At 34.3% G+C, this 559,537-nt stretch overlaps 4 protein-coding genes and 1 long non-coding RNA gene across 40 annotated transcripts in view; 2 read left to right on the top strand and 3 right to left on the bottom strand.

Annotated features, from left to right (window-relative positions):
* Positions 1-1,798, bottom strand: part of LOC124367583 — a 6,487-nt gene extending 4,689 nt beyond the window's left edge. Inside the window, exon 1 of the long non-coding RNA XR_006922912.1 lies at positions 938-1,798. This is a non-coding gene — a long non-coding RNA (uncharacterized LOC124367583). The remainder of the gene's footprint in view (positions 1-937) is intronic.
* Positions 1,799-41,385: 39,587 nt separating this feature from the next.
* LOC124367590 (dystonin) lies at positions 41,386-430,914 on the top strand. Of its 35 annotated transcripts, none has more exons than XM_046824572.1 (93): positions 134,270-134,481; positions 135,782-135,965; positions 172,129-172,190; positions 215,009-215,065; positions 218,973-219,062; positions 232,163-232,240; positions 233,126-233,218; positions 270,129-270,292; positions 272,099-272,214; positions 275,239-275,342; positions 277,766-277,981; positions 279,639-279,769; positions 280,155-280,412; positions 281,125-281,332; positions 281,868-281,996; positions 284,798-285,037; positions 288,141-288,382; positions 289,992-290,220; positions 290,654-290,926; positions 291,593-291,767; positions 291,887-292,059; positions 292,434-292,573; positions 295,966-296,086; positions 296,193-296,410; positions 296,912-297,056; positions 298,200-298,283; positions 299,667-299,879; positions 304,370-304,476; positions 306,591-315,753; positions 322,912-323,058; positions 326,246-326,469; positions 329,088-329,286; positions 330,686-330,940; positions 331,544-331,660; positions 332,754-332,977; positions 335,673-335,873; positions 339,021-339,300; positions 339,863-340,069; positions 340,759-340,912; positions 342,361-342,495; positions 343,317-343,549; positions 344,786-344,955; positions 346,442-346,589; positions 347,036-347,341; positions 347,868-348,064; positions 349,355-349,487; positions 351,106-351,306; positions 353,652-353,937; positions 354,553-354,722; positions 355,452-355,673; positions 356,908-357,036; positions 357,314-357,547; positions 357,903-358,142; positions 358,400-358,570; positions 361,694-361,906; positions 362,111-362,224; positions 363,522-363,848; positions 365,314-365,496; positions 366,141-366,276; positions 366,619-366,791; positions 367,528-367,725; positions 371,201-371,464; positions 372,881-373,075; positions 373,552-373,792; positions 374,599-374,849; positions 375,563-375,736; positions 376,758-376,939; positions 378,937-379,213; positions 379,326-379,655; positions 379,996-380,220; positions 380,545-380,768; positions 382,894-382,992; positions 388,549-388,833; positions 389,424-389,583; positions 390,820-391,148; positions 391,315-391,477; positions 392,881-393,084; positions 393,754-393,845; positions 395,121-395,177; positions 396,335-396,379; positions 400,783-400,857; positions 402,504-402,675; positions 403,529-403,646; positions 403,980-404,209; positions 405,122-405,239; positions 413,072-413,211; positions 417,732-417,891; positions 419,863-419,964; positions 422,557-422,728; positions 423,945-424,004; positions 425,060-425,143; positions 429,410-429,460; positions 429,911-430,914. In XM_046824572.1, exons 2-93 carry the CDS (start codon positions 135,803-135,805, stop codon positions 430,071-430,073), a joined length of 25,161 nt encoding a protein of 8,386 aa, XP_046680528.1. In that variant the 5' UTR covers positions 134,270-134,481; positions 135,782-135,802; the 3' UTR covers positions 430,074-430,914. The 35 variants fall into 35 exon arrangements, with proteins under 35 accessions (XP_046680540.1, XP_046680635.1, XP_046680724.1 ...); XM_046824550.1 differs by lacking the exon at positions 413,072-413,211 and adding an exon at positions 410,867-411,015 and having other exon boundaries at positions 134,271-134,481; XM_046824564.1 differs by lacking the exon at positions 413,072-413,211 and adding an exon at positions 410,867-411,015 and having other exon boundaries at positions 134,271-134,481; positions 425,063-425,143.
* A 22,121-nt stretch (positions 430,915-453,035) lies between these two features.
* On the bottom strand, positions 453,036-508,007 carry LOC124367753 (serine/threonine-protein kinase Sgk2-like). The gene is made up of 10 exons (XM_046824843.1): positions 507,804-508,007; positions 494,865-494,983; positions 479,562-479,657; positions 472,963-473,099; positions 468,237-468,365; positions 467,847-468,120; positions 467,112-467,378; positions 466,830-467,003; positions 466,594-466,734; positions 453,036-454,290 (listed from the first exon to the last, which is right to left on the bottom strand). The coding sequence occupies exons 2-10, from the start codon at positions 494,958-494,960 to the stop codon at positions 454,102-454,104; spliced, it is 1,503 nt and encodes a 500-aa protein (XP_046680799.1). The 5' UTR covers positions 494,961-494,983; positions 507,804-508,007; the 3' UTR covers positions 453,036-454,101.
* Positions 508,008-510,473: 2,466 nt separating this feature from the next.
* LOC124367759 (intraflagellar transport protein 52 homolog) lies at positions 510,474-525,507 on the top strand. Of its 2 annotated transcripts, none has more exons than XM_046824854.1 (8): positions 510,474-510,782; positions 515,235-515,356; positions 515,468-515,685; positions 517,618-517,738; positions 518,607-518,767; positions 522,627-522,784; positions 524,466-524,711; positions 525,102-525,507. In XM_046824854.1, exons 1-8 carry the CDS (start codon positions 510,768-510,770, stop codon positions 525,420-525,422), a joined length of 1,362 nt encoding a protein of 453 aa, XP_046680810.1. In that variant the 5' UTR covers positions 510,474-510,767; the 3' UTR covers positions 525,423-525,507. The 2 variants fall into 2 exon arrangements, with proteins under 2 accessions (XP_046680810.1, XP_046680818.1); XM_046824862.1 differs by having other exon boundaries at positions 518,607-518,758.
* A 3,126-nt stretch (positions 525,508-528,633) lies between these two features.
* On the bottom strand, positions 528,634-549,937 carry LOC124367769 (dolichol-phosphate mannosyltransferase subunit 1). The gene is made up of 6 exons (XM_046824874.1): positions 548,926-549,937; positions 538,883-538,982; positions 535,157-535,267; positions 534,253-534,443; positions 530,330-530,444; positions 528,634-528,894 (listed from the first exon to the last, which is right to left on the bottom strand). The coding sequence occupies exons 1-6, from the start codon at positions 549,033-549,035 to the stop codon at positions 528,790-528,792; spliced, it is 732 nt and encodes a 243-aa protein (XP_046680830.1). The 5' UTR covers positions 549,036-549,937; the 3' UTR covers positions 528,634-528,789.
* Between the last annotated feature and the right edge of the window lie 9,600 nt (positions 549,938-559,537).

Here is a 559,537-nt window from a genome sequence, read left to right on the forward strand (position 1 = left end):
TAGTTTGTACAAATGTCATTTCAAAATTACAGTATAGTATAGAATGTTTTGAGTGTTCATTGAAACCATGTTTGTAAATAAACTTACATTTTATCAACACGAAACATGTCATTGCAAAGTTTCCCTATTAAGTTCCCATAGGATAAATTATCTATTGCTATTACCCACATTGTAACACCTGAGAAGGGATGGGTGAAATGTGCACTGATCCTACTCTCTAGAACATTTTGTGCGGTTTATTTTCAAAATTATGATAAAATGCATTTAAGGACAATTTTTCTAACTCTCTATTTTATATGTGCAGCAGAAGTAAACATTGTTTTTGACTTCTTATGGAATTCACAAACACAGTTTCAAGTTGATAATAGTTTCATGTTACAAAAGACAGAATTCTGTCTCTGCCATGCAATGTCATGAGTTTGTGTCATAAATTGTTAAATTTATTAATGGAATATGAAGCTGAGACAGAGCAGTGAATCAAAATGGATTTTTTACATATTTCTGGAAAGGAATGTAAGATATGGTATGGGAACAGAGGAACCAGTTGTGTGATCCACGTTCTCGAAGGTGGCTTAAGAAAAGAATGAAAAATAACTCCATAACTGTGTAAAAACTTTATATTTCTGATTGTTTAATCAAAGATGTTAATTGAAAACATTATATAGAAGTTAGAAAAACAACTGAATTCAACTTATCTTGATTTAATTATTTGCAGAATAACATCAGTTTTAATAGTCTAGGAACCTAGGGACTATTTGTATTGTATATATACACAATATGATTTATCTTGAAGTCAATAAAAAAAAATTCCTTAAGAAAGAAATTTTTCGTCAGCCCTGCTCATTTTGATGGAAGTTGAAATGGGAAGGTATCAAAAATATGGAATGATAATTTTTTCAAATTATACTATTATTAACTTGACACATTTAAAACTTACCATCAGACTAATAGATAAATGTTAAATCAGCACCAGCTAACCATACGCAGACTTGTAAATGGCGACTTGCAGTCCTGTTATCTAGTTGTATGAGAATAATATACTTTGAGTATTATTGATGTGTCTTATAATCAGTTTTAAGTGTATCAAGCTAGAAAAAATATAATCTGAGAAAAAAATTATCATTTCATTTTTTAACCTTTTTGATAACCCTCCCATTTCTACCTCCACCAAAATTAGCGTGACTGATGATTGATTACTTTCTTAAGTGCAAACTAAACAAATTTGGTGATGATCGTCGACTATAGATGTTTCTTTTCTCAATTGAAATACAATATTTTGGTGTAGGTTTCATCATTTTTTGGTTCTACTTTTTAGTTAGGAGTAAGTCACAAGAATTATAGCGGAATCAAACAAGAAAACACAAACAAGTAAACAGAGCAGTGTCTATGTATGCATTATTTTGTCTATCATCAAGAACAGTATGGCATATGTGTGAGATAATTAACAAGTTCATCTACTGAATAGGTACAGTCAGATTTGGAAAGTTTCACTCTACATGTTTGACCAGAAGTAGAATATAATACCGCTTCTTTACCTAAGTAGGCATCTTGGTCATATGTATGTCTGTATTTTCTTGATCGGGGTAACAAGGCAAACTCAACTACAGCCCGGAAATACAATTCATTTGAACTAAACATACTACTCGTAATACACACATATAATCTAAAAATAGCACAAGTTCAGGATAGCAAAATTTCATGTAGTTATGGGAAGAATGAGCATAGTCCTAGTTGACTGTCCCTTAATAAATTTATCTACACTTATAAAAACATTTTTAAGTATAACTTTGTGAATGATCATTATCACACCAGACTACAAGAACCCCTAAACTCGATTCTTGGTACTGAGTGTACAGGGAGTTGAAATTTTGTAAAAAATTCTCAGAATTATTTTTTTTATGGGGAGACAGAGCGACCTACTCTTAGATCCCAGTTTCCGATTTGTAGTGAATAGTTTTTATTTGTATCATGTTGAATTAAAATATGTACATTTCATAAACCAAAACTAATATTTTTAAATTAAGGATAGTTAAATTATAGATGTGAATAATCTGGTGTTTACTGCACAATATTCAGTGAAATGTATTAAATATGGACAAGAGATTTGGATTTTGATTGATGCTCCATCTTCTGTATGAGGTGAGTATCTAGGAAAACATCTTCCTTAGTAGTAAAGTGAGATTTTGACCCTAAAAATTTATGTCATTGGAGTTAGAAGACACATCCTTAATACACAGTCTCTACATGATCAAAGTGGCATTATTAAATATGTTCCATTATGTAGGTTGTAAAATATAATGGAGACAAAACGAAGAAATTCCAGCTCTTGAGAAAAGAAGAGATTTCTGAGGTGTCCCTAGAAGAAGAAATCTTCCCTATAATGGTTCATACACCTTTATAAGGAAAATTATGATCATAAGCGTATCTAGGATGACCAAAAGAAGGGAGCTACCACTACAAATTTTCCGACCTTCCTGTCAAGCTGGGATACGGGAGCACTCCCTTAGAATATGTTAATAATTTAAAAGGATTTATAATTTTTTTATTATGCTAATAATATTTAAAAGTTTAAGTTTCATAGTCGTCTGAAAGTGTAGTATTTATCCTTCTGCTAGTGCTAGCTTCTGTACTTTATAGTGCAATATATTGTCACATCACTGATGAAAGATGAAGAATCGACTCAACATTCATAAGATATCCCTTACACACTATGCAAACAATGTGAAGACCGCCGCATTATCTATGTTGCACAGATCAAGGAATGGCCCATACCAGAGACCAATAACTCTCTCTGTCTTAGCAATCATGGATTGATTTCCTGAGCAGCAGCATTCTTCACATAGCACATTTTGCAGCGTTCAGTGAAATATTCAAAGTGCTATTGTTGTTGTTGTCCATGAATAATATCTGAAAAGGTTCATAGAGAACGCAGTGACCCCTGTATATATCCATCATTCCCGCTTTGTTTACCGATAAATGTCGCACAACCTGAATGTTTCATGTGACAACAAATTTTAGCGTTAAATAACATATGTGCTCACAGACTATAGCATTATCAAAGACGATTGGCTTTAGAGGTGTTAGTGATATGGCAGTCATTACAATGTGGTTGGAGGTTGGTAGTTGAGGTCCATTTACTTTGTTGGTTGTCTTTTGCTTAGGAATTGATTAACTGACTTGTATATCATAGATATCCCACAGATCGGCTAAGGGCATCTGATCTTCGTTGAAGATTTGCCCTAAAGCTTCATTACCTCTAAATCCAGCATGACCTCGGATACAACACAAAGTGAGGTTGTTGAACCAACCCAACTTGTAGACTGCAATCTAATAATACTTGATGAACTCAAATGAGCTGGCTCTAAAGATCGCCTCTCTATCTATGAAAATGCAGATTTTTTTGTATTTGACCCCAATTCTCAGGTTCTTATAGAAATACTCCATGACTTTGGCCTGGGACGATACTCAGAACCCAAACAAAGTGCTCCCCCTGAATCCTCGCACCAGTTCTCTGTCTTCGATATGTCAATACCTAGGATTTATTCTATGTCACAGTAAGGAAGGGGAATTTGTGCTGAATTATTTCTTGTATTGAGGTCTCAAAATATATTGTACAGTAGGATAATAGTTACTAATAATATGGTAATTTCTTTACACGTTGTTATAAACATGTTTTGAATCTCATAATGATTTCAACAATGGATACTGGGGATTTTTTCGTACAGCTATCTGTATTTTGGGGTGATTAAAAATTTTTCTCTTCCATACAGCAAAATATGCAATCCATAAAATAACCAGATAACTATGTTCTCTTGAAGTCAAACACTGTTTAATCTTTATAAAACACATTGAAATCTCAATAATACATGTATTATAAATGCAAAAGTGACTTTGTTTATTTGTTTTGCTTTCACGAATACACCATTCAACCAATTGTACTGAAATTCTATATGGACATTCTTATGGTCCTTGGTATGAATATAGGGCCTATTCTTATTTCGAAAATCCTTCCAGGCTACGCCCCACTGGTCTCTAAAGCAGTTAAAAATCCCATCTTGGTCTCTAATGTTGTGAAATATTAATTGATAGAGCCTGTTACATGTAATCAACTGTTCTTTGTACACACTGTATTATGCCAGCATAACCATATGTTTCATTAATTTGACCACTATTTTAAATTTGTTTACATTTATGTGGTAAAAACAAAAGAAAAGAAACAACACTTCTTATTTCAACATCACAACAAGAAGGCAAACCAATGAATTTATTCTGGATTTTACATAATGCACTAATTTGTAAATGTATACATGTCAGGTATTGAGTTTGGTTTCCTTAAACATTGTCGGACGGCATATTTACAGTAGCTGAAGGAACAAAAAACGGAGGGACTGGGCATTATCATGAGTCAACAAACCATTTGCTCTGTGACTAGAATTCGAGGAAACAAGCGATCATAGTGAGTTCATATAGTAGATTTTGATTTTAACTGTTATAAGATACAAATATAGTAATTTTCCAAGGTTAAGTGCAAGAAGATAGGGAAATGCCTTCATATGAGTTGAGAAATGCTGTCTTTTATTTAGTTTTGGCAATGTTGACTTTATAGAACAAGTTTAAGTATTGAAAGTTATGAACTGTATGTTTTTGTTAAATAAAGTTGGACACTTTAATTAAATTGTAGATGTTATTAATCTTAATTGTACTAAATAGTTGGTGTAAGTTTTTACAAATAAAAACAAATGTTTTGTGTTTAATCATCATTGTTCAATTGATTCCCAGCTGTGCCAGTTCCTTGCCCCACCCTTGATACTATTAATGTGCAAATTTTAAAATTATACTGGCATTTATAATAAGACTAATATTTGAACTATTAAATAGGAGTGTTTTATCTATCAATATATAAAAGTGCTATCTGTTGTTTTATTGAGTACATTCACAGAATTTTTAGTTGTTTTAAGCTATACAAAGTGTATATTGTTTCTTTGTCTCACACATGACATGGTTTAGGAGTATTAATAATAACTTTAGTTCAGTTAGAAACAGCTCTCTGAAATTGTAATCAGTATTTTAATAACTATTAATGAATATAAAAGTACAATCTTTTCTGTATTTAAAAATAATACTGAATATATTGACTTTGGAATGCATAAAAGCATTTCCAACCGTCCCACCCAACAATGAAATTGCTCACCAAATTTAAATTTTTGTATGAATATAATTTTTCTTAAATTATTTTTTAAGTATTATTTAATTGTATAGTATTCAAAGAAGAGATGAAATACATCTGTCACTGCCTGAAGTATTATCAATGTGGCAAACAACATACACAGTAATAAATAGTAAATAAGTTACACAATAGTATTAAAATTATTTTTATTGAAAATAAACTTTAACATTACCATAGTACTAAAAGTTCACTAAAGCAATTTAGAACAGTAATATGAGTATTTCTGCCACACAGGCCTGATATAAATGCCAGGCCTATTATGGTCTTCTAGTCAAAGGTATTACTAAACCTTAGTATATTTATTTTTTAAACTAGCTAATAAAAATAGTAATTCATCACCTGACATGAATATAAATGTTAGAAATGTAAAATGTCTTGATATTCAAATATTTCAACAATGGATTTATTACCTTGAAAACAATAAAAGATGTACTGGTACTGTACTTAGATGATTTCAATTAATTAATTACACTTCATCAAACAGGTAATCTTCTGAAATCCTTACTGAATGTTAAAATCCTCATAAAATCAGAGATGCTTTTGAATAAATCTCTATCTTCGCACCCTATTCTGTATAGTTTCACCATGCCTGGAATAGGCTGCATATGCTCTCTGTAGTCTACCATGAAAGAAAATTAATTCTAAATATAGTGTTATTTAATTATTTCACGGTGGAAAAGAAATTAAGAATTCTTGACTTACACAAAGTCAGAACTATTACCATATGATCTGTTGTTACACATAACTATTTGGTACTGGCAGGTGTATCTAGCTATACTTGACTGTCCTTCAATACAGCAGCACATGTCTTGTGTTGTACTGAAAGTTGTTAACAGTATACAATAGCAAGAGAGGATCTTAATGAAACATGTTGTCTGCATCAGTTATATCTAACTAGCCCAACGGTATATCTGTATATATATCAAAAGAGAGATATATATATATATATATATATATATATATAAAATTATATATATTTATTTATTGTGTGCGTGTTTATTTCACTGAACTCCTCCTAAACGACTACACCGATTTTTACGAAATTTTGTGTGTGTGTTGAAGGGGATTCGAGAATGGTTTAGATTTACAACTCTGTTCAATTTAAATTTTTTATTTAATTAATGTTTTATTTATAAATTGTTGATTTTAGAATGTTCTACCTTCGATCCAGCAAACTGCGCTATGACACGTAACACAAAGTGAACTGATACTTGACAGCTGTGAATACTTTCAGATGAAGTTCATCAAAGAGGCAAAAACATTTGTTTACATTTAAAATTTAGAATACTATTATTGTAAAGTGCTAGATCAGCAGTGTAATGAAGATTGCATAGAAGTTATTGCCTAATTTTAAATTTAGATTGTACCATTGATCAATAAACTAATGCAATGAAAATACTATTAAACACTGTTATAAAAACCGCCTCATTGTACAGAGCCGTGAATGTTTGTACATAAGGTAATCAAATTTGGTTAGATCGAAGGTAAATGAAAAGAGCCAAAAAAGATGCTTTATGATCGAAATTGATTTTCGATGATACATTTTCTTGATCGGAGCACAAGGCAAACTCCACAACAATACTGGAAATATCTTAGACAGAAAATTAATTTTAACAGACCGAATTTGATTCTTTATAACCTAATTAGTTTATTGAGACTCATCCATATAAATTAATTGTACTGAATAACTTTATCACCACCTAGCAAAAACCACGAAAGATAGAGGCATGAAATATGGTGGTTCGCACCTTCAGAATGCGCCCAAGAGGCTCACGAAGGGCTGACTATCAATAAAATTATCTCAGGAATTTTTAGAATGTGACAGAAAAAGAATACATGAATACAGTGTACTGTTTTTCAACAGGAAATTGCGTGCGAAGCCGCGGGCAACTGCTAGTATATATATATATATATATATATTCACAGTCACAGGTCTATAAAATACCTTTGATAGATAGATGTAAAAAATCTTCATCACTCCATTAGGAAATATAAACATTTAAATCGGTTATTTTACCAAGTTTAGAGAAACAGCTAATTAGATATTTCACAAATAAAATTGTTCTTATCAGTGAAATTTCTACATTATTTTGCTCTACAATTTCAAATATTCTCAAAATTCTAAAGTCCATTGTACCTGTCTACTTGTTTCACTACAAATCGTGAATCACTTCCTATAGCTTTGCTGTTCTCCCTTTAGTCGAATTCACAATGGTTTGATATTTTTCCGTACCATAAAGCGCGCGAATGGCGCTACACCTGCAAACTTCATTATCGACATTGACTAGCGCTACTTGTAGCGGAATAGTGAACTACATCGTTTGACGTTTTCCTCAAATTATCGCTTTTATAGTCATATAAAACTAATAAATCTAACATTAATTTATCGAATCATATAATGCCTGCATTCCAAAATAATGTTGCTATGTATATTTAATGTTGAAGCATTTATTATTTTATATAATATCATTAACTTTTTAAATTAAGAATTTCCTTCTCAATGAGTTAAATAACTGAACAATATGCTATATACGATTACCACTAACGTTTCGTTAAGAATTTTTATTCTTGCTCTTTTAAGTTTCTCAAGAAAGAGTCGGCGCAAGCTGACTCAAATCATAGTATGATACCAAAGACCAAGTGAGGAGAGGAATGGAGATGATTTTTGTACTTTCGTATGAAATATTATTCCCATGCAGTGGTGTAATGTTAGGATCATCTGACTGATCCGACTCAGTCGTTGATCCGGTCATCAGTGCAGGGTTATTGAGACTTCCCGCTAGAGCGTGTTATACCGGTTGTCGTTTTGACCGAGTGAACGAAATACAAATGTATTAAATTACTAAAAATCAAACAAACACATTGCTCGTATGAAAATAGTTTTTTTAATAACATATTTTAGACATCTAACCGATTTAGTTCCCACCACTTTTCATAATACCCAAGCTCCCTTCTCTCTCCCGTCGAGTACTACAATACGGTTTTATTCTTAGTGAACGACTGAAAGAAATGAATGATTTTGAGGACCTATTGTAACCTAACGTTTATTATACATTAATGCGTACATTGATACATACATAACTTCTCTGTTTTGTCTAATAAGGTTTACTAAAAATATTGTTATTTCCCTAAAGAACTAACGGTAAAATTACAAAATATATGTGTATGTGCAATATATATATATATATATATATATATATATATATATATATATATATATACTCTTCGAAGTACTTTATAGTGTACACAAAAACAGAATCAAAAATTCAGTGCTCACGTTTAATTTTCGAGTTGACACAACCCTTCTTCAGAACACACTGAATTAAAACATATAAACAGAACTCAAACCAAAAACAAAAGACATAACCAAAATAAAATTTTAACAAATAAATACCATAAACAACAAGATCCCAATCAGCTGTATGTAGAATATTTGTAAATGTTTACATAGAACTAAAATTTTTTTGTCATAAAAAGGAAAAGAGAATCATCTTAGGTTCAACCCATCTGGTTGCCTTGATTTTAAAATTAATTGATGTGCGATTTCAACATTTCTTAAATTTATCAGATTGGTATTTTGGTTGGGGTTTGGCTCTAAATGGTAAATTCCTTTTAGGCTGAAGCAATTTTCTAATTTATTTTGATTGTGTTGAATCGCATGAGCAGATAATGGTCTCTCATAATTTTGATGAGCAACATCAAATCGATGATTGGTCATTCTCACTCTTAATGGAGTGATGGTTTTTCCAATATAGTCTTTGGGACAGAATTTACAGGTTAGTTGATAAATTATGTTTTTTGTAGTGCAATCAATGTTACCTTTAATAGGATATTCTTTTTCAGTTGTGCTACTTTTAAACGATTTAGAATTTATTAACATCTTACAAATGCCGCATCTTGGCTTGTTACAAGGATTGCACACATTACATTTGATGTTATTACTTTTTGTATTGCCTTCATACTTTAATTTCGGTCTAGAGAGAATGTTTTGTAAATTTGGAGGTTTTTTAAAATATATACAGGGTGTCCCAAAATTACAGGACCAAACCTCACCAAATTGTTCAGGAGGTCAAACTGAACGAAAAATGTTATATAATGTATAGTCCTATCTTGCTTCGTTTACCTTAGATCGGCCATTTTGTTTTTGACATACAATTAATTTTATTTTTAGTACGGGTTAACCGATTTTGTTGAAACTTGGCATACATATTATAAACATGAACATAAGTTGTAAAAAAAAATATTTTTTTTAATCTTATGTGTATTTTCAAAATGGCGGCCATTTAAAATATTAAAACTTAAATAACTTGAAAACCAACCGTTTTTTAATGACCGCCATTTTGAAAATACATATATTATGAAAAAATATATATTCGCCTTTTTACCAAACAAATTAAACCTATTTATTACTAGCTATACAATTATTCGCAACGAGTGGAGTTATCAAAAATACTTTATTCAGAATAAGTACCAGTTATGTTTAGGTTCCGAGGAGGAATGTGATTTTATAAAATCTTTTATATTTCACTTTTAGCTCGTTGTATCCTTAATAAATAACAATAAAAACATACATTAGGAAAATAATAGAACTATGTAACAAAATTCGATTGTATTCAATTCAATTGTAGCAGCAGAGACCTACAGGCCACTCCCAGACAAATTTGAATAACTATTTATTTACCCTTTTCCTTTTAAATGAGTTAATTTCGTAAATACAGATCTGCATGAATTAAAACTCACTATTTTAACAACGGTCAGTGTTACCCTGTGAGACTGTGGAGATGTTATATATGTATTGCAATAAATAAATACCGAATATATAACTATAGCGGCCACGTAATGTAAGTGGTACAATTGGCGACGATTAACAATACGTTTACGCTGATTACTACACTCCTGGATGGTCTCAAGCTTAAGATTTACCTCAAATTAATTCAAACTGCAAACATATTTCAAAGAAGTATAATTCCAATGACATCACATTAAAATTCTGTTTAATGTTCGTTTTTTACCTGGTTGACTAAATTTGTGTGCTTGTTGACGACATATATTTTTGAACACTTTTTTAATAAGTTCCGTCATAGAATGCCGTTAAGTGCAAAATAGATTGGGAATGATTGTGGATACACAAGGATATCTCGAGTTGAACACTATCGAGGCTAAATTTTGTATATTGCCCAAACAGCAAATTAAAACTCACTCCGATAAAAAGGTTTTTACTCTCTGATAAGCTGTTTACTGGAGTGAAATAAATGTATGGACTGTTTTCTATCGGAGATAAAACATTCCATTTGTTATTCATTGTTTGTTGATCATCATCTTTAATGATAAGATGTTTTGTAATATATTTGAAACCTAGGAAAAAATAAAACACAATGTATTGTTTGCTACTGTTTTTATATCCGCGCCATATATCTGGGTCATTATTATTTTACAGTCATGTGCAAGTAAGAAGGATTATAAAACAACACTAATTTCGAACAATATTTCTTACATGTAGGTTTTTAAGAAATTATTTGAATAATTGACGAATCAGTAGGAAAGGGAAGAGGGAAGAATGAATATGACACCGTCATCTCATCACGACCAAGGTCTTCTGTCATTGTTCTTTTTAGTAAATAGTGAGTCTTGATATTGAATCACAATGGTATAGAACTACGTTCTATCTGTTTTACATTTTTTGTGTGAAAATTATCTAGCTGAAGTTAGGAGAAGTATAATGTTAGGTGTCTCGACACACAGTTCACAGTAATTTATGCCAGTAAGCTAAGATCTGTTTTTTGGGAATGACGTTGGAGGGACGGATTTATTTAATAAGGCGAAATTTATTTAATACCAAACCTAACAACTATTTCAGTTTCATAACTGTTACAATATTAAGCCAATCGTTGAAAAAATAAACACTACTGAACCATTTATATGAACGTATACTTGACAAGTAATATATTACTTATTTGCATTTTTTTACGCTGCATTTAATTTCTAATATTTAAACTTATGATCTAGGAAGATCGTTGATTACTGTGTGTGCCTTGACAAATACAGATTTGAGGTTAGGAGCAAAGGAACAGTAAAGACACCGTTGTGGTATAAACAGCCGACTGTTAATAGATCGGCTCCGTGCTGTGGTTGAAAAATAACAGGACTCGGCTCGATGCTATATTTATTGTACGCAAATTTGGTTACAAATATTGGCAACTTTCTTCTAAATTCAAACTGATGTTTTGGATTTAACTCTCAATATTTTTCGGTAGACACGATGTCAGCTTGTAAGTGGGATATGATATAATTGTCAATCAGATGCTTCTTCATTGAACATCCATAGCTAGACGATTAGCAATAGTACAAGTTATGAAAAACTGCAACATACAGGGTGATTCATGAAGTTCTCCCCCCACTTCTACAGCACATTGTACTAGTAAAAATAATGAAAAAATGTTTTATAAACATAGGTCCGAAAACGCTTCGTTAGCGAGTTACAGCTAGCGAAAGATTTCGCCTGAATTCCCTGGGTAAAGAGTAAAATAAAGCCATACTGAACTTTTTGGAAAGGTTAATTAAGTAAGAAATATCGGTGGATTCTTATGTATTTTTACCTGATAAAGCTAATAAAATAGGTTTCAGAACTGTACCTGTAGTAGTTTTGGAGGGATTCAGGGTTTAAATGCAAAAAATTGGGGCACGAAACAATGTTTTTTTTTTAAGTTTGATGTACAATAACTTTGTTAAATTGGTAATAATAACATAAAATCAACACAAACATTAACTGTAGAGAATTTAATTCTGAGAAAATGGATATAATCAAAGTCTAAAATAAAACAGAAATAAGTACCAAAACATCGATTTTATTCGGTATAATACATTACTAGCTGTAAAGAAAATACCGTACGGTATTTAGTTAAAAATAAAACAAAAACAAAATGTTTGTTCCTTAATGATGAGATAAATTGAGAAAACAAGATTAACTGTTAAATAAATTTGTTTGTAAATAAAAATATCATGTTTTATTACGTTGTATTTTTTTTTAAATAAAAATTTACATCAAATTGTTCGAAAAATAAATGAAGCAAACATTTTCCCATTATTGTTTACTAATCATCGAAATGCAGTTTTTTGTTTTATTAATTTCTAAGTTGGTAACGCACGAATAACAGCTGGTCAACAATGGTATTTCTGTACTGTTACGTTAGAACTATGTAATAGTGGTGTTTTGCAAGCTACAGCAGGAGATCGGGTTCTGTGAATCGTGTTATTAAATGCAATTTTTCTGTGAGTTATAATTCGATTGTTTATTCAGCGAAAAAAATGCCTTACTTATTTACATCAGAGGAATACGCTGATATGGTTTTTATTTTGGGTTACTGTAATGGTAATGCTAGAGCTGCTGTAGAAGAATATGAACTACGTTACCCTAATAGGAGGATTCCAGATACCAAAACAATTTCAGGAACTTTTCGTACTCTTCGGGAAACAGGATCACTACCAAGTACTAGAACCAATTATGATCGAGCTGTCCAACTTGATGATGATATTGTTATTAATGCTGTTCATCGCAGTCCAGGTGTAAGTACACGACGTATTTCTAGGCGGATAGGAGTTTCGCAGTCAACGGTGTGGAGGTCACTTAATCGAAACAAATTTTATCCGTTTCATAAACAAAAGGTTTCAACATCTACAGCTAGGGGATGGTCCGCCGCTTCGCTTGGAGTTTTCCAACTTTTTGAATATTAATAATCAACTCTACAAGCGTATTTTGTTTACGGATGAGGCACAATTCACTCGGGATGGTGTCAATAACTTGCACAATGAACACTCATGGGCAGAAGAAAATCCACATGAGGTAGTGGAACAGAACTTTCAACACCGATTTAGCGTCAATGTCTGGTGTGGCCTTTTGCACAATCGGCTGATTGGACCTTTCATATTACCTGGACGCCTAAATGCTGAGTTCTATTTGCATTTCCTTCAAGAAGAGTTGTCGCAGCTGTTAGAGAATGTTCCTTTACATCTGAGACAAAATTTGTACTTCCAGCATGACGGAGCACCTCCCCACTTTTCACGTGCCGTTTCTGCTTACTTAAATCATCAATTTCCTGGACACTGAATTGGTCGTGGAGGGCCTCACCCTTGGCCACCAAGATCACCAGATCTATCTCCATTGGATTATTGCATCTGGGGATGGATGGATGAAAGACATTGTATACAAGACAAAAGTTGAATTCTCGTGATGAAATTAATTGCCCGTATTATGGATTCGGCTGTGCAGATACAGGGAAGCTCTGAAAAATTAAGAAACGCAACAAAAGCAATACACAAACGTGCTGTAAAATGTATTGATAATGATGGCCTCATTTTCGAACATCTATTATAAAAAGGTGCGTACGGTTGGCCCAACCTGATTAATTTTGCTTAAAAACTAGTAATGTATTATACTGAATAGAATCGATTTTTTGGTACTTATTTCTGTTTTATTTTAGACTTTGATTATATCAATTTTTCATAGAATTAAATTCTCTACAATTAATGTTTGTTGATTTTATGTATTTATTACCAATTTAACAAAGTTATTGTACATCAAACTTAAAAAAACATTGTTTCGTGCCCCAATTTTTGCATATTTAACCCTGAATCCCTCAAAAACTACTACAGGTACAGTTCTGAAACCTATTTTTATTAGCTTTATCAGGTAAAAATACATAAGAATCCCACGATATTTCTTACTTAATTAACCTTTCCAAAAGTTCAGTATGGTTTTATTTTACTCTTTACCCAGGAATTTCAGGCGAAATCTTTCGCTAGCTGTAACTCGCTAACGAAGCGTTTTCGGACCTATGTTTATAAAACATTTTTTCATTATTTTTACTAGTACAATGTGCTGTAGAAGTGGGGGGAGAACTTCATGAATCACCCTGTATAATATTTATAACTTCAACGCTCTCATTTCCACTCTAACCAAAACTAACACGACTGACAATCAATTCAATTCATAAAAAGAATTCCTCTTTTGATTTCATGAAGAAGTATATAGATCGTCCTAATCCAAAACAAACTGACATTAACCTTCAGGGCAAAGTTATTTATTAATTACATGTCATACGAAGCCAAACTAATGGTACTTCTAATTTTATTAAAAGTTTTATTTTGTAAATTTCCAAATAAAATTACACTTTTAATTTAATTGTTTAAAATCCCATTAATTAATTTTGTCAATTATTTCCTCACCGAAAATATTCGGATGAATCTGAGTTTTGGATTAGCGAACTCTACTATAATTAATCAAATTTTATATGGAACGGTGTATGTTATGGGACTAAGTGATGAGACGTTATGTTCTTTCTCAGGAGGACTTACTTGTTTATACCTGCCAAAAGAACCTAAACTGGGTAGGCTATACATTGAGTACAGAAAAGACTAATAGGTCACTTACATCTGGGAAACCAAGTCTATTGTGTACAAATTGTTGAGGTAAAGGGTTCGAGGATAATTTTATCAATAAATCTAGTTGAATGAGGAGGACGAGGCTTTTGGACTCCTTGGAGTTTAAAGTTTTTAAGCCTAAACGTGAGTGAAAGGTGGCCACTGCGCTTTGACTGGTACAGAGCGAAAGAGAGCCAACTGACAACATTCAGCATCAATAGTTATTTGTAACTGTCCACAACCGTCATCTATCCGTCATCTCACTTATACCTGTTACCTTCACGACGGCTCAAATTGAAGACACTTTGAAAAATGTTGTTATGGTCAGAATACTTCCAGTTTTAGCCTACATGACACATCAATGATACCTGACTGTTCGGGAAATATTTCAATAAACGTAGAAGTATTCGTGTTATATTACCAAAACAGTAACGTACGTGATTTTACGACAGAGTGAAATAAAAGGTGTGACGAGATTCTTTGCCGAAGAGTGACCATCTCAGATTTCGAGGGGACTAATCGCCATTGCATCACGGATGCCCGCAGTGCCGCGGTATCCGGTAGGTCGCTGAGGTCATGGCGGGTTGGGCATGCAGATCCAGATCTGAACCGCGCCCTAGCGGCCTGACCTGCAACTATTCCCAGCGGTGCGGTCACTGTTCAGCTGGCCGTGACGTCACGGATCGGACAAGTGTTGGAGGAAAGGTTAACAACTATTTTCTAGAAGCTTGAGACAACCAGTGCTTACGAAGAAGCCCAATTACATAACGAGTGTAAATGAAACATTTCTGTACTTTGTAGATAAAGCAGAGACTGTTAGGCCTACTAGCAGAGATCGACTGTTTCTTGGTGAAAGGTACTAATGAACAGCAGTCAAAATAGTTTTCTAGTTTACGTGGGATCTGAACTGGTTGTGGCTCTATTTCTGGTCCCCTCTCCACCCAAAAGTTGACCTCTACAAGACATGTTATTTTCGAAAGAAGAACGAAATCCGAATCTTTGCAAATAAGCTCTGTCTATGGAGCAGTAGCCCTTAAGTCACGCAACCCTTATTTACTAGTGGGTAATAACGCCCTACTTACAAGCTGTGATTCATCAACTGACACCATGGCGTACAGAGAATTTTTAATATGAGTCTATATGCATAGTGGAATGTTGTGTTGATTTTGATATGGCCCTATACATTTAAATTTTATCTTTACCGTATTTAAACTAGTTTTCTTTATTTTCATATAACGATTAAATATGTAATAAACTAAACAAAATCAAACAAGAATTAACAAAACTTGTCATTGTAGATCGGGAAGACAGTCGATGATTGTATGGCCAATTCGCCCATTAACATGTAAGTGCGTGGGGAGCTTTTAGATCGTCGAAGGTTCACATTCCTTCAGAAGCTACGGTCCTCTGGACAGAGATCCAGCCACATTCAATTACTTATTATTTTAGTTTTAGTAGCATTTAATTTATAGAAACGGAATTGAAAGATTGTTTTATTATCTTTACAACATCCATAGTATTTCAGTGAAAATTTTGTATTACTACCTTCAGTACATCTAATACTTTACCATATACGAAACATTGATAAAGAAAATTGTGTACACAAAGTCAGACATATGCCCTATCGCGAAAGATCTTAACAATTTACTATCGTATAAACGATGAAACCGTTTGACAAAATGAGTCCTCTGCGCTGCAAACCGGACTCTTATGAATACAAGTGGTCAAGGTGAGGTAGTTTAGACAGCTATGTAAATAAACACGTTCAGTCAGAAATCGGGGCGCCACGCGGCCCCTCGTACATTGTGATTTTTTTCTCGTACCAACACTGCCTGGTGGATATAGTATATTTTTAATTTGCTAAGAAATCACGGAGGCAATATACACTAAGAGTTTATTGAGGTGAATCGCGTGCACCGGTTGTAATCCGGAAATAACCGGTTTAAAACAATGCAGTCAGTCTTCTATGTTTTTCTTCCTCTTTGCTTTGTCACGCAAACTTCCATGTGAGCTGTCAGCGAAGCTGCGAAATTTACTCTTCATCCAAATCTCGCATGTCACATTTTAAATTTTTATTTAAATACAGTTTTGGATTGACATTTTGCAAGATCAAATAAATTGAAGACAATTCATATTTTCTATATATGTTTAAAGGAAAAATTTGTATCACTACCGTGAGGGTTTTAACAATCTGTTTTAAATATTCAAGTTGGTTTGAACAAAAGTTGATGTAAAACCATGCGTTTACTATTATTTATTGATTTTAGTGTTCTATTTAATTGAATAATCCGCTAGTTCTTGTAAGAATATTAGAAACCGTATGTAGGAGAAGGAATAATATCAGAAATTAAAAATAATTTACAAAACTATGTATTAATTTTTATTGATTTTATTGTTTTGTTTAAATGAAAACGTTGAAATGAATTGTTACGAGAGTATGGGAGAACGTTCAAGACAAGTGGGCCAACCCCCGATACAAAGGGATAATCGATAAAAACCGTTGTTGGCAGTCAGTGCGTCCGACTCCGTCCTCCTTATCTGAGCGGTGAATGGGCGATGTGACCCTTTGTCTACTAAGTTCTGGACTTCTCCACTTGAATGATCTGGAAGCGGGCCTTATAAGGAGCTGGAGCGACTCAGCGAGTGGAGTTGAGCCCCAAAAGTGAGCTTGTGAAGGGGCAGAACTAGTGATAATACTCGTGACAGCTGTATTTGTGTTAATAACTATTGATTGTGTCAGTGTATAGACTCTTCTGTAATTAATTACATAGTCAAATTAGTTAATAGTGGATTATGACAAAATAATTAGTGACAATTATTGAGTTTTGTAAACAAGTAGTTTATTTATGCCAGCTAAGATTTAAGTAGATATTGTATTTAGATTTATTTGCAAGAGTAATAAATATTTAATGGATTCAATATTCACCGAGTGTTTCATGTTAGCAAACCCGTAACAGTATCATAATAGGAGCTTTCGAGCACTTGCCATCACAAGTTGGAGTCGGACTAATCAATAGGCTCCCTGAGGGCATCAAACAACTAAATGAAACAAAAATATCAAAACACGACTAAAACATTTTCTAATGTCAAAAGCGCTTTACTCGACTGATGTTTATGATGGGCCGCTGGAATGATTTTTTTAAAATTAACAACAATCACGAAACCTCAATCAAGAATTGTATAGCATTCATTGTATGTATTTACCTTGACTAACATAATTTATCTGATGTAGTTATGTATTTTATATAGTTACATTGACGCATGCCATGGAATATTGTAATTGTTTCACACAATAAAGAATATTATTATTATATCTCATCAACCTAACATTGTACGAGGTATGGGATTGATTGAGATTGAGTACGTCACGGAATAGCGTCACTTCTTTTAGAGGGTGCTACAACAATGCACAGATTATTTGGATTTCCTGTTCCATTGACTACATCTTATCCATAAAGCATACTGATGACAGAGTAAATTTACTAAAAACATGATCAATCATTGTAAATGATGAATCTTTCATAGTTTCAGTAGCAGTAGTAGTATTAATCGTGTTTTGTATGTTATAACTACAGTAAAAAGGCCAATGGTTGGAAAATCATAGTTTTTGGAGAAAACTTTAGACAAGTATTACCCGTAACCTCACATTCAAAAAAATTTCAAATAATTGATTCGCGTATTCAAAGAAGTAAATTTTCGCCTGCTGTTCAGATACTACAACTTCCAGAATATTTGTGAGCAAGGGACGATGAAAAATAATGATATAAATAATTATTACGATTAGATAATGGACATCTAAGTACTGACTTAGGTAAATATATTATTAAGATTCCACAATAGTTTACATGTGATAACTCTATAATCAGTCATTTTTATGGAAAAGATTTTAAAAGTGAAAACATTAATGAAAATGCCATTAGCGACAAAGGCATACGCCTACTTAAGACGACTGTGAAATACACAACACTCAAGTTCTTAATATAATTTCTGGAGTAGAAAAATCTCATTTAAAAGTATAGACTCCATAATATCTGATGATGAAACGGAAAAGTTGAACATATAATTGTAATATTTAAACTTAATAACACACCATCTGGAATGCCACCACACAATTTGAAAATAGAAAATTTGAGTTATTATTATGTTAATCAGAATTTGTCTTCTGGAGTGGCAAATGGAGTAACACTAGTACTAGTATGTACTATGTAATGTAGTATGTAATGGAGTAATATAGGTACTAGAAGTAATATTCAATATAAAATTTGTTGCTTTTTACTTTCAATGGGGTGACACCACAAACTTCCGCACTGAGTAGCTACGTCACTGCACTGAAGTCATTTTATTTTTATATCATTCTACCCACAAATTTATATTGAATATTACTTCTAGTACCTATATTTTTTACTAAGTTAAAAATGCCTTTAATATAACTATATATAAAACTTTAATTAAAAAACAACTGGTTTTTGAGGCCAATAACTATTTTGACCTAATAGTGAACGCTATGAATAATTATTACTCTTGGAAATAACTACTCGCAAAAGCAAAGGCCAACAAGTATTTCTTCCTAGACTAACATCGATCAGACTAATTAACCATTGTGAGAACTAAATTTTCATTACGAGTGACCTTTGTAATGACGATAAATAAAGCTCAACACAAACCTTTGAACAATTGGTATCTATTTGGTACCCAATATTTAGGATTTTATTAGAACAGGAAAAATGAACATGATTCCAACAATAATACATATGTAAAGTTTAATGTAATTAAAACTGTATTTGTTTTTCAAATACTTTTATAAGGATAAAACGCAACAATGGCTGCTACGAGCCATTACTTTACTTCGTCCCATTGTGCTAGTGTGACAGAAATGTGAGGTAAATTTAGTTCTGGCGGCGATGTTGTAGAGAGCGTTACAACTAAATCTTTAGTGTTGTTATTTACTTAAATCTTCTAGAAGTGATCTCATTTTGTCGAATTACATTTAAAAGGTTGGGTTATTGTTATCAGAGTTTGCACAATATGACATATTTAATGGATTACTTTTCCAATATATGTTTAACCACTTCTTCTTTTGTTTGCAGCTTGATAGTGCGCAACCACGTCGTTTCAAGTGGCAATAGATTTTAACATCGGATGAAATATCTTTTCATAGACTGTTACATAAGCAAAGCTACCGCTATTAATTTTATTCTAGTTTGTGTAAGATTATATTTTTTTTTACTGTATGGCCTTCTCCATTTTGTATTTAATAGCGTTAAATAAGTTGTCGATATTGACAAAAATCACTGGCACGTATGCAGTCAATAATACAAACAATAAATTGAGATTTCAGGGTTTAGAAGGATTAACAATCAAATTTGGAACTAAAACACTGAATTTACCACGCTGTTTCTTGTTGTAATACATTTACCATTAGTTATTCCTGTATCCAGGAATAAATCTGTTATTTTGTTAAGTCAGAGGTGGAGCCAAGGTGGCTAATTTTGTCAAGGGTTACAAGAAACTTTCCTTCTATGTCATACTTTCCTTCCATGACATACTAACAACTTTTATCAGATCAACAATTTAATAATTTTAGTGTGCATTCAGGTTTATTACTATCTAGTATGAACATGAGGTGCTGCCTTATGTGTCTTTTTTGGGAGTAGAATGAACCTCTATTCCGTTGTTTGTTGGGAATAAAGCTCAAGAGATTCAATATCATTTTAATCTGTGATGGACAATATCGTTATAAATGTCCTTAAAAATTGAACATATTCTTACATTGCAGCACTTAAAAATATTAAATGAACTACACTATAGAATTGCGATATAACCAGAGTCTATAATATAATAAATAAATACTTTTACAAATAAATATAACCAATAAAATGATCAAGAAATGTGTTTCAGAATGGTTGTTAACTCACCTGACCATACTGTGAAGATTATAGCATCAGTGGATTTTGAAACCATAAACAACATGTATACTAACATAAATTGCACTACTCCCCTTTCAACATTTCCACATCTTGGTCTTCTACTTCAAGCAGTCTCCAACCAGTAAGATATGTTAAACTTAAAATTGTAAACACATTATTTTTATCTCAGTATATTTAATGGCAAGCATGCCAACTTTGAAGACCAATAATTTATATATTTTATTTCATAAATATTTAATTAGTGTGATTAATGAAGTGACTCATCGTGTTTTATTGTTGATTCTTATATAATACAATCTAATCTTTATACGATCTTGTACGAACACAAATCATTTTGGCGTAATCTATTATGTACTGAAATATGAATTATATTGTTTTAAGACACCTCCTGAGTGGATGTCCCCTCGGATAGTTTCCCAACATTATCATCACTACATGTGCTCTAAGGACAAGGGCAACCCATTATCACGGCCTTGACGGCCGGTTGAGGTCGAGTCAGCAGTCCGTGATTCCTGCAGGACTCATACGTATTTTCCCACATGTTCTTCCCCTAGTTGTATTCCTTTACCGGTTCCCGGGACAGCGTGCGAAAATACAGGGACGCGCAATGAAACAGAAGACTGAAATAACCTGAAGCCTATCCAAAATTGATACAGGAAGGAAAACATTCATCAAGGGGACTTACCATTAATTGTCTAAGCATTCTGTATGTTAGGAGTTTAAAACCCAATGAACCTTTACCCAAAACAAACCCAATTCAAATTATAATTTCTTATTAACAACACAAAAGAAAACCCCTAAATTGTTCGTTGGTGTATCATTTTCTCAGAGAGTGTTTACCAGAGGGTTGACGTGAAGGTTGTACGGCACTTTTATAGACTAACCGATTCTTGTTCTCAGGTCACGTTAACAAAACTATTGCTTCATGACCAAATTTGTAAACGCTATTCGAATTGTAACTTGCAACAATATCCCATGTGCCGAATATGTGACAAAATATCTTAAACATAAAAGTATTTTTTTATAACATAACGATATTTATTTGATTTGAGTGAAACCACAGTTGAGAAAAGATTGCTGTTATTTAAATTTATTCGCTTATGTAAAGTTACAATCAGCAGCACGTGCCTTTCGTATTAACAAATTTAAATCTATTTTTGATTCCATTTGTGTGTCATAATATTCATTTTTGTTTCAACTTTGACTATAATACACGGCAGGATCGTATAATAGCAGTACCCTTACAGATTCCGAAAAATCTTATGTATAACAATGTATTGCCTAAGCATTTAGCACCTCGGGCCATTTCTGATGATGAAATCCGATTTTTGCCTGTCTGTATGCACGATAACACTGTCAAGAGAGTTGACCTAAAGGGTTTATATTTTGGGTGAAACTCTACCTCTACTTAGGTATTGGAATGGAATACTGTGCAATTTAAAATTTTACGTAATTAACTCATGTGTGTACGTAGTACGAGATCTTAATCTTGAAAGATTTCACTCGATATTTTTTTCGCAATAAAAACGACATACCATTGTACGACATTGTATTCATTTTCACATATCTTGAATGCAAGTGAGTGGTTCAGAAAGTAAGAACCATTTCTTATGAAAAATGAATCATCACAGACTTTTTAAACAAAAATTTGCCATAGTATCGGCAGTATTCGACCTTACTTTCCGAATAATCATCTTATACTGAATGAAAATGATGTTATTATCAAGATTAGTAACATTTGGAATTTTTTAATGGTGATTACTGTGATATTTTGTAATGATTCGTATCTTTGCTGACACTTTACTCGTAAATACATACGTCTATCCACAGAAAAGATCGACACGTTTTTATCCTTTGTATGCAATTGAATTGCTGAAGATATGAAGATGACGTAAATAAATATTCACGAATAATATTCACTCTGTACAATGGAAATAACAAAGTTTTAAGTTGCCCACATTAAAAAACAAATAGTTTTTTATAAGCATAACACATACCACAGACATGGACCAAGTTGAATATAAACGACATAAAAATACAGATTCATTGAGTAACTTTTTATCTAAATTTAAATTTTGTTGCTCACTTCACAGGCAGAATGTGTCCGCAGTCGTGGGTGAACTCTTATAACCTATATCATTCGAAGCTCGGAGAATCAATTGATAGGAATTTCCGTTACCTGGCCTTGACCACCGCTGTCTCTGTCCGCCTGGCCTGCGCGTTCGCGGTACTTCACTTTCAGTTTCCAACCAAAGGTTTGGAATGATTAAATTAAACGAACGAGATTACAATCGTCCAGAAATCACGTCTCCAATTTAAATTATGTAAAAGTGTTATTGTAATATTCGAGGTGCAGCAGAAAAGCAACGAGGAGAGATCTGGCTCCCCTTTGGCGGCACGGCGTACCTATGGGGATGAGAGAGATTTAAACGTTTTACTTGCCTAATGCATTAGATATATTTATTTGATTTAAATTGAGATGTATTTCACACTCCGGGTGTGGCGTGCTGTACAATCAGATTAATATCTCCAAAAGTCATGTCTTAGTTACGCCACTGGGCTAAACTGTTGTTTTTTTTATCACAGATTATACCTTAAAGCAAAGGCTAAGAAAGCGTGCGCTGCGGCTGTTTCGGCAAGAAAGGAAAATGAGAAAATTACCATTTTACACTTTATTGCTGATTTTTAGTTTTTATTTATATAAAAATAAAGATATATATACAGGTGAGTATGAAATAAATGCAGAGACGCCTTAGACATTCACAACTGAGGAATCGAAACATCTAATTAGCATTTATGGATGCTTATCTTTGAAATCTAAGTTCCACATTAAGTCTGAATACTTTTGGATAATAGAAGATGGGTATCCAGTAATAACACTTGGAGCATTGATCGATTAGCCAATTTTCATGTAAGTGTAGATTTTCTACAGCTGCAACCAAACAAACCTAAATATCGAGTTGACCTCCATGCTGATAGTCATGCTTTTTTTTTTGTAAAAATGACATCATGGTATTTCATTAACTGACAAACAAATCAATAATCCTATCCCTCTCATTACGTCAAAAGTTTATCACTGTGTTTTTTATTAGTTGAAAACCAAATTAAGACATATTAATTACTTCGTAATAAATGTTGTCAAAGTTTATTCTATAAATTAATACTATAAATTAGTAACAACTCTATTCATACTTCAATATATTCATGGTATGCAATATATTCTCTCACATTGGGATTGGTTTTATATTGCTTCGGGTGAAGAGCGATTTGGGAATATTTGCCATAGAATAACCATATTGTGTCGGTAATTATCTGCTCTGCTCTTATAACCGAGATCTTCTGTACAATTCTCAACTTTGACATTTAACTTTGCACTGTAAACAGCGTGGCAAAATAAATTGTATTTTTGGAATGACATTGCCTTTTGTTTTTAACAGAGGGCCAGGTTTCCTAGGCCTGGTAGTTGCCTCTCAGCCATCCGGCTTATTGTGCACCCTCTCCCAGGTTTAAGCTGTATCAAATCCCAGGCCTTTACAAAACCATGAGATCTTCTGAACAATGCTTTCCTGTTCCAACCCCTCTTCCGTATGCATAAGAACACCTAGGATTCTTGAGCGTTTGCTCTGTAATGCCGGACATTCAAATATGAACGTGCTTGGCTGTTTCGTCAGCCTCGCCACATTTTCCTGCACCAGTGTTTCCTGAACTGGAATACCTATTCTGTTCAGGTGACTTCGGAATATCCAATGACCTGTAATAAAACCAGTCACCTTTCTGATCTCTCCGTTCTACTCATTCTAAGGGCATCTGCTGCAATGTTCCTTGATGGTCCCTTGAGCATCCGCTTTGCCTGTACATTCCCCTCAGTGTTTCTCCAATGTTGTAGGTGTTTGTTAGCCATCCAATTGGTAAACTGATCTACGTGCTAAGTTATATGAGACCCCACACGTTGGTTCAGGACCGGTAAGAAGGACGGTTGGCTCCCAAGTTAGCGCAACCGTCTGCCCCTTCATTTCCTGTGATTCCTCTATGTCCAGGCACCCAAGTTAGAATAACTTTATTGGTTTTCGCCAGCAATTTCAAGACCTTATGGCATTCCAGACTGCCTTCGAATTACAGTCATGGTTGGCCAAAGGCCTGCAGAGCAGCCCTGCTGTCCGAGTTAATGTAGATGTTTTTGCCTTTGTAGCCCCTTTTCACATTAACTCTTGCACATTCTGCAAGGGCTGTAACTTCAGCCTGAAAGACAGTTGCCAGTTTACCTAGGCTAAAGCTTAAGTTAACCCTCGGTCTGGCTCCCCAGACCCCTGCCCCAGTACCCTTCAGAGTCTTTGACCCGTCCGTGTACCAGGTTAGAGCCTTCTTCATGTAGTCAGGCTCACCTTTTGACCATGTCCTTCCTCTCAACAATGTTGACTTGAAATGGTTTTTCCCAGTCCGTAACCTTTGCCATTCTGTCAGACATCATTTCTAGAATATCCAGTTTGAGAATGTCAACGATCTTGGAGTGCTTACTAGCATGTGATAATGCCAGTTCCCCAATGCACTTCAGTCTGTAGGCAGCCATCCTAGCCTCTCCTATGACGAATATGTCTAGGGGTGGGAGATTTAGCACTACTTCCATAGCAGCGGTTGGTGTTCCTCTCATGGCACCCGTTGTCCCCAAGCATGCCAACCGCTGTACCTTTGACAGGTTTTTTGCGGCAGTCACCTGTTGGACTTTTGGCCACCATACCACTGAGCCATACACCATCATTGGCCTAATGACTCTGGTGTACATCCAGTGTGACATGTCGGGTCTAAGCCCCCATGTGCATCCTACTGCACGTCTCACCATCATCAAATGTAGTCTGAGATTGTCTGATTATGAATTCCTCAGATGACAAATTCCAGGTGAGTTTATCATCCAGTTTGACACCTAGATATTTGAACTCCCTGCTTAACTGTATCTGGCCCCCACATAGGACTGGCTGTGTGATTTCCAGTTTCCTTCTTCTTGTAAATGGTATCATGACGGTCTTCGAAGGATTTACTACAAGTCCTTCTTCGTCACACCATCGCTCCACAATGGCCAGTGCTCTCTGCATCATTTCCAGACACGTTTACCATATGCTTACATATGCTCATATGCTTATGAGTTATAACAACATCATCTGCATAGCCTTGAACATACATACCCTGTTCATTCAGAGTCCAGAGTAAGTCATCACAACTATGTTCCACAGGCTTGGTGATAATACACCTCCTTGTGGACATCCTCGCTGCGTTTTGACCTCTCTTGTGATTCCGCACAGAGATGCCTGTGCTCTTCTGCTCTTAAGCATGTTACTTATCCACCTAACAACAGTTTTCTCCGTACCCCTGGATGTAAGCTTAGACACTATAGAGTGAGTACTCGTATTATCAAAAGCTCCTTCTATGTCCAGGAACACTGCTAAAGCTATTTCCTTTTGTTCAATAGCTTGCTCAATCTTGCCAACCAGACAGTGTAGGGCTGTTTTCACAAGATTTACCTTTCTGATAGGCATGTTTGATTTGGATGTAAGGGAACGATTGATGAGGACTGTGTCCCTTAAATGCCTATCCAGAACCTTCTCCAAGGTCTTGACAAAGAAGGATGTTAGGCTTATTGGTCTATAAGCTTTTGCAACCTCATAGGAGGGTTTGCCTGGCTTCGGGATAAATATAACCCTAGAGGTCCTCCAAGATGAGGGTATGACTCCTGTCGCTAGACTAGTTCTAAACAGTCGTAGGAGCAGGGGTATCACCAAGTCCCCACTCTCCTGCAGTAAAGCGGGAAAAATGCCATCGGTACCTGGTGATTTGAACGGCTTAAAAGACTCAAGGCCCGTTTTATCCCTAAGTAGTTGATGACAGTCTTTGCACAGTTCCAGTCCACCTTAGACGAGCTATCTCTTAGGTTCTCGCCGCCATTCACTAACAACTGTTTCACTGGTTTGAAACGATCCTGGGAAGTGTGTATTCAGTAAACACTGAAGAGTCTCCTCAGGATCCTTGGTGTGAGTCCCATCTTCCCTAAGTATAGTACCCACCGCATTTGTGGGGCTTCGAGCTAGGACTTTTTGGAGTTTTGCGCAGTCAGGAGCCTTATCAATACTCTGACAGAATTCTCTCCACGAGTTTCTCTTAGCTCTTCTCACCTCTTTATTGTACTCTGTTTAGGGCAGCAGAGTACCTATCCCAGTTCCCTGCACGTTTGCATGTATTATATGCTCTGCGAAGGTTTTTCCTCAAGGTTTCCAGCCCCTGGTTCCACCAACATGCTTTTTTCCTTGAGTTTTTTCTCAATCACGGGGCAGGCTTTGTGGTACGATTCTATCATGGCGTTTTCAAAAGAGTTCGCCATGTCCTCGACCCCTTGCCCCTGATACCCATTTTCCCTTACTAGATTGTTTTTTAGCTCTGCATTGAAAGCTACCCAATCTGTTTTTCTTTGGGTTTCTATAGGTCTCCTTTATTTTATACGACCTCATGTCAAAGGAGATATACTTATGATCTGAAGCAGATGCTTCATCTAGCACACTCCAGTTTAAAAACTTTAGTTGCAATATAGTTGCTAGTCAGAGTTATATCTAGGACCTCTTCTCTTACCCCTGTACCTCTTCTTTGTACAAAAGTAGGTTTACGGCCTTGATTCATAATAACTAAGTTAGATTCTACTATGAAATTCAAGAGGCACTCACCCCGATTGTTGATGTTGCTGCTCCCCCAAGCGGTGTGGTGGGCATTCGCGTCACAACCGACAATCAGGTGCCTCCGCGTAAGGGTTCCGAACTCCACAGTCCGCCTCATCTCCGCAGTTGGCGGTGGTTCTGGAGAATCGTATGGGAGGTAAAATGGATGCAAACAGGATTCTGATGTTGCCATCACCCTGTCTGCAAGTGAACCTCTGTCACGGCTGTGTCCTCTAGAACACATTTGTGCCATTTTTAGTGATTTGATTTTGTTACTGACATATATACATGCTCTAGGGTTGTTACTCTGGCCAGAATCATATATCAAAATTACCTTTAGCGGTACTCATCCCCATCACACGGCTGCCAATGGTCCATGGTTCTTGGATCAGAACCACGCCTATGTCGTCCAGCCAGGATCTTCTGGCAGAGTGTTGCCGTAGCTGCTCTGCTGTGGTGTAAGTTTATCTGGAGCACCGCTGTCATCCACTATTGATCATTACCTCCCTGCAGCTTGAAGGTGATCCTGTCACTGCCCAAAAAAGGGCGCATCGCCAGAGTCTTCAGCTTCTTCAGGGAGTCTTCGTCCACATGAAGGACCAGGAATTCGCCGTTGGTACTAGATTTCCCTCCAACAGCAGTCCATTGATCCGTGTCAAGGTCATTCTGGTTTTTGAGGGCTTCGAACAGCTCCTTGCTTGCTGTCCACCTCGATGTCCTTAGGGATAAAAGTGGATACTTTAAACATCCTTACCAGGCTTTTAGCTGGGGCCCATTTTCAGCTGAACCCCTTCGAAAGGACTCAGCTCCTGGACCTGCTTCTCCAGCCACACCTTTGTTTCTGTGTTAACACAGCTGACCACTAACGCTCCACCTTCAACATGACAGCTGGACATCCTAACGTTTTTGCCCTTAAAGGCGCGCGTTTGCCCAGCACTTTCTTCAGGTTGTTGGCTTCTTCCGTCGATAGCTTCACTTCTGGTGTTCGAGCCGGACAATAGCCAGCTTCTCCACAGAGATCCTTTCGGCATATGTTTCGGGTGTCTTCTTAGTAACACCTCCATCATGCCCCCTTCCTTCTTTTTCTCCCCTCCCTTTGCTTGTTCTTCAGGTGTCAGCTGCGATCGCAGCCTCTTCACACCTGCATAGCTTGGGGTTTGTTGTTTTTTGGGCTGGTGCGGAATGAGTTTTTCCCTTGCTCTGAGGCCCCAACAACAACCAAGTTCCCTTTTGAGGAACCGGCTTCGTTGTTTGGTTTCATCAGAGCTCGGTTTTTCTCTTCCCACCTCTTCTGCCTTTCTTTCCGGGGGATTATCGGCTCACCTCTAGCGATAGCCTCTTCTACCCTCCGCTCTCGAGAGCCGCTTCTTTTTTGGCTCTTCCGGCCGAACTTCGCCTTCTGACAAGAGAAGTCTGTCTTCCTCCATTGGGGTCATCTCAGACACTCTTAGTTGTTCAATCGGTAGCTCTTCTGGTTGAGTTTCGCTTTACCTCTTGAGTTTCAGTTTTGGTTTTGTTTTGGTTTAGTTCATTCTCCATTCTGATCCCACGAGAACGGGTATTTGGGGTCCATCTTCCCAGTGACCCGATTAGGAAGATAAGGGTAATTACGACTGGGTGTCCCCTGGTTCCCAGAAGGCTCCGTTGTAAGACACTGAATATACCCCCAGTGCCACGAGACTCTCAGCACGGGTCGCATAACACCTTAGTCTGGGGTTGTTGGTAAAGTAAGGGTGGGACCATCAGGAAAGGAAGGGATAGGTAGCTACTCTCAATTTCAGGGCCAAACCAAGAGGGGGAAAAGGTTTTCTACCCTTGTCACTGGAATAGTGACAAGGGAAGGTGGCTTCCTCCCCTTGCCCTGCCACTCCCTTAGAAGTTGCAGCACAAGACGAGGATGGTACATCACCCACGATCCCATCTGGGACAGTGGCTGATGCCGATGAGGAGACATTGCCTTTGAAAAATAATACAACAAAATTTGAAATAGCGGTATTAAATAAAATGTATGTTAAGATTGTTGAATATGCTATATTTACATATAAAACAAACACTAAGATATTCGAGAACGGAAGTTTTCCAGAGGGGACAAAATATTTTGGAGGTTGAGAATCAGTTAAACTAATCTCACTCTGCAAACTGCTTAATTTTAAAACTAACAAGAATGCAAACAAAAGTTCATGATCATGATTTCTTTGCTTTTGATTGTTTGTTCTTTCATAATATATAAATAAAACCTAAATGTACTTTATTTCATCAGGGTTAGGCTAACGGTCTACAACGTTTTTTATGAAAAAGTGCTTGAAACCTCTTTCTTGAAAGCAAGGTTTCTTCGTGTCAATATATGTTTTCACCTTCAGTATAACTTTAATGTCGTCTGGAACATGGCTGAGCTATCTCATCCATCTGGACTGTTCTTGAGACTTGATAAACTTGTTCCACGAGATTAAAATGTATCCAGTATCATCTTAATCTCATCTTAGTATTACCGACATCATCCAAATGACCACAATAGAGGAGCTGAAGGCGATTCTTCTTCAAACCTTCTACTCTCATAAAATATAAATCTTCAAAATAAATGTTCTACTGGAACAAGTTCAAATCCCAATCCGACGTTCAAGCCTAGTACTACCATTGGCAAAACACCATTAGCACACCAGTAGCGAATTCTGCTGAATGGTACATTTCAGAAAAACTCCTTCCAATATTGTAGCGAAGTATGCTACAGGGATGGCCAATACATCCATAAAATAGTAGAAATACAACATAATTCTCCTTACTTCTCTGCCACTATTTGACTCGTCTTATTTTACTAGAAAACTTAACAAGCAAATCTTACAATACCGTACGACGGGTGCTAATTTGGTATGAACTCATTACATGTTCTTTTATATGAATCACCATGGCGTGACAGAACAATGCTGAAAGAGTGGATAACCAGGCACGCGGGGACTGGCTCTAACCAAAACAACATGCGGCAAAGCCTGCCAATAATGGTCGAGTTGTTTTTGTTGTGGCTAACGGGGAAAGGAAACAGCTGGGCGACTACGACGCTTTTGACCCCTTTCCCTACGACGGACAAATACAGTTGAATTGCACGCGGGTTCATATTCCTAAAGATGTCAATATTATGTACGAAAATGTTATTTACATATTTCGTTTATATGTATAACGACGTATGTTATTTAACCCCGCGTTAGTTACACTTTCCATACCGTTTTACAAATTTTGTTTAAGCTCCATTTTGGTAGACTGGCTTAAAGTGGTGTAAGCCTATATGAATATATCATAGTTCAGAGAATTACAAGAGTTTTAATGATTATAATGATGAAGGAAATAATTATGTTGGAACACTGCAGTTATCAACCTTTATCACAGAATATACATTTGCCGAGAATTAATTTATTCTTTGTGAAATTACCAAAACAATCGGTCTCTTCTTGTTTAAAAAAAAGTAATTTAAAATCGTTCACTAATTTGTTTAAAAAAGCAAAATTCAATAATACGGCCGAATACCTGGATTATCACACCACCTAAAATAATCTCTAAAAAATAATATTTACTCATTTTAATTTTGATGTACTTCAATCGTACAAAGTTTTGAAGTAATGATATTACATTTAATATTAAACTGTACATAATACAATTATGTATAACTTTGTTTGGATTTGAGTAGTGGTGAATTATATAAACGTTTTTTATAATTTGTATTGGCAAACTAAAACTACAGTTTTCTCGAATAATAAAAGGATCCGTTATTTAGTTTAGAAGCAACAATATTAATATAAGATATAAAAATAATACATCTTAGAAAAACGTACGAAACACAAAATAACCTATCTAATGGCCTAATAATAAATTCATAAAATGCTTTTTTCACCCATCGAGTTTGGGTGGTAAAGGTTATATTGAAAACATTGTAGTGCAGACTGACGACCCAGGAGCAGAGTGAACGTACCCTACCTAGCCCATGAGAATCAGAGTGAGTGTGGCCAAGAATCGTTAACAGAAAAGTACATTTAAGATAAAAAGATCCTAGTTACAGATTACATTGATAATCTTGTAGGACCCACAACGCAACCCATTCCATCGAACACACAACGTAGTCGAAAACGAGGAATAATAACTTATTGTTGGTAGATTGGTAGTTATGGTGTATAAAGCAATTCAATTTATGTATAGCGCAAAAATAGATGAAACCGTCATCCCTTCTCAAAAACCCATGAGCTCATCCCATCACCGCTTGGTCATCACCGTTTTGCTTGTCCTAGTCAGCTCACAACCAGTGCTGCCAACCTTCCCACACTCGCACAGGATGTTCCGTATTATCGTAAATTATTACCGGAATTTCCGTTCCTTGTATCAGGACCATAATAACGGGTGATATTAATTGACTATCGAGGGAAATAATTCAAATCGACTTCAGGTAACTTACGCCAAGATGTTGAAACTGTCTAAGATCGCAGTATTATCTTATGTAACTATTAATTTGTTATGCCAAAACATACAGTTATATTATTTTTATATGTTCTATACGAACGTATGTCCCATTCTAAATGAAATAATTAATGTATTCCTCCACAAAAATACGGTTATACAACAATCTACATTCTAGGAATATACAGTACACTGCCAATTCATCTAGTAGTGTGGTAACGCAATAATAGAAAAAATGTTTATTAGCTAGAGTTCAAACTCAACTGACTGCTTGTACATTATCCTCTCCACGAAATTACCAATCTCCCATCCTTCCCGTCCAATGTTGGGACTACAGATCCTTACATAACCTTTAAAACTATATAATTTTTATACTTTTAGACTCAGAACACCATAAAATACGAGTAAACTTGGTTTTATTCCTAATCACTTCATATCTTCTCTTTAACTAATTCAATTTGGTTGAGAGGTCACCGCCAATAACCACTCATAGAAACGATAAAATAGCTTTTTAAAAATTTACTATCTTAAAAATTGACTAGATAGAAACAAAATATTAAGGTGTCACAAGATGTTTTAAGCTATTTCGAATCTACATTTTTGTATAATCTAGGTGCCAAGAGCCAATTTTAATTATATAAACACAAAAGTTGATTTTCCTTGAAACCGATAGATACATTTTTCTTAAAAAATCGCCCATTAGCCGGTCTAGGTGTGATGGAGATGGACAAAGGAAGCAATGAAAAGGATTAAAAATATAAAATAATAATTTATTCTAAGGCCATATTTTTCTTAGATTAACACACTTAAAACCGATCGTGATAAACATAAATAAATGTTATACCACCATCAAATAACCGTATACAAACTCTGAAAGTGATGACTTTCAGTCTCTTTTTCTGACGTTGATATAATTATTATTTTTGCGTCAAAGAATAGTTATAGTTACCATGAGTAGAAAAGTTCTTTAGAAATTTTCAGAGGCTTATTATAGCTCAATAATATGTAAAATACCAGTACTTCTTCAAACTACACAGGAGTTTATATAAATATTTTATATTCAATCATGACAATTTGCTTATCCCGATGAAATGAAATGAATTTCGTTTATACATAATACTAGCTGCTAGCTGAAGAGCTCACCATGAGGCAGATGGCACGAGGCGTTCGCAGCGAGCAGCCTCGCACTGTCGATACCGGCCTTAAAACTACTGACATGAGGAATGTCCTACCAGTTCTACCATGTAAATATAAACCACCGTTTCCATCATCAATTGCCTTCATTAATGTATCATAAACTTCCTTTTGTTGGGGGTTCATCAGGGGCACATTTGTTTGAACTACTAAATCTAATTCCTGGTGATCATATTCACGTTCCCATTCCAATTCTCGATTAAATGCGTCATTCATTTAACGATTTAGCGCTGGCATTCCTAACCTGACTAATAAACTACCACACATGAGATAACTCATGTCTTCGATCAAGAGTAAGGCCCGATTATGTATCTCCTCATTCATTTCAAGATCGTAATTTATTGAACTGACACGAATTTGATGTAAAATATCTTCTGCCATATTATCCTTGTATTTGTGCCACAGGTTAGATGGGTTCGATGGAAAGCATGTCGAAATGATGATAGCAAATAATGTACGTATCTGACTTGGAGATGCAGAGATAACTGCTTTGAATTGTAAAAAATTAAAATTTGATTTGTATTATCTGGATAGTAAAGTATATGCTAACAGTGATTGCAGAAACAGTTGAAACAAAATTTGCTGTTTCTCTTAAGCTTACTCTATGCTTTAAAACTATAAATGTAAAGAAATTTAAAATGGTAATTAAATGATATAAACATATATTTCTTTTGTTGCATTATATATGTTTACAAAGAACAGCTGATTCAATTTGAACAGGCCCTTTCACTTAATAACATATGTTTGCTGTAATGCATTTCTTACGGGTATTTCCGTAACTTTTAGAGACCAGTGGGGCGGAATCCTGAATCGGGAACGGGATAAAAAGTATCCTATGTGTTTTTCCCAGTTCTTAGCTACCTCCCTACCAATTTTCAGCCAAATCGGATCAGCCGTTCTTGACTTATAAATAGTGTAACTAACACGACTTTCTTTTATATATATAGATTATCCGTAAATAGAAACACCTTTAAAATTGTGTTCATTCGAAACCCAATTGTTTTCCAATTATTAAAATGTATTATGTGTTTGGTTATCTTCATAGACATATTGATGTGATTGAAACTAACTTGCTTAGATACCAGTTAGTAAAACTGTAATTATCATATAATGTTGCATATTACGCAAAAATTGTTTATATAATGAATTATATGTGACTCTGATGGGTAATGATGACCTTCCAAGAAATTAGCCACCGAGCGCCGAGCGGATCAGCTCCAGCCGTCTCGTACAGTACTAGTTGTCAATCGATTTGTCGATACCAAACAATTTATTACTTTAAAAAATAGGATAATGTCGTCGAATGTCTGCTGATCATTAGCCAAACCAGGCGTAAAATGCCCGTGATTATACATAGAGTTAGCTGTTTTATCACTGGAAATGTCTGCAAAAACGTCCTGCGATGGCCATTTTGTCAGTTCAATGCGAACCCATGATGGCGTAAAGGATGACTTCATATAAGTAAATATAACCTAAAATTTGATTCTACGCTCAGTTACTCTAACTTTTTTCTTAGAGACCCCCGATCTGATTCTTTGAATTACTTTTTTTAGGATGTTACTTTTTTATCACTTAAACTTGATTATAGGTGAGAAAATGGGAAAATCAGAATTTCACAGGTTATAATAAGCGATGTATGTTGTGTTTTAAAACATAACGTAGTTAAAAGACTACACTATTCCGAACTGGGGGAGTCCAAGTCAAAAAAAAATTTTTCACTGTATTGCGTTTTACTGTTCTGTAGAATATACGCTTTAAAATGGTGTAACAACTTTTACGATAGCTTATCTAGAAGTATATTAAAAAATAAATTTTGCGTTGCATTCCCAAGACATTTTTAGCTTGCATCCTGAACAAGTACTCCTCTTGCGCTACACTCATACAGTTTGTTACTTTTATATATGTGCACAAACGTTTTCATCAAGCACTAAGGAGGATATATTTTTACTTTTCATGTTGGCTGACTTGTCTCTCTTTACTTCAGTGACAGATGGAAAATAAAGTAAATATTATTGTTGTGAAGTGTGGTTATGTACTGTGATTGTGAGTTATAAGGTGCTAAAGGTGTAGTAATACTCTTCTTACTAACAGTTATAGTTATTTATTCACTTGAAATGGGAAATAAACAAAAAGTAGGAAGCAGGAGGAGTAGTTTCAAGAAAAGGAAAGGTGTTGGATTGCCAAAAGCTCATGTAGGCCTAACAACAGAAAGTAGCCTACCAACACAGACTCAGCCAAGGCCTACTTATGTTACTGATAAACCATCCACTTCAAGAACATACCAGGTTGAAGGTAACTTTAGTTACTATGATAACAAGGAATAAGTTTTAAAATATGACATTATTGATCTAAACCCACTGTTCAAAACTGTCAATGACTTAGCTGAGAGTAAACCTTGTTACCGCAAGTCGAATTTTGAGAAAAAAAATACTAGAAGGTCTAGCAACAGAGCTGCATGTATTTTGTTCTAACTGTGATGAAGTAAACCAAACCTTTTAGAACTGTGCTAAATAGAGAAGGTTATAAATAACATGACTGAAAATTTCTATGACATAAACTTGAGGCTAGTGAATGGTTTACGTTCAATTGGCAAAGGCTACACCGCAGGTCAGATTATTTGTGGCGCATTGAATCTTCCTCCTGCACCCACTAAGTACTCAAAGTATGAGAATGTTTTATGTACTGCCACTGAAGCACTATGCAAGAACAGTATGAAAGCAGCTGTAGAGCAAGCAATTGAAAAAAATGATGGTGTTCGAGACTTATGTATAGCCGTTGACGGATCGTGGCAAAAAAGGGGTCACACATCTTTGAACGGCGTTTTGACACTAACTTTTGTTGATACAGGCAAGGTGCTAGACATTTCAGTCATGTCCAAATATTGTGTGTCCTGCGAGGGAAATAAATGAACATGTTGAATATTGTGGAGCAAACTATCATGGAAGTAGTGGAAGTATGGAAGTTGCCGGAGCAATTTAACTTTTTAGTAGGTCAGAGGCCCTGTACAATGCTCGATACTTGTTTTACCTTGCTGATGGGGACTCTAAGGCCTATGCATCTGTGAATCAAAAACATGTTTATGGTGAAAATGTAAACATAGAGAAGTTAGAATGCATAGGCCATGTTCAAAAGCGTATGGGCACGCGTTTTCTAAAAGTTCGATCAGACAAAACCGTTTTGAGTGATGGGAAAGGACTGACTGGGAAGAATACACTGACAACTGCAGCAGTACAGAAGCTCCAAACTTATTATGGACTTGCCATAAGAAGGAACACACATAGTGTACAAGCTATGCATCAGGGGGTTTGGGCCTTATACAGCCATGTCATGTCAACTAATGAACGTCCTGTACATATACTTTGCCCAGAAGGAGAAGATACCTGGTGCAAATATAATAAATCACTATTGGAGAAAAAAAAATATAATCACAGGGAACACTTTCACCTTCCAGAAGCTATCATGGAGAGGATAAGGCCAATTTTTAAGGACTTAGCCAAAACTAACCTGCTAGAAAAGTGTCTGAAGGGGAAAACGCAAAACCCCAACGAATCACTAAATAACGTTATTTGGTCTGTGGTTCCTAAAAGGGTGTTTATAAGTCTTCCTACTCTTAGATATGGTGTTTTTAGTGCCGTGTGTACATTCAATGATGGTTTCATAAGTAAAGTGCAAATAATGGAACAGCTAGGCCTAAGTCCGGGAATGAACCTAGTTCTAGCAATGACCAAGCTAGAGAAAATTCGACTTCGTAAAGCTAAGAAAGCAGCTCAAGATCTGGAAAAGAAGATCAGGAAGGCCAGAACATTAAAGAAGAGGAAGCTGGAAGACCTCTATGAGGAACAGGATGACCCAGACAACTCTGTTTACTGCCCGGGACATTATTAAAGGTAGGCTCGAATAAAGTTGATTTATTCTGTACGTTTCCGACAAGTAGTGTTTTTTTAAACTTTAGTGTAATTTTTCTCGGGCTAGGCTCATCTTACAGCATTGAAATTTTTACCTCATATGTCTCACACATTATTCTAAACACAGACACAAGGAATTTTGTTTATGTCAAGTATATGCTTGGAAAAAAAATAAATTGTTTTTTGTATATTTTTGATACGATTTTTTTAATCATTATTTTTACATTTTTTATTATTTTAAATAATTCTTATGCCTATGTCTAGATAATAGGTCAAAATAAATGTATATAAAGTTTCAGGGTTGTAGGTAGGGGGCCTACATTGTGAGCTGAGAAAAGTGGCATTTAGTTAACATTATCGAAGATAGGGACTCGGACTCCCCTTAAACGCTGATACTAAGAACAGTAAAAAACAGATATTGAGTGGAGTAAAATATATTGAAGTATACTAAGAAGTGGTATAGAAGTTATATAGGATGTAATTATTTACAACTGTTTATCATATCACAGATCTCTGTGTCATCTGAGCAAAGCCAACACAAGTCAAACGAGATTCTGAAATCGTTTTGCCTTTTTTCTCTTTCAATTGTTTAAAAATAGTAATCATACCGAAATGCTACGTGGAGTTGTACTTTAATTTATTATTTCACTTTCCTGGAATACACTAATCAAGAATTTGTATACGTCATTGATGGCTAGATAAAAAAACTATCTGCAGCAGAAAAATAGATCACAAAAACCTGAATACCCATTATTGACGTCAGCAGAGCGCCGACGACATCGTGTGTCCTGAGGGTACAAAATACATTATGCATGCTAATCGCTGAAGGATAACATAATCTTAGTTGGTAATGATAGATTTAGCAATTTCAACTGCTTGTCCTTCCAGTTACAAAATCGTAAATGGCGGGAATCAAGCCCAGATTTTAATGTATGATTATGGTGTTGCTATTCGGTAAATCTGAACACTGCTACTAAATTACTTGATTTTGAGGGCGATCATTTTTACGCCAGCACTGCATGTTAAGGTCATAGGTCATAGGCATGATTCTCGATAAAATGTTTTTATGAGACTTGCGACGTATAAATGCAGACGACAAATGCAAATCTCCTGCTTTAATTAATTAATAAATAGGCCAAGATTGTCTATCTGTTGGAGGGACGTAAAAAATATCGATGCTAATAACATACTCAAAACAATGAGGTTGTCGTACAGAAATATTTGCTACATCTCTGCTCTGAATATAATATGACGGTTAAAATAATTTTTAAAGCGTGTTACTTTATATATAAACGCAAAACACGCCTGTGTATTTTAGGATCAGTCTAGTGCATGTAATTCCGTAAACCATAACCAAAAATAAACTAAAGGTCATGGTTTACGAGGCATTGTTTGTGAATTATACAAAATCCTAATAAAATGAGATAGATAATATCGTTGATAATCAAATAAACCATATTGAATTAAGGATAAAATGTCAAATGTTTGTGAGCAGCTCATTATAGTCTGTTCTTGGACGAATTATGGTTAATGATATGTACATGGTAAAATGGATAAATGTATTGCTAATGAATTAAACCATTTTAAACTTGGAAATCAATCTTAACATTGGCTTTTTCAAAAATTTATATATATAAAAACATCACCAAATGCTGTAAAACGCATGCACTAAAATGGGAACAAGTGAAATTGGTAAAGTTATCATTATTATTATTATAATTGAACATATATTTGACACAATTGTCTTTTGTGTTTCGAAGTGTTCCATGAAACAGTGAAGTTCACAATGTCGCAAAATAGAAAGTAATTTACGCAGGCAAATTATTCACATATTGCAAATTGATAAAACGTGATGTAACTGTTATAGGCTATGAAGTTAATGAAATCTGCCATCAGTTTATGTTTATGGCATAGTAATTATAGTTTTTGTTTAACACATTGTTTACATTATTAGGCTATAGTCAACTGTTTTGTACAACAAGATGTTTCGTGTAGGCCTATACTTATAACAAATGGTAATGTGTAACATTGCGTACAAACAGAACATTGCAACCTGACAATTTTCAGTACACTATAGCATAATACCAGTGTTTTGCTACGGGATTAAAACATAAACTTGTTTCGCTTAGATTGTTAAGTGCCAACTACTACTGTTTACTGAATACTGTAATAAACGTGTCAGTCACTGCTATTTGTAGTTTATTATCTTGAAACTTCTACGTACTCTTCATTTTTTCAAACTCACTTTGCAGAATCACCATGAAAGTCAGTAGAACTTACTGGAGAGCAGGTCACATACAGCGCTCTGGTCGTGGGAGAAACTGGCTTTGTTCACTGTCATAGAAACACAAAGACGGACTTGGGAGTTTTAAATTGAAATTGATAATTAGAAGTAATCATGAGAACACGGGCTTGGTAAACTGTGTCCGCCTGTAGGAGGGATGAGGTTCCCTATCAATATTGAGATCCAGCAACAGTAATTCCCCTACAATTGACGTCCAGCTAAGCATGTCTTGGAGAGTGCTGTACAAAGCTTCAAATCCTCCCTTATGTGCCATAGTGCACTCGTTCCAGACATTCTGGATCATTCTGGAAGAACATGTTTGGGCTCGGTTGGATTGTTTTGCAATGTTGGACATTGAAGTATTAAGAATTCAGGTGCAACTAAATGCTGAATGCGCAGTTTTCCACCTTCCAACACACGCGGCTGCAATTCCAGATGATGAAACAGCGACTGCTACGATCTTTTCTGCTTAGGATTACGAAAAATAAATTAACTAAATATTAATAGTAATTTTCTCTAAAACTAATTGCGATAACTAATCAGTTTATCAGACTAAAATATACTCTTATATTTACGCCCAGATACACTTCTACCATTAGGTAACAGGAACCAGGTTCAGATGAGATCCATAAACCACATCGTTTCTATAGTTATAGAAGGAGGTTGTTCACCATCTCAAAAATACAAAAGCAGCATTGCTTTATATATTTAAATTTAAAATGTTCAATAAATTAAGAGAGGTAATCTTAGTAATGAGTATTGATATTGCAACTATGAGACTAAAACGTCGTATAAGAAAAAAGATCCTTCACCGTAAAAAAACCCTTTTATTACCTTTTTTTAAACCTTTATTAAATTGCACATCAACTTACTGTGCATCTTTTAGTCCAGTTTCATAGTCCAAGAGGCTATAGTTTTTGAGAAAATATAACCAGTCAGTCATTCGTATTTTGCTGTTATATATTGGTGAACCTCTCCGATTATATTCACCATAGCAGTTTTTTAAATTATTTTAAAATTAAAATACACGATTGAATACAACTGTATGGAAACCGATTATAACAAATAATATGAAAGAAAACAAACAGGAGTCAGCGAGCCCCTTCGCCAAATTGAGGTAGGCAACATGCAGAACATCCACTTTGTTTCTCATACATATTAAACTTTTAGAATCCTTTCTTAGTACGCATGTAGAGCCTATAAAGAATATTTGTGCCTAGTTTCATGGTCCAAGGCCGTATAGTTTTTAAGAAAATTTGATCAGTTAATCAATCGTATTTAGTTTATATTCTATTAAAAATTAATTTATTTAAATTCTACTTGAAAAATTATATGATATACTAATATTACGTTTAATACAAATATTATAGTAACTCTCAAATCTTTCGCATAAAAACGGGAACTTTCACATTTCAATTTAGTTTAATGTTTTAAAAGACAAGATGAATTTTCAAAACCAAATCGGAATAACCCTTTGGCTGTTTTACAATGATATATCGTTGTTGAGCAATAAATTGCCTGAAACGCATTTTTTACGAATGTACCAATTTGTAGAGAATTAAATTCTCCACACAACAAAAATATTTTCGTGTTTTATACTTGATTATGTACGTGACTTTATACGTGAGCGATGAAAAATTACTTCAAATTTATGTAAGTTACTATTTATTGTTTTTGGTATAGCTTGGGCATATTTTATCCAAATTACTTAAAAACTTCAGGATCTCTTCATAACTATAAGTTCACTTTTAAGATATTCTATTATCGATATAACAAAACTAAATTAAATATGTAATATAGCTTTAAATTTAAAATAAATAATACGAATATCTTTATTTATTTTTTTAATTATACTACGGTATTTATTTCGACAATACTTTTACGTACAAGCACTTTTTTCTTAAATGTAATTTTATGAGCTAAAACAAAACTAATTTCAAGCAAATATTAATCAGAGAACGGAGATGTTATTTCTACTGTAACAATGATGTAATATATTAAAAATTACATAAATTAACATTCAGGCTTATAGAACTAAATCGAGTTTATTAGAAATCGGTAGGATAGTCCACACAAATAAATTATTTATGTAACTATTATTCTATATCAATTTCCAGAACACGACCTTAACCAAAAACTGACCATATCTGATGCGAACCGGTAACAATCAAAATAGTTGGCAGCCATCGCCCTGCCGGCTTATTATTGTCACGTAGCGATCAGCTGTGATGTGCGGGTGCTGTTGCGTTGGCAGCACTGGTGTGACGTCACTCGCCGCCAGTGCCAGTGTTGTCGGCTGCTAGAGCTGCAGAGGCGGTGCGACGCAGTGCCGAATGGTCTATACTTGCCAGAATTCCGTTAGTCGCATCTTTTGCGCCCTTTACTCGCACCTTCTACCATATAATGTGATTTGTTTGTGACCTTATCTCATAAGAATCGTTAAGAGGGGCGTGGATGTAAAACAAAAGACCGCTCTGTGAAGAAGTGTTTTTTATCGATTCGAGGGTTGTTTTTGTGATAGAACATAACCTAAAACTGTAGTGTTTAGTTTGTGGGCTGTTATTGTGTGCTGCTTCAGTGTATTTTTCTTAACAATGTAATATTAAGTTAGTTATTATTTGCCAAGTGTTTAAGTAAAACGTTAAAGATTTACTTGTCATCTAAATTAGTGGACAAGCGAGCCGTTGACAGATAGGTATTCCCAGACGTCGTCATTGATCGTGGCGCCAGCGCTGCGGTGGCGGTCTCCGCAACTACCGGGTATTTCAGCGGATGCCGTGTAAACAGAGTAATCACCTGCCGTAGAAGTGGCGACGGAAGAAGTCGAGGCCGGAAGTTAGAGATTTTGGGGGCCAAAACAAACCTAGTTCAAGGTGCGCCGTCATTCCGCTCTTATCAGTGCGTCCCCCGCTTGATAACTGTGTGCTTTCAGATTAGAGCTAAATACTTTTGTGATAACATTTCTTCATACACTTGCCGGCTCAAGCGATGGGCCCCAGAGGAAAGCTCGTGCGGAGGTAGCGCAGTGACCGCGCTTGTGCCGTGGAAGTGAACGTTGAACGGTGTTTACCATGCAGAACTATGGATAGGACCTACAAGATGGATTTCGATTCTGATCAGAGCCTCAAGGAGTGGGCGAAGGACAAACCCCTGAGTATACTGCAGCTGGACCCGGCTGACAGAGCTGTTCTCAGGATAGCAGGTCTGTGAGTAATGTTACTTTGCAAAATGTTTTTACATACCAAGAGTTATTAGTTGAGAGTTAGTAGTTATTAGTGTTAAGAGTTATTTCGACCTAATGATAATGTTTCTAGTTGTAAATAAAAGTATGGTTGGTATGAGTAAACATGTAGTATAGTATAACTAATATTAGACTTGCTATTAATAATTTTGCAAATTACCTAATGAAGCCCTGTATTTTTTTAAATAAGCTATGTTGTGTTATCACTTTCAACAGTTTACACCGACAGAATCAATACCTATTTTATAGGACCCTCTTGCAAGTATCAGTAGAATAATTTTCATTGATCTGCTTTGGATGTTGTTGGAGGTTATAGTTTAAAATGAAGACTCCAAATAAATTATGAGCATCCAGTCGTAAATGAGTTCGAACCACTCTTATTGTATATGCGAAATATTGGTTACAAACTACAGAACATTCTAAAATCTCTATAATGCATTCCTTTTATTGTGAATAAACAGCACGGCGCAATAATTTTTTTATTTAATTTACAGTAAATGAAATACATTTTCTTGTGTATCTTTGACTCTACGATTACTAGGACGATGCTCTTAGACTTGGTTTTTCGACTATTTCGGAATTGACTGTTGTAAGAGAATATTCAAATATCCGGTGTAAACAGACGGAAACACAAGATTGTCGCCGACATTGCTGGCGAATGGCCAGCTGACTTAGCGAGTGTCGTTTGACGGAAATTATTTACGGCTCCAGCCGACGCGCTGCAGTCGCCGACGGAAGGTGCCGAGAGGAAGTATCGATGCGGATGTAGGGCTAGACGGTACGCGACCGACGCCAAGGGCTTGCTTACGCCAGCTGTGACCCTACGTTCAGCCAGCTGACAATCAATACATCAGCTGGTCCACTCGGTAGGGCACGTGGCGTCCCCAGGCACCCCACGGTCAGGGGGACAAAGGGCTTGTTTTTTGGCATGGCTGGATTATAAAAATTGAGTTCTCGACGAGTACAACATTTTTTCCACTAAAAATATGATTTTGTGCCATATTTTGCAAATTTCACTTCAAAGGACAAATTGAGGCAAGTTAAAAAAAAAATAAATTACTGTTCTTTTTATGGCATTTAAATTTAATTTAAAATTATATTGATTTTCTAAAATGCATTACTCTAAAAATAATGTCTATAGCGGATCGAAAGACCATGTGAAGACCACGCTTTTAACATCGTCATTTAAAATAAAATTCTTAAAACTCTGATTTTATCACACTGCTTTAAGATGGTTTTGAAAACTGATTTTATTTTGCTTTCTTTACCCAATTAGTGGAAAGGTGGAGAAACACTGTCAAGCTCTTATTATCTATCTTATAATCATGAGCGGCCATTTAAATCTTTATGTACCGTATAGAAAATATTTGTGTAAGTTTTGTATCGAATGACCTATAAAAAATCTCGAAACAACTTAAAGGTGATTGGATGCTTTTAAATTATTTAATTAACATTAAACATCTCCCTTATTCTGCGACCAAAAATATAAGTATAAATGTAATGAAGATGGAAACCAATAAAACTGGCTCACTTTTTGTTTTAATTAGCAACTTATTTTATATATCATAAAATAAACCTCAGATCCAATGTGCAACTTAAAATAAATTTAGTTTTGTTAAATAACTAATACCTGTGTCTTTATATGCTTTAACTATTACAGTAAATGCGCATAAAATCAGGGAAGTTTTAACTAGGCAACTTAAGTTTTGTAAATTATTCTTGTTTTGTCTTTTCCAAAAGAGTTGTGTGGGACGCATTAAAAATGAACGACTAACCCCAAACTTGTACATGTGAGATATTAGATGTATGATTATTTAAATCTAATTCAATGCCGTTTACAAATATGTGTATTTTTTGTGCGAGTCAAAATTTCCGAGTATTTAATATGATTTATAGTTATTTATTTTGTGTTATTGGGCTTTAACTGCTTTTTATTAATATTCCTCAGTTTACTCCTATGTTTACAGTATAACTCATGTTCTGTAATTTACATGAGTAATATTCTTCCTTGTCAGCGGACAGGGATAGTCTACGTGGTCATAGCTGACGTCGTATCGTTTTATACTTTGGCTGTAAAATAATAGGGTTTTAAACTTTATCTCAAATAAAACAGTAAAGCTAAAGGAAAATAATTGTTATAGGGAGCAACAATTTTTTACTTATTTATACTGGTAAAAAAAGATGCAAAAGAATTTTGAATATAAAGATGTCATAAATTGTTTCATTTTATCAAAAAATTGTAAACTTTTGGGCCTTGGATAAATTAATTTTTTTATTACTTTAGGGTTTTCTACATCTTATAAAGATAGCAATAACAATCAACGTTGGAATTATTCATCACGTAGTTAAAAGAATTAATGTATTAAGATACCTAGCAATTTTATAAAGAAGAATCCCCCATCATTCTGATAGTGACTATAACCAGACGGAGGGTTAAAAGTAAGCAGTGTCCATTTTTGGAAGAAGAATTATATTACAATTATTGTAATACAATCAAAGATGTTGTAGTGTAGGTAAACCATAATTTCGAAAAGATTATTATTAATTGGATTTTCAATTTAAAAGTAAATATGTTTACCTGTGATAGGCATTCCACGAATCTCTAAGTATCCTAATCTATTCTAAAGACTCCACTACATCCATAGGAATTTCAGATGTACTGTAATTGTTAACCAATTTACAAAAACGCCTACTATTTGTACAACTAGTAAGTTTTCATACTTTGCTAAAAAAATAAAGATCCCCGTAAACAAAATTTTATTTTTCTAATAAAGATTCATAGCAAATGAAAGGATGCACGTCTTAATGAAATTCTAGAACCTTAAATTATAAAATAATAATAAGAGCTTTTTGATTTTTGTGTGTGTAAATTTGTTTTTTCTCTATAAGCAAATTGTTGTTATAAATGACATACATTTAAAGTACATTAGGTGTTCACGTTGTAAACTTGTAGTAGTGGTAACGCCTCTCCCATTGCGTGTAGCTGGCTGATAACTGTATATGTCAAGGTCACACGGTATCACAGGTGATAGCAGGACAATATCAGAGTAATTATCCAGGTACACATGGTCCATGTTGTTCCAACTCCGCAGAAGTCTGTTCAACAATGAAAATAAGTTATTTTATAGCATTGTTTAGTTTTTTATATTGAAAGCACCACACCAGGAAACGCTATTTAAATTTTTTGCAGTGTGACAAGAGTTATAGAGTTGTGACCTCTCAAGTACATGTGTAGGCAGTTTATTGTTAAAAATCGATGTATACAATAAGTATAGAACAAGGATGGAACAACTTTATGGAGGGATTGCGTACGTTAGGGGGACTGAAACAATTTGTTTTCTACATATTGCATTCAGATTTTTGCACTTACAAAATTAGTTTTTGCAAATGTCAGATAGCCTTCCTCACTGTGACCCCGCATTTCACAGTAGATGATAACATTCCAAAATAGATGATAGCAAAATAACTCAAAATTGGAGACAACGATTGAAATTTCGAGTTTAGTATTTATCCATATTTAAAAATGGCCCCACACTCGTAAATGCCAGTTAATTCACACGGAAGATTCAAATGTTGCAATTTGATAACTTGTCGTGCAACATCTCAATTGATGTAGGCAGTGCTTGTGGAAAACGATATTTTTTAGTCCAGCTTATCGAAAATAATGACATTTCAATTAGTGGCTTCACGTTGTTCTTTGTGTCTTTATTTTCCTCATCAGGACGTTTATATTAAACGTGAAAGTATTTTTTTTATTACAATTTTGACTACTGCTCTAATCATTGCTTGGAGACTAACACTTTTATATTGTTAGATAACGAATTTATATTGTTAGTATTACAGATCCCTTTCATTTTGAGAGAGGATAGCAAATTTTTGGAACGGTTTACTGTAGGCTGCGGATAACGCGGTAATATATACGAGTACGAGAAACTGTTGCCAGTAACGATGATATTGCAGATCATGTCAGCACTCTTGATGAAGGAGGCACACACGCAAGGTCAATGAAGCCGCTGATTGGATGACAGCTAATATAAAGTTGGCTCATTGCTAGTATATTCGAGGTATATTTACAATAATAATGGGCGCACGATGACGTAACTGGTAATTGGGAGCTTTTACTTGATACTAGATATTCTTTGTATATACAAACGCAACTGTAGAACACAGAGTGTCGATTTGTACACGTTTCTTATCAGTTGAGACAATTTCGGTCGATAGTTGGAATGTTCTAGAAGAATAGTTTATTTCTATGCTTAGTCCTTATTATAGATTTGGATGATATATGAATTAAGGTTTATGGAATATTCCGGCCTTGGTTATATTGATAGTAAAACTATATAGTATCATAAACTTCCAATATCATACACCAAATTCATTTGTGTGAATGACCAAGAGCCTAGATGCCATCCAAGACATCGTATGTCGAGCTAAACAGGACGTCGATCCATTGTTTTCTAGTCCCAATCCATCATCTAAATCCAACTCCCAAAAAGTTGAAATATTGTCCACACATCGAACATGAATATAAATTTACTGCGACACCGAAAATGTAGAATAAATCATCCAATTGCCCTTTGGTATCATACATTCTCATTATCTGTTAATTGTGATACAGGTAATTGGTGAATTGTGTGCAGTTTGTTATAACTTACCTATATAAATGATTAATATAACCAGATTTTAGTGAAAGAATAATTGAAAGGAAGTTACAGGTGGGGAGAGGCAACTTAAGTCTACGTAAGATATCGGGCGCTTAGTCCGTATATCTTTAACACTCACCTTCTCTTGAAGATTATGGTCTATATAATCCTATGAATTAACAGGTAGCTGAAAATTATGCATTTAAGGCTAGGTTCCACCTGGTTTCCTCCCCCATGGGTTTACAAGCACCCTGCTACAGAAGCCGACCGGTAGCCAGGGTCTTATTGCCGACTGACACGGTTGTTTGACACTCCCATGTCACGAAAGGTCACACCGAGATGACGCGGGGTAGAGTGCGGGAGCGATATTCTGTTGTGTTCTGCGCTGTAACTGGTTGCCGGCTGTACCAGGGCCAGAACATCCCCCAGTGGTTTACAAGCACCCTGATACAGAAGCCGACCAGTAGCCAGGGCCTTATTGCCGACTGACACGGTTGTTTGACACTTCCATGTCGCGAAAGGTCACACCGAGATGACGCGGGGTAGAGTGCGGGAGCGTTATTCTGTTGTGTTCTGCGCTGTAACCGGTTGCCGGCTGTACCAGGGTCAATGACTCGGGCGGCGCGGCGGCCACGGCCAAGACCTGGACTGAGGCCGTCGAGCGCTGCACCGACAATTATAAGAGCAAGTACCCTTCTCTTCCCTAGACAGAGAACAGTATTTAGCAAATCTCTCAAGTAAGCATTCCCGAGTTTCACTATTAATATTAACAGTCTTGTAAAGAGTTAAATTTAGCCTATCGTCTAAAAATCAAATATTTTCCTTGCTCTTAGTCCCACGGTCAATGGAAACCCGTTTCTCGTTGCCACACTTTGGATGAATACACATCCAAATTTATCTTCTTCAGTCTAGGTAAAGTGTTATATAAATTTTTACCGCTTTATGTAACAAATGCAAACGCTACACAGTTTTGTTTTTGTCGCTCATACCCTTGATTATATACGAATGAAGGATTATATTTAATCAAGAGTCATACTTACTATACCGGTTTTGTATTTTTGTCAAAAACCCGAGTCTTAAATTATATATTTTTATCTCATCTCTTATACTCCAAAGGATGTTGTTATTCATTTTGACTTCCATCCCCTACAACATTGTAACTTACATTTTTTTATTCGCACAACTTACTATTGCATTTTTGGCAAAATAAAACTTGTTTTCTGCATTAATACCCAAAAGAGACGTTTATTTTTTATCTATGTATAAACACCATATGAATTGTTACACACAAGTAGTTGTGCATTTTATTCACACCTAAGTATATGCGAACGTGGCCGATACTCGTTTGTTTGGACTGTTTCAAAGATTACGCTCTGTTATCATTGGAATGTTCCCAGCGTGTGTCGTAACTGTATGTAGAACACTATGGAGATGATATGATGATGAGGGCCATTTACGACAAACAGTTCGTTGGCTTTGCAGTGCCAAACTGAAGCCAATGTCGTCGTAGATGAGGCACTAATACATTCCCTCCACGAGCGTCAAATATGGCATTAGCATGACAATGGAGGGGAGGCCCTTACTGCCGCTTGGGTATTAATGGCTCCACAGATGATAAAACGGGATGCATTTAGACATGACGTGTGCTACACGGTTTATGGCTGATCGGGTTTACCGGCTGTTGCAATTTTTCTGCTATGGAGTGCATGGAGATGTTGATGGTTTCGTGATATTAGTAGGCTACTTTAAAATAGTATAATTATTAAAGTTTTGCTTCCAAACGCGTTTTAGTGCATTTTTATATATTTGAACGATGATTTCAATAACATTGTGCGCTTTTTTCGTAATAACCAATAAAAATATTGATAAAAGCAAAAATAGTTTGGATGCATATGTATGTCTTTAGTATCCCATAACTCTTTGACCCAAGAGGATAAAAGTGTTTTGTTTTCGAGGCTAAAAACAAGATGGCCGCCAGTAAAGCTGTCTTTTAAGTTGTCTATAGTGATGGATATAATTTTCTCTAACTTATTTCTTGTTTTAGCAAGAAAAGCAACATTTAAGTTTAGCGAGCAGAGACTTTGCTCACAGAGGAAGCAGAATGGTAGTCTATGATCGCGAGTTAAGCATTTATTTACCGTTACTAAGATAGTGATATAAATTTGGATAACAATACAATTTAGGATTTTCTGGCATCCTAATAACCCGTCAAAATGTGGATGAGTTATCCTTCGTGCAAAAGGATACTTTTACAAGACAGCGTTAATATTTAGTTGACATTTCCAATAAGAAAATCCGTTATTAACGAGCCAAATGTTTGATGGTGTCGAACGTAAAAATAATTAGTACATCTCACTCAATATCCTCCCGTCACATCGTATATTTGTGTAGACAACACTATCACCTGTATAAATAGGCAGAAGAAGTGTAACTGTATTTGTAGCGTGTGGTATGACAGCGAGCGGACTGTGTGGGCGGTGCGTGAGTAGTCGCGTACTCACTCGGTCTCAGGTCTCCACTGTCTTCACCACGCTTCCAACATCCTCTCCACTATACAAATGTTGCTGTTGTCTTCATACATCACACCACTTGTATATTTCAATATTTCTGGCCGTTTCGAGAACGGATTATTTCTCCAAGTAGAGAATACATCTGAAATCGGACATGGCAATAGGTACACATCATGCATTCTTTGGATAATGATCCGCTTCCTAACACGAAGTCTACGATATTATTCATGGGTAGGTAAATAAATAGATGTGTTTATAGGTTTAGGTTGTATGTATTTGTCAATAAAGGATGTTGAGTGTTGTTTTGTTTTGTTTGGTTGACTGAAGGTAAAAAAACTGCAAATAAATAAACATGTTTAAATACATTTTTTTAAACATTGAAATAATAATTAACAGGTTTCTCTCCAAGAACGTTGTGGCGTTAAACCAATTGGGCACCAATAAGAAATTAAGTTATTTTTTACATATGGAGAGATTTTGAATTTTACTACAAAAATAACTATTTGAACATTTGCCACAAAAATCTTTGTAATCGTCCTATTTTCAAAATAGAATCTTCAAATAAAGAGTTCACTGTAAAGTTGATCTGAATACAAAAGTTGGACGGTACAACTTACTAATCTTTTGAAAGTAATAACTGAAAAATTTTACCAATATTTAAAACAAATTCTCGTGTTAGAAAACAAAAAATCTTTTAGGTCCCCTTTTAGAGTAAATTTGATGTTAAAACGTAAGCATGTATAGAATGTATTAATCTTTTGCAATCGAGATAAAATAGTAGACTCTTCGCAATCAATGATGAAGTAAAAATCATTTGTGAAATAATGTTTAGTTATTTATTATACAACATTTGCTCAAACAAAGAATTCGAAATGGAACATGAAATTCAAATATTGAAAAACAACAGCAGAAAACACTGATAGTGCTCTCTGCATCGTTGAAGAGTGCATAATCAATTTTAGATTCAAGTGTTGATTTCAATTTTAAATCTCTTGACTTTGATGTATGGCATATATATTACAAAGTTCATAAAAAACGATTGGAAATATTATATCTTACCGTTGAACTAAACGCACTACTCCCAACAATTTTGCAGCTGTGTATTTTAGCGAAAGGCGGGAGGAATACTGTACGATTTCCATTGTACTTACGACTGCACATAGGAAGGAAACTACTTGCAGTTTCCCGATAATTGCAAACATTTGAATGTAAGTGACGACAGTCTCTAATTGGTCAGCAATTACCCGACAGACTCTGTTAGCCGTGTTAATGGTCCACTCATCGGGTCTTAACAAGAACTATAGATAATGTGAGTATATATCCCCGTGTTCCATGTTCAAGAAAAACGTGTATTTAAATAATTCAAGAATTAAAGGCGTTGCTTATCCCACGTAATGTTGGGATTCCAATTAATGAATGGGGCATGTAGTAGCACACAATTCCATTAAATCGTTATTAATTAGACAAACCTAATTTACTTTATTTAAAAAAAGTGTATAGTAATAAGCAAAATAATGTAAAAAAACTATAAACGGTGCAACAGACACATAACCTTTTGAAATTTGCAAATCTTCTTATAAGCTGAAGTAGAACCGACATTAAAATTACGCAACAACAAGGTACTTACTAAAAAATTTTTTGACATAAATTATACACATTTTAGTGCACTATACAAATGCACATTTACTGCAATAATGCAATGAGTTTGTAAAACATTTCTTATACAAATAAAAACTGTTACCGACCTGCACATAACAAATGTTATCAGTTGCAATATCGCCACTATTTTCTTCATTCAGGGTAGCATTACCATGTGATGAATAATTTTTATTCTAATTCAGAAGTGCCTCCTTGTAGAATAAAAATTCAAAATTGTGGAAAACTACCTATGTTTGAAGCACATGCCAAAAATAAGATTTTCATTCGGCTAAACGTAACTTTTATATAAATAATTTTTTTACTGACCTCTTGTCATTTAATACTCTTGTAGAATCGTGTTTGATATAAAATTTATAGTTGTGTGTACAAGGGGCTTGATTAAAAGGAAATAAAGTAAATTGACACAAAATTGACTTTCATCTGGGTAAGTTTAGTTGTCTGATCAATAGTAAAAAAAATGCGCATTAAAATATTTAAAAATCCCTACAAACCTGTATAAGATCAACAATTTGAAATTGTGAATATGAATTTTCAAAATACCAAAGAGTAGTAGCCTCACATATTCACGTAAATTTTAATTTTTAAATTAGTAAGCTGGAATTTTTATTTGAATTTTTATTTCCTAGTACATCATAAGTATGAGGAGTCCGATTGTTTTATTCTCCTGGATATAAACATACAGTAGTTAACAACTGACCCTCAATTTATATATAAAAATAAAAGTATTTCTGTATTCAATGGTAGCCAGTTGATGACTTAGGGCAGGCAGTCAGGGTTGCGGTGGCCAACAGCGCACGGCTGTGAGAATGTAGTAGTAAAAGGTTTCAGGGGCCAAGTTTTTCTGCACAGAATATAGATGTGAAAGCTCTACTGTAAGATTCTTAATATAGAATACTACTAATAATTTAATATAATATTTTGTTTATGGTAGCATGTGTCATAAAAGCAAATAGAGAAATTTACAAAATTTTAATATACCTAAATTTGTTAAACTTGCTTTAGAATCAGGCGCTATGTATCTTAAACGCTTAAAATGTAGCCTATAGCTTTACTTCGTCGAACTTAGCAATCTGCAGTGCATATAACTGCACAATCTGCAGTGCATATAACTGCACAATCTGCAGTGCATAACTAATCTGCAGTGCACTGCACAATCTGCAGTGCATATAACTGCACAATCTGCAGTGCATATAACTGCACAATCTGCAGTGCATATAACTGCACAATCTGCAGTGCATATAACTGCACAATCTGCAATGTGCATATAACTGCACAATCTGCAGTGCATATAACTGCACAATCTGCAGTGCATATAACTGCACAATCTGCAGTGCTGCACAATCTGCAATGTGTTTAACTGCATCATTGAATTTGACTGAACCTGACCGAGACCTAAGGTCGCGACAGTTTATCGTGCGCTCTTTACCGGTCTAAGGTCACAACAACAGCTCTGTCTGTGTAAGTACAAATTTACGCAATTGGGCTCTTAAATTAGCTAATTACGTCAGATCATGTCTCATAAATAAAATTACTTTTAGTGTTGCCGTTGCGCGATAAAATGTTACTAATTAAACCCAATAATAACATCAGTTGAATGTTTAATTAAACCGATTATCAAAATTGTTCCGTTATTATTGTTTATTATGCAGATTTAAAAAATATGTTTAAAAGAGATAAAACGCAAAAACAAGAGAGCCCACAACGTTTATCAGGCAGGAACATGAATAATATAAGCAATTAATTGCAGACTTGTTACTGGTTCAAATCTCGCAACATATCTTATATCTTCATGGTCTACATCCTCGGAGCTGTGTAAATAACTGAATAATATTGTACTATACCTTGTCAATCAGTTCCAGAATTTCGTACATGTCCACTACATGTTTTTGTATTTTGTGTTATTTTAAATACATCACCACCTCATGATGTAACCATTGTTCTGAAGCATATAGTGGACATCAACGGTATTTTGAAACTGTTTGATAGGGTATACTATATGGGTATACCATTTACTTACCGTCTAATCTCGAGAAAATACGATCGAGAATGTATACCAGCGACACAACAGCACTAATTATATAGAGCCGCAACAGAAAATCCTGCAAATATTGATTTTATTTTAATTTGCCAAAGGTACAACTTAAAATACATTCAAGCATGAAAGAACATTAATCCTGTAAACAACCGTAATATTTATAATATTTTGTTTTCTAATTTGGCTATAAATATACGATGGGTTACTTACTAGGTTTACTATCACTTTGAAATGTTTTTCTCTATCTTTATCTTTAAATGCTCATATTGTTTCTGCACTCATTAGAATTGATGTGGTTCCAATTTTTAGTAGTTTCTAATAATTAGTAGGCGAACACAATTTGCATTTTATTGAAACACAAGCTAGTCGTTTCGAGAAATTGGTAGATAAACGTCCCTTAAGAAACTTATTTTCACACGAGCTAATTTTAAAGGTAATGAAAGTGTTTAATATACCATGTAATACATTTTTAGTAAGTCATACCTTTGTACCTTGGGCCACCTCAAACCTACCGCCAGATATCAGCGTCAGTCAACATCATAAATTAGACTGAAATTGGCGACTTTCGAATAATTCATTCTCTTTATCCTTTGGCTGTGGCTGAATATTATTTATATGTCTGACGGTAAACGAAGAGAATGAATAGAGAAATTGGAACTTTCAAACCATGTTTCGTCTCATTATCTCATGTGTCAAGCTAAAAAGTATTTGTATTTGCAACTCTTTCGCTAACCTCTCATTGCGATCTGCACAAATATTAGTGCGTTTGTCAATTTAGATCTTGATTAGAGGAATGTTTCATTTCAACTTCATGAAAATCCTTACACAATGCAAGTATCGCTAGATCGTAAATACTACTCATTGTTGCATTCGTTATACATCCATCTGATATACATACAAATTGTTAGGATCTTCCCAAAATAAATAAAAAAATATCCTCTGATAATTTAAGGATTTCACATTCTTTAAGACTTTAAAAACTCTTTTTGAATCCTATACTTTGTGCACGGAATTAAACAATTTATGTGTCTTAAATTTTGTTCGCATGTCTTCTTTTGAACGGCCTTGTTTACTTTCTGATAATTCTGTCAGAGGTGTAACACCCTTATTTATTGTCAGATAGATTTTATTTAGATCAAATCGTATTTAGTGTTTATTTTTAAATAAAGTTACATGCAGATGCTTCTAGTCTGGAATTTACGGCAACATTTGTGTGAGAAACGAAATCGAAGGCAAGGTAACATGTTTTGACGTAGATGAAGTAATTTTCCAATTCCCTACGCAAATTCAGTCATCCTGTCGCCCGCGCCTTGCCTTGTCGGTCGGACAGGATAGTCATGGAGATGTAATTGGCATCGTATTACAAGTAATAAAACAAGTATTACTTGTAAGTAGAGCCGAGGGTTAAAGGCGAGAGCAGGAAGGCAGCAAATTGCATTCAAGGCTAGGTGTATGGCAATTTGGTTATTTTTGTCCGTGACATACAGTACATGTAAGCCTACACTAGTAGCTGCTACGGTTTGTATTGTAACTTTATTGTATTACCCGCGGCTTCGCTCGAAATGTATATGTAATATTCCTTGTGTTTAATTGAATAGCTTCCACAATTTCAGTAACACGAAATATTTTAGAGAAACTCCAAAGTCAAAGTTCATACTTAGTGATGTAGTACGATATGTTCCTATGACGTTTAAAAATTGAATTAGTCATATATCATTCATCAGGTACCCGTTTTCAGTGTTAGAAGACCAGAGGTGAAGCAAAATTGTTAGTAAAAGTTTTACACTTTTAATTTAAGTTTATTATATTCCCAACGTAAAATAAGAGTTTGGTATTTTCCCCCGAGAATCAAAATAATATTAATAGTATAACTGTACACATATATAATAAATTAGCATTATAAATATATATTTGGTAATTCAAAACAGTATAGTTTTCTAAATTCTATACATAATAGATATTGTTATCTAAAATTCAAAACTAAAATCAACGTCAATAATACTTACATTATGAGAGTTGTCATCCATACGTAAATATGATAGATACATGATACAGTCAAGTACATATTCTTGCTTCCTAACCCATGTTCGCTCTATCATAGTATTCCCCCGATCCATTCTAGGAATCATATCAGTATTTGTATACCTAAGCTGAATCGTATACCTCATCAGTGAAAAACATGCGATGTCCCCTCGATTTTCTGTCCATTTGCATTTAGTAATCCATGTATTGCTTTTTGATTTCACTTGCAATAATCACTGCTAAACTGAACTCACTCTCACGAAACGAATGGTTTTTTGAATGATGCTAATCCCCAGTCCTTCCGTGTTTTGCTCCTTGTAGCTTCTGTAAATATGTTGTTCCATAATGTCTAAGGAAACCAAATCCAATACCTTTCCTGTAAAAATACATAATTTAGTTGATTAAGAGAATTTTAGAATAAGATAATTTGATCTGCCTTGTGGCCACGTCGTTGAAACAAGAATTATTGTTACTTTTTTATATTTCCACTCTATAACTGTAAAAAAAAATTTAAAATACTGGTTAAATTAATATTGCTGTCATAATACGAGTACAATGATTACATAGAACAGTTTATTACATTTAACAAGCTCTTTCAATTAATATACTTTAGAGAGCAAGATGGGATTTTAACTGTTTAGAGACCAGAGGGGGGTAGCCCGAAAAGATTTTCGAAATAAGAAAAGCCTACATTCACACCAGGGATCAATCGGTTGAATAGTTTGCTTGAAAAAAAACAAAGGCACTTTCGTATTTTTAACATTATTAGGATGTATTATTTATGCCAGCTGAGGGCATGCTTTATAATGGTAGCATTTTGATTTGAAATAACGCTTGTAACTTGTAGCCTTAATTAAATTTGTTGTAATACTCGTATAGTTAATTATTAAGTTTTGACTATACGTAATCCTCTCCCCACTTCTTCAGGTGTTCACAACAAAATAAAAAAATACAAATTTCTGAAACAAAACCATTTTTTCATTATCAAAACTCAAACAACTGTACGAAAACTACGTAGCTTATAGTACATGTATAATTCAACATTATAAATTTAGTAATATAAAAAATACTATGAGCTCATCATAATACTAAACTTATAATTGGACGAAAATAAATTTAATTTTAACTAGGCTGTTTTTAGTTGGGTATATAGATATGGCTATCAATGAAAAATGCAAATCTACTTGATAATTTCAATTTATATTCGGGAAACACGCCAATCAAGCTTAAGCTCCCCTGACGGTCGCTCTATCTGATCATTATAAGCGGCCAGCACTGGGCGATATCGCAGTGTGTTATGATAGGCGGACCATAAACGCTTCTTTAATTTACTTTAGTTTTTAGTATTTTACATTTTTTATCTATTCACTGTACAATTTTCATCTGTTATTTGACGTTTACTGTTCCATTTAAACAATATAATTGTCAAATAAGTGGTAAAACATATTATGTGTATTTTAACTTTCGTCCATTGTTTAAATGTATATTTTAAGCTCACTGCTTACTTAAGAATATTTTATAATCTTCGTAGCTTCTATATTGTATTTAGCCTATGTTAAGTGTAAAACGATTGGAGTAAAACACAAGATTAACAAAACTACAACAAATACATATTATTTCTGCACAAAATTACATTTTGTCTTTTTTATTAAGAATGTATAAGATCAAAGACATTTAATAGGGAGCTAGGATTTGTAACGTAGAATAGTGTTTTATTTTGAAAATAATTTTAAATAGACACTATATTTAATTATTTGTAATTTTACTGTGCCTACAACAAAAAATGAAAATGTTCCTGAATGTGTACTTCCTATCAAATTTCGTTTAGTTTAGAATCTTTCAGCCTATTTTCTTTAGTTTAAATATCCACAGCCACGAATCTTAATCACGATTCTCTATTATAACTTAGTTATGCAATAATTACTAAATGGCTTAAGTTATACCGTTGTAGTTTTGCATTGGTATTGACCATATAAATATTCTTTTGATTTAAACATTTAGGCCGTGGTAACAGTATAACAAAACCGATTTGAGAATGAAACGAGTTCAAGAACTATCTAACATCTTTAGCACGGTATCGTCCTGCACCGTCCTGGAGTCAGCGCAGTAGTAGGCTAGCTATACTCTCGCCGGAAAATCTTCGCCATAAAGTAATATATTATATTCCTCTGTGACCATGGTTCCTGACTGATTATAGACTGTTTACTACTACACTCTCTATAAGACAACTGACCACCACGTTAAAGACAGTTAGTCTACTCATAGCATAAGTGTGTGTTAAAACAACTGATTGATAATAATATATAATATGGCCATATACCTTTTTTTGTTATAAGAATTGTATACTTAACAAATTTGAAAAGAATTAATATATCCGTTCAATATACATCGACGTAGACATACTACTAGTAAGCGGCTCGACCATAAGAGCTGTGAGTACGCCTGCTAGAGCGCTTGGGTCTGCTCTTACCATTATATTGTGTAACATTAGCTGGCAGCTGGGCCATAAGAGCTGTGAGTGCGCCTGCTAGAGCGCTTGGGTCTGCTCTTACCATTATATTGTGTAACATTAGCAGGCAGCTGGGCCATAAGAGCTGTGAGTACGCCTGCTAGAGCGCTTGGGTCTGCTCTTACCATTATATTGTGTAACATTAGCAGGCAGCTGGGCCATAAGAGCTGTGAGTGCGCCTGCTAGAGCGCTTGGGTCTGCTCTTACCATTATATTGTGTAACATTAGCAGGCAGCTGGGCCATAAGAGCTGTGAGTACGCCTGCTAGAGCGCTTGGGTCTGCTCTCTTACCATTATATTGTGTAACATTAGCAGGCAGCTGGGCCATAAGAGCTGTGAGTGCGCCTGCTAGAGCGCTTGGGTCTGCTCTTACCATTATATTGTGTAACATTAGCAGGCAGCTGGGCCATAAGAGCTGTGAGTACGCCTGCTAGAGCGCTTGGGTCTGCTCTTACCATTATATTGTGTAACATTAGCAGGCAGCTGGGCCATAAGAGCTGTGAGTGCGCCTGCTAGAGCGCTTGGGTCTGCTCTTACCATTAATTATATTGTGTAACACTAGCAGGCAGCTGGACCATAAGAACAGTAATTTCAGCTGCTAGATCACTTGGTTCAGCTCTTATCTTTTATTATATTGTGTAATACTAGCAGACAGCTCTACCATAAAAACTGTGATTGCGCTTGCTAAAGCCCTTGGGTCAGCGCTTTCCTTTGATTATACTGTGTAACTAATATGATCAAAGCGCTTGCTCTCCGGTGAAAAAAATATACATCTCAGTTTGAACCTAACCTAGGTAAAATATATTGCGAACAATTATAATTTATTGATTTAAATGTGGATCTCATATTAAAAATCTTTTCTTATTAGAAAATTTGAATTATTATGCTATATTTAGGTCATTAAATTACAATTACATCATAATCACAAAAAAGGTTAAATTAATTAAGACATATACGAAACAAAATTAAATATTTAGGATTCCGTTGGCCAGTAGGACTTGAGGTTAACGCAGTCAATTCGATACCTCTACCGAGGTATTATGACGGCTGTGGCTGTCGGTGGAGGGAGCCATTATCAAGTTAGCAGTGCCTCCAGCTCGCTCGTCAGCTGTTAATTGAATCTGAATCGAAAACAGTTGGAGAGGAAAATATAATGAGAAGTACAGTAATTTGAAACAAGAGTTCCCCTCCAGTATAAGCGTGGGTCGGAATGAGTTTCTAACTCTGGTGTGTCTGTCGGATGTATGAGCCTGACAATTCATTCTTTCCATTTGTTTATTATAATTTGTTGTTTCACTTTGGGGTTAAATTGTCTCCACCAAATCTCGTTACTATGCTACTTTAACTGCTGTGTAAAGTACTATTAAATAGAAGTAATAAACCAAGAAAAGCAGCCATTTCTTTCTTATAACCGTTTTCCCTATGCCGTCTTGCAATGGGACAGTGTAGCGGGTACAACGGTTATCGCAAGATAACCAGATCAATTAACGTCAAGCGTGTCTGCTTCTTGGATGGGTGACCGTTGAGCGATCCTGTTCTTGAAAGCAGCCCGCTTGCCCGGCCATTGGTGGTGGTTCGAAAGTCACCCTTAAGCCGTTGGTCCCCTGGTTAAGTTTCACCTAGGACTTCTTTGCCTGGTAAAATAAGACATACTTTACTTTTCTTATTTTGTAGTATCGTGTTTGAAGTGTGTGCACGAAGAATCTCTTGAAATGTTCTCGATTAGAACGTTTGTAGTCTCATGGTTGTAGTCTATAGATTTTCCCTATGAAGTGTTATAGATTCATGTTTTTAGTCTGTGCGCGAAGTCTCTGTTGTAGAAAAGTTCCCAATTAAAACTTACTGTTACAGTCTCACGACTGTAGTCTGTGCGTGGAGTCACTCTTGTAGAGATGTTCCCCGTGACCAGAACTGTATCCCATTAGTCACAATTAATTCTCCATTAATTACCACCACAATTCCGCCCGTTACTGGCAAACCGCGGTTAACCATCTTAATTGTCTTGTTACTGTAATAATTAATAACTAGCCAGACTGGTGACTCAAAAAGTCTTGTATGATCCTTACAGGACGAGTTCGTAATCCTTTATTCAAGGGTAAAGAAGGAAATTATAATTTATCTAACGGTTTATTTCATATAACACTGAAGAATGTATCTTATGGTTTTGGTAAAATATATTACCATCCATCTACAAATCTAGTGTTTACATCTAAAGATACGTAGTGGGAGAGTCTGCTGATTGATAATCAATGTACAAATAAATACTTTTTATTATTGTTACTAAAACATCAATTATTATATTTAATTTAACCAGCGCTAAAAGATTGTAATTTGTTAACGATTAAATTTACGTAGTAGTCAGAAATTGTTACTTTTATAGCTTTAATATATAAAAGCCGAAAAAACACCCAGGACCACAATTTGTGCCCAAAAAATGTATATAAACATAAAATCCTGCAAGTTAAATTTATAATGCTGTATATAAATTCGGTAAAATGCATTGTATTGTTTTGTTTTAAACGTACTTGTAATCTTTCTAAGGTGTAGGAATATTGTTATAATAGAATAATATAAAAATGCTGAAAGTGTCTAAGTATCATATTTCAAGTCTTTTTGTTTTAATTATTATGATTTGCTACATACACAAATGTGCGTGTGCGCTCATGCACCCGTTTGCCAGGGTATGTTTATGTATATTTAAATTGAAAATAACACCTTACCTCATATTAAATATAATTAGGAATGAAATAATATATTGCTGAATTCTGGTTCTGATTTAAAAAAGTAGGTTTTATAATTTTTTTATTTGTTAGTGGGAATACGTATAAATTACCTTACAGTACTATCGTTTTGGTTATACCAAATTCACGAATCTAAATTAGGCATATTCGTGGGCAAAAAAAAACACTTAATCTACCAACATTTCCGTAAGTCGATGCACACACATTGAACTCCATACAGACATCAGACGAAAGGACTGCGGGCGGAACTAACCATTGTGATTGTTATTGTGGCAGCGGCGATTGTAATGATTGTGATCGTAGGCCGCTCCGCCTGCTTTTACTAACCATTACGTCTCCGTGATTGCCCGCCTGACGGTACTAACTCCGGTCCTTGTGGAGTTATCTGGTCGATTGATAAATGTGACTGCAGGATGTCGAACAATGTCGAATATTGCCCAACTCCTCGTGATTTCAATCTGCGCTGAGGAATAGAAATGTATCTAACAAAAGTCAGTTGGCCAATAGTCGAAGTGAAAGGTCAAAGCCCTCCGATCGCCTGATCCGCGGGGAAATATTGAGTTGCGGTGAGGGATGGAGGGTCGGTGAAATAATGGCCTTACTTTACAGTGACACTGATGGATTGATTCACTTCACCGCGAAGCTTACGTGAAATAAATAATTGGCAAATAGGCTTATTGGAACGATCCACTCTCGACTCTCTCAGCGGGGTGCTGTGTTTTAGTCGACACCACGTTTGATTTGTAGACTATTACGATATACTAGGCCTACTTATATTTATTTGGATATTCTAACGCGGTTTTGTGAGGTTATTATTTACAGGCCGTTTAAAATTGCTTCTGCAATGATAAACTTCTCCTCAATTAATAAAATTAAAATATGTCCTCGTTTCTGCGAATTGATTTATTGTACATATTTTGTGGAATGTAGCTTCCTGCATTATGGAAATAAAACAATAAGTTTCAGACCCGATTTGAATAATTTTAACGAGATTTCAAAAGGATAAAGAATTTATTTAGCTGAGATCCAATAACCACAATTTAGATTTTAGAATTAGAGTTCTTATAAATGGGTGTAGAAAACAAATTATGTAAGCGTCCCAATTTTAAGATCATATGACCTATCTAGTATTTCTTGAAATAGTAGATTATTTTTGGGTCGTCTTTACAGGAATGAAAGTGTTAATTTCACAGCAAATGTATAATTGTAAAATGTATTAATAGTAGCCTTGATCACTGTCTACATAGTTAAAGCTTGAGGACAATAAAGAGAAGGCTAGCACTGTTTACTACTGCCACGCGGGCCCCATGACATTGCAATGAAGCCCGACAGTTCACCCCACTTCCGCGCTCATCACCTCCCTCCTCCACCTGCTCAACTGGTAGGTATCCGCACGTAATCTAACACTGAGTAAATCCTCTGTTCAGATTTGGCCATTTTGTCTTTTCTTGTGCTAGCGGCATTGTTTTATATTTTTTAGGAACGATCCAAGCTTTTTCTACAAGATTTATTATGTTAAGACCACCATAGTTCTACACGTAACTAGGTTACAGACCATTGAAAGGTTTATTCATACTCAGTTTTTACTGTTCATTTTGTGTAAAATCAATTCAGAGAGTGTCACTAAAATGCGTTGTAAACTTTAAGACGTCGTTTCTTTAGACGAACTAAGAAAATCGGTCCTACAGGATCTGGATGTTTATAATCATTGTTTCTAAAGTGCTTCATTTTCTGTCTGTTTCTCCATTTGTTTTTCCCGAAACATTTATATCTTGAAACGTGTAAGGTATAGTGTTACAATTTTAGAAGAATACTATCTTACTATATATTAACTTATTGCTTAAAAAAAAGCTATGTCATTTTTTTAATTGTGGCGACGATGACTACATTGTTTATATACATGTATTGTAATAAGGTGCTTCTTAGAATGCAATAGCCTCCTTTATAAGCTGTTTAATATTCTAAATAAGAGTAGAAAAGCTACAGTATTTATCATATAATGCCAAGTCTACGCAGTACATTTTGTTTGGAACGGTACTACATTTCTGTAACTCTAACAGTTCAGCCATAGTATGGGGATTATAGTTTCGCAATTTTGGTAATAATAAAACGCGCAAAATTGAGTTAACGCATGAAACCTGAAGAAATAAGTTATGAATTAAAAGGAGATAGTAAGGGAGGGAGGAGGATGTAATCGGCACCTCCACTTGTGCGTTTGCTCTTGCGCGATCTAGTGGCTATCACTTTTTACATATGTACAGTACATTGGCCAGTTATTTCGAAATGCACTTTTATCGTAAGTTTCTCCCATTCATATAGTCTTGGTTAAATACAATGTATTTGATGTGGGAATTTGAGAGAAAAATGTTTGCAATAGCGTCAAAGTCAAAGGGGAAGCTGAATGGCCCCCTTCAGATGTGCAGCCTTCAAAGCTATCTCGTGCTAGTACACACTCATACACAGGGAGATACTTGTTCTTCATTTACCTTCCTGTACAGTGTGGCCTCTGAGCTTACCTCCATGAACAGATGTTTTATATTTTAGGGTACTGTAACTAATCGTAGGTCATGGATATCGGAGTCTATTTTTTTAAACATTTTATTCTCTAGACTCTAGGCCACGGAAGAAGATGAAAGTGAGGAAGACTTTTCTTATTTTCGTCTATTATGTTGGGATTGTTTAGCCATATTTGGCATGGGATAACTATCTTTTTTGACAAAAACACTTGGTCGGTTGTTTTGTTGGACTGCTAAATCTGTAAACTGCTGGGACTTGGTTTGACAGGCCCTTGGCACTTATGGATTTGTAGTATGAATTATACTATATGTGCTCTAATTAGTAGTTGAATTTTGCTCATTCATAGAACTAAGAAAATATCAACGTTCACCTGTGTAAAGGCCGATGCAGTCTCTAAGGATAACGGCACCTCGTCCGTTATTCTATGCTAATGCAGTCGCACCGGTCTGTTGCCATTATGTACTAACATTACCATCATCTCATTGTCTCCCCACCACTAAATACTACGTGCAGGTTGTTGAGCCTCGTCTCCTCCGAGGTGCTCGCTTCTTCACGGCTGTAACCGAACCGGTAGCAGGTTATGTGGCAGAAAGGTCACAATTATTTGTCTTGATCGTAGTGATCACACCGATACGTCTTCATTTGTGAAAGATGAGTTACGGACAGATTTTGTGATAGATTTGTTGGCTTGCTGCTTGAAGGTATATATCTTACACAGAACAAACCTTAATTAATTAAAATATTCCAAAAGGAACTACTCGTGTAATTCAAAGTAGAAATGAAAGATATGCACTTGTAGTGGAAATGTTTTAAGAGTATACAATGATTATGGACATTTTATAGCGTAAAGTGTTACAGCAATAGAAACACGACGTTTCGTTAACTAGTATCTGTACTCTTGTGTACACTTAATCATGTGTAAAGGACCTTATACAGTAAGGTTAAACACGCAAGAAAATAAAGAGCCTATAACACATGCCGAAAAACACACAAGCTTCACAATTGACTCAGGCTGCAGGCACAACAGGTTGCGTGTTAGAAATATATGCTTTACTGTGACTCAACACCGAAGCGAAAAGAACTCAAATGAAAATCCATTACGTAACACCGAAGTACCGCCGCGCCGCGCCGCGCCGCAACACACGATGTACGCATCACAAGAGGGCACGAGAGTCTAAATTACGTTATAAACAGTAATACTCGTTCTACAGTTATACAGCGTTATACTCGTCTCAAATCCGTAAATATATCAGAAACTTAACGTTAGTGTATCAATGCTAACGGTTGTTAAGAATACGATTAACTGTTAATACTAATGATTTATAATGTATATACAATATAGAGTTTCTTATGAGAACATCTGTACTGAGAGCATACGTATGCTTAACCTCGAGTTAGAAGTTTTCACCTGAAGAAGACAGCAGATAAACAGTTCTCGAAATCTTGAGTTTATTTTGTTATAAAGCTTATTAGTGACAAATGTACGTAATCCTACTATCCTGTTTAAACATTCCATCGTCAGTAATGATCTGTAATCCTACTACTAGTTTAAACATCCATCGTCAGTAATGATCTGTAATCCTACTACTAGTTTAAACATCCATCGTCAGTAATGATCTGTAATCCTACTATCCTGTTTAAACATTCCATCGTCAGTAATGATCTGTAATCCTACTACTAGTTTAAACATCCATCGTCAGTAATGATCTGTAATCCTACTATCCTGTTTAAACATTCCATCGTCAGTAATGATCTGTAATCCTACTACTAGTTTAAACATCCATCGTCAGTAATGATCTGTAATCCTACTACTAGTTTAAACATCCATCGTCAGTAATGATCTGTAATCCTACTACTAGTTTAAACATCCATCGTCAGTAATGATCTGTAATCCTACTACTAGTTTAAACATCCATCGTCAGTAATGATCTGTAATCCTACTACTAGTTTAAACATCCATCGTCAGTAATGATCTGTAATCCTACTACTAGTTTAAACATCCATCGTCAGTAATGATCTGTAATCCTACTACTAGTTTAAACATCCATCGTCAGTAATGATCTGTAATCCTACTACTAGTTTAAACATCCATCGTCAGTAATGATCTGTAATCCTACTACTAGTTTAAACATCCATCGTCAGTAATGATCTGTAATCCTACTACTAGTTTAAACATCCATCGTCAGTAATGATCTGTAATCCTACTACTAGTTTAAACATCCATCGTCAGTAATGATCTGTAATCCTACTACTAGTTTAAACATCCATCGTCAGTAATGATCTGTAATCCTACTACTAGTTTAAACATCCATCGTCAGTAATGATCTGTAATCCTACTACTAGTTTAAACATCCATCGTCAGTAATGATCTGTAATCCTACTACTAGTTTAAACATTCCATCGTCAGTAATGATCTGTAATCCTACTACTAGTTTAAACATCCATCGTCAGTAATGATCTGTAATCCTACTACTAGTTTAAACATCCATCGTCAGTAATGATCTGTAATCCTACTACTAGTTTAAACATCCATCGTCAGTAATGATCTGTAATCCTACTACTAGTTTAAACATCCATCGTCAGTAATGATCTGTAATCCTACTACTAGTTTAAACATCCATCGTCAGTAATGATCTGTAATCCTACTACTAGTTTAAACATCCATCGTCAGTAATGATCTGTAATCCTACTACTAGTTTAAACATCCATCGTCAGTAATGATCTGTAATCCTACTACTAGTTTAAACATCCATCGTCAGTAATGATCTGTAATCCTACTACTAGTTTAAACATCCATCGTCAGTAATGATCTGTAATCCTACTACTAGTTTAAACATCCATCGTCAGTAATGATCTGTAATCCTACTACTAGTTTAAACATCCATCGTCAGTAATAAACTGTAAACTAAAAATTATGTTTCGTTGATTATTCACCCATCCGGACGATCTTGAATGCAATATCTCTCTGAGACAATAGTTTATGATTTTGTAACCACTCGTATGTAATTTTCAATTGTTGACTCAAGTTAGTCTCAACCATGTTCAAAATTTGATTAATTTTAAACTCGGGGAATCGAGATGTGTTATTTGTGTATTCGTTTTATTTTTTCCGGTAGAGCTTCTTTGTGACGCCGTGAATCGTAAACCAGATGCTAAGTGCAAGAAACTCATAAAAAAAGTACGTCACGCTTCGTACTTTACTACTTATATTACTCTTGGCCTGGGAAGTGAGTTGATGAATATGAAAGGCTGACCTGGTTTTTTCTGCTTGTACGGTTTTATTCTTGTACTCTTTATGACTTTATTTATAGACTTAATTAATGTTAAATGAAATGTATGAGTGTTATACTATGATTAAATTTAGTTATTCAACCGGTTAAAACGAAGAATTTTCTTTTCGATATCAACAATACTTATCCTAATAATAACAAACTCCTGGATGGGAGATATAATTTAAATTGTTAAACGTAGTCAGTTACGCTTAAGTAAGAATAACTTTCACTTATCATAGATATGTTTCACAAGCGTAAAAAACTGTTATTTTTAATTATTTTTAACTGTTTTATTTTTATACAATTTAAATATCAAGTTGTTCTAAGATTTGTATTGGTTAAAAGTTCTCGACATTATTTATCCGATGTAGCAAAAAAACATTAAGTTTTTCTAGAGTTTGTTCTGAACAAGAATTTTAAACGAGGGTTATTTTAATTTATGCGCATCATAATTGTCTAGATTCATAACTGTTTCGCAATTATCCTTTTTTGTCCTTCAAATCGAACTGGAACAAAGTACAATACGCCTCACTGCTATTGGTTTACTGGCAGTTTAGAACGTTTCTATTGGTCTGCGCACGACCAATCGTAGCCTCCAACAATCGTTTGTTATATATCATCTCTGAAGTCCTTTATTGTTATCAAACAGTGATTTTCCAACTCATCCTTCGTGTTTATTGTTATTGTTGTTGTAAAACATCGCCAAGCCGGTGGGTCAAGGGAACCAAGATTATTGTTTTGGTTATTTTATGATTGTTTACGTTATGCCTGTTAGCCGTGAACAAAACGATAATGTTTTAGTGAGGTATAATGATTCAGGCGGCCTTTTCATTGTTCAATGAAATGGATATTTTCATTTAATTGTTTTAGAATTAATTGTTAATTTCATAATTGTTGTTTTCTAAGAAAATCATTGTAATAATTATTTCATACATATAGTACGAGGGTGTAACTATAACATTTTAGATGCGAATATTCTGTTCTTATAATAAAGATAATGTTATATTGTTTATTAATGTATTTTTCTAACTTACAATATTGCGGCGACATTGTTGGGTTTGAAGGTTTTTATGGTATACTGTAGTAATTGTTAATGACAGTTCTTGTGTATTTCAAATTAGTCAGTTACTACTTACTTTATTGCAGTAGGCTATCTCGCGTAATGTGGGCATGGACAGAGCCATTATGATTTAGCTCTTAACGATTAGTTCTGGGAACAATATACCTACCTTGCTTTCTAATTGGTTTAAGTATAATTGGTGTAGAGCGTAATTGCTAATAAAATTCATTCGCTTTATTTCCACTGTTATGCACGATCGTTGGGGGAATACCCAGGATACATTCTTTAACATTTCTCTAATTAACCCTGAAATTTTGCATTTTTCGTGAAACGTTAAAATTAGTATTACAATAGAAATTACGATAGTATTCTAATAGTATATACGATAAGTAGATTTTATCAAGAGAAAAACTTAAGTTTTACCTTTTTATATGTAAAACCACGCAATGTGACCTATTCAAAATTTTTTTTTACAAAATCGTAAGCGTATTATTTTTATAAAAGTAAGAATCATACAGAAATAAAGAATTAAATTTAAAAAAAATGCTATTCCTAAACTACTTTGATTTAAATAGCCTACTCATTGTTTCATAATAAGTGAACATTTTTTATGTAAAACTGTTTCTTTCCCACCCGAATTGTAAAACTAGTTAAATAAATTCTTCATCGTTGCCCAAATTGGATCCCTCTTCTGAGCATCGTAGCGCCACCTAAAGTCGCCGTAGGGGTTCGGTGTTGTCCATGATACTCATTTCGGAGCAAGGAGGTGATATGTGTTAGGATTACGGCTGGAGGGCCAGGTACTCATGCCTCGCATGCACGCATCCCAAACTCACGAGCTTAGAGGTTCAGGGCCGGAAGTTTGTGTGGTTGCCCCAGTCACGTCTTCAATCCACTCACAAAAACATTCTTTACGGTTTCTGTTTGTCTTTTGAGAGTGACGTATTTTTGTTTTATTCATAAATTAACACTTTATTTAAAGTAATTATTTCAATTTTCAAAAGAGATGGCTCCTTTGTTACGGCTCCGCAATCCACCCATCTCAACTCTCTCAACAAAGCTAAGAGGCAACTTTTATGTTTTGAAAGATTATAAAGTAGATATGCTCCAGATTAAAAAGTTTTTCTCCGAAATAAAGCCAAAACTGAATTGCTGGAATCATAATTAAATGGCAGGAACTGAAATATTCATAAACAAATCGCCCAGATATTAATATCACAATGTATTTATTAAAGATAGACTACATCCTTGGTCTCGTATTATTTTTAAATGTACGTCAAGAATCTGAAGGTGTGAATTCGAACCAGAAAAGTTATTCAAATATATTTTTTGCGATCCCAAACAAAACAAAATAAATCTAAACACAATTTAAAGGTAAAATCTCATCTAAAACTGCGAATTGGTGTATTTAGTTTTCCAGCCAAATTAATCTAAAAGTAATTGAAGTAATTAGGACTAAATCCCCTTCAGACTGCGATGTATAGAGGAGCGAAACTTGGCCAGAGGCGGAGAATACGCTTCTCTAAGAGTAGAACTTCACCCAGTTCTCAGAATCTAGCTCGTAAGAGGTCTGACGTGAACAACCATGGCGACGGAAGATGGTACGTCAAGGTTACTACACTCATTAAATTTATGTGTTTCGTATGTTGCATAATTAAACTGTTGAATGTACGTAAAGGGTATGTTTCCCTTATAAATTCACACGTTTATACTTATTGTATATAAGTATAAAATACGATTGTAGAAAAATTTCGGAAAACTAAATTTGAAAATCCATTCGGATCCCTTAAAAACTACAAGTGAGGTAGTCATCCAGACACACATCGGGTCTCGACTAACGGCCTATAACATAGTGTTGCCAGGCCCATAGAAACGCGGAGATATCATTTTTGTCAAATAAAGTAGGGCATACGTATTTAAGCAGCTCCCTATCTCGTGTTGGTGACAAGCTTATATACTAGCTCTCCGAATTTGAAAAATCAAGTAATCTCAAAATATCTTTACTTGCTTAAAAACTAGCAGAAGTCGCACTACTACTTTTACTCGGACAAGTTGCGTTGGTAATACCACTCCTCATACCTCAAGACTGGCTGTACTGATTATAATGATAGCTGATTTGTTGGATTCATCTCCTCTCCCCCCCCCCCCAAAAAAAAACTCTTAAAATACCGTAAAAGTTCACGGAAAAATCAGGTAAATAGAAAAAGAAAATAGTGTATACATATAACAAATAAAAACACCTGTGTCAAATGTTAGTTCCTTTCATTTCTTGCTTATAGCTAGAAGCCATAACAGGCACAATAATTTCGCCAATAAATTTAACCACTATTTTCAATTTGCTTACATTCATAGTCTTGAAAGCATAGAATAAGCTTGATAGTAACAACACTTCTTATTTCAGACTTTTCTGCAACAGCTGTAGAGCACAGAGTAAGGAAATATCCAAATAAGAGAACTAAGTGTATTAGTAAAAATAGCCATTTAACTGTGTATCTGAGAAAATTTAAGTACGGAGTGATGCTGTGTATGGGTTATACTGTAATGCAGATATCAAAGACAGTTACTATCTAACTGTTACTACATATTATTTTAAATACTATTATAAAACACATCTTAGTTGTCTTTTGACAGATTTAGGCTTCTCAGACCTGTCTATTTACGAGTATAAATTATATATTTTCTTTATTGGAACAAGGCAAAACAAACTATGGCACAAAAAATACTACGACCGGAAAAAAACTGAAACTGTCATACATATATACACTTTTGACGCATTTTTCAAGGCAAACTCAACATTGGCGTCGGGAATATAAATTCACTTGAACCAAAAGTGCTCACACTTGCGAAGACCACGAAATTGCGTGCGAAAAGCGGGTAACTGCTAGTATTTAGATACTGACGACAACCCATTTGTTATTGTATGTCTGCAGGATGTGAGTGAACTGTAAGGTAAGTTTGGATGAGTAAAAAATTAAAACAAATATTGATTTTGTTTGATAAATATATTGTATGGTTGTGGTTAAAGCAATATGGTCAAATTTATTACAAAATTTTGTATGGAATTTTATTGCTTTGAAACATTTTACATTAGAAATACTTAATGTTCTTAACATCACATTATTTGATTTACATTACTACATCAATGTTCATTATAAGGTCTCACAAATTTGTGTAAACAATTTTAAACAAATGTCAAAAACCTCTACATTTATCTTCTGAGCAGTACCATACTTATGCTTTATTGACTCACAATACTTTTATCACTTTCAATTTTTTTCCCTGCAATACACGTAAACCTAACAAAAAATAACACACGAGGCGTGATTGTCATTTGACGTGAATGAAATCGGCGACATTGGCCCGGAATGTTGTTGCATTTTGGGGATTTGCCAGCGGGAAAGTGATTATTTTAAGCTTGGCCCATCGCACTATGGCCTCCTAGATTAGTGCTTTGTCCGCCGGCCACATCAGCTGACAGACATTGTGGCAGTGACAATCAGCTGTTTCACCACCAGCTGTCCTCCCATTGTACTGTGTGACGTCATCGCAGGAAACTGGCTGATTGCTGTCGTACCGTGCAACTCGTGTTCTACTTTAACATAGACATTGCATTGGTCAATGTTTCTATGTTCTATGTTTCTATTGTTCTGTTCCTGAAACAGACAGTAATGGGAGAGTAAACGAGAGATCGAAATCAAACAGAACAGGTAAGGGCACATCATAAACAGTCTAGGCGTGGATGAGGTTGATACACTGACCTATTGAACCTCAATCCCTTAATCACTTGCTGTTCATTATTCAGGATTTCACAATTCTCTTAAATATCCCAAATGTCAAAGACGTTGCATAAATTATTAGTTAAAAAAATCTTGCTGTCAAGTGAACTGCATCCCTTTGTATTACAAGTAGTTGTACTGAAGAGATTAACTCTTAAAGCAGCTCAAGGAGACTTGAACTCAAGAGAATTTTGTCTTAAAGAGACTTTTAATCAAGGAAATATGACTTCGAAGATACTTGTCCTTAAGTAAAACATTCAAGAAATTTTCAGAGAATTTTGTCTTAAAGAGGAAAAATTCAAAGTTCAAATTAAGGGAATTCGACTTCGAAAAGACTTACATGTAAATGAAACATTCAAGAAACTTGTAACTCAAGAGAATTTTTTTTCAAGTACTGTGTACTTGCACTAGAAAGAGTTTTTCTCAAAGAGGCTATCACTTAAGGTACTTATGTCTAGAAATACTTGCATTCAAAATACTTCTTATTATAATCTTAATCTTTTGTTCATAATTTTTCTATTTTGTATCATTTTACACTCTGTCTTAGAGACTCGAACAAATTATGCCATAATTCATTGCAAAGTTGAAATATACCCTATTTCATAAAATTAAATTTTTTCAGTATTATTGCCAGAATGTATGCCCTACTAGTTCTTAATTGCTTGAAGACAGCAATCAGATTCTGCATTGACGTGTTCTTCTTTCGCTGTTAATCAATACTTTTTCAATGTATAATTAAAAATGTTTGTTTTTAAAACCTAAGTTTCGACATTTTCAATCATTCAGTCACACAACGTAGTCAACCACTGACTGTGTCACTAGTTCAAGTCCTCGGTCCTTGAGGAGCGACTCCGGTTTCGTCACAGTCAGGTCGGTTCGGATACCGCCGTTCCTTGTGACATATCGTTTACATACAGAAAACTTGTTTTGCCCTGATTCACTTTCACCGCTATTCTGCGTAATAGTAACACTCCTCCTTCCTTTCTTTTACAATTATACTACTGTTCATTTTATCAAAAGAGCTTCTTTAATTTGATTGAATAATACAGTGCTTTATTATAACTAAATACAAGTATATTAGATTTTCTCGGTACATGTAATTTACGCTTCGGATAAATTCAAGAAAAACAATATAATGCACAAATAATAAGTATACTATTATATTTACCAACCGCCAATAGACTTAAAGAAAAAAACAGTAAAAGTAATATTTTCTTTCTGTTTTGCTTATCAAACATAATAAAAAACATAACATACATACGGTATGTATGTATTATTACTTACAGGCCGAAACTATATTATAGAAATTTGTTCAGAAAAATTAGCACCAGAAATCATTCAAAACATAAGCACAGATATTAAATAAACAACGGTTATATAATATAAAAGACGTCCATAATTACCATATATAATAATAAATATACGTGAATATCACACTGTACAGAATAATAAATAACATGCAAACGACAGAGTAATAAATCATCTATACCAACAAATTACAACTCAATAAGACTCAAACAATGAAATTTATATTAATTAATAATTTTTATTAAAATTACAAACACCATTAACTAGATCAACTTTTTAATGAACATTTTGAATTATTAAACGGTTGTATCAGATCAAATTAATGATTATATCTGTTAATTATAACAGTGCCTTCAACAAAGAGTTTATTCTTTAGATAGTTTTAAATACATTTTTTAACGTAAGTTCAACTGCCTTTTGTTTCTCCAATGATTTTGTCAAATAAAGAAAAATGTAGTAGATAAAGTAATAAATGGTACTATAACCCCTAATATATTTCTATTTAAAACAATTACTATTTATTTATCCACTTTGTATTAGACATTCCCAGTTAGTCATCATACAGTACTTTTAATCAGAACAATAATTAGGTAGTTCAGAACCAATATTAAATCGTAGATATTTATTGTTTTTTTGTGTCAGTATAAATGTTGATACGTTTTCCACTGTGGAAATCATTTAGTTCTTACTCATAATCACATTCGCTTTACTAATAATTTACCCAAAGTCGCGTTTCAACAGTGTCTAGAGAGAAAACAGAAGATAAATTCAGTAGGAAAAGTCAGCATCGTAGACCTATCTATCGACGATAATGTTACCACAATAGAATCTGACTGAGAATGACGTCATTGTAAGTTTTATACGATGACGTCATAGTCTTGTTCTGGTCATGCCCTCGTTGTTAGCGGAGTGCTTTTACCTGTCTGCAGGTCTACTATCTCCGTCTTGTGTGTGGTCAACCAAGATTTCTTATCTTTGCTGGAATTCAATTCACTTCTTCTTTACTAGAGAAAGAACATATCCCTGGAATGTACACGTTAAATGGCAATACCATAACTTGTAATGTGAATATTACAGAAAATGGTAACATTTATTGAAAAATATTTTTCATCACGATGATATTCCAAACTGAGCGAACAGTATTATTTTTGAAAGGCCCACGACAGTGCCGATGAGATTTCAGAATTGTAGGATAATCTTATTACTCACATTAAGCTCTCTACTGGGCGTTGTTTAGAATTTAAAATAGAGACACACAAAACCTGAAGAACTACTTAAAAATTACATATTTTAAGTACGTGAAATATAATATTTAAAATGTTTTAACGAGAATGTACCACCATTAACACTAGACAAGACATGGACAAAAATATAATTAAAGATCAATATGTTTCATGGGCCAGCAAGCCTGATCTTAGCAACATATTAAAAGACATAGCGAGAGTTACAAAATGCCACTTCTAAAGAAGCTATTATTGTGCAAAAGTCACAATCTCCGCCTCAATACATTTAGGTCTCAAAGAATATATAAACATAAAAGTTTGTTCATATATTTAAGTAATATAACATTGTGTATAGGAACCGTTGTTGTATTTGGCACAATAGGAAAGTAAATGTATACCTTTTTTGGTAAATTTGGAATGCTTGACTGCTTTGGTTAATTTTTTTAACACATCCGCCAAACATTACAAGTCCTATGACAAATTTACGAGAAGACATATCGCGTACACCTATACGAAAGCGAATGAGAGGGCGAAAAGAAGATAGGGCAGGACTATCCTAATTAAAAAAAATTAATTCGTAATTTGTAAATATCATGAATAAAAAACTTCACCCTATTGGTAATTCTTTCGAATGAGTCAATGCAACAAGTTTTGTCTTTCTTCCGATTCTTTATTAGCTCCTTATGTTTACAGATTACACAGATTTGGGTGCAACAAAAATAATTGTTTTGTTAATAGACGTGGTACAATAGTCCTGGTAATAACTACACAAACACAATTTACACTTCGTATTAGCGTTTAATGTTTTCGTTCGACCATACACACGTACACAGAAGAGTTTCGTTTTATAGTTGACTTGTGTAAGTGTGTTGACTGTTACGAGCGAAAGATCTGACTCACTGCATGTTGATAGCAGGCTGTGATAGCAATGATGTATGATAGGTTTGGCAACACTGTATAATCTGTGCTGCGTCGGAATTGATTGACTATTGTTCATCAACAGCTCACAGTATCACCAGCTGACTGTCGGTGACAGTGGCACTCGCATGATGACGCGACTTTTCTCACCAAGGCACACAATGTCTTTTTTGTGATCTAGGGAAGGTCGCCAATGAAAAAGTCTTTAAATATTGACAACTATTGTTTCATACATAACCTTCTTGTCTGTGAATGTAATGTAGTCAACCTCCTTCATGTAGACCAATAATATGACTGTTAGATCTCCTTGGATTACAAATATTAATCAATATTTGTAATCTATTGATTAAAAATAGATTATGAAAAGGTGTTTACTCAACTGTTTGTCATCAGTATTCATGTCTTCTCATCTATCCTTTCACCATCTTCATCTTGTTATTCAACCCATGTATTCATATTGTGGAAGCCTATGAGTCATCAGTATCTCATTCTATTCCTTCTCGAGCTAACAAAACTCTCTTCATCTGAAAGTCGGTTCTTGCAATGAACATTTGAATTTTAATTGTTTACCTGTTTCCACCATGCTTCCTGTTAGAACTGCTTTATAACGGTGTGTTTTCCTCGGAGAGTGGAATTTGTATTCACCATACTTGTAGTGTGTAACGTTTTTCTTCAAATTTTCAAATTCGAAAGATGTTTATACATTATTTTGATTTATTTTTACTATGGGATATGTTTTCTATATTAGACAATAATAAGAGAAGAGCTAAATTTCTAAATAAATAAATATATTAACGAATTTTACATTATTCTAATTCCTGTAAAATTCGAAGTCCTTATTGAGAATCTTCTCGATAGTTAACTTTCCATATATTTCACTAATCACGGTTTCTGCGTGCTATTGTATCATTCCCCTCCCTTACAGGTTAAGTGTAAGAAAGGGCCATGGGCCCTAACTTTGCCTGTAAAAATAAAGAATTTTTCATTTCATTTCATTTCCCTCTTTGTCCATAGACATAACAAAAGTTTGTCTAATTCTTCTGCCTTACTGAAATTTATTTTAAAATCTCCTCCGTGATCGAGGATGGAACGATGCAGTAGGATCTATAACACGAGCGGTGGCTATGAAGATACCACAGATTGAGATGACGAAAGAGTGAGAGAAGTTTGTTTGAACTGAACAATCCACAGTCACGAAATCTCGTGAGGAGCAACGGAACTAATAACAATCGGTCGATAGTGTTTAGATGGCAATATCCGCCCATACTCGAGATTACACGGACTTCTGCATGCCACCCTTTACCTTGCTTTCTTCACATAACGGCTTCATCTGTAGGGCACTATGGATTGGATTTTCACTACCTTTAAATTATTTTTAAGGATTTTGGGTGTTTTTAAATCTATACTTTGATGTCTGACGCAATATAATTATTTTAATCAATTATTTACAGTAAAAAGGTTATGTTCATCCTCTCAACTAGGTATAAAATATGTCATTTGGTACCACGTATCTTTTTTTAACTCTCTGCTAATAATCTCATCACTACTGAAAATCATAATTCTGTACTTACATGCCAATATCTACATATTTATAATTTCCTTCTCCAATGGCAACGATTGTATGGTGAATTTGAAGGAAGTATGAGCATGATTATTGTCAACGATGAACTGAGGTTTAGCGTATTATTTCAAAGTTTAAATGCTAACTAATGGCCAATTACAGGCAGAGGTACCTGCGGTTTTGTATGTGGTCCGGATCAGATAGCCCATCAGTTTTGGTTATAATGGTAGACTATTCAGCTTCATAATGTCAATCTCCGTCTTCCAATACTCTTGACACTGAAGATTTTTAAACAGACGTCAAACGGTTATTATAGCGGTATCGTAATTGTTTTATACTAACACGGGAAACTGAATATCAGATATAGCCTGGAAAACTGGCGACGAGCTGTATGTAACTGAGTATTGGTATAACCAGGATGATTCATTGGCTACACACTGGAGGCTGCCTTAGTCTCGAATTGCACTAAAATTGCCTTTTCGTAAGCCATGATCACTTGGCGTTGAGTCTGGTCGTCTTAGGACTCAAATTATGAATCACTATCAGGCTATCAGGTGGAGTACACGATCACTTTCTTGCCTGATCGTCGTAGGACGCATAGTTTTTTTATAAATTTCAGTCTCACGATGGACTGCACAATTACTTTGGATTCTGGTCGTCTTTGGACGCGCATTTCTTAATCATTTTCAGTCTCAATTTCCCCTCCTGAGGCGAATCTGAACTAGGTTCATCGAGGAGTTTATATAACTTTGTTTAGAAACAAGAGCTGTGAGAGCTGTAAGGAGACAGGCACTCTCTTCAAGTATCCCACGTTTAGTCGTTGAATTAGTTTTGTGGGTACTATTCCTCTCATAGCCTCCCTAAGACCCAAGGGAAAAATTAAAATGTTTAAGCAAAAACCTGATGTTCTTTTAAAAGTACAAATATTTCTACTTCGGTAAGACCCAGGGATTTTTCCACATTTTTCAAGTTGAAACCTAATGTTCCTTTTAGAAGGACAGAGTTTTAGGGAATTTTTTTTTACCAAGAAGGAAATATTTGTATGTTAGATGTTGGCAACTCTGCTGACTTGTTGTTTTTTAGGTTGTCAGTCATCACATGTGTGTTCAGTTAGCTGGCTAGTTTAGCCATAAACATAACCTCCAGAAAGATGGCTTCACCAAGGAAGCGGAGGCTTTATTTTCAACATCATTGTAAGTATTAAAAAAAATATTGATTGTTAATATTTTCTCATTAGAAACTTGCAGTATAATATATATAGTTAGTATATAAAAGTTGAAACCCATTGAAAATCTACTGGAAAAGACTGGTTTTTATCATTAAAAAAGATGTGTCCTTATAAAAGTACATTGGGTTATAAACTCTTTTTATCTCAAAAGTGGATTGTCCTAATATAAGGGACACCAGGCTTAAGTGACTACACATGTTTCATATATATTGTGTTTCCTGTAATTGTTGACAACTTTTTAGGAAAATAGACAATTTTAATAAATTTACCTGTTTTACACATTTATTTAGTTAATTTAACTTCAAAAAAAGGATGAACATTTAGGCCTATGAAGTTTTCGCTCTTATTTAAAGTTACAAAAAACTGTTTTACAGCCATGGATAACATAATTTAATTGTTCCAGTAAACAATGCAGAAATTATGAAACACCATCAACCAGCTTGATGACTCGACATGGATGTTTCGGAGGATGATGACCAAGATACTAATTTGGTGAGGGACATCCAAAACCAACCAGTAATAGATCTATTGGATGGTTCGTAGGTGGTCAAAGACAGAGAAAAGTACATTACAGTGCCTCAGCCTCAAGTGATAAAGGCGTACAATACACATATGGGAGGTGTTGATATGTCAGAACCGTATGCTATCATAATGTTCTTCCAGACAACGGACAAGGAAGTGGACCACTAGAACAATAATGCACCTGTTTGATTTAGCCATATCCAATTCCTGGCTTTGCTACCGAGAAGACAAGATCAAGTCAAACATACCATTAAAAAAGTGGCACAACTAAGGAAGTACAAGATGGATTACGGAGAGTATTTAATTGAATCAAACTCTATTTCTTAGTGACAGTGAAGATTCAGAGTACCTCACAGATGAAGAGGTTACACTGGAAGAAATCCCAAGGAACTTCCAAGTGTGAGATTTAGGACACATGGGAACCACTTACCTGAAATTACGCCAGGAGTACAGCAGAGATGCAAAAACTCCAAATGTTCAAAGAAAACATCGGTAATGTGTACCAAATGTAAGGTCCATTTATGTTTAGTAGCACAAAAGGAACTGTTTTTTTTTTAACTTTCAACAATGTTAAGCCCTTTTTAACTTATAAACAACTAGTGTAGCTATGTGTTTTAAAAGAAAACATCAGAGACGTGTACAAGTGTAAGGTCCATTATTTTTAATAGCACAAAGAAACAGGAACCATATTTTAATTTAAAAAATATTAGGCCTTTTTGAAACTAAATTGAATTTTTAACTGTTTTGATTAAACTAAAATGAAATAAAGGTAAGTTTAAAAAAAATAACGTCTCTTGATTTCACTACCCTGTATTTTACCAATGAAAACCCGGTGTACTTTTTAAAAGGACTATAACAAAATTGTATAAATATATCAAATATACTGTTAAATTTTGTTTTTATAGTGTCTAAGTAGGTTATTGAATAAGAAAATTATTAAAAAAAACTTATTCCAAAGTTCAAAATTTCCCTGGGTTTTACTTGAGTACAAAAATGTTGTCCTTCTTGCAGGACATTGGGTCTTAGTGACTTAAAGGTGTACATTGAACTTGGGTTTTACTTAAGTACAAATTAATGTCCTTTTAAAAGTACGCCAGGCCTTAGGAGGATAGTATCATTTTCTTGTCTATCTCCTTAAGTGTGTCTGCCAAAATTAAAATATATCTAGTTTAGATTTTATGTGAAAGATAGAAAACCCGACTCGAATATTTTATACAATTTCAATCCATCATCTTAATCCAATTTCAAAGTAACTAAAACAAAAATTGTTGAAATATAAACATTTATTAGCTTTTGAAAATTTATTTTTATGGAAAGGGGAAGGAAAGATATTGCGTAACTTTAAATGTTGAACGTCATGCTAGAAACGTCGTGACGCTTATTTGCTGTTTCTCATAGCGTTGGCAAAACCCGCACAATACTATGTAGTACGATATCCAAACAAGCATTTTTTTTACAAAAGAACATAATTATCAAAACTTACATTGTTTTGAGTATTGGAATAATTGTAAAATATAAAGTCATCCTCAGTTTATATAATTACCTTCGAGAATTTAGACATTCATCTCAAGTGTGACGTAACCTGGCTACTCTGCCTGAATTGTTGTAACCTTCACCTTCGCCGTCACTCTACATTCTCCAGACTTCCTGCAATCTTGTTGTTAGTCGCTGGCCCATTGTCTCCAGTGGCGCCCCTCACGGATGTGGGAATTACGCCAATTATAAAGGCCGTTATATACTGTACGTAAAAAGGCGGGAGTTTCATTGGAAAATTCTAGCTTAGAGAAGATTACATCTGTTTCCAGGGTTATTTCTTTGATTTGCCGCTGTCATTTAAACTATCTTAAACACAGTGTTGATTGGCGGTTTCCGTTGGTTTCTGTGGTGTTAACGTTTTACAAATTTTAATAACACTATAAATTGATATACTAATTGTACTATTACACATGTGCACTGAGCCTACCTTAACTACAAAAAATATTGTAAATGGTAAGGGCCGCGTCTTGTTGAGATCCCCTGAGGAGGGGTAGCAGGCACTATTGGCGTGTCACCTTGGAAGAATTGAATTAAATTTCAGCATCTTCCTTAAAGGCAGGGGACAACACTCCTTCATGTCAAGGCTAGCAACAACCTCTATCATTATAGAAGCTCTACACACCCCAACTGTCATCTTCCGCAGTAGACTACACTTATCAATCCACCCTTCTACCTCAACATCTCGACATTCTCAGTTAGTTATGTGCCGCGCCTCTCCTGGACATCCCTAGGGCTGCTCAAATATAAAGTGACGCATCGGTTTTGCTGATACAGACTACAGGTTCAACTAGAAGGTATAAACCAGTCAGAAATGAACTTTTCTTCTAGAGAAAATATTTCTTTTTAAGTGTCATAATTTTTAACTTTTATGCATAATTTGTATACTTATAAAGTACGACAAAAACCAGCTATAGTGATCGGTAAATTGCGTACTACAAAGTGTCATCCATGAATGGACGAGGCAGATTCGCGGCGATGCACCGATTATAAATATGGAAAATATGAACTGCAATAAAAATATTATAAAAAAATGACGATAATTTGTTAGGTTACCTCTCTATTCTTTGTTACACAAAGTACGTCAAGAACGCGTTTTAGCGATCAGTAACTTGCATACTACCATAATTGTTTTAATTTGCTTGAGTTCATAAACACCTATGTTTTATGAATAATTCATATTTTTCTTTGTCACTTAAATATACGCTACAACCAACGATGGTTGTTATGAAGCTGCCAATCGATTAAGATTAATGCTGCAGTTAAATCTGGTATGGAGCGATTACAATCGACTGGCGTTCTGCGGACAGATTTTATGATGGCGCCAATTGACATCATTTTGTGCAGTCTGTTGGCGAAGATTCTGACAGTCGTACTTGTGTCCTTAGTTTACGTGTAAACCTAATGATGTCTAAAGGATTGCAAGAAAATTCTCCAAGCAAGTTGCTTGAACATATGTTGCGGGAATAACAACAAGAACTCCAAATGCTGGATAAATCTGGTTATGTATAGCTACTCATCTAACATATATGTGAATGATAAAAATAACAAATACATACGCCCTTCCTGTTAACCTTTTATAGTTAACCTTCCTGTATGTACAAAAACGCTCATAGTTTTCCTCATCGGTGTTATATTTTAATTGTCCGTGTGTAAAGCTGGTAACGGTAAAGGCCTCTTTAAAAGGAAAGCAATCGTAACAGTAGTGAGGCAAATTTTCTCAATTTCTGTCTACATAAGTCGCTAGCCATTTATGTGCGTACATCAGCCAAGAGTTGGTTTTAGGCCCTGTACAGAGCCAATAGAAGAAAATGTGAGTTTGGAATATGTCAGAGCCAAAGGGCGGGTTAAAAGTACAGCGGATTGGCGTGTTGCCCGGATACTGGCTGGCTGGGGACCTGCCGCATTGAAGGGATGCCCTACATGCCATATTCTCACATCTGGCCAACATTTCCCATTTTACTCTATTATTCAGTTTGATCTAAGAGTTCGCCTCATAGTTACTTCACCTAAATCTAGAGGATCTGGACTTCACCTAAATCTAGAGGACCTGGACGACACTGTGATCTGTCCAGCAGCGCGGCAGGTAGGCTTAACTTCGAATCGTTAAATTCTGTACATGGAAAATACAATATACTCGTATTAGACGTATTTAGTTAATTTAGACTCAGTATATTCTTTCTTGGTATTATAAACATGTTCAGTGATATGATATAAACCTATAGAAATAACGCAAAGCATACATTTCAATATGGCATTATCCATTTTGCTTGTATGTTGATATACCTTGCATGCGTTAAGTTTAAGAACTGTTATTACAGATCTCAATTCGGAGGTATTCTTAGAGATATGAGCATCACTCATAATATAAGATTAGGGAACGAAAAAACGCGAAAAAGGATGTTAGAATCAAACGCATAACAGTGGAAGAAACCTCTTAGTTTGCTCCAATCTATTTACCAACACCTCTGGGTTTTGATATGCATTTTTTTAATATCCAGTATTTTTAACATGAACGAATTTATACTACCCCCACCAACCCCCCACCGAAATATGAGTTTGGTTGGGCCTAACTTAATTCTTGGACTCATCACTGACATTTCCAGATCAAGTTATTTTGTTCTTTACAAAACACCATCGTAAAAAATAAGTTCGATATTCGCAGTTTGCCAGTAGTTTTTAATGTATTGTAAGCTCCAGGTTTCCTCTTAACCGGAAATAAACTCATTCATTTCCAACTACGGAATTGGTGCTACAGACCGCCTGAATTGCGTGCTATGTTTAGCCAAAGTGGAGTCAAGTTGGATTCGATTGTAGACACTTTTAGTTTCAATCGTTGCCACGAGATGTCGTGACTTTAGCTACCAGTTGTACTCAGTTGACCTAGTTTAGTTCCATTCATTCATTTGCACGTCTGTCTTAGTCTAAAGTTGGGGGTGGACTTCACAAGGTTAGCTGAATACAAGAAATAAAACTGTTTAATAAATTTCTACAGTAATGTTTAACACACGATCAGTGAAATTTTAATTTTCTAAAGGTTTTGTAGGCTTCAGGTTTGAGGTTCACGGATAGGAGAATTTGTATAGAAAAATGTAGTGTAACTGACTGGTTTTTTAATGTACGTGTAATTGTTCCTTGTATAGTCATACGTTTATCCAACAATGTATCTTAACTTTATCTTTTACTTCGGATTTGTTGGTAAGATGTTATCAGTAGCTTCTTCGATATCTCTTGATGTAGAGTTCTTATCATTTGTTACTAGGGCAGTACAGTCATATATGTTAGATGTTCTCTTACAGAATTGTTATCTCAGAACCTAAAAAACTTAGCCTCAGATTTTTTGTTTCTTACTGCATTATCTTTTTAAAATAGCTCTTCTTTTGATAAAAAAATTATTACCGAGCTAGTTGTGGTGATAAAAATATAAAAAAGCGAAGGCATTAAAGAGTTTTTTTCATGAAACAATATTTACTTCGTTTATTGCTTAAACTCTCGACAACTTAAATTCAATTGATTAAAAATATGATACTTATTAGTAAAATATAGCCGTCCTTTGGATCGGCCGTAGACCGATGAATTACCTTCACCGACAAGATGTCTCAACATCTCCGTCAACCAACTCAAATTCTTTGTTTGTGTCAGTTAGAGTTTTAGAATCAGATATGTTATGTTGGTCCCACTGCTGTTCCTCATCTCGCCTTGAACGCTTGGAGAGCTAGAATCACAAGAAGAGATCTGCATTGCTGACCCCTGTTACGGTTGGCGCGGTGCCAGGACTGGACACCCGCATACCGCCACTCACCTCCGCGCCTCTCGCCTGGCTCAGCTGTACTGTAGACTACACGACGATCGGCTGATATCCAGTCCACGGCCATAGAGATAAGGGTGCCAAGGTTCGTGACTGGATTTTTTATATAAAAGTCGGAATTCCTGATATGCAGATTTTACCATGGGAAAGAATTCTGTTAACCGAATAACAAACAAACAGTAGAGGAACACACTTTTGTATTATGTCCCCTCATTTTACTAATCATTGTATTCTTCAAGAGCACATAACGGAATCATCCAAATTGTCGTCCATGACCCATTTATAGTAGCTTAAGCCTGGAATTGGTATCTCAATATTTATTATCGAGAGCTCCCGGTGGCCCGTTGGTGCCCGATTATTATACTTGGTTCACTCTGGGAAATGCGTTTACAGTCAACATCATACCGCTATTTTATTTAGTTCGTAATATTGATAAGTATGTAGAAAGCCAGCCTTATAATTAATAGACGTCAAATTGTACATTATGCCCGCAGCCTCCAGTGCTGCTGGAGTCCGCGCTGATGACTGGCTGGTGGAGTAACTGTCAGCCCGTTCAACTGGGAGTATGTAATTTTTAGATATATTATTAAAAGGTTATTATAATTGGGGTTTGGTTCCAATATATATATATATATATATATATATATATATATATATATATATATATATATACTAAATGCTATGTAATAAATAAGCAGAACAATAAATTAATAACAAACTGAAAGATCACTTTTATTTTGACAAACAGTGGTGATACACGCTACTGTAATGGTTGCATTGCTTGATTGTTTAATTCTTTATGTTGAATACATTGTAAGTTAGTGAACGTCCTTACTTAATATGTAAGTAATTGTATTTTTATTACTCACTGTCTACTTGTTGAAACATCGCCAAACCACATTTTAGGTGTCTGGATAACAATTTAGGTTATAATATCCTAAAGCACCCTTCTCCCAGTTTTGTAAACACGTCACATAAACACTAACTACAAAACCGCGTGTGGTCTTGCACAAACAGGATGCTGGAACTCAACATTCAACATCCGCTCAGTGTTGCCACCTGTAAGAAAAACTATCACGGTCAATTACTCGTACCATGGGAGAAATTTGAATAGGCATTATCTGCCAACAGAAATATTTGATTCTTTTTTAGTTTTTTATATTTACCTAACCAAATTCAATTTCAAACATTTTGATATCGGATATCGAAGCCCTGATTAATGTATAATACATGTAATAATGTACTTTTAAATGCATTTATCTTCATTTTCCATCCCATTTTTCGAAAACATAATACGATTTTTTTCTATCTTTCGAGATTTTAAGATATAATTAACTATACGTGTCCAAACTCGTTTTATCGTTTCAATGTGGTTTTCGTTGATTAAAAAAATACTCAAACTAAAAATGAGACATCCTCTATAATTCTTCGAGTAACCCCCAAATTCGTTTCCCAACCGCTATACTGCGTGCTGGATGGTACGATTGCTCGATTTACAGCCGCAGTGAATGTGTTAATGTATCTGCTGACATCACGTGTATAACATGCCGTACTACGATTACGACCAAAACATCCCGTGAGTTATCGTTAATCGTAGAGCGTAGGCGTACAATGACTTGCCGGCTCAACAGTAGGCGTGGAAGGAAGGCATTAACCTTGCGATGGCACATTTAGGTAATCGTAGCCACGATCAAGGTGGCAGTGGCGGTGAGGTGTGGACGATTTGGCAACACCGCTTACAGGAAGTGTTATAATGAGTGTGTTACAATAGGGCACTTCCCACACTGTACGTCGTGTTAGTGTTACAGATCATATCTGACAGCAGCGGCAGGGCCGCGACGGTTGGATCTTTGTACATCAATAATAGTACGAAAGGCGGAGAGAGTAGCAAATAGATAAGCATCTAATCAGAGTACACTAGAAGACTCCGATTCAGCTCCCGCTTAAATGTGTGTGGTTTCGAACGATGATTCAATATTTAGTGTTTGAAGCTTCAATTTGTTATATTGTATCAAGGAGTTGAAGTTGTACTATGAATAATTTTTACCTGTTTATATAAAAATTTTGAATGCGTAAACACGCAATCTTTATAGAAGTATATAGGAGGCATTGAAATTTTTACGTAACATCATAACTTGTATAATATCCGTAAAATCTGTTATTTGCCATAAATACTTAAGTTTTATGCGATAAATATCGATAGTTTCAAGGTAATTAACTAATCTAGGCCTGCTTCCTTTACTTCTACAGCACCACTAATGAAGGAAAAGATCATTAAAAGCGCATGTCTAGAATACTCTTCTCAGTTATATCTTTCATCGCAATAAAAAACGTTTATAGAAAAAGCAATTCAAAAAAAGAAAGATTGATACAAAACTTTTTGTTATATCTGGACAGGTCTTTAATACAGGGAAATTGTCATTAAATGTTTTAGACATATTTAAATTAAGTACACCTATCCCTAAAACATATTTAATTTGTTTCATATGTAAATTTAAAACAAAAAATATATTTGACAGTACCGGTACTTTAGTGACACGTTTTTAATTTGGTTAAAGTATAGGTATTTCCAATGATCAGTTGAATAGATTTGATTATAAAACAGTGAATCTTTAGTAGCAAAGTAATGTAAAAACTTGCTGGATTTAAACCACAAACACAAAATGAACATTAAATGTTATCGTTTTCTCACGTCTATTCTGATGCGAACACTTAGAAATTATTAGAGTCAAGACCAACTCTAATAGTTCTGTTGTCTTTTCTACATTATGAATAAACGTGAGGATCACTATTGATGGAACCAACTGCGTGTTTGACAGCTTTACATTCTTTGATCGCCGCGTACATAGTGAATTGTCATAATGATACACTGGTGGTGATAATGAGGACAGTTCCGTTATTAGGCGATGGAGTTCTTACATCATTTATTTTTCTAGTAATAACAGTGAACGTTGATTGTCATTGAGAAAACTTCCATTCTTGTCGATCTCCTCGGAGTTTACTGACACAGCGTCTCTAATAGCCACCTGATTGAATCTAAAGTTAATCTATTAACAATCCTTGGGATTAGATCAGTCTTCAGGTTTATTTTAAGAACCACCCTTCACAGAAACCTTGTGAACAACCCCAAGAGGAAAATACACGCAGCCTATTGCTCAATGCGCTCGCCACGCAATGCAAGCAGGTATGTACAACAGAGTTGAATGCTTGCCAGAGGTTTTTATAGCCTGGGAATGCTATCAAACTGTGTACAAGCAGGTGATCGCAAAAACTGCGAATATCGCCTTTCGTTCTTATGGTCTATTTTGAATACTATTTTTAAATGTTTTGTCATTTATTTAACCTTGTTATAGGTCGTATTTAATTTGAACTCTCTCTCTCTCTCTCTCTCTCTCTCTATATATATATATATATATATATATATATATATTTATATATATATATATATATATATATATATATTTTTTTTCAATTATTAATGTTGAATTTTGCTTCAGGACACCTGCCTCTTAGTGCAGCGTCTAGAAGCTTGATGCTGTCATAAGCTTGACTCCTGGAACGAGCATATCATAAAAAAGGTGGCGACGAAGGAGCTCAAAATGAACTCTTTACATCATTTCGACACCAGAGACACCTAGGCTACAAAATGTAGTGTAATCTAGTTGAAGTTGTATTTTCATTGCCTCATCAGAAGTAGAATTCAGTGGACTACGATGTTTTTAGACGCGATCTCTAAACACAGTGAAGCATCCTTGTTTTCTACACTTAACGTCAGTATGGTGAAAAAGGTTCAAACTATGTAGAGAGTTCATTTTGAGCTCATCGTCACTGACCTATTTGAAACTCCAGGAGTCAAGTCAGTGACAGTGTCAGATTCCAGACGCTGCACTAAGAGAACCGTGGCTAAACTCAACATTCACAATTTGATAATGTTTTAGAATCTTGAGAGAATGAGTCTTTGAATCTCGACATAGGGCCTAAAAAGTACTCATCCGCTCAAAGGGTCTGCCTTTGAGGAGTGGGTGGAAAAACTTGAATGTAATCAAAAGTTAAGTTGTAAATTACTTAAAACATCATGATAATAAAAGTAAGAATTAATAAACTATGAAAAATAGCATCTATTTTAAAAATTTTAATATTAAAAAAGGTTTATAATTTTGTATGTTCAACCTTTCAGGGATTTACTATTTAATGTAACAAAAATCAGTCAAAATTAATATATTAATAATACTTTTTTATTTTTCAGGTATGAATTGAGAGCATCCGAAATGAATTTCCTTGTGAGTATTATTTTATATTATCACTGTATTCATGTTCTCGGTTAGAAATGGAAATAGTTGAACAACCGACGCGACGCGACAGTCTAAACTCATAACGTATTCAACCTGGAAACTGCGAGGCACGACCTTCGGTTTACAGCCGTAGCCAATGTAGTTTTGGATTCGCCACGGGCGAGCGAAGCGAACGCTATGGGATACACTTTCAGCCAATGAACTTGAATCATAATTTCTAATGGGTGTAATATTAAAACGTGGAAAACTGAACAATGTTATTATGAAATGAATTTTTTCGTAAATAGTGTTACAGGTTCTTAATCATAGTATTAGACCTGGCCGTTAGATCGCGTTATTGAAATTAGACTTCTTTAGTTTATTCTTTTCTGTGATAATAAGTGCTTAGTTTGTTTTTATTTCTTTCACAAAAATCCCCCTAGAATATGAATCTTCAAACAGCAAACGCCCAATAATTACAGTGTATTTATTTAGCGAGACAGGTACCTAGAACTCTGGCGCCGTTCGTGGTTCACCTTACATCTAGCTTGGATTACTTGTTTCATAACTTATTTCACAAATAATGTAAATTGTATTTTGGATTTAATTTACTTTTTGTTTCATACACTACTAACTAGTTACAGCAAGTAAAACATGGAAAGACTTAGTTCTGGCGTGAATCGCTATTAGTTGTCATCGTTTATTAATAATGAAAGCCTAGTCAAGAATTATAAACTGAAAAGCTGGATCTTTATAATTTGTGTGTTATAGACAAATAATAATAATTATTATTTATTTCTACAGGTACCAAAAGAGTAAAAGCATTCAATATTGTCTAGCAAAGAAATTACACTTGTTTAATTCTTTATTTATTCTTTTTTTTATACAAACCATAACATCCTTTATAAATAATTCACGTTTTCTTGAGTTTCTTATTTTTCATTTCATTTAATAAATTATTTCTTTAATATTAACTTTTTAAGCGTTGTATATAAGAAAAGAACTGGCGGAAAGAAGCAGTTTAAATTTCTTATACCTTAATTTCTGTAACCGTCTCTAAATTATATTCGTTAAAAGGTGCGTTTTTAAAAGTAGAAGTTGGAATATTTGGTTTCCAATAAAGCGAATATTTACTCTGTGTGGAGAAACTCTTAGTGTTTAACGCACTATGATGTTGGTGATACCCAGTTATATTTAAGGCTATCTTAAAGTGAAAATACTTCAAAGACCAACCAGTGTTTGTGTATATCATTCCACTGATTCAGTTGTTGGAGCCGTTCTATTTAAACTAGAATATAAACTGGTTTGAAGAAATAAGACACATGCCCCTGAACGTGGTGTAGACTCAAATCTGCGGTAAACCACAATCACGACTAGTACTCCGGTCCTCCTTGCACTTGCACTGTACTGGCAAGGTGAGGGATCTGTTGGACACGCGGATACTGTGGGACTGTCCTGTACCGGCAAGGTGAGGGATCTGTTGGACACGCGGATGCTCTGGGACTGTCCTGTACTGGATCTGTTGGACACGCGGATGCTCTGGGACTGTCCTGTACTGGATCTGTTGGCCACGCGAATGCTCTGGGTCTGTCCTGTACTGGCAAGGTGAGGGATCTGTTGGACACGCGGATGCTCTGGTACTGTCCTGTACTGGCAAGGTGAGGGATCTTTTGGAGACGCGAATGCTCTGAGACTGTCCTGTACTGGCAAGGTGAGGGATCTGTTGGACACGCGAATGCTCTGGGTCTGTCCTGTACTGGCAAGGTGAGGGATCTGTTGGAGACGACGCGATGCTCTGGTACTGTCCTGTACTGGCAAGGTGAGGGATCTGTTGGACACGCGAATGCTCTGGGTCTGTCCTGTACTGGATCTGTTGGACACGCGGATATTCTGGGACTGTCCAGTACCGGCAAGGTGAGAGATCTGTTGGACACGCGGATGCTCTGGGACTGTCCTGTACTGGCAAGGTGAGGGATCTGTTGGACACGCGAATGCTCTGGGTCTGTCCTGTACTGGCAAGGTGAGGGATCTGTTGGAGACGCGATGCTCTGGTACTGTCCTGTACTGGCAAGGTGAGGGATCTGTTGGAGATGCGAATGCTCTGGGTCTGTCCTGTACTGGCAAGGTGAGGGATCTGTTGGACACGCGAATCCTCTGGGTCTGTCCTGTACTGGCAAGGTGAGGGATCTGTTGGAGACGCGATGCTCTGGTACTGTCCTGTACTGGCAAGGTGAGGGATCTGTTGGAGACGCGATACTCTGGTACTGTCCTGTACTGGCAAGGTGAGGGATCTGTTGGGCACGCGGATGCTCTGGGAACGGCAGGACGTCGACCTCGTCATTAATAGCTCCACTTACAACATTAACCACTCCCTCGCTCATTCATAGTTTCGCTACTGTTTCACATTTCCTCGGAGAAGGATAACTAAGAACAAAACCCTCTCATATACTCTATTGAGTTCGGTATCATCTTTTCGATTTCATTTACATATTTCAACAATTCTCGTTGTAGACCAAAGTGAGATATGTTTCCTGTACGTGAATAAAACATTGAATAGTACTGAGCTCTGGAAAGTCAATACCGGTACTAAAGTTGTTGTGAAAGTAAATTCTATATTACGTAAATATCAGTGTTATTTATAGAGTTATTCATTAGACAAATTTCTAATATCAAGAGAATTGAGACCATCCTAATGGTCTATACCATATCCAATTTAAACTATACATGTTTCTGATAAATAAATATTGTATATTTTAGTATTTATATTTAGTGAAATGTGATTTTGATCTTTTCTTTAAAATGTATCCCATAACGACAATCAAAGTTGTTCCCTTTTAGGTATTATTTTAGAAATATTTCATATTTAGACAAAATATGATGTTTGGTTAAAAATAACTTTAGAAAAAAGTAATATGTTAACTTATACTTTGTTTACCGATAGTGAGAAAGTAAAAAAAGCACATAATGCCTTATAATTTGGTCGATTACACTTTTAAGAAAAACTTGAAAAAATGTAATAATAGTTCAGATTTTGATTTTTAGTGCTATCGCCGAGAAAGTTAATTATGTAATACTAATTGAGTATAAAAATAGGCTACTACTGTGGGAGTCGGCAGCAGAGAGCAGATCTCAAATTGACCTTGTGTGACGTAATTTCATGACGTCAGCTTAGTCTAGTTAATGTTTGTTTCTGACAATTCTTATTGATGACTTGTTTTGTCTCATTCATGCCTACACTTCTTTAGAAGTGCATATACAATTCCATATAATTGTTCGGTTCTTAGTGTTTGAAGCATAAAACATAAGTAACTCATAAAAAATCCCTGTGTGATTTAATGTTTGTCAAGAATTAAAATACAACTCTAACGTATTTATTTATGATTCTTGCTCTTGAATAAAAATTAAGTGTCGCGACTAAATTATTAACCTTTGATAGCCTCCTAGTATTTATCGAAACATCAGTCGAGGCCGCCGCTAGTTGTGTCAACAGCTGTTTTCTGTGACATGTAGGCGGCCATAATTAATTTAGCTAACTGGCTGAGGTTATGTTAGCCAGATGTCAACAACTGTGGAGTGTTGTAGGTTGTAACCACCAATTCGGTAATAGTTGTTCAGTAGCAGAACTTTCTCCTCATCTTATTAAAGTTCTTCTTTATAAAAATACAAGTATATAGTAAATAAACCAACGCATGTGATTACCGACAGAACTTAACGTCTACTCAGTATTTCTTTAAGGGATTATTTGCAACTGTGCTGTCCTTTGAGCTTTTGATCCCAAAATCAATAAATAGTGTTCTCACTTGGACTTGAAGTAGGGCCTGTCGGGCCCTTAGCAATGTTATTCGGCAACAAATGCCGCTTTAAAAGTGTTAAACTTGTGTGTCCATTTTCGAAACAAGTTCGTAGAATTTTTCCACTATTTACGATAAATTTTGGAGGTCACTGTAAAAACGATAAACAAGCAGCGCTCTTTGTTCCCTTTAAATGTGTAAAGGTAGTTTTACACTTTTTACATCAATCAGTTTACAATCTTATAAGAGTCCAAATAAAGTATAAAAATTCCTCCCTCCCCCACCAAAATCGTACGGGATTATAAAGACTTCCTTTAAATATTCACAGCAATTGCGTATGCAGACGTTTCACTTAGGTTATGAACAAGTACTCAGGTATAGCACTGTTGTAACGGTACTACTGGATGGTACTATGTATATTATGGTCATTGCGTCGGTTTTGGGACGCACAAAGATTTTTTTATTTTCTGTGATTGGTTTATGAAAGTCGATATTTTCCGGCTCTGACAGTAAATTTAGAAATAGAATAATTACTGTACATGAATTTGTCACGTGGAAGAATTTCTTACACTTTTAGTAAAATTGTACATTGTCCACAAATCTATTCTTTTTGGAGTTTACTATTATTAAACGTCTATTTTTATACTAACATATTCTATAATGCTGAACATAAAATTGTATTATTGAAATACACATTATAATATATTATCGTATTCTCTTAGTTAAATAGGTTCATTATAATAAATATATGCTACACACAAAAATTGTTCTCGATATAATCTAAAGTTGCACAATCCCGTGTGCTACGACAGTCTCCATGCCTGTGTTTTGCTTGGAAGCCGTCCAAATGGATAGAGTAAGAAATTTAAGATGGTACCTGTTTGATAGGTCAACTATTAGAATTGCAAATGGGTTTTATTTTTATAAAACTCGCCCAAGCTTGGCGAAATGCTGAATCCGATCAAGGTAACCGGCTTTATGTCCAGTTCTGGGCCTATATTTCGACAAAGTGGCCATTCCGCTGATCTGGCACGGTGCCAGCAGTACCACTAGAGTGTTTTGTGTCTTCCTCAAGGAAGTGGAAGCCATTACAGAGTTCTTCGACGACGGGACAACATGCCTTTATGTGCACTATTCGATCGTATATCAAATTGATCACCCGGGTTAAGGGTGTAATGGCTGTAGGCCTAGCCTGTGTGAAAGAAGAATGTTTTAATTTTCTAACTCCTATTGATTCTAACAGAATGAATCTTGTTTTCTGTCATGGTGGGAAAAGTCTATACTTATATACGATATAGGGAAATGCTACTTTTTGAAACACTCAACACCGACATATTTTGCTAGTTCTAAATGATTTACGTTCAACAGTTGTTGGCAAATTCTTTTATGATAACGTCAATAGGCAGCGTTAACCACCTTCATGCAGCCAAAATTGCGTAATGTTTCACAACATTAATGTAATTGAAGGTAAAAGCTTATATACAGTGTCAAACCTTGAATGGGCATATACATTCACTAGCCAAAGTATAGTTTTTAAACATCTTGCCAAGTTGTGACTTCAATAACTCAACGTTTTCTTGAGTTATCCATGTAAAAGACTGAATAGAGTTGGAACGACTGTAATTAAACGACCTTGAGATTTGTCAAGTAAGAACGCAGTTAAAACTGTTAGGAGATCACAATAATTAGATTTTTTATAAAAGTAACAACTTTTTAATTTGATTATTTTACATCCACTGGTTCACTGAAATACAAATGCGTTTGAGAGAAAAAGGAAATTGTAGAAAAGTAAAGTAAATTTGTTTTGAAATATTTTGTGAAGTTTCGTTTGTATAAATTCATCCATCCATGCAATGTTTAATAGTTTTCTTATATGATGGTTGGTGTATTCCTAACATTTCGTACAAAAATTTGGCCGATTAATGTATATTTACTAAGAGTTTTGGTTGTTTTTCCGTGTAATATACAACTTAGAAATTTATGGGGTAAATTCAGGCAGTCAAAGTTGTTTTATTATTGTGAAATAAGCTATGTATTTTATTGTAACAACTAACTTTTCAATCTGTTCTTACTGTCTTGTCTCACTAAAGAGGTCTATCAACTTTGAACAATTTGTTAAGAATACACAATACACAGATACAGTATTCTTGTACAGAATACACAAGCTATTACGATAAGAATACATTAAACTTATGTACAAGCGAATAATTTCGAAAATCTAAAGTTTGATTCAGTGCACTATCTAAATATTGATGTAGGCATGCGAATAGTATAGAGAAAAGCCATGTTTAAGAGGACAAAATGTAAGTTTTTTAATTTCAGTCATTGCCCTTTAAGATAATTTCTTTAGATCAAAACAAATACCTACATTTATTCTACGATATTTATAGGCATTTAAAGTACGAACTTTGAGCAATTTGATTTTTAATTGTTGTAAATCAAGAAAATGAATTTTTTACGTTTACAGTTTCATGTAAAACATTTTTCATATAAAAATTCCCTTAAATATGACTGGATGAGATACGACATCATGCATTCTTTGGTTATTTATTATCCATTATTGAGGTATTCAATATTTATAATTGCTAGCTAATTTGTATGTAAGTGGTAAGCTTTATTTTCAAATTGGTTCCTACGAGAATTGGCGTACAAATTTTGAAATGAGTTCCATTTGAAAACGATGAAAATGTTTTCTTTCAGTTATGGCGGTAAGTTAGAGAACAGTGAAGTAATATATCATGAGTTATGAATGTTGCACGGAAAACAAAAAAGGACGTAAAACAGTACAAGATGAGACCAATTCTTATTTATTTTAACTGACAAATCATCAATTAAAGTTTGATGAGTAAAATTTATAGACATCTTGTATATTTACATTAAAGATGTTTTTACACATTTAACTAAGTTATCTACGAAAACTGTTTGTTTCATTTTCGTTAGTTAGTATTTTAAGGGAGTCAAAATGAGTATCGCTATATTGAAATTTATATTTTAATTGTTACACCGGGCTACATTTATTTTTTCATAATTCCCGTAAGTTTATTTTGAGACATGTTTTTATAAACCTAGCAAAATGTTGTCTATATACTTGCTGGTATTCCAGAGTTGCAAAAATCCTGACCTTCCTCTATCATTTAGTGTACTAAATTCCCAATTTTAAGTACCTAATTTGTTTCAAAAGTAAGTCTTTAAGTAAACTTTGACTTAATGTCATGTTTTTTTTATTTATTTATTCCTTGACCAATACTAATAAAATGTTTTATAATAAACTCCATTAAACAAATACTTAACTAGAATTTGAGCAAAGGGACTTGCTACTTTATCTATAGGAAAAAAACTCGGGTCCACTTGTGGCCACAACGTTGGCAATAATCGTATTTTCTGTAGCCAACTGTTGCTCTTACTCTTTTGGCACAGGTACATTAACCTTGCCAACTTGAGTCACCTCAGTGTGTTGCCTTGCGTGTTACTGCCCTTGCCTCTCTATCCAACATTTCATCGCAACTATTACTCGTACAGACATTCTGTTTAACTCATATTATCCTTATCACTTTTCTACCACGCGACACGTGATAGGCAATGTCATCTGTACACTGTGAAGGTGGGTATTGAGGTGCAACCTTCGCTGTGCAGTGTGCACCTTAGTAAACTGAACGTCGACGAATAGTGTCTTGCCGCACGTTATTTTAAGTTCTTGACAGCACAGCGTGTATTGTGATCGATTCAAACTAATTCATCCAACTGTTTTAAATTTTCGGAGTTCCTTCCCACTATTAACCAGACTAAGGCATTATTTCAGTAACTGATGAGATGTGGATACACAACAATTCTCACACATTTATACTTTAAGATATTCAGTGTATTATAATCAAATATTATGAGCCAATGATGGAACCACGATGAGGACGAGAAGATAAAAATAAAGTGTTTGAAAATAAGAGAAATAAAATAGAATTGAATGAGATTAGGCAAAAGGAAGAACTAAACAAAAGTCAGAATGCGATAAAGATGGACGTGTAAAGGCAGATGTAAGCCATCAAAAGAATCGAAGTAGGAATGATTAAGGAATAGAAGGGGAAGTTGACTATAGGAAGATGAAGATAATTAAAAACAGGAAGAAGATAGTAAGGAAAGACGCTAGCCTAGCTAACGAACGTAATTAATGATGCAAATACTGCAGGAAAACATCGCTTCCTGGAATAATATTCCAAATAACTAACCATCCTGTAGTGGGATTAAATAAATACGCGACAAATGCTTGTCTGCCGTATTAAATTTTAACAAAACATATTCAAGCTGTAAATTGCGTGAAAGGTGAAAGACGGGAGGGAACTAAGCATGAAAAAGTGAGAAAAGAAACATTTTGATGATATGAAAAATCAAACAAATAGTGTTGATGATGTCAATTCGTAGCAGGATTTTGTGGAGTTCGGTCTCAGTCCTCAAATGAATCTCTAAAACGAGGGATACAATAGCATAGAATTGCACTCCACAGCAAAAGGTCTCATAACGACGAATTCCCCACAATCAAAAATCCTATAGTGGAGGGTACTATTTCTCGGCATATGCCATGTTGTAGTATTCTTTCTTGTATGTTTCGCTAAGATAATGTATTTATACCTTTCTGTAGCAGAATTCTACATTATACGCTGTTGCTCTTTACAGTAGGCCTTTTTGTATCTGTCTATCGCAGTTAGTACACTGTAGGAAAGAATATCGTAGCAGAGAATGCGATAACTATGCGCTTTCCTGTGCTATTTCTCGTCATGAGATCAGATTATGGAGCCGATTCTTTTATCTTATAAGAAACTAGTCTTTTTAAATAAATCAAAAGACGAGATTTAAATTAATGGGTGAGCTGTGTTGCATTCAGTTGCCCTTGTGTAGTGAGAATTTAATGAACGTAACGTTAAAGGCGTAATGAAAGAACCGCCAAAAGTCGTGTCGGCGAGACATTTTTAAGAAACTAAAGAAGGTGATTATATAAATGCTATCTGATATGGTTTTCTGGCCAAGTAATTAATTTATGAGCTAAAATGGTAGATGGTAAAATAGGTAATTTAAATTATACGGTTCTGATTATGGACTATATAGTAACTCCAGAAGAGATGGTTATGGAAAACTTTATTTGGAACCCGAGCCACTAAAGTATTGGTCTGATTCTATTCACTAAATGAAATTGCCGACCGAGAATAATGGAGTTAGTCAAAGTACTATGTATATTGTATACCTGTTAAAAATGGTCGACTTGCAACTTTTCATCACAATTGCCGCAATTGTCATCTCTCTTTGTACGGCGTATGTGTGTGGTCCGCACGTGTTTCGTCTGGCGCTCGTGCGAGAATCCGCGCAGTCACATCTCCACAATTGCTGCAATATTCTTTTTTGTAATTTTTTATTTGCATACGGATTAACCCCATGAATCATGGCAAATGTCTAACGTCAATCGTAAAGCTTTCTAAACTCGATGCGTTTGGATATACATGTCAAAATAATTTGAAATTATATATGTATAAAAATATAGTATAAATTCATAAAAAATTAATACAATTGTAATCAAATAACTTTAATAAACACCCAGTGTTATACAGCGTCCTGGAAAAGTACAGAACTATAGATGCACCGGATAATAACCACTGGTAAACGCTGAAGTGGTGTACGGCTACAGAAAACGTTCATTTTGCTTATTACTTTTTCTTTTATGCCTTGGATGGTCCAAACTTAAACTAAATCGTTTATTGTAATATTTCCGGAGTAAACCAAACAGATAGTTCTCTGTTGTGACAGTGATTGACTTTAACTGGTCAGCTGTAGTCTATTCCTGAGCGATAGAAACGGTCCTTATTTAATGTTACAAGTACTCGACGCTGAATCTGATAAAATGAGTGATCCACAATCAGCTGCGAGTGAGCACGTGGCCCAGCTGATCTCAGACGACTGATTTGCATCAGTGATCAGCTGATGTGAGGTGTGAGTGTGCTCGAGTGTAGGGCCAATAAACAAACAGCGAGAGTGGGCTCGGCAAGCGAGAGACGCACGACTCTGTGAAGATTCGACTCACGATATTCTCTAGAGATCAGTCAATAGGGTGCATGCATCTTCAGGCGAAGTGAAACAATAAATAATGCAATTTTATTACGACTTTTGAGTTTACTTTCTTGTTCATTTACTTATTGTTGTTGCAAGATATCGAATATGTTACGGGCGCAGTGAAATCTTACGTTATTACATACGGCAAGCTATATTTAAAAGAAGTATTGATGTCAGTTTTGTCTTGTTATAATTTTAGATACCAGTAATCGAACGGTAAACAATAAAAAAAAATGTTCAAAGAAATAATGCATGTCGTTGGCGTATCCTTGACATAGTGACGATGGAGGAGGGGGCATGATCTGATATTTCATGAGGGTGGATGGAATATATTCACCTTATTGTTTATAATATGTGTATTAATACATAGTAAAGAATGAGGGCCTACACTTCGATGAATGGTAAAACAGATTTTATGACAAAAACAAGTTTCTTCTATCATTTTTATAACTTTCTCCATTTAGTAAAGCGCATGAAGGATGCCACTATCCACAATATTGTGATGAATATTATGAAATAATATTTAGTTTTCTTATCCATATATTGCCAGTCCTCCAAATCGGTTCCAGATGTAATTGCCATTGTATTATTTTGTAAGATGCAATTGCAAGATGTATTAATCAAACAGTGATATTCCCTACTATATGAGTTATGACTATATGAGCTGTTAACAAAATATAACAGATTTTTACACAGCACTGTATAATTTTCTTTACTTTGAGAACTATCAAGTGTTAATGGATTGTAAAGATCGCTGGATGTGCCATTACAGCGTATCATATAGGTTACAACATGGCTGCTCCCTAGTGTGAATGGGGCGGTGATCTCACCGCCTGGACTGGACTTATTTGCATCAGTAACTGGCTACATAAATCCTGGAAGACGTGGACCTTCGACGCTATTATTTAGTCTAGAACACAAGAGCTATTTATACTTTCTGAGAGATTTGGTTCCGATCGGCTTATTTGTCTTGCCTTTGATTGTTCTGGTGTCTAGAGCTGATTATATAGGCCACTTCGTGTGTACCATTCGCGCTTTGACAGAGCCTACAAATGAAATCAGTTGATTAGATGATAACGATACGTTTTTATAAAAATAAGAGTGCATTGGAGAAGTAGCGGAAAAAAGTGGATAGTGGATTCAAAATGAATAGAAAATATAATATTGAAGTGTAGGCAACAAACGGGCGACCACATAAAGAAGCTGGCTACTTTGGTGGTCTCTGGACTATACTATACCCTGATTAGGTAGTTTGCCAAGAAACTGCTCCTTGGCTAGAAGTTGCTGAAGGAGAGAAGCCTTTAGTGAGCAATCTGAAGGGGGTAAGGGAGGAAGGATGTGCCTTGCTCGGGACCTGAAGTGAAATTTTGAGTTTCTAACGTAAGCAAAGTATCTCCTCCTAATGGAAAAGATCTTCTAATCACTTCGTATCTCTTTCCTTGAAGATTCCTCGAAAAAATGACAAGAATGGCTAAATCCTACTTCATACATTTTTTAAGAGTCTGCAATTGCTGAATCCATATAATCAAAATAACTAATAGCGTTTCTTGTGCTGTGTTAAAAATCATTTTACTTATTGAGCTTTCAAATTTAGTTTTCGGTTCGGCTTTTTTTCTAATACACATCTTTATCGATACTTAATTTTACGATACGACTACCACCTATCTGATACTGTCGCCAACGTCTTACCTGGATTTCTGCATTTACACTTAATGTATAAGTAAATGCTTATCTTTATTCGTAAATGCGCGACGCCAAATGACGTGTCTAGATGTCGGAAGACGTAACCGTATACCTAATTTTGGTGACATTTAAATTGATACATGATCTCTGGCTGCAGGCCGGAAATGTATTGCTCCGGAAGCAGGAGTTTACTCGATTAACGCACAGGTGGTCTTTGGAATCCGACATCCAAGTTACACACAGCTGTCATTATCTCTCATGTGGTATTGTTAGGCTACTCTATCTAAGACCAGCTACCAACTGTTTGAAGATGTCAAGTCAGACTTTCAACTAACTCTGAGTGGGTCATTACGTGGTGTTTTATTTTTCTTCGTGCATTTCGGGGGTAAATACTTCCACGAGTCCAACCAAATTCAGAATCCCTGGATTGAAATACCAGCGAAAAGTGGCAGATCTTGTTGTAGCATTATTTTCATGAAGATGATTCTCAGAGGTTGTCGTAAGGTGTTGCACAGTTATCAAGTGCGGCTTGGAACACAGGGACCAAATCCCAAGATTCTTATTGGCCAGATGGATCAGCAACCCATCTAGAGCTGTGGATGAAGTATCTTTAACGATTTGACAACTAAAGGCTGGCTCAAATGTATGACTGTTCAGTAACCTCCGTTCAGTGCTTCTCGACCAAGTACCGAGAAGATGCCTATCATCCAGAATCCTTGGATGCAAAGTAGATGATTCAGAATCAGGATTTGATCTGAGAGACAAACACTCCTCCCGGTGTAAGTCATGACTCACGACCGAGTGACAAGAATCCTGTTTGTAGCTCAAGGCAGTTAGTCATGTCCGGACCTAGAGGCTGATACAGTGATACTGATTTAGTTGCCGACAATGACCTAGTCAACACAAGACACAGTCGCGGTAGAGTTCGGTAACCTGAGAACTACGCCGTCGCCACGTCCGTCAGTAGACCGAGACCCGTGAGACTGAGCCGTCAAGGACTCGTGAGTCCTGATGAAGCCATGGTGGTCGTCACCCTCAGGTATTCTTCGCAATGCTAATCAGGAGTTCTCCGTGGGAATAATGGAAGGACGAAAGTTGGAAACTGGTTTGGAGCAATTTCAATACCAAAAAGCATAAATTTATAGAATAGTTATCAGATTTACTGATATGTAAACTTGTGTGCCTGTACTTATGTAAAGTTATGTGCCTGTCTTTATCGTGACTGTTTTACAAAATTCTGAACAATAATATTTTGTGGAAATAAATATGTACTGTACGCGAAATTAGTGAATCTTACGGGATATAATGGGGCTTTGAATACCCGAATAGTATTATGTAACCAAAGACAATAATTGTTATTAGGAGAATAAGTTGATCATGGTGTTTTATTTCACCCAGGAGATATTCTGGGCATATCAGAGAAGTTCTCGGAGAGGGAGGGTAAGGTTACCGGGGATTGAGAGAACAGAGGTTCTTTCCTAGAGGGAAATTGAGTTAGTTACAAAGATTAGTAGACTAGGCTCTTTAAATGTATTTTGCGTGGCGGGTGTTGTAGCCATAATCTTTTGTCTTCTCCCAAACATCGATATTGTCTTCTCCTGTACGTATATAAGCGAGTTCATTACGTATTGGCCTTGAACTGTTAATATCCTAAGACGTTTGAACATAGGGTTACGTTTACCGGATGTTTAACGAGGAATAAATCTTACTGGGGTTAAATTGCAACATTCTTTTTTTATTTGATCTGAGGTAAGAAGAAGCTTTGTGGGTTTATATGCTCCGCCCTTATCAGAGTTTAAGCAGAAGGTTAAGATCATAAAGCGATTTACGAGTAAATTACGAAAATGTTTGGTCTAACAATCTGAATATCGTAGAGTTAAAATGTTCACCAAGGAATACCAAACAACTACAGGTTAACTAAAATAAAACATCACTCTGTCCCTTTCTACTACTACCACTTGATTACTGCTCAGCCAAATGTCTTGGAGGTACGTACACCGTCGAATTCTATCTTGCCATTAAAGCTCGACTAAAACGGTGGAGTGACATTGGCCGTCATCGAACTCTGGCCGACGTAGAAATAAAGTCACATGCCAGATGTCATGACTATAGTTCTCTTGACATCATAAGGGCAGTAATGCTAACGCTAACGCTCAGCTAAATCTCTTGGAGGTACGCGCACGGTATTCAAAATCTGTCTTGCCTACGTGAGAATGATGTTACATGGCATATTACTAAATTTGCATGCCCTGAGGAGTCTGGCCGTTTGCGGCTTCAAAGTAGAAGGCGGTGGCCGCAGTACATTAACTATACATACTCAATTAAATCTATGTTCAAAATTAAATGTTTAACTATAGGTTTATAAAATTACACGCTTGACGCTTAAGGCAACAGTTTTAAGATATTCTTCATAGGTATACCAAGGCCGAATTCTTGTACCACTGATTAAGAATGAAAGTTAACGTCTTCAGAGACGACTTTGTTTTAATTTCCAAAACTCTTGCTACTTTTTTCTTATAGATATACTTAAAAAAGACAGAAAGAGTAATAAAATAATGTATTTTATTATATTTTTAATGTTATAGTAGAAAAATGAAGTGTGCCCTACTAGATATAAAGCCCAGATGCAATTATATATTTTTATAACTAAAGTACATTCGGCTAATTTTGAGGAACTATTACTTTACTATTCAATTTTTTAATGCGTATTTATCAATAAAATTAGGTTTTATAAGATACCATTAAAAAAATAGTAAAAAAATGCATCTGTCTGTAGAAAGCTACCAGCAATCAAGTCGATATCGATAGCAGCCACTTAAAACCGAGAAATTATGTTTCTGTAATAATTGAAAATTACGCTTATTTTAATGAAAATGGAAGCTTTAAATAAAGTAATACTTTAAGTTAAACATTTTTATAATACTTACAAATATTTAAAGACAATTAATAGTAAAATGTCCTCCTATGTATTAAAAGCACAGTTGGGCACGTTAAAACTGTGACCAGATATAGGTTTTGTTCCCAAATGGCCACGGATAATTAATTAAACGTAATCCTGTTTTATAATTTTATTATTTCTTATGTAAAACAGTTAAATGGACCAAAAATCAATTGTAACGCACAAGAAAACTCCCAGGCTTGTACTCATATAAAAAGAATGTACCGAACACATGTTCAAACTCGAAGAGTAACACACTTAAGGCACAACGAGGAGGCTATAGTTGACTGAAACGTAGTTCAGTAACAAACAGTGTTGACAACTTATAAGATGTTATTGGGCCCATCTGGGTGTTTATTTCAGATGTGGATCTAAATATATTATTTTAGGTAAATTTTAAATTTAATGTACCCACATTTGTTGTATTCCCTGAAGAGTTAAATACTAATCGATTCGCATCATATCCGAAAGAGGGTAATTCAATAACCGATGGAGATAAGAGGAACCCCACTAGGCCTATTTTGCCAGATCAGATCATTTGTTAAAACCTCTCGAACAGATTCGACCTACGACAAATGGTTCGGCCACTAGCGGGCTTGAATAAAGTACACTTTAATTAACTAACACTGTCGGTTTTATTTTTTCCTTTTATTGTTACAAATGTTAAATGTCTGGTTTATAGACTTTTCGTATTGGTTATACGGCAGAAAATATGGCCACCTACACGTTTTTAGCTAATCTAAAATTTGGTTATAATTTCACACCCTCTCAATCAATCGGAGAGTTACACACGTGCCTGTATAGTATATAGGATTAAGGACCTCACTTGTCGGTCGAGAATGCTAATTACATTATACCACAAAAACTTTACTTTTTCTCCAACACTTATTTTATATTTTGCTTTGTAAAACATTTCAGTTAATTAAGTTATATCAATTATAAAACTATATATACAGTGACAACATTACTAGTTAACTTTTAGTATGTGTCCAGCAGATTCCGATGAATTAAGTCAGAAAAAAATCAAAATTTAAATGACGTATCATTGACCCTATTTGTATTTTAAATGTTAAACCTAAATCCAAGCTAGTGAATTCTAAATGTCCACAAAAATTCAAAACTATCCAAAATGTATGTAACTTTAATTTTGTAACATAATAAATATGTATTAGTAATGTTAAAGCTCTATTTTTATATATTATAGGGCACTAAGTGTATGTGTACACGTATTTTTAAAAACCCCTTTGGCCACAATTAGCTGAAATTATGTTGGCTCGGAATGAACTGTATAGTAAATATACTACGATTTACTGTACAAGGATGCAGCATACAGTGGTCGCTAAAGGTTGGTCACCCTGGCAGTTGACGGGAACCAGCTGGCGCTGTTCAATCATGTGTTTAGAGCCACTTGTACCGGTCAGCTGTATCCTGCAGCCGCGACATTGCGCAGAGCCGTTTGACGTACTAGAGCACTGTCACAGTGATGTAATACGTCAAATATTGTTCGTTTAAAGTAGTGTACAACTTGGGCTATGCTTGAGTTTACATGTTTTGCCGATCTCCTTGTAGACCATTCTCCATTTCTTGTGAAGAGACAATAACTGCCTTAAAACTATTTCTTAAGTCCAGTATTCATTTACTAAGTTTAACTGTTACAATTTGAGCCATGAAAAGAATATTAAACCATCTAGAACAAGCACTACATTGTAAACGTTTCAAACTTAAACCAGCGTATTTTTTTTAAACAGTGAACCTTTCCTGGTTGGATTTGAGGCATTGTATTCTACTAATGTACTACTCGACCTATGCTCTAATTTAAGACTCCTTGCGCGCCACCCCCGCACTGATGTGACAAAAAATAGTAGTTACTTCAAAAAGTAGGTTTATAGGTGCAGTAAATGATATACCGATTGCTTTTCCTGTAATCGTTCGGGAATTATCAAGCCCGTACGGGACCTTTTTACATCCTGTATATTTAAAGGCTTTAAAACATCACTGATATACGAGTATTTTACTTTAATGTCAGTATCGGATTTAATACAAAATTGTGAATTGATAACACAGTGAACATTCTATTTTAACTTAGTATACAACTCTAGTGTAGCAATACAAGATGAAAAATATTACAGGAAAAAAGTTAGGATACGTTTTACGTAAATATATAGACTGGTAGTATGGAGTTAATACACAAACATTGATGTAATTATCGTAATTTTGTGTCTAAAATAAAATATATATCTATGAAAATTTAGGCCTTTCAAGCCTTATTTTTGTATACCTTCTGATTAAAAATAGCTCTCATATTTGTTCGGAACATCAAGATAAAATATTGAGAACGTCACTGAGTTAAGCTATTACAAACATTTTGTCCGGCGGGAGGACAGTTTGGTAACGCAGCACAGCTGTGATTGGATGAGGCCAAGTGGCGGCCATGTGGTGGAGCCACGCCCTCAACTGTGTTCTTTGCTGCACTCTACTATAGTCTTGAGCTGACCATCATAATCAACCTCTGTAGCTCTGGGAGGGAATTTATTATAATATCAACACTACTTCGGTTATAGTATACGATAATTGTACTCAACAGATCTGGTTTCACATCCTAGTAGAAGATCCTAAAGAATTGTATTAAATTTGGATTTGAATAAATTGAAACTCATAATTTGTTATTCAATAATATGAATACCAATTTTCGAATAAAAAATTAATATCAGTATCGTAATAAAAAGTTACAAATAGACGACCTTAAAACTCACTGACAAGGGGGAAACAGTGAAGTAGAATGTGTAGTTCGCAAAACGACTGTACGTTATGTACCTTTTATGTAAATTTAAAAATAAACGTTTTATTTAGAATGGCGCGTTGAATTGCTTGTGTTACAACTTCAACTATATTCTTTGTCGAAACAGTATCACATCTGAATGAAGGGTGATTTGTTTACTCGGTCTTACCTGTCTACTCGTTCAGTGAAGGCGCGGCAGAAACGTGACCGCCCCCGTCCAATCGTGAGTATCGTAGGTAAGATCGATAGTGGCCATCGAGATATCGAAAGGCGACCGGCTCTTGTGGAGTGGGCTGACCTTTGGATGAATGGAATGGACGCGGAACGGCGGAAATTGAACCGTTAATGACGCCCGTTCCGCCTTCTAAGCGCGATAATCCACGCTCAACTCCCAGGTTGCCAGTTAGTTGCCATTGCGACTACGACAGTAATGCTTGTGCAGTTCAATACATAAGCGATACAATTCTATTAATACGTAGCAGAACGAAAATAAAGTTAACCACAACCCTTTTAAAACACTTCTTTTTAAAAAACTTGAGTGAAAATGGTACATTTTGAGATTTTTAGCTGTGTTTACCTACTTATATGATGTTGTTTTAGACTATTTGTATTCAATTTTTACCGAATTCCCAAAATGAGGATGGGCTAATCTGTTTTTCATAGTGGCAACCCCTATCATATGGCCAATATTATGTAAAAAAAACAATGCTATATACTACAAATTCATGTTTAGTAAATAAAAATTATAGTTTTATAAACTGTTGAACTTCATATTTCGGATAAAATGTTCACTCTAAAACCATATTTATTTAGATTTTAATTGGATGCTATTAGAAAGCATCAATGTATAATTAACGTCAGTGCTAAATAATTAATTTCTGTTCGTGTTTATGCTATTTTAAACACGAAGTGTAGAACACCAAAAATTGAATTACTCTGCATTTTTAGATTTGTTAACGATTTTGACTCCGTTTTATTAATATTAGATCTAATATAGTGCAGCGGAATGCTGTTTCAGACAGAATACCGCATAAAACAAAATAGACCTACTTCATAAGAACTTTAAGTTGTGTAATAATATACATAATTTTCGTGTTATTGCACCAATTTTACGGTTAAGATGAAGAGAGTATAGTTATTTCTTGTTAAAACCAATTATATTTTACACTTTAGAGTCGTACAGAGACTATTTGTAAATTGTATCGGATTGTGTTTAATATAATATGTTATTAAGTTATATATATAAATGTTCTTTAAGTGAAGGATGAGTAGGCATTTGTTTGAGACGATTTAATTCTATTTTTTTAAAGAGATAATGTTATTAATGTAGTTACAATTATGTAACTATTTTTCTTACTTTATTGGTAATAAATGAATGAATAAACGTAAATAATTTCTACTGAAATTGCAGCAAATCAGATTCAGAAATAGAATTAACACAGTAACGTATTCTATATAAAATTACATCTAAACACAAGCTTGTGTTGACTCACAGAGGCTATCTACAGACTGTGAGAAACGCCACTATACTCGTCAGTTGAGTAGCCGAGTAGAGAAGTGCTCACGTCAATAAATAACCTGTACAGCCGCAGCAAACGCTCTCAGATCGATCTACGCTCCACAAGGTCATGACCTAGTTCACACAAAATATGTTCTCTGCAACTATTGTTAATAATTCTCGTCCTTTGTCGTCATCTGCTTTGTACTTTGATTAATATTGCATCCACCGGTTTTGTTCGGTTATGTGAGCACTTTACAAGCCCTATACGTAGTAGAGGTAGAATATATCGATGTCAGTAGTAAGGAGTAGGATGCCTTGATCCTTGAAAATTAGTTAACAGAGTTTTGGAAAATGAAAGTATGAAATTAGACAAAATGTTTGAAGATATGGCAAAAACTAGACTTTAGACTTAAGGAGGACGATGGTGGCTGATTTTGGAAAGTATCTAAGACTGAGCCGGAACTAAAGTAATCGGTTACAAAAGAGCCTACCCTGAGGTTAAATTTGGATAATCAGCTAGGGGTGTGTTGGATACTCAGGGATACGTAACGTACTCTTCGTTAACTTCTCGGATAGCATTGACCTTTGTAAAGATACCCAGATAACCTTTGGATGGTGAATGTATGGGATCGGGCCCCTCTCGGTAATCTGGGCTACTATTTCTGATACTAAATAGAAAACATTCGATATTATGTAAAAATTATAACTGCATGTCAGTCAATCTAAATTTTCGTATATTGTATATAATAAAACACACACATGGCTCGAGGAGGTATTAAGTGATATTACTTGACCAAGGGGGAGATAATTTATTGACCGTTCATTTAGGTGCACATCCAGGCATTGGAGCTGACAGTAAGTCACCGACAACACTGATACAGTTGAAGAATGACATCAGCGCGATCAGCTGTGTCGCAGTTGTTAAAACAGCTGATTGCGTCAGTCAGTTTTGGCGGGAGCGTATCATGTGGCTACCCAGCCCGGGTGTGATATCTGTGTTAATACCAAACAAACCAGTGATTGGGTCTCACTAAATGTTGTATTAGTTTTAGTAAACTCTTTATTAAGAGTTGAATTATAAAGTGACAGAATCTTCTTAGAAAAAGCTAGTAACAACCCGAATTTCAAATTAAATGTTTGAAAGTTTCGACACGTTACTACTAACCTTGCGTTCATAGCGCAAATAGAATCCAGGTTATGAAGTATGGTCCGAAATATCATATATTCATTTACATATACAGACAAACGTAAAATATTATACAGACAAATAATAACTTTACTCCTTGTTAACGTGAAAATGTTACGTCACATGAATACATTTAATATACGTCCTAAAACGTTTTTATTATGAGAATAATATATTAGAGAGCATAATTTATTGTATTTACAATTTAAAGGTACCAGATTTATAAGGAAGGTATTAGGAATTGTATGAGTTTCGTTAATCTAAAATTAAAAATAAATAAATAATTTAAATGTAATTCTATAAAATGCCATGGGATCTAAAAATATATTACCATACCTATAACCCATACATATGTGTATGTATCAAAAGCCAATGGCTATTATTATTAAATTTATTAATAATTATAATGGGAATCTAGGATGTCTTTATTTTTGTGTCGCATTTACAGTTAATCGAACTACGAACAATAATCAATATCAATATCCAAACTCACATAAACAAAGATTTTCACCTAAAACAAGATCTATTTTAGGGAAGTAAGCCTTGCAGAACATCCTAATAGTATAATGAAATAAAACACATTGGTATGTTTATACAATAATAATAATTTAAACATTCATGATGGTTGTGATCTGCTGCATACAACTGCAAATTATCTTACAAGTAAGTCGATGCTCTGTCGATATAAAAAGTAAAAAAAATGAAAACCTTGAAATAGCTACCTATTAAGTCTTTTGTTACAATTTTTGGAAAAAGTCCTTTCTATGTACTTAGACTAAATCTCCGGATGTAAGTTTGTCCCCATGTTCCAGTAAAGGCTGAGCCCCGCACGGCGCCGCGGCCTCCTTGATCCTGAGCGTCAAACCGTGACATCGCGTCAACTCGGTCGACGAACCGAAACCAATCTCGAATTAACAGACTGCGATTCTCTCACAAATATTGCACGAGAAGGTGATAACAGCCAAACTTCCGCTCTGAAATTGCAGTAAGAATTAGGTCGTTTCCTTTTTAGCCTCTAATCTTGGACACCTCCCTGTCAACAGGAAAAGTACATACTGTTACGTGTTATTGAGTTAATGTTTGAAAGCTAACATTGTAATTTTAGTGATTTAAATATCTTTGCTGTCCCTTATTTCAAGCAACTGTATGAAGAGGCTATGAGAGGATGGTCTAGTTTTGTATTTTTACTACAAAAAATCCACCGAGTACATACCTACTTTGCAGGTTAAAAGGTATTAATTATAGATAGTACGGGTTACCATAATACTAGTTTGGGCTTTTTTTAAATGTCCATAATTTCTCCCCTTAGAAACGATTCTAATTTAAAACTACCGGGGGTTTTCTCACAAAAATGTAAAACATGTTGTTAGTGGTAGCATAAATGATAGTTATTATGTAACATACATCTCTGACTAATTTTGAATTGGATAGTTCTGAAACAAATTATACAGTTTCAATATTTCATACTCCATTTTTATGTGTAAGCATAAAGTTATTAATCAGTGGTTGATTTGCCATTATCATTTTGATTGTATCAGTAATTTTTGAACTCTTAAAATGTTCAAAAATCACCAAACTCTCTGATTATCAACCGAAGAGGGCCGTACTGAGTTACTTAAGTCAACATCAATGTGCATTGTGCATGGGATAGCATGCTCACTGGTTAAGATACGAGATATAGGTGTCATTTAATAACAGTACATAAAGTAATGATGAAAAGGAAGCCTGTCAGTTTTGTATGGAATACGAACCACACATTTCCCAACGTTCCTCTATATCGGTAAATTTGAAACAATCCCACTTCAAAAACCAAATTCCATCTCTTTGCAAGTTTATGTCATCGAAAAGATACTGCATACGTCATGCGAAAAGCGTAACACGACTCCAGTACATCCTAACCTCATATCAACTCATATAAAAATCTTACTTTCATAAACAGACACGTGGTTATAGTTGACTCAATCTGGATTCAGTGCGGTTTAGGTAACCACAGACGACATACCTGATGTGACATTCTGGAGCTGTCTGTGGCTGTGAGGGTTCGATCGGTCTGTGGTAGACCACAATAGAACAGGGTAGATTGACTTGCGTACATAATTACAACTATCACAAGTAACAAGTGCCTTGTTTGACATTCTGGAGCTGTCTGTGGCTGTGAGGGTTCGATCGGTCTGTGGTAAACCACAATAGATCAAGGTAGATTGACTTGCGTACATAATTACAACTATCACAAGTGACAAGTGCCTTGTTTGACATTCTGCAGTTGTCTGTGGCTGTGAGGGTTCGATCGGTCTGTGGTAAACCACAATAGATCAAGATAGATTGACTTGCGTACATAATTACAACTATCACAAGTGACAAGTGCCTTGTTTGACATTCTGGAGCTGTCTGTGGCTGTGAGGGTTCGATCTGTCTGTGGTAGACTACAATAGATCAAGGTAGATTGACTTGCGTACATAATTACAACTATCACAAGTGACAAGTGCCTTGTTTGACATTCTGGAGCTGTCTGTGGGTGTGAGGGTTCGATCGGTCTGTGGTAAACCACAATAGATCAAGGTAGATTGACTTGCGTACATAATTACAACTATCACAAGTGACAAGTGCCTTGTTTGACATTCTGGAGCTGTCTGTGGCTGTGAGGGTTCGATCTGTCTGTGGTAGACTACAATAGATCACGGTAGATTGACTTGCGTACATAATTACAACTATCACAAGTGACAAGTGCCTTGTTTGACATTCTGGAGCTGTCTGTGGGTGTGAGGGTTCGATCTGTCTGTGGTAAACTACAATAGATCAAGATAGATTGACTTGCGTACATAATTACAACTATCACAAGTGACAAGTGCCTTGTTTGACATTCTGGAGCTGTCTGTGGCTGTGAGGGTTCGATCGGTCTGTGGTAAACCACAATAGATCAAGGTAGATTGACTTGCGTACATAATTACAACTATCACAAGTGACAAGTGCCTTGTTTGGTTTGAGGAGTGTTTTGTGAACTCAAAAGGTTTAAGTCTCTCCTCGCACTTGTGAAGTTGAGTCAGAATGTAGTAGAGAGCTGAGAGCCCTCGTGTCGAGAGAGGCCTTATCACAACAATCGACCTTGTGATAACAGAGCTTTCGCCTGCAAATGTTTGCTTTGTCTCTAGAAGTTATGTAGGTTATGGCGGAATCACGTACGCCGTCCTATATTCTTTGTTCATAATGAAATCGTGTCTGTGGCTCGCCAAATGGACATATGGCGGCAGAGAAAACAGTTTGCAAATATTTGTGTAGAGAAATATGTTTTATTGCATAATCGGTTTAAAAGTTAATAAATAAAAACCTATAACTATAAAACAATTTTGACTTCCTGTTTAGATGTGCATCCAAATTGAAAGTATAATATTACATTTGTGGCAAAAACGTTTGAAAGAATATCGCACGGAAGTAATTGTTATTTAGGAAATTGTACACATTGTCTTTAACTTAGTCTTCAGAATATTTGGTTATAACCTATGCGCGGTGGTTGGTAACACTGTAGAATGAGCAAGTCACTGTTGACAATAGACACGGCAATATAAAATGCCGGGCAGGGAAACATTCATTGCATGATTGATGGGACGTTCCACGGTTCGCAGTTCCCTCAGACGATTGCAGCGGTTCTGGTTCGTCGGCCCCACCTGCAGCTCTGTGATCTACACGGTCATACACACTAACGACATATTGTAGACAGTTGGTTTAACAGCGAAGTATGTCAGGCAAAGGAATGCTAATACGAATGGACCGGACGTTCCACTGCCTGCAATTCCTTCAAGATACTGAAGTGGTTCTGCTCCATTGATCCCGCTCTCAGGTGTACAGTTCGGAGTACACTTAGTGAATGGTCTCAACTAAATGTTGAAATATAGTACTAAGAATGACGGGGCATTCCAAAGTCTTGCATTTCCTTCGTGGCGTTGAGATTCTGCCCTTACCTGACGAGCACGTAATACCAAATAGAGAGAACACGCAGAGCGCTAGTGAAAGAGACCTCTCTAGGCAGGGCTATCCAACAATACTCGCCGCTGTGCTGAATACACGGCATTCTAGTGAACACCGTGTTCTCTTTCTGTATTGGCAGTAATTGTTATCAAAAACTTTTTGAAGTAGTGATTCGATGGGATTGTCAAATACGTTTTAGAAAGATATTTCATATTCAAATGGTACACTCAAAACACTCCTGGAATATTTGATGGTACTAGAAGTGGGCAGGATCATTCCAGTAGTGTAATTCGTTGAATTCCATAAATGCTATTAAGTCTTCGTTCGGAAAATGCCATTTCAAAATCATCCAAGATTCACTAAACTGTTCCAACTATCTTTATATAACTGTTTCACAAAGTGATTTATTTTAAACACATTTCTTCAGATTTGACAGAAGATTTAACTCAGCCGCTAGGATCCTATAAATAACAAAACTAGAGATCTAGTTAGTTATAATGGGGTTGCAAAAACCAGTTTGAAAACTTGTTATTGTTTGTTAGTATTGGCCTTGGTGAAACTCTTTCACGTTTTGTGGTCCTAGGTCGACAGAACACGAGGCGCCTCTCACAGAAAGACAAGTTGATGGGATTTTGTGGAACGCCAAGGCCTTGACATTTTCAGGAGGGAATTCTTATCTCAGTTGTTGGATGTTGTTAATTAATTAATGCAACACGCATCGGTAACTGCGGCGTCGCAGCCACACCCTGTGTGTGACTTTGACACTGAAAACGCGTTACGCTAACCTCAAAGATATAAGAATACCATAAATAATAGAAACTGTACAATTATTTTTTGTCAAAAAGAGAATTTTAATATATTTTAAAAAATCCACTGGCCTTTTTAATTCTCTAGCTTTTTTACATTTTACTGGGTGGTAAAACCTTTAGCACTTTAGTTAAAAATCAACTTTAAGATCAAAATTTGATGACCTACAGCTATAGTTTACATTACAGAAACAGTATAAATACACTAATTGTTATGTATATACATTTCATTAAATAAAACTCCAATTATTTTTCTGTTTTACCTCGCAAAAAGGTATGAGAAAGATTGGATGTTAACCCAAAATGTTGGTATTGGACAGCAATAGAGTTTTTCTCACATAACGTAGCTGTTGGGGGAAGAGTTATATCAATTCGAATGTTGAGTTTAGCTCTGTTACACCTTCCCCGTAGTGCAGCGTCTGAAATCTGACGCTGCCAAAGACTGATTTTCTGGAATCTGGAGTTAACGTCCTTCAAAGACATACATAACTCATTTGCACCGAACTACAAAATCGAGTTTAATGTACATAACTTGTTTATCTCTTCGGGTGGTCGTAGGATTCCAAATTCCAGGAGTGAAGTCTCTGACAGCGACAGTAGTATCTGTAGTCGCTGCTGTAAGCAGAAGGTAAAATGGAGCTAAACTCAACAGTCGGATTGAATCAACCCTTCCCACCGTAGGTACGTTATGTGAAACTAGTGATTGTTATAAAGTTTGTAAACAAATTACACACATAACACAGCTATGGCTGGAAAGGTTGATTTAAAGCGAGTGTTGAGTTAAGCTCTATTTCACCTTCCGGTTAGAGCAGCGTCTGAAATATTCGTATAATAACTCTACCCACCGTAGCCGCTTTATATGTGGAAGATTCAGTTGCTCCGCCGCCGTGCTTTGGAATCGTGTATAAAACATCGTAGTACACTCAATTTGTATCTGATGAGATAATTAAAATACTTCTTCATGTACATTACACCGGATAGCTGCTAGGTAACCAGACTTAGCTCGTTTGTAGCCTAGGTGTCTCTAATTTGAAAAAGATTGAACGAGCCTCCTTTTTACGGATCTCTTCAGACACATGTGGACTCCATGTTGCAGAAGTCAGTCTGTACCAGTCTCTTATTTTAGAACCTGAACTAAGCGGAAAGTGAATGGAGCTTAAGTTAGTATTCGCAAATTACTCACAGCTATTCACCAAATTCAGAATATTTGATTTTGCATTGTGATCCTATTTTGTGCTAGGTCATGTTATAATTCTCCTTGCATGATTCATTCTCGCAATCGAATCTGTATCAGATATTACTTAGAGCACACCTCTACCACAGCAGGTTACGAACAACACGAAATATTTACCTTTCTGGAACAGGTTAGCAGGTTTTTTCATGACTTACATGAAATAGGTTTTAGCAAAAGTAATTGAGCCGGTTGTCAGTGCAATGGAGAAAAGTGTAATGACTATGTAGCCTGCCGTCAAGTAGATTTTTCTTTACTAGTGTGTAAATGATGGTAACACTTTGATGTTGAAGTATGCCGTCACTTGGTAAAATAAGCCTTAATTTAATTGCTGCTCTTATAATTAGTTCTTAGCCTCTGAAGTAATTGTAGTTTTAACCTTGAATGAGATACGTGTTCTATATACAATGTTGGGTGTAACATTATACAATTATCATCCCGTCTGTGTATAGTCCGTTCTACAGCAGTTCTAAAACACTAATTTTTAATAGCTCAAAGTGTAAGGAAGTTCTATGCCCACGGAATGCATAGATGAACAACTACTTCGCGTTTCAAGAAGAATCAAAGTCTGCCTTTTCTTATTTAAATATTTCTTTCAAAGGTAAAACAATCTTTCAAACGGAAACTTTTCAAGAAATTTTATTCTGAAAAAAGAACAGTCAGAAAAAACAGAAAAAAGAACAGAAAAAATTATAAGAGAGTTTGAAAATTACCCTGCCTCTTTATACTGAAAACATGCATCTTTTTCAAGTCGAAATGCGATCAATCAGAAGGTTCACTCGCACGAGACTATAAGGGATAGAGACAACTACCGGACTGTGAAACACAGAACGATGGTCCACGAGCTCCTGTCTTCACAGGCAGGAGTTCAAATTGTCAACGTTTTGCCAGATTCGATTAAAGTGCTCCCTTGCCAAAGGCATTTAAAACGCGTCCAAAACAAGTTCTCCCTATTAATGTGCCCTATTAATTTGCGTTTTATACTACTGACCAGTTTATGACATTTGACTGGGAGTCCCATGAACACACAGACACGAGCTAAAGGTGGATAGAATTCTATTACTGAGTCCGAATGGCTTTGTATGTTTGGGTGTAACTTCGGTGTACCGTATAACCGATACAATCAATGCATGTTGTCTGACGCAATAAAAAACGTTATTATTATCTTTAACTTATGTACAGAAAAAATTCGGTCCATCTTTAAAAGAACTTCCAACAGTCACAAAATTATTTATTATACTTTTAATTTAGTATTAGACATACTTTTAATCCCATAGTTAATCCCATTTATTTAAAAGGTGCCATTTAGTTATGTTCATTTCATTATCTCTTACACTTATCGTGGTATGAAATTCACAATATGTTGCTTGAGATATATTTATTATTAAAAAGTTGATGTCAAATTCAACGAAAATGTATTGCACAATAATGTATCATCGAATCAATATAAGGTATGGTAGAATCTACTTTACCGACTCTTAGTCGGCCTTGTTGCCTTAGTTGGCAAGGTCGCCGACAGAGCGCAGCATCTGACGGTTTCACTGACATAACCTCAAATTTGCCTCACGTGCACGGACCACACACCCACATTAAAGATTTACTCAAGATACTGGCTGTCAGTCTGTGTGTTTTATAACAGAATTACCTAATTAATTATAAAACTTTAGAAAGTTTTCATTTCTATGCCCTTTTCTTCTTCACTGTTCTACTCTCGTTTTACCATCTTTGTAATCTCAAGTATAAGGTATTTCTCACTGGAAAAAAATTAACGTGAGATATACTGTACCTTTGTACAGTATGATGCTTTTGTCCGCCAAACCTTGGTCTTGGTTTGGTATTGGACAGTCTATTATACTGAAATCAGTTGTAACTTTTGTATATAATACATTAATATGAAAATTGTATTAAAAATTGGGGTTACACACATCCCTCTCTTACTGTATGTTATCTAAATCCTGTCGCATAAAATTGTTACTTTCAATATTGACCTAATTTATACTCGTATTTGGAACTAGTAGATCACAAAGTACATAAAAATTTATGCCTCGAATCTCCAAGAATCTAAATTTCTTCTCTCTTAACGGTTATTTAAATACATATAAGACTAGAACACAATTAAATATATATACTTCGTCAGTTAAAGAAGCGTAAACATTATTATCAAGGATTTTTGTACAATGCATGAAATGTTGTAGCCCACTTCAAAACTGTTTCCTTGATGTTACGTTTGTTTACATTTATTGCAGAATTGGTATTTTAGAATATACACATACACTTTTCACTTCCCAATGTTATAATTCCTAGAAAATATAAACAATATTTGCATTTAACATGAAATATATTATGAATCAATAAGTTATGTTTTACTTATAGAAATAAGTAATAGTTACCATCACCATTACTAGCAAATAACAGTAAGGAAAGAGAACTACTATACTCGATTTTTAAAAATACAAATACGATTGCTGATTAACCTCTGCTAGTGCTCCATGAGCCAGTAGATGTTGAGGCGCCCTATGGGGGGTCCTGTCACAGGTGTGCGTTTCCATGGAGATCCCATGCATATGCATAGGCTGTTTCTACTAAGCCAGTTTGTCTTCACACTTCTCATTATTCTACACTTGTTTTATCATCGCTAACGAACGCCATTGTTTTAAGTCGACTGTTTTTCTTTTGAATTTCAAAATCCACTGGACCTCGGTTTTATAATACCTGTTTTCATTATTAACGGTTTGGGGGGTGAAGTTGTTCGCGTCCGTAGCTTGCTACACGTGCTCCCTGGGTAACGCTAACGAACAGCAATTTTTGGTAGCTGGACCGTCACTCTGTGATCTCACAGTTATGGCAGCTATCGAAGACCAAACAAACGGTCCTTCTCAGGGCCAAACAAATACTGATTTTTTTAAATATTGGCTCTCTTTTAAATATATGTTATTTTAACGCCGAGGGTCTGAGCAGATCTAAATGTGAGTGCCTAAGCAAAATTATGATAAAGAACAACGTCGATGTCCTAGCACTCCTCCAGGAGACTCACATTGAGAATTCTAACACCTGTGCAAAAGGCAATATCCCTGGATATACACTTGTAGAAGCCATTGGCCACAGAAAATAACGGAGTGGCAACTTATGTTAGGCAGGGCATCGATGATGTGTCCCCGATTTACAAGAGCTGTGATGACGATTATTTTTGTACTGGTGGTGAAAAGTGTCAGAAACCAACTATAGTAAATGTCTACAAAACCACCTAATAGACAATGGTCTGACACAGTACTTCCCATATTTGGACACCCCGTCCTTTACATTGGGGACTTTAACAGTCATCACAGCCCTCGTGGGGATACTCATCGGATGACGACAATGGTACGAGTTTAACTAGTTGGGCTGAAAATAACAACTTAATATTAATACATGATGCCAAAGACGCCCACACTTTTTATTCAGCCCGCTGGCGTCGTGGTTATACTCCAGACCTATGTTTTTGCTCTTGTTGCCCGCTCTCTCTTAAGCCTTTTAGCAGTTGGGAGGAAGGTTCTTGGTGCCTTTCCTCATTCTCAGCATAGGCCTGTGCTTATTTCAGTCGGAATCAAGATTCCTCTTGTAAGATCCTTCCCTCGGCCTCGCTGGAATTTTAACAAAGCTGATTGGAAAGCCTTTACATCTAGACTTGATGATGGCATCAGGTTCATCCTCCCACGATAAGAAACTATGACCGGTTCACAAAGCTAGTCCTGGCTACTGCTAAACTGTGCATTCCACGAGGGATTTCGAAAGAGCTATGTGCCAGGTTGGAGTCAAGAGTGTGAGGACCTTTACAGTGAGTTCAATGACACCGGGAACACAGAAACAGCTGATCGGCTGCTACAATCTCTTGACAAAGCAAGAAGAGAAAAGTGGGTACACACAATGGAAAACCTTAACTTCACCCATAGTAGCCGTAAAGCTTGGTCCCCTCTTGAGAAAGCTCTCCACCGGCAAGCCTTCGACGAACAGTTCTTTGTCACATCCGAAACCCTGTGCAATAGCAAAGCGTATTGTTGCTTTGTCCAAGTCAGTTCGCCACCCATCTGACAAGCTGGTTAACTACAAGTTAAACGAATTTAAAAGCAGTCGGCAAGCTCCGTTGGAAATATCGAGAGCATTTGAACTTGATGAAATTGAAGTGGCCATCTCACCGCTCTGTCAGTTGGGAAGGCAGCCGGTATCGATAATGTCTTCCCAGAATTCCTAAAGTACTCAGGAATCAAAGTTAAATACTGGCTTCTTACAGTGTTCAACGAAATACTGGCTACAGGTAACCTGCCTGCAGCATTTAAAAAGATCTAAAATAATCGCAGTTTTGAAGCCCAACAAAGACCCAGAGCGTATTGGAGAGCTATAGGCCCATAGCCCTGTTGAGTGTGTGTTATAAGCTGCTGGAGGAGGTTGATCTATAATAGAATATTTCCCATTCTCAATGCCAGCATTCCTATAGATCAAGCTGGCTTTAGACCTGGTCGTAAACTGCTGTGACCAGGTGCTTGCGCTAACAACTTTTATTGAGAATGGTTTTTGAAAGGAGAGCAAAAACCTCTACAGCCTTTATAGACCTTACTTACCTGCAGCTTACGACTCTGTCTGAGAAAAGGCCTTTTAGTAAAGCTCTATAAATCTAATTCCTTGCCCTTTCCTTCTGCGGCTTCTTAATTCAATGATTAGCGACAGGCTTATATAAAAGTATGCCTTTGGCCGTGAGGAAAGTTCTTTCAGACAACTTAAAAACGGCCTTCCACAGGGCTCAGTACTTGCTACTTTGTTGTTCAACGTGTACTCTGCCGACATCCCAACAAACGTTATCCAGAAAGTTTATTTATGCGGATGATATTGCCTTAGCATACCAACATAATGACATAAAGAAAACAGAACAGGCACTCACTGATGATCTTTCAGTCCTCGCAGATTATTTTAGAGCCTGGAAGCTAAATCCAAATCCTAATAAAACTGAAGTATCATGTTTCCACCTAAATAACAGACTGGCGAACTACAAGTTAAATATAATTCTTGATGGCGTCAAATTGAAACATAATGAACATCCGCAGTATCTGGGAGTTACCTTAGACCGATCTCTCACTTTTAAAATTCACCTTCAAAAGACAGCAGCAAAGCTGGAAAAACAAGGGCTAATATAGTACAGCATCTTGCTGGATCAACTTGGGGAGCCAACGCTAAAGTACTGCGTACCACTTCTTTTGTCCCTTGTGTACTCCGCTGCTGAATATTGTGCTCCTGTGTGGCTTAATAGTGCACATGTGCGAGAGGTCGATGTCGTTCTTAATAGGGCCATGAGGACAATTACTGGAACTCTCATGGCAACGCAACACCTTGGCTCCCAGTGCTGAGCAATATAGCACCACCTGAGATTAGACGCAAAGAGGCTCTTCTGAGAGAGTTCAATAAGATCGTGTCCAATCCCGAATTGCCCGTTACGCGCGACCTTCCTCAGCAAGATAGCCGGCTCAAATCACGCAAGCCATCACTACGAACAGCATCCCAGTTGATAGAGGAGAACTTTACGCCTAATGCTAACTGGGCGTCATCCTGGGAATCATTCGATGGACGGAAACAAGTTCTTGATATCCGATCCTACGAAAGCAGCGGGTGGCTTGGAAAATTCCTCGAAAGGAATGGGTTTTATTGAATCGTTTTCGAACTGGGTTGGGAGAAGCAATCACTGGAAATTCAAGTGGGGTATTACTGACGACCAGACGTGTGATTGTGGCGCAAACTCTCAGACAATTGAGCACATTGTAAACGACTGCCCTTTGCGATTGTTTTCTGGTGGTCTGGCTGGTCTGAGTGGTTTAGAGGATGGGTCTCTAAACTGGCTCAGTAATTTGGATTTAGCTTTGTGACGGGAGATTTTTAAATATTATTTTTAATTTATGAACTCAAGAACTTTGTTCTTACGTACTTTTTAATAATTGTAATTTTTAATTTATTTATTTATGGATAGCTGCCTTTGTCCCCCATACGATATATAATATATATATATATATATATATATATATATATATATATATATATTATTAACGTTTATCAGTGAAGTAAAATCCGTCTACCTACCTACGAGTATTGATGTTTAAATAAAATTTATCTTTAAATGGAAATATATGAATGTGTAATTTCCATGTGTTTGAACATTTTACTACCCAGATAGGTACGTGTTATTTACGAACGTTTACGTGTGTGTTTTTTTTTTCAGAGACATATATTTGCAGTGTTATTTAATATTACAACAATCAGATTACACGGATCATACTTTTTATGAATTAGCATCTTACAACTTCAAACAAACTAGTCTCATTCAATGTTATATAGAACGCAGACACAATTAAATAAATAAATATCATGTCACAAATATTAGACCTAACACGATCATATGCAATGCCGTATTGTGTGCTGAAAGAGGCGGGACAACGACTAAACATCGGGTTGTTTTGTTGGCTATAAACCCAATTTTTATCAATACAAACAATCTTACTCACGATGAATTATAGAAGAAACTGTTTCTCCGATTCACATGTTCAAGTTAAGTTGTTATAAAATAAAGAGCAATGCAACTTTTGGAAAGTTTTAAGTTATGTAACTTTTAAATGAAAGTACTTATCCCATCAGACAACCTGTAAATGAAGCGGAATGTAAATAAAGTAATCGGTAACTTTTGATCTAAAGCATATTGTGTTGAAACTCTAGTTTTGGATAACAATTTCGGTAGAAATTTGTAAAAAGCTCCCCACCCTTTTGTGACTCCTTGTTACGTTATTATGTAGGATACATTTCTTATTTTTAAAACATGGCGATAAACGTCTCGATAATGTTTTACTTTGAATATACTGTAAAAGGTTGGGTTCAATTAAATCAGTCAACCTGTCAATTGATGATTAATTTACGCAAATAAACCACGATTTCCACATGTTTAGATAAGAGATAACATGCCAGAGATAACTTTAGATTATTCAAATCGCTGCGTATTTGTGTTTATCCATTGGTATTGCATGGTAAAATTCGAGATGGTTCTCTAATACAATAAACGTAGAGTGAGCGTAATAGTTCTTTCATGAATATTACAGACCTTGCAATTAGTGAAAGTCTACTAGTGAGCTTCAGGATGTATACAATAGCAGGATACTCTTTAGATTCTTTTTTAATTTAGGGTCCTTTTAAGGGCCAAAATAAGTTGGACATTTCAAAATTGCTGTTTATATAGATGCTGGATTTATACCAGGATGCTCATTGATAACATAAAATAATGATACCATGCGTATATTAAGGGCTAATGTTAAGACTCTGAACACGTCATGAAGAAATTTTGTTGAGAGAGAGGTTGAAAATTCAAAACACATGTATTTCTTTCAGAGAATATAGCACACATTACTCAAAACAATGGAAGTCAGTCTGAAAATTTAACCATGAACAAACGGATCAAAATAAAACATTTGCCCTATTTCAATAAAAACAAAAACATCGGCAAAGTCTTAAATATTAAAAATATGCAAATTATCCTACACAAATTCGTCAAGTTGGCCCATTAAACAAATCTATAATCAATTTGTAAAATCAACGATATTGGTATCGTTGTTACACGATTTTGTATTTTGGAACCCAAATTGATTGTAAACAGTTTTAATTGAATGAGTTCTTTCTTGAAGCTGAATTTGCCTTACGACGTTGAATCAGTCCAATTTTGTGGGCACCAGAGCCAAAAAAAAAGGAAAAGTCTCTCAATCATGTAGTATCGATAACATTAAAAATCGTAAAAGATACGTAAGTAGGCTATGATTTGTATAGATTTAAATTATACATTAATTGACAAAAAAGTAAAAATGTTACTCTAACTGATTAAAATGTAAAAATAAGTTAGACTTTCAAGAACAACGAAAATGCGTTTCGGTGTCACCGAGTACCTTGTTACCGGTGTTTGGAGAAGACCCGGATCTGGTGCACATGAGCGATAGGATGTCCACCATGAAATATGGGCAAGGCCGCAAACTTGTATTAAGTTTTATTCTAATCCTACTACTGTACTCTCTGTACTGTTAAATGTTACGTTAAAATTTCTATTTATCATATTTGTATAAATGTTTTGTAGGCATGTATTAAATTCGACTTTCTTTTCAGGTGAGCAAGCCATATTTTGCTATGTCTGGGATATTGTAAGTACAATAATATACTTTATATAATTTCTTGATGAGGATTGGGTAGAAAATAGTCGGATCTTAATTGAATATATCCTGTGTTAAAAAGTTAGGGGACACTAAACTAATAACTTAAAATAATAAGGACCATTACAAATGTAACAAATATACATTAGAAACGCTTGAATAATATATTCTTTTTGAAATATTGAAATCTGATTATCATTTTAAAATCATGAATTGAAAGTTGTCCTAATAATAAATATTCCAAATGTTCATACTGTAAGACAAACTTCTACCTTCAGTTGCACGTATATAACTTCCTTGTCATTTCTTACCTTTGTCAATATCCAGACATAAAAGATGACTACGAAATACGTAACCTTCGCCGATAACAGTACATTTATACAGACAAGGAATGTTCTCATTGCGGAAGGAAACAATGGTTTAGTTCAACCTATAAACTTGGAATATTTCTTAAAGGTTTTTATTACCGTATCTATTTATAATATATTAATGTAATATCATTATACTGTATTATATAACGGAATAAGGGTTTTACTTTTGTATTTCTCAATAAGTTTCAATAATAAGTTATATTAGAATTCTTTTAGTTTGTTGTATATAAGTTTTTGTACATGCAGTTCTAATGGCAATCAGAATTTCTGACAGTTTTAAGTATGCCCGGAGCCATTCCTTCATCACGGGGAGCAATAACCCGTTTCTTAAATGTGTTGCTAATACTTGACGAAATGGTATTTTGTGCAAACAGTTTGTGCCACTTATTTATCTATAGCAAAATTACCCTAGTTGTAAGTTGAAATAATGTACAGAACATTTGTACAAAAATGTAAGTGTGAACATCTGATTTTAACTTCCTTATGCTAGTTTACTCTAGAGCGGTGTATTATTAAAAAAAACATGTTCACACTTTCGAGGAGCAATTGAATACTGTACAACATTTGTAAATGATCTAATTTTATATGATGAATATTAATTTTATATTAATTGTCTTTAAAAACAATAAGTAATTTTCCTGAGAACAATATGACTCTAATTATAACAGAATAGAATTCTCCACAATCGGTTTTAAATTATTAATTTGTATTTGAATTTCAAAACTTCCTCCTTGGATAGTATTTAAAATATGTACAAAAGTTTAATCACAATGACAATTAACAAAATTATTATAATGACGGCCCCACAGTAGTTCTACTCCACAGCTGACTGAACTAGCGGAGAAGTGGGCCAAGGTAACAAGTTTGGGAGTGGGCCAAAGCTGCGCAATCATAGTTTTGAATATGCTATTTAATTAACATACGGATTTGTGTGTGGACGTTGCGTCCTGCGCTAACTGGTGGAGCTAACCTAACTTTGCGTCACGCAGGTACTGGACCTTGTCTCTGTCCCGGTCTCCTTGAATATTGATCGTCACAAATGTCCCATTGGAAGAATTTGTTTGGACAATTTTTTTTATAAAAGTATATGATATCTTAAAATCTGGCTGGAGGAAAATTGTTAGGATGCTTTGAGGCTAGGGTACAATTGGAATCAAGTTTTGTGTGTACCAAATTTCCGCTCTTAAACCCCGTGTATGATGGGGATATCTTTAACAAACATCCAAATCGCCCTCGAGTGATAAACAGGATGTGTCAGTAAACTAAATTTAGGATTTTTATAGACAAGCTCGGAATTCCCGTGTTTCGTGCTCCACAAAATATTGAAGAAAATTCTTGGTTACCAATAGCCTTTGAACAATATTGATGACACTATGAACCTCCATCCTTACTGCAAACAAAAAGAAAGTATATCTACTCTCCTGGTTGGAGACCTTGCTCGTCGTTTGGAGTTTTACAACACCCAGCGACAACCTCCTCGTGATAGCATTGTATCAGTCATGGTTTATGGTGTAAGATTATTCATCATCAGTAAGTAGATTGAGTCCTTTGATTTCCAAAAGCTATTAAAAGACCAGGCTTCTTTTTTTTAGAAGGATTTTGGACATTGCCAGAAGACATCGCCGCACTGAATGTACTTGGTAATCAAAACTATGGCGCCACAACACATTTAAAAAATATAGTTTCAATAGTTTTGTCGGGGAGGTCCGTTACACCTAGATCACCAGACCTGAACCTGTTACATTTTTAATTGTAGACAGGTATTAATGTAAATAATGTTTCCGAATTATTGATGATTTTATGTACTTAAACTACATTCTTGCAGTTGATGACAATTAATTAATATTTCCAATAAGTATTATTTGTAACGTTTTAAATTTTCAATTACACGTGTTTGATATACTTCATTTTGAACTGTCCTAAAGACAAGTCCATTTATTTTCAAATTGATTCATTTTATGTATATGGTGTTCACGACAAGTTGGTCAAAATTACGTTTTTTAGCTTTATCCTAAAATGTAACCTATACATTCGTAAACTAAGTTACTGTAGACGAAATATATAAATATATACCCGCGGATTCGCACGCACTTTTCTAATGTTTCCACGTGTGTACGCACTTCTGGTCCGAGTGGATTATGTTTCCGACACCAATGTTCAGTTTGCTTTGTTGCCAAGATCAGGATAATCTGTCAAAAGTGTGTATATTTATGGCCATTGTAATTTACTCCAGCCTTAGTATTTTTTTAGTCCATAGTTTATTTAGCCTTGTTCCGATCAAGAAAATATATAAACATACATCATAGGTCTGAGAACCCTAAATTCTGTCAAAAGACAACTAAGATGTATTTTATAATAGTCTTTTAATTTATAGTAAAAGTTAGATAGCAACTTTGTATAAAATAAGTATATAACAGATTTCTATTACAGATATCCATTTTCTACAAATATTTATGAATAAAACCATATATAATATGCAATGGTTATATTGGTTTTATACTTTTAAACAGTATGTTTATTAAGACTGCAGATGTACTCGTATACACACACAAAAGTAGCCTGCTAATACAGAGTAATCGACCTGCCAGTTCTAGGGTTGGGCTATAAGTCTTACTACGAAGTAACATATCGTTAATTATAATAGCGTAAATTATTTTTAATGGGTCTTTAATTCGCGTGCAATATCAAATGTTCTAAATACAAATTGTATAAAAAGTTTCAGTGACACTACTCGTATTTTAAAATATAATTTGATAACATTTGTATCATTCTGATACAAAACTTTAACTTTAATGTTAATGTCGGCAACGCAATGTATTGTTTTGGACTATTGTTTCTTTTTCTAATTTAGTCTTCTTTTAATAGATAAAGTTAGTTCAATGGTTTTGTGCCCAGTGAGTTTAGATAATAATTCTCAGAATACTCTGCCGTTAAACTTTACAAGCAGTTTGTACCGCCATTCTAGTTTTGTTGGCGGGCAACAGACTAATTACGCCCCAGTTTCTGACGCCATTAGGCTGAAGTTTGCTTACTACTGGCGGCGATAAGAACTTAGTTGGTTTAGTTTTCAGGCTCAGATCGCCTGGGAGTGTTGGTTACATCACGAGCTGGCGTGTCGGCGCCTTCAAACTGGTGGTTGCTCACGCAACGCACAGCCGTGTTGCAAATACTCATAGTAGGCGCTGATCTGCAGGCGTTCCGTCAGCTGTAAACATTAAATTTTATTCTAATTATAACGTGATAGTTTTCTTATCTAGGCTTACCTTTTGCTCTGTTTTTGTGGAAAAAAGTTTCAAAGTACAATCAGGATTACGGCTACAGTAATTTTCTTTCTAAAATCATCATAAATGTGTTAGATGATGTCAATGAAGCCAATCAGACAATAGACGACTGAGTGTCAGAGGAAAAACTATTTTTTACACTCATGGTCTAACATCTTGAATTTTAACTAAACCTGACATAATCATGGTATAGAATAGTGTTAACAGATGAAAATTCGTGAACTTTTTAGGGGGCTTCAGCCCAACAACGGATTCGACACGACTATCTTGCAAAACGTACCTACTATATTGATTGGAATCAAAGTTGGTATGAGCGTAAAACAGACGGTATTCTTTAGTCGGTCAGTTAAACCCTTGATTATGAAACCTCAGAACGTTCCATAATCAAGGGTTAAGCGCACGTCAGCCTTGTGGTCGGCGCGGCGTGGCAAGCTTCCCTTTCGCCCAACAGTGGGCATCATGGCCCGGAGAGCGACCATCTATGTGTACCATTTACAATACCGATACAGTTTCACCCCACATTTAAAGCCTTTAGATCATTCGTTCGACAGCTGTGCGTACAGGCAGACAGTTATCGGAATTGTTCCGAGATAGGTTCCGCTAAACGGCACGTCAATAACGAGTTATTCGTGAACGCCTTTCGAGACGATTCTGCAGCTATATGGAGCCTATTCATTGGTTTTCAACCAAAATCAATATGAACATTTTGTGAAACAAAAGGGAAATTACATGCCTTTGGAGGAAGCATCGGATCAATAGCGCAAACATACAATCTATAGTACAACAATATAATACTTTAAATTATGAATTAGTAACTCTTTGGCGCTTGTTATTTTACGTACAATTAGTTCAGCCTGATTTGATATTTTCAAATCTAAGTCGATCTCTAACTTGGATATGCGAAATTTAGGCATAGGCACAGTTTTTCATACGTTTTGTATTTTATTTTGGAAAACTATCCTATGTATTTAGATAGATATCAAAATACTTATACGTATTTATAGGAAAAGACGCTTTTGAGACCTTTTAGCCAACTTTCACTTTTGGGTAAAAAATAATTTACGTTAGTGTTTGATTCTCCACTGTTTTCAACGTACACGTATTGACAATGGTATCCAGCCAGTAATTGTATTGGCGCCAATAGTAGGAGCAGTACAGTACAGTAGGCTACTCAAGACACACTTTACTGTGCCGCGCGACTATTAATTAGGCACTATCTCCCGCGCTAACATGGCGGCTACACTCCAAGGCTGTTAGACCATTCTGCACTGTCAAGAGACAGTTGTGCCTTGTCCGGAGGAAATATCCTTTTAGGGCGTCCGTTGTTCTTTCGCTTGTATATCTATCGATTTCGCAGTGATTTACGGGTCTCGATGATTGAGATTCTTACAGAATACGTTACAAATTAACTATGCATATAGTAGCCTAAGTATGTAACAATTACAAAAGAGATTTTTCAACCCTTGCAGTGTTTCCTTATCTGGAATCCATGATACATACGTAATAATATTCAAAGAAGAGGCACTGGTAATTTTAATTAATTAGTTTTAATTATAATTCGCAATCATAACAAAATTGTAGACATTTTAGTGCCAAATATTTGTTCAAATTAAATCTTTATCATATTTATATACTCGGCCCATGTAGCTCTTTAAAATAATATGAATTCTCGTGAACTATGGGGACATTTCAGATATTCCTCCGCGTCTTCGTGGGACTAGTGCTTGAGGAGGGAAGAGCGTGACACAGGGGATTAAAATAGCAATCTTCTCATTCACATAGATAAGTTTAATTCACTTGAAGTAGTAATTATTAACTAATTAATTATTGTTTAAGGAAGTTACTTATGTCAGTAAACCGGACTGATTTACCTACACTGTCCAGACATTATATTTATAATTCTTTTATAAATCTCGGAGTCTGGTAAACCAATGTTTTTTAACTTAAGAGACTACTAACAGTCCAGTACAGTTCTTTTGATTTTGTATGTACCACATTTCAACAGTTTTTCCATATCATTTGTAATATACGAGTTATTATACTATACTATCATTACATATTATATAACTTTGTAACAAATACTAAATCTGTGTAAATGACAGTTTACATTCAAGTTGTAGTTGTTTCTTTCTTGAGGAGATGATACATCGCCGTCAGAGGTCGTGTTGTATCATGACGGATCGTGACCGCTCATCACCCATTTACAGTTTATCTACCGATTACAGTCGGTCAATCTCGCCATGGGCTGAGAGTGACGTCACGACACCCTCGGTGACGTCATGTCCCTAGCTCTATCTTTGTCTCAATGTCTCGCCACACCCCAGCACTCGCGTGCACCCGAGCCCCTCTCAATCATGACGAACGCCTGACCTATCTCGCGGAGATCTCCGGTCAAAGGTCAACTTCTCGGAGTTCTCGTGGTTGGCCGATTTGCTGTTTCTGAGATTCCTTCTAGATTTGGACGAGTGCGTATTTCACTCACCCCGTGCCGGGAATTCCGTGACAAATTGAAACTGGTTCCAACAAAGACTTGAAGGTATCGTGCATTTTAGCAAAAATGAAGTTTTCAGGAACCAAATCGTAGGCAAGCAAGGTTCGATAGATTACTCTGGTAAATTCCTTCTTTAATGTATTAGTGCTCGAAATATTATTTCCACACTTTTAATGGCCTAAGTAATTCGAAAAATGTTTAAAAGTGCTAGAAGTTCAAATACTCGTTGAATATCACTGAGGTTTAAGTAAAATTTATTCTCAGTATTATCCGCCGTAGAACCAGTTTTCTATTTAATCGATTGAAATAAGTTAAAGCTCCCAGTGCTGGAGGGAGCATGAACAATCACTAACCATATATAATATGTACTGAATTTCCCCACCTATGCTACAGGCGATGGCCAGATTCCTCAACCTATTCTAACAGGTCGACAGCTGAACTGAAACGCCGAATGTAATATAGGTAGGAAATTATCTATTACGTCAGGTATTACTAAAAGGTATTACAAATCAATTGTATCTATTACTACATGTATTTCTTTGTTCCATAGAATTAGATATTCATAGGGTGGATTCGAGAGGAAAACACTCCAAAAACATAAATCAGAATCCGCCACTGAGAAATATAATATTTATGCCCATTGGCAGATTTTTTCCTGCTTCTTCAAATCAATTGTTTTTGGCTTTGGTTGTTTTACTTCCAAATAGAACCTTTTCTTGTTGTATAATTCTACAAGTCTTATAATGTAACTTATGTAATATCCGCCATAGCCATATATCACTAATTAGGTAGTTAAAAGTACAGTATGTTAGATAAATATCACAATGTTACTTTTACACTGCCGTAATAGTGTTTATGAACTACATTAATTTTGAGTTGGACGGACCCACGGGTGGCGACGGTGATAGAAGTGTGAAGTTACAAACCTTCCTTATAAATACATTGCCTTTTCCGGCCTCTACCTTCACGCCTTTCTCTACACCATGCTGCATTCGTGCAATTCTTTGTATATCCAGGGGACATTGGTACATTTAATTGTCAGCTGCGACAATGGCGACTGTGTGGCGAGGCCGAGGAAGGAGGTGAGAGGTCTTAGGTTCTAACTTTATGTGAGGTCTGCGGACCACGATCTGATCGGGCTGGAAGGAAGATTTACTCACGAATCCTGCTGCAAGAATTAATCCTAATGTGGAAATGTGTAGTAGAATTAGCATGTTTGGTTACTTCATGAAAGAATTTAATTATAAACTTATGAATACTGATCGCGAGAGAAAAGAAGAGACCTGGATTCTGGTCTATCTGAAATTTGCAGGCGCTACTACTAGTATGTTGCCGCGCCTTGTTTCGTAATTCCATTATTGTTTCACTGTTCCATTGCTAAGATAAACAATTCGCAGGGTTGGCTGTGGGGCGAAGCGCCTGAAATTACCGCGCGGCAACACACTAGTACACAGCTGTGCGCCGGCACGGGCCAGGTCTCTTCTTTTCTCTCGCCACCAGTATAGTTTGGTTTTTGTTGCGAAAACAGAAGTGCGATTTTACATGGACGATGAGTTAGTTAACCATTCAAAACATAATTATTGTTTTGTGTATATTTGAAAATAGTTAATTTTCATCCTGTTAAATGTATTTCATGGTTAATTCATTGAGTAATTTCGTCTTTTAACATTAAGTAATACCATGAAGAGAAATTAAGTTTAGACTCTATAAAATTACCCAGGGAAATTTTTAGCATGGTGAGAAGAATACAGTTTGAAAATGAGAGATGGTTGGTATAAGTCAATGTCCATACTCTCGCGTAGTAGCGTAGAGCTAACTAATTATAAAGTTGACTGTGATACTTGTAGATGTAATTTCGTTTATTCACACAGTTTTAGTAAATACGGCTAATAAACTGTACTAAAAAGATAAGCTTACTCAGCATAATCATGTAGAAGCGTAACTTCCTCAACCAGGAGCTCGTACTTAGGTGTTCTGTGGTGCCTTTCCTTACAAACAGGACCAGGAGTGAGAACTTCCGGAACGATGACGATGCATGGACATGCATGTAGAGTTGCATTTATTTATATACAACGAAGTAATGAACGGCCGATTGGGGAGCTTCTTGTAAGACTTATTCTCAGTGACCAATTCCAAAATTAAAAGTTTTTTAAGTCAATCCTATTGGCTTCCCTAAAATACCATTATATCTCTCCACGTGTCAATTTCCAGTAATGTTGTATGCAATAATTCTATTTGAGGCTATTACAATTGAATTCAGGAATCCTTGTACGTCATGGGACATAAAAGATGCTCCCCCTTCTGAATAGAAGTATGCTGGTATCCCAAAAACATTGAAAAGCAGTTTTAAATTAGCTTTTGCATAAATAAACAACTTTTTAAAACATATGAAAAACTAAAATGGAATTCAGATCTGCTTGAGTACGGTTTAAGGAACTTACAAATAGTTCAAATTCATAATAAGAATATATTTTTCTATCAGCCTTGTTTTTGTCAAATAAAATATTATCGGATGTTTACATAAAGGAGGAAATAATTTTCGGGAGAAATGTATTTATTATTTTACAGTACATACGTTGATAATTAATTGCACAAATTGTTTTAAGATTGTAGATAATGGCACAGTGGTAATAATGGTTACACAATATTATCAGTCTTCATCTACTAACAAGTGTAGTATATAGTAAACAATAAGGTGTCGTTACACTGTTATGTATATCGTCAGGCAGCCAATTCTATCGACCTGCCGCGCCCTGTCTCCAGACCGGTCGGTGAATGGAGCCTGCGGTCTGTGGGCAGACCGGACTCCGCTCACAATGATGTCATATTTGACGTCATGTTTCGTTCTGCAGCCGCTCCCCCTTGCGGAATTACAATTATGTCGTTAATTACTAACATATGCCTTGCGTTTTTTATGAAGGAAGATTTTTACATGAATATCGAACAATCGCATTTCAGATTCGCTAATTAAGTAAAACATTAGATCACGCTAATACAATATATGTGTGTATGTATGTGTTTGTTAGAAAGATACAAGTCATTTCATTTAGCTTAGATTGAACAATGAAGAATTGTGCATTCCTTGTTATAGGCATCACTTGGCTGGTGATTTTCAGCTGAAATGTGAAGTTAACAATCTGTTTCATTTGTGTATAACGTACATTAATGTAAACAATTGTAAATAGGACGTAGTGTTTATTTCATAACATTTCTTGTCAGTTCCATTTACGCAACCCAACAAAAACACTGAGTTCTTGCTTACTACGAGTGTGGAGGTATACAGAACACTCAATAATTGTAGTTGAGGAAAAGAGAGTCTTTATTTATGGTACGTAATGATTTAAGTCAAATAAAGTAGCTCAATTGGACATAAATTTTAAAACAGCGGAGCGAAGACTCATCCAGTCCCATCTGAAATCCAGCATTTGTTTAATTTACTTATCGATTAAATTTACCTTTTATTTTAAATTACAATTACATTCAGTGGCTGATATAAAAATCCATAATTATTATGCGTTTGTTACCTTCTGCCATTCTCTTACAACAACCACCAACAGAGGATGTGGAGTGTGGCTTCTTTTCCTCCATTGGTGAATTTTATGTGTGTAGGTTTGTATGTATGTTAGTCTGCGTGTAAGTGGTACAATATACAATGATGATTGGTCTAGATCTCTTGAATTCTGTAGCTGTCTTCATCTGGGTTCCCAGGGAACAATCACATGTAAGGATCACATCAAGGTCACGATCAGCATCCCTTCTCTCGATGATCTCTCGCACAACCCTCTAGCAAGTACTGAACATTAAGTTACACTTCATCCTTCTGAAGGAGATAACAAGCTCTTCCCAGTGTAGATGATCTTGACGTTTCTCAAACAACAAGCCTACAGCAGCGCCCAGCCGTCGTCGTCCGCAAACAATTTTACTTCGTCGTAAGTATGACTTTGAAATATAACTGACCACATCTGGTGTAAAAACGTTAAATATGTATGGACTACAATGCCAGCTCTGTGGTACACAGGAAGATGGAAAAAAATTCTTGTGACAAAGGTGTTATATCTATCTAACGCAGCGTCTTCTGTCAATCAAGAAAATATACCCCACAACTCCATATCCTCCAGTTTTTCCAGGAGAACTGAATGGTCAACCTTTTCTAAAGCCTTTTAAAAGTCTGTGTAGATGTGTCTAACTGATTATTTTCTTAGGAAAATCACTTTGAAAATGGTTAAAAGAACCCTAACAGGCCTGTAATTCGTCACGTCTCAGGCCATCTGATTTAAATAGTGTTTCATTTCAAGTATGTGTTAGTTATTGATTTTCATAATGGGTTTGTTTTTAAATATAAAAAACTTTTTTTCTTCTAATATTCATAATTTAATGAAAATGAACAGATTTATTGAATTTCTAGGTACTAATAACTGGGCAGTAGGGGCGGCTTTTGTTTTGTATTTTTAGAGGAATGGCAATCCCTTACCTTCCTCTTCACAGGAGTGGTGTTGTGAGATGTCCCTTTTTGAAGTTGTGAATCAGATTATATGTTTTATGTGTTTTTCGATATAATTCAACAAAATATATACGTAGCTGTATACAAATTCCACATATAAAAACGTACGCATTAAAAAAAATGTTGGATCGGTGTGAATTTTACTTACAGATTGAGACTTATGTCAAAAATGAGTGATAAAATGAAGAATAAAGTTATGAAAAGTTTATTTTCTGGGCCTAGAGTTTTGCTTGATATCTTATTTTAAATACAAAACTTATTTTACGTTCATTAAACAGATTTTACTGTTTTAACTAAAAGCATACTTTAGATTTTGTTTCCAAATCATATTGTATAAAATTAACAAACAGTAACAACAGTACTGTTTAAAATGACTTTTATTAAAATGACAAATGTCGCAAAGTCTAAGACCCAAAATAACGGAGTATATTCATACCATCTTGTGTATTCTTTTTGGAGTTACATTAATATCGCCACTCATCAGTACAGCAACTTTGAGTTGGGTAGAATTAAGAAGCTGAGGTACAGTTTATACCAAAAAGTTCAATTTTTGTAAAAAGCAGTTAAAAACAATGGCAGCCAGTAATAGTGTTTATAAATATGTCACGATGTACCTAATTATCTTAAATAAAAGTCACATACGTCGTTTCGTGGATAGGTTAGACATGTAAATATTGTCAGCCGACAACATGAATATAAAAACCGACCATTTGGCTGAAAATGGCAATTTTCAGTCTCTTTATCTCGCTGTCTAAAATGAATGTAACTGTTATTTGCATTCCTGATGGTTGGTCTTGAGTGTATCAAACTTAAATTGATAATCTCATAAGAATGATCATTATTTGATTTTTTTAACTGTTTCGAGTCCCTCTCACTTCTATCATCCACCGAAACCAGCGTGGCTGACGATCGATTTCTATCGATGGGGAAACTCGTTTATCGATTTCACGGAAACCTAGGTTGTGTGCTTATACAATACAAATTGGCTCTCACGTCTCAGACTACCTGTAGTAGTATCAATTAGGAAGCGAGCTTAACCTACTTAAGGTGAAAATTATGTTATTAAAATGCAAAGGAATGGGCTTACTCCTGTGCCGCTCTTTACCAACAAGAAAGCTACGTATTGTAAAAACAAATATCTTTATTTAAACTAGTTAATAGTAAGGAAAACGTGGTACAAATTTATTTTATTTAACAACAAAGTTCCAACTTTTTTTTAAATTGTAGACATGTCTTCAATACAGAAGTTTAAATGTTGAATTGAAAAAGTGATATAAAATCAATGTTTACAACCAAGTACGTGACGTGACTTTTACGATCAAATTAGTCAAACGTGGAATTCAATAATAAACATCAATATGCAAAAAGACTTGGTGCCTAGTATAAAAATTATTCGTATTTTACTGTTTTCAGTAGACTAATACTACATGACCTTTATAACCACATTAAATAGCCTAGCTAGTTAACACGTTTAACACTATTTTATCATAATTATGTTTGTATGGTATTTAAAAGCTATTTTAGTTTTCTAGTAAGGAGCCTATTATAATTTTTTTTACATTTATCGTAAAAGATTTTCTAAATGTGTCTCCTTATTCCAATTTGCAATATTTTATATAATAACTATTAAGACTAACTGTATAATTATTTTGGTGTTGAGATATATATATATATATATATATATATATATATATATATATATATATATATATAAATTTATTTATACATAGTACAATATTTATATTATGATATCATGGGTTTTATGCGATACATATTTTACAGTAACTTAGAAATTATTTTATTTTAAGTAAAATATACTTTTTTAAATTGTTAAAATAATAGGTACATAATCAAAGGCACCGGTAACGTCCTCATGGTTGGAAGGTGCGTGTTGGTAATGTAGGAGGCGGTAGTGTCTGACGTCAATCCATGTCGTCACGTGTCTCGATCTAGCGGGCGCTGTCTGAACTAGTCGTAAAAAGTAAAAGAAAGTAGGAGAAGAATGCCGGTCGGTGGGTAGAGGGGGTACGAGCAGGAAAGTTGGGAGTGTTGTTATTGTACACACGTAGGCAGACGCGAATTTGTCGCTAAAATAACAGTCGTGGGTGTTTAAAAATGGGTTTACCAGTGACCGAATAGATGAAGAATAGTACTTGAAATGTAGTTTTTTAGTGTCGTGCGATTTTCGTGACTGTCATGACCTTTGTTGCAAAACCAACAGGTGCAATGTGAGTGCAGTGGTCCAGTGTTCAAAGTTTATTTTTGGAAACAGACATTAAAATATATTACAGAATCGTTATTTATGGATAAATGCTGTTAGATTGATAGAATTTTGGAATTATATACAATAGTTATAAACCATTGGGCCAATGAGTCATAATCAGAAACAGTTTTCAACTTTATAATAACATAACCTTAAAATCTATGTTTGCTTAGTACTAGTTCAGCTTACTCAAAATACTTGGGATGTTACATTTTTTTCAATTATGTACAGGTTATTTAAAATTTTTTTAAAAGTTATTTTAGGATGAATGTTATTGCCATAAGTCCTCCAGGAGTTATTATTATTGAATAATGCAATATAAACTTGTAGATGAATTCTAAAATCAAACTATAATGCTTACTAATGATAATCCCTAAACGTATATGTTAATCAATAAAACAGTCACAAAATTAAAAATAGCCATACATTAACAATTTTATTTTTTAGCCAAAGGGTATAGAGCCTACTAACACAATTTGCAGGTTGCTTTTGTTGTGGTAGAGCTATTGTCAGCCAGGTTCACCTTACATGGTTAGGAACAGGTTTAGTGGGATGCAGCTCGAATAAGGTAGGTTTGATACTGCCTAAGTAGAGAGGTGGATACACCTACTTGAGACAGAACCAGTTTCAGCCTACTGGCTAAAAGAATTGACAATTTCCCCCCAGTCGCCTACGACCCCCCTTTTGGTTACAATCCAGTGTCTGTTATAGGTCGCCCCCGTGGTTTTTATCATTTCTCAAACCTGGCTGGAGCTTATGGGTGGGGGTATACAAGGTCTTCCTCAATAGTCAAGTCTATTCCTTAGATCTTAGTGTTTGCTGGGATTCTGCCCTGTTAAGTTGTCAGTAAGTGCAAGAAAGGCAATCAACTTGACCACCGGTATAAACAGTGTTTACAGTGACATTATAACAGTGATTTATCAACCTATCAATAACTGTGACATTGCAACAATCGCTAATTAATTTTGTCTAACAATATTCCTTAATATTAATGTAGAGTTTTTTTGAACAGGTTTAATCTGTAATATAGTTTGAAATTAAATAGACAATTTGCTTCAAATGTTAACAATTACAATCTTAACACTGTATTAACAGATAGGCTAGTTAAAAAATATTTTTCAAATTCAAGTTGATAAGGTCAGCTGAAAGATTTTAGTTTCTGAAGTGTTCATTGGTCCGTTGGCCCAATTGGTTATTAACACGGTGCTGGAAAGTCAACTTCACCGTTTACTTAAAACCGGATTGTTTTTTTTTTATCAAAATAGGCAATCGAAAGTTAGGCCTCAATGACTACAACAATGTCAACACAAGCGTACTACAAAGATCGACTCGGGTTCGATCCGGCTGAGGCTCTAAATGATGGATCAACATTTGACAAATCGAAACAAGGCTATGAAGAAAACCTGAGCAAGTTCAAAGGTTTGTGGGAATTCTTTATCGAATCAATAGGTACGGTTATGTCCACTTTCTAAGCACGGTGTGTCAAGTGTGCTCATCGTTGCTAGAAGCGGCTGATCGTGCACTGTTCTTTAACACTCAAACCAATTCATCAATTGTATATAGTCTAAATTATGAATTCTTATAATATTTTTAACCTTCTTTTTTTCTTTGAATTTGCAGTAAATTTGTACACACTTTTTTGTGTTTATAAATCTGAAATTTCCAAAAAACCTTGTGTCTTATTAAGCTTATAAGCCATGTTAAAAAAATGTCTTAATAATTAAGTTTTGCATAAAGATTAAGTAGACAAATTATTTTAGAGGTTATTGAATTACCTGAGAGAATTGTTTTGAGTGAATTATTTGTTGGCTTTGGCTTTTACTTTTAACTTGCTTTTAGGATTAAGCTTATTACAGTGTTGTGGTTAAATACATAGTATAAAACTGATCATAAGTTTGATGTAGATTTCGTTATTGTTTTTAGGGTTATGAACAGTTTAAGTGAAAAGTCATCTCTTGTGGAAAAAATACCTGTTTTAAAAATGTAAATATATAGGTTTTCATTATCTTTAAGTCTCTATTTGTTCAATCGTTATCAATTTTACCTTATCAAAGTTGATATTAGCATAAAAATTGTTAAATTGAAGATATATGCTTAACTTATATTATAAACGTTTTTTAATTTTTATATAAAATAAAGTAATTAATTCAGAAAACGTGGTACAAAAACGACCATATAACATGAAATAATGGGTTTTTGTTGACATGGATAAGTAACCAATTATATCATATTAATGTTTATAATCAGTTACAATGAAGTATGAGGTGTTACAATATAGTGTCTTAAAACTTGCAAATGGAGGTAGTGATAAGCAATTAAAATAAACCTTACAACAATGAACTTTCTAGTTGATTATTCTGACTTGCTCCATATTTCTTATCAAAAGTTGATATTGGTATCTACAGTTGGTCTAGTTGGATTGTTTTATGTGTGTCTCTATGTGCAGTTGTTTTTATAACTTTATTTACAATTTGTTGTGTTAGTTTGTTTTACTACTTACATGTAAACATCTAGTGATAGAACTTGTATAAATAATTAGAATTTCCAATTCTTTTTGTGGATACTTTTGAAATTGTTATTTTAGGGCCAATTTGTAATATTTTTACATTAAGCAACAAAAGAGCTTAATATTATGTACAACTTTTTAATTAGTGGTATCACATTGTTTAATCAGTTACCAGTTACTAACCACATTAAATTATAGGTATTGATTTTAGTAATGAAAATAGGCATGTTCAAACTTATAGATAATTCTTAAATAATAGTTACAAATAAAGAATATTTCATTTTTATTACAATTGTTTTTAAAATTTATTTTTTTATTTTTAGTAAACATTTTATTTTCAAGAGAGAAGCTGAGCATATTTTCCGGTAAAATGTAAGCAGTGTACCTAATAGGTTTACGTGCAAATATGGTAGTTTACCATTGAGTGCTGCAATTCTCACCAGTAACGCATGGTATATTGGTTAGTGTTAACAAGTAATTTCCTTGCCTACAAGAAAACTAGATACTTATTAATCATTCCTAGTGAAATAGATAAAACTTGTACAAATTATATAAAGGTTACTCTATTCACGAATACATACTTGTTTATAGACGACAAAATACAGATCGGCAAACACAAGTCCATATTATATGTTTCTTTACTTTTGTTATATCAAATCCTTCATTGACAGAAGAGATTGGGACTAATAAGAGTTCAGATCCATTCTTTTACCTTGTCAGTAAAATCTCACCTTGTGCTGTGTAGATTCTCCCTTTATCCTTTGCTTTTTAGGTCTACATTCATGGGGTTTGATCCTATAGGTAATCTGGGGTTTTTGAAAATTGATACCTTTACTCTTAATGTAGGATATATCAGTTTACTCGTAGATAGATCATCCTGAATCATATCCTGGGAGTCTTGCTTACAATATATTGGCAAAGATATAGTTAAAAGGAATTATTATATATTATATTGTATAACATTTTTGATAGAATTACATGTGTTGAAATTTATATTTAGAAATTCATAACTGTTTTAATTATATAGACTAATAAATATAGCCTATGCAATAATCTTCAACAGAAAAGTTGAAACATTGTTGAAGTTTTTGTAAGTGTTAATTTTATTTCATATGTTTAATACATAACTACTGGAATCATTGGGCTACATTCCTAAGTTCTGTAAGTATTTGTGTATGTTGACTCATAAGCCTTCATGTTAATCAAACTAATGTTTATAACTGCTAACAAAAACCTTGATACTTATCAGATATTGTATTATAAGAAACTAACACCATCTACATATGTTGCTTATTGCAAAATGTATTCTCTAGATTGCTAGAGTACAGACTGGTGAATCAGTGAAATATAAATAACCAGTGATATACCATCTGAAAAGAAAGGTCACATACTACAGGTGTTATAGGCCTACAGTAGCAGTATGAGGTAGAATGTTCTAATAACAAATTTTTTACTCATGTCCCTCTTCATAGTATTTTAAATGCTACAAAGCAATTGCTGCCTAAAATGTCAGTTTCAGCTTTTCTTTACATGGAAATTCACAACTTTACTTTCTATCCATTTTTGGTTTTTAAATGAAAAATTTGATAGTTTGTAAACATCGAGAGGTTTTAATCCCAATCCCTCCCCCTGCCTACCTTGTTGGCTACTTGTTAGTGTGTTCTTCCCATAGTGTTTTAATAGTTCGCCAGGCGATGATTTTACTCATAAAAATGTATTCCAATGTCCAACAGATAATTATTTAAGAGTCACAAAGATAATAGTTTCTTTAGAATTTTTAATCAGTTTTGTTTAGAAGAATGTCCGTGTGAGACAGTTTAATTGAGCCTCTTGCACCAAAGACAATCCATAAACTGCCAGGCTTAGTAATTAATACCAGTCAAAAGAATTCACTAGTGTCGAATTGGCATTTTGTCTATGGCAGTACTAGAACAGCCCGAAGGAACATGCTGTAGACATTTGTTCCAATAAGATTTGTGTGTCTTGAAGTATTCAAGTTTTTCAATCGATTGTCATAACACTGTACAGTATTGTGGAGTGAGCTTGCTCGTTCATGCATAGTTAACAGTGTGACACGCTGTACGACGCATACCATTGGCCCTAATACACTGTGTACACTGCCTACACACAGATAACAGACAAGTACAGGTAATAATATGCTGAAACCTGCGTAGGCCTTGACAACATTTAGGACACACTTGAGCTAATATCCAGTATTGATAAACAGAATATGTCAGACACATATCAGCTATCTTTAGTTGTTTAAAAACTCAATGCCCAATCAGAATGCTTAGGTTTTAATGAATTAATGTTATAAGTTGACAAGCACTTGAATAGATTAACAGATTGACTGCATTGGACATACACTGATACTGTCCTGGCTGTCCTAAGTATGGTACTTGAGTCCTGTCGCACCGAAGGCGTTAACAGTAACTGTCATAATATATACAAATATTGAATGATACAAGGTGTCTGAAAAGTGAAGAAAGCAGTACTGTCACACATATGAAATCTAAATTAATAGTAATTTGATATTGAATAATATATATATATAGGAAGTGTTAAGTATAATCTTGAATATAGTGATATGAGTAAACGAATGACAATGAATATTAGTTAATAGTAATTAATAATGTTTCCTAAGCTTTGTTTATGAAAGTACAGATAGTTATCATTTTGTCCAATCTTTCATAATTACACAGAATTATTCTTAATACTGTATATACAAATATTAACGTATAATTTATAAAACCTGTATAAAGAGTGGAAAGCTGAGAAAAAGTATTAAAACTTTTCTAAATCTACACTATACACAATTATTAAACATTTATAATACATTTTTCCTAAAGGCATAGGATTTGATTTTTTAATTCAATAACCATTTTTATATTGGAACTGTGTAGAGTTGTAAAATAAATTAACTAATTAAAATTCGTTAAAATTGCTTGATTGTTTTATTCTTAATTTGAATCTCTTGATTGAATTTTACTATAATGGATTCAACAGGTAAATTAGATATGTATTCTATGGTCATTATTTGGGATGAATTAAAATGATAGTTTATAGAATTAAAAACATTGTATCGTTAAATTTAATGTATTTCTTAGAAGTGCTGTTCTTATCCTGAATGATGGGGCAAAATCCGTATTAGTTTTTGAAAATTTATGTAGTATTTTATGATTGTAAATAATGCAAAAGTTTATTCATCAGTTTCTTGAAGTTGTTAAAACTGTGTGTGTATTTTTATAACAGCATACAGGAGGAGTAGGTTTGGACATGTACAGTATCTGTACATAGTAGTATAAATTAAAGTCACCTTTTGTGTTGGTCTGTTTGTGCATCAATACTTTCTAAACTACTCAATGGATTTTGATATGGTGTACACTGTCGGCTTTGTTATGAACTAGGGTAGTTTCCTAGGTGTGAGACATCAATATTTTAATCATAGAAAGTAGATAAACATTTGTAAAATACAAAATTGATATTTTTGAGTGCTTTCAGGAAAGTTATTTTTACTACATGTAATTCAAAGGTAACTGACCCTAAACAGCTGTTGACATGTTCAGCTGAAGTTCACTAAAGTGGCAGAAACATTTGTTTTTATATTTAAGTTTTAGAAAACAATGAATAATTAAACATTGTTTGATCAGTAGTGTTATGCCGATTGCAAAGACAAAGTTACTATCTGATTTTTATTTTAGGTTGTATCAATGACGAATCAACCATCTAATAATGCATTAAAAATAATATTTAAACAGTGTTTTAAAACCTACCGTGATGGACAAAGTTGTGAATGTTTTGAATATAAAATTATCGAAACTGGTTATCTCCCTTAACAATTTTACTGTAGTTAAAGGATGGCACACTCTTTCCCTTATATTAGTGACGGAAGTAGATGAATTTTGACTAAGAAGTCTTTTTAAGCTTATGAACCTACAAATTCGTTTGGATGGGGTAAAAATCAATATTACTTAATATTCGCACCAGATTGGGTATAAAACTTTAAATCTAAATTGGATTTTAAAACCCACAAATGTGTTTTATTTTCTTAGTCAGTGCAACAACATATACTCAACTGTGGAACCATAAATCAATTAGAGTGGAAGTGAGTTTAATCAATCGTATCTGACCTGTTTGGACCACAGTAACTTTTTAGACACTATATATTTTCATATATTTTTTTTATAAAAAAGTAAATTATCACTATGACACTTAAAAATCTTTTTTAATGCCCGAAAGTACATTAAAAGAACCAACAGTAGATGCTTTTTACTCAACAAAGTTGGTTTTTGTTGGTATATATTTTCTTGATCGGGTCATAAGTCTAATTTAACTATGGCACTTGAAAACCTTAGATATAAAATTAAACTAAACAGATGGAAGTTGACACTTTTTGAGCAAATTAGGTTTTGAGACTTGTATGTATATATTTATTCATACAACAATACCTAAAATAGAACCAGTCAAATTGTATTTACATTCGAATCTATCAACCATAGATACTGAAATAATATGTACCTGATATGTCTACTTATGTTTAAAAAAATTATAGGATTCCATCATATTATTATCATAAATGCATTCACTAAGAAAGCTATTGCCTTCGATGTTGAAAATGGTGTTTGGAGCCGCGGGTAACTGCTAGTTACTTATATTCTTTTAAAATTGTATTTTAATCACAGGCTCCAGTAAAAACTAAGAGCCAGCAGTTGTCTAAAGTATCAAAGTTTAATGACCCTTTATCATTGTTTGAGGGCTTTATCTGAAGTGAAGACTTGACTATTGTTTGTTTCTCAGTTCACCTGTTTGACTTCCAATTTTGGCGTCCTAGATAGTCAAGGCGGGATAAGTGATATTGTGTGCAATGAAGGTTCTAAAGTGATGTCTACATTATTATAATATGAACATTTTGAATAAAACATATTCTTCTGATTGGTATCTTCAAATTAACTGAAGAAACTAGACATCGAATAAAGCTTTGCATTTTAAAAGTTATCTTCTCTCTGAACATAAGGCACTTTAGTAATTTAATACTCTATTATACTCTTTCCCTATCTACTACTTGTTATGCGTTATAAACACACCGAACCTGCACTGGTGGAAAGGGGCATTTCGATAGGTACGTTTCCGACCCCCGACCCAAGATCTATTTTTAGGTCGTTGAACACGTGATTTTAGGTCGGGAAAGTACCGATCGGGAATGCCCCTGGCCATGTACTGTCTACGACGGCGTCTTCTGGCATTTCTGGCGAAAATATATACTACTATATAACTATATTCAAGCTCAGATCACATGAGAGTACCTGTAAAGTTGACCTCCTTATAATACCAAAGTATCCTATTTAATTAATACACCAATGTAACCAAGTTGCTGCACATATCCTTATTTTAAAGGATTTTCTTTATTTTTCAGTTATATATATATATATATATATAATAAAAACGTATAAAAATATGGCCTGCATAAATCAACATATTCTTTCATTTCTAATTCTACACAAAGTTAATTTATTTTTATTAGGTCAGTCAGAAGAAAATAATCGGGAGTCGGTACGAGTATATAATATGTAAAGTTATATTAATTTAAAAATTAAAAAGTTATATTAATATTAAATGTAAAGTAAAATTTCAAAATGCCCTAGTAACATTTCCTTCGTTGCTATGAGTACAAGGATACTACTGATTAGACTTCTGAAAACGTTTCATGTTAGGGTTAAAAACTGTGAAAAAAATAAACGAACTTACATATTTGTCAAAAACGTATACGAGTATTCGGATTCGGCCCATCGAAGTTGTCGGTGTCATCCTTATCTTTACAAATGGACCAAAGCCCTCAAGGCCACGGAGTTTCAAACTGGTTTCTGCGTCCTTCTGCAAGGACTCTTGGCTGCTCCTCATTTCTAATTAGCTTCGGAACCATCAGCCTACGATTAATCGTCAACCCGTGCTACGCGCAAGCATGCGGACAACGTAGAAGGAGAGTCAAAGCCGCCGCCTCAGCGAATGGTGCCGCGCGAAAGCGAGAAATTTGATAAATATAGCGGATTGAAACTGTTATTTATGAATTATACTTTTAGCGTCCACCGGCACGGCGGAACCTGTTATTTGCGGCGAAACTTTACTCCGGACTGGAGCGGGACTGTTTGTTTAGTTGTGGTTTTATTGCAGTATTGAAAAGTCCATAACATTAACATCACTCACACAGTCTTCACACTAAATATTGTGTTTCCTGTAGTGTTTGTAGGAGTATCTAATTTATTTACAATACATTTGTTTTATTTATTAATTTTTAAATGTGTGATTTTACATCAATCATTCGTAACCAACTCTTTCGGTCTAAATATTACAGTAAAGAATGAAAAGGAGGTCTAAATATTTCTATACAGTAGCATCACGGTGGCTCGCTTTTGAACTAGCGTTTGACCACGCCGTAGGATTTAAGAGATTGCATTGTAATCAACAATCATGGAAGTTGTACAGCGTCTTGTAACAAGTCGCGTATCACAAGCCAATGGTAATTTCGTGATTGCAGTCACTTCAGGAATTTGTGACAGTGGCAGTTATTTAATATATCACCTTAATGCCTTGTAACAACATGACTGTATAAAAGTCTATTGCAGTAAAAATTATTGAAGGTACACAACGTACTTGATTAAGTTAGTTCCGTAAACCGTGACCATTAATACCCCACACCACTGTTTTCGGCCTGTAACACAATTCATAATAATTTTTAAAATTAAGATTAAAATTTTTGAGAACTTCTACTGAAACTTCTAATAAACTGTGTTGAATACACGTCGTCCAGTTTCGTAAGAGCGTAGTTGACCTCTAACAGTAGCGTTGAAGAAAAATGTGCGAAACAGGAACGGTTATTGTTTAAGGTTGGTGTGTGATAGGTTTGTTCTATTTTTTGTACTAATACATTGAAAGGTTTTACTCCCGTGGATTGATGCTGGTACCTATAATGACGTAGCAAGTTGCTTCTCTGTCGTAATTTGTAGCAGTAGTCACGCATTCTATACCGCCTACCAGTGCAATATCTAAAGTAAAAGATGATACAACAGAAGACTAGCACGCGAGCCGCCCTGTAATTTGTCGGTGGTTCCCTGACGCTCCACCCCACCCTCCTATTTCATGATCTCTCAAATTTGTATTGGGCGTCTTCGGCGAGAATTCCTCCTTTTAACTCGGTCTCTAAGTAATATTGAAAATTAAGTCCTGGAAATTTTCATGTTTGGTGTTTACGGTATTTCTTTTCATATGATTTCCTTCTTTATTTCAATATTTTTCTTGTCATTTGTAATACATTAAATACATTATTTTCTTCTATAAACGACACATGATTCTTAATTCTTAACATGAAGAAAGTTAGTTGTATCTGTTAATATAGACTATTGTTCAAAGTTAGGTTACGTATTTATTTAACTTGGTCACCACTCAATTAATATTAAAATAATTTAATTTTTAAGAAGATCTCGTACAAAAGCAGTAGAATGTGTTTAGTCTCTGTAGGACGGCGGCGGAGCACGGCGCCCCGTCTTCAGTGACCCGTGAGGCGAGGCGGCCGTGTATAATAACGTCCTTGTTGCGCACGCGTATTAATTTTGTCGAGGAATGTGCGCACAGTTCCTCCGGCAATTTGAGAGTCGCGCCGCGCCGCGCTCCAGTAGCGTCCAGCCATGTGTCCTGCCTGCTCTTCTCGTCATTATTTAAATCAGACATTATCTACGCATTAATTAGTATATTGATATAACATACATATTTCGTACATTTTTACTTTACAATCGAAAGAGTGCAAAAAATTTACCTTGGAAGGCATTCAGGAGATAAAAATTCATTCCAACTAGTTTTTACAGACAAAATAATATGATTTTAACACGATATTTAATTTAATTTAACGTGCTTTGTATTAAATTCTGTATATTATTAATTTTCTTAAATTTGAAAGACAAACAAATCCAGTTCGATTTTTTATTATATTATTAAATGTATTTTAAAATAAGTCAAGTAGGCCGTTCCATTTGAATCGAGATACTCAATTTACCTCAGCATTTTACGACTAGATTATGCTAACATTTGTCATACTCATAGCGAAAGGCCAAAATGCCAAATTTTTAAAACTTTATCTCAAGCTGTTTTCACTTTTTTTAAGATAGTATTGTTACTTAGTCAAAAGAGACTACTTGTGAAAAAACGAGTGTCAGAAATGATGTTTTAAAACTTTGTACCTATCCTCATGAAACAGTACATTAATATTCATGGTAAATTTTAGAAAATGTGTAAATACGTACTTTTGTAAACAATCAATAAATAATAATAGTTATGTATTTGACAAAAAATTCATAATAAATTTATTTTTATTATATATTTTTGGAAATAGCATAAACAGTTCTGCGAAATGACGCTCATATTACAAAACCTCCTAGAGCAATTTGGAAAACGCGTGTACATATATTTTTGTGATGTTTAGCAAATTTACATAGACGTATTTCGAAGACGCATTACTGTTGGGATGTCTCGGGGATGATTTTTGAAAATTCTGACTCTTGTAGTGACTTAATTTAAATCACTAAAGCAGCAGAGTTTTGAACCAAGCGTATGGTTTTAGCCATAAATTTGACCGCGCAGATTCGACCTCGACCACATTGGCAGGACGACACCACGAGGTCGGCGTTGGCCCAGGTCCGAGACCCAGTTCACGGGCCAACACAAACATCACTGCCACCTCAAGGATGTCGGCCACTTTGTTTATCACCGTGTTGCGTGTTTCGACGTGTACGGCCCTCAGGAGCGGACAGCAACAACAAACATCGTCGGTCTAATCCTCGCATGAGATTAGTGTCGATTGCTGTCAAAACTCAGATCTCGTATGTTGGCGAGGCTGTTGTTTTACGTCATGATTTATAACGTTTTTACTGGGCGGACATAAAGTATAACAGATTTGATTACACCTTACCGATTTAAGGCTAAAACTAATGTACAATACTATGGTTTCATACTCCATTTGGGCAAGTGCGCTGTCCTGTATACTGGTCCACAAGAATAAATGGAAGCTTTGTGTAGGCTACGCTCGGCGACGAGAGCTTCTCAGTCTCTGTCATAATGAAAACTCTTGGACTCGTGTTGAACAGTGGTCTTACTTTGACTGATCATGTTACTGACACATTTCAGAGAGCTCTAGGTAGGGACCTGTGCATGTTTAGAGAGACCTACTTTCGGAATCTGCAAGACTGCAGAACACGCATCCATTGTTACTGGCGGTATTTAAATACTGCTATCCTCCATACAACTTCTTTCTCTGCTTGTGTGTGCGTGTACATGTGACACAGAAAGAATCAATTTGACTGTGAAAGTACACAACAGTGCTGTCCGGTTTGTCTACGGCTTGAAACGATATGATCATGTTTCCCCTATAGGAAGCTGTGAGCAGGATAATGACGTTATCATTGATCCACAATGTCCTTGCTATTGGGGGATCACGGTACTTAGGAAAGAGGCTTCAGTGCCGGGGACCTCTCCTCTCGGATCGCTGAACTATCACCCGTCAGGACGGAAAAACTTTACTTTCATAACACGAGCGTTTGGTGTGGAATATTTGTTATCGACGGTTGCACTGTTGTAGTTTCATGCGGACAAATGTGGGAAATGCTTACACACTCGTATTATATGAATAACAACATTATTGAAATCACTTCAGTGCCGATTATTGTAGTCTTCAATAGTTTGGTCAGGAGTGAAATGTGCCTATAATATGTCATACATTAAGTAAAGTACAAACGATAAACTGTTAAAATCTGTGAGTATAACATTAAGACATTTCTCCTCCGAGACCAAACCAGGTTAAGTTGTTTCTGTATTATTATATATACTACCAGCACATTTATTATCAGTTTTGAGCGAACTAGTGTAGAGTACCTACAGTAGACCAGTACGGTAATCCTGCGGTACGTACGTAATACTCAGAGGCGGCCTTTGTCCAAATAGGGCTCTCCGTTATATCGCAGAATCATAGGAGCGTTAAGTGATTTAATAAACGGAGTGAGGCCGGGAACAATGTCCCGGGAACGATAAACGGCCGGTTATGAGGCTGTCATATAACGATGGGGTCGGCGATAGTGGTGTAATGACATGTCGGTCTCAGTGCGGAGATCCTATCTGGCTCTGCGCCTGGGTCGCCGGCTGTAGTTATAGCAGATCTTGTAGAATATAGTTTACCAGCTGCTATCAACCATAGGGTTTCGAGCTGTACCACTACAGTTAGGAGGGCTTTTGTAGACACGGAGAAAAACTTCAGCCGCAGTTTAGATATTTTCAAAATATACGCGTACCTAGCGAAGTTATGTTGAATTGATTAAATTTACAATGATGGTATAACGTTACTGTTCGATTCTCTATACTCACAATTGCCGATTTGCATAAATTTTCAATATTTATGTGCGGTATAGTATATTAAGTTATAATAAGCGTTTTTAGCTCCTAATAAATTATTAATAAACCTCTTTCCACAGATTTTCCAAGATTTGTATAGATATCGCACTATACCGGTTACCTAGAGATACAGTTTAATAGTTGTTCTAAATAAAAACACCGTGCCTTCTCCGTCAACTAGGCCATTTCGCACGAGCCGTTGCCGCAATAAAGCTTGTTTTTGCTCGGCCATAAAGGAAGACCTAATTCGGCAGCGACTCAGGCGACCAGTCGGCGCCAAAAGTGACAGGTGCTAATGACCGACCTCAAAATGGCATCTTGTGACTTTTTTAAAGACCCCGTCGTTGTAAAAAGACTAGCTGGAGTGCTACGGTGGCTCTGAAATCTGTTCTTTTTTGTGCAATGAATATACTTTTATGACGGATATTGTGTCATTTCTTCGTTACTCATAGGCTTGCCTCGTCTCGACTCCTTTCAAGTTGAAACGTGCAGTAAGAAACTCACTGCTATTTTATTAGTAGAATGTCGGTGTTGTTATAAAATATGTTTGCGGCCACATCGGTTACCATCTGCGCCAAACGTCTCTGATATCATCGAACCTCGCATTATACGCAAGCCAGTCGTGCACTTGCAGTTGTTACCGATGGTGGCTTGATTATTATATCATTCCTACATTCGCGATCTCGACACTCGAGGGGTTGGAGCGGACTTGGGTCGATTTCACAAAGTTTTTGAATAAAACAACTAACTTTTGAAATTCCTGTAGCTTTACGGCAGAAATCTCTATAGATATTCGTCTTTAGTTTGTTAAGTTAAGATTTTTTTGTTCCATAGAGCATACATCGAACCGGAGTCATTCGGTCGGGCAGCGGAAGTGGTTGTGTTGTATCGAGACCCAGAATATTGAGTGAGATAGTGTCCGACAAGTTGGAGCTCTCGCGCTGACTCGATACCTCAGTATGACACACTGAGAGATTCATATTGGCAACAGTGTGAGGGCCACGTACCAGTATTCCATATTCTCCTCTACAGAGTAAAAACATTTTACACCATCCAATGGTATAAACACGTTTTTAAACCGATTTGGACTATTTGATTCCCTGCACTCAACAAGCGTGTTGATTAACTTGTATCAAGCTTGTGACGACGAATGCTCGAGTTCATTCTTGTTGGTCTCGGTAGTAATGGATGCATCTATTTGTTTATTTGTCCAAATTGCCCACCCGCAATGGGGAATTGCGTTATAGACATAACATTTTTGATTAGTCTTTATTCCAAATCCCCTATAGGCATAATTGCACTATTGTATTGGATTTTATTATTTGTAATCCGACAGCCATCTTTTGAAGCTTAAAATTCATAAGTTTATTTTTGGCACAGCTGCATTAATCATATACTATATTTGCTTAAAATGATAGTGTTTATATCAGAAATTTTCGTTATTTTGTTTGAAGTAACGGGTCTATCCTAATGGTAAAATTGTCTATTGGATCTAACACTTGTGGTAGTATGTGATGCAACCCTTTCAGCGACGTAGCGGGCAGACTCGACTGCCTGCTGGTAGCTCTCATGCGGTGGTGGTTGACTCATACTTTCGCAAACAAACAGAGCATACATAACCGCTGGGAATGATGATGTATTTACAGCATCCAGCTGAGTCATGCTGTCCATTGGTTAGGTCAGGCTGGCAGCGCTGGTAGCACCGTTGTGCCTGGTGTCTTTCACAGACGCTTGTTGGAAAACCTCTGTTTACTATTTTATTTACTAAATATAAACAAAAATATCCGGCTATCTAAGAGCCTCGGTAAACGGACTGTAGGTCCACGTCATAAAACTGCCGGAAGCATTTCTTACCTACTTCTTAAGGGGTGGACAGTGGGTCCACGGTCCCGGCCTTGGACCCACTGTCCGACTCACGGGTTTCTTTTGACGAGGGGTTGACAAGGGATCGTCGTACTCACACTGCAGCACTTGAATGGATGTTTCGAGATCTAAACTCTATATCTGCTAAATAGTTTTCAGTACACTACATAAGACAGCTGCAAAAAGAATGAAACAAAATTATATACATAAAATAAAGTTAGGTTAGTTACGCCATTTCTAACGAATGTCTGTAACGATTATAGTGGTCTTTGCTTTATTGGATACGTCTTCGCTCCGACTAGGAGAACAACGATTAAAATATCGTAAGAATGCACAGAAAAATCAGGTAAAGATAACAAGACATAGACAATAGTATAAGAGCCTGTTAACTTTAGTCAATTGTTCTGTGTAAACATTGTTTTATAGTAGCACAATCATAAATTACCTTACATTTAGTCGTGAAAGCATAGAGTAAGCTTGATAATAACAACACTTCTTATTTCAAACTTTTTTGCGACCACTGTTGAGCACAAGTAAGACAAATATTTAGATAAATAAACTAAAAGTTTTATTAAAAGTCTAATTTTAACTGTACACTTTAGTAAATATTGAGTATGCATGATGAGTACTGTATGCAGACATCAAAGGAATGTTTTTTTTAATACTATATAACTTTTATATAGTTATAAAACGCATAGTTTATTTGACTTTTGACAGAAGTAGGCTTCTCAGAAGTTTGTCTGTACCTTATTCGAGAAAACAAAGCAATATAACTAGGGCTTTTTTATTAACTAAACAGCAAATTTTAAAACTTTTAACGGTTAACGGTTTATTTTAAAGGGGAATAAAACTAATAGGGTTTAAGAATAAATTTAAGAATTTGGAGCGTTCGAGGTCCTTATAACTGCTAGTAATTAAACATGTTATCTCCTGTCGTTCCGAGATCACTATTTGAAATAACGTTAATTTTTTTCGCAGCGAGATATAGCGAAGAATAGCAATTGGAAGTTTGAATGAAACTAGACAAATGTTTTAGCCGTTCATCGAATTCCTGTTTAAGTGATATTTACAACGTATCGTTAGCGGCATAAGGTCACTATTATGTAAGTTAGTATGTCTGTGTAGGCAGATGTTTTGTTTACTGTTTGGATTATATGCCAAGAACCACTATTTAAGGTAATAAAACATTTTTTCTTCGTATCTATTTAACTTAATTTGGTACAACTTTAAAAATGATATATTAGATATGAACTAAATGGTTATTTTAACTATTAACAATGTTAATAAAACAATAAACCATCCATTGCAATTAACGTGTACTACGAGTAACGTCTACTGGTATATACAGTATTATAAAAACGATGGTCCAATATAAGGAATAACTAATACAAACTTACTGTAGATGTTTTTGATTCATTAGGACAATGCCAAATTAATCAGATAGTAATATAATGCTATATGGAATTCTTTAAGATATAATCCCTATTAGTAATCCACTTCATATGTGATAGCTTGAGTAAACTGTTGTTAATATTTGCTGCTTTAGCAGTACGCTGTGCGAATGTAGTGGAAGCATCACTGACCAGAATAAAGAATCAGTGCAGGTAGAAAAACTAATGCACGGCCAGGTCAGTTTTGAAAAGTAGGACAGTTAGTCCGCAGGTGTCGGCGTGGACTAACTGTCCTACCCTGCAGAAAAGTGACGTCAGCCACCCTCGTCAAACTAGGCGTGGACCTACAGTCCTACAATCAAGAGCCTCGTGGCTTATAGCAGTGGTATGACCGGCGCTAACGTGTTTTCACGTCGGTGTATGCATTGTTTTTCTCTCATATTCATGGAATATATGAGAGAAAATACTTTCCTATAGTCTGTGTAGGAAATTATAGCAGTTTACACCCGAATAAGGCAGTACAACAAGAGCTGTCACCGTGCATTGATTAGCAACTTAAATGAAAACGCAAATTTCTTATTTGATCATTGATTTCTACCACTTGTGCCAACGTGATAATGCCAGACGTTTTAGTATTCAAATTTTGTTTTCATTTCCCCTGGTTCTTTTGCCTCTGGATTGGTTTTTGTTGGTTTTCCACGGATACTCACATAAACAACAAACAAAGCACTTTGATTACAATTTCTTATCTCGAATCTTTCACATAAAATTTTAAACACACGTGATTAATAGACGGAAACATTAAAAAGGAATCGTCAAAGAAAGGTCATTTTACATCCACGTGAATATAAGAAAACCTTAAGGCTGAAGGTTAGAGAGGTTAGCGCTTATAGATCACGCTTCGTGTCAACTCTTGGGAGATAGGGATTACTATAGTACGGACAAATACGGCCTGAGGATTACGCCAGGTCGACTGCATTCTATAAATTATACTTTATCGGTCGAGTGACACCTTGATATATTGCACTAGGCAGAGGTTATTGGATGACAGAGTCCTCATGGAATCTTTCCTCCTTGTTTGGCCACGATCTACGGCGTTTAACGGCGCGGTGACTAACGGTGGATGTGATCGATTCACTGCTGGTTATTTCAATACCAGGGTATTTCCCCATAACTTTCACGGTACACTCTGGGATATAATCATTTGTAATCCGACAGCCATCTTTTGAAGCCTAAAATCTAAAAAACGTTTATTTTTGGCACAGCTGCATCAACCAAAATCGCATACTAATACTCTAATCATATCTAATCTAATTAGTATCTCTAATCTAATTAGTATAATACTCTTTATTTAATAATCTAATACTCTGCCCAATACAGTTTAGCGCAATACATTGATTGGGGTAAATAAATTGAATAAAATCAGTATCTATAGATTATTGTTATAAATATACGCTTGCTATCATAGTTGACTCTCAGCGGTATAATAATCAAGAAGTTTAATACAACTTAAGGTGCATTAAAATAATCTATAGGGTGCCAGATAGAATTTCTACTAGTCAGCTCACCGCCTAGGTCAAACATAAGCGTATTTTTAATTTTCCACTTTAGGGTTGTTAATTTTTTTTTACATTTAAAAGAAAAAATGGACTGTAAGTAAGAATCGGAAATTATTATTTTTATCACTGATTTCCTAGCTGCCGTTAAATATGCCTCAGCTTAAGGAAATAACAATATAATACATGTATTGTATTTACTAACATTTTTGTGTTTCATGTAACACTTTTTTTGTCTAATGCGCATAAAGTAGGCCTAATATAGTACATTCCTTTCAAAAGGATGCACAAACATCATGCGGGGCATCGGTGAAGATCGTTGTAAGTTACAAAAAAATATCACCCCAAGGGCATTGCATCACTTGGCATTAATCGTTACCTCTGAAAGTGATTACAAGTGTTACAGATACGATGTTTTAGTCAACTTGAAATTGTAGTAAATAACGGCTGTGGCCACGAACATGCAGGTCAGCGGTTGTTTCTGGCTGAGTCGCAGTATACATTGCACTCCCACATGTCAATTACTGAACTACCCCCCCCCCTCCACTCACTTGTAAGCTACTGATATATCAGCTGACTGCTGCCAGTTACTGTCTGTATCTGCGTCAACTTTCACATTACACACAACTTGTTCCAAGTCGTTAACCGTCAAATATTCGTTTAGTCTGATGAACAGTTATTTCTGAAATCATCAAGGCAGGTTCTATGGCGATGCTCTATAGAAAGTTTGGCAGGTCTCATCACGACGAAGTGAGGCATTTTAACCCACTTATAAGTTAATTGAAGCCATTCAGATATAGTTAAAAAACATTTTACGGTATTATTCCGCAAACTTAACGAAATTGAACAACTGATTTTTCGTTATGGAGTGAAGGACGCAATAAAATTGAATATAATTTCAGTTTGAGGTGAATTTAATATCTCGAAAATTTTGAACGGCCTATTTTTATTGAGGACGGATTGTTTGGTTTTCAGGCCGGGGACTTATACAATACATTTTGTGTAGAAAATGCTTTTGAAATATGACAGTTGTTTCGACTTGCCATCGACCAGAGTTTTGTCGAGTGTGAACAACAGAGGATAATATCAGATCCAATTGCCTACACAGCCCCCAATCCTCGGAGGATTCTTCGTTTAGTTGACGACCAACAATTCGCAAAGTTCGTACAAAGATGCTGTATCAGGAAGTTCTCATCAAGGACTTGAATGGAATCCGAATGGAATGGAATGTAGAAATGGAGGATAATCAATGATTGAGTAGCGAGGTAGCATTCAGGTCACACTCGCCAGCGCGATGACTCACATGGCTACTATTTGTCATCAAATCGCGCTGCCGATTGCTGCAATTACCAGTCAATCGCATTCCTGGTATTCATCTGGTTATCGGGTGATAATTTATTGTCAGTTTTCGTTATCAATTACAGTAAACTCCACTCAGTACTGATTTATGAAGTAATGACAAATCAATTGTGTTGGAATCGATTTTTAACTTGTACTCTTTATTCAGTATGTCTTCTTGTTAAAAATTTTAAGCTTTTATTTTTCATCTTGAAACATGAATATCGCTTAAATATATGTCGTAAGACGCTACCTTTTCCGTCGTTATGTGATTTGTATAATACATTTACAATTAGAGTGAAATAATATCTTAAATCATTTACACTATTTCTCTGACTCAGTTCAAACTTTTGGCAAAAGGAAAAAATGTACTTTTTACAGAATTTCGTTTTAAACATCGTGCAGTCAAAGTCTACTTTATCTAAATGGTAATTTTACAAAGCATTTTATGTTTGTTCTGGTCCAGTTCTCCTATAAAATTGATGGGTCACCTTGAATATGTAAACTTTTGGCTACATATAATCGATTTGGAAATCAGTCATACAAACATTGAATTATAAAACTTCAAACTGTAGAACGCACACTTTCATGAATTGATCAATTTCAAACCCTTGTAGTTGAGTCGCAAGGCTAGGAATGAAATTAATTAATTCTTGAACGTATTTTAATGTAAGTTACTTCGGGATACCGAAGCTGTTCAACAAGACCAGTGTGAAAAACACGTGTATTTGTGCTACTTAGTTTGTGTTATATAAAATGCACAAACATTATCTAAGAAACAGTCATTCATCCTATTAAAATCGAAAATGTGGAGAACATACAAAAATGATGTCTTAGCGGAAAGTAGGAAGTTTTTAAAAAAAATGGTAAATATATTTACAAAGTGCTTGCTTACCGTTTTAATTACGTTTAATGTAGTGAGGTTGTCTGTTTTCTTTTCTTCACGCCTTAGTCATCGGTTTTAAGCCCGCAGTCGACAACCAGTACTAACAGACCGTGACGGAAAGAACCGAAGCGAGCCGAATGGAGCAACAGTGAGGTGTCCGTAATGAGTCAGGTGATCGTCAGCTGATTAATGACCGCCGTCCTGCCCAGCTGATTGTGATTGAGGTTATGTAAGGTGGCGGGTAGCAAAGAGCGCGCGGCATTATTGAGCAACACGACTACTTAAGGTGAAGTTAGGAGACATCAAGCTCGGACACACCCTGTGACCCAGTGAATCACCCCGACTGTTTCCTGTGTTTTTTGTAGACTTCACTGTAAATGCTGAAATGTTGTGTAATCATTGCACTAAATAGTGTTTCTACAGACGTTTAACGGGCATAACTCATATAATGGGATCCCATCAAGGATTCCTTCTCCAATAAGCATACATAATATCAGTCACTATAAACTCTTGACAGAAATAGCAGGATTTATTGCCTAATTTAAGAAAATGGCTTTATTGCGAAATCTTGAAATCTTGTTTTGGCTATAATTCACAATTCAATGGTAGGTTAATTCAAAGGACGAATTCTTTTGAAGTATAAACCTACATTTGGTGTATAAAAGGCAAAATTTTGAAGTGCTATTGTTTCGTCATTCGAAATTTTGAACGCTGAATGTCAACGTACGCTTTAGGTACAAGGCCGCACCCGGTGTTATGAAAGAAAAAGTCACGATTGCGTTTGATTCATGACAAGAAGTGATGGAAAGCGTACTAACATCATGCTTCCGTAGGAATTGAGACCCAACAGTGCAATCAATGGTTCTCTTCTGGGACCCCACACTATTTGATCGAAAAACACAAGGTTGGAAGTGTAATTAATGACCAACAGGAAATCCTTTAATTCTGATGGTTATTGAAATCTTTGAAATTGTCGCTCCTACTTAAATATAAACACAATTTCTTTTATGGCCTTGGAGTGACTAAGCAGTGAGGAAGTTACGGATTGGCGAAAGCTAGCGTAAGAAGATTGTCATAGCAAGCTGGCACCTCGACAGTGTTAGCAACCAGTTTCCCCAGGACTAGAATGTTACCAGTCTAATTCTGTTATGGAATAGCCTCTTTTACAATGCTGTACATTGTAACTTTTAGAGGAAAATATCAAGGCTTCAATTAAGATATGTATTACATATCCTAACTATGTAAATGATATGTTTTGTTATGACACTTATGTTAAAAATATCTTCGTGAAAGAAAATATATTAATCTAGTTAGGCCCCAGGGCTATAAAAACAATTTAAATCTTAAGAAAATCTCATATTTAAAGGTATGTAGGCATGTATGAAACTTATGATGTAGGTGGTGTATAATTAATAAATAAAACAAACAATAAAAAAACAGAACAGAGATCAATAAACTAACTGGTACCAATATTAATCTTGTGAAGATACTATCGAGAGTTAAAAAAGTCGAAGTAGTTCGGTTTTAAATTTTGGTCAGCCTCTTGTGTTTGTAATAATTTATTTAATGTTTAAAAAAATTGTATGATGTCAATAATAAACCTATACTTAGTGAAGACTCTGTTGACTAAAATTAATCGAGAAATGTCTGTGTAAAGGTGCAACTTCAGAGAAAGAAAGCGGAAATTGAAAGAAACCAACAGAAATGCCGCTAGCTCTTTCGGTCCTGTGCAATTATAAATTATCGAGAAAGTGGCTATGGTAGAAGCACAGTTCGCCACGCTCAGCGTTCCTCCGTCCTCTCCGTTTTCCTACGTGACGGCCCAGAGACAATTATTAATTCGGTGCTAACCGTAGTATTAATTTCATAGTTATAATCTTATTACAATTCCCTCGCGATTGAATTTTTTATCACGTGGAAGAATTGTGTCTACAGTTTGTGTTAAATTGTAATTTACATGTATTTCACCCTTTCATTTATCGTACTAGTTGGTTGGCTCTGCAATAGCGAATCTCCTCACGATATCTTGTCATGTTGCATGAAGCTTCATATATATATATATATATATATATATATATATATATATATATATATATATATATATATACATATACACACATCGTCATATAAATATACAAAACATCGAGTTTGATGAAGGTGCATGTCACTCCATGGAATTTGGCTTGAGCCTTAGTGAACATTTTTACATTGGTCTTATGGATAACCATGAATAAAATGAAAACATCAGAATAAATAAAATTGTAAACAAACTGATAACAATTATAATACGACATGTTAACATGTGACATATACTTACTGTATATATTTAACATTTTCGATCACGTACTCTAACCTTGTGATTACTGTGTTGCAATAGTAATCACACTCATACTCGGGAAACTGGAGTCTGTACTGATACTGGTCTCGAGAAAATGTTTTGGATTTTGACTTATGTTTTACCTCAATTTTCTTCTTCGCTTAAATTATTCTCGAGGAATATGTTAAAAACGTTTGCTTGGGAATTCATTCCGATCACGTTAACGAATATGAACTACGAGATGAAGTGGTGATGTTTTTGAATTATTAGTTTAACTGTAGTTTCTAATTATGATCAATCATTACGATTAGGTTGCATTTCCTCCTGGATAACGTAAAGTAAACTAGCCACTTAGAATGATCGTGTTTGTTTCTTCGGCATTCGACTAGAAAGTACCGGCGGGCGGATGTAGCTGAGTGGATCTATTAGCTGAGAGATTAGCGGCAGTACCTGAGATCGCGACAGCGACGATGGCGGTTTGTCGAGCGTGAAATGTATGCCGCGTGCCCGGCCAGGGTCCGTAGGCGGAGGCGCGGGACCGGGGAAAGTGTGGGCGGCTGGTCACCTCAGACCTAGCTCGCCTTTTCTCCAGGACCGTGCCCTGTGTTTCCGCGTCAGTTTTCGATTTATGACCGTTCAAATACTGCTATATACCATTATGCAGGCGAATGTATTAAAGTCTGCCGTACTTTGGCGATATAAACATTGTGGAATGACGTATATTAAACATTGGAGAACCATAAGAACGGTTGTTTAAGTCCGGGGGTTGGAGGGCAATATTATGATCATACGAGGAACATCTTTTGGTTTCAATACTTTCTAAATGTGTCATAGATGATAAGGCTATTTTTAAGATGTTATTATTAATTTATAGTGTAAAGCGTGGTGTTGTTTTCCCACTAATTTCATTAATTGCTTTCTCAACGAACACTGAGTTGGCCACATATAAATAATAAAGTACGAAAGAACTACGACTAGACCACAGGTCCAAGTTGGGACTAATCACTCATAGTGGTCTTTTCTCCTTGAGGTGTCAGCATTAGATGTCGGATATCCATCACAACCGACACAATCACCGCTTGATTCTCCCCACCGACCTTGGGGACCGTCGCGGTCGGGAGCAAGAGGCGGTGGCTGGTTGCGTCATCGTGGGGCAACGGGACTGTGGCAAAAACTGCAGGGATTTGGGACTCTAGGACTGCTCGAAGGTATGGGTGAACAGCTGGACTCGAGGGGTTTCGAGGGTGTTTTAGTAATATTTGACAAATTGGAAGAAAACCTCATTTGGCTTCTCTCTTGTCAGTAACAAATAAATGACCTCCACTTCAGGGTTCCATGAACTCTCCACAAGTAAAGATGTCCATATAAAACAGAGTATTGCCTACAATACATTACATAATACTGAAGTTGACTTGGTTCGACATTTACTTACCCGTCACGGTACTGCTGCTTATTTTTCCAATGTATCAGGGATGATGGAAATGGTGTAACCAGGAGACAAATTGCAGGTGTAGATAGTGTCTCCAGAAGCAGGACCCACGCTGCGTGTACAAGACTGGCGTGTCAGGACCTGCCATTGTCTGCTCGGAGTTGGCCTCTTCGCCTTACATTGGACACGAACCACTTGTGGGGTCCCGGCAGTGGGTCGCGCTAATGGATTTAATACCGGACTCGATTGTTTGTATTGTGGGTTCTAAGCTTAGAGTGAAGGGAGATGAAAATCTAATAGGTGATTCAGTTTCCATTTTCATTATCGCGTGCTGTGAGTGCATAGGCTATGTATATATTTCATTAATATAACATTTTTTAGTTTTTTTTTAACGTGTAATAAAGTAGACTCCCTGTCTCGTCATATCTCAATTCTGGTTTTGAATGGTGTGAAACCAAAAACTTGAAATTTTCTCGTAAGTTTTGAAGGTAGTATTTAAAAAGCCGAGAAAAATTGGATTTCTCTTTATAACTACTTAACTAAACTTCAACTAACGATGTAGTTTTTTCCTGTTACTTTGAAACTCTTTTGTCAATAGCATAAATATCCTTATCCTAATCGTCTGTTTTCCCACGACGCGGTAGTCGATGTGGATCGGATACCCTCGCGCGGTTCATCGCTCCGAGACGCGGCGACATGCATGCAATATGGATTGTCCATTACAGTGTCTCACAGTCTTCTTATGTAAGTAACTGTTACTTATGTAACAGTTCCTTTGTCCGAGAAACGGTTTCCTCACCGGTGACCGCCAGTGACTGGTGCCATTGTTGGCGATATTTCAGCTTCAATGGGATTGTCAGGAATGAGGTCTGGGAGCATCCCGCACTCAGAAGGAATGTGAGGTCTTAGGAGCTCGTTCTCGGAAAATTCAAATTAGGCACAGAGGAATTGTTCAATCGTTTGTATATCAAGGTAAGTAGTAGGTACACGATGAACGTTGTTATTAAGAAGAGGTCAGTTATTGGTTGCTGGCATTGTAAGGGTTGACAAATTACACTGTAGTAAGTGAGATTGGGTCATATAATAATCATAGTGTGCTTTAGCAAATGAGGTGTTGTTATGCAACATAGTGTACTATATTTGTTGGGAAGTTGTTAAACAATTATGGAATGGAGATACTCCAAGGCGCAGGTGACTGTCTAGTGTTTGACAAAGGTCACATGTACTTTTAAGTCTAGTTACAATAATTGTCTGAAGTCCAGAGGCATGATTGTCATATATCTATTACGATCTTACATTTTAATATGTTTTGTATATTCATATAAACCCTATTATTTTTATTCCACTTTTTTAATTTGGATTAAACCTTTTTGATTTTTAAGAGACCATCAGACCATAAGAGAAATCAACACATTTTATACTTATTTTTGGGTATTAATGTATATTTTTCACATCTATCTTTGTTGAGTTCTAAAGAGCTGTGTGGAACCTTACTAGTCCTATTGAGATTTTTGGATCTGATTCTCACCAAAAGATTCCCACTTGATATGGAATATCACATTAACTTATTTTCCGGTAACTTACTAGCTGAGTTTAGGCAGAGGGAGAATATCATTGTAATGTAAGAAATGTATATCGTAACATAGTAAGTTGGGTATATCTAATCCTGAAGATAATGTCGGATGCCGAGAACACGGGTGGGGAAAGTTCGCGAAGAGGAAGACAGACAGACGTATGTGGGACCGGGGGCGATCATTAACGTGACAGTCTACAGGCCAGTGCCGCGTTGATAGTGTGGTACACGAGTTAGCGTAGGTAGTAATGGCGACGATATCAAGTAACGTCACTACCTGGCAAGAAAGTAATTGGATCTAATGTGGCGTCAAATTGAAGCGCAGTTCCAAGCAATATTAAGCGCATATACTGTCGCATATGAACAAAACCCAATTGCCTCTTTATAAATCTTTGTAAACCCATAATGTGTTTGAAACGGTAGTCCGCAATGATGAACATTAATGTAAATGTAACCTTGATTTAGGCCTATATTTTATTTTAGGTTGACCAAATATTTAAAGTAAAAATTATTCGCTTTTATAGACTTTAAAAGTAAAGTTCTTAATGTTTTAAACATTACTTAGATAGAGCAGGTTATATGCAAGCCCACTTAGTACAAACATTAGTCAGATTAGTCGGACGAACTATCTCAAATTTGTCAAAATATATATCATATGTCCCTAAAGAATTTTTTCTGAAAATTTGACATTTTCTAAGTTTGACGAACAAAATATTTGATGTCAAAACATTTGTATTGGTATCAGGGCCGTAAGTACTGTTGGGAAGCTGCCGTATTAGGACATTTTTCTTTTGTTATTGAATGAAACAAGGCGACTTGGGAACTACTCAAAATCAGCGTGGCGCCGTCCTCTGTTCACGCCCCCACATAACGAGTAGGTCTATGATGTACCGTGTGTAACACCCACCTCACTAGCGAACTAGCATGTGGAGTGCTCCTAGTTACTAACCCCGCCGGGTAGACAAGGTGAATTGGGTTGGATTGTCTTTGATCAGCTTCACCGAGAAATCTGTTAACATTGAAGTACGTCTTTACGGTAATTTCGTCTTTATATACAACTTTTGATAACCAAACTGAGGGCTACTCACAATGTAATTAAGATGTAATTTGCTATTATTCTTGGTAGTTTATGCTGTCACAGCAAGAGTAGTACTGGAATTTAAGTTAATCTGACAGTTTTCAGTACGTGAAAATCATTACTACTCAATAATAGAATAGTCTTATTTCGAAATGTTACAGTTAGCGTACAATTATTCAGGGATACTAGTATCCCTAGTATAATAGTAGTAAGTAGACTATTAACTGTGTAGGTTATTCTGTTGATTTTAATCGCTGACTTTAGCAAATCCGACTCTCAATTCTCAGAATGTCCAGATATTCGTTGGAATTGTCAATGTTGTGTACAATAACTAATGGGCATATTGAGAAGTCAGAATGCCCAAGACAAACGTAATTCCTAAAACATCTCCAAATTATTTATTAACCAATCAATTGGTATTATATCTTCCAAAAGGTTCTGTAATTGTGAATTTTTTTACATATGCTTTGGGTTGGACATGAAAACTCCCCAGTTTTCGAGGTCCGTAGATGATCTGTAGCGTGCGATTCTGTGAAAGTTTGAGTTAAGCTATAGCTCAAAAATAGTATGCGTTCTGGTGGGAGAAAAAGTATTTTTCTTATTTCATTAAATTTTTAAAATTGCATACAACGCTGAAATTATGCGTTTTTTAACAAAATTACCTTCATTAAACATGATTTCATTTCTTACAGTTTGAGTGCAAAAGGGTTAGTACTGTATCTTTTTATTTTGTACCTATAACGTATTAGCGCTAAGCTATTACTTTCAGGAAGGGATAGTTGTATTACTTTAAAATTAGATTTCCTGGGTTTTGAGTCTAAAAGAGCTAATATATTTAAAATATTTTCGTAAATATATTTTTTGAAACTATCGGTAAATATTTACAAAAACACAACTTGTATTGTTTGTATTGCAACCTGGAGAGCGAGCCTATTATGTCAAAAAGTTTTACATAAAAATCTAGCACGTTAGTCTAAACTTTATTTAATTTTTCATAGTACATGCTTAACCAGTAATATTGCCGTAATAGAATAGTGGCAATCTAATAAACGCGTAAGCAATGGTTAAAAAATGAGGCCTGAGTTTTTAAAACGTCCTTTGTCGAACCGTAGCAAATGTGTTGAATCAATATACTAGAAACATGGAGAACTAAACCAAGGTGACCTAGTGAAGTGATTGGTCGCACAATATCCGAACTGAATCACTGCTGACGTAATGGTGTTATTTAAGTCCATTACGGGCCGAAAATAGCGGCGCTGACAGGACTCGAACTCGGCGCCTTCGGACAGATTAGGTGGCCTGTCCGTCAAACAATGGTTAATTTGGGGGCGGCGAACGGTTGCTGCTAATGTGCACTAACAGCTGGGCCCGCGGGGACAGCTTCATTGATAGGCTCGGGTGATAACGCGTATCTGTTTATTAGTACAGGTTGATTTCATGTTGTGACTCACTCTGCAGAGGATCGCACTCGTATCAGGCTACCCAACACATAAATGTCATCGCAGTATTGATAGGCTCGGGTGATAACGCGTATTTGTTTATTAGTACAGGTTGATTTCATGTTGTGACTCACTCTGCAGAGGATCGCACTCGTATCAGGCTACCCAACACATAAATGTCATCGCAGTATTGATAGGCTCGGGTGATAACGCGTATTTGTTTATTAGTACAGGTTGATTTTATGTTGTGACTCACTCTGCAGAGGATCGCACTCGTATCAGGCTACCCAACACATAAATGTCATCGCAGTATTGATAGGCTCGGGTGATAACGCGTATTTGTTTATTAGTACAGGTTGATTTCATGTTGTGACTCACTCTGCAGAGGATCGCACTCGTATCAGGCTACCCAACACATAAATGTCATCGCAGTATTGATAGGCTCGGGTGATAACGCGTATCTGTTTATTAGTACAGGTTGATTTCATGTTGTGACTCACTCTGCAGAGGATCGCACTCGTATCAGGCTACCCAACACATAAATGTCATCGCAGTATTGATAGGCTCGGGTGATAACGCGTATCTGTTTATTAGTACAGGTTGATTTCATGTTGTGACTCACTCTGCAGAGGATCGCACTCGTATCAGGCTACCCAACACATAAATGTCATCACAGTATTGATAGGCTCTGGTGATAACGCGTATCTGTTTATTAGTACAGGTTGATTTTATGTTGTGACTCACTCTGCAGAGGATCGCACTCGTATCAGGCTACCCAACACATAAATGTCATGGCCAATGTTAAACAGTATTGATATTAGCACAACGATAATGAATGGTTTACGCACCTCTTAGGGTCCATTCCACCTTCAAATCTGTGGGTTGATGGGCAAATATTGACAACACTATGAAGTAAGCACGAGTGTGTCAATATAGTGTACATCTACCTTAAGGTAGTGGGGGAGTTCCTTGCCAGTCTGTTCTTGTCGCTTTGTATGACATGCCGAGTGCCAGTGGCGATGATTCAAGATTACATGGAAGTGACTATATTCAGTTACACATTCAGCAGACTTTGTAGAATTTTGGAACCAAAGATCGGGTGAGTTGTGACCGCGTGTACCAGTATCTTAGGTCATACCGATTGCGTAGATTCAAATTTTGTATGGATGGATAATAATACCTTGTACTGAACCTTCTTTTCGCAATTGTCAAGTTCTCCATGCACATCTGTGGTTTGTGGGGGGTTTGTAATCTATGGTAAGAAAAGTGGGTTTGTATTGACGCAATTAGCAAATGTACCTTTTTTTAGATGAGGTTATTTTGAATTCTGGAAAATGAACTTATAGCTCTGAATTCTCAGTAGAATTGATGTAATATTTTGCGTGCAGGGTTGCCTTATTCTGAGAATTAGGGGAGTTGTTCCAAAATCGAATGAAGGGAATTTGGATTGGGGTGTTTTTATGGAAACAAATTATATTAATTCTGATGCTCCGTTTCCTAGTTGTACTGTGAACTAATTTGGAAAAAAGTTCAATAGAGTTTTCTTGTGAATTACATTATTGTGTGAGTATCTGAAATGAACGTATTGACATATAATTTATTTGCTTAGTTTGTCCAATAATATTAAAGTCAGCAGTTATGGAGGTTGTGCCATAAAAAAAGGAGCCAGTATACGTTATATGTATGGTGCATGTTGTTACGGTACGTATAAACATGGAATATACGCCACATCCAGAAGGTTAAAGAGCATAAATAACAACAATTAGTAAATGAAGTTTTATCAGATAGACGGGAACAGTAATGTCCCCTCGGTTTGACAGTAACATCTAGTAGTGTGTAGACTCTAGTATGTTCTATCATCACATCTAGTAGATAGTAACTCTAGGGGTGTGAGGTGTGATGCAAGAATGGCCCGTTACGTGAAGGATGTGAACCGCGTCTCGCTCCACACTCAGATTGCATTAGTACATCCTGCAATTGCAGTGCAATCATAGCCTGTCGCATGAGTTGGCGGCTGGCTGTGCGGATAGTCAACAGTACTCTCTTACAGATCATCTTGACAATCCTCTTAGTTAACTGTCGTACCCTTTTGCTTCAAATAAACGTTTACAAATTAACGTGTTAAGACAGATTTTACAAAATTAAATAATTATATTTTGTACAGGGGTAAGTTAAATGTAGTGCATTTTAAAATACAAAACATTGTTGAAAAACGTATTCCACGTCGTTTTACAAGGTTGAAAAAAAAAATAATTAGGCAAATTTGATTTCTTAAAGCGAGTCCGTATAACCGTACCAAGACCGTGACTGTTTCCAGTAAGCAGGTACATCGTGTGTTTCTGGTTGTGGAGCCCCCAGGAGTGTTCATGTCGCTGAAGCTGTCAATACCAGGATTGCCTTTTACAATCATAAATACACGTCGTGTATGCAGATCGCCACTGCTCAGACGAGCCTCGTGCACACGCTCCGATTATACGAGACTCCTGGAGCTGCGATAAGTCGCGAACGTGATAATTATCGTCTCCGTTAGATGATTTAGTGTCCCCTGGGGATACGTTTTCGCGCCGCACCTTTTCTCTCGTCGTCAGTCTCGCATAAAATGCAGATCGGTTTGATTTCCATTACTATGCCTATGAAGTGTAGTTGAATGCTTTATATAAGTTCTAATTAGAACAGTATACGTAACATTATATGTATAGATACTCCGCACCATTTGGTACGGTTAATCGTTAGTGTTGGCGATGGTATTGGTGTGTATAGATACTCCGCACCATTTGGTACGGTTAATCGTTAGTGTTGGCGATGGTATTGGTGTGTATAGATACTCCGCACCATTTGGTACGGTTAATCGTTAGTGTTGGCGATGGTATTGGTGTGTATAGATACTCCGCACCATTTGGTACGGTACGGTTAATCGTTAGTGTTGGCGATGATATTGGTGTGTATAGATACTCCGCACCATTTGGTACGGTTAATCGTTAGTGTTGGCGATGGTATTGGTGTGTGTTGTGTTTGCAATAACAACATTTAATTTTGTGCTCATATTAATTTGGAAAAGTTTTACAATACAATAATTAAAGTAAGATTAAGATGTATAAAATGGTATAATGTGTCAGCCTGATTATTATCTTTTTAATTTCGTATAGTTTTCTATCGTTAATACGCTATACGTTAATTATAAAGATAATATTAATGTTAGTTCATTTAATAATTATTATATGTGTTATTAACAACCACAATTATATCTAATTTTGAATTAATTCTCATTTCTTTGCCAAAAGAAATGTAAGTTCATTTTTTTTTAATCCATCGCCTTTTGACATTTAATTTTTCAATCAGTTGCAAAACCTATTATACTTTGTCCCTTCAAGGAACTTGATAATGTTTATGGGTGGTTATTATTTTCTGTTGTTTATGTACAAACACAAGCTCAAGGCCAACTACACGCCTCCACTCGGGGCAAATTAATTATTTTTTACACTCTTTGTTTGAATGTTAGTGTATGTAAATTAAAGGCGAGGTGTAGAAATAATTTACAAGTGCGGTCTACAGAACAGGACTAGGAGTGTTCATGTTTGTGTAGCCACTGAACTTCACCGTGACCTTTGATAACAAGGCGAGTCAAACCGCTACCCGTCAGGTTAACCTGCAATTTACCGGTGACGGCGGTAACGTAATTGCTAACGGCACAACCGGGAGGGCGACCACCGACCGACCACCCATAGGGAGACCTGACTGGAGAGGTTCCTGTCTGGACGTGCAATTTTTGTTAGGAATGTTCACTCATAAACATATAAGTGCTTGTACTTCCTGCTTGAACTGTCCTAGACTTCAACCCTCTTACAAGAGCGACCTGATTCCCAGGTTGATAAAAAAGCCGTTTCCTCTCTCAGGCAGAAATTAGGGAAGTTTAGCACATTGTTGTTGATAGTAACAAATAGATTTCGTATCGAAATTTGTATGTAATCTGTGGATGTTATTAAGTTACATAATAATTATAATCCGTCTCAATAGACAGGAAGTAGTAAAGGTGAAACTACATTGTAAATAAGCTGTTCCACTAAACACACCGATCTAAATTACAAAATCGGTCACGCTATCTTTTCGTTACATTCGTTCCTCAGGCCGCCATTAAAACCTAATGTTAGCTACTTTATTCCGCATTTTGTGAGAATGTCAGATACTCACAATAGTTATATAAGAATAACTTTAAGGATATCAGTTAATTTGTAAGTTTTCCGTATTATGTTTGTTTACCGCGGTGAAATATTCAAAAAGAACAATTATCAGAACAAAGAATCATCGGGATACAAGAATGAGATCAAAATCTCTTGATTTTCGATCACCCCGTAATATTGCCAAAAACGAAAATAAAAAATCGAAAGTTAAAGAGTTTGTGCCGTACCTCAATACTAATCACCACTTCTCATTAGACGTAGAGCTGAAGATGGACTACCACATTCCGGGTGGTGGATTTTACTTTATTGGGCTCCTAGAACCGAACACATTTTCCTAAAACTATTTGAGTTTTGTCAAAATTGTTCACCACAACGTGACAAGTACAATAAATGGGTAATTCAGATGATATATACTTTATTCAATTTGGACCATTTAAAGAGAAATCACTTGTTTAAATAATAAGTACAGTAACATTATTATTGCACATCAATGATATACTCAAACTATATAATTCACTACACATTAAAGTTTATTTCTGTGTTAAAAATCCCGAATAACGCCTCCAGGTCCAAAGTTCGGACCTAGTAGTACCGCCACTGCCTCTCATGCTTTGTATTATAGTTGCCAAGTCTCGTCACAATGCCACTTTCGCAGTACTGACAATTCGTTCATACGCATTGTATGTCTCACAGCTGACTTCATATTAGAGGAATAGAACGTGTCTTACGTAATGTTACTCCAGACAGACTTAACTGGTTTATCGATTTTTAATGCAAAGTAATTTTCCCTTGGCAAAGTAACACTATATATTATGTTATCTATAGTTAATTACTTCAGATGTCCTTCATTGTCAGTCAGACAATATTAGTGCGTCGATTTTCCTACCTGCTGTCTGAAAAACGTCCCAAGTCGATCATAAAATAGTGGATAATTACACATCGGTACAATTACTACGTTTGGCGACCGGCGAGACATTAATCAATTACAGTGTCAGGCGGTTGTCAGCAAGGAGTGGGACACCCGGCAGCGACACGGCGGGAGATGTAATCAGGCATAATCTCATTACACGTGTCAGACAAGCGAAGTGATGTGCTGCACCCAGGTGTCAACTGCGCGGCTTCTGTCTGCCTCGCTCACTTCTTTTTATGACAGCAAAGATAAAAGGATTAGCCAAGAAGAAATTGAGTTTGGCTGTGGTATCTAGTGGTTGGAATGGAGGAACTAGCTCTATATCGTAACATGAGCTATTCCAAATCCATTGTAACACAGGACGAAATGTTTAATACCCACGACTTCAGCAGCTACATTGATTGATAAAATATTTTCGTACGAGATCTTGCTGTCTTCGGCAGACGGTTAAGTAACCGTGCGTCTGGGGTCATGTCATCAGACCGAACCGTGCAACGGGCAGGTGAACCGGATGTACGGAAGCAGTAAGATCATCGGAGGAAATTCGACGGGCCATATAAGGCTAAGCGAGAGAACACGAAGCGTTGACGAGCGATTAAGGTCGAACGTGGGAGACTCGAGTGTAGTGTGCTCCACAACAAGGGCTCAATTAATAGATCTAGGCGGGTGTGGGTGGACGTGGGCGCTGGGTAACAACAGACAGACAGACGACTCTTGTTGACAAATATCCCCGGGGGTTTAGTGCCCCGTGGGGTTCGACGCTTCCCCCCCCCCCCCGTGTCTGTTGGGACATCCAGCATTATCGTCCGCTACTGCACACGGCACACATTGTCTCCCCCGAACAGCGCTAGCTCGTGGAGTAAACCCGTTGTAACTGCTCCATACTTTCACTTAACAAAGTGGAGTTGACCCCGCTGACTGTCAAATAAACAAATAGAGCCCGAGAGGATTGGAATTAGCTGATATTTTGGACATAGTTAAAACCCTGCAACACTTCTTCATAATGAACAGGCCTCGTGTCCTCTAATACTGGCACCATCGACCTTCAGCAGAACGGCCTGATGGGCCGAGATACTCTTCGGTCAATAATTGTAATCATTCAAACAGGCTTTGGATAGATATATGTTTCTGTTCGCGACATTCCTAAAGTCACACAAATGTACTAGCATACTTTCCCAGAAATGTTTATTTCGGATCTAACAGTAATAATGACGGGAATGCTTTAAAAAAAGTGATATTTTAATGATTAAGATATTGTAGTAGACTAGGCCTAATAAAGTGGCTTGAGAATTTTAACTATTAAATTTTAAAAGATTGGTAACAGAGGATTACTAACTAACGATTAAGATATTTTTTATTAATAATATTGTGACGATACTGTATTTAATGACTTTCAGTGATTTGTACTTGTGTTTTCTATTCATTACTCAAAGTTTTTCCTCATTACTGTCCATTGATGGAGATACCTGTTGGATAGATTGCTAGTATTTTCACTCTACGGAGATTTACGAGGTTCTCAGGCGGTGGAATGGGGGAACGTTTGGAAAACGTGTGTAAAGTCTTTTTTATTATACACATTTGGTCTCCAGCCTTCGCAAGTTGTGTTGGAATTAGTCAGAAATTAAACCGGAAGCAAAAATGAAAATTTTAACAAATTTTTACCATTATTTTCTAATTAATTTTTGAAGTATATTCGTGTATTTAATAAGAGTTTAAATATAGTTATTACAGAATTTTCACGACTTCGAATTTGGAAAGAATATATATAATGAATAAACATTTTACATTTTTTTTATAACAGAATACATTCCTTGTTCATAACAGATTTCTAATACTTATGTTATATAAATGTGATCCTTGTTATCGAATAAATAATAAGAATTCTTAGTCTTAATAAATTAAGCACGTTTTGGTCAAAGCAGTCAGATTAGAACCGGCAGTTGGTTGCTGATGCCGATCTATCAGAGTTTGTTTTTTCACCGTGTGTCGGGCCAGCAACACGAGTAGGAGTTGTCTGTTAAATATGCGGCAGGGCGAGTTTGTGTTATCCGGCCTTAATCGATCGATTATCGGACCCGAGTAAGTCGATCAGAGACCATCTGGACGCGAACCTGAGGCCCCTGGCAGTCGCTTCCGCAGTTAGTGGGAGCTGTACAAACTTGTCCGCTCCTTATTGATAATTGCGAATAATGTTCTAAACCACCAGGGGTTTACGACACATAGCTGTGTTTATTTTTAAACTCAAGCATATGTTAGTTCTGTCATATATTAGAACCCATTGACCCATCTGTGGCACGTTCCCCTATGAGAATTAACACCTAAAACCTCTAGTGGTGAATCCTCCACAATTTCAGGTCATAGATCGTCGTAACCTCGGCTAACCCTCATTATTTCCAATAATCAAATATTTCTGGATTATTAACTTATTTTAAGGTTAGTTATATCCTTTATAAATTGAAACCATAAACCTAATATTATAAACAGTGTGTTTAATCAAATTAATTTTTTTAACTATTTTATGAATGAAAATGTATTTGTGCCACTCAGTCAATGGGTCAACTTTCAAGTATGGCACAGCGGGCTATAAAGGAACAATTGCTAAATACTGAACAAATGCGATGTATGGAATGTATTATGGACTATTTGGAACAGTTTTGAAACAAATATAATTTAGTCTTCCCTTAGAAGGTGCAGTGTCACAGACCTTCTTGAGTGCAGTATAGAGTCGTTATGAAAGATAAGTCTAAACGGCGCGGCGGCGACATTCAACACCTGCAACGTGTAGCCTATAGAGTTCTGTATCAAAGTATAGAGGGACAACAAAACCAATAATACCTCCTCCAATGGTTTGTCGTGACAGTGTCGGGCATTGGCGGGTTTTCACGAAAGAAAGGTAAAGATGTAAGCAACGTTTACGCAAGGACAAATATTTAATAAAATGTCAGAAGTGCAACTTTCACTTGTGCATAATACTGCTGTGTTAGCTTTCATCAGTAGAGAGTCGTCAACTAAACCACTTATTGTGTAATATTTTATAATGGATCTAGCATTGCTAACTCAAGTACTGTACTTATTTGTATTTTCATGTAAATTTTAAATAAGATTTTAGCTGTAATTCACTCAGTTATTTTCGTTGTGGCATATATATATATATATGTATCACATACGAAAATTATGATTACTTTTTCATTGTGGTCCAGAGTGTCAAATGTGGCACAAGGCTATATTTTTTAAAAGTAATGGCCCGAAAGTTTTCTGAAATACACTAAGGTGCTCAGAATAATGTTGAGAAAATTAGAGAAAGAATGTAATTTAATCTGTGCCATAGTGGAGTCATTAATAGTTGAATAGAGAATATGATTATGACATCGTACAGTAGAATGGAGAGCGGTGTAGTGCGTCAGCTTAGATAGCGCTGTGTCTGTAACCGTATCAGTAACGTCGAACTTGTACTGTTTTATAAGCACCTCGCATAAGACAGTGGCCCATAAAACGGTCAGAGGGAGATCAAGCATTTACTTTTATTGAAATTTAATAAGATGTATTTACAGTAATGCATTTACAGTTAAATGTATAGTATGTATTTTACATTTTATATTCGGTGTTATCTACTGTTCACATTTCATTATACAATTGAAACAAGTCATTTAATAGCGTAGCACTACTTCTACCAACAACATTTCTAAATTATTTTATTACAAATATTACATTTTACTTGTAGTGTACACTATTTGTATATCATTTTAAGTTGTCTATACGTTTATTTCTTAAAAATTAATTATCTTGCATTTATTCTCATACGCAGTATTTCGAGATCCATATTCAACAAACTAGAAGCTTTACGGTTGTGCGTGGTGTGCGCATGTTGCGGTATTAGCGCTAGCGCGGCCATGTGTCCCGTCTGTGGCAGTGTAAGCGTCGGGACAATGGACTTTCTCCCGTTAATTTGTTCTCGCGCTGATCCCACTTTTACCAGCTCGCAGCCCGCACTCGTACAGTTCGTTACTAGTATTTAGCAAACATCCCACGTCATGTGGGTGGGGGTGCCCAAGTATTTACCCAGTTAGAATTTGAGAAAGTCAACATATATCTGCTTGAAGTTCGATGGTTGGACTCTGCTTCTCTTTAAATGCCGAATCGGGATTATGTTCCAAGTTCGAATAAACGACCTATCAATAAGAACGCGCTCGGACAGAGGAAGGAGAAATATTGATCATGTGTCAGATACAGAACACAGAGTTGCCAGTGACCATCATGATGCAGTGTGCGTCACTGTGGACACTGGTCAAGGGTAGTTCTTATCGGCAAACGAATGCTTTTTTTTGGGTGAAGTAATGTGTTAGGTGCGAAATTGGCCAATAGTATTACTGTTGGCGTGTCGGAGCTTACCTCCCTTACTGTATTATACATTTGCCCGTTTGGTTCTGTTTATGTTCTTAAACATTCATTACGAAACTCCTGCACAGGTTCGAGGAATTCCAGAGAGAGAGAAAAAATGTGTATTGTATTTTTGTTGTAATTCCCCCCCTTTTCATGGTTTACTTTAATGCTGTTTATCTTATTAAATTAATAAGAGGTATTTTGATGGTTTTTATGCAAAAAATTCCTTAAACACAATTCACACATATATGTCAGTTAATTTTCTTATTTTCCAACGGGTTATGTAAAATAAATGTCTGTCAATTTATTTTTTGTTTCTAACATATATTTGTCTTTCCAGATGAGCGAGATGCCATACAGAAGAAAACCTTCACCAAATGGGTCAACAAACACCTCAAAAAGGTAAACATTGTGATTCCATTCATGATTATCAGTCAAGTTTCGTCCATTGTTCAGTTTGTTTGCTGACCATTGTCTGACGGAACGCTTTCTACAGTTCTGATGTGACGTTTAGTAGTTTTCCATTCGCGTTGTGTTTAGACTATGTCTAGTTATGACTTCGTACCTCGGCCAGTCATTGTGCGAGTTATTGGAAGCAAAATTTAATATAATACTCGTTGTTTATGTTTTTGAACCTACCACGTACTCCGTCATAGGTTTATGTTGAGTAAATCATTCTTATTTAGTATCGCCTAATGCATATTTTGGCGGAGTTATTCATCTATAATTTTGTAATTAGCTATAAGTAAATGTAGAAGTCGGATTGTTAGTGCGTTGTCGCAGCACCCCACACGGCTACCCACCCCTCGGCCTCGATTGTCAATGTAATACTTGTGATTTGTGCACTGACACGGGCACGGGGACGGCCGCGATGTTTGGCGTGTGGGCCGACCGCGGGCAGCCGCTGGAGGTGTCGGTGTGGGCAGAGCCCTGACACACTTGGACACACCCGTCACCAGGGATACCGGTGCTGGAATCTTTAATCTCGTGTTCCTTCGTTTTGGATGCGGAACTTAGTGTAGATGAATGACGAGCAGCTGTACTGTTCATAACATATTTTCGGCCTATGCGTGGTTAAATACCTAAGAAGTGATAAACTTAATTACTTAATGTCAATGACATACATTGCAGGAAAGTCACCGGGATAACGGTTCTCGTTATGAAGTCGTGCAGAAATTTTACTATATTCAATTTGTATAATTTATTTACAATTAAAACCATGTTGCGTAAAATGAATGCTCATACGTATGGGTCAGTTAATAAAAATTTTAGTGTTACATGTTATTTATTATGATCTTAATACGTTTTCGTGCGTGCTAATTTCAATGAAATGGATCTAAAGAATGGTCTTTACAAAAGAACTGGGCACTTCTCCTATCTCCATTGCATGCGTGCGCCCAATATCGCAAGTAGATTAGCGTAGTTTAGTCAGATGATACTGAATGTTAAAGCGATAATGCTGCCCTTAAAAGGGATCTTATCCCGCGATAATTGGGCGTTGGCGGCTATCATACACGTAGCGTGGATAGGTGTAGTGTGCGATAAACAAGCGGTTTGTGCGTTATGGGCGGTAGGTGGCTAAATGTCGCTGGTAGCGAGTCAGAGGTCAGGGGTCTCGCAGACTACAGACACTCCAGTGGACTGGAATCGATTATCCGGTTGTCTTCTCTGTGTCACTTCATTAGCCACATTCTTAATGTTAAAGCATAATAGTCGTATACGACCTTCGTATGAAGTATCAGTCTTCGTGTTTCGAGACGTTTGCTTAAATGAAACACTCGGTGAATATTGAATCGACTAAATATTTCATAGTTTTAATATTTACAAACTAGGCTGCCTTAAAACACTAATTGTTTATAAAACTGTTATTGTTATAAATCGATATTTTCACAATACCACTATTAACTATATATTGTCTATCTAGTTACACACTAGTATATTTAACACTGACACAGTCAATAATGATCACTACAATTCCATCTTTCATGATCACGAGTATTACCACTAATTCTGTCACTTCACAAGTTCACTTCTGGAGCTCAACTCAACTTGTTGCGTCGCGTCGCGACAATTCCCTATAAGGTTATTGGTGCTTCCAGAATATTCCAGTTCCAGAGATGGGTCATAGTAGTGCCCAAAGAGCGCTCTCTCTCTCTAACGGCGTTATCACCTATTATCTGGTATTATTCTCGCACATTGTCGTAACAATGTATACTATCTTGATGGGAAACAAGTAGTTTTTGTTTATACAATGTATCTTAAACCTTTGCTGTGAATTTCTTCAATAAGGGGTCAGTGAATAATCTCTGAGATTTTGATATCGCATATATCAGGGAAGGAATTTTGAGATTTCCCAAAGTAAAGGCTTTTGTAAGCTATGGTAGCACGGTGTATTGTGGTATGGCACGTAGTTGCCTGGTCGAGTTGTTGCACACCAAAGTTGTTGGGTTTCTCAATCGTTGGATTATCTTGACTCCCAGTCCAATATATCATTTTGAGATAGCAACACTCTGTATAACTTGTGGCATACCTTTACACACATTGCGATAGTTTCATGTTTCGAGTTCCTTCTTTGACAACTTATAATATTCAGCTTACTAGGTCATGCGTTGCACGGTATGGAAGGCGGGTCGCACATTTAGCTATATCGGGCGATACGTGCCTTATCGCCTATCGCAGATCACAACAGCTGTCCGGTGCTAGCTGGCGGGGCAGGTACGTGCCTTCGTGCTGCCTGGCGATAGGCACAGCGCCGGTTTGTTAATACGTGACACGTAAACGTACAGAACTCGTTGAGTCGCAATAAAAAATATTCTATTTGTGTTTTTGTATATAACGTACAACCACATGGAACATACAAAAATGTCCTTCACTACTTTTCTCTGGATAAACTAATCCTGAAAAGTAAGAACCAAAACTGGGTGAATGAATTTGTGGGAGGGAGTGTAATATTTAGTTAATATATAATGTCATAGAAGTTAGGAAATACCGAAGTGTTATTATCTGGTTAGTGTAGGTAAATATGTTAACATAAGGCCCAAAAGACAAGTCAGTAATAATGGTTTTTTTTTTGTTTGGTTTTTTAATAAAAGAATTCATTATTTTTCTGTTTATAAACATAATACGACTGTAATTTCGAAAAATGTAACATCAAAAATAGAAGAAGATTACGGTTGGTTTGTGAGTTAATGATAATTATCAGACGAAGAAAACACCCTCGTTTAAAATTGACAAATCATTCATTATTTGGAACAATATTTGTAGACATTCTTCCGCGTTGCACTTCAACAGGTAGACGCGTATATCTAGAGGAGCGTATACTGCATGTTTTTACAACAGGAAAGTCCTAAATGTCCCCGCGAATGGATTTTTGGAGGAATTGTTTACCAACAACGTATCAAATATTGTATAACATTATAGTAATGCTTTAACAGTGATAAGTAAGAGTGCCAAAATAGGCCGAACAATGGGGCGACCTAATATTTACTTTGTCAGTTGACAGGTCCACCACAATGCAATGACCAATCAGTCAAAACAGACAATTCAAATAATGTAATTCGCGCAAATATACCTTTATTATACAAAGGAAAGTGCTACGGTGCATTTTGATGCGAAAGAGAATGGAGGTTATGATCCAGATTTAATGTTTATATCACGGTTACTGGACGAGATTAACACATATTAAGTCAAGTCCTCAGAGAAACTTACAGTAACGCTTTTGTGCACTCTCTCACTGTGTATGCAGCTCGCTTTCCCGATAGCCGGTCGCCTCATCATACGATTGTTAAACGTTATTTAGACTTATCGGTATTGAAATCTTGACGGAAGTTTGTAATGATAACATTAAATAATTACTCAGTTATAATGTAATTAGTCTTCTGTCAGCCGATGATGGCGTACACGACCGAAATTATCTCTTTTATTATCAGCGTGTATTTTTGTTTCCTTCATGGCTTATATTTGGAATATGTGTTAGAATATTACAAAAGTAACGATCACAATGTGTATCTTATAGCATCGTAATGACAGAACAAAAAAGAAAACAAATCAGAGTGTATTCCGTAACAGCCGGAAGTTGCGAAACGATGTTATATTTGGTCGCACGATCGTGGTTGGTCTAATTTGTTTTAATTGGAAGTACTCATCAAAACTCTTTAGTTTATCTCGTATATTATATGATTTTTAAGTAAACAACAATTGTTTGGATCCGTAAATTATACTACCAAAAATGAGGCAAACACAACTTGTGGAAAACACAATAAAGAAAATTGTGGAAAATCTCAGTCAAAGCCTTCTTAGATCATTTCTTCTGAAATGTTTTCATACAAGATTTCCACACTTAACCTATAAGCGTCTAATTAAAAGACGCTTATATTATATAAGCAAAGTTTGTCTTTTCCAACACGATCAATATAATATGTTATTATGCGTTAATGGCAATATGACGTATGGATAGAACAACTTCCTTATCCAAGACCTCAGAAAACCTTCATGCTTGACGCAATTACTGTTGCGTCATTAAAAACAATTCAGGAACATTTTTTTAAGTACACCGACTTTGCTTTGATGCCTTGAAAGGGATCGACTTTCATTCCGCAATAGCTGTTTTGATCGTAAACAGTATCTTGATATTTGTGGAGAAATCCAGGCATAAACGAGATCACTGTTTGATAGCCTTCGCCACAAATCAGGAATCATGACGGCGGTGATTAAAACGCGAGCCCTTGGAGCGAAGGACGGATATTCGCTCCCACAAGTAAATGAAGCAAATCAGCATACGATTACCGGCGCTAATCGGAGAGGTCGTCAGATGAGATTGTTCGCGTGAGTGGGCCAAAGAACTGTACCCAGGCTCCCGAGATGCCGTCAGATACGACCACACGGCCGGTGATTTATAATCTTCGATTTAACCGTGTTCTTGTTTGTCACCGAGTTTTACCGGTTCCCGTTTCTACAAGTGACTTAGTCGTCAGATGAGATTGTTCGCCTGAATGCACCAGAGAACCGTATGGGACTCAACTCACGAGATACCGTCAGATACAACCACACGCTCGGTTATTTATAATCCAGACAGATCTTCGATTTAGCCGTGTTCTTATTTGTCACCGTGGTTTACCGGTTTCTGCTATCACATGAGATTGTTCGCGTGAATGGACCAGAGAACAGTATGGGACTCAGCTCTGGAGATGCCGTCAGATACGACCACACGCTCGGTTATTTATAATCCTGACAGATCTTCGATTTAGCCGTGTTCTTATTTGTCACCGTGGTTTACCGGTTTCTGCCATCAGATGAGATTGTTCGCGTGAATGGACCAGAGAACCGTATGGGACTCAGCTCTGGGAATGCCGTAAGATACGACCACACGCGCGGTTATTTATAATCCAGACAGATCTTAGATTTAGCCGTGTTCTTATTTGTCACCGTGGTTTACCGGTTTCTACAATCAGATGAGATTGTTCGCGTGAATGGACCAGAGAACCGTATGGGACTCAGTTCTGGAGATGGCGTCAGATACGACCACACGTTCGGTTATTTATAATCCTGACAGATCTTCGATTTAGCCGTGTTCTTATTTGTCACCGTGGTTTACCGGTTTCTGCCATCAGATGAGATTGTTCGCGTGAATGAACCAGAGAACCATATGGGACTCAACTCTCGAGACACCGTCAGATACGACCACACGCTCGGTTATTTATAATCCAAACAGATATTCATTTAGTCGTGTTCTTATTATTGTCACTGTGGTTTACCGGTTTCTGCCATCAGATGAGATTGTTCGCGTGAATGGACCAGAGAACAGTATGGGACTCAGCTCTGGAGATGCCGTCAGATACGACCACACGTTCGGTTATTTATAATCCTGACAGATCTTCGATTTAGCCGTGTTCTTATTTGTCACCGTGGTTTACCGGTTTCTGCCATCAGATGAGATTGTTCGCGTGAATGGACCAGAGAACCGTATGGGACTCAGCTCTGGAGATGCCGTCAGATACGACCACACGCTCGGTTATTTATAATCCTGACAGATCTTCGATTTAGCCGTGTTCTTATTTGTCACCGTGGTTTACCGGTTTCTGCCATCAGATGAGATTGTTCGCGTGAATGGACCAGAGAACCATATGGGACTCAACTCTCGAGACACCGTCAGATACGACCACACGCTCGGTTATTTATAATCCAAACAGATATTCGATTTAGTCGTGTTCTTATTATTGTCACTGTGGTTTACCGGTTTCTGCCATCAGATGAGATTGTTCGCGTGAATGGACCAGAGAACAGTATGGGACTCAGCTCTGGAGATGCCGTCAGATACGACCACACGCTCGGTTATTTATAATCCAGACAGATCTTCGATTTAGCCGTGTTCTTATTTGTCACCGTGGTTTACCGGTTTCTGCCATCAGATGAGATTGTTCGCGTGAATGGACCAGAGAACCGTATGGGACTCAACTCTCGAGACACCGTCAGATACGACCACACGCTCGGTTATTTATAATCCAAACAGATATTCGATTTAGCCGTGTTCTTATTATTGTCATTGTGGTTTACCGGTTTCTGCCATCAGATGAGATTGTTCGCGTGAATGGACCAGAGAACCGTATGGGACTCAGCTCTGGAGATGCCGTCAGATACGACCACACGCTCGGTTATTTATAATCCAGACAGATATTCGATTTAGCCGTGTTCTTATTTGTCATCGTGGTTTACCGGTTTCTGTTCCTACAAGTGAGTTTGGTCCACGTTCCTTTGTTAGCGTTGTGGTTTTTAACTGACTATCTGTGAGGAATATTTTATGTTTTGTTATGTTCTTTAGTCTTCCCTATTCAGTTGTCGTTGTCTGGTTGGCCTCTTAAATTCTTGTCCTTTAACGTGCTCTCTATAGTTAAATTATTCCTTATTTACGATTTAGGGGAGCTCTAAATATTTGGTGTCTACCAAAGGTTGTACACTCTAGATGTGCCTTTGGTAGATCTAAAATACATCTGACTATAAGGTATAGAGTAAAAAATTTAAAAAATAACTTTAGGGCTCTCCCCACGGACTCCCAAAGTTCCTATGTTGTTATGAGAGTATTTTTGTTTATTGTAAAACAGTTTATTATTAAAACTCATATGTATCAACCGTTTGTTTTAAACATATGTATTTCTAAATTTACTTGCATGATTTTTACGGGAGTTAACGTAAATATTTATAAGTAAATATCGGTTGTATGATACGGTAATTGTTCGGCCACACATCTGCAGTGATACCGTCTTCTCTGCATTATGTAGATCGGAAACTAGATTTATTTTGAGCAGTCAGCCTCTCGGTGTTATGAGGCATGTCATGTAGCTGTACGCCTTAAAATGAGGGTGTGAAGTTTTGATGTTTCAATTATTGTTATTATGTTTTGTTTGATGGTCGCCTTATACTCGTATATCCTGAGTACAGAGTTCACCTTCTATTAATATTGATACCAGTAACAATCCAAACGTACTTAGTTACATAACTAAGGTTAGTGCTCGGATTATTAAACGGAATTCGCTAGTGTTGCCGATGTATGCAGTAAGTTTTAGTTTCTAAAATGGCCCTAAACTGCGTTAGAGTAAAATTATGTTTCCTATAAGTTTTAATTAAACTTTGATACCTACTGCTAACTTTTGTACCTACTATTGTACGGATATCACATTATCTTTATTAATGTGTCTATATCTCTGAGATAAGCCGCTGATTTATAGACATACAGTTTGAGCGAATCATATAGTCAGGATTACAGGAGTATAAATTTTAGTAGTAGGCGATGTTATAGTACGAAGCTTGGACCACCTCACAACGAACAATCGATGCTTCTCTATCTTTCTACGAGATGGACAGCTTTTAAGGAAAGTGAAAATGTATACAACCCGACTCAAATCGACAATTACATAATTATTTCGTTGCCAAGTCGTAAATTTAAGTCTACTTAAGGTCATGGAGGAAAATTTAATTCCTTAGAATCAAGGACTCCCCTTCTGTCGTAGTCACCAAGACTGAGAACAGCTGATCTGCGGACAGCGGCCGGCTCTGAATCATTTCCCGGTCTGTAAAAGGCAAGGCATTGTGTCCAGTTTGACGACTCGGGAGGAAGCCGTGGTCGACCGCCTTGCGGAGACCTTGCGACAACTTCCATACCCGCCATCCCCCGGCCGCTGGCCTACTTCTGGGCTCCCGTAGTGTGTTTGCGCGCTTTCTGGGAACCTGAGGAATCATGAAGGTATCATTGATCACCTCGATTCAAACGTTGAATCAGTTTTGTATTCACTTCATTTGCGATGATGGTGTGTACAGTTGAATGATGTTGACATAAAAACAATGTTGACTGGTTTCGCCAGTTTCTTTAATTAAGAATAGGTATCGAGCCTTGATAGTTCAACGTGCTAGTAATAAAAGATGATTCCACGGAGTTTTTAACAAAGCGGTTTACTAGAATAACGATTAGTAATAATAGATACGCTTGTTCATGAAATCGTTTAGTTCAGAGCAAATCCGACGTCAATTACCCGTGACCGAATTCAATTACTGAATTTCCACAACAGACTCCTTGAATATTTTTATTAAAATCTTTATAAATTTGTGTTTATGTAAATATTTCCCATGTGTGTTAGATTGGCCTTGTTCTCACAAGAATCAAGTTTACCCTTGCTTATTTAATTCTCTCTCTATATATAGAAATGTCCCATACAGAATTATGATGCTATAAGGATAGCAAGTGTACTCCAAAGCCACCCCGAGAGAGACATCGTTACAAATCGAGCGGAATGTTAATGGAACAAGTCGAAGCCCGGAGTTAAACCCTGTCTTACAGAAGTACACCGGTAATCCCCCAGTGCTTGCAACAGGTTCCGGCCGGCCGTCCAGGCAACTTGTCGTCCGGGGGCAATTACGTGTCCGGCTCCCGCCATCCGCCGAAACCGCGATTTCGATTAATCACCCCTTCTTCTGGCTCAATTTCTTCATTAATCCCAGTAGCAACGATTCGATAGGACTGGTTCCCGGCCGGAGTCCTTTTTCGGGTTTATTGATTGCTGTGTTTAATTTTCGCCAGTGTCGGTCGGTCCTTTACACGCTCTGAACGGCTGTTCGGAAACCGTTGATATTGTACCGCTCGTTAACCCTAGCGTAATTTGCTGCTCGGTGAAAGTCGATAAAATGTCCCCGTTAACTTTTCTATCAGTGGTCATTGAATTCGTTTATTTTGAAATTCTAAACGAATCAAGGGCTACGATATCTTATTCTAAAGATCCTAGGTGGCTTTTTCCCTAAGAAAAGAATGATATTATTTGAGCGTAGTAAACGGCTTTATGTACCACTAGTTCTAATAAATAAATAATTTATATTTCCATGATTTTTGACCTTTTGTTTGCGGTTCAGTCAATAGCTTTGTTTTATTTTGACGAATAATGAATATTATCCGTGTTAGGGAATGATTCTAATCTGGAATGAGTTTATTAAATTGTTTTTTGGACCTTAAAACAATTATTCATCCACTTCAGGGATTTAACACACACTTTTTGTACTAATATTTATTTCTAGATTTGTATAGCGTGGAATTATAACTTTATTACTATTGATCTTTAGAAATATAATGTAACAATTAATATTTATTTTCTTCAATAAACTATACTAAGCGCTTCTTCAGAGATATTGTCTTTAAAAATAATTTATTATGATTGCCCAAGGAAAAAGTTTCTGAATATATTTTTGTACAACTGAAGGTTATGTAGGCTAATCGATTATTAATTTAAGTATTTTTTTTAACCATGTAATCTTTTCAGAAACTCCCTTGGAGTCAGAAAAAATAAAACAAACGTGTTTCGATCGCTACACCAAGACTTCAAATTAGTAGTTGTTGGCAACTTTCCTTCCAAATCCCCGGAATTCTTAAGATCGTATACATATTTTACTTAATGTTTTCTATATTATTACTGAAGAAAATTACGTGTTTTAATTATTACACATGGAAATCACTAATTTTACATTTTAAAAATTGTATTACCGTCAGTACATTACATATCAAAGCAGCGACAATACCATTTCAACTTCAGCTACTTCTATATGGGCTTCTATTTCGAGTCTTCCCGTATTACTTATTTAATCTCTTCAAGTCCTTGGACGGTTGGCCGTTTTTCCCTTATTCAGGAGTTACCAATAGACTGTAGCTAACTTTTTTTAATTACTAAAGATGTATCGTACTGAAAACCGGTTAAATCACTTAAGTTCGGATCCCTTGAAATTTAATATCATATCTTGGGTTAAGAATACGTTTACTATCATTTGCGTACTGTTTAACCTAAATATTGTATTCATTACCCCCTCCATCGGTATTTTGGCACCGCAAATTGGAATCGCTAATCCTCATTCCTTTCTTATCTAAATGGCCTGCACTGTCCAAGATAAAGGACACAATTATTGGAAACGTCCAATTAACATAATGAACACGAGTAGTCGCGGAGGCTAATTATTGACACAAGGACTGGGCGGCCTGCAGACGTGCCCAAACTTGGAGCCGCTCTCGGAGACAGGACAACGCGATGGTGGGACCATCGTAATATTAGGTAGTCTTGGCACAGAATGTTTGAATTACGGGGAGCCGCACTCGGAGATAGGACAACGCGATGATGGGACCATCGTACAGGTAATATTAGGTAGACTTGGCCCAGAGTGTTTGAGTTACGGGGAGCCGCACTCGGAGACAGGACAACGCGATGGTGGGACCATCGTAATATTAGGTAGTCTTGTAATGTTAGGTAGTCTTGGCCCAGGCCCAGAGTGTTTGAGTTACGGGGAGCCGCACTCGGAGACAGGACAACGTGATGGTGGGACCATCGTAATATTAGGTAGTCTTGGCACAGAAAGTTTGAGTTACGGGGAGCCGCACTCAGAGACAGGACAACGCGATGGTGGGACCATCGTAATATTAGGTAGTCTTGGCACAGAATGTTTGAGTTACGGGAAGCCGCACTCGGAGACAGGACAACGCGATGGTGGGACCATCGTAATGTTAGGTAGTCTTGGCACAGAATGTTTGAGTTACGGGGAGCCGCACTCGGAGACAGGATAACGCGATGGTGGGACCATCGTAATATTAGGTAGTCTTGGCACAGAATGTTTGAGTTACGGGGAGCCGCACTCGGAGACAGGACAACGCGATGGTGGGACCATCGTAATGTTAGGTAGTCTTGGCACAGAATGTTTGAGTTACGGGGAGCCGCACTCGGAGACAGGACAACGCGATGGTGGGACCATCGTAATGTTAGGTAGTCTTGGCACAGAATGTTTGAGTTACGGGGAGCCGCACTCGGAGACAGGACAACGCGATGGTGGGACCATCGTAATGTTAGGTAGTCTTGGCACAGAATGTTTGAGTTACGGGGAGCCGCACTCGGAGACAGGACAACGCGATGGTGGGACCATCGTAATATTAGGTAGTCTTGGCACAGAATGTTTGAGTTAAGGGGAGCCACACTCGGAGACAGGACAACGCGATGGTGGGACCATCGTAATGTTAGGTAGTCTTGGCACAGAATGTTTGAGTTACGGGGAGCCGCACTCGGAGACAGGACAACGCGATGGTGGGACCATCGTAATGTTAGGTAGTCTTGGCACAGAATGTTTGAGTTACGGGGAGCCGCACTCGGATACAGGTCAACGTGATTCATAGTTGACTTGGACACCATTACAAAGTGCATATTATACAAGAGATTAGTTTGAACATTAATATTGAAAGGATAGCTATTCAAAATACCTTAGCCTCAAACCATTCTTGCCATCCCATCTCCAAATGTATGGTTCTTGCCACAGGTCAGTGCAAAAATACATAGAAACCCACCCAGTCCCAGTAATAATAATTGTAAGTATAACCTCTTGTAATTGAGTCGGACCAAAATATCGGCGGGTGTGCGACTCCGCAGCGTACGGATACGGTAGTGTCTGCCTTATCCGGACTCGTCAGCAATGGCCTGCTTGTCCGCCAAGGATGTGCGGCTCCTGAGTCACCGGTGGCTGGTGATTGACGGTAGTGCTTTACCGGTCTGCTGCCATCCTCCACTATCAGGGAGCAGTAGTGCGACATAACTTTCAGTGTAGAGGAGCTCTAAGTGGACTCCTAGTAATTGTACTAACAGTGAATGTATAATTAAACAAGTATGTGACTAGCGTATCTACCTGTATGTATGTATGTATAACGTGTTTACAGCAGCAAGTAACCCCCGTCGTCCTTTTAGTGTAAACCCATAGTCGATACGGTAATTGTTTTTGTTGGAAAATTTTTTATGTTTTTGTTCAAATATTATCGAAACTGAGATTTTCCTCAATTTATTTGATGAGTGAAGCCTTCCGTAGTTTTGTTCTGTTTTAAATATGTTCCCTAAATAGTTTACCCGCTCCTCATTGACATTAATAGTGAAGTTCGTGTTTGGAAATCCCGTTGGTAATTTAATTGAGATCTGTTTTTAAACTCGCGCCTAGAATTAAAATAATTCCACATATTCCATTTGTAATTTTTTAGATTCAAATAATGGTATAGCAATCATGACAAGCATTTGTAGCCGCTAGGCGCCATTTTGTTTTTAAAGTTATTAATAAAATGGCGCCTGTTTGAAAGTTTTAAATCGAATAAAACAAACCAGTACAGTTATAAGAAATTGTACAAGATACCACCCATTTTTGGATTTGTATAGCAATTAAACGGATTGAATTGAATGAAATCCGTCTAATAATCGAGCACAACCACTTCAGGGGTATACTCGCACAATCCTGGAGCAACGCACATTTTATCTGTAGAAATGTAAATGTTCATAAACATTCCAACGGTACTTACTTTTTGAACGAAATTCGTCAACGCATAAGCGAGCATGGCCACTTTAAAGTTACGATTGCAGAAGCCGGAATCAATCGACAGCTGATGTCTCTCATCTTTGATATGTTATTTTAAAATATATAGTTCTTTTTAAGATTCGATTGTTATTGAATTAAATCAAGCTGTTGCCGTGTATGCAAATTAATTTTAATGGATGAAAAAGTCTTTTGACAGATATTTAAACATATACTGTACGTGACATAAACAGTCAAATACAAAATACAAATACAAATTCGTTAATAGTAAGGGCTCTGTGGTAGCATGTTGACAATAATTTGAGATTTCCTTACAATCTATATTAATCTTGTTTGCAATAAACGGTTGATGATGTGGAAAGTACCGACCAAGAGAAATCAGTTCAGTAAGATGATCACTAAGTGACATGTGAAGCTGAACCTGTGGTTGTTCACCTGACCTAGTATACTATAAACTAAATGAATTTGTAATCACATTGGGTAATGGTAATCGACGATTGAAGCCATGTCGCGTCCGTCTGGTGCTCCAGATTTGATTAGCCTCGCTCTCCATATCGTGTCTCACTGCAGTGGTAACGATGGTATAGATAACATTGGTGGAAATATAGGGCCTTGTGGAATACCCGCACTGGTTGTGATGTCGGTTCTGTACGGTGCTTCATACATACTCTGATTGGGATTTTATACTCTTCACAAGGGCGAATCTGTAAACACATTTTACTGCTAAAAAATTATCAATTTGAACTATGCATTATGTGGAACAGCCATAAAACAAATATTTTCAATAACGAGAAAATGTAAAATAGCGTAGATTAAAGTGGTCTATGTGAAGAAAATCTGAAAAGTTCAACCGTAAAGAAGCAACTCTTCTCGAAGCATTTAGCAGTAGTTTGGTGATTTCAACTGCAATTACATAGTTTATTTCACTCAAATACAGGGGATGTACACAGTTTAAAATTTAAAAATATTTAGTAAGAATACTTGCACAATAGCAGTTCCAAATATCAAAGGTGGTATGTAGATAGATAGGGATGTATTTTGCTGTGTTTTAAGTAGTCACGTTTAACAACAATATGTATAGAATTTTACTTTTCGAAATACTTATCGTACGAGTATGGTTAGTAAAATATTAACAGTTAAGCACAAAAACATTGTGTTTTAGGTTTCGTTGTTAGTTGTGCATGCATATTACTAACGGAGACTATTCGGAAAATGCACCATCCATCTCGGTGAGAAATGTTCAGTGGCATTTCACTTATGTAACGTAGTACGCCTTAATTGAAGCATTATGTAAAAGAAAACGGTAATATACAAGATTAAGTGCATTAGAAACGATGTTGTTTCACAGTCTCGTTATTGCTGGCATTGATTAAGAACTTTGTTAGATAAAAAATATCGACATGAAATAGATAGATATACACTACTAGCGAGAATGCATCGGATACATTATTTATGTAGTCTAGCTCATGAATTATTGAGTTCGTTTCAACATAAGAAGCTGCTTGTTTACTGTTGACTTTATACAACACACGATTATAATGTGTTGTTTTGGAGAATTGATTGGTCTACACCGATAAAATCTTTTCAGCGCGAGTAGCATGTTGTAATTTAAATACTTTTGGAATTGTACTAAAACATAATTGGCTCTTACATTCAGAAATTCCTATTTCTAAAATTGGATTTTTCAGTTTTCGAAATCGAGTAAACGATGTTATCATTTCACTCGTAAGACGGAGTTGTATTTCTTATACGTGGTTAAGTGAAGAGTGATGTTGCCTCTTGACCTATGTTGAGTCTCGGCAGTAATCGAGTATCAGAGACGATATTTTCATTCCACTCGTAAGTCTTGGGGTTGTATTTCTTACACGTCGTTAAGTGAGGAGTGATGTTGCCTCTTGACCTATGTTGAGTCTCGGCAGTAATCGAGTATCAGATACGATGTTTTCATTCCACTCGTAAGTCTTGGGGTTGTATTTCTTACACGTGGTTAAGTGAAGAGTGATGTTGCCTCTTGACCTATGTTGAGTCTCGGCAGTAATCGAGTATCAGAGACGATGTTTTCATTCCACTCGTATTTCTTGGGGTTGTATTTCTTACACGTCGTTAAGTGAAGATGGTGTTTCCTCTTGACCTATGATGAGTCTCGGCAGTAATCGAGTATCAGAGACGATGTTTTCATTCCACTCGTGTCTTGGGGTTGTATTTCTTACACGTGGTTAAGTGAAGAGTGATGTTGCCTCTTGACCTATGAGTCTCGACATTAATCGAGTATCAGAACGATGTTTTCATTCCACTCATAAGTCTTGGGGTTGTATTTCTTATACGTGGTTAAGTGAAGTGGCAGTAATCGAGTATCAGAGACGATGGTTAAGTGACACGTGGCTAAGTGAAGAGTGATGCTGACTGTCGACCTATGTTGAGTCTCGGCAGTAAATCATCAAGGAATTCTCAGAACTCCGCACAGCCATGTCGGTTGTGAGCGTGCGCAGTTATATCACTTCTAAGAAATCTCCGTCCTAGGTTTGAATAATGCTCAGATATGAGAGAGCGTTGCGTTATTAGCCTACTCGTTCATTCATAGTATGTTGACAATCCCATTGCCTTCGAATAGTTTTTCAACAACTCAGAATGAATAAGAGCCATATACCGGATGAAACCAGTTACATTTAAAATTTGATCCCTTAGTTTGGAATTTTTGTTTACGTTAGTCTAGTAAAGATTGAGTAAGTACTCGACTAGTTTGGACGATTGGGCGAGTCGAGTTGTAGACGACCCAGCTAGGGGTTAATCGAATAGTATCGGCAGGAAGATACGATGTTTGTCCAATTAAGGGATTGATGACCCTTTTAATAGCACAATATGGGTTTGTTGGTAGATCTGATATGAGCCCCTTTGTACGAGTGATGTGCCATAACAAGAAAAACTTTGGAAAACTCTATCTAATGCTAGTGATTTGTCGAGAATGTCAGAATGTCTACTTGAAGTTCATTGGATGTTTCAAGTGAAACTCACAACACTACGACATAAGTATGTGCAAATAACGGTTGAAAAACGCGGTTCCGTTTGATCCTCAGAGGTATGTGAAAGTTTGAATTGGGGAGTGAGAATACACCGACTGCTTGTCATGTTGTTTAAAGGTGACGGCGTTAATTTGATTGAATTGGCTCTCTAGTGGTTCAATTAAATTGTCGACATCGGGTGGTAATTTATTGTTTGTGCACTTTGTTAGCAGTTCCGGGTACAGTTTCTAACTTAAAATGTAATCAGTTTGGGTTTTAACATTGAAATATTTGTTTGTTTTCATTTTTGAATAACTATGACGAACTTCTCATTCATTACGTTGATCATACGCCTCACTGCCATTGTTCTTGCCGACTTCCAGTTGTTTCTCTCAGCTGAATTTACAGCGTTCCCGGCATTTCAAAGATCCTTGCCCTATTTCGGTTTACTGCCATCCGCCATTGTTCCGTGGCATTCGCCATCTTTGGTTGCCCCTGTGGTCTGTATTTCGCCACAGAGTGTTATGGACTGAAACTGAGCCACTAGAGCGACCGATCTCAAGGTACATCGTAGTCTGCTATATAAGTTGTTATATAAAATTTAATATTTACCAAGCATGTCTTATGTCCCTCATACTTCTATGGCCAATGTTGTTTTAATCCGTGTCTGTAGGAAATGCAGTAAGCCTAGATTATTATTGCGACATTAAATCCTTGTAGGGATTGGTTGTTGCACCAGACACACGCAGTAGAATTGTTCCTATTCGCTTTCTATTGTCTTTATTGTCTTGTATGCTCTATTCGTATGCCGCGTCACTTGCATCTTGCTGAAATATTCGTGTCCAAGTTGGCGTATAAGGTATAACGTTGTTTTATGTAGTGGAGTTTTCAGCATAATGCAGTGGATACACTGCATCAGTGAATACCAACCAAAAGTTTATAAGGGGCCGACTCGCGGAAAAATAGACGTTTTGTTGGCCAATTTTCAGATTATATTAGGAATATTTAAAATATTTTCGCTTCCAAAATGTGATCTGATTTTGAGCCGATTCTTAGCTTTAAAAATGTATACGATTAGGATTATATGCACACGGAATGACAAGTGAGGAGGCTCCCGCCACGCACGTCCTTGTATGTGGAGCGGGTCTGTGTGGGCAGTCGGCGGCGGAGTGTAGGCAGGCTACGTCACTATGACGACATGAACGCATTCCAGGAATGTCCGCACATACCATCTGGGCCCGCCGATATTGTCGACATATAAGGGGAAATCGCTGCCGCTGCCCACGACAGATCCGCGATAGTCATCAATTTTCCGGGATTTCGTTACGAAAACGGTTATGTGCCAACTAAAACGTAGCTGGCTTTAAATGGTTCTGGGTTTGTGAAAACCATATAGGAAGTATCATCTATGACTGGTTTAGTGCACAGCGTTCGTATCTGTTTGATTCAATAACATTTGCCCTGTAGTATTACAAAAACATTATATGGCACCCAAGAAACTTTTTGTGTTCAGCAAATTTCCTTTACCTAAAAAACGATATAATTTTAAAATGTGAACTTTTTTATAAACTATGCAGATTGCAACATTAATGGTTAAAAGTTCAGTTGTTTTATAATTTCTTTCTGTAATTTTTATTTTCGATTTAGCCTTGAAATTTCAGTTTACAAATTTTACAACTTTACTTTAAATCTGGAAGTAAAGATTAGACTAAAAATAGTTGGTTTTTATATCTTAAACCATTTTTTTACTTTGCAGAATGAATTGTGATCCAATTCTTAAATTCGATTGTCCATTAGACGAAGTCTGGAGGTTGGAAGGCTGAGGAATTTGTTGAAAATGTAGTTGTACGTGATTGTCGTGATTCCCTTCTAATATTTATATTAAATCCTTTACTTTAACTTTTAGTATGAATATTATGATGGATGAAGTTTTGTCTAAATTCAGTTTAACATGATAGAGCTAGTTCCCGTGGAGATTAAGACATTGCATGCTTTATTATATTCGCGGTTGCATGTGATACTGTCGACGACACTCCCTGCTACAGGAAGTGTAGAACTTCCGTCAGCCATGAGTGGGAGGACCCAAGGTTGTGTTACGTTCTGCAGTATGTCGCTAACTCACACGTGTCCACCACACACTTGGTCGCCAGTCACACGTAGCCTACATTGTTTTTGTGTGGATTCCAGTGACAAAGTGATTGGAACTTCTATTGTTAAAAACAGTTATTACTAGTTTAAGTTTGTCAATTTAATAAGGTTCCCCTTTTCATAATTTCATAGTTTATGATTGTTTTCCTCACAATTCTTCACTTCTTTTCAATGGAGTTTTATTGTTATATTTTGGGTTGAATAATTACAAGAACAGCTGTTGACTGAACTTTAAGATAAATATACAATTTTAGTCATCCTTGCACATGTTTTCGTACGAGATTTCGTGATCGATGCACTAAATTTTTATAGCAACTACCATATAGTGATTTTTACGTTAGATAGATGCGTGCTAACTCTGATCCGATCCTTTAATATTCCAAGTCATTTATTTGCGATGTCATCTCAGTTGGTTTTCCCACAATTATTGACTATCTCGTGTTGCCCTTTATAGAGTTGGCAGTTAAAAGCTTTTAGTAGGTCGTTTCAGATGAGTTCAGCCGCAAGTTTGCTAAGTGGCGGTCAGGTGACAAATGGACAGATAGGGTCAGTCCTTAGAAGGTGAAATGCTGGAGAAGGCGCTAATGAAAGATTGTAGTCGTTAGCGTTAGTCTCCTTGATATGTCTGTCTGTCTGTCTCGCCGTACTGACCACTGACTGCCAGACCTATTGTTACCATCTTGGGAAGGGATCATAGATGTTAGTGTGGCGCTTACTGCGAGCGCTGACTAGAGTGACGTTGAAAGTTATTAATACCAATACCAAGGACAGGTGTTCCATTGTATTGCGATTCTCGTGTCCAATACCTTTTCAAGTTTAAAGGAAAGTATAAATAGTCACTCTAAATAGTGTACTCTGGATTAGATCGCCGCTTTCGTTCGTTTTAGGTGGAATTTAAGTCAAAGACAGTTTAGGTACTGGTACTAACACAGTGCTGGCATTCTTGTGTGTGAAGGATAAGATTTGGTTGTTAAGTCAGTCCTAATTGAAATTTAAAGTTGAAGATAAATTTATAACACCAAATTATAGTCAGATCCTTAAACAATATTATCCATCTATTGCGCTAGCGCGTTGAGAAAAAAATGCGATACGTGTTATCATTATAGTATATTTCAAACTTGGTTTCTTTCTACTCAGTAACTTTCATTAATGTCTGTACAATGAGCGTGCAAGTTTAATGACAATATTATAGTGAAAGTACGGGCGGATACCTTGGCCATATTCCAGTTTGATATGTAGACTTCTCCAGAATATGAGAGTGGGCAGCAGAACACAATGGAGCGAGATGAAGAGATCTGCCTCAGTTCAGTTCCTGGTGCCAAACGGTCAACTATTGTTAGACTGCCTTCAACTGAGGTCCGTTATTCGCTCTGGCACTGCGTCCACGCATTTATACTCATTGTGTTGCAATTCCGGTCATATGTCAGGTTATAGAAGTAGAGTAGACCGTTCTGTAGAACCATTAGATATATTGTCAAGACAGACGGTGATGGAAAGAAAAATATGGATTTTTCGAAGCAAGTGTCATTAATATTAACAATAACCTAACGAATAAGGAAACTCGACGGATTCCTCTATACGTTTCTGCTAGTAAATAAATAAAGTATCTGTCTTGACCGTTTCTGTAACTTGCAGTTTTCAAATATGGGTTTCACTAGTTTCCAGCGCTAGTATTCCAATGCATATCATCTTTAACCAACAAAAATCCTTGATCTCCAAATAGTCCGTTTAATATAATAGCAATTCCTTAAAAATTGTACTGATGATGCAAAGTATGGTTATCTTTAAAGCAATTGTAAGTTTTTCCTACTTGTTATTTATTAATTAAATTTATTGCATAAATTAACATACACACATCAATATTTTAGGGGGAAAGTAGTAGTACAAATTTAGTGCTTAACACGTTATATATTTAAGTTTATATTTCATGGTGGAGAATTTGAGTTGCAAGGGTTTAACTGATCCTCCGTATTGTGTATGGTTAACTGATCCACTTTATATTTCGAGCTTTGCAGTGCTACCTCATCTTTAGTAGACTAAGTGGGATGATTTCCATAACAGGAACTAAAATTACGGGCAAGATGACGTAGGCGAACTATCCAACACGCTAGTACAATCAAATACCTTTTCCCATGAAAACCATCATCAAGGTCATACCCAAGATTGACACTTAGCTTGAAATGAGGTATACGATTTCAAAAGAACTTTAGGGGTATCTGTAGAATATACGGGAGAGATTTTTCAAGAAAGGCCTCTAACGCGCGCCGTCTTGCATTGGTAAAAATGGTTTGAAGCCTATATACATATATAATTCTTTCAACATTCTAAACACTTCAAAGTTTTCATATTTTGTGGTAGAATTTTTCCACAGAGGTCAGTGATAAACGTCAGTTGCTTTGATGATCTTGGAGTAACTATTAAACAATTAGCACCTGAAATATTCTAGTGACGATGAAGGAGTATTTTGTCACTAATGGGTCTCACGGAATGGTCTATCTCTCTAGTAGAAACAGCAGAATGGCCATGTAAGGGATCGTCTGCGCTAAGGCATGGGAAGGTGAGTGGGCATCTCCAGTGTGACTCATCACCAAGTTCCAGCGGTGTTATCCCAAAAAGATGGTTGGTCGACGTGGTTTACTGTTTTGCTCCTCGTCTTTTTTTTATTGATTCCAAACCTGAAATGAATAGTTCAATTGTTTATGACGAACGTTTTCTGTTAACAGATGGTGGCTTAAAAATGTCATTGTTTTCGCCCATTACTCATCATGCTGTGTCTAATTGTGGGATTTTTATTGTTAACTTTATTATATTCCTTTAAAAAAACTCCTCAAAAACGTTTGTGTATTTTTCAAGCTATGAAGTATTCCAAATTTCGTACATTGAACTAAATTTCTATTCAGTGATAAGTGTCAACTGAATTATTATTATTAAGTATAAAGTTACCGAATGTCTACTTCACTTTAATAGACGTTCTAATGTTATTTTTGTGATAATTGTTTCACTGCAGACCGTGACTTGCCCCAGACAACAATTTGCACACGTAATCAAACATATATGGTTTTGAAGCGGAAAATCGGTAATTTACAGTGTACGTTATTAACAATTTCCAAGTATTATAAGTATTATCCCCTAACATTCCAGTTTTCAGGAGGAGTTTCAAGTGGAGTGAAAGTTTCGCAACACCGTGTCGCTTATTACATACAAGGAAGAAATAAAATGTTAACTACACGCCCAAAGTGATACTTTGGAAGTAAGTGTTTACCCTTCTCACCGATCCTGCAGATAACACCGGTACCGGCTCGGGCCTGTGTACAGATTATAGTCCGCGCCACTTGGCCTCCGGACACACACAAACTGTAGGTTGTAGGTACGAGTACGTACAGGGCCACCATCATAATTAATTACATACCTACACGACTACCGAAAATTGCCAGACTTCTTCCTGATCCTTATCACCCACTCAATGGCTCTCAAGATTTGGCGATATTCAAAATTCGATTGAACTTTTTCTTTTACTGTGTCTAACTGAAACTTGTTTTAATGTAATATTAGACTGTCGTTGTGTAGCCGACGTTAACTAAAAGAAGTACGATCAAACATGACGTAGATGGAAGACTATCAAATTTATGACTATCTGAAATGTATCGACTGATATCCTTATCTTGAGAAACAGTTGAACAGTGGGCGCTTCGAATGCATTTAATCCTGGTAGAATTTCGAACTTATAAAACTAAAACTAATAAAACCCAAATTCCTGTTTCTTTTTATTATCTTAGAGATTTTCTCTGCGTTAGTTAAGTGAAAAAATACTCATCCAGATGGTTCAGTATTACAGTAAACAACTGTGGTCATCCTGCTTTTAATTAAAATAACGATTAGATTTTGTTTATTTAAAATACATCTAAATCAGGACCAGGGGTTTCTCAATTGAATCAAACTTTCTGAAACTTTGTTGTTGAGATTTTATTTTAAACTTACAGTACAGTACAAGTATATGTAGATATTAATACAGCCTGCTGTAGTATGACGCATAAAATTGCAAGACTGGGTGGAGGCAAATGAACTGTTCTTTATTGCACTTTGGGCTGAAAATATATTGTTGAACTTTGCATGAGCATAGAAGATTAGTTTCTTGCGACAACACTAGTGTTGGCATTATTAATTGACATCTCTTAACATTATTAATAAACAATAAAGTTAAACTGCCAGGCTTGCAGTGATATGTCTTGTACTAGAGTAACTTTGTAAAAATTTTCGTTAGCCACGTCTATGAACATGTGGTAAAATATTTCAAGATGGCGGCCGTTTACATTTTTGTGTATGAGTGTTATCTGAGCTATGTGACACAGTAGAGACCAAAAATAAAATAATACCAGTGTGCTTGTACCCAAGAGAAAGTCACACTGGGAAGACAAGTGGCGCTTTTTAAAATAATATAATAAGAAATATTTCTGTTAACAAAAATTGCTTCCAATTGTAAGAAAAATTATTTTGTAACATAAGAATTAATTTTTATTTATAGTAACAATACAACTGTCTATGTTCGATAACTAATACTTCAAGGTGGGTGTCATTTGTAATTTCGAAAAGTAAATAATAATAACCAGCAACACCAGTGATCACGGTAATTGCTGCAGTTTGTAGTGCACACCATAGAAACAGATAGCATCTGATCAGTGACTGGAGATATGAAACAGTTTAACGATTTTATTTATAGCAGACAAATGTGTTCAGGACAAAATATTTACATTATTAAACTTTTGTGAATTTCTTCTAAAGTTTGAATATGACGGAATTTTATCTCAGCTTTTGAATGATTGACACTGTAAATATTTTTTTGTCAAACTCTACTTTATAAATCATAACTAATGTGAATTTAAAAGTGTAATTGCAAAAATGCAAGTTCCAGAAATGCATTTATTTCTTCAAATTGTGTGTGCGTAGAAAATGAATCAATATTTAGGTTATACTGTATTTTAAAGATCCGTTCTTGAGAGTTCTACTTAAGTCAACATACTAGTTGCTATTCCCCGAACACCGGAAATGCGTGAAGAGTGACTGCTCTGCGAAGTACCAGAAGTGACACACTGTGTACAGACCCGCTCTGTTGACGTACAGACATCTGGACAAACACTGTCAGACCTGTTATTATGATGACGTCATTACTTGTGTTGTGATGAAAGTGTGTCATATTTTTCCTTCGAATTATGATAGGCTCACGGCTACCCGTTAGTTGGCTAACAGGAAGTGGTTGTGATATATAAAACGGTTATAGCCCAAGGAAACGCGGTTAGTTGTTTTTAACTCGTTGCAGTGGTTTCGTTAATAATACTCGTATGTTCTTGGTATACGAATGAGATTAGTCAGTGTCCGAAACTCGATCGGATTAACCTAAGTTTATCCTCTTTCGTACTAGATCCACAATTGGAAAAGGCCTTACGGGATCTTGGCCTTCAACACCATACCGTTGTAGAATTTCACTCATTAAAAAATCATCACTCCTTCAACTTACACTGTTCGGTCACAGCTACAGTTTTATATAATTTCAAGTCTTTGTGCCCAACATCAACCAATCCTTTCTCAGCCTTTCCTCGGATCTCCTATTCGTCCTCTAAACATTTTACACCGCCGATGATATGTGTTGGAATACCAGTACCTACGATAATATTCGACGGCCTTGGTGTTTGTAAAATTTGTAGTTTTACTTGTACCGCACCCTTATTTGTATCGGGCCACAAATATTATATCAATATTTTCCATTGTCTCTTCATTCAGCGCAGTGGTCAAATATAGCTTTCACTGAGCATTACGGTAAGGTTGCAAAGTTGTCCCGAAATACCAGACAAAAGCTTTTCTTTGCTTGCTTTATTGCGTTGTGAATCGAAATATAATGTATGGCGTAATAGAATAACGTTTAAAATATGCCTTTCAGTGTATTTGCTACAATATAGATAGTAACAGGTGTCGCATTGTTGCTGAAGATGGCAAGTCTAATGTAACTATAAAGAGCAATTTGCACGATAGTGTAGCCGCAGCCGCGCAGATAGAGGCTATCATGTATTCAGGAAGGGCGTGGTGACCGGCTCTGTACGGCTGCTGCGTGTCCATTCCGTTTACACGCCAATCTTCATTGTGCTATCCCTGCCATTATATCGCCGTGATACGATCGCCTTTTAACTTAACATTCACTTGTTGGGGGTAGGGGTCACATTTGGTGTCTGTTGAGGAAACGTCGGGAACCTCACAGGTTTTATACCGGGAGGTCATGGCTACACATAACTTTGATATCGGCTAGTCTGAGATTTGAACAGTCAGACATTATAGACAGGAATGTTCCTATAATGGAAATATTTTAGAATTTCCACCCATTGAAGATTTAAGCTAAATCAAACAATCAAAATATTTCATTTACTTCTCTAGAAAATTTGTTTTGACATTGTGTATCATACAAGGGACCAGTTTCTAGTCAAGCAATGTTTAATGACTACAATTTTTAAATTTGCGTAAATTTATTATTTACAGCTCTCATGTATATAATCGCTTATAGTGCTTATCGTTAACAATTTTTTTATCGTGAAGATTTTGGATTTAAATTGGCATTTCAATCATTCTACGTTACAAATATTTGAAATAAGCAACTGTTTTTAGATTATTTCCATCTGATCGATTAAAATATATGGATATTTTATTCTTAAATGACTGGTTGATTTAAAAAACTGGATTAAAAATTACATAACATATTATAAAATGATTTATTTTAATAACACAGTTAATAAATAAGTAATACGAAATTTATGTCAATAATGTTAATGGTACATGAATAATTTTAATTGTGATATCTGTTAATATAATCGTATATTTTAATTTATTTTTAAATTGATGCGATGAGTTAGGTGTTTAGGTATCATGGTTTTCTTGGGTTTCATGAATTTTCCTTTTTAATAGTTCAATATATATTAATTTTTATGGTGTTTCACAAAATTTCATACTGGTTTTATCGATGCAGTTGTTTTATTTTTAAATCTTAAATCACAAATTGTAATAACCGAATACGAGTCCAGTGGGTACAACGGATTAAAATGATCAAAGCTCTAATGTCCAAGCGAACGAGATGTTTAGACCCTGTAGTGTTGTAGTGGTGTCTGTCTCTAAGTACAGACCTGGTACTGTGTACTTGAGATGTGGAATGCCTACGGAAGTGCTGGTGCAATTTACGTGGTGATAAGCCGAGCGGTGGTGATAACGTCAAGATAAGAAGGTGATAATTAATAGCCAGTGAGGGTCAGGCTCGCGGATGTGTCAACTGCTGCTAGCAGCACCTCGGATAGTTTAATGACTTGATTACTTTTAGTGGCGACTCATCTGTCTAACCTTGGTGGCGGATTGCTCACTTGGAATCTTTAACTAATTAAAACTTGTCACGTAGATGTTAATGTTTTCTCAAGCAGGATCTTTGGCTTTACAACTAACCCTTTTAATAATGCATACTTTTAATGATAAGTTAAAAAAATTACAAATAACCATTGTATCTAAATTCAAAATAATTGAACACAGAAGTTTTGACATTCTTTCTTTCTATACCTCATACAAGCATTGTCCATTGCCCAGTTGTCCATTCACCGTGTTCCCATCATGCATTACCTAACTTCTCACCTGTAGGGACGAGTTGTGTGCTTTAAACTTTGCTATACATGCTTCTAAATGACACCATTATCGTATGTGTCTCCGAGCCCGGTAGCCCTCTCTACATCTTGGTTCATAACAGTGTGAGCCTCTACCTGTTACGTGTCTCACTTTGTCGTAAAAAGTAATGTTTCCAAAGTACAAAGAAGGGATCCACAGAGTCTCCATTAGTTTTTATGAGGTAGGTAGGAAGTGATAAGGGAGTTTATAGTGTTCAGCCAAAATTAAAAACAAATAATAGATCAAACAAATTAAACGTGCTCTGCTGATCATTTCGTATTTTTAGCTTGGCAAGCTGCGACTGCGAATGCAGTAATCGGCAGATTCCAGACATAACACAAAGTGCGCATTTGTACAAATCTACGGGCTGTAAAACGGGTTGCCATTTGTATCGTTGATTACGAACGAACGTGAAGATATAATACGTTTAAAAACTCTTTAGATAGCTGAAGTATAGCGGGTTACAGTTTAGAACGTTCATATTCATCGAACATTTTAAAACTTTTTTATTTCCTATAGAAGGATATTTTACTCACTTCGGCCACACAATTATCATCTTTATATAGGGTATTACGTATTATACGATATAAAAAGTTAAGACGTTTTTATTTAAAACTTTGATTATAGGGTTGAATACTCGGGTGTAAACCTTTCAGCAAATAAGACACGCAACTGGACTTACGTTCATGTCCCAAGTTTCTGGTTTATAAGATGTTATCATTCGAAAAATATATGGAAAGGTTCTATCATGATGTTTTTAAATCTAGGTTCTCAACTCAGGTGACAGTACACGTTTCCAACCGCCCCACTGGTAATTTCTCTTTTTCCCATATAATTTAGACAGTCCGTGGCCACGTGTGGGATGTTATCTCGTGATAGTCCGGTTTGTTAACTACCCACTTCCACTGTACTTGCTCTCTACTGCTCTCCTTCACCCGACAATTTGTCTAATGAGACGGTTTCAGAAGTGAAATAGATTCCTGGTCGAGGACGCGGGTTTGATTGTTCGTCATTATGTGTCGTTATTTGGTTCATTAGCGAGTGTCCAGCCCTTACCAGCAGTTCCCTATGTTATAATCTCCAGGGCAATGGTGTAATGTTGATCACATGTAATGTTTATACTTCGTTGATAAATGGACTAAATGTGCAAATGCCGTGAAATACAAGATTCAGTGTGAGTATGTTTGGTACTGCAACTTTAAATTTTAGTTCTGCGCATATAACAGTATCAAAATACTGTATATCTAATTGAATATTCCAAATTTAATTAATTCTAAATTATAACTTACCTTGTTTATTGGCATTAACAATATTTTCACTGGATTATGTCTACCAAAATATGATATATCGAAGCTGCAATAATCACCGTACTATACACCGACTGAATAAGTGGTGCTGTATAGTACGTAGCTTGTGCATAAGTAAGGTAAATACAATATTTATTCGATGATAGTTAAGCTAATTTCTCTTTCATGACTTGTTGACGCTGCGCTTACTTCACTATAGGGAGATCTGTTTGCGTCTTTGTTAAGTTCTTTTTCATGCGTGGACAAATTGTTTGGTGTATTGCTTATTTTATCGGAGACCCTCTCGTGATAGATAGATTGTTTGGCGTATTGACTCCTATATATATATATATTCCATATTTTTCACTGTCATCGTCATAATTTATTTGTTGAATTTGCTTAAGTCACTATGTTAAAAATAAATGAATTAAATTTTCCGTTTTGTTAATAAACTATACGTGTTCAAATGTCATTAGAGTTAGGCAGTGTACCGGACCTGAGAGAGTAAGTCGAGGAACAAACTACATTAGATAGATAAACCTTGTAAGTAGCAGCGCTTGTATCTATAGAATGTTTAAATGTTAAAAGGTAAACCAGTTGGTGATCGGTTATTAGAAGATAACCCTTTACAGTAAGTCCATTACTTGTATAACTATACAATTAATTTGGAAAAATATTTACTTTAACTAGGATGCATATTTTGGCCGTTTTGGGATTATGTTTAGCAAACACTTAAATAGTTATATTTCAGGATATGTTTTATGAATTAACATATCCAGTGTAGACCCGACATATAGATGTGAAGAGTAACCACTACTGCGGGGTGTTGAGCAGCCAGCTTGGTCTGCAGAGATAGAAATCTCCCCTCTCCCCGGTCTATACCTATGACATGCTGCAGTGCGGATCTGTGATATGGGTTAATGAACCTCACGTAAAAAGTTTATGTAGTTTCACTTCGCTAATATAACATGATGCGCTTCTCTTGATAGAAAAAATGTAGCTGTTTGTGGATGAGATTCTAAACAAAGCACTCTTATATCCTTGCATTCTAAGTATTTATTGGGTGGTTGGGGAGGATTTCGAAGAATAGGCCAATAACATCAAACTTTATCTTTGGAACAAGCAAAACACTATTTTTTTTTTGTTTTTTGTTAATTAAAGTGCGTAATCTCATGGAACACTACTTTCAGAGGACCCATTGCGGTACTATTTTCTGAGTAAGCGTCGTTGTCAATTTTAAACAACCATTTTTATTTGGCGATCAAAATATATTTGGCATAACAAGGGAATTGTATAATAGGCTTTTCATATAAACCGTCTTAAGCTGAAGAATTATTTTTTACTTTTGGAAGTTTGTTCTATCAATAATGTAGAGCGGGGTTTTGAGAATATCACCAATGCACCAAGCAGGAATTGCTAGTAGTGTAGTAGTTTTGTCCAGAGGATGAACAATGACTACCAGTATTCAGTGTTTGGTCTACCGCTGACGAGTTGGTAGACAAACCCTGATGTTTGCTATATCTCGGTAAACAGTCGCCACCGACTCGTGCTATTGGAAGTTTGTTCTATCAATAATGTAGAGCGGGGTTTTGAGAATATCACCAATGCACCAAGCAGGAATTGCTAGTAGTGTAGTAGTTTTGTCCAGAGGATGAACAATGACTACCAGTATTCAGTGTTTGGTCTACCGCTGACGAGTTGGTAGACAAACCCTGATGTTTGCTATATCTCGGTAAACAGTCGCCACCGACTCGTGCTATTGGAAGTTTGTTCTATCAATAATGTAGAGCGGGGTTTTGAGAATATCACCAATGCACCAAGCAGGAATTGCTAGTAGTGTAGTAGTTTTGTCCAGAGGATGAACAATGACTACCAGTATTCAGTGTTTGGTCTACCGCTGACGAGTTGGTAGACAAACCCTGATGTTTGCTATATCTCGGTAAACAGTCGCCACCGACTCGTGCTATTGGAAGTTTGTTCTATCAATAATGTAGAGCGGGGTTTTGAGAATATCACCAATGCACCAAGCAGGAATTGCTAGTAGTGTAGTAGTTTTGTCCAGAGGATGAACAATGACTACCAGTATTCAGTGTTTGGTCTACCGCTGACGAGTTGGTAGACAAACCCTGATGTTTGCTATATCTCGGTAAACAGTCGCCACCGACTCGTGCTATTGGAAGTTTGTTCTATCTGTAGAGCGGGGTTTTGAGTATCACCAATCAGGAATTGCTAGTAGTGTAGTAGTTTTGTATGAACAATGACTACCAGTATTCAGTGTTTGGTCTACCGCTGACGAGTTGGTAGACAAATGATGTTTGCTATATCTCGGTAAACAGTCGCCACCGACTCGTGCTATTGAAGTTTGTTCTATCAATAATGTAGAGCGGGGTTTTGAGAATATCACCAATGCACCAAGCAGGAATTGCTAGTAGTGTAGTAGGTTTGTACCAGTATTCAGTGTTTGGTCTACCGCTGACGATAGACAAACCCTGATGTTTGCTATATCTCGGTAAACAGTCGCCACCGAGCTATTGGAATATCATGTAGAGCGGGGTTTTGAGAATATCACCAATAGCAGGAATTGCAGTAGTCCAGAGGATGAACAATGACTACCAGTATTCAGTGTTTGGTCTACCGCTGACGAGTTGGTAGACAAACCCTGATGTTTGCTATATCTCGGTAAACAGTCGCCACCGACTCGTGCTATTGGAAGGAGTTGGCGCTGCGCCAGTCGACCTTGAATTGTGTGTCCTTGAAAAACTTTAAATTTTCTCGAAGATTACTCAAACTTTATTTGCTAACTAATGTTTGCCTTGGAATTTGATGGATCGGGTTCCTTACAAACGTGTCACCTCGGTTGGCGTCTTTTGCAGATAGAATTTGCATATCGATAGAAGCATCAACAAGATTTACATATTTAAAATGTCTATTAGAAAAGCCACTAACGCCAGATCCCGTTCCTTGTCAATTACTTCGCCAAAATTGTTGTGGTGATAATTAAAAACATCGTTAATGGTTTAGCATAATAAACAATATATTTATGGGCAATCCGTTTCCTAAATATTATTCAATTTTAATTATGTTTTATTAATTATATTTTTCGTAAGGCTGCTCGCCGTAAAGGGAAATTAAGTACAGCTATCCAAAATGATGGGATTTATGACAACACCATTTTAGAACGTCATTGACTGTACAGTACTTCCCTGGAATCTTTTGTAAATTGTTTAAGCCTCATGCAGTAGAGTAGATCATATAACCATATAGTAACGATATTGTCCTCCCTATCGCACTGATCCACCACATCGGCCCACGGATCCCGTGTCGTGGGTGTGGACAGACAGACGTAGGGCGGTCTCCACAGTTAATCAGTCAAACCGCTCATTAAATCTAGCCCGCAACCCTGCGCTCTTCGACTAGCTGGCCAGGCGCCAGACCTTGAGCAGAATTATTGACTCCGCGGCTCGTTTGGACGCAAATGATAGTATATTTTCCTATTTGTTGACTAAGATAAGTGCTCTTGATGCTTTTATGAATAATAATTAAAAAATTGTAAAAGTATTGTCTAGTCTTACAATTTCAGTACCCACGACATCTCATAAGTTCATACAGGGTTTGAAAATCACATTGGTTTTATGGAATTCAAATTACGTACATTGTTATTTTTTGTGCCTTTGTCTGTGTATTATTTGATAAAAATATACTCTGGCTGTAGACTGCGTCAAACAACAGAAATATTATGATACAATATACATAAATAACTACACAGTCTTCAACAGTGTTGTTTTATTGAGTATATTCTGACAGTATTATAGCATAGTATATACTTTCAATTGATGAACACGAGGTTCATCAACTGAACTTTTTAATATGGATTTACAAATCATAACAATAGAGTGAGCACGGTAACGTTACCTGTACACAGAAGCACGGATCTGACAATCACCGCACGGTGAATCTGCTTCACCATCATCAGATCGTTGTGAAGTATCTTGCAAGTCTAAGGTGAAGAATCACTTTATTCGTGACCCGATTCCTTCTCGTCTGGTAGCAAACTCAGTGGAATCTGAACGCGGTTGATTACGAGTACTCTGCTGAACTCAGCATGACTGGCTGTACACCGACCTAAGGAGATTCGCAACCGGCCATTTATACTACTGGATTATACTCTCATGGTATTTGTGCGTAATTCACTTAATTTACACTACACCATCGTATATATACGTTGTGTAATTATTTAGAATTTTTGTTAGGAACTTGAGCAATTATTTTATTTTCTAAACATCTATATTTGATTGTTCTGCATTTGATTGTTTCTGATAAACTGTTATCGTACCCCACGTACTTAGTACCTCTAACCTTAATTGGTTCGGACCTGTGATATATTAGTCGTTCTACTCACTGTATTTCATTGCATTAAGTGCTGCTCGAAAAGTTTTGGGGTTTTGAAGATGTTAGTTCCAGTAATAGTGAATATTAATCGAATATTGGGATCTAATCTTGTTACATCCCAATACTTGTAACAAGAGCGTGATAGAGATGGATCGTTTCATCTAATTGACCTTTATCTAGAGTCTATGTCTCTATAGAGATTAATCTGGACATCTATGTCGTCTTATTATTTTGGTATTTTGAAAAACAAGCCAGACCTCATGCTTTCCGTAGTTCATAATGGTCACTTCTACCACGTTGCGAGTTTTTTTCAATGTTCAAACTATACAGCTTGAGGTTTGTCTGTGTCCCGTAACACTTGAGTTTGTGTTAGCTATGTTACCACGATCTCGGTGACGTGTGTTGCCACTCGCCTACCACTGCAAGAGCCGGGCCCGGCTTGTGGGCTGCAGACGCGGTCAGACACTCGCATAAACCAGCGCCGGCCTGCGCCTCTGCCCACCTTACACCTCCTACGCCTCTGGTTCGATAGTATTAATAATCATACGTTCACAGTGCCAGGATAAGAAATTAAACAAAACTCGATACTTACCGATCGTATATTTGTCGCATAATGTTCAGATAAACATTTTTGTTTTTGGGATGTGCATTATTACTTTACGTGTAAAATTAATCTACGCATGACATCTTAAAAGCCCAACAGTCAAATAAAAAAATATTTTTGAACGAATTATCGTAAAATATGATGATAAGGTATTGAATGCTTAACGTAGATGATAAATGCCCGGTCGCGACGGTATATCGAGGGCAATTATGCAGAGAGGACAGTACACGTTGTAACATAACTTGCATCATAAGCTATAATGTAATGGATGGCTTCGTTATTCCTCCTAGTGATTGTGTAATGAATTTTTGTGAAGGAAATTCAATTTAGACTCAACCAAGAAACCGATGTAGAAAATAGACAGCAACACGTCGTTCAACGAAGGGTCTAGCTTTCACAAAGCTACTCTCATAAACAACGAGAATTTGAAGAACATAAGTGGATTCATCCTGATCTCGTAGTTTACTTTCTCTATGTAGGTCGCATTTACAAAGGTGAAAGTCCGCAAAGGAAATGCGGCTGTGATAAGTGATCATCGGCTGCAATCGACTGCCCTTCAGAACGCGAAACTTATACTTTCCGCCAGCGATTTCCCTGTCTAAAAGCTCGTATAAAGTCGATAGGTTGAGACTATGAACATGATGTGTGCGCGACACTGATAGCCATTGCCTCGCGTTATGTCCCGCCGCTTTCTCGGTTATTTATCGTACGCAGCACCGCGCTTTAGAGACAATAGGCGGAAAAAACATGGTCGTCGGTCGTTATTGGTACTAATTGTCGCTGACGGTAGCCTGTTTCCCGCGAACAATCGGTCAGTGCCCGAGTGATCGACTGTCATTGCGCGTTATGATTTCTGCGCCAACACGAGAGGCAAGTCTTAGACTCTTATGTACAACTTTTTAACGGAATTTTTAAACAATTATCTTAAACGGCCGGGCAGATAGCTTAAACTTCTCAATTACGTATATAATAGCTCGTTGATAAAGGTTTATGTAGTCGTAACTTATAACACTGTTTATTTTATTAGTGTGAAAATGTAATCTGTAGGATGTGTATGTGACGTTATGGTAATAATGTGATGCCGCCTGAGCGAATCCTCGACCTCATTAGTCACGCGTGTTGTAGAATATTTTTAGTGTTGCTCAGCGATAGAGATATTATGTGTATCATCATTTTTGACCAGAGATGATTTTATGGGCATGCCGAGTTAAGGAGATGTGTTAATTGTTACAATAACAGAATAACGGGGTTTCGAAAATTGGTATCCGCAATCTTCTTCAGGTATCGAATCGTAAAACACAAGGTTTGTGAATGTCAGGAGAAGAACAAACGGCACGAAAACCTTATGTCGTTTGAATACATTTTGTGCATGCTTAACCTTATGCTGTACAATTTAACAACTGAAGAATGGAACAGATACCGGTATCTGTAATTGTAATATTGGTCTAAAAGTAGCAAAAGCAGCAATACTGCCAACACTGTACTACATCGCCCTAATCAGTCCGTAGTGTGCTTTCGATATTTACGTTTTGATTAATACTCATCCCTAGTCCCTGTACAAGGAACCTGTAAATAGTTAATTCGCGAAACACTGTCTGTGAACATAAATATATAATTCGTCTTCCAATCGTAACTCTGGTTGCATTTCGGTTGTTAAGTTACAGTCTGATAGGTGGTCCAGGAATATTGAAATTTCATTTTATGATCTCCTTACAAGACTAACTACACAAAAACAAAATTAAATTATTAATTAATAATTAATAATATATAATAAATAAATACATACATACATATATATATATATATATATATATATATATATATATATATATATACACGTTATATTTAATTATTATTAATTTTTAAATTATTTTTTGGCATTATTAAAATGTAATATTTTAATATATTTCAACTTATATAGTTATGTTTTGTGTGATACTTTAAATATATGTCGTTTTGTTTAATTATTTACACCAAGAATTAATTTTCTAGCAGTTAACATTGCCTGCCAATTGGATTGGTTTGGAAATATAGTAACTAACAAGCATTAATATATGTAAGTGACGTAATGAAAGTAAGTGGCTTTAGTCTTGTAACTAGGTCACGTGACCCTTGTATCGGGGACGATATCGTTTACTGTCGTGTACTCGCCAACACACACTCACAATGAACGGTTCTGGGTGGAGTCCAACAGCTGGTAACATTCGGTTGTCAATAAAGTCTGTACACTCGTATTTCCAGTACCAGGCAATACGGCGTTTCCAACGAAGATGGTTTTTTTGCAGCGCTTCAGTGGGGATAGCGAGAGAGAATTTCAGTTTGCGGCTGGTAGAAACTCTGTGTGCTATTAGGTGTTGCATTAAGGATTGAGAGTACGTTTTGTTTCATATTTGGTACCTGATCATACCATATATGATCATATACAATGTCAGAATCGTATAGATTTCGGTACTGTCGTTTCTGAAATGTACAGAACCTTCCCACCGGTGTGTAATGTTACAAGTATCTTTTCACTCTAAATCGAGCTTTGAATGATTTCTTTAAATTTCCCGACTTTTTCTACTTGTGCATTTATTTGATAATAAAAAGTGCATATCTGTAAGTGGGGAAATCAAATCACGGATCCACAGTTTGGATTGTTTCTGCACGAATCAGAGTAATATACAGGGTGTACATAAATCTGCACGGGTATAATATTTTCTGAACGATAACAGATAAATAAACAAGATTTGGTACATCAATACTACACCTAAAAATCTACTTCATTTGAAGGAACTATTCAGTTTTCTTGTAATATCATGGGGACGTCCCGCAAGGAGTCAGAAGGAAATCTTAAATAGCAGCATAGGTCAATATGGACATCATTTTAAAGGGCTTATCTAGCAGAGTTTAATGCCGCAAACCGCACTCAAAAAGATTGATCCAGTAAAAAATGGCGGCTGTTCAAAGATTTTACTTGGTTACATTTTATTAGTAGCCATAACCCCAGTAAAGGAAAACTGCAACCAAACGAATACTGCAGCTAACTACTACATTATGCTTGTCAGTTGTACAAAAGTGAATTATGACATTAGTTATCCTCAAGGGTTACAAATTTGGTCCTAATATATTGATAACGGGGAAAACCTGATAACAGTAACAATTAGAAATCTCTTATCTTTGGGTCGCAGTTAGGACTTTCCTATTAGCCAGTCTATTCATAGTAGGCTATTCTAGTTTTCTTGTTTTAGTAGTGCTGTCCATCCATTTTATCAGTGCGCTTTAGTACAAAAGAGTTTGTCGTATTGCTTGTAGTTCTTCAACTACACTATGTCGCTTGACGAACGTGAACGTATAGACGATCACACGAGGAAGCATGCCATTTATTTAATGACTACTTTCACGAGAGGCAGCCAATTTCTAGAACAACTGTAGGGAGAACTGTTCAACACTTTATGAACAGGAAGTGTTTCCGATCGTCATAGGTCGCTGAGATTTCTAATTGTTACTGTTATCAGGTTTTCCCCGTTATCAATATATTAGGACCAAATTTGTAACCCTTGAGGATAACTAATGTCATAATTCACTTCTGTACAACTGACAAGCATAATGTAGTAGTTAGCTGCAGTATTCGTTTGGTTGCAGTTTTCCTTTACTGGGGTTATGGCTACTAATAAAATGTAACCAAGTAAAATCTTTGAACAGCCGCCATTTTTTACTGGATCAATCTTTTTGAGTGCGGTTTGCGGCATTAAACTCTGCTAGATAAGCCCTTTAAAATGATGTCCATATTGACCTATGCTCCTATTTAAGATTTCCTTCTGACTCCTTGTGGGACGTCCCCATGATATTACAGAAAAACTGATAGTTCCTTCAAAAAGTAGATTTTTAGGTGTAGTATTGATGTACCAAATCTTGTTTATTTATCTGTTATCGTTTAGAAAATATTATACCCGTGCAGGACTTTATGTACACCCTGTATATTGCATGAATGGTTTCGGTCGTATACAGTCGATCCTTGTACAAGTGTACAGGATGATTGCAGTTACGTAAATTCTTTCGGGGTCGTAATCTCAGGGTATAAATAAGACATTGTCTTCCACCGGACATCGAAAATCAACCCATCATGACCTTTGGGATCAATATGGTTACAAATTTACCATATAAAAATTGCTTCTTTTTTTGCACTAATATAATGTACAATACATTTTATATCAGCGCCGTTTATTTACATAAATGTGATTCTTGCCATAGCACATTTGACATCTTAGCGGTTTTTGTCAGATTGAACGAGAACAACAATCATTGTTGTCATTTTTGGATTACGCGTGTTTACAACAAAAGAAAGTCTGATTCTAACGGCAAGAATTCGATATTGACAACTTTTATTTGGTTTGAAAAACTCTCTACCGGAGTCATTATTTCGAGAGCCTCCATTTTTACCCTTTTGGGTGAAGAAAGTCTTGCTTCGTTTTGGCAATACAGTATCCTTACACATCGAGTTAATAAATTTTCTATCGAAGAAGGCAACAGTATTCGCTTTAGATTTCGTGAGCAAATTATTTGCACTGTGATGATCTCAATGTAAGATTACACTTATATCTATCAGTAGTAATTGCTTCGTAGTTGTGGAATGTGGTTGACGATGTACCTCGTTTACAGTCATGAAAAACGTAGCATTTTTTTCAAATTTAAGAACGTCAGAGTTTCTGAGTGTAGTTTTTGTAACACTGAAAGAGAAATACGCCTATTGACGCATAACGCTTAAATGATGTTCATCTTTAAAAAAGTAATGTCCTAGTTAGTTAATTTGTACGTATTTGGCAAATAATTGAAAATGTTTTAATAAACTTTCGTGCAAATTTACCTTTAAATCAAGCAATAAATCTCAAGTGATATATTTTCGATTGAATGGGAGTGATAATTTAAACTAAGCATTTTTATAAAAAATTGCTAAAGACCATTTTTTGTGTTATCTGAATTGTGTTACCCATCATCAATAAATTTCATTATGGTATTTCTTATAGTATTAAATTCCATAAAATGTATCAATTGGAATGAAAACATGTTTCTATTTGGTTCGGAACCAAAAGGTTAAATCATTATTTACTCCACATTGATTAGGTACATTGAATAAAGGTCAAGTGTAGATTTAAATATTAACATTTTGTATTATAAAATCTGAGCTTTGCATTTTTGTATCGGGTAGACGATGCGATTGTATGATTCTTGATATGAGCTTTACACGCAGCAAATTCAAAAATTTGAAAAACTTGTAAGTGAATCTTAGTATTATTTTTATTATTTATTATTTATCCGAGTAGGCTATGTATATTCCCCAAGTTGCTTGCTTAAGCTAGGTCACAAGTAGCTGAGACGCTAAGACGAGCAAGTATGAGTAATAACTGTAGTATGGTTTGTAAAATCTAAATATGTTGCGAACCTTTGTAGTAGTAGCAATAAGTGAATTCACTTTATCTCACTAAAATGTTACTTTACGTAGCGTTTGCTCTCATTGTATAACTTCGACACATCATGGCAGTAATTCGGTTCGGCGTGTAATTTTGTATTTTACAAAAACATGGATACTCTGGAAATTGAACACCCATCTGGATTAATTATGATGAAACCAAAATGTCCTCGTGTTTTTTTTTTCAAATTTTATAACCTAATAACATTTACATTGGAGTGTGATGAGCACGTGAAAATAATAAACTGGTTAGAAGTAGTAAAGTTGTTAGGCATTGATCCAAGTCCCACCAACTGACCATTACTCTGTAATGTCTACTCCAGTAATGCATATATCCTTTATACTGATTCTATAAACAATTATAAAAGTGGTATAATTGTATGTTGATCTATTGATATACGTATTCATAAACCGTGTTCTGTATATGGTACTGTCGTGTACGAATCCGTTTCTGTTCTGATCAGAACTGGTAAATGTGTACTACTGTATAGAAGCATGGTATCAGTATGTTGAATGTGTTTGCCATACTCCCATTACTGTAGATAATGCACTTGGCTTGCCTTGCCAAACACACCTGTTTTGTCTAATACTTTACCTGCCAATAATTATTTGTTTCTTTTTTATTGCTTGCCTCCAAAGCATTGGAAGTACGTCAAGGTTAGTACCTCTTTTATTTGCAATCTTAACTTTGTTTTGAGCTGGAATTCGTTAAACTTACGAATGGTCTTACCTCATAATTTTTGTATTATTGTATTTTGGAGAGGAAATATTTTGATTTCCTTTCATTCGGCATTTTGCCCTGCATGCTCTGCTTTGATTAAGAAAAGGTATTAACTGTTCCTTGGTAAATGGATTTTGATACTGCATAATGTAAATTGTAATTTGCAATGATATGTAGTATATTATATTTTGGATGGATTTTAGATTTAAATCTATTATATTACATATTTTTTATTACGTATTTTACTTATTTTTTTTAATAGGATACTTATAAAGAAATTGATTTGCTTTTGATTTATTTTGTTTGTGTGCTTATACTTTGTCAAATAAACTCGCTTTAAAAACAAATTTTAAGTATAAGAAAAGAATGTGTTTGCTGAACTTTCAAGAGGTGTTCGTTCATTATTCCAGTATTATACGTGGATTAACAGTCGGTACAGCGGTATCATAGGACCGGACGTTACGTAACGAAGGAATTATCGCACAGGCGTACATAATAGTGATGGTCTTAAAATTTGCTGCTGTTCTCTGCAAAATTACAAATGTTACAGTATTTAAATCGGTACAAAGGTTTTTCTAATGGATTGTTAATTTGTTTTTACGAATATTACTATTGATTAGGACTTAATTTAATTTGAATTTTAAGTATTACGAGTTTGAGATTTTTAATTATTGATTTTATGCAATTTTGGAAATATGTATTTTGGTACCTGTATTATGAATTTCTCCTTGAAAATAGAATTATAAGATACAATATAATTGTTAGTTTTCTTGCTGAAACAATTTGTTCACATGAACATGTAACAGCAGAGATTTCTTCGCAAAAATAATTTCGGTGTAGTAAAACAATTCGTTAGCAGGTAATAAGTTTAGTGAGACACCTTTATCCAAGTAATGATCTTTTATCGAGATTCTCGGCACAGGTGTTTCAATCGGGAGTCGTCAAACATTTAATGGGCTTTTCAAGAAAACATGTTGAGGTCACACAGAGGCTAGTAGAGATGATGACCGGTTCCAGTACTACGTGTTTAGCATAAGCCAAGGTATATAGGCCCGGTTACATACTGGCGTGGCCTTCGGTTCTGTCAAAACAAATCTCATGCTTCACCGTGTCTTACGGAAATATTACTTATCTCAAGATTTCACAATTTTAACGTTCGTCTAGTCATTTCTGAGAAGGAGATTAGATCTTTTAGTGGTTACAGGTCATGGTGGTAAAGCAGTTACGAATATCTCGTTTAGGCCGAACTACTGAAACTATTTATAACATTGTAGTACGTGACTAGCAATAGGAGTGGCGGTAATTATTATTACTACGTAGAGTATGTTTCATTTATTACCTTAACTGGATTTCGAATTGTTTAATACAAATATTTACACGTGTGAGATTGAAAAATTGTTTTATAAGTTTGGTATTTGCACCCTGTAGGAGCAAGGTCACTGCTACTTTCCTGCATATAGTCTCGTTAAAATGTACTATATTCCTCTGATTGTTTTTGCTTGTTTATGCATTGTTTTATTTATTATACCTGAAAAAGGTAGCAATCTTGCTGATTCCAGTCCTAAGGGGTGAGGGGGGAGTGGTTAGCAGATCTACATAGAATTGGATAGGTAATGTTTAGTATTTCTAGAACATAATGCAATACGTAGGGGACAACAGCTAAGGCATAGATTGGGAGGAAATGAAAGCATTATTTAATCTGTGATATTTAACGATGTATTGGAGTCTCGCTGTACAATATTATTTTGGTATGTTTACAATGTGTACTTTAGTTTTGAGTCGATTCCAACCAAAATATTTATTTATAAATTACTGGTAGGTACTTTAATATAAACCTTTATTAAACATTTTAAGTTTATCGTGCAATGCTTAAGTCTAAATTGCTAAACACAGTTCGTTTAAACGCCATCAACATACTTATAAAAAACTTTCAACATTTTCTAAAGGAAAGGATACCCCAGAATAAAATGAATAATTCGAAATGAAATTCTAACTTCGTAAAATATAATAAAATTATAAAATAACTAAAAGGGTACTATCTTTGAAATATAACATAAAATAAAATCCTATTATATACGCAAAAATTCAAATATAAAAAATTATATACTGTAATATCTTTTAAATTGAAAATTAAAAAAAAATATCTTCAAACAAATAAACTTTTCACCGAAATTTCGTATCGTATCCTCAGTGGTGTTCGAACACTAACAGTTCTTAAAAATTCTAAATTCCAAATAATTAACAAGCACAATAAAACAATGAAATCAAATATCATTATGAATATTTCGTAGAAGTATGATTATTTCCCGCAGATTAAGCTTTTTCTTCAAATTCTCTAAGAAGTTGACGCTTCATACTCAACTTGTATTATGCTTATTTTTCATGTCAAGATTCAGTTCCACATCACACGATTCCTAAAGCTGGCATTTTCGTCAAGGCCTGTATTGTGTCTGGCCGCATATTGACGAAGCAGCTGTCGATATTGTAAAGGTACTAGTTTCATGCCGTCCTATAAATCCTCTCTCCACAGCTGTCTCCCACATACACCGCAATTATTCACAATTACCACCGATCTGACGGTGCTTATATGATCTACGGCTCAATCTACCCACAGAGTACAGTCCTGCGCCACCCCAGCATAAGGCAAGACGTGAGTAGTAATTCTTTCCTCTGACCTGTCGCAGAGGCTGGTGTTGTAATTGACCGTATCGTGTGGCCGGTAGTTGAAGCGGTTTCGTCATCGCTTCACCCTTGTTAGAGATTGGTTCCACGTCTCAATCTGTAATATATCGAGTAATAGGAGCAATTACAGATTGCTCTTTAACAAACACGTAATATATTTTGTCACTTAGCTTTTGTACGAAGCCATGTAGTTAATATAGCTGAAAAACGATTTAAAATTGCAGTTCTAAGTTTTCACCAAAAGGCAGATGAACCTCCAGTCCTTAGACTGTGTTGTAAACAACTTTTAAGATGAAACAAGCATTTCAAGCTCTGTAGTTGTTTGGTGAAATTCGTTTTAATTTTTACGAATTGTAGATTGATTTCTACTTGTGCTTTTATACTCAAAACGGATTTTGTTTGTACATGCAAGGAAGACGGAGAATCATCTGAAAACGAATGTTAGGCAACAAAAGGAAAGGAATGAATGGCCGAACCTAAACGGAAAACCAAATATAGAGAGGGAGTTGAGAGTAACTATGAAAGGAATATAGAAAAAGCATGACCGGCATATCGAATTCCTAGGACAGATGAGGAAAGATTAAGTACGAAAGTAGGTATTGAGAGTAAGACCTAAATAAAAAATGTTAAGAGTAGTGATCAAGTGATAAGTAGGTACTAAAATAGTTGTGGGCGTAGGTCTAAATGAAAATAGAGGGGCAACGGTAAAGTTGGCATGATCGTGTAGAACAAAACAGCGAGACAGAAAGATACAAAGACAATAAGTAACGTGAAAGCAAGATGAAATAAATCTACATGCAAATGAGTGGGTGAAGAGAATGCGCTAAAAACAATTTTGGAAACAAATAATTTGTACAATATTGAAGTTTTTTGTTGAGCAAGTCTCTTGTCACAGCAAATCGATGTGATCACTCAAAAGTGCAGTAAGGTCACTCACTGCCTGTGCTTCACTGTGCCTGTTGGTGTTGATTTATTCATCACAAGTACCAGGTAATTTGAAAAGCGTTAATATAACCTGATTGATATATCATCATGTAGATCTCAATGAGTTCCATCCATCATGACTCCAGCGTGCAAGTAGATGAGGTGAGGACGTGCCGAGCATGGGTCAGTCTCGACCTTGACATTTCGTTACACGCACACCTTCATCATCGCAGAGATTTACGGTTACCCGAGGTGTAAACCCTGATCCGGACACAGGGCACACTCGCAATAGACCATATGGCCCTCACGTAACCGTTCTATCTATTTTTGTTACGTAAAATGTAAAGGCCTACATGTAACTGATTCTTGATTTTCTGTCTGAATGTCTCTGTCCTGTAGAATCTCGATTACGTTTAGACAGATTAACTGACTGTCACGCTTCTTGGAATAAAGATTTCCTGTGAATAATCTGATCCCTGGAAGGTATGCAAGTGTGAATAGGCCGATCGTCAATGTATATGATGACATCATTTCGGAAATGGTCGTACATGCTTGATACTTAGTACATAGGCCCCTCTTTGTCCTCTATTATTTAGGGGTCAACTGGTAGAAGGCAGTCTGTATCTGTGCAATAACTGTTTCGTTACGTTTTGCCCGATGCTCCGTTGTATCGCTCTATTTTTAAGTGTAGATTTAGATCTGGCGCAAAATATATTTTCTGTGTTTCCCCATCATCGTCTCTTTATAGCATTATAAGCACCTTTTCTGATATTAATCCAGTACTTTCCATTTGTACAAATATTTACGCAGAACGGAATTCGGTGAACTCATATTTTAGTTGATCATAATAATCTCCTGACTGATTTAATTTCAGATTTAGTTTGAAATATCTGTTAATGGCAATTAACATGGTGGGTGGATTTGGTTTTAGAGCACACCATTGTAACTTTTTAAGCCTCTACCTTTAGACTATTTGATAGATTTATAAAATACCAAATCTTCGTTCCGTACAGTCCTTTTCGCTTTATAGAAGCGATTTGTTAACACGAAGTTTTGTTTCGTTGTAATTAAATGATGATTTACAATAACCTTCGACAAAATCTTACAATTGTTTTACTCAGTGTTATGTGACTTTAACTGTAGGAGGTTTGTCAATTGCCTAGAACTGAAACTATACAATGAACTGATGGGGATAATCTGCCTGTATTTAATGAGGAGGCTAAATTTCTAACTCTGCCGTGGACTTAAGGTAATATATCTGCTTAAAATGTAGGCTACAGGTAAAGGCTATTTTAGAAAATGGTGTACTCGCGTCATAAAATGACCTTGGTAATTTACTTTATTGTTGAATTGACGTATTTTTTACAACCAAGGCTACGCTTGTGGACACGCATGTGTGGCGTTATTCAGTTCTGTCGGTTGTGCTGTGTAAGTTGTGTATAACCTGTGACCCCTGGTATAACCTGTGGTGTGTTTCCAGACATACACGTGCCTGCACGTGTGTACGGAGAGTGGCAGCGGGTCTTGCCCCCATGTCGTAAGTCACACTCTCCCACCTCCTGTGTGTGTTTGTGTGTGCATGTAGTTGTGCCCTCACCAGACCTAGATGTTGCACTCTCCACTTTTCCGACCCCTAGTCATTAACAAGTGTTCTCAGACATGTGAATTGATTCAGAAAAGCTAAGGTTGTACGGTCAATTTGAAGGCAATACTTAATTTTATACAATTCCGTTCAATTGATCGTATTCTGCTGTCTGTTAATATAATGAATAATATATGTAATCGGGTTGTAAATGCAATTGTAAATGCAATCGCGTTGTGAAAACTAATTATAACATATTAGTAAACTAGCAATATTATCGGACATTACTTTCGATTTGTTTTTAACACTTAATCATTAGTTTTTTATTTTTAGGTAAGGAAGTACATAAATTGAGCTATTAACCGACAACTTTTTACTCTTGTACATCATTCGATAATATAGGACTGAGTTTAATATCTGGAACTTGAGCTGTTTGTTTAAGATTTTAGTACACTTCAAAATATGTAACAAACTGCAGTTCCGTAGGTGAGGGAAGCACCCATTCACAATAAGTGGCCATGAACCTCGTACAACTGTATTCATTTCATTAAATCAACGTAAATAGAATGACAAACATAACTTCATAGTTCCTCGCTATATTAACCCAAGGAAAGAGTAGCTACAAATTTATTGATTTGATTCAATTCAAGTCAAATCGATAGAAATTATAACTCATTTCGTAATATTTGCTGTTGTAATAACTCGATTACGGAGAGAGAACATCCGTATCGTCCATGTTAAATTAACCGTTATTAGGTACCATTAACAAATGTACAATCGGTTATTTGATTTTGGTGCATTCATTGTTTGTATCTTTGTAACTGCTGTGGAGAAAATGTTCTGTCTCTACTTTATCAAAAGTTTGATTTCAAAATCTTAAAAAATAATTTGTGTATATTTCTTTTTAGAATCTAGCTATATAACTTCATGTTATTGTTGATTCTCGTACTAGTTTCTTACATAACATAAATATTTTGAATTTGTTATTTTAAAGATAAATTTACTAAAATAGAACATTTGGTCAATTAAGACGTGGTAAATTTACTTTTTTTTAAATGGAAAAGTGAATTTAATTTACTGGTTACATTCAGGTTGAGTATTACTGTTCCTGGTTGAAATCTTCAGGAAGATTTTATTGAAAATATTTATTTACTACAAAGAATAACCACGTAAACCATACGTATCATTAAATTCAGGATACCAAAGAATGAATAACAATTATAAAATAACTAGCCAGCATATTTAATATTTGGCGTACCTGTCCCTTAGACACAACCGAATCACAACCAGTTCACATTAGTCCAGTCTGTTATCTTCTACAAACATTTGGATAGTTAACTAGGGTCGACTTCTCTGTTTAATTGATCCCTGATTAATTGTGTTTCAAAGCCTGTTATCATTGTATACGACCTTGTAACGACCCATCCTTTTGCTTTGCAGTACCAAACTCGGGAGATTAAAGTGGGTCTTCAATGTAAATCGTTGTACATTTATTTACAACATTATTATATAGTTCTCATTAGTAATTCTAATTTTCCTAATTAGTAACCATGAAACAAACATCTATTGTCATCTTTAACATAAAACATTAGATAGTGTAATTTTTCTCCCAAGCCCGGTTTTCTTGTGTTTTGTTTTTCAATATTGTGAAATTTAAAAAACTAAGGAGCTTTGAATTAGATGTGAGGAGTTTTCCAATTTTTTTGTATGATATAAGTAAATTTTTTGGGTCTTAATGAGTATGTAGACTTAAGCGGCAGGATATCGCGCATACTTACAGACACTAGCTGTACTTACAATAACATCGAGGTCTAATTTGTATGAAGGCATTTCTTTTGAAAGTTAACATTCTCTATGTAAGTCAATGATTATGAACGTGTACTGTTTGTAAACAAATCTTAAATTTTTAATCCAATCCGTATTTTGAGTTAACATTTTACGTGGCTAAACTTTTACTCCTTGAAAACTTTTATACCGCATACGAATTTCGAGGTGTTACTAATAGTAATATTTTGATTGTTAAGAAGTAGGAATAAAAAAAAAATAATTTAATTTAATGTGTACACGCTTTAAAAACTTAACATATACATGAAGTTTAGTTTTAGTTGTCTTTTCGAGCTGCATGTCTTGTTTGTGTGTTTTATGTGTAGTTGAAATCAGTAACTTATTTTGGCACTGGAGTTGTAGTTTTAGTTTTTGCACATCGTCTTATCAGTAGCCTGTTGAAGTGTTGCAATAACGATGCGACGTCACACTTATACGATATGTTATCACTAATTACTGTGACTCGATGTGTTGTAACACAGTTTTTGCTAAAACTTGTCAATATTGTTATCGTGTTTAGCACTTGATCGTTTAGTGATCTGATGTAATGGCTATTCTTAGCGTTGCACGGCGTTTCAAGTTCCGTGTGCCGTCTTGTCTGTCTTATGTATTCTTGGATTTATTTTGACTTTTTGACTTAAACTAATGTATATTATTTTATTTTGAATAAAGTAATGTATATTATTTTATTTTGAATAAACTAATTTATTATTGATGTAATTATTTGATGTTTAAGGAACATGGTTAAAACCAATTTTTTAAATTTCCAATTTTATTGGGGTTTTAATTTTGTTAAAATGGCCTTACAAGCAAAAGTCTGAAAACTTTAAATTAAACTTATAACTAAGAATATCAGTATGAAACAGTAAGCTATAAATTTATTGCCTAAAGGTGATTGATATCGATGTCAGAGTTTTGGAATATTTTGGCAAGTTTAATACTCTGTGGTGTGAGCACCAATTGTGTTTGTAGTGCACGAGAACACAATCTTAACTTTTCGTGAAACCAGTTGAGGACATTCTCCAGAAGGGAGCTGCTCTAACGTTGATGTCAGAGTTTTGGAATATTTTGGCAAGTTTAATACTCTGTGGTGTGAGCACCAATTGTGTTTGTAGTGCACGAGAACACAATCTTAACTTTTCGTGAAACCAGGTGAGGACATTCTCCAGAAGGGAGCTGCTCTAACGTTGATGTCAGAGTTTTGGAATATTTTGGCAAGTTTAATACTCTGTGGTGTGAGCACCAATTGTGTTTGTAGTGCACGAGAACACAATCTTAACTTTTCGTGAAACCAGGTGAGGACATTCTCCAGAAGGGAGCTGCTCTAACGTTGATGTCAGAGTTTTGGAATATTTTGGCAAGTTTAATACTCTGTGGTGTGAGCACCAATTGTGTTTGTAGTGCACGAGAACACAATCTTAACTTTTCGTGAAACCAGGTGAGGACATTCTCCAGAAGGGAGCTGCTCTAACGTTGATGGGAGTCATATCAGCGTCTGTCAACGAAGTTTAACAATTTAAATTCTACTTTTTCTTATTATTGTACGTCGGTAGCTGATGCGTAAATATGTAAAATTATTAACATAAACAATATATAACAAAATAGTATAAACATATAACAAATAATATAGATTGTTAAATTAGTTAAAGTATTTAACCTAGCAATTACTTAGGCTATAGTTGTGATTCTATTACTAATAGGTTCAACGTGTTTCGTGTTCTAAGGTCTTTAACTTGTTATGGAACACAAGCCATCTTGCTGTTTAAGAATCTTTAAAACAACTATGAGTTTTTCTGCTCACGAGCCGAATTTGATTGCCTGATCGTTGATACTGGAAAGAGTGGTTTAAAGTCCTCTTTTTGAATCAGCAGTATAGTTTCGAGTTGGTAGGAAACTACACTAGTTGTAATAACTGTAAATCGCCTTTTTCCTGAATTTAGACTAATGGACAACTATATCGTTTCATAAAAAAGGGTATAAACTTTTTAATCTTGATACGAATTTTAAGAAAGTTTGTAACGCTCTTCTCTGTCCGCAGGCGAACAGACATGTGGGGGATCTCTTCCTGGACCTGCAGGACGGCCTCAACCTCATCTCTCTACTGGAGGTTCTCTCCGGCGAACATCTGGTGAGTAATGGTCTTTCTTACAATTATAGTTGTTTCTCCGCCTCTTCTGTAGAAGATTTCCCCTAACAATCGGAACTCGATACATAGATTCCTCCTGGTTTAAGGAAGAAATCTATTGAGTTTTTGATCAAAGTTAAAATAAATGTTTTCTTTGGTCTTATGAGTCCCCAAGATAACAACGGGAAAATCGCAGTATTAACAAATTTGTATAATTGTATCAATCATCTGACAATGTTTCAGTAAGTTACGAACACGCGATGGATGTTAATCTATTGGGTCGGCATCGTGTCCTCTATTGTAAACACAATGCAGTGGCGGGTAGATCTTCAATCAACTACGAGATGGAATAGTATGTAATTCTTCATAGTTATTACACCAAGAACTGTGGGATTAGTCAAATATTTTCCAATTGAGTGAGTCTATAATTTACACATATTTACTTACTTAAAAAAAATAACATTGCCATCATAACATATTCTACTTAAATATGTGATCTGTAAAACTGTTAATTAATATCGTATATTTTTGCTGTTTTGCTCAATTCTTAAATAGTTGTGTCGTCTCTACAATGCAACTTTATATTAATTGTCATATGGAAGAAAACTAGAAGAAGCTTGAGGTAGCGGATTGCTCAGTTTAACGCACGTATCCCCTTCCCCCCTAGTATCTGTAACGTGACATCGGCTCAGGCGCTGCTTGTACAAGTGGCATTTAAATTATGGCCCAAACTCATTAGTTAATTGTAGGTGAAAGGTTGTTATAGTGTCGGTGATATTTCTTTGTTAGGTCGGCACTTTTGTGGCGGTGCTTTTGCCTGAAATATACAAAATTAACTAAACGGCAGTTCTTCTAACAGAATGTTTTGTCACATTTTCTTAGTAGGAAGTTAGTTAAGAGGCGGTAGTAATGCTCTTAATACCCCTGCTGTACAAGTTCGTGTGTGTTAAAAACAATATATTTTACTTTGTACATTTTAGATATATTGTACTCATTAGAAAAATTGTAATGTAGCATAAAAAAGCAGGAATTATAAGATGAAAATTTTATAATAATTTTTTTACACTATGTCATTTCGAACACAAAATTTTAACATTTGTTTGCTATTTATTTTAAAAGGTTTTAGTACATATATAAAATATTATAATTTTACCAAACTCTGTATATCATAAAAATAAAATTATATTGTATTAGTATTTCGTTGCAAAAAGATAAATAACAGCAAACTGTGGGTTTTTAATCACATGTTTGTTACAAATCGAAAAGTTTTAAGGTGTAGATAATACGATTCTAAACTAAATTTGTTACAATTGTGTGAGTATTCAGACAAATTCTACTACCTGTAATGCGGAATATAAATGATGGTGGATGTGAAGAAGGCTCATTATTTAGGTTATATGAAATAGCACTAGCACTTGCACTGTTGAATTATGGGCTGTCAGTATATACTTGGATGGTAATGCTACATAAAAATCGGATGAATGCGGAAACAACAGTGTGGACAAAGATGGACCTTGTGGTAGTCCGCAATCAGGAGGAGCCAGGTGGCGGCGGACATCAAACCCGAGTGGAGTTCCTGTGCTATTGCGTGCAGGCAGGCAAAACAAGGGTTTATGGCTTAATGTGGACATGCTGACTTGCGGCATCATTGCAGTCCGTGACTCAGTTTATGGGAACTCATAACGGTTTTAGGGCGTCTACGCGAGCAATCTACCCGGTACAGTACTTCAAGTACATTGGCATGTTTTCGCGTTTTGCGTTATTTAGCTGTCTTGCGTGGGCTCATATCAGCGAACACTTAAAGAATAATATAATTGGTTTCACGTTTTGGTTTATATACATTCGTGCACTTCCTGTTCGTTATGGTAGTAACGTCTATAATTCTGGCTCTGCTGTGCACGTTAAGAATGAAGCATTATTAGGATTACTGTCGTTTAAATTTGTTCATTAAACGATAAATATTTTGGGGTAAATCTAAATCTAATTTAAATTAAGAAGGATAGGCAAACCCCTTGTCATGACGAATGTACAATCTGTGCGCAGTGCGGTGTCACCTGATGGAGCGAATAATTAATACAACCGCGTTACCAAACCACCGTGACACGTTTGTTACCAAAGTTTTTCTCCCATACTTTGTCTACAATAATTGCTGTTTAAAGGTTAACTTCTCTCCCGACTGAAATGTTCGATTCGCCGCGAGATACCGTGCAGATCGGAGCCCGATATTCGGCTGTTTGTTATACATCTCCCCTTGCTGAATTGAGATCGCAATCAGTTAATCTGTAATTGAAGTGTTGGATGGCACACATATGGCATTACTTGACGCATTAGTTATTTTGTAGGCTGCTTTTGATTTTACTGAGGATTTGTGAAGACGCCGAATGACGTGGTTTATGAAAGAATTGCTGAACTATAATATAAGTAAACCAGACTGACATTATGACTTTGGAATGTGATCAATGCAAATCTTATACTTTCATATAATGCAGAAAGATGGTAAAATCCTGTGATCTACATTAGAGTAAGTAACTGTTTTGGCACCACAAGTCTCCCACTGCATCAGACCCGTATGCTTGTTGGTTCAGTTGTGACTACTATCGAGCACTGTTCACTCATAACTGTAAGCACACGTTTACATCTTCTTAGGTTTAATAATCCAGGGGCACGTGAGCAATATCACGGTTTTTCATGAGTTCTTCTGATTGATTATGAAAACATGCAAAACTCTTGTCTAGAGCATATCTAATTGACGCATATGGAATTCTAATGTTATTTGTAATTAAAAAAAACTTATGTAATGTAAACTGCTATTAAAAATGTAGAGGACTTTCACAGATTTCCGTGCTTAGGCTGTGATTTTTTTTAAAAATTGTTTCTTAGGGAACATGTAAGAAGACAAACGTATGTACAAAGTTTGATATTAATCCATTTTTTATTTTTAGAGATTTGTTAATGAATCAGTCAGTGGTATTAGGTTTTTATGTATATAGGTTTTTACATATTTTGTTAATAACTGGAAGAATTTAAATCTATAGAATAAGGGAATGTTTGAAATAGCTATGTAGAAATATGTGCATATTCTTCAGTCAATTAAAATTTCTTAGACTATGACCTGAGCAAAAAGTAAAATAGAATCTACTTATGTGATCTTTATATTCTGTGACACTTAAGTTTATAGAAATACAGAAATGTTTCTCACTTAATGCACCAAGTAGAATACAGATTTCATGATTATATCTTATCACCGGTTCCCTAAAGCGGCACTGAATCTAAGAAGTAAAATTATAGGCTAATCTGACCCATTACGGTAATGGACTGTAATTTGAAAGGATGACCTCTCATCAACAGCGAGTGAGTCAGTCACCTCTGAGGCTTCTGGTGAGTCAGTACAGACCCTGTGGACGGAAGCCTCGCAGATTGCGTGATGTCAGGATGACCGAGGGCTGATGTCATTTTACCGTATCTACTGTACGTTAATTAAAGTGAGGCTTCCTTCCATCCCTAAAAAGATGGTCAATAACGTGGAATGCTGTGAATACTAATGACAAGGAAAGTGGAAGTCTTATCTTGAACATGACACATTTTCGTGAACTACCTGGAAGTATAAGCTTTTCCTATTCTTTATTGTCTATAAATGGTAATGTGGCCTTCTTATGAAATCCAGTATTATCCTGTAAAGGTTTCCTTCATTAATTATTATGTTGGCCTGGAATTTTCCCGTAAGGCAAACAACACGTGAGGGGGGAGGGGTTGTAAAACTGGTCTTGTACTAGTTAAGTATTGAGTTCTCATGTCATAGTTTTCAACAAAACCCCATACACTCGAACAGCCAGGATCCTCATGAACATTCAGGTCTCATGTAGGAATTAGCTTCCGAAGTTATGAGCACTGACTGTCAGGAAGATAGTCGAAGTGGAAAAGTAAAAAGGAAAAATAAAGATGAAAAGACTAAAATGTCACGTTCTTTAGATACATTGCTTCAGTTGTGAGGAATCATAATTATTTGATGTTTTATTAATGACAACGAAACTTATCAGTAGGGCATTGTAGAAAGTTCCTTTTTTTAAAAGCCATCAGTGACCTGTTCTGGTTTGCAATTCATGAGTAATTAATAGAGAATTGTAAATTTTATCAGAGGTCAAGTTATAAATAATATTTAATATGTTAAACATGGATTTTTAAATGAAAGAATTAAAAATGAAGACCACTGGTTAAAAAAATGGTTTGTACATATGTTTAAGACTACACTAAATCAGTAATGTAAGAGTTTTTGACCCTACGATATTCTCGAAAACTGGTTTTAAAATTAATTTAAGATATTGAACGCTAAAAATAATCTGTCACAATGTAACACACTTGGCAAGGATGGATGGGGGGGGGGTAGGCTAAAACCAAAATGGTATCTGTTTACTAGGTTCTGACGTTTTAGTAAAAATAAACTTTTGTTTGTTCAACTTAATGTGAAGATAATATTACACATTAACAAATACATTATTATTCTGGCACAGTCTGAAGAAAAGTACATTTAAATGCATATCGTTATCTTGAAATATCAAATGGAAGATGTGTGAATACTGTTCACTGTACATTTGTACAAACCTTCTGCAATAACGGCCTTTAAAGACAAAAATACGGTCACCGTTCGGATTTTTGTAGTGATTTGAACTATTGACCTTTTTCAGGATGAATTTTGCCTGGTTTTGTTGTTATCAGTTGGGTAATTTGGTCATGAACATTCCTATTGTTATATGTAAAAAAAAACAGAAAAAATATATGCAAATAATGTATCAGAGCAAAAGTTGTAACTGGTCTGATAATCTAAAACCCTTCTCGGTCTTAACCAATATATTCCCAATATATTAGTACTTTGAATGTTATGACTATTTCCATTTGAACTTTTGAATGGCTGGCTACTTTCTTAATGTCTTTGATGTTTTAAACTCCTTACGGTACCGAGAATCACTTTACCTTTGTGTATTACATTTTACCTAGTATGTAATAGTCAAGATAAAAACTTAGCAAAATACGAGCAGCAAACATCTTGGAACTGTTTAACGAGGCTGGTGTTGATGGTCTCTGTTATAAATTATGATAGTCATCATATGTACTTGTATTGATGCTGGTTATTCTATATTCCGTCACAACGTTGTTTGGCCGTAAACTCGAAACTTGAAGAAATATTAAAACCGATAAATAACATTAACTGTCATTAATTAGTAAAATATTATAGAACGTTTTAAATATTGCTTCACAATGGCTTTATTGTGAAGACAAAATAGACTCTGCATATGGGGTACATATGCGGATTGTGTCAGTGGATAGAATTACAATGCTAATTATTTTACTTATACATGTAATCCCCAGTAACGTCTTCACTGTAATGATTGAATGTATAATCTCTGTCTCTTTTGTTTACTGCTGGGTGCCGAGCAAGAAGAACGTTCAATTACAAATCAATGCTAACATATTTATCCTTCTCATAGGCTGTTATATAAACAAAAAGAGAATGCCAAATAATAACATAAGACTATGTGTTTTACTTTGAAAGTCTATACCATCTTAACATCTGAATACATATCGAAATTGTATTAATTAATGTTTTAAATAGCTTAAAATAAACATAGTACTTTTGGTCTGTATTTTTGGTTGTTAAGATATGGTTGTTCATGAATGTGATGGACTATGTCTCAATCTGTTTGTAATGAGATTGACAAGCAAACTTATGATACTGGTACGATTCTGTTACCAGGCTCAGTCTGAGCTATGTAGAAACCTTGGAAGCTATAATTATGTACTTAACTCAACGTTTGTATATCACATAATCTCTGGCAGGGCTTGAGTTGGGGATGTCACGAGAGGTATTGCAATATGCAGAATTCTATTAAGGTTATATACAACCATTTTGGCAAAATGTATAAAAAAGGTTTGTTAAATAATTTTCTTGTTGATTTGACTTTTTTAAATAATTGTACAAACTAAAAACCATACATACCATTGATTTGTTTATTATTTAAAGCGATACCCTTCAGAATCTACTCCACTACACCAGCAAAGCATTTATTCTACTTCCATTTTCTCTCAAGCAAAGATGTTATTACTACTTCTTAGGTGCTTGTTATTAAAACGTGTGTGGACCATTAAAAATTAAATAAACACTTATTTGTGAGGCCGGTGAGCGTCATTCAGCTCTAGTTTAAATTTTAATTGATAAATAAAGAAATCTGCAGCTTCACGTTTATGGAAAGGCCATTAAAACATGTACAGTAAACATAAATCCATATGTTGGAATTTATGAAGCCGGTGAGTCTCTTTTAACTCTAGGTATTAAATTATTAATTAATACTGTAGAGAATTCTGCAGCCTCAAATCTGTGGGAACGACATTAAAACATTTACAGCCCATCTAATAGAGAGTGGAGCAGTGAATGTGGAGAAATTATCAACAACAAAAAACGACTGGACATGTCAGTTATTACCGGGAGTGATCTCGACTTTTTGCTGTGAAAGTTTAATAGTTCTGTGGACAGCTGTGGACTTAAGAAAAAGTTGATGATTTACATTTAATTATTTGTCAGCAATACATAAATAGTGCAAGCATATAACTTTTGTTTTACAAACGGTTGGTTTTGAGCTGGATAGCTGAGCAATGTTGGTTAGATGAATGAATGAATAATCTTTAGATTAGTCCAATCGCTCGACCATCACTTAGGTTCCTTCCTTTAATAGATCATTAAGTAGTTAGTGCTTTTGGGAAATACAGTGTGATGTTTAATAAAAGAATTACAGAAAGTGTATGTTCATTCCCAAAACGATTTAGTGTACTAAAGTGAACAAGATTATGCCTTATTATTTCCAAAATAAATTATTTTAGCCTACCGACTGTATCTTTATAGTTGTAAATACAAATAATGTATAATTTAATTTATAAAAGTTTACTTTATCTGCACAGGTGTTAGATTGTAGGAGGATTAAGTGGTCCATTGAATAAACTGTTAAGCACATCTACTAAGCTGTGACTTCGTAAATCGAATGTGTAGGGAATTCATTCTCTAACCGATAAATTGTGGGTTTTGATAACACTTAAGTTTGATGCCGTAGGAAATACTAAGTTAGGGTATCATAGAAAGTTGGTGTAGGTCAGTGATAAAATGATACACTGTGTGATCCGGTCCTTATATTCCACAGCTGAGCATCTAAAAGGATTATTATTAGTAAACAACTGCCCAGCCAGAAGTAGGGCAAGCTTAGGAATCCTCTCATTGGACTTAGTCTAGTAAACAAATGCCCAGCCATAATTAGGGTAAGAATCTGAGAAATCCCCTCTTTAAACTTATAATAAACAACTGCCCAGCCAGAATTGGGGTAAGAAGCTGAGAAATTTCCTCATTAAACTTTCTAGTAAACAACTGCCCAACCAGAATTGGTACAAGAAGCTGAGGAATCCCCTCATTAAACTTTCTAGAAAACAACTGCACAGCCAGAATTGGGGCAAGAAGTTGAGGAATCTTCTCATTGCACTTTCTAGTAAACAACTGCCCAACCAGAATTGATACAAGAAGCTGAGGAATCCTCTCATTGAACTTTCTAGTAAACAACTGCCAACCAGAATTGGGGCAAGAAGCTGAGAAATCCCCTCATTACACTTTCTAGTAAACAACTGCCCAGCCAAAATTGGGGCAAGAAGCTGAGAAATCCCCTCATTGCACTTATCCTAGAAGAGCATCTGTGCTCTCTTCCGAAGTGAGAGATTCAGGATTGGGACGGTTGTGTACTGTGACTGTTGCGGATAGTGATGTGCCGCTCCTGGACATCTATAGGGTTGTCCAGATGTAAGTAATATGGAGTTTTGCTGTGGCCAGTGTAGGTTGAACTAGAAGGCATACACCAGCCAAAATTGAATTCTCCTGAGGACGTCAAATTACAGATGATAGATTGTCAAAGGGTCATCTAGTACTACAATCTCATTCAGTGGTGAGTATTGATGTTTGTAACTCTATAGTTACATAGCTACTCTTCTATTTTTCTGCGGTTAGAGGTTTTCAAACCCTAGGACACATAAAACCAGACATCTACTTCAGTTTTCCTCGTGATAAATTAAAAAAAAAAAACGAAAAAAATTAAGAATACATCTGCTAAGAGGAATAAACGATTCTCACAGGTTCTGGCAATTTAAAGACTTTTGTTGTTAAGTAAGTGACAAGGCCAACAAGGGTTATCAAAGCTGAGAGAATGAAGGAAGGGGTCATCAGAGATGTCATGGGTCACTTCGATTAGTGTCATCAGTAGCTCTTAATTGACTCTGGATCCGTTTGTCACAGAAAGTATGGGTGGAAGAGCAATTAATTTTGTCCGATGGATGATTTAATAAGTCTGGCAGTTGGAACATGAGTTGGCGTTGATGGGTGATTCGATAAAGATGGGACAAGACATATTTATCATCTCTTCTCTTCTTACATCCTCTACTGTTTTAACATATAAAGCTTGTCAGTAATTTCAGGAAATGTTTAAGCTAAAATGTACTGTCAGATAGATTTTTGTAAACACTGGTGTTGATTAACAGAAAACCTGGTTAAAAGAATTTTCAGATTAACTGAATAGATGCAAAGCAAACAATCATTTGTTTGAGTTTCTTTTATATAAACAAATAACGACGATATTATAAAATGCAATAATTAATACTCCTTGATTTGCAGGCGCACTCATTTTAAAGGACAATTTTGTACGTTTATATTGTATTCATTGAATAATAACTTCTCGGCCTCATCTAATTCGGTTGAACGAGAATCTAATATATTTAAAAGCATGAGATCATACTTTGCAATTCTTTTGGAATCAGTTTGTTTTTTGACTTATTAATGAATTTTTATGCAATTCTTGTCTGTCAATTATTCACACAGGATGAGTTCATGAATGGGTTTTGTTCTTTAATAAGGTATTTTAGTCTCGTCATTTACTATTGAGTTGAGACAATTTTTACTCGTATTGTTACTTTTGTTAACTCATGTAAGTATACATGAATGGTACAGTTATAGCTATGCGAGTGGATAAAATAGATTGGTATGAAAACTAAATGTAGTAGATAAGACTGCAGCGGTTCCCATCCTGTATAACGCGTACCTCTAGGGGTACGGAAGAGGACGTGTGTGGACACGCAAAAAAATATCAGGCATGGCGAAAATATGCATTTTATAAATTATTGTATTGCGGTGTAATGAACAGCCGTGAGTTGTCAGCCGTCAAAGCATGCATGCATGACTCGTACTGAGCAAGCATGGACTGGATGCCTGAACAAAACTAACACCACTTATGATCTGTGGTTAATGATTGTTGGTGTGTATGTATTGTTTAATATTTGTCATAACAGTATTTACACCTTAAATGGGATAAATAGCTGAAAACTGGAATACTATAGAACCTCTGCAAGTAACTCAGAGTCTCATTTTGGCAAATTTGCAGTAACAAGCATAACTTCAGTACAAATTAACTGTCAAACTTTCAAATAGAGAGCCCCAATATAGGGAGGAAAGTCCTATGATATTTTGTTTTTTTACTTCCGGCTGTCCTGATAGGTGAAATTTGACTGACACGTGTGTGTATTATGCACTCAGCAGACTATCTGTACAGGAAGTATATTAAATTAAAAGTAGATACCGGTAGTGCTGGCCGAAAGTAGTCGTTTTTTAACTGAAGTAAACTTTTTAGATCAACACATTTATATAATTAATTGTTTGATTGGGACAAGGCAAACGCTACTAGTCACCCGAAATACATTGGGCCATAATATCAATGGCCGGAAGTAGAAGCTTTTTCAAGGAATAAGACTTTTCAGACCTACGCAAGTATATATTTTCTTGATTTGGGCAACAATACAAATGCTACTACGGCACCAGACCAGCAGTAGATTACAGCAACTTGAAGTAGGCGCCTTTTGACTGAATTAGACCTTTCAAACCCGCTGCGTGACATTACATTTATCGCATCTTGTATCTTGATCGGGACAATGCAAACATTGTTAGAGCAACGGAAGAATATTACAAGGGGCTAAAGTAGACAATGTTTTATTAAAGTAGGCTTCTTTATCAGACCCAGTATGTATGTCATTCTGGATCGTGGCAGCAATACAAACTCTACTAGGGAAATATTATGGATTCGAGCTAGAAATGGTTCTTCACGCACATAGAAACTGCTTCAGTCTTCGACTTCAGGGCCCCAAACCACAGGCTTGTTCTCAAGTAGTACGGGATATGAAACAGATTAGGAACCATTGGGTGAGACCATCCTACTGCCAGTTCTGGTCACACAGATCAACTTTAGTCCTCAAAGTACTTCCTGCAAGCTATTCGCTATTTATGTAATTTTGATAAAAGAAACTATATAAATGTATTATGCAATTAAACGGATCAATAGAATACATATCCTGTAGAAAGTAAAGGATATGTAGTCCCTGCTGCTGTGGGAACGCAGTAACGGACATAATTGAGGCGATAACTAATGATCATGTAGATAATCAGCAATAGCTGACCACCTGGTGGTGTTCATGGCCATGTTCGCCGCCGCTGAGCTGACTGACTACTCCTGTAATGTCATCGTAAATCCTCTTAATAATTGGTTGTCAATTGAAAGTGCTGGTTTCATCAGTTGGTATTTATAAATTGAGCGGCTCTATATTTCATTAGCTGCACTACCAACACAAATTGTATGGGAATGGTCAGTTTACTTTCTTACACTGTTTCCCATTAAAACTTTGTTATCTTGTAGTCTGAAGAAAAATATTATAAAAGGTGTAATGTAGCATCTTAATTTTATATTTCTGTTAATGTTAAAATAAAAAACTATACAAATACCTTTTTTGGGAATGAATTAAAAGTTAAACCTGTAACAAGTAGAAGCTTTTCAACATTAAAGAATAAAAGAGGTAAATTATATCTGTAAGCAATACTTATCGAGTTAATATTTTGTAGGAACAAATAAATATTAAAAGGATCTTAAGCTTTGTGTTAAGTAGTTTTTAAATGAATATATATATATATATATATATATATATATATATATATATATATATATGATTTAGTCTTTAATGTGTGCAAATATGCCAAAATGGATGAAAATTTGCTGTGAATAACTAGTTTAGCAACGGACAGAAAGTTTTAAATTTCGTAAAATATGAACAGAAACTTAAATGTATGCTATTACCTTTTCATAATTACAGTAATCCTCTTTAACATCAACAAAATGTATTTTAACTCACTAATAAAATTGTAATTTCTTGTATACAAAATTGAAGATATATATTACTGAGGCTTTTTTATTGATTTAAACTTGACTTGATTTGGAGATAGTACTTACACATGTCTTTGGTAAGTACAGTACTAATCATTAAAAATCTAAGAAGACAGCTATTCCTATTTGTGCAAGTTATTGTCTCAGTTTCTCATAATAAATATGAAGATTGAAACATTATTTAAAATCAGCTGTTCCAAGTAACTGTTATACTTCCTTATTATTATTTTTTTTTTTTTTTTTAAGGTTGATGGTAGCAATTCAGTGTTGAATAATGATTGTTAATCTCAGCTATTACACTGAAGAAAAACTGTTTTATAACTCTTAATTTTTTTATGCAAATAAGTTTTCCATATGGTTGATAGAATACATTGAGATACAATTTAGATGAATATTTACAAAAATAATTTATGTTTGTAACCAAATCAAATCCACTTGTTAAGAAACTTTTATGTTTATAACTTTATCAGATATGTTATTCCTCATAAACTAATAATATACGAGTATTATATAGGTTTGTGTAATGTTACCAAACAATATATTTTGAGATGTGTATTGAAGTTTTCCCCAGCCCATTAGAACACTTTGATGGAAGAATTAAATGGCAGTATAAAAAGATTGTGGGGAAAGTTAACAAAGGGGTATTGTCTGGAATAGCAAGCCTGGGAGAGGAGATTGAGGTTTACTGCCAGTAAGACCCAGTGGGGGTGAGGCCATAGAGAGTTGTCATGTTATTATAAGTGAGTGATATACAGCAGATGTCTGTACATCAGCTGTTAAAGGATGCGATTGATGCCATAATCTTACTTGAGATTTTTACCTGTCTATAAATTTAATAATGATTCATTCTGAACCCAGTAACACGAATGAGCAAGAAGTCAAGGGAAGTTGAAAGTGAAAGGCAATGAGAGTTGGTAGTACAACCAGCGTCCATTAAGATATGGTTAAATGTTTACTTTGTCTCATCAACCAGTGTCTGTTTGTGAGAATATTTATTTATTATTACGTTGTTTACACTTAAAACAAGAGTACCTTGATAAATACAAAAATATAATCCGTCAGAAATAGTATTAAAACAAAAAAACAACTACTTGATTAATGGGCTCTTACTATTATTATACAAGTAGATGAAATTACGAATATAAGGTTCTGACGACCATCCTGGTACAGCACTTGCCCTTGGTTAATTCGTTTTTCGTTTACCACCTCAGACTCCAACTCCACCTGAGAATGGTCCAAATTTGGAATTACATCTGACATTGCAAATGAGATACTCCTCAGACATTGGAACACTATTTTCATAACAGAACAGTACATAATAATGCATAATTTCACAAAACTGGTTATTTGTGACAGAATAATTCTAAATATGAAGCAATTAATGGACAAAAAGTACTGGCTCTTAGTGTAGTAAATGGCTTGTTTATTCATGTAATTAGACATCAGGGTTCCAGTTCCATTGTTGGAATTAAATAATAAAAGTAGGCTCTTGCTAAAGTTTAATGAATAAGAATAGGATCTGTCAATCTAGTCTCTTAATACTTCGGGCATTATATGTTAGTTTTGAAGAATTGAAAATGTAAAATAGACAAGAAACTGGAATAAATCAATAAGCTGACACTGAGCTTTCATGAATAAATTACTTTTTTATGGTATTCTCTCTACTTGTATGGATATTGTGTACACTAATACCACATGTAGGTATGAAAATTTCGGTATTGTGCCTACCTGCACCATTGTTTTCTGTTTATTTTTCTGGTGTAAAAAAATGAAATTTCAAATAAAATATGTTGAGTTTAACAAGTATCTGTTGTTTTGTTGCAGCCCAGAGAGAGAGGCAAGATGCGGTTCCACATGCTGCAGAATGTGCAAATGGCCCTGGACTTCCTCAGGTACAAGAAGGTGAGTTGCCAATACCTTTATTTATTATTTCATAAAAATTATGGCCTGGTAAGTTTTGAGATTCCAAAACAAATGTATGCACTAATTAAACAAGAAAGTTTGAGTCATTAATTATAGAGATTTTCTAAACAGTTAGTTTGTTTAATTTGTTGTTGGTCAGTTTATTAGCAATTCCAATAGATTTTGTTATAAGTTGATACCATGATGCTTGCAACTGTAAGTCTGCAATTTACCTATACTTACATATTCACCTATAATTTACCTCTATATTATTTAGTTTAAGATGAGAACTCATTGGAGCACATTGTAGCCAACTTCTTTACTGCATGATGTCATGAAGTAATTATTAATTTACTATATTTAAGTGTGGTGATATAGTGCATTTATCAATGGTAAATTGTGGTAGTTAAATATATACTTCAGGTAACATGTATAGAATGGTGAGGCCAAGCTGCACCTTTTCTGTGATAGATTTGTTATCTTATAAAACTGTTATTTTACACACTGAAATGTTTATTGATTGCTGTAGAAAGTTCTGAACATTTTATTTAGTGTGGCTTCACTCAGTATCTTATAAAATGAATAACACTCATTACTATGTAGTAAGAAATATAAAAACGCATGTTTATAATTAGTGATCATCATTTAGTTTAATTTGTTGTAAATACCTTCACGTAAACTGTGCAGTAATTTCCGTAAATAAGTTTTAGAGTAAGAAATGAAGTTAAGGAAACGTTTTAGAGAAGAGCAGGTCATAGAGATGTCAAGGGAATATTTATAGAAATACCTACCTAAATGAAACTTGCAATCTCAGTAATTTTGATTTTTTATAGTTGATGGTAATAATTTTGATGATATTGATAAAGAATGTGATGCCTGTTCCAGATCAAACTGGTCAACATCAGGGCGGAAGACATTGTTGACGGCAACCCTAAGCTGACCTTAGGCCTTATCTGGACCATCATTTTGCACTTCCAGGTCAGTCTTGCTTTTTTTTCTTTTATCACTTTTGCTCTGTTTGTCAGAAGAGTGAAGAAATTGAGCAACATTCCCATGTTAGCTTGTAATACCTTTTTATAGGGCAAATTGTGTATTATTCAGTGTAAATACAGTCCCGTATAAAATAGTATATTTTATATGATTTTCAATTATCAATCGTTACAGTTAGAAGTTTTAAGAAAATGTGAAATAATATTAGAGGGAAAAAAATTACTTTATAGTACTGGGCTTTATTTGTTTATTTATTTTGAAAATATTTAAGCACACAATATGTAGAAATAATAAATCATAAATACATGTTTCATGTAAGGATTCTTACTGATTTGGAATTTTTTATGTTTTATGTTTATAAGTTTTAATTAAATGCTCAAATCTCCGAAATATCAAAATTGTGTATTATTTAACACTAATTGCAACATTTAGATAATTGATAATTGTAACATTGATCATCAAGAATATAATACCAGGTTTTAAAATGTAAGGGGTAAACATTGTATTATTTTGGGTACTAAATTTTTAGATGATACAGTAAAGAAAATTCATTAATTAAAGAATAACATTTTTCTTGTTCAATTTAAGTCTAAAAGTGACAAGTATACTGTAGGTACGCATTTCAAACACAAGAGCAATTTATGGTATGTATTTTGTAATATTTTACACGGTTCAATAATGACTGACTCATATAGAAAATAAAATGTTTGATAATTTCACCAGGAATAACCAGTTTTGCATATGCTGAAACCAAAATGAGCACAAGTTATGCACAGGGCACTCCTTCTTTGAGGCCATTTCAATAAAACAGTCAGAAACATGTGCCCCCTCCCCACTCAGCCTGTCTCGAGAATGTATCTTATTTCAACTCATTAAGATTTTATCTGTTTCTAATTCACTGTAAATCTTATGTCAGATAAGGCTAATATACCTGCCTTGTAGCCCTGGCTGGCCAGATTGAGAGAGAGTTTTTACATTAGGTTTGTTTATGTGATCCGTTTTATTTCAACACCCTTCCTGACACAACAATCAGAGAATTTATTTTAATACTGTTCATGAAAAAAGACTAATAAGCATAATTTAAACATCAATCGCAATTATTTTGACTTCAATGAATTTTGTATTACATTATCTAAAAGTCAAAATTTTAACTCTGTCGGATAGTTAATTATGAAAGTGGAAATTAGTCTCTAAAATATCAGACAATAACCCCTTAAGCATACGTTCAAACTTAATCATGTAATTTATTTGGATGTAAGGTAGTTAAAAACATTTTTGTTAAAATATTCAAAATTCTTTCCAGTTTTCAAATGTTTGTAGGTATATTACTTGTTCTTAAATAAGAATACCCCACACTATTTAACCCATTTTTATTTCATATAAACAACTATTTTTGTTCATACTACTAAATATGACACACAAACATAACAGTTAAATATAGGAATTACAGTATTATTAGTTTAATTTGAAAGCATATGGTTGTTCTGTTACTCATCATCTTTTAAAGCTGTCTGTATTGCGTTACAATTAATCAATACATTCAAATCTTTATACATTTGTGTATGAAACCTTTACATTTGTGTATAAAACCGTGTGCTACATTTTTACTTTGTTTGTCTATTGAAGCCAGTTGATGGATTATGATACTCTTGGTTCATACCATAGTTACAGACTAGGAGTAAGCCTTTGACAATGTCACAAAAAGTAAATATGTACAATGTTTAAGCATTTAATGTATTATATTTTTTTAATCTCTCATATTTTATTATATTGTAATTTATTTCTCCTTAAGTATATATAGAGACACAGATTGTAAATATCATTTTCACGTTTTTTATTGGTTTGCTCTAACTGTCAATGCATATGAAAACTTAAAAGTTGCTATAACTGCTTCGTATTTAGTCTTTTCTAAATACAATTTCAAAAGCAGGTTAACAGTTGGTTCAAAAAGTCAATCAGTGCATTTAAAAAATTTCTCATAGTAGTCATGGGACTTATTGTTGTTCTGTCTTCAATCATCTTGTTGATCAATCAACATTTCTGTGTATTTAACTGCGGGACTACTTTTCGAATATCTTGTAGGAAAAAATATGTAAAATTAATATTATAGTATACTCTATTTCTGTGTCAGTGCTATAAATCAAAACACGTTCAGATATATGGAAATTCCAGTCTTTTATTAACAGTTTATTACTTTTTAATGAACCAGATATTTTGCAAGCGAGTTAAATTCTTTGCAGTATATATTATTCAATATGTTACACAACTGATAACAGGCAGTCAGGGTGATGTATCTAAATAGATTTGTGTTATGTAAAGGGTTGAATTTATTTTACTTCAAAAATTATAATTTTATTATCACAGTGATAAAAGTAAACATTGAGATAAGGGAGTTAAATAATTGATTTGTCACTTGCATGGCTCATACAATCTAGTTATTTTTCCCTAAAATTAAAGTTAAATTGATCTCTTTTGTAACTCATGTTTTCAGATTTTTTCTTTCCAGATATTAACTAATATCTTTGCCTGTTACTTTTTTATGCAAATCAATATTAATAATGTTTCATATAGAGAATACAATATATCACACATGTATGTATATGCATAAAGAATAAATTTGTGTAGATTTTTGGATAGTACATTAAAAAAATTTCTGAAGGTGTATGATACCACATAATAAATCTACTTCGTCTTCTATAACTTAATTTGAAAGTTAGAGGGAAAGAGAGCATTAAAAGTAACTATATTTAATTCCCCATTTTTGTTTCCTGTAGGGAGTACTGAGTATATTCAAAGGTGAATGGCTTATTGAGTTTAGCACTTCATAACTAAGTCTTTGGTAGTAAATCTAGTATTGTACAGAGCCTGCCAGTGTAAATGGTGAACAACGGTCTCTTAATGTACCAACCGTCTTGAGGACAAAGTATGTAGACTTGACATAAGCATCTCTATTGTTGACTTCTCAAGCTCTCATACAAACACTGCAAAGCCCTATTCACACTATAATTAACAATAGTTATTTTTCCTTTTAGGCTTGGATGGGAAATGTAGCATAACAAGTTTTTAAAGAAAGTACAGGTTTTTTTTTATTCAGCCTAAACCAATGTTCTCAGTACACTTAGCAGAATCTCCATAAGAGATTCTAAGACGATCCTTACATGCTGTCATAATCTGCAAACCATACGTGTGGCCCGTATCTGACAGTCATACTCGCACATACGGTCCAGCCAGGGTGGTGGTAATCTGTCTTGCAGCGGTTAGTAGCAGCGGTAGTTACAGCTCTGCGACGTAATGAGGTGGACTTGGGCTGTGGTGACGATCTGTCATCATTAGGTGATGATTGATGCCATCGGGCAGATGTTGGCAGCAGACCAGCGCCTGCGTGCTCACATCACTCGACAGGCAACAGTGGACATGTTGTGAGAGACGGGCTGTCCATCGACGGTGACAGAGACGTTGGCATTTCTTAGGAAGATTGGATCAAACAGTTTTCCAGCATATACAAAACAGTATTGTGTAAAGAAATTTAAAAATAAATCCATGAAATTTTCTATGAATATACTTTACACTGTGCAGTTGTGCTCCTTAGCGAATTTTGTTTAATTTTTAAAAAGGTCTGCAATGATTGGAGTATCTCATAATTTATAATCCAATCCATATGGAAATTTGTTCACTTAAAGTTCCTCTTTGACCAAATATTCATTAATATTTTTTTATATAATATAGCACCGTCTTTCAATCCACATAACATACTATCGTAGGTTATCTTTATTTATTGTTTATATTTTTCATACATTTAAAACTGATCAGCCTAATCATTTATCATTTCTTTATAGATGTTGAGTAAAGCAATATTTGTGACTAATAACAAAAAAACAGTAATTGTAAATTATGTAATACAATTATATATTTTAGCAAAGTAAAGCATTAAACTGAATATTACATAAACAAAATTTGTAAATTTTTCAATGCATCTTAAGAATTCTGCTTTTAATACAAGGAGATAAATTTGTTACTTTTGATTAGAATGAGCATTATTGAAACGTACAAAATATGCTTAACACTTTCACTGTGACCGGACTATGTACCAACTTACCTCAACTGGATTAGTAACAAGCTGTGTCCATCACATTGCTACAGATTCACCAAAACAGTGCAACATAGTTATATGAATATAATGCTTTAAAAACTTCAAATTCAGTGGTCCCAAAATTGAATTTTCTTTCAATCTTAAGTAAATAAACTTGACAAAAGTGCTCATGGTTTTGTTTTAATTTTTCTTTTACTTGCTATCATATGAGGTGTTCAAAGGCCAAACTGTCTAACTCCATACTTCAATAGTTTGCTAACAGAATGCCCTATTCACTTAGGTAACTGAGTATTTTACCAGTGTCAGAGGCCAAAGTGAGTAACTCCCTGGCTCCATGACAGCTGATGTTTATTGTTGAACTGACTTTTGTAAAAGGTTATGTAAGTGCAAATGTGTTTTATCTACAGTATACAGTGTTTGTGTGTGTAGTATTACTCATGTGTATTACCTTATTTCATCCAAAAAATAGCTCATTAGTGAAATTGACATTTGTGCTGACAACACGGACTCAGATCCAGACATTACACCACGTTCAGATGTAGGTGTAAGTTTCAAAAATACTTCATTCACGCAGAGGCCTGAATAGTAATAATAAATTAGGCTCTAATGAGGTTCACCAACTAAATGACAATGATGTTATAGGCGAGGAAAATAGTGACTCTCCTCTTTCAGATAATGAGGTTAGGTCTACTCTGAGTCCATTAAAGGTCATAAACGTAAATGAAACTGAGATATTTGGAAGAGGTTGCAGAATAATAAAAGGAGAATTTCTGATAAAAGCTATCAAATTAGATCAGAATACACAGTTGGTGCAAAAACCTTACATGACAAACAGTGCAAGAGTGTAAGAAAACTACAACGAAAAAAGAAAAAATATCTATGGACGAGAGGGAAACTTTTTTCAAGTCTTCTACAGTTTTAACTAATCACACCTAGAAAAATATTTATCTCAATGGTTGTATCAAATCAAGTGCTTTTATTAGACGTCAACCTACTGATCGGTCTAAATATTCAAGAATGTAGTTTTATTTTTTTCTTCGAGTCAAGAAGAATGATATTTGAGTTACAAACTGCAGGATGAACTTGAAAGTGATGACTGCATCACTTACTCAGACTAGAGTTGTTTAAAAACAAATGTTTATATTATATTTTATGCTTAGGATCAGTTTTTGTTCTGTTTCCCGAAACCAGGCTACCATGTTAGTTACTTCAATGTATACTGTTTAGTTTTTCATGCGAAAGAGTTTTGTTTTGTGTGCATTTGTTTAACAAAGTGACTTGTGTACAAACCAATTGGAATATTTTTTTAATACCTTTCAGTTAGCAATGTGAATAACACCATATAAATTTAATTTTTTATCTTACTTAAATTAATTGAATTTTTATTATACATGAATAAAGTGATGAAAACATGTCCTAAAGTATTAAAAAGATGAGTTTATTAAAAACATGCTTAACAATGACTACAGTTTTTCTATATTTCAATAACTTTCGGTATCTTTACTGAAAATTTTAGTTATTTAGAGTTAGTCAGATTGGCTTTGGAATGCCTCATTTATTAGTATAAAATATTTCAACTTTTTCTTACTTTTTCTATTAACTATGTATAGGCATGATTTACAAAATATAAATGTATACATTACTTATTGAAAGATTATTTTTACACGGTTTTAGAAACCAAGCTTAAGACCTTCTTTTGCTTATAAGTGAAATTGTGGTAAAAGTGTTCAGCATTAAATGAGGAAGACTGAGTTTTATAAATTTCTTGTAAATTTTTTGATATAAAAAAGTTTTGTCGCAGAATCAACCATGCTATGTAAGTGTGTAACTTTGTATAACTATATATAAAATTACACATTAAATACAAAACTCACTTAAATAAGCAAACACTATAAATGAGTCAGCTACTGGCGCAAACTGTGTGAATACCTGCACTCATTGACATATCTGTTTTTGTCATGACAATGAAAGAGTATACGTTATTTATGAAGACCACTGGATAATTTTTCAAACTGGTACTCGTAAACGTCTAAAATTCCTGTAGCTTATAGCATATTTAATAAGAGTGTCAAATATGATTTCTATGAATCTCGAACCATCCTTCTATTCATTGTATTACCATAAATAAAATATTACTAAAAGAAATGATTAGATTTTTCTTTAAATTGACAGTTAAATCAACTAATTATAATTTAACACTAATAACTTGTGTAATATTTTTACTGCTGCTTGAAAATGTACTAACAGTGAAAATTGTGAAGAACCAAATGCGTGCTTCACAATCAGCCAATTTGCGGTTAGTTAAAAATAAAACAAATGGAACATCTAAACAACACAGGTGAGGAATTGTCCCGAAGTTATGTTGAGACAGTGTATAGGCAGTATTTGCAGCGGAGGTGTATGCTAATGGAGCACGCAGTGTTACGCAGCCCATGTTTATGGTTGTCTTTGTGTCTGAACGACCACGACCACGGCTGTTATAACTTATGGGACCAGTTTCAGCTGGGATATTTCCTACCGCAACCGGTCACTTTCTGCTTGTTTTTTTCCCAAGGTCACAGCTTTGGTTTTTTACACAAACTAACAAATAATGTCTTGTCACACACTCCTGTTCTTACTTTTCCTATTGGTTCTTTCTGTTAAATATGACCTGATTAGTATTACATTTTCTGTATGTATTGAATTGGTATATTTAACAAGTCGAAAAATTTCTTTAAGAACCTCTTTCTTTTCAGACAGGTTTTATTTTAAGTAAGTGATAATCTAAAAAAATGAACATAATTTAGATTGTATTTTTGTATTATTAAAAATATTCACCTATGGAATAGATCTTAATTACAGTCTTATATTTATTCCTTCAAACTTTAACTACAAATTTCATATTATTTATAAGAATTTTATTTGAAGGAAATATTTGTAGCAACATTATAAATGAAGATATATATGACAATTATAATTAATTATATCATATAGATATAAAAGTACATATAGGAACATTAAAAATGCTTTTGTAACTATTAAGAAATTGAATTATTTCAAATTACATTCATTAAAACATTCTTAATGCCATCACCAGTATTACATCTGATGAGTATCTTCACGTAGTTATATATTGTAGTAAACATTTTATTATTACTGTTTTGCTTACAAAAATTGTGCATGTAAGAAAGGATACAAACAATTAATGTAAAATCCAATACAAGTTAGAAACAAGCAAGATGTAAAATTAGCTCTGTAATGTATGATCTCACTTAACAAAGTTGCAGAAACAGCTGCAGCAATACACAGAAACAAGGAATGAACATAAACATGAATGAACCAGATAGTTACAATATATGAGTCATGTACTTTGAATTAGCTGTTTGGTTATGCAAGACCTAATCAGGTGTATGTCAGTTCAGAGTTGTTTTTTAAAATCAAAAATTTAATTCAATTCAATTTAAAACCACTGTATTCATAATTTTATTAATAATATACTTTTATATTACATTTAACTAAATTATGTTGTTTCAGTACTAAGACGTTAAATATTTTAAGAACAAATTAAACTTAAAAGTTTTCAAGAGTATTTATTCTTAGAAATTACAAGCTATACATATAGACTCTCCTTAACCCTCAATGTATTTAATATTGCAATGTACAGATCGAACAGTAAGAAGTCATTAAATGAATATAGTCAAAATATATTAAATATTTAAAAATACAGTTTTTATTGGTTTTTATGCTAATTTACTAGTAAAAAAAATTCACTGAAGAAATAGGTCTCTAAAATGGTCTATTGGCTCTCCTAGCAAGTCTGTTCGTCTCTTGATTTTTTAACCTCGGGATAAATAACCTTCGTGTTGTTAGAGCCTCATGCACTGCAGCCTTAAGTCTTGTTGTACAGGTGCAGCTGCATGACAGACAAGTCGGATGGCATTAGGTAATGAGAAAGTAATATCTGACTCTACATTACTCTACCAGAGGTATGGATTACAACAGGTACAAAACAGGAAACCTACGCAATACCCCAAGATACTAATGTTGTAGGGTTATAAGAAGTCCTAATTTGCTTAATATTGGTTAAAATCAACATTTTATGTCCAAAATAAAACTTTACTTGTTCTAAAATAGTCATAATTTCTGTGGGACAGTTAGTATCAAAATCTCCAAAAGACATACCTTTCTCATTAAAAGCAACAAATTAACATATACATTAAAAAAGTAGCTCTCTGTAGATAATCACACCAATCATTAGAAAATACCACACAAGTGATTTCAAGAACAAAATTTTATCATTTTTTCCATTTAGAAATGGTAAAGGTACATCAGACTTTTAGAGTTTGTGTAATATTTAATAAACTACTTTAAATGCTTTACTTTACTTTTTTTATATTTTTTTGTTTGTGGCATCTACTTGATGTCAACAAGATGCCACAATGTCTCTGTTACATTACTTACATTTCACACCACCCTCTAGATAAGTTGTCTGGTAGTAGCTTATGGCTCTATCGCCAAAGTTTTCTTAACCGCTACAGACACTATCAAACATAAATACAGAACGAGTAAATACCAACCGAACACAACAGCACGTGAAACTGATAACCGATGAACAACTGTCGTCTCGTTTCAACTGATCAAATAATCCTTGAATGAATATCATTTTAAAACAACGAAAAATCATTTTATTTTGCGTATTTATAGCAAACACATAATAAATAATATTTTTTAAACTTTTAGTGTTCGCGACCGGTGTCACGAGTATCATAAAGGTTTATCTCTTCAAACTGCGTCTAACACAATATTTAAATGTATTTATTGGTTGAAGATGTCCACACCAAGGACGATGTATTTCCTGGTTTTAATTGTGTTAGCAGTTTTTCGATGCAGCTTAACAGGAAAGTTTTGATAACAGTCAGAACTGATATTGTTATCTTAAGTTAAAGTCGATAAGAGTCGCATTCTTTTACTCCTTGTATGAGCGACAACGTTTTAAATATACCCGTCTCTCAAAATTTATCTAATGCAAAATATCAACGTAAAAATATGATTTTCTCATTACATGAATTTATTTCGATTTTCCGAAATAAAACGTGGAAAATATTTATACAGTAATATAATAAATTAAGCAAATTAAAGGTTATTACAGGTTTGAAACCAGAGTAGTCAGGGCTGTGAAAAACTTTAGTCATGTATCAGGGATGTAATGTTTGGAACTAGAATGAATGTAACAATATCCACACGTCTGCAAAGTTACTCCATATTCCTTCAATGAATATAAACTCTCTGACAATATTTCCCAAGGTATAATCTTTTCTGAATAGAGAATAAAAATTGTTATTGTTTTAATGTTATACACATTTTTACTATACATTCAAACCATTGAATTATAATTTACTTCACTCATTTCATGGAATACAAATGGCTCTTTCAGGGTATGCAAAACGTTGGTGTAAAAAGATTGGAATTATGTAATGTTTTACTATTGTATTTTACATTTTACTCATAATTTAATTTCTTATTGTCGACAAGAGTTGATTGAATAAAAAGAATTTCTCTATCTCCAAAAATTCACTTTTAAATCCTTTTTAATTTATAATTTATATTTAAATATTTTTCGTGCATAAAAGACTAAAATAAGTTAAAATCGTGGAATTTTTATTTAGGTTTTATTTAACGTTCTAACAAGTATAATTTCTTTAATATGAATATCTTGACACATTTTGTACATATTCGTAATTATAAGCAATGTATTCATGGTTTTAGTAATGTCAGTAATATAGATTAGTTTATTTTTTGCTGCGACAATCGTGCTAGTTTTAGAACATCTATTTGCCTCAACATTTGATTCGCCTTCAAAACTGTTGATACTATACCTCTATTCATTCATGTCCAGTTTATGTATAATGTATTTGAAGGAGCAGTTTTTGTATTTACAATAATTTAAAAACAATCATCAGATATCTCAAAGTGATTTTTGGTGCCTGTACTTGAGCACTACTTAGACTACGTACAAATATAAATTATTATTTTCCCTGTTTCTTCCAGGGAGTGCCTTAGTCTAAACAGTGACTTTGTTAATTTCAAATCTTTTAGATTTGTTGTGGTTTGTGCACACATTATCGTTTGCTTATTATATTCTCACCTTGAAATGTATTTTGTTTGCTGCACCTTGCACTGCTGGTCTGTTCAGGAGGTAAGTCCCACAGAGGTACTGCTGCTGCTTGTATATATATATCTGTCTGTGTGGGTGTCGCATGTCTGTACCTCTGTCTGTAAGTTTCTGTGCAAGCGCAGCTGTGTATCCTGTGGAGGCTTACTAAAACATACAAAAATGTTACGGTATCGAAATTAAGGTTATAAATCATACATACGATTAAGTGGTAATATCAATATAATTGTATTTAAAATTGTTTAGGATTTCCTAAAATAATGGGTTTTAACGTTAATTTCAAAATACTGGCTAATATATTACGTCTATAATATACAATGTGCTTTTATAAATTACGAATACCCGAAGTAATAGAGTTTAGTATTAATCTTAAGTGTATTTATTGTTTTTAGTATTTTTATTGTTGTTTATAGTCTCCCCAAGAGTAAAGCATAGCAAAATTTGATACAGTTCTAATCTAATTTATCATCACAAGCTAACAGATTATCGGTCGCCGCTTGATGGCACTGTAGTATGTAAATAGCTATCTGCGGTAGAGAGCGTTGCGGAATGTAGTTCAGTCAACCGTTAACAGATAGCGTGCGATGCTCCTCTCTGTTGCTGCTGAAGATTTAAAATACCGAAGTATTAATGTTCATCAATTTTGATCGTACAAAATGTTCAAAAATTATACTTGAACACTGTGGTATTTTGTGAAGGGCGGTAGTTGCCCATAAAAGCGCTAAGGGTGCTTGTGCTGAGTTATTTTAAATAGTTATTATTATCACGGAACATCTTTGGATGTCGATATTCATATATTATGTTAAATTATTCTACAGTGGTATTTAAAAGACCATTTTTGCTTCTTCAATTTGAATATGTGTTGAAGCTTGCTTTAAAACTTTAAAACTGTAAACCACATGAAATGTGTATCTAAACCTGAGAAATGTATATCGCAACTCTTAAGTCAATTTTTGAATAAGTCATTATCACTATTATACGGTGGTGTGGCGCCCCGTTTAGAGTATCTAAAGAACTATTTAAAATCCTGAGTTTTAAAGTAATCTAATTTCGAAAATAATAACTTTAGGTCATCAGGGCCAGAACAGGCGTTTTGTTTATTAATCGGTACTTAATAAATTTTCTTGCTCATCTCACAAAATTCAAAATTATATTATATTAGTAGCTTCAAGCCGAAGTTTTTTTGTAACTTTTACTCGTATTTCAGTACGAAATATCTTTTAAGTTCGTAAATTAATCAAAATGTATTATTATAGTTGAACAAATCTATGTTTAAAATTTTAATAGTATTACTAAAATAAAAGTGCTTTCTTTATTTGCATTGTGGCAGTTGAATCTTCTCCAGATAGTATAAAGTGTGGTCTCTCAGGAATCTCTCCAAAAAATCTTACATGATTTTCTTGAAACTGTACTACTTTAACAAGTGTGTTTCAGTTACAGGAAAGTTATCATATTGAATTTAATGGCGCTTTTTATTTGGACTATTTAACGTTTCTGTGTTTTGTTACAAGCTATCATGTTTATGTTATTATTGCTTGCATAATTATTTTTGTAGACCGTAATGACACGACGAGGGATATGTTAATTACTTTTCTGTAATGAACTGTTTGTATTGTTTTGCTTTCTTTGTTATACATAAAATAAATGTTCAATTTATATAAATTTATGTCGTGTTTTGTGTGTAGTTGTGATAGTCGTCTGTGTGTTTTGTTGTTTGTTGTAGCACATTTATGTGAAAGCTTGTCATTGTTTCTACTTGTATGATATTTTTGTGTATGACCAAATGTCAGGCTGTAGTGGAGCCTTTTTAACTATTTTAGAACCTTACTGGCTAGAAGGCAGAGTGACGACGTCGCACACACAGTGGCGTATCAGGACTTGGACAAATGGGAGGGCTGTGACCAGTGAGGGAAGAATGACAGTTTAAGTTTGAAGGGATGGCCCTGTGTCCATATAGTACGCGCGTCCTTACTATTAATAATGAACACTACAAATTGTGTTCATAGTTTTTGTATTCATCTCTATCAATTTGGACGGCAAGAGCTAATCTGTATTAAATCAAAAGTTCGCAGATGCACATCCTGAAGAGGTTTGTTTCTTTTAAAAATACAAATTTAAGATGTGTTATGTTAGATCATTATGTCATGATTGGCGTCGTTCTGATGGTAGCACATATGTTCAATTCCGATATTGTAAACCACGTTTTTAGAAAACCATTTTTTTTATATATACCTCCTGATAAAGAACATTTTTTTATACCCACGACCGTTAAACATTCTCTTTAATGTGCATAGTTTTATTTACATTATTGTACAGTTTAGAAGAAAGTGTAATGTTTGCAGTAAGAGGCTAGCCGCTAGTTAGTTGTATGTCACTGCCAGGCTGGACGAGATGGCGAACACGGGTGTGTTGCCAAACTGTATAAACCCCAGTGAAAAACAAAGGGCATACGCACTGTAAAGGTTATAACATCTTTAGTGTATTCCGAGTTGACACTTCGGAGATCTCACATTAGCTCACCGGAAACCCTAGAGGATGTCGTGTTTCCGGTCTAGCCTTGCTCACCTCACGTCCGACTGTCTGTCCGTCACGGTCACACCTTGCGGTTGTCACACCTCGAGTGTGCACTCTTATCTGTCTGGGATACGAAGTTATAGTTGAGAACCACTGACATTGTGTGCCAACACACGTTTGTATCCGGCTGTGGATAGTGGACACTGAGGTCTTCCTATCTTAATTCAGTTGTTGAATTCTAAAGATTTCCTGGTTTTTGCCTCATGACGTACATCAGGTCAAATCTAATCTTATTAAATCACCCAAGTACATAAATTCAGAGAGTACCTCCCAAGTACAATAATGGATTCATAGAGCATTCCTTTACTACACACTACCTGTCGGCTAGTTCTAAGTACCTACAGAGAACTCGACTGTCAAACGTTGTTATATCAATCACATCATCTAAATACTTGGATTGAGAAAGCTGGCCACGTGTCCCGGTCAGTTTCCAGAACGTATTAATTAATTACAGCAATAGGAAATAATGTCGACCTTCATACCGACAAGTGTTCGCCATCTTGCCGTACGCTTCCCACATCGCTAATGCCGCATCGGACATAAATGGCACGTTCGGACCAGCGACCACGTGCTATTTTATCTTTGTATTCTCTTCGTCTTCAGTTTCCTGAAAGGTAAAAATATGGGCCACCTTGACGTTCCTGGCCTTATACAGCAGTAGCGGCTGAGTATGGGCGGAGGGGGGGGGGCGAGTCATTCCTGTGCCGCCATTACTATCTCATATCTCGTACTGACATGTACACATGTAAGATACACTGTTGTAGTACTACAGCACAATCTCAGCATATTGTGAGCTTTGGGGGAATTGGGTAGTTTTTACTAAAAAAAGAGAAATGTCATATGACTTGCTTGATATAACATAATGACAGTAAAAAGAAATATGACCGTAATATAAAATTGAGAATATAACAACATTCAAAGAACGATCGATATAGGAGCGTCAGACTTTCTACAGGACGATGTCTTCACAATTACAGTCGATCTGAGTGTCGCCCACCTTTCACCGCCTTATAACCTGTCATTGTTGTTCTTTGTTTTTGATGTCGCCTGTATTGTATAATCGTCTTAAGGCGTCGCTCTTCTCAGAAGTGTTTCGAATTGTCAGCTCTCACTGGATCGGACCAACTCGATGTGGGATGTGTTCTTTTCGGTGAACTCATCCAAGAGACAATAATTCATGATATTTTGACCTCTGGAATAATTTTATAAATGTAACGTGTCTGATGTAGTGCTGACGTAGTGACTGACGTGGGCTGTTGAATGTTGAAAGTCGACAACGGCCTGTGAACGATGCCGAATATGGTCTTCTCAACCTTGGCAGTGCATTAGCATTTTCAGCGGTAACAGTCCAGCAGAGAGTAGCACGCGTACCCCGCGCGTGCACCGAGATAAGCGACAAGGAGAGGTGTGGCGGAATGTGAGTGTCGCTCGCCCCACTCGGTCATTGTCATGCAGATGTCGCTGTAGACCCGAGCCGTGCCAACGTACAGGACTCACTGTTGCCAGAGTTTGGCTTGGCGATAGCATCGGAATCTTTTAAATATTCCGGAGCAACACCATCGAAACTTACATTTTTGTATAAACAAATATGTTGCGAGTATATTACATACAGTCTGGGCAGTACAACCTGTCGCATTCCCCAGTTCGGTCAAAGTAAAGGGGATAACCTGATAAGAAGCTAGTCGGTTGTTGGTACGGGAAACATGAGGCCGCGGCAAGTACCCATCACTGACACATCACTATAGTTTACTCATGTGATACTGTTGAATTATTTTAATATATGTGTAATTTAATTCAAGAGCTATTACATTCAGTAATGAATTAACTTAATCTTTGCGGGTTCCAAAATACTAATTAAAATTGTAGGAATTGCGAAAGAACTGTTACAAATGTTGATTGGTTCTTACGTAAGAACAATATGATGTGCGAACTTTGTGTTTTCGGAAACCACGCTATAGAGGAAAATACACTCAGAAACGGTGCAAATGGTTTCATAGTAAGAAATATACAATATTTATGTTGTGCACATGCCACATACATTTTATTCGTAATTCTTACGCAGTTTTTATCTGACACAATTATAGACAAAATATTTGACGTTTCACTTTTTCATCTGGTCATAGCGGGTCTGACATATGTTGAAAATTGTTTGTTTGTGTTATTTGTAAGAGGCTATAAATTGGATGGAATGTACCTAGTACGTAATATATTCAACAGTTCAGTTGGTAAACATGAGACACTGCATCTGCATTGTGTACAGACCTACAATGTTGACTATTATTAGCAACTCCTCACCTATCAAGAGGACGACCCAATCGGTTGATTGATTATCAGTCTTGAATTTCGACGAAGGTCAAGTGGACTACCTCTTTAACAACGGCCTTCATTAGACGAGACAGTGGTGTAAACAAAGTGAAGTTAGGAAGTTTTTGAAGATTGGGTAATGAGGACGCTATTTATTTTATGCACGAACGTTTACCAAAAATGGACCAAAATTAATTTTTTAATATGTCAACTAACATATTATATGTCACAAGTAGGTACTTCTAAAATGTGTGCATTGTCGGTCCTGGTCGTTTATAAGTCGTAAATATATAATAAAACATGCAGAACTCTGCGACTGTAAATAAAACTGAAACTGAGATAGCCTAGTTTATGTACTTTGTTTTTATGGGCTAAAACTCAAAATCGTTTCAATAAACCTTAAGTTGTGTTGACAGTTTCATGAAAAGTTTTCTTGGTCAATTTTCTTTTCAGCAAATTCTGATGCACACAATGCGAATAAATTCTGCAGAAAGTATTGGTCGGTACAGTCAGTGGCAGCAACAGGTAGTGTACGCGAGTGTACCTGCATGACCTTGACGATCACCTGGCCCCCACCTCTGCTGACACCGCCTCTATGATCGCCTCGCCAGTCCGCATACAGTCGGCCGTGGTAAAAGATGGCGCTCGCGCCCTGTCAGCTGATCGCCGATTCACATTCAGTGTTTTGACAGTCGTCCGGCAGTGTTGTGTGCGGGCTATCTGCATCTCGAGAACATTTTATTGGTTGCCCATCTGGATTAGAGATCTGCTTTATTGTTAGTATTTTGTTGTTCATTGGACACTTTGTTTGTTTTAAGTAATCGGCCGAAATTAAATCTCTCCCACAAAATACTAGGTTAGGGTTTGTTGTTTTGTCTCTCCGCGTTATCGGATGATGTCTTGGTCTTAATATACCTGTGAGTTTGGGATTGTTATTTACAGTTCACTGACTTAGGCAATGTGAACGCATTAGTTGTCAACGTTTAAGAGGGAGCATTTTAATACCTTGCCCTTTAACATTGATAGATAGTTAAAGGCACTTTATAATAAAACAATGCGAAACCGTTTATGTAGACATTTAGCATAATTTAGTTATTGAATACAAACATTAAATCGAAAATCGGCCGTATGCTATGTAGCTCGATAATCATTGGACTTTAAAACGCTGTCGTATGTTTCTAATTATAATTAATTACTTGTAAATCAACCTGAATTATGCAGTTTTATATTTAAGAATAGGAAAATAAGGAAATTAAACAACATTAATTTTTAATACTCCAACTTTTAAACACTTTAGTAATTACGATTTAGTATAAATAAATGTCAAAATCACTGTTTAGACTAAATTTGTAAAATGTAATTACCCATTATTTAGCGTTAGATTTGCATGCCAAGGTGATGTGAGTCAAGTGGAAGTGACTAAAGTAAACATTTACCAAGTTCAGATTAGAGCCGTGCTGTTAATTCCACTTTCTTTTTGGTCTTAGTTTGGAAATCTGCCATTGTCATCAGTTAATACTGTAAATGAGTCCTTAACGTACTTGATTACAAATATTTAACTACATTTGTTCAAAGAATAATTCTTTAGTCCTCAATGCATGTCAAATTTAGAAACGTATGTCAAGGTGCAGTAATCTCGGAACCGTTTCTAGGCTTTACATAATTTCTATTTCGCGAATGAATGTGTTGCTATCTCTCGTTCATATCTTAGTTTTCGATTTCAGTTTATTAGAATATGTTACATACTGCAATCAAAAATATTCTTTCAAGTGTTTATGTCATTGGATAATATCTATTTTAGGACAGTGCATTGCGCATTTGAATGGAAGCGAGTTAACGAACTAGCCTTTATTGATTTCAAAAATACAGCAAAGTTTAGGTTTGAAAGCTTGTTAGAATTGCCTGCTGACAAATTAAAAGCAAAGGAGCGAACAAGTAGATAAAGAATAATGAAATCCAAGATCGGTATGGTATTAAATAAATTGATTTTGACGAAAATACTGTATAAAATGCAACAAAGGTTTTTATTTATGACATTGGAGTCGGTTATTACCTAATAAGAATTGTGTGTAGTTTGTGTACCTGAAACAGTTTTCGTAGTTGTATAGTTGTTATATGGGCCATTAAGCAGAAATGAGATTAAGATCGAGGTCTCGTCTAATCCTACCGTAAATCAATAAAGCAATGCGAGCATATATAACGAAGCAAAAGAATTATTCGCGTATACTTTGCTCTAGAATAAGATTAAACGAGATTTTCTCTGTTGGGTCTACTTTGTGGTATAGGCCTCCCAGATAGATGAGACAATATAGATCGACCGGATAGGTGATCGATATGTAGAGCCAAATGTTACTGTTTGACTTTTATTTCTGCAGCGACTCAACTTGGGTTTAGATTCGCAGTAACTTTTTACATTTTATCGTATTATCTTCCAACATTAAAAATCAGATTTGAACTTGTGTTTTATCCGCAACACACATTCCTCCCATATCTCCGACAATGAAACTTTCGAATCTTTAAATAATTTATATTTTGGGTTTATATATTACATTTCCGCAATATCGACACTTGGAATTTAACGAAGAGCTTCAGCCCCACTACCTACCATCGAATGCCGTTTTCGCAATGGTCCTACTCCTCCTCTCCTATCCATTACCTCACCTCGCGTCACCGGCACAGATTCTCTGACTTGGCTCATTCACTATTCATTCCTATTTTTAGTCACAACCTGTCCGCAGAGGCCGTGACTTGACATATTTGTTTATCATTAGCTGCTTTATCTCGGAATTTATGGACAGGAAGGAGGGAAGTGCGGGCTTCCTAGTACGCTATCTTTCGTGTCTTTCAAGCGAAATGTTTTGGAATGTAGTTTGGCGTGGACAGGGCGAATAGTTCTATTGTATTTGTGGGTAGAGTCGAGCTGACTCCCAACTGACAAGCAGATCTCTGATCCAGGGATGAAGTGGTCTGGTGCGAAGTGAAGTGCGGAAGATGTCACTTTACAAGTTTGTGAAGACTTCGTCGTCGACCCGCGAGGGTAGGGGGTTGTCTCCGGGCCGCCTTTTCGTGGAGGGTCGTACCCAGGAGGATGGGGTCACCTCCGTGGAGGCGGTCTACACCAGGAGACACCTTACGTCCGACTACCAGGGACATGCGGAGGAGTCCCGCCACTCGGCCCGCAGGTACTCCTGGCAACATCCATATATAAAAATGTTTTGAGCTTGAAACTGCCAAGCGCACTTTTTTCAATATAATTTTCTAAAAAAATTAAATAATTAATGTATTGGTTTTGATCAAAGTAAATACCGACTGTCTTTTAAGGATTTGCCATTGTCTTTCGAAAAGTAATTATTTTAAACTAAATTTTTTAACTGTGGGGGATTAATTTCGTAACTAATGTCTAGATATATTTGGTTTGTATGGGTTTGAATCGTTGATACATTTACCTATACAAACCCAACATTAAAATTTAAACTTGGACTTACCCTTGTACAGTGATAGCGGTCATTTCTAGTTAAACAGTCAAACTACCATTTTTTATTAGATTTCGTTTTTGTTTATTTAACGTTTTAAAACTATTCAGAACGCATCATTTAAATTAACGGTTCGGAAAATTGGCAAATGACTGTATGAATTGCTGGTGATTGAGGGATGGATGTTGCCTGGATGTACCAAACGTTGTGACTGCAGGCCTGGCGGGGTGAAGAGTGTGACGACCAGAGTGGTGAGGAAGACGACAACTTTGACCCGCGGCGAGGAGCGCAGCGTCACCGAGAGTCTGATGAGGGAGGGCCGCCAGAGGATAGAGAGTGTGCCGCTGGAGCGGAGCTACGATCGCCGCGCCATACAGGCCAAACGGGCTAAGGTACAGTAGTAGAAACATGGCATATCACCCGCTCCCGCACCCAGTCTCGTCACGGTACTCTCAAGAAGACGTAACTAGGTGAAGGATCGCTGTTAGAAAGGCCTCTTGAACGGAACTTTCGGCGGAGCAGCAGAAGAGCTTGTTGGCACGGGTTACATGCCTGTTGCAAGCACTGGCTGAACCTTACTTATTTTCAGATCTCCAAAACTAATGCTACACAACATGTAATAATGTAATTTTATTATACAGGAAAAAATAAAATACTCCAACTTGGATGAAATATTTTTCTTGCAGTCTGAAATCTAGAGGAAATAAATATCATATTATCATATCACGTTTAAAAATGGCGGACGGTTTAGTTTTTAAAGCGTAATAACGTAAAAGCTTAATAAGATTATGAAAATTGATATATGACAATAAAAGTTGTCTAATCTAATTTCAAACATTTTCACACCTAAAACACATAGACTAATAAATAATGTAGATGTAAGCTTTTAACTGTGGTAATGGACGGAACAATGTCTGTTTACATATTTTCGGCAGCACTGCCCATTTAATATTACTATCGTTAAAAACAAATTCAACATTATTTACTGACCGATTTTATGATCTAGGTAGCAAAGTGTTTGCAATTAAATTTAGCGAAGTTAAATATTTTTTATTTTCATCATTTTATTTTTTTACGGTTTTTAGATTTAAAAACTTCATGAGCCCGCCATCTTGAAACGTGATATTATTACATAATATTAATATTTATCTTATTTCACACTACAAGAAACATAATTGTGCCAAATTTGAGCTTTGTAGACCTGTAAAATAAATAAGTAAATTATATTACACATGCAAACATACAGATGACAAATTAAGCATCTCTGACCCATATTTATATTGAGTTTTTGTTTGTCTTAACACGAACTACTAATTTCCAAAATATTTCTAGAGAGTTCGAAATATTTCTGTGTAATATGTTTTAAACCTGAAAATCTGTTACACCCCGTTTTGGAAATCACCAGTTTCTTTTCCTGGATCGCTGATCGAACAATGTTTTAAAATGATTTTTTATATTTTTTACGGTAAACAAGTAAATGTACGTAAAATACATCATGACAAACACCCAACATCTCTTGTTCTGTTTATAGGATATTTCGCAAACCTAGCTGCTGAGTAATAGATTTTGTTTCCTTGTTACTAGAAAATATAAGATATAACCAATATGTTTACATTCACTGACGTAATACTGAATATGGCTATATATTAATGTTCTTATGCAGCTTTTCAGTGTTGTATCAGAGCTTGTTGACATGAGCATAAAATATTACATCATTATATAAGAGGAACAAGATGGGCAACAACATTAGTGCCTTTATTGTCTCTGTAAACCTCCCGTCTTATCCTGCGTTTAGGTAATCCGTGCTGGGTTATAAATACACATTTGCAGTAGCTATCGACGGCATCGTTATTCTTTACCATTTCTGTGGTGTTAGAGGGAGCTAGAGAAGAGTTTGGCTGGTTCCAAATCCACTTTTTCTCGATTCTTGAGTTGCTAGAAATAGAACGGGCCATGAACATTCAGACAATAGCTGTGTTGACTTACATGTATAACAATCTCAAGGATCTATTTAGTTACTTAATTAAGTTTGGTAGCAATTGCTCAGTTTAGGATATTTTTCAACAATGTGTCTGAAGATTAATTGATGAAACTTCATGTTTCAGTATTAATTACATTGATACAAATATGAAAATGTGAGACTCGCCTTGGATGTTTTATGAAAAGTTGGCATTTTGCAATCCATCATTATTGTTTTACTCTTGAGGCTGTTTACTAACAATTTACTTATTAATGAGAACTATATTTAATCGGAAGATTTGAACACTCTGAATGCCATGTACTGTACTCTTTGAGTTGAATTGGTTAGTTTGGTTCCACTGGCTTTTCGATTTGTGGTTGGATTCTTCAATCTTTTTTACAGAAATCGTAATATTTAACAATAGTATTGGACATTTAATGTTTCATTTCCTGGAGAGTACACAACTACGGGAAAAAGTTCAAATTACTGTTGCAGTCTAATTGTGAAGGTCGGATTAAACGAAGATTGTGATCAGGTGTAATATTTTTGGGATGAAATAATGCTGCCCAATAATCATCAGTCTTTACGCTCAGTTATGTAGGACTTGGCAAGTTGGTCTAATTTTTGATAGCTGAGAGAAAGTCGGTCGTTCTTCAGACGCGATGGAGCATGAAGGCGGTGGTTCTGCCGCCAAAGATGACTCGGAAGCGCCAGGTCAGACGGGTCGCTCCAGTTGTCCCGGCCAGAGAAGAGAGCGGGGAGTGACAAACAATTTCGACACGGCTCGGTGACGGCAAATGTCAATCACGCAGGCCAAGCGCAGGCGCCGTGTTGCTTAACGGTTCCAAAGCCATATGGCGTGACCTGCGCAGGCGCCGCATCGTGCTCGCACATAGTCGGGGCGATACAGTTACAATAAAATGTCATTCAGAAGTAAAATATCTAAAAACGTCTGTTCCGAAAATTCTCAGGTATCCATCTTAGGAGAAACTGTTCCCACTAACTTATCAAATGTCCAACTATAATGCTTTAGACTTACATCTTTAACTCAAGTCATTGCTCGGTCGGACGTATTTTAAACTCATCGCTAGGAGAGGGCTATGTACGATTGGTGACCACTGGTCGTGGCCAGGAGAAACTGCGGAACGGACTCTGGCGACTGTAGACAGGAGGAACGACGACCTGACTTCAAATGACGTCGTTAAGGTTTCGCTCCTTTGTTAAATCCGGTGTTGCACTTTTTATTAACCTCCTTTAACAAGTGCTTTTTAGTTACTAGATCTGAGCCATATTAGGAGTTTTTTCTCAACCGCTACGTAACTCTAAATTAATTAGAAACAATTTATCAGATCTGTTGCAGTCTTCATTGTCATTATTGATTATTCTTCACAGTATGATTGTATTTCTTGTGGATCGAAACTTTTAAGTTTTCTTTAAAGTGTCATTTATCATATAGAGAGAGTATGGCAACGAAGATTTCAATTTATATTCCAGTTTAGTGAAGAAGTAATGTTCGATACAATGGATTCCATTTAATAAAGAATCTCTCACCGCATTTAGTGGTATTTAAAACGGTATTCGACCGGATGTCTCATTAGAAACTAATCAATGCCTTCCCTCTATTCTATTCAATAGCTTCCTTTGGTGCGTTAAATCTGTCATAGTCTAATTACAAACCGGTAATTTTCTCTCTCGAGGTTACTGATTTTGTACATATTTTTCACTCCATATTACATGAATTTTGTCTATTTACAGTTTAACTTTTTTGTTTTATTACATAAATATTCTGCGATGATCTCTTGACATAATTTCTAAAGTGAAATGTTGATTTAAAGCTTTAGAGTGCCCTTTGTATTTATTACCAATACATCACGATTAATGGATATGTTCAGAGTTATTAGGAAGAAATATACTATTTCTAATTTTTTTAGAGACAAGTATGTTATTCGAGATATTATTTTCTGTTTAGGTCAAAGCTTCAATAAGCAGATACATACGCGAGTTAGTTATAAATCTTAGATGATTCCACTTCAGCAAATTTCTGTGTTTGTCTGTGTACTCCCACGCCTCTGTAAACGCTGTCTTTAGTATGGATTGACTTGGAGGGCTGAAACCCCTCTCTATCTTCCTCTAACTACCTTTATATCGAAACTCTAAATAGTAAAACATCGGTCCTTTGGAAGTCGCTTCCAGGCGCTGGATGTTGTCTGCTGTGGTGCGACGCCTCCCGCGCTTGTAAATATTAAATATGTTAGCCGATTCAATCGTTCATCAATAGAGCTCAATAATTCTAAGACATCTCCACGATCAGGAAGGGCGCTGGATAAACGAACGGGTGAGGATAAACAGTGGCAGAGATTAGACCCGACTCCTGGAATCTTCTGTCACGACCCGTCTGAAGAGATCCAAACGAAGTCGGCGACGACGAAGCTAAAGACGAACGCTTCAAGTCGGAAATAAGTCTGTGACAGCGGCAGACTTCAGACGCTGCCCTGACCGGAAGGTGAAATGGAGCTGAATTCAACATCAGTATTGAATCAACCCTTCCAGCCATAGCATGTGATGTGTGGTGAAAGAGATGGTGCGATGTAGTCATTTACCGTAGGGATGCTTCGACAAACAAGTGATTTAAACTGTTGCAAAAAATATGTCGGTATAAAAAAGTTATTTTAAATTTATTTAAAAGTAGTTGTATTTTTCGTTTAGACTTGTGTTGTTTGCCGACATCAAAGCTTCCTCCGTTGTCCCTCAGATTTGTCTTCGTTATGAATGAGGCTTGTTTCAGTATGCATTCTTTATTGGGAGCATGATATTCGTTGTTCGAGGCTGCTTTTGACTCTTTATTAACGCGAGTGTTGTATAAAGTGTAGGTGTTTTTACAGAGGGAAAAATGCTTTACATTTTGGTTGCGTTATATGACTTGAATAAAGGATTAGAAGTGCGCAAAGGTTTTAGAGAGTATAAAAGGCTATTTTTCAGTTTTCTCTTGTTCTTTAGTCCAAACAATTTTGACATCAAAATTGTCTTCCTTAACGCTTGCTTCAGTAGTGGGGATAGTAAAGAGACAATGTGTTGATTGTGGTCCAAAACGAACTTTGACATTATTGTGTTACTTAATTTAAAAACAATCTTTCCAATAATCATTGAATAAAACGTGTTATTTCAGTTATGTGGATCTGACGATGTTTCTTTGAGTACGAAAGGCTTTGCAGAAATAAAATTCAATGAATTTTGGAGTGTCTGTTATAAAATTAAGTGATCTATTCCAGTAAGAAAACGCTGTTACAATGAATAATAGTGTTGTATTAGTTAGATACAATCAAGTTAGGTCAAGTTGATTCTTTGTTCCATGTTTTACGATATTTCTAGTAGTTTCCCGTTCACGAATCGTTCGTAATGAAATCGTGTTCGTGAGTTTGTGTAATTTATTATTTACGCTTTACGAAACACCTTCTTCTATGATAATTCCTTAAGAAGTGGCTGTTTGCGAGTTATCACCAGTATCAGACGTGTTTTGCTTTCTTAAAATTCTAAATTAATTTGATTTCGATTTTCTGATAGTCCATTTTACATCCGAGTCTAATAGTACGTGAAAGCCACTTATCTTCTTCTTTTCGGTCAGTTTTCTTTTATTATTTTCAGTCATAGTTATTTTATTGTCATATTCCTCGTATTATTTCTCATATCCTGATGTCATAGAACAGGAACTTTGTAATTCTTGCAAAGAATTATTAATATGAACTTTTCTCATATTCTTCCAAAAAGATAAAAAGGTTGTAAAAAATTCGTTGAGATCTTTTTAATTTAGGTATTCGCAAATGATTACACAACGTTTTACGTATATACGCTTTTAACTAGGTTTGCTGCGGCAGTTTTGTGGCGCGACAGTAGTTAGGCAAGTTATACTGATAACGTGACAGTTCCACTGCTATCAGCTGTAACTGTTTATCAGCCGGGATTGCTAACTTCTTAGCTAATTGTTCCAACACAAAGTGACTCGAACGTTCTTCGTATGTTTAACGGAGTTGAACTGGGATCAAAGCATGATTCTGTTAACGGTCGGATTAATGTAGATCTTCAGTACTTAGATATAGTGGATTAAATCTCCTCCACGAGTGCTCACTTACATAACGGTATAAATTATTAAAATATTGTCGAAACTCAAAAATGGTTCGGTTTTATGTTTAATATATGTAAAGACACAAAGTTTTTCAATTGATTTAAGAAGTAAAAAATATCTTCTCTTTTAAAATGACTCACTGCCGGAAATTAATTGAGTGTTAAAATAAATTATTTTTTTGATTCGGAGATTATTGTAGCATTTTTGCAAAAAGTGGTGATATAGTCATACATTTTTGTTTAATGTGGCACTACGGTAACACTGTTTGTTAAAAATTATTGAAATTGTTTTGTATTTAGCTTGGTCTTAGTGGTTATAAACGGTATCTAATAATAACACATCTAAGTTAGACCCGTCCATAGTGTTGTCTAATGCACGATTGTCAGTGATCTGAAGGACAGGTGGACTGTCGTGGGCAATCTGGATCGCGGTATAATTGATTGGCCTAGATGTGTACAAACAAACAGGTGTAAGTACGAGTAGGCGAGTACAGGCGTGACACGTGGGCCGCAAGGACTGGCGTGGGGCCGTCCTCTCGTGGGCCCACAGTGCCAGATGGTGCCCAAGTGTAGGAATAATGCGAAACGTTAGAATATTCTGTTTAAAATACAGTACAGGCCTGAGAAGATCCAGGACTGATGTGGTGTGCAATTCAATTTTGGAAATGTCAAGGAAGTACGTTTTTGTTGAGAAGTGGATTTTTGGATATAAGAGGTATGGCTGGAAACAAATTCTTGTTACCTGAATTGACTGCTGCTCGTATTTATAAAGTTTTTTCTTTTTTGTTTTTATAATAAACTACGTATTTTCTTGAACTTAATCTTTAGATTTCAAAACCATAGTAGAATTGATCTATAATAATTCTTGTGCTCTGAGATAAAAATAAAACCATTTTAAGTGTGTTTTTGCTTTAAATTTTTTTTTTTAGTTTTCTTTTCTTCTTTCGTTTTCTTGATTTTTTTTAATAATCCGAAAATGCTGATTTACCTTCTTTAGTTTTTCCAAGCATCTAAAATAAAATATTTATAAAAATGGACTGGCAACATTCTGAAGGAAAAGAATACAACAATGTGAACAAATCAAGTAATTATCCAGTATTTTTGTATAATTAACACTGAACTGGTGTATATACGTTGTTAAATGATATACAGATTGTCTCTGGAGAAACCAAGATTTGAGAGTAAAATAGGCGACTAGTTTAGTCACAGCGTCTGCGGTGAAGACAGAAGGCAAATGAACACATTCTCTACACAGCCTTCTGCTTCACTGATACTTATACTCACGATGTAATGTTATTGGCAATTTGTGGAGATTTCAGAAAATACTTCCATGTATTTGTGAAGGTTTATATTGTTTTGGATTGATGAGATAACGTTTTATGATATGTTATTTGGAGATAATATATCATAACACCTCATTGACCGTTAGAATTACAGTATTTAAAGATTCTACACATAGAGCTCGGTCTCAATCCAAGAATTTGAGTCAGTTTTGCAGCTAGATATCACTAAAGTGTAAAGTTGTGCAGGGCGGAGAGCGTGTAAGAGTCACGAGTGAATAAGAACTAGGAATGGTTTACCAGTAAATCCGGCTCGGTTCGTTTGGGTTTGGGAGTTGATAGTGCAGCTTAAATTGATAAACTACTGGCATATTTAACCCATATAAATACCCATTCACGATCCTGGAACTATTTTATTGAGTTCCCTGCCTGATGCCTCAATTATGGAGCTGTGAGCACATATGATTTAAGTTTATACTGAATTTGTGTATCAACGAATAGCATTGTATTTCTAATCTGGATTCGAACAAATAACTGCAAATTCATGAATATTTAGTTTTCCAACATTCGTTCATCAGACGCTGCAATAATAGACGTTTTTCGTGACAAAGTGTAGTTAAAATGTTCAAATTATCGAGAGACAAGAAAGTAACAAGAAGAATGTGTCGAATCTGGATTCCGTTGGTTAGTGTATCCATCGACGTCGAAAACCACAAGGTGTTTACAGTGAAGTCTGTCTGTCGTCCCTATCACAAACAATATTCACGGTCTCGCCGCACTTCAGTTCGGCTAAATCGGATCCGGCGGTGACCAGGAGGTAATGACGGCAATTTCGCGGCCGCTGCCGTCGTTTCCGCGAGGAGAGATGGTCGGTGACGGTGTAACGGGCTCCCGACGTTGCCACATCTCCGGCCTCCGGTCTTCGCGGTCCAGTAGGCGGCCGGGGAAAGCGAGAAGCCGAGGGTGGCTCGAGTGTCCGCCGTCTGCCGGCAGTCAAGAGGTTTGCATCACAGAATTCTATGGGTAAGGATCCTCCAGTACTGAAGTGGTCGGAGTTTAGGGTCAGTGGACGCCTAAGGATGTTATATATCCTTATGGAAGTTCATCAAGGCCTTGCGTCACTGCAATAGGTACTTGTCGGAAATCTGCTCTCACTTTGTGCAGCGCGGGTAGATTGTACTGCAAAACATTTGACTCCATCGGAATATAATGGTTTGACATTCTTAAAGACATGTTTGTATTTTTGTGATTAATAGAATAGATTTCAATTATGCCAAGCTGATTTTCCTCTCTTAATTTACTCAGTTCACAGCATTGAACGCTTCCAGTAAAATAATTAAATTCAAAACAATTTTACAATAAAAAGAGTCGAGTAATGTCAGTTTGGTAACAACTGTTGCTTTATCGATTGAATTTGAATAATACATGTAAGTCAGATTTTCAAAATTAAATTTAAAGACCCGATTTTAGGCTCTACGAATTCTTTATATAGTAGAAGTATTGTTAAGTATTGTTCAAACCGAGAGAGTATGCTCATCGTCTGATGCTCCTCTGGAAGAAAGTAGGTATAATGAAGATGGCCTCCTAATAACGGTTTGAATGCGATACACGGGAGGTGAAACTAAATTCATTCCATCTGAATTTTCATGAGGACCATTATGTGTACTTCTAATGATGAATGCGTACAACGAAAGTTTGAGCAGTCAACTATGGATGGTTAATTTCTTACAATGGTTTTATCAAGCATCGTGAATCCTCATATATCATTGAAACAATGTTAGACCAGAGTATGATTGATGCATACTCTACGTACACATGATTGGGAATATCTAATGATTGGTGATGCAAAGAAAGAGCATATGGCGACGAGTGTTTTCAGTTATCGAGGGTGTTTTCCCGTCTGAGCTGAGAAATCCATTCAGATTAAATTATTATCTTGGCTCACAAAGAATGACTATTTTCTGCGTCCTTGCCAGACAATAATTGGGTCATTCTACAATTAGATGTTACGGGATGTATTAAATCGCACTGCCGATAATGGAGGGACATGTAACAAGGGAATCGAGGCACAGGTTTTTGCTCTAAAACAATGTATTAGGAGACATGGCGCTCATAAGAAGGTTTTGGCTAATACATACAATCGATGCAGTTATTAAACACTTATTCACATGGTTTAGCTCCAGCAGACTTCATGCTGTCTCCCACACTAAAGGTTAAGAGGTGTGTACAAAGTTGAGAAGAACGTTACGTCAATTTTGAACAGCGCTCTTTGAGAGGACAGTGCCTTGAATTGTTAATAGAACATCGTTATGAGTGCACAGCACTAGTAACAATATAACTATAGTAGGTAACTAAATGAATTTATTCTTTCTTTTTCTGTTATTTTAGTTTTGGAATAATTCTGGAACTTTCCGTATTCACTATTTACACCTGTTTACAACCGTACACTTATTAAAATAAATTGGTTTTTTTATTGTTCACAGTTTTTTGCCATCAATTAAACATACATGTGGTATCCAGGGATTGGAATGGAAATATAAAATCAAATTCTTGGTTAGTGAAACAAGGTAGAAGTACGCCATACCGCTTGTAGCGTAACAAACTTTGCTTAAGTTGCAAAATTTCAAGTCTATAGCTTATTTTGTTCTCTAGATAACCTGCGAATAGACAGGTAGGTAGGCATCATATAGAAAAGACATTTATCCACCCCCCCCTCCCCCCACAGAATCAGAAGAGGTATTGTGTCAGCCTACTTAGTGATCAATGAATGACGCTCAGCCAAATTCGATGGTTAGGTTCACATTAATGCAAAATTTAACTCGGCTTGTTTACTAATTATTTTTAGGCCTATTTTCTCGTTGGCGTCACAGTCACTCATAGAGCAAAAACTATTACCTAACGCCCAGTCAACGCTCATGGAGGGACATGCACACTTGTACTTGTGTCATGAAAGTTTGTAGGTCAGTTTTTTTTTTTTTGAGATATCGTGTGGCCAGATATAAATTCAATTTTCCAGCCCCCCGATTGAGGCTTTGCTAACGCTTAGCCGACTAACAACTCATTGTGGTTATTGAGAACGTAAAACGTTTTCCTTGAATTCCAAGATTTATAGCACGGCATTTGCGAAATACTCTGGAATGACGTCAGGTGGAAGACAACGGGATGACGTCAGGTGGAAGACAACGGGATGACGTCAGGTGGAAGACAAGCTGGATGACATCATGTGGGATACGACGAGTGAAATGGTCCTTGACGGGCCCAGAAGTTAAGTGGTGTCAGTCTTACCGTCTCGATGCGATAAACAATGCGTACATGAGAGTGCTACATGTACAACACCGTGCAGTTGAGGGGCATTGTCATGTCATGGGTTCAAAGCAAGGAACGGGTCGGCATAGAAAGTGGTACAGTCAGCGGCCTTAGTTGGGCATGGCTTGACGTCACCGGTACAGTCGCTGACAGTCGAAAGTGGTTGTGAGTTTTTTGGCCGTTGCCTTCGTGGCTTTTGGTTTTTGAGTTTCACAAAATCAAGTCGATGAATTCTGGATGAACTGTTGAAAAAATGTGTTAATTTTTGCAACGTAACGTGTTTATTAAAAAACACAAATTCCGTTAAAACAATTTAAAGGATAAATTTATACATACACTCCATTGAGTTCTTCATGTTTTGGGTGCTTTTAATATACTCGAATATACATGGAAATCAACCAAGGTGACTCAATCGGCAAGTGGCTCTACTGTCTCACGATAAATCACCTGAGTGCGGAGCGGCGCGGCGCGGCGGCGGCGGCGGGAGTAAACGTATGTTTCAGGTGGTAATGAGTATGTGGTAACAAAGAGAGGATGTGAAGCGAGGTCTCGTGTACCATGGGAGTGGCAACTGGCAACCCACCACGTTAACGAGGCATACAGCACGACCTCTCACGTTTGTACTTGTCTCAGGCTCAATATAGGCTACCTGTAGCTGAACAAGTTCGATATATCATTTGGTTAGCAGAATATATGGATTAGTCCGAGAACAACGGAAGAATTTCGACATATTGGGAAAATACATTTTATTTCCGTATCTATTCAATCAGCAGCATTAAGCGGCAACTCAATATTATTAGAAGTTTAAGTATAGGGTCTTCCGCAATACATCCTGGAGATAATCGATCGGGCACTTGTGGGTGTTCCCGTCAATTAAGTGCAAAGCCCGTAGTCGTCATCTTATTGCACTTTTGTACATTATTTACTCAATAACGTAAACTGGTAAGCCGAAGTCCACACCTGTGATCGATATTCGCCAACCAAAGTTTATGTTGTTTCCGAAAATCTGCGTTTGTTCAATTTTGTTGCGCTGAAAGGAAACCCTAAAATGGAATTATAATGTCTACTAAATTGTCTTGCTTGATCTGAATTTTAATTCATTATTATGCCATTGATCGACGTCTGAAAAAATGTAAATAAGCAAAGAGCCAACGTGGATTAACATAAGATGACCGAGGATTACTTCAAGATGACAAGTTTAATCCTTTCTTCAATTTAATGTACAGTTGTTGTCGCATGGCAAATGTCCTCCACACCCAAGCCCCCACACGTGCATACGTCACGGAGTGGGCCTCCGATATGCAGTCACCCCACTCACAGTTACACGCGTGGGCTACCAGGTTCCTTGACTTATCCTGGAGGTTGTGTGACGTCACAGCCAGCGCCAAGAACGTGATCGAACTGTGAACAAACACTTCCAGCGGTTAGCGGGTGGGTGCCAAGAGTGTATCTCGCTTGCATAATGGGTTGTTCGTTTGGAGGTATACCATTTTCGGATGCAAACATTTAGAGTAAAGGAAGATAGCAACAATCACAATGTGCCGTAATAGCAATAATCACATTGTATGCTCTTACTTTGTTTTATGTCTAATCCGTTTATATGTGAGATGATTGAGGATAGATGAAATTATCTTCTATATTAAAAAAAAGTCTTATTTTACCAGACGAAGTTAGGGCTAAGAAGCCCTCTCTAACACTTAACCTGGGGACCAACGGCTCAAAGGTGACTTCCGAACCACCACCAATGGCCGGGCAGGCGGGCCGCTTGCAAGGACACGATCGCTCAGCGGTCACCTATCCAAGCAGTCACCTATATTTACTCATGTTGCTCAAAATATTTATGGACTGGTGATCGATATGTATTCAATTTTGGCTGTAGAAGTACTTTGAGATATCACAGTGTCGTTGATTTTTAAAGTTTGCAAACATATTTTTTTAAATGGAGATGATGATTTTGAAATTGCCAAAGATTTTAATAACGTAGTCCAGAAATGTTTGAAAAATATGAATTCTCAAAGGAATATTATATTGCCGGTTTAACTTTATAAGTAATCCGGTGTACCAAGACTTGATATAGTAGTACACGAGAGCAAAATTATTAGGCCGAACTTCCCATTGAGAATTTTTGTGTGCGGATTGAACCGCTGAAGGTGTTCAGCAAGTCGTGGGATGGTGGTGTTTGACAGCTGGGCGGACGGTACAGGCCCACGCCGCGTCACACCTCTTCCCATGTACGGGCAGTTCTGGTGGTCTTGACCCACTGGTGCTTCCCTTCCGCTCCCCGTCACTGTCACCCATCAAGTCCGCGACAGTATCGTACATTTCAGGATAGACTTTTACGTCTAGTAAAATTCTCCAGGACTGCTACCGTAGCATAGCCTGTAAAGGTACCTGTATTACTTGTCTGAATGTTAAGCACGAAGACGCTATGGTTTCTTTTATCACGTTAATTTCACATGATGTCGTTCATTTCAAAAAATTTTATTTCTAAATGATGTGTTGGTTGATTTAAGCGTATGCCTTCTACTTTACATACCCAGGAAAGGCGGTTGGGATATTAGGCGACCCATGGAACAGCGCGGATGCCAATAGGCTGTTCACAGTACACTGGAGCGATGATTTTTACCGTGGATACCTATACGTCATTATGTATAAACTTAATTATTTTATGTACATTTTTTCTTAATTTTTGAAATTAATTTATGCCTATTGTTACATGTTGTATTTTTGTTATTTCTTTCATGTAACACTTGTACATTGTCCCAATAGATTTGTATTTTAGACTTCTTTTAATAATATTATGTCGGGTGGAAATCGATGCAATAAGTAGAGAAAACCAATACAATTGTGTTTATAAAACATAGTGGTTTATTATAGGCGTCAATGACACAAATCACAGATTTGTATTGACATTTCGAGAATATGCACGTGGACGAAGGATATCATGTTCTTGCAACTTCTCTGGACGATACAAGTACGAGTAACGTTGCCAAATTTTCTTGTAAGCAGTGCTTGTTTCTTATGTTCGTAATTTTATTCCTTAAAACTTCTGCGATGAAAGTGCTTTACATAACAAGAATTGTATACTCTTAACAAACGGGGTCTTAGAAAAAAATTGTGCTTTTTTCTTGGCTTAACTGGGTACTAAAAAACACCGAGACAGTTGCTGTTGAGAGCAATTATCGCGTCATCGCGTCAGTCCTGCGCCGTGAATCTGGGACTGAGCCGGTATTTTAATAGCCACCTTCCGTTACCGCCATTACAGAGTCCCACAATAGCTGTAACCGTCGCGGCTGTTCAGTTTGCGCGAATATTGTGCTTTAGGCCATTAAGTGTCAAAGTGTATGTTACAACATCTGCTGACCCTCGAAACACAACATCGTGCCTAGCGACACAACATTTCGTTCTGGTTCTCCAGTCTTCTCCCTTGATCAGAATTATAAAGTAGAGAGGTTACTGTCTGTGAACTGACAGAAAGGTCTGAGAAATATGAAACTTGATACATAGGTTCCTCTTGGTGCAAGGAAGAACGAATTATATGAATTTTGGGATCATAAAGTCAAAGATCCGTCTATCTCTCTTTGTCCGTCTGTGTGAGAATATTTTCCTTAGCTACGTTCTCTCGGGTTCTTCGATACACTGTTGTAAAAGTTAAGTAATACCTTATTTTAACAGGCGAAGATAGCGCTAAGAAGCCATCTCTAACACAACCTGGGGACCAACGGCTTAAAGGTGACCTGCGAACCACCACCAATGATGTTGTATCTGTTTATTAAAACCGTCATTTTGATTTTGAGGAGACACAATAAATATCGAACTTGTCATAGATTCGGTAAATTGGGAAATTGTGTTTCTATATCTTGCTGAGGTTTACATAATACGGTGTACTTAATACCGGTTTACGGAATACATAATCCATCTTATGGAATTTTAATATTTAAAAAAGTGTGAATCATTTTATTACATCACAGAAAGATATAAAATAATATTTGTATATGTTTTGCTATAATTCTCAGTTAACGACGAGATTGGCTCATGTTTCAAGTTTTTGTGAGAACTCTGTGATCTTACTTATTTAAAGAAGTTGTGAAATTATCACAACTTCTGCTCGGTATCATGCAGCTTTTCTCCGGAAGAATTTCAATGCAGCATTTTAAATAAGCATATATTTCCTCGTTCTTCCTGTGACTGTTGATTTCTCTGATAGTCCGGGTACGGTACCCAGGAAGGTAGGAGGCGTTGGGCAATTTTGGCGGTTGGTCCTAGAGTCGCTGCCTTATATGTCATCTGATGAGGCAATAGTTGACTTAAGCCGGCCACATGGTTGTCCACCTTGGGTCTCGTGTTCGGATCCGCGTCTCGCCGCCGTGACTGCCATACAGTACGTCACAGCTTGACGTGTCAAGGGTGCGTCACTTTTAGTCGACACATATATGATTAGGTATAGCATTTATTTTGTCTATATCTGCATTTGGCTCTTGTACTTTAGATGTAACATGTCAGTCAGAGCAGCCTCAGTAACAGCGTAGATGTCACAGTTTTGTGCCATTAGAACTAAAAAATACTTAATCTTGTTTAAAAACTTGGCGCGAATAAGGTAAATTCTAATAAACCATAAGTGTATTTTATTCACCACCAGCACTTTACAACCCCGAGTTGGCTGTTAATGAACAGTCAAATCTTGTATTGTAACGCAGAAGAATTGTCACTCCAAGGATGTTAACTGTGCACCTTGAGTCGGCCTCCGTGGGAGACTTTACGACCAGTCAAGGGCTTGGCGGCAGGATGCGCATCCGGCAATGGGTTGACCACAGTTTATGACTGTCGTGCACGCACTGTCACTAATATTACTGACGACTTTTAATGACTTCATTGTAGCGGTTGAGCAACTGCTGCAAGAATGCCTCGATAAGTGAGCTATTCAGTAGCAAATTTATGAGAAACTCTCTCTGTAGCATTCTGTGACGGCAGTCTATGGCAGAGAGGTCACAGGCCACCGGCACGCCATCAGTTCCGAAGCGTGCTCGAGTCACAGACCCTAGTTCCGCCCCGCCTCTGTCCTTTCCTGTGTTCCCGGCGGTTTGTTTTAAACACCAGATCTCGCCAACGTGGACTATCACTTTCATGACTTTCTTTGATCACTTCGTTTTTAAAGAATGACTAGAACCTGAATATACTTACATATAAGAACATAATTTGCTATGTGCAATAAACATATATTCAGAGTTGGATTATTTTATTGGTGTGTTTAATTCAACAACGTTACCAAGTCGTTCCGTGAAATAAACTTTGGTGGGTGTATTGTAGTATTGGTTAATAGTTGATTATTTGTCTGATCTCCAGGATGTATGCCTAGGTATCTGAAATTCGCTGAAGTAAGAGACCAGAATTCACGATTAGAAAAGGCTAAATATATATCGTCATTATTCATATAGGAAGACGCAGCAATAGTGTTCGATTAAAATCCTCCATCGCTTATATTCAGTATTTACAGAACCAAACCACATCAGTGGATGTTGCCACAACAAGTTGCTGTCCGGTGTCCACGGTAGCGCAGAAGTGAGGTTATGTTGTCTTGTGCTAGGCCTACACTACACCGCGACATCTTGTGTTGCTCACCGTAGTCCCGTCACGCTCAGTCGCCCATCCCTTCCGCAATATTCACATCCCAACCTACCAACCAAGCTCCGATTGCACACTCGATCGTCTTGTGAACTTCTCTTGTGTTCAATATTACCGTGGAATTCGCATAATCTCTTCTTTTCCTATTCTTAATGGTATTTACAGACATGTGTTTGTGTTTTTCCATTGTTGGTCACTGATATGGAATACTTATACAAAAATATAACACAGTTTTAACACATTCCAGTCTATTCTATTACTTTGACAAGTTACCCCAAAATCCAGATACTTTATCAAACATATATGCGTTATGTTCCACATCTTTTTCATGGCGTACCGCTACACGGCTATGGATTATTTTCATTTTATTTTTTTAACGCTCTAATGGTTTTTATTAACCGTTTAGAGACACAAGAGAAGTAGATCTTCAGCAAGCGTGGAGTTTCAAAATTTGAGAGCGATCCATGTTACTGTACTCGTAAATTAAATTTCAAGGACACACCATCTGCAATTAAAATAATTTGTATTCATGGCAAAAATAGCCTGAAACTGAATATGACCTTCAGTTTGAGACGTGGGGTTTTTCAATCCTGGAAGTAGCCAAATATTAGTACCTTAAATTTGTAATGCATTTCTCCAGTGGCAAATGACTAGTACTAACTAACTAGCTTTTTAGATGATGTTACCAACTAGCAAAGTGTCTGTCGTAACAGGTTTGGCAACTGCCACTTCCAGGGTTAATGGTTCGTTTCGCTCATATAATAATTATTTCAGTACTTGGTGTTTTTAGTTAAACCCAACGGTAACGCCTTTATCTGATCCTGATGTTTGACCTGTCTCAAACGAACCTTCACAATTAGTTCTGGCTTCTGCACCCGCTCTTGTATTCCTGCCTGTTGCTTGCATGCTACTCCCGTACATGTCTCATACCCAGACTTCTGCACTACACAATCAGTTACTTGAGATACACAGAGTTGATTGAAATTAACACTGATAAAAACTATGATGATAAGTGAAGAAATAAAAAAAAATTAGATAGTGTTTTTGCATGTAACTGATCTGAAAATTTATCATTTAGGCCCTTATGTTCTGATTTCTGGAGTAACTTAAAAATTTGCTGAAGGGGTGAATTCTGGAATTCTAATTAATGCAATTCAGATTTGTTAGGATTTTATTTATTTATTCATATCAGTGACTAACTTTTACTGGTGTATATTACACATTTTGATGAATCTCTATACAAAATTACATAACAAACACAACTGAGATATTAACATAGAAAACAATGATACATTTGTAGGGTATTATTCATTGTAATGTAAAGGAAGAAGCTAGGGGAATTTTGCACTTAAACCCAAGACGTGTTTATGAAGTTTCAAGAGTGACAGGACATTGAGGGTATAAAGGGAAATGATTTAGAACTGCCTGATGCCGAAATCCCTTGGAATAGTCATTATAGAGGAGGAGCTGCTCTCGGCCTAAGCATTCATTTGCTACGTGAAAAAGACTATAGTATGACTACTCTAGCCTCTTCCAAACTAAGTGTAAAAGGGAGGTGTGACTCTATCAGGGTTAGGTATCCTAATAATGTCTTTAACTTGGAGGGAAATTCACTCACACTCCTGGTAGGTGAAGTAGAACTCACAGTGATGTCTGGAATCAACACTGACATTTCACTGATGGTATGGAATCTTAACTAGTCGTTGTTCCAGTACTATCTAGTAGTGAAAAGATATAGCATATAAATTAAATACCTATATTTACTGCACAATTTTTGTCATCATTATGCTTGTTGCACTTGAAGGGAACTCTTGTCTGACTTAGTCCTTGCACCGAATTAGTGAATAAAAATAAAAAAGTTGATGAAGAAGATCGCCCAAGAATATATTACAAAATATGATCTTGCAGTAAAAGCTTTTTGCAAATAGTTGGGCTAATAGTTAGTTATCTATCAACATCTAATATTTTTGTTTTTGTTATATTGATTGTTAAGGTGACCATAATGTTTTATTGTTGCAGATCTCGGACATAGTGGTAGGCCAGGAGCCAAACGTCTCAGCGAAGGAAGTGTTGCTGCGCTGGGCTCGTCGCTCCACCGCCAAGTATCCAGGTGTCCGTGTCAACGACTTCACCAGCTCCTGGCGTGATGGTCTAGCCTTCAACGCGTTGATACACAGGAATAGGTATGTAAACACATTAAAGAGATATTTTAAGAGAAGATACTAAAAATATATGGTGAAGCATTAAGAGAGGGTAGAGAGTATATAGAAACATATTTTACTGTGTTAGAAACAGAGATTATTAAATTGATATTGAGACCGATATTTGGATGTCTTATGTATAATAGGAACAGAATGCTGTGTGCTGTGCTCGGTACAATTTACCTACTGTACCTACTTGATCATTATGTACTGATGGTATGGAGTCTTAACTAATCGTTGTTACAGTACTATCTAGTAGGGAAGGCATATAACACAGATTAAGTTCATGTCTACTGATTAATATCCATACCATCTGTACCTACTGACAGGCCATGACCTGGACGACCTGAAGAACCTTTGCAATCTGTTGAAGGTGAATGTGAATTGCCAGTTTATTTATTAGCAGGATTTGGCACATATACTGATGAGAGAAAATTTCTCGGTTGTTTGGAAATGATACTGTCTGACACTCTATCATTAAAGTTGCATCTTTTTGCAACTCTTTTTAAATGAAGATCGTTATTGGTTTAATGTCTGATTTGGAGATAAACCTTGTATTTATTAATTTAATGGAAGTAAAATAGTAAAGCTACTGATTTCTTTTTTACGTTTGTACATTAAAATGTTCCATTTTACCTTCCGCTTAGTGCAGCATCTGAAATCTAACACTGCTGCAGAATAGACTCCTAGTGCTGGAGTCCGTATCCATCTAAGAAAAATTGGCAACAAAAATGTTTATGCTAAAAAATTATGGAACTCAATCGTTGACATATTGAAACTTTGATAACATTTTAAAAAGTTAAAAATCTTCATCCTTACACATCTTGAAACATGATAATATAATATTAATTTTTCTCTTCAGTTGAGATTGCAAGAAAAATAACTGTGCCAAATTTGAGTTTTTTTATCTTTACTACTTTCTGAACTGAGTTTAAAAAAACCACACACATAAAGACAGACGGCAAGCTAAGAATTTTTGACCCATGTTTGTATTACATTTTTTATTTGTCTTAACACAAAGAACAAATTCCAAAAATATTTCCGGAGAGTTCGTAAAACGCTCTTTAAATGGTAACTTATAAGTGACTCGCTAAGTTTCTTAACACTTGCCATTTATCTTATATGGAACATTTTCATAGGTGTTTTGAGGTTGAATTTTGGTATAGTTTGAGGTTATGGGTGTGTTGAAGTTGATTTATTTTGTCATCTTGGTGTTCTCACAAACACCCTTGGCTGAAATAGACCCAGTTTATCCTTAGATTGAGATACATTTAGAAACTGAATCTTAACAGCTTAACATTGGAATCCCATGGTTCAGATATCACATCCTATAGTTTAACTAGTGAAGCACTCACAGTGATTATATGGTAGTGTTTGTGACTACTATTTGATCTAAACAGGATCTGTCCAGAATACAAGCTGTTTTCGGGTGTACTGTACCTGTTCACATAACTACTACTGTATTTATTTTTATCTTAAAAAAGTTCTATCAGTGTTTGGTTATCGAAACTTCTTTATATTTTACAATTTAGATGATGTTTTATCATCCATCATAACTGGGAGGCCAGTTGTTTTGGAGATTTGAGTTATGGGTTTACACCACAGTCTTTACAGTTTACTGAATGAATGCATGCTGTTTCTGGTAATCCTTGTATTTCCACTTGGCTAAGCAATCCGAGAGAAGCTGGAGAGAGCTTTCACTCTGCCGACAATTATATATTACTGTATGTATATGTTAGAAGTTTTCAAATAACAAGTAGAGTTTGATTTGTTCTATGTTATGTGCAGACCGGACCTGATAGACTGGCGTAGTGTGCGTACAATCACAATCCGAGAGAGGCTGGAGAGAGCTTTCTATGTGGCCGAGCGTGAATATGGCGTCACCCGGCTCCTCGACCCTGAGGGTAAGTCCCGTACTTAACTCTTCAATCTTGTTAAGCATTTTCTTTGATAACGTTTCAGAGTGACTTTCATCTCAAAGAGCAAAGATCAGCTGTTTGCCTGTATAGAGGTCTATTAGTGAAGAAATCCTTAAGCAATAATTTGAAAGAATAAACTAAACTATATAAAACCTAACTTAAAAAATCACCTTCAACTTGTTCAAGTGTCTTTACTTGCAAATAAAAACATTTGTGAAAAGGCTTTTGGATTTCAAATGATTTTTATCCAGTATTTAACCCTTTAAGGAGTGCGTGTAAACTCTACATAATGAGTAAGGACGTCATATGATGTTTAACCTCTGTATTTTTGTATTATCTATTACTGATTGCCTTTAAGTAGATTTGTCTGTAAAGTGGTTCCATCTATCGTCAACATACTTAACTTCCATGTTTGTGCTCGCATTCACTAGTTATCTGATTTTACCACCAGATCGCAGTAGCCACCTGGTAGAAGCCACTGACTCAAGGTCGCACTCAGCTCAGCACTCTTTGTGCTAAAGAGGATAAAATCAATTGGTACACCTACTGCAACAAGAACCACATACCATGCTCTGTTTGAGACCCACATTCGTTATGGTATAGTACTGTGGGGTGGATCATCTGCAGGGAATCTCCAGCGAGTGTTGGTTTTTACAGAAGCGTGCAATACGAATCATGGCTGATCTAGACTTTCGAGATAGCTGCTAAGAGGCTTTCAAGACCTTGGGAATTCCTACAGTGATAACTCTGTACATTACTGAAGTGATTCTACACGCCTACACACAACGTCCCGAGAGGAATGGTGACATCCATGATTACAACACAAGGCGGGCCAATGACTTCAGTCTTCCCTTACATCACTCAGCTCTTTTTGCCAAGAAGCCGTCTTATGCTGGAGCGAAGCGTTATAATATGCTTCCGAAGAACTTCAAAACCAGCACTCCGCAGGTTCTGAAGAAAAGACTTATTAAGTGGCTTGTTGGAAGGTCAATATAATTATAGTGTTGAAGAGTTCAAGAATATAACCAATGTAACTATGTAAATTATATGTGTATTTTGTAATTGTTATTTTGGTAAAACTTTTATCATGTTTTAAAGAAATAGCTACCTAAACTGTGTCAGTTAAACATGTTAATTGTTAATGTAGTTAGCAACTTTTATCTACAATTAATTGACTATATGTCTTATCATATTTGACGCCATTTCTGTTCTTAATGAATACGAAAATAAAGCAATTGTCTATTGTCTATTGTCTATTTATTAAGCTTTCAAATGTAAATAAACATTTTTTTATAGATTTTAATTTTTACTCCTTTTGGTAATTTTTTGGATTTCATCCATTATTCATTTTAGACTATCAAAAGAAGAAGTCATGTGACGTCCATACTCCTTAAAGGGTTAACAATCTGTAATAAGACGGCTTTTAATTTAACCTCATAAGAACTATATGAAACTTTAAATACTCTTATGCTTTTATTTTTAGTGGTAAAATTAATTATAGGAGATATCTGATTTTAAAGGTATGATTAACACACATTCAAATGCGTTTTAGTATACTGTTTTTATGATTGCATAATTATTTGGAAATTCTTTTTGTGAATAACAAATAAAAATTTCAAAAATCTAATAACTACTAATACTATTACAAAAAATAATATCATAAAAGTTTTAAGTTTAAGATTGTTCTTTTGGATATTATGTTTAATATGACTTTATTAAATGGTCTCAGGTTGAAAACACACTGTAAGTTTACACTAATATACTGACAAATATCTCAAGGTTGAAATAGTTTTGAACTTACATTGAAATTCAGCTTTTGAATTTTACATTAAAATTATTTTAGGAAAAATGTTATTTATATTCCAAAAATGGAGGGATGCAACTAGCAAAGATTAATCAAAATATTTTGATCTTTGGATGTGGTTAGCCACTACCATCTGTCAACACACCTTTTGAAAAATTATCTTTACAAAGTTGTTAAAAGCATAATAGATGAAGTGTACAAACTATATCAGAATGAAAATAACTGACAATAATGTTTTGTTGTTAATAAGTATAGGTACTTTAAAAATAACCTCCAGTAATCACATAACATGAATGGAAACATTGTAAGATGTACAATGTGTTATTTTGTTTAAGAGCTGGATATACTAGCGGTCATACTTATTTTAGCTCAACAAGTACATTGTTAAACTTTAAAACACTTTTACACCCATTAATTTTGGTTATAGATGTCTCATTTGATAAAAAAAACTGGATTAGATTGATACTGAAAGAGCTACTCTATGTACATGTCTATAGACCTTTCTATTCTACAGACCTTTCTACAGACCTTTCTATTCTCTCGAGGAATTCCTACAAGGAACATTCCAGAACTGACCCAGCCACCTCAGAATAAAAGGCCATTGTAATTGTTTAAAACGTTGACACCATTTGTAATCTTGATGATTATAAATAAAGATAATTCTGATTCTGATTCTGATATGTAGAGAAATATCAATTTTAATTTTTTACGTACCGTATATTCTATTTGTAAATACTTTTTTCTTACTGTGAATTAATTAATATTATTATTTAAATAGTAATACACAAATAATCTAAATGAAACATTTAATATTTTTAATTCTGCAAAAAAGTGTAACAATGTTTTATATATGTAATCACTTCATACTTAATTGCTTTCGTGTGAAATTTCAAGATTTACTATATACCATGTACTATATATGTGAATGATCTGTTAGATATTGAAGGTATCAAATGTGACATTGACAAATGCAAAACGGTAAATCGTAATACTGTTTTGAGGACATCTGGTTAAGAGTTAATATACCTCATTCTACTTTCTCTATTACCACACTCAAGAGGTACAATATAGCAAAACTCAGAAGGTAAGGCATGATTGTTTTGAATATTAATTAATGAAGGGTTAAGAGAGGACCGTCAGCACATCACACTCACTCATTCTGTTTATGCAAGCCCTGCTGACATGTTTGTGGTTATTTGTTACAGATGTGGATACTCATGAGATCGATGAGAAGTCCATCATCACCTACATCTCATCACTGTACGATGTATTCCCTGAACCCCCGGCACTACACCCCCTCTACGACTCGGTGAGAACGAGCTGATATGAACATAATCTTTCTTTTTATTTTTCTTATAATGAATAAAGCAGGGCTTAGACATTCTTAACAAATGAATGCTGCTTAGTTTTCTCTGTTGTTATTCTCTTTTTACACATTTTTACAATTATAGTAGTGATAAACCCAGTTTTTGTTAGTTAAATTGTAAATACTATATATTAAAGATTATCCATAAGACAACGATTTAGTTTTATTCTCATAGAAAATTTTTTTTTTTCAAAACCATACTTGGAGTTAATGGTAGTTTTCTACTCTTCTCATAACTTTGTGGCTGGAATTACTATACAACTACTTTATAAGTTACTCAATACCTATTTGGGATAGTTTAGTTCATTGGTAACACATGGATATCATATTGTTTTTAGTAAATTATAGACAGGTATTTGGCTTTCCGATCACATTTAGTTTGCTTTTGCTTTTGTTTATATTGTGATCTTATGAGTGTGACAAAATAATACCAAATACAAAATAGGTGATAGTAAAAAGTAAGGGCTATGTGGTATAATGGTCAGCATTCTCGTCCGGCATGTGAGAGATCCGGGTTAGTGTCCCAGTAGTGCAAGTATTTATTGTTCATCAATCTTTCTTGAAATTATATAGGTTTGTATTTACCTCTACGAGGGCTATTCAGGAAGTAAGGAACATTTTGGAATAAAAAACTAAGTACAAGAAAAACGTGTTATTATATACATGTGAAAGGGGGATTAAAATACTACTTTTCTACATAATCACCATACAAATTCAGGCTCAGTACGCTCCTCAATGGTGTCGTGATCTTATGCTAACCAGGTCTTCAGTTTTCGGAAACAAGTGAAAAACACTTAAAGCAAGATCAGGACTGTAAGAAGGATGAGGAAAAACCTTATCAGTTGAACGAGTTCAAGAGTTCTTGCGTACAGTTTGCCGTGTGAGATTGGGCATTGTCATGCAAAAAGCAAAATTTGGATGACAATTTCCTTAGTGCTTGTTTTGGACAGCTTTCCTAAGGCTTTGCAATGTTTGTGAGTACTGTTCAGAGTTTATTGTTACACCACGCTTAAGAAAATCAATAAGAAGAACATCTCACCTGTCCCAGAACACTGTTGCCATGATCTTCCTTGCCGACAAAGTTTGTAGACATTTCCTTAGTATTTTAGGAGAACTTGTGTGAAAACACTTCATGGCCTATAGTTTTGTCTCACAACTCACATATTTCACCCAGGTTTCCCCTCCTTTCTTGATTATATACAGTAGTGCATCACTATGACGGTGGTAGACTTCCAAAATGTCAAAAGCTGCCCCCATTCTTTGTTTTTTATGGTGATCTGTAAGCATTTTTGGCACCAATCTTGCTCAAAATTTGTGGTAGCCTAGCTTCTGTGAAACTTGTTGGAAACATAGAGAAAGCTCAGTTATTGTGAAACAGCGGTTTTCACGAATCTTTTTACTAACTTCAGCAATCAGACCGTTAGTCACAATGCACGGACGTCCACTCTGCTCTTGGTCATGAACGTTTTTTTCTGCAATTTTTAAACTAAATTAACCATTTCCTGACATAACTTTCAGTCATTACGGTGTTCCCATACACTTCACCATCCCCGATGAATTTCTATTGGTTTTAAGTTTCTTCCAAACCAAAAACTAATCACAGACCGCACTTCACAACTGGCGAGATATTCAGTTGCAGCACACGTTTCAAATTTGACCGTCAGACTGTGCGGAGATGTTCCCATTGTCCCAACTGGACGCTGACTGAGGTGTTGAGTATGAGCACAACTTATGCATGATTGGCATGCTCCTGGTGGTGTCAGGTGGAAATGTTCCTTATTTTCTTAATAGCCCTCATATTATATGATTCACATACCCGACAAAATACTTAATGCTTACTATATCAATCTCAGCAACTTTAGTGTACAAAAACTGAAGATAGCAACCATACCAACTGAATTGGATTGAAACATCTGAGTAGAAACGGTTACTTATTATAAATAACTGATTGAGTCATTGAGTCTCACAGGGCAGAAACTGTCTTTAGACCTCTGTCTAAACATAGAAATTTACGTCACTGAGTGTCTGTTATCAGAAACTTTAAAATTATACCTGAATCAAGTTTATTCAAAGAATTATGTAATATATGAAAATAAATAGTGACGGAAAGGCAAATTAATGGCTATCGGTTGATTTTCATGATAGGGGTTTTAAGAGAAGAAACTTAATAACTGATCTCTGAAAATTTCTAAATTCAGTTGCTAGCAAAACTACTTGATGTGTGTCTTAATAGTGTAATAAATAACTGTATGACTTTTATTTAGATATATAGTATTGAGTGTTTTTTAATCTAACATTGTAGTAATTGGCACAAACGTTTATTTTACAATTTTAAAAAAGTTAACTTTATTACATGTTTTTTGCAGGAGTCCCAAACGAAAACGAACGAGTACCGAGAGCTGGCGACCATGCTGCAGACATGGATTAGAGAGAAGTCTGCGGTGATGTCCGACCGCAGTTTCCCTTCCACACTCATAGAAATGAAGAAGCTGGCAGCGGAAAGTGCCCGGTTTCGCACCGACGAAGTGCCAGCACGCCAGCGAGACAAGACACGTCTGCAACAACTCTTCCGTGACCTCCAGGTAATGTGTGTTAAAACCGTATGCTAAAACTGCATTTTATATATATAAATTCATTAAATTTGTATAAGTGCCAATTGCCTAATTTAATTAAAATTAAATTATATATAAACAGGATGATGTACACTGTTCAGTTCCTGGATGATACGTGTACATTTTTAGGTTGGTTATAATAATAGTATGCTAATCATTTATTTATGACTGTCATTTAATGTATGTTTTGAACTTGGGAATAAAGCAACAATTTTGTTAAACACTATATTCACAAGATTAATACATCACATTTGTTGCCTAAAACAAGTTTGTATGAGGTCAGTCTTCCTTATATTATGAAGCCTTTCATTGTCTACCCTTTAATACCTTCTGATTTATGTTTCTAATGTAGTATATATTACAGGAATTAATTGCAACGATTTTACAACTAAATTCTGAAATCATAATCATGAGAACAATCAATTTATTTAGAAACTCATTCACAGTATACACAACAGTATTCCACAATGATACAATTTGTCTAGGAGAATGGTTGTCTATCTACATTCAAAGCATTTATTGTTAAAGGTTAAATAACCACAATTGCAACCCTTAGTGGGCAACATTAGAACTGGAATGACTTCACACAGCTACATTTTGTGGTAACACTCCAGATACTCAAAGTCAATTTTATTTCAAGTTTTAATCTTATAAGGGATTTTACAGTAAAAAGTAAGATACCTGTAAGATCTGAACAAAGTTTAGTAAAATACCTGAACAGTAAAAGTATGTTTACAGATAGTTATCATTTACAAATAGTTTGAAACATTTTGGTTATTACAGTAAAATTAGAAGTAATATGTCAAATTTTAAAATAAAACTATACAAATACAAGAGTTATGGGGTAAGATGTACGTTAATGTACCAACTACACAAGTATGAGTGGAAGTACAACAGTTACACAAATGGAATTTATTAATTACATAAAGTAAACATGACAGTCAACCATGGAAATAACAGGACTAATCTTGTTCAGGCAAGACAATAATGAGCAGCCAACTGTTCTCAACAGACTTAAGTTTGAATCGTCTGATTATATCCTAATTAATAATTAATAAATATCTGTCTACTGATGTGTTTAAATCTTTCCAATATCATGCATGTTGTTTGTCATTGTATTTAGTGTACTAAGGGTTTATGTACAAATATGTTATGGGATGCCGATCCTTAGTTATTCTCAACGTGATTTTAAATACCAGGCATGATATGATTCTTGGGACTGTAAAATGAAAGATTCTCAAAAAAAAAATTAGATTCAATTTAAGTTTTTACCATATAGTTAATGTGTTTTAATAAACAGTTTTATGTATTTCATTCCATCTATAGCTTTTGTGTTTTATTAAAAATTTAATAAACATATTGTGAATTACTTTAAATAATAGAACTCAATAGTTGTTCAGTTTACAAATTAATATGTAACAAAAAACTGAACAGGCAAATGTAAAAATGAAATGAATATTATTTTTTCAAGGAAGCAGAATTTAAAAAGTAAATGGTCAACTAATAAAATTATAAATAATTAATGAGTCTACCAGTTTATTGCTCTTTTGATGTTCATTTAGGAATAGTTTTAATAACCTTGATAAAAATGTTGGAAATTCTATATAAATCTTATTTGTGATTACAGAAATACTTTGAAGCGGTAGGAGAGGTTGATCTGGACCCGGAACTCCATGTGGATGTAATTGACCGCAACTGGAACCGACTTATGTTGGCGCACCAGGAGCGAGATCAGGCCATACAAGACGAAATCAAAAGGTAATTCTAGAATTGGCTCAGTTGTCTGTCACTTTAGATTCTCTGATGATATAATGAAACACATTTTCATTTGAATTGAAATTAAAAGTAAATCAAATATACACATCATATACATATACATTTATCACATCATATACGTTTAACTCTAAAAGGTCTGGTAGAATTAGCAATGAACTCAATATCACGTGGTTTGACCTAACAACAAGATTAAATCTATATAAACATGACACAAATCACTGCAACAATAATTCTAACTGTTTTTTTAGCAGTATATCAACATGGTTATTTAATTTATAGATTTTGAATGGGATACTGGATAAAGCTATAGGGTCAGATACTTTATAAACCTAATAGAGTCTTTCACTGACTGGGTGTGATATGACAGGCTAGAGAGATTGCAAAGGTTGGCAGAGAAGGTGCATCGGGAGATGAAGCGATGTGACTCCAGACTTGAAGACCTGGAAGGGAGGATACTAGAGGAGGCGAGGCGACTGGATAGGTTACATCCACTGGACGCCAAGCACAACGTTGATGTACTGGAGCAAGAGCTGAGGGCTGTTGAGGAGAGCATCCAGAGCATGTTTACTGATGTGACAACACTGCGGGAAGGCCGCTATCCCCAGGCCTCCGACCTGCACAAGAGGTCAGTGAACAAGATGATTACAAAATGACTAACAACAAGACAACATTCAAGCCTATTCTTTTAATGGGCTCTTGCTATATCGTGATTTGGATTGTTTATATTGATAGAACCCAAAATTATTGACTAAAAATCATTGCAGCCAGCATAGAATCTCCCAATAAATCTCAAAAAGAGTTATTTGATTATTATATTAAGAAGAAGGTAATTTATTAACAAGTTGTTAATGAGAATTATTTTAATATAGCAATTTAAACTTTTGTTATATAGTTCTATTTCTATATTCTGTCTATTTCAGACAATGATTATTTTTTTAATGTGAAACTGTTACTTTGTTACATTTTTTTTATGTCTTGAAGACAGAATGATTTGAAAACCAAATGGTGTAGAATTATTAATCCACACAAAATAGATGACAATACAACTAATAAAGACTCTAATGTTAATGTTATGCTGGTGTATAAACATCTTTTATTTCTTTGAAATGTAGATAAACTAGTTTGTGTTGACATTGTGATTAATCACGCTTTTACTCACGCCCAACTCAATACACCTGAGGTTATTAAAGTAACTTTTTACTTTACTTTCACCTGACCATGGACAAGAGTGAATGTTTTAGGGATTTGTTGTTTTAGGGATTTGTAGGAATTGGAGCAGTTATCAGATCCCTGAAGTCTGAAGGATTCTGCTATTGATACAAGATATGTTGACACAGGGTACAGAAGTTACATCAGCGTTGGGTGTCATTGCGCTCACTGCTGCACTCGAAGCTGATCACTCCACTGTCCACACTCAGTTTCCCTGTGGTGGAGGAACGCACCGTGACCAGACAGACGCACACTGTCATGGAGACTCGACTTGTCGACACAAACACACATTTCCGAGCACTGCAGGATGCCATTGAGTGGTGCCGCACAAAACTGGTATGTAGAACAGGGGCACTCCATGTAATATCTACAAAGATTCTCTTCTTTGTTCTTCAATAAATTCTGAAAAATGTACAGATGTACATTACATTTTTTCAACTCTCTGAACTCTATTTTTAGATAATTAGCTTTCTACAAGTTACTTATATACTGTTCTATATTAAACTTTCTCCATCATACTGTAGTATTGTTAAAAAACAATTAAGATTTGATTTCAGTTGAATTAGCTATTTTAAAAGACCCCTTTGAATCAAAAATTAGTTTTCTGAAAGTGTTCATTGGGGTTTTCTTAAAAATATATGTGTATGTGGTTTTTTTACTTTTCAACAATTTTTAATGTAAAGTACTCATGACTCCGGCTTTTTCCTGGAAATGTTATTTGCCGTTGAATTTTTCAATAGTAATGGACAAAATAATTTTTATTTACAAATTAATATAGTGTAATCTTTTACCAGAGTTGTACTTAATTTGTAACAAAAAGAGTTGGTATATTATGTTTTGATATAAAATTGTAAGTTGATTGTTGTAATAGAAACAAATCCAGGAGGCAGAGTATGGATCGGATCTCAACTCTGTACAGACAGAACTAGAAGTACACCAGCGCGAGCATAAGCTCATAGAACAGTTCCACTCCAAGGTGGAGCATTGCATCAGTGCAAAGGTGAGACTGTCAGTCTGGCAGGTGTCATTATTATGAAGGTGATATTAAACTTTGTTGATGGCATTTTGTGTATTTATAAAAGGAAATTAAATTTTTTATTTTCTAAATTCTAATTGAATTTAAAAAAAAAATACTCATCAAACTTAACCCTTTTAACCCCGGCCATTAAATCAAGTGATGTGCCAGAAATCCCAAGCCATTTTCAGACAAAATGTAAGGGTTTTGTAAAAAATTCATAACTCAGTTATTTTTTAAGATATTTAGGTAACTCTTTTTTTGTTTTACTTCTTTATACATGTAGCTTACAAAAATATACAAATAAAATTATTATTTTGAAAGTAATTTCTTTTACATACATATACATATATAAAAAATAAATAAAAATGAAAACATTTCAAGTTTGATCATGGAAACCATATAGATAAAAAAATATTTGACACAAAAATACCCATTTACCTTATGATATATTTAATCCTGAATACGGAAACAAAAATTATAGGCCTACCTTATATACAAGTGTAGTAACATCAATTTTTGTAAAGCCGTGTAAATTTTTCTTTTTGCCATTTCTGGGCAAGGCAATGTAACAAGACCTTTGAAATTCACAGTACTTAAAATAAACATAAAACCAAAGTTATTTCTGACAAAATAACTAAAACTGTTCATAATCTAAATTTTAAAAAAGTTTTAAAACAATATTTACATCACTACAAAATTCTTCCTCTAGGAGTAGGTCTCATTGCAACAGTAGGCCTACCAGATGATGTTCCTGGTTGAGCAACGTCCTCATCTGATGAATTTTCAAAGGGTTCAAAAGTTGGGTCTTCAACTATATCATCTAAATAAGTTACAGATAATTCACTATCACTTTCCTCTACTAATTCACCTTCTGATTCAGAAGAAATGTTTTCAAGATATCCATCACTCAAATCGTCGTCACTAATCACATCCACACCATTTGCAACTAGGTTACTAATTAGTGTATTTTCACTTACGGGAGACTTTGAACGATGTCTTTTACTCATTTTGAAATCAAACAAATAATAAACTAAACTTTAACTGCCTTACTTTACACTGCTTTAACCTAAAACTGTGAAGAAAACGGAATATTCACAACCACATGATATACAGCTGTCTGCAACAAGCGTGAGCAGTCAGTCGAGACGAACTGCAATTGCTCAGTCACAGACTGACAAAATACGAAGTCAAACCATTACAAACTAATATATTTCGATGCAAAATATCTTTGTGCACAAGTCTGTAAAATTTCAAAGCATTTGGTGAAATAGGTGGCCAGTAAAGTAATAAAAAGTGCACGTCCGCACTATACGGACGTCGGGAGTTGACGCCATTTTTACGACGTCCGTATAGTACGGACGTCGGGGTTAAAAGGGTTAAAGATATAATTTGACTTTAACAAAGAAACATACATAGATATAAAGGTTGAGGGTTAAAAAATCTGTACAAATGGGTATTATAGCTAGTGAAGTATTGTTACTTAACGCTTGATACCCCTTTAGCAGATTAATTATTAAGTTGGGAATCTTCTTCAGATGCACAGTAACTCTATTTAGCACTCTAAGTAAATAAATCTCTAAGATCTGATATCTATAATGTATGTATTTTTCAATGTGTTTTTTCCAATTTTTATAAGAGAGTAAGTGTTTTCCAATGAATAGTGATTTGACAAACAAATTTTTAGCCTGTAAGAGCGAGGCATACAATTCACGAATTCCTGTATGAAGTTTTTGTATGAAAATCACAAATGAATCATTACATTAAATAAAATTAATTTGAAATTTCTCGATGCTTTTGTCAGATAACAATAAAAGATTTTGATTTTTGAATCTTAAACTTCATGTAACAAACCTAGAAATATTAGTGATTGTAAAGGTTTAGATTAGTAAAAGATGTAATTTGTTGAATTATCAAGCCCTCATTGATGTGCCAATTTGCTATTGTGCAGTTGTAGAGTGTAGTAATATAAGTTAGTTTTGTTGTAGATGTTGAAGCCCTGTATTGGTTCTGCTAATTGTTACAGTTAAGATTGTAACATTGTAGAATTAGGTTATGTCCAACGTTGTACACCAATTTATAACTGTGACGTGTTTAGGTTAGTAAAAGATGTAATTTGTTGAATTATCAAGCCCTCATTGATGTGCCAATTTGCTATTGTGCAGTTGTAGAGTGTAGTAATATAAGTTAGTTTTGTTGTAGATGTTGAAGCCCTGTATTGGTTCTGCTAATTGTTACAGTTAAGATTGTAACATTGTAGAATTAGGTTATGTCCAACGTTGTACACCAATTTATAACTGTGACGTGTTTAGGTTAGTAAAAGATGTAATTTGTTGAATTATCAAGCCCTCATTGATGTGCCAATTTGCTATTGTGCAGTTGTAGAGTGTAGTAATATAAGTTAGTTTTGTTGTAGATGTTGAAGCCCTGTATTGGTTCTGCTAATTGTTACAGTTAAGATTGTAACATTGTAGAATTAGGTTATGTCCAACATTGTACACCAATTTATAACTGTGACGTGTTTAGGTTAGGTTACTTTCCACGTTATTGAGTGAATTTGTGACAGTGTTAATTTATAGTTTGTTGTGAAACAATATTGAAGCTTGATGTATTGGTGTAAAACATTCATAAGGCTCCATATTGGTAGATGCCTATGTATTGGTGTTTTACTCAGTATAGATGTAAATGTTGAAGTTTATGTACTTAAGTTTTTTAAAATAATACTTAGACAAGATTCCAGAATAATGTCTTCTCAGATCCTCATTGTACACTTGGTGTTCTAACAGAACAACTTCCACGGAGACGAGCTGGCGTTGTACACGCAGCACCTCAACGCATTGCAGAAGCTGTACGCAGAGCTGTTGACCACAAGCAACAAGCGGCTATCAGACCTGGAAACGTTGCTAGACTTCATTCAGTCTGCCACCAACCAGCTGGTGTGGCTCAACGAGCGTGAGGAGACTGAGGTCACCCGCGACTGGAGTGACAAGGAACTCAATGTGCCGGCACTAGAACAGTATTACGAGGTGAGCTAACAACTATGTAATATTAAATTCTGTTTATACCTAAAACTGTGTACCAAAACTGTATAAGTCAGCATCATATCAAGTTGACAAGTGAACATATCCTTTATAAAGATATTTACAAAAGTAACTAAATGTCTTCATAAAACAAAATTTTACATTGTTGATGATGTAGAGAGAAAATAAATACCATTAATTATTACTACACAAAATTTTGTATATATAAAAAACACATTTACTACTATTTAACTCTGTATATCCGTTGATTTGGACTGCCCACTTAATCTTATTTGTTTTAGTACGTGAATTGTTTGTTTGAAGTTTGTTTTTGACAATGGAAGAATTGTACATTTTGTATCATGATTTTTTTGTATCATTGAACGATGGAAATTGTTTGGAAAAATCATGTTTTCTTCACAGTACGTAAATAATAGAGTATCAACATGATTCATATACCATTGGAAGGGTATAGAGTTGCTGAACACAGCATTGTTTTTTTTATTGTTCTGTGACAGCGGAGTAATTTTAGAATGACCTTGATGTCTTCATCTTTTTCAGAGTAATTAGTATATATTAAATATGGATAAAATTTGTAACCTTTAGATTATTATAAAATTTTACAAAAATACTTAAAATTTAAAGTAATGAATGTAATATTATATGATCTTATGGTATATTTCTTACAGTTTACTTACATGAAACTTTGATAGGCACCATTTTGTTCCAAGTATAGTAAAAAAACATGTATTTTTATGTTCTTGTAATATTTTTGTCTGTTTTCCAAGCATACTTTTGGATCGGGATATGAGGTTAGTTGTGATACACTTGTAGTTTGTTTAATTATTCTTTACTTACTTTAACTCCTCCACAAAGAAAACTCCTAAAAATCCTTTAAAATTCTAATGTAAAAGTAGCCCACTGGTATATAACTCAATCATGGTTTCCAATTTTGACTCAGGAATAAGACAGAAATGTTGTACTTGAATTATATCTGTTGAATTTACATACCTATTAATATTTCAGTAATAATTTGTAAGTGTCCAAAACAAACTCTAATATATATTAAATATATTACAGAAACATATAGCTTCTAAACTTACTGTAGTAGGTAATGAAAAAAGTTACACAAGTCTAAAGTTTCATGTAAATCTTTTATGATATGTGATTATCATTCATAGTATGAAACATTCTTCTTACATGTTAATTGTTAAACCTTCAGTGTAAGGTGTCTTAATAGCAGGTTGTTATGAGAGAGTCTAAGCTACACCAGACCCTATTATATAAAGAAGAACAAAATTTCATTAAAAATTTTAGGTTTGGTTTTCTTTCATCACTATATTTATTATTATTATTTCAGTTGCATTTTTAAATTAAATATAATTAAAATTTAATTAGTAGTTTTATTTTGTAATCTATAAACTCAATTTTGATACTCATCCTTAGCCTTGATTATAACCCTTAAAAGAGCTGCACTAGGTTATGTCCGTAACAGTGAAATTGCAATAAACGAGTTATACAGGAATATCTATATTGTCTTATTTTGGTTTATTGTGTACATTACTTTTGGAAAGCAAATTGGATTGCGTGTCGTGTGAAAAATAAATCAATAAGCCAGTGCTATTCTTTTGATATTTCTTCTGACAATACGTGGCGCAAGTATATGTGTGAGATATCCATACATAATAATTTTAAAAATGTTTGTCTGCTTGTTATTTTTCCTTCCAAGAAACAGAAAATAAGCTTATCGTTGTCAAAAACAGAATTATTTTTTTAAATCTTCCAATGCACGTTAATTGAAACCAGGCCTTATTTTCTTCAGTGCTTATGGGTTAATGTTTATGACACTTTTTAAGTTGGAATATATCTGTAACAAACTTGGATTCGAGTTTAGGGCAGAATTTAAATCACTGCTAATTTCAGATTCACTTATTTAAAGTAATGATTGACAAAAAATGTTGGGACTTTTTGGGACTGAGATGTCATGAGTAGAAAAAGGAATCCAACTCCTACTATGAACTAGAAAAAGTTATTTATTTTTGTTCTCCAAAAGCAAAGTGGTGTCCATTAATCTATTTTGGATTTATAACGGCATTTCTCAATAACAAATAGTTTAAACCTTTTATTACCATTGTCCTGTTTACTGGATGTTCTAAAAACTATGCCTAAAATGCCAATGCCCAATTAACTGGACATCACAAAAGAAGTCTATAAAAATTTTAAAGTAATAATAGTTTAGAAAGTTTAAGAAACATTTTTAATTTGTAAATAATGATTTTACATTAAAACCATTACAGTGAATATGTATAAGATTGTATTATAATAATCAGAAAGTAGTGAAGTTTGTTATTTCATCAGTGCTAAGTTAGTGGTCAAAGTTTTGAACCTTTTGTAAGTAGGACTGCTTTAAAATCTTGATAACTAAATTTATCATGTACAGTTTATTTTTATTTGTTGTACTGTTGTCTTTATTTTATCTTTAACTTTGTTTTGTGTAAAATCATGAGAAGATTGTAAGGTTTTAACAATTATGTTGGTTTTTAAATTTAATAAGATTAAATCACCTTAAATAATAGAAGGTCTAGATAAAAAAACAAAATACTTTTTTACGTTAGTAAGTTTTTGTTCAACACTACAAAATATTTATAAACATTTCACTGTGAAATTTCAACAGAGTATTTATAACTTAATAGTCTTTACAGTAAAGCTAATGAATAGAGCACATATAGTTTTTAATCACCATAATGTCTGAATGGAAAACTAGCATCTTTATCATATAAGTAAAATGTTTGTAATAAACAATTATAGTTATATGGAGTAAGGCTATTTTTAGTATTTCATTCAAATAGACTTTTTATCTTATTAGTTTTTAAAATCATTAATTTTTGGGAACTAATTATAGAAATAAAAATTATTTACCAACACATTGCAAAATAGAAACCCTCTGGCACTGGCAGGTGCATACTTGTAATAAATGATTAGCACTTGAAGAAGACAGATAAAAAAATTCCTGTGGCACTAAAAGGGTTATAAAGGTTTTATATTAAAAAATGTGAATTTCTTATTTTCTGATAGTTTTAATCAGAGTTGAACTTGGGATTTGTTACAGTCGCTAATGAGTGAGCTAGAAAAGCGAGAGATCCAGCTGAGTGCAGTGCAGGATCGTGGAGAAGCCTTGCTGCTGCAACACCATCCTGCGGCCAAGTGTATCGAGGCGTACATGTCAGCACTGCAGACTCAGTGGGCGTGGCTGCTGCAGCTCACATTGTGCCTTGAGAAACATCTGAAGCACACAGCATACTACCAGCAGTTCTACCGAGACGTCAAGGAGACGGAGAGTTGGATCAACAAGTGAGTAGCTCAGCAATGTGGAATATGCTCAGCATCATGTAGCATGCTTTTTTACCTCGAGTGATTCATTATCATGCTCTGAGTGGCTCAGTAACGTGAAATATGCTCAGCATCATGTAACATGCTGTTTTACCTCTTGAGTGATTCATTATCATGCTCTGAGTGGCTCAGTAACGTAAAATATGCTCAGCATCATGTAACATGCTGTTTTACCTCTTGAGTGATTCATTATCATGCTCTGAGTGGCTCAGTAACATGAAATATGCTCAGCATCATGTAACATGCTGTTTTACCTCTTGAGTGATTCATTATCATGCTCTGAGTGGCTCAGTAACATGAAATATGCTCAGCATCATGTAACATGCTGTTTTACCTCTTGAGTGATTCATTATCATGCTCTGAGTGGCTCAGTAACGTGAAATATGCTCAGCATCATGTAACATGCTGTTTTACCTCTTGAGTGATTCATCATCATGCTCTGAGTGGCACAGTAACACGGAATATGCTCAGCATCATGTAACATGCTGTTTTACCTCTTGAGTGATACATCATCATGCTCTGAGTGGCACAGTAACACGGAATATGCTCAGCATCATGTAACATGCTGTTTTACCTCCTGAGTGATTCATTATCATGCTCTGAGTGGCACAGTAACACGGAATATGCTGTGTATCACTTGGTGGCTCAATATCATCCAGTATGCTGTGATCTGTGTAACTCAGTGGTGCCGATTGTGCTATTTATCTGTGATTGACTCAGTATCATCTAGTATGTTCTTTTACCTCTTGAGTGACTCAGATATCATTTAGTATCTCTGAGTGAGTCAGTAGTATAGAGTATGCTGCTAATCTTGTTAAATGTAAAGTGGGTTCTTAAAACTTAAATTTGTAGAACATAATAATGTCAGACAGGTTTATTGACAGGAAACCAGGACCTATCTGTTTGTTTTAATAACTAATCAATTACTTTCACATACAAATTTTGCTGAAATGTTTTGAATGACTGAGTTCATTAAGTATAGACATTTTTCATTAATTTGTTAATCTGTTAATAGTTGTATGATCTGTGTTATAAAACATGAATGTCCATGTTCTCTTCAATACATTTTTTAATAATACATACATATATACACCTAATAAATAAATTCCTAGAGCTTACATGATTGTCTAATTTTAATCAGAATGTTCAGTTTTATATCTTGCTGTTAAAATAATAAATATTGTTACATTGGTCTTATGGGTAACCATGATAGCAATGAGAAAATACTAGAATAAATAAATCTAAACAAACTTGATACACCCATAAGAGATTCAAACATTTGACATATTAATACATGTAGCCTAACTATCCCAACACATCCAATATCATTTTATAGTGACTTTGTCGTATAGTAGAATATTATTATTTAAACACTGATATGAAATCTAATGAATAAAGTTACTTTGTGACATCTATGTAATAAATTTTAGTATTATACCAGATATACAGCATCTATCCTTGAACAAAATATAAAATGTCATCCTTTTATGTTATACTTTGTGAGTATTCTAAAGATTAAGATGGCTGGGTAGATTAAGCCACATACTCTAAAAGGCTGTTGTGGTTGCAGGAGAGATGAGCTGTTGAACTCAGTGTACAGCAACTCAGAGTTTACGTTGGATGAGGGTGAGCGACTGCTGAAAGGCATGCAAGAGCTGCGGGAGGAGCTGAACACATACGGCGAGGTGATAGCTACATTAGCTGAGCGTGCACAGAATGTGGTACCACTCAAGCAGCGCAGGGCTCCAGTTGCTAGGCCCCTCCCCGTCCTGGCCGTCTGTGCATACAAACAAGACAATGTGAGTATATTAGAGCAACGCCCACTACTTTCTTATAAATGTTATAATTCTCCTCCCTCTCCGCCCCCACAATTTTTTATCTCTTCAATTTTGGGAAGGCATTATTTCATAAATAAAAATCAAAGTAAAGTTTTGCAAGTTTTATTTGTCCACAGTTCTTACAATTATTATGTTTCTCAGAGTTATTTGAGTATTGTTTCAGTAACTATGGGTTCCTTTTGTGCTCCTCTATATTGCATATCGATATTTAACTTAATAGACAGATATCGTCTTTTAATTTCATATATATAAATTTCTTTTGTCCGAGTTCCTTATTCTCTTATGTGTACAGACTCTGTTTATGAAAGAAAATGTGTCATAAGATTTGTGTTAAGGAATAATCATGTGTTGTGTAAAAACTCTTGGAAGGATAACAGTTATTTTCTCTGGACAGATTGTTATTGAGAAGGGAGAGCAGTGGGTGCTGCATGATAACTCCGGACGAGTCAAATGGCGTGTCTCGAATGGCAGTAACAGTTCCGACTGCAATGTCCCTGGTGCTGTATTCCTCATCCCTCCACCTGACAAGGAGGCGCTGGATGCTGTAGAGCGACTCAAGCGGCAGTTTGAGCGTAGTCTCGCACTCTGGCAACGCAAGCAACTCCGCATGCGGCAGAACATGATTTTTGCCACCATTAAAGTTGTCAAGAGCTGGGATCTCGCACAGGTAAATGTTTAATAGGATTAATGAAAAATATTTGTCCTTATTTTATAAAATTGTTATTTTATCATATTACTCAATATTGTGTGATTAGCAAACTACTATATTCCTCACATTACAGTAGGAATATTATCTTTCTAAAAATATATAAAATTATGTAATATGAATTAGATTATTGTTAAAATTTAATTTGCTCTACAGTGTACCAGTCAAATTTTAATTAAAAATGTAAAACAGAGCGATAGAAATTATCTAAAAGAAGAGATTTACAGACTTAAATAACAATATTGCACTTTCACAGGTGTAATTTAAGAATAAAACCAATTTTTACATATCAAAATATTTATATATTTTACCACAGGTGTATTCAATACAAAATATAGGTAATTTAGCTTAATTTTTAAGCTTAAAAAAAATAATAATCTCTTAGTAAAATTCTCAATAAATTGTTTTAAATAAAGTTTTAATTACAATTTATTGTGTTGTATAATTTTTTTTCTTGAGCATTTTTTATGCTTTTTAATTATAAATAAAAATCTAATTTTCCCACCATTATTACTTTGATTTACTTATTTTTACATGTTACGTTTTAAGTGAATTCTTTTAGATTTTAACATGTTTACAAAATAAAGAAAAATGATTTGTCAGTTAATAAGAAACGTTATTCTTTAGTTCCTAGCCATGGGGGCAGACCAGCGCAATGCAATACGTAAGGCTCTCAATGAGGACGCTGGCAAGTTGCTTGCAGAAGGAGATCCAGCCGATCCACAACTGCGTAGACTCAAGCGCGAAATGGATGAAGTCAACCGACTCTTTGATGAGTTTGAGCGCAGGGCTCGTGCTGAAGGTAACAACTAACTTTCATTTCTATACTGTATTTTAATTTAGAAGTTTACAAAGTTTAATACTATTGGTCACCACAGTATAATAAAATCTCAAATCATTTTCATGGTTTTTCATCAACAGAGGAGGGAAAGAACGCCATGCGCCTGTTGACTGAGCAGCTGTCAAACCTACAGGCGAAGCTGGATGAGGCAGAGCACACGCTCAACCTGCGCCTGACTGCACCTGTGCCACGTGACCTTGACTCTCTGGAGCATCTGGTCATACAACACAAAGATTTTGAGACCAACCTCAAGGTAACTCAGCTTGAGATAAAATTTTGTCTTTGATGAAGATTTTCATTCACAGCCTACTGTAAGATACAAGTTATTGTTGATATTGACAATGAACAAACAATAAATAAATTAAATATGTCTGTAAATTTATTCACTGATTCACAAATTATTTTCACTAAATTCTAAAAGTTACAAAGAATTGGTAAATAACCATCCAGGCCCAATAAAATAAAACATGTTTAATAGTTTGATGAAAAGTGGTAGCGAACATAAGAGGACTTAACTCTATTAATAGTCATAGCCTGCTAAAGATTGAAGAGTTCTTCTGATCACATCTTTTAAAGGTCAGTAGGTTCATAACATTCTGTATCTATAATGATGGTATGATGTTACAGAGCCTGACCAGTGAGGTTGAAGCTGTCCAGTCCACATTCCGCTCGGTCACCCGTAAGACACCGCAGATGCAGGCCAAAGTAGACAAGGTTCTGGCACAGTGGAATTCCCTCTGGAACTCCTCTCATCTCTACATAGAGAGGTATTCCACTCTGGCTGTTTCTTTTCCTTCAATATTAATTTCTTTTACATTACCATTAATTGTCGGTTTCTAGATGTGAGTATTTTTGTTTAACCTGAGCTGTGTCAAAATGTTTGTAAAAAATCGCAAACTTTTATAAGCTTAGTTTAGTTTCTAAGGTTTCAGGCTTAAGAAAACATGAAAACCAAACAAAACGGAATGAAATTAATTATATGGGATATTTTTTTAGATCAGTCTAGGAAAGAAATGGAAATTAAAACAATAGCTTGGATGAAATAATAATATCCATGACATCACAAAAGTATTTATTGTGAAAAGGTAGAAAGGTACAAGGAATTGAGAATTTCGCATTAAATACTGAGTTTTTTTTACTAACTTACAAAACTTGATACCAGCATCATGTCATGGGCTAAGTGGGTATTGGTACCTCATGGTAACAATATGTAACATTTTATAAAAAGAATATTAAACCACGAAATCAACGAAAAACTACAATTGACATTACTAACCAATTTGATTTGATAGAAAATGATCTCAAATGCTATTTTGAGAGTTGATGAGGGTAACTAATACATAACATGATATGACAGAAAATTGGTGTAGGGGAAGGAAATTTGGGAAATATGTACAGAGTATGTTGATCCTATAAGGGCAGATTTCTAGGGTGTGTAATGAAGGTAAAAATACAGGGCTGTGCTCTAATTATTCTTTCAATTATACACTCATTAGTGTTGATGCAAATGTTAAGAATCAAAACTCATTTAGTTGGAAATTCAAAACATTATGTATTTATACAGAGAATTTTCCTAAAAAGCATCATTGGAGTTTCCCATTTGATTAATTTACAAGACAGAAAATACATTGTGCGTTATCTAAAAACATAGAAACTCAATTTTTTCAATATTACATGTAACGGCTTTAAAAAAAACTATGGTTTATATTAAAACTAGTTAAAATTAAATTATATCCTTCAGGAAGATTGGGGGTTTCTTGCATGTTCTGGAAACCAATGAAATTGTACAGCTGTTTCAGAATTTGTTTATTACAACACGTTAATAAATGGTGTCTCTATCAAAATTATATGGTTAGAAAAATTGTTAAAAAATGTTTATGGAATACTAAAGGCATCTTAGTATCAAGGAAAAAATTGAAAATGTACCACAAACAAGCAAAACTGTATAATGATCAAAGTCTAAACATGGTTTAACAATCTTACAAATGAATATAACGTAAATTAATTAGAGTAGCAAAAGCATACAGAGCAAATAAAGACTGCTTTAGTGACAATCTTTCAAAAACAGCTTGGAATATAATAAATAATGAGAACATTTTTTTAAAATTCTTTGTCTATTCAACCTACAGTTGATGTAACTGAAATTAATGAGCTTTTATGTGTAGCAAATGCTTTAAATAATTGTTTTGTTACCATCATGGAGAAAAACTCATCCAATTATAATGTGAATGTGACAAATAAATACAAGTCCAGTTTCATCAAAGTTACTAATACCAGTGACTATCAGAATTATTGTTATCAACTATTTAAAGCTTGAGTTAAAAAATAATCAACAGATATTAATGGGATTTTAATGTGGCTGGTTAAAGAATGCTCAAGACATATTATTGAACCCTTGACTAAATTGCTAAATGTTTCCATTCAAACAGGAGTTTTCTCTGGATCCCTAAAATACTCAAAAGTTACCCCAATATTCAAAAAGGGACATCCAATGGAAGCTACAAACTATCGCCCTGTTTCCGTATTTGGCAAAATTTTTTTATAATCCATTTTTGGGATATCTAGAAAAATAAAAAATTTTATTAAGGCTTTAATTTTGGTTTAGGCAAGGAAAGTCAACAATTGATGTATCACTCTTAATGGAGTTAATGGTGAAAGGATTAGAAAGACACCAAAATACAATTGGCATTATCCTAGATCTATCGAAAGTGTTTGATTCTGTAAATCATCAGACCCTTTCAATTATTCTTCAAAGCTATGGTATACTTGAAGTGCCACATAGAAAACCAATACGATGAATATCTAACCACAGAGATGCCTAACCAATAGAATTTAACAAGTAACACTGATAGAAAGTTAACACTTTCAATTAAATTAGAATTTATTGTTTCTTGGCACAATATTATTTCTATTGTATGTAAATTATTGCAATTCATCCTTTACATTTGCAAATTTAATTCTATATAAAGATGATATAACTCTTTTCTTTAGTGAAAAATCATGAATGATTTAGAACTGGAAACTCTTATAGACTTAATTTCACGTGCATAAATTTTCTTTGATATTGATTTTAAAATTAATATAGCAAAGAATAAAGTCATAAAATTATTTAGTTCCCATGTTCCTGTTGAGGACACCTACTTTAATGGTGTGATTGATCAAACTATAATTGAGGATTACATCAATAATGTTTGTTCGAAAGTCTCTCCTGGATTAAATGCATTAAGAAATCTAAGAAAATATTGACTGCAACTGTGTTAAAATTGGCCTATTATGATCTTATATATCCTCGCTTATCATACAGTGTTGCTATTTGAGAATGTTGTAATGTAAATCAGTTTCAGAGACTTTTTGTCTTACAAAACAAGTCCATACAAACAATTACAAAACTACACTTTAAAAAGTCATGTAAATCTGCTTTTAAATAATTAAAAATTCTGACCTTGTCTTGTCTATATTAGATTCAATATTGAGTTCAAAATTTAAATGTAAATCATTTGAGGGGATTACCACGATCACAGCACACAATATGATCAAATCTCTAGACCTCTGCAACACAGACTCAATTTATTTATACATTTTCTGTTATAAGCAGGTACAAGGCTTTACAAACTCAGCTTTTACAACAAATTTCTAGAATGTATTAATTTAGAAAGCAATGAAAATCATTCAAAAGAAACCTGAAAAATTATTTGTTATCCAGAGCATTCTACACAGCTCATGGAACATAAAGTAGTATAAATAACTAAATTTAAGATTACAATTTTATGGATATTATTCAAATTTTTATCTAAAATCATTTGGATACTTCCAAGGCTATACTCAATTATACTAAATTTTATTTATTTTTTAATATTAAGATATTTATAGAAAACACATCATGTAAATTTTAAAATTGTTTGTATGCAGTTTTAACATTGATGGCACAACTTAATGTTGTTATATAAATAAAATATTTTTATGTGTTGAAAATTATGTAATCTCTAGAGAACTGTTTCTCAAAAGTTGTGTGTTTAAAACAAAAATTTTTTGTTGAATAGAAGTCATATTTTGACTTCCAGTAGATCTTTCATGTGTACTGAAACTGGTGCTTATTACCGTAATAGAATAAAATGGTACGGTTCTTTTTTTTTTGTAAACTTTGTTTTTTCCCTAACAGGTTAAAATGTGTGGAGATAGTTCTAACTGGCCTAGAGGATTGCAACAATGTCTTGTCAGAATTTGAACTGAAATTGGCTGCTTTTCAAGAGATGCCATCCGAACTTGACAATTTGAAGACTGTAAGTAGCTCTGTATGCACATAATATATTTTATTGCAAAGTATGGATCATACTCATATGGACAACGTATGTGTGTTAATTACTTATAAGACAACTCACCTGGCAGGTACACGAACAGCTGGTTTCGCTGCAGAAAGAGGTGAGCGCCACACAGCCAGCCATTGATCAGCTGATAGACGACTCGCACAATTGTCGCCGGCTGGTGGAGAAGTCACGTGCACATACACACCGCGGTGGTGCACACATTGACTTGGACCGTGTGGATACAGACGTTACACGCATCACCCAGCGATGGAACAACATCTGCTCCCAGCTTCTTGATAGGTCAGTAGATGAACCTTTCCTGTACAAAAATTGGCAAACCAACAAGAAAAAAGTTTTGTTCAAAAGGAATCTTTTATTTATATTATCAGGTCTATCAGACAAATTATCTTCAGTACTAAAATAATTTAATAAGATTAAACAAAATTAAACCGTCAAAACTTTTTCTGAATATTAATTACCATAATAATTATAATTAATTATTAGTGGTGTTTAATTATTATAAAATAATTAATAATAATTTAATATGGAAAATCGGGACATTTTGTTTTTTATGAACTGAACTAATTGACCACTGAACTATAGACCACCACACATATCAGAAATCTCTGATAGTTTTAAGATAACCTCAACGTACCAGTTGTCTCTGATGATTTCAGTGCTAGGACTATATATGACCTAAAAACTTTTGCTGAATACAGTTTACTTCCTGAAAACATGATAAGTTTATAGTCCATAGTATTTCAACATTAATGTTCTTAATTACTGATGTTTATTGAACAGGATGCGAAACTGTGAGGCCGCCTTCAACCTGTTGTCAAAATTCAAAAACTCATACCAATCCGAGGTGACGATCGTGGATGAGAGCTACGAGAAACTAAACAGCATCCCACCAGTGCAGGTGAAGGAGACCGTCGACCTAACCAAGGTAAGAGCCACAGGGAGGTAAGAAACCGACATTGCTGCGTAATGGTCACCGTCAAACATACTCGCACAGTAGCATGTGTAACGTAACACAATGTTAACGTAACAGTGTAAAGAAAACATGTGGCCGGACATTTAACATTAACATCGGCCACAGTAGGATTGTTGTTGCATTTCCAGCATTTATCATAATGAAATTATGTTAACCTTCCAGTAAGGTGGCAGGTCGTAGATTTGGTGGAAGAATCAAATCAGTGAATCATTTGTGCATTTGATTCAAAGCAAAATCATTGCATTTTCTATTTTCATATCATTACTTATTATGTACAAAAAATTGTATTTGTAATTTTATATATATATATATTTAAATTTAATCTTCAATACTAAAATAATTTATTAACATAAAAAAATCAAGTCAATAAATTCTTTCCTGAATATTGTGACCAACAATTAAAATACGATAGAACTCAGGTGTTCTGTTATTGAATTAAACTAATTGGTCCACTGAACTAGATAACTCCAAAATACGACAACCCCCATGTATATATATATATATATATATATATATATATATATATATATATATATACATTGGTATGAGTACAAAATAATATTATAAAGTTGTAAAATCAAGTATTGGTAATTATTATTTAAAAGAAAAGGTTTTACGTTTTGCTTATCTCATGAATGAACAACACAGATGAATAAAAGAATTTTAGTTTAACAAAAATAAAGTACACTCCACATCATAAATAAAAGAAGTAATTTTTAAAATACAACATTTTAATGCATTTTGTATACTTGGCTAATACAAAACTTTGCTCTATACAGTATTGTAACATTATTAGGCATGTTGAATGTAAAAATAATCAACACAATATACATGTAATACAAGTAATATTTCCAATTTCACTGTTGTAAACTCTGTGACGAATCACATATCACACCTCATACATTCATTTGTGTTTTGATCTCAATATTGAAAAGCCTTATTGAGTACATGTTTTTGTAATAGAAAATTGTCATGAGTGTAATATGGTGAAGGATATATTTGAGAGGTTACAAGTGAGGTGTGAGGTGACGACTCAAAGAGTTTTGCCACTGGGCACTAACACTAACCTAACCTAACATAACCCTGGTTACATAGACGCTGTACACCTCCGTGCTGGAACGGGCGCAGCCGATGGAACAAGTCAACCTAGATGGTGGCCGGTTCATACGAGAGGCTAAGGTGAGTGTACTGTACATATTTTGGGGACTTTATACGTGTGTCTGGGTCTTGGCCAACTTGACTTTCATGTTCTGAGAATGTTTTCTTGGGTCTTCTTTTAAAACACTTACAAGAGCGATGGTACTGATTGAGGAACAGAAAATCAAAACGTAATTATTTTTTTATAAATATGATCAGTTGTCATTACAAAAATAACTATTTCAAATTTACAAGGTAATTCTGATTATCTATTGATTTGTTCTACAACATAATGACTATAAAAAAAGAAATATATTAAGATTAAAGATTAGATTAAGATTAAAATATTATCAAAAAGGTTAGGTTTAAAACATTTTGGATGTGGTAATAATGGTGTGGTGACATATTAAATGTAAAACTAAATTACATTTTCCGGTTTCCAATAGTTATTACTTTATAAATGTGTAAATTGTTCAGATGAGTATGGGATTATAAAAATTATATAAATACTTCAACTGTAAAAGGGATTTTTATAATTGCCAGACTTCTTTCAAAATAATATGAAAATATAAATATACTAAAGATTTGGTTGGCACTTTTAATATATAGAGATTTCAAGATAATTTGTTATGTTATCAAAGTTAATTTTCTATGTATTTATAGAAGATTTTAGTACACTGGGAAAGAATCACCTGTAGTGAATGAAATATTGGTTTTGCATAAAAATGAATATTTTGTGTACTTTTTTAGTGTAATGTGTTGGCCAAACTCAGTCATCAACACAACTTTTAATTTGTTATTTGGGTGTTCCTGCCTGTAAATAAAGGCTGGGAGTGTTATTTATGGGTTTTTGTTGTAGATTAAAGGTTTTGAAATAAATGTTTGTCGTAGGTTATTTGTTATTTACCTATGTTATTTGATTTATGGTGTTGGGGTAGTTTTTGTTCTGGGATTTCACAGACAATCGTTCGTTCACACCATTTTTCTTCTAGTACTCTATTGTGTATTGTATGTGGAAATAATCGTACTCAAAATTTACCATCAAATGAGATAAAAGAGCAATAATTATTAATATTCAAAATTGAATTTTTATTGTCATATTTAGAAATTCTTTCTCTTTGAAACTTTTGACTACAATAATTCCCACATACACCTATTGGAGGTATAATATTCATAGGAATAGATTTTGTTGAAGCACTGATATGGATAAAATTTCACAACAGAAACGATATAACATCAATGTATTGGCACGACGTGTATATACCCTGTGTTGTTGGGGTGGGCCTGGTGTGCTCGCCGATACGCCAGGACACGTAACAATGTAACAGTGCAAACTGCTTGGATACGATAACGTAACGTAACTTAACGTATGGAGAAGGTTTAGTGCCTAACCATAACCTAACCTTAACACCCCCCCTCCCCAAGATCTACGATGCGGGGCTGGCTCGCTACGCCGAGTGGTTGACAGAGGAGGTGCACCCGAGCCTGGACGCTGGTTCACGGAAACATGCACGGCGAGAGAGCGGGGCAGAGCTGGTGGTGCGTGAGCTCGACGTGCTCAACCACAGATACGACAAGCTGCTGGAGATTCTGTACGAGCGGCTACAGAGACTCGCACGGACCGACCCACAGTTACAAGTGAGTTGTGGCTACATACTCTCAATTATCTCCGTCTATTATAATTCAATGTGTTTTTCTCAGAGCGTTACAGTACTCACTTATGTTTCGTCTGAGGGGCTAAATTTCATCGCAATTACTAAAAATAATCAAAGATTTCACCATTCTAATAAATATTAAAATCATAAAAAATAAATATTAAAGTCAGTCGTAGGTGGTTAGTAGACGAGTGAAGACGTATTGTGACCTGTATTCCGTAGTTTAGTTTTAATGATTAGTGTTTGGTATAGTTTTGTATTAAGTGCATGTCTTTAGAGTTAGTGAAGTTGACAAACAACATGTAGGTTGTGATTCCTGACTTAGGCGTGCCACAACGCTTTAGTAAGATTTGTTTATTTTAACCTAGTTTGTAATTATGTATTAGGTTAGTTCTTTACCTGAAGAAGAGATCAGATTGCAGATCTCGAAACGTAGTGTTACTGTTTTCTTGTTTCACTGAACGGTGACAAATGTCCGGAAAAATCCTGTTTCCTTCACAATCCTTCCATCGTCAAAAATAACCTTCAAATAAAGAATTAAAATCATATTCCTTTTTTTAAGGATTTATTGGGTTTTCATATGCATCAAGTTTTTTGAAATCCTAGAAACATTGTTTTACTTGTATATGGTATCACTAAATTCTCAGCCGACATCATACTAAAATAACAGCTGATAAAGTTTTGATAATAAGCATAGAAAACTTTTCCCCACAAATTCGTTTTACAGCTTGTCAATTTCATGAATTAGCTTGCAGACTCAACATTTAAATCAACTCTTTCCCTACAATAAAATTTATTTTTATATGACTTAAGAACCTAGTTAGAGTTTATATTGATAAGTAAATTATATTTATAATTTCACACAATTTTAGATATTGTGTGCATTGAAATACCATAAGATATCTTATGATAATTTGGGGATTACCATAAGAGCTACAAAAGACAGTACAAAGTGAAAGATGGCAGCATTGCTGCTCATCAATGTAAGACAGTGAAAAGTAAGAGGTTGCGACATTGGTGTTCATCAATTATAGTAGTGCAAAGTTATAGAGATGGCATCGTTGGTGTTCATAATCGTAATTTTTAGTGCTATTGTTTTTAGTATCTCTTGAAGCAATAGTTTTTTTTTAGTTTGGGTAAGTCTAAAACAAATTCAATCATGCAGTCAAAATCTTGATGGATTCTGAGAACAAAGTACACCTGTTTTAATGAAATTCAAAGAATTGTTATCATCTGTGAACAAATGAAAGACTGATCAAACACTGATTATGTACTCAAGTTTTCAAAGAACAAGGAAGAAAGTGTGAATCAAAAAAGACAAAGTTTGTTTTTTCACCCAAGAATGATGGAATGATTGTTTAAGAATTTAAAGTAATAATGACTGAATAATTGGTTGTTAGAAAAAAAATGTTAACCACTGGCCACCAAAATGTTCTGCTACAAAACACACAGCTCACTCTGGTGTTATAGCCACAAAACTTTCTTTACCAGATTTGGCTCTTCTAAATTTTCTACCTGTTGCCAATATAGAGAAATGGGTTCCTGGTAATAGATTTTGTTCAAATAACACAATTGTGAAAACAAATTGTGATTTTGTGGAATTGTTCCATTCCTATTAATTTTGGGAGAGTAAAAATATTTGTCTATGTTTCAGAAAAAATGTGAAAGTGTAGGAGAAAACTACATTGAAAAATACAGTTTATTATAAAAAATGTAATGTTTTCTGGAATTAATTTTTAAATATCCCTATACATATACGCATCATGTTTTCAAAGTATGCAAAGTAAAGAAAGACCTGTGATGACTCATATGATACTCTTGCCAAGAGGTACCCTAACAAAGGTCACATACTATAGACTACTCATGAATCTGTAAATGTATGAAGAAAATATTTCTTATATCTTTGACATCTAATTTAATTTTACTCATATGTTTAAATAAATAAAACATAACCAAATTAATACAATATTACAATACCTTAATATGATCTTTATTTTGAAGAATCCATCAAAATAAACATATCCATCTAAATAAACCATTTTTATCTCAATCTCTGACAGCTATAAAACTACAAATCATGTAATTATTTTGTGCATTAAAGAATTTTATTGCACTCTCCAAAAACTTAATTTTGATTTGTTTTTTAATAGCCCTGAAAACAGCCAATACAAAAACTCTTTATGTCTCAAGAACTTGACTGGCTCTTTATAATACAAACAATGATGATGTGCTTAATATAAGACTACTTTTAGTTTACCTAAAAGTATGCTGGCACTGAAATTTTCACATTTTCAATTGTTTCTAAATTGAACTTATCTAAAATTTAGTGAATGTTTGTAATAAAGGTGATGAAATCAAGTGTAGCATTGATATCCAAAGAATCAATGCGTTAGGGTTAAGTAACTGACAGCAGTCAGGTTCAGAACTGGCCAGAACTTTTGTGACAGACTGTACCTGTGACATGGGCAGGGACTGTATTTGTGGGCCGAGGTGTGTGGATGTGGGAGGCAGATCACCTTCTGGCCCCTACCTTACTTACAAGACATGGCTCATTCATTCCTCTGCCTACCTAATTGGTGGCCTGTCCTTGTTATTTAAATTGTTGCTCATAGTTTCAGTTTGTTTTCTACTTTTAGTTCACTTACAATGGAGAGGTCAAATATTAAAAACATTAAAGTTTTGTTTTTGAATTATACTTTTATATATTTATGTAATTAATTAATTTATGTATTAGTTTCAGAATTTTTCACTGAAAGCAAAGAGTGGTTTTATTTATATTTTATGTTATAGGCAATTTTAAAACTCCGTAAAAATTGATACACTAATGTTTATTCTGTTCAATTAGATGTGAAGTTCAAAATAGTATGGTGCGAATTTGAAAAAAATATAATGCATTTGAATCACCCAATACATTTTTACTATCTAGAAAATGAACTTCCATTGATAAAAATGTAGGAATCAATATAATGATAATATGTACCAAAGATCAAAAGACTAAAAAAAGTATGATTCACAGGAGGACAGTCGTTTTTGTAACTGACTGTACACCTCTGCCCACTTCTCCCTTCCTCCTCACTTAGGTGTCATTCCTAGTCTGCAAGTCTCTGACTCTGTTTTGTTTCACTCTAGTGACAATAAGTTTTGTTTGATATAATTAGACTTTACGTGGTTGTTATTAGTTTTAATATTGTTAGTTAAAAATATGTAGTAATAATTGTGCTTTTCCACATTTTATATATTCACATCATTCACCAGTAATATTATTCTTGCTGTAGGTGTCTTCAGTTTTTGTTAAAGGACATCAGTAATTTGCTATATATTTTGCTAAGTACATACTAATAAACTATAATAACGTTATTAGCCATGGAAATTTTTAAACCACTACTGACACTACAAAGGTTTTAAAAAAAGCCCATAGAAAATAGGAAATTTAAAACTGCTTATTTGGATTTTATTTATTATATTTACATATTCTAATAAATATAATCTAAAATTGAACTATGATATATTTAACAATATTGTACAGACAGATCTGTATAGTTGAGGCTCTAATTTATTATGACTATTATGTAATAGAGGAATTAAAAAAAGTAATGTTTTTCCGGAAAACTAAAATTAAAAACATCAAAATATACCAATGCAAAAGCCTATATGTTAATTGTATAAAATAATTTGTATATCGTTTATTCATATACTGGGAACTGATAAATAATAAATCAATATTTTATTACACTTTTTATTGTGTATAATATTGAAGCAATACTCTGTGACAGTAAGAAAGGTTGTTAGTGTTCTAAACAAAGGTACAATAATCTAATCCATGTTGTCTTTGATAAGAATAATCAGTTATTCAGATAATATGAAGTACATCAGCAAAATTGCATTTCAATATTCTTTTGAGATGGTTACCAATAATTCAGTTTTTAGTCTAATTTAATAATAAGTTATATTTTTGCGTGCTGCACATATTTGTATCCGAGATGTTGTAATAAAGTTATGATAAGCATGAAATGAAAAATCAACACTCCTAACCTTCGATTTGGTCGAGAAAGGTTAATTATTTGCCTCACTTACGACATTTAACCCATGTGGAGATAATGTCAGGACGTTTTTGTTTGTTTCTGAAATAGATACAGAAATTATGTCATTCTGTTATAAAAACTGTGCAATATTCATGCCACTGAACTGCTAGAAAGACAGAGGAAGGTCATATTTTCCTATTGATAACATTATGTTATCGTTGCATTCAGTAGCAGAGGATTTATTGGAATTATAAACTCAAGTATGTCTTGATGTTCTTATAGAAACTTAAGTAGCATAGAAACTAAAGTAGCAAGTCTCCTAACAACGGTACATGCAAGTCCAGATTAAAGAAATAATTAACAATTGAGGCTCAAAAGTGGACTAATTTGTCGTTGTCTGTAATTGTCAAAGTGTCTAATTGGTTTCCAATTGTGTAATTGTGTCATGTAGGCGGAGCTCGAGAGGATGAAGCCGCAAGCCATCAAAACGTTCAGGACAGAGTTTAGTATCTACGAACACTCCACCACAGAACAGACACACTACTCTTCCACAACCAGGTTAGTATTCTGTTCACCGAACATTTGCAGCAACATGGATTATTTTGATGAAAATTAGAGTTTGTGAAAGTATGTATTAAATTCACCACAAATACTTTTTTTGTATGCAATAATGAGTTTAATTAATTGTTAGTTGAGCAAGAAAGTTAAAACATTTTCCATTAATCATAACTATTTTGTAATGAATACTCAATATTGTTTAATAATCACTATAAACCAATTTCTTGTGTCATTGACAAATTCATAATTATTAATTGTATATATTAGTATTTTTTTATTTGTAGGCTTGTAATTTAAGTTACACACTTTCATATTATTGCATGTACTATCATTTGATTGTAGTGCACCAATAATTTTATTATTGAGTAATTGAATGGAAAACAAGTTATAAGTGACAATTACAATTTACATTTATAATCATACACAAAAAATAGGATATCCATTTTTTTATCTTTCATTTGTTTAAAATAGATGTAAAAACAGTTATACAGGATTTTTGCCACTATCCTTTGTGGAAGACATTGAAATTATTTTTCAAGGAAAACATCTCAAGGATTATAAGTATTGTATAAATATTTTAAAATTCAAGCTCATATTTGGCTACAAACTGACTATAGATTATATAACTAGATTTCATATGAATATAGACTGGTTCAGAACTTGTGTTGTATATTATAGGGGATTGTTACCATGATTATAGTAAACTGATTTTTATTACAGTCATTTTTTTAAGTTTTTAGTATTCTGTCTGTATGTGTTTTTATATTTATTTTAAAACGCATACATAAACAAATTTTGAGAGGTTGTTAACATTGATAATGTATTCAAACACAAGCACTTTACAGGAGTAATTTCCTTTAGAGAATTGGATTAGATATCCAACAACACATAATTCAAGTAAATCAATTTAACAATAATCTAAATATTGTTAACAAATTTGGAAAAGGTTGGTTGTTTCCTTCAATCTATATACATATGTACGTATGTATGTATATAACAGTTTCCGTTCGTCTTGTCTCAAAGTAATTATTAAATAGTGTGTGTGTGTGCTTTTTTTTTTCATTATAACAAATGTACAGTGAACCTTGCATTTCTTTTAATATTTAACAATTGTAGATAACACATTCCTTCACCACAATTCTTAATTATTAAATAAAAATATTATCTAAATACAGTATTGCATTTATGGTTATAATTCTTCCAGGTGCTAGGATGGTTTTTGTGATAAATTCAAATATTTGTGGCAGTAAACCCTTTAATAAGTATGATATGTCAGTTTTAAAGTAAGTTGATTTAAATTTGTTAATGTATACTTTGTTTAATAGGACATTACAAGAATATTAAAATTATTGGTATATATATATATATATATATATATATATATATATATATACCAATATATATATATATATATATATTATTCTCGCTTGTTTAAGGCTTGTTGCCTTTCTGAAATTAATAAATTCATTGAAACTTTTGCAAAGCTATATAATCTATTTCATTTCATCAAAATGTTGAGTTATTTGATAACAAGTTGCCAGTCTCTTAAATGTCAGAGAAAGTAAAAGAAAACTAGAAAAATACATTTAATAAAACCATTAGTATTTTTCTGTCACAGTTTAAATATTGAAGAGTTTATACAGCATGAAATCCCAATGCTAAAATAATTAATGATGTTAATAAATTCAGTATTTCTTCACACTCAGTCATACAACAATTCATTACATCAGTACTGCAAATAGCAGGAGCAGTAGTGTGTCAAATGGACGCCAGATAACAATACCTGTTGATATCTTATCAGTCACATTACTTTGCTTGCAGCAAACCACTCCACTTCATTGTGGGTTTTGTGCACGGTTATCTCCTTTGGCTTTATAGGTTGTGTGTCTTGAGTCTCCTGTGTTCATGTAAATTTTAAAAATAGTTACCACTTTTGACAAATTTTTTTATCTGTGATATTATTGGCTGTGTTTATTAATCTGTTTTTTATTGAGTAGTACTTAAACAAAGTTGATCATATATATATATATAAAAATGTACAACCGTGCCAGAACAACTTTAAATTTGGTTTATCCAGTATATTGCTGTTATTGCCAATGGAATTCTGTTGACAGGTACACATCAGATGTTGTGGACTCAGCACAACGAAACTCCAGTGAAAAAATAACAAAATCAGTTGCGAGTGTAAAAGTAACACAACAGGCCAACAGCCGTGAAGAATCTCCAGCCAAAATCTTCCCTGACCCTGTAGCGACTGAAACTTCAGTCAAAATAGGCAACAAAGTGTTCACAAATGGGGAATCTAGTCCGGCAAAATATAGTACAATGCAATTCTCGGAGATCCGATCATTAAAGCGAATAAACCGGGTAGAAGAGGGAATAGGAACGGACAATGTTGACATCATAGAAGCTCCGGGAATCCTTCATCCTCAAACTCGGGAAGTGTTGACGGTCGGGGATGCAATTAGGTTAAGAGTGTTAGATGTGCGGACTGGTAGAATAAATATGGTTGTAAACTCTAAGAACGTGTCTGTTACCATTGAAGAAGCTGTGGAACATGGTCTAGTCAATCCTGCATTAGCGGATCGGTTGTTAGGACCTTGTGGCATTGTTGAGGATGAGTCAAAGCCCCAGTTGTCTCTTCTGGAGGCAATCCAGAAGGAGCTACTGGATGCAGAGAGAGGGCCAGCAGAGAGAGCAAAGGTAAGATCACCAGAAGATAGGGGAGTTAGCATTGCTGAGGCTGTTCAGGGCCATGAAATAGATCCGGAAACGGGTCAGTATATTCTCAAAGATGGTAAAAAAATAAGTCTCAAGGAAGCATTCCGATTGGGTTTATTACGAAAAGATACTAAGCCTAATAAAAGAAAAGGGGTAGCATTGGCAGATGCAATTGTACAAGGAATTGTAGATGAAAGGACAGGACAGATTGTGGATCGATACACGGGAGAAAAGTACCCAGTGGAGATAGCAATACAAAAAGGATTGATCGATCCTGAGTTTAGAGAAGTGGTTGAAGTGGTAAGTGATAACAAAGTTACAGTGGAAGAAGCCTTACAATCAGGATTGTTAAAAGAAGGCAAGTACATGCATAGTTTATCCCAAGAGAAGCTACCTTTGCGGGAAGCGAGAAGACGTCAACTAATTATCAAACCAATGACTTTAAAAGACTGTGTTGATTTAGACGTTTTTGAAGATGGTTATGTAAAAACACCTACACACCGAGCCAAAGTTTCCATTCTTGAAGGCATATCTCGAGGAGTATTAGATTCTGATACAGCAAAATCAGTTACTGATACAAGAACTGAAGAACTGTTAACACTGTCAGATGCCTTATCAGAGGGTATCATTCTACCTGAGGGAAAATTTGTAGATAAGATAACAAATGAAGTTTTAACCATTCCAGAAGCTGTAGATAAGGGTTTTATTACCTCTGTTTCCATTAAATCTATTTTTGATATAGATGGCTTTAAGGATCAAAGTACTGGAGAGTTTTTAAGTTTAAACTTAGCTTTAGCAAAAAGCATTGTTAAAAATGGAGAATATGTGATAGATATTAAGTCTGGGAAAACTATTCCACTCAATGAGGCTGTGAAATTAGGTTTAGTCCGTCCAGAAGTTTTAGAGATGTTACAAAGAAAAATAGGGATCAAATCTGGTGGAAAAGAACTATCAGTTATAGAAGCAGTGTCTAAAAGCTATTTAGATCCAAGAACAGGGATGGTTTTAGAAAAGAAAACTAAAAAAGGCGTACCCTTGGATGAGGCAGTGAAGAAAAAGTTAATTTCACCAGAAGGGGCTGCATTACTTAATAGTTTATTAAATATTACTTTAACAACACAAACTGTTACCAAAACGATTAAACGATACTCAACTAGTGTGACTGTTGCAGAGTCATCAAAATTAATAACATTTGGAGAAGCTATAAGAAAAGGTTTAATAGATGAAAATACCCAAATGTTCAAAGATGAAAACACTGGAAGATTGTTGCCTGTAGAAGATGCTGTCAAAGAAGGGCTTTTAGGATTCCAAACAGATTTGGGAAGTCCAAGTAGTAGTTCCTCCTCAAGAGATGAATCACCAACCAAAGGATCTCCTACCAAGAAAAAATCACCTATCAAAGAAAGTGTAAAGAGAGCATTAGATTCACTTTCAAGATCAGGCTCAACATCACCAACCAAAAAGACATTATCAGGTAGTTCACCTGAGAAATCTGCTAAGATGTCAGAAGATTTTATAGTAGCTGAAAAATTGAAGACTGAAAGGCAAGTTTTTGAACTTCCACCTGATGGATGGTATCTTGGTGAGGCAATTGACCAGCGATTATTTGACCCAATTACAGGACTATTCATAATTCCTGGGACAGACAGATTAGTATCCTTTGAGGAATGTATTAATCTTGAAATTATCAATCCCAAGTCAGCTGTAGTTGTTGACCCAAATAAATCAAGAAGTGTGTCTTTACCTAAGAGTCTAGAAAAGAAAATACTTGATCCTACTGGCCATTATTACACATCAGATGGAAAAAAAATTACAATGAAAGAAGCAATAACCAAAAAACGGGTAATTCTTGAAGCCAGGATGGAAATTGACTCCACATCACCGAGACTAATTCAAGTTACAAAAGTAAGTGGAAAACCAGATAGAGTTGAAGTTTCTGAAATAGGTGCTGATAGAACTACATTTAAGGAAATTAAACCAAATGAAAATGAATCTAGTTTGGAACCTCTACAAGTCTCTCCAGGAGTAATATTTGACCCTGCAACTGCTTTGGTAATATTCACAGATAATGGTAAGTCAGATAATTTGTTAGAAGCAGTTAAAGAAGGTAAAATTGAATCAAGGAAAGTTAAAGTGAAAGATCCTAATACAGGCAATGAAATTAATATAAACGAAGCCATTAGAAAAGGCATTATTGACAAAAATACAGGAGATTACAAAGACAAATCCGGACGAAAAATAAGTTTTGCAGATGCTGCTAAATTTGGTGTTGTTGCAGTACTAGGTGCTCCTCTTGTAGCAGTTAGTAAAGCTGCTAAAATGATACAAAAGACTATGGTACTTGACCCAAAAACAGGTGAGGAAATTCCAATTGAAGTTGCTTTTGAAAGAGGATTAGTTGATAAAGATACCTTGGAAAAATACGAGCAGGCAATGGATGTGGATGATGAAAGTCAACTTAATTCACCAGTACCAGTAAAACCTGAATCAATGTCAGATTTATTTGTGAAAATGGAAAAACAAACTGATAAAGTTATGGGTGTAACACCAGAGCAGCAACCAAAATTCAAAACTTTAGACGCTTCATTTATATCCTTGGAAGATGACACAAGACCATCAGAGGGTGAACTCACAAGAGCCAGAGTCACAACAGAACCTAAATATAAAGTGTCAATAGGCCGTGCACGATCTTTGTCTCAAAGCCCTGACAGGGAAGCTAAACCAGTTGTTCTGCAGAAAATGAGGAAGAAAGTAGTAAAACCAAAGGATGCAGTCGATGTTGGAATAATTGATAAGGAAACTGCTGAAATTTTAGAAAAACCTGAAAGTTATCAGACAAAAAGTGGGGAGAAATTAAGTCTTTCAGAAGCCATTAATTTAAAGACATTGGATGGGAATACTGGAGCCATCAGAGACCCTCAAAGTGGTGAATTATTGACTATAAAAGAAGCACTAGAGAGAGGTATTCTAGATTCTGCAGGTTCATCGGGAAAACTTCTAATTCCCATTGCAAGAAGTCTCTCAGTCCCAGCAGCTTTAGACCAAGGACTGTATGAGAATGGTAAGATTGTCCATCCAGAAACTGGTGCTCACTTATCCCTAAAAGAAGCAATCATGTGTGAAATTGTAAACCCTACATCAAAATTGACAGATCCGAACACTGGAAGGAAAGTAACTTTGGAACAAGCTATTGCCAAGGGAAGTGTAGATGAAGACAGATCAAAAGTAAAAACAAGAAGAGGATCACTTGATTTATTGACAGCTGTCGAAGGTGGAGTATTTGATAAAAATGATGATAGGAAAGGACTTGATCAGTTACCCCCTGCAGGTATGACATTCCCAGTTGCTTTAAAAAGAGGACTAATAGACCCTGAGTCACAGGAAGTAGTTCACCCTGTAACTGGTGAAAGGAAACCAGTACAAGTAGCAATCCAAGAAAATTTCATTATGGCACTGCCATGTCCAATCTCACCTGATTCTATGGAAGTAACTGAAGCCTTAAATTCAAAACTGATTGACAGTGAGAAAGGAATTTTTATTCATCCAAAGACTGGTGAAGAAATACCAATATCAGATGCTGTTGAAATGGGTCTTTTGGTCCTGAAACCTCCTACAGAGGATTTTGGAGGATCTATTACATCAGTTACAGAAACTGTTAAAAGTTACCAAACTATTACGACAAAAACTATAGCATTAAAACCGGGACATGTTTTAATTGGGCCAGATGAAGTCAAAAACATAAATACTGGAGAAGTATTATCTCTAGCTGAAGCAAGAAGAAAAGATATTGTTAGAGATGAATCTGAATCTAATGAAAAAATTACTACAGCTGATCCAAAAATAAGTGTCATTCATACTGAAAAAGATAGTTTAGTCAACGTAAAGCAAGAAGCCTGTGAAGACCCTGATTTTAGGCAAATTATACCTCTAAAAGGAATTAAACAGTCTAGTATTTTAGATCCAAGTGATTCTGAAAATTATGCTGAAATGCACAAACATCAAGTAGCTTTGGAAGAGGCCTTCAGTGAAATTTATGATGAAAAGTCAAAGCAATTCAAGAATCCAAATTCACCCAATAAACTTTTGACATTTAAAGAAGCCTTAGATGCAAAAATAATTGATCCAGACTTAATTATTGTTGATGTAAATACAGGAGAACCTATAACTACGAGAGAAGCTGTAGAGCGAGGAATTATTGACTCTAAAACTGGTTCTTTTAAGGACAAAAAGTCTGGTGGAAGTGTTAACGTCAAAGAGGCTGCCAAAATGGGCTTGTTGGCAATTGTGGGAGCTCCGATTCTTGCAGGAAAAGCTGTAGTAGATGCTGTAAATAGTTTAAAGAAAAGTAAGTCACCTGAAAGGAAAACATCTATAGACATTCCAGCTACTGAAGTAACAATCAGAGCAGCAAAAGTACCTTCTCCACTTAAAGAAATGCCTTCAAAACCTATACCTTTAAAAGATGCTATTCATTGTGGTAAAATACAACCTGATCAAACTTTTGTTACTGTAAATATAGCTGGAGAGCCAAAACGCATTTTACTCAAGGATGCCATGGATAGAAATCTAATAGCATTAAACAACCCAATTGAAGTTTTAGGGAGCACTGAAATATCTGTTGTAAATGAGAAAACAAAATACAAAGTTAATGTTACTAAACATCTCAGTCCTAAAGAGCTAGCTCTGAGAGGTGCTTATGACTTAAAGAATGAAGAATTCATAGACCCAAAAACAGGAGAAGCTGTTGATTTTGGTGAGTTAGTCAGTGACACAAGTGTATTTGATCCAGAGTCCATTACAATTAAAAATTTGCAATCAGGAGAGAAAATTCCACTTAAATTGGCTTTGTCAATGCAAATAATTGATCCTGAGACTGGTAGCATGGTGGACCCTTCCACTGGCAAAGTAGTTCCTTTCTTTGAGGCTCTCAAACTTGGATGGATTGTTCAAAGTGGTGTAACAACAAAGAAATCTGCCAAGAAACTTGAACCAGGTATTTCTCTTACTGATGCAGTCCAAAGTGGTATTTTCAACCCATTAACAGGAGAAATCAAAGATCCCAAAACAAATGAAGTTCTTAGCTTAGCTGAAGCTATTGTAGAGGGCATTGTTGATTCAGATTTAGTCATGATTCGAAATCCTGCTAATAATGATCTTTTGCCACTTGCTGAAGCTGTTGAGTGTGGAATAATTGATCTTAATCGAGGAGTTGTCATCAACCCTGAGACTAAAAAAGAAACAAGTCTGCAGACTGCTTTCAGTGAAGGTTTTGTATTGTCTGGGTTTAGAAAACCAATTTCCTTGGAGCCAGTTGTGAAAAAAGGTTGGTTTACACCAAGTGGTAAAATATTGGATCCTTTAACAAAACGTGAAATAGACATTTCTGAATCAATAAAAAGAGGTATTGTGGATCCATTCATTACTGAATGTAAGGATACAAAATCAAACAGTTTTATGACATTAGATGATGCTCTTTCTAAACAGCTTGTCAATCCAGAGAAAGGAAATTTAAAGGACACTGTTACAGGATCTCTTGTACCCTTAGATTCTGCAGTTGAACAAGGACTGGTACGTACAAATAATATATCACTTCCTCTCATAGATGCAATTGTGCAGGAGTATTATTCACCTAAAAATGGAAAGTTCCTGAATCCTGGTATTGGGGAAGAGCAATCTTTGAGAGAAGCAAAAAATTGCAAATTTGTGGATTTAACATCTGTTTTGATTAAAGATGCTCATAATGATAAAGTTGTTACTGTTTCTGAAGCTGAACGTACAGAGTTATTAGATATTGATAAGGGTGTCTTGAAATATCCAGTACAAATGACGTTGGATATTGCATACCAAAAAGGATATATCCTAACAACTCAAAAACCATTGTCATTACAAGAAGCCCTTGCCCAAGGCTGTTATGACCCAAAAACAGGTTTGATGGTAATGAGAGATGAAGACAAATTAACTCTTGATGAAGCAATGAACGTTGGAGAGGTAAATAGAAATGCATTAACAGTCAAAGACCCGAGATCTGGTGATATAATTACATTATCTGATGCGATAAAAATTGGTGTAGTTGATCCTAAAGCTGGAACAGCTACAGATCCAACTAATGGCGCTGAAATGCATTTCTATGATGCCTTAGATAGAGGCTTGATTGTGCCAGCAAAACGAAAATTTTCTCTTCCAGAAGCTGTATTTAAAGGATTTTACGATCCGGTATCTGGGAAGTTTACAAGTCCAGAAACTAAAGAAAAACTCCAAACAGATCGAGCAATCAGGAGAGGTATTATAGATCCTGTCTCCACAATGGTAAAAATTGATGGGAAGGTTATGACTTTTGAACATGCTGTTGAAGATGGTATTGTTGATGCTAAAGCTGGCACCATTAAATTTGAAAATCAAAAATTAGATTTTCAAGAAGCTTTTGAACAAGGATTGCTCATTGAAGTTCGTCGACCGATGTCATTAAATGAAGCAATATTGAAAGGAATTTACGATGAGAGAAGTGGTCTATTTGTAGACCCAGGAACAGGTGATAAGTTAACTTTACAGCAGGCTATTCAGTCTTGTTTGATCGATCCTGACTCTGTACATGTAAAGGACACTCGCAGTGGTTTCTTAAAGAAACTCAACTTATCCGAAGCAATTAAACATGGATTCATTGATGGAACAACTGGTAAAGTGAAAGACTTTATCAAAGGAGAAGCAGAAATTTCAGTCATTGATGCATTTGAATCTGGTTTAATTGTGGACAGTAAAGCAGCAGTATCTATTCAGAGAGCAATTCACCAAGGTTTATATGATGATCAATCCGGAAAGTTTACAGATCCAAATACAGGTAGAAAAATAACTCTTCACGAAGCAATCAGGAGATTTATCATTAATCCTCTCCTACCTTGTTATTGGGACAGAAAGTCAGAGAGGTTGCTTTCATTGGTGGAAACTTGTCGAGATGGCATCATTGATAGAAGAACTGGAATGTTTAAGGAGCCTGGAGCGAACTGTACTGTGTCACTTTCTGAAGCAATGGAACTGGGGTTAATTGTAGATATTGAAAGTGCAGGCTTTGGGCTATATGAAGCAATTGTAATGGGTCTCTATGAAGAGGGTAAATTTGTCCACCCTTGTACGGGTAGGAAACTCACATTGTGTGATGCTGTGAAGGAAGAGTTGGTCAACCCTGTTAAGTCCATAGTCAAAAACTCAAAGACTGGACGATATCTAAAACTTCCTGAAGCTGTTGAGGCAACATTAATAGATGATGTTGTTGGAGCCTATCAGGTTCCTGACACTAAGAAGATACTAACTCTTCAAGAAGCCAAAAACAGAGGACTGATTGTTACAGCTAAAAGACCTCTAAGTATAGAGGAAGCAATCAAATGTGGACTTTTTAGAACTGATAGTGGGAAGTTTGCTGATCCTGAGAGTGGAGAATTCCATGATTTGCTTCAAGCAATTATTAAAGGTTTGATAAATGCGGAAACAACAGCTATCAAAGACCCAGTTACAGGACAACTGAAAAGTATAAACTCGTCTATAGAAGATGGAACTATTGACATCTCCAAAGGTAGAGTTCTAGATCCCAAAACTAAACGTTCTTATTCAATTGACACAGCATTGCAGAAGGGAATACTTGTAACAGTTGAGAAACCATTAACATTCCAACAAGCAGTTAGAAGAGGTTCAATTGATTTCTTGAAGGAAACTATTAAAGATCCAAGAACGATGCGTGAATGCACCTTAGAAGAAGCAATCAAGTATGAGCTTATCGACCCAGACTCTGCTGTTGTAAAAAATCCAAAAACTGGACATTTCTTGACATTAAATAAGGCAATTACTGATGGAATCATCGATATGAACAGACGAGCTGCTCTTGATTCTCAAACAGGAAAGGTGAAGAGCTTATGTATTACGTTTGAACAAGGAACAGTCGTCTTCCTAAGAGAACCGTTGTCTTTTGACATCGCTGTAGAACAAGGGCATCTAGATACAACTACTGGTAAATTCACTGATCCACAATCTAAAGAAATTCTCACACTGAAGGAAGCAATCACATTAGGACTAATTGATCCAGATTCTGTCCTAGTCAAAGATATGGCAAAGAAAAAACTACTAAAACTTCCAGAGGCTTTCAGGAAAGGAGTTATGGATTCTGACAAAGGTAACGTCCTCGACACTGCTACTTCTAAGTTACACTCTCTGCCAAATGCGATTGAAAGTGGTTTAGTAACAACTCATGGGCTCTCTCTGATAGAAGGGCTAGATTTTGGTCTTTACAACCCTACAACAGGCAGCTTCACTGATCCATTTTGTACGAGTGGGGGGGTTATGGAGCGAAGGCGACTTAACCTCACAGAAGCTATAAAGGCTGGCCTAATAGACCCCTCTACCAGCGTTATTAAGGATCCGGCAACAGGCAACATCGCCACAGTACAAGATGCCATCTCAAGCGAAGCCATAGATCCTACTGCTGGACGCATGCTGGAGACTACCTCAGGAAAGGCCATTGACCTCCTGAAAGCAAAGGAGAGGGGTTATATCATTCCAGCTGAGGCCCGGGTAAGTGGACTACTGTCTCTCTGTCACGTGCTTGTTTTAGTTGTAGGTACAAACTGGTTGCTTTTAAATAATTGGCAGTGAGACAAGGAAAACTGGCTTATTAGTTGTTTTATCTTATAATCTTAACAGTTCTAATTTAAATCTTGCAACCTTAGAATTCATAGAATAAATTCTCGAATAAAAATTCAATGCAAATTTATTTAAAATCTTATTTTATCTTATTATATTGTATCATTACAACATATATAAAATCTAACTATTATATTTAAACTGTTTACTGTTAAATTGGTACTGATTTTCCGAGTATTTTGACCTAATTTAACAATAAAATTTGGTTTTTGTAGAATGTGACTTAAATAATGTTTTTAAATGCAAAAATTAAAATTTCCTTATAATTTTAATTTTTTTAAATTGATATGGTATGTAGATGATCAAAAAAGGTTATTTAAAAACAACCAAGTACTAGCAGATGGATATGAAGTGCACCGCCAAGGTTGAAAATCTTGAGATATAATCTGTCAAGAGGGGTTGGAAGCAGAGGCTTTGTCATGTCTAGCGTTTAGCGAACTATCGCTTCTGGTAGTAGAACAGCGGGCATGCTATGCATTGTTCTGCTTTAGCTACGAAGGATGTTAGACTTAGTATCTAGATTTAGTTTATAGAGAGCTTACTTGTAACTTGTGTTCTCTGTTTCATTCAGGGAATCCATTCAGTCTCAACTGTTTGTTGGTGGTTTTAATGAAACAGCCAAAATAAAATTTTCCTCATTAAACAAAATTATTGTTGACAAGATAATTAATGAAAATTTCTCAGACACCAGTGCAATGACGATTTTCTAATGTTAAAAATAATCTGTGAAGTGAATGACCAATAACGAAGCAATATTTTATGTGAAATATATTAAATAATAATATTAAAGTAGAATTGTGTTAATGTATTTAACCCTTTTATGACCAGCTGTCATTATAATATTGCTGGTAAGGTAGAACGGTGTTAAGGACCAACTGACAATATCACTTCGAGACATCCTTTTTTTGCTCCGTACCGGGTGTCTGCATATTTGGTTAAGTATTTTTGAGTTTTTCACTAGATACAGTTTTGGCGAACATATCACTGAACTGAATGATAATTAATTTTACCATTGCTAACAACTATACAAATGCTATTTTGTCTTTGGTTACATTGAGTAATCTATAAATGGATGTCAAACAATGATAGTAATTATGATGGCACTGATGAAGTTTACATACATAGTTTAAATTTTGTACACTTTTGTACATAGTGTAAACAGTAGTATAGGGCATTTTTATAAGAGTCATTTATTCCATTATTCCATCTTAGACTTTTAAAATATAAATATAAATAAAAGATCATTTTGTTTTTGTTTACTCCATATTGTGATTTTCTGCATGATTGTGTTATATGTTTTCATGTTTGTCAGTAAAAAACTTAGATTTTTTCATTTTTTTAAATTTAATATATTTTTACGAAACAATATAAAGAACAGTAAAAATAATTCAGGCGGTAAAAGAATGACCTACACTACCTTCAAACTAGTTTTTTTTTATAATAAAAAAACAACATTTAAGTCCTTTGCGTGTAGGTTTTATGCTGTAAATAAATTCAGATGTTTTTAATAGATTAACATTTTTTTATTTGAAGACAATTCATATCTTTAATTGGTTTATGCAGGTTTTTGAGGACAGTAATTTTTGGCACTGGTCGCAAAAGGGTTAAGTAATAAAATAATAGCAAATTATTGTCTTAAGGCGTATTTTACCTTGCCTTTTCCTCTATTAAATTAGAAAAAAGTCATATCTCATTTGTAAGGGAGTTGCTTTTAATATTTGTCAAATTCTTAAGTTATTTGATCGATTTACAAAGTGTTTTGGAACCATCAGATTTGGAAATTAGTTACATGCAAATGTCAAGAAAATTAATTGTTTGGCTAATATCAAAAATAATAGTTGAAGGCGTTTGACAGACTGGTCAAAATAATCAATCGACTATTTTCTTTATTTTTACAATTGCATCCACAGTTTAAATGAATTAAATTTACATAGAAATCAGTAACATTGTTAATTAAACTGCCAACTTTGATGGCCATCTAATTATTTGAGTTGAATGTTTTTTAAATTTTACATATAAATTATTATTTTCTAGTTAAAATTTGTTAAAGATAGACCAACATTAGTGCTGTTTACGTACAATAACAATAAAACAATAAGATATTGGATATTCTGGTACAAATGTGTAAGAAACTTTCTAATTGAAATATATTCAGATCATAATTTAAATTTGTTGTTAACATTGAGTTTAGCTCTATTTCAACCTATCCCACCTTAGCTACATTAAATTTGTTGTTTTGAATTATCACTAGTGTTTTATTAGTGCTCTACAACAACCATTTAGTATAATTTTTAAATTCATTGCTGAGCCTTAAATTTGTTTATATTTCGATACGCTTATAAGTTCTCAGAGCTGTTCCATATATTTAAGCAGAAATTCACTTACGGGAAATTACACTAGCTATAGAACATTGCTGATAAAAGCACTAAACAAGTCATATGCCATTATTTTTGTTATTACCACCAAAATTTGCAGGTTATTTCTGATACAGATCTTTGTTTATTTGTCAGGAATTGAGATTTCTGTAAAGCACAATGCCTCCATAAAATTCTGTGATTTGCTTGAGAAATTATCATCTGAGGTCCTTAAGATGCTAAAGAAAGTATACAGATGTAATGAAAAACAACACAATTGTACAAATGGCAAAAGCACATACACGAAGGTCGCACAAATGTAGAATGTGACCTTCACAGTAGCTGCCCCTGTACTTCTACCACAGTTGGTAACATTGATCGTGTTCGAGTGAACTGCGCGTAGACCAAATAATAATTACTATAAATATTGCTGGGAGTGTGTACAGTGTTCTTCATAATGATTGAAATATTCATCATTTTTGTTCATCTATGGTTCTGAAAATTTGCTTGAACAATAATAAATAGAGCAATTATGTTTATGTATTTGGTTAACATATTTGATAATGGTAACAGCTTCTTTTTGAATAAAATTTCGATAGGTGAAGAAACGTGGAGCTTTCTTTTGACCTTCTAAAAAAACATGAGTCCTCTGAAAAACTAAAAACTAAACAAAACTCTGATGAATAATCGTAACTGTGTCAGAAACTCTGAGGTTTCACCAGCAATGTTTCCAACTGCAGTGAGACGAAGATTCCCCTTCAATTAAACCTTTCTTTAAATATAGATACAATTTTTAGAATATTTTCCTCTGCCACATGTGTACCAGTTATGTTTGCTTTTAACTTGTTCAATTACGGTTTGTTTCAATTAATAGATTGTTAATGTATTGGTCGGTCAGATGTGATTTGTATGTTTGTGCAAGCATTAAATGTGTTTCTATCATCTTTACCCTATATGTTTGTTTGTGATAAAATTTTCAAAATTTAATTTGTCTTGCTATGATGGTCTTAGGTAGACATTCTAAATTGGGTGCGAGTTAATGTACGTTATTAATCATTTACATTTGTCAGTACAGTTTTATATTGTGCAGGCTCTTCTGATTTTTCTGTTTGATAAAATCCTTACAGGGAACTGATAGGCAAAAAAAAATAACAGTTACATAAGGGTATTTTAATAACTGTTATTGAGTAGATTTGAGATGTGTATTCGGGTTAGCATATGTTATTGTGTAAAAGTTATTTATCGTTGGAATATATTTGTCTTTTGTATATGGTACTTAGTTGTTCTATTAGAGGTGTAAGAAGTATTAATTAAATTTCAGTCATGAAAATAATGAGAATTAAAAATATATTTATGAGATTATAACAGTATAAAATTTCAAAAAAAGTCAATCTACATAAGTTTTGGTGGACTACCACACTTCATGACTTAGCTCCTAAGATGTCTTTTATTGCTAGCCAATTTAATAAAATTATTAAGTTTATTAGCTACCCTGGATTGCCCTATTATATAGCATAACGTTAATAAAATGGTCTGACTTCTCCAATCCCATTCCCTTAAACTGCTGATAGTTGTTTAACAATAATTAACAGTTAGTAAGTCAGCTAATGCCTCTCTTATGTATGTTTTTAAACACAATTTTAATAGGATAATCGGTTAGGTTGATATATTGTGTCTTTTTTGCATTATCAGCAACATAAAAAGATGACAATTCGGCAGCCTCTCCCAAGTTGACAAACATCTTCCATGGCTCTTACAGCCCTTATCATCTGAGATCACACATCTAATAGCTGACTCAGAGAAAACAAGATATGATTCTCCAAAGTTACTTTAAAACTTAATGATTGATTTGTGGTATCAAAATATTATATTTGATTGTCTTTTGTATAATGTTGCAGTTAATGTTGTGTATAATCCATGAAAAATCTGTCCTAATTCCGTATGTTGGTTCTAAATTAAAAATATGTATCAGTATATTACAAAGAAAGTTGTTCTAGTACATTTTTAATGTTGAATTTGTAATAACTAATTAGATTAATTTTTATAAAAAAGAATTTAAAAGTAGAGAAACATCAATATCAAAATTAAGTATTAGGAACCAAGAAATCAGGAATTGTAGTTTTGTTAATGCCAGAATCAAGATCAATGAGGCCATCTATTTTTCCAATTGTATGTAACCATCGAAATATAATTCGCTAAATTTTATTGGAATACCTTACATTTAAAAAATGATTCTAGTTGTTAGGACAGCTTCAGCAACTATATTGTGGAGTGGGTGAGGACAAGCTGACAGTTTGACCTATTATGCTATAAAAATTAAAACGTTAATTAAAGTGTTTACTCACCTGAGACATTTCAGCTGTCATTGACTTTTCTGTACCCTTCCCTACCCCTCTACTGTTGTAGTCTCTAGTGCTTTTGTCAGTCTTGCTGTTTGTCTACATTTATTGTTTCTGCTTTCTGTTCCAGTGTTTGTTGTTTTTCTTGTTTTTGTTGTTATGTTTTGGTGTGTTCCAGGATGGGTTTGTTTGTTGGGGTTTTGTTTACATTTGCCCCACTCACATAACTAAACTAGCTCTTGCTGCCTAACCACTCGCTCGGTACAATCGGTTACGGTCCGTCTCGACCAGGGCCTGGCTTCGCTTGGATCCAAGGAACCATAACAGCAATGCTAACTCCTCATTACTAACTTTGTTTTATTTCTTCTTTACTCTCTTCTTTTTGTTTAATTTTTGAATGCCCTTCTGTTTTATTTTCTCATTATTAACCTGTTTATTTCTAATTTTTCACTTATCTTGATTTTATTTTTGGACAAAGGTATGTCATATTTTTACTATTTTTATTACTTTAATCTACTAATTTATCATTAATTTTTAATCATCACTCTGTTAATTTTATTTCTCACTTTATACCATGATTTTTTTAAATTATCATCACAAACTCATTTTCTTCACCTCACTAGTTTTTTTTAACATATTTCATTATTTGTCATCTAAAATAAAATCATTTAAAATGTAACAATTAAGAGAAATAAAATTAATGGAAAAGTTATAAATGTAAAAGAAATTGTTCAATGTTTTACTTTATAAATCTGTTACTAGCCACAATTAAAGCTAAATTCTAAATAAAAATACGTTGCCATTAGTTTAATTTTTATTTCTTTAAACATTTTGAAATTATTCAATTCAAAAAAATCCTTTTAGTATTATTTTATGGAGAGTTTCAATTCTTTACACTTGAATATTTTGATGTTATATACTTACTAGAAAAATAGTTAAGGGAGTATTACTGTATCTTCAACATACTAATTTTAAAATTATTAAATGCTGAGCTTAGCTGCATTACGAATTCGGATTGTATCAGCCCGCAATATCCTGTATATTTTTTCAGAGTAATAATTGGAAACTATCTTTAACATGATTTATTGCAATGCTTTTGTCTTGTTTTTCTGTTTGGCATGCTGAGAGAGCACGTGTGATCACAGTTTTTGTTTGTTTTGTTTTTTGTGCACGGTTTAAATTTAATTTTGTTTTGCATTTTTCTGGTTGTTATTGTGGTGGGCCTAATATTACAATTGTGATAGTAAGACTATTGAACAATCATGATTTTAAAGTTGGAGATGGTTTTTGTAGTGTTACAGCAAGCGAGGCCAAACATTAATTTATTAAATACTTTAATAGAGAAAAGCAAAATGCAACAATGAAAGTGTTATTAGTTATAATTAGATAATTTTATGATTTGTAAAGTCATGATTGGTGAGTTAAAATTTTAAATGTGTATGATTTATTTTGTTGCTTCTCAATTTTGTTGTTGGCAAAGTGATATTTTACTATAATTCTTGAACTGTATAGCCTAATCTGTAGACTTGCAGCTATAACATTAGTAATTTGTATGTTTTGAATTTTGATGTGTTTAGTTAAGTCTTATAAATTTGGTTTGTTCAAATAAGATTTTGTTCATTTGAATACAGAATTGTATTGATGTGACTAAATGTTTGTTTGCGACCTTTTATTGTGTCAGTAGGCTGGATACTTCTTCAATTTAATAGAAAGCTGTTCTTTTTAAAGAAACAACTTATTCATGTAAAATTATGAGTTAAGGTAGTTTGTGTTTGGTCCAGGACGTAATAAAAGTACTTTGTGCTTTTTTAAAGTTTTGTTTTATTAATTATTTTGTTTGCTTTACTTTGTTCCAACTTGTAATCCTTATTCATAGAAGTTCCTATGTAATGCATGCTAGGACAGCTCAGTTAGTAAATACTAAATTTTTAATTAAAGTGTCTTAAATGTCAATGTAATGTTATAATTTTTATTTATCACTTATGGAATACTAAATATGAAATTTAGTGAAATAGTAAAATATATTTATATTATAAATTCTTATAAAAAATAAGAAATGTTTTCAAATATATTGGTTTTTAAATTTTCTTGCTAAAAAAATCTGTAAAATTTTAACCTTAACCTAAAAATAGTGTTTAAAAATACACAATGCTTTTCTTAAAAAATAAAATGGTATGAAATTGATTAAGTGTTTAATAAAATTAGGAATTGTTAGTTATATAAATGTTTTGTTCTCTTTTACATTGTTGTGGTCCTTTTACAAATCAGTGGCTTTTAATTAGTAACATAATGTTATAAAGTGATGGTAATTGTTGTTTGTGTGCGTGCATGTGCAGCAAGCAATGGAGGAGAAGTACCGATTGTGTGATGATACACTATCGCAGCTACTGGCTTGGGTTGCGGAGGTGGAGGATCGTCTGGCGAGCCAGGATGTCGCACAAGAGGACATTGACCAGCTGCGCAACCAGATCAACATACTCAAGGTTTGTGTTATGGACATCATGGGACACAACAGTGTCAGGGTTGTAGAAATATTTATTTTTAATATAACAATATATAACAGTGTGATCTGAATGTTATCAGAAAATAACTTGAGATGTTTGTAACTGTGAATTGGATTATATGAAATAAATTAATAGATAGATTATTGTCAGTACTATAGTTAATTATAAGTGGTTAATATTAATAGAGTATTAAAAGAAATAGTAGGACAACTCAGAAAATAAATTTCAATTACAAAAGCACAATTTGAAATGTAAATTATTATATTTTGGATTGAACTCAAAATTCAATATTGTTATTTATTATAAAAATATATTCTTTTTAGATTAAACTTGCACTGAAAACACTTTAATATAAAATCAATAAACAACTTAGATATAAAGATCCTGCGATCATATAATAATTAAATGCCAAGGTGTTATTTTCTGTATTCTTATTTACACTAAATTTCGAAGTATATTTTCTCTAACTAAAAACTTCAAATTTCTTTCAATAATAGGGTTTATTGATCTGCTATACCTTTCTTATTACTCTTAGTAACTCTTTTTTTATGATAAGATTTTCCCCTTCAAATATTAATTATAATATTAACATCCAGAGAAGAACACAATATTTCCTACTATTTAACAAACTAATTTCTGAATTATTCGGACAGGACACTGCGAATGGTTAGTGAAATATCTATGACTAATGTTTGTCTCCTATGTTATCAATTTACAGTGCTTTATAGTCTGAACTGTGTTGATTCTCAGGTATTTAAAAAAAAATCAAATAATAGGTCCTCTGAAAAATGAGGTCCGATTTCTTATAAAAAATAAATAACAGATTTTTCATAAAATACTTATTTTATTTCATTCCTGTTATCTTTTTTATTTTTCAACATAGCTTCCATTTGTGTTTAAACATTTGTCATAACGTTCGATGAGCTTTTGAATGCCGGTGGCGCAACCCTACTCAAAAGCACAACCCATTTTTTTCATTTTTCCTCAGTAAGCAGACTGGGAACCCAATGTGAGCAAAATCTATGAAATTTCAAATGTTCAGAGACAATTTTGTACAATGTATGAAAAATCAATACCAATGATGAAGTAGTAAATCGCCGATCCTCACAATTCTATTCATCAATTACATTGACCAAATTTTCCCTTATTACTGATGGTCTACCAGATCGCAGTTCATCATAGACATTTTCCCATACATTTTTGAAAGCTGTCACTCATCGCATTAGGGCTGTACACTTCTATTTATCAACTACATTGACCAAATCTTCCATGATTACTGACAGCCAACCAGATTGTGGTTCATCATAGACATTTTCCTGTCTGTTTTTGACATTTTCACCCACTTCCGCACTTTGTTGTCATTAATCGCATTAGGGCTGTACACTTCACTTATCTGTCCATAAATATCTGCTGCTGGAATGTTCCTTGCTGTAAAAAACCTGATAACTGATCGTATTTCACACTCGTCATGGTTGATCAATTGTTTTGAATATCTTAAATTCGCACAGTAAACAGTACTCTACAATGATTTCAGTACAAATGGTGTCATTTTGTTCGCAAGGCATGTTAGGAGTCCGCGCACATGCGCATTGTACTGCCACTCAAATAGTTACCGTGAAACAGACCTTACTTTCAGGTAACCCTCGTAGATATACCACTTGTCACTGATTGGAATCTTAGCTATGTCAGAGTAAAAATGCCAACCTTTGGAGTGAATTTATATACAGTTATCAGTTTGTGTGTATCTCTTAAAACCCTTTACAGACCATAAAAAATGCGGCATGAAAAAAAAAGTTTTTATTCTTGTAAAAACATATTGCAGTTATGTAATTAAACTATTTATTTGTATTTAAAATAATTAGTACACCTAGTTTATTATATATGGCATGGGACAAATGTGTCCCTCCGGACGGTAACGGAACTTGACAAAGATGCTGCAATGGCATATATTTGTCCCAAGCGGACTGTAGTCAAACCTAGTAAATTGAGTAGTTCACTATATTTCTGTAATTTTACAAGTCTTTGTAGGTTTATTTAGGTGATTGAAGTAAATATTATTTAATAAAAAGTTGTTTTATTTACAAAATTATGAAATTACAAAACTTACTCATCAATATACATGTTTGAAAACGTGTCAGTTTATTATAAAAAATAACAATAGAACATTGTTCTTATGTTGATTAGTGAAACTTTTCAAAGCAGATTCTTTCATTGGTAAAGCATAAATGAACCTGACATATTACAAATATACAGTTTGTTCGGTTTTCTACTTTATTCTTGGCACATTCAACACATCGAGGTCTGATATTTGTCTTTTTCATTATATGTTCTGGCTTCAATGAGGGTCTAATTTTAGATTTCCTTGACAATGGAGTATTGGGAAGTGAACGCATTCTATTTGTGTTGTCACCAATTAGACCTCGTGCTATCATTTGTCGGTACTCAAGAGATGTAACAGCTTTTGAGCTCTCAAATTTCATTTTGTTTTATGTAAAATAAACGTTGACTAACAGAATCCATCTCACAAACTTCAATTCAATACCCTAACTAACTAGTAAAAAGAATAAAATGGCATAACCTCAAAATCTAATTTGCCAAACTGAAGGAAACTGTAGTCAGCTGTTCTCAATAAGGCTAGCCAACCTAATTCCCTCGCAGTCCATAGGGACATATGTGTCCCAACGAAAAAAAGTGTAATTATGAGCAAATAAAAAATAATATTATCAGATTTTCTTCCTAAATATATTGGTCATGTTGTATTATGATAATACATCAAGCAATTCATCAAAATTTGCATTAAGAATGTTTGTGCAAAAATAATAAAACTAAGAAACACATTTATAATTATATTGCATAATTAGATATTTTTAATCAAACAAAGGAGACTTTGCTTTACAGTGGGAATATTTTTTTAAATGCATTTCTAAGCTTTTTGAATCGATAATAATTAATATTTATGAATATTAACTTGACTGGCATATAGAAAAAAAATTATTTATTCTGGGGACACATGTGTCCCTTGGTCCTTAAAGGGTTAAATCATTTATTGCTTACTGATATTGTAATCCACTGCAAATCAAAGGAATTGATATACTGATCACTTTTACCTCCCTCCTATCTAATCCAAAAGTAAAGTTTTTATTTTTTGTAATGGAACTTTGTGTAGCTGGTGAAGGAGGAGCTGGAGTCGCAGGTACGGCCGGTGGCCAACTGTTTGGACCAAGTCCGTGTGGTGGTGACGACCGGTGGTGAGTACCTGTCACGTGATGAGGTGCTCAGTCTGGAGAAGAATGGGAAGGCACTGCGCTTACGCTATGATCGAGCCAATGACCGCACCGACAAGCTGATGCGTCGACTCACCGCTGCCAAAGACGAGCTCAATAAGTTCAAGTTAGTAAATTGAAAATTGTCTCCGATATTTATAAAGTTTTTGAACTCTTCCATCTTGAGTGTTAAAAAAAAATTTTCGTGTTGAATTTTCTGTTACGCATAATTTATTTACTTCTACGTACCAAGAGGTTAGAGTTAAGTTCTTAAGTTTTGCCTGTACTTAACCCTTTGAGTGCCACAGCGTCGCTAATTTTGACGGTACAAAAAGTGCATAAAGTGCCAGCGTCGCCAATTTTGACAGTTTCGTATTTCGATAATATTTTATATAGTACAAGATTATTTTGGCCAAATAATCAGACGGCTGTATTCAATAGGTTCCAAACTATCAATAAATACGAGTTTTATGTTGTTTCTCTACTATTTTATCTGTGAAACTTATGTTGTTTGGGTACTTATCAAGAAGCTACTATTTTTAGACGAGTTTTCCTTATCGGGGACAAAATAAATTACAGTATTAAAAACAACTGACTTTATTTAACCTATTTTGGAATTTACAAGTTATTACGACAATCAATTAAATCAAAAACTGTAAGAACAACGTTTCATTATTCGAAAATGTTAGGCCATTTGTGTGTCTATTTGGAGAGGATTTGGAGATAGGAAGTATGACTCATTGAGTATTTTTCGATTCATTATGGAAGAAGGAACTATAATGAAGTTTATTTTGATCTCTGATAAGGAAAACTCGTCCAAAAATAGTGGGCTGTGATAAGTACATGTAAGATGATTTTGTCTTCCAGTCACGCGACGTAGCAGACGAGTGCCGAGTGCCGTGTTGCGTAACGGCCTTTCTTGTTGTTTATGTGCCGATAACCAAGCATTTGAGTAAATACAAAATAAAATAGTAACATACAGTATTTTACTGTATTTCTTTACAAAAGTAATGTATGATTTGGGTTGTGTTCAAGCGAAAAAGTGAATTTTCAGTGTAAATATTATTAGGGTTATTATTTAGTAAATGTTATTCTTAAACTTTTATGTAAATATGTTAGCAAGTATTTGTTTCTAAATTTACTAATTATATTTGTTTGTGTTGTATTAATGTTTTATTAGATTTATTGGGAAAACTACATCATTACTAAGTAATTTTTAAACTCTGACAAATGAAGTACAGTTTATAAAATGTTGGTACCGGGCAGCATTTTGTTAATACATATAATGCCATGTTTTTAAAATTCTAGAATAAGATATTACACATGGGTTTTATTTAGAATCATATGGCCTTTATCATGGTATAAAGAAAAAAAATCTTAAAAATAAAGTATACACACAAATTAGGTCAAAGCTTAACTTTTTATACAAAAGTAAAAATCTTTTTTTATAAATACTGAAATTTTTATATTTTTATAGATCAAATTTTATTTGTAACGATATGTATCATATTCTGCATTTAATAAGAAAAAAAAACAACAACAACAAAATGATGGAAATCTGTTTGGTAGTTATTTTACAACAGCTTTTTTCCCAAAAGCTTACAAATATGCGAAAAACAGCGTGGCACTTTATGCATATGCCTTCGGAAAATACCCGTGGCACTCAAAGGGTTAATAAAAATGGTACATACTATTGGGCTACTACCCTGTAATTATTGTACAGTAATAATGCACAAATTACATGCGTGTGTTTGTGTGCATGAATGGGCGTGCATGCTCACACACATTTTATGATCAAAACAAATCAAACTTATGCACTTCTTAAAAATAGAAAGAAACTAAAATTAAGCAAAATATAGGTATATTATATTTTCCTTTTTCCAACATACAGATATGTCCAAACACAACTTTATTTTTTTTAGTGCCACTTATTTGACATATAAGTGAGTTTTCAAAACATCAAAGAAACTGAAAAATATAAATATAGAAATGGCCTTAATGAATTGCCTCCATAGCATAACTCATATAAAAAAACCATTGACAAAAACTTGCCACCTTGGTATTTAAAGGCTAAAATTATATTATATCCAAATTGTAGAGCAAAAATGAAACAGGGAATTTCATTGCTTGTTATGCTTGAACATTGTTGGTTTATTAATTTTTAATCTCTTTTGGTTATTTTGATGTAAAGATATTACAAATTTTATTCAAATAAATGTTTGCCGTGTGGACAGAAAAATCTAAATCTAAATTGTTTATATTAATGTGATAATATTTATGATTTTACTTCACATTACGTAATGTAAGGTAATGACAAAAGCTTCTTCTAATCTACTGCTTTTGTAGTACTTTAGGTTTTGAATATGATTATGTATAATCATGGAGATGAAGTTCTTAATAGCTGGATTATATAAAATATTTTATTAAAAATATTCCTGAACATAAAATATCTTGTGAATTAATTATTGTGATTCTGTGTGAGTTCAACTTGTAAAGTAACATGTATGTTAAAAAATACTTCATTTGATATTAACTTGTAATTTATGTTATATTGTTACTTGTAAGAATATCTTACATTATTCATAGTTATAAACAGTTATAATGGAATAAATAACAATAAATTTGTTATTAGATGATAAAAGTTTGTATTTAAATTGGAAAATTTGTACTTGTATCATTAGTTTTGATACGTTGAATTTAATTGGTTTGTTTGGTGGTTAATATTGGCTCCTGATTGTGATGTAGGTCTGAGCTAACCACCTTCACGGCATGGCTGGACAAGGCTCGCCACTCTCTGGAGGACAGAGAACGCTCGTTTACTCAGCTCAACAAGATGGATGTGTCCAGCGAGTCTACAAGGGAGTTTGTGTCAGATGTCATTGCGCACCAGGCTGACCTACGTTTCATCACCATGGCGGCACAGAAGTTTTTTGATGAATCCAAGGTACAATTAGTTACCTATACCTTCATAAAAATTATGTAAATATTTATTTGTGGAGTCGCCTGATGAGAAAACCTTCGGTTTCGAAAGGCCTCGCCCAAAAAATAAATACATTGGAAATTTTATGTATTCTTTACATTTAGTAATATTTACAGTTATAGTTCCTCATTATATGCAAAATTGACAGACCATAAGTCAAAGCTTAGTCTCAATCCAGCCCACTCTAGTTATATTGTAATTCTTTAATCAGTGAAGATATACTTCTGGTACATTCTAAAGGGTCAAGGTCCATTATGTGTACCCAAATCTTAAATTTGTATATATGCCTATTTAATCTTTAAACAATTTTATACAGTATTGGTTCAGATCAATCGTAACAACTTTATCATTGTTCTCTGCTTTTTGCTGCAATCATACAACTACTTTTGGAACTGCTAATATAATATCTATTAACAGTGTCGTCTTCATTCATTAAATGTTATAAATGTTTTTGTGTCCAGGGATGCTATCTTTGAGTAATATATTTACATTTCATCAATCTATAGATAGTGATTTGGACGTTTTTATTGCAATTTCTTTCTTGTGTTACTATTTTATAGAATTATTTGAACTACCTGTAATTCTGCAACTACTGTGTTACTGACATCATATTGCTATGTTGTTTTCACAGTTTTGTCTTCAGTTATGTTCCTTAAATTAGATTCAAGTTACCTTATAAGATTAATAATTTTTCAATTGCCACCATACTATAGAGAATTTAGTTAGTTATATGTAACAGTTTTGTTCTAAATAAGTTATTACAATAGTAAGAACACCGAATCGATTCAACCTGTTGGAGCTAATAGTGTATCATGAATTCAACCAGGCTCTCCTGGTTAATGACTACTAACTATCAGTTTTACAGTGTTATTAATGAAATTATCCTAATAAAATGTCTTATTGCTTTCAAGATAATGGACATACAACTAATCAACCAGACTTGGAATAAAATTTATATGTGATAGCTTTCTCTCAGGTATATGTAATTAGATCTTCTCTAGAATTTTATTCTGTTGTGTGATATGCACTATCTAATGAGATATTTTGCATTCATCACCACGAATGGCTGGAGGTGTTAGTTTTAGACCTTTCAGAAACTAGAATTACTTTCTAATGTTATTAAATTAGTCTTAAAGACTGTTTTTCTTAGTTAATATTGTACTTTTAGATCGTTATTTGTCTATAGAAAACAAAATTAAGATTGGGGGTATTAAAAGAATTTGACCTTCTAGGATAAATGTGTAAATGAATACCTTTAAAAACAATGAACAATTAGAAATCTAAAATTAACATGTATGTGCAAAATACAGTTTTGCTGTTAAAACTTTGTTAATTGTATAACAATTTGTACTGTGGATTGCAGGAATACCTGACATGCCTGAACGAGTTCCGTACCTCACTGCCAGCACGGCTACCACACGTCGAGCCTGTGTCTCCACAGGACTCTGCTGTACGGAACACAGTGCAGGTGATAACACAGCAGTACCGAGATCTGCTCGGTCGAGCCAATGCGCTCAGCGACCGGTTGAGTGGTGTGGGAGGGCGCCAGCGTGAGTACCGTGACGCTCTGGACAAGGCAAGAGCCTGGCTGCGTGACGCCGAGCCCCGGGCCAACAAGGTATATCTCTAGTCATTGGGAGCCATATTCTTTTACTTTGTAATACTTACATGGAAGTACTGTAGCAACAGACTATTTCAATGGAAACATGTGAATATTATTGTGTAGCCGTGATAATACATGGTACACAAGAAGAATATATATATATATATATATATATATATATATATATATGAAAACCTATCTTATTAGCAATATAGTTAAGTATTATTATGGCATAACTATGAAAAAACGTACGTGACTAAGATTATAACTTTATAATAAAAGCTGAAAAATAGGTTGCCATATCACTCCTGTGACATAAAATAGGTCTTAGAATAAAATGCTTACTGTTTTTCCTCTGCTAGCGATATCTTCGTACGTTTACTAAAAGTCAATTAATGTAGTAATTTTTTATATTCTTTAATATACATTTTTTTGCACATAATCCTTTAAAATCAGTGACAGGTCTAAACGCAATCATTTTGTTATGTTCTTTCCAAATGTTTTAAAATATTTTGAAGAGTTATATTTATTTAATTTTATAACTGTCCCAAACCTTGTGTCTGCAATAACTTCTCTCCTCCACCTCCACAATAGTATACTTGAGACTGACTGTCGCAGGTGCTGTCGGAGCCAGTGGCTGCAGACCCTCAGACGCTGGAGGACCAGCTAAGCAGAGCCAAGACTCTCAACAACGAGTTTGTCGCTCAGGGTAGGCTCATTGACAATGCCAAACAGGTGAGTGCTCTCAGTCAGACTATGTTAAGTAAGTGACATAAGTAAGCAATGAAATTATCATAATATTAATGAAAAATACTACTTTCAAAGGAATTAAAGGTAAACATAAAGAAGTTTTGTTGATATTAGAGTTATTTGTAGTGCAAAAATTGTTTTGTTCTAATAAATTATTTTTTAATTTCTCAAAGAATAATTTATTTTTAACTGCAGATAATTATTTGCCACCGGTACTTAATATTTTACATATTGTTCAATTTATAGTTTAATTTGTATTTATTTTATCTTATCTCTTTACTTAAATTGTACAATTCTACCAATCAAGTAATAACCAATACAAATGTATAATGCTTTGATCGTAGAATTGTTTAAGAAAACCGTATATATATATATATATATATATATATATTTCCAAGAACACTGCTAGGGTGCTGTATGACTGGCAGTGGCAGTGCAACTCTCCCGTACAATGTGCCCAATAGTTTTCAACTAAAAGTACTGATAAAAGGATGGAATAAGAGGGAAACCTTAAATGCTGAATTTTGTGGCACTAAAATTACATTTTTATCTGTGAAACATAAAATTGATGTCATCAGGAAAACTTTATATGTGGGAGATGTTATAATGGGGGTTCAAACATACTTATTACAGTATTAAAACTGTGTGTTTAGTGTTTATTCTAAATTAAAGTGTATTTATATTATATTCATATACTAATTGACATTCAGTTCTCTGTTTTAATTATTAAATTAATAAAATTCCTAAGGCACAGTCAGAAAAATATCAATCTAAAGTGAGGCATTTTGATTTCCTAAATATCCTAAAAATGGAGTTAAATATTACAATCAACCAGGTTACTTGAAAGCTCTTATTGCTCTGATTGGGAGGCAATTTAGTTTAACCGTACAACTTACCCCTTTGTAATATAATGAGGTCTTAACCTAAATTAGTTGATAAACAAATAATGACTATAAACTGTTTCTGTGTCATCACACGGATCTTCTCTACCCTCTGCAACTGCTGAATGTTGTCTCATGTCATATTGTAGCAATATTTCTTTTTGGTTTCTTTCACCGGTTTCACTCTCTACTTGTAGGCCGTGGAGTCACTGGTACGCTCAGTGGAGGGCCAGGTATCACCCGGAGAGTTGGCTTCACTACAGGAACCTGTAAGAGAATTGGAGGCCAAGTACCGACAGCTCAGTGACAGCCTTGCAGAGAAGTGCCAGTTGCTGGAGACAGCTCTGGTGCAGAGTCAGGGAGTCCAGGACGCCTTGGACGGCCTCCTTGCTTGGCTGAACTCTGCGGAGAATACACTCAAGTAAGTAATTGGCGAAGTACCGACAGCTCAGTGACAATTTGGCAGAGAAGTGTAAGTTTCTGGAGACAGCACTGGTGCAGAATCAAGGAGTCCAGAACGCTTTGGATGGCCTGCTTGATTGGCTCAACTCTGCGGAGAATACACTCAAGTAAGTAATTGGTGAAGTACCAACAGCTCAGTGACAATTTGGAAGAGAAGTGTAAGTTTCTGGAGACAGCACTGATGCAGAGTCAGGGAGTCCAGGACGCTTGGGGTGGCCTGCTTGCTTGGGTCAACTCTGCGGAGAATACACTCAAGTAAGTAATAGGCCAAGTATTGACAGCTCAGTGAAAGCCTGGCAGAGAAGTGCCAGTTGCTGGAGACAGCTCTGGTGCAGAGTCAGGGAGTCCAGGACGCCTTGGACGGCCTGGTTGCTTGGCTGAACTCTGCGGAGAATACACTCAAGTAAGTAATTGGCGAAGTACCGACAGCTCAGTGACAATTTGGAAGAGAAGTGTAAGTTTCTGGAGACAGCACTGGTGCAGAATCAAGGAGTCCAGGACGCTTTGGATGGCCTGCTTGCTTGGCTCAACTCTGCAGAGAATACACTCAAGTAAGTAATTGGTGAAGTACCAACAGCTCAGTGACAATTTGGAAGAGAAGTGTAAGTTTCTGGAGACAGCACTGATGCAGAGTCAGGGAGTCCAGGACGCTTGGGGCGGCCTGCTTGCTTGGGTCAACTCTGCGGAGAATACACTCAAGTAAGTAATAGGCCAAGTATTGACAGCTCAGTGAAAGCCTGGCAGAGAAGTGCCAGTTGCTGGAGACAGCTCTGGTGCAGAGTCAGGGAGTCCAGGGCGCCTTGGACGGCCTGGTTGCTTGGCTGAACTCTGCGGAGAATACACTCAAGTAAGTAATTGGCGAAGTACCGACAGCTCAGTGACAATTTGGAAGAGAAGTGTAAGTTTCTTGAGACAGCACTGATGCAGAGTCAGGTAGTCCAAGACGCCTTGGACGGCCTGTTTGCTTGGCTCAACTCTGTGGAGAATAGTGAGAAATGATCAAATGTTTTGTAACTTCTAGCTTTATATTTTTCATATGTAAGCTTGATCACTTTCCCCCTCCACTTTAAGGAGAAGGGAGAGAGGGTCATAGAGGAATAAGAGAGGTGGGGACTTTGTTTCCCTTTCCAAGTGGTTTTATTTTTAAAAGAACATACTTACTTACTGCCGGGGCGTAACAAATCTCAGTCGATTCTTTGCCTTGTCTATGAGCCTCTTCCACGCCACCCTGTCTTCCGCCAGATCCACAGACCCTCCACACCGGGTCACATCTTCGACCACTTGATCGCACCATCTTATCTTTGGCCTACCCAAAGGGCGCCTTCCTGCCGGTACCGCCTGGTAGACCTCTTTTAACCTTGTGCCCTCCTGTCTCCGATGTACATGTCCTAGCCAGCTAATTCTCTTTGCCTTCACCAAAGCCACAATATCAGGATCTTGGTATACACTGCGTAATTCTCTATTTTTTCTTATTCACCACACCCCTTCATCACATATTGGTCCAAATATTTTTCGGAGAACTTTATTCTCAAAAACAATCAACCGCCCCTCATTTTTCTTCGTTAATGTCCATGTTTCACTTCCATACATTAGGACTGGTTGAATGATTGTTTTATAAATTCTTATTTTGGAGCATTGTGACAACAATCTTGACGTAAAGAGTTTTGTACACGCCCCAAGACACCTATTTGCATTAGCTAATTTGCTTTGTATCTCTATATCCTCCACGTTTTTGCTGTTTATTGTTACACCCAAATATTTAAAACTTTCTACACAGCCAATCGAGTAGTTGTCAATGCTTAAGTTTGTTCTCACATTTCCAGCATGTCTTCCAAAATGAATAATTTTAGTTTTATCTTCATTTAGCTCTAAGCCTACTGTTTGACATTCTTTAATAAAACTTTTTGTTAGTGTGGAGAGGTCATCCAAACTTTCTGACAAGATCACTACATCATCCGCAAATGCCATTACGTTCAGGTCCACTCCTAATTTAACCCCTCTTTGTAGTCTTTTAACTTTTTGTAATGCCTCTTCCACAGCCAGGTTGAAGAGAGTGGGAGAAATCCCATCTCCCTGTCTTACTCCAGTGTTGATAAGGAAGTTTTCCGACATTTCTCCATCTATTCTTATTTTGGCCTTTGAGTCACTTATACACATTTTTGACAGTCTTATCAGTTTTTGCGGGATTCCATGTTTTTCCATCTTCTTGAATAGAGCATTCCTATCTATGCTGTCATAAGCTTTCTTGAAGTCTATAAAAGAACTACCAAGGTAAAATTATGACACATGTGCTGTTGTGTGCTGTATACTTTTTACTAGGTAAGGTCTACATTTTAAATATTGTATACTACTACTGAATGTTCTTATTTAAATCTTCAATATACTTGAAACTGTTATTTTTCATAGTTAACTCCTCTTAAGTACATTTATATCAAATGTTCCTCCTACCGTAAAATCATATAAACATATTGCCATTATAAAGTGATTTTCAGATGAAGGACTTTTTATATAGATGAAGGGAAAGTGGTTTTTTTTAAATATTCTTCGCAATTAGAAAAAATACAGAGAAGATTTTAGACATAAGCTGTTAATGAATAAATTAAATTGTCTTAACTGATAATGCTGCCTGAGATAATAATATTGTGGTGTTGTAGGGATATGACTCGGCCAGTGAGTCTACAGAAGGAACGTTTGGAGGACAGGTTGAGAGAGCACAGAGTGCTACAGTCGGACATAGACAGTCACCAGCCAAGCGTGGAAAGCGTGAGTCGAACTGCTCAGGATCTTATTAACACTGCTAGCAACCCCAGGCTCGCAAAGAAGATTGAGACCAAGACCAGAGATGTTGTGACAAGGTAAACACAAAATTACAATTGATTCCAAACAATGGTTTTTTGTTTGGTCTACCTGAAAATATTTAATTGTTTGATCTTGTATGTTCAAACGAACAATTCAAATCGTGTGATGGAATCAGCTAGGATTCAGATGTTGTTAATCAATTTAGCGGGTGTATGTTGTATTTTTCATTTTCATTTAAATTTTGGTTTTTTATTTAATTATACATACAAAAAAAGTGGCCACAACTTCTATAAACTTAAGCGAGCGTTTGAATCGTTCTCCTCGTTTTGAATTGTTCTTATTTTCTGTACTATTAATGTAAAACACAGACTTTACTTTATTTAATATAAAATTTAACTTCACAAAACACATTTATTCATTATTTTTATTAAATAAATTTAATTTAATCTTTAATCAAGTTACATTTATCATCAAACTGAAATGTATTTCAATTCCACTTTTCAAGCTCTAGATAAATTGTTGCGGGATGTGTCTCTGGCTTTGGAGGATAAGGCCTTTGCTCAAGCCACTATGTGTGACTTGAGCAGGGCTTTTGATTGTGTAAACCATAATGATCTTATAAGGAAGTTGGCATATTACGGTTTTGGTCAAATGCCGATTTTATTTTTTGAGTCTTACCTTAATAACAGAAAACAAAAAGTTTGCATTGAGGAAAGCTGGTCTCATGAAGTAATCGTGAAGTACGGAGTCCCGCAAGGATCCATACTTGGACCTTTGCTGTTTTTAATTTGTATAAATGATCTGCCTGCTTCAATTACAGCTTCAACCATCCTTTATGCAGACGACACTACATTTTTAAATATTAGCAAAGATTTAAGTGAACTTAGTTTAATTTCAAAAAATTCTATTTCAGATGCTTCAAATTGGTTCACGAGCAATGGTTTCTTATTGAATGAATCAAAAACGCACAATATTATTTTCAGTACGAGGACAGTTGACAGTCGTAACTTAAACATTAGTCTCTCAGACAATGTAAAATTCCTCGGAGTATACATTGATAGAAACATGAACTGGGACTCTCATATTACGTATATTTCTTCTAAATTGTCAAGAGTAGTTTACCTCCTTAGGCGACTAACCTTTTCTGTTAGCACCGACTATGTCAAAACCGCCTACTTTGCATTTTTTCAATCAATACTTAGATATGGGCTGGTTGCATGGGGCAATGGTAGTAAGATCAATGACATACTGATCCTCCAAAAAAAGGCCATAAGAATTATATCCAAATCATCTAGCATAGAACACTGTAAACCGCTATTTAGATTACTAAACATTCAAACTGTCATAAACCTGTATCTATTTGATTTAATTCAATATATTTTCCAAAATCCAAATTTAATAAAGCCCATTGGTGATACCCATTCACACAATACAAGATGCAAGAATTTATCAAAAATAAAATTTAATAGATTAAGTAAAACTTTAAAGAGTCATCAGGTACTTTCCCTGAAGGTATATAACCATCTGTCACATTTAATCCCAAAGTTTGACAAAACACTTTTCTTAAAGAAATATTATTTATGGCTTTTGGAGAACCCATTCTACTCTGTAGAGGAATTTTTCTCCAATAAGTCTGTTTTGTTTTAATAAGATTATGTTATGTTTTCAATACAGATACATCGATGTAACTACAGTGGTACCATTGTTATTTACTGTATAGTTCTTTGCATTGCCAAATAATGTAAATTATTATTAAATTACATTAAGTACATTAATGCTGATATTGTTGATGTAACTGTGTTGAAACTTTTAACTTTTAACTATCTATGTTGGACTTGGCTACCAGAATATGCTGTATTTATGACTTTGTCAATGATCATGAGATTTATACGACAATAAAGTGATTTTGATTTTGATTTGATTTTGATTTAAATTGTGGTAATATTTAATGATAGTTATTTAATTCATTTCTAAAAATGTATATTTGATAATAATAATTGATTGATTGATCCACTTCAACTTGTGTCAATTTTGAAAAATCACTTTTTAGACCAAATCTTTGTTATATTTTTTAATTTGAACAAATATTGTGATTCAGTCAAAGGCCCAATTCACTAAGAAAGATAATTGAAGAACTGAAATTTTGTGGTACCTCTCAGTTGTATATTAAGTGTTCAAGTTCAAGTTAAAAACTCCTTATTCAAGTCAACATTTCAATACATAAATCTCACAGATCCCAATGCGCCTCACAGGGTGCGTGCGGGAAAAGTAGTTGTCAGTTAACATGTTACAAGTTTTGAAACATTTTGCAATCGTCCATTTTTATCTTCCACCACCATTAATTTTTCACCCAATAGAAAAAAGAGAAAATTCAATTTCAGAAACATTACACAATTTTCAGGTTAATCATTATATAAAAATTGTGAGCATAAAGCATCATTTGACAACAATAAATAATAAACTATTGTTTGCCATGGTAAGTAATAACAATTTTTATAAACTAAGTAAACTATGTACTAGGATGATCTATAGCGGTAAATTAACTATGAAAAATGCCAATAAAAGTAAAAGTTACGGTAACTATAATATAATACAGTATGTTATATAATAATAACAAGTTAATCATTTAATAAAATTTGAAGCAGAAAAGGCATATAACAATAAAATGAACTATAAATAATTAACAATAAAATAACAATAACATTTAAATAATAATAATAATTTCATTAATTCTATAAACTATGAAGTAGAAAAGGCGTATAACAAGAAATAAACTATGAAGAGTTAACAATAAAATAATATAGCTACAGCAATGTAACAAATTAACATTATAAATTAAAAACAGTACAAATAAAAATAAACTAAAACATAAGTGTGACACTGTAGTCAATGAAAATGGTGTATGGCTACATTCTAAGTTCCTTGAAGAATTGGAATCATATCCATAATGTAAATGAAAATTGGACATCAAAACTCATCTAAGAAAATTCTGTACCTAGTTGTTAGTAAAAGAAGAATTAGGCTCAAATGTTAAATTGATTAAAGAATATTTGACTGATTAGTAAAAATGTGCTTAACTTATTTAAAATTTATTTCATCTCATACTCGTCGTAATTTGACTTTGGTGACTAAAAGCATAAATGAAATATAATTATTCGGCATATATGCTAAAATATTTGATTAATTCTCTTACTTGATCCTAGATACGAGAAGCTCCAGGACAAGTGTCACCGCCTGGGAGAGAGCTTGTCAGAGGTGCATCATGCACTCTGTTCATTCAGTGGAGAGGCTGCTGAGCTGGAGCGGTGGTTGGGCGAGGCTAGTGAGGCCCTGAGTGAGGCTACCACAGTTGCACGTGTCGACGAACTGTGTAAACAGCGTGACTCGCGTAAGGACCGACTCGAAACGACACTACGTGATGGACGGACACTCATCAGTAAGAAGGACGTAACAGACACTGGCAATGTCCGGGATAGAGTGAAGGTTCGTGATATGATTGTTACAAAATACTCCTAAAGTTTTTATGTATAATCTATCTATTTGTATAATAACAGTAAGTTGATATTCAAAATAAGTTTTGGCTGGCTTTGTTACCTGCTATACTAGTATTTGAACTTGTTCTGTTTAGAAAAGGGAACAAAAAGGGCAATCTGTTTTGCTTCTTAAATATATTAAATAAATTACTGTTATTTTGTGAAGGAAAATAATAATACTGCCAGAATAGCTATTGGATAGTAGAAACTTCTGTAGGTACTATACATGTTTTCACAAGTTTTGTACAATTTAAGGAATGTTTTCGCTATTTGTTATAAGAAGGCATCCATCTTTATAAGGATTAGGCTCTACATCTTGTTTAATTTCTTTCAGAGGACTAATTTAAATTGAAGATCTAACAATTACCAATATGTTTATGTGAAAGTAAATTTTGAAGTCCCTATGAAAATCTCACTTATCCATAATTTTAATAATTTATATGAATGAACACCAAGTTTATGTGACTGGATTTGTGAATATCATATAGGAAAATTGTACTGTGGTTTTTTAGGGTTTGGAGACACAATGGAGGGAGCTGAACCTGCTGTTGGAGGACCGACAACGCTTGGGAAAGGCTCGCACAGAACAGCTGATGGCCTATGAGAAGCTGAGAGACCAGGTTTTGGCTTGGCTACAGAACATCGAGACCCGGGTGTCACGGTTGGAACCAGTATCTGTGGAGATGGACACTATCAAGAAGCAGATTGACGAGCTCAAGGTATATATTCTTCCGTTGCTTTGTAGACCTGGTTGTGGGTCTAATTTTGTGCTAAATATATTGTGAACAGATAAAAAGTGCATGATCAAAGCACAGACAGGATTTGAACCTGCACTATCTCTAACTCAGATTCACAGTCCAACGTCTTAGACTGCTCGGTCTTCGGCAATCTCAAGTTGTTAGGAAATAAATTTAGATTGAAGTACAGACCATTGAGGAACACTAATTAAATAATTATCAAATCATTTGAGATTAGTTAAAAAGATACTTATTACAGTATAAAGTAGCATTAATTACAGTTACAAGTATAGAAAATAAAAAGACTTGGTTAGTTTTAAAATTAAATGTTTACTTTATCTGTTCATAAAAGAGAAAATGTTTTATCTATTATAATATAGTCATAGTAATTTGTAAGTTATGCTTTGTTAATCTACTTGTACAATTAGTATTTCTAAACTACAGTCTTACAGTCTTTTTTTTCTGCAGATGAATAATCAATGATTTGTAATGATAAAAAGTGTATGAAAAATAATTTATTTAATTTTAATTGAGTATATTCTTTTAAGTACATCACAAGTTTTCTTGTGAGAACTAAATGATTTACACTGTTAGTACAAAATCCTAAGAAAGGTTACTTGCAAGAAAGTTGCAAATGACAACACATACGTGATGGCCGTTGAATGTTTCAGCCCATTGTGAAGGAACACAGAGACTATGGAATGACTATAGACAAGGTGATGGACCTGGGAAATGCATACGATGCACTGGTTCGGCCTGAGTCGCCCACACGGCGCAGGAGTTCGGTTAGTCCAGTGAAACGAACCTCTGTTACAGCCAGTCCTTGTGAGTATGTCCTAACTGGGCAAATAATTTATTTACAACTTTTGTATCGTACCAAATGTTAACAACAAAACCTGGAAATAATTGTTTAAAATTTATTTTATACTTATTCATTTTTTTAGTTAAAAGGGCTATTTTTTCAAAAAGATTGTGGTATTTTTCACATTTATCTGTATTATATTTATTTAGGCTCCTTTCTTCTCTTAGAATAAGTTACATGGTTAAATAGTTTAACAGTAAAATTGTATTTGTAATATTTGCTACAGTTTTGGCAGTAATCACAAAATATTATTATTACAAAGTCCACATTCAGCCGTTTTGTTTTTATCAAATGAACTTGTTTTTATCAATCTATAATCTTATTGATTCACCTCATTTCACAATTACTTACAAAAAGTACACCACACCATGTGTCGAGTAACAGGCTTCACTGAAGTTGCAAGTAAACTTTTGAGTCTAGCTAGTTTCATTATGGGGAGATATCCTGCGAACAGACGGGTCATACAGAAAAGAAATTGTACATCCCCTAGGCAGACAAAATAGAAATTATGCCAGCCTACTAAATTAGACTTCAATAATGCTCAGCCAAACCTCATGGATGATAGAAACGCTCCATCATAGAACTCATTCTTGTCTATGTAGAAATATAATTTCATGTAACATTGAAAGTCTGCAGATGAAATCTTCCCGAGATGTCTTGCAATTATTTAGGCTAAATGTGATACTGTGTCACAAGTTAGATGTCATATGATTGTACTCAGTTTCTTTACACTTTTATTTATTCTGTACTTTTCTTGTTACAATCCTGGTTACTTATGAAACTAATGTAAAAATAATTGTTGACGCTCAGCCAAATACCATGAAATATTATGTACCATCATCATCAATCTCGATGTTGCCTATGTAGAAATAAAGCTTTATGCAAAATTTCAAGTCTACAGGTCAGTTTGTTCTTAAGATATTCTGATATTGTTCAGACAGATAGACATGAAATTTTCCTGTCCCTCGAGTGATAAACTTTGCTAACGCTCAGCCAATAAAGTCAATTTTTTCTAAATTTAATTATATTTTATTACCAATTTAACATTAAGAATGTTTTCTCACTATCATAATCATTATTACATAATAAAAAGTAATATATTATTACATAATAAACAGTAGTGTATTTTAACATTAATTTATTACATAAAAAATTCAATGATGTGTAGATAGTATAGATATGTATAGAGAGATGTGTGTAATAACTTAAATGTAGGTAAAAAATGTGTACCATTTGTTACTATAGACTTCATGCTGAATTTTGCCTTGGCTTGATATCATGGATTTCATTAAATTAAAGTTGTGTCACAGCATGTAGTATGATAAGGAAAATAGTTTGGAATCTGAAATCAAAGAAGATAATGTGCAGCTTGATGTGTCAGGTTTATACTAATTGGATTGTATTGTCGTAGTGAGGAGGACATCTCAGGATGGCTCCCCGTCCCCCACCAAAGTGTCAGCATTCGGCCTCCAGTCTCCTGTTTCTCCTGGAGGCTCAAGTGGCTTCGGCAGTCGCAGATCCTCCCAGGACGGATTCCATCTTGACGGTAATATCACTTTCTTCTGGACTTGTATCCTCTCCTCTCTCGCTCCCCAGTTGATTGAACTTTCTGTAACAATCAGTAATTGTTTCAGGTAGATACCTCTCCTAGGCCTAACCTTGACTCATCGCTCCTCCTATATTTCCTAAGGTCTATAGGTATCACATTATCCTAACCTGTATAATATTCCCTTTTTGTCAACTTATTATAGCATTGTGTCATATATTATGTATTTAAATAGATTTCAATGAAAGGCATGTAGTATATCTTTTTGACTACCTAATTTTAATGATAGTATTAGATGTATTCACAATTTTTTAGTTGCATACATTTTATTTACTATAGTATTTAAAGCTTTTAGTTAATTTATTTTTTTAGTTAAAAGTAAGCTCTGTATTCTATTTAAGAAATGTTCACTAATAATTACTAGAATGAACTACCACTTGTTTATTTTGTTCGAGTTATCCCGCTTATCTATTAAAAATGCAGAAGATAGTACAAATATATCAACATGTAATGTTATGTTAGTGACACTTTTTTGTGCCATTTTAAAAATACTTTTAACATGTTATTAAATCATAAACTATTAATTGTTAAATATTAAATTTTTTAATGTTTCTATTCAATCATGAGTACATTCACTAGACTTGTTATACTATACTTTTTTAATCTTGTACAGATGGTTTTTAATATTTGAATTAAATAGAAAGGATTATTTAATACAGATTTTCCAGTTAAAGATTTGTCACAGCATTCTTGTAACATTTTTTTACTCTTCACTTCCTTACCTCTTGGCTTATCATAACCTCACAAATGTTACTTTGCAGAGGCGACAGGAGTGCAGCAAGAGCTGACAGAAATCAACAACCGTTACACACTAGTGGGCACAAGACTTGCTGATCGACAGACTGAATTGGAGACTGTCAGAGAGGAGCTAAGAAGACACCTGGAGCACCTCCGTACACTGGGACAGTTCCTGGACAAGGTGCAGAGGAGTCTGCCCAAGGAGAGTGTACCTAACAGCAAGGAAGATGCTGACAAAACTGGCAAATTAATCAAGGTACTGTTTAAAGTCATAGTCATTGCATACTTCAATTATAAAGCAGTTGGGTTCTGTCAGTGCTGATGTGAAATGACAGCTAGTCGTATACAAATTCTTAGTATTACTACTATCACCAGGACCAATGATAAGAGTAATAGTCAAGGAGATAATTTGATATCTAAAGGTAGAAAATCTATTGTAATTCAAGTCCATGGCACCAATTATAAAGCAGTTAGGTTCTGTCAGTGCTGATGTGAAATGACAGCTAGTCGTATACAAATTCTTAGTATTACTACTATCACCAGGACCAATGATAAGAGTAATAGTCAAGGAGATAATTTGATATCTAAAGGTAGAAAATCTATTGTAATTCAAGTCCATGGCACCAATTATAAAGCAGTTGGGTTCTGTCAGTGCTGATGTGAAATGACAGCTAGTCGTATACAAATTCTTAGTATTACTACTATCACCAGGACCAATGATAAGAGTAATAGTCAAGGAGATAATTTGATATCTAAAGGTAGAAAATCTATTGTAATTCAAGTCCATGGCACCAATTATAAAGCAGTAAATGTATTGTCTCTGTGTTGGAAAAAATTTTGATTGTCAATAAAGAACAGCAAAGTAAACATTAGGTTTCTTTTCAAAGTAGGAAAATCTGCTCGTATTTTTATATTTACAATTTGTGAAAAAGTGTCACACATTATACACGTTTTTAGCCAAACACAACATCCCCGTCTTAGACCTTTTAAAGAAATGAGATTATACCAAAAAAAGTGAAGAAAGCATGAACAAGCTCACGGAAAATGATCTGCATCATTATTACTTACTATGGAAAATGTGCATAGAGCGATGTAGGGACAAAGGAGGGGAGTATGTTGAAGGGGATAACGTAAAATTGTAAATATTTGGAAGTAAAATGTGTTCAGTGTTAGTTCAGTATTTAGCCACACCTCATATACTATAACATTGAAACAAGTATGTTCAAATCAATAAAAGAATAGTATGAGTCATTCATCTGTATGGTAAAGCAGATAGTACAGCTAATCATCATTTCACTACCAATGAAACATCTTAAAATCTTGTAGTTAAGGTTTTAAATGAGTTTGAAAATTAATTAAAATGGTAAGAGGTCTGAAATAATTAATAACTTGAGCAACTGGTTACTCATACTTGCCTTCTTGTTAAAACAGGCTCCTTGTAATAAAAGCTTGCTTTGTATGTGTTGACAAAAGCTGTTGGTAACATTTTCAGAGTATTCTGGAGGATATGTACGAGAAGCAGTCACTCCTGGACAGCACAAAGAGTGGAGTCGGTGACTTGTTGAGGCGCAAGCCCTCTGCTGCTGGTGCAGACAATCTCCATGATGAGTTGACTGACATCACGTCACGGTGGAAGAGTCTCAATGACATCTGCAAGAACAGGTACCCTGTTTACTACAGCATAAACATTTTTCAATATAAAATCTGTTATAGTGTCTGTTCTGAGAAAAAGACTATTTTTATTATAACAATGTAAACAAATAGGTAAATATTTCTTTGCGATAAACCCAAATATCAACACAAGAGTTTGGATAGAAATATCATATTTGTCTCTAATTGAGTCTTCTGGATTTTTCTAAAAATTTAAAATACTTTATACCCACAGATTTTCATTAATTTTGGAAGAAAAAGGAACTATATTTGACTAATTGTGAATTAGAAAATTAGTATTTAGCATGGGTGTGTAAATTCACATAGTAAAACTAACAGTCATCCATTATCTAAATATTCCAGTCTACACCTAGGTCTTAAACTGTTGACTAAAGAGGGCTCTCCATAGTGGTAACAAAATATCTTTTGATTTTAATTGTGTTAGCAATGTTTAAAAATGGTGTAAGATCTAGAAACTAAAGCAACTAAAGCCTAATAACTAAGACCATATAGTCAGGTGTTAACTTTCTCTCATACAAAAAAATCAGATCTTTCTTTACATATAGAATAGACAAACATCATATGAACATAGATAGTGTTTCTTTCTTAAAACTAAGTAGATTCAGCTGGAAAAAGTAGTAGAAGAACTATTATGTTGATACTGCCTCTTGTATTGATGAAGCGAATAATTACATTTACATTTTACTAATGTGCAAATTGTTCATCATCGGGAATCTTTATCAAGCCAAGGGCAAGAAGGAGATATAAAAAAAAAACTAAAAATCAATGAAAGTGAATAGACAGACTTTTAGTTGTCGAATAGGATTGAAATACGAAGGCTGTTTTATTTTCAACCTCCGATCTCACGTTTTAACAGCCAGGCAAGTGGCAGGTCTGAGGTGTGCGCAGTACTTGATGGCACAACTTCCCCACTCCAACTTTTGTCACTGCGGAGTTGAAGTAGCCAGTTTGTGCTGAGTTGGAGTTGCATAAAAATGACCGCCTCTATTGATTCTCGCGCCAAATTTTAATTGAAGAATGTTATTCCATAAACACAGCATTTGCTCCGATGAATTTCTGTTGCACTATTCCCTTCTGCTTGCTGGAAACAAATATACCCGCTGATAAAATAAAGGAGCTCTAAGCTTTCAGAATTACACAGCAACTTTGAAAGTGAATTCAAAATAATTCTAAACTATCAAATAAAATTTAGTCAAAACTATATTGACATAACCAAGTAGTAGTTATACTGAAGTAATGTATTTTAAAGTATATACAACTTAATCTTTGGTGATTTATTGCCTGTTGTGCAACAACAACATTATCTCTTAATGTGTATTTTCATCTTGTTGAAATTGAAAGAATAGTTATTTTTTATATAGTTTGTTAGGTCACGTCACCTGACAAGTTTTTTTATTGGTATTTACCTAAAAAATAATGTGTTTTGAGTCTTGTAAGTAAGAGAAAGATTGTCTTGAGTAACACATTTTGTGTGTAGGATCCAACTGATGGAGGACGTTAAGGACTTCCATGACACTCATGACAGTCTGTCCAACTGGCTGGCTGCCAAGGAGCGGATGATGACCGTGCTGGGACCAATCTCCAGTGACTCCCGCATGGTGCAGAGTCAAGTTCAGCAAGTGCAGGTTATTTTTTTCTCCTCTTCTATTTTAACTTCCAGTGGCAATTTTGTTTATATTTCTTTAGAAGATTCACATAGTAATTGGGTTATTTTTGTTCAAAATTTGTCTTATGCATAAATAGAATTAATATTCCACAAAGATTACTGACATCTTAAGAACATTTTGATTTTAATTGCTAAATTTTCTAATAAATCCTATTTTTTCTCATTTTCATCACCTATAGCCTGTGCCTCCAAAAATCAGCTTTATTATCTGTAAAAAGTTTAAACATTGAAGTTCTTTATTATTGAATCTGTTACAAAATGGGTTAATAATTTAGTAAATAGATCATTTATTTTAATTACATAGCATAGTGAGGCTTTGAATAAATATAATATAATTTAAAAAGTAATTTCACAAATTATGATGTTATTTTAATCTGCCTGATTACATGAAAACATTGTGTAAAGGTGATGCGAGAGGAGTTCCGTACACAGCAGCCACAACTGACACATCTAACCACAGTGGGAGAGAGTGTGTTGGTACGCGTGTCGAGTCCAGATGTCAAGGGCAAGCTGTCACGTGTAACAGCACAGTGGGCAGACTTGCTGGGGCGGCTAGATGAACGTTTGACAAGCCTGGGTGCAGCGGCCGACACCAGCCGAGAGTTTGATGCAGGACTGGCACGTCTACGTGACACACTGCAGGGCATCTCGGACCAGTTGGATGACATCCCATTGGACAGAGAGCCGGAGGAACAACTACGCAAAGTCCAGGTCAGTTGAGAAGGTGTAAAGAAAAACAATTAACTCAGCAACAAAAGACAAAGGAAAAGAGTGGTCAAAGTATTGCACTGTTTAGAGATTCAGTTTTCAGGTTTACATACTTAGTACAAAGAACTAGTAATAAATTATAAAATACTGTGGCCTAATTTTGTGAGTCCTGTTTTCACTTTTATAACGTTTTAGTTGCATACACATTTGAAAACTTAAATTGATATTTACGTACCCAAAATCATTTTCAGTGTATTCTTGGAATAAGTTCTCATTTTCTAACTTCCATTAATCATCTTTCAAATAATAAAAATTATTCATTCATTATCATAATATAATAATTATTTATGTTATTGTGTCTCAAAGTTATTTTTAGTCAGGTTTTAAAATTTAGTACTTAAACAAGTAATAAAATATTAAAAATAAAAATATTATTTCAACTTTATTATTTTTAATTAAACAGAGCTTCTGTAGAAGTTTTAGTAAAACTTGTATGAAATATGCGTGTTAAGTGTTTCTGGTGTGGCAGATGCTGGAACGCCAACTGGAGGGAGTGAGGCCATTGTTGGCTGATGCAGAGAGTGCTGGAGCCCAACTGTGTGATGTGCTGTCCGACCCTGCTTCACGTGCAGAGATACAAGCCAAGTTGGCTGCGGTCAACCGCCAGTACAACACATTACAGAAGAAACTGGACCTGCGTAAGGCTGAAATCGAGGGATCACTAAGGTAACAGTTAAGAGTGATATGTTAGTGGAATTTCTATTGTGTGGGATGATTCAGGGTTCCTTCCAAGATTTAGAAGCTCAATCCCTTTTTAACCACATAACTTTTAAGCCAGATCTGTAACTCATTGAAATCCAGATTCAAAATTAAGTTCTTGAAAGGTATTTCTCAAATTATTACAAAAATATATGGAACTCTGAGGAGAACAAGAAACACATTTTCTTTAATTTAGAAACATTTATTTAAACTCGGTTAACTTATAATTTTAATATCATATTTATTAAATTTATTTATAATTAATTAATATTTATTTATTATTAATTAAAATGATAGTAATGTTAAAAATTTCTATATATAAAAACGTTGAGAATTGAAAAATGTTAACTATATTTTATTGAATAAATAAGAGAGACTCTGATGGTAGAAATCTGCTTTACAGAATTCTAAATACAATTTATCTTTGTGCAAAATAAACTATATTATTCTATACACCATTAATTTATTGATAATTTTTAAACAATTATAAATATTAATTAATGTACTTTAAAAAATACAGTTCAGTACTTACTTATAAGTGAGTAATATAAGTATAAGTATTTAATAAATATAAGTATTTTAGTACTGTATTAAAATAATATTTATAAATGCAAACACATGTTTATTGTAGTTTTAACTATCTTTTGTTTCATTGTTATTTAATTTACCTTTATTAACAGAAATCTCACTAAAATGTGTATCTCATTTTTAAGTTTCTTTTTTATAAAATATAATGAACAGCTTTACAGTATGATTAGCATTGTTCATAGGTTTGTTACTAAATTGATTAATGTTCTCAATGTAAATTCAAAACAAAACAATTTTTTAATAATGAAAACCATACAAAATGTATGATTAGGCTTTTTGCATGAATTATGAAAAACTGTTCAACAACTAATAACATTTTAGCCACATCTATAAATAAACGATATGACAGTTCATGTAAACTACATAACTCATTTAGAAAACTCTAAATGATCTGAAGTAAGTTGTTGCAGAGAAATGACCATTTGTGAAAGGCTGATAAAATATAGTTTTATCATTGTAAGTTTTTCAGTTCACACCATGTAAGTTGAAACATTGTTAACACAAATCTTGACATAGTTTGGTCTTGCTTTGGAAAGCCATCTTCAGTTAAGAAATTATTAAACCGGATCAACACTGTAAACAGGAAGACTTAGATGATAGTGATGACACTGGCCGCGTAAGCTTGAGAGGTTTGTGTGCTAAATCTGATTAGTAACTGATGTTGTGTAGAGACGGAAGGCAGTTTGAGGCAAGCTGTGCCAAGACGCTGGGCTGGCTCTCAGAAGAACTAGGCTCTCTCAGCGAGCGACTGCTTGTATCAGCTGACCGAGATATCCTACAACAGCAAGTTGAACAACATGAGGTAAACAAATTATTCTCTAAGTAACATCATATTATAATTTGTGATGTTTATGAATAGCATTAATTTTCTTGAGATAAATAATGGAAGGTGTATTAATTTGTTTTACGTTTCTTTTAGACATTTTGATTGCATATAGGACTAAACTTAACCAGTGAGGTGTAGATTCTATATTCTTTATTATATTTGTTATTCAATTTAAATCTAGTACAGTGATACTTTTTAAAGATCACCAAATTAAATCTCCAAATCGCCTAACTTTTTATATATTACATCATTTTAAGTATTTATACAACTCTGAAATCTGAAAGAATCATTGATTTCAGTAGTGTATTTTGTCTGGGTATATTGGCAACGTTCACGTGTCAACAATGTAATAAAAATCAAGTATTGCAGAAAACATGCTAATCTTCAAAAGTAATAATCACGTAAAATAGATGTATATTATAAGTACATTGTAGAATGTGTTTATTAGTGGCGCACTAGTGTGTTTTTATCTCTAAATTTTAACATCATGAAAAATACCTGTGATTAGTGGGCCGTTGTAAATCTAGGTTATCTATGCCAGTACTGTGTCATGATTGTTTTTATTACCTAAAAAATTAATATGGTCTAGCTGGTATTTGCCTTATATAATGTATTATGTTCTAAATTTATATATAAGTTAAACAGTTAAATTAGTTTAAAAGTTAAGTTAAACTTTTTGTGAATTTCTGAAAACATTTTAACCATGATAAAATGTTAGCCCTTTCTACAGCCTATCTTAATCTAGTAGCCAAAGCAAATTAGTTTATAGTGAATATTCTGTTTTGCGACATATCTTAAAAAATAAGGCATAATTTTCTTGTCCACTAACAGGTAAGCATCACCTGGGAAATATTGTAGCCAACATTCATTGAGCATGCACATAATAGTGGATCTTTTCAAATATATATGTAAACTAAATATAACGTACAAAATGTTGAAACTGTTCTCAAAAATCTATTTGATTAAACTTAAAATAAACAATGTAACTTTTAATAGTAATGTTAACCCAAAATTAAAATTGGATTAAAACAAAACTGAGAAAAAACCCCAGTTGTGTACCAAATAAATTAACAAAATTTGTTTCACCTCTGTAGGGCTCATGCAGACAGTTCAAGACCCTCATTTCTTGTGACGAAGTGTTGGACAGTCACTTAAAATAAACCATCTATTGGTCTAGAAATGCCGTAGCATCAGTATGAGTCATGATGTGTTCTGGTTCTTATTAGAATCATTTTCACTGTCCTTTATCTACATCGAAGAACAAGTTGCAAATAAAATTCCTATACTGGTTATCGCACAAGTGGTATTGTCAGTCTAAAGCCAATTATTTTACATTTTCCAAATTATTCAAATTACAATTATCAACCTCTCTTTTGTAATGTATTAACAAAAATAAATTACACTGGGAAACAGTTTATTCTTCAAATTATTGGACTTTTTCCACCCTGTAAAACCGATCCGTATAGCCCGAAGATCTGTATAAGGTTGTACTCTAAATCAATTAATTTTTTATTGCTTAAACCAAACATAGTGTTGTTATGTTCTTATGGAGTTTTAAAACCATTGTTATATCACTAACAATACTATGTTTCAGCCGGTGTACAAGGAAGTCCTCCACAAGGAACATGAGGTAATCATGCTACTCAACAAAGGGCGGGAGTTGCTTGGGCGTAGCAGTGGTGGACAACGCAGTGATACACGCAACCTGCAGCGTGATATAGACAAGATACACCAGCAGTGGGAGAAGCTGCGGAAGGATGTGGTAGACCGCCAGACACGACTACAGACCTGCATGGTGAGTACTACTGCCTCACATTGAATAACACAAAGCTTATTAATTGTAAGAGAGGTGACCACCTGAGAGACATTAATTATCAGGTTGAGAGTATTGCCTTCTAACACTTAATACATGTGGGTCTTATATCGTCTGCTTACAGCAATGGTAGAGGAATAAGTTTGTGAAACAATACTACATCTTAGATGTCCAGAGTGATTTAAATCTTTAGTGATTTCGATAACCTTCTTATACTGAATATTTTAATCTTTTTTCCATTACCTTTTCTGCTAATTATTTGTGTTGGTGGCAAAGTAATAGTAATAAAACACATATTAGGACTTTGTTCATACATCAAAGGGTTTGTTACAATCATTGCTTCCATTCTGTTTTCAATATCCATCTAGAGAATTCGGTTGTTGGCTAACTCTTGAAATTAAATTATTTCTGTAGTTAGAGATGGTTCTCCTGGAACTCTTCCATAACTGGAAATTGTTATGATCTTCATAACAATTTTCCCTGAAAAGATTCATATCTTAATTTTCTTTAAAAGAGAGAATAATACTGTGTTTAGTCTCATTGTATCTATACTTATGGACCATGGATATGTGCTTAAGTATTAAGAGAAGAGTTGATTCTGTGTAAGGTTATCAAACCATAACTGGTAAAGTCCACAATTCGTTTTTACGGAATTTTCAAATGTTAAAAACAGTGCTTAATCTGCAAAACTATCACAATATTTAATTTTTATTTGAACTTTAAACCTACATCATTGTTTATTATAAGGATAAGCAGTTCAGTAACATTTTTATGGGTAATAAAGCATTTTGAGCAATAAGGATATAGCAATAACATTTTTATTGTTAATGGAACACATCACCAGTTTCTCAGTTTATTCTACGCCTTGTTACGTGTTACTCCTTGTCCGTTTAATTCAACTTGATAATTTACAAAATGGACCTAGATGATGATAGATTAATGGATGATGTTTGGATTCATTACGACTCGGATGGTTACATCAGTGATAGTGTTTTGTACTATAAGTACTCCGCTCAGAAAATGGTATGTTTCCAAAGTGATTGTTAGTATTGTAAATCAATATAAAACATTAAGTTTCAAAACAAAATTAATATTATCAGATGATTTTTAGTAATTTATTTAGATAACTTATTCTTTGGTGTTTCACTTACATCATTTTAAAGTATCAATACTCAAATATAAATTAAATGAATAATTAGAATGCTGGAAAGCTGGAAAATGTTGAAATAAGAAACTTTACTTATATTTATAAGACAAGTGTTTTAACTTGTTTGTGACTGTCTATTAATGATCATGCATAGCTTTGTTTAAACAGGTCATATAATGTTATTTATAACCTGTGACTGATTAAAGGAATTTATAAAGGAAAACTGTTTTGAAGTCATAGCTAAGATACACAATAGTGGTGGGAGGTTCCATGAAGATGAGTTATAAATGTATGATGTCATCATCATCATCATCATCGTCAGACGTTTCCGTTCTCACGGGTCGTCGTACACAGCCTCCTCCACTTTAGTCTATCCTTCCAGGTCTCCTCTTCATCCACCTGTATTTTCTGTAGTCCCCTTCTCTCTATGTCTTTCCACACTTGGTCCTCCCATCTTCCTCTCGGTCTTCCTCTTGGTCTTCTTCCTCCTTCCTCCTTCTCCAGTGCTATTCTAGGCATTCTATTATCTCCCATCCTCTTCACATGCCCCATCCACTGTATTCTTCTTCCTTCCATTGTCTCTTGCAGTGAAACTACCTTCAATCTTTCTCTGGTTATTTCGTTCCTTATTCTATCTCTTCTTGTACTCTTCTCTATCCCTCTTAAAAATCTCATTTCTGCAGCTTGCAATCTGCTTAAATCATTTTTAGTCCACGTCCACGTCTCTGCTCCATATAATAAAATTGGTTGGAAATAAGATTTATACATCAATACTTTTGATTCTTTCCCAATGTTCCAACTCCACACAATCTTCTTCACCAAATGTATGATGTAACATATATAAATATTTATAGATATGATTGAAACGTTTTGTTTTACTAAACAAACTGTAATCAATGCTTGAATGTCCAAAGAGTTTTATTAAGTGTGTGTTGACTAAACAAAACAAAATGATTCATTTAATACACACCTGTATTCATGTGGCCTTTTCATTACATTGCAGATTTAGTATTTGAAGCGTAGAAGAGTTTGTTAAAATAACATCTAATACACTTATAAGGTTTTTAAACTTGCAAAGTGCAGTATCAACATGTTCAAGGGGAAATAATAATGAAAGAGTACTAGAATAACTGAGATTAAAGTTGCTAATTAAAATAACAGGAAGAATTTGTGTCCTCAGGAACACTGCCGTAAATACTACCGAGCACTGGAGGCCTTCATCCCGTGGCTGGCACAGGCAGAGAACCGTGTCGACTCACTGCGGCCTGACAGCTTCAAGCGACGTGATGTTGAGAAGCAGCTGCGTGAGCTATCTGCATTCCGTAATGAGGTCTGGAAGAAGTCTGGGGAGTTTGAAAATCTGCGTACGTTGGGAGAAGCGTTCCTTGGAGCGTGTGATGTTGACAAGGAGATCGTCAAACAGGAGCTGGCTGCCGTTAAGGCACGTTGGGACAAGCTCAATAATGGTAAGTGAGGGTTTAACGTTTTTGGGTTGGTGATTAGAACTAGATTCTTATATAGTATGTTTCTTACATACACCATACCTGGTATCGTGGATAATTTTCTTTTTTGAGAGTACCCTAGTCTCTTTCTTCCAAAACTGGAGTCTATTTTATTTTTTCTCAATGCAATTTTTAAGAAAATTCAAAAGTATTACAATAAGTTCTCAAATTTACTTAATGTTCATTGAAAAGGGTTTTATACTTCACTCTTTTATAGTCGCATAGGTAGTTTGTTTAAACATATTTCATCAATGCATTCAACTTTTTGTCTGAAGTCAGGAGTAAAACCTTAGTTTTCTAAAAATTAGTTTTCTTTAAATTTGCCTCCTCACTTTTATTTACATCTATATTTCATCTCCTTTGGTCAAATCTATAATCTGTACAACAATTTGTTTCACATTGATTATGTACCCAGTACGTTTTTCTTTTATTCAAATCTAAAATTGAATTTTTTTTAGTTTAGATTTCTGACTTAAAGTTTATTTGTTTCTTGAAAATATTTTACATTTATATACCATATTGTAGAAATTTTTCATAAATCATTGGTCTTGTACAATGACACTAAATCTTGTGTCACAGAACTGCTGGAACGTACTCAGTGGCTCGAGGAGACTTCTCGTCGTCTGCTGGACTTGTCAGAGCAGCTCAGAGACTTGGCACACTCAGTACAACGGTGTGAGGATAAGCTGGCCTCCCATGATGCTCTGGGAGGAGCGGCTCGTGATCCCAAGATGCTGGACAGACTCAAGGTAAACTAAGCGGTGTGCTGGTCATGTTCTGGCTTTAAAGCAAATGCGCTCTCATTTAAAAAAATTTTATAAACTCAAAATTGACATTTGTTCTTTAATCACTTTTGTTGTTTGGTTCTGATTTAAACAGTTTGTATATGCAATTTAAGTTTTATTTATAATGTCAAATTAAACAAATTATGATTAAGTTTTACCTGCAATCACCTAAATGAAATCATGTTGCAACATGTTAGTTTTCATTTATTAAAGTGCAACATCTGGCCTGGACAACTACAATAGACAGTAATCAGAACATACTACTAACTCCAACTGCATATGACAGTTAAAACAATTATGTAGTGTGATGTGCATTATTATTCCTGTTGCAATTATACTTCCTTTCTTCTTATGAACATTGTTAACAACAAATTTATATCAGAAACATTTTAGTTTAATGTTTTTGGTTTAGAATACAAATTTAGACAGCTGAGCATTTGTATTTCAAAGCTGAAGGAGTTAAAATTCTAAGAAAAAAGTTAATATCGGAGTATAAGAAGAATTATGAGAAGGTGCATTGGATAAACTGCGAATCAGATGGGAAGATTAACTAGTTAAATCTGAGAGGAGATCTTTGCCTCGATAAAAAATAAAAGCGAGAAGGAATGTTAGCAAAGACAAAGTCCAGGTGGTTACTCGAGTTTATTAGTAAATAAGTAATGGTGCAATACTGAGCAAGATATGCTTTTGCAGGGTCTAAGAGAGGAGACAATAGGTCTGCGGAAGCCTCTGGGAACAGTACGACAGACCGCCAATGATCTTGCAGGAGAAGCAGCAGAGGCGGGAGTGTCTGGTGGGGCCCAACTTCAGGATGAGGTAGAGGGCCTGGCAGAGAGGTTAGATGAACTGCAAGCCCGCCTGGACGATAGATGCTCACAGTTACAGTCGGCCGCCACAGCACTCACACAGTTCAACGTGAGTATATACCATGTTACTGAACATGCCAAAGTGGATCGAAAGTTTATGTCTGGTCAATGTTCTGAGAAAGTTTAGGTTGTTATAAAAAGAGATGTCTATATTGTCCTGTATAGAAGTTAAAAATATATTACAATTGCAATTTTGTAACCAAAATATACTACACTCTCCATTAATCATTGGTTTGATGGCTAGAGGCACCTAATTGCACAATACTTAACCATATTATATCTGAGAGCAGCCAAGAATTGACGGTCTGGATCCAGTCAATAGTGGCACAGTGTGTCATCAAAGTTGCCATATCACTGTGCGTCTTGGTTTTGGATTGAAAAATCCACCAAACTTCTTTCATAAATCCTTTATTCAGTCCAACATGACAAATGATGAACTTCTTATTTTTCCGTTTGAAACAAACTATTTTACAATTACTATAAAATAAGAAAAATTTTTAATATGTATCGTAGTTGAATTATAAACAAAGCTAAAGGGCAGTAACAAGAACCGAGTTCTTGCGTCATCGTTTATAACATATTTTAACATTTAATAAAAATGTAATTTCTTTATTACTTAGTAATTGATGTCACCTGATAAGATTGTTACACATTTTGTACTCCCAATGCATACTAACATAAAAGTCAGTATAAAATATAAATTTCTGATAGCCTACAGTATACACTATATACTGAATCCTAAGAAATGTTGGCATATGTCAAATTTATACTTTTCTTTTACATATTTATTAAAACAAGTAAGAACAAAAAGTTATAAATAATTGGAAAAAACCAAATAATTATTTAGGTTTTTTAAGTAAGGTCCGTTTGAACATAAGTACACAACAAAAGGTTATTTCTAAAAAGTACGTTTATGTACAGAAAATACATACTTCACTCTATTTTTCGACATAGTTGCCAAGTTTGTTCAAACACTTATCATACCTCTCAACCACATTTAAAATCGTCTATTCATAAAAACTTGCCATCTGCTCTGATAACCAAAAGTTCACTGCCGTTATCACGTCATCATCATCATCATTGTAACTAAGGTGTTGTTTAACAAGGAGTAACAGATGGTAATCGCTGTGGTTGCTTCCTTGTATAAATAAATCTGCCTTAGGTATTTGAAATTTGAGAAGTAACCAATGTGATCTGAGACTTTTTATATTGAGCACTAACCCAATCTTGCTCCTCACACATTAATTCAAGGATACAAATAACAATTCATGTTCTTCCTATAGGACCAGGTTAAGGCGCTCAGCCTGGACCTGACAAGTCTGGAGGAGGAACTTGATACCATGAAGCCACCTGCAAGAGATATCAAGACTGTCCGAGTACAGATCGATGATGTCAACAAACTTGTGAACAAGGTATGCCTCTAAGACTTTTATAGACATTGGTTAATATTCCAGTCACATTTTTGAAGAGTTGATTTTTAGGGATTGACATGTCTATCTCATAAAGGGTCTATCTTGATCACCATCTATAATTTTAGTTTTTCGAACAAATAAATTTGTCACTAATTACATTTTATCAGTAATTTTGTTAGTTCATTGTGTTTAATTTCTCTAAACAAGTTCTCATTCAATAGGTTGTTAGGAAAAAAGATAATAACAATCAATGTTTACATAAGTCATGTGGTTTTAGATCGCACATGTCAGTGATGAGGTGGCCAACGCAGTGTCAGCGGGTGAGCGGTTAGTAGACAGTGGACTGGCTCCAGATGCGCAGGCCACACGCGAACAGACTGACAGCCTTGGCAGACAGTTGCAGCGGCTGGATGAGCGAGCACGTACACGCGAGACTGAACTTGACACTGTCCTCAACAGACTACACCAGTTCCAGCAGCGCCAAGCTGATGTGCTGGAAGATATACAGCAGGTAAACCTTTTTTGATTACTCAACTCAAGTAATTCTTTATTCATTCATTTTCTCTGTTTTTGTTGGCTTATCCTGTTGTAACCATAAGTGTTTTCATTAATGATAATAAACTGGCTGAATTTATTATTAATATATATTTTTATTAATGTGACACAATTTTTCAGAATTGGCCTATATTCTTAATTATAAATAACTGGAATTTAGAATCAAATTTAGGATTAAGACCGCAATATTTGGTATTTAGCCCAATCCTAGTATTATCTATTAGTTTAATATAATGAAGCTGAAAAATGATCATACATTTGCAAGTAAGACATTTAAAGTAAGTATGCTAAGTAAGGTGTGGATGTTACAGGCCAGTGAGGAGGTGAGACGTCTCAAGTCTGTTGGCTCAGAGGTGGATGTAATCAAGACACAGCAGGAAGAGTTTGCGTCGTTCCGGCGCCAGGTGGTGGAGCCAATCGCCAAGGCAGTGGATGAAGTCAACCGTCTAGGCTCAGGGCTGATACAATCGGCAGCAGGAGGCGTCAACACCTCCGCACTGGAGAAGGACCTTGAGAAAGTCAACGACAAATGGAATACCCTCAAGGATAAGGTAATGAATACAAATAATTAATTTGGCAAAGTTATAAAAAAATCAGATGTAGATATTGACTGACTGGTGCTCCTTTAATGAGTTATGTACCATATAATTGCCATAGTATGAATGATGATGACTTTGCAGGATATAGCTTATGAATTGAATTAATTTATTAGATGGTGGCCAACCATTAGACAATATTAAGTTTTAGTTTGGTAGCATGGTAACACAAGGGTAGTATGTTGGTACTAAGTACAAGTGTTGACTTACAGCTGAATGAGAGAGACCGCAAGCTGGATGTAGGACTTCTACAATCTGGCAAGTTCCAGGAGGCACTGGATGGCCTGGCCAAGTGGCTCACGGACACTGAGGAGATGGTGGCCAACCAGAAGCCCCCATCAGCTGACTACAAGGTTGTCAAAGCGCAGTTGCAAGAACAGAAGGTATGATACACAGCATATTTTTATTTTCTTCTCTTAATTTAAATTTCTTAATAAATTGATTCCTAAGTAGTTGTCTTGCTAGTTGCTAAAAAGTTGTTTTTACCAAATTAGATGGGAGAAAATACTGATTCGTAGTGATGGGCTTACCTGTTACTTTTCCATAACAGGTCTACCTGTTACTTCCACTTAAGAGACCTGTTCTTTCTTAACAGGTCTTATCTGTTATTTTGGCTAATAGGTCTAATCTGTTATTTTTACTAACCGGTCCGGGCCTGACCCTGAACTGAACTGTCCCTTACCTGTTATTTCAGTTCTGTACATATTACATAAATTGAGTATTCCAAGACAGAGAGATACAAGTACAATACTGTTCAATCCTATAAATTAACAAACTAATCACTCTGGACTTTTAGCTAATTGGTTAATATTTATGAATTTCAGCTATGTTAATAAATAATACACATGATTCAATGATTCAATAAATCCTTTTATTTAACCATGTCACACACACAAATGAGATGATTAACTGAGATTGTTAATTTTAAATATAATTACAAAAGTATTTATTAGTTTTTACAAAAAATGGTACCTAATTTCTCAATACTTACATTAATAAATGATAAAAATATATTTTAAATTTGCAAAATAGTTAAACATAAATAATTAATAATAATAACTAATTGCTACTCATCAATACTGTAAAGACACAATAGAAGAAATGGTGAAGAATACATAAATAATAATAAATCAATAAAAATGAATAATAATAACTAATTGGTATGGTACATATACTAACGAAAAATATTTTAAAGTTATAAAATATGAAACGGTGGACAATAAATATATAATAATAAATCAATAAAAATGAATAATAATAACTAATTGGTACATATACTAACAACAAATATTTTAAAGGTATAAAAATGGGTGGACAATAAATTAATAAAAATGAATAATAATAACAAAAACTTTAAATGTTGGGGACCAATTTTTAACGATTTTGGAAATGAGTTCTTCCTCATCATAATCATAAGAAGATTTATTTCTCATTTCCATCAAGTCATCTGGTTTATTATGGAGGAATGAGGAATAAATGAAACTCAACTCAAACCGGTCCTAGTCCTGAACAATGGAAATGGAATGGATCAATACTAGAGAAATAGAATGAAACAGAAGAAACTAGAAAGAAAGAAGAACAGCCTACCCAACTAGTGCTGCAGTCTGGTGGCCAGATAGAAAACTGGGACCTGTTATTGAGACCTGCTTTGCTGGCTGGCATATGCGTGGGTAACAGATAACGGCCCGGACTCCCGGTCGGTAGGTCTGTTCTATTCTGTTCCGTTCCGAGTCCCACCAGTCACAGTTCTCGGGACCTATTAAGACCTGTTAAGAGAAACTGATCGATAACAGGTCTACCTGTTACTTTATTTATCTGTTAAAAAATAACAGATCCGTTATTTTGGACCCATCACTAGATTAGTGAGTAAAAATAATTAAAAGTACTTGTAATAAATAGTCAAATATGATAAAATTTTTAAACGTTGAGTCCTAAAACCGCAACATTTTTAATAAACTTAAATTACTCTTTTTCTAGTCCTGTGAGGCATGGGTATGTCTCAATGTACTTAGCAGTAATTAGTTAAATGTTTAAGTTAATGAAATTATTTGTGAATGTTACATATACCTTACGAAATTTCTTTTTATCTTACTACATTATTTGCCTGCATGTAAACACGTTTTTAAATGCATAAATTGTAAAGGAAAATGTGTGTGTTTGTTTGGATAAAAATGTTTGTTAAAAATAGAAATAACCACATTATGCTATGTTTAGAAACGTTTTTGTAACAAAAATATTCACAAGTGTTTTAAGATATTACAGAAAAATTAATTAAAGAAAATATATTAAGTGTTTTTTTACAATCATCATAAAGTAATGAAATACATACTCTATTTCCTTAAACCTTTCAGGGCCACGACCAAATATGAGATGTTGCAAAACTTTTTCACATCTCATTTCCCTTTTTGACTAGTCAAAAGTGCCAGGCTAAAATTGGTAGTCTCTTAGGTTAAAATTTATAATTTTTCATAAAAATTATAGAATGACCTAAAAGTTGCACCAAATTACTCGTATAGATAATATACTATCAACAAAAAAATATATAGATGTAGTTTTAAGTAATTTAAAATTTAAAAAATAATGTTTTAATAGATTACATTAAAAAATTTTATTTTTTTTTTGCAAATAACTAAGAAAGGAAAAATAATTTTAATGTGGGAAGCTATTTTATTATATTGTAAATTTAGAAAGGAACAACCATACAAAATGTTGTGTTATTTCTCTCATAAATAAATTTTTTATGACACATTTTGTATAAATACACATAATTGTACTTCGCAACATTTTATAAGTGTTAAAGCAACTGACTCTTACATTGCAAGAAACTTAAAATAAATATTCACGTTATGGATGTACCGGTAAACAGATGATTGTAGGATCTATAAACAGTTTCAATACAGTTAAAAAACACTATTTACCAAGAAATATTTACACAATTTTATTTGAAATTTATTTACACTTTTTCTATTTACAAATGTGCTATTTACAATTATTTAACTCCCGTGAGATCGCAAATTGCCAGTCATTGTAACTACTACAAACAATAGCTAAGCACGTAACAACTAACACTATTAATATTTACAACCACAAAATAAAATAATGAAGAAGAATCCAGCATACAATAATACGATTACACTAAAGCATAAAGAATTAACAACAAAAGATCGAGTCAGCTAATAATGTCATGTGACAGTTACGTAATAAAAATTCATAGACCTCCAAAATAAAAATGATATTCATATTAATTATCTACAAATATTCCAGGGGATAAAAAAACATAAAACTTTAATCATTTGATGTTGTATTTATTTAAGGAAACAACGAATATCGAGGAGATTATATATTGCCGCCTGGCGCTTTTCACATATGTCACCGACGGAAATAGTTTGCCGCCTGGCACTTTTCAGACGCGATATATGGCGGCAATATATTGCCGCCTGGCCCGGAAGGGGTTAAGAAATTTGTGTAGAAATGAATAATTAAAATTGGCATATATTTGTGTGCAGTTCCTCAAGAAGATGCTGTTGGACCGGCAAAACTCGATGTCGTCGTTGTTTGCGATGGGCAGTGAGGTTGCAGCCGGAGCTGACCCGACTGAGCGAAAGGCGATTGAGCGCCAACTCAAGGACTTGATGACTCGGTTTGACAACTTAACCGAGGGCGCTGAGCAGCGGTTCGAGGCTCTGTCACAGGCCATGACCGTCGCAAAACAGTTCCAGGTTTGTCATATTCTTCTTTTATTTATTTATAGTAACAATTTAGAAAAATGTTTTATTGTAGGTTGTTGTAGAATAATGCTTTAACATAAAAAATTACAACATTAAAATAAAATATTTAGTTAATTTTATAAACTTCTTTAGAGCCTGAACGAGATATCTTCTTGAGGAGTTACTGTACACTAAATACATTTATTATTTCTCCAGGACAAACTGGTTCCAGTGGTAGAGTGGCTGGAAAAGACAGAAAAGAAGGTGAAGGACATGGAACTGGTGCCTACTGATGAAGAAAAGATTCAGCAGAGGATACGAGAACACGATGTAAGTTCTTTGTCTTCTGTAATACTCTTGATTAGGGTCAGACAGTGAACCAGAAAATATTTTGGATGAAGTAAACATTGGAAAATTTACCATTATGGATATTATTTCATGCTTTTGGTCTTATTTGTAAATAAAGGATCTGAAAGCATGTAAGTAAATCTTAACCCTTACCACGTGTATTACGGGAAATCTCGTGCGGTGAAAATGACTTTTCACACGTATTACGGTAAATCTCGCAATCAAAATTTTTGTTTTTGTCGTGAACTATAGTTTGTAAAACTGCCAATAGAATGGGGTAGAATGTTGACCGAACCTCATACAACGACTGCGCTCCACTCATTGTTCTTGGCCACCCGTTACCGTTCCGAAACTGGTTGTCATAGCAACTTAACGCCTTTCTGACTTGCAGACTGGCTCGTCTTACGGGATTTTCCGCGTAGTGAGGGTGACCAGTGCTGTTCACGAGACCTGCGCGTAAGCTTGTTCCTGTGTTGAGTTGCGTGTTTTACGTTATTTCTGAAAATCTTTTACAGTTATATTACTTCAACAATTATGATTTCAATTTGAAACACTTCATGCTTCGAATTGTTTCTTTCACAAAAATATTTTTGAAATTGGCAAAATCCACATTTTGTTTTGTTATACATTTTAAAATGCAAAAGTCTTTAAAAATTCCGTTTTTATGTTTTTTCTTCCTATAATAACTTCAGAAGTATTAAATCAAATAGAACTTTAAACAAATTAAAAATTTATTTGTAATGCTAATAGCACGATAGGGGAAAATATAGGAATTTGTATTCAGTGCTCTAAGGGTTAATAGTTGTTCATTATTATTAATGTTGAAAGAAAAAAATTGAAAGTCTCTATTGTTTGGTACATAATAACATTTTCTTTGGAATTATTTGTGTAGACAAACAATGCTGCTTCACATGCACTAACCCCTTGAATAAAAGTTTTAAAATGTTTTAAATTAAATTCATATTCTTTATTTGTATTGATTTTTGGTTTTCCTCTCATTTTTTGTCAAATATTTTTGTTATTTTTTGGCATATTAAATATATTTGTTATAAAATATATTTTATATTCGGTTATAAATGATTTTAGTCACCCAAATGTTTTGATTTATAAAAAAATGATTAAAGAAATACAGGAACCCTCATTGCCTGGAATTGATGATGTCATTGGCGGGGCAAGTCTAGATTTTGTTATAGTAAATTTCTCATTTGTTAAGTAAACTTTTAATAAGAGTTAATTTAAATGAGAAATTTTGTTATATATTCACTATGACATGTTGCAGACTCTACATAAGGATATCCTACGCAAGAAGCCTGAATTGACAGATCTGACTGAGGTGGCCTCCACACTAATGGCACTGGTGGGCGAGGATGAGGCCACTGGTGTGGCGGACCGTGTACAGGATACTGCTGAACGCTATGCAGCACTGGTGGAACAGAGCGATGCACTGGCCCAGCTGCTGCAGGCATCACGCGCTGGCCTGCGGCACCTGGTCCTGACCTACCAGCACTTGCAGGCGTGGATGGAGTCCATGGACCAGCGTCTCGCCAAGTATCGAGTATTGGCAGTGCACACGGACAAACTGTTGCAGCAAATGGAGGATCTGGCGGTTAGTCTTGTATCATTATACCCTCTCATATTGTTTACTTGGCATAAAAACAATTGTACATTTAATCTAATTATAGAACCTTTAAATTAAATATCATTTCCTTGGATTAAAATTTTTTGCAATATTTAAATATTAATTAAGGTATTATGCATCCTTTATAATGATTTACTATACTACGTCATATCAGGATAACACAAAAGACTAAGATTGTATAAATAAAAAATAAATAAATAATCTTAAAAAAAAATTTTTTTAATTAGTTTTTGAATGAGTTGTCATTTGTATTATATTAGAATATACAGTTGAAATGGACGTAATACATACACACAATTTAAACAAAAATAGCTAAGTCTTCCCTTTGAGTCTTCGCAAACGTATTATTGGCATTTTTTTGTTGTGGAAAATAATAATTTAATAATATTATATATATATATATATATATATTATATATATATATATATATATTTATATTATATATTATATTATATTATATATATATTTATTTATTTATTATATATATATATATATATATATATATATATATTATATATATATATATATATATATATATATATATATATATATGAATTATTATAATGAATTATTCACAGTTTGTGTGTAAAACTTATTTAACTACATTAATTAGAATACATCTTAAAAAATTTGTAAAAATAGAAATACTTGTAAATTATATTTTCTTAAACATGTATATTTTTGGTTAATAATTTATTTCTGAGATTAGAATGCAACTTAATGTGTGTATATATATCCATCCACTCTTTGGACTCTTGGTAAAGTAGTTATCAAAGTAAATTTCAACAAACAGGGGCTCTCGAGATTTGGGACTCATTTCTCAGTCACAATAAATCCTTCATTAATAATGTTCAATGGAATCAAGTGCTTTTGAATTAGTTATTGATATTAAATGAAAGTTATTGCTTAAAACTAATCAATTCTTTGCAATTTGACTGTATACAAGGTATAATGATTACTAACTTGTTCACCCAGTTCATTGTTTAGGTTGAATATTTATTATAAATTGTAAAAAATCATTATTATTATGCATTCATTTATTAATAATACAATGCATCACATCAGTAACGAATTGAATAAGTCCACATCCTTCTGTTCTTTTTATAAACATTTCTTCCACTGTAAGAACATTAAAAGAAGTCTGTTTTGTTTATATTTATAATATATATATTTATTTCAACTCTTATTACTGTAAGATTTTCTTGTAAAAGTTATCATATATTTTTTAGCTTTTACTGTCATTGGAAAATAAAATTTACTAACCCATTTGTGTGAATTAATTTGATCAATTTTAGATAGCAATATTCATGGTTTATGTTGTTCACAACTTAAAATCACTCCTCTTAAAAAAAGATATAAAAAGCGTACCCCGCCCCAATCCCCTCCCATCTCCCAAGACCTGATAATACTACAGCCACTGGTCTTCCCCCAGGACCTGACCGAGGAAGTAGCCAACCACCAGGGAGATGTAGACAGCACTGTGGACTCTGGCCTAGAGCTGATGAAACACATTTCCAGCGATGAGGCCATCCAACTCAAGGACAAGCTGGACTCCCTGCAGAGGCGTTACAATGATCTCACCTCCCGTGGCTCTGACCTGCTCAAACATGCTCAGGTACTGGCTTCCTCATTTTTCTTTTCACTGCTGGAAAATACTAAGTATCTTCCTCAAATCCATCTTCTGATCTTATCTTCTCCATCCACTTTTCTCACAAATCTTCTGACTTCAGCTGTCTTAGAAGTACAGTTGATATGTCTTTTGTTGATATTAATCATTCTTAGGTGTTGTAGCATTCTAACAAACTTCAAAGCTAAATTCCAGGTGCTGCTTAAAATGTTCAGGCAACTGGGACAAGAGCGTAGACATGTGTAGACAAATGTTATTGTTAAGTGTTTATTACCAACTTAAACAACTTTATATATACACATTTGTACTCTTTTGAAATTACAAACTTTAAAGGATTATGTTTAATAGTACATTTTATTTTTTGAGATAGAGGAAGTTAGCAGATATCAATTTTAAATTCATTTAAAAATCTTGTTAAAAACATCACGAATCAACAGAAAATGGAATAAATTAGCCCAGGTCAGAGATGCAATATAGAATTTTAATTTTAAACGCACATAGATCCTGTTCGAACTTCAGCTGATGTCTGACCCACCTCTAGGTTTGTCTAAAGACATTGTAACATTTGGGTGGAATATTCTTTGACAAAAAGCATCTATTTTCCTAACTGTAGCTGTTGTTGATGTGTACAGGAGGCACTGCCACTTGTCCAGCAGTTCCACAACTCTCACAACCGCCTGGTAGACTGGATGTTGGGAGCAGAGACACAGCTTCAATGTGCAGAACCCAGAGAGGATGACATACAGCGACTTGAGCAGGACATACAAGGTAAAGTTTACCAATCAACCACTGTTTAGGCGCCATTAATATGTTGCTAATTAATGCTTTGTTATAATTGAATTTTTCTCAAACAAATTCGTATGTCTCGTGTCAGATAATTGTAATTCTATGAGTCCTAAGATTTACTTTCAGCTGAGTTACAACTTATCAGTTAACAGCTGTTTTGGTACAGGCATTGTACCTTGGCTACTTTATTGCTTCAAGACTTAAGACAGGTGTTTTTAAATAAATGTCTCATTTCAATCGATCCTAAAAACACAGGATGTGTAAAGGTTGAAACCTTATTTCATACACAAATTGAGTTTGACTATTGGGTGATTGATGTTTTAGAGTTCCGGCCAGTCTTGGAGAGCATCAACCTGATTGGTCCACAGTTGTGCCAGATATCTCCTGGAGAAGGGGCCTCCACTATAGAGGGCCTGGTGACCAGGGACAACCGGAGGTTTGACGCCATTGCAGAACAGATACAACGAAAGGCTGAACGCATACATCTGTCCAAACAAGTGAGATACTGTTGAGCAATAGATGGATTCAAGGAATTAGACTTTGAACTGTATATTACAAGAGAGCAATTACTGATGCTCTTGTCTCCTTCTCAATTCAGTATTTTAAAATTAACTATATGAAAGTGTATTTTCAAAATTAAACGGCTTAAGTAACTAAACAGTAACTATTACAAGTTCATAATGATAGTGCTGTATACTGTGTTATAAAATTGTATCCTAATATTTAGTTTTGAATTTTGATCTTAAAGTAAAAACAGCAATACAACAAAAAACTATTATGGCTTGGCACTATTATTTTTGGTGTTTTATTTTATTAAATAGTGATCCTAGTAAATATTAGTCTACTTATCCTCTTCAAGTTTTTAATATCAATTATATCTTATTTTAAAACTAGTGTTTACTTATTTAAAATTTGCCTGCCTATTTTTCTGTACAAAATTCACCAGGCTATGTTTAAATAATTACAATTAACATATTTAATATCACAGTTTACAGTAGCAATTATAATACTTTGTACATTAACTATATTAATTACGAACCTTATTTTAAATTCAATATTTAAGTTTATTAAAATAGATATTTTTAACATAAGGCTAAAGTTTTTGTTCCTAGGATATTATTAAATTTCATTATAATACAAGATGGGTTTGTGGGTGGAAACGATAAGATAAAACAACTCAACAGTAGTAAACAAGTTTTGTGCACATTACCAAGAGTATCTTCAATGTTACAGAGATCACTGGAAGTAATTGGGGACATAGACGAGTTGCTGGATTGGTTCCGTGAGGTAGAGGCACAGCTGCGTGAAGCTGAACCTCCCAGTGCAGAGCCAGATGTTATCCGCGTGCAGCTCAAGGAACACAAGGCACTCAATGATGACATTGGCGGCCAGAAGTCCCGAGTGCGCGATGTCATCTCTACGGCCAAGAAGGTATAGTCAGTCATGCAGAAAGTGTGTTCTTTTCCTATTGGGAATTAAATTAGTACTAATCTGTCTAAAGAAACTAGAAATGCAGATCTTTGTCTTTATACCAGTAGACCTTTGTTGATTGCAAGGGGTTATTTGATTTGCTATAAATTATATAGTTTTTAACTAAACCTATTTTACATTTTTTTAACTTATAATCTCATACACAAAGGAACATAAAAATTATTTGCGTAAAAGTAAAACTTTTAAGTTCCCTAGTTCATTCCAAAATTCTTTTGTCACTAATCTAAATAGTAAAAAGATAAGAACCTTTATTTGTGAATTGGAACACTGAGACAATACAAAGTAAAAATTAATTCTGTGCAATGCATATCTATAACTTCATTGTCAAATAAAGAACTATTCATAATTCTCACTTTTCATTTTATCTGCTGTATAGTCAAGGTCATAGCGATTAAATGAATTTAAAAAATCTCTTCTTCTTCAAAACTACAATAAATTGCAAAGTAGACTAAACAAACTACTTAATTTCCAAAATTTCCTTTAACTTGTATAGATTTGAGGGACAGTGATGATACACCCTTAAGCAGCTGTTGTGATATATATATATATATATATATATATATATATATATATATATTTTTTTTATAATAACAATGACTCCTCAAATGAACACAAAAAATATTAACAATTTACATTGCATGACTGTTGAAATGAAAACGTTCACTGAACACTTTAAAGATACATCAAGTTGGGAACCACCACCATTAAGTCCAGACCACCCTATCGACTAATTTTTGAACGTCATTTTATCTAACATTGCTAACCCAAATTTTTATGATGATTTACCAACGTCAACAAATCTCTCTAAAGAAGAATCTAAAGCCATTTCATCACTGAAAAATAACAAAAATATTGTAATTTTGCCTGCTGACAAAGGTGATTAATCATGAACATTTCAGACTATATTAGAGAAGCCAACCGTCAATTAGAACATGAAGACACTTATCAGTTATTAAAATCTGATATGACAAACCACTTCAATAAAGAAATAACAAAATATTTAAAAGAAAATTCTATTAAAGAGGGATTGCCAAAAGAGCTAATTGATATTTTAATAAACATAAATTCTCAAACACCCGTTTTCTACCTGTTACCGAAAGTACACAAAACAAAGACATCACCTGGTCGTCCCATAGTCGCCTCAATATCATCTCCCACAGAAAGAATATCAGGGTTTGTAGATGTACACCTACAGGAGTTTGTCAAAAATGTACCATCCTACTTGAAAAACACTGATCATTTTATTGAAAGATTAAAAGAAATACCCCAACTTATTGCAACAAATGTGACGTTAGTTACGATTGATGTAACTTCCTTATATACTAATATTGACCACAATAAAGGTATGGAAGCTGTGAAACACTTTCTAAATAAAAGACCTGGAAATTCAAAACCAAGCACTAACTTCATCATTGCTCTCATAAATTTTATATTATCTTCCAATTGTTTTCGATTTCAAAACAAATTTTATTTACAAAAGAAAGGAACAGCCATGGGTACCCGAATGGCCCCATCATACGCAAATCTTTTTATGGCAAAATTTGAACAAGATTTTCTACATTCTCAAACATTTAAACCTTTATTCTGGACTAGATACATAGATGACATTTTTATGTTATTGGACAGAGAGTAATGAAAAACTTTTAGATTTCTTAAACGCATTGAACTCCTTCGATAACAATTTAAAACTTACTTGGAAAATTTCAACAGAGTCAGTTACATTTCTGGATATTGACGTTTACATCAAGAAAGGTTACTTGAAACACAAAATTAATGTAAAACCTACTAACACTTTTCAATATCTACACTACAACAGTTGTCACCCTGTATATGTAAAAAGATCAATTCCCAAAAGCTTGGTTACATGAGCAACCAAATTATGCAGTGAGAGTGCAGATCTTAAAAATTACTTTAGTAACATATATTATGCTTTTTTTAAACGAGGATATCCTGAGAAGCTATTGAATGAAAAGCTACAGCTCAATGAAAGTAACCTTAATAATAATTATGTCAAAAAGAAATATTATGATGAGCCTAAATTAATAACACAATATCATCCTGGTCTCTACAAAATTAACAACATTTTTAAAGTAGCTTACAAAATTCTTCAAAATTCTCCACTGACAGACTCATTTCTAAAAAGTATTCCACGTATTGTTTTTAAAAGACCTCCTATCTTAAAGGACATTATATCGAAACCAAAGTTACCAACTGATTCTGACGTGGAAACTAAATTTAAAGAAGCACATCCATGTAATAAATCAAGATGCATGGTGTGCAATCAAATACAAGAGTCATCAAAATTCGAAAGTAGTTCAACTAAAAAAGTATACAAAATTATTGGCAATTTGACATGTGATACAAAAAATTTAGTACATCAAATTCAGTGTAAACAATGTCCTAAAGACTACATTGGCTCTACAACAAATAATTTATGAATAAGAATAACAGGTCACCGTTATGATTTTAAGCGTAATGATGAATCAAAACCATTAATCATTCATAGTAAAATACACAAAGAATCTTTGGAAAATTTATATACAGTAAAACCAATAGGATCAATAAAAAATAATTCAAATACATCAAAATTAAGAAATTTAGAACAAGCATGTCAAATTGTCACAAAATTTAAATTTCCCTATGGATTAAATCTTCGATAAATTTAAATCATCTGAAAACTCATCACATCTTTACACCCACAGTTTGAACATATGTGTATCATTTCAAGAATATTATGCTTATTAATTTATTTATCTGTTTACATGTATGTTTTTAATTATTTTATGTGTTTCGTTATGTTGTTTTGACCTGAAGAAGCGTAATGCGAAATATAGTTAATTAATATTAATATGTTGGCCTTTTTCTACATATATATATAATTTTTATATGTAATTTTTACATGTAAAAGAGGAAGGACTCCTCTTTTTGATTCTCACAATTTCGAAATGGAAATGTCCTTTCGTACGATAGTACTTCAATCTAAAATTTTTACAAATATGGTTACATGTTGTTGATTATACAGTATATTTGAAAGATGCAGCTGGCATTGTCATTTTGCTTAAAAATGTTAAGCACATAGTTAAAAACATAGTAAAAACCAAAGTTAAACTTTTACTAGCTCTGAATGGAAGGATAATTAAGTAGGAAAGTTTTTCCTTTTTTTTCCTTATACAAGAATTTTAGGATTATCAACAGTAGAAGTTAAAAAAATGCCACTTAAATATAATCTTTAAAATTGTGCTATATCCTTGCTTAGCATGCGTTTCAGATGAATCTAAATTTTCTCTAAAGAAAATTACTTCTCAACTTAACTGACAATAGCTATAAATTTTAAAAATTAAAAGGTGAGTTTATGGGAATAGTGAGCTGATGACTACTTTGTACCTCCTGATAATGTAGACTAACACTGTTGTAGGTGCTAAGAGAGTCGGCTCAACATGAGGACACCGGTACCATCCGGGAAAAAATGGAAGACCTCAGAGAGAACATGGAAGCAGTGTCTACACTGAGCAGGGACCGCCTGGAAGTGCTGGAGCAGGCACTGGCCTTGGCAGAACACTTCTTCGAGTCCCACGCTGACCTCAGCACCTGGCTGGATGAAATGGAACGACACGTCAGTATGTTGGCCATGCCTGCACTGCGGCCTGATCTCATTGCTCAACAACAAGATAAGAATGAGGTACGCATACTCAACTCTACTCAGGAAATTGAAATTTTTTATAATTTTCTTCTAATAACACGAACATGTTTTGAGTCTTGTATTCCTTTTGTTACTTTGTGAACCTTTGCAAAGAATTAATTATTAAAATATAATTTCACATTATTTATTGGTGGTAATAAAATTTTCAGATATTTGTCATGTAAGGCCAAAAATGTTCAAAATTCTTAAAAATGTTTTTATTTTTCAATAAATTTAAATTTATAATATTAGCAAAACTAATTATATTAATTTAAAATATTTAATTATCATATCGGTTGTTGAAAAAGAAATTAAATAAAAATCCCTTTAATAAAGAGGTGGAGTTAGGGCTGTCAAGCCCTCTCTACCACTCAATCTCATATCATATGTAGTAAATTAACAATACTTGAATACATACACATGTAAACTTTTAACATACTTAACTTTATAACAAAATGTAAACAAAATTGCTTTATTCGCATACAATAACTTATGAACTTAATTGGATTCTTAACGATGGATAAAGAAAAAGATTAAGAATGTAAAAGAGAAAATATAAAGAACAATTAACATGTTCAACCGTTCCAACACACTGTCTGACCTCACACACACCACAAGCACCACCACCCGACACCCCCATAGTTCACCCAGTAGCAAGTCCTTGACCTTCGTTCCGAAGCACGCACTACCCTCAATACTTCTAATATGATCAGGAAGAGTGTTACAAATATTTTTGTAACATATTATTATAACATGGTCTGTCCATTGCAGACTTGTATTCATAGTCAATCCTAGATTCTTACTTTATTTTGATAATTTAGTTCACTACTGTTAAGTTTTAGTTTCTGTGCGGTATCAAGGTCAATATGGTTAATCAGTCTCGAGTTACCAATACCTATAATCATTGCATTGTTTTATATTTTACTGTTCTTGAATATTACACTTATCATTTGAAACTAATTACAAAAGACAGTTTTTTTAGATTTAATTCATTCTCTTTTGTCTGTTTGAACACTTATCCCATTGGCCTACTAGTTTTCACTGCACAATCAGTCCAATTAATTTGGTCCAAAATGGAGATCATTGTTTGGAATTCTATTACTCTAGATGTGCTTTTTAGAATTTCTTGGGAACTTGGGAATTTTAGCCATCCTAAACAACATTTTTTATTAAAAGAATATAAATAACTTATAGTGTTAGTGTTAATCTATTTTGATGTTATGTCAATTACAAAGAAAAAATGTAGTATTTTACTAAAATATTGTTTTAAGTATTTTACTAGTACATAGTGCTAGTGGAGTAATGGTCTTGTCAGAATAGTCTAGTGGGCTAACACTCATCTTTAATCCTGTATATAGTGATTTAAGATAGAATTTGAGTATATACGATGATGTTATATCTGTGACCAATGTCCAGCTGCTGGTACAATCCATCACGGAACACAAGCCACTTGTGGATAAGCTGACTAAGACTGGGGAGGCTCTGATTCGTCTAACAAATGAAGAGGATGGTGCCAAGGTACAGGAGGTGTTGGACTCAGACAATGCGCGATATGCAGCCCTGCGCTCTGAGCTACGCCAGAGACAACAAGCACTTGAGAAAGCCCTACAGGTCAGTGGCCTCATACCTACTGAATTTACTGGACAGTAACACTAATTTTGGTATGGGATAAATTACATTAGTATCACCTTTATTACTTGTTATTGTTTATAGAAACTATTTATATCTAGTTTAATAAATAAAAAAAAACAAGTTCAAAACTATGTGATTGTTTTCTTAAATGATTAAAAATAATTAATAAACCACTTTTTTCTTATCAGTTACAAATTAACATTATTCTAAAATTAATTAAAATTTTTGGAAAACCTTACAAATTACAAACAGTTTTTAGTAACACGTCTTTTTAGTAATTAAAAATTAGTGTATTGCATTAGAAAGTACTACTGTGTTGTCAAAAAAGGCTTTTTCACCCATTTGATTCAGCAAATAAAAAAAATCAATAACAAACAATTTGTGTTACTTTGGAAGTGTGATAATCAGCCTCCCAACACCATGAGATATCTGACTGTTTATGGAATTGTTGTCAGGAGTCTAGTCAGTTCTCGGACAAGCTAGAGGGTATGCTACGCGCACTGGCCAACACTGCTGACCAGGTGTCAGGTTCAGAGCCGGTGTCTGCACACCCTCCACGTATACGGGATCAGATGGAGGAGAACAATGCTATGATCGAGGACCTGGATAAACGGGAGGAGGCATTCCAAGCTGTGCGCCGTGCAGCCAACGATGTCATCAACAAAGCGCCTAATGCTGCTGACCCTGCTGTCAAAGGTAGGATAGTGATTGCAGTCATAGAAATCAGACAGTGTAGTTACTATATATAAATGACAAGAATGTACTGAAAATGTTTCTCATTTTGGTGTTTATCCATTGCTTTGAAATAGTGTGTACATTATTTGGTATAATTAACTACAATTTAGTAATCGGCCGATTCCAAAATTTTTTTATTACAATTCTGGTTTATATGTTTTATGAAATAAGAATTTAGCATGATTCTAAAAAGAAATGCATCACCACTTTTATTAGGATGAGCCGATACAAAAATTTGATTCTGATATTGATAACGATTCCTATATAAATAGTAACTATTACTAATATACCTAAATGGTATTAGGAAGAGTAGGCTTACATTTACCACACTGAGATTGGAAGATATTCCTTTTCTTTGGCATAGAGACATAAAAAAGAAAGTGCTTTATGAAGAAGAAGAGGAATATCATACCAATGTCGAAAAGGTAACCCTGCTCTTCCTATCCTATGTAAATGCTCATGTTAAAACCTTGCTCATTGCCATTTTCAGTAAGTAATAATAACTAAGAATATACTACATTAATTTTTTTTTAACAATAGCGTTTATAATAAAAATGATTAGGGATCTGCTACCTGTTTGTGCTTGTCTCAAATTGTCCCATATTATTTTTACCAGCTCATTCTAGGTTTCTCTGCAAATTGCACATTAGACTTACTTCCTTAAAATAATTTTGTTCACTCACTTTTAGTGTTAAAATTCCTTACAGTAAAGAAGTACAAAAATAATATACTTTAGAAAGTGATAATCAATCTGGTTGTTTGGCTAGATATTAAACGCAAGCTGGAGCGCCTCAACAGTCTGTGGGGAGAGGTGCAGAAGGCAACCCAGGACAGATCCCGTAGCCTAGAGGAAGCTCTGGCCATTGCAGAAAGATTCTGGGAGGAGTTGCAGGGAGTGATGGCTACCCTGCGGGACTTGCAGGAATCCCTAGCCACCCAGGAGCCTCCGGCAGTCCGGCCTGAGGAGATACAGCAACAACAGGAGGTCCTACAGGAGATTCGGGCTGAGATAGACCAGGTCAGCTTACCACAATTTTATTTCCATAACTTATCACACATCGATAAAACTAAACACCCTCCCTCTCTAAATTTTTTTCTTAGAATTTTCTTGAAGAAATTAGAATTTTACAATATTATTTTAGAATATTAACAAATTTAACATAAAAAATTAGTAAACTATTTTAATATTGCTGTGTTTAAAATATGTTTACAATTTTAAGAAAGAAGAAATGGCAGTTTTTAAGTTTATTTAATAATTAACAATGAAAATTTTATTTAAAAAAATAACAGTTGCTTAACGGTTTGTTTTGTAAGTGAAGGAATATGTTAAATACAAGCAGTTACCTGCACCTTTGCACACAGTTTCATTTTGAAAAACAGACACCATGAGCATATTCCTTTTACATGGCATTCCAAAAAATCCTTATATATGTGATAATCACTGAAAGATATCCAATATCTTACTTCTTATGAACACATATGTTAATCAAGGACCCTAAGATTTTCCATGTAAAATTTCAGTACAATCAGTTCAGTAGTTTTTACTAATTGGGTAACACAAACGTAAAGACACACCATTAGATTTGTATACAATAGTATAGATTAAAATATAAAATTTATCTTAATTAAATATAATATTTACTTATGAATTTTACTTCATTATACATTTTAAAGTTTCATGAAGATTGTTCAGACATTGAACCAAATTGAAACTTAATGACTGTTGCACAGACTAAGCCGGAAGTGGAGCAATGCCGTGCGACCGGTCAGAGCTTGATGAAGATCTGTGGAGAACCAGATAAGCCAGAAGTAAAGAAACATATGGAAGATCTGGACTCAGCATGGGACAACGTCACAGCACTCTTTGCCAAAAGGGAAGAAAACCTCATACACGCTATGGAGAAGGTGCGGTTCTCATTCTCTAATTTTTTTCTAATTAATCTTGTAGACAATTTTATTTTGATAATGTCATTTTTTCCTATAATTAATGTTATTTTCATTATATATTCTTGCTTAAAACATGATCTATGTCATAAGTACACCCTTTGCGATTGGCATTAAATTTATATGATTATCCTCTCAGATCGGCTGGCCACAACAGTGGCCATGGCTGTTCTCTGCCTCAGATTAGTCAGCTGATTTATGATTGATTTATGAATCCTGTCCCACTGCTCTGCGGGCTACATCTAGTAGCCCTTGCTGTTTTGCCGTTTAGCTCATCAGACTACTAAGTGTGGCCTACTTTATTACACAGTTATAAAATTTAATCCTTATCCAGTTATGGTTAGAAAGTGCTGCCATTTATCGGCCAAATAAGTAACCAAATTAATATTTCTCTATTTACAGCACATACCACAGTAAACATCGTTCAGATTTAATTATTATCCCAGTGTCAGTGTCACTGCAGCTTCTATAGTGTATCCTATCAATGCATTAAAATATACTAGTGCATTGGGTAGAGACGAAGTTCAAAATATGGAAACGAGTTTGTACCCTTTTGATGCTAGAGCAAGTGCCGAGTGGTGACACAAAACACAGCTGGCCACTACAAGTGGCCTAGCGAGCTGAGGGGACAACAACCTGAGACTCTATCCAAACTGTGTGGCCACATTAGTGGCCCCCGATTACAAGGGGTTAATTGTTGTGCTTGGAAAAAGTTTCTCTGAAAAATAGTTGCTCATATAATATAAAACAAAAAATTTTGAATTAGTTTATTAAAAAAGGTAGTAATAAAAAAAAATTAAAATTGTAAAATGGTTTGAGATAAGACATACCTGCAAGTTCTGATTGTCTTCACCTTCTAAAATTAATGTGTGCTGCTCCTTGAGCAGACAGGGTATAAATTATAGACTGTTCTAGAAAACTTGCATGAACAATTAATGTGGTGTATAGATATTAAGTATTGACTCGTCTATTTTTCATTCAGGCCATGGAATTCCATGAGACACTTCAGGATTTGTTGGAGTTCCTGGAGCGTGCTGAGGATAAGTTTGCAGGCCTGGGACCCCTTGGCTCAGACATAGAGGCTGTGAAGCGACAGATTGCTCAACTCAAGTCATTCAAGGCAGAGGTTGATCCACACATGGTTAAAGTGGAGGCCTTGAACAGGTACAATCACATTAGTTTTGTTAAACATTAGTTTTTATAATATTTGACATTTTGAGAAAAACACAATGATTAAGAGTCACTACCACTCACATAAATTGTATTATAATTTTTATATAAAAATAAAAGATTGTCATGAATAATATGTCAATTGTTAGATATGACAGCTATTGTAAAATTTTTGAATAGACAAAAATTGCTTCAGAAATTTTATAACTGGAAGGTTAGTTGACTTTTTTTTAGTTAACATTTCTTATTTGTACCAGTGAAAACTTTATAATTATATGGACATATATGGTAGAATTATTAAAAGTGTTATAATTCAATGTTAAAGCACACTTTTTACTTCTAATTTGTTAATTTTTCTTGCAACTTTTTGGATCATAGGCAGTTATGGTGGTAAGTCTTTCATTCAATGTAATTTGTTCTTAAATATTGCATATTTACAGTTAAATGTACATTTCTGTAAATTATTTTCAAGAAGGTATGAGAGCCATGTAGTATTTCTGTGAATGTGTAGATAAAAGGAAAGTATTTAGTTGTTTAAATTTTATATAAATCTTTTATTTGTTTGACGATTCAAGTAATGGCAAACGCTATCACAAATCTCAATAAACTTGATCTTTATAAGAGTAGGGACAAAGTGCAATGATTGCAATATTGGCATGTTATAAGTAATTTTGTCATTGCAAAATAAAACCGTCTTATTTAGTCCAGTTCTGTGTATGGTTCAGTACTCAGGTGGTAATTCTGTAGTGCTGTTTGGTTTTCAGTATTTTTAAAAGTAGCTAGAAGTACAATTTGTTGTTTGATAGATTATTTTATATGGTTACAATACAGGTTGTGATGTTGATGTCTGTAGTGTTCAACAGGAAAGTTTTCTGTTTTTTAAGAAATCAACCCTGAAAATTAGGTATAGATCGATTGCGATATTTGATTCCTTGATTCTTAGTGATATCAAGCAATCAACAGTTCTTGATATCCGCGGTTCTTGTCACTGAATTCTGATACCAATATTTTCCAAGTACTTGATTGGAAAATAATAAATAAAATCAAAACAGAAGTGCTCACAATACGCTTGGAAGGTCATGATTTCTCAATATCATGACTAGTGATGTACCGAAGCTCAACCTCAAAGCCAAATGGGTGTATTCATGAACAACAGCTGTTAAGCAGTGCACAAGTTACAGATCGCTAATTTGTTAGTGTTGTATTTTCTGTGTGAAAAAATATAACCAACTGTGGCGTAGATTGATAACCAAATTAACAAATTACCTTAATTTTATAATATTATTTTGTTAACAATATTTATAATTTATATTTATTTTCATTCTTTGCCGTGATTCTGCTGTGTTTAGTTCAAATTGGGAATACAAAAATTACTGGTTGCTAAAACATGTTGCTGTATTTTGTAAAAACATGTAGATAGATAACCAAATTAACAAACTATCATAATTTTTTAAATAATATTTTGCTTGCATTTCCTATGTTTCTATCTATGTTCAAGTATTATTGCGTGTTTGTTGTGTCTATATGCTGATGTGCACTTCTCATCGGTAAAAATTAGCAATCGTTTATCGGTAAACAATTGGTAATTTTTTAATCTTTTAATTTGTGTTGTTTTATAAATATATATCTTGTATTTATACAGTTATTACTACTCAGAATTAAGAATCGAGACCAAAATTTGGTATTGGTATAGGAATTTTATTTCTTTGTATCCATTCCTATTAAAAATGGAAATATGTGATTTTTAGAATCAGATTATATTCTGATATCTTAGTAACAAATAACAATTAATTTTGCCATCCACTTTGAAATCTGTTACAATATAACAGAATTTATGTATATTTTGAACACCTAGAATATCAAATAATTCAACTCACCAGAATTAATACAAGATTTGAAGAGTAAAATTCTTTTTGTTACATTTAGTTTGTCTTCTTGCCTATCTGTCCATTATTACAGAACAAATGATTGTTGAATGTGTGTTGGTGCAGGCAAGCTCAGGAGCTGACAGAGCGCACATCGGCAGAGCAGGCGGCTGCGCTGAAAGAACCACTGTCAGCTGTAAACCAACGCTGGGATGAACTACTGCGCGGTGTTGTGGAGCGTCAGAGACAATTAGAGAATGCACTGTTGCGCCTGGGACAGTTCCAGCACGCATTGGCCGAGCTCATGACCTGGATAGACGCCACAGATCGCACATTAGAGCGTGACCTCAAGCCTGTCGCAGGTGACCCACAGCTGCTCGAAGTGGAGCTGGCAAAACTCAAAGTAAGGAACATGCCTTTGTCAAATTCTTTTATCTCCTATCTGTTAATTTTACTGTTTTCTTTTTCTTTTGCAAGTAATATTGAATATTAAAAAAAACCTACGCTGTGTGCAGGTGCTGGTGAATGATATTCAGGCACACCAGTCAAGTGTTGACACACTGAATGATGCTGGGCGACAGCTGATTGAATCCGGGAGGGGTAGTGACGAGGCATCAAGCACACAGGAACGTCTGGCCACACTGAACAGACGCTGGCGAGAACTATTGCAGAAGGCAGCTGATCGTCAGACCGAACTGGAGGAAGCGCTGCGAGATGCCCACCGCTTCGCTGCCGAAATACAGGACCTGCTATCTTGGCTGGGAGAAGTGGATGGTATAATTGCCGCCAGTAAACCAGTTGGAGGGCTGCCAGAGACTGCTAGTGAGCAGCTTGAACGGTTCATGGTCAGTTCACAGACTATAAGTAGATAAGGCTTGTATGATTTGTTCGTATATTAGAAGTTGTTGAGTCATTTGTCCAAGTCATTTAGAATTCTAATTTGATCTAATTCTAACATCTATATTTGAATTTATAAAACTTTATTGGGTGTTCTTAAATTTTTTAATTTAATGTGAATGTAATTTTCTCCAGAATTTTCTTTATTTAGTCAGATGTTTATCAGAGTGATCAAAATAGACTAAGAAAAAATATAAAATACATGTACCAAGTGTCCAATTCCAGAATGACGAAATCAATACAAAACTTGTAGGACGGTGAAGTAATGTTTTTATTTGTTGCTTATAGGAAGTGTACAATGAACTGGAGGAGAACAGGCCAAAGGTAGAGACAGTGCTGGCCCAAGGTCAGGAGTACCTGAAAAAGTCACCACCTGGGGCTGCTGGTAATTTGCAGACCAATCTTCGCACGCTCAAACAGCGCTGGGATAATGTCACAGCCCGTGCTAACGACAAGAAGATCAAACTGGAGATTGCTCTCAAGGAGGCGACAGAGTTCCACGATGCTTTACAGGTTTATAGATCTTTTTAATTTTCTTTGTAACAAGTTTGAGTATAGAATATTGTTATTATAAAACAATTATTGTTACCTCAAAAGTTAGAAAAAGTTTATTAAAATTTAAATCTTTATTAAAATTTTAAACATTTATTCAATATTTTTGTGTGTTTTTTAATTGCAGATATTAAATATTTGTTGTGTCTGAATACAAACTTAATTTGTAAAGAACCTGAATCAGTGGTGCCAAATATTGAAAGGAAATTTTTGGGAGAGATTGAAACAACACTTGGGAGTTGGTTTGTGAAGAGATTAGAGATAACTAACTGGAAACATTTACAGGCATTCGTAGACTGGCTGACCAATGCTGAGAAGACTTTGTCAGGGCTGAAGCCAGTATCCAGGGTGTTAGAAACTATCCTGGGACAAATAGAAGATCACAAGTCATTCCAGAAGGATGTAGGTGTACACAGGGAGACCATGCTGCACCTGGACAAGAAGGGAACCCATCTCAAATACTTCAGCCAGAAACAAGACGTTATCCTCATTAAGAATCTCCTCATCAGGTAAGTTCGTAAACCTTATTAACCCATTGAAGTCAGTCTTGAAAATTCTTTTCTACTTCATCTTGATCTGTCAGTTGGCTACCAATATTTTTTGATTGGTTTTAATTGGATACACTTTTTGAAACAGGAACACTACAGACACTTGTCATTGTTAAGTTTTATAAAAACAATTTATACCACCTGCAGAAAGTTAAAAGTGTATAGAAGTTGGAGAGACTGCTTGCATAATTAAGAAGGAGCTGTTAAGAAAACCAGTGTGATTGTTATTTGTCTTTGCTTGGAGAATGTGCAAACCATGTTACATTACTAATTAACAAAGCTGTCTTTAAAAACATAATATTTGAAACTCATAGTTACAGGTAATAAAATATAAGAGTAGAAAATTGTTGTAGATTTTTGAAATTAACGAATGTAATTAGTAAAAAATAATTGTGTTTTCTTGACTTTTTAACTCTTTGACTTGTAACCATACATGTTACTCGAGAACATGACTTGTACCACCAGCAGTGACCCTGATTGCTGCGATGTCACTAAATAATAATATCTGTATTGTTTGAAGAGTTATATATGTCCAACTGAACGCATATGCTATCTAGAGGAGAGTGGTAGAAACACTCAACATAGTTTCCCTTGTGCTTCAGAGAGTGCAGTGGTATATCCTTTCAATTTATTTTTAGTTTTAATTTCTTGCCACTTCATTGTGGCTTGTTTACAATAATTGTTACTGCATTCTATTATGTAGTATACTCATTAGAGCGTAGTTGATGGACATGATATTTATAGATTGCAAGTGTTGTTTAGGAGATAAAAATTTTTTACAATTTAGGGTTGTGTAGAATGGCAGAAGAAAAATGCTTATTGAATTTTTAGCTGAAGTTTTATAAACAAAGAAAGTGATGATAATTTTACTAATGATGAAAGATTATTTTCTATTTCTTGAAAGAAGATATAATAAACAAATATCGTTTCAATATGGCAGCCATTCAAACAAGAAAAATATACAACTCACCATTAACGTAGAGAAAAACAGTGTTCTGGTATGTTTAAAACATTTTATTACTATACATTTTTGGTATCTTGAATGGTTTTTGAAATATGGATTACATGTTTATCACGTACAAATTAAAAAAAAATTGATGATAAAAATGCTGAAACAAGTTTAAACTTGGTATAAATAATTCATAACTCTGCTAACATAACTTCATAACATTTCCTAAACTTTATGACATAAAATATTGTTGTATCTTGTCTGGTGTTTGAGATATTAAGTACATGTAAATCCCAAGAGAATAAATTAATAATATTTCAGCTGTCACAAAATTTACATATTATGATATTTACGTATGATGTAGTTACATTTTTCATTTCCCATAAAAATTATATAGTTACCGAATAATTCTGTTAATAATTTATTTACCAAAACTTTGTTAAAATTTGATATTTCATAAAAAAGGGGACTTTTTATATGAATATGTATTATATAACTTTAAAAAACAATTGCAGACAGGAAAATATAACAATTTATGCAATATTAAGGATAGGCAACAACACTCAAAGGAATTAAGTATAAATAAATTTGAATTATTAAAATATTAATTCATCTATTGTATAATTGTAATTGGGAAACGGTAAAGTAGTTTGAAACTATGTGTCTGGTGTTACATACCAGATATATGGTAAATTATTATTCTTAACTCTTAAATTTCACCTAAGTAAGTAAGAAGTAAATACTTTATTATATAAGAATGTTGCATTTGCTAATTGTATTTCTCCTTTATTATGGTTTTCATAATAGAATTAAATTGTTTTAATAATTTCTTTTCCTTGAAATGTAATAAATTCTTAGTTTTAACAATATTATAATTACATTATATTTAATAGTGATTGTAAAAAAATGATAAAGTTTACATTGATATTGAAGTAAGATCTATCATTCTCTACCCAAATGTGACCAATTCACTGCAATAGGATGGTCGACTGATAACACGATAGACGCTGATGATTTAGTGCACAACTGCTGTTATCTACCTGATAGTGCTACAGTTTCCTCTTGGCATTAGTGGGACATGTTGTTCTTGTTGTTTGTACTGTTAATATACCTGGGCTTGGCCCTGTGTGTGCGTAGTGTGCAACATCGGTGGGAGCGGGTGGTGAGCAAGAGTGCGGAGCGGACCAGAGCACTCGACCATGGCTACAAGGAAGCCAAGGAGTTCCACGACTCCTGGTAGGTACACATCGAAACAGAAAGTTACCACTACTTACTACACTCAATTAGTTATGTTTCCCTGGGTTCGTGTGACCATTTTAAATCGCCTCAGTCTTATTATTTTCCCTTGCATAATAAAAAAAATTGCTTTACTATGAGCACCAACATTAAATTCCTTAACACTTTGAATAGCCAAACAATATTTATCTCAATTATTTCACTATCTTATATAAAGTGTTAAAGTCTTCTGAAAGATCTCAAGTTTTGCTATAAAATAACTCTTGAGCTGTAAATACATGTCAACAGACGGATAAATAGTGCGAGAAATTCGCAATTGCCATGTACCTAATAGCCCTTTGAACTTGGAGAAAAATTTGGAACTATTAAACTTATTGTTTTGAATTGATGAACAGCTATTGATCAGTCACTTTTTGTGTGCAAATGGTTAATATCAGTCTAAATATTTACATAAGTTATAAATATGAAATAAATACTTAAGGAGAAACCTATTTAGCTTGGGAAATTTTAACAGGAGTTAAATTTGTCTAAAAGATTAAGAATTATTATTATTATGTTACAGTAATTAATTAAATGAAAATAATATCTGACTAAAATAAAATCTTAAACAACTCCCTTCCTTCTTTTACTTCATTTATTTATTTTTTTTATTTATTTATTTATTACAAACTGTGTACATTATCATAGAGAAAAAAGTACATGAGTCATATTAATATGTGTCTTCCTCTTTGAAGTTGGGCTTGTTGTCCCGTCCCCGTCATGGTGCGTAGATCTCATTGTCTTGTAGGGGTTCTCTTCTCCAGTTCTCAAATTCTTCTATGGAGTAGAAGGGTCTTTCTAGGAGCCATTTGACTAGCAAGTTCCGCATCTCCTTGGTACAGTTAGTGTTTTTTATTTTTTCGGGCAGGATGTTCAAGAATTTGGTCCCTTTATAAGTTGGCTGCCTTTCAAAGAGTGCCAATCTGTGTTGTGGTAGGGTATAGTGGCTGGCTGTTCTTGTGTTGTGAGTGTGCACATTGTAACCTCTTTCAAGTTCTTGCTTGATGGCATACATTACTGTTTCTATTATGTATAAGAGAAATGACAGTTAGTATTTTATTTTGCTTGAAAGCTCTGCGACAGTGGTCTCTTGGATTGAGTCCAGGCCAGTATACGGACTGCTTTTCTTTTGTAGAATTAAGACTCTTTGCATGTTTGATTTTGAGGGGTGGCACCCCATACTGCTATCCCATATCTTAAGTGTGCTTCGAGAAGTGCGAAGTAGGCTGTCCTGACTGTGTCATCACCACTTATTTGTTTCAACCTTCTTAGTACGTATAGAGCTGAGCTCAGCTTCCCACATAGCTCGTTTACGTGAGGTGTCCATGATAATTTGTTGTCAATGGTTTATACCTAGGTACTTAGCCTCTTCAGCCCTCAAGAGTTCTGGCAGTGGGACTACTTCATCTTTTCTTCGTCCAAAGATAATCTGTTGGCTTTTCTTCCTGTTGAGGACAAGGTCATTTTGTTGACAGTATTTTTCTGTTTTTGTTAAATACATCACAAGACTCAGCCTCCAGAACGGTCAGGTTCACAGTTTCTGTTCAAGAGCACAGTGTCATCTGCATACATCAGTGTTTTATAGAGTTTCGTCTAAGAAGGAAGGGAAGTCACTGACAAATAGAATATACAGGATAGGTCCTAAGACCGATCCTTGCGGGACTCCTCTTTGTACGCTTTGGTGGTTTGAAATTATTGTTTGGGTTGTCCCATTACAGGTTGTTCTGATTGCTACAGCTTGGGTTCTGTGTTTTAGGTAGCTTGCAAACCACGTCAGTGATGTTCCCTTTATTCCCAGTTGTTGTAATTTTCTGATTAGCATTTCATGGCTTATGCTGTCAAAAGCTTTACTAAAGTCAAGAAACACTGCTGTTGCTGTGTCCCCAGCTTCTATTGCTTGTATCAGATATTCAACCAGGTTTATTGTGGCAGTAGTTGTTGAGCGGCCTTTTATGAAACCATGTTGATCCTCTGGTAGTAGGCTGTTTCTGATGAGGTGGTCAGCAATCTGACTAGCACAATTTTTTCAATTACCTTGGAAAAAGTTGAGAGCAGCGATATTGGTCTATAGTTTTCTTCTTTTGTTTTTACTTCCCTGTTTGTGTTTTAGGGTATATTTTAGCTTGTTTTAGTTTTGTGGGAAAAATGCCTTGAGAGAGAGATTTGTTTATTATATGTTACTAGTGGCTTTGTCATTTCCAGTTCACACATTTTTAATATTTTTGAGGATATGTCATCCAGACCAGCAGAGTTCTTTGACTTTAATGATTTGATGATTTTTTCTTACTTCTGACGGATTTGTTGGCCAGAGTACTAAGTTCTCAGGTGTGATCTGGGGGTCTAGTAGTACCTCAGTGCTTCTGTGGTTGTTTGACTGAGAGGTCAGTGTTTTTGTTTGCCATATTACAAAAAAAGTGTTTAGTTGGTTTGTAATAGCTTCAGAATCTGTTATTATATTACCGTTTATTTCCATATTTAGAAAAGTTCTGCTGTTTTGGTCCTGTTGTTCTTCTCTTGATTTATTGATTTCCAGATAGCTTTTGCCTTGTTGTCAGAGTTCCTGATGAAGTTGTCAGTTTGATGCTTCCTAGATTGTTTTAATGTGCAGGTCATAGTCTCTTTTCTTAACGGCTGCGTCAGTTTTTAGTTCAGCTCCAACCTGTTCTTAGGTATGCTTCTTGTGCTTTAATGAATCTTTTCTTTCTTTATTTTTAATTCAGGGTCCACTGGTATACAGGTTCTATTCTGGTTCTTTTTTCTAGTCTTGATGTATGGGCACGCTCTGTTCAGGTTGTAGGTAATTGTTTCAATAAAGTTGTCATAAGCTGCATCTGCATTGTCCCACAGTAGAACATCCTCCCAGTTTTCTCTCCCAATCAGGTTTTTAAAAAGTCTTAGGTTTCTGTCATTCAGGTGTCTTTGTAGAGTAATCGTTCTTACATTTTTCTTGTCTTGTGATATTTAAGGTACAAAGTTGTCCTGTGTGGTCAGAGATTATGTGCATGAAGAACTTCTGCCTTGAGGTTGTCATTCGGTATATTTTGAGCAGACCATGTCTATAGATGTAGCACTGTGGGGAGTTATTCTTGTTGGTGGAAGAGCAGTCCTTGTTATGTTGTACTCTGCTAGTAGTTCATCGAGTTTCTGTTGCTTTGTGTTGAGTGTTTAAACAGTCTACATTGATATCACCCATAACAACCACAGTGCTATTCCATTCAGGAATTGTATTCAGGACATTTCCAAATTATTTCTGTTGCAATTTCAAAAACTGTTCTCTGGTCTGTATATTCCAATAATATATAGTAGTCCTTCTGCAAGATAGTTATTTTAATAGCAGCTAGTTCACATACTAGTTCAAGGCTGTAGTGTGAGACTTCTAAAACATGTTGCTTCCTTTTCAAGCTTCTCGTTTACGTATATAGCAACACCTCCTTTAATATGGTTTTGTCTACAGTAGTTTGAAGTTAATGTGTAGCCTTGAAGCTTGGTGTTTTCCAAATTGCCTTTCATTAGGCCATGCTCTGTAATAATGACTACATCTGGGGTGATTTCTGTAATAAGTTCATTTAGGATATCTATTTTATTTGAGAGCCGGTCTGCGTTTTGATGAAATATTGTTAGTTTTTTTTTTGTGGGATTTGAGAGTTACTGCGCCCCGATGAGTGTTTCTGTTAAGTGGTTTGTTGGTGTTCCTGAGTTTTCTCTAAAAAATTATTTTCAGTGGTGTGTGAGGCTTTCCATTGAGGTGTATAAAAAATGTTATGTTTTTATTGTAGAAATCCTGTATACTCTGATCTTCTGGACGTTTCATTGCAGTTATCGGAGGTTTTCCTTGTCTTAACTGGTTCGTTAGTTGTTTTATCTGGCTGGCATCTCTCTACTAGAAAATGGTGGTTTCTTTGAGGATTCAGTGGAAGTGTGGTTGTGTTTAGTGCTTTCGAGCAGTTAGGTTGCACTTCGTTGGTAGTGTTTGCTTGGAGTTCTACATATTCCAGGATATGAGGGAGGCATTTTCTTTCTTCCATTGTTCTGTATTGGTTTGTGTGAAGTTTTTCCAGCCAGATGGTGTCCATCTCGTCGATAGGGTACAGTAGTGTTAGAAACTGTAGTCGTAGTGCGTTGGTGACATTTGGCTACTTGAAGGGAAACGCTGTACATGCTATTTTTATATACAGATTTTTTACACTCTCCTTTGGTTGTTTTTAACGGATTCATTTTTTATAATTTATTATGCATCCTTGTGTTTTTTTCATTTGTGGAGATGTTATTTGTTAGCTGTTGTTGGGGTAGACAATCAATTAGCGATTTAAGAGAGAGTTCCATATTTTCTTGTTTTATTTTTATTTCAGTCAGCATTTTTATTAATGGGGAATCTCTGTTATATTCATTTTCTTCTATGGGAACCGTTTGTGTTTCCATGTTCTTGCAGTGTTTGTGGTCTCGTGGTTTGTCTGTTAGTAGGTTCTGTTTTATGCATTTAATTTCGTTGCGAAGGGTTTTAGTATCTAGTTCAAGTTTCTTTATTATGCTTTCTTTATCATTATCGTATTGTTCAAAGTTACTTACAAGTTTCATTTCTGTATTGTTTTTCTTTATTTAATTGCTTTTCTGCTTCGCTTAGCCGTTCAACTAGGGTATTGTTTGTGCTTATTAAGATTTGTTTTTCATTTTAATAACTCTTCCATTTGTTCTTCCAGACATGTTAAGTCCTGTTTTTCAGAGTTCTTTATCTTAAGAGCAAGATTTGAGTTAGTGAGAGTTAGTTTGTTTATTTTCTCTCTTAGTGCATTGTTTTCCATGAGGAGTGTGTTTCCCACTTCAGCAGCCAGTGTGAGGGAGGTTTCAAGGTCTAAGTCCTCCGTGTTGTAGTTTATTAGTTTTGAGTTAATATCCTCCAATAGTAGTAATAGTAGGAGTTTGAGGTGTATTTTCCCCATCAATTGTAGGTATCTGAGTATAATCATCAATTTTTTCTGTGCCTTGTATGTTATTGGCAGCAGCCTGAACATTGCCAAGACTCAATCTCGTTTTTTGGAGAGATTTTTTAGCTTTTTATCTGTCCAGTTTAAACATTTTGAGTGGTACCATTTGTTGCAGCCTCCTGTACACAGTATTCCCCTGTGTCTGACTCCGATTGTGCAAAATACCACATGGATATTTAGACATTTTAGTCAGTAAAATAATTAATTGTTAATATAATTTCTGTGGTCAAGGTATTTGAGTTAGCAAGTAATTGTAGTATGTTACTGGTAGTGGTTAAAAATGGTAGTCAGTGAGAGATTTTTTAAGTTTTAGTTAAATGTAAAAGAAAAAATATTCCATTGCAATAGCTCTAGGGAGTATATAGAACATATACTCTTACATATACTTCTTTGATTGGTCCTGCAATTATTTATTATTAATATTCCTGACATGTTTAACTACTCCTCCTTGGTCTTTATAATAGGAAATACCCTTATTTGGTCACTTTGTGGTAAATGATTTTATTTTTTTATTTACATTAATTGTCTGCCACAGGTCCACGCTAATGAACTGGCTAAACGATACAGAGAAGTCACTAGATGAATTGGAGGCTGAAGCATCAAGTATCGGCAACGATCCAGAGAGAATCAAGCAGCGGTTGGCCAAGCACCGGGAGTTCCAGCGCGCACTGAGTGGCAAGCAAGCATCATACGATGCAACTATGCGTGCGGGCAAGACACTAAAGGAGCGAGCACCCAAAACAGATGAACCTGCACTGCGCCAGATGATGAATGACCTCAAGGAGAAGTGGAACACCGTCTGCACTAAATCTGTAGATAGGTGAGTCTGGTGTTCAGTTAGTTCTGCAGACTATACTAACGAATTGTTGTACTATTGTGATAGATTTGAGATCACACAGCAGTATGCTTATCATTGTAACTCCTTAGACATTTATTATGGTAAATTTTAATTAATTATTTTAGTTAATTAATGGTGTAATTATGATTAATTCTTTGTTTTAATATATTTTATCAGTTTAGTTATTTATTATTATCATGTAGTATTATTTTAGAGTGAAAAATGGAATGTTATTACAGACAATCATGTACAAGCAAAATGTTCTCAAATCAAATTATTATTGCAGGATATTACAAATAAACTGATAAACCAAAATTTTCATAATTTTGGGGACTGAATTTGAAAGAATATTTTACCGTATGAAGTTTTTGTTTCTTTCTTTATTTAAGTTTAAGTTCCTTAATATTAATGTGTCATGGCTTATATATATTGAACAATTAAAACAAATTCAATTCTGTTATTTAATATAAACAGTTGTTATTTAAAACCAAAGTGAATAGGTTTTAATAAGTTGGTGATTAGTGTCTTGATTGAACTATGAGTGGAGTAAATGAAAAAATATGCCTGTCCAGACAACGTAAACTGGAGGAGGCTCTGCTGTTCTGTGGCCAGTTCAAGGATGCTCTGGAGGCTCTGGTCGACTGGCTCAAGAAGAAAGAGAAGGAACTGGCAGAGGACTCACCTGTCCACGGAGACCTGGATACGGTCATGGCTCTTGTCGAACAACATAAGGTAACAGTCTTGTTAATGCTATCCATAATAACGTAACAACTTGGGAACCTGAATAGAATTTGAAAAGAAAAGTATTACCCTCTTTATATTTTCAATTATTTTACCTATTACCAGTACTATTAATATTATTTATTAAGTTCTCTTAATTTTTGGTTAGAAATCTGTGTCGTAATTCATTAAATTGTAGACGGTTTTTGCAAGCAGTGCAAATAATACACACTATGGGAGAACCTGTGTTTAAATCATTGTTAGAAATTCCACAGTTCTAAATACTTTTAACTAGGAATGGGTCAATTCCTTTACTAAATATCTCAGTTCTTAGTGATATCAAGGTATGAAAGATTCTTAGTTCACAGCTCTTTTAACACAATTTCAATAACAAAATTTTCAAATTAGTTTATTACAAGACAATGAATAAAATCAACAGAAGTGCTTACATTACTCCTGGAAAGTTAAGATTTCACAATATCCCAACTAGAGATATATTGAAGCTGAATCTCAAATCCACCAAATCTTAAATAAGTCTATTTGTGGATATCAGTTAGTTGACAACACAAATTACTGATCACTAAAACGTGTTGCTGTAATTTCTTTATGTAAAAACAAATTAACGAATGACTAGTTTTAATAATAATAATATGCTTACAGTTTGTATTTTCTGTCTGTTGTTTCTATATGCGTATGTCTGCCTCTCAAAGATAAAGAAACCTTTGCTAAGTTTTGTTCATCTGGTAATTTTTATAAATGTCTTCTAAAAGAAAATATATATATATATATATATTTATTTATAGAAGTGCGTGCGTGCGTGCATGCGTGCGTGTGCTTATATTTTAAATGTTTTATCATGGCTAAGAGTTGTATAAAATGTTTGGTTGGCTGTGCCTACTGGCCACATTTACTTTCTTGGTAACAGAACAAAACCAATTTGCTTATTATATTCTTAGTAACTATTTATAATTAAAGTGGGCAAAAAGCCAGGTTTTAACATGTGAATTTAGATATGATAAGAAGAGCAGACTTAGCTTTACCAGACTGGAAGAACATTCTTCTTGATAAAGTGTGTTCTTTTTAATGTCTCTTTATAAAGCATTTGAAGTATATTATCGCCAATTATTTGAAGTTTTTAAGTGTCCATTCCCATCATGTCGAGAGTATTTAGATTCTATTGTACATATATTATGTGGTACAAGATTTATTTTCATGACCACTGAGTGATCTCTTCTGTTCTGATGGTAGGCCTTGGAAGAGGATCTGTCTGGGCGTGCAGCGCAGATGGAGTCTGTCCGTAATACAGGCCAAGGTTTGATGGAGAAGGCAAACACAGCGGATGCAGCAACCATACGCAGCCAGCTGAGTGAGCTGAACGCTCTGTGGTCGCGCACGAACAAGTTAGCCGAGCGCAAGAGTTCGCGCTTGGAGGAAGCACTGCGTTCAGCTGAGAAGCTACACAAGTCGGTCCATATGTTGCTGGAGTGGCTCAGTGATGCTGAAATGAGGCTGAGATTTGTCAATTCTCTGCCTGAGGACGACCAGGAAACCAGGAACTACCTTGCTGAACATGCCAAGTTAGTGCACCTCATTTCTATCATTTAAGTCAGAAATTGAATCAGAACATATTGTGAAATCTTGAGGATTTGGAAGCCTGTAAAGATCTGATCTGACCATGCCTAGTCATACTCCAACTACAAGGAAGTTTTTGGTATTTTAATGGACTTTGATGTCTTGTTGTAGATTCATGAAGGAAATGAATGAAAAGGAACGAGAGAAGGATGCGACGATCACATTAGCACATCAAGTACTAGCCAAGGCACACCCGGACGGTGCCACTGTCATCAAACACTGGATCACAATCATCCAAGCACGGTGGGACGAGGTGTCCACATGGGCCCGACAGGTCAGTTGTCTCTGCATTCCTGTTGTCGTAGGAATGGGAGCTTCTCAGACTTTTTTTAAGAGCTGATAGATATACATAAAAGTGATACATTTCCATTGTTTCATACTAAACTAAAATTTCACACCATTGCAGACCTCTATTATGTGTGTAATATATTCTAAGACACATTATTTTCATTATTCTAGGTAATCATTAGGAAAAATAATCAACTTTATATTTATCAAGTTTTTATCATATCATAAAAAAGTGCAACATGTATATAAAGTATTGGCAAATTAATTTAATTCATTGGAAATTAATACTTTAAGTTGTGAACAGTTCTCAGGAAAAGTCTGACAAAACACCCACTCAAATGTATAGTTATCCTGTGGTGTTGTATGAGGGATGTTGTTGTTGTATGGGGATTGTTATGGTGGGGGTTGTCAATCCACTTAGTGTTGTAGGTCCATCACGATACTGATGACTATCGACAAGGGCTGTAAGTGGTGGGAGAGAGGTACAGTTTGATTTACATTTGCTAATTCTGGCTTTCTGGAGCAGTTAAACTACCGGAAGCTCAGTGGCAGAAGCTTGCTTTGTTTATAATGGAAAGGCCAACAGTTCTCTGGGATTTGTTGCTTTCTTGCCAGTGGTTTCGGTTCTCTATTAATCTGTGGTTTAGGGTCATTTTATTAATCTAACTTTATAAATGTTATTTGTATGAGCCAAATAATTATCTATCTTAAGTTTTGGAAGTTAATTTTCAGAAAAAAAACATTTTCAATAATCTTGTGTAAGATGTTATTAATCCCTACTAAAGCTCTACATTTTAGATAAACTATTCATAAAAATGAATAAAACTGTTATTAATTCATATCAAAATAATATATAATAACCATAATAATATAATTGAAAACGATAGAAACTTAGTCTTCAGCTAAACATTTAGAAATAATTATAATGTTTCCATAATTTTATTTTGTATTCTTATTTGTCATAATTAATTAAATATGACTAATTTCATTTGTGTAAAAATGTGATTGATTTTTATTATGAACTATTAACTTTTTGAAGACTTGGTAATCTAATGTAGGATAATAAAGTACAAAAGAATTACATATGTATTGTTTATATGCAATAATAAATTTTTTGTGTTTATAAACTATTTATTAAAATGTTTGTGTTTTTCTATGTGTTACTAATCTGTAAGTTTCTGTATCTAGAAATGATAGTTTGCGTAATTTTGTGGGGTAATAATATTTATAATTTGGAAGTATGCTTTTAAATTAATAGGTTTTTACATTTTCAGAGACAGTAAAATATTTCTTTTTTAGATACAGTAGTGTTGTCATTTGTTCACCTTTTAATTGTTTGCAGTCTGTATGTGTCAGAGTGTGGCTAAATAGTGGATATTGTGGTTTCAGCGTGAGCAGAAGCTTCAGGAGCACCTCCAGTCACTCCAGGACCTTGACAGCCTGTTGGAAGAACTCCTGGCATGGCTGGCCGGCTTGGAGAGTACGTTGACAGCTCTGGAGGCAGAGCCACTGCCTGACGATATTCCCACATTGCAGCAGCTCATCGCAGACCACAAGGAGTTCATGGAGAACACAGCACAACGGCAATCTGAGGTACAATATACAACACAGCCACAAAAATATATTGTTATTAGAGAAAGTATTTTTTTACTGGCATATAAAATATTTATTATAATGACTGGTTGAGTCAACTGGTACATTCTGTTACAAGTAAAGAGTTATTATTATCCGAGTAATGCCTAATATTTATAGATAAAAATATGTGATGGCCAATAATTAAACATTCTACCAGTGTTAGTTGATTTTGTGGTGTTGACCAATATTGTATGATTTCACCTGACACTTAAGGTCCCAGTTGGTAGTCTTATGATTAGGTGAAATCTATAAGTGAACCATATAAATTGATTAGGCTGATCTCATTTTGCAATGCTTCTTTCATGGCATTACAATCACCAGAACAATGTTACATCATAAAATAGAATAGATGTTTTATGTTGTAAAACTTATGGAGAATTGATATAATCTAAAGTTATGTGATTGAATGAATCTATACACCATAAATCCAATCAATCATATGCAATCTATAATGCACTTGAAGAGTGCAACAATTTTTGTTCTATCATACGATATGAGTACTGCCATTCCAAGTCTGAGCATCAATCTAGCCTCAGTGTCAAGCAAGGAATGTCTTTGTCAAGTCAACACTGCTTCATTCACTACTTTAGACAAGTTACAAACATTCTATTGTCTGTTCTGCAATAGGTTGACAGTGTGTGCAAGAGCAAGCAGCCACCTGCCCTGACGAAGCAGGAAAGTGCACGCAAGATGTCAGGCAAGAAGATGTCAACAGCTTCGTAAGTTGTTTATCCCTTTGGTGTCAGTCATTACTCAGTCAATGTGAGCTTCTGTGTGAACACGTGTTTGTGTACCTTAACAAACATCACAGCAGCTTTTATTGCACTTTAATTTCATAATGCCTTATAAAGCCTAGAAGTTAGTTGAGTATTAAATGGTATTCTATCCCTTATTTTGTATCAGATGTGTTGTACCTTTGTGTATACATTCACACAAATTTCAAATAGATGCATTGTTCTGTACATGTTTCATTGCATTACAATTTTTCTGAAAACCAAAGTCTTTTTTAAAAAGCTCTTTGATAGATTTTGAAAACATGTTAATCCTTGTTTACATGTTAGTTTTGGTTATTCTATGATTTATGTATAATTTATGTTGGGTTTTAAATCGGTGTTTTGAAATAGAATAATAGAAGGAAATCCTCGGTGATATGGGTTTTCTTTTAATGTATTAACTATAACATACTGGGACAGTTCATTCCAATTTAAATTAGAAATTTCAGTAGTTAATTGATTTTATTTTACGTTATAAAGAACGTAAAATGAAAACACGTGTTGTGTAATATGTAAAACATATTAATTGTTTTTTTTTTCCAGTCCTTTCTTTTAAATTCAAAATTGTATTTATTATTATGATGATTCTTGGTAATTTTCAGCATTACTGGATCTCTTCATACAAACTCATCTTCAACTATTTCTTTATCCTCTTTACTAATTCTCTAACCATTCCTTTCCTTTACTCTCCATTCCTGCCCTTCATTCTATTCTCTTGTATCTTTTATCTATGCTCCCCCATCCTCATCATGTGTTTTACAAACCAACTTGGTCATTTCCTTTAGACCCTTTCCTTTTAGTAACTTGATCATTTATTTACATTTTTCCTGTCAATCCAGTGGTGCTCCCCAGAAACCCTATGTTGCATGCTCCATTTGTAACATCACTAAGTATCCACTAAATGCTACAATATGGTACTAAGTATCGTTTTTACACCATTTTTGTACACTAAATCCCTCACTATACTTCCCACTGCCATCATGAGCCGTGCTGGTTGTCATACTTCTTGTCAATCCTACCAATCCCTTGTGAGAAATAGTAATTGCATTTGAAAGTGCATTCGCATATTATATCTTTACCTCCTCATCCTCAAATTTAATTAAGATTCAGTTGTTATACAATTAGAAAACAACAGATGGAGTAAACTGTCCCTTGTACACGTAACCTCACATTGTCTGTTGTCTGCACGCTTAAAACTATCCTGGCACTGTCTGTTTGTAGCCGGGAGGATATTCGTGGCAGCTCGCAGGATCTTCAAGAGGTCGCACGCAGACAAAGGTGTGTTTCTGTTTGCACATCCTGCATGGCTCCTACATTAATTTAATTTAATTTTCCAACCATTTTTGTCCTTTATGGTCTGTTCACTTGTGTTCATGTAATACTGGAGTGGTCTTGTATCAGTTCATTCATTTGTATTTTTTGTGTTAGTAGAATTGATTTTACAATAGTGGTAAACATATTTTAAATTTAAATCAGATTTTTAGCAATTTCATGAAGTTAAAGAAACAGGTTTCTCAAAAAAGAGTTTATAAAAATATTTTGATGTGTTTATATTACTTAATCTTGTTTTAAACTATTAGAGTTTAACTATAAACCATAGACCATAGATATTAAAAAACAAATATGTATCAGTTTATCAAATTCATTTATTCAAAGTTCGTAGCACAGACATTTATATAAAAAACATTATAGAGTATAGTAGACATATTTTAAATTTAAATAATATTTTTAGTAATTTTATTAAGATAAACAGATTTCTCAAAAATTAGTTCATAAAGATATAATTATAATAATAATTGATTATAATTAATCGTGTTTTAAACTATAAGGGTTTAACTATAGACCATAGAGATTTTAAAATAAATTTATGTAACAGTTTTATCAAATTCTTTTATTAAAAATTCTTGGCATTGACATTCATATAAAAAGCATTATATAGTAAGATAAAAAAATGATACTATCTAAAAAGTTTAATCATCGTGTATCATTCCATGGTTACCAGTTAGTGTGCATTGATTAATTTAAAGTAATCTAGTAAACCTGTTGGTATATTGGCTATGATGGTTCTTAAGAATTATGTTGAAAAGGATGCAAAACATTTATAGTATTATTTTTATTTATGTAGTTCCAAGAATTTTACTTCAAAATCTAAACCATAACATAACCCTACAGTTATTGGTAAAATCTTAATGAAATAAGCAAATCAAAATAAATTTTCATTTGGAGTAAGTAATGTAATTTATTTTATTAAAAATACATATGATAAATAATTGCTAATAATGTATTTGTATTTGAGATGTTGATTTGTGCAAGTTGCCCAATGAATTTTATTACCTCATGTCATGTACTCTCATTGTGTATCTCTAGTTTCTCTCTGCATGTGTTTGTGTGTGTGTCCGTCTGTTCGTGACCATGTGACCTTGTTTTGTTATTAGCCTGAAGGCGTCACGAGATAACCTTACCCAGGACCGCCGTGGAAGGTACTTGACTTCATCTTCTGTAGATTAAAGTCTTGTTTTAAACTCTTAGTGTGTTTTAAATGTGACTAACAAAGAAATCTTAGTGAGCCTATATAGAACTAACAATGGGGTTCAGTAATAATACAATTTAAGAATATCCACCGAGAGATTTATTAGAGAGCATTTATTTATTTTAGGAAAACAAATTATTGTTGCTTTTCCAAAAGCTTAAAAAGAAAACAAAAAAATTACTGTTATTTCTAACAGTTTCTAGGAAAGTATTCATAGGTTTCTCAGATAATATATGCAGTTTTCTGTGAAATTGTATGATTTATGTAAATATTTCTTAATATCATTTGCACTTCTTTTATAGTAAAAGCAACTTGAATCCGTTTTAAAAACAAATCACATGCTTGGACCTGTACTGTGGAGAAACTTTGTATGACCTTTTAAAAAATATTACTCATGTGTCTGAGAATCGTTTATTTTCAAACAAATTTAACAAAGCGTACTAACTTTTTTCAACTTTTGGTGCTGGAGAAACAAATGGCTGAAGAGCTAACTCTACTAGACAATGTTTGCTACTAATTTGTGTTTAATGTCAAGCAAACTAACAATTTAATGGAGAAAACATATTACCTGAAACAACTAATAAAAACTCTGACCAAAAGAAGATGATGTTGTCTGTAACTTAACAAGCTTTAAATAACTTTAATTACTAAAGTTAACTTGTCTTTTAACAGCTAAATATGTTACATACTTAAATAGTTATCATTTACTTCTGAAGTCATTAGTTAGTTATTTTATTAAAGTAGTTAACCCATTAGTTTGCAACATGTTTTCAAGTAACTTTTAACATGCGATTAACTTTGAAGCTATTAAATTTATTATACATATAATTGTATATATGTTGTGCTAATAAAGTTGTTAAATTATTATTATTATTATTATCTCTAATGTTATTAGTTACCAATTCAATTTGTAATTAATTAGTTTGTAACTATTTTGTTTTAAGCATAATTTAAAAAAGCCATCTTCTTTTGATCTAGTATAATATTTTTCTGTTTTTCATAGATTGCTTTACTTAAAACATTTTCTAATAAAAGGTTTAATCATTTTGGGGTCAAATAATTTTGAACTGTCAGCACATAAAGTAGGTAAATGTTTGAATTTATAATGTATACACAGTTTGTACTATTGGAAATTGATGAATTGAAGTAAATAGTAATAATTAACTCGTGCTGATGGTTTAATTTAGTTGAGTGTAGCTTGATATGTTTTGCTATTATTATTTTTTGAATTAATATTTTCTGCTGTAGTCACTTGTTTTAAACTTCTAAGAAATTTATCATTTCAAGTTTTAAAATGTTCAAATATTAAAATTACAATTTATTAAAGAACAATATTTTGAAATTAAAAACCAATAATGATAAAAAAAAATAAAATAAAATAAAAAAATTAATTAAAAAAAAATAAAAAAAATAAAAAATGCAGAGCAGGAGATTACAGCAGAGCAGTGCTGCAGTACTGGCCAAACACTGAGATTGACATTAAATGATGGTTACTAGAACAGCTGGCTATACTGTTGATTTTTCTCTTTTAAAAATATCAAAGCTGGAAATATTTTATTCCTTTATTTTTTGTTGTAGAGTTGGTAAGATATGCGTTGTTTGGTAAACTTGCTGGGTTTCCTGATAGTCAAGTAAAGTGCACGGCAGGGTTAATTTTGGTTCATCAGTTTTAATATAATTTGCATTTTTTGGCTGAATTTGACTCAAATTTATTTATGACTATTGAGAAATTTACGTTATACATGTTTTTTAATTTATTTTAAAATTCAAGAAAGGGTGGTTTCAAACATATTTTTTTCTCACATTACAATAACTAGTGTCCAACACAAAATTACGAATTGTCTAAGCATTTTAACACAAAATAATGACCAAACAGAGTGATAGTACAAAACGTAATTGTAGCCCACAAGATGGTACTAGTTACTAATGGTAGTTATCATTAGTAATAAAGCAAATATAGAGAAATGCTTGCTAGGTAGCAGGGATAATAATAATAATATAGTTACAATTTCATAAAGCGACAAGATTTATTCGGACATTTGCCATTCATTGTTTAGTTATAAAAAATCAGTACCATCTAATCAGGTGTTACTGATTTCTTTTATCACTGAATGGTGGCAAATACCCGAAAAAATCAATTTGCCTTCATAAGGCAACTAGGGACCATGCTGGCTGCCAGTAAAACAACATAAGGATTATGTATATACAGCAGTTATCCCATTACGGGTAGCGAGAAACCTCAGCGTTTGACACCCAGCAGTGAGAAATGGTGTGAGCAACAGACAGTCCACTGCACATGTTTACTCGTGACTTTTTTTTACTAATTGCTATTCTAAAATATTTTTATACATTTATTAGATATGTAAATCTGAATTAATAGGAAACCAAAATATTTTACTCTCATTTATTTGAAGCTCGGAAGTGAAAAAAAAAACACACACAACCAACCTCCTTTTACAAACAAAACTAATGTAACAGAAAATCTGAACTCATTCTACCAGATGTTTATTGTATTACTGTGAAAAAATCACCAAACCTAGTAGTATAGGAGCTAGCAATGTTTTCGAGAGAGAATTTCAGGTCAGCTGAAATTTTGATATGCTGTCTTCCTTGCTCTTTCGGTTGGAGTCCGGGATATCTGGCTGGCGGTAGTGGTTGCGTTTATTAATGCGCATCTTACCTTCGCAGGTAAAAATCCAGCGCTTCGGCAAATGGACAACATGGCGTCAGTCTAAAATCACATGTTTGTGTTGTGTTTGTGTTATTTGTGATATTTATTTATTAATTTTGCTACAATCGCCAGTGGTAAAACGAAATGTGTTTCTGTAAAGGACATAAACATAAAATCATTCTTTTCGTGATTGATAAACTGAAGAAGTGCCAGGAAGTTTTGAATATACGTTTAAAATATAAATTAAAGTACTAGCGCTGCCGTCGCTTTCTGTCTCTCTTGCACTCCAAACTATCTCTCTCCAACCACAAGTATCATACCGCAATACTGTTCATTAAGTTTTTATTTATATTTAATATTTAACAATCGAATTAACGTCTGGCAAATTAATTTTAGATTATTTTATGTTTAAATAACATAATATAAAAATTACAGACATTCAAAAATACTTTGAATTTTTTATTTAATGAAAATAAAATTTCGAGTATGGCACATAATTAACAACAATAAAAATGTCTGGCAATACAAAATTAATGTCTGGTAGATCTATCTAAAGGGAAAAAATTTTAAATTACGCATAAAAAAATTCTTTAAAACTCGAGGATATAAACCTGTGAAGGTAAGATGCGCATTAATAAACGCAACCACTACCGCCAGCCAGATAGCCCGGACTCCAACCGAAAGAGCAAGGAAGACAGCATATCAAAATTTCAGCTGACCTGAAATTCTTGTTTTAGAAACGTTGCTAGCTCCCGTACTATAGCTGGGAGCATCCATACACATTCTTGTGGAAGTGTTAAGAAATACAATGGTTATTGCTAAATGCAGAACTTTTGGCATTTGGTCTACCAAGTGTTAGGACACACTTGCTGTGCTTTTAGCCCACAATGGGTTAAGAGATTAAATATATTATATATAATATACATTCAATTCCTTTCAGGTTTTCTTGATATTGTTATTTGATGTCTAACAACAAAAATCTCAGCAGTTAATTTGTTTAAACGTTTGATGCAAATGAATCACTTCTTTACAATTATACATCTTCCAATACTCTAAAACCAAAAATATGGGAGTAATATAGTTTGGGTTTAATTTTGTTAATATGGAACTACAACTAACTCTTAATAGATATTTGAAAATACCAATCATGTTAAAAATGTGATATTAAAATGTGTTCTAAGAAGTGTAATATAAAATATGATTAAAATGTGAAATTTTACAATTTATTCCAGCATTTTAAATATTTTAACTTTTACTAGTATACTTTATAATACCAATATAATTTCATCATGTATTGTTGACCATTCACTTTTGCGTCCAAATAAACTGTCCAAAAACTTGATTTGATTTAAATTGTCAACAATGAAGCGTGTGGAATAAACATCTGAACATTAATGAAGAATTTCAACTTTCATTTATTTTTACCTAATTCTTTGTACCAATTCTTTACAGTTACAAGTCTATTAGTTGATATTAATCTTGTCATAGTGACAAGCATTGATCAGTCAATTAAATTAAATCGTTTGTATAGATTACTCGAATAACTTTCATTTAAATGTTTCATATTCTGAGTATCGGTTCTGAGTAATGAAGTCTCAGTGTTTGTACCAGTGCCAGCAGTAGTCTAGTACTAGCCAGAGTGTAGAGTGGGCGTAGTGGCATGCTTGTGTTTGTTTGTTCAGTCGAGCCAGCGTCGTCAAGGACAGGATGCCCGACAATGTGCCACATATCGGGCCCCGGTTCCCACCCAAGGGCAGGTGGGTCAACTCTCTTCTCACATCTCTATTTAGTGTGCAAGTGCTTTGATTCCGACATCACCAAAATTCTGTTTAGTAGATAAAAACCAACAATAATTGAGCTATTTGAAACAAGAAATCTAAATCAGGCAGAAATAATTCTCATTGAAGTTTTATGTCATATATTTATTAATAGTGTGAACTTTTTAAACATTTCAACACTTTGGCACCAAATGTAGTGACAATTTTATGATTCGATCAACATAAACCTCACATCTTCAACGCTTGATTGAAGGTTCTATGATGAGACCTTCACAGTTAGTCTATAAGCCCCAAGATTAGAAAAATTCTAGAAACTTATCAACACATATGAATGTAAAGTAGACAGTAAAATATAATTTAAACCCAGATTAGAAATTTGTCTATTTGCGAAGAGTAAAACTAGGTAAAGTGTCAAAATTAAGAGGGCAAACAAAATAACATAAAATTATTATTGTCTTATAAATTCTGCTTTTTCTTGTAGTGATGTTAAAATTTAAATGATGGTAGAGGACAAAACTACTACCACTATTGTATATATATATAACCAATGGTTAGTCCTTTTGTGTACATTGAAAATTTAACATTTGGTTTGTAGATTTTAAATTTTACTATAATTTCAGTGTAACCCTACAAGTTTAAGTGATTTAAACTTTTACAAATTGTCTGTTAATCCTAAATTAATATGATTGCAGAGAAATCCTGGAACTTGGGCTTCAATTTTTTTTCAAATTGTTTGTTAAACCTTAATCAATCAATGTTTGGTTGTTTGTTTGAATCGATGCACTTGGTTTAGTTGTGCCTAGCTCTTTTACACTTTGCTTGTCTTTTTAATGTTAGAGAGACTTGGGTATTAGCACTTCTGTAATCTTCTTTTCTCATTTAGTAGGCTGAATTTGAGTAATTCAGCACTAGTCAGCTGTTTATTTCTTTTGTAGTTGATATTCTTTGTGTTATTTTAGTTTTAGTATTTTTGGGCTTCAAAACATTTATATTTTACATTTTTAGCTTTAAATTTTAATCAGTATCTAATCTGTTATTTACGGTTTGTTTTTTTTAACAAATTTAATGAGTAAACATTTATTCGATTTGTGCTAAACTGTAATGAATTATTCATACAGATTTGTTCTGTTCTCAGGTTCTAAACTGATAATATCAAAAGAGGTATAATGGTAAAATAAAAAAATAATTCATACTGAATTTGGAATTTTATGTATTGTATTAATAAATTTTATAACTTGTCATGACTGACAATATTATCAGTTCATTATTTATTATTTTCTTATTTCAGAACAATTTCTTAAAAGTATCTTTTACATCAGCTACCTCAATAAATTATAATGTGTCAACATTTATAGAAAAAACATTGCTAGTTTTTCAAATGCATATGCTTAAAAATTAATAATTGTATGATAATTTTCGAAATTATCATACAATTATTCAAAAATAATTGTTAAAATAAATAAATTTTAATCTTTAAGTTTATGTTAATTTAGTAAAATGTGATGTTGAGAATTGATTTCTGAGACTAGAAGGTAGTTTTGTTTTTCAATAAAACAAGGGTCAATTGTGAAGTGAGAGAAACTGTAGCTGTGTAGTGCAGAGGAGTCATGTTGTCATGGTTGCAGCAAGGGGGCTGAGCCCGTGTTCCGTAACCCACGCTGCCGTTTGCTGTGGGACCGCTGGAGACACGTGTGGCTGATGGCATGGGAGCGCCAGCGCAGGCTCCAGGAGCGTCTCCAGTACCTGGAGGAGCTGGAAAAGGTCAAGAACTTCTCGTGGGACCAGTGGCGCAAGAGGGTCAGTTTCTATAAGAATTAACAAAAGTTCTTTGTTTAAAGTTTGTTTTAAGATGGAAGGATTGTGAAGGAAAAAGGATTTTACTGAAAACTTGCCATTTTCAGTTATACAAGAAATCAGTAACAGCTGATGTGTTAATGTTAATTACTATTGTGTTAATGATTTTTATTTGTATCTCTGAACGTTTGCAGATCTCCAAAAATATTCTGTTACCCAAAACATTTTCATTTTCTTCCTGATTATTTACTTGAAGAGTAATGGAATTTTAAGATGCTGAGAGCTTCTTCCCACACACTCTTATGAAATGTACCCACATTGAATCCCTACAAATGTTTTGCACTGATTCACCTTTATCTAAGCACTGTAAAATATTAAGTCTATCTTGCATATTCACTGTTGTTTGTTTACGCTTATTACTCATTTTCAAAAATCTGTTTTCCTGCAGACACTTAACACGAAACATATTAGAAACGCATCAAACAAAATACAACCTCAACTGAACTGATTTTATACGTTTTGTCCGGAAATGCAATAAAAAAAATCAAGTCCTTTTGATTTCTGCCGTGTGTGAATGTCCTGTGGGTGGTTTATTATTTCAATGAATTTGAAAACCAGAGGGAGTCTACTGTATATTATATTTTCTTTAATTTCATTCTTGTTATTTTTTAGATTGTATAATTTTACTGTGCAAAGCAGTGAAAAATTCTAATGTATTTAACATTTACAAAGGGAAATTAAACTAAAATTATTATTTGGGTAAATTTCCACAAATATATTTTGCCCAACAAGGTTGCAGCACTGAAAGTGTTTTTTTTCTGGCAGATACAACTAACCTTAACAATCTGTATTGCAGTTCCTCAAGTTCATGAACCACAAGAAATCTCGCCTGACAGATCTCTTCCGCAAGATGGACAAGAACAATGATGGTCTCATTCCAAGAGAGGATTTCATAGATGGCATCATCAAAACAAGTAAGTCATTGTATTTGGAAAATAGAATTTCGTGACTGATCGATCCAATTGCATTGAATGTGTAATGCATCCTTTCCAATTATCTGGGACATATTTTTATATCAGTTCCCTATAATTTTGAGATACAACTGCATATTTTATTTGTTTACTCTGAAAATTATTTTGGTCATATCTGGAAGATCAGTAATTTTGTCGCTGTTGTAGAATGTATAATTAGAATGAAATTTTGCATATTTATTTAACTTGTCTTTTTCATAAAATCTTTCACTGTTTCTTCCTAATTCTACACTATCAAAAATTTATTTTTTTGATGTCATTGCCTTTTTTGTGCAGGATTCGACACAAGCAAGATGGAGATGAACGCAGTGGCTGATATGTTTGACCACAACAGCGAGGGCTTCATTGACTGGAAGGAGTTTATTGCAGCACTAAGGCCCGACTGGGAAGAGAAGAAACCAGTGACAGAGGCAGAGAAAATCCACGATGAAGTCAAGCGACTCGTCATGCTCTGTACTTGCAGACAGAAATTCAGAGTGTTCCAAGTCGGTGAAGGGAAATACAGGGTAAGTATTTTCTGTTTATCATATCCATTTTGGTTCTTTGTGTACGTCTCTGTTGTCTCAATATTTTGTATTTTATAAGTATGCTTTTATTGTTCGGATTGTTATTCTCATACTTAATACTTCAAGCTAATTTTCCTGATTGTGGTGAAAAGTAAACAACATTTATTCAATAATAAATTGTGGTGAAAAGTAAACAACATTTATTCAATAATAAATTTAAAAATAAAATAGCAATGAAGTAGTTTATCACCTTTCAATAGTCAGGTTGACTTTGGTTTTACAGGTTCACCACAATTCCATTTGTTCAATTACGTACTAAAACACACAACGCCTCACTACACTTATCACTCCACTAAATTCTGAATTTCAGATTTCAGATTTCATTATAGCAGTGGTGTACAGGGTCTTTTTTATTTTCATTTTTGTTATTTCTAGATAATTTTATTGTGCAATATAACAGAAGATTCTGCAATATAACAGAAGATTCTACTGTATATAACATTAATTAAATACTAAAATACTGAAAATGTGTATGATAATAAATGTGATAACAAAGCAGAGCCATGTATTAGGGTTATTGGAGACAATTAGTTTTGACCATTATATTTTGATGCAGATGGAATGTCTGTACCCTAATAGTGAGATGGTCACAACAGTATGTGTTGTGGCTGATTACACATCAGTCAGTCAAAACATTTAGACCATTAAATAAATGGTTGGAGCCTTGGTACCTTAGTTTCTCTGGTCATTAAGTAATAGTATTAAATGAATTTTCACACTGAGCATAATAAACGTAATGTAAGACACCTAAAATGTTTTTTTTATGTTATTAACGTGAAAAAATTAAGATTTCTATAATCTAATTATTGTACAGGAAGACATAATTAATCTATATAATCTGGCCTGTTACAGTTCGGTGATAGCCAGAAGTTGCGTTTGGTCCGAATTCTTCGTTCTACTGTGATGGTGAGGGTCGGAGGCGGATGGGTGGCCCTTGACGAGTTCCTCATCAAGAACGACCCGTGTCGAGGTAACGGCAGCACCTGTATAGTTCGTGGTCAGGAACAAATAAAGTTGGAATCAATATTTTGCCTCTCGGGATTCATCACTGTCTTAATATTGTTAATTCTAGAGCAGAAGAGGTGGGGGCCTAAGCGTAATACAAGAAATCTACAGGAAAATCATATCAAAGAACACACTTAATTAGTGGGTCTGTAACCCACGCATCATTTGTATTAGCCTGGAGCTTATTTTTTAATTATCTGGACAAGTTCTGAATTATCATTACACAAATTTTCTTCGTCTGCTCTTACTTTGTACAGTTACAAGTACATTTTTAACTATAAATAAACTTAAAATAGCTAAATTGTAATTTTACTATATCTTTAGAATTATTTGTTCATATATTATTCCAGTTTTGATTTCTTAATTTTTAATTCTTTTATTTAACATCAAAACTTTTCATTTTTAATTGTTAACATTTTTTTATGTTGAGAACATGCAGTTTCCTGTTGTTTGTATATTTTATATTCATAGTGATTGGAATAATGAAAAGTTTAAACAACCATGTTCTAAATAAATTCTCAAATTTAATTTCAAATATTGAATTTAACCAACAAATTAGAGTCACAAGATGACAAGATCTGCCTTAATTTAAAATAGTGTTGAATGTATCTTAATCTGAACTAAAAATTTGATTCCAACTTAGGTTAGGTTAGATTATCACGGGTCTATTAATGCACTTAGAGTGGCAAGCTTCTTTGGGCCGGATTAGAGACACCTCACGGGTAGTTCACTCTCGTAGACTTACTTTAATTCATAAAATAAATATGTATAATGTAAGTTTTTAAATTACTATTGATTGTTTTCAAAACACATTTTAATTCTGTAAAGACAGTTTATTTTATAATTTAAGCCACAAAGCAATATTGAGACAGCTTACTTTAATGTGTAATATTTTAAACAATTAACATTGGAACGATCATCTACTAATTCGTTAGTTAATAATGTTCACGGCCAAAACTGATTTGAAGTCTAATGAAAAACAAAGCTTCAGTAATAAGTAATATTTGTTTCTGGTGCATGAATTAATTATTTCAGATTAATTTTATTATTGAGATATTCATTTAATAAATGGGGATTTCACTCTATAATAACACTGTAATTTCTAATATACTCATGTTTATTACTGAAATCACACTTTCCTTATAGAATAAGTATTTTTGCACTGTATTTAATGGTCAAGCCAATGTAAATTTGTTTTAAGTCTTGCTTTATCTAAATTCAAAGTATATTTTTAGTTGAAATAAACTATAAAAAGACTATAAAGTAAAATTTAAAGTTTAGAATATAGTGGAATAACCTAGAAGAATTGCACAAATATTTATTTATATTTGTATCAAAATTGTGAACACAATAATGAAATAACAGATGCCTAATAACAATAATAATAACACTAGCGCAAATAAAGGAACTGTGTTTCTGTCTAAATACAACTGGAATATTGTTTTAGAAAGAAATTACTATTAATAATTTATTGGCTTGGCCTATTATATTTAACAGGATAATATTGCAGACTTGGACTTGCTTGACTTGGGGCTTCCTACAGACTCCTGCGACCCAGAGGTCATCTCTGTGTGTGACTAACCGTAGGCTAGGTTAGGTTAGGTGCTACAGCTCAACTGTGCCTTATTAGTAACTTGGTTACTAAAATATGAATTATGAGAATCTCACCTTTTTAGTTAGGATAGTAGACTTAAAATCTTACATTTTTAAAGAAAGAATTTTTAAATTCTAAAATCATCAGATTAGTTAAGTTGGTTTAAATTGGATAAGGATCTGTCCAAATTGATAAGGATCGTTGACCAAACGAAAAATGTATTTTCTCCTGAGTTAAATTCAATGTAATTCAGTATGTTATTTGCGTTTAGTAATTTTTAATCTATCAAATTTATTTAAATACATAATCTTGGTGAACTAATTTATTTTATGAATATTGGTGCTATGAAACCATTTAATTAATTTGTTAAATCTATGTACATTGACACTGATTGTTTTAAGTTTTAAAAAAGAACAATGAAGATAGGGTTAAAAATATAGAAATATTGATACATGGTTCATTTTTATTTTAAATCATATAAAATCATCTTTGTAATACAGTAACAAGGGCACAGTTGGGTCTGTAAGTGGTGAAAGAAGATTAATGCTGTTTGTCCTCCCCTTCCTCCCTCTCTCCCCTCCCCACCACCACTCACTACATTCATTCATTTCTCGGTTTGCATGCGTCTGTCTGGTGTTGTGGAATGACAGTCGAGATGTTGCCGATACCCAACCCCTTCGTGCCCGAGGAGCATGAGCCGTGGTGCCCGCTTGGGATCCTCCAGCTCATGTGTAAATAGAAACTCTCTCCGAGCATCCCAGTTTTGCTGGCTTTGTATTTTGACAAAAGAATGTGGTTTCTTTTAGAAAAAGGACCCTTTCATTTTTTACTTTATTTTTTGTCATCAATCATAAATAATTAGTTTTTACAATATTTTTACGTAATTAACATGGTTTTTTTATAAAAGTATTTTTTGACAAAAAAGTCATATTTATACATAAAATTAAGAATAAATTATAATAATTAATCTCACTGTCTATATAATAGTATGGCACAGCATATGTGTGTGCTGTTAAATACTGTGTGTAATACAAAGCAATGCTATGTTGGCATTTTTAAACTCACGCTTAACAACTTATTGAACACATTATTAACAAAAAAAGCACAAAACCTAAATTAAAATTGTTTGTTGTAATTTGCTCTACAAATACTACAATAATAGGTTTTATTAAAACAGACTGTAAGCTGTATAACTAAAGAAAAAACTTTAAGAGGCTATTATAAATTTACTAGACTAACTTACTCTGGTTGGAGTTTGTGTGGTACATATTTCATCTGCTAGATGAGGTTGTGGTGTCACCGAGAAAGATTCCCTGTCTGATCAAGACAAATCTTTTTGGAAAAGCTGTTTTAATGCACATTACTGTGAATTTAGGTTCCTAAATAGGAAAAAATGTCAAAGAAATGTTTGTAATGTTGGAAATGGTTTTCAAATATGGCAAAAACAGGAGTGTACAAGTGGTTTTCTTTGTTAAAATAGGGTGATATTTAAAGAATTGTGATTTATTTCCAGATGATTTACATGCATTCAGTATAATAAAATAAATACAAACTCCTTAAAAAAAGAATGTAGCAAAAATAAAAAATGTAGGAAATATTAGATAAGTTACTATACAATTATAAAATAATTAATGGAACTAATTTAACTAGTGGAACATATGTCAATTATTGATGATTTTACACGTGCCATTCTAAAATTTCTGTAACCTCACTAAATGATGGAAATATCAAAATGATCTAATTAAAGGTAAAAATCAATGATTGACTAATAAAGAGATTTAGTAAGTAATCTAGACTATGTTTGAGGTTGACTGAATGAATTTTGAAATTTGGGGATAAGAAGGGTCACGTTGATATTTGTGCATTTGACAATAAACTAGATTACACATATTTTGGACTATTATCAATTAACCGGGTGTTAACTAAAAATAAAATATAACTTCCATAAATTGTTATTTCAGTGATTGAAGTCATGAAAAGACAACAAACTGGCAATACAAATTATGTAGAGAACCTTTTATATTCACCATGGTTAAACATTAGAAACAATCAAAACTAGTTTTAACAAAATATTTACTGTATTGCACTCAAGTTACTCTTTCAAGGCAATGACGCTGACTGCACTGATCTAGAACAGATTGTATGATACTCACATGTCATGAGAAATGTGTACAATACAAGCCCCACCTTACACAACTCGTTCAGAAAATATTGTATATTCTTACTTTAATACTCCTCATAATCAACCCATTATTTTTATAGTTCAATTCACCAATACCATTCTATATTAGAGATGGTTGAAGACCAAACAAATTTATGGCTATAGAATTTTAAAAGTAGTCCCATTTAACTTCTAAAAAATACAACTCAAAGTTTTTTTCATTTTTACTGATTTTGGGTACAATTTGTGAAGTAAAACATAATGGTATTTTTCATTTCATTCAAACCAATAGTTGACTCATACTTTGCATGAAATCCAAAATAACTCTGCACTTCTTTAATATTTTGTAACAAGATGATGTTTTATAGTAATTTTTTCCACATTGCATGGTTTTTGCTGTTCATAATCTGTTATTTTTCTTCACTTTGGTTAACATGTTGTAATTTTTAACACATTACATGCAAGGAAAGTTTATAATGCTGAACACACTCATCTCCAAAAGTTTAATTACTCCCATTGTATTTATGTCACCATTTGATTTTATTTGTACAAAATATTTAATATAAAAACCTTTGCACTCTACCTGTAGTAACAATTATCCTACCAAATCAGCTCTTCTAAACATTTTGGATCCTAAATTGATTAAGCTCCTTTCACACTCTTAGTGTCTTGGCAAGTGCAGATCAAATTAGTTATCATCACATCTTACTCTTCTATCCTTCCTAAATCCTATCTTGAGTCCCCTCTTGTTTTAACAATAAAGAAGTGCAGAAGTCAGCATGTGTATGGTAACATAGGTGCATCTCCGCACAGAGGCTTCTACGACGGGGTTAGTACTTTACGTTTGGTTCTGGTAGCATGGTAGGCCTAGCAACTAACAATTTGGTTTTGGCTTTTAACGTTTTCAGTTTTGTACCCACACATTGGCTGATCTCTGTTAGATTTAGTCTGTTGTATTATAGTGTATATTTTAAAACGAATGCATTCTTTAGTTAGTGTAAACTTTTTATTTCCGTTATTAATTTCTTTTTTTAAATTAGTTTTATTGTGTACACTCTTGATTGCGGAATGCATTGAGTTTCACTGGACACAGTTTAGTGACTTTGAATTTGTTTTTAGTTGTGAGTCAAATTGTGTTCAGCATGCTGTTTTTATTTGCTTTTATTATCAACATTTTGTTGCAACAACAGTACTCCTAGTATTATTTCAAATGGTTAATGTTTTTAATATTCCTGCATATAAAAATTTGGTGATTTACTAAACTGAAATAAATTAAACAAACAGTTATCTGACCACTATATTATTAACTATTTTTTAATGGAAGAAGATTTATTCCAGTAATTCATATTTAATTAGTTTGTTTTGTCACATTTCATTTTTCAAACTACTACTTTTTATCTTTTCGTTCGTTGGATTGCTGTTTATAAAATAAATCAAATTCCAATAATTGTCACAAGTGAGTTCTATAAAATTAAAATAATTAATTATCGAGTTGTTGCACCGATATTTTGTGTACTTTTTCATAAATAAGTTAATGAACGAATAGATTCAAGCCAGTCTAGGATTTAAAATTTCTGAAATAAACTATTGTTCAAAATTATTATATGGTTGATAATTTAAGTGGTTGATTACTCAAAAAATATATTTCAAAGTGCGATGTAATCTTTTAACGGTATTATTTTATAAATATCAAATTGAAAGGGAGATTCTATTGCAATTTATTTGAAAAGAAGCCCTGAACTATAAGAGATTCGAGCACTGCTCAGTAGCTAGTGTGGGAGTACTGTTGGGGCACACACAACGCACGCCCACTGCCACTGACCCCATCCTCTCCCAGCTAAGGGTCGCACCAACATCGAGCTGCGGGAACAGTTCATCCTGGCCGAGGGCGTCTCTCAGAGCATGTCTGCCTTCAAGCCCAAGCCGAGCCCTGCATCACAGCGTTCCGTCTCGATCAGCTCCGGCTCTGCAGGGCCTATCACCAAGGTAACCACAGGCTTAATCATGTTGAAAAATTCATTTTGATAAGATAGTCATTTTATAAATGATTTATTCAAAGAATATATTTTTTGTCTATTGGTAAAATTATCTTATACATTGAAGTATCTCAAATTTTTACAATATTTTAGGCTATAACCTTACTGATTATGTCTTTATAATGCATGGAAAATGTATTATGGATGTAGATGACAATGGAAACTAAAATTTAAGTACTGGGGATTGATGTCATAAATAAAAATATTATAAACATATGGAAATTGGAAATATTATCATATCAATCATTATAGATAAACGATTTTAGACTATAAATAATTATTGAAAATACAAGTTTAGCTGAAATAAACTTAAATTGTTTTCAAAGTAAAAAAATCGACAGATAGGCAAGGTTACCGCAAAAACAATCCTCAATCACAATGTGTTATAAAAATATTTAATCTGAAGATGGCATATGACAAAATATTACATACATTTTGTACATAAAAGGGCTATCATCTAGAATAAACTTAAGAAGAGGTTTTTCATTTTTGTAACTTAGCTGTGCCAGTAGAAGTATTCAGTTTCCAGATTATCCACATTTTATTCAGATAGAGATTTTCAATTGGAAATACCCAATAATTATTTATGTATTACAATAATCCTCTTAGGTATTTTTTATTAATATCTTAAAATGTATAGCTTGTAAGTTTCCAAATTTTTAAAAAATATTTGACATTCTGAGGTAGTGGTTCATCAAAACGCATCTTGACAGCAATGTTATTTCTTTATAGAATCTGCTATTATCATTCTTTAACACATCAATCGTAGGAATCAATTATATGTAAGATTAATTCAATTGAATTTATGCTACTGAAATTACATTTATTGAAAGCAGATTAAGTACCAGTCTAGGTTAGGTACCTACATTAAAATTTTACCTACAGTTTATAAAAGTTATATAACTTTCATTTGGTACAATGACTCGGTGCCGTAGAATGTAAGTTAGTGAGTCATGTAGAGTGCTGTTTGTTGGACTAACCTGCGTCTGCCTGTCGTAGCACGTGTTGTCATGTAGTGTACTGTAGCATAGTGTAGTATAGTGTAGTGCAAGTGACAGTTGCTGACCGGAACTGTGCGCATACACAGGTAAGTGTGTGCGGTGATGTGTTCCTCTCTTCCGCACCCGTGTTGTACTGACTTGAACGCTTTCACTCGTGGACACCTGGCACCCCTACTTCATATACACCTGTTTTCTTTCACCTCTTCATTTCAGCTTTTCTCTCTCAAACGTTTGGGGACATTTACACACAACCAGACACTTTCACTCACAATGTAGAAAAAAACATGTTATATCTTTACAAGAATGTAAATAATTTAATTAATTGGATTGATATGGTATTAGTTTCCGCCTAATAATTTTGTTCTGTAAACATTGCACAACTTTATTTAAAATAGCCAAATTAACTCATTTTCTAATTATTCTTCAAATTTGTAACATCATTTGCATAGAGAGTAAGCTTACAATTCATGTAATTGCATTTATTTTGTTGTCAAAATTCTTTGTACTGTCAAAATTTTAAACTGGTGCTTTTTTGTTGTTCATTTTTGACAATCTATTCTTTAGAATCATTATCAAAGTTTTTTTTTTTACTACAATAACTTTTAGTCTGTTAACAATTATTAAATTTTTTTATTTACTAGGAGGTTTACCTCACAGTTTGTAAAATTTAGTTAAAATATGTATTATTTGAATCGTACTTTTTTAGAAGAAATTCACAAATTTTCATTAAGCAATAATAGTGTTATAAACATGTTGATCGCGATAAAAATGTATTTTATTATAAAAGAATAGAAAAATACAGTACTTGAGTTATTTATCAGTTTTGTAAATCTTCAATTGAATATTATAAGATTTCAATGATACTTTCACCACTTGACAAACCACAGCACTAGACACAACCTATGTTGGGGGTGGGGGGGAGTCTGTGGGAGCCACAAGCGAGCCTATCAAGTCCAAGTTCTTGTGACTCTCGGTAGTTGGCTCAGTGTGGCTCTGTTATATTAGCTGAGGAAGTAATGAACATTCTGATGCCGATATTCGAGACTCTACGCCAACAGGAGTCGCTGCCCTGTGCGTATCCGCTGGCGGTGGGGGGCCGCCAGCCTACGGTGGGGGCTGTGACAACGTGTGCAGCAGGGCACTGGGTGAGTATACTCTCTGATCACTCTTACCGCCGCAGAAGACCTGGCTGGTGTCTACCTATATTAGCTATGTTACATCTTATTATAGGTTTAGTTTTAGGAATGAGACTTCAAATTAATTTTATACCGCACACACTTTATTTGTTTTACTGTGCTAGTGTCAGATTAGTCATTCACTTTTTCAAAACTATCTTCTGGAAAGAAAGTTTTTGAGTAGAATTATAACTCCAAGATTTGAGGTTATCAAATTAATTTGATTCACTTCAATTTTAAATTTATATTTGATCATTTGTCTTGCATTACTCACCAACTTCATTTACACAGTTCTATTGCTCAACTAAATGAATTTCATATAAACACGTGGTTTGCCTTTTAACAGTTGAAAATATATTACATCATTATTTTTATCGAACCAAAACAAATTACACTCTGTAATATTTATGAGTCTTAATAGGTGATCTAGTTAAACATTTTGATTTGTCACTCAACTTCAAATTTTATTTGACACACACACACACACACACACACACACACACATGTATACATTATCGTTGCTCAGACCAAAGAGAAGAAGGCTGAGATTTCTCCAACAAACGTTGAGGCCCATAAAAAGTGGGTCACACATCAGAAATCAACGGAAGTTGTTAGCTCTTTAGCCTCCAACCCAAACTGATATGTTTAAATTGAATGAAAAACATAACATCTGTTTTTTGCTTTATCAGCTGCCATTGGTTCACGTCTACAGGTTATACATAATTTTCCACTTATAGGTTATACCTTAACTTCCACTGTTTTCACCGTGAACAATTTGAAATTAAATTTTACCAATGTTTATCTTTTACGATGGGCACACAGCCTTTACATAGTCTAGAGACTATCATTATAAGTTCTTCTTTCTCATCTACAACTCCACTTTGCCTTTTCTTCATGTGTGTTAAGTTTTAGAAATAATATATTATCATTTATATTTATGACGAACAGACCTTTAGTTTACAACTAGATTTAAAATAGGTACTTTGTTTGATATCAAGACAATGTCTCTTAAAAAGAACAGTTTTATGATTAAAGCCAAATTGTAATGAGAGCTGTTAAAGTAATAATAATACGGAATAATTAAAAAAATATTTAGATTTTTAAATTCATTAACAGTGTTTTTTAATACTGTCACAAATTGTAATCTAATTTTAAGAACAAAATGTTGTTCTCGGGATTTAATAATTTCTATATGTTGTTAAGTTTAATTGTAAATTCATACAGAAGTGAGTTGTTCTTGTAATATTCATGATTGTGCTTGCCAGAATGTGATGAATTAACAATGGTAAAACATGTTTTAAGAACTCAGAAATTAAATAAAATATTTGCACCATAAGTATAACAAAATAAATGTGTAATGTTTTAGAACTTTTAGCATATAAGTTCTTGCATTGTTATTTTGTCAACAATTTTAAATGTGGTTGGCTTTAAGAGCGATACTTGAGAATCTAGAAATTATAGAAGGCAGGGTGGCCACCCGACTGGGAAAACCAGTAAGCCGATTATTTTACAAACCGGGAATATGCTGGGAATCTCCCTGTAGAACCAGGAAACTTCAAAACCAAAGTTTCTGTTTTTAAAAACGTATCAAGAACGAAATCAAGAGTTAATTAATCCCAAACATCATATTTTATATGACATGATCTGTGAATGAAGATCGACAACATGTGGGTGATGATGTTGCCATGTTGAGTCCGTGAACAGTGTTTGTGATCATCGGTATGTTCACAAGCCCCTTCTCACGCCGGTTAATCGAAAGGTGCTTCCATTAGTATATTGGAGTATATCTTGCTTATTTCTACCCCTATGTTACGTAAGCTTCCATACACACAATGATCCATTAGATGATTGAAGTCCGCTGACCGATTGTCTCAGTTTGATCTGAGAATGATTGCTCCTCACCACGGATTGGTGGTCAGATTACATAGGTTAAGGAAAATAATGTTGTGGCTGGTAGAGTGTTGGATTAGAGTTTCGATTTGAATTTGTTTTTATACATCTTGTTGGTAACGCTAGACGCATATTGTATGCTAGGCCTATGTACTGAGCACTCAGTGTTAGCAATCAATTTGGTAAATCAAACTTTCAGTGGGACAAGCATGGTGCCCTTAATTTGGTACACTGCTTGAGTAACAGAGCTCTTACAACTGTGCTGTGGGCTCATGCATTTCATAGTCTTATACCTTTTGTATCCATCTGGGTAAAAACTACGTTCTAAGTTGGTTTGTTACCTGAACATTCTAGTTAGAGGATATAGTAAGAGGCCTTTGCTGTGGGGAGAAGCTTGTAAGATTTTGTAGCCTTCTTTGATGATGTTATTGAGAGATCGTAGGCTAAAGTGGTATGTAGTGAGTGATAACATTTTGTTCTAACCTGTTTATTTGGATATCTGATATAACCAGATTAGATTGCCAACCATGGGTTTTGGGTTCGACATTTGATAAAGGCACTAGTATGGTTTTCTTGTACTTCTGAAGTTCTTTTTCGGTAAAGCAAATTTACTTACCTCTTAAGACCTGGCTAAACTAAACAGATTTTTTTTCTTGGATGGATGACATCTATTGAAGTGAATATATTGGATGTGGTTGATGAATATGCTGATTTATCTTTGACCTTGTACAATTATTACATTTTCATGTGGAAGGATGATCTCTTCATGGGAAGCACTGTGAGTGAACTGTAATGTGTTGAATGTATTGAGCTTTTAAAGAGAATCCACTATCCATCTGTCCAAACCATGAAAATGTCATCTATGAAGTGGAAACCACGTGTAGCCTGTATTTCTAGTTTTCTTTGAAAGGATATGTCTAGTATATCCATTAAAAGATGGGCATAACATTCTAGTCTTCATAGCAATGTCACCATCAGTTGACTCCTAGTCTCTATAGGAACAGCAGTCCCTTTGATTAGTAACAAGTTTTTCCTTAAAGCATAAAGTTATTTTTGTCTAAAATGAATTTAGATTTTATTTTAATGTCTATGATTAAAAGGAGGAATATCTTTCTAAAGGTCCTGCTCTTCCTATTATATAACAAAAACTGTGTTAAACCTAGCTTTTATCCTCTCTAATCATTGAAGCCAAGGATCAATAATGAATCATTGATTATGAATTATTGCCATTTGACATGAAATAGACAATATTAAGGCTTACATTAGAATTAAAACCATCATACATTGCAAGTCTCAAATGGATACTACAAGCCTATTCTACTCAGGTTTCATAAAATACATAAAGAGAATAAAAAGAAATATGTTAAAGTCATGTATATAATTTTATTTTAAAGTCTTTAAAAGTAAAAGTCTGGTAGATTCAGAAAATGTATTAAAATGTTTTATACAGGATGTAAAAAAGTCCTGCGCACGCTTGATAATTCCTGAAAGATTACAGGTAAAGCGACAAAATTTGGTACATCATTATTGCACCTATAAATCTACTTTTTGAAGTAACTACCATTTTTTTGTCATATCAGGGGGTTGGCTCACAAGAAGTCAGAAGGAAATCTTAGAGCATAGGTCGAGTAGAACATCAAATCAAATTAATACAGTACAATGCCGCAAATCCGACCCGAAATGTTCACCCTATAAAAAATTACACTGGTTTAAAGTTTGAAACATTTACAATGTAAGTTCTGTTCTAGGTGGTTTAATATTTTTGTCTTGGCTCAGGTTGTTCGTTTAAATAATGTACATCTTAGGCTATGCTTATGTTAAAAACTTTTGCTAAACTCCTTGTAGACCATCCATCCTGTATGGATGTGAAGAGACAATAACTACCTTAAAAACTATTTCTTAAGTCCTGTATTCATTTACTAAGTTTAACTTTCACTACTTGTTGAAATAGTTTAAATATGTAAAGATAAAAATTAATTTTTAAATTTCTAATTTCTAATTTGACAAATATAGGTTGACAAAGAACAACATTATTTAACCAATAATATATCTAAGTTCATCCAGAATGTCTCCACATTGTTATAATATAATATAGGACTGAAAAGGCCAAAACATGTTGTACTTAAATAATATTATTTAAGTTATAAAGTAAAAATCCAATCTATTTTTTGTTTTCGTATGCATTGAAAATTTTAGTTACTATAAATTATTGCAGTGTTGAATCGTTTTTTAAAACTAAACTAATAATTAGATAGGAAGTTTATTAATATTATATACTAATACATAATATTAGTAAGCCTTTAAAAATTATGATAGTAAAACTTCTGTTGATTAATTAAGTACCCATATTAAAAAAAATATTTTTCTAATTTAAATTTATCAGCTGTCCAATTCAAGGTAAAGAGCTTGATCTTAATGTTATTACATTGTTGAATAATGAGTATACTGATTTTATCGACCATTTAAGAATAAACTTTGAGGATTTGATTTCTTATTTTTTTGAGGATTGATGTTGAGAAAAGTTTTTAAAACAATTACAATTTGATCAGAATAATGCAGTGTGTGTTCTTAAGTTTTGAAGAAATGGTGTTTATGCACAGGTGCGAGAACGCAGTGCGCGCAGTGTGCCCATGGGTAGAGCCGCTTCTGGTCGTGTTTCTGGCACTCCTGACTCTCTGAGCGACAACGAGAGTTCTCCACTCTACTCCCGTACCCCCAGGAAACCTTCTACCCCTGGCCGACGCCCCAGCCTCACCCCAGGTAAGTCTCCATCTCCAATCTTACAAACTCTTAGAATCATTACAACTGCAGACATTTCATATTTATATTTCCCTCAGTACAAGAATTCTTTGATGAATTACCTCTGATACACTTATCACTTTACCAAACAGTTTTAGAGATATAAATAATTTATTTATGTACATCTCTGACATCCAAAAGTATCAGAACTTGGATGGATTTTTATCCCACATCAATTCCCCTAGTAGAATAACTGAAAATACTGGATCTATCAATCATATTTTTGTAATAAATATAAATAACTTCATTACAGCTATAGGTTTAAACGACCACTGTTTAATTGTATTGAAAACTGTCAGTGATCATACCGTATTATTGCATAGAACCATTGTTGATTTTGATTTGTCTCATTTCAATGTTGTTCATCAAGATACTATATTTTAAATAAATGTTGATGTTAATAGTTGCCATGATAAGCTTTATGATGTTCTAAGTAATATATTAATTGAAAGTAACAAAATTGTAGATTATGCACATATATAACATACCTATGGTGGGAACGATTGAAACTTTGTGAATGTAGAATTTGCTCCAGTTTACCTTCCTCTTAGTGCATCGTCTGAAACCCGTGAAGTAGTCTGAAAACATCTTGCTGTCAGTCTTGATTCTTGGAATCTGGAGCTATGTTCGTTTGAAGAGATCCAAAAAAGCTGGTGACTAAGAAGTTCAAATCGAACTCTTGGCATCGTTTCGACATCAGAGGAGACGATGAGATTTTGGATCGTTTCGGACACTATATGTTTCTAAATTTTATTAGTGTTACAAAAAAAGTATTTTAAGTTAATTTTTATTATAGATTTAATGTATTTAAATATAACAGACAGCGACTTTATTTATTAATTATATTCTGAACTAGACTCAATATTGGGTTAATTTTTGTTGTTATTGTACATTACACTGACCATATATTACTGGTAATTTGGCCAGTCAATTTCCTACTCTACAAGAGCTATCCAGAAGTAGATTACATTTCACTCTGTAGCCGCTAAGGGGACTATCACGGCGATTTTTATGTGAGGGCGTTTCTCCATTCAGTGGCTATCTAGTGAGAGGTTACTGTCGCTTCTTGTTGTTTTACAGTAGCAGTTTAAAATGTGTGACTCAATTGAAAATCCCACAAGCTGTTAAGTGAGGTCAGTAATACTGTTTTATTGGCTAAGCAATAACAACAAACCAATTGATATTTATCGCCAACTCTGTGAAGTGTATGTGAACTATGTGATTACTAAAGGTGGAGTGCGTCAGTGGTGCATTAGGTTTAAAAATGGCCAAACTAATGTGCACAATGACAAACAAAGTGGATGGCCAAGCATTGTGACCGATAAAAATGTCTCTAAAGTTGATGAGAATATTAAAGACCACCGATTCACAATAACAGAACTCTCACTTAGTTTTCATCAAATTTCAACGAGTTTGTTACTCGAAATTGTTACACAGAAGTAAGGTTACTATAAATTTTGTGCAAGATGGGTACCGAAATCGTAATAGAAACCCATAAAAATCAGTGTATAGCTGCTTCATTAACATTTTTGGACATTTACAAAAAAGATGGTAATTTGCTGATTGATTGAATTATTACAGAAGACCAGACTTGGGTAAAACATGTGAATTGCGAAACCAAATTACAATATAAGAAGGGGAGCACACACGCTCCCCAAAAAAAGCAAGGAAATGCATTCAATCATTGTCGGCATGGAAGATTATGGCAACTGTTTTTTGAGACAGGAAAGGAGTTCTTCTTGTAGATATCTTAGAACGTGGCACAACCATAAATTTTGCATGTTCTTTATCAGTTTCTTTTTTTACAAGAAAGACTTTTTCATAAATTTTATGAATCGAATTAAGCAAAAAAAGGAGAAATACTTCACATATGGTTTATACATATTTAATATGTGAAACTAAATATCTTTAGTATAACTGTGTGTTACATAGGTGGCAGTCTGCCGGGTAGTCGCAACAACAGTAGACCACCGAGCCGCACCGGTAGCAAACCGCCAAGCCGACATGGCTCCAACCTCTCTCTTGCCAGTTCCGGTATGTATTATTCTAGTTCATAATTTCATTTTTAAAGATTTCTAAATATGTTTATTAAATTTATTATGGCTATTCAATGATGGCGAGAAGCCGCTTCACAGCCTGGACTTTGTATATTTTTCATTGTCTAATTTTGGTCTGTACTTTTACCTCAGACTAAATGTTTGACAGATTAATTTGGTGCTGTTTCAATACTGAATACTGGTTTCTATTAGCGAACAAAAAGCAGATTACATATCTCACTCATATGTAAACAGCAACCTTGTTCTAGCAACAATCTCTTATAGAACACTATTTACTTATTTCACAAAATATGGGTTAAAAAATAATAATTAGTGTTATGTTACATAAGCTGGTAGCTTTTTCTCATGATACCGAAAATCTACATGGCTCTGTCTCTGGGTGAGAAATCTTATATTTTTTCATCATAAAGCTTCATAAATAATCAAGGAGTATATTCACTGAAGTTTCCAAGATTCCTCTGTCAAGTTTAATTTTCTCAAGTATTGAGAAGGTTTATAGAAGGACTTTTATTGGATTTATGTCGTTGACATTTTGTTACAACATATTATGAGTTGATAGTAAAATTATTTTCCTCTTTACCATATGAAACTTTTGAACCATCTTAATCATATCTAGGGTTGATGAAGTGTTTTGTATTATTTAAAAAATTTTTATTTTAGTACAGTTAAAAATGGAGAAATCAAAGTTTTCTTAATTTGAAATCTTGGATAATTCAAATTATTTTTCCGGTCCATTCACATTCGTATTATACATAATGTTAAAAAAGGTTAATTAATTAAAATTGTATTTTAAATCCTTCAAAATTTCATGTTGTTAATATGTAAAATAATTCCTAAAAGTAAACGAGACAGCATTAATACTGAAGTTAACTGACTGGTTGTATGTACAGGTAATTTCCTTTACTGAGTGAATAAGTTGACTCTTATGGTGTTTATAACGAAAGCCTCCTCAGTTGTGGCACACATCACACCTGTTATTTCCATGAATTGAGCAATGTGTGGTAAATGGTCATTGTTCTATCCTTCAGTCAAAATAAATGTGTGATACCTGTGTAATAATTTTATTTTATTGTGCATTAGACTTTTTTAATTGTTTTTACAATTTAAATATGTTTCTAATGTTAATGTTCTTGGTATATACGTGTATCATGGAGTAAAAATTATTTTCATCTGCCTCTTTTAACCCTCCCAGTGGCAACTACTTTTTCTCCAAGTGGCGGGACTTTTTCTCACATTTTGTACTGTATCAATATATACATATTTTTAGCTCTAAAAATTATATAATTATGACATGTTATATATCAAATTAAACTGCACAAAACACACAATGTATCAATGTTAAAATAGTTTACTTACCTTAGTTTAGTTTAAAAGTAGATGAGTTGAAAAACCAAAATATTTTTTTGAAAATTTTTATTTTTATTTTTGGCTTCAATTATGAAATTAAAAAATAGCAAAATAAACTATTCATGATAGCAGTTTTGTTCTAAATTTAATTTCAATTTGAAAAACACACAGTTTGAATGAACTAAAAAAAAAACACTAACACTAATTACATAAAAACAACTATGCACACCAGTTTTTTTGACATTTTAGTCTGTATCTGAGGCATCTTATTTCCTCCTCTTTCTTCCAGGCCTTAGAGGCCTCCAATAATGTTCCAAGTAAGGAAAGCACTCTCTGTGAACTCCACAATTGCAGGCTGGACACCAAAAGTGGCTTTTACCTCTTTTTTTGTGGGTCCACATAAAGCACATAGTCTTTTTTTCTTTTTTGTTCTTTTTTTTTAAGCCTCAGCTTTAAGCTATGACGGCTTCATTGAACACTGGCTATTTTATGTTTATTCCTGATGTGCCCTCCCCGGGATTTGAACCCGTAATCTCTCAGTTAGAGAGCCGAGACTATATCCATTAGTCTACCGAGGAGGACAACACATAGTCTTTCTTTGCATCCAGCCGCGACTGTTCTATTACCGCGACTGGCCAAGGGCGTTTAAAATCGGCATACAGTAAACAAAACGTATAGCCAGTACAATAAAATACTATATGAAATTAAACATTGGAATCTGTTCTTTCTATCCATACCACTTCAGCGCGTATACGTCGCGGAATGTTTTTATAAACCGCTTAACAAAAAAGGCTTACGTAAATAGACGCTGCAGCGTCTTTCACCACTCGGAGGGTTAAGACAATGGCAATTTGAAAGAGTAGTTAATTCAAACATTTTATTTTCCCTAGAGATTTAAAGTATTTAAGTTCATATAGCAAGAAATAATAAAAAATTCCCTGCTATGAAAAAGATGGTTGAGTATTGTCTATAACAGGTTGATCAACACAATCTGTTTTAATTTTTTCTCATACAGGTAACATTGCACCCATTTGGGCCATTATTTATTTCTTATACAGGTCTTCTGTTCACTCTTTCATTTTTGGTTTTGATTTCCAAATTTCTTTACCTCAGTACCCACAAAATAAGTCCATCAAACAAATAATAATAGCACTTCTCAGTTAACACTGTTGATTCATGACAAAACCGTTGATGTTTCATTATCTACACCTGGTATGTACAGATGATGGAACACCTAGTCGTATCCCGAGGAGGTCAACTGCTTCGCTGTCCGCAAGGTCGAGTGGCACCGCTACTCCACGCAAGCTAACAGTACCGACTGTCAACGGTAGTGCCAGTCGTACTAGGTCTCCCTCCGGTCTCACCACCTCTTCCACATCCACTTCTTCGGTTAAGTAAGTATCATACATTTCATATGTTTCTATGATATGTTATGCCTAAACACACGAATAAAGTACCACAAGTTTATAGAAAATAACAGATGTAACTGAAGAGCAGATTAAGAAGTGAATTTAGCACATTTACTAGATGGTGCCTTGGATGTTACAGATTAATCCAGAATAATTTTGTATTATGAGTGGAGTAAGAAATTAAATTAAATTTCTATTTTTCTCCAGTCAATTGTTATAACTGATAATAAACCACTGTATTAATTTATTTAAAATAAAGATTTTCAAATGACCCTAAAGAAATTATTTTGTTTTGTTTTTATGAACTTATCAAAACTGTTTGATGTTTTAAATGTCATATAACTTAAATAATTCTTATGTAAAATATTTTGACTGTATTAATGTTAAATGTGTTACCAAAATAATAATATAGTTGTTCATTCAGATTGCATTGTTGTTAATCTGGCCTTGACAATGTAGTACTAACAATTTACAAATTAATGTCACTTTCCTGGTGGTTTGTTTAGTTTATAGTAATCCTTAAAGTCAATCAAGTTAGTAGTGACTCATGTAACATTCCTTCACAATGGACAAATGTAGGCTCTTTCTCTCTCAGATTTTTACCACATTTACATATTTATTATTGGCTATTTTTTTACATTGGCTAAATATGATATTTTTGTTGTAAAAAAAAAGATATTGAGATTTTTAGTAGAACACATCTTATTTTTTTGTGGTAGTCTGAAACTGTATTGACAATTTTTTTTAAATTTTAATTATCTTTTGCATTATATCAAGTCTTTCAGTACTTTTTCCAGCATAAAAGTTATGCATTTATTCTTCTTTCACTAGTTGAGCTTTTACTACAGGTATTTAGTTTCTTGTTATGAAATTTTTATCATTTAGTTTTTTTAGTACATGTTTATCATTGTAGACCATCCTAACATAATATTGTGCAAGCTTTCTGATTGATATAATTTACTTTATTCAAAATCAACCTTTTTTATCTCACACTCTTTATTTAGTAGACAAACGTATAGAAATATGAATATAGTGCAGTGTGCACAGACTGTTGTCATAGAGGTGTACATATTTGCCAGTGTTTCCAAACCTACTGCTGTAAAGTACACCTATAAAAAGTGATAAATTAGTGAAAGAGCCTCCTTGTCCTAGTACGAGTAGATATCCTAACCAAACCTAACACACTAATGTTGATTGCTAGGTCATCGATACCTCGAGCCTCTAGTATTCCCACCATCGCCAGTAACTCTACTCCCTCCAGGTAACTAATGCTGGCCCTCATCAATCATAATACATAATAAATAAGGTCTATCTGTATTAGTAAGTATTGGTTCAGGAAATAGTTATGCCCATTTTTTATTTGCTTTGAGAATGAACAAACATTAAAACATTTGTTATTACTATAGCAATTGGTTTTTAATTGTTATAGTAATAACATCCTATTGCCAGTTTGGGTTTATTTTAAGTATGTAAGTGCCAGAAAAATATTTACTAGTCCAATAATATTATTTAAAGTACTTTAGTCAGCCCAACTGCTTATCCGATTTACAGTGTCTTTCAATTAAAAATGTGTAAATAAAGAGGATTTTCCACTAAGTAAAGTACTATTACCATTATGTGCGGAACTAAGGGTTTTCTCTCACTGTCACTCAGAATCGATGCGTGTTGCTGTTTGATATTGTTTGCATTATTGGCATTGGGAATATAAATCTATAAAGAATAAAAATTCTGAACAAGAGTCTAAATTGATGGCAAAATTCTAATCAGTTCTTGAGGTAAGTAATTGTTCTTAGATAAAAATAATTTTTTTGATGACGGTGAAATAAAATTGATGATATTTGTTTTTTTTTTAAACATGTACGGTATTGTGTTTTATGGAAATTTATCAACTTCCAAGATGAAGATCTAAGAATTAAGACTTCTAGTCACAATATTTAGGGAAGAGAAAATCAACTACAAAAGCAAAGCTTTTTTGCTGGAACTGAGTATTTAAAAAAATTAGATAATTATTATAATCTTCCTTTGTGATTTAAATAATCTGATTTAATTTAATTAGACTTAAAGAGATTTAAAACAGATTGGTTTAGTTTTAATATGGATATAGTATTGTTTGGTTGATTTACGTCCAAACATGCTTTAATTTCTGTACATAGGAAGCTTAAAGAGTGATTTTCTTCGCTCTCTATTCTGCATGAGAATTGTGAATAATCTCAACAACATATTGTTTAACTATCATAATTTTTATGTATTTATTTATTATATTTACACTTGCTACTGAAGAGGCCTGGTCTGATAATGTTACTTTGTGGTTATCAGCAGCCGATCTCGGATCCCTGTATACGTTGGGTTGGCAATGCTCGATGCTACCAACACGACTCTGTCGTCCTCTTCCTCATCAGGGTATTGTAGCATGAGTGTGGCATGCTTGCGCTCGTTCGCTCGCTGTGTTGTTTGTTATAGTCATGCTGTCCGCTCATCATTTTTATTACAATGTTACACTCATCATTTTCTCTTTTGATTTAGAATTTTATAATTGGAATTGCTCATTATTATTTCATTATATAAAAAGGATTTAGTTTTAATAATTATGTAGGCTAATTGATAGTTTTATTTTAAACTATGAAATTAGAAAAACGTCTTGACAGTCTAACTTTTAATAGTAAGGATAACTTTCAAAATACAATATGGTTAATAATAAAATCAGTTGATTCTTTTCTTTAAATAACACTTTTTATGGCTACATTTATAGTTCATTTCTTATTAATTCAGTAAAATCTACTAGGGATGGGTCGATTCTAATATCCAATTCCAATTCTTAGCTGTATCTAGGAATCGACAATTCTCAATACCGCAATTCACTTGATTCTGGTTTCAATATTTTCAAAGTAATTTATTACAAAATAAGAATCTAATTAACAAAATTTCTCAAAATACACTTTAAAAAGTAACGATTTTACAATAACCCATTTAGTAATGTGTCAAAGCTGAATCTCGAATCCTCTAAATCTTCAAATAAGATTCTTTGTGGACGATAGCTGATCGGCAGTACATATAATAACGATTGCCTGAAAGTGTTATTGTCGTAGTTTACGTATAAAAACTATATAGATACAATAATATATAAATTAAAAATAATATTTTGCTCATATTTTTTATATTGATTATCGCGCAATGCCGCCGTCTACTGTGTCTATTCAACTGATTGGCAATACGCAAATTATCGATTGCTAAAACGTGTTTTTTGTCGTACTTTTATAAATAATATTTCTATATATAGTTTCTATTTGTTACGTCTTTATGACCAGGAATCTGTTGAGTCTATGTGCAGATGTCTCCTCAGCAGTAAATAGACATTTGCATGTATATCGTAATCTGTGTAGTTTTATAAATATGTATATGTTCTTGTAGAAGAATATATACATGTTTATGTCTTAAAATGTTTATAATGGCTAAGGGTGGTTTGAAACTTTTTGTCTGGCCACTTCTACTGGTCTGATTTACTTTAATAATAAAAAACAAAATCACTTAACGTATACTACTTGTTATTATGATTAAAGAGGGCAAAAGCCAGGCTTTAACATGATAATTTAGAAGACTTACTTTTATCAGACTGGAGGGATATTTCTCTTCATCTTCAAAGAAAGTGTTCCTTTTTCTCTGATGAAGAAGATGACCTTCCAGTCTGGTAAAGGTAAGCTTGCTCATTCTATCCTATATTAATTATTATTATTCATACAGAAATCGGTATCAAGATCAAATTATGTTATCTGGTCTCAGAATTGAATTGTTTCTTTATTGACTCATCCCTAAGCCTGATACTATTTTTTTAGAATTGGGCTATATTTTTATTTCTTAGTAACAAATAATATAAGTATCGGAATCAAAAATCGAAAGAACGATTTTGGAATTGGCCCATCACTAGTCTTTACGTATTTTGTACAAACCCTACTTAACTTTATTTGTTGTGTTCAAATATTCTGATAGTTGATGCGCTGTCATAAAAAGTTTATACCATGCTACAAATGTCACTATATTATTTTGAACTTATATCTTTTCCTATTTATAAAAAATATGTATTCCATTCTTTTATGCTTACACAAATATTTGTTTGCATTTTGCATTAAGAGCTTTAAGTAGGGGCGTAATTAATATCTCTCTTAAAATTATTATTTAATTAATTGGCTTTACTGCCAATCAAATTAATGTGTTAAAATGTTTTATAATTTTATTTTTGTTTTATTTCCATGATTTTATTTACATGGTTTTTTTTTTGTATACAATGACAAAATGATCTCCCTTCTAAAATTAATATTTAATCAATTGGTCTTGCTGACACTCACATTAATGTGTTAAAATGTTTTATTTACATTGGTTTTTATTGAGCAAAGACAGAAGTTACTGTCTTAATTAGTTGTATTTTGTAATTTTTAATTACACAAGTTATTAAGTTTGCTCATAGGTTAGCTTCAAGATAGTAAAATGCATGACATAGATAACAATAGCGTCAGTTACTTTATTAAACTGAAAGCATTTTGACTTTGAAAATGTGATACCAGTTAAATTTCTTCACAGTGCTGGAAACTTACTGTATTTAGTCACTTTCGTCCATTTGAAAAAATAAGTACTTAATTGTTTTACTTTAACCTAAATGTGAATTTTTGGCTCTGCAAAGCTTTATGGAAATGTTTGTCTGAAGTTCATTAATTCTTTGGTGTATGGTGATTTTTGTAACTGTTCAATAACGTTTCATGATGTGTTGTTTCACCAACACTGTTACATTCATTTCACAGGTTTTCTAAGTAATAAAATTGACTTCATTGTAAACTCTGAAGATCACATCTAACATTCAATGATTAAGGCTAGGTAGACTTAACTTTATATTTCATGTCAGTTGTATGTATGAAATGAAGAACCACCTAATTAGGTAGAGACTTGCACCCAGTGGAAGGAAAAATGTTCTCTGATTTAAAAATTCAGCTAATCTGAAATTCTTCATATAATCAAATTGAATCACAAAGTTAATTTCTAAAGAAGACTGGTGTATCAATTGAACATTATGTTTCTACCTTGCTCAACCTAACAGCAACAGGACTGAACTGGCCGACAGAATCCTTCAGTCATCAATCCAACATGCTCATCAGGTTAAATATTAAATACAACAGGAATACAATAGAAGCAATATTTATAAAATGTCTGCTTTAACGTGTGAGAAAATTTGGTTTTGTCAACTGAGAAACTGCTCTCTGCTCCTGCATTGTAACAAGAAGTTGGTTAACATACAGATGGCTGCGGAGACATTTGTTATGATACACAGGGACAGTGGTATACACTGCATCACTTTGGCACTACTTCATTACAGTAACTGCTCTCTGCTCCTGCATTGTAACAAGAAGTTGGTTAACATACAGATGGCTGCGGAGACATTTGTTATGATACACAGGGACAGTGGTATACACTGCATCACTTTGGCACTACTTCATCACAGAAATGGCTTTATGCTCCCCCATGTGAACAAGAAGTTTATTAACATATGGGAGTGCCGATGGCCGAGCATTGTAAGACGTTGGACTTATGAGTCTGAGTTATAGATAGCGCAGGTTCGAATCCAGTCTATGACCGTTGCACTTTTTATCAGTACCATCAACCTTGTACTTTATTCTGTTTGATAAGATTCTTCATAGGCCAGTGGCCCATGTGGACGAGCACAATAAGGCACCATATGGCTGCAATCATTTGATTGTGAGGAGTAATTGTGATGAAACACAGGGACAGTGGTATACACTGCATTGCTTCGTTACTCCTTCATTACAGTAACTGCTCTCTGCTCCCCCATATTATATATTTTGGTTGGATCCATGCACGGAAATGGTGAAAGCCATGTCTTGTAGTTTTTAGAGCTGGGTAGTAAAGGTTAAGTTTTTTTACTTTTTATGAGCTGCACACGAGAAAAGCAGCAACCAATGGCTTTTCAATTGCAAAGAGTTAATGGACATAACCTTTTTATTTTATGTTATGTTTACTTTGGGACTTTCATTTGAAAATTGGTTAATTTTTAAAGTTCACTTTTACTAATAATATTAATTATTTGATTTGTCAGTGAGACGATTATGAAAATTCTGGTTATATTGAACAATTGTGGAATTATTGATCAATATAATACCACAATAAAACAAAATACAGATCATCGCTAATAAAAATTTATGTGAAGTAGGAAACCTCAGTGCATTAAGCATCACCTGACGTATGTTCAGTATAAGTTGGTGTGATGGCAACCAACATGACGCATAAATAGACTTATTTGACTCAATGCTCTTTTCTACTGTTCACTATCCCAACAATAAGGATTGTGTAACGCATTTTAGATGCCATGTAGGAATGAGTCTACCTTTACCTGTCTTGGTGGAATGTGATTATAAGAGGTGCCTTAGTGAACACTCAGCTGTTTCATGTTGATCTGCTCTTACTACATTACAATTATGTGTATATTGTCACCGGTCTTGTGCATCACTCTTAGTGTTTATATACTTAGAGTATTAAGGGTGCATAATTAATACCTGATATCTATTTTGTCTTCTTTTCAAAAAATGCTTATAAAATATGGGAACACTATTTTGTAAAATGGGAAAAAATTTAAAATGAATCAGTTTTTTATTTGTTTGTATGCAGCTGGACATCAGGGATACCAACTCCTTCATCAAATATCCCTCGGTTGATAAGGTATATACTGTTGTATTACTACAACTTTTGTTGTTGGTTTGTGATTTTTTGTATGGATTTATTTTAACAAATAATACCTTGGTATGTAATAGCTAGCAGCTATTTGACAAAATTGCTATACATGAAAGTATATATAAGTATTTGCAAAAAATGTACAAATCAGATTTGTTTTTGTATTGATGTGAATTTTTGTAAACTATGGCAGCATTAGTATCAGGCGTACAACATATTGAAATAGCAATTTTGTAATGATGGTTTGGATTAATTAATTTCTTTGATACATTTGTTTGATTTAAGTAGAATCTTTTTCATTTCTGAAGTTTATTTAATACAAGTAGTTTACTGTCAAATTAAATTGTATTTGATATAATATGGAGAAAATGTAATGTTTGACTGAAGTTTTTGGAACAATAGCAAATAATGTAGTTCTGTTATTTATGGTGATTACAGAACGCGAACTCCATCTGGGTCAACTACTCCTGTTCCCGGTGGTCTGTCATCAACGAAGGTGACACGCAAGCCGTCAGGAGCATCGGACACGTCAACTGGCACACGTCGTGCATCGTCTAAATCTACTACACCCACAGACCCTCGTGCACCATTCCGCCTCTAGGCTCTCGCTGACCCCTACGAATCTCCGCTCTACTTAATAGATTTATACTAGATTTATTTTCGGGTTAAATCAGCAGAGTTTATACGACTCAGAATTTAAAAGACATAGTTTAACTTGTTTATTAATATTTATATTCTATGTTAAAGAATAACCCGTAACTCGAGCTGAGTTGTAATCCTATAGATTAACAACTAAAACTATTTTGATATGTTTCCAACATAGATTATACTCTAATTCGAATTTACTAAAAGTATTTTTTTGCAAAACTAATGTATATAAGTTTATTAAGAATAAATAAGTGCCATTGCTCATTCGTGTATTGCAACATTTTTACTGGAATCAAATTTAATATTATATGTATTAAAATCAAATGTTATTTAACATTGTAGCTGTTAATTTATTATTAAACTTTTTGTATTGAGTAGTTATTTTCTAAGAGTTGGGTTAGTTACTTTTTTAATGTTACATCTACCCTAAGAAAAAAGTGATAATTTAATTTTTATGTATATGTGGTTTCTATGAAAAGAATTTGTTAAGTATTGAAGTGATGTAAATATTCAAAGTCCTAATATATAAACTCCTAGAGTATATTTTGTACATTTGAGGCACGCTGTGCAATGTGAATGAAGTGCAATTTTGACAGTGAAGCACATAACTTGTAACTATATTTTTGTTCTAATTTTTGTTGTTTATACAATAGCTTTCTTGTACAAAAACACTGTCCAGAGTTTTGTGTTGTCATATGAGTTTTTAATGTTAATAATAAATAGTTCAAACATTATGTTATTAATTTAATACGAGTTTAATAATTATTGCTTAGTAAATAACAATTCACCAAGTACTGCTTTGTTTACTTTTATTCTGGTTTACCTTTCCTCATCTGCATTCTACATTTAGTTCAGTGGTAAATAATAGTTAAACTCCAGTAAATAAGATAGATAAAGAGGGCCAAACAGGGTCCAAACACTGGCAAAATTAAGAGTTGCAATGAAGCAAAGAGAGTAACAACAATTTACAGGGCAGTTTTGTTTCCCAAACTATCATAAGCTACCGATAAAATCAAAAAAATGCTACAGAAGTTTCTTATCAAACCAGAGCCAGAACCTGGTCACAGTAACTATGACCAGGTTTGATGCTTGTTCCACAGAATCACTGTCAATGGCAATAAGTGAAGTTCTATTGTACAGCAAGTTTCAAGCAGCTTATAACACACTCATGAGAGCTATTGGACTTTTAACACATTCTGGTTTCTTGCCTTGCTTCAAAACAGATTTATTATTGAGTTCTTTAAAGACTTTGGTAGTTTGGCATTCTCCTCAAAAGGGACCAAACAACTTGAAGCTAGGGTGAAGTTCAAAGGTTCTACATATTTTACCCTCTCTTCTCTTTTAGTAGTATAGAGGGAGTGAAGCACAAGATGGCGGAGAAAACCTCTTCATGGTGATAGAGGTCCTCACTCTCCTGACTCCAACCAGAATATATTATTCTCTTCTAAATTCCCTTGGAACCTTTTTTTGGCAGTGAACAGAATAAGATCCGTAAAATGGTAGTAATTTTGTATGTTTAGAGTAAAGGAATAAAACAGATACCATGTTCCAATTTACATGACAATATCTCCCAATCAGCTTTATTGAAATTCTATATATCAAAAGAGAGATATATATATATATATATATATATATATATATATATATATATATAATTTATTTCAATAAACATTGAATCGCAAAAAGTACTTGCTCCGCCAGGACAATATATATATATATATATATATTGTTATATATCAATAGGGTAATATTTTGTTAAACGGATTTGAATCCTGACAGATAACAATTCTGTTATATGGTGATAGTAGGGATAGGCGCCAAGAAATCTCCTACACTCTATTGGTCTCTATTTTTCTACAGTCATTTGTATTAAAAATTGATCAAGGGAGCAAAGCTTGGAGAGCCTTCGCTGCCAATGGGCTGTATAAAATGTGTGTGCATCTTTTGAACAGTATTCCTATTGTTATGCCTCTCATGTCATAGTAGGGTAGTATTGTAGTCCACAAAAGTGACCATCACATATGACCACAAGATTGGCACCAGTAAATAGGATTACAAAATGGTAGATTGTGAGCTTGATTATGGGTCATTTGATAAAGCATCTCTATACAGTCTGTATTTTTAGGGATAGTGCACTCTCTTTAGATTAAGCAATGTACAGGAAAATACTGCAGAACACCTGCTTTTTGAATGCTCTACATTCGTAAGGAAACTTAATGCTGTTGTCATTTTGAATGAGGATTGTGAATTTCCCCAGAAAGACTTAAATGGTTGTTTTAACATTTCACTGAAATGTAAACTATTATGCCACTGTACACTTACAATTCCTGGATGCACAATAACCTCTTGAGGATACGGTGATTGTTATAGACTGCCCCTTGTAAGAAAAACAGATAATGAAAAATAGTGTTTTTGTTGTACTTTGTATATAAACAACCATTGCCAGGTAATTAATATGTTTGACTTAACATTGAGTTGAGATCTAAATATGTAAGATAGATTCGTAAATATAAAGAGCTGGTACAGTGAATATCCCCAGAGTTTTGAATGCTTCACTGCAGCTTTGTTGAGGCTTAAGATTGGCAAGGGATCTAATTGCTCTTTTTTGCAGTATTAGAATCTTATTCAGATTTCCAGTAGAATTACCCCAGATGATTAAGCCATATCTTATATGAGACTCAACAAGTGTGTAGTACGCAGCATTGGCTGCTGCTTGAGTACAAACTGTTTTTATATGTTTCATAATGTATATTCCAGTACTTATCTTATTGGAGATTGTGTTTACATTTTCAGTCCACTGTCAAGTGTTAAGCCCAGAAATTTGATTTGGTTGAGGACAGTTATATCTGGGACATCTGCGGGTACTCCTTTTTTCCTGCTAAAATGCACTTGTGTTGTCTTGTCAGTGTTTAATGCCAGGTCATTTGATATACTATACTTAATAGCTTCTTGTAAAGCTGTAAGTGAGTTAGTAGAGAGTTCTTCGGTAGAGACATTTTTTATAAGGAGTGTAGTGTCATCTACACACATTATACAGTCAGTACTATAGTTTTCGATAAAAGCTGGGAAGTCATTCAAGATATTTTATTGTCATTAAGCAATTTACATGTAATAGACAAAGTCATAGCAGCAATATTTAACCGTTTACCCTAAAACAATAGTATATTTAAAAGCATAAATAAATAATTAATTAATTAAAATTCATAACTAAAACTTAATAAATAAACATGACACATACAAACTAAGTATAAATAGTAAATAAAAATTATAATATAATTAAAAAATCAGGGTATTAATATCACATGTTAAATATTTGTCAACAGAGTAGAAAGCATTCATTTTTAACCATTTACTTAACACTAACTTAAATCTATTCATTTCTACACTAAAAGCTCTCTGAGGTAGTTTATTAAATAATTTAATCTTCATGAAGATGTGGCTACTTTTTGATTTTTCCAACCTTACTGAAACTTGATTAAGTAAGTAGTTATTCCTTGTATTGAGAGTATGAATATCTTGCCTAAATTTAAAATGGTACAAATTTTCCTTAACACTAACTAAACAAGAATAAATATACATACTAGGAAATGTCATTATTTGAAGTTCTTTAAAAATGGGCAAACATGACTCTCTTTCTGGTATAGATTTAATTGTCCTTAGAGCTTTCTTTTGCCAAATAAAAATTCTATCTGCATGACTGCTATTACCCCAAAGTGTAATTCCATACAGAAGATGAGAATTAAAAAAGGCATAGTAGGCTGTAATCAACATGGACAAGTTAACAAAATTGTTTAGTTTTCTTAACAAGTAGATAACCCTAGATAACTTTTTACAGAGACTATTAATATGTGAGCTCCAACTTAACCTGTCTAGGTGAATGCCAAGTAATTTAACAGGCTTACTACTTTGAACTACTTCCCAATTCAGAGAGAAAATTATTTTTTCAGTTTTACTATTATTTACCATTAATCCATTTGATCTAAACCATTCCAGAGCCATACCCATAGAATTATTTTGTTTAGTTGTCAAATTATCTAAAGTTTTGTCACAGTTTAAAAGTGTTGTATCATCCACATATAATACAATTGGACATGGCATGTTAAATTATAAATCGTTCACAGCAACTATAAAAAGGAAAGGTCCTAATACTGATCCTTGTGGAACTCCTTTCTCTGTAATTTTAAAATCTGATTTTTCATTATTTATTGTTACCATTTGTTTTCTTCCACTTAAATATGATTTTATTAAATTTATTTCTTTATTTTTAATTCCATAGTTTTGCAGTTTATCAATGAGTAGGATATGTGAAATACAATCAAATGCTTTTGTTAAGTCAATCAAGGTAGCAGAGGAGATTAGTTTATTTTCAAAGTTTTCTAATACCTTTTCTACAATATTGTCTAGAGCCTTGATTGTGTTAAGACCTTCTATAAATCCAAATTGTTCTTTGCAAATGTACTCATTTTCATAAAAATAATCATTTAGTTGCTCTTTAATGCACCATTCAAATATTTTACTAAAAATGGGATTAAGAGAAATCGGTCGGTAGTTACTGACCTCAAGTTTGAGGGGTTACATTTTTCACCCTTTTTATACACTGGAACAATTTTTGTTATTTTTAAGCTTTGGGGAAAAATTCCTTTATCCAATGATTTGCATAGACCATCCATTTCTTTGTTAAAATGCATAGACTTGGCTGTACCTCCTAGTCTATGCTGTGTTCTGCTAAATTCGGATATGAGAGTGTAACCATGTAATTTTAGGTTTGTTTTAACCTCTTATGTTTTGGTGCAGTACTGTCAAACAGTGGTTTTCCCCTGCTGTGCATGTCCTAAAAATCATTTCTCATTGTCAATAATTGGTGAACCCTGGGCAGTTAGTTTGTCAAAACTTGCTGGGACTCTCGCTGTTGTAGAAGGGAGTATGAGGAGTGAAGAGTTTGTTGTATTAATACTTTATTTTGCAAAGTGTGGCTATAATAATTTTTCATATGCTTTCTAAAAGTTAATATGTTTTAAAAAAAGGTTCTATAGTCTTCGTTTGACTCTCTGATTTTTACTAGGAAAGGGTGGGATTTTTTCAGTCTACTTTTAGTCTCTGGGGGTGTATTGTTGTGAAGGGCTGGGATGTTTTTGTAGTGTTCATTTGTGTTTTGCTTTTAGCTACTTGTAAGGAGACACTGAATATATTATCCCTCTTCTTTTTCTTCCCATTGTTCTTGGGGTGAATGGAAGTTGTTGGTGTAAGAGGTATTTCAGTTTTTTGGTTGGAGTCATGGAACGTGCAGATGTGATTTTGGGCTGTTTTTCCTCGCCTTGTTTCTGTATCTGAAGTGTTTTTACTAAAAGTTCCAAATTGTCCTGGCGTGTCTTTAGTTGAGACAGTTTGAGTAAAACAGGAACTGAACTAATATAAGAAAGTAACTCAGAAGTTTGTGTTTCTGCAATTTTTGTGAGCTTTAAATAGTTCAGTCTCAATATCATCTTGGTTCAGCTATTTTAATTTTTTAATTTCATTTTGTACATTTTTTATTTTGTTTTCATAGGTACAGATTGTAATATCTTTTTCTCTGTATTGGTCTTTTAAAACTGTCACTAAATTGTTTCGGAGCTCCTTTTCTTCGATTAGCTGTTGTTCTGCATTTTCTAGTTTTTCAACTAGTATGAAGTTCCTTTTTAGCAGAGTCTCATTTTCTAACTGAAGTTGGTCAATTTTATCTTGTGCGAGTTTCAGTTCCATGGAGTGTTTCTCTTGGGCGGTGTTTTGGGCTAACTCAGAGTACTTCAGAGTAATATTGTAAGGGTCTTGTCACAATTTATTTTTTTCTTCTAGCAGTATGGTACCTGCCTCAGCTGCCAACGTGAGGGATGTTTCTAAGTCATTATGCTCATTCAATTTTTTTATTTTGTTTCTACGTCCTCCCTCTCGTTTTGAGACTGTTCTTCACTTGCTAAATTATGACTCGATTTATGTATTGTCTGATTAGAAAAAGCGGTATCAGCTTCTTCTAGTGCTACATTAAATGTTCTATTCCTGTAATTGCCTGTTAATGGACATTCATAAGTATGTAAATTTTTAGAGTATGGAAACAGATGGCTTTGTTTGACTTTAGCAGTGGTATTGTCCCCGAAAAAAAGAAATTTGAACTTTGGTGGTTTATTTTTTTGTGTATAGATGTCAGTAATTATTGCGGGCCAATGACGAATGCCTTTAATTTTTCCAAAAAAACAAAATGTATGAAAAAGTACAAGCGGTCATTTTTTCTTTTTTATGTTTGATTCGGTCCTTTGGTTAAAATATTATTTGTGGTTTTTGCCAGGTGGTAAAAAGACTTTTAGTTGGGTTCTCAATATGAAGATTAAGAGCTGATATATAGTCGAATAATACAAATTTCTTTGTTAATCCTATTCTCCTCACTACTTCCTCTCTTTTCCATCCCTTAGGAACATTGCACTTTTTGACAATACAGTTCATGTTATAAAATATATTTTACTCTATATAATTTTTCAATTGTTTCCTATTTACATTTATATGGAAATTAGAGTAAAACACAAACAAACAAATTAAAATCTTTGGTTCAGCACAAGAATACTCCTACTAATTCTTTTCCTGATTATTTACATCTTCTGTAATGGACTTTCTGAAGTATATATATGGTGTCGTAAATTTTCCTGTTTCAATCAATTTAGATTCACTTTTTTTGAGATAAGTGTTTACACTACCTTTGTTTTTTTAGCTGTCATTCTGTTACTGTTGCTGACATGTATTTTGCAACAAACCAAAATACATGTCTATAGAAAAAGATTGTGAATGGGTGAACATGGTAAAGAGATGTTTAGCTATAAGGATATGTACAACAGCAATAATAAAGTAATCTAATATTTGAACCACTCTAAAAGGATGATATGCTAATTTGATTTTATAGTTATCAAAAGATCAAGAATCAAGAAAAGAGTCAAGAATATCTCACTAAAGTTGACTGGGAGAGTGTAAAAAGTTCATTGCTAGTTCAAAATTGGGATATAATTACAAACAACAATAATGTTAATTTATTTTCTGACGCCCTAATTAATATGCTTAAAAGTACAATTAATCAAAACTCACGTCAAGTTAAATGTTCAGCCAAAAACATTAAAATAAAACCCTGGATAAGTGCTGCTATTATTAATAGCCATTACTATCAAGCAAGCAAAATTCAGTTATTAAAGAAATGAAATTATTGAAGTGGCTAATGATGCTAAACAGTCTTAGTCAGATGTTAACAAAGTGTCTGGGAGGCCAATAGGAAGGGAGCCGTTCCCTGTCGGAGCATTTTTGGAGTGCAACAACACTGCCACTTAGGCTCATTTTACAGAAATAAATAATTCTATTAATAAATATTTTTCCTCAGTGGGGTCAGACTTTGCAGGGCATATCCATCTAACAGGGCTACAGGAAGTGAATGATACTGACCACGCCGAGGATGCTATGGATTGTCACTCTGTAGAACTTACCAGTGTAACAAGTGCAATGAAAGGTGGATCTGCATCTGGGTAGGACTTAATTAAATATTATTAAAGATAACATTAATAGCTTAACTCAACTATTTTACACATTGGAAACCTTGGTATTAGAATTGAAATATTTACAAACGCTTTCAAAATTGCAAAAGTGGTACCTGTCTTTAAATTTGGCTCAAAAAGTACATTCCTAATTATAGACCTATCTCCCTCCTACTCTCACTTTCCAAGAAGTGTGTAAAACTGCAACTATCTTGACCAGCAGAATATTATTCCAGGAAATCAGCATGGATAACAACAAAATGCACTATTTGATTTAGCAAAATCTACCTCAAACCAAATCAGTAAATTTCTTTAAATTTGTTCTGGTCAGCTGTCTAGACTTAGCTAAAGCTTTTGACTCTGTTCAGATCTAAGCTAATTTTGGGTTCTAGGGGATGGGGCTGACCTTAATTCGGGTGATCCCCAATGAACTGGGAAAGTACCTCGCCAGGGGTGGGTATACGGACTGTAGATCCATGTCGTAAAACTGTTGGGACCATTTCTTACCTAGTTCTTAAGGGGTTCCCCCTGGCCTGGGACCCACTGTCCGACATACAGGTTTCTTTTGACAAGGGGTTGACAGGTGATCGTCTTACTCATGAATGTTGAACGAATTATACACTTGAACTAGGGTATACACTTGAACGAATGTTCCAGATCTATACCCTATATCTGCTAGACGTACAGTAGACTAAAGAGACAGCCACAGAAAGAATTAAACAAAATCTATATACATAAAACAAAAATGCGGGTTAGTTAACTTAAGAATGGCTATAACAATTACAATGGTGTTTGCTTTATTGGATTCGTTTTTGCCTCAACCAGCAGAACAACGATTAGATTATTGTAAAAGTGCACGAAAAAATCAGGTAAATAGAACAAGATTTTTATGTAATAGTAAATTGAAAAAGCCTGTTAACTTTAGTCGATTGTTCTGTGTAGCCTAAACTTGTTTTATGACAGCACAGTAAATAGTGTAATTAATTTAACCACTATTTTCAATATGTTTACATTTGGTCTTGAATGCATAGAATAAGCTTGATAGTAACAACACTTCTGATTTCAACCTTTTCTGCAACCACTGAGTTTCTGTTGAGCAGAGTAAGAAAAATATTCAAATAAGATAATTAAAAAGTTTGAGCAAAAATCTTCTTTTAATTGTACATTTCAGTAAATGTTAGGTATGCAGTGCTTGTGGAGCAGATATCAAAGAAAATTTACTATATACCTTTTACTATAAATTTAATAACTGTTACAAAACGCATCTTAGTTAACTTTTGACAGAAATAGGCTTCTCAGACCTTTGTATGTACATATATTTCATTGATCGAGGAAACAAGGCAACATCCACTATGGCACAAAATATATTAAGCAAGGAATAAATTACAATGGCCATAATTATACACTTTTGGACATATTTCCTTGATCGTAGGAACAAGGAAATGACAACATTGGCGTCGGATATATAACTTACTTAAACCAGAAGTGCTTGTACGAAAGACTACGAACTACTAGTTTTAACATGAATTGTAATCGTATGCCTTACAGCATTGTGTTTTTATTAACGATATTCCAAATTTGAAACGGTTAACGGTTTATTTTACAGAGGATTGAAACTGATAAGGTTTAAAAATGTATTTAAAAAGTTTTTGCATTCAAAGTCGCTGGTAACTGATAATGACTAAAAATATTATATCCTGTTGTTCCTGGATCGCTATTTGAACGGACTTTACAATAACTTTATTATCCATTTCAATTAACATTTACTACGTGTAAGTGTACTTACTGTTTACTCAGATAGTAATATAGTGCTATGTGGAATGTGTTTAAGTATAACTCCAATTAGTAATATACTTCAAATGTGATAGTTTGAGTTTTGGTTTGAGTTAACTGTTGTTAATATTTACTGCCTAAGCAGTACGTTGTGATAATGTAGTGGAAACATCACTCATTAGAATGGATTACAAGTAGAAAACCTGATGCACAGCTAGGTCAGTTTTGAAAAGTAGGACAGTTAGTCCAAGGGTGCCGGCATGGACTAACTGTCCTACCCTGCAGAAAAGTGAAGTCCGCCACACTCGTCAAAACTAGGTGTGGACTTAACAGTCCTACAATCCCAGGGGTGACACCAAGGTGCCGCTCAAGACCAATGGTGGATCCAAATCCAACGAATGATTGGGCTCAGATAACCTCAGATGACCTCGGCGCCACGCAGTAGTGGTGCCAGGCCGGATATGACCAGTCTGTCCGGGATCGTACCATACAAATTAATTTGACCCCAATCCTACATTGTGAAGCGATCCGTGCCTAAGGGATGCATGGCGCAGGGGTTGTGCGTTGTGAATGGAGCCCTTGGGGGTAGGGCGACCCCCAAGTGTAAATAGCTTTACCTTGTCATACGGGGCTCTGACTGGGCAGACTTTTTACTTCCTCGGTACTCTTTTCTTTGCCCCAAGTTGTAGGTTTGTATAGATAAATTTTATAACTTTGATAAAGAAAACACTATATTTATATTTATGTTTTTTCTGTGTAATTAGCTGGATGGAGAAGGATTAGTAAGGATTACATTTATGACTAGTCTTTGATAAAGAACACAATTTATTTACAAAAGAAAATGCATAAAAATATATTTGGGTGAATATAATAATAATAAGCATACTTAATAGACAAGTGCTTAGGAGGGGTGCCTACTTTATTTACAACAGTCTAGGGAGAGATACAATCTATATAGTAAGTACAACTTCCCGTAATTATTGCTCAGTGGTTAGCATTACATATGTATGAATTAAACAACTGTATTAATTATATAATTTTTAATGACAGATAATACAATACTATATAAAAAATTATACAATATTAACAATAATACTTTGCATTGCATATTATTAAGGTTTTGCATTTCACCAAAGGCACAGGCATAAAAGATATGAAGCAAAGTGAAATGTTAAAGTACCAACTGAGAATGTAAGAAGTGATATTGCTTGATGTATCAAGATAATAATAACTAATATAACCAGTCTTTAGTGTAGACACCCCTGAATATAATCTCTGTATCAGGATCACAGTAGGGCAGGAACAAAATGATGTCAATGAGCTTACACAAATAAATAAGTATAAATATTTCAAAAACAGTAGCTAAATTTAATGAGGATTAAAATTGTATACTTAAGATCTTCCCGTAAATATACGTTAGATAACATTTTTGGAAGTATACTAATAGAGTTTTCATTACAGAATATTCCATAATCTGTGTGTGGTCTTCCTATAAAAGCACATGGTATAAAATAGGAAGACTACTTGAATTTGAAAGTCGTTTCTAACATATTTATTATATGAGCACAGTCAAAATAAGTTAACTTTCTACATATCGTTTTATATTCATTTATTTAATTTAAATGTCTATTTGCATATGTGTTTAATTACAGAAGTGCTTAGGCTACAATCTGGAAAGCACACAGAGACAATTTCAGTTTTACTGAACAATTGTATTGCTACCCTTGTACTAATCACTATTTCAATATCTGATTGTTTTAAATTTGTAAAATTGTTAAATATAACAAAATAAAAATAAAAATCTTAACAGTTTTAAAATATAAGAAAAAGGTTTGATAACCCTCTGAGGACTAGCCAGTTAATTTCTACATGGTCAGTATTTGAGAATTTTTAAATAGTGTTCTTTAGCTTAATAATAAAAAAGGAAGCAAATCTCTAAACTGTGTTTTGATATTATTCACTTTAAATAATGATTTAAAATTATTTTAAACTAGAATAACAAATTATTCACATCATAATAAACTTACACTTTAGAACAAAGGCACAGTTAGCAGTGCAACGATCATGTCATATGTTGCCTATAACAAAATTGTTATCTGCTCTATTTTGTGGTTGCGATTAAGGGAATAGATTACAAAGAAATATATCTTTTAATATTCTTGTTTTTTACATTAATAAGTGTATTATTAGAATGGAAAACAAAAATCCATACATGGATATGAATATATAGTGATAAAGGTGTATTGCATATTTGAGATAGAAACTCTGTTAAACTTTTCCAATTTGTCACACAAGTTTAGTTCAAAAGATGCATGGATTTTTTATCTTTCTATGAAATGGTGGATTATTGTTTTATATAAACTAAATATTACCAACTCTTAAAAATAATTATGGGAAATAAAATAATATTTTCCATAGTCAACACTTTGTAGAAATATATAATTTTTAATGTAAATATTGTAATTTTATGTGAGTACTTTTACTCAATACATAACAATATCAAAGACATGCACATTTTATAAGGTATACAAAACAAGTTATATTCTCCAAATACAAGTAAAAGCATATGATTTTCAACACAACTTTTAGAAAGCCAAGGTACAGTTCTGGCATATACTATTGACCCAGTCCTCAAAGGGTTCAACCAATATTGTTCAAAGTAATTTGAAGATTCTCATATGTATAAGAAATCGTTACCATTTCTTATTATGTCATACAAAATCTAAATTTTCGTAGCAGTCAAATAAAATGGTCAAATTAAGTAATTGAGAAATGGTTGACTACTTAAATCAAGTGTTGTAAATACGTATTAATTAGTGTAGAGGAGTCACGTGGAGTTTTAAAAGATTTAATAAAGCAATAATAAAATATGTTATAAATTAAAGCATGCCTTCAGGGTGAGTAAAATTGAGCTTCAAGTGGGTCTTTTTTAAATCTTAAATGAAAAACACTGTCATTTAGGAAGCACTAAATTCACAATGTATAATATGCAAATATTTAAAGTTTTGCATATTTATGTTAGTAAATCAGTAAGATCTTGAAACTAAAAAAGTATGTACAGATAATCTTTTATGTTACAGAATATAAATAACCATCTAGAAACTCGTAAGGTGGTTCAATCAATTTGGGTTTATACAATTTTTTAATGTTAAATACATTACAATAACTTTTTTAAGATACAAAAAGTAGACTTTTTTATCACTTCATGTAAGATTACAGACATTTAAAGTAGGTTAGGGAATTTTATAATCAGGCCCAAATGCAAACAGCTAAAGATATAGATTTGAATTTTTTACTGTATGTTCAGACATTCCTGAAGGAGTGATATGTTTTCATTCATCTATGATTTAAGAAAATAATATATAATTATAATTTTTACATTTAAATATAAAAAAAATATAATGAAATTTGTATAAATAATAGAATATGTCACTCCCTGATGCAATAAATCATGTACATACTTGATTTAAATTTAATCACTTACAAATTAAATGATTGGATATTTATTTGGGGTTTCCTTTTATTACTGTGCTAACGCATTAACTCACTATAATCTCTTTATTAGGGTTGCCATATCTCCAGATTTCCCTGGAGATTACTGGATTTTATGGGTAAAAAAACATTTTTTGGGATATTTCTGCAAAAAATTAAAAATATCTGCTTATATAATTTTCCTGTCAAAATTTAATAACGAAAATTTTTTTTTAATTGCAATTTATGTTTTCAATTTTATTGCATCATACAATGATTGCTTAAGCTAAATCCACTCTACCTTTTGCACTTTAAAGTTTGCACCAACATAAATGTTGCCGAACGCTGAGGATTTACTGTGTACTGTACCATGTTGCAGCCAGCCATAAGTGAACCAAACCAAAACGAAGAGCAGTTTTGCATCTGTTCTGTAATCTGTATTATAAGAAGATGTGTTCAAGTATCAATTTCTTTACAACGACCATTTAACTTACATTGAAGGCTTGTAACGTTTAATGATTAATATGAATTAATTGTGTGTCATAGGAAATAAAATAGGCGAAAGTAACGCATGTAAAAAATGTATAGCTATATTATTTTTTAAGATTTTCTAATTTGCATCTATAGAGAGGATATTTTTTCTTGTCTGCTCAATGGACAAAAGAAAGGAACACATCAGTAGGAGAGTCAATTACATGCATTTTACATGTCAAATATAGCCTAAAATTATATTCTTGTCATGGTTCTAAAGTCAAGTTCTACAAATAACTTTGTCAAATAGGTTTACACTTGGCACTGTCCATCATCTCATAGCTCTAGTACTGGCTAGATCCACAAAAATGAGTGATGTGTACTTTCAGATGAAAGTAATAAATGTGATGTTATGTATCATTGGTAATGTACTGTCTTTTAAGGGTAATGATGATATATAATAAAATTTGTTACTATAACTGTATATTGTTCACTAGTTTTACACTAATTAAACATTAAGTACTAGCTGCTAGCTGATAAAATGATTAAAAAAGCTAATTGAAAACTATTTTAATTTAAAATTCTTTTCTAGACTTGCTACACAAATAAGTTAATTAGCATATTTTTGCTGTTAACAATATGGTTATTTTGTGGTTTAAAAAATATTATTTTTTAAAAAAGCTCATTTATTATGCCCAACAGTCTCTGCAGTAGGGGATTGGCCTCTCCTTAAAAAATAAAATTATAAAACTATATAGCTGTATACATTTAAATGTTTTCTGTTTCTTTAGTTTTAGTGTAATTCACAATTTAAATATATAAACAAATAATATTTCCTAAAATATTGTTGGAATTTTAGGCATAATATCAGCAAATCTATTATTGATTTTTGCATAAAAGTGCATTAAAAAGGATATTTTCAAATATTTCCAAGGGGCTACTCTTGGAAACCTCCCTTTCTCATGGTTAGTGGCTCATCAGTTAAAATCTCCTGTTTTCCACTGTATGGCAACCCTACTCTTTGTACACAAAACTTTAACTTAAATCCATCACAGTTGCTTGTACAAATCGGTGTGAGTGTATGTACTTATACAAACACATTACACTGTACTTCGGGTATGATGCATTGCTGTACTTCTTTTTTAAAGTAATAGAAAACATCTAGTAAACTTTCATTTTTCATATAAATAGAAGTAATACACAGCTGGTAAATGGACTCTCTTGTATGAGTCAAATGTAGACATCATGTTAGGAATGACAAACAATATAAAAATGACAATACTGAATATGGATAGTTAAATACACAAATGTGACTAACTTAATAATCATACAATCAAATCATATGTGAAATAAAATTTCAAAAAAACTTCATATCGGTACATTCATTTGAAATAAAACCATAAAAATTAAGAAGTAATGCACTCATAAGTCCATTATCGTATACTTACACAACTAAAAATAAAAATGTATACAATAATACGAACTTCAAAAGTATGAAAGAAATGACACAATTTTACACGAAAGATTTGTTACTTTTTGGCAACTATTTTTGGCTTAGAGTAACATAAAGTTAAACAAAGTACTTTATAATCAAAAGTGTTTTAACAATAAATGTACTTTTTAATAGAGGAAAGATTGTCTAAATTATTACAATAGCACTTAACTACTTTGAATTAGGGTAGTTTTAAGACAGTAGTAAGTATTCGATTTTAAATCTCCTTTTTTTCGATATGAAATTTTCCCACTTACAACTGTTATTTACTTGTATGTTTGTCAGTTAGTAACTACATTACTGATATGTGAATTTTTTAAATTATATGCTATAAAATAATATTTTAATTTCATTAAATACTAATGTATACTGATCTTGTCTAAATATTTATATTTTACTCATAATAATAAAATATAAAAATCTAAAATGGTATACAAGTATTCTGTATAATTACAATTAAAATAACACAACTTTATTTTTCTTTATTACCACAAAAATGTCAATAGCACAAGAACTTAACAACAATTGTCATTATTCTGTGGTACAGGCTTTTAATGTATGTAGAAGCAGTTCTAAACATAGGTAATGTAACAATGTGTCCTTAAATAAAAGTTGGCAATAATTCAGTTAGTTGGACAACGGAAAAAACCTGCAATAATTGTATAAGGCCAACAACCACAAATTCACACACAACATAACCCACTACACGATGTATGTATAGGTTTTCATCTCCTTTACTAAATCTTAACTTAACAAAATTGTAAGGTGAGACAAAAGACTTCAATTATTACTCTTTCCTCTGCATTTATTGGAAAAATCCCCTGCATCACAAAAGTAAAAATTCCTTTTTCCTATCCATTATCAGAACTGCTATACCATTATTATATCGGTGCTTTCCAATGAGGCAAACTGGGCCTGCTAAGGCTGAAGCAGCTGCCAAAGACAACCTTAGTCTATATTGTTATTGTGAACACAGTTTAGAGTTTGGTAACAAAGTATTGGAATGTTGGTGGTATATAGTATTCACAAGATGAATGGCTTTGTTTTGTTGCTTTCGATACTCCAGTGCAAGTACAGATTTACTAAGACACATTTGTGATTATTTATGAATGTTTTGTTTTTGTTACGTTGTGACTAAAAAGATAATTTAACTCAATTCTATGTTTATAGGTAAAAGTTTAACAATGAAAAATCAATTATTTTTTAAAACTAGTTTTTATTTCTATCTGTGAAAAATAAAATTTTTAAATATGACCAACTATATAAAAAACATTATTACAGGCATTTTATTTAAATGAATCGTCTTACAAATTAAAACTAACAAACAACCAAATTATTATGCCCAAACAGTCACTTTTAACTAAACAGTTTGTTTTTAGTAACAGAGTATGTTTAACTTGTAATTTGATGCAATACAAATGTTATGTATACAACAGAACCTTAAAAAGAAAGCATAAATAAGAATTAAAGAATTTATTAATGAGTGATTTCATTAGATGCAGAACTAACAAACATTAAGTTTTGCTTCCCAAATACCCAGACTAACCGTTGAAAGATTGCAGGAATAGAATGGTTACTTTTTTTTACAATGAAATGAAATTTTATTCATCAACAATTTACTTGCAATCATCAATCTTTTTAACTTAATTATATACCCTCTGTTAAGAATATCTATGCCTGTATACCTAAAAAACACAATTTGTTTGTCTATGCCCTTTTCTGATACCTCTTCAATGGTACCTACTTCTCTACTGACAGTCATCAAACAAACAAGTCCAAAATGCATCACCCCAGAATTAAAAAAATGTTAAATAACAAAAATATTCTAAATAACAAATCAGCAAGTTCAAAACTCAATCAATTTTAAAAGTTAAATCCAATTACATCTTGAGTTTGGAGCAGATTATGTATTCACAATGGGGCGATAATTGTGTGTTTTGTCCCACGCAATGGGTAGCTACTGAAGGGTTAAAACATTTTGGACAAAAAATTGTATTTTGCCAGTAATTTCTCCATTTTCTTCAAAGATTTTTTTATGTAATTCTGCAATCTTTTGATTTTTTTGCAATGTATGGAAATCTAATGGTACCTAAATCAGGATGGTCACTCAAAACCTCTTTTCAAATTCCCGGTTGAAAATTCTCGATTCTCTAGACAGCCAAATGAACAACTGTAATACTGTATTTAACCCTTACACCAAGTGCAACGGTGACAGTTCATTGTAACCAGTTGTATTTGCAAGAAATGCGGTGTTCTACCAAATTTCGTCGCTAGTAAAATGCAAGAATTCAGTAACGGTTTATAGCTATCACCATCATTTTAAGCTCCTTAGTTTTTATCTCTGTGTCTTGCGATATGTTGACATAAAATCGTGTATACCTAATAACTTTACTTTCTGTGATGTTTGGAAAATACATGTATCCAATATGGAAAAAACAAAGATAACAAATAAATACCATCACAGCGCTACCGTGGGACAGATTGCAGGTCAGAAGTTTGCGGAGAACGAACTTTCGGTACACGACAATGATTTCACCAATACAGAAGGTCGGTCCATCTTATATTTCATCAAATACTTTCATCTGAACTCTACTTAATCAATTTATCCTTTGGGGGAGGGGAGCAAGCCTAAAAATACCACGCTACTTCTAAGTGTTATTTCTGCAGAAATTCAGGGAAATTAATATATTTAAAATTACATTATAACCTCTACCTTCTCCTTTTAAATAATAGAAATGGTAGATTATAAAATGAGCTTCCAGAATATATTCCATGTACGAAAAAATGTATGGATATATTTACATTTGGAGAGAATCTATTATTGTCCAACACAAAGTACAAAGTAAAGATAAAATAAAAATTAGCGATCGCCTGCTTTCCGCTGAGCAGCTAATGAACTATGAAACAACGTGACAAGACTCCTTGTACACGTTGAACTATTTGGTTTGAACAGTTCGAATTTTCCAACCGACCAACACATGTGCGGGGAAGTTGTTCACGTAAATAGTTGATCGGAGAACTGATGGGATTTTTTGCCGTCGTCCAGCCAATCCCACTCTGATGACGAAAACTGACGTGCGCGATTGATTCGGTCAACTAGCCGTCTGTAGACTGACAAAAACATAAGCTGTGTTTACAATGACAAATAAAGTTGTACAACTACTGTCGCGTAATGTGAAGAAAATAAGCTATTTTACGCATGAGAACTGTAAAATACTTGCTACAGTTGTATCGCTTTTTGCTCAAGAGTCAATATGAAGTCTGTTCACACACGGTTGTGATGAATGGGCAATGTTTATAATTGAAATTTTAATAGCCAACAATGATCTCCAGTTGTTTTTTAGAGCAAATGTTCGACACTGGATGTGGCAGCGCTCGCAAGAGCTCTTGTGCCCATTTAGATGCAACTTTTACATAATACTAAAGACAACACAAAATTTACGCATTTTTTTGCCAGTGTAAAGACAATTCAGTTGAGGTTTGGATGTGTCCATGATATCATAACATAACATCACTTTCTTTGTTTTAACCTGTACAATCTGAAGACCAGTTGGAACCGGAGCGTGTGTGAAGAGCAATCGTTCATAGACCAATCGAGGCCTCGGCCGCGATGAGCGGTGGGTGCTTTAAGCGGCAACTTAAAGTTTAAAGTTTAATGTTTGTGTTTGTGTTGTACATATGGGGAGCACTCAATGCTAACCATGATAGACGTGAGTGGCAGGGCAATACCGCACAATGCCGCTTATCCGCCACCATTTCTAGACAATAAATGTTTCTCCTAACGCTCAGCCCTCAGCTCATTCTGTCATTGCTGTGCAACATGTCGGACGCAAAACGCGCCCTTCTTGGCGTTACTTGTAGTAGCTTACCCACCAATTTCTTCTCCAAAAGGTATCTTATTAGTCCTACAGCGTAAGGTTGGGTAATTTCCAGACAAAACTAATTGTTATCTCAGTAGGGCGATATCACCGATTTGTTTACTCACACTACTATAACTGCTATCAGCTGACAAAATCCTATTAAATATTGGTGATATTCAGCAAAATAAAACGACCCGAATGAAAAACAACAAGCTCCAAATATATGTTCCTCTTTTAGTCTATAAAGTTCTGTTATAGATACTTAGTCAGAATAATTCAAGAATTGCTCACAAGTTAGACCCACATAAACGGGCTATCACTGCATGTTATATGGACGTTAAACCAAATAATGAGGATGTGTCAACACATAACGTCAAACCATGCTAAATGGTTAATAGCCAAAGCACACACAAGGCTCATATGAAAATTATACATTTTAAAAAACTCTCTTTAAAGTCCATTGCCATGAGAAAAATTGATAGTGCATATTTATTTGGAGGGGGACTTCAAACTAAAATCTGCTCCAATGCATTTGTGAAATACTCCAGACTTTTATATTTAACTGAGTTTTCGTATTACATACTTATATTCAATCATATATGTTTAACTTATTTTGATGTTTTTCTCTCAAATAGTATTGCCACTTGTCCACATAATAATTGTTTACAGGTAAGTAAAGTTGACAAATTTAATGCTTGTCAACTTTGTCAAGTCATTATCCATTTTCTTTCAATACTCAGTTCAAACTTCTTCACTAGAAAATCTATTGTAATCCTGAATCTGGAAAATATTTAGTAGGTAATAGTAAAATATTACAGTTTTTGCAAAAATATTTTAAATCAAAGTTTTGATTTTAAAACTACATTTAAATATGTCAGATTAATCAAAATATTTAATAATTTAATTGAATGTAAATTGTAATAAATAATAATGTGTGATGCCGATAACATATTTTTTTATAATTACAAACCCTATATATATATATACGAGGGTCGTCCACAAAGTAACCTCCGTTTTGAAATAAAAAATAAACTAGTTGAGATACAAAAATTGTATTATATAAATGTAAAAACTGCAGCTTTTCTCAACTTTTCTACATATTCAGCATACAAATTCAAGCACTTATCATATCTTTTAACAGTTTTAAAAATTCCGTCTTTAAAGAAATCTGCCGCCTGAGAACGTAGCCAACATGTTACAGCGTTTTGAAGCTCTTCATCACTCGCAAACCTCTGAGATGCAAGCCACCGCTTCATGTACGGGAAAAGATGGAAATCACTAGGAGCCAAATCCGGGCTGTAGGGGGGGGGGGGGGTGGTCAAAAACGTCCCATTTGAACTTTTTCAAAAGTTCTGTAGTTCTTTGAGCTGTATGAGGGCGGGCGTTGTCATGGACAAACACAACACCAGATGTCAGAAGACCACGACGCTTGTTTTGAATCGCTCGTCGTAGCCGTTTTAAGGTTTCACAGTAAGCTGCAGCTGTAATGGTCGTACCACGCTCCATAAATTCAACGAGCAAGATGCCCTTAGCATCCCAAAAAACTGTAGCCATCAATTTTCTCGCTGAAAAAGATTGGCGAGCTTTCTTCGGCTTGCTAGGCGAAGCGGTATGACCCCATTGCATTGACGGACTACACTTTCGCTCATAACGTTTGGGCCACACACCGCACTCAATTCACGATGAATTTCAGCTGCTGTGTAACTTTTCGACCACAGAAATCTTATTACACCACGCACTTCACACGTGGCGGGATTTTCTATCACGGCGCTCATGTTTTTACGTTGTACCAAAAGAACGCGCGATCGCAAGATGCTCTCCCTTGCACAGCTAGAAGCGTACTGAACGGCTGCGCACACCGATGTGAGAATGGCGGCGCTACCCCCACTACTTATCGCGCCAGGCCCAAACGGCGGTTACTTTATGGACGACCCTCGTATATATATATATATATCTTTGAGAATGCTCTGTATAGTTCTTTTAATGTCAACCCATTGTGACAAATCTAGTTTTTACTTTCTATTGAAGTTGGTTAAGAGTTTTGATGTTATTATACTACAACAGGACTTTCCTAATGAAATTTGTTAAAAGGTTATGCAAGTTCTACGTAGAAGTAAGTGCATTTTAAAAATTATTTAGGATTGTTAATTTCAACACTATCATTACTGTACTGATTTACTGACTATCCTTTTTGAATATTTTTAAATTTTGTATAAAATAGCAGTTAATATATTTTAATGTTCATAATAATTTTATAAAACCTACATTGTCAAGAACATTTTTAGTTCTTACAACACAATATAAATATTAAATATAAAAAAATTATTTTACAAGTTTGTTAGATACTTAGTTCTCAAGGCTAATCATAACATACAAAAAAATAGAATTATACTTTTTCCAAAAATATTTAAACACTTTTTTGAAAGTGAAAATCTTTTTTGTGGACAGAGAACCATTTAATACACTTTGTACATAATTAAATGTAAAAAGTTTTATAATTCCTAAGGTTTTAATTTTAAAATGTTATTTGATAGTTTTTTGTCGTTTGTATGTAATAAGAACACTACATTGAAATACACGACTAAACAAGAAGATATATAACACTAAATACTTTAATCTGATTATTACTATTTCACAAAACAAGTGCACAAAGAGCAAATCCCATTATGACAGGATTGTTAACTGACAGATTCAGGGTTATGTCTAATTTAAGATGTAACTATAAAATACTGGATAATTTATATTAGAATGGCCGTTTTATACCTTACACAAAACAAGCATTAAACACCATCAAGTACATAACTTCCATATGCTCTATTCTAACATAGTGGCCAACATCATAAAAGAAATCACAGTAATTTATTATAAAATACTTCTGTCTTTGTTGAACATTCTTATTAGTATAAAATAGACTATAAACAACTCAACTATAAGCTAGAATACAAACAGTGAAGGCAGTCTAACACCTACTTTAAGTTAGGCCTTGATGTAACAACTTGTCAATCAACAATGCATGTAACATCAACTAAACAACTTACACTAGAACACCCCACTGGTCTAGAGAATAAATAACATTGGTTTACAACACACAACGAAAATGTTCCAAAATTACAATTATGGGTGGGGTTCATAAAAAATTACGCTTATACTGATAGTGAACAAAAGTTTTATACATTTATCTTTATAACACTTTTAAAGGCATTTTCACTGATGTACAAAATATGTATTTTTAGATAATAATTTTGTTTATAGTTAAAATTTCTTCTGTTAATTACTTACCAAAGTGGAATAAGAACTAAAAAACAATAACTGTAGTTTTTTATTTTCTAACAGTGTAAATATTAAGAACAAATATTTCAGAAAGTAAGTTAAGAATAATTATATTAACCCTTCCTACGCGGATAACGCCTATAGACGCGGAACTACCGATGCTTTAAACGCGGATAACGTCTACAAACGCAAAAGCTTTACTTTTGAAATGGCGAAGAATTAGTTGTTAAAACTTCCGTAAGAGAGCAGGTCGACGTTCCTTTCGACTGTTGGGACTAGATAAAACGCTTTGTCACCATTGGTGGACGTTGTAACGATATCTACTCGGGTTGAAAGCAATCGCCGCCATTTTTTGTATGGCCTGTGACGCGGCATACGCCCACAGACGCGTTCGTTTCACTCAGCTGTTTAACTACGCGTGTGTTGGTCGTATGTTGGTTATATTGTTAAACAAAGTGTTTTGAATCAGTCAGTTGTTATTCTAATAGTGTTTTAGTTTGTTTTTACTAACATTTAGTATTATTTTTTGTTATAATAGCTAATCCAGATGATCCAAATGATTACTACGAACAACGTAGTTTGAGCGCATTTTTTTATATTTTGTGTAATATTTTTTATTCAATTATTTGTTTTGTATTTTATACCAGTTTCACCATACAAGTCCACTTTATTTACTCTAAATAAGTAAGGTTTATAAGTACAATATTTGTTTCATTTCCCTTGTAGGCTATCGTATAAATAAGTTTGTGTTGAATTTCATATTATTACATTTCAAAATATTATACTGAAATTACTTATTTTTATGTACTAATTATACAGAAACTTCAGTTACAATTTACTCATTATAAATAACCTGTATAAATGTAATGTAATCTGTCAAATAGTGTTCATATGTACATTATCCTGCAATGCAGTTTATTCTAAAATTTCAAAAGTTTTCGTGTGTATAAGATTCTTAAAAATGTGTAATATTACATGTTTATTATTTTTTTTATAAAGGTAATACCAAGGAATATGAAACAAAAATTAGCATTGGGAAATTTTAAAAAATATATTTTTTTATGTCTTAGCGTTTGACAGTAATTTAAATTAGCGCTTTAAGGGTTAAAACACAATTATCTCCATCAATATAAATTTAATTGATGCCTCACATATTTTGGTTGACTTAAATATAGTTTTATATTATTAATATTAAACACAGAATGGTAAAATAAAGATTAGTAATAACTTTAATTATCATTAAGATTAATTTTTTTATTTCTTAACTAATCAACAATTTGTGGTTCTAGTTTAATTCAACAGAAGCATTTACTGAAAGCGGCAGAAAATACCTTTAAAAACTAAATCTGAACTATTTTAAAAGTATGGAAGAATTGAATACAATACTTTCTCTCAAAATGTATAACAATTAACAATGTCTGACCAGCAATACAAACATTCAGAGAACTCATCTTCCCAACAAAACTAACAGCTGATTGGAGATACCTAATTTTCCTACAAGAGGGGAGATGAATATATAATACTGATAAAATATTGAATATATAACATACTTTTTACACATTATGATGTTCTACTACTCTATTGTATTGCCTACAGGATATTGTATCGGGTGGACGGGTATGACTAAACTTGCTAAAATTAAATTGTATTCAATAAAATTTGTAAGCAAAATAGATCTCATCGGTTTCTATTTCATAAAATCTCTTCCAACCAACTTTTTTAAAATGAATGCTTGTATAAAATTCATAGGGCCATTTTTGAAAAATCTTTCAAGCAAATGAGTAAAATGTTATGGTAATAGAGATATTTTTTACAATCTTCATAAGAAGCATTAATTTATTAGAGCACCAATGTTTTCTGAACTCAAAAGTATATTTACAATGGTGGGGCACTTTTACAAAATACATCAACGAATCTATTATAGGTGAGAACAACTTAATTAACTTTAAAAAATGACTGGCTTACAAAACACGAAATGTGAGTCAGTCAACACAAATAGCCAAATAAAAGTGGCAACCTCAAAACTATAAAGTACAACTGAGATTCTATCACGAGAAACATGGTAACTGCTATCAAATTACAGTAAGGTTGGAGTGTACGTCATCATAATTCAGCCTTGCGGTCCGCACAGTAGTCAATGGGCGCTGCATATGAGTATGAGAAGCCGACAAAGTGTTCATCTGCATCACGCACGCTTGCAGTCAACGTACTGCTTGTCTGTGACAGCCCGATGGAACCCAATGACTCTCGTATGAAGGCAGGATCGATATGCTGCATGTCCAACTCTCCCTTCTGTAAAATAAAAATAATAATTAATTATTTGTCCTTTTATAGCATATCAGATGTTGATTTCAAAGACAAATGTTTTCTTTAGGGCAAAATGTTCACCAGAATGAGGATACTAAGAGAAAAATCCATAAATAAAAAATAATAAGTACATCTACACTCTTTAGACTCCAGATCTAAAAATATTTAAGAAACCTCAGCCACTTTTGTTACTTTTTCTATAACTTTTGTAAAATAACAGCTCTCTAATTACTGTGATAAAAAACATAATAACTGTAGCTTTTCCTCTCTAAAAATTTATTTGTTTCACAAGTCACATTGTTAGTTCACATAAAAAAATCACAAACCTAAAAAATACCAAAAATGCCAATTTCAACCACCCGGATTATATAAATCTTAATTGTGATCAATAAGTTTGGTTAAAATTATTGTCACTCCTTAATAAACTATCAAGAGAGTAGTGATCAGCATATTCATTTACAAGGGGTGTTTTAGTAAGTATTTTTTTGATATATACAAAATAGTAAACTTTTTGTAACAATTTTATTTATATATGAAAGTCCACAATTTCATCTACTTTTATAAGATTCCAACAATAAATAATGTATTTATAACATCGAAAAACTACCTAATTTATACCACTGTCACGAATTTGCCTCCTGATTTAACACCGACTGCAACACAATTGTTTGACTGCTATTGCTTGCATCACTGTGCTGACCTTCAAGATGTACTTCAATTGAAAAATACCCACATGGTAGTCACTGAGTGCTATATAGAGGATTATATTATTGTTCCCAGCCAAATTTTATGATGTGATCTTAAGGTCATTTTGTTACACATTATATTATAGGTAGCATAAAAATAGTAATATTTTTAGCAGTTATTTGGATCATTTCTTAATTTGTGTCAATTGCTTTGCTCTCAAACAAACTCAATACACCCACATGAGGTTCAAACATGTGACATATAACACATGTAGCCTAACTATCCCAACACGTACATCATTTTATAGTGACTTGGTGTATAGAATTGTATTCTTTAAATACTGATATGATATCCAATACAATGAACAAAAATGTGAATGTAGCATCTGGCAAAATATGTCAAGACAGATATGTAAAAGTAAATGTTGCATGAAACTTCTTTTTTGTTTGATTGTCTGATGTCTACCTGTCCGCAGGATATATCAAGAATAAAATTAATTATAGGTTTTAAATTTTGCATGGAACCTCAGCAAAGCCTGTTACGACATGTGGTGTGGCGTATTTCTACCTTGTTTACTCTAAAAAAAGTATTTCTATTACGCTGATTATTTAATTCTTATATAACTATAAAAAAGGTTGACGTTAAATAAATTAAATATTTTTTATAGTTTTGTATTTTTATTTACTACAAGAAATTACACTTAAAGAAAGATATTTGATGTACAATTTTGTATTTCAAATTGAAATAATAATACAAAACAAAAATGTCTTCTTCTTTGTAACAATACCAAATTTTCTTTTATTGTTTGCTAAGTAAAACCATTATCTAGATCAAAACTTGTAAACAGTTTTTTGTATCAATATGAAATTTTTAAAAAATTCATTTTTATCCCCGTTTTCATAATTCCTCATTGTTTATCTAATTCTTTCCTCCATGTGAGGCTGTTCACACACATTGAGAGCCATGGGTATGAAGTAGTCAATACACTAAGCTGGAGGATGGGTGTACAGCCTAGGTTGCTAGTATTACTAGGAGGAGGAAAGAAATCCATGATGGTGGTTCTTGCTATTTTAGAAAACTGTCAGACTTAGAATTTTCGTATTTTACAATTTCTTATCATCACAGTTTATTTTTTTCATTTAAAAATACCATACAGTATTTTTAAAGTTAACTGGTTTTACTTATTTATTTCTTGTATACGTGAAATAGAACAACAATGATGATATATCAAGGTTATAACATAAGTTGAGTTTCATCTTTGTATCTAAAAATATGAGTTACAATTTGTGTTGTGAGTTTATGTGTAAAAATCCAGGTGGTTTAGAAAAGAACCCATGAGCACAGTGAATGGAAAAGTACAGTCTTACATAAGATTGCTAAACTATATAATTTATTCAGTAAATCTAAAATTACTTATTCAATACAGTCCCAGTAAAGAGATCATTGCATGTAAAAGTGGCAAAAAGCAAAGTAGTGGCAGCTGAGCCTACTGACGACATTAACTCGATACAGGCCCTGCATTTGGGCCTAATGATTAATGAGGTATATCATAGATTTCATCAAACTTTCCTAGTATTTTAATGGAACAGGAGGGCTAGAGTTCCTTATCAACTAGCTTTAATGCTGATGTAAAGTTAACAGAACCAAACCATTTTATGTTCCTTATTTGTGGAAGACGTGTGAACATATGTAGTATATACAGGGTGTTCTGAAAAAAGGTGCCCATAAGTCAGGGCGTGATTCCTCACATCAAAATAAGAAAAAAAGGTCTAATTAACATAGGTCCGAAAATGCTTAGTTACCAAGTTATACAGGGTGAAAGATTTCGTCTGAATTTCAGTTCCCCTGCTGCAACGAAGCCCTACGGGTATTTGTTGGCTGTTAATTAAGATGTACAATTTAGCGTACTTTATGTAAAATGAACTGAAAAATTGAATAAAACCGTTTCCAGACCTGTAGCTACAGTAATTTTTAAGATATGTGACGAAATACGCGAAACTTGGTCCCGAAAAACAAGTTACATTTAGGTTTGAAGCAGATTTACTATGTTAAATGTACAATAAACACAAAATATTTTTTCACGGTACTTGTAGAAAATTTAATTTCGAAGAGAAAGATGTAAAATAAGTCTATAATAGACAAACGCAAACTTTAAAAAATAATCCTTAATTACATACAAAACGCATGAAAAATAGACAAAATCTGTTAAGCTCTCTACAAATGTAATATTGAAATTAAAACAGCTGTTTTATTAAAATATTTGATTTGAGAAACAAAATAATTTCTATTTAAAACATATGTTTTAACAATGTAACATTGTTTATAATAATTTAAATAAACATTACAAGCAGCTATTTTTCCATTGCTCATTAAGTGCGTGTGTTGATCTGTACTTTAATACAAGTTAGTGCGAGTGCCGTTGAAGTTAATTTTTGATAGCTAATAATATCTTATTCATCATGGCAGGTAATATGAATATTATGTACACTAATGGTGATATGGCAGACATGCATTTAATGTACGGTCTTGCACATTGCAACAGTCGTCAGGCTAGACGACTCTATCAGGAACATTTTCCTCATAGACAGTTACCGACTCATAAAATGTTTTCTTCCATTCATAGAAGGCTAAGCGAGACGGGAACCTTTAAATCTGGAAAAGTTGGTAGATCAGGACGGCCACGTACAACGTGTACAGCTGAATTGGAGGAGGGCGTGTTGGACGAAATAGAGAATCATCCTGGAAGAAGTACTAGAGAACTAGCCTTGGATTTCAGTGTTAGTAATTCAATTGTCTGGAAGATTTTACACGAGCAGCAGTTGCATTCTTATCACTATCAAAGGGTCCAGGCTCTTTTGCCTCGAGATTACTTTCCTCGTGTTCAGCTATGCCAATGGCTTATCCAAAGGTGCAGAAATCAACATTTTTTAAATTACATTATCTTTACTGATGAAGCAAAATTTTCAAGAATGGCTATTCTTAACACCCACAATACTCACATGTGGGCAATTGAAAATCCACGTGCTATTTCAGAGAACCGTCACCAATATCAGTTTTCTATAAACGTATGGGCTGCTATTCTGGGTGATAAAATTTTTATTAGTTTTTTACCTGATACGCTCAATGGTGAAAATTATTTACATTTCTTGACGACTAATCTGAATGAGTTACTCGAAGATGTGCCACTATACACACGCAACAACATGTGGTTCATGAAGGATGGAGCTCCAGCTCATTACACATTACAAGTAAGAGAATTTTTAAATGAAGCATATCCAAACAGGTGGATTGGTCGAGGAGCCCCAGTAGCATGGCCTGCAAGGTCACCTGACCTCAATCCTCTAGACTTTTTCTTATGGGGACATTTAAAGACGCTTGTCTACGACTCGCCTGTGGATACCATAGAAGAGTTGCGAATAAGGATTGTTAACGGGATTCAAAGGATACGTGAGACACCTGGGATCTTCGAAAGAGTTCGGCAGTCTATGAGAAGACGGCTGGATGCTTGTATTTTGAATGAGGGGAAACATTTTGAACATCTACTGTTACGTGGTTAGTTTTTTAGGACAAGTGTAACTTTTTTGTTGAATGATAATTCAGATAACTTTTTTATGTATGATTGTTAAAAATATTTACTTGATAAAAAATAATAGTAACTCATTAATTTGTTTTAATAAAACAGCTGTTTTAATTTCAATATTACATTTGTAGAGAGCTTAACAGATTTTGTCTATTTTTCATGCGTTTTGTATGTAATTAAGGATTATTTTTTAAAGTTTGCGTTTGTCTATTATAGACTTATTTTACATCTTTCTCTTCGAAATTAAATTTTCTACAAGTACCGTGAAAAAATATTTTGTGTTTATTGTACATTTAACATAGTAAATCTGCTTCAAACCTAAATGTAACTTGTTTTTCGGGACCAAGTTTCGCGTATTTCGTCACATATCTTAAAAATTACTGTAGCTACAGGTCTGGAAACGGTTTTATTCAATTTTTCAGTTCATTTTACATAAAGTACGCTAAATTGTACATCTTAATTAACAGCCAACAAATACCCGTAGGGCTTCGTTGCAGCAGGGGAACTGAAATTCAGACGAAATCTTTCACCCTGTATAACTTGGTAACTAAGCATTTTCGGACCTATGTTAATTAGACCTTTTTTTCTTATTTTGATGTGAGGAATCACGCCCTGACTTATGGGCACCTTTTTTCAGAACACCTGTATATACTACATATGTTCACACGTCTTCCACAAATAAGGAACATAAAATGGTTTGGTTCTGTTAACTTTACATCAGCATTAAAGCTAGTTGATAAGGAACTCTAGCCCTCCTGTTCCATTAAAATACTAGGAAAGTTTGATGAAATCTATGATATACCTCATTAATCATTAGGCCCAAATGCAGGGCCTGTATCGAGTTAATGTCGTCAGTAGGCTCAGCTGCCACTACTTTGCTTTTTGCCACTTTTACATGCAATGATCTCTTTACTGGGACTGTATTGAATAAGTAATTTTAGATTTACTGAATAAATTATATAGTTTAGCAATCTTATGTAAGACTGTACTTTTCCATTCACTGTGCTCATGGGTTCTTTTCTAAACCACCTGGATTTTTACACATAAACTCACAACACAAATTGTAACTCATATTTTTAGATACAAAGATGAAACTCAATTTATGTTATAACCTTGATATATCATCATTGTTGTTCTATTTGAAATGAAATGAAATGAAATGAAATGAAATGAAATGAAATGAAATGAAATGAAAAATGACTTTATTGAATACAACGTAAAACATATTCAATTGGCGAGGTTAGGACTATTAAGTCCTCTCTTACACCTAACCATAAATTAATAAACTCTACTATTACTGTAAAATAAGAGCCACAATACAGTTTACATTACTATTTTACAATCGAAAATTATAATATCTATTTATATAAGGTAATAAAATGAAACAAAGGTTTTCTATGAAACTAAAAATAAATACATAGAATAAAACTTACAAGGAATTTAACAGACATTCATCCATCACCATTCATACAAAGCCATCGTCCCATACCCTATGCCACGATATCGTCAACCCGAAGAGGCCCAAAACAGATGGTCCCTAAGCACCCCCCGAAACCGTTCCCGACTACGAATACCTCTAATATGATCCGGGAGATTATTCCAAAGTCGACAAGCAGAGACTGTGAATGATTTACTGTAAATAGAGGATCTATGAACAGGAATAGATAACAGAGAGGCTCCACGTCGAGTATTCCAATTGCTTGTTTCAGAAATGAAAGAAAAGCGTTCAGACAGATAGGAAGGGGAATGATCGTTATACAAAATAGAATGTAACATGCTGAGAATGTGGAACTGACGGAGTAGATTCAACTTTAACAGATGTAACTGATTGATGAAGGGTGTTATATGGTCATATCGTCTGAGGTTGAAGATAAAGCGAACACAATAATTTTGAGCACGTTGTAATCTGTCCGAAAGCTCAACCGTCATGTCATTTATAACTTCGCTACAGTAATTGAAATGGCAGAAAATCAGGGTCTTCACTAGCATTACTTTCAAATTCAAAGGTAAATAAATAGCAAATTGCTTAAGACTATGAATACCAGCAAACACCCTGCCACAAGTCTCAGTAACATTATTGGCCCAACTAAGAGTTTTTGTAATAGTCAGTCCAAGATTTTTGACCTTGTCACTGTATGAAAGAGGATGACCGTTCAAAATGAGTGTAGGAGTGTTGTTCAAGTCGATACCGCTCAGAAGTCTGGAAGTTCCAATAAGAATAGTTTGAGTCTTGCTTTCGTTAAGTTTCAGTCCGTGTTTGAAGGCCCACGTTGCAATAGCGTCAATGTCAGTGTTCATGTCAGCAACAATGTTTAGATAGTTCGAAATGGAAAAGTGGTTGTAAATTTGTAAATCGTCGGCATACAGGTGAAAAAAATGAGTGTTTGATCATAGCAGTCAAATCGTCGATGTAAATTGAAAAAAGAAGAGGGCCAAGGACAGAGCCCTGTGGCACCCCTCGATTCACAGGTTTCCAGTAGGAGTCTTTGTCGTTAGACCTAACACACTGCTGACGATCCGACAGATACGACCCAAACCACTCCACACAGCCATCAGAGAATCCGATTTTAGACAATTTCAAAAGAAGCAATGGGTGGTAAACGCAGTCAAAAGCCTTAGAAAAATCAAAAAGCGTTAAAATAGTAACAAGCCTTTTGTCCATTGCCGAACGTATATCTTCAGTGATTTTTAAAAGAGCACTCGTTGTACTGTGATTAGTACGAAATCCTGATTGAAAGTTGGACAAAAGTTTATTGGATTCGAGAAAGAAACATACTTGTTGATGCACCACTCTCTCAAGGCATTTAGATAAAGCTGATAGAATGCTAATAGGTCTGATACGTCTAATGATAGAATGCTAATACGTCTATTTCACGTATACAAGAAATAAATAAGTAAAACCAGTTAACTTTAAAAATACTGTATGGTATTTTTAAATGAAAAAAATAAACTGTGATGATAAGAAATTGTAAAATACGAAAATTCTAAGTCTGACAGTTTTCTAAAATAGCAAGAACCACCATCATGGATTTCTTTCCTCCTCCTAGTAATACTAGCAACCTAGGCTGTACACCCATCCTCCAGCTTAGTGTATTGACTACTTCATACCCATGGCTCTCAATGTGTGTGAACAGCCTCACATGGAGGAAAGAATTAGATAAACAATGAGGAATTATGAAAGCGGGGATAAAAATGAATTTTTTTAAAATTTCATATTGATACAAAAAACTGTTTACAAGTTTTACAACTGTTTACAACTGTTTATAATTAAAAACTAAAATAGTAACTTCTCCAAATCAATTAGATAGTATTCTGATAAAAGGAATATTTGAATAAATTTTACTTTAAAAATAATTGTCTATGAGAGAATGTTAAAAGAAATTATACGAGGCGTATTCAGAAAGTAAGTACCGTCTTGAAAAAGAACTAGTAAAACAATGTTTTAAGTAAAACTTATTTTTACATGAAAGACCATACTCTCAATGTTCATACATGTGTCGCAGCTGGCGACCCCCTTTTCAATTCCTTCTGCATAGAAACTTCCCACCAGTTACAATAACCACTAAATCACAAGCATTTTTTAACTCATTGTCGGATGTGTTTGCTGCCAAGCTTGCACTTCATGTGCAGGAACAAGTAGTAGTCAGACGGTGACAAATCCGGGTTGTACACCGGGTGATAGAAATGTTCCCAACGAGTCGCTTGGTTTTGTGATCATGAGTGAGCATTTTTGGAACCCATCGGGAACACATTGGACTTGTGATAACTTAGGCGGTCTGTAACAATCTCGTACAATATAGTTTGTGAAATTTGCGGAACTTCATTTGAAAACATCGTCATTATGAACCATCTGTCTTTACGGATTTTGTTATCATTTTTCCTAATCAGATTATCGTTGACAACAGAAAGACAACCATTCCGAGCATTATCGTAAACATTTTCTCAACCTTCATTGAACATTCTAATGCACTTTCTTAACACTCCATCACTCATCATATCTTCACTGTAAATTACTTTAATTTGACAATACATTTCAGCCGGTTTCACATTCTTTGTGTTAAAAAATCGATTTATGGAATGAATTTTATAGTAGGTGGGATTAGTAATTGTCCTAAACATTATAAATGTTCATATCAAAGCAGAAAACACAATGTAGAGCAACCAAATGGTGTTAATTGGGAGCCAGTGAACAAGGAAGACTTAAATGCAGCGCTGCGATGGCAATACAATGAAATGGTATTTACTTCTTTGTTTGAAGTTTGTTTATGATGATGGATGGACTGTGAAGGAAACAGGATTTTCCGGACATTTGCCATCATACAATCAGTGATACAATACAATCAGTAACACTACGTTTCGAGATCTGCAATCTGATCTCTTCTTGAGGTAAATTACTAACTCCTCAACATTCCAAAATCCCCCATATGTATAATTTCTCTGTCCTATAATCGGTTCTAGTGATTCACCTTGCAGTGAATTATCAAAAGTCCTTTTGGATATTTTAAAGCCATTGGTAGGAAAAAGTGGCTCTTTGATAAAATATTCTAAGAATTTTTTAGAGAAGTCAAAATCCTTCAAATTGACTGAACCTGATAAATAGAACATTAATTGGTTCCACCAACCAGGTTTCAGAAACTCATGTCATAAGACATAAGACATAAGATATTTATTGCCGTTGATCATATATACAATGAAATAGGCATTGTCAATACACTTTTTAGTATAAAACATACTAATATAAAAACAAACTATCATTGAAAACCACAAAACAGATTTAAGAGACTCAAAAACATTTACCTTACAGTTGTAAAATAAATATATAGTTTAAAATTAAAACCCAATGATTTAAAACTGAATATTGACATCCATATTTAAAAACTCGTCAATTGAATAAAATGGATTATCTAAAAGCCACAAATAAAATTTTCTTTTTAAATTACTTATGGGAGTAACATGAGCCATTTCTGGAAGCTTGTTAAAAAATCTCACACAATTTACCATATGGGATGTTCCAAATTTGGCCAGTAGATGTTGAGGAATGTCAAGCTTATTTTTATTTCTGGTGTTGTGTATATGAAATTGATTTCTAATGAAAAAGTTTCTGAGGTTAGCTTTAGTGTATAATATAATATGGTAAATGTAGAGATTAATAATGGTAGGTATTTGTAATTGTATAAATAGGCATTTGCAATGATCTAATGGTGCAGCATGACAAATGGTTCTAATAACCTTTTTTTGGATTATTAACAGATCTGACACTGCTACAGAATGGCCCCATAATATCAAGCCATAAGCAATATGTGATTGGAATAATCCAAAATACGCTGTCCTAAGGTACTCAGTAGATATTATAGATCTTAATTTCCAAAACAGAAAAGCAACTCTCGAAAGTTTTTTGCTTAATCCGTTAACATGATCATTCCAACTCAATTTCGTGTCAATACAAATTCCCAGTAAATTAACAGATTGGTGTTCGTTTTGAGAAAGGCTAAGCAATATGTTTTGCGTTTTACTTTCATTGCAGAGAAGTTTATTTGTTGTGAACCATTTCTGAGCATTACTTTGAGCTGCAGTCATTGTAGCCTTTAAACTTTCCAGATTATTATGACAGGAGAACAGAGTTGAATCGTCAGCATAGATGACAGAATTCACACCAACATTTTTTGATAAATCGTTAATTATCACAAGGAAAAAGAAGGGTCCAAGGACAGAACCTTGAGGAACGCCTAAGGAAACATCTATTAGTGATGATTGTGTCCCTCTTAAACTTACATACTGTCTACGATTTATTAGATACGACTCAATAATTTTCATAGACTTTGAAGATATTCCATAAAAGTCTAATTTAGTTAAAATACTATTTAATGGAACACAATCAAATGCTTTACTTAAATCTAATAGAGAAAGAGAAACTGACTGCTTATTTTCAAATGCCTACAATGCCTTGCGAACTACTTTGGTTACTGCAGCAACTGTTGAACGGCCTGTCCTGAATCCAAATTGAGATTCAGAAAGGAGGTTATTTTTTTTCAAAATAATTACTAAGTTGATTATACATTATGGATTCAATGACTTTGGAAAAAGTAGGGACAACTGAGACTGGGCGATAATTTTGAGGAAGACTTTTATCCCCTTTTTTGAAAATTGGTGTGATCTTGTCTCAAAGAAGACCAAACATTAAGTGAAAGGACTAAACTTCCTGTACCAGTAATTATGGAACTGTTTGGATTATGCACTCAATGCAATTATTTTGAGTTAGAGGGTAAAATTTATCATCAAGATGAATGCATGGGAATGGGTTCTCCACTGTCCCTTATTTTCACCAATATATTTATTGAGGAATTTTAGAAAAAAGCCTTGGCTTTAGCTCAGTTCAAACCGAAGATTTGGTGGAGGTATGTGGATACCTTTGTTGTTTTTCTTCATGGAGACACTAAATTATATAAGTTTTTTAATCATATTAATAGTATTTCTCCTTCCATCCGCCTCACAATGGAAGTGGAAGTCCAAAACAAGCTTCCTTTTTTGGGTGTGTGTGTGTGTGTGTTTTAAGGGATAGGGATGTCCTTAAGATTACAGGCTTTTGAAAGAAAACACACACAGGAAAATATTTAAATTATCAGTCAAACCATCAAAAATATCAAAGAAGGAGTGACTTACTCATTATTTGATAGAAACAAGCTTATGCTCAGATAAAGATAAATTAAAAGAGGAATTTAATAAAGTTAAATCGGATCAATGAATATCCTCAATCAGTAACAAACAAGTGCAAACAAACCAAAAGAATCACTCCTGAGTAGGTCAACCAAAATAGTAATAAATTTGTGGTTTATGTCAATTCCTTATGTACTGGAATGTCAGAGAAAATTAGAAGAGTAGATACAAAATATAACATTATAATTGCATTTAAAACCCACAATACTCTTAGACAATGTTTCGTAAAAAAACCAAATAATGCCACACAGGATTCTAAAAACTGTGTTTATAATATAAAATGCAGTTGCATTAAGGGAATACATAGGCAGCACAAAAAGATCATTAATTGTAAGGGTAAAAGAACACAAAATACACATAAGAAAAGGGCTAACAGAAAGAAAAAAAATTACACATCATTGTTGGTAAGAAAACCATTGTATAAATTGGGATGAAGCTACCAAACTAAATCGAGAACCTCATTTTTGAAAAGGAAATTAATTGAGACGTCATACATTAAATTGGCAAACCAACCGATAAGCCAACCATTAGTTGAAATCAGGTTGCTTTGGTTGCCTAATGAATATTTTCTTATAATTGATTCAAAAGTAATAAAGCAGTATTACGGTGAAGTTGAGTAGAAGTACAGTGTTACTAAGACTATAGAAGTCATAAAATATTTAACTCCTTGTGAACTTCCTTTTTTAAGACAAAATGACCTTTAAGGGACAATTTATATTGTAAACTTTCTTGGTTGATTAAAACTTTTTTGTATGTTGAATACAATTAAAAGTAATTTAATATTATTGATATAGAACTTCACAATAAAATGAGGACCAACTGACATTTGTAACATCAAAGTTTACCGGCACACATTATGTAAAAACATTGAGTACACGATTAATACTAATAAAATTGTCTTCTTTGCATATGACCAGCTGCCATGGAATTTGTATAATCAGGACACAAAATTCTAAATAAGTTTGGGTCCAATGGATTGGTTGATTAGTAGTTCTAACACTAGTAGGGTTCTTTGAAGTGGCAGTACACATGATGACTGACAATTGGTACCAGCACCTCTCTCCTCATTTCTTTCTTCTTCCAGTTTTAACTTTTCCTCTCTTTGTTGCTGGCAATGTTGGAAATACATAATACAACATATTGTTATTTCATAATGTGGTTTATGGATTATTTGACAAGACATATAGTCATATTTTGGAATCTTAATAACACAGAAAAACATTATTTTACTGAGTACAACTTAATTTATAGAATTTCAAACTAACCACTTGACTAAATAAATACTTAGAATAATTTTAACAACTTACCACTCGTGGGTTGAACGGTGGCTTTATCTTCCGTTCCAACAGGTCAGTCCAGTTGATACTTCTGAAGAACTCGTGGCTCCGAACATCGTCAAAATCACCGTAACCAGAGCCTAGGCGCCTGGAGGCATTCTTCTCCAGGAGCTACACAGGAGCAGAGTGCCAATAACTCAGTTGCTAATCACAAGGAAGAAGAGATCAACGTGGTTGAGTCAGATCAAGTATTGAACTTTGTGTACCTCGGTCAGTATCCTTTTGGCAGGTTCCGTGGGGCCAACACGTAATCGCAGCGGCTGATACAGTATCTGAGCATACATCTCGGCAGTGTTCCTGCTATAGAAGGGAGGCAACCCGTACAGCATCTCATACAGGACAGCTCCAAGACACCACCAGTCCACACTGCGGTCATATGCCTACAAGAATTTTGCTCCTGTAGGTTTTTCAAAATTGCACGATAAACTCATCAAGCTATTTACTCAGAACAATTTACTATTCACTACCAAGAAATTACCATCACTGACCTCCTTCCTGACAACCTCAGGAGCCAGGTACTCTGGTGTACCACAGAAGGTATTGGTAGTGTCGGTGGCTAGCAGTCCCTCCTTGCTCAGACCAAAATCTGTAAGCACCACATGGCCCACAGAGTCCAATAACAGGTTCTCGGGCTTCAGGTCCCGGTAGATGATACCTTGGGAGTGCAAATAACCCAGTGCACTGGCAATCTCTGCTGCATAGAAGCGAGCCCGTGGCTCAGTAAATGTCCGCTCACGCTGCAAGTGGAAGAACAGCTGAAACATTAAATTTGCATATGAATCAACACATAATAGATCCTGTATCTATGTGTATAATCTATTTTAAATCATATGGCTTTCTCAGACCTTACTAATGATTTCTATGTGAGAGTCGAAATACATTTTTATTTAACGCTCATTTTTAATGAGGGAAATGAGTGGCTATTCAAAGGAATATTTGGTAGGATATGGCTGTAATCTTTTCTTACCCAATAAGATGGACATTACATAGAATATGATAAGGGTAGTGTATTAAGAAACAATCTTACACCAAAACCATGTAAAAGACTTAACATATTTAATTAGACAGAAATGTCCAATCTCTTGCTCCCACAGATCAAATATTAATATTTTCTTCCTGACACATTTGAATATCATACGGTGGCACTGAAATGCATTGGTAACTAAGAATTTTCCACTTAGCCACCTAAACCCTGTAAACAAATTAATTAAAATGATCAGTACCTCTCCACCATTGACATAGTCCAATACAAAGAACAGCTTGTCGCTGGTCTGGAAGCTGAAATGCAGTCCAACAAGAAACGGGTGGTGGAGGTTCTTCATTAGTACGTTGCGTTCAGACATTATGTGCTGGGCTTCATTCTGCCGCACAATCAACCGTTTGGATAGCACCTTGACCGCGTAGTAGACGTTATCATGGCGGTGACGGGCCAGCAGCACCTTGCCGAAACTACCCTTCCCAATTACATGCAGAAACTCGAAGTCACCTGGCTTCGCACTAGAAATTTAATATTGAAAACAAATTTAGTATGATCAAAAATTAATTTAAAAAAAGGGTTTGTAAGTAGATTTTGAAGAAACAAATACCATTTTTTAAATATTTTAGAAACTTACTAAGTTCTCTCAGAAGGACCAAGATTGAGGTTCTCGTCTTCCTCAGCCTTCTCGCAGGTGTCCTCAGTGCTGGGCTCCTCGGTGGTCTGACAGTGGCCATCCAACTGTAGAAATGTCCTTACTTCTTCTCTAGATACAGATACACAAACCAAGCTGGTCATTAAACAAAGTTATAAAGTAGTGATACCATGCACAAATTGAATAAACCACTATTAACCACTTATACAGGGTGGAGCGCGATAATTTGCTGATTTGGAAATGAAATAAAAAAATTATGAACCTTAGAAAAAATAATTTTTTATTTTAATTATATTGAACAGTAAGGAAATTTTTAAATTACATGGTTTTAAATAATGTATCTGGCAAATGTCGACCTTCGTCATCCACACACTGCTGCATACGTTTTCTAAAGTTTTCATTAACCCATTGCGGATCGTATTGTTTTGGCGCGCGGGCACCAGCGGGCGCGAATTAATTCACGGGCAGCGGCCGCACGAACAGCAATGGTGCGCCACATCGTATCGCTCGCTATTGTATACTAGAAAATTCAGCTGCGAAGGTATTCGTTCAGATGGGCCTGCTGGGGTATCCGTGACGTAGGAACGATAACACGCGAGCAAGGTTACGGCGTGGCAGGGATGATGTCTGAATCATAGTCTAAATAAAGCGGCTCGGGCGAATCGATTGCAACATCCGGGCCATTGTCTAGACTAAACCCACCAACATGTACGTCTGCGTCGTTTAGTTGTGTCACTAACCTCAAAAGTATTATAATAACAACTGAGGAAAACACCCAATCAGAAGCGCTAAAAAGCAGAGAGTAAACTCATATGAATGATTTTTCAATTTCGATACACAACTGCGATCTGTAGGATATTTATAAAACTTTTGAAAACTCTAAACGTAGACCGTTGTTAAACACTCTTAGTAGACAAGTGAAGACGATCGCCCGATCTATCAGACATTAACAGAACTATTTGGAGGGAAATTTAAAAGCAGACCGCTTTTGCGACCTGAGCTCGTCACCGTGCCGTTAGGCCCGGCCGCTGCGTGACGAGCCCAGCTCGTCAGTGATCCGCAATGGGTTAACTCTAACAAGCATGTTGACTGGTATTCTGCCAATTTCAGCCTCAATATTGTTCCTTAGGTCTTCCAAGGTGTTGGGACGGTTGATATACGCCTTCGACTTCAGGTAACCCCAAAGGAAAAAATCGCATGGGGCTAAGTCTGGTGAGCGTGTGTGAGTAACATCACCCCTCAAAGAAATAAGTCGTCCAGGAAACATTTGCCTCAAACAATTCATGGTAACCCTCGCTGTGTGTAAGTGGCACCATCCTGTTGGAACCATGTATCCTCTAATTGCATTGCCTCAAGAGCCGGCTGAAAAATATCCTGTATCATAGTCAAGTACCGTTCGGAGTTCACAGTTATGGTACGACGGTTATCCTGAAAAAAGTAAGGGGCAATAATGCCTACTTGTGATATGGCGCACCACACAGTGACGCAGTCCGAATGCAGAGGTCTCTGGTGGACTTCTCTGGGGTTTGTTTCACTCCAGTAGGGCATGTTTTGCTTGTTGATACACCCACTGAGGTGAAAATGTGCCTCATCAGAAAAGAACACAATTGCGTCATGCGGTATAGTTGCAAGCATGTCTTCACAAGAAGTACTCCATGTCAAATAGTCCCGTGCTGACAATTGATGGACCACGCACATTTTATACAGGTGAAATCTCAGTTCATCATGAAGAATCCGGTGGAGAGAACGTCTTGAAATGCCAAGAGCAAGTGATTGCTTCCGAGCAGAGCGTTTTGGAGATTGCAGTACTGCTGCTCTAACTCTATCGATGTTTTCTGGTGTTGTAATCCTTCTCTGAGGTCCCCTTCGTACACATGACACATTCCCTACTGTTCTGAATGCAGTTACCCAATTTACAATTGATTGCCGACCAGGAACATGTCCGCATGGGGAACAGCGAATCGTAAACGAAAAGCACGCTGCACTGCAATGATCGAGTGGCCATTTGAAAAATACGCTTCAACACAAAACGATCTCTCCTCTCGTATCCACTGCATGATGGCAACTGGAACGTGGAGGAATACAAATCTCCCGTCAGCCACTATAAGCCACGCCCACTCTCCCCTCTCTTCGACCAACAGTGCCGCCACAGCCTGCGTGCAAAAAAGCAAATTACCGCGCTCCACCCTGTAGTTAAGTTTTACAGATAAGTAGTGCTAAAATGAGATTGATTTTTTTTAATCTAAAGAAGTGATTCACAATGATTGAAAAATAAACCAAATTTGATGATTCTCAAGGTTGGTATTAAAAGTATTTTGAAAGTGCCACTTATGAACAAGGCAAGAACTGAAAAGCTTATATTTAAAATCAAACAAATATATAAAATTGTTAAAAAAGACATACATTCAATTCATACATGACTGTGTACTTGTTCTTGTGTGTAGTTGTACTTTACAGCATCTTTCAACATTATAACAATAATAATATTCTATTGTTTCCTGACAAATAATGTTTTTAAATATCACTTTTATAATACTTATATCTAAATAAGAGCTTTAATACTGCATAGATTATAACCTTTTAAAGTTTCTCAGAAAAATTCAGAAAATTAACCTATAAATATATTTTCCAGTAAAATATGGTGCTATCTCCTAGTATAATTTTACACAAAACATATTTAAAAACTTACTATAGAAAAGCACCTTTAACCTCCAATCTATGTCCAATTTAAAAATTCTATATGACACATTCTATTTTCACTAAGTAAATACTTTATTAAAATCAAATGAAAATCAATAGCTAAATTAAGCTGACAATTTACAAAATTGTAATTAGCTTTATGAGTGTTGTTTTTAAAGTGGAATTAATATTCAACCTAACCTTAAGAATAATTTTTTTCTAGAAAAACCACCTACAAAGAGAATAAGGATTAAGTCTACACAATATATTGAAATAAACCCGGTTTTGACAATATAAGTACCTACAAATAAAATTGAATGTGAATACAGAGAAATAAATCATACAAGAGTGTAATCTGGGCCTAGGATAATCTACAGATTACAAACAGATGTGTACAGAAGGTTATCAGTATATCAACAACTTACTGCAGCTGTTGATAACTACTGTGATAAGGATGTGATTTCAAACTTAAAATTTAAAAACTATCCAAAGGTAGAAAGTAGAAATGAAATGTTGGTCAGCAAGTACAGACCCATTTCTTTCTGATTAACATTTGAAAAAGTAGACTCAAAAAGATTATCTATTAATACAGTCTAATCACTTGTAGACAGCACATCTTTATAAAAGACAACTTGTAGTATTACTAATAACTTGAACATGATAAAATTACAATCACTATTCTTGAATTTAGTAAAGTTTACACTGTCTATGACATTGCCGATGAGTGGGCAAAAGTATGGTTTACAAGTTATCTTGAAAATAGAATATAGATTGTGTCAATACAGAAGAAACAATTAATTGTTATACCTTAAACATTACTTAACTTGTCACTGTTTATGACAGTGTATGTCTTCCTCAGTCTAAATGCTTGTGTTCATTACACAGCTCCACCTATATATTGCAATCACTACTCCCTCTTTCCTTCCTCTTCGGCTATTAGATGCTTCAACAACTTACTTTCCAAACAGCCCTTGTACTGAAAACTTTCTTATAGTACCTGAGCCCTTCATTATATCTTACGATTTGCAGGAATATCTTAAAGAGAAGTATATTCAGGGGTCTGTGGGCCAAGATTTTCTACTCCCATACTGCCAGAGAAAAACTATAACATCCTCTGACAAGAATAAAAATGTATATATTTCTTAAGAACTAAATCATTTGTAGATTTTAAATTTAAAAAACAAATATAGGGTGTTTATAATTAAATATCAGAGTTTTAACACTCTGTAGTTTTTTTTTGCATATGACTTAAAATTATAATTCATACATCAAATCAATGAGCAACTCATACAATTTTGTTTGTTGTCACCTGTGCACATGCACACGCAATGTTTCCTCCACTATCCCTTAGAAAGCGCTAGTAGCAAAAATGACGACTCATGAACAGAAGGATTTGTGTTCTACAGTTTGCATAGACCAAATCTGTAGTAACTAAGCAACATGTGTTCCGTATAAAGTTAGGTTGTGATCCTCCAAGTGATGATACCATCCTCAGATGGTATCATCAGTATGAAGATACTGGCTGTCTTTGCAAATGAAAGAGTACAGGACGACCAACTGTTAGTAAAGAGTGTTCAGCAAGTGACAGAGACTTTCACACATAGCGCAAAGAAATCAGTTCAGAAGGCTGGTTGTGAATTAACAATTCCAGTGACGACTGGAAATGTCTACAAAAAAGCTTACAACTACGTCCTTATCAGATGGGACAGTTGCAGTGAGATTCCCCTGAATTGACTGTTTTGTATGCCATATCTAGGCGGAATGTTAATGGGCCTTTTTATTTTTTAGAGAAGGACCTGTAACTGGTATTTCTTATCTTGATGCTATACAACTATGGCTATTTCCTCAATTGGAAGAAGATGAACTACATAACTTTTTGGACAACACTTGACAGCAATATGGTGCACCACCTTACTAGTTATTCATTGCAAGGTAGGACCAAGACAAAAATTTCTAGTTGTGTCTTGTGTACAGGTTGATCAAGAGGTTAGAATAATGTACTATTCATACATTTAACAATGTAACTTACATATTAAGCAATTTAGGGTCTTGCATTAGTTGTTGGACGAAGGCATTGAGTCCCTCTCTCCTCTGTGCTACAAACTGAGGGTCCAGGTTGTTGCCAAACAGTTTCTTGCCAGGTAGCTTCAGCTGGAGATTGGACACCTAAACACATTACTAGCAATTTACTGGCTGTCATGAATTGTAGAAGGGTTCTGAATCCCTCTCTCCTCTTTGCTACAAATTGTGGGTCCAGGTTGTTGCCAAACAGTTTCTTGCCAGGTAGCTTCAGCTGGAGATTGGACACCTAAACACATTACTAGCAATTTACTGGCTGTCATGAATTGTAGAAAGGTTTTGAATCCCTCTCTCCTCTTTGCTACACACTGTGGGTCCAGGTTGTTACCAAACAGTTTCTTGCCAGGTAGCTTCAGCTGGAGATTGGACACCTAAACAAATTACTAGCAATTTACTGGCTGTCATGAATTGTAGAAAGATTCTGAATCCCTCTCTCCTCTTTGCTACAAACTGTGGGTCCAGGTTGTTACCAAACAGTTTCTTGCTAGGTAGCTTCAGCTGGAGATTGGACACCTAAACACATTACTAGCAATTTACTGGCTGTCATGAATTGTAGAAAGGTTTTGAATCCCTCTCTCCTCTTTGCTACAAACTGTGGGTTCAGGTTGTTACCAAACAGTTTCTTGCCAGGTAGCTTCAGCTGGAGATTGGACACCTAAACACATAACTAGCAATTTACTGGCAGTCATGAATTGTAGAAAGGTTTTGAATCCCTCTCTCCTCTTTGCTACAAACTGTGGGTCCAGGTTGTTGCCAAACAGTTTCTTGCCAGGTAGCTTCAGCTGGAGATTGGATACCTACACACATATAAAACAATGTACTGCCTGTAATAAATCGCTGGAGAAAGACGAGTAGCTATTTTTTTCTCTGTGATATTGCCAAATAGTTTTTTTACAACATTGTTAGTTTGTAGATATCCCATTGTAAAATTAAGCAAATAATTTTAGTTCTATATAAGTATAGTGTCAATAATATAATCCAATTACGCATCTTTGTACAGGCAAATTACTTATAAAAATCATAACATTTATATTGATTTACTGATTTTTCCAGTAAGTAATAGTTACCATGGAAAAATAGCTGAAAAAAGCCTTTATGCTCTGTTCATGATTACCTTATTGATGTTAAACTTGTTTTAACTTAATTTTAGAATTTCAATTAATAAAAAGATGTTATTTATTTCTTTGTTATGGTTATTGTATTTATTTATTTTAGTATACTATAAGATAGTTTTCTTGCATTACATAAGTGAATAGGTTTGGAAAGATAACCTTAACTATTGTGTATAATATACCTAGCCTATACAGTAACATATTTTAACTTTGCATAATCTGTTATTGTGCTTAATGACAATAAAAAACATAAAACAGCATAAACACACAGAGAATGCTCAGAGTTTGAGACAGTATAAGTAAAGGTATAGGCTAATTTTAAAGTGTATCAGTTACTGATGGCCATGGCTATCATCTGGTGTCTGGAGACAGACGGCAGACGCCAGTGCCAATCAGTGCATGGTGCCAGTGATATCCCATTGTATTATGCAATGGCTGGCACAAGAGGGAGTCACCAGTCAGCTGATACTAGACTTGATAATGGTCATAAAAGGAAACTATTTTGATAATTCACTGATCATTTATTTCACAATGAAATATATTCTCTTTCTTATTACCACAAGCGATTTAAAGCTTTACATTTATTATGGTGTAAAACATACTTATCTCCCACACTAAAAGTACAATTTTCAAAAGTACTATTTTAATGGAACACACTGGCCTAAAACTACGTTGCAACATCACATTAACATTTTACCACTTAAAACTATATTCAAGCAGGTATCATAGCTAGTATATCAAATATGTAACATTAAATAATTTCAGAGAAAATATAAATAATGTATATAATAAATAAATAATACTCAACATTATGTTTATTTATTTATTCAATAGCAGAGGATCTTTTATCATGTAAACAATTTTAGTACATAGTGTAAATTATCTTTCAGTTAATTTAGTTACTTTTACTATGGGGTGGTACTCTATGTTGGTATTTCTACTGTACATTTCACAAGTAAGATACACATGACCATTTGTAATATATGAAAATATAAGCATTTCTTCCTACCCCTACTTGTCATTATCAAACATGTTATTAAATAGCATACCTTCTAATGGCTTACAATAAATTGAAGGCATTAGTGGTTAAAACTATCATGACTTAATTTTCAAAAGATAGTGAGATTGTTATATAAAATAATAACCAAAAACCTTGCTTTTTACAAAGTGTGGTTTGATGATGAGAATTACGTATGAAGTTATTCTTTATTAGTCTGAAACTAGAGTGTATGAGGCAGAGAAGTTCTTAAGCTAAAACTAGAGTGTATGAGGCAGAATAGTTCTTAGACTGAAACTAACTGTATGAGGCAGAGAAGTTGATAGGCTAAAACTAAAGCATATGAGGCAGAGAATGGAAAAGTTTGAGTGTGTTCCTCTAATTCGTGATATGTAAGAAGTGTGGCTATCAAACAACAGATCAAGGAGGTATGCATCAACCACCATTGACCAACACCTGTTTAGTGTGAACCTCTCTCTTTAGTATGCAGTTAGTCTCACTTCTGGAAACAATACCATTCAGTCAGAGCCTACGTTTGTGTTATTGTTGTTTTTTGTTTTGCCGGATTAAATTGGTTAGTGTAATAGTAGAGCAATGAATTATTGTGAAATTTCGCTTTAAACTTGGAAAAACTGCTGCTGAAAATTGAAACATGTTACTTATTCTTAATATACAAAATTACATATTAATTAGTAGAATTACGAGATTAGAGCATAATTTTTGGTTGGTAACAGTATAATATAACGACTTGGGTTTTATAGTGATTTGAGTTGAAATTACCAAAGTTATTATTTTTACTAACTATAAGTCAGAACTAACTGATAGGTCTATGCTCGCACGGAATATCACAGTGTCCCCGCCAAGCACGGCGAGAGAGGAATGCTCCCACCACCCCATGGTCAAGCAAACCTATATACGACGGCTGACTGACGAGTCGGGAGAATAACCTAGAATAGTTAAAAGAATCGAATACGGTGTATTCAAAAGCACCCTTGAAAATACAAGTGTTAGAACACTTTATCTGCATTGAGTATTTCTAACAGACAAGTCTGGACTAGTCTTACTTCCTTCCTGTAATCCATTGTTTTTTGGTTATTTGGAATTGCCCTGCCAAAAAGGTGGGAAAAAAACCTTTGCCTTTTAGTGCCTACTACAAATATATCATACCCATGATTTATGAACTTCAGAAAAAAATATTTATTTACTTGCTACCTCAGTCCCAGCTGAAAGATTCTTTTCTGCTGCAGGTTTTGACACCAATGATCGTAGAACTAGATTGAAACCAAAAACCTCATCTTATATTTTTTACACAACATGAAACAACACTTATTTTTGTCTTTATTATTTACAAATGTATTTATTAATTGAATATATGTACAATTATACATTTTGTCAAGTATGAACATTTTTAATTACTTATTCCAAATTATGAATCTCCCCTTAGTTATTGTTTTTATAGTCCAGACACAAACAAACACACACACATTCATCTAAAACGCTCCAATGAATACAAATACAGCTTTCCGATTCTTCCTAGAGAAATTGTATTTATTTCAAAAGTATTTGACTTCATTTTCAGGTATTCGAATATGTGAATACCCGGACAGTATTCGAGTACTATTCGATTTTGTATTTGATTCTCCCATCACTAGAGTAACCGCAAATGGTCCAAGCCGACGAATACGCTCGCTGACCTTACGTCGCAGCCCAAAGGTACGATGTCGACCTACGCCATCTGGTAAGAGACAGCAACTCTTGTTCCTTACTAAAACATTCAAATTTTTATTTGAAACAGACTTTAATATTTTTATTTGTCATTTAAGATCATTAATTTATTTGAAATATATGGTCAATATTTTTATGGCCATTTAAGAGAATTAATTGATTTTAAATGCACTCTTAATATTTTGTTCGTTATTTCAGAGAAACAATAAATTTTAATAGAATAAACTTAATTTTCTCAACTTAACTTAAAACATGAATTACTCCAATTATTTTTTTCTTCAATCTAATTTAAATTTTGAACTACAATTACTCAGATTATTTCTTTTGTCATTTCAATTAAATCTTAAATAAACTGGGCTCAAATTTTCCTTCTTAAATTCAGGATTTGCCATTGTTACTATTTTTTTCCTGGCAATTTTCCTAGCACCTAATCCTTAACCAGTTTCCTTTTACGAGTATCTCTTTCCTACCATTTATCTCCTACCCGAAAAAAACAACAGTCAGGACTAAACTTACCACTATTTTCTTTCTGGTGATTGTACTGGCATCCTATGCTTACAACTTCCTTTTACAAATACTTTCTTCCCGCCGTCCCCTTCCTCATAAAGTAAATCTTATAATTAGTCAATATTATTTTTTGAAAAAAATTAAGTATAAATTTTTTTCAACCATAATTCCGTTTTCTGATTATTATAAATATTTATTTCCCAATCTCAAACATACTATTAAGTAAATTTTGTTTTCTTCTGAAAATGTAACCAAATTTTTTTTACTAATTCTCTATCTTTTTGTAAGTAATTATCCTTATTTTTCACATTTATACATTTCAGGACTCGCAATCCTTTTTTTGTGGTGAACGTCCTGGCACTCTTACCTCGATAATCTCTGTTAAAAATATTAACCTAACAATATTTTAACTTATTTTAGGTGGATTGTGCATATAGGGTAAGTGTTGAATATTTTTATACCATAGAACCTTAGCATTCATTGTAATTTAGCTCATTAGCTTTTAGTGCCTGGTTTAAAGCATTATTCTTTTCTTAGCTAGCACATAGTAAAATGAACCTGCATGTGGTGTGATTCATGTGCGTGATGTAGTGATTAATTTATCTTTTTTACAAAATTATATACTTAACATATAACTCTTAGACTTGGTATTATATTTTGGAGTCATACATTTTCCTACAGAATAAATACAATTTCATCTATTTTTCAATCAAAGCTTTTGCGTCATTTAAAAATATTTTTTAAAGTTAATGATTTTGTGCTTGCTTTATGTATATAGTAGTTGCACTGTGATACTGGTGCATGGCTAATATTTAATCTCTAAGACTGCATATTTCCCATTGGTGTTATTTGAATATTGCTTTTGTCTGCCACAGTTACCCTACTGTTATTTAAATTTTTGCTCTAATTTTGTATTTTGATTCTAATAACTACCAATTATTTAACTGATTAATCATTCCGACCTTGGCTCTTACAAGTATTACTGTATTTGACTTCCCCGACCAAGTTATTAGTGGAGACTGCTCCACTTACTGATTAACTGCTTACTAGCCGATGTATTAATTAATACTACAGTATACTGGTAAAATTTTTAAAATTCTAAAATCAAAATTTGTTTTCTAAATTCAAAATAGTTGGAACAATAACTTTCCTAAACAGGATAATTTTTATTTTACTAAACAGGATTATTTTAATTCTTTTTCAAAATTTCATTGGAGTTGACGTGATGACATAAACCCAATTATTTTTTGAAGTATTGGTTTCTTCCGCAGGGCTATCTGATGATGACTCCTAACAATAATTAACAGTTAAACTAAATTCTACAACCCCGAAATTCAAACCCAGCTCGACTAGCTATCTGGCAAGTTGTGAATATTTTTGCTTGCTCCGAAAATAACATTGCAAACTTATAATTTACTGATAGAAGTGTATAGTAGTGAATGTTTATTGTGGGCACATGTTTTTAATGGTTTAAGAGTTTTAAAGATGGCAGAGAAGACATTAAAATGATTCATGGCCAGGTCGCCCTTCAACATCAAAAACGGATAAAAATGTCCAAAAAGTTGGTAATTTGATTCGGTCTAACCATCAATTAAGTATTTGCATAATTGATGACTCTGTAGGTATTGATAAAGAATGTTTACGGCAAATTTTACATGACAATTTTAACATGCAAAAAGTGTGTGCTAAAATGGTGCCTAAAGTTCTAATGTTTGAATAACAAGAAGCTCCTAAGAATGTTTGTACTGCACTTTGAATGCGTTTGAAAATTACCCAAATTTTTTTTAAACAATAATAATGTGTGAGTAAATGTGATTTTTTACTTATGATCCAAAAACGAAACAGCAATCCATGCACTAGAAGAACCCAACTTCACAGAGGGCCAAAAAAGCTTGAATGAGCAAGTTAAAATTTAAAGCAATGATGATTTTTTTAATATTAACTACATGTTAATATTTATCAGTAGGATCATTTGGCTACCTCCTAATCATGTGACAGATAATGAAGAGATGATAAGATGGGTCAATAATGCAAGCCACACTTGTTTAGATACATTAATGTAAGCTTGTTACATGAGTAAGAAATTGATTCATATAAAAACATACCCACCATGTACTGTCAGTGATATTTCATGTTTACTACTTCACAATTTACCAAATAACTGTAGAATCTAGATGTAAACCACGATGATAAAGTGTTGCAACTCACCTGTTTCTTGAGGATATCGTGAAGCTTGTAGAACTCGTTGTAACGGCGGAACACAAACCAACATTCCGTTGGTGAAACTACCACCACTTTGTACACCTGAAAAAGTATTGTAATATAGTCTTTAAAACGAATTGTCTCTTTTACTGAATGGAGTACTGAATGTTTAATCTGATACCATATATAAGTATTTGTCTCACATTCATACTTATTTCTTTTAAATTGTCACAATCTGCACTGTTCAGTTATGATCTTATCCCTTTCTACTCAAATTATCTGGGACCTATTACAGTGCTTACAAAAAGTTTAGGGACAGGGTTGAAAAAGCAAAACTTTTGCTATAACATTGTTTGTATTGATACAAAAATTATGAAATTACATTGGTTATGTAAAAAAACTAATACAAATAGACTTAATAGTCAATGGACTTAATAGTCCTTTAGCCTTGTAGCAAGCATTAACACGACTTGGCATAGAGTTAATCAATTTCCGGCAATCTTCTTTAGTGAACTGGCGCCAGATGCTGTTAATCATAAACTTGAGCTCGTCCTTGTTAGATGGCTTTTGTTTTGCCAGGCGGTTAGCCATCACATTCCATAGGTTCTCTATGGGGTTTAAGTCGGGGCTACGGGCAGGCCATGGCAGGACTTCAATATCGTGTTGTTGAAACCAGTCCATTGTGAAGCGGGACTTGTGGCACGGGGCATTGTCATGTTGGAATAAGAAATTTTCCCCCAACAATCTGTTAGCAGATGGAAGCATTACTTCTTCCGAAATGGAGCAGTATTTCTGGCTATTAATACTGCCATCCACCATCAAAAGTTCACCTGGGCCTTCAGACGTGATGCAGCCCCACACCATTACAGAATCGCCACCCTGTTGCACGCGGATGATACATCTATAATAGTAAAGGGCAACTGTGTACATGATGTTCTTAGTAACACTAATAGAGTAATCAATACAGCTTCTATGTGGTTTGAGTCTAATCTCTTAAAAATGAATGATAATAAAACTGAAAACATACTATTCTCTCTAAGAAGTATTGAAATGCAAGACTCTATATTGAAACCGGTGAAGCTCTTAGGGATAACTTTAGATTCTAAGCTTATCTGGCATGAGCATACAAATAATGTAATTTCAAAGTTGTCAAGAGTTTGTTTTTTACTACGTAAACTAAAGAGCTGTGTTAGTAATAAGTTACTTAAAATTGCTTACTTTAGTTTTTTTCATTCTCATTTGTTGTATGCTAACATTTTATGGGGTAATAGTGTAGGTACAGAAAGAGTTTTCCTGTGGCAGAAAAGAGCTATAAGAATTATGTTTTGTCTAGGTTATAGGGATAGCTGTAAATCATATTTTATTAACAATAATATAATGACTCTTCCATGCATTTTTATTTTTCAAAATTTAATTCATGTACGAGAAAACGTAGAAGATTTTACAAGTTTTAACAATATACATAATTATCACACACGACATGCTAATGACTTAGTTTTGCCTACAATGAGATTAACCAAATACAGCAAGAGTCATAAATATTTGCAAATCAAGCTCTTTAACAAGCTTCCCGAAATGTTGAGGGTGTTAGATTTACAAACTTTTAAATCAAAAATTTCCAAATGGCTCATCACTCAGGCCTTCTACTCTGTAAACGAGTTTCTGAATTCAGAGGTAGCTATTAATGCTTAGCGTTTATCCCATCATATGAAATGTCCATACTTTTGTAGGCCAGTATATTTTACTGTGTTGTTTTTTGTTTTTTAACTGTACATTATTGTAATATGTATTGTTTTTATGACTGACTTTGTCAATTCTGTAAAGAAAAATGGCAATAAAAATGATTCTGATTCTGATTCTGATTCAGGAGCAACGCATGAAGGCAAAAATTTTTCTGTTTTTGAACGCCTGACACGAATTTTTCGCCGTGGAAACAGTTCGAATCTGCTTTCATCAGAGAAAATAACCCTCTGCCAAGCTTCTTTTAGCCAACCTTGGCGTTCTTTGCACCAAATCTTGCGTCGTTTTTGTGCCAAAGGGTTGAGCAAAGGCTTGCGAATAGCAAAGAATGATTGCATACCTTTTTCACGCAGTCGATTTGAGACAGATGCAGTGCCTATGTCGTATGAAGGGTCTTCTTTCTTCATTAGACTTAATAAATCACTAACACTCGCTCGTCTGTTGTTGCGTGATATTTTTACGAGCTTACGGTCTTGGCGTTCCATAGTTTTCCATATGTTTTAGACACGCTTAATGCACTTCCTATTGCTCGGTAGGTCATTCCGGTCTTGTGCATACCGATTATTTGCCATTTCTTATTAACATCAACACTTGATCGCCCCATAAATCACGAAAAGAAGTCCACAAAATGTTGAGGAAAAAGTAAGGTTATGAACAAGAGTTAAGCAAACACCAAAACAATGACAGCTGTGCGGTATTGGCTGTTTTCTCTCAGCCAGGACACGAGAAATCCAGTGGTACCAACCGCTACGCTCTAACTCGCTCTGTTTAGAAGTTACACTGTATCAAAGATAGCGAATTTTCGGTTTGAAATTTAAAAAAACAAAAGTAAGTTTCACCGGTTGTCAAATGAATACAGAATTTTTGTAAATAATTCGAAATGAATTTTTTAATTTCTGATGTTATACAGAATTTGAAAATAAACTATGAACGTGATCGGACATTAGTATTTCTTTTCACAAATATTTTTGTCTTAAAAAACAGGGGTTTCCTAAAAATGTTTTGGAGGGCTAATTTGTTTATATTTTTGTTAATATTTGATGTATCTGATTGTAATTTGTACTGAAAGTACAGTTTTTTACAGCACATACAATGAAATTGTAAAAACGTCAATTTTCCAGTAAGTTTAGGGACAAGAACATAAAGATTGTTTTTGAGGGGTGTCCTTAAAACTTTTTGTAAGCACTGTATGTAGTGATACAATTGCAAATTTTTCTATACACTATAGAAAGGGTACCATATTGCTTTCAATTCTGGAAACCTGATAACTTTTTGTTGTTCTATATGACACTAAAGAACATCTATACTATTATCTAATAATCTAAAAGTGTATGTATGTCAGTGTGTTACTCAATCACATAAAACTGCTGGACGATTGTACTGAAATATTAGATGGACATTCTTAGGGTCCATGGTTAACATATAGCACTATTTTTATTTCGAAAATCCCTCCAGGCTACTCCCTACTTGACTCAAAAGTTGTGAAAAATTCTATCTTGGTCTTTAAAATTGCATTACACCAAGAAATATTATTAATTGAAAGATCATGTTAAATGTGATCAACTGTTCTGTGTAAAAATGGTTTATGACAGCACAACCACATGTTTAATTAATTTAACCACTATTTTCAATTTATTTACTTTTATGGTCTTGAAAGCATAGAGTAAGAAAGTATCCAGATAAGAAAAAGTTTTAGTAAAATATACTTTTAACTGTACATTTTAGCAAATATTAAGTAAGCAGCGCTTGGTCAGTACTGTAATGCAAATATCAAAGACAAAATTGCTATCAAACTTTTACTAAATTTAAAGTCTGTTTAAAACCTATCTTACTGTCTTTTGGCTGAAGTAGGCTTCTCAGACTTGTGTATGTGTATATATTTTCTTGATCAAGGAAACAAGAAAAAATCAACTATAGCAAAAAAAAATACTAAGACCGGAGTAAATTACAATGGCCATATAGTTTACACTTTTTGATATATATTCTTGATTGCGGCAACAAAGCAAACTCAACATTGGCTTCAGAAATATAATTCACTTAACCAGAAGTGCTCATACACATGCAAAGCCTATAAAATTGTGTGTGAAGCCACAAGAAAATGCTCACAAATTTTTATTTGTTTAAAAATTTTATTTTTTTTTATCAAACGACATATTAACAAGTCTTTTGAAATATTACAAACTGAAATCACCCATGCTGTAATATACAATGTGAGTAATTTACAAAACTTGCATAAATTCATTCATAACAAATTTCTAAAATACATTTTTGTCCAATTTTAGGAAAAATTTATAAATTAAAAGGCACATTAACCCTTTCAGTGTCAAACACTTGGGAAAACCAGACATTTTAAAAACATGCAATAAATGATGACGTCCAGGTAACCGGACGTTTTAAACACATCCATAAATTGCTAACATCCGGCTTACTAGCCGTTTTTAAGAAAGTATAAATTATAATACATTACGCTTTTACGGGTATTTTATGTCAATTCCCATTCAAAATAAACATACTTTCTGTTAAGCATGTTATATAGTGCACAAACACAGCTGATCAGTCATTAACAATGACGAAAGTTTAAGATCAAGTTGGCCTGTCGTCAATGAAGTAGTAGCTGAAACACTTTGTTTTCATAGTACAGTACAGTTCAGTACATAACCAGGGACTGGACCAAGCTATATTAACTGGTTTGATGCAGCCAATATTTTGACAAGTTTTATTGTAAAGGTGTTTAAAAAGTGTTTATCTTGTGTTAAATCAGTGAGTTTTTCCTGTGATGACTGCGCTGAAATAATAGGTATCACATAATTAGTAAACATTTCATTAATATTTACCAAGGATTTTTGCCTAAAAACTATAACCTAGATAATATTTATTGCATGAACATTTAATCCATGGCAAACAATCTAATAAGTCTTTGCAGTGATAAATTTTGAGTCTGACATAAAAGGTGCTCTCAGATTTTTATTTTATGAGTGGATTATTTATAGTGAAAACATTAACTTTACTCATAATTTACCAAGGAGTTTTGCCTAAAAACTATAACCTAGATAATATTTATTGCATGAACATTTAATCTATGGCAAACAATCTAATAAGTCTTTGCAGTGATAAATTTTGAGTCTGACATAAAAGGTGCTCTCAGATTTTTATTTTATGAGTGGATTATTTATAGTGAAAACATTAACTTTACTCGTAATATGTGGACTATTTGTTGTGACATGCAAGTACTGACATTGTCAGATGACTAGATAGCCTTATCAATACTTGATAACCAGTTAATGTCAGTCTGAGTTAGCTCAGTGGATAAAGACTTGGACTATAAACTTGAAGATACCTGGTTCAACTCCAACCTGAGGCTTTAAAGTTTTGCTTTAAAATTGAAGCTGGACTATATTATTTCGAGATTTTATGCATGTGTTTTATTGTCTCTCACATATAAAAACTGTTTTATCATAGCATTTTTTATATTATTTTATGTTATTGTAATTAAAAGTTAAAACTTACTGGACAAGTCAAGTGGTTTATAAACTATTGAAATTTAGTAAATAAATAAATTAAACAAACTCGCTGATTCACATTGATAGTAAAATATCATGGCCAAATATCCCTGTGGAGTGTGTGGGATAAATGTGCGGTCTTCTGCAATTTTATGTACTGGTTTGTGCAATACGTGGTTGCATTTAAAGTGTGCTGGATTACGCTTATCGGATGTAAGGAATATGGAGAAGGAAGATTTCTTGGGAGAGTGGAAATGCTTGAAATGCTTGAAGGATACTGATAACATAATTACTGAAAATAAGGAGCAGGAAATTGACTTGACAGCTGAAGGGAGTCATGAAAACTATTCTAACCAGATAAATTGTCCCTCACTTGCGGAGCAGTTAAACGGATCAGTTTTGAGGGAAAATGAAGATTTAAGACAGGAACTGTTTGAAGAAAAAAATAAAAGCTCCTTTTATGTATTAGAACTAGAAGATAAATTAAAAGAGAAGGAAGATATCATTGAATCACAAAACAAAATATTTGAGGAGAAAGAAAATACATTATTAAATAAAATAAAATTCTTAGACCAAAAACTCAAAAAGGAAAAAGAGGCAAAAGAAATCCTTATTCTGCAGATAGAAGAGGAGACTAAAGCCAACACTAAAAATAATGAGATTGAATACGGAAAATGTAACCGCTGTACTATCTATGAAGAAGAGAATGCAAGAATGCTGGTTTCAATACGTAGTCTAGAGGAAGTAATTAAAATAATGGAGAAAGACAATTTGGACGTACATAATGAGTTATCACATATAGATCTAACAAATTCTGCATGCCTACATTGCTTTCCTACTCTTAATAAAAATAAAAATACTCAGGAAGCTGTCAGTGTTCCTAATAAATGGCAGGTAATACGTACACCCTTTGGTCATAAGCCACAAATGTTAAACAATGTAAATAAGAAAGTCACGGAACCTGACTTTACCTCTAAGAATATATATGAAGTTCTTCAAAATTGTACGACAGTTGATAAAACTGATGAAATGGAATGCAATGTCGATAAAATTTCCAAAAGTAGCTGTAGTGTAAGTCCTGAAACTGTGAGCAGAAATAAAATACTTAAGAATCCTGCATCTTCCCGACATGGACATAAGGACCACAGTCATAGAACTGATGATCAGACGAACAAACAAAGGGTGCTGTTGTCCTCTGATAGTCATGGTCGTAATTTGATTTTTCACTTGAATAAGTGCTCAAAGTCTTTTGATGCTGTGGGTTTTGTAAGGCCTGGGGGACGAGCAGAACAGATATTAAATTATGATAACTTAGATGGAGAAAGGTTAGGTCCTGATGACTTCCTTGTCATAGCGTGTGGCTCAAATGACGTTGCTTGTAATGAAGCAGAGAGAGCTCTTAACTTAATTGACAATGCTGTGAAAAAGTACAGCAGCACTAAAGTAATCTTAGTTGACTTGCCATCTAGATATGATCTTAAGAATTGGTCTTGCGTAAACAAAGAATTAAGAAAAACTAATGTCGCTTTAGAAACTTTAAGTCAAAGATATCCTAATGTTACTCTGGTCAAGGCTAGTGAAGCTGATAGAAGTTTGTACACTAGGCATGGAATGCATCTTAATGATAGTGGGAAGAAATGGCTCGCTGGGAGGATTTGTGATGTGCTAATTAAGAGAACAGAGCCAGAAGTGACTATAACGCAGAGCATCCCTACCAGCCAGATACCTGTGATACTGTCACCTTCAGTTAGAAGAGAAAGCCCCAGCAACACAGAACAACAGATGCTGTGCACATACTCTGATTCCAACATTGATGCCCAGGTTATTGGAATATCCAGGCTTTCCACATCGGAGGACAAGGAGACTGAGACATATCCGTTAAACTGCACCCTGTCACATCTAATCACACCAACATAGAGAAACCGACCCATCAAACAACTGACCTAAAACCTTCTGGTCTACTTATAGCCCATCTAAATGTTCAGTGCATTAAAAACAAAATAAATTCCTTAGATTTCTTTCTTAAAAAATCGGATTGTGAAATTCTTTGTTTAAATGAACATTGGTGTACACAGGCTGAATTAAGCATATATCTGCCCGAAGACTTTCAACTAGCAAGTAGCTACTGCAGGACTATACCTTATGGTGGAGTGGCTGTTTTGGTTAAAAACTCACTTAAATATGCGTATGAAGTTGTTACAGTTGACTCTCTATGTCAGTCTAAACATTTTGAAGCAGCTATGATAGCTCTTCCTGAAATTAAATTAATAGTAGTGTCAGTGTATCGAACTCCTGATGCAAATATAGATTTTTTCACAGAAAAAGTTGCAAACCTTTTGGACAAAATGGAAATGAATTATAAATACAAAAATTTTAAGATTGTCATTGCGGGTGACATTAATATGGACCCAAGTAGTAATAATTTTCATATCAAAAATTTTGTAAATATGCTGAAATCCTACGACTGTTTCTGCCTGAACTCTGAACCCACCCGGTTGCACTCGTGTTTGGACAATTTTATCTCTAACTTTCAGCCTGGTACTGTGGCGTGTGAAATAACTCAGCCTCACCTATCGGACCATTTGGGACTTCTTCTCAGAATCAATTCACAATACCTAACATTGAACAATGAAGGAGTTTCTCATAATAGCAGACCTAGAACTATTACATACAGATTGACAAACAACTTCTGCATCAATAAGTTAAAACATAGATTAAGTAGGATTAACTGGAGTAATGAGTTCTCATTAGCTTGTAATGTTGATGAAGCCTTTAAATCATTCATGCAAATTTTATCTGAAAATTTTAATGAGTTATGTCCGATAAAAACTAAGATTTTAAAAAACAGTGGTGATAGAAGCTCTAGGTCAGTTATAAAACAAAATTGGTACACACTCTACCTTGGTAAAATTAGGTTACTGTTGGACATTAGTTATGATAAAGTTAAAGCAAACCCTAGCCTTACCCTAGCACATAATAGACTTAAGAAATTTTATAGAATGCAAATAGATTTGGCAAAAAAAGCTGCAAATGATAAATTTATACTAGAATCTAATAATCAATGTAGAGCAGCGTGGAAAGTTATAAATTCTGTAACAGGCCATGTAGCAGATAAGAGTGTAAATGCCAGTATACCCATTACAGCAAATCAGTTTAATAATTTCTTTGTAAATATTAGTAATAGTTTAAGTAATTTGCCTAGCCAAAATGTAACTAGTTCCTTGGATATTTTAAGCTCATCTTCTATCAAAACTCCTGTTTTACCTTTCAAATGGCAGGAGATTAACAATATTGATATTCATAATACTGTAAAAGAATTTAGCAACTCTAAAGCTGAAGATGTTTTTGGTATGTCCAATTTTTTGATCAAAAATATTATTGAAGATATCTCCTTTCCTTTATCATACCTTATCAATTGGATGTTTACTGTAGGCACCTTCCCACAATGTTTGAAAATTACAATTACTGTTCCAGTTTTTAAAAAGGGAGATAAGTCCTGTATAAATAACTACCGCCCTATTTCCTTAATTGCTGTAGTCTCTAAAATAATTGAAAGGTTACTAAAAAAACAGATGGAATATTTTTTTGAAAATAATCGGATACTGAATCCTGCTCAATATGGCTTCAGAAGTAAATTATCTACCATTAAGGCTCTTGAAAATGTCATATCTACTGTTCTCGAAAGTTTTGAAAACAAGGAGGAAGTTGCAACCTTGTTGTTAGACTTAAGTAAAGCGTTTGATTTGGTACCACACAGTGAGCTAATTGATAAATTAAAGTATTATGGTGTAGAGGGGCGTGAGCTGTCTCTTCTCACCTCTTACTTGTCTGATCGTTGTCAGTTTGTAAAGGTTGGTGACCAGAGGTCAGACCTTCAGTGTGTGAGAAATGGAGTCCCTCAGGGCTCTGTTCTGGGTCCTTTCTTATTTGTTATCTTTGTTAATGATTTGCCTGATTTTGTACCAAATAAAAGTATTCTTTACGCCGATGACACCACTCTATTGTCATCAAACAAGGATAGCATGCTAAATAAAGTGATAATTAATTACATGAAAGAAAGATCCTTCCTCTGGTTTGATGCCAACAAATTAAGCGTAAACGATGAAAAAACTGAGGAGATTGTCTTTAGTCTGAGCTCAAAGGTGGACAGTAAATCTGTAAAACTGCTGGGCATAAACCTGGATTCGAAGCTGAATTGGTGGGTTCACATAAACTCTCTTTGCTCTCGCTTATCGAGGGTTATTTTTCTATTGAAAAAATTAAAGTCCTGTACAAGCAAAAATCTAGTTATGAACGCTTACTTTGCTTTTTTTAATGCTCACATTACTTATGGCACTCTCTTGTGGGGCAACTCTGCTGGTGCAAAATTAGTTTTTAAGACTCAAAGAAGGGCATTACGAGTTATTGCAGGTATTGGTGAGAGAGATTCTTGTAGGCCTGTCTTTGTTGATCTAGGTATTCTTACCCTTCCATGTATATTTATTTTGCAAAGCCTAATTTTCCTTAAAGAAATTTTTTCTTAATTTATATAAATTTAGAAGTTATGTCCATAACTATAGTACTAGATCTCAGAACTTGATAGACCTCAAATACTTTAGATTAAGTAAAACCCAGAACAGCTACATGTACATTAGTGTAAAACGTTTTAACCTCCTACCACCAGATGCAGTTACCACTACTTTAAGGAATTTCAGAAGTTGTCTTGTGAAATGGCTGAAGCAGAAGGCTTTCTATTCAGTAGAAGAAATACTTTTACATGATTTAAGTGACCTTAAATTTTAATAATGCTATGTTTTAATTTTTAACATTTATTATTTATTGTTTTTATTGTTATCTGTTGTTTGTTAATTCTATTATTAATTTATTATTATTTATTTTAGCATTAAGTTTTAATTAACCCTTTTGAGGCCAGCTCCGCCCGCCCGGGTACTGCGCAACACGGCCAGTGCCGCTCGCGCGGGTACTACCCAAAAGAGCCAAGGCCAAAAGTACTGTTTTCGCACTCTTGTAGTTAAAGCATCATAACTTTTTTGTTTATCACCCAATCGTAATGGTTTTTGTTTTGTTTATTAGCCTACTAAATAGCGCTTAGTATTTTGGCAAGATATTGCACTTAGATTGCAAAATATTGTTGTTTAACAAGAAAAGCAAACGTATTTTTAGTTTATGTATTTAGTCTTTTTCACTTTGAGATATAAAAATAGGATGAAAGAAAAATATTTTTGCTGTGGGAAACAATTTTAATTTGTTACTCACTTATATTTGTATACACACACACAAAATTATATTGTTATATTAAAAAAAAAGTTTTTTACATTAATTTAAATAAAAACTGTTAATATCTAAAAAAAATATTTTTTTGGAAACTGTTTATTCACACATTAGTTGTTGACAATATTTTGTTTTGACTGACTATAACTACAAACTATAACTAATATAAACATAAAAGCAACTTTAAAAACTACAATCTATATTTTACTATGGAGAAAGACAATAATAAAAATGAAATATAAAAAAGAACTTAGGCTACAAATTTTGTGTTTAGCAAGTATGTTTAAGAAGACACAAAGGGTGTACACCCTTGTTACACTTTTTACAAATAAATCGGGTCTTTTTTCTTGTCCCCCCTTTGCTTGTGCTTGCTTTGCTGCATACAGCACAATTTCTTTCCTTTTTGTCCGGCAGTTTTTGTAAAGGCTCATCACCAACGCCCGCTCTCTGCCTAGGGAGTGCCGCTTGGTCACCAAGCCACTCAGCTGCAATACCGTCAACAATGGACACAGTAAACTGAACTCTAGACATGGGCTTGTCGGTATTCTCTTTGTAAAGTATGTACAGGTTTACAATCATTCTGCCAATTACATGTAAAGTGACCTTTTTCCAATACTTCAAAGTACGGCGTTCGTCTAGATAACAATAAAGCATCTGGTCAGACGAGTCTACGCCACCCATGTATGAGTTGTAGTTGCGAATAACCGACGGTCTATTTGTAATAAAAACCTTGTTTCCTTTTTTCTTACATTTGCGATCGCTTTTTGCCAAAGCTTTTGTCGAAAGCAGAACAACTTGTTTCTTTTGGGACTTTTTTAGGCGGCTACCAAGCATAAGCATGAATTCTTTTCTGCAGTACTTGTTAGTACCAACATTTAGTTTTTGTTTCATTTTTGCTGGTATGCCTTTTCGGTTCAGACGTATAGTACCAGTCATATTTGTCTGTTTTGAATACAATTCTCTGGCAAGGGGGATGGACGTAAAATAATTATCAATAAAAACGTGAAACCCCTTTTTTAATAAATTGCCCATTTCTAACAGTTTCATAACAACATTATGGCCTAGCCCTTTTGCAGTCTCTTTGTTTCCATTACCCTTCGCTCCCTTGTAACAAAATAATTGTAAGCAGTAATTCGATACACTATCGCAAAGGAGCCACAATTTTATCCCCCATTTATGATGATGTTTATTGGGCATGTATTGCAATAACTGAGTATGATTTTTTGTACCCACCAAGCTCTCGTCAACTGATATATGTTCATGCGGTGTATAATATCGCTTGAACACTTTATTTGCATGGTCAATAATAGGGATGAATCTACTGCAAGGATCATAGCCAGGCTGTTTAGGTTTTGGTAAATGTTTTACATCTACCAGATGAAAAAACCTTAGAATTGCCTCAAAACGATTCCGTGCAAACATTTTACTAAACCAGGGAACATGTTGGGAGTCAGATTTTGACCAATACATGTCAATGGTTGGTTTTCTGTTCAATCCCATATTGATAAGTACTGCCAAAAATCCTTTTATTTCTAGATAACTGACCGGTCTCCAAAGTCGATTTCTGGCTTGGGGACCCAGTCTGTTGTTATTCTGTTGAATGAAGTTTCTAGCGTAATTATTTGTATGAGTAACTATCAGATCTAAAAACGCTAAGGGGAAAAACAGATCGAAGTATGAGATGGGAGGAGAATTTCGAGGTGGGCAATGTTTTGGACCGGGATTCTCTTGGTAGCTAAATATATGAGCGAATCCGGGGTCATTGTTCTCCAAAATATCGTCCCACCCGTCACTTTCGTGATTAGAATCTGAAGACGACTCACTCAAACGATGATCGTCAGGAAGATGGCCTCGTCCTCGTCTTTGCCCACGTCCTCTTCCACGTCCTCCAGTAGCCCGTGAAGTAACTGCAGGAGAGCCGTTGTTCTCAGCCAAGTCCTCATCCTCATCAGAAGACGATAAAACTGACCTATTGACTTCACGACTTGTAGCTACATAACCAAGGAAACGTCTAGGCCTACGATCGCTATTTGGGTCGAATGAAGGGTCCTGGTCCGTATCATCGGCCTCACTCACACTTGAATAGTCAGTTGATTGATCCGGAAGCTCGGTTGCTGAGATATTTACATTGGAATTATTTACAGAGCTATTTACACTATTGGTTACACTTGAGGTAAAATCCCCAATTCTCAAAACCGATTCATTTTCATCACTGTCATTTTCTGATGCCGAACTCGGGATGACGTTCAACTCACTATCACTAATATAGTTAGGGTCGTGAAGGATAACGTTTATAGTACCTTCACTTAATGGTGATCGACTCATAATGGAAAAAGCACAAAAAAACACGACGCAACTAGAAGCAGCGACAGAGCATGACTAACAGGTTAGGCGGAAGGAGGCGCGCGCAGTGTAGCCACCACGTGTGTCAAATCAGCTGAGTCCCGCCAAATAATCAGCTGCACATCAGTAGACATTTCTACCAACTGACTAATGTAACTGAACACTACTACTTTAGTTCCTCATAAAACTATTTTATAGTTTAAATAGTATCTAAATGTTTATTTTCACCGTTTAAACATACTTTTTCTTGACGTCCGATGTAACGGACGTTGGCCTTTTTAGCGTGGTTTTCAGACGTCCGATGTAACGGACGTTGGCCTTTTTAGCGTGGTTTTCGGACGTCCGATGTAACGGACGTTGGCCGCAAAAGGGTTAATAATATATTTTGACTATTTTTTAATTGTATATTTATTTGCATTTCTCTATAGAGATGGTGTTCTTGACTGTTGATGTAATAGTACATTATTGTAAACCTTATCTGACTTTGTCAATGCATACAACATATGTGGGACGACAATAAATGATTCTTGATTCTTGATTCTTGATTCTTGATACAGTCAGCTGTTTCAGCAAGTGCTCTGTTAGAATGTTGTGGTTTTATGTTTACGTTTGTTTATAATTATAATATAATCAAATCATGTGTTTCTAATTTAGGTATGTAGTAGAGTATTATGAATCATTTAAGGCCCCTGCTGAGTAATAATACTTTTAGAAGAATAGTGGAGGAAGAGTACTTAAATGACAACTTTTTAACTGATATTTCTTTTATCATGTAAAAAACATATTTAAAGTAAACCAAAAATATTTGTAAAGTAACATCATGTTAGGCCTATTCTTATTTTGTTCTATCCTAAAGTGTTATACAGTTATTATGGCTATCACTCATAAGAAAAGTAGTAAAGGACGTGGACATTTGCTAATCAAGGTATGTATTTTAATTCCTCATAAAAAAAGTTCGCACCATTAAAAAATGCTATAAGATTTAATAGTATAATAGGGTGATAACTTAATAATAATTAGTGGATATGTTTAAAATAAAGTGTTCCTATAATGTGCTTGACTTTATTGAGTGTGAGAATATTTTTTGTTACTAATTTGAGTGTCAAACCTAAAAGTAAATAATATTAAGATTTTATCGTTGTTATCTTTTTTTCTTGTAGTATAAGAAGTCTTTTGAATAAATTTCATGTTAATATACACATTTTTATACAAAACAAAATTTATAAAAATTTGCCAACGAATAATAAAGTTATGACATTTTATAATAACCATATGGAAATTGCTAAAAATGGCATGGTACTTTTGGATAACAGCTGTAAAAATACCCTTGGCATTACTAACATAAAAAAAAATTATGGCATTGAAAGGGTTAAATATCAACTATCAAATATACTTTGCTTTACTACTTGGTAACATTATTTGAGTAAAAACAAAAAATCTTTTTCTTAATTTTCAAATCAAAACAGACTAACAGTTCAGATTTTTCTGAGAGAAGCAGAGGTTGATTGTAAACCTGCCACATCAATTCCTTAATTTCAACAATTCACATCAACAGCTAAGTCAGACTCTACTATCTTTGTCTGTAACATCACTTCACTGCTAATAATGTTTAGTGTGGAGGCCAAAAACATTTTTTTTTTTTTTTTTGTGGGTTGGTTCTGTGATATTTCATTTACTTAAAACAACTCTCTGAAGATTATAATGTTCCAGCCTCAAGGTCAAAATTCTTAAAGAAATCTACAAAGCCTGGTGTAGGTGGAAGAGTTATGTAGGGTTGCTCTGGATTCTAAGTTTGTTTGTTCTAAAACAGATTGTAAATAATCGTTGGTAGAAGATAGTATCAGGTATGTCATAGTTTTGCTTAAACCTCATGGCTATGTTTACAAGGCACAAACCTGTCATTACAAGAGGTGCTGACTATTGCTATGACTTATGAGACTATACAAGCCGTTAGGCAGATTATTGCGGGCGATGCTATTACTCCTGATTATGAAGTGTTCATTATTCCATCTAAAAGAATGGAAAATGGTTTACATGCAAGAAATCATTAACCTTAACCTGACTAGTTCTCAGCATACATCTGCTTATCAACCTGGCTCATGGGGCAACCAATCTCAGTCAGTCTTCTTCTTCAAATGTTTCTGTCATTGTAGGTAAACACATTTTCAAACCAATTTTCAGAAATAGTTGTCCATTACTGTTCATTAGAATCCTCTGATTATACTAAGACACCATTTTTATGGTTTTTATAAATGCGTACTTCAAAAGAACTACATTGAAATATCATCCTCCTAAATCTGCATTGTCTCTTTGATGAAGAAAAATGTGAACAAATGAACATTCATAGTTTTAAACTACATATTTATAATGGCAATATTCTCAATAATACTATAATCTTATCAAATTCACTATATTTCACAATAAAAAAATATAGAAAATAAGTATTATTACTTACAGTAAACTTCTTGTTGTGTTGCCATGTTTCTGTTTTCTGTACACTGGCCTCTATATCGACAGGGGCTGTCTGACGCAGCTCTGGCTTGGCACTCATCCGGCGACAGGTCAGGGTGGCCACTATTACAGACAACCACTCGATCACATCACAGCTTACTATCATGCTCACAAAACTACAGAGCCTCCATCATTAGGTAACACTGACAATATTACTTTACTTTGATTATCATCACAGCACCACCATCCTAAGTATTACTGCCAACATGTCATATCAGTAGTGTCCTCAGTAACATGAATTCATTATCATTTCAATTTTTCCACCTTGTACAGTGCTAATTGATTTTCTTCAATCAAATAAAAGGTCAATCTGTGATCAGGATATTAGAAAATGGGTTATAATTTACTACTCTGCATACTATTCGTATATTAGGCATACAATCACTAAAATTAAAAATTTTTTAATGTTCGATATTGTAATCTTAGAGGAGAATGTTTATTCTGTTTTAAAACTTAATATATCAATTACACAGAAATGTGTAAAAAAGCAATGGATAAAATATAAAAACCTATAACAGGCATTATTTAAAACAATAAGTGATCAGATGATTAGTTTTAAGCACAGATTAAAAAATGAAATAAGAAGTCTTTCTGATGTTTAATCGAACACTGTCCCAAATCTTAATAATAAAAAAAATCCTTAATTTGAAACACAGTATAAGCAAAATGACAATCAACAAAAAACAACGATACAACAGAATGTCACAAGATGACTGGCATAGTAAAACAACAACACTGCTGGAACTACAGCTGACTCAGAACATGGTGTTACATCATCTGGTAACAAGACACTTGGAAGTGTTGGCACTAGGGCAGTGGGTGACACACACACACACACAAACTGGAGATAAGCTGGAACTCTGACAGTACCATAACTACATGATTACTAAACACAAGCAGCATTTCATATCTCTGCATAAATTAAATAGTTCAATAAACTTTTTATTCCAACCTCTAAGTCTACAATTATTCATTATTCGACTTTACCGAGTCATAACCTTGAACATTAGAAGCCGGCTTTTACAACCGGTTTGTTCAATTTTACAATTCGTGAAGAGGATACTTTATTACTGCTATAGCACTTAAAACATTATGTAATAATAACTATGCTTATATTGTATTACACATAAACTAAGAAGATTTATGTAACAATAGTGCAATTATTGTTTGGATTATTTTTTAAAGATTAGTTTAGCTTAAAGATCCATTACAAATATTATACATTTTATTACAATAAATATTCATGAGCCTCAAAAAATGTTTAAATTCCTTATTCAAATATTCTTGAATAGAGAAGTAATTTTAGATTCTCCATACTATAACTTCTCAGAGCCAACATTTTTGTGTAGAACATTTATGATTATTACTTATTAGTAAAAACAGTTTTAGCTTTGATAATCCACATAACTTTATTTGTAGCATTCAAGCTGTACAAAAACATAACTGTTTCTAAGTACAGTTTTAAAACTTCTGTTATAAAATGTAATAAATGTTAAAAACATAAAAATGTACTTTTAAAAACTAATAATAGTGTTTTTAGATTTATTTACAACTTTATTATTTGATCTTTATGTTCCTAGTTTTGTACCTAAATTTATAATTAGGTATAGATATGAATAAAGAATGTTATTAATTTGTGGGAAAGTAAGAAATTAAAGCTATATAAGTTATTGTCAAACTATATGGAATGCAGTTTAATACACCTTCTTTATCAAATGGACAATTTAAAACTTATTTCAGTGGATTATGGACTGATTTTCAGATTTTTAAAATTTAACAGGTGCAAAAAATGGGATTTGTTATTTTACAATTTTGAGGACCTCCATTAACTCCCCCCCCCTCTGATTTTAAAAAGGAGGGCAATATAAAAATAAATCTCACAAAGCCAACTTCAAGTATCATTTGACAACATTTTCAGTGTAATTTTACTTTATATTTTGGATATTAAAATAAAAAATGGCTACTAAATGTTAAATGATGTTTATTTGATTTTAAAACTAATAAATTGATGTAACTGTATATAGTTACAAATGCACACACACATAGTTATTAGTTTTATATATATATATATATATATATATATATATATATATATATATATATATATATATTAAAAGGATAAGATTTTTTAAACATTGTATGATAATGTATAATGTTATTTTGTTCTCTCATTTTATTCTGAATGGGATCACAATTTTAAAATTAATTTTGATTTGTTCCCACTTCTCATTTTTCAATTTCATTATTCAAAAGTTGAGAAAGGCCTCCTGTGACTTTAATGTATCCTTTATAACTAAAAATTAAGTGAATAAAAACTAATGGTGACTATTTTAATACTATTTTTATTTAACAAAATTAAATAAACAGTAACAAGTGAATAATAAGTCAACTGTGCTGGCTAAAATTATGTAACAAGCAAGTAAAACAGAATTTGATCTTTTCAAGTTATAAAAGGAACTTCTATAGTCGCATTTTACATTACAAATCTGAAACCCCCACAAAGAGTAAAGATTGAAGGAATGAGTCTGAAGTCTGTGATGTAGTAGATAGATGTAATCTGAGTTTATTTCTGTCTGAGACCAGACATTCTGTGACCACTTTCTCTCAATCATCTCATCTCGTCAGCAGTAACACCTTGTTTACTCTTCCTCTCCTCACGCTCCCAGCCAGCATCCTGTCACATGTCCATATATCACCATATCTACCATGAATATTTATGACCTCAGTTTGCAAAACCAATTTTTCATATTTTATTAAATTTGAAATCAATTTCAAAATCCCTTCTTTAACAATAGTTAAATATTTTTTTATTTATTCAACTTACTTCTCCCTAATAATCATTACAAAATATAAAAAAAAAAAAACAAAAAAAAAAACATAAAAAAATTTTTATTGCACAAATGTTTGCGACGTTTACAAAGTGGTGCATTGTCAAATATAAAATACTAGTACTATAATTAAAACTAATATCAGCCAAAACTAGAATAACTACCTTAGTTATAATAAAATAAAATATCATTTAAATATTTTCCTGCTCTTTGAGAATATTTCAATTATAAATACATTTCAAAATTAGCAAAAACATGGCAATTTTTGTCAAACAATCTTGCAAGTTAAAAAAAAATATATACATTATAATATTTTTGTACTTTAAAAAAATATTTTGTTGTATTGGGACACCCTTGACACTTAATTAGTAAAAAGTTGGTTTAATGAAAATAACTATTCTTTCTTAAGTAAGTAAGCACTATTAATGGATAAATAAAAGAATTAATTTAACCAACTTTGGCATGCAAGTGTAGTTGGTGTATAAAAAATCTCTCATAATATCTTAATGTTTATTATTTTTACTATGGAGAAAGAATGTTTTGATTCAAATACAAATGGTTCTGCCAAATGTTTATAATTTTGTATGCACTACAGTCCGTTAACAAATAGCACAAACTAAAATTCTGATAAATTTACATCCAAGAGCCTTAACAAATAGAATTATAATTTTAGAAAAATACTATTTTAATCAGGGATGAAGACCAATCGGATTATCACATTTTTATGTAACATAGCACTAGCACACCTATGTTATCATGTGAATATACCACGTACTGTATACATATCTTTTACAACTGGGTCTAACATTAAATACTTATAAGGTATTCAAAATAAATACCAGACAAGTATTACTAAACAAGTGCATAAAAATTGATCTAATGTGGAAAATATAAACAAGTAACAATAAGAACTTGTTATTGGTATAAATTCTGTTGATCACAATCTGCACATAGCACAGTTATGGCGAGAAGGATTAATTCGATATGAATGCTAAGTTAAGCTCGATTTCACCTTCTGTTTAGTGCAGCATCTGCAATCTGACACTTTCACAGACTCAGACTCCTGGAATCTGGAAGTCCACTCCTGAAGAGATCCAAAATACAACATATATATATGCTATATATATAACTCTATATATATATATATATAAAATGCTAGAAAACAACCTACCGTCCCTGACGACTTCTCCAGACACAAAACACGATTCTGCATAATGTTCGAGATTATATAAGGGAAATTCAACACTCCACTTCTTGACTGAAGAGAATTGTTTTAAACTTTTAAACAACAAACTGAACACTAAATCACTATCAATTGCAACAAATAAATCTAAATTTGACAATAATGATCTAAAGTTTTTAACAAAATACCGCCCTGGACTTTATAAAATTAACAATATACTTCGAGTAGCATACAGTTTATTGGACAGCTCTGCTTCAACTAAAAACATTTTCAAATACATTCCAAAAATAAGATTTAGAAAACCACCAGTTTTGAAAGATATTTTAGTCCATCCAAAATTACCTAAGCACAAAGACCAAGAAACCATGACAGTTGGGTCACATCCGTGCAATAAACCCAGGTGTTAGTTTGCAACATGTGCTCTACTTCAAAAACATTTACAAGTAGTTCTACAAAAAAAATCATACAGTATATTTGAAGACTTAAGATGCGAATCAAAAAATATTGTTTACCAAATTCAGTGCAAGTTATGCCCTAAAGATTATATTGGCTCAACGATAAACTCTCTTAGGACAAGGATGACAGGGCACAGGTATGCATATAAACATAAGAAGACAGAGCAACCTCTAGTGGCACATGGTTTAATACATAATTTAAATTTTGAAGACACATATTCAGTGAAACCAATTAGAAAAATATCAGAAAATTTTAGTACAAACAGTCTAAGAACCATGGAACAAGCCCATCAACTCGTCACTAAATCAAAATTTCCAAGTGGATTAAATTTGAGGTGACTTAGTCAACAAAGTGAATTTATAAAATTAAATCATATGTTTACCATTCTACATAATTCATTCTTAATTTTCATTTTCTGTGTTGATGTTTTGTTTTATTTTTATTATGTTCTTATGAGTGGTCGAAGATTGACCCGGTGTGGAGGGTCTGTGGATCTGGCGGAAGACAGGGTGGCGTGGAAGAGGCTCATAGACGAGGCAAAGAATCGACTGAGATTTGTTACGCCCCGGCAGTAAGTAAGTAAGTATGTTCTTATAGCCCTATTTATATGTTTGTAATTTCCTGAAGATGGCTTAAGCCGAAATATAGAAACTGTTACTGTAATACATTTGAAGATTTCTTATTGAAGATTAATATATAAGCCCAAGGCAAATAATCCTCAAGACACTAAGGAAAGTCTATTGACACATATTTCTTCTGTTGTCTTCGTTTCTGGTTAGTTACATAATTGTTGTAATTTTGTTTGTTTGTTTGTTATATTGTACTTTACCTTCTTGTTACAAAACATGTCAAACACAGAAAAATTAAAGCAATATTGGATAAAACAGTTTGAATTCCACACTATGAAATTAGCTAACTGATATTGCCATATCCTCTTTTTAGGTGCTTGCATAAGTTCAGGTTTGATACCAAATGGACTGACATTGAAATTTCCTATGTCTGGATTTCCAAATTATATGCATAAATCGATTAATGTGATAGCTACTAACACAAACATAATTCTAACCAACACAGTATACTCCTTTACAAAAAACAAGCAGAATTGCATAGACGTGAATTATCAAAATACCATGAATTGATAATGGAAAAATTTCCAAATCTTTCACAAATTATCAATAACTTCACGATATCAACAATACATTTATGTCTAATAAATCAGCAAAACTTTTAAAAAAACTGTCAGTTTTACGAAATAATTCCATGAGTTGTAACAAGCGTCACACATTTAAACCAGATTCTTCAATGGAACCCTTACTATCAAATGACTCAATTAAGAATGCTATATTGAATATTTCATCACTTTTTGATGACTTAGAACCAACTACAAACATAGATGATTGTTTAGAACCTAAAGATATCAATTTACCCAAAACAAACTATATTAACTTATCCAACTACACTTTAAAACAAAATGAAATTGATATTATTACCAAACTTTGCACCAACTCCAAAATTCGACCACATAAAATTGGTTTCTGATGCGTTAGAGTTTTCAAGAAAAGTTAGAATTAAGCATTACTTTTTAAATAACGATCAAAATGAAGAAGCAGATGAGAAGATTCACAAATCTCTCTTGAAGTTTAAGCCACCTTCAGATTGGAATCCCCCAGCTTTGAATCCAGATCACCCTATAGAGCAGTTTTTAAATATAATTATTTCCAACATTTCTGATCCTTCATTTGCAGATACTTTACCAAAAAACAATAATTTAACAAAACTGCAGCAAAAAGCTATAAATTCTTTAAAAAACAACAAGGACATAATAATACTTCCTGCTGACAAGGGGGATATGGCTATAATAATGAATATAAAGGATTATATTGCTGAAGCAGAAAGACAACTGAGTGACACAACTACTTATAAAATTTTAAATAGAGATCTTAATGAAGAATTTTGTTCAAAAATATCTAATTACATAAAGAAAAATGCCTTACAGGAAAACTTAAGTGATCATTCCATCAATTTACTAATAAATAAATCTCCGAAAATACCAACATTCTACATATTGCCCAAGATCCACAAGAATATTTCAAATTCACCAGGAAGACCAATTGTAGCTTCAATATCTTCTCCAACTGAGAGAATTTCTTCTTTTGTTGATGACCATTTATTAGAATTTGTGACTAATCTTCCTTCTTTCGTGAAAAATAGTAATGATTTTTTGCACCTTGTGAAAAATGTAGCTCAACCTCTTCCTGAAAATACTAAATTAGTAACAATCGATGTCCAATCATTGTACACAAATATTGAACACCAACAAGGAATTGATTCTGTTAGATACTACTTAAACAAACGTTCCAAAAATACACTTCCTTCGTCAGATTTTCTTTTAACATTAATAAATTTCATTCTAACTATGAATTGCTTTAGGTTTCAAAATAACTTTTATCTACAGCAAAAAGGGACAGCCATGGGAACAAGAATGGCTCCTTCTTATGCTAATCTTGTGATGGGCAAGCTTGAACATGATTTTCTAGAAACACAAACATACAAAACCATATTTTGGAAATGTTACATTGACGATATCTTCATGATATGGACATATAGTAACGAACAATTACAACATTTTTTTACAATCACTGAACACTTTCTGCAACTTAAAATTTACGTGGGAGGTATCTGATTTAATTGTGAGTTTCCTGGATATAGATATTTTTATTGAAAATCAGAAGTTGAAAACTAAGATCAATATAAAAAACACCAACACATTTCAATATCTACATTATGACAGTTGTCATCCGTCCCATGTCAAAAAAGCCATTCCAAAAAGTTTAGCTAAAAGAGGCCAAAATTTATGCAGTGACAAATATCACTTAGAACAATATATTGATAATTTAATATCAGCATTTTCCAAAAGGGGTTATCCACGCAAACTTTTAAACAACAAACTGAACACTAAATCACTATCAATTGGAACAAATAAATCTAAATTTTGCTTCCTGCCACAAGAATAAGCTCCTCAATCTTCGACCTCTATAGACTGTGTATGCACAAACCTCAAACATGACAAATTGAAAACAGCAGTTACTGAAGCGGGTATATCTGACCATACAGCCCAGGTAACCACGGCACAGTTTAAAAGAAGCACCACATTGTCCAACAATATTATACAGAGACATTTCAAAGAAGAAAACATCAGTGCATTAAGAGCTCTGCTGGAAAATGAAGACTGGAATGGAGTGTACAATGCCTCAAATACTGATGATGCATACAACAGCTTCTCAGCAACGCTTACAATGGCTTTGGATGCTACTTGCCCGCTGGTAAGAATTAAGCTCAAGAAAACCTCAAAACACAAATTTTCAGATAAAGAAGCCATTAATCTCAAGACAGAATACCTTAATTGTCTCAGTAAACATAAGCTCACAGGTATTGACCAAGATAAGACAGCAGCAGCTAAAGCTAAGAAAAATTATGACCTCCGACTTAAAATGCTAAGGCAACAAGCATCTGCAGAGTATGTAAATAAATCAGAAAACAAATCTAAAGCTATATGGCAGATAATAAATTCCCAAAGAAGTGATGATAATCAGAAGAAACCGGAACTGAAACTAGAAATTAATGGTAAAGAAACAAGCAACTCAAACATAATTGCAGAACATTTCAATAAATTCTTTATCAACATAGCAGACAATACACTTGACATTAATAGACAGCATGGCAATAATAAAAATACATTTCAAGCACCTCCTGTAAACTGCCACCTCACACAACTGCTGGACACAAATACAGAAGAAATTCAAAGCACAATCAAGAGCTTCAAACCCAAAACATCAGCAGGAGTAGATGGCATATCATCCAAGCTATTAAATCAATGCAGTAATATACTTACACCACCTCTGGCTTTTATAACCAATATGTCCTTAACATCAGGGGTATTCCCATCAGCCTTAAAATTAGCCAAGGTGTACCCTAAGTTAAAAAATGGAAGTCCAACGCAAGCAAGTAACTTCAGGCCTATATCGCTACTTTCAACTTTTTCAAAAGTGATTGAACGGGTTGTGCTAAAAAAACTGATGGAGTACTGTGAACAACATAAGCTACTAACAGCAAGTCAACATGGTTTCTTAAAAGGGTGATCTACTATTACTGCAATCATTGAGCTAGCAGAGTTTATAATTGACCATCTGGAGACAGGAAAGCTAGTTACAGGCATTATGCTCGACTTCAGTAAGGCGTTTGATTGCCTTGGCCACTCTCTCATTTTAAACAAACTTGAAAATCTGGGCATTAGAGGTACTGCCCTTAACTGGCTCAAGAGCTACCTGGAACAACGCAGCCAACTGGTCGAAGTTAGACACACGGAGAGAGGACAGATCCATACTGTAAGATCAAAACCACTCCCTATCAATAGATGTGTACCACAAGGATCTGTCCTTGGCCCTGTATTGTTTATCCTTTTTACAAACGACATGCCTCAATATTTGGACAGTCTCTGTCATACGCTCATGTATGCAGATGATACAACCCTTCTCTCTTCAGAAAACTCTACTGAACAGCTAGCGGTACGCTCATACACCTCATTGAACATGGCATACCAGTACTGCCACTACAACGACTTGGTAGTTAATATGTCTAAGACTAACCAGCTAGCATTTGGTAGAAAGCGAAACCAGGTACCAGCCCTACCAGATGTTGATGTAAAGCCACATACCAAATTTCTGGGAGTGATTAACGATGAAAAAATATTGACAAGCTATGTAAGAAATTAAATACTAGTCTTTATATCTTGAAGCGAATAAAAACAATCAGTAACACCCCAACAGCAAAGACTACTTACTTTGCAATATTTGAAACTCATATTCGATACGGGATAGCCGCCTGGGGAGGAACAACTCAAGAGAACCTACAACGACTACTGCGACTACAGAAAAAAGCTATAAGGATTCTTAACTGCCTGGGCCCCAGAGACACCTGTAAAGAAGCCTTTAAGAACCTAAAAATCATGACAGTGATTGCCCTCTATATTCGGGAGGTTATACTGTATGTTGATGGGAAGAACCTACCTCGAGCTGCTGACCACCACAACTACTATACCCGACATCCAGCAAACTACCCACTACCAGCCCACCATCTTACACTGTATGAAAGAAAACCGTCATACAGTCATATGCTGGCAAGAAGCTGTACAACATATTACCACAAGAACTAAAAGCTCTTAAAGGAATGAAGCTGAATGCATCGCTGAATGACTGGCTGACATCAAGACCCTTCTACACCCTAGATGAATATGTGCACTGGAAAGACATTCAAGAGTGACATTATTTTTGTATACAATTTGAATTGTATCCACTGTAAACTGACGCTATACATTTCTCTAAGAAATTTTGTAATAAAGAGTTTCTGATTTCTGATTTATGTGAATTGTATACATACATATTTGCATCTTCTCTTTTGAGATTAATAAACTATTAAATTCCAATAAACAAACACTTTATATTCCTTCGTTTATTCCTACCATTTTTATATTTGAGTTAAAATGCAACAATGTAATATTATGTAATGAGCTAGGATATCCTGTGTCATTAATTAATATTCAATTAGATTAGATAACACAATGAGTCACATAAGCAAATCATCGACACAAGGATCACACACTCTTACCTGTCACAAGAGACTGACAGCTCATCACACAACTTTTGTTATTGTTCCATTCATCTAGGTTATTTTATAAAACAATTTGAATGACAGTAAAAATAATTCTTTATTGTAAACTTTACATCACTGCAACATCAGTTGATTACAGCTTACAGCCAGGTCAAATAAGAATTTCATCTATCTAATAATAAGGTAACATAGTGTAATGGAGCTGAACTCAACATGCACATAGACTTTGTGTTAACAGTTTATTACTATTAAGAAGATGGTGAAATTAGCTTACCAGCAATATTGTATATGTTTTAAAATAACAACAATAAAACCAATATATAAATATTTAAATTTCAAAATAATGTATATAGTCGAATTTAAAAAAAATAATTACTTCATATGAGGTTTGAAAAAACAATACATAAAACTTTTATTGATGACTAAACAATAATAATACAAAAAATGTCTAGCTTATACAATAGACAATAGAGAAAATTCTTAATTCGTAATCTTAGAGGTCAGAATGGTTTCACAATACATAAAGATTTTCAATTTGTTTCAAAAATAACAGATACATCTGGTAAATAAATAGTTCTTATATATAAGTTTAAATCTTCTAATTGGTAGGTTTTACAGTCAAGTAATTATTAATATAAATTTTCTTCACTCCTCCAGTTTAAGAACTCATCCAGCGTGTAAAATGGCCTTTCTATAAGTGCAGTATTGTGTAGTGGAAGGTGGAAGTTTGATGTATGGCGGGTTTCTCCCAAAAGCTAATTGTTTAGATTTTGCTGCATTGACTACTGTCATTTTCATGACAATATTGGTAGGCCATATTTGGCGCAATGTAGGAATTAACAGCCAAGTTGTTGGATGATATTTCAGACACTAAGAGTGTCATACCATCTATGTACATCAGAGGAGTACAGTGTCTGCCTAAAGAACTGTGGCATGTCATTTGTCAGGAGGATAAAAAGACTGGTCCCAGGACAGAACCTTGGGGTATACCTCTGTTAATAGGCAGAGGGTCTGATCTTGTTGTTTGTAAAAAGCCTTTTTGAGTATGTTGGATCTCAACAGTCTGGCTTCTTCCCTCCAGATAACTTCTGAACCATTGTTTGACAGTTCCTTTAACTCCTAACTGTTCAAGTTTGCAGAGGATTAATTCATGCCCCAGACAGTCAAAAGCTTTGCTGAAGTCCAGCATGCTTGTGACCAGATTTTTTCCTTCCAGATTGTCAATAATGAACTCAGCAAGTCGAATAATGGCTGTTGTGGATCTCCCTTTCATGAATCCGTGTTGATTTCCGCACCCGAATTTTGGGTGGCGGAGTGTGATCAAGAATAAAAACAAGTTTTGTGTGTTTTTTTTCAATAAAGAGTTTAGTTTTTGTTTGGTATTGTTTGTTTTTGTTGAATTTTTGTGTTTGGAGAAATTTAGGGGTAAAACACGGAAGTACAATAAAGCGACGCACCAGCTGAACGGGCGGCGAGACTCTGCAATCACGTTATCTACTAGACCGCTTGACTTTGACCTCTGTCTGAGGATGGGGAGGGGTTCACGATAAGACAATTCCTATTTTATATTGACGAAATATTTTTCTACGCTAATCTAGTAATCAGTAGAAGCAAAATGTCAAATAAAGATTCATGTCTGGGTGTGGTCGGTATAATCCCAAAGTACCCCATATATATTTTTTGTTCAGGAGGATGAGCAGAATACGTTGATAACGTCAAATTCGTGATTTGCCACCTCGACCTCTAATCTTATAATTTCCTTCTTTACTCATAAATATGAATGATTCAATATTATCTATCATTTAAGTGTTGTACGCTTATTATATTGCAGCCCTAAATTAAAGTCACATGTTTCAAATTAATAGAAATAGTTTAAACAATTATGTAATGTCATATATAACTTAATAAAGGAACATAACTATTAATCAAACAATAAAATTAAGACAGGTGAAAGAAAAAATCTTTTGAATAAGCTTATAAAAAAATGTAACGACAAAACAAACAACTTGAAACGAAGAAGACACAGTGTACTAATTCATCGGCTGCAGTATAATAAGAGGCAACCACCACAATATACAGTAAAAAGTAAGTAAATGTTTAACTGTTTAGTTCATTACATTCTGTAGATACACAACATAGATAGTTTTTATATAACATAATTCGTGTGAAAATTTTTGTCTCTATAGTTTAGATAATGATAAATATGATTATATATTGTGGTGGTGGCCTCTTATTATACTGTAGCCAGCTAGGGTCCAATAAGTACCCTACCCATCCATAGGTCACTATTTTTGGACGAGTTTTCTTTATATAAAATAAATGACAGTATTAAAAAGAACAGATTAAATTTAACCTATTTTGAAATTTACTAACTGAAACATCACTAAGATCAAAATTCTGACGATCTTATTACAAATGACCCTATAATGTATTTAACATTAACTCATCTAACAATGATCATCTAGGTAAGAAATCCAATTTCAGATGTGTTACTAATAATAAAATTTCCTATTACAGTATATAGCCAAACTCTCTTTCCCATCCAAAATTGTATTCATGTGTTATCTTTCTATAATGCTTAGCAACATATTAGAGTATGAGAGGAAATGATGTTGATACAATAATTTTAAAGAATTCTTATTGTTATTATCAGCTCTCTGAGGATATGTCAATTGGATGAAAGTTACACTTATGACAGTCCAGTTTGATAGTGGGTCACCATTTAAACCTATTTAACTTTATTACTTACCGAATAAAAAAGGAGAATAGAAACAACCGCACCTTCAACCAAGTGATCACTAAAAGTGTTCTTTTAATTCAACATTATACATACTGGAATACTCACTGTCGATAAAAATCTAAATCAAAACTGACACAACTCTAATCTGTAATACTGGAGTGGAATTTTGGAAATGTCAGTCAAACTCAAACAAACCCTACTGTAAAAAACAAAACAATGCAGCTGACTCATACATCACAGGATCGCTGCCATGTATATAAACAAATAACATTGTGTTTTTCTACGAGAGCCCTAGCGAAAGTTGTATGAATACTGTATATAAAAAGTGCATACGATATTATTTATAGTGTTCCTTTAAAATTTTTTGTTATGAAATCAGTTTTTTTATTAAAAATTGATTTATCTGTACTCTAAGAACATTCAAAAGTAAAACCTGTTTTTTTAATCTTAAACCCACTTGGCTGTATGTTATCACAAGTGCGCATAATCATAAAATACGTGTGCAATACTTATTATTGATATTTAAACATTTCACATACACGTTTTCTTTATGAGGAAGTGAAACCAGAGTTGGATAAAGTCAAATATTAAATAAGTAGTTGAAATTAACTTTCACCTACGATGAAACATTTCTTTAATAATTACTAAAAATATATGCGTTTCTCTCCAAAACAAAGACAATAGACAATCAACAATAAACTGTATTTGTACATTCTTATAGAATTACAATTGCGTCAAAACAAAAGTATAACTCAGACAATATAATACATGTATAGTTTTAAGTGTCCATTAAGTTTTCCAATTTAAGAACTCTTCAATTATGTAAAATGGATGATGCAGCGACCATCTTCTTAGCTCTCTCTTCTAGGCATCGCTACTGCTCTGTGATTTGATGTATTCAAGCAAGATATTAAAAAGCTTGGATCCCATGTACGATGGCTTCTCTGAAAACCGTTCTGTGTACTGGTAAGGTAAAATCTGCAGCCCGGCGGGTGTTGTGTGTGTGTGCAAATCCTTACCCCTTGTCAAGTTTTTGTTGTATGAGTACATTATTACTTGAAGTATGTATAGAGACACAACAATGATTATGCAGAGCTCAATAAAGGCATATCTACAAGTTTCTCTAGGCTATAGACCAGCTAAAATAGCTGAGGTGAGACTCAATAACGGCATAGTAAGCGTTAGTTGCTGTTTTTAGATCAGTACTTAATTCTCTTTACAACATAAAATACTGTGGCCAGCTTTTGCAGAGTCCAATGAGTCCCCTTGTTAGACATTTTTAAATATGAGTTAATATGGCAGCTTTTGTATTTAATGGCATGACAACATCTGGAAAAACCAAACCATCTAAACCGAGAATTGCATATTTAACCAAGGGTTTGCCGTTTGTATGACCTACACGTAAATTAATCTTAACATTACTCGGACAGAGGGGGCCATTCAGACTGAAGTCTGTTTTAATTTTCGTCTGTATTGATCTTTTTTTGTTAAATAACATCTAGAGACACTTCACAGCACACTGAATTATAAAGTATCAAGTAGGCTAGCGTTAGTAATATTGGAAATTACTAGTACAAAGAGTTTGTATATTTTTTAATCTTTTACCTATGGTTTTTAGATCTGTACTACCCTATAATCCATATTTTTGTACAACAGTACAGTGCATATAAATAATATTCTTATTTTGCCTGTTCGTTTTCTAGATTAACAAGGCCATGATGAATGAATGAATTTATTTTCCCCAAATAAAACTAAATACTTTTCAGTTTGCTGATTTTTAACTTATTGAACTAGTTATAGGAAGATAATAATTTGTTTATAATTTGCAATAGATACAATCAAACAATGAGATTTATTAGGTGCAAGACGATAAGAATCATTAGCAATTGTTTAAAAAAATAAACTACATTAGAATTGTCTATATATCATTTAAATAAATAATGAATAATAATGGACTAATAATACATGCTTGGAAAATATTACTAGTGATCTATATGAAGAAAACGTGTTATGATGACCATGGTATGGTAGCTAACATAGCTGAGAGATCACCAAAGAAGTGACCAAAACCAACAGATAAACGTCTAGAGCAATTAAATCAGGACTTCTTCCGTACTAGAACGTCAGCCCCCACAGGTGTCACTAAGCTCTGGTAGTAAATTGTCTAATGTCTAGTCGCCTTTATGATTTCGCTGATCCCCTCTCATGCACAAACAGCAAGATCAAATTTATATGTAGATTATTTTACGACGCTGAAGATCGAGGCTTCCGTTAAAGGAATTTTGTTGTATCACGTTCTTTTGTTCGAGTACAGGCATGAGAAATTCAAATGTTTCGTTTTATACGCACTTCTGCAGCTCACCACAGACTGCAAATATTTAAAAATGATACGAACTGAAATGTCTGTTTGTAAATTAATACTCGTAATGCAAAAGTAGAACCGAACTTGCAATTTGTTTTACACTGAAAATGTTGCACTTGGTTACTGCTTATACCGTATGAAAATCTAGCTATTGTAAATAAATACAACTAAAACAAATAATATGCCATGAAAATTTCAATTTTAGATTAAATTTACCATACATTATTCTTAAAGCTTTTTCAGTCCGATGATAATTATGTAAACTTGATTACTCTATGACAATGTATATTAGATCTAGTAGACAAGATGAGATTTTGTACTGTTTTGATCTTTGACATTAAAGACGAGGTCGGAGGTGTTGTTGATTGTTTACATAATTTAATCTGCTTGAATTAATGTGTGCAGGTTTAACGTAGTAAATTTGTATATTTACCTCGTTCTCTGAATAGCTTAAATTTAAAATATTTTGTTTTAATTTATTGATTAAGTCTGTTATAACCAAACAATAGTTTCATCTGAAAAAAATAATCAGCCTGGCCTAATAGACGCTGTACAAATAGGCCAATGACTTCAAATTTGAAAAGTAATTTATAATAGGAAGCTGATAAAAGATGGTTCCAACTGAAGTAAGTTCTCATTTATTCAAAATCTATGTAAAAATTTGTTTTCCCCACCACAATTTGTTTGATGTTATGTTGCTCAGGTTCTGGGGTTTAGCCCATTTTCCATGTTCCAATATTTATAAAATTCTGCAAGTGTGTTCAGTGGTTGAGACTGGAGTTCAAAAAGCAGACCCGGTTTTTGGTAGTGTATGATAAGCGGACCAGTCTTTTATATTGAAATTGGCAACCGATATTACTTAATCATAACCATTGATATAATCAATCGATACTGAGTAATTATTTTGAACAATTAACTTAAATAATCTATATCAACAGCTGTAAACACTTTCAGCTAATACATGTAATATTTGAATTGGGTAGAGTACGACCCAGTTTTTTTATATCATATTATCAAACCATATTTAATTATTATACCCATAGATATAATCAACCAATAGGCTAGTAGTAATTAATTTGAACAATAAATCATCTGCATCAACTATACATGCATTTTATATTCTAAACACAATTTAGTGTATAAGTAAATATATATCTAGTTAACTTTATAAATAAATAACTATACAAATTAACTATGCAAAATAACACTATAAGATTATAAGAATTATTTGCAGTGTCTTTCTGGATTTGTTTTGTTGTTACGATTTCTTTATTATTTAAATGCCATTTTTCCTATCACCTGTCTTAGTTTTATCATTTGGCTCCTTTATTATTTATGACGTCACGTAATTCTTTTAACTATTTCTATTAAAACATGTAACTTTAATTTAGTATTTCAGATACGTTGATATCGATTGATAGTTCTCTCATTCAATATATATATATATATAAGTATCTATGATTGTAGTAAGCGATATAAAAACCGGGTTCGCTTATCATACTCTACCCTTTTAATTTTACATAAGTGAATTTTTATTATTAAAAAATGGTAGTCAATTACTGTCGTAGAAAACAATACGACATTGCTTTAAAAGATAAGCCATATTTTTTGTAGCTTCAATTGGGTAGGGTACGATAAGCGGACCCGGTTTTTTATATCGAAATTGGCAAACGATATTACTTAATCATAACCACCGATATAATCAATCGATACTGATTAATTATTTTGAACAAATAACTTAAATAATCTATATTAACAGCTGTAAATACTTTCAAATAATACACGTAAGGTAATATTTCAATTTTACATATAAGTAACATTTTATTATTAAATATGGCAGTCGATTTTAGAAAACTACACGACATTGCTTTGAAAGATAATTAGACATGTTTTACGTGGCTTCAACATGTTGGACTCGTACTGAAAAATCCATTATTTGAAATTTGTGGGAAAGAAACAACTGTAACTGTGAGAGGAGCAAATATGGTCGTCTTCAGTTTTCCTAATTTTGCTTATAATTTGTTTCATCACTGTAAATATTAAATCCATATTTTAATTTAAAACGGTACTTTGGGATTATACCGACCACACCAGTATGAAGAACACAAAAATAGAAATTTATAGAAACAAACATGATAGAACGAAAAAACAACTCTTCAATTACAAAATTACAAACTTACAAGCATTTCCAGGTATTGTGATCGGTATTGTTGTCGCTGTTATCTTATCATTCTCGAGAATCCTGATTACGGCAGGCCGCGCGGCATCACGTGATTTGCACGGTACATCATTGCCTTTCCATTACAATTCAATTTATATTTCTGATTAGCCCCTCTAGAATTTGATATTTTACTGATAGGTACTATCTCGAGGGATGTTTTTCTTTCGTCGACATCAGCGCGGGGCAGCACCTTCGGTGCTGCCGAAGCCCGCGCTGATGGCCGGAGGCACTCGCATTTTGGGTGGCGGAATGTGATCAAGAATAAAAACAAGTTTTGAGTGTTTTTTTAATAAAAAGTTTAGTTTGGTAAATGTTTGTTTTTGTTGAATTTTTGTGTTTGGAGAAATGTAGAGGTAAAACACGGAAGTACAACAAAGCGATGCACCAGCTGAACGTGCGGCGAGACTCTGCAATCACGTTATCTACTAGACGCTCGACTTTGACCTCTGTCTGAGGATGGGGAGGTGTTTGCGATAAGACAATTCCTGTTTTATATTGACGAAATATTGTTCTACGCTAATCTAGTAATCAGTAGAAACGAAATGTGAAATAACGATTCATGTCTGGGTGTGGTCGGTATAATCCCAAAGTACCTTTAAAACATATGATTGTTATTGAGGACTATAGATACTTTTATATCGATTGATAGTCTAGGATTTTAGATGCGAATATTAGGTATATATTGAATTGAAGAAAGGATTCTATATAGACAAGCACACTTCCCTGCAGAACAAACTGTCACAAAGATAGTCTGCTAAACACTTCTAGTTGTTTATTATTTACATTAAAATTATTAGGTACTTTGGGATTATACCGACCACACCCAGACATGAATCGTTATTTGACATTTTGTTTCTACTGATTACTAGATTAGCGTAGAACAATATTTCGTCAATATAAAACAGGAATTGTCTTATCGCAAACCCCTCCCCATCCTCAGACAGAGGTCAAAGTCGAGCGGTCTAGTAGATAACGTGATTGCAGAGTCTCGCCGCCCGTTCAGCTGATGCGTCGCTTTGTTGTACTTCCTTGTTTTACCTCTACATTTCTCCAAACACAAAAATTCAATAAAACAAACATTACCAAACTAAAACTAAACTCTTTATTGAAAAAACACTCAAAACTTGTTTTTATTCTTGATCACACTCCGCCACCCAAAATGCGAGTGCCTCCGGCCATCAGCGCGGGGCAGCACCAAAGGTGCTGTATTTTAAATTATAATATGATGATATTATAATTTAAAATAATGTCAAAACGCAATTGTTGAAAATAATTGAAACACATTACTTGTTAATATCAACCACAAAAACAAATTAAAAAAGGCTAAATAGAACGGTCTATCCTTTCAGGTGGTAAGAGTATCCTGATTAACGTAATGTATAAAAGATTATACATATATTCTATCTTTCCATGAATGAATGAATGATGTTTATTCCACCAAATTTTACAAGTAATCTTGAGTAGAGTACGATAAGCGGACCCAGTTTTTATATCGATTAGTATAGGCCTAATTACCAATTACTTAATGTTCAAATATATAATACGCCTCTATAAATGAAATCATATTTGAAACTAAAATAATTAATATAACACACATTGTGGCAATACAATAAATAATAAATGGTTGAGCTAAAACGACTAAACAAGCAATTAGAACTGGCTGGATATAAGTTGTAAAGTAGCTATTCCTGTTTCACAGGCATATCTGGTGTTATATGAATAGGTAATTTCTGAGAATATGGAGTTAAAATTTGGAAAGATGTGAACTAAAAGAGATTTTATAAATAACTGACAAACAGTAAGGAAAGATAATTCCTGAAATAAAGTGTCAGTAGGGTAATGACAACCTTTGTAGAAACCAATTTTAAGTAGGTAACTTTTTTTGGCATAAAAACAAGGTGTGGATCATTGTATTATTAGCTCTCTCCCAAGCAATATTTCCAAATGAAAGCAAAAATTGATTATAAGTGTAATATGCCAGTTTTATCTTGCTTGCATTGAGAACATCCCTCAGTTGTTGAAAGGCAAAAATTAACCGTGTTAGTTTTTTAACTAAATAATCTATACCATGCTTCCATATCATTCTATGGCCAAAGATAACTCCAAGATACTTGCAAATTGTTAGTTTCTCTATACTTTCGGCTGTACAAAAGTAATTAAGATAGTTTCCACAGTTATGAATGATCAGATTTTGCAAATTGTAATCAGAAACATGCAACAATAGTGGTAAAAATAGTTGTTGAAATATTAAGCATTAAAATGTTTAAATTGAGCCATTTCTTCAATGTTGTAAGGTCACTCTGAGCTTTCATTTGTACTTCTGTTAAATTTTTATTGTGTAAAAAAATTGACATGTCATCAGCAAATAAGAAAATTCCGTTTAAATTTATTTTAGAAAATATTTGTATGGATTAAAAATAAAATTGGTCTAAGGGTTTTTCCCTGAACAACACAATAATCTACTGGTAATGGGTCACTAGCCAACCCACAGACAGATACATATTGTGTTCTATCAGTGAGGTAACTTGAAAACCATGTAAGGGCGCTTCCAAATACTCCAATAGCTTCTAGTTTATTATTAATTTGTTTCTTTGGTGAGTTAGAGTTTTGTTTCTTTTATTTCAAATAGTTGCTAAAATAACTACATCAGTTTGATGATCATCTGAAACATAAAACTGTTGAATGTTTCATGCAGATAAGGAAATGAACATATATAGTTAGACTCTAGAAAAAATTGATCAAGAGTTACTGTTATAGAACATGTATAGTTCTAGAACAAAAATTCGAAATAATTTTAATTTTTAGTTGTGCTAAGTTAAATAAAATTGTCTTTTTTCATATTGCATTCATTTTTTAGGTTGAATCTTCAGAGAAGCTCAATACAATCTTGTTTAATCAGTCAAAAAATGAACTTTTCAAACTCAACGACAACTATAAAATTTTGCAAAGGAAGCTTAAAGGGAACTGGAAAGTAACTGTGTAAGTATCAATAATAATAGTAGTAGTCTGCATTAATGACATAGAACCTAAAGTATTTATTGCTATTTACTCTTATGACTAAAGCCTTGTGTGATAATCATCGATTGGCAGGAACAAGGATGAGATCAGCGGAACAATTCTCAGTGGCGTCAGTGTGTTTGTGATTGCTGCACCACGCGAGCGGTTCACAGAGAGTGAGTTCAATGTAATGAAGAAGTACCTTGACAGTGGTGGCAGTCTACTTGTTCTTGTGACTGAAGGTGGAGAGAAGACCCTGCAGACCAACATCAACTTCCTTCTGGAAGAGTATGGCATCATGGTTAACAATGGTAATCATTTCTATAGTACCAGAGAACCTTCTGTGATGTTTAATAATTTGGTCATGAAGTGGTACAGTCACTGTTCTCAAGAACTTATATAGGTCTGTTACTGTAAGTTCTGCTAGTGAACATATTGTAACTCTAGCTATAGTAAGAAGTGACCTATAATAATTTCTAACAAGCTGCGCGTTTGCTGTCTCTGTGAAAATAGTATTTTATATCAAGTGAAGAGTATAATATCTCAGTTGTATATATCCCATTGTCTACTAAATATATCTGAACTTATGTGACAAACCAGGATGTAATGTTTTCCAAAAATGGACCGTTTTTAAGCTAAAGCTATAACAAATTTGAAAGTTTTTCTAAATAGTAGCTTTTTATTTGATTGTGCAGCGCCTTATGAGGTATTCTTGAGAATATTCCAGATTGAATTAAAATGCTGCACTAAAACTACTACAAAATTATCCCCTTATCTTCCCATGTAAGGAGTAATGTTTGATATTCCCAGTTAGGAAATTTATCTGTAAATAACACACAAGAGGTTTCCACCCAATATGCAGTTATGTAATTAAAAAGTATACTAGTACCTACGAACTTCCAATTTTTTTTCTCTCTTAGGACAAGAAGCTTAGAAAATTGCACCTATAAGGACCTTTGTGCTGCTTCCGGAGTGACAGGATATTTTGGATGGGTAAGGTTTGGAGTAGGAGCTGTCTCTGTTGAGATTCATAAGGAAAAGTTTAGGGTACTAATCTCAAGTCACGTCCCCTAGGAAGAAGGCGAAGCCAGCTCTGAACCAAAGCAAGCAGGGGGTGACACACCCTTATGTCTAGGCTGGCAAGAACCTTTGACTTTTAGATTAGACCTATTGAATTACCCTTTCGCCCCAGAATATCAACATTTGCGGTTGGTGATGTGCCGCTCCTGGACATCCATAGGGTTGCCCAGATTTAAGTGACACATTGGTTTTTGCTGCACCCACTGTGGGTTCACCTGGATGGTATAAACCAGCCAAAAGTGAACCCTCCTGGAGTTATGAACATAGTTTTAACAATAATAATAATTTATTTTTTAAGATGTAATTCTGTAGATTAGTTATTTTGTGGATGGTATAAAGGTAGCATACATATAATCTGTCTTCATGTTTTTCTTTCTTCCTTATAAAGCGTTTGAAATGTTAGAGCCCTTGAACATATCTATATTATATCTATTCTTGAGATCTACTGTATAGATCATATGTGACCATTTTTGATAATACTTTACTTTTTCATTGCCATCAATATAAACTCCTTTTGTATTAATTCTGCTAACTTTAACCCATTGCGGTCGACGAAAAACCTTAGTGTGTGACACCCAGCGGCCGGAGTTGTTTACAGCAGTAGGCAGTCGGGCGCTCCGCCACTGTGCATATTCAGTAGGCTAAAATAGTTTGATGGTCCTGGGCAATTTTCTTCACTGTCAAAAACTACTACTGGATAATTTTTATAGTTATTGCCTGGCTGGTGTTCCGGTGACAATGGTATGATATCTGGATCAGAATTAGACTTTACATCAACGTGACCTGAAGATTCAGCTTGTTTGTCGAAGGCTTCTCACAGCTCGGGATTATACATACACTAATGTTCGCGGACAAACACAAACAAATTCATGATTACTAAACGTAACTGAGAGCATCCGAGCATATTCTAGTGGAAAAAACACGAAATAAACAGTAATTGCCAAATGGTGAACAGAGGACCCATAGCCCACATCTATCGGCACTGTAGTGCCCATCTTTCGCCTGCAATAGGTCAAAATGATAACAATATGAGGCTGTCTATTTTCACAATAAAATTTATCATATTGAAATGGAAATAACAATTAATTAATTTATGACTCCTCAAACAAGTTCTTAATATTTTGTTTAAAGATTTCAATAGGTTTTTCTTGTTTTTCTTCCAGATTGTGTTGTGCGTACCCACTACTTCAAGTATTTTCATCCAAAAGAATGCCTTGTAGCAAATGGGGTTTTGAATCGTGGAATAGCCCAACATGCTGGCAAAAAGTTGGAGAATTTTTCACAGTGAGTTAAAATAACAATTTTTTTGTTGATCGATTATATAATTAATCCATGAAGATTACATGGACACAGATAGTGAAAATGACTTGGTGGGCAATATATAAAAAACAACAACAATTTCCAAAGAGCCGTTAAAAACAGCAAAACAAAGATATTTTATTGTAAAAAATGAAAATTTAAAGGGTTAAATATCATATTTATAATTTTTGTTATAGTACAAATTTCCCAAAACATTTTAAACTCACACACATTAAGCATTCATTCAAATCTACCTTCAAATTTATATCACATCATGTGTTATTTGTCATTATTACTGTTTTTATTCTAATTAAGAAAACATTATATATACATATATTTATGTACATTAATATTACTAGTTGGCTAGATAGGGTTGAGCTGGGCTAAGCTGTAGCCTTCATGTTATTATATGGAGTGTGCAGACGGGTAGTATTGAACAGTAAGTTATAACTGAAGTCTAAAAGCATATTTCAATGGAATCCATATGAATCCCAATTTTTTGTTCATGATGTACACTCCTACAGGCTAAATGGTTTTACCAATTTTATCTGGGTTTTGATGTTTTCACACAAACTGTTCCACAAGATTCATTTCCTAGGTCCATTTGTAAAATTTTTAATTATTGGAGCAGTAAATTTACATATATTTTTTATTTGATTTCAATTGTTTACATCTTAGTAATATTGTATGATTATAAAAATAAACCAAGCAGTGAGGCATAGTTGAAAACCTAGCACTTAAAGTGTTAAAAAGTCTGCTATATGCTACAAGGATTTGACTCTTAACTAAAAATGTTAAATTAAATATGAAAAAAATTGAAAATTGTGGTTTATGAGAGATTGTACCCTTGCAGGGCATTGAGTTTCGTCTACCCATTTGGTGCCACACTGAACATTGCTCGACCAGCAGTAGCAGTGTTGTCTAGTGGTACAGTGGCGTTTCCTCTAAACCGTCCAGTCATGGCATTCTGTGCTCTGCCGTCACGCACACGCAGCGGTCACCCAGGCATGTCAGGTTACAACTTGCACAGTCATGCTCACATGCACCGTAGATTACCAGTGTCAGCTTCTTGTAAGTTATAAGCTAGTTTTCAGATTTGTGTCATTTAAGTTGTTGAGCATATAGTTATTTTAAAATAGTTGATACCAAAGGTATTAAAATTTATTTGTGACGTTTGTTTAGAATGTAATTATAAGTAGAATTATTGAAGACAGTATCTACCGTCAGTCTGTTTGAGGTGCCCCGAGCGGCACATATTTGGGACGCCGGTCCAGGGGTAGAAACCGTATTTGAGTCGGCTGGTCTATGGATATACGACTTTTCTTAACCCTTTGCACGCCATAAGCGAGTTACTTCACATGCATAAAAGTCCGTACAGCACCCATAGCGAGTTATACCGCGAAATACATTTTACAACATTAGATAGTTTAATAGTTGTCGAATTTGCCGCTAGATGGCAGAGAAAGTCACTTTTGCTGCCTAGTGCCATTAGCCAACATGCCAACTGAACGTTTGAGGAGTATCAATCGGTAACAGCTGTTTCTTTCTATTCATGTTTGTTTCCCATACTTCTCGCAACGCCCAAAGCGATTATACTCGCCGCCATTTCGTGAAGTTCTATCTCTAGTGTTCCTGCTCACTGACAGTTTATGTTTTAACAGTTTTATTAGTTTATATTACGTTTAGTGCTTGTGAACTATTAAAACTATTGCTATAGTAATAACTATTATTTATTGTTTTGACGTAACTTGTGAATATATTGCCATAATTATGGCTAACGCAGACGATCCGGACTTTGACGATTTCGTTCTTGGGGTTATGAACGCCAGGTTTTCAAGTGTAGTTGACGAAGCCGATGATACACGCACAATTTAGAAAAAGTTTAGTGAAGGACCTCGTTGCAAGCAAACTGGCGCAACAAATGAGCAGACGGGGTCGCCGTGGCCAACCCACTCAAGGTCAAGGAACACCCCCCGCTGAACGTTTGAACAAGAAACCACATTTTATTCAGAAGAGACCAAAAGGAACAGCAAGATGTGTGGTTTGTCTCAAAAAGTGCTTGAGAAAAGAAACTGTATACTCGTGCAAGACATATACAGACAATCCATCATTACACCCAGAAGTTTGTTTTGAGGCGTTTCATACTTTGGACGATTATTTGTGAAAAAAAAAACAGAAAACAGTTTGTAAGATATCTTTTTACTTTTTTCCAAAATGTGTATTTATTTACTTATCACACATCATATCTAGTTCATGTACCAGTATACATTTGTAAAAATTATACAGTTTTATCAAAATAATGTTTTCATTCATTTCATACCTACTGGTACTTAAAATAGAAAAATATCTATATTTCGTTTTAAAAAATGCTCATAAAAGCATTTCATGGTTTTTTATTCTTTAAATCAATTACTTAAACAAATAAAAAAATAGCTTTACAGTTTCCAAAAAATTTAAATATTCAGTAATTTGGCGCTAGGGCAAAACATATACGTAATTAATTACTTGGCGTGCAAAGGGTTAACATGGTGGTAGCGAACATGTTAATAGGGATATAGTGCAGTCATTGAAGCATTATTGGTCCGAATTTTTTTACTGTGAACCGAATTGCATACAATTTTCGAATTAGGTTCATCTTACCCTTAACTTCAAAAGTGAAAATGATTTGAACTCCGCAACCACCCTGGGGGTGGTTGTCACCCCTTCTCGGGGGTGAATTGTTTTTTCTTCTAAATAACCTCGGATATCGATAGAAGGCCTAATTTTAAGCAAAAAATCATCTATACAGTTTTTCGAAAAATCCAATAATTTTCAAGTTATTGGCAATTTAAAATTCGCATTTTTTTCACGTTTTTCATCGGTTTTTTGCAAATATCTCCAAAAATATACGTTTTATTGAAAATATTATTAATAACAAAATTGTAGCAGGTAAATAAATAAACAATTTGGGTTTTTATAAAGTATTCTAAGTGCAATATTAAGCTAGATATTAAAGATCAAAGCAGTTTTTTATTGTGTCTGAAATTTAATCGATGTGGTCAATGCCATCTAGCGGCGAGCAGATGCATTTTAGGCATTCTAATAAAAAAGGGTTTTGTAGTGCTTGAAATAAGCTTTAAAATGAGCACTATTAAAAGTCTTTTTGCGCGTAAAATAAGTGAGCTGTATTGCAAATAAGAGGAGCATCTAATGTTTTTTCTTTTAAATCAATGGGTTTCATAAGTGCCATTTCCACCAAAATTAAAACTAATCGTATTCCGCCTAGAACTAACTTTATTATGAATAGTTTGATAGATTTTATCAGTTTGGGTGCTTCAGGATACATATTTTTCAAAAAAAGTCATGATTTAAAAAAAATCAAATTAAAAAGAAAACCATCTTTTTTCATAATATCTCCAAAATGACGACATATACGTATAAAAGTGTAGGAATGAAAAATTTAGGTATTTTTCTGACAAACAATTTGGGTTTTTTGTTTTTTCTGTCAAACAAAAATTGACGGAGATATGATTGTTTAAAGAGCGCGTGGCAGCGCAATCACAGCCTCTCTTAAGCCCTTTAACCCTTCACCGTTAGAGAAAAAGGTTTTTTTACTACATATTGCAATGAAGGATGTTGTAGCTCTCTTAATTACCTTTACAATGGTTTTTTATAAATTGTGATAGCATGAAAATTGAAGGAGTTATGGTCCAAAAACTTATCATATTTTTTTTCTACTTAGTAACTGAAAATTTCGGAGTGTGAATATCTGGAGCAATGTGAAAGTACGCAGTATAATAGAGACCCAAAACTATTGTAATGTGTTTATATATACATAATATGGCTCACATATTTTTGAAACGTAGGCATGAATATATACCAACGTTCTTATATGTATATATATAACACATTTGAGTGGATTTTATGTAATTTGTAAATAATTTATTCAATAAATGGTAATTTTTTACTCTAAATTAAATTATTTTTAAATATATAATTATATATATTTACTGTTTTAATTTAGGGGTAGTTTTAAGGGTAGAAAAGCTTAAGAATACGATAATCATTTTGAGAGTGTGGAATAATATTTAAATCCTTTTTATTTTACAAAAAAAATTTAATTTTTTATCAAGGGGTAGTTTTCAAGGGTTGAAAGGGGGTTAAAAATTTGATAATTATTATAGAGAATATAAAATATTACTTATTCTATACTTACTTACATCTTTTTATGTCATACCAAAGTATTTTTTTGTGATTTTTTCAATTTAGGGGTTGTTTGCAAAGGTTGTAAGATTTTCAAGGGGTTGAAAATGATTTTAATATGAGGTAATTGTGTTAGAAAACACTTTACAATTTCACCACTTACTATTATACATGTTTTCTAGCGATAAAATGGCTCAATTTCAATTTTCCCATTAAGGGGTTGTTTACACCCCTTAAAAATAATAGGCGGAGTTCAGATCATTTTCACTTTTGAAGTTAAGGGTAAGATGAGCCTAATTCCTAAATTTCATGCAAATCGGTTCACAGTAAAAAAATTCGGAGGTAAGACCGTATTTTTCACTTCAATGACTGCACTAATATGTTGTTTACATCAATGTCATTCCATTTTATTTAGTTGTTTTATTTACTAGAAGTTGTTTGTGTAGTTTGGTTTTTCTCAATAAAACCTAATTTTGTTCTGCAAAGGTTTATTACAGTAACTTTCAAACATTGCTTTTGGATTCTTTCTGGCAAACATATTGTTTTATTTTAATTTTTTATTTAATTTCCGAGGATTGTTTGATCTTTTTCCATTAAGAGTTTTGTAATAAAATACAGCATAACCAATTATTTATCCAATGTGTACCAATTCTCAGCTATTTAATTGTGACACAAATGTCTTGATTTTTAGAGAGTGGTGGAGGAAAGTTGGTGGTACTGGGCTCATGTCATCTGTTCTCAGACTCTTACATTGACAAAGAAGACAATGACAAATTAAGGGAGGTCATATTCGCTTTCCTCACTTCTGACAATGTTCAGCTTAACACACTGGATTCTGATGATCCTGAGGTATTTTACCTTATTTTGTTGTACCGTTATTATAGCACATATATTATATTAATTTGGAGCTAATACTTTATAAATCAAAACAACTTTTCGGAAATACTTGATTTATTCCGAATTAGAGTTCACCAAAATTTTAACAAAGTTTACAAACTTTAGATTCGATTTTCTTCAAAAAATCCTCACAATCGATCAAATCTAATTAAGAGTCTGATCAAAAGAATTAAAATTAAAATGAAACTAAAAATGTATACTTCTCCAAAAATGGTTTAAATTAACAAAATAAAATAAAAAGTTCTCTTCTCAAAATATTCAAAATCAAAATAACACAAAACTTGATATTAACTTTACGACCAAAATTTAATTCACAATACTTCAAAAAATTGAATTAATTCTCAGACTCTGTAATATGGGAAATTTTACAAATTTAATCACAACAGTATAAAATAAAAGATATTAACTAAACGCTGGTACGGGACTTACTACTTTGAAGACTATGGAGGCTGATAGGAAACTAAAAACGCACTAAAGAAAATTAAAACTTGATTTAAATTTACACCTGATTAAAAGAATTACTCTAGATCCCAAACTATAGGATTAGAGGAAGAAATACTGCTTCTCTACTGAGGTCTGCACCCTGTCGTCGAAACTTCAAGACTGCGCTCCCTCTCTCCACCCAACAGGTTCGGAACGTATCACCGTAGATAACACAATCAGCTGATTGACCGGTCTCGAACCAACAAACAATGTCCACGCACTGCGTCTAGTTAATAAAGAGCCTACTTCCTACCGCGATTCAGCATAAATAATTACAACTATGGTACATTGTAATGCTTACATTATATTATGCTACAGGGGCTATGAGAATAGCCATCTATTTTTTTATATAGAGTAGAGACCTAATTTTTGAACTAATGTATTCATAAACTAATACCTCAGTATTTGCATCCATCTGGACTGATTATGAGGTTACATTATATTCTGTAGTATTCAATTCAATTCAAATTAACTTTATTCCAGATTTACACAATGTACACATCCAGTATAAACACAGAATAGTGTCAACTATTAAATTTGTTTGAAATGTAGCTAAAATTGGAAAATACCTTTCAAATTTAAGATCTGTCAGATATTTTTCTTTATGCTGGAAAAAGATCTTAAACTAGCTATATTAATTATATGGTTTGGGGACATATATAATTAATCTCACATTGTAAGAATCCATTAATTCATAACATTAATGAAAACAGTCATTGTTTAAACAAGATTCCACTGTTAAATTATTCCAAACATATGACAGTTTAGTTGTACTGCTTATTTCGAAAGAATACCATAATCCTTCTAGAAATAGGGCAAATTTTTTGTGAGAATATTTCAGAGTATAAACTTTTGCACTAAAGTTGCATTTTTTTCTCTGCAGAGTCTCTCTCATGTTCAAAAAGGAAGATTACTCTCCACTTATACAATACAATTTTATCATTCTTAACACATAACAGCCTAATGGAGCCATGTGAACACAATAGTATGTACAGTATTTACTCCTGAGTACATAACTCTCACTTCATTACCTGAGCTAATAAGGGGTTAAATATGGATGAAATTTAGAAAAGGATTTTTGATGATAATTTACAACCAAAACACTGGTCTGGATAAAATATTAAGTAGACATAATTTACTGTTGTCACAGATAACAGACTACTGTCAGGTCCCAGATACCTGCCACCTGGCCGATCTGCCACGAGGCTGTCTCCAGGAGGCAGTGGATGATGTGCCCACAGACTACACACGCCTTTTTGATCATAGCCTTTCCTCTGTTAACATGGACATGGTGCCTGCAGTGCTTGCTGCCTATGAAGAGCTTCAGGTCAAGCACGAACCACTCAAACTCATCCCCCCGCAGTTTGAGTCTCCTCTCCCTCCTCTTCAGCCTGCAGTAAGTTTCCTCAGTCAAGGTGCACATATCTTCTAAGTTTTCTAATTCACACAGTGTAAAAAATTGCTATCACACAATCTTGAGATATTTCAACCTTTCTATGAAAAACCATAGCTCTTTAGTGCCTAGTATTCAAATTTGTAATAAGTAAATAAAATGCAATACTGTGCTAGTTCTATCCAGATAGATAAATTATAAAAATTCAACTGGTCAACATAGACTGCACCTATAATTTTGATAACCATTAGAATAGTTGTAAAGGAAAATGATAACACCTCTGCAGAGAGTTATATCTCTTGTTTTGTGAAGTAAGCATGCTGGGCATTATAACAAATATTTTTACAAATATAATAAAAATGGGAACATAATAATTATTTTGATATTTTACAGGTGTTTCCTCCATCTTTTCGAGACCTGCCACCGCCAGCACTGGAACTATTTGACCTTGAAGAGGCTTTCAGTTCAGATAAGGCACGGTTGTCACAACTGGCCAACAAGTGCCTGGGTGGAGGTGTGGGTGGGGGCAGAGTGGGAGGTGGGGCCGCCCTGGAGGATGAGATAGCAGACCTGGAGTACTGGATAAGGGAGGCAGGGAGGATCATCGGAGTGGGCAGTCCAACGGATGATGCTGCCAAAATACTGCATGCTGTTGCACTGCTAATTGCAGAGTTCAAGAAGAATAATGTATTCAAAGAGGAGAAATTAATATAACTGCAATAATTCTTGTTGTAATGTTCACTTCCTGTTGTGTTACAGTATTACTTTTATTATAAATCATTATAAACATTGAGTTGGAGTCAGTTGTTTTTTCTTTTTATAACCTTTATTCTTGACGTATATTTTAAAATCATGTTGCTTGAGGATTTTACCATGAGTAGATGTATTTAGGCACAATTGATTTTAAGTTCCTATCCTTATGGTGGCATGTTCAAAATAATCATGTAATAACACTTAGTAAACTTATTCTTTTTATCATCAAAAATAAAAGCTTCGGGTAAATTATATTCAAAATACCACCATATAAATAATTGATAGGTTTTTTATTGAGTAATCAGTATAAAAACATTGTAACAATGAATGCGTAGATTGGTGAAAATGAACAGTTGGCATCTTCTAGCAGACTAAAATGACTGACCTGCTAGTGGAACCTAGCCATTTTTTCATTCCTATTGCTTTGGGTTGTAATCTTGTGTTACAGTAGAGTCTCGATTATCCCGCCTAAACCGGTCACAGCAAGGTTAGATAACACACAAAATGATTTAAACTATTTTGGAATTGTGTAAAGTCTCCCATACACAATCCGACCAATCCGCAGATATGTTTGCCGATTCTGGCAGTGTGTCGGATCGACACAGCCAGAATTGGATGCCTCGACAGACGTGTCCGCAGACTGGTCGGATCGTGTGTGGGAGCTTTTATTTTATTTGCACATCAAAATGCACTTAAGGCAAAGTTATAAAACACGTTTTACAGTAGGTACATACTCACATACAGAGCAATGAACTATGAAACTAAACTTAAGCTTGGGTAAAAATGTTTGTGATTTGTCTTTTGTTTTCCTGCTGTTTGTTATTTACTGGTCGCCAAATCTCGCAGTCTCCTTGGAAGTAAAACCTCGGTAGACAATGTTTCCTCCAGCCCATACTTTAACGCCATTTTTAAAGCTTTGTGTCCTTTGCTGTGTGAAACTTTCTGTGCACTTTCCTCCAACACTATATCCTTTTCTCTTTTTCTGTTTGGCATGTTCACTGTTTCTTCATCTGTCACTTCAGATTGTTCGTATTTGGCAATCCATGTCCTCTTCTGTTGCGTCTGCGCAACCCATTATTTGTTGTAACTACTAGGCTAGTGTTGTCCATTTCGGTCTCCTTTCACCACACGGAGAATCTTCGTTTTCTTGTAGAAAAACTTTTCACAGATTTAGCAATGGTTTTTGTTCCACCACTCTCGCTTGATTGAGCCATGTCTTCCAAATTAAGATTACGCTATTTGTTCACCATATCTTCTCTCTGGTTCATAGTGTCAATTAAAGAAGAAATCAGGTTTCTTCGATAATTCCTCTTCATTGCCTCTAAGGTTCGCTGACATTTGAAGACAAAAACATGGCCTTTATTTCCTTATCTTTAATTCCTCCCTCGTCAGGATGGCACATAGCATTGTCAAGCGGCAATATTGCTTTCTGTGGCAAATTTCAAAAATTTAAGTTTGTGGCACAAATTCTTTAAACATTTCTGAGCTCATCCAAGCCTTTATTTATTGTAATATATCACTGGTTAAGCATTTTTGGAAACATTATTAAACGTTCTCGGCTTTTTCTAACATTTGCTGATACATTACTGCATGCAAGAATTATAACTTTCTTTGCTATGTTTTTAACCTGACGCTGCCGCTTCGGCCTTTGACACTAGCGTTTTTGCCGGTAACAATTTGTAATTGAGACCAGTCTCATCAGACAGTTGAATATTTGATCACCTGATGGGCTTTCACTGTCCAATATCAGCTATACAGTTTGTTGAAAGCTTCTCACCACAGTTAAGCTGCTGAATTCCGTATCTTTTCTTCCATCTATTGATCCAACCTTCATTGTCTGTGAAATCAGGTTCACCTTCGTTCATTTAGAAACTTTAAGGCTTTTTTGTAAGATTGGACCTGATATCGCTACATGTTTTATCTCTATTTTGAGTAAACCACAAGTACAAAGCTTCACTTACTTTTTCGTACTATCGTTTTTTCATAGTCTTCTGATTCACCAAGGCAGTTGCCTCGCTGAAAATACCATTTTTCGATGTTATTGTGATTCTTCTTCTAATCTCCTACTGTTGTTTTTCCCACATTCTAATTGTGTACTTTAAATAAAGTTTCACCATTGTCTAATCTCTTCATGGCTTTCAGTTTTTCTTCCATTGACACAACCACCTTTATACGTTTTGAAGCAATCGCCACAACTTTTAGACAATGTTTATATGCTATGCCCATTGATGTAACTCACCACCAGGAGGCGCTGCGAAATATATAAGTTATCAAAGCGCCTGCACATTGTAAACTACAATTACGAGATAGTTGTGTATAATAACCACACACTATGTGAAGGCGCTAAGTTTTTATGGATATTTGTCTTTCAAATGAATTTCTGTTTGGCCTTATAGCTTGAATGTTAGACCACTTTATTATCAAGTACATGTACGTGTACAATGGCTATAAACATACACTTTTAGCAGATTTTCTTGATAGTGTCAACAAGGTAAACTCTACATCGGTGTTGACAATATAATTCACTTGAACCAGAAGTGCTCATACACGAGCAAAGCTTACAAAAAGCGTGTGAAACCGCGGGGAACAGCTAGTAAAATATAAAGTTCCTACTATATTATGGTCCACTTCACTTCATTTACCATTTGCCTGATTTTTAATTTTATAAATCATCTGAGAATCTGTAAATAAATAACGTATAGGTTAGTAATTTTACATGTTTGTATGTCTTATACATGTTACTTTCTACTGGAAGAAAAATCTTATTATCAATAGATTCAAATCTGCAGCCTTTTAAAAGTTTCCACGCAAAATTTAATGAAAACTAACGAACCATAGACATGCCTTGTGATAATCTATCTTCAGTTTAATATGACTGTCACACATTAAATCTTCTTTTCACCTGACTGTAGACCAAAATAGACTGCAATACATCATAATCTTTTTGTTAATATGGAATTTGATGATGCACCAAAATAATGTACCTTTATAAAAAATCAAACATTAAATAAAAAAATGAACACAGATTACTAATTCACTTCCAAAGAGCAGATCAAAATCAACTTCACAAGCATTGACTAGTAATTCATTATTACTAACTTAAGTTGTTAGTAATAAATTAATACAAGTCTAATAATTGTATATTGAACATAAAAAATAAATATCACAAAAATGTAAAGAGTATAATTTATTGTCTCTTCTTTTTCATTAGGTAATAGAAACATATTTTGGTAAATCAGTATTTAAGGTACATAGATGTCATGATTACGATATGTACAAGTATATACATAAAATGGAATGTTCCTTCACAAAGTAAATGAAAATCAAATTATGTTGTAGCAAACAGATACAACAAGGACTTGACAAACTGGAATATCTCTGAACCTCCAAGTTTGGACTCCCCATACACTCGATCTACAAATGTTATTGGAACCTGGAAACAGAAAAATGACCATAATGTAATAATTACCTAAAATTTATACTTTCAAGTATTCATAAAAATTCTAGGTACTAGGATTTATGATAAAGTTAGTATATACAAGTACTGTTTTCTGTAGTTAAAAGATTTATTGATTTCATGGTACTAAGTCTCCCGTACCATACTCTTTTATTCAGAATTTTTTTATAGTTCCTTCCGCAATTTGTGACAACTAAGCCCTAGCTAATTATAGGCTCATTAAATCTTCAGAGCTGTATGGTTGTCTCATTAGATTATGAACTTAACTCTTCTGTATTTCATTGCCATCATTAACTGTACACAGATTGCTAGGGTTTATATTTCTGCCTGAAAGACTTCTTGAGCCTAAGACTTCAGTGTATTTGGCCTTAACAAGTTCAAGCCCAGCCCTCTTTTAGGATATAGCACCCGAAATCCCAAACTTAGTTTTTTAGCCTCTTGTATTTATTTGGCATTTTATTATGAAATATAATTCTTTTTTTTAAGTGGTTTTTACGTAAAAAAGTACTTTTTGCCACCGTAGCGAGTCGTCATCAGTATTAATGATGTGTACACATAGTACTGACTGTGTCACACTGACCAAATATTTATGTTGAAATTTTTGATATAATACATATATGGCGTATAGTAATAACTTAACAAAATTACATAATTTTTAGATTAAATATAACTTTTTACATATGTAACTTAATACTGATACCAATGGTGCTAATGGTACTCATATCTTAAATAACAGTGAAAAATGGGAGAAAAAAGTGGAAATTTGAGTAAACTGATAGTAATGGAAACATGTGAGAGACTGGCAGGAATTAACTAATCAGAACAGCTGGCTACAAATCAACTCACACTCAAGTTGTAACCATTATAAAAAAATAATCATTATTTACTAATCATTGAACACTGATTTTTAGAAACCAAGGCCAATTTGGTATTCTTAGATGTGTAAATAAATCTTTGATATAGTAATAATTATGATTTATAATTAATAATAACAAATTTTCCAGCTTCCAACTGAAAAATACCCCTGTACCTGATGCCAACCATAATGGTGTCGTTGGTAATGGTGGTATGACATGTGCACGATGCCACCATAGCTGAGATCGAACGTGTTAAACACCAAATTCTGAACTAATTAGCAAACGATCCATGGAGAAACAAGTTTTATGTAAATCTACAAATTTACAATTATTTTAACATATTCCAGATGCATAACAACTGCCAATACTTTTGCAAATGCAAAAGAATTATACAAGACTTGTAAATATTTAACTTATTGTAAATTTACACTAGGTAGTTAATGAAAAGGATGCTGACATTGCAACAATACTACTTATAAATAATGTTCTGTTATTTCTACAATGGACATAACATAATCCTTAACAAAGGAATTCATCAGTTATTTTATCCATACCTCTCCGATGGTAAAGTTAAGCTGCCGAGCTCTAATGATCATTTCCATCTGGAAGACATAGCCTTTCGAAACACAGGACTCCACCAATTTGTGTAGCACATCCTTCTTATACAATCTGCCAACAAACCAACCAGTGAATAAGCATATTACATTAAAGTACCTATATATATTTGTAACATAAGTGTATCTGTTGGCTGAGCACTAGCAAAGCCTATAACTCGTGGGGCTGGACAAATTTAATTTCTGTCTGTCTGTTTGCATGATATCTTGAAGACGAACATAGACATAGACTTGAAATAGTCTATGAAGATTCATTTTTATATGAGAAACACAAAGTTTGATTATGGTGCATAACACTCGATGACACTTGTAAATATTTATGCATTGTCTTACAGGTAACTATATGATAGGAACAAAAAAATAGCAGAATAAGTAAACTTGTAAACAAAATCAGTGTACTTGTAGCCTAACTAACATCATTTTAAGGTGACTTGGAGTAAGCTTCATTATTTTAATAACGCAGATATGAAACCAAATTTAATGAACAAAAATGTGAATGAATCATGTGCCAAGATATTTCAAGAAACATTTCTCCTGTAGATTTGAAGTTTTGCATGAAAGTTAATTTGTACGTTGACAAGAGTGAGTCTATGTATGATATTGCATGTCCGAGAGCTTGGCTAAGAATCGTTGAAGCCTACCAATCACTTGACTAATACAATTTTTCTTTTTTCCAGGGATGCAAACATTTCTTTTGCGTATGATTGTCGTTTTATCTGTCAATAATAAAATGAGCCATAGACTTTAAATTTTGCATTGAAGCTCAGTGCAGTTACGTGACACATGGTGTGGTGTGGTGTACTGTGTTAAATAGGACTTTGTAGTAGGAACAAGAGAAAAAGTTGATAGTCCAGGTTATTTATTGGATTGAGGATCTTGTGCATGCCAAAATTTTGATAATACATTATTTGTTTCAAAATTATTTATGAGAACTCAGGGTTTGAGCATATTTGAAAACAAATGCATAATGAAATTACAGCGCAAAATTTGGCATAGCCTCTTAAATACTATTCATAACTATATTGCCATTCCCACATTATTGGAAAGTTCTGGAGGGTCTGGGCTGAAATATTGTTTGGGATCTCCCAGATTTTAATTGTATATGAGATTTGAATTGTATGTATTGTATAGCAAATTAAATTTGACTAAGCATTTTCCTACAATCACGTTTTTACTCTCAGCTTCTAATAATTTGAGATCAAATTGCACATTTCACTGGTTTACTCTAAAAAAAAAAAAACATTTCTAGAAGGTGGATATGATTTTTTGAGTTATATAACTTTTAAATATTTATATGAAAAAATCAACCATTATTATTTAAAATTTGATTTTTAGTACTTTTATTTATTAAAAAAAACCTAATTTACTAAAAAAAAACTCATAATAAAACTTTTTATACACTTTATAATGAAATGAGAATTCGAATGGTTTGTTTTAAGTTGCCTATGTTGTATACAATATGAAGGGATTTACTTTTTAATACTTTGAGGATAAATAATTCAATAAATAATTTATGAGTTTAAGGCAAACTTGGAAAAGAACTAACCATCAGACATCTAGATTTCTAACAACCAACATATATGGATTCCACATTTTTCATTCAGCTTACTCTCTAGAGTTATCACAATGAAAGTATTTAAGAAACTCTTAAAGAATACTTGTATATGAATCTTATTCATAGGATGAATTTATTTAACCAATTGATCTAACATTTTTTACAGTAAACTGCATACACATAGGAAATTCAGTTATTTGGGAGGGTTTTATACTAATTTAAATAAATTACTAAATATTTTGTTTATATATTTCAATGAAATTTTCAAAACTGTGGTTCAATAGGTACATTATATATTTTTTACTAAATATTTCTGCTCAATAACTTTACTGAATCTAACATCATTTGTATAGGCCTAAATTGATCATTCAACTCAGGCTGAGAATTGTCACTGAAACTATTTTCCACATATACTTGTTCTGTAGTAATTGAATGATTGTGAATTCAATTTCATTATTCTGTAGTAATGTGATCTGTGAATTCAATTTAATTATCAGTCGAAGAGGAAGAAAGTTCATGAATGTCAATAAAATAACCGATTTCGCTACCACGTTTACAGGACCTCAAAAAACTGCTGTATTGTCTGTTTGGTTATTTTTCCCAAACAATCAGAATAACCAACTGTTGCACAAAAATCTTGTCTCAATTCTAGAGGAAATTAGTAATTTTAAAACTCACCTTCGACAAGTGCTATAATCTAGTGGAGAAACTAAAAACTAGGTGAGATGTCGCCTTCCGAGACAACACCATTCAAGTTTTTTGGCGTTTACAGTACCACACAGTTCACACTCGTCCAAGTGGGTCAATGGGTTAATTAACAAAGCTGTTGCTTAACATACCAAAAACAAAACTAATTGTAATACAATTAAGGGATTTTCAATTATAATGTGTATAAAATAATTTATATTCATGTTTATAATTTGTTTAATTGTACAATACTTCTTTAGAGAAAATAAATCAGTTACAATTTCAAATATTTTTTTTGTTATACATATTTAAATCAACAGAATATTATCATATTTTAAACATTAGAGTCATAAAATCAGTCTTTTTCGAGATATCTTGCCACAAGATACATTTACATTTTTCTAAGCTTTGTATTGATTCATGTATATAATACATGTTGTAAATAATTATTCTTCTCAGAATAAAAGGTAATTCAAAGTAATATTGTTTTGTATATAACAAACAATACAATAACTATGAAGTTTCAGTAATTATTGTCACGTTTTTGTATAAAATATAGTTACAATAAATAAAAATGCCAAAAAAAACATAAATCAGCAAGTAATTTTCATTTTTTACACAAATACACAGTGCAACACAATATTTATCTGTTCAACCCGGAAACAGTTGATGATGTAACGATACACAAATTTTGCACTTCTTCTTCATCAAGCCTAGGCCAATGGCAGCAAACAATACTCACAGACTGCTACATCAAAATTCCATTTTTTTAATCTTAAAATATAACAGTTTCTTTATAAAAAATATATCCAAACAATTTTTGTCAAAACAAAAATAGATTTGAGTCGCTTTCCATTATAGAAAAATACACATGCAGTCATAATTCAATCAATTTTTATATGTGTAAAGAAAATGTATAGACTTGTAACATAAACCCAACATGTTTAGAAGAGCTGTTCTTTTCAGTGATGTAAGTTTCATTATCGCAAAATGAAAATTCTCTTTGGTGTGATAGTTGGAAATATAGTTTTTACTCTTCTCCCACATCTGTGGCAGGCACTAACAATGCGACTGTTTTATAAATTGCTAAAGTCAAGTGACATGGTTTAAGGAAAATTTTAATATCTTTTAGGCATTATTTAGTTCATTGAGAACACGTAAATATAATTTTTGTCGGGTTTAAAGCCTTGTTTGATAGTTAAATACGTCATAGAATCGACTAATACAGCCACTCAAAATAAGTCACTGGCCACTAGGAGGGTTAAGAAAACTAAAATTACATTCTTTTAGTAACCAGTTAAATCAAAATTTTGCCAATGATTCTCTACCATATCTTATGTCTACTTATCAAGCTTCAACATTTCATGAATATTTCATTTTTATGAGAATTAATTAAACCAGAACCATTTATAAAGAAACTGAAATATTTTATTGTATTGCAATTAATGTGATTATAACAATTTTAGAATCATATGTCGTCCAGGCATTAGCTTTCATTGTGTATTCACTAAAATCAGTATTAATTTGTTATCTGATTTAATCCCAGGGACAGTGTAAGTGTGAAAAAGCATGTCAGATATCTGAAGACCAGATTATTGACCTAAACACTAGATATACTAACCTAAAACTTCCTGTGAGATCAGAGGCCCCGGGCCTCAGCAGCAACTGAGTGATAAAGTTTGCTCCTCGACTAATCAACTTTCTCTTGAAGTCCCAGCCATAAACGCCACCTGACCCAACGTAGCGAGTACCTGACACCAGGTCCAAGTTTTGCTCTTGCTGCAGAGATATCATCTCCAGGATAAACTTGGGCTGAAACACACAACAAGTTCATTATCAACTTTAGAATTCACAAAAAAATTTCTTAAGAATCATGCATTTGGTCTATACTTGTTTTTTTTTTTCAATATAAATTAATGAATACACTGTATATGTGGAGATTAAAAATATAACTTCAATGTTAAAACAAAGCTAGTGAGATAATGCAAACATGCTTATTGCAAACAGTATATTGTATCCTTATAGATTGAGTACCAGGTGCATCATATGTGTTTTATAACAAAACTTACTCTCATAGACCAAGGGATCATAATGTTTCCTATAGACCATAGCTGAAAAAGCACCTGCCACTAACACTACATAGCCAGAAACTGGTACAGGATTAAAGCTTTCATTAGTATAGTAGGGTACATATGGGCCATACATTGCAGCTGGATTATTTTCAAGTTTTATGACGAATTTACTACACATTATCTATCACAGTGCAAACTCACATGTTTTTGTATCTCAAACGGTTATCAATATGTTGATTATATGTAAATCCCACATGAATTAAATGTTTTATATTTCTGCTCTCACAAAATCGACCTACTTCTTCTGACTGAGCGAGAAGGACTATTTGTATGTTTATATGAGAAATATACATTGTATAGGGGACATCCACTTGACTAGTGTAGTAGATGTGATGTCCTATGATTCCCAGACATTTGTGCTATCATGTTGAAATAAATCTAACACATACTCACATGATGGGATAGATCAGCATCCATAATGACAATGAAGTTGCCAGTAGCGTGCTTTATCCCATGAATATAGGCTGTCCCAAGACCAAGCTTCTTCTCCCTTGGTCGTAAAACCTATTACACATAAAATTACAATACAATGTACAATAATACAAGTGTGTAAATAATACAATGTACAATAATACATGTAAAGGTAAAAGTGTGCCAGACATATTGAGTAACAAAATTTGAATAAGTTAGATGTAAAATTCCTAGTCTATAAACTTTGTCATTCCCAAGATGTCTATGAACAGACAGACAATCAAACAGAAGATACATTTTTACAAACCTCAGGCTGAGAGAAGAGAAATTTTACCAGCCTACTGAGTTATATGCTTCAATGACGCTCAGCAAAATCCCTTGGATGGCCATACACCATCATCAAACTCATTCTTTATTTATTACTTAGAAATGAGGTTTTCATGCAAAATTTAAAATATAGGTGGATAGTTAAGTTATGCTAACTCTCAGCCAAACCCCAAAGAAGGACACACCCATCATCAAACACAAACGTTGCAAACATGCAAAATTTCAAGTCCATAGCACAATTCATTCTCGAGATATGTCCCTCAGTTACAGGATTTTGTAATGCTCTGTTAAATCCCGGATGTTGGTGGCATTCACAATTATTGAATTCTATCTTGTCTACACACAAATAAGCTGATACAACGGCTGAGCAAGGTGATACCGAAGGACCCAACAGAACATAACAAACATCTAACTGACCAAACCGATTAAGTAACCTTATTACACTTGTTACTAAGTTAAGTGTTAAAATGTCAAATGACTATACTCAGTTTGTTTTGAAACTTTTTATTTTATAATTGTCTTGTTGCCACCATGGCTTCCCACCTATAAGACCAAATTAATATTCACTAACACACGAGTGTATAGGTCAGTTCGTTCATGAAATATCATGTGGTCACAACATGTGAAATGGATATGAATTTTTTCAGCCCCTAAATTGATAGTCTTTGCTAACATTTATTTTATTTTTTTATTTATTTATTATTTAACAGAAAACCATTACATGCAACTACATTACAAACAATAAGCATTCAATGTTTGAAGAAAAACATTTACACAATAGCTATATATTACATGGATGGCAGCAGGCAACAACATTAATCAAACAAGAGTCCATTAGATTAGAGCGCGTATACAACCAATGACAATACTATAAGTAATATAAATAACAATAATCATAATAAAAGAATATAAATATATATAAATACACACATATATGTACAATAAAAAACTAAGAACCAATAACATAAATATATGTTAAGCATTAACAAAGAGATAGTGGAACATTCTATAATAATCAACAGTATTAATCATGCATAGCAACTAGCAGCCGTGCACAAAACACATCCACGTCCAACTAAATCCAGCTTATTAAAAATCTATCAATTCAAGAAGTAATATCAATACAAAAACAATAACAATACGATAACAATAACATTGTGATACAAATAACAATGTGATAAAAATAACCATGTGATAACAATAACAATAACGATAATAATACAAGAAATATAATAAAAACCATAACAACTAACGTAAATTATCGGTAAGCATTAACAAGAAAATAAACCATGCAACATACAATAACAAACCATTACTTCGCCATAACATCGAATAACAACTCTGCAACAATAATTCATTACATCAACCACAGCCACTCAGAAATACCACAAGTGGTCCCCTGAGTGCACCACCATTCGCAGTACTGGCACTGATCACAGTGAGACATCACAGTACCACTGACAACATGTGACACTGTGGTCCTTTAAAGGCACCACCAATTAAATATTTACACAAACAGCACCACTGCTAATGATCACCAGAGAAGTGGAAGTTCTTAATTGATCTTCGGAAAGTAGCCTCCGACATGAAGAAGAAGTCCACCTCTTCAGACAATGAGTTTCCAAGATGTTGCATCCTGACCATGGCGCTGTTTATTTCATAGTTAGTCACATGATGGAATCTACGAAAAAGTTCTCTGGATCTTGTATGAGAAGGCAGACGAAAAAACACACGTTCCAACAACTCAAGACAATCAATCAGACCATTGATGATTTTATAAAGAAACATTAGATCTTGGACTTTTCTTCTGGCTGCCAATGGTGGAAGACACAGCACTTCAGCCAAACGGTCCACAGTTACCTCTCTGTACAGGAAGCCAGTTCGGACCCCCAGATAACGTAAAAACTTGGTTTGAATCCTTTCGAGGTCATTTATCAAGATTGACTGGTGCGGGGACCACACTACAGAGGCATATTCGACAATCGGCCTTACCATTGAACAGTAAAACGTTCTTAGTGTACCAGGATCACTAAATGGCTTAGCAGATCGCATCAAAAAAACCAAGGGCTCATATGGCTTGTAGGCACTTCTTAGCAATATGAGCGTCGGCATTCAAAGTAGGTGTCCATACCACACCCAGATCACAAACCGAGGGAGGCCGTCGTATGACATCACTACCAATACTATAATTGAAATGAGTTGGTGATTTGACCTGTGAAATGTAATTGCTAAGCACTTTTTGCTATTTAGCGCCATATTGTTCTGCTCGCACCATCCCTCTATTGCAGTTAAGTCATCTTGAAGAACCTTACAATCATCAGGGTGTTGAATCGCCTTAAAGATCTTGATGTCATCGGCAAAGAGTAAAGTATTTAGTCAACAAATACAAGAGTGAGTGCATTTTGAATGAAAGCACAACAGGTGATCTACACCAAGTGGTTAACTGTCAAGAAAGAGGGTTATGAAATTTGAGATAAGTCCTCATTACGGTTACACTTTCATACAAACTTAAAAAAAATCTTTTAATGCGTAGAAGAAAAGAAGTATTTATAAGAAAATTAAAAGTTACACTAGCCTAATTTCAATCAATAAAGAGATCGCAAATATCTTTAACACGTTCACTGTGGGAAAACTTTTCAATAGAGTTGGCCAAAACCGATCATTTTTGTTTCCTGTAAAAACTTACCTTGTGACATCAAAGAGTAGGAATGAAGCTCCAAATGATTTTTGTTGGTATTACAGGCCATTAGTGATAATGTCACAAGTTCCAATTCACCAGTGGGCCTGGTGTATATGTAACGCAATAGTTCAGTGGTGTCCCAACTGAGTGGGTTGTGTCACCTGAACTATTTTCACTCACCATCATTAACACTAACTCACTAATAATTTTAGTTTGTATGTATGCCATAGCTAAACATAATTATATACATATACTCTAGTTGGATCAACTTGTACTGCAGAACCAAAAATGAGACCTATCACATAACTCACTAAGACATCAACGACAATACAGGACACAATCAATCATCTAGAACAAGTGGCTGGACCACGCTGATCTATTGTTACTACTGGTGTGCCGGCTGTTATGTGTGCAGAACCAGGTGGGGCCACCGGTAGGCCTGTTACACTAAGTGTGCGTTTTATGTCTAAATGTGTACATAAAGAAAACATTACAATCTGCAAAGGTTTTGAATACCACTTCTATTTACTCATATTACCCTCTAAAAGATTTGTTTTTAAACCCTTAACAAATCATATTACCAATAAAGTGAATAATACTATGTGTATTCTAACTAATGCTGGTTTGTCTATCCAGATAAATTATTATGATATGACTAGTTTTAATAATCAAATAAGAAATATTTATTATATAATACTCACAATTTTCTTTGTGCCATAAATTTTTTCAAGTTGTTTTGCTGCTTCCAGTGTACCATCTGGGCTGCCATCATCTATTACAATTATTTCGTAGTCATAACCACTGAAATTTTAAACAAAACAATTATGTACATAGTCAAGAATAATGAAAATAATTTTATCATAGCATCCTGTCAAAAACTTTAATTCACAAATAGTGTACACATTAGCCAATAACTCTTGATTAACACTGGAAGTTAACAGTTAAACAATCTATCATGGTTTTCTTTACTTGTTGTGCCATCATTTAAAATCTGCATTAATTATTAAATTAAGTATAATTATGTAATTATTATTATAAATAATTAATAATTATTAAATTAAGTGTATATACATTGTGTTATAAGAATATTAAGGCCAACATTTATATATAAATAATTACTCAAAACTTTTTGAACAAATTTTGTGCATTACAGTTTTTTTTAATAATTCTGACAAAAGATTTCTAAAGTTTCAGAAAAATATGTTTTAAAAGTCAATACTCATTTTAAATATGATTTAATTTATTTTTATATTATTTTTTTTAATTTCCTTAAAAAATAGTATAGAAAAACAAATCTGCAAGTATGCACGAAGTGGCAAAAATGATCAGCACTGGGAAAAATGTAATCAGCTCTTTGAGGGTTAAGAATCAAAAACGGTTATAGCTATGCTAAATTTATAAATACCCAAAAATACCATGACGTTCTTTTTACTTTTACCAAATGACTGTGTTTCAATCTTGTTTGCTCAGCACTTAACGAAAACAACTAAAAGTATTGAATAGAGCTTAAAAACTAAAAATAATCTCATTTTGGGTATTTAAATGACCATTGGATAAATACTTAATTTATATTTACCTTCCCACTAGGTATTTAACCAGCTCACATCACTAATTGCATTGGTTCAGATTCAGCCTATAGTTAAATATCTTGTGTCCTGATATTACTGATATTCATATATGATTTTATGTAGGTATATATGCTTACTGAAAACTCAAAAACGTCACTCTCATTATATATTAGTTTTGCCAAAAACTCTAATGTACTTGTTATTCTTTTATTACAGATATGTTAATTCTTCCTAAATTATTTGTTAACTTTTATTATTTGACTGAATGATATGAAGTAACTTTTTTCAATTTAAACATGAACTACTTTATTTCCTATCTTAGTATGACTTTCTAATTTAATTACTTTGATATCTTTTTCAGGATTAAAATGAAATAATCCTGTTTAATAACCACACTTGTGTCATGGTTTTAATTATTTTACTGCTTCTTCTTCAAATATTATCTGCTGGTTGTGCAATACCGATTGTATTCATCATCTCGAATGCTAAACAATACGAATACGAGTTGGCAACTCATCTGAACTTATTTAACTGAACTTACCTAATGTGTTAAGGTAACAGTTTCCGATAATATACCGTATTTAGAAGCGTACAGCTTGAGGACTTCGTCTAGAGGTTGACCAAAGTCACAGCCTGATGCAGTACAAAAAGAGAAAGAGAATCTCCAATACAGACTTTGTTCAAGCAAATGTGTAACTAAGATAGCACCTACTAGCTTTCCTTAAATATCTCGTACAAGACAGAGAGCACCTCTGATTTACCAATAGGTAATACATTGTCTAGCAGTAAGGCAGTAACATTACCTAGCTAATAGGTGCTGGCCTCCGGTTGAAAGTTTTGATGGTACAGAAATAAAGTACACCATCGTATTCTGTTTTGACGTTGTTTCGTCTCATCAGGTATAATTTTGAGCCGTTGCCATTACAGTATTGGTGAATCTTTATCATACACGGCAGATTGATAGATCATTAAGACATTTGTATTGTAGAAAGTTTCAATGATTTGTATGACAGCATGCGCTTATTTATATAGAATAAGTAGTCCTGTTCATTCTAGACACTATTCCTCCGTATTTTTTACTTGTTTGTACTTTGTTAACAAATACAAATTTATGAGTATAGGCTAGATGTACAGCAGATTATATCTGTCACTATATTACAGTGAACTAAGTTGAAGTTTGAGATATGCCTCACTTTAAGTTCCATCTCAGCCAGTGTAGAAGATACTCAACTATGGTAAAAATTATGGCATGAACTTGGTTTCTATAACGCTATGTTAAAGGGTCATCCATATCAAATGAACACAGTGTATAAACATGACCACCTCAGAATTTGATGAAATTCGGTATGAAGGTATTATAAAAATTGCTTATTTTCTCCCAAATATTGCAAACGGTTTTAAAGTTACAGCTGTGTAAAGATTCTCAAAAAACCACAACCAACATATTTTAAAATCACCATAGTTTTTCTCCTAATTGAGCTGGACAGATGTGAATGGTGTGATTTTACTCAGTGTTAAATGCTCTTTCTTTTGATGTACAAGACAACATATATTATCATACAAATATCAAAATTTCAATTCATTTCATTCAAAATTTACATTGAAAGAATAAAAAAGTGCATTTTTTGAAAATTAAAAAAATCTATAAATAGTTTACATTTTTCATAAGTGATTCTCAAAATTTCAAAGAGGGAGTCTAATAGGTTTATAGTTAAATATATTTTTAAAAGGGTGTTTTATGAAACTGTTAAGTCAGACTACTTGCTACAGATTTCTTAACTATATTACATTAATAATATACTATAAAAAACATTTTTAACACTTACATCTTAGGCAAAAGTTATTGTGAAGTTTTTAAGTAAATCCTTCCTGTAGGAGTGATGGTATCAACTTTACAAAGTACGTCAATGGTATTCAATATATCTAGATAAAGGACCAGCAGGGTGCAGAAATGTCACTTCCACTTTTTCCTTCATTCATCTCTAACATATACGCTAGCCAACACTTTTGGTCATATGCAGGGGTTATATACCCATATCTGACATTTTTTACTTTTTCAGGGCATTTATAGATGGTCAATTAAACAGGTCTTTTGAACAGGTCATGATAGTGAACGCACTCCTACTGGCCATAACCTGAATAACAATGTCCAGTGGGACGAGGTTGAAGCAGCAATCTTGAGCTGCACCCGGCACACTAGGAAAAGCCCCAGTGATAGCAAGGCAAGCCATCCTTTGGATGCCAACCAGATAAGCTACCACCATCTTGGCCTCCGTTTTTGGCCACCAGACAACAGCCCCATACATTACAAGGAAGAACAACCTACAGTCAACAGATATCGCAGCTGCGTTACCGCCAAGCAGAATCTACATTAATGAACACTTAACGGCTGAGAACAAAGCGCTACTGGGAAAGGCCAGGAGACTTTTACGTGAAAGGGAGCTGTATTTCGCTGGTTACGTCAACGGAAAAGTTCTGGTGAAGCGCCGAGAAGGTGATAACGCTAGGAGAGTGACAACCCTTGATGATCTCGACACCTTCATTACAGAATCTCGTTAATTCTGAAGATCATTATTTTATTTTCGTAAGTAATGTACTTGTATTTTGATTTGTTGAAGTAAAGTAATGTAGTTTTTATTTTCAAGTTCTGTACAAATATTTTTGTTATTTATAATTTACATACATAGGTAAACAATGGTTTAATATGGTATAAAACAGCATTAGTTAAGTTTTTCTTTGTTTTGCATGTAATAATAATGAAGGAAAATCATTCTTTTGAGGATTATTGCTCTGAGCCCAACCAAGTTTTATGATCTATGTGTGAATGTATGTAAGTTCACAGTTCACACAGTTCACAAACTCTTAATTCATTTTTAATATAAGTCACAATACATTGTCCCAATGCACCCTGCAAGGTGCGTGCGGGAACCAAAGCTAAACAATTATATGTCCATTTACTACTGACTTGCTGCATTTTCTTGCTATGATATTTTTATTTATATAAATATGGCCTGTTTACACTGTAATCAATACATTTCTCTGTTTTATAGTTTTTAAATAATTACATTTGGTTACTTGAACAAAACAAAAAAACTATATTTTTACTTAGTTTGCATTGTGCGCATTTGCATACGCATACATATGGCACTACAACAAATAACCATTATATAAACTATGAGATTGTACAACGATATAAACTGTGACAATGTATAACAATGTAATCTATGAGAATGTATAACAATATAAGCTATGAAAATGTATAACAATATAAACTATGAAAATGTATAACAAGATAATATAATTAACAATTAAATAATAACCAACAACTCATGTACACAACCAATAAATTAACACGTGCTTGTGTGTGTGTGTGTGTGTGCGCGCGCGTGTATGTGTGTGTGTGCGTGTGTGTTCAACAAAAATTGTAAGGGGGCTAGTTTTAATTGATAAGTACATAATTTTAATCATACATTAAAAATAAGAATGGTATAGTTTAGCGTATGACTATGCAAGTAAAATATAGGACTCTGTTATGCTTGTTTCATAAATAAAGTTAGGAATGCATATTGTAATTTGTTTTCTTTCAATTTTTAATATTTAAGAATATTATGAAATTTTCTTTTTAAGATAAAGGGTTTTATTATGTTGCTCATTTAATGTATATTGATGTAGAATACTCTTAAGCTAAACTTGATTTTAGTTCGGAACACAGTTGTGTTTATATTAATTGTCATAAACACATATGTATATATCAGATTAGATATTAATATTAAGATTAAATAATTTAGTTCATGGTTTATTATTTTTATCATACACTAAAATAGTGATTGTATAATAATAGTGAGCTTAGCAGAAGACTATGCGCACAAAATTTATCGATTCAGTTCTTATTCTCATGTTATAGTGTTTAATAATTGGAGTATATGTTTTTTAGAACTTTTTTGTATTGGTACTATGCCAACTTAGATCTTTTTCATATTATAGCGGTATAACTTAAAACATAAACATGACTATTAAATAAAATTAGTACTGTTCACTGGGCAGGTGGGCTTCGTGGGCTATGGATCCGATAGAGGGCAGCGATAATGATCTAATTGAAATTAACTCATGCATACAAATCCCAGATTTTTCACTTCTCAATAAATTTTTTAGTAGCAACAATGGTCACGACAAACTAAAAATATATCACTGTAATATTAGGAGCTATTCAAAAAACATAGATGAACTGATGATTTATTTAAGCCATTTGAACTTTAATCTGGATATATTAGTTATGACTGAGTGTTGGCTGAGTGATGGGGTGGAGGGGGTGAGCATTGATGGCTTTGACATTTACTTGACAGATAAGCAACGGAACCGGAATGACGGGCCAATACTTTATGTAAACAAGCGATTGACTGCCACTGCCACGCAGATTACGTTGGGGGAGGTGTTTGGAATTAGTTTAGATTTTATTTATTTAGGAGAACAGTTCAACATACTTGCACTTTACAGAACTTTTGATAGCAATTTACACTTATTTATAGATGAGTTAGAAAATTATTATTCGAGAACGTTTAGAAACAAAATGTGTGTATTGATAGGAGACATAAACATAGACTTGCTTAAGAACGAAGCGCTGACGGATAAATACATGAATTGTTTACTTGGAACGGGACTTGTGAAATGTGTAGACAAACCTACTAGAGTAACTGAAAACACTCAGTCTTGTCTCGATCACATTTTTGTACGATATAGAGATATGAGTAGAGTTAGAGCAGCTGTGGTCGAGACAAGCCTCACAGATCATTACAGCACTGTTTTGACAATAACCGGACCTACTGCCACTAACAAGACACAGACTGATACAGCTACGTACGTAGACCGAATGTTACTTGCTGACAACCTGACACGCGCCCACTGGGAACCCGTACTTGAGTCCTTGGAGGCCAATACTTGTTCCACACTATTTAACGATATAGTACAGAAATCAATCGAGAAGGCCACAAAGTTAAGTAATAAAATATCTACTAGATCTAAGAAACTTAAGCCTTGGATATCTGCGGGATTGATTTGTTCAATAAGAGCGAGGGATAAGTTAAGTAAAAGAATTAAAAAACAACCTTTTAATGTGTCATTAAAACATTATTACCACAACTATAGACAAACTCTAAGCACATCATTAAAACACGCTAAGAGAGAATATTATCGTTCTAAAATTACTGAAAACAGAAAAGACCCTAAAATGTTTTGGGGAATAGTAAACGAATTGGCGGGTAGGGTACAAACCAGGGGTACATTTCCAATACGAAAGTTTCTGCCGACAAATTCAAACATCACTAACGATAAAATTACTCAAGTAGCAAATGATTTCAATAATTATTTTGCGTCTGTTGGGAAAATGTTAGCCGATACAATTAACCCGGTAGGGGACCCAGTGATGAGCGATAGCGACTATAGACTGGATGCGACATTTACGTTACGTACGGTGACAGAACTGGACATAATACGGCACGTGACAAATTTACGTGGAGGCTCTGCCCCGGGTCATGATGGCGTTTCTGCACGGGTCCTCAAGGACAATTTAAGCACTTTTATGAAACCACTGCTATACTTGATCAATTTAAGTATAACCCAGGGAATATTCCCTGACAATTTTAAGTTGGCTAAAGTGTACCCTTTGCACAAGTCAAACAGCTTTACTGACAAAAACAACTTCCGTCCGATATCCCTCTTGAGTGTCTTTGCTAAGGTACTGGAGAAGGTAGTTAAGGAACAGCTCGTACACTTTCTCCAGGTAAATAATGTACTTTCTCAGTGTCAGTATGGGTTTAGGGACGACAGGAGTATTTCGGATGCATTGTTTGATTTAAATAAAGAATTAAATAATGCAATCTCAGAAAACAAAAAATCAATGCTAATCTTTTTAGACCTCAAAAAAGCCTTTGACTCTGTTGATAGAAATAAGTTAATGAATAAATTAGAACAATTAGGTGTTAGGGGCATGGCCCTTACTTGGTTTCAAAGTTATTTTACCAATAGAAAACAATATGTCTCAATTTGTAATGTTAGTAGCGATGCAATTAATGTAGACTACAGCGTAGTTCAAGGGAGTACACTTGGGCCAATTCTGTTCTTATTATATATAAATAATATTGTCAAGCTAAATTTAAACGGAAAAATAACATTATTTGCCGACGACACACTTATTTTTCTGAAAGGAAATATATGGGCGGATGTGAGACGAGAAGCATTAAGTGATTTAATGTTATTGAAAAAGTGGTTTGATCAGAATGTCCTTTCCCTAAATATAACTAAAACAAAATTTATGCCAATTTCTTTGAATCCTCAGTCGGATTATGTCTTAGGAAATCTGATCATACATAATTGTGGAAATCACAGTAACAGTACCTGTATTTGCGAAGCAATCGAAAAAATAAACTCGTATAAATATCTTGGCGTTATTTTAGATTTCCGTTTGAAATGGTCAGATCATATTGAATATCTCAAACAAAAGACCCGAAAGTATATCTTTGCCTTTAAGAACCTTAGGGATATTCTTGCTGTTCAAGAAATGAAAATGGTATATTATGCATACGTGCAATCTCTTTTTGCATTTGGGATAATTTCTTGGGGGGCAGCTTATAAATCAAATCTTGATCCTCTTTTTACGGTTCAGAAATCAATTTTGAAAGTAGCTTTTAAAAAATGTCATAGGTTTTCAACATCCATTTTATTTCAAGAAACTAAAATGTTTACAATAAGACAACTTTTTATAAAATCTCTTTTAATACACATGTATAAAAATTTAGATGATTTATTTGTAAGAACTCAACACACCCATAACACACGTTATTCTAGATCAACAGGAATTCTACCATTGCAATTAACTAAATCTTATTCTAACACCAACTCATACTATCTTGCTCACATGCTTTTTATAAATATGAGTAAACAGTTTCCAAATTTTAGTTTTTTCAGTGAAATTTCTACAATTATTTTTAAAAGGAAAGTTAACCAGTGGTTATTATCATTGTCTATTGAGGAGGCCGAGGCAGTGCTGTCTACGAACTACGGACGGACAGTTTGACATGTAAACAGCCACTACTCCTATCCCATCATCATTCATTATCACTAACTAACCTATTATAATCTGCGGTGACCCTGCTTAATTACCATTGTTGCTAATATGTATATGTTTTAAAATTAATAATATTTAATGCTTTAAAACAGGTACAAATCAAAATTACGCGGTTTTTTACCTTTTAATATATTCATTGCATATTCGCATGTGTATGTGCATGCATATATGTATGTATATATGTATGTGTGTGTGTGGTGTGTAGTGGTGTATTATTTTGTACTATATTTATAATCTTTTTTTTTTTTATTAATCCAGTCCGTTATTTCTTCAGGCGTGAGCAACTCGAGTCTGCGCACAGGCATCATAGCCCATGCAGGCTCATTTCCCTAGGACAATGTTTTTATACATGATGCTATTTTTATGATGTTTATTTTATGTTGTTTATTCTATGATGATTATTTCTTATTCTTTCTTCACATTTCAAACTTTGTTCGGTATGGTAACATTTTAGAAATTAATTGTACAGATTGTATATTGTACATATATTTGGGAAATAAATCAATCAATTCATTCATTCATTCATTAATACAGGTCTGACTACGGAAACATAGAGCCAATACAAAAGCCTCGGCTTAAGTCCCAGAGATCCACCTATCACGCGTCTGCAGTGAATTAAATGCTCCCATAAGTATAAAGGCTGGTAATATGTATAAAATTGTCCGATTGACTTTAAATTTTCACAGGGTGTAGAAAATCTAGTATTGATTCCTTCTTTACACGTTCCTCTGAATTACATCAATTTTAAGTATTCAATCAAGAGGTTTTTGTTTGTTGTTGATCCGGATCAAAAAAAAGAAGTGTCTAGTTTAAGGATTTCTATTACACCATTGAAAACATTTTAAAATATTAATAACTACTAATAAATCTCAATTTACAGTACCTCTAAAATACCTCAAAATAATTTAGTAGACCAACGGGTTGCAACTTGAAATGTTGCCATTACCTGTAAACTAAATTAGAACTGAACTTATGGAGGGCTTGACAGATACAGAATACCCAGAACTTTGTGGCATGTTTAGTAAACCAATAATCATAATCCGATTGTGTTGGTGGCCGCTTATTGTACTGTAGTCATAAACTAATCAGATGGATTTAAGTTCTGAAGAAGTGAACTGTTTTGGGAAAGTTTCAGTGGGGAGACTTTAATAAGCTACCTACACTCATTATTCAATTGTTAGTATCGAACTTCGATATATTATCGTATGGATCAAGAATTTGTATAGTACATTAACAACAGGAATAATGCATTATAAATTTTAGTAACATAAATTTAATAATAACATAATAAAATAACAAATCCAACTATGGCCTAGACCTACACGTTCATGGAAATAATACATCAGAAATACGTTACAATATTTATAGATTGCACGGATAGCAGTGAGCAACCACTTTTGTGAAGTCAGTGACCAAACCGATATATATATATAATTTCCATAAACATTAAATCGCAAAAAGTACTTGCTCCGCCGGGACTCGAACCCGGATCTCTCACTTGCCGGGTGAATGTGCTACCATTACACCACAAAGCGCTTTATATTTATATATATATATATATAAATATATCAGATAATTTCCCTATATTCATTGTTATTTTCATATTCTCAACAAATTAGTTAATTCTTGCTGTTTATTGTTTACATGAAAAATGACTGTAACTAATAAGTAGGAAACATATTGTGTTTTGTTAAATAAATTATATTAATATCAGATTATTCATTCGGATAAAAACAATCAAACCATTCCATAAAAACAACCGAATAAAGAGTGAAGGAGAGTGTAGGCCGCTTATTAAAGTCTACCCGTTTCGGTTCGTTAAGCACATCTCTAGTTGTATTAATGATGATGGGCAACACCATTTCACTGATAAGACTGAAATGTTTCTACTCTGCAAAAACTGCCATCTTCTCTTCATTAACACGACTTTCAGCATAGGCTAGGCTACACAATCCAAAAATAAAAGGATACCCAAACAAATCACTCTAACTTCTTAAAAATCTTAAAATATTTATAAACTAAAAATATTCTTTAATTATTTATAAGTAACTTTTACCTTTCATCCATGAATTTCACTATTAACCAAACTATTATAGGGAGGTTTTCACGTTCATTGTATGTAGGAAGAAGAATTGAATATTTATTTTTATTGCTTGAATCACCCATTTGTAATATTTAAAACTTTTGGTTTCTTAATGCTTGATAAATCCGGTGAATAAGTTATCAATTTTAACGAACAAAATCTTGATTACGAACGTTTGTAGTTCTGCTTCTTGGTTATGTTTACATGCCACGGTAACACAAAACAAAACACATCACGAACAAAGAGTATAAAAGAAATTACAAACTCCACAGTGAATTACCCCCGACGAAAAGGGCCAATTCTTTTGGCTGAAATGTCATAATAACACCGTCATTTTTCTTATAACAGGAACATAAAGAGTATCTATGTCTATTTCATTATTATTACTTTATGAACAAACTCTGAGGCGATTACTATGCCTATATTTTTGTCTTCAGTGTTTATAGGTTATAAACTCTTACATGATATATTTCAAATAGTGTTTGTTTATAATATTCTAATAAGCCTTTTCAAATACGTGAAAAATAACTCTTATTCCTTTTTCTAATTGAAGCCTTTTGTGTTTATAATACTTTTCTTTTTACTTGTTTATAGGTTAAGTTTATTGTTGTATTATTAGTGGTTTTCTATCATAACATTGCAGAACGTTCTGGATGATCATTCCTACCCATGTCTGCCTACTCACTCCGCCAACGTAATTGAAAACGAAAATGTAGACTTTGACAAAAGCTATTATGATGGGCGTGAACGAGAGGTTGCTGTCACTAGTTAGGATAAAAGAAGCATTGATGTTAATTTAGAAAACAATATGAAGAAAGAGCCTACCAATTCTAGTGAATTGCAATATTGCAAAACCGAAACGCCACTTCAAACGTCTAGTGAATCAGACAACAGTTATAAAAAAGGTACAAATTCTTTCCCAGAACCAAAACATCCGAAATCCTTTCCAGTATTTATCCCCAATGTTAAGAGCATAAAGTCTATGGAGCAATTTATTGAAACTGTTATCACCAAAGACTAATCATACAAGCACGTTAATAAGAACACCGTCAAAGTGTTTCCCAAATCCCCAGATTCAGACAAATGTGTTGCACATTTTTTTAATGAAACAGATAAACTTTCATACCTATTAGTTAAAGCAAGATTGTTACATATTGGTAGTAATAATATATATATATATATATATATATATATATATATATATATATATATATATATATATATATATTTCTACATATTGGTATAGCCAATAGGGTAGTAATAAAAAATATCCATCGCTCTACTGGCATCACTGATATTAAAAATTCACTTGAAAACATTGGATTTAAAGTAGGTAAGAAATATAGTCAATGTTAGGCACTTTAAGACTTAAGAACCATTCTCGTTGTTCTACACATATCGTGAGCCTAATATGTCTACCAACGAATTTTTAAGTGCGATATTTTTTAATGTTCGAATGAGTTTTGAGTCTCCAAGCCTACAAAAATAAATTATTCAGTACAAGCCCTGTCATCAATATGGGCATACGAAAACGTAGTGCAGACTCCCGTTTCCGTTGTGTTAAATGTGGAAAAAATCATGACTCAGTTACGTGTGTCAAGCCAAATACAATATCGGCTACTTGTTCTCTTTTTGCTCAGGCAGTCATCCTGCTAACTACAGAGGGTGTTCTGTGTTTAAAGAACTCTAAAAAGGGAATTATCTCAACTTAGAGAAAAGAAAATACACCAACTTGGTAACGTTAATCAACCTGTGGCAAACTCTGTAAGCACACATCCTCAACAACCAATGGTGCAGAACGCATAATATCTGAGAATAAGACAAGCATGACAAGTACTTATAAAAAGTATTCCAACTAGGCATTCCGTCAGGCTCTTGTCCATTATTACATATTACATACTTGTACATTATTTATTTTCTGGTTGATTTCGTATTGAAATGATATAGTACATACTGCAATCCGGAACACTCTGATAATATTCAAGATATTCTACTACTTAAATACCTTAACGATATTAACAAATTTTAAACGCGCCTCTTCGCAACTAGTTATCGTCCATTATAGACATTCATCTTAATATACAGCACCATAACTTAACCAATTTAAGATGGTTAAAGGAGGGACGTAAAGGCACGCATATAAAATGTAAAGCAATGAGCGAAAGTGTGATGACTAGTGGCAGTGCTAGTAGGTTAAACTTCCATACTTTTATCTACGTTTCCCAATAGTCACACTGACCATATCAGTTTGTATAATGGTGAATTGTCAGGCCATGCGGAGGAAGTCGTTGAAACTATACTCAAGAGCGTAGCAGTCCGTCCTGGATACTAGCTTCAGCTATGACGCAGCAGTCCGTCCTAAAAGGGTACTAGACTTAAAAAGACGGAGAGGCTGAGTTAACATCGTCGAGCTCTTCTTCCATAAACAATTGATGGACTCGCTTCCCCTCTGACATGAGTAAACGGGAGATGAACTTGGTATTGACCATACCATTTTCCATAATACTCCTTGAGGTAATTTATAACATAAGAAAACTAGTAGTAGCTTCCTAAACAAAGTTTGTGAGCATGAATTGTGCCTGTAATTGAGTGAAACATAGACTGGACTTATCTTCCAAAATTGGTGTGGTTTGGCAGCAACGTGATGACTTCGGATGCGGATTTTGTTACAGCAATATTGTTGTTACTATCAGTGAATTAGAAGAAGCTTTTAGAATTCAGCGTTCTGTTGTTGGAGCTGATTGAATTGTTCTTTTAAAGCTGAAATGTTAGACATTTATATTGTAGGAGTAATCAATAACTCAGAATAACGTAATGTAATGAGCACTGCAACATAGAAATAATGTTCAAAACTGTTTCAGTTCAAGGTCACATTATTTATTCTTGCCTGCAAAGCACCATTGTCATTGTTTTCATATTACAAGGCTCTCTACTCTAGTATTGTTCCTGACAACTATCCCGTTCGTCACATCCACAATTTCTGTCAGCGTCTCCACAAATTAAATATTAAGCTGTTTCAAAACGATAATTACAAAATGTCAAGAGTCTTCTACACATATGGTGGGAAGGGTCGATTCGATGCGACTATTGAGTTTAGCTTCAGTTAGTTCACCTTTCTCTTACGTGAAGTATCTGAAATCTGATGCTGTTTCAGACTAGACTCCTGAAATCTGGAGTCATGTTCGTTTGAAGGGATCCAAAAAATAGTCGGCGACGAACAACGAAGTAGTTTAACACAAACTCCCCGCATAGTTTCGACATCAGAGGCACCCAGACTACAAAATTAGTGCAGTCTAGGTGAAGAGGTATGTATTCTCATTGTCTCGTCAGGTGTACAATATTGAGCGCACTATGGTGTTGGCTGACACAATCTCAAAGCACGGTGGACCAACCGAGTCTTCTACACATAAATTGAGATGATTAACTCACTCCAATCCAAATTAGTGTTTACGGCCAAATAATCGTGTATAAAAGTGTATACGATTACTTATAACATCCATGTATATATTACTTGAATTTGTATATAAAAATCAAGCTCAAATCACGTGAGCGCCTCAACCTCTCTTCAGGTGGGACGAGAAAAGAAATGATGTGTCGCATTGCCAGTGAACCTTTATATTGCTCGGCAAGGTCAGCGATAACCAGGAGGATTCACTCCTCGCTGGTTTATACCTCACGTTGAACCTTCACTGGGTACAGCAAAAACCGACGTGTTACTTAAATCTGTGCAACCCTTTGGATGTCCAGGAGCAGCACACCACCAACTACAAATGTCCAGATATTGGGGTGCAAGGATAGATAAACAGTTGCTATCCTAGAGATAAGGGTGTGCCATCCCTGCTAGCATTTACTTGAGGCTGGTATATAGCTGGCCTCACCTTCCTCCAAGGCCACATAACTGAGATTACTGGCTAATATCCTTCCCCGTTAATCTCAACAGGAGGTTTCCTTACCCCCAACCCTACCATACAGAATATCCTATAGTTGCAGAACCAGTGCAATTGTTCTTTTTAGGACTTAGTGCTATTTCTCAGCTTCTTGTCCCAAGTGAACAAATAAAAGATCAACAATGGCTTTCCAATACTTAATTTTCATGTTTAAGGCGTTCTAAAGATTGACTGGTTGTCACAATAAAATAACAAAGGCGTAAAAATTGACACAGTAATTAGTCACGCAGAATTACTTCTATTATTATCTGAAGAGGTTAGTGGAGGTTGCTCTAATTAACAATTATTAATTTTCCCAACATCAAGTCGAATTTTTATGACAATAAGTGATAATAGTAATAAAAGAGTTAATTGTGTATTTTGTGGCCGTGAAACAGTAGAAAAATTTATACATTTTACTCCAGAACATTAAAAAATGCATGGTCGTTTTGGAGTATAGTCTAACCAAGCCGGTTCGAGAAAATAATATTACATTATGTAATACTTAATGACTGTCAAAATAGAAGACCTGAAACATATGGTACTTTCTGATTAAACTGAGGCCCACGATAATAAACGGGATTTAGCAACTTTGGGTTGGCAGTTACACAATAAACACTAACGGCTAGGTTAGGTAAGGTTTGGTTAGATTAGGTTAGGTTAGGTTAGTAAACCTAAATCGCCTAACCACATCAGCCGCAGCGTCCTTTAAATAAGTAGATGGCCTCCATTTAATCAGAAAGTACCATTAATAATAATCAAATAAGGTGATTATTTATTTTATAATATAGTTTATTTCTTGATTTTTAACTTATTAATGCTTCACTTTTTGTTTATTTTTCTCTAAACTTTTATAATTATTATAAAATCAGTTTATACATTTTTGAAATGTTTTAATACAAAAACCCACATTTGTAGAATAATATTGTAAAAAAAACATATAATATGTTAACCCAATTGTTTTAAATTGTTTTAAGATCCTTAAATAAATTATTTTGAAATTTTAATTATAATATTACAGTACTAGTTATTAGTCTCTTATTGGTTAAATATTTTCAGAGAAGAATTATCAAACAACCCTGATTCAGACCAACGATTCTGATGATCAGTTTCGTATAAGTGGTTCCTTTTAAATAAATACTTACTCCAACAAAAATGCTTCATTTGCGAAAAATCACGCAAACAACATTATAGCTATGTTGTTTATCACAGGGTAGGATATCACAGTCACATATTAACAGATAATTCACTCGCTCAAAAAGTATCTTAGCCCTAACAGGACCTTTGCACTGTTTCCGTATTGACAGGATATTCTGGGTGAGTAAGATTGGTGGTAGCGGCCTCCTTCGGTCGAGATCCACGAGGAAGAAGGTAGGGCAAAACATCAACAGCCTACCAGAGGTTGCCAGTCTTCATAAAACTCTCCAAACTGATCACTGTAACCCACTACGGTCCTTATTAAAGACCAGCGGTGACCTTATGGTAACCAATGAGAATCTAGGACTGCTGTTAGAGACGCACTATCCGGGCGGTCTTTTGATTCTAAATGAGGATGATTATTCTCTAGCGGAGGAGAGATCTGGTCGGGAGGAAGTTAAATCTATACAGCAGTCAAAAAGAATCTTAACATCAGGAAGGATTAAATGGAAAATAAGATCCTTTACGCCATTTAAATCCGCTGTGACGGATATAGTCTTCCCGGGCTTTCTAAATGAGGAGTTTAATATCTTATTAACTACTCGGGTTATTCTGTTTAGAAGCAGCTACGCCCTTGGATTTATTCCAAAGAACTAGATGACGGCACTTGTGGTGTTTGTGCTGATAAAAAGACAGTGATCCGACTTAACCCAACTCATACAGACCTATAAGCTCCTTCATGGTGAAAACTTTGAAAAAATAATTAATACGCACATTTGGGACGAAACCTTACAGGCACACCCGATCAGTCTATATCAACATGCTTACGTATAATGTAAATCAACAACCACCGCCCTCAACAGCCTGGTAGAAGCGGTGGAGGACACATTCAAGGAAAAGAAAGCCTTAGTTAGCGTCTTCATAGATATTAAAGGAGCTTTCGACCGAGTAGCATATCAATCCACAGAGGCAGCTCTGGAACAGTTTTGAGTTCCTTCAGATACTGTAACACGAAGAAAAGTTAAAGCAAAGATTAGAGTTTAATTGGTCAAATTCACGGGCCGGAAAGGTTGCCCCCAGGGGGAGGTTCTGTCTCCCCTCCTGTGGGCGATGACCTCCTAACCCAAGCAGAAAGTCTACAATGCTCAGCCGACAACCTGGTGTTTATGGTTAAAAGGAAACAAAACAAAGGCACAATGGAACGCCTCACTGAAGAAGCTATAAGATTCATAAGTAACTGGTATCATGGGGAATGTATACGGATTAACCCATCTAAAACAAATATGATAACCTTTACCTGAAAAGAAAGTTCGAGCTAGCACAATGTGCCCTGGAAGGTTTCTGGATTTAAAAAACCTGACGCAGTCAAGTATCTGGGCGTGGTCTTGGATGGCAGGCTGACAAAGGCCTGTGGAGCTTGTAAAGGACTCTTTGGATTGGAATGGGGACTAAAACCCAAAATTATTTATTGGATTTATCCATTATAAACCAATGGTCACATATGTTGCATTAGTGTGGTGGCCAAAAGTAGAACAACACGCAGCTGCCAAGAAGCTACAGAGTCTTCAAAGGCTAGCTTGCGTAAGTATCACAGGGATACCCTGCTCTGGGGTAGGAGGTAAAAAAGACCTTACTAAGCGCCATGAAGCTTCTAAGTACAAAGGTGATAAAGACTACCTCCTCAGAAGATCATACGAAAGTAACCCAGGAATGTCCTGATGCTCAAATGATAACCAACGTGTCAGAAGCAATGGTTAAGAAATACTCCTTTGATAAACCTAACATAGTCTCTATTGTAGATAAGAAAATGGAGCAAAAGGAGACCTATCCCACTAAAGGAGTCCAGAAGTTTTATACAGATGGTTCGCGTCTGACTCTAGGGTTAGATTCGGTACATACGGACCAGGAGTTAACATAGCAATGCCCCTGGGAAAACTCGCCACGGTCTTCCAAGCGGAAGTCATATCAATAGAATCATGTTCCAGAAGACTCGTACAAATGAGGCCAAAAGGAGCAGAATATGAAATACTCTCCGACAGCCAGGCTGCACTAAAAGCATTTGACACTTCGTTTGATTCGAATCCAGTCTGGAAATCCAAGAATGCTCTGGTAGAACTGGCAGAGAATAACAGAGTTATACTCGGTTGGATGCCGGGACATTTACAGTAATTAAAAGAACATATTCTTGCTAAATAAGGAACAGAGTCCCTAATGGTAGGACCAGAGCCGGGGTGTTGAGAAACTTTCTCCTACAGCAAAGTTCTCGTTGAAGATTGGGAAAAGAGGATTAGATCCGTTAACTGGAGTAGGGCCTCAGGATTAAGAAAATGTGTATCTCTCCTTGTGCTTAAGGGTGGGCATTCCTCCTAGATCATAACAGGGAGGATATAATAATGATTGTATGGATACTGATAGGACATGGCCCCCTTAGAAAACACCTTATGAAGGTGGGTCTCGGACAGACTTCATCAGTACAGACCCTGCGGAGAAGCAGATAAAACACTAGAACCATATGGCAAAGGTTGTCCTGCTATAACTATAATTACGGAAAATACTTAGAGGCATATTTCCTTGGCCCAAAGGACATTAGAGAATATGAGCCCACAAATCGGATTGGCCTTTGTAAAAGTAAGGGAAGCGCAAAGGTTCTTTTAGGACTAAGTTCGGGGACAGTTGTCTCTTTCCCTAAGAAGGTAAAACGTATCTTACCTTACTCCAATTGATGACTCTTACCGATCATTCTTCCGTTTTATAAACTCTAGAAATGAGCCAATACAATGCTAGAGAATGTAAAACGCACCTAGTCCCTAAAGTACCTTTGCACTACTTTCGTACTGACAGGATATTCTTAGTGGGTAAGATTGGTAGTAGGGCCCTCCTCCTGTCGAGATCCTTGAGGAAGAATGTAGGGCATTAATCTCTTCTTCTTCTATAGGGCGGCCTATTGCCATGCACTTAAGCTTCAAGGGGCTTTTGCACACCATGAGGCTGACCAGTCTTCGGTTTCGGCAGTTCTATAAACCGCCGAAAACAACCGATCAGGTCCTCCTGGAGTAATTCGCCACCCTTGATCAAACTACCAAATATGGCGTGCCGCTCCGTTACTATTGCAGGGCAGTCAAAGGAGTATATGCAGGTAAAGAGCAGGTGTTCAGCAGTTTCCTCCTGCTTGTGACAAATTCTGCATAGCGGATCCTCCAAAAGGATACCGACTCTGTAAAGATACTTCCTCCAGTCGCGTAGTGAGGATTTTGGCGCCATGGAGCGACTCAGTCCCTGGCGCCCCTCCCCCAACTTTTTTACCTACATGATCTATCAGTGCCGACAGTTCACCTCACTACCGTAACAAACGTTTCTTGGCCATAATTTATCAGCAATGTAAGGCGTCTTTGACCAAACATCATTTTTTTATAATAACTTACAGTCTACTATCTATATATATATAAATGAATGTTTGTATGTTTGTCCTTTATGGAATCGTGAACTATTGGACCGATCATGATGAAAATTTGTACGTATATGTATTTTTTCACGGAGAAGGTTTATAAGCTATGCCCATCCCTTTCCCGATTCAGGATTCCGCCCCACTGGTTACAGAAATACCCATAAGAAATGCATTGCAGCAAACATATGTTAACGTCTTTTTCAAATTTATTAATCAGCTGTTCTTTTGTAAACATATATTACACTTATAGTTTTTAAAGCATAGAGTAAGCTTAAGAGAAACGACAAATTTTGTTTAAACTGTTTTTGCAATCACTGTTAAAACATAGACTTTACTATCCAGATAATACAATTCAAATTTGACGTAAAAATTCACCTTTAACTGCAATATTTATTTAATATAAACCATGCTCATGCTTGATCAGAAGAGTAATGCAGATATCATAATTACTATCTTACGTTGGCTACAAATATAAAGAATGTTATAAAATCAACCTTAGTTGTTTTTTTTTGACAGAAGTATGGTTCTCAAAACTCCGTGTGTACGTATTCTCTCGATCGAGACAACAAAGCAAGCTCAATCGTGGCATCGGAGATATAACTAATTTAATCTAAAATTTATTATAGTAAAAAAAAAATTTACTAAGTAATATAAGGACTTCGGTTCTTAAGATTTGCGTGCGAAGCCGTGGGTAACAGCTAGATAGAGGCAGGAATATGGTACATACCTTCATAATACGCCCAAGAGGCTCACGAAGGAACGACTATCAATTATCTCAGCAATGTTTAGAATGTGATAGAAAAAGAATAAGTGAATATAGTGTACTGTTTTTTTCAACGGGAAATTGCGTGCGAAGCCGCGGGCAACTTTTGCAAAAAAAATATTGAAATGCGCAGCAAAGCGCGCCGGGCCCGCTAGTTCTTTATAAAGTTTTGTTACTTGTAAGAGACCTAGTTTACGTGTATAGTAATATGTATTTAAATCTCAATTCAATTCCATAGGGTTTGGAATGAAAGTACAAATTTCAATATATTAAATAAATATGTATTGAAAAAAACCTAGTTTAAATTTGAGTACATTATCTAAAAACGTGAACATAGTAGTTAAAGTAGTTACAAAACCAACTCGCATATTACTATCTTAACTAATCTTTTTCGTGTAAACTTCATGCTAGCAAACTTCATTGTGTCGTCCAAGTTGATGTGCCTGGTCTGCTGCGCTCTATAAAATATGGTTGATAAGGCACTCAGACGTTCTTGGGACATGGTGCTGCGAAGATAGTTCTTTATCAGTTTAAGTTTTGAAAATGATCTCTCTGCACTTGCAGTTGTAACAGGTAGTGTCAAAAAAATCAAAGAAGCATTCACATTACATCTGGAAAGCTGGAACCAACTTGAGCACGCACTATTAAAGTATCTGCAAGATCCCTTATACTTTTTGTTTTTTCCACGTGACTTAAAAAACAAGTTTTTAGCCTTACAAGCTGTGGACCTAAGTTAAGGGAGACGTCATATTGGTAGTTTAATATCAAAATTTGTTGATTTCTGAAGATTTATTCATCACTTGCTCCAACTAAAAAAGAAGGCTTCAGACATTGGAAACTACTAGTAATGTGAGTAATAGCCTCAAAAAACGCTCTGTCAGCTGTGTTGTGATTATGTCAAGGCTACGGTTGAACACCTCAACCGGGAAACGTTTCTCATTGTCTTTAATAGGGTCATCAACTTGCACTTCATCAAACATTCTTGCCTTCTTTTTTGTTCTTGAGTCAGTGAAATGTGGTACAACTTTCCATTGCAAACCATAGCTTAGTTGCATCTGCTTTAACTGTTTGCCACTCATTCCTGAGTTTGTTAATTTTTGTTTTGAGATTTAAAGAGCATTTTTGTTGCGTGTTCCAAGTCTTCAGCGTGTTCCAGCCGCCCCACCTGTCACCCCCGCCCTGGAGCGGTCGCTCCACTCGCTCCTCTGTCGCTACGCCACTGACTTCCTCAGGTAACCATGTCCAGTAATAAGACTCATAATCCGAGAAGACACCGATCAACTTAGTGAGAGATCAGACGCCACTATAGAAGAG

Source organism: Homalodisca vitripennis, chromosome 1 (assembly GCF_021130785.1).
Source record: "Homalodisca vitripennis isolate AUS2020 chromosome 1, UT_GWSS_2.1, whole genome shotgun sequence".
In the NCBI taxonomy this organism is placed as follows: Eukaryota; Metazoa; Arthropoda; class Insecta; order Hemiptera; family Cicadellidae; genus Homalodisca; species Homalodisca vitripennis.

Coding starts and splice junctions, on each gene's coding strand:
- LOC124367769 (XM_046824874.1), bottom strand. CDS start 549,035: ATGGGTGATTCAAGCAATAAAAATAAATATTCAATTCTTCTTCCTACA. Junction 530,445..534,252: donor GATCTCACAGGAAGTTTTAG/GTTAGTATATCT, acceptor GTTTGTTGGCAG/ATTGTATAAGAAGGATGTGC. Junction 528,895..530,329: donor TTAACTTTACCATCGGAGAG/GTATGGATAAAA, acceptor TTCTGTTTCCAG/GTTCCAATAACATTTGTAGA.
- LOC124367753 (XM_046824843.1), bottom strand. CDS start 494,960: ATGAGTGCCAAGCCAGAGCTGCGTCAGACAGCCCCTGTCGATATAGAG. Junction 467,379..467,846: donor ACTATGTCAATGGTGGAGAG/GTACTGATCATT, acceptor TTAATGTTTCAG/CTGTTCTTCCACTTGCAGCG. Junction 466,735..466,829: donor CCAAAAGGATACTGACCGAG/GTACACAAAGTT, acceptor GCTCCTGTGTAG/CTCCTGGAGAAGAATGCCTC.
- LOC124367759 (XM_046824854.1), top strand. Junction 515,357..515,467: donor GGGAACTGGAAAGTAACTGT/GTAAGTATCAAT, acceptor ATCGATTGGCAG/GAACAAGGATGAGATCAGCG. Junction 515,686..517,617: donor TGGCATCATGGTTAACAATG/GTAATCATTTCT, acceptor TTTTTCTTCCAG/ATTGTGTTGTGCGTACCCAC.
- LOC124367590 (XM_046824550.1), top strand. CDS start 135,803: ATGACTACAACAATGTCAACACAAGCGTACTACAAAGATCGACTCGGG. Junction 233,219..270,128: donor CCATCATTTTGCACTTCCAG/GTCAGTCTTGCT, acceptor TTATTGTTGCAG/ATCTCGGACATAGTGGTAGG. Junction 376,940..378,936: donor AAAGTGGAGGCCTTGAACAG/GTACAATCACAT, acceptor GTGTTGGTGCAG/GCAAGCTCAGGAGCTGACAG.